The following is a 576,716-nucleotide window of genomic DNA, read 5'->3' as shown; positions in this document are numbered from 1 at the left end:
TTTAAATAAATTCTGAACTTGAATCTTGCAAGATAACCATTTGGTTAGAAGCAGGCGTCAAGGTTGTTGTGATAGCTGATGTGAATCACACTTTGATTATCTCTATTATTTTTATAATATGTATCTTATCCATTCTATATCTAGAGGATTCTCTGCTTTACAAACTGTGCTTCCTCTAATTATATTTAAGGTTTCTTTCAGTAAGTTCTGGACACTTTATGAACCGCACAGGGTAATTTTCTCTGATCAACAGTTTTCAATGGAACGTTTGAATTCACGTGTCCTGCTACCAATCATATAAAAACCGTCAATTTGCATTTGGATGATTTGCAAAAATAATCGCAAAATACTTAGGCACCATCAGCAAGTCTGTCAAAGAAAATCTCCTATTCCCACATAATTATATCACGTCTCGTATGTAGGTGAGGCACAGTTAGGCTCTGCGCACACGATCCTCGTGACGTCCATCAGTGGGCCGCTCTCACGCGGTGCCCCTGCCAAACTATACGTTACTGGAGGTAAATTATGAGAAGATGCTAAGGTTGCGACGTCGATACCATGGTGCTTTGAAAATTGAAATGCTAATTGGATGGGTCGGTAAAGGGGGGTTTATTTGGCTAATGGATGTAGTAAAACCGGCTATTAGAATGATCAAGTTGGTCTAAAAGCCCAAAATAAACAAAAAACAAGGTCAGAAAACTAATCTTTTATTTTTCAGTATTACTTTTAGTAGACTACAATTTCGCACAAAAAGTTGTTATAGGTAATCAAACAAATATGCCATGGTGTTGAATTTCGAACTAATTTTTTGGCCTCTATTTTTTAAGGTAAGTAGGTATGTTTATGGGCATTAAAAAAACACAGAGCTCTATTTCAAATTGTACCAAAACATTGTCCTACTTAACACTGGCTTGTCGTACGTCGTGCGGCTTGCGCAAGAGTCCATCCCATCGATCACGCTTAGCATTTCGCGCACCCTCCTACATTGACACACCGCTAGGAAGCTTGGCCGGTAGTATGCAATATGAAAAAAGTAAAAAAATATAAGGCTTATTCTGACTAAATGTACTAATAATGACTAATAAACATAGGTATACTTTGTCATAGTGTTCTCACCACAAGTAGTGTAATATTTATATTTTTAAATGATTTTTATATTTAATATTTAAAAATGTAATTTATATGTTTAATAATGTAATTTATATGTTTAAAAATAAATAAATGAATTAAAAAACATAAGACTTTATACGAAGTTTTTGTATCAGGCATAGTTCTCCCAAACCTCATCATCAGCATTTGGTACTACTTAGTTAAAGCCAAATCATTTGTTGCATTATAAAACACAAATTGTAAAAATACATACCTAAGGCCGCTGACTCTCGCATAAAAAATCCAACTCCAATGTAGATCACAAAATCGAAAGTGAATTGACAGACAGGCAGACACGGCACAAACAATTACAATATACCTACTCGAATATTGCCTTATTCTTTTTATTACGAATTATAATCTGAGCAAAGGTCTCTTCCATACTCCGATGCTATTGTTAGATAAAACTTTTGCGTCATTCAAATTGAAGGGTACGATCCCGCCATCTTTGATTTTGTTTATATTATAACAATGAATGAACAAATTGACCTGAACTTTGGTTTGTAAGGTCAGTCGGTTAATGGTGTTACAAAAGATGATTTGTGACAGAAGCTGACCAGAGTGACCTGAGTTTATTTATATTCTGTTTATAGCGACTAGCGAAAGTTGCAATGAGAATCAAAGTTCGCACTGTGTAGATAAGGAGTTTAATTTATGATCCGAATATATTGGACAACGTTATTTTTAGCTGCATCCGGTGAGACTGGAAGCCGACTCGACACCATAGTTGAGAAAAGGCTTGAGAGATGTTGCAGATGTGTTTTTTCTACTGTGGTCGGGTTTAGGTCATTTAGACGCAAATAAATCTTTGAAACATACAAGATACTTTACTTGTATAAACATGAGTGAAAATAGAATTATGCAGGTTGTTATAAAAATAATATAAAGTGACCCTGTATACCTATGTATAAGTTTCATATCATAATATGCATATCTGAATATAATAATGTTTTGAAGAAGAACTTAACACACAATTTATGCTATTCCAAACTGAAATAATTTCAACTCAAACAAAACTCCGAAACAAACTAAATTAATTACACCAACTCAAGAAACTTTTTATGCAACATTTCACAGGTGAGGCCGATGAAACACAGATAGCCCCCCATCCCCGTTCATTCACGGCCGTTTGCGACACAACCAAATGTCAAAATAAGGTCAGAGGTAATAATTGTTAGATGTTAAACGTTGCAGTACATATCTTATTGATTTATGCAGGAATCCGGTGATGGGCTTGCGAGGAACAATAGGTCTTCAACAATGGGTTTGCAAATTGTGTAAGAAAGTCGGGAAACTAGGTGTTAATAGTGCTGTTAAGGGTGTTATTAGGCTTTTGAATATCGATTTTGTTGTAGTGATTTGATAAGTAGTTGTTATGTTACTCTTTTTTATCTGAAAGTTCACTCGTTCTTTGCATGTTCTACTTAGTTAACGGTGTAAGACTTTGCAGTTTGTTGGCCGTCGTCAGATTTTTCTTTACTGGCTTATTTTGTGTCACGTATTTTATTTTTTTCTGCTATATATAGACCAGTATACCTTCCTAGTTACTTATTTGGTCTTAAGCTAGAATACTTTCTAAATTTGACTTTGGAAATATTCTGAAATAGGTGTACAGTACAATCCACTTGTAAAGTCGCTATATTAATTTCTATGAGCTATACCTTTAAGTATCTTTTATACAAATAACTATCAAGTCCTATTCAATAGCCGGCCAATGCCTAGTGCATCCAAAACACACACACACACACACACACACACAAGCACACAAAGCCGGCAAATGAACGCGGCGAGGCAATGGGTCAGTGAGTCACGACGCTTCCTACAGGAAAGGGCAGACGGCATCCCACGGGTATTTGTACTGAGTTGTTAATACCACTTCTAGTTTTGTGGTATTACCATTTTATCTGTTGTTCTGACTGTGTAAACATAACTGGTCGTAAGCATGGATGCATGTTTGTTACCTTTTCAATCAATACCGAAATGTTTTGAATTTAGTAAATCAAAAAATTTTAAAACTTTGAGCGGTATTAAGTAATTTAGAAAACAGCGCAGTCTACCTGCAGGCTAAAATTTCAGTAAAAATTGTTTGACATCTAGATATTTTAAACGTGAATACAAGTAGCGTCACGAGAGTGAGCTCTTGACATGTAAGGTAATAATTTAATCAATCAATTAATCAGCCTCATCATTAACATCTTAATCCAGCTGTTATAGCGTTTAAATCCTCATTTAAGTATACGATAGATACAATCGCATTGTGGACGCAATAGTAAGTTTTAATTATCTCATAATTTACCGCTAAACCTACGACCAATAAACTCTTTACACACATTTACCAACAACGTGTAATTAAACGGTATTTCAATATTAATTATGGCTCAATAAACGAATATAATACCAAACGTGAAACAAAACATACCGCAAGAAACATTAAACGTAGTAAACTCTATGACTTGCTAATGGAAACAAACTCGCCAAAACTAAACCAATGACACTTAACAGATTTACACTTATTAAGACAGAAGATCACGGCATATGCCCTGCAAGTTTACTTACTTTCCATCTGCTTATCACATCACCTCTATTACGTGGGGCTTAGAAACGAAATTCATTTGTTTAATGAGCCTAATAAGTTGGGAAGTTCCTCCGGTCGGCAGTCCACGCGCTGTCCGCACGTTCATTGAGCTCTTCCCATGACATTATCCGTACACCCTACTTTGATCCTACTTATATGTTAATACCAGGCACTGAAAAGAAAACTTTATTTAGGTGCAGTAAGATTGAATTTCGACTGTCCATTTTCGGTGGTTAAAATGTTTGGCTATGCAGTCTAAAATAGCGCATCTGAGGTACCGATGCCCCTAGAGATGGACCTCGCGTTTTATTTCCACCAAGGAAGACACGACTTTAGTACGATGCATGGGGGAAAATATGGCCCCAAGTCCGTTCAACCGTATTTCACTGGGGTCGCGGTGGGTCACTTTGCGGACATTATTAAACTGTTACTCGTAGAGAATCGTGAGACGTGACTTATGTAGATGTTTAACTAGTAGTTTGACTGATAGTTTCACGTGTATGCAGTGGTCGTTTCGCATGTGAATCTTCCTTGCACGATCCGCGCCGGAATTAGTGAGAAAGTTTTGTTTCGACCGTATTTGGATGGGTTGGGGATTTGATCGGTGGTGAAGCTGCAAATTTTGTTAAACTTCGAGCTTCGATCGGCTAAAATTGGGTACTTACTTTACATAGGCGTCAAACATAGTATTTCAGTTCATCATGTAATTTCCATTTCTTAAAAACATCGATGTCGACGCAAGTACTTGTCCACAACAAAAGCTTAAAATAAGGGCAGCTCACACCACGAGAATTATCTAACAACAAAGACAATCTTTTCCGGGCCGAGAAAAAAGTAAAACAATCCCGGCGCGCTTGAAGCACGAGGAATTCAATTTATAGACTTTTTGCAAGTAAATCAGGAAGCCAAAGTGTAACTGTAAAAGGCGAAATGTGGGAAAATCGGCGGGAACAATGAGAGAGATGGTTGTTTTTTCGGTTGAAAGAGCGCTCGTCGAACGCAATTACGCGCGAACTCATATACCGGGTGATATGAGAAGGTACGACTGCACAATGCTGCTAATCGTTCGTTAACACGCATGTTTTAGTACTTCGAACAATCACTGTGTGTTTAACCAGTAATTTTCAATTGAAATATGTTTATGATATAATAAAAGGACTGTTAAAAATGTCGGAGTATGATTTGTAATATGTTTTCTTAGTGGGTCATATGGAAAGTTTAAAATGATGAGGCTGTGAGAAAATAGCCATAAACCAACTAAATGGCAAAACAGTCACTTCAATTTATGTACCTACGAATACCTATAACATTAGAATCTGCCTTTATCACTTAGTAAAATTGTTTAAACGGAATGAATGATTTATCGATACTTAAGGCGAGGAAGTGGTCAACAATAATTCCATAACCGGGACGCGCATCTAAGGCGCCAAAAGGGGTCGGAGCGTCTGAGCGGGGCGAGGATAACAATACGCGCGCTAGCTTATAACTAAAAGTCGTAAGCGACAAAATGGTTTTGTAATTTTATTATTTAGAAATGATAATTTGATAAAAAATCCTACTACCATTTTAAAGAGTATGTATATACTCAACTACTAAAAAAGTTAAGAGGCTTTAATCGGTCCCGTTTGCCCATAATATGTGAATCTCTTTTTAAAAAGAGGTATGTTTGATATATTTTTCTCTGTTATAAAAGTTACCTAATCATGTTTCTACAACTAACAAAATAAGTTTTATATCATGAACTTTCAGGTAACCAAGTTGTATTTTGATCCGTTTTGTATTTACTGAGAAAAATTGACATCCTTGGCGCCAAAAATTCCAATTCGTCCTCTTAAACGAACAAAATACCGCATGTAAGTTTAATTCCGTGACTCCATCGTAATCACAAATGGTATATGGTAATCATGTAATGGTAATTGAAATTTGATTTACATAAGCCATAAACATTCGTTTACAATGCACATTTAATTTTAGCTAAAAGAAGAAATTTATTTTTTTATGAAATTGTGTTTTTTTTTAACACAGCAGAAATACTAATACCCCTCTAATAAGATGCACTGTATCGCACTGCAATATAAGTGAAGCTCTCAAAATTAAGCGCAGATCTAAACGATCATCGGCCAGGATCTATATATGACGCATGATGTTTTACATAAAATATTTACTAAACTATAGAACATAAACGACTGTTTACCAAACCTTCGTCAACGACACGGTACAACCGCCGCTCCGTATAGTTTTTCACGAGGAAAATCGTACAATGCCGTGCACAAGAAGCTGAGAAAGCGCTCATTACCGAGTGGACAGTTATTGTTGGCGATCATCACACGATGCTTTCCTCATTCCCCTGTTAATTGACTTGTTTAGATAATACACGCCTTTGTTTAGCCCTTCCTAGTTCCCTTGTCCTGTTATCCCACACGAACTGTCGGTTAATTGTTCTTTTTCCAGAATGATCTGTGTGGTAGTGTTAGTCGTGAGGTGTGAATGGAAACAAAGCGTAGACCAACTATAACTCAGCTTATAAAAAAATATTGAAATAAAAATGTTTATCACAAATGTTGAGATATATTTAGGGCTAAAAGCAGCCTATACATTTTCTCTATATCAGTCATTAAACGAAAATAATAATAAAAAATTAACGACAATAACTGTGAGTTACTTACCACAGGATTTGCCTGTATATAGGGTACAGGTAGGCCTGCCATTTCGAATTTCGCCAAACCCGGACAAACATTAAAAAAAACCCGGACATTTGGCGTAAATCGCGTTTTTTCCCCGGACGAGTCCATTTTTTTTTAAACAAAACAACGCCTAATTTTTAATATTACCATATACTTAAATTCAAGCTCATGTAGTACCTAGTATTGAAAGATTGTGACTTAATGTATTTCGAAGGTCATAAACAAGAAAGCTCATATGGAAACTAGGAGTTACCTTCTTGTTAGTAATAGGACTTTTAAACGGCGCTACCTTTTTGTTAGGTTAGACAATTTTTTTGGAAAAATACATACAACTGTAAAGTGAAGTTGCCGCGAGTGTAGCGAGCGCGAAAATTTTTGAGTTTTGGGTCACTAAAGCACCTAAACTTGTATACCTAATAAAAAAAATCCGCGAGCGAAGCGAGCGCGTAAATTTTTGAGTTTTGGGACACGAAAGCACCTAAACTTGTATACCTAATTAAAAAAAATCCGCGAGCGAAGCGAGCGCGTAAATTTTTGAGTTTTGGGACACTAAAGCACATAAACTTGTATACCTAATAAAAAAAATCCGCGAGCGAAGCGAGCGCGTAAATTTTTGAGTTTTGGGACACTTCGACTTCTGCAGAAAATGCTTGTCTATTTGTAATTTTACATGGTTAAACTTCCATGCAAGGCAAGCAATCTCATGTAAATTATGTTTTCAACTCGTAGTTGAGGAAGGCGTGGCAGGCTAGGAATTGGCTTGGTTAGTGGATTTATCGATTGTTATTAAAAAACCTGTTTGACTTCTTATCCTCTCAAATCGAGAGATCGTCCTCTGAAATCTGCTGGCCCTAGGCCTGTATGGCGTTGGTGTGGGCGCTCTGCGATGCCTCTGAGCCCGCGGCGCCCGGGTTATTCGCATACCCAGGCACCATAGGTTAAGATGGCCCTGTGAAAAATGTCCGGGTTTTCCCCGGACACTTCTTGAAACCCCGCCCGGACGTCCCCCGGACGGCCTCCAAACGAGGACAAATCCGGGGAAACCCGGACGGATGGCAGCCCTAGGTACAGGGTATGAAGAGTTAAAACTTTCCAAAATCCCAATCCTTCCACATTCTATTCATGCATCTATCCTGTATCCATCAGACACAGAAATAGCAACCCAAATACGTACCCACTCCATCACAAAGCCATCACAAATCAATGTCAAAAACCAGTACACGGCATATAAAAACGTCACCAACGTCATATGGGACCTTGCCATTACATCCGTCACTCCAATCCGTCCAGCCTTGACTTGTAAGAGCAAAGGTCAAAGAATTACTAACTACTACTATACCGCATAACTGTCTAGCAAAATGTTTAGAGATACTTTTGATACCTTGAACCGGTATGCAGTGCCTGCAATTGATGCAATCCTTGTATATTGGCATTCACTGTTGTAGCTTCTTTGCAAACTTTTGATTTTGGATTTTTTTCATCACCATCTCATAGCCCGGTTAACCGGGTTGAGGAGGTCAGATAGGCCGTCGCTACTTGTAAAACACTGGTACTCAGCTGCGTTCAGTTAGACTGGAAGCCGACCCCAACATAGTTGGGAAAATACTAGCCTGATGAGATGATCATCTGATGTGTTTCTAGATGTAGGTAGTCTAGTTTACATCGGTTCATTGAGCTTTAACGCCCCAGTCTGTTGTATGCGTCAGTCCTCGGTTTGACTCATCCAACATCTATCTGCAACCGTTTAGGATTCGCCTACCTATTGGGAGGCCTTTCCTGATTTTAAATGTATAAGTGAACAATACCTAAATTATGTTTGCAAAATTAATATAATTTAATTTCGGATTTTTTAATACATACATTACATTAATCCTTCTCTCTTTAAAAATAAATATTACTTACTGTTAATGTATAACACACATGGACACGTCGCACACTCTAAGGTTGAACACATCCGCGAATTGACCTGTAAGTTCAAATTGAGAAGTAAAAGGAGACATGACATGACACCAATACATAAGTAATACACCAATGTTATAATTATGTTACCTATGTATTTTTTTGTAACATGCGATCCTGCTTAAGTAGTTTTGAATTGGCCGATTTCTAACGATGTTTTATTTAATTACGGGTAGTAAGCAGTAAGATATAACCCAATTCTGGGTTAAGCTCACCGTTGTACATAAACTTTCTTGATTCTTTATATACTATATTTTTTGTAAGTGTGCAATAAAGAACAAATAAATAAATAAATACAATAACTTTGTGTGAATCTGAAATTACCTGTACCATGTTATTTAATATGCCTCGCAAAATAATATAAATAAAGAACTATATTATATATCTCTTTGTAGTTTTTCTTTAAATATACGTAGGTACTACTCTTAATCTTTAATGATTTACTTAGTTCCCAAGTCATATCACCCTACGTTCCGAGTTGAAAGGACCAAAACAATGCCTAATAATATTCGTGAATGCCAACAGCCGGACGTGGCCGAAACGACGACCCGGGACGACCGTGCGAATCTAACAAACGATTGACATTTTCTTATACGTGTACCTTCGTCTGTGGATCACGACTGTCAATTGGAAAATTCGTGATCTTTGCTTTATGTGAAATAGCAATTTAAATAGCGCTTAACTTAACACTCCCAGCGTGTGTTGTGGCTGCTTGACATACAAATGTATGTAAGCGTTAAAACGAAAATATTTGCTGTGTGGATTCGGTGTTGCTTGGATTCGGGTGCAAGTTTGATAGTGTGAAGATCTGTTTGGCCTGTCTGATCTGTTTTCTCATTTTACTATGATATGTCAATAGGATATCTGCCGATCTATTTTTGCCGATTACACATCAAGTCTAAACAAAAACAAAAACTCGTTCATGTATCGGATTTGTGTTGTGTAGTTGGGCCATCGCAGATTTTCGATTGTACAGCTACTGCATATTGCTAACATGAGTCTGCAATGATTATGTACCTTTCAACCACGCCTAGATAGATTCGGTCAACGGACAGTAACACTAGACAGTATTTCATGCTCAATCAAACTGAATTTAAAAATATTCGACACCTAACACGAAATAAAACTGAAAGGCCAAGGTTCTATAAAGTCCAAACATTTTACTATCGAATCATGTCAGAATGACACAAGTCCATGTCTGAAACGACCTTCAGGAGGCATGTCTAACCAGCTATTTCTCATCTGGATAATCCTACTTCCTACTAATATCCTACTAATATTAAATGTGAAAGTTGGTGAGAAAGTATGGATGTATGTTTGTTATTCTTTCACGCAAAAACGGCTGGACCGACTTGATTGATACATACAGGTATGTAGATAGGTGATGCCCTGGATTAATACATAGGCTACTTTTTATCAACACACCACGGGCGAAGCAGCGAGCGGAAGCTAGTAAGTTATATGTACCAGTCTCTAAGGTCTAACTCATGTCTTTACCAAAATTGAGCCTATTTGTGGTAGCGGGCAATTGTGACATTAGTATACGTGGTTATCATTTTTTTTTTACAAGAAAAATTTATCGTGGTTATCATATTAAATAGGTAGAGAACTAAATATACAAACATTAATTTCAAACAAACTATAAAATCATTAGCATTAACCCTTTCAGTGGCTTTACAAATTAGATCTCGATAAATTGGAGTAACAAATCAATATGTTCAAACGTGTTTATTAACGTCAATTCCCTGAGTCGTGCGCGCACGCAAGCAATTTACCTCGGATTTTTCGTTATAACTGGACAAACTAGTGTGAATGGTGACCTATATTTACAGAGCGTCCCTTTTACTTTCAAATTGTATGAATGTTTTGTTTGTTAGGATTATTATTGGGTTTTAGAATGTTCGTGAACCGATTGTAAGATAAATGTACTTAGGCTCGCTAATTATAAGTCACTTTATTGAGAGTTATATTAACCAATAATTATTGTAAACAAATAGAAGACAATCCGATATTACATTTTCTATTGTAATCTTCAAGTCATATCTGACAACGACAGACAGACGAACAACAACGCTCCTGTGTTAACCGTCTAATATTTGAACCCGTGCTACTTGCAGAAAAAAAAATGATATTAGGTATGTTTGTAATAATTTTAGAAAATCAGCCATTAACAAAATCTGTATTTTCTACCAAAACCTTTTCTTATTTCTTGACAATAAAATTCCCAGAAAATTACTAACAACTTCCCCCAAAATCTTGCTTCCAAAACTCAAAATTCTCGCTAGCACACGCTACAGTCTCTTCTAAGACCCGCTTCCCACACCGTATGCAAAATATATGTGAAAACTGAAAACATAATACTCGGCTTGGGGCTACGAACATTACGTACGTTCGTGGAAACTATTTGTAGGAATCATTAGGCTAGTGATGCGCTTGATATTTAGCCGTCCGCGCTTGCGACATACTGTGACACGTTGGCGCCTGGTAGCACTGTTTTGTGAACTGAGTTTAGGAAAGGTACAACCGAAAACATTGATTTCTGACACTTTGACACGCTAAAATTAGACCTTTAAATAAAACATCCATGGTCACGGGCAGACTTATTTAAAAGTAAAACCAAAAAGTTTGATATGGAACCTTGTAATCCTGAATTAGATATTCTTCTGAGGAAACATTTATTTATTTATTTATTTATTTGAATCAGGCATTAAGAAACATTAAGAAGAGTATGCCAACAAGATCAATGAATCTACTAATAACTCGCATAACTATTGCTATACGTGAGCAATTGGAGTCAATAACAAGAAAATAGATTGTCATGAAAAAACAGGTTTCATAATTTTAAGATTAAGTTTCATAGATTTTAATAAAAAAAATTTCATTGTTTGCGTCTACTAGTCGTCGAAAAGTGTGTTTTTTTGCAATCTGCTGTCATACCAAACCAAAAGTTTAACTTCACACAGTGCAACCCATCTGGCAAGGCCTCCGCGGGCGGCGAGTTCGTGTGGTCGTGCCCGCAGCCAGATTAAACTATTGCATTGCACCTCACCGACATTTCGGTCGCCATGGTAACCGAAAACACACGACTTTCCGTCACTTCACCACCAATCAAAAACGAACTCTAATTTTGAGCATTAAAGTTGGTTTTACGTTGGACGGTTGGTCTTCTAAGTAAGTTTTCTTCGTGAGTTTATGAAATAGGTCGGTGGTGCGGGTCCTGTCTGATGATCGTACGAATTTATGCTTGCTACAAGTCTAGGCGTGAAGAGTGTGAGCTTGTTAGTATGTGTCATTTGGGTTAATTTAAATGGTTCTTGAATTTCCAAGAATCCATGGATTTTGACAAATAATTACCTATATATTTTTAATTCAAGATTATAATGCAGATTCGATTTTAAATCATGAAACGAATATATAGATACATAAAGCTAAAAAAACAGACCTTTTTTTTTTTTTAGCGACGTAAAATCATCAAATGACCCCTCCCGCTGTGGATTAGCAGCGGTGAGGGAGTGTCAGACTCTTACTGACTAAAATCGTCGTGTTCCGTCATAGGCCTTTTATGTACCAGGGCCGCGGTATCTCTTTCGAACAACCCGCAGAAACAGACCTCAAAACCAAATAAGTATTCAACGATTCTCACTGAGAATACACTGGAAAATAAGTTCACTAGTAAAACAAAATCCTTAACTTTTACACAACTAACAACAAAAACAAAACAAAACCGAATTTCCAAATCCCGGTCGAAAATGAAATTGCAAAAACATCGAAACCTTTTAAATCGCATAACAATGAATGGAGTATCCAATTATAATCGCGTGAGAACAAAGATATACGTTCCACGGATACAATTGAAGATCATCTTAGTATTCAACACTTTAGCGCCTATAATTGAGCGAATTTATTTATAACGCGAAAATTGTACTCCTGAGCATTTCATCGGCAATCGTGGATTGTATGCAAGCAAGGATGGGTCTGTTGCAATTATTGGCATGTATAGAGTTGTTGGTACCTCTTCTCCTCTTCAGATAGAATAGATTCTTCAACACTCACCTAGGAACATTTGCTTAAATAATAACATTTTTGTTAATATATTAAGTTAGTAAAACAAATTCAAACAGTTGGTGCCGAAGTTGGCCTTATTGTTCTGGTCGTCCATCCCCACTAGAAGGCAAACGTAAAGTATTACGTAACATACACATATTATTTATGAACATCACAGTTTCCTTTTAATCCCACCAATTGTTTACTAACACACCATGAAACACACATACAACCTTCAAAAACACACCGTCCCTCTCCTCCATAGACTTCCAATCGTGACCAAGCCGGGCTAATGTGTGTATTCGACGTAGTATGACCGCAATGAAGATAGCAATGCCACTATTAATTCATTGCCCCGACTGAGAACATGCCGACTCTCATTATTATCTGCGCCTTGCTTCCTGCGTGCCCCTATACTAGGCTCGCACCCCGGACTCTCACGGACTTAGATAGCATCGATGCTGTAACTAGAGCCTTGCGCTTTGTTAATTGAATAAGGATTTTCAAGGAAATTAAGTGACAATTAATATTCCTACAGTAGATGGAAATTCAATGAAAACAAACATAGAAATTTAAATTGGCTTTAATAACATGGTAATCGACATTTTTGAAGCACTAAAATGTTTTGTGTAACTATATATGGGATAGGAATTAAAGCGTAAATTAACTACTAATATCAAAAGTGACGCACAAGCCTTTGGATAAAGGACACTACAGGAATCCTTTTTTTGCTATAATTATCGTTTTTACTAAAAAATGTACACATATTTACATAACAAAAGTAACTTAAAGTAAACTTATATAAATATAATTTCGAGGAATTCTAGTTACTATTTCTAGACCTAAAGTTCTCATGAAAATTAACCTGCAGTTTTTAGACTAATGGATCTTGAGAAACTATCCGAATCAAGCGTCGCCACACGTCCGTATCTAAAGCAGACTTTGAAGGACGACGGTAAGCGCAGATCAAGCGCCGGCGATTTGAACACGATCTCATGAAATGTATGACCACTTACTAGCTAAGGAGGTTTGTACACGGTACGGTATTGTTTGAGCTTAAAAGTGTTGCTGCTTGAAGAAAGAGACAATAGGTGCGCTTTAATAGTTGAAGAGTTTCCAAGGATGAATCGAGAGAAAAAAAAGCCAGGAAGGGTTTGCAGTGTGGTATAAGTGAGTCCGTTCCAATCATTTAAAATGGCGCTGTCAATTAATGCCTGGTACTGGCAAAAACCATTTCCACTTTCTCAACAGAGAAATATCCACGTCCAATATTGCGTCATCTAGTATAACCTAGATGAATGTAAACGGTGCACATGCACTGATTTAATTGTAATAGTGTGCCGACTTATTTCCAAGAACATTTCATTTCCAAAAAATTTCACGTAGACAATTTCCATACATCGCAATCATGTGCTAGTGAATCCATTTAATGAATCTAATAATACAAGTTTAAACCAAGAATACCTGTGCCTCATTCAAGAATACTCAGTTGTAATTTGTGCAACTAAAATCCGAACGTAGGTATTCCATTGGTGGTCCGTTCTTATGATTTCACCCTTCATATTTTTTGGGCTAATTTAACAGTATGTACATTTTCATTTTTCGGGCTTCTTAATTGATGGGGTAGCTTAAGCTTTAATTGTTTTATTTTTAATTTCACACATAGCTGGAAAATATACCTCTATACCAATTTCATCTGCACATGCTAGAGGTAAACAAATTCGCCCTCAACCCATCCAGTTGCTTCCCATCCCAGCTTTACAAGTACATTTAAATTAATATTTCGCATTAGGTCCGTAATCACTGGTACCGTACATATTTATAGCTAGTATGGGAATCGTGAGCGTCGACGGGGGCTAAGTGCGAACCATCATTGGAGCCCCGATAGTGAGCCGGACTTTGGCTAAGTAGATCCAGATATGTTTTAATGCGAAAATGGTATTATGTTTATTTATTATTTAGCTTGTGTATTTTAGTTCCTGCCAGTCGAATAAAATCTTATGTATCCTTAACTATCCTTTTAGTAATTTAGTAGGTATCCGATGGGCTTCTTATGAAATCATCAACGTACCAAGCTGGGTTCGGTATGTCAATATGTCACCGTAAATATTAAGAAGATGGAACAACATGACATAAACGAATATTCACTTCATTCGCAACCAAACAAAAGCACAAATTAACAGGTTCACTAAAACCAATACAAACCGAATGAATAGCTCAAACATTGAATAATCACCGTGATTGATTTATCTTTTACAAGATGGCGATGCATGCCCGGCGCCATTGCTTTACACACACACACACACGTACGATAATTTTCAATAAACACGCCTCCATTAAATTACTCATCTTCAGCTTAGAACAGAGATTATCGAAGGGTATCAGTGTCAGGGGAAAGTGGAAAGGATATGCGTTCTCGTGTGTTTGTGCGCTAATATCCCTGCGCCTACGCGGGTAATCTTTCAATCAAAGGTTCGATTTGTTTGCTTGGGGTTAAAGTTAAATACATTATCAGGTATGGGCTGGGTGAGGTACGAATTTATAAATAAAATAGATCAGCAATAACTGGACTAGCTAAGCAACAAATGGATACAATTCTCATTACAGTAAAAAAGAAGTCACTTATTCAACAAAGGTAAACAAACATAATAATGACAGACTGCTAAACTTGGAAGCAATAAAACACACAATTTCAAAACGTTCCAAATTATTCACAAATCCGTCCAGGTTTACAAGACAATTTTGCAAACAATTTTACAGTAATAATTAGTCAAATGGGTTTAAACAAGACGAATGGGCGCGCGGCGCGAGCGTGCGTCCACTCACGCGCAAGCCAGAGCGCATGCGCGACCTCCCACCCCTCGCGTCGCGATGCCAATTTGTTAGTTGCGCATCTAGAACTTTCTACGGGGATTTGGTAAGCTGAATATGGTTTAGTAAGCACGGCTTGTGACACGTTTTCAGGTTAAGACAGTTTTATTATGAGAAAACGACAAGTTTTATATTTATTTGTAAGATTTGCATACACGACGGGAGATAACGGTAATTTTGCAGTGCGATCTGATAAGAGCTTTTACAATTAATTTTTAAAATCTTCATTTATTCAGACCTTATTTTTAATGAAAACATGTATGAAAACATCAAGTAGTAGGTATATAAAACTGAAAGAGAAATACTTAGAAGTCAAAAATATATGGGCTAAATATAAGCCAACCGTATGTTAATTCCCAGTTCCCAGTTCCCCGAAAGAAAATACAGCTCATAGTAAAACAGTGAATTACAGACGATATCCCGTATACAGATGCACATCAGTCTTCCCGGACATCAGGCTAGCTTGGACACTGTGTACAATGCCCTATAAAGGTAACTTACGACTGAAGTACCGTGTTTTGAATGTGTACTGCCGTTTGGTAGCTGAGATCAAGAGTTGGTGAATAAATTCGTAGTCGGTATGGTTACTACTATACTTAAATATAGTCAATATTTTGTAGAGATGGTTATTTATGAATTAGATTGGTATAGCTTGCATTTTTTTTAACCACCTACCCCGAAACTACACTGGCTTTTCTTCTGAAGAAGAAATGTCCTTCGCTGTGTATGTGAGCCGAAAATTTCTAACATTTCATTCAATATTTTTCAAAAAAAATTACTAAACTACTACTGGATTAAGACTATTGCACCAATTTCTGTAAAATTATGCCATTTTAATTTATACCGATTTGAAAAACTAGCACCAAGCAGGATAGTTTATTTATACAAAAACATAACAGGACAACATCCAAACGCCTATGAATCACTTCCTCTCCATGAAAATTAAAGTAACGCTATTTGAAAACAAAAAGCGATTGTGTTACCCACACTTACAAGTTAATCACTGGTTAATGGATGCAGGTGCGTGGGCGCATGTTTGTGCGAAGCGTGGTGGTCGAGTTTGTAGGCTGCACGCCCATGACGTATGCGAGTCCCGGTATACTCGACTGACGAATGGTTGATAATGGAGACTTGTTCCTGTAAAGTCACTTGATTTGGTTCTATTTATACATTCTGAAAAGTAATTTGATGAACAAGCTTATTTTAACAAAAATATAAAAAAATTGTCGGTAATGTTGGCTTTTCGTTTCTATTCGAACTCAATGAAAATATTATTTTTTTTACTAACATTATCTACTGTTGTAAATACGTTGGTCAATCTTTTGCATTTTATCTCATTAAACAAAACCATGACATATTTCATAACTAAAGCACATCTCTTTCCAAAAAATAACTATTCTACTCATAAACCTAAGACCCAAGAAGAACATGATTAGGTAAACAAAACAAAATAACTCAATCAAATCGCAAACTAAGCATAGGTTAGTACTAGTACTACAATGTATAACAGTCGAGTATACCCCACATCTAGCAGACAGTATGTCTCAGTACTCATTTGTCCACAATAATTACCGCACAAATTGGTCTGGCTATAATTTATACCACCGGCTAGTGTTCACTGCATATAAATTGTGCAGGGAAAGTGTTTAGAATTACTAAGTCGGTTATTAGACGGAATTTTGTTTGCATTACATACATGACATTAGCAGCAGTATTCATTAACAAGTTAAATCAGACCATGTGTTGATTGTAAACGGTATCTTTTTCAGTAAATATTCATTAGTTCATTTGCTGCTCAAATGTAGCTACATTATGCATTCATTTCAATAGCTAACTGAATTACAACGGTAAAAACTAAATGTAGCAAACATTCAATTGAGTTAGCTCACATTAGTAAGTCTCTCTGAAGGAAAAAAATAAGTCCGCCGTTGTACGTACAATGGGTATAAAGAGTATGCAATAAATAAAATAGTAATCCGCTCATTAATAGATAGATTATTGGGATACCTTATGCATTCCTAAAAAAAAAGATTGGCATAGGTAGCATTTGCCACCCACAATTTTGTGGATCAAAGCAACTCCAGATTTGAAGAGCAGCCCATTATTTACCTATGATTACAGAAATAAGTATTAATTACATTGCGTAATATGGCGTACAAAAAGTAAAGGTCATTGCAGCCTAATATTTAACCGAGATACAGAACTGTAATTTTTTATATAAAAATCTTTCATTATCTTCTGACATTTTTACTAATATTACTAAACTACTCCTACGCAGTCATTGTTCCTTTCAATCATAAGTATGGCCCAATAATTACTATTTCTAACTAAGATCTACGATGGAAATTCAACCTTATACGTAATGTGATAAGGTTTAGTTTCGTATGGTTAGTAATTGTAGAATAGCAAAACCAATGTTGTCGAACTATTGCAAACATTTTGAGTTGATTTGCAAATTTTGAAAGTGTGACTCATGGGTAGTAGGCAGCGCTTATAAATAGGCCCTATAATAGATTTAATCGTTTAATTTATCACTCCATGGTGTAATTCAATAACCATTGACTACTTAAGTGGATGTTTAGTAGGAAGATATGAATGCATTAGTGGTCACACCACCTGATTTACTTCAGTCTATTAAGTTTTACTACCGACAGTTTTATTAGTATCATTGATTTTGATATTTAGTTCAGTTTCGAGCTGCAAGAATGTTTTTGAGTGGACGTCAAAATAAACTCATTTATTTGCCTTATCTAAATATTTCTAGCTCTTATTATAGATACATATCCGAATCTATCTTCTATCTATCTCTCTTCCATCAATACCGTACCTTCTGCAAATCGTATAAAGTACAGTTTTGAAACATAACGAGGGTTTAAATGGTATCATTTTCACACTTGGTGATCAAGTAACTACTTACTGACAGAGTGACGTAAAATTTTATGTATGATACACAATACAACAGATTTTCTTGTTTGGTATTGTTTTTACCATCATAAAAGTTTGAATAAGTATTTCATTCATCATAAAAAATAATAGAAGCTTGTCTACAAATCGCCAAGTTCGAACCATTCAACAAAAAATCCCGGAACATCTTCCCAGTGGGACTGTCCCGTTCGGCACAGCGATGACCATCACAGCATCAGTGACCCCGAGACGGTCATTTATAAACACGACCATGGGAACCCGAAGATAGCACATCTCACGTACAGACACGATTAGAATACCGACGTTTTACTTACAATTACCGTGGGTAATCTACCACTTTTCGGGGTAATTAGGTGCTTCGATAAGATGTGTTTGAAGTTAGGGGTGATAATGTGTAAGGTGCCTTGTTTAACGAAAGACCCGTTTATTTGCAATGGTTTGCGAGCTTTTGTAGGTATCACTTGACGGTATTTGATGTGATGAATACAAATTCAAAGAGGTAGTGCATCATTAAGACTTTCATGTTTAATAAAATAGGTACCTATGTATGTGTAGACAACTATATTTTTGTCAAGAGCGTAAATACTTGTTTTGGAAGAATAGAATTGGTATCGAAAGTCTGTTAAAAACCTTTATGATCATATATAACGTTAAAAAAGAGTACTTTCAGCCAAAACATTTTCATACAATTTATCCTCATTTACATTAAAGTAGTCCTAGTAAAAATTGACGAGAGCGTGCTCACGCGCATGACACGTGTTATCTAAATCGCGACGTGTGCGCGAGTGAGAGGCCGATAGCATCTGTTCTCAGGCTCTGTCGTCCGTGCGGGGACGCACGTCACTTCCGAATATACATCCTTACTCTGTGGAAAGTTTGTAAGGAGGTCCGACAGGTTCGAAAAGGTTTTAAGCGGGCCTGACTCCTTAAGGTAAAAATTTGTGGAAAACCAAACCTATGGACATTAATGAAGATAATGATTGTGTTTTGTTCGCATACATCATATACTGGACAGGCTTCTGCCATACAGCGAGAGATTTTAGTCTAAATACAACTAATTTATCAGGCTTTTTCCAATTATGTTGGTGTCGATTGTCAGGCTAAGTCTAACAACCGTTAAGGCAGCTAAAAATTATATCTTTGAAACAAAGTTAAAACATGAAGGTTCTCACTCCATTTCTTCGAACACTGACAACCACAAAGTGCAAGAAACCAAACCAATTCCACACAATACAATAATCTTCAAAGACCTAAACAGGATGACAATGTCCTACATGACATCATTAAGTTGTTAGAACCACTATGACGGACAGACAGCCAGCTTTCGATGTCAGCCCACATCTAGTGAGTAACAATAGACTTAGTTCAGCGGAGTAATTCGTAAGAACTGCACAAAATGGCTATTGTTTGTGTCAAAATAGAGGTTTTAATCTGGATGGTTGGGATGTGAAAATGATCAAGTTATCGGTAATCTGACATAATTATACATAGAAGATAGTTTATTTCACTAGGTATATGAAACGATATTTTTTGAATGAATTACCACAAATTGTCATAACTGATTGTCAGACTTTGGGGTGGTGGGCACTTGATTTATTTGAATCTTCTTGAAAAGCATTTGTATGTTTCTCATTGACGTAATGTCAAAAAAAACTTGTTTTCTTTGACATTATATTATATACTAGCTTCTGCCCGCGACTTCGTACGCGGATAAAGTCCCTTATGCCAGCGACTACGGGGTCAGCAAAATCAAAGATCTGAACCGTCTGATATTGAATTTTAAGGGCCCGTTGACTTGAAAACAACGGAATACGCATAGCCATTAGAAACGTTCCATATATTTAATTTTTGTACTTCAACGGCAAAAGCACAGCAGACTAAACAAAACGCTGAGAACTGAACCGCAAAAGACGTTACCATAGGGATAAAAGTAGTGATTCTAATTAGTCCGCATTTAAGTTGTGATTGGCAAAAATATTACACGTATTATTACGTTAAAAAACATTAAATGTTACTGAGATGACAAAGTCGTGATGACTTAGTGGAAGTCGTGGTGGTTTAGTGGGTTGAGAACCAATCTCTCAAGTATGAGCGTACGTCTTTGATTCCAGGTCTGGCAAGTACCTGCCAATACAACTTTTCTAAGTTCGTATGTACTTTCTACGTATATTTTGGATACCAATGACCTTTATTTGGAGGGGATGTTAAACTGTAGGTTCCGGCTGTCATTGAACATTCTTGGCAGTCGTTATGGGTAGTTAGATGCCAGTAAGTCTGACCAGTTTTACTAAGGGGTGTTGGGTTGAGCGGGTAACTGGGTTGTGGAGCTCAGATAGGCAGTCGCTCCTTGTAAAACACTGGTACTCAGTTGCATCGTGACTGGAAGTCGACTCTAACATAATTGGGACAAAGGCCCTTGAGATAATAACGACAATAATAATGAGATATAGGTAAGCACTGCAGGACATCTGAGGCTGATGACGGGGAGTAGCGATTGTCATCGGCAGGTGCCATAGTTCCCGTAGTTTCCCCATTCCTAGTCCATTAGCATCCCATCACAATAGCCGAAGTAGTTTTCATCAACAGTTAGCAATGGTATAGCACTGAACCGGGGATTGTCTTTTTTTAACGACGTCCACCGGGGATTGTCCTTGGGTTCATTTCTATAGTGTATAAAGGGATAATCGTCGGTTTTGTGTCACCATTTCATTAAAGTTGTCTCAAAAGGGCTTCAGAGTGTTGGCTTCGGCCCCACGTTTGCCTCCCAAAAATTCGGAACTCTGTAGTCCCGAGGTCTGGAAGATACATACAAAATAAAAATGAGATATAACGCAGCAAATTCGGAGAGTGGGGGCTCGTGTTGCCACGTCTAGGTATGTAAAATTTGTACTAAGCAGTGACTTAACACAAAATTCAAGCGTGTTATATCTTCGTTATTATTTGTTTGTGAGAAGGAGAAAAGAAAAAAAACGTGTCCATTATTTTAGGATTATCTAAAAGACGGACTAATTACTTTTTTTGATTCACCATACCAATTATTTCATAACATTCATTTCTATACATTTCAAGTGTAGTATTGCTCTTGAAGTTCCACATCCGGTGTTCCAGATCTTCGATGTATATACATCAATAGAGAGTGCTTATCAGATTGAACCACTTTTGCTAAAACGTCATATCTTTATAAGCTATAGTCTAGCTGGGCTCCTGGGGTTCCACATCAGGTGTTTTACATCTTCAATTTTTATAAGTCAACAGAGAGTGCTCATCAGATTGAACAACTTTTGCTAAAACGTCACACCTCTATATGCTATAGTCTAGCTGGGCCCCTGGAGTTCCACATCAGGTGTTTTAGATCTTCAATTTGTATAAGTCAATAGAAAGTGCTTATCAAATTGAACAATTTTTGCTAAAACGTCATACCTGTATATGGTACAGGGAAGCTGGGCTCTTGGGGTTCCACATCAGGTGTTCCAGATCTTAAAATTTATTATCTCAGCTGAAAAAGCTCATCATATGAAGCAATTTTTACCATGGCACCATTTTTGTATCTCTTATAGTTTTGTTGGTCTGTTGGTGCTCTGCATCAGGTCTTCAAGTTTCGAAGATAAATTATAGCCTATATGTTGACCAGGCTTAATACTGATACAACAAAGAAAAAATCATTGAAATCCGTTCAGTAGTTCGGAAGATTAGCGTGTACAAACAAACAGACATACAGACATACAGACAAACAGACAGAATTTTTTTTTTGGATTTGTGCCCCATTACTGTTTCTAAACCCCACCCAATTATTATTTTTTAAATATATTCAATGTACAGACACAGTTTTTTTACAGATTTATTATATGTATAGAATATATTGTGCAGAAATACTTACCCACATTTCATCAAACTAACTTATAGTGTTTATATAGTTCTTAAAGTAAAACCCATATGAAATCGTTACAAATATCCCAAAAATTCTAAAAGTACACTAAACAAGCGAGCTTCAAGAGAATAATTTTGAAATCTCCACCAAGTCCTCGATGACATTCATTTGTTTATATACTCGAAGATTCAGTGGGCAATACGTGACTATAAAATACCACAGCTGTATAAATTACTGATTAAATGTGTAATTAACATAATAAGATACACGCTATAAATTAATCAAGAGTATCATTATCCACTAGCATCCTTTTAGTATTATCTATATTATTTATAAGACATACCTGCATTCACATGAACTTATGCAAAGTTATGGACATATGCATTTGTTTTGTATTATTTATCTGAACCATATACAAGCTTTGTAGATGTAAACTAAGCTATAGGAAGTTGCCTTAGAAAAAAATTGGTGTAAAGAAGAAAATATTTCTGCACAGAAAGAAATCGAGAATTGTATGGGTACCGGTCTAATTTATGGAGTTATATTAAACGGACGTTTCGATCACAAATACACGTCTCTATTTTTTAAATGTCTCAATTTAAATCATAAGCAATCACGCACTTTCTGAATACTCGTACGACAATGGTGGTGCTACAAGCTTAATCAGCATCGTTTCGAACAAAACACATATCGTTTCCTTATACCAAAAATGTTAAAGGAAAATTCATAGTCACAGTTTGTTAATTTCAACACATATTTTCAACCAAACACAACAAAAGAACCTGTTTGTCAACCATCAACCGATAACCACGTCTCCCCATTTCTTCCTCACATTGTTGATAAAAATACGTTGTCAAACTATTGTCACAAATCTGCATAACAATGTACCTTAACATTGACCTGAGTCCCGGGTTGACCTTAGGCCCTCACACGGTTGACCTACCCAGTCTATTGGGACGTGTGTTCTCTTGTAACCTTAAACGAACCGAACGCACACAGAGCAATTTCTATCCCATACATTTGAATTGGCCAACTGGGTCTTTGAGTGCAAACTAGTATGGGATTTTTCTAAACTGTGGTCGATAATATTGTGTTTGGAACTGTGTGCCTGAGTTATGGATCTCGTTTGATCCCTGCCCCGAGATTTGCGTCAGTCCACGGAATAATTATGTCGTATGTTGTGTCTCTTGTTCATTACCATTATTGTTCCGATAGTCTATGATAAATATTGGTTACCGTTATGTTAGGTCGCTGTATTTTTCAGTTATACTCGAAGAACCTATTTTGTAAAGAGATAATATAAAGGATAAATATGTTAGGGAATAGAGTGTCTCAAAAATAGATAGTCACCTACACAGAAATGCCAATAGTGCAATTATTAACAGACTTCTCAAAAAAGGAGGAGATTCTCAATTCAGACGTTTATATGTAAACAAATAAGATAGTAAATGTAGTGTACTGTATTATCACCGATATCTGTCGTCTCGTTGTCGCATAGACGCGGAGAGTGCACACTATACTCTATGGCCAGTTGGCGGGAAACCGGGAGAGTGTGTGGCACGGGAGTAAGACGTTATGTGGGCAAGCGAGCCGATATCCTAATTATCGGATGGTAATTACAGAGACACAGGTAGGGCGAACACTACATTTGGCGACGAGTGAAAATATGATATTGGCGGCGTGTCTGTAAGTAGCGAACATTATTTCTTTTGAATTGAAAAGAAAGGAAGGGGCAGGTATGGTAAGTTCAGTTTGCGGATTAGAAGTCCCCCTAAACAGCCGAAATCTGAACAAATTGGCCGTCTGTCCAAAGAACGTGCAAGTTAAAGTTTCTAGTAAGGATGCTAGTATGGTATCCAGTCACCGACTCGACTATAAATTATTGTATGATACTTTAAAGAATCTCACACCAGTGCTCATGTCTAGGTTTTACTTGGAAAGTTTAATTGTGTGTTCTTTGAAGCATATAAGTAAGTTGTACGTTAGTAATTGTACTGTATATTCATCACATAAGGGTTTTCCAGAAAGCCTGTATCATAATATCACATTGCGTATGAAATTCATGTATTTTTCACCAATTGAACATAGAACATTCATTTGTTTTAAGATTGGTGCGAATCAGTAAATCGTTTTAATGCTGTGATGCTACATGATGGCTATGATTACAGCATACAGCCAAACATCTGTCGTGGGAGTAATTTCCTTTATGAAAGATAAATTACATTGTGTTCCTAGTTCCTATCATAAAGTAAATAATCTTTGGTTCCCATTGACTATAAAAGTGTGAAAAGTAATCAAATCATTTATTTCATGTAGGCCTTTACAAGCACTTATGAACGTCAAAATTATAAATAAGTTTGCTTCTAGTTGCCCATTCCAAAAGTAGCTTCCTATGGAGAAGAACGGGCTAGAAACTCCATGGTTACTCTTTTTAAAAACATAATAGGTGTTACAATTTGTATGTATTGATACATACGATAATAACATGAAAAAGAAATGTTTACAATATTTTTTGGGTTGACTTTGAGAAAGTTATACAATGCAAGTTGAACTAGGAAGTTATAAGAGAAAATTATTATAAAAACTATTTTAAGAAGTTAATAAATTAAACAAACCAAGTTATATAAAGCAAAAGAAATAATAACTGGGAATGCAATTATGACTGAAAGTTTCAAATTAATTTGTAACTTGTAATATAGTGAAATATTTGGTGAACTGAGTGCATAATATTATAAGTACCTGGAGTTTGTAAGCGACTCCCTACTACAATAATTAAGTAGTTATTTCTACTAAATAATCTGTTTTGAATTGAGTAATTTTAAGTATTTGAAAGTTAATCTGGACGAGTACCTTCTTTAAATCTTGATTAATTTCAGATTTTCTGTGTTGGTGGTTTGGATAATATAAGCTTCCAAACCTAGCTTCCCTCCCAGAGTCTAGTTAACTACTTACTTGCTACATTGTTCTGGTACCAACTTACTTCAAGAGACTTGCTTACAATATAGTGGATATTACAAGAACAAACTGGTGGTTTTGTACCTTTAGTCAACTGTTCTATAAATGACAAACATGTGCTAGGTATTTAGTTAAACAAATAGCACATTGAAGGACCATTGTAAGTTGGACTATGTATGTTGAAGTACTTACCCAGCTATACTGGTATGTATGCACATATGTACAACATTCCAACCCGTCAACGCTTCCAGTGGGTTGCCTATCTAGTTAATGTTAATTATAACGGTTGCTCAGTCACCCTGAATATAATTCTAATCCTTTTAATTTAGTTTGTTTTGCAGTATTAAAGAGGTTGTTATGTTACAACAGAGATATCTCAGAAGATGCAGAACAGGAAAACAGTACCAAACAGCAATATTAGATGGAAAATGTGGATCAAAACTTTTGGTATTCAATAGATAGAATCTTTGGTAAACATCCTAACTCATAATCCTAATTTGAGTATTTTAGGTGAATATGAAACTCTTAGACCAAAAATTTAAGGAACTAAGCAATGGAGCATTTTTGTACTTTAATTAATTCCCATTTAGATTTGTTGGGACAATGCTGCTTTATTTTCACATCTGTGACAAAATCTTATAAGAATGAAACATGGAAGGAGTTTCAATATAGATACTTACTCTGGGTACTGTCTAATGATTTAGATTTCATAATTTGGTGATTGCTTATGCTTCTAAAATATAACCTTCAAGATTCAGGCTTGAGTGGATTTTAATTGGTATCACAATCGACTGACATTGGTGCAGTTTAACAGAGTAGCCCTCATTGTAATATTGCTATTTATTTGTAAATTATACTTTACAGTATTGCAGTGCCCAACAAGAATTATAAGTGTAAACTAAATAAACTTACATAGAAAGTTGTTGGGAGAATAACATAACCAAGACATGAAATAGAATCCATTTATTGATTTGAGATTAATACATCTATCTTTTGAAGTAGGTACAATGTGTAGCCTTCTCAGTTGTTGGCTACAAATGTTCTTGGCATACTGATTGTTGTTGTTGCTTTGCCACCCACTTGTGAAACCTGGAGATGCCTGCTGACCGAACAGTTTCTTGAAATTTTCAAACCAGCGGCACCGAGCTGCCTGGGTCCTGTGGCACCTGCATTTTATCTGCGGCGCTTGGTTGTTCACTAAGTAGGTACCTACTTCATAGGTTCTAGGTTTCTATTCGGCGTTGGTGGGCGCATGAATTGGGAATCCTGCGGCCAATCTATAGGTGGACGGACGTTGTAGAGGGGTCGGCGATCGTTTCTACGGGGGGAATTGTGCATCGACGGGAGCGCTGTTTGTGAGTTGCTGTTCACTTTGATGAAAGGAGGAGGAACAGTAGTTGAGAGTCTCTATTGATGGATTCTATTCTATGTTAAGGTGTTTGTTTGTGTTTTGTAGTTTCACTGAATGTCACAGCTACAGATTACAAAGCTGATGACACCTGTCAAAGCGCGTTTCGTTGCACGACGTAGTTGTTAACTAAAATCCTAAAATCTGATAAGTTAAACGTAACTATAAAGCAACGGCTTTATAGGTGCCTACGTTATAATCGTAACGTACACATAGCACTAAAGTTAAATTTGTAGAATTGCGCCCCTGGACACTCATTGATGTAGAACGCTCGAAGCTTAGGTATATCAGAATTCTTTTAGAGAGTGTATCTGCAGAAGCATGCAAGTGCCAGCGCTGATCCATACGGTTGAAAACCAGATTACTTGTTGCAATGCTGAGATAAGGAATTAAGCTTTGAAATATTCCACTCTCAATTAATAAAAGGAAACTGTTACCAAAATTAGTCGAGTTTGATTCATATTATGCTTTAAGCATTTGCTATTAATTTCGTTTGTAATAATTTAAATAATTTTGCAATGGGGTGTCAAATTAGATGTGAACGGTGGCTGGTCCAAGCGATCTGTAACTATGTAAACATGATTGCTAGGTAGGTTGGTTCCGAGTCTAATAGGAATACCTACCTTTACTTAACACATTAGTAGTGCACTAAACTGTTAGTGCTCTGTTGTCATCGAGATTAAATGTAATTCCCCTAGTAGGTAGTACAATTTTTAGAATAGTTAACGATACAACATGAGTAAACGAGATATCTTTTCCGTCAGGAGAGCTGCGTTTCGACCGTTTAAGTTTTAAACATTGTAGGTACCTATAATAGGTATACTGGCACCTAGACACGTTGAAAAGCAGATTGGAAATACAAAGGTATTTCATTTGTAGACACAATTTACCACTTAGGTACAACCGTATAAATTATTGTGTTATGTTGTTATCAATAAAAAAAAAAACTTCTGAACTATAATTCTACTTTTAGTCATTATGTATGTGTAGGTACTGGCAGAAATCTGCTAGTTCACGGGCCCACTGCGGAAGTCAACCGGGTACGTACGTTTGTGTGATCATAATTACTATGTATTTATGTACATGTTTGAAAAACCAGAGATCGTACGGCAGTACTAAATAGTAGAACTATTATATTTGTATTCGTAAAGCTTTGCGAGGCACGTTCCACTGTTGCTAACAGTAAGGTCCGTGAGAAATCGTAAAGTTGCGCGAAAGTATTAAATAGTAGAACTATTATATTTATATTCGTAAAGCTTTGCGAGGCACGTTCCACTGTTGCTAACAGTAAGGTCCGTGAGAAATCGTAAAGTTGCGCGAAAGTATTAAATAGTAGAACTATTATATTTATATTCGTAAAGCTTTGCGAGGCACGTTCCACTGTTGCTAACAGTAAGGTCCGTGAGAAATCGTAAGGTTGCGCGAAAGTATTAGATAGTAGAACTATCATATGTACCTATAGACCTATATGCCTGAGAGGCGAGAACTTGTACAGCTTTACGAGGTGCGACCAGCAAGGTTCGCGAGGATTCGTATATGTTGTGTGCAAGTCTTGTATAGCTTTACGAGGTGCGACCAGCAAGGTTCGCGAGGATTCGTATATGTTGTGTGCAAGTCTTGTACAGCTTTACGAGGTGCGACCAGCAAGGTTCGCGAGGATTCGTATATGTTGTGTGCAAGTCTTGTATAGCTTTACGAGGTGCGACCAGCAAGGTTCGCGAGGATTCGTATATGTTGTGTGCAAGTCTTGTACAGCTTTACGAGGTGCGACCAGCAAGGTTCGCGAGGATTCGTATATGTTGTGTGCAAGTATAAAATGGCAGGGACTGGCATGGACTTGAAAGTCACGTTCCACTGTCGTGGAGTCCTTGAGTAACACTCAAAGGTTTGCTTTAAACGGCGCGGCGGTAACTTGTTGGTAAGGTTATTGAAAGTGGTAATGGTAAGGTAATGTGTGAGTAAAAGGTAAAGGTAATAATTTCCATAAATCGTCAGTGTAAAACGATTCGACTGTAGTGACATTTCAAAGTTGTCCGGTTGTTTATAAAACACTAGCAAACGCTACGCTAGTAACATGCGCGTAAAAGTAATTACGGGGCTTTAATCGCAAGTACAAAGCGTCAGAAAAAACTTCATTTCATCATTATTGTTTCAACTCTGAAGCTAGAAATAAAATTCTTACATTGGGAATGCATTCTGAAACTGTTTTTCAAGTAAGTGAAGTAAAATTATTCAGTCAAAGCCCGACAAGGGCAAAGGCAATACTTGGTCATTTGAAGGAAAAGGGAAAGGAGTAGGTAGCTAGAGTAAAATGTGAGGAAACCACTGGGAGTATGAAGATTTATTATATTCCATTAATAGGCAGGTACAGTTTGGTTTTATCTATTTTTATATTCATTTTGATTTTGCCGCTAGTGGATCTCAAGTGTTCGTAATTGTTTCGAGCATGAGATACCTACCTGAATATGTCATTGCCTAGATATAAAGTAGATGATTTCGATAATAAACTGTTTGAATCGGACCAAGCAAGATGAGTGCTCGTTGGCTGAACGTGCAGCAATATTTGAGACTGTTTGATTCCACATGGACTAACAGGCGGGATATCGGTGTCCATCGACTGATCACCAGACTGGTTATTGATGTCGGCAAAGTGACGGAGTTTAATTTGTTTTTACTAAACAAAGGAAGGGATGTAGTGTACTGTATTATCACCGATATCTGTCGTCTCGTTGTCGCATAGACGCGGAGAGTGCACACTATACTCTATGGCCAGTTGGCGGGAAACCGGGAGAGTGTGTGGCACGGGAGTAAGACGTTATGTGGGCAAGCGAGCCGATATCCTAATTATCGGATGGTAATTACAGAGACACAGGTAGGGCGAACACTACAGTAAACAATAAAACGCACCCACAAAGAGAAAGTGAGAAAGGCGTTTATATTTTACAACATCCAGTGTAAGTTGTAACCTTAGAGCTGTAAAGACAAGCATGCATAAGTGGATATAATAAATAAAACATTAAGTAAACACTCCTGTAAAGACGACTAAACTAGGAAATAGGTTTTTCGGAAAACTCTTTGCAAAAAGATAAGTCACGATTTAAAATAGTGTCTTTATTTCCATATACTCAATCAATACGCTGCAATGTGCTCTTTTCGAATTTTAATAAAATTTGCATACGTTTTTTTGAGAATGATGTCAGAAATCTTTATTTATTTGAACTTAGTTGACAATAACGTAAATTTTAATGTGTGTTTTTTTCTTTTCATATCCCACTCCAGCAAAAAGCTAGAAAACAGAAAAGTGGAAGCCGCATACAAACCGCTTATGTCAATAAATCACATTGCAATTCCTCAATCCGTTTCCTTATTCCGTTCCATCTTGGGCCTCGCAATAATATTATTATATTACGATAATAGGGGAATAATAATCGAGTGGTGACCGCAGTTCGCGGAATAATAAGCATTCACCTTGCACACAATAGCTGGTACAAAATATATTATGTCATTGTGGGGTTGGTGGTACCACGGGCCTGACAAAGGTTTAGCTGTTTTGAGGAATTGGGTAGGGAAATGAAATTACTGCGTTCCTGTGTGCAGTATTTTGAGGCGTTGTTGATGCTGTATTGCAGAATAAGTTCTTATAGAGTGCAGGTAATTCAAACGTAAGTTAGAAAACGTGATCTGATTATGTACATTTACGTAAAGAATTCCGTTATAAGAAAAACAGGAACTAATTTTAAAACACTCAAGAATTAAAAAAAATACTAGGCATTTTTGTTTATGCAACACATTAAGTATAAGTACAATTTGTGCTAATCTCAAGTTAAGTAAGTAACCAAATAGTACAATCAACCCGCCATTTTTAAGCAGTGAAATGTTTATGTATGAAGGTGTCAAAACACTTCGTCGGACACAAATTGCCGACGGCCCTCTATGGGCATCTATTTGAATAGCTTTTGGCTCAGGCCCGATACAATGGCCACAAACCCATGACCGCCTCTATTCTGGATCAGATAGTTCCTGCTCTGATAGCCTTCTATGAAGATTTATTACTAAACTGCTGCTTATTGAATTTTAATGGTACTAAATCTATTGTCCTCTATACAGCCATATTTGCAGAAAGATTCCCTTGTTACCACAATATTATTCATAACTATGAGAACGTTCAAAGGTCAATAGTTTCGTGAGACGAGTTTTAAAATGAATCGAATCGGATCCAGATCGACAATTTGTGCTATTAGCGTCTGTAACAATGATAAATCTGTGGCTAGCTTAAATGTCAGCGGACACTCACAGACCGATGTGTACCTCTTGAGTGTCCATTTCGACCGCGCGGCCACCTCATAATTTTTGATGAAACTTTGCCAGGAATTAGTAGTAATTTGTTACTTTTCACTCCTCTTTTCCTGAATTTGTTACAAAAAAAACCAAGCCGCTATGACAAAGAACAGTTGGCCGCTAGAACCGCCACTTGCCGTAGTCATCGCCCGTGATTACTCAGAAACTATACAATGCAGATAGACGAATGATACATCAAAAGAAAGGTCTTAATTTGTTAAATTTGTTACAAAAATAAAAAAGGTCAAAACGTAGATATACAAAAAGTTATGCAATGTTAAGTTTTCAGGTTATGAGTAGGTAAGTATATCACCGTAGGCACCAAATTAATAGAGGCTAATGTGTATAGAAAATTAGTCTTTAATTTGTTACAGCGAAAAAGACAAAAATACTAGAAAGCAGGTTCAATAATATGTTAGAGTCGATTTTAGTTGGCCGCGCGGACAATATGCCTAAAATACAATTTCGTTTTCTCGTTATTAAAAGTAGGTTTTAGCTTAATTAAAGTACTAGTCGATGGGTAACGTAACCTAGTTTGAATAAATATAGCGAATTTAACTGCAGCATTCGTATTTTAGGAGATATTTCCAAAAACACAGTGGTATGAAACTGTATGAGAGTAGGGTGTCCATGCATTTTCACATATTCGAAATTTTCGTTATTCACGTCTTATTTTTTAGGGAGAGTGCATACTTTATAAAAATCAAAGTCACAAATAGATTAAAATTTCTTTATTTACAATCAACACAAAGGCAAACAAATCAAGTAATAAAAGACAACCAGATAAATATAAAATGTTCATAAACTAACATAATATTTATAAATTAACTGACACGAATATATGACACAGAATGTAGACATATTTTCTTAGAGGTACTTATTTCAATTTTAAAAGAATTGTCGTCGTAACAAAAATATTTATTGTTATTTAAAAAATGACATTTATAGTGGCCTATTTTTGTGCCTGGTATAAATTCTATAGTACCAACTAAGAAATAATAATTATCCTTAATGCTAATAGTAATCGGCAATTCAGTGAGTAAAACTGAGTCTGCAGCTCCGTTTAAATCAAATGTTATGATCTCGCCTAGCTTAACTCTGTGTCACATTTTTGACACATTGTGTTAACACAAAGGCAAACAATTGATATGTTTGCCTTTGTGTTGATTGTAAATAAAGAAATTTTAATCTATTTGTGACTTTGATTTTTATAAAGTATGCACTCTCCCTAAAAAAATAAGACGTGAATAACGAAAATTTCGAATATGTGAAAATGCATGGACACCCTACTCTCATACAGTTTCATACCACTGTGTTTTTGGAAATATCTCCTAAAATACGAATGCTGCAGTTAAATTCGCTATATTTATTCAAACTAGATTACGTTACCCATCGACTAGTACTTTAATTAAGCTAAAACCTACTTTTAATAACGAGAAAAACGAAATTGTATTTTAGGCATATTGCCGTCCGCGCGGCCAACTAAAATCGACTCTAACATATTATTGAACCTGCTTTCTAGTATTTTTTTGTCTTTTTTCGCTGTAACAAATTAAAGACTAATTTTCTATACACATTAGCCTCTATTAATTTGATGCCTACGGTGATATACTTACATACTCATAACCTGAAAACTTAACATTGCATAACTTTTTGTATATCTACGTTTTGACCTTTTTTATTTTTGTAACAAATTTAACAAATTAAGACCTTTCTTTTGATGTATCATTCGTCTATCTGCATTGTATAGTTTCTGAGTAGGTAATCACGGGCGATGACTACGGCAAGTAGCGGTTCTAGCGGCCAACTGTTCTTTGTCATAGCGGCTTGGTTTTTTTTGTAACAAATTCAGGAAAAGAGGAGTGAAAAGTAACAAATTACTACTAATTCCTGGCAAAGTTTCATCAAAAATTATGAGGTGGCCGCGCGGTCGAAATGGACACCCTCTTGATCTGTTAATACATAAATTATAGCCATTTGTGGTCACGCCCCCCTTAATAAATGAAGACCGAACGATAGAACCAATTCATCATAATCTAGTCTCGATATTATAAATACATTGTGTTCTCACTTTTGACTCCCTAAGTCCTATTTTGGGAATAGAATTATCTATACAATGATCTGAGTGTATGGGTACTTGAAGCAATACATTACCGCCTCCTCTGACCAAGTCAAACGATAGTACAAACGGAACTTCGTAACACATAGACTCAAACTGAACTCTAAATCTGGCATCAAATCTCTCATAAATTACAGATGCTTACCTTCAGGTAACGTCTTAATATGGTAAGGGGCACAATTCCAATGATTGGGAATGTTACATCCTTAGCACGAATACTCTCGATATATGAGCAGTGCTCACTGGCATTACAGAGCTCTAACAAGCTTTCGTACAATTTAACCGTGGTAAATTAACTATGCTGGTCTAGAAATAAAAGGAGCAAAGGAAACCGTGGAGTTGCTTCTTTATTTTTGAGTTCAGCAACTGAAATTGTATGTATAGTTCTGGGACTTAACATTTTTGAGAGACCAGGGTCTCTGGAATCTCTTGGGAAATCTCTCTGGGAAAGTTTAATAATTCCAAGTTCAAAACCAAATCAGCATTGAATATAATATATTACCGATCTAAATAGAAACCTTTGAAATATTCATGGAAACAAAATAATAGTACACAATAGTCTTACAGATAAATACATTGACACAGAAACCGCATTCTGTAGTTCATACTTCTCAAGTTTTCAGTACTGTTTTGGGAATGGAATCTAGTACTAAACAAGTCGGGTAGTTCATACTGGGATATTGTTCGGATGCTGCTATAGGTCAAGCGGACGGCGCGGGCGCATAAAATGTCACCGGTACCTCCGGATGGGATGACGTCATCGGTGATATTAACGTCCGTTTTTGGGATATCTTTTGGGACAAATAGATAGAGTGGTCATTATAGCAAAAGCGTTAGGTATAAAAAAGTTGATAAAACCTCAATACTCGGTATTTTGACAGCAGCAGCTGGAGTCTGGTTGTTGTATAAATTATTAGATGTGTAATGATAGTTTTTGAGATCAGTCTAAAACTTTTGGAAACACAACATCCATTACACTGTATAGAAGGACAAAATCAGACAATTGCTTTAAAATATACAGTTTTATACGATAGTTTTGTCAATAGAGGTTATGGAGTATGGTGAGTCAATATATACTACGTTCATACAATGTTATTGTTCGGATGTATCTATAGGTCAAGCGGACGGCGCGGTGCTGAAATGTCACCGTCCCAGCCGGATGGGAGGCGTTCATATGAGATGGTCTAATGCTAAATATTTTTGGGATTAATGTATATCTATGTACCTATAGAGATTTTGCTTTTTTCATCACGGCTTGTACTAAATAAACAAAACATGAGTTTACGCTGGTATGTTCGCCGAATTACATGGATGACTTCGTATCAGGATTTTTCCAATTTTTAACTCACAAATGTGACTGGAAAAATTACATGGAATCGCTTTTGTTGTCTTGAACGATCCTGAAAATGGCCTCTGCATCACTATGAATTTTATATCCAAACTATTAATGAAATACACAATCTATCAAACTACAGCATCTCTTAAAAAAACAGCAATTTCCTAAAAGCCGCCGTCCTTACGAGCTCAAAGGTAGCGATTGTGCAAGCGAGGCATCTTCGCAAAGGTCAGCCGTTGACCGATAACGACTGCGGCCTTCTGCGGCCCGAATCAGTGGGCTTGCACCACGCTATGGGGTTACTATGGGAAACCGCTCTCTCGAACGTTTTCAATGTTTTGGTGTATGTGTTAGGTTTTGTGTTTCGTGGTCACGATTTTTTTATGGTAGGAGGCCGCTGAAATTAGGTTGCCATACTAGAACGATCTATTTTGATGCTTCAAAGTTATAAAACTGGTTTCATTAAAAACATATTGTACATTCACTCATGAATAATAAATTAGTAAATAACTTATAGTTTCAAGTGTTAAGACCTTTTAAAAAAATCTTCAGAAAATAATAGAGCTGATTCTGATCTTCAATGACAAGCTTTTTTGTGTCCAAATACAGACAATGCGTAAAATTTTCTAGTTCAGGCTAATTGAAATATGAATCATTTGAATCATTAACATCCAAATATGACCTATCAATCCAATAAACCACCTCATAATGTACTTCAATTTAATGGCAAGTCCAAAATTTGCCTTCAAAGCAAATCATAACTCGTTTAAAACGTATAAACAGTTGTTGAATATTCATTTAGCGTTTACAATGAGACGAGTGTTCAACTGTTAGTCCTGGACTACACACGGATTCCTTAGCACATCTGAGAACCTGAAACATTAACATTAACTTTGAAGATCTTCTTGCATTTAATATAGTAGAAAATTAACTAAAAATAGCAGCAAAAATAGTTGATGTAGCAAATGGAGATGATGCTACGGGCGTATTTTGGAGGGTATACCATGCAACTACCAATTTCATAGACTTTATTTCATAAAAATGCAGTACATGATTTGGTGTGATGCCCAATTCTGCAAATAATGTAAGAGACCAACATTCCATACTAGAACTTCCACGTCCTTCCTTCTTTTGCTTGATATTTTCATATTGTAACCTAAAACTAGACTTACTACTGCCAAACATAAATCAATATCAACAATCAGTCTATACCTGACCTCGATAAAGGTCCAAGCACATCTACAGTTGTGGCGAATAGTTGGCACGTTCAATATGTTCCCACCTTAAACGTTCGGTCCGCGTCCTGCAGGATTATCACGTGGGCGAGAGTCGTAAGGTCTGCGATTATGTACGCCCAAGATACAATGGGTTGATAGGTAGGTTGCTCTATGTGAAGAGTATACTGGCAGTTGGTTGAATGTGGTGCAAAAGTTGCCAAATAAAATGTGAGATAGAAAAGAAAATATTTTTAAACCAAAGTTGAACATTGATTCCTATATTAATATATTCAAGCCTATATCATCAATTAAGTTTACCGCATATAGTTAATTATGTGTTTTAAAACGAGTAAAAATAAACAGTTTCAAGCAGAGGACTCTTAGAACAGACCTATTACTTTTTGACTTTCAATTATTTTACAATAGCTTTCGTCCTCTGTTTTACCTGCATCCGACAAAATTATACACTTAAGAGCCCATCCATTCCAACTACGCTTTATTTTGGCTCAGGATTTCCAACAAAAACAGATGCAATTTTTGACACTATAATTCCCGAAGTAGAGCCACTTACTACTCCATTCTCACTCGCCATAGTCCGCGCCATAATTGATACAGGCCGCTAAAAACCAATAGCAAGCCCACAAATGATTTAGTGTCGACTAATGTGCATGTACGGTGACTTTATTAACATTTATTATGGTAATGATGGCTTGAATAATGTTTTAATATGCGTGCTTGGCTTGACTGAGGCCTGGGTTTGTCTGGGCTGCGTGGGGTGACGTCCATATGACCTGGTGAGAGGTTATGTTGGTCAACTTGGTGTTTACTATGGTTTGGTCAGCCTGGTGGAACTTCTTCTGGCACCTGGCAAGGATATGCTGTGTCGTTTTCTAAAGTTTTAATGTGTAAGCTAATAATCCCCTCTCGATATACTCCACGAAGTACGGGCTACATAGAAGTTAATGACATAGCTTTAAAAGGTATTTTGATTTGCATCTAAAAGCTACGCATGGTTATAATTTGTACCCATCGTGAAAGGGGTACCTTAACATGATTCTTTTGTATTTTTTACATCTCATGACCACTAAAGAGTATTGGTTCCCAAAATCACCGCAAATCTTTTTGTCACAGTCTACCAAAACGCAAAGCTTACCTAACACCTCATAAACAACAGCTAAATTGCCGTTGACATACATTTCCAGGTGGTCAAATTATCCCCAATAGCATACAAATGATCCTGCACTGACCACCTCGTTGTTCGACAGTTATAACTAACAATAAACATTGATCATACGAATTTATAATACGACTGGCCTCGCCAAGCATTGTCTAAATTCCAGCATTAAATACATTACGAATGATGATTATAGTGCTGACAGGAGAACTGGTAATGCGATTGAATATGCGAGAAAATATATCGATAGATAATTACTAAGTATAGCATCTTTTGGACGTCACATTCCGAAAAGAAGCTATCGAAGCGCTAACTTTTCACCACTGTATCTGTATGTATGTATGTTTTTTTATGGGAAAAAGAAATGAAGTGTTAGTTATTTAATGACTTTTTTCAGTTTGATGCTTATATTTTCTTGCAATACGGTCTAACTCTTGAAAGCACTTTTACAAATTCTGGAGTCAAGTGATGTACCTAAAAATCAATATCGATATACTTATCCTAAACTATATGTCGATAGCATCAATATGCTAAACTATGGATACTAGAGGGAAACAACTGATATCCTGTGATAATAACAGCGAATGTTCGGTAAAAAAAATTACCTACACTTTTGACCATATGTGTTTTGAAAATCTGCATAAATCCACAACAACAAAGCCAGCAAGTCTAACACATTCTAGACTCGACAATCCTCTTAATTCTGAATGATAATTCATTCATACAACATTGTGTTGGGTTGCACAACCAACAATTAGTATATAGTTGTGCCGCGACTCCGCTTAGAATTACACTGTTTAATGTATTGGCCGCGACCCTACATTAATAATATTGCATTGTGTATTTGTCTACCCACTGGCCACTGAAGTTTATTAAGTTAATATTATAATGCTGTAATATATTAACACGTTATTCAATGAAATTGAAATACTCGTAGTTTGGTTCGACTTTATCGGAATTCGATCGACTGACCGGGTTTTGGTTATAAGTAGTGTTACATTGGAGAATTATTTAGCCATTTTTTTCTCCCTAATTCAGTTTATAAATCGTTTACTGAAACATCGGGCATTTCACATATTTCACAAATAAATCGTACAAAACAAGTACCTATTGGTAAATCTTTTATATTAGCGTAACTTGTAGACTTCCATTACCATTTTATCTGTCCTCATCCAAATCTGAGCGATCTTTCCACTCAAAGTGCGCTGAACTCCCCCACACGGCGAGAATTTCAAACAAAGCCTGGAAGTATACGTGGACTTGTGAAGTCACTTCTAGTAGTTGTGAAGTTGGCGGTTTAAAGAACTTTTCAATCAGGCCCCTATACGGGATCCGGGGACGTTCGCGGCCTAGCGACTGCCCGCTCAAGTCGCATTGTGAGGAGTAGGATTTTGTTCAGTTTTCTAGATGAATAAATAATCATTTGGAAAAATCTAAATCCCTTTATCTTCCTTTTAAATTGCATCAACAAAAAAAGCATGTTAACAATTTTATTTTCAAAATTAGAAATACAAAACCGGGTATAATGTTTTAAAGATTTTATTTTACTTAATAGATACTTATAAGTTTATGCTCACTTAAATAAGCATTACGATGACGATGTCTTATGTATTTTTAGCAATCTGTACGGTGTTTGAAGAAACCTTCAAAACCTTAAAACCGTCTTCAAACCAAATCATCACATTATGCAGAGTCCGCAAAATACTGCAACAGTAAAATACGTAGCGCATTCCATACTAACTCACCCTGTTCAAACTAGCAGTAACTAAGATCTTGAGTCGAAAAACTTGGTCGTGTGAGCTCGAGAACTGCGAGATAAGTGAATTTATTATCTACCACTACCTACAGCGGGTCATGCTTTGTTAGTGCTGTTGGACACCCCTATGTGGAAGAACTATTAGTGGCTTATGCTATGGGAATCGTCTCTCTGTTATTAATTTTTACTACTCAAACGAACTCAGAGACTTAAAAGAGGCCTATACCCAAGTGTAAACTAAGAAGGATATCATTATTCGCATATATATTAACATGGATATATCTCTTTGTCTGCGAATTGATTTCAGAGGTTAATACATATGAAAACATTTATATACTCCCGTGTATCATAATAGTAGTCCCACAGGCGGAGCTTAATTTAGTCTCGATCCAAAAGATGACTTAATAGTTGCTCGATAGTAGCTACCTACACCAGGGCCACATTTATCTCAAAGATGGAATCATAAGCAATTCTTACAAATTCCAAACTTTTTGGCAATATAATTAGGACCACACAGAGTTTTGTGACCAAACGACTCAAAAATTCGCACAAAATCGTGTTTCTTTGCTCCCAAAAATAACTTATGATCATAAATGCATCAACGTAGAAGTTATCAGCAAATATTTAGCACCGGCGTGCAACCGAATTCCGGCTATTTATCGTCCGACAAAAATACATACATATTTCGGACGATGTTAATGCACTTACTGCAACAAACAGTGGGTGCACTTTGTTGAAATATCCTCAGAAATTCAAGGTTGATAATATTTATCATGAATTTTGTTTAAATAAGGACCGCATGGCTATAAGATGAAGTCTAGTTAAATTATTCTCAGCGTGGTTTTTATAAAATATATTTTTTCCTTCTTGTCTTAAAGAATTAGCGCACTATCGGTCTATGGCATTTAAATTATTTTGGAAGTAAAAAAGTGGGTTAATATGGTGATCTTATTTATAATCTCCACTTTAACGACTTGACCAATTTTTCAAAAATATTTATTTAAATGTAATATTGGCCATATTTACAAACAAACTGCCTATTACCCTCACCCTGTATACAGATGCAATGCATCGGTCATCTGGCTCGGCGCCAACAAAAAACGGCGCGTACGCAAATATCCAGTGTTTGTCCGTCCGACCGGCCGCCGGTCACTGCCGGCCAACAAACCCGACAGTATTCAGATTACTCATTGCTACTGCTGTATTTCAGGAGTGAGTAGCGGGTGAAATGCAATTGTAGTTACATTTTGTAAAATAAATCGTATTTGGTATTGACTATGTTTTTATTACATATTGGGTAAGTTACAGCCTTTTTACCGTCCCACTGCTGGGTACAGGCCTCTCACACGGAGAAGGATTGAGCGTTAATCACCATGCTTGCTCAATGCGGGTTGCTATATATTAGGTACAGATCAAAAAAATTATTACTGTCATCATCTAGTCGGGGGACATCCACTGCTGAAGAACTTTGACTTTAAAAAAACCCGGCTTGATAATCCACGCTAATTTGTATCAATAAAAGTACGCAAAATTATCAGCAGCATCAGCTTAAGTCTAGTGTACCTTCCCTTTACGATCCTACATAGTATTTTTAAATCTCTAGAGCAATATACCTACAGAAGAGAGTTGGACTTAAAAACCTGGTATATTTCATGTTCATCCATTTGCAAACCTCACAAAACTTCCCATATTGACAGCACTCTCTTTGCAATCGGTAAAAATGCAGTTACCGCGTGTTGATCGTGCGTCCGATTGGATTGCAGTCTTTGTCGCGCTTCCGTTTGTAAAACGAGACGTCTTGCTATTGCACCCGACGCCTTTTAATGTGTTTTATTAGTTTTTATTCTGTCTGAAACGTCTAAATTAAGGAGATTTAGATTTCATTATTGTTTAGCTACTACTACTTTCGAGAGTCTTAGCCTCTACTGACGATTAGTGAAAGAAAGCATAGTGATCACTAGGACTTGAAAAATGTAATGTTAGAGAATACGTAAAAAAAACATTTTTGAATGAATGTTAATTATAAATCACGTTTCGATACCACATTTGCTGCCGCCAATTATCACTGCAAACGATCATTTCCGCAACATGTATTAGATAAGTAATAAAATCTAACTTTAAACAAATCAACCAGGCTAGTAAATAGACAATACTTTATAAAATAAAAGCTTCAGCATCGACTTATCTCCCACAGTATCGATATATTTACCAAAAATAACGGTTACAACAATGACTAAGCAGTAAGCACAGCCGAACACAGCCACAAATGTCACGGACACACAGATTACGTATATAATACGCAATATTATCTACAATAAAGTAAAACGGTCAATACTGGCATCAATAACGCGATGATTTTGCATAATTTTATTGATCCAAATCGGCGTGGATCATTGATCATCCGGTCAATAATGCGTATTAAAGTTGTCACTATTTTGCTAGGGATGTACGTAGTTCGTATGAATGTTGCACCTTTTTGTCGATAGTTTGAATGGGAAACACGATTTACTGTTTCACTTAATTCTTAGATACTTGAAAAAATAAACATGATTAGAATAAATATACAGTCAGGTTAGAAATGAGTGTAGTACACACATATTTATTATTTTTAACATGCAGTAAGTTTAAGTATACCTTACTGATACCCTTTCTAGCTCACTGGTCTCCAACGAATCCATTATTAGTTAAAACACCAAAACAAAACTCCTCTACACTAGGCAGTACTAGAAATCCTTTAGTAAATATTACACCGGCATCAATATCGAGTATCTCGATACTTCGCCCACGCCCATCCCTAGCGTAGTGTTGTGCAAATCTCAGTGTTGACCGATGGTGCGTGCCAAATGACTCGATCGATCATCGGCTCCGACCTATTGTGGTAGGTGCATACCTACCAGGTGCTACTTCTTGGTGTGAACTGTCTATACATGTTTCAAGACTTATGTGTATTTGTATTTCTTTTTTTTAGACTGTGTTACTTTTAAGAATTAAGTAATTTTGTTTCATGGTGTCTACACGTGTATGTATAGAAATAAATACTAAGACAATTGTACCATCCAGTGTTATAAACCAAATTCTTGTAGTACAAAATAAAAGTAAATTATGTCATTGAACATTATTATCCGCACAATACCTGCTGCAAATATTGTGTAAATTGCAAATGACCCAAAGTTTCTAATAAATTGATAGTCAGTACGTGCAGTGGTATGTATCTACCTACGTAGGTAAAGTCAACATAAAATCAAAACACACATCACCACCCTATAAATTCTCATAAAAGTTAAACACCCCAAAACAAAAGGCAACATTGTCCAAACTAAAGGAACAAGCTTCTTAACTTTCAAAGCAAGCTCACGTCACCCTCGCATTGTTTGACCAAACTTCAACCGACCCAAATCACGGCTAACACGCATTCCCCTGTTTATAACCAATAAAAATCACCCACAAGTCCGGTGCGGATATCGAGTTTTCTCACCCTAAAAATTTAAATCTACCAACTTTTCTTTCTAACTCAAACAAGCAAAAATCACCCTTATGATTTAAGTACTAAGGTCCTCATCAGCTGCGTGGGTAGAATGGTTTATTCATCTCGATTTCAAGTGATTTGCTCCATATGGCGAGAACAAGTGAGCTGCCTTCTTAACTGGACACCCCAAATTGAGGGTATTTCGAGGGGAAATTGTCGGGTTTATTGGAATTTCCTATGGGTTTCACACGTGGTGAGTGCCTTAGGGGTTGAGATTATGATAGGCAAAATATTTTAGGGTTCATCACCCTGGAGAGTGAATTCAATTATACGGAATTCCAGGAAAAATATTTTCCATAAAGTGAGTTTTTTAAAATATGCTAAGGAGTTATTTGCTAAAGGTAGGGACTGTAGGTACTGCCTGTGCAAGTAATTATTAATGTGATGACCAGCTAGGTATGACGGTCCTTTTGGCTGTATCACCATTTATCCTCTCCTAACACTTCATGATTTCGCGTAAATGTTGATTAGGTACTTGTCTAAAAAAACTTTCAGCAAAGTAAGCATTTAGTTTCACAATACCTTTAGCATCTACTGAGATTTTAAACTAAAATAAAAAATTGATATAAAAGTAAAAGCTAATTTACCGCCCAAACATTATGCTTGAAACGCAAAATATTTGGCGTAACATATAGCCGTCAATAATTCATTCCATGCTCACACCAGCCCCCCGCGGGAAGTTCAATTGGGCGGAAAGGCGGCTTGACCGCGGAGGTCGAGTGACCCTTCCCTTGCGCCTTTCAATCATAAGACCTTTCACGAGGGCTTTGAGGAGCTCCTTTGACGAATTTGGAGAACTTTTGTACAATTATGTTCTCAGAATTGGCTCGTATAGGTTACAAACCCCGTGTATATCTTTGAAATTTAATTAATCCAGTTCTCTGAAGTTACAATTAGCTTTCTCAAAAGGTAATTTAAACCTGTTCCCCCAACTCACAATTTCGCAACAAATCGTACTTTGATATCGAATGACGAAAAATAAATTAAATGGGCCATAAAATTTAATACAAACTTTCAAAAAATATATTTCACTTTACAAAAACAGCATAATTTTTAATATTCACCACAAATTTTCACCGTCACCTCACACAATCCCATCCTTGTACTTCGTAAATTTCCCAACAATATGATTTCATTGCCGAGTTTGTGATGGAAAGTTATTCTTGCACAATAAACTGAGAGTAGTGCCCCTACCATGAGTTATACAGGAGACAGAAACGAAGCTCCCATCAGTAACATAGGCCAAGAATTGAGGAACAATTCGAGTGCGTGAGTAACTCGAAAAACGTTCGAGTTACGCAGGCAGTAAGTGTTTTAAATAAATGTGCAAGGGTAAATGGCAGGGCAGTTACAAAATCCTTGATCGTCGTTTTTATCCAAATTTTTTCATTCAAAATTTTGTTGGTTTCAAAATTTTTGTGTTGTTGTGTGTCGGGTGCCTCATGGTGGGGCGGTTCGGGCTACACGAAGGCCACTTTGACCACGGTCTGCAGTACCAGGAGGACGGTCACGAAGAACAGTATTGTGGGTGGTATCGACTTTGTAGACTTGTTGTTCGAGGTGAGCGAGCGGGGCGCGATCACCGGCATGGCGAATGCTTGGTTATTGCAGCGGTTCAACTGAAAACGTAAAAAATAGGATATTAAGTTAAGGAGAGTACTCAACTCGTATTGTTGGATACAGAAGTTTAAAGCAAAACGTTCTAGCTACGAATTCCGAAGCCAAGGGATAGTATGTGTTTCCATCCCTAAAATATTTTTTGCAATGTCAAATTGCAATAGATCTAAAATGTACTATTTGAAGAGATGAATATGCTGTACAACAGCTTATTTTAATAAGGACTTATCGCTGTTTTAGATTGGCGACGTTAGAGACTGACGAGATTTAGTATCCACCTCACCTTTTATATTCATTCACTAAACAAACATAAGTATCTGAAGCCTGTCTTACCTCACAACACGTGGTCTCCGGTGATCCAACACAGCCGGAGCGACAACCTCTGACCACCGCCTCATAAGAACTTCCCTTCGATATCACCGACGTGAAACATTTGTCCTCCGAACTGTGGCACGTTATCGTGTGAACTCTGGAATAAACAACCACCTTAACATACCTACTACAGTAGAACTATATGCGAGGGCTATGAAACAGCTCAACTACCTTTCTTCTCGTTCGATAGGGACGTTCGGACGCCTTTTAATACTCATCGCAACTGGCCGCTGAGCCAGTGTCCTGAGAAATTTCATCAATTTCATTTACAATACAATACATTATAGAATTCCGATAGTGAATAGCTGCATTTGGGAAAGTAAGTAATAAGATACCTCTTGTCAAATCGAAAGAGTAACCTTAGATCAAGACCATTATTGATGTACACACTGCTAGTGTGTAAGTATATTTACAAATATATCTTCTATAACTTGAAGTCTTCAACTAACTTTTACTTGTCACAGAACATGCTAGGCCTATTCTCACAAAGTGTCAACCGATTTCTTTGAATTTTTTTTATGAAAAGTTTATCCCAGTAGCTAAGTAAATCATTTATGTACGATACCACTTTTTGGAATTATAGGTACACTTAAACACTTTTAACTAATGGTGAAGGAAAATATCTGTAGGAAACCTAAATCTCAAAGCTACTTTCCACAGATCGATGTATGAATACTCCTTAAGCATTTTCAATATAAGAAGAGGCGTATGAAACAGGACGATGATTAAGGCGCTTTGCACATGTAGCAACTAGCAACTGTCAACTAGCTTTTTACATACTATAATATAGTAACTTTGCCATTTCGAAACCTCATAAAAACCATCCAAAAAGTTGACAGTTGCCGCAAATAAAATTGATCCGTGTGCAAAGCGTCTAAGATGATAGTCAAATACCTGTATTTGGTAGGATCCAAGCACGCTCTTAACGGCGTTTCGGCCTTATAAGCGCACACATAGCATTCAAGGGGCCGTTTTTTTATCGTCCTGGTAACGGTCATTGATTTGGGGGTGGGCACGATAGGCGGCGGTCGCCGAACCACTGTCACTCTCTCTCCTTTGTCTGCTTGCGCTGAAGTCTCGTCTTCCTCTTCTTCTTCATCCTCGTCATCGTCCTCTTCGCCTTCTTCTCCCCTTCTACTTGAAAGTTGAAGGTTGTATCTATTACTTCACAGTGGCATGGGAAAGAGAAGGCAACGTTAAGCGAGTTTTAAATGAGAATTTTGAATGACACGTGAATAAAACAGCCCAAGATTGCACGGTGTTTGTTTATTAATGCCAAAGTAGACTAACTTTTATTTGTGTACGCAGAATACAGTATCGATTGTAAACTATGAATCTATGTAATTATTTGCACCACTGAAGCTTTGCGATTATATAATGTGTTGATAAATAAAGCCACTGCCTTTAATACAACTCCTACTGTCAGCGTGACAATGACATGATCATCTGTTGTGTCCTATCACATTTCCACCACTTTTACTACAGATTACTCGTATTTTTTGCCTTGAGGCTCTAGTATAAGGTCTGAAACTTACTCCTCTTCTTCATCATCCTCTAATTTGGAGCCGGTTTTCGCCGGCAGAAGCAGCAGCATTGCCAGCACAATGCAATACCTCCACCGAACCATTTCACCACTTAATCACCACCTGGCCAATATTAAACATCCACTACGCACACCCACACACTGGATTTGTCATTTTCCTTTTTGTAATTACCGAAAAATAATAATTATGTCTGATATGTTAAGTAATCAAGAATTTTGTATTTGACAGATTATAACATCAGATTTTCGTGTTTGGAATTTTTTCTTTGTTTCTCTGGCTTTGTTTGAAGCTTTTTGATGTAGCCTCTTTATGGTTCCATAGACTTTTTGAAGAGGTATGCACTAAAGAGTAAAACTATATTTTTGAAGAGAGAGGTTGGTTTATTAGTTTTACTAAGGTATAAGAAGGCTTTCTTGAAATATTATTTTCGACTACCCACAATCCGAAGACGTTTTTGCCATCAATTGATAAATTTATTAACCCTTCATTTTTCAACTTGATTCGACACAGAACCATTGCCACTGTCAATTTAACTTTAAAAATTTAATCGTGCCTACACTCGTATCAAACTTAAATCAGTACAAAAACAAAAAAGTTGTGTACTTTTCGCAAAACGGGTCGACTTTCTTGCTATCCATCGAGTGCAGAGATGAGGCGACCACGCCATCTATTGGTGTATTGTGACACTAGCTACTCGCGGCTAGGTGGCGCTGTTACCAAATTTTGATTCTTGTAAGACGTGAAAATGGGAGGTATGATACATGTGAAAGTGGTGTTCTAGTGAAAAATGCAAAACAGAATACATCACTGAGATATAATATATAAGGTACTCAATTTTTTATTAACTTTTCTATCCAACAATCCATCCGTCTGCGGTCTTTAGATATTTTCACGATCATTTTAATCTTATTGGATTTTACTTAAAACAAGAATTCTTATATGATTATTGTGGTAATGAAAGTACCTACTGGTTTATTTTCGCGCTTCCTACACTAATAGGTAGTAGGTACCTACTTAAAAAACGAATAAATCAATTCAGTGTCAACTAAATAAGGTTTTAGTCCTTTCTATAAGAATGGAATACACAGAGCTCTGTACGTATCTATATGTAGATCTTAAAAAATAAAGATCTTTCCACGACTATTTCAAAATAAACATATTTTTAAAATGTCTATTATATAGAGATTTTAAGACATTAAAGAAGGAGGCTAGGTTTTCATGAAAATGTTTGATAAATAATAAAGCGAAGCATCTCAAAATCTTGAAATGGCTTTCATATTTCTGGTAGAAAAGAAACCAGTTTAAATGCATTAGGTACTTACTGAAGTTGCACATAAAATTCTGCCGATTATTGTGGGTTTTCTTTTCAACTACTGATAATTTTGTCTTTATTTCAAATGCAGGTACCTACCTAACAGCACGATTATTCGAATAGATCAGGCAATATACTGCTGAACAGATTACCCAAATAGGCCTCATTTAGTCATCCAACTTCGTTTTCTTACCTCTCTGATAGTCATTAATAGCCTTTTCTTAACTATGTTGCTTTCAACCCATGCAGCTGTTACTTGGCTATGAGCTCCTCCTACTTGGCCTATCTTATACTGATTTTAAAATAGTTGCCATCTTGGATTTACTTCGGTCCCATTTTCAATTGACTTCTCCCGCTGTAGGTACTGCGTGAGGGATTGTCAGACTCTTAGAGCTCTGCCACATTAAGCCACCATGGTGACATCGCCGGCGGCGCAGGTGTGGCTACTCCTGTGGCACCCGCAGATCGCCAAGTCGAGTCTTGTCCGTCCATAAGGATCTGGAACCCTTTATGTACCAGGGCATAACGGTAACACTTTCATACAACCCCGCAGCCCGGGCACGCTCTAGCAGGCTCCGTTACCATCAAAGCAACAATCTACGTTTCCAAATATAGGTACGTAACAAAAGTCAAATAGGTATTACTTTTAACAGCGCAACGTTTTTTTATGACGTTACCCATTATTGTGAAAAACAGTTCGAAATGAATCAGGAATTGATAATGAAGATAAAAGAAGTTAAGAAGTCACACATATTATTCAAGATTTTGTGAATAAATAGGCATAATCCCACAATTATTATCGGGTAGTTATTGGATACATAGTACGAGTTCTTTTACAAACCTAAGTGGATTTATTTTCAATGCCCTCTGAAATGAGTATGTAATTGATTTTTATTCAGAAATACTCAGTCGTGTTTTTAAGGTAAGCATTTATTATGAGAGCATTCTATCAGTAGAGTTATTTAAAAAGGGCCTAAATACATAAAGTCTATGAATTTTAAAACTAAAATGCGAGATGTATAAATAAAATCTAAAATATACTATAAATAAAACCAAAGATGATTATCTTTGATGCCTAATGCAAAAATAATCATGATGATAATTTTTTCCAATTTGGAGCAGCAACGTAGGTACTTATTTTCTACTACAGCAACATCTGAGCATCTTAAATGCCTTTTCCTAAAGAGCTAAACATCTTCCGCATTTAAGTGACACAGAAGCCTCGGCTCCATCAAAAAATCTAGTATCTAGTTAAAAGCGTCCCGTCCTAATAACCTTTCCATCTGCGGTGCGCCATGAATAAGTGAACAGCCAGCTTTAATGTAACTCTTTCAGCGACGCACACTCGTGCGGGCTCCCTTTGCGTGGCGCACGCGGCTGCGGCGCGCTTATCGGCCGCACAAAGCACCGCGCCCGGCACGAGCGATCCCCCACCGAGCCCCGAATACACGACCTCATTAAAAAATGAAACCTCACAAACATGCCATAAGCCCACAAAAACCCCCCAAGACTCGTCAAAGCGAAAAGCGCTACCTACCGGAGAGTAGCGGAACTACGCCACTCGCGGAACCAACCTCTGTACTTTTTTAATTAGCCTCATACACTGAGTGAATGCGTGAAATACGTTAGATTTTTTTTCTCATACGCGGTTAGTTTGGTAGCTTTGAGTAAAGTATGTTAATTCACAAGTAGCCTGCACTCGGCTGCTTTTTGAACTGTTTAAAAAGGGGGTTGGTGGATAAGGCTTATTTGATAACTTTGAGCTTTGAGAAGCTAATTAGCGCGTGAGAGCGAATTATGAGCTCAGAAGTATGGGATCACATTACAGTATCGGGTAGTTGTCTGGCGGCGAGGCGGGCAGGTGACGCGCCGTCGGAAGCGTGTCGGAACTCGCCAAGTCTCAAACTTCTTTTATCTCAGTCTAGGTTCGCTCAAAAAGTGCAAACTCTGTACAAAGTTCACTTTCGCCTTGTGAACTAATTTTTCGCTCGGTGTCAAGTTCATGGCTGGGAGGCGGGGCGGCGGCGCGGGGTGCGGGCTGCGGGGCGCGCTATGATAAAATAAAATATTCATTATGATTGCTCAACGCGGCAATGTTCGCGAGAGCACGGCTAGTCTCGCTATTGTGTTTTGGCCACTGATCTCACCGCCTTCGATCGCCTACGTTTCATGAGCCTCATGCATATTCTGTTTTTTACTTTGTATCCCACTTTAAAATAAATACCTAAATATGAACCAGGAATTCTTTTAAGAAAAAAAATCACGTAGAAAAGTGAGGTTCATTGTATTGCAATCCCAGAGAGCTACAATATCGTTTATTTCATGAATTTTATTTACATTACTAAAAAAATATATTTACTTACCACCTCCCTATTAATTCTACACTCATATTAAATTCACCACAAACAAACAAAAAAAAAACAACACCATACTCACTCAAAATAAATCACCAACGGCCAATCCACCGCAAGCCAATAATTCAAAAGACGACTTGAAAACTGACGTAAAAATCGTCCCGGACCTGCCTCAATGGCAGCAGAGCGTCTGGGTGACTGGCCGAGTTTTTCTCCCGTTTTTCCCCTTAATTAGTCCGTTAATCCGGGGGGGAACTCATTAGCGTTCGACACTCGATTCTTGGTTACGCTACACTTGTTGAACGCTGTTTTTTTATGATAAATACTTAGGAACGTTTGAATTTGGAGATGAATGAACTTTCGTTTGTTTTTTGTTTGTGTTTTGTTTTGATTGTAGGTTGTAATATTAGGTAAGGTTGTAATATTTTACAGCGATTATCCTTCAACTATCTTCTTTTCATTCAAATTATTGTTGCCATCTTTTTCCCATAGAAAACTAATCAAAACTGATACGAATTGGTAAACTGATACAATTATTTTCTTTAATTTCAAGTAATTGCTGTTTTTTTTTTTTGTAGCGTTTCCACTTGATAGAAAACTTGATCAAATAGGTACGGTAAAATTCCTGTTAATGCTTCGTGATTGGGCAAATTAGCATTTAATTTTAAAAATATAATGGGTAAGTTTTTTAGGTAGTATTCACTCACAGCATTTTGTAATATTATACAGAATAATTATTGTGGTTTAGAAAACTAAAAGTACCTATATTCATTATGCTCAAAGATGTCGAAATTAGAACACAACTCTTCTAAATTACTTAGTATCTACCAGCTACCAAAGAACTTTTATAAATAGATGATCATCACTGTAAAATATTCAGGTCTTGTGTACCCTTACAAAATATCCACGTGTAATATTAATTCCTTCGTAATCGGGGTCACTGTCTACACGAGTTTATATCGGCTATTAATATATATCCATTTACTGAGATAATAGTATGTAGTACCTACTTAATTTATTCGTTATTAACTCTTCTTCAACATCCTCAAAGATTACTGAATTAGGACCACCTACGTTACTACGTATAAACAAACAGCAGGATTATAACCTCTTTGGTGTTTCCAGAAAGTTCTGGGAATAAATTCCTTAAGATAAAACGTTATGCTATTCTTAATAAACATGTTTTCAGATTAAGTACATTCTTGGAAATCTTGTGATACACAGTTTTTCTAAGGCGTCTGAAACATTTCACCAAGGGATCTTCAAGATGTCATCTTGAATCTTAATTGCCTGTAGGTAGAAGAGTAGAAGCAAGCAATTATTTCCCAAAATGCAATGTGTACAAACCACCCTTTGCAACGTCTAACTAAACATTTCCTAATTTTGAATCTTCAACTACGGAGTAACTAGCGTTGGCAAATGAGACTCACACGATGAAACCGACCATTTTACGAAGACCTATCACTACCTACTAGACCCCCCTATAGGTTAAGTTAAATATATGGGAGGGAGGGGGGTGGGGGATCTTGCTTAGTTGGTGTTGTCATGTACATAGTACATGGTGCTGTCAGCTTAACATCCAACTTATTAGACGTTTCGGAAATTCGGTTTCGCCCCGCAAGCACCACGGGCTACGCTGACAGTAGGGTAGGGATGGGTATCTTAATAAATATCGATAAAATTTTGTAGTAAATTAAGTGAAAGCAGAAAATATTATATCACTAACTTCAATCAGATCACCGCAGTTATTTTATTTCAGGAAATTTTAACTGAAAACCACGAACGGATAGTCTATGCTGTTATATCTAGTTTATGCTTAGAAAAGAGCCACATGAAAAGGACGTACCAACCAAAAAAGTATTTAACTTCAAAAAATACATAGACGAAGTAAATAAGAAAGACTATTAGCAAGAATTACGAAGGATAAAAGTTCAAAACAACTGGACCAATTTTACACTACAGCTGTACAACATTTTTTATTTTGTTTTGAAACATCAACTTTCATTTTCTCTTCTCGTCCATAAAAAATAAAATCATCGATAACATTCCATCACTAGTTGATATCCAGTTGGTAATGCAAACGTTTGTAACCCGTCGGTCCGCGCCCCGCCCGGGGCAAATACGTTGGGTAAATAACGCTCCAACATCCACGTCAGTATATGTATGGTATAACATACGATTTGGTACTTTGTACCTATGTGTGCCTGCATCTGATTTTTGTTAGACAACTTAAGAACAAAACTTGATGATTTGAACTGCGGTTTTGGATAATGATTGTAAAAACTGGGTATATTTTTCTTCAGCTCCTAGCCTAGTTTAAAAGGAAAAGCATTTTTCTTACAAGGCAGTTCGAATTGTCATATAAAGACTCAAAACATGCAAAAATATATTTGTTGAATAGCCTGGACTACCTTCGATAGGTCCATCAAAGTGGTATGATATTTTCCAATATTTTTGTAACACTAATCCAATACGACCTCCACAAATAATCATACAAGAACAATACCAGTTCAGCATACCTATAAGAACACCCTACATTTTTCTGTGGGTAATAAATCACATACCAAAAGAAAACAGTAGGTATTCTAAATCTTACCTATCCGCCTACATATGTACCTATCCCTGGCTATAGATACTAATATATCCCTATTTCCATATGGGTGGTACGCCAAGATCGTACGGGTGAATTCGGCACATCACTCGAGGCTCCAGTGGACGGAATGCGAGACGGCTGGCTGTTTGTTTGTGGGTGGTTGGTTCTGCGAAATTCCGCCTTTGTTGCTTACCCACCCGCGCGGAAGTGCTGCGAGTTGGGAGCGGTAGCGGGGTGAGGCTGTTGCCGAAATAGTTAAGGTGTATAATACATTTAGCTGAATGGATATTAACAGAGTTATGTGATCCATACAGTTTCCACAATCCAATTAGAAAGTTCCATAGATTAGTGGCCTAATACTTCGAAGATTGTTAAGTCGCAATAAAACATGTCATGTATACTTAGCTATGTCACGGATGTTAGGCAACTGCGCGCTACTTACTAAAATTATGAGAATTGTACTTACGTTCAGTGGAAACACCTAAAACATTAGTTGTTTACATTTTTTCCAAATAGAATAGAATATAATAGATTTTCGTTAAAATAAAACATTTGTTTTTAAATTTTTCAATCTTTACCATCCAGGTGTTACTGTGCATGTTTTATGAGGAGTAGCTTAGTATTTTAAGTCAAACAAAACAGTAAGAAATAATTTATCTCACATGGAATTAGGTTCAAAGAAAACCTCAGACAATCTCTCACCGCTCATACCTTAAGCCGCATCAAGAGTTAGAATTTGGTGGGCAATAGGTACATACAAGGCTTTGTTACCCCTTACATAATGTATTCAGTAGCGGACTTGTCTGCAAACGTATACACAACTATATAATATATATGTATATGTTCTCTACGCCACGTTTCAGCTTATGTAATAATTTATCGCTTTGTTATATTATAATGTTGGATATTAACTTAGTTTGCGTGCTCTAAGGTCATAAGGTTTGTGATTCGCTTGAATTAATGGTAATAGTGGGTCGTTAATTTAGCATGTTAGTTTTATAGAGCTTATTGGTAGGTGCTTGTGAAATGCTGGATCATTAAGTCGGTAATGAATGGCATGTGAACCTATGCCTTAGCTTAGAAATTCAATCAATCTTGACGGTTTTATTTAAGAGGTACCTAGAGGACTACTCTAATGTGGTAGTTAGATTTCTATATTTAAACAGTATTCACGCTGTGGGAGCTTCAGGCAAAACAAACTCAATCACCAAATACCTATCACTCTTATATGGTCCCTATAAGAGAATCGAATGGCGGTAAATTTTTTCTTCAAAAAAACACATACTGGGTTAGTCCTGAACCCACAAATTAAGAATCGAAGACACCAATGTTACCTATTTACTAATATTTCTTTCAGTAGCACCGTGTTTCCTACACATTAAAAGCCTTTGTTTATTCGCAAACTATGATTGAAACGTTAATTTGCGACAAACAGCGTCCCCTTCCCCTAGTGAACATCAAAGGGCACCAAAATTATAGGACTCGTTATGTCGATAGTTCGGGAGTAATGTCTGTCATCTTACAGTATCGTGAAGTTTCGCTGCGGTATATTTGCTTGAGAAATTCTATTACATACGTATGTATACCCACATTTTGTATAATTTTGAGACTTGATAACGTGAGAATTCTATCATTCTATGAGTCTTGGACACCATTATCTGTCAGCAAAACAAAAAACTTGTAGGTACCATGAAGTGTCTTTTTTGAATTTGGTAAACAAATTCGATCTATTTTAATTGGTTCTAATAGGACCAAAATATATAAAACATATCTAAATAAGCTCGAAGCATGAAAAAGACATCAATAGCGACATTTTTGTGATATTTCATCCTCTGGGTTATGTGATCCTTGTAGTGACTTTGAACCTCTCTACACCGTATAGTTACATCTCCAAAGATAATTTCGCAGTATTGAACAACTATTAAGTAATAAGAATTCCCTACACATCAACTAACTCCGTATTCTATAAGCGCTGGAAAGCAGAACAGTTGAAATCTCCAGCGGTTACGATAATAGCATAACGCCTGCTCAACTATTGCCCACAAAGTGAATTGCAATTGCTCTCACAACTTGCAACTCGCGACGTATGAGAATGACGTATTAACTGATTATATAGAATTAGTATTGTATGAAGTTTTGAATTTACTTAGATATCGAGGTGTTGGTTCATTTGATAAAAATATATATACTTTATGTCTGAGGGATATTTCATACTGGTTTTGACAAATTTTCTCAAATGGTGTTACAATAAATTGCTGTTGATGTTATGGAGTTGGTGCGCTTTTAAAAATACGGAAAGCCCTACGCGTCCATTACATGGCTTGACGATTAGAGCTAGTACGTATACAATACGGTACCATCGGCATTTAATTATCTTTGTACCATACATTACCTAGCTTTACTGAACTCGCAATAAACATTACATCCACATTCACCTACAGTACATAAACCGAACCATAACACATAACATTATGTGAAGCACAACTAAATTGAGCACACGTAACGAAAGGGGAGGCTGGGGTGAAGTAGAAGCGTACCGAACTTGCTTAGATAATGTGCATACATTAAACTAAGACTAAACTAACGCGAGGCGTATCTTGATGAAGGAACTTGGGGCCTCTCCCGCGGTCTAATTATGGGGGAGATTGGGCAAAAACTGCCTCTTTGATGTGAAGATGCGGATGTGGGGAAATTTAATTAAGCCTGTAAGGGTAAGTTTGTTGTTGGAGATTTGAGGATAAGCTGGGTTGAAATGGAAACTATGATTCTAAAATAACATGTGAAGACAGATTTTGTACAACCATACACTCTACCTACCTATACAGAAATCAACAAAAGACTAAAACCAAACAGTGTAAGATTATTGTTTATTTGTTTGTGTTCTGCGTCGCATTTCAATAGCTTCTATAACTTTGCAAACATACAAGTATAGCACATAAAGAAAGCTAGTTTGAGCCATAGAGATAGGTACGTGTATATTAATTCTAATTACAATCCATTGTAAATTAAACAACAGAAAAAAAACATGTACTCCAAACTACGCTCGTTTTGGTTCAGCCTCAGACCTGTGAATGTATAACATGATGTAATACAAGTAAGCAGATTCTAGACAGCTACATTTAAATATGAAAAAGATAAAGATTCACCTAGAATTTTAGTTTTATATGTCAGAACAGAGTGAGATGTTGACAAACATGAATGCTAAGCGAACATTGTAAACAGATTTTATATGTCAGAACATAAAGTGTGTTTGTTATCTATCTGGTGCTTTTATAAAAATAAAAACTTTTATCAAGGCGTTATTATTTTGTAGCCAAATTTTAAGGCATATTATAAGAACGTACTTCAAAGACTTGCTGACCAAATAATTTTTAGCACGTAAATTGTAAAGGACAATGCTCATGAAGTATGAGAAAAAAACCCAGGCCCGGCGCAAAAGAAATGTAACTCAAAATATAGGTAAAAATAAGTAATTAAATATTACATAGGGGGCATTAACGAAATCAGTGGCTATATGTGTGAAATTGCTATTCGAATTTTAACATCTGCGGTACATTGCTACTCAAGATTTTAGAGGTAACATAATGTATTAGTAAAAGGAACAGCAAACAGATACAGTTGTGGTTTAAGAGTGTACATAATGACATGTTTATAGCAACTTCTCCACTATTCTACCTACTTTTACAAGATAATAGGATGATAGAACTAAAACAGGATATGAATGTACTTTTCATTTTAATAATAATGCTTAAAAGTCATCGATTCCTTATTTCTAACACGACGAGATCCAAAAATGTTGCGGGATGTTGGAACTGTTCCTCATGTCTAGCCCACCCTAAGTAATGTAAAACGCTCATGACGCGATGACGTGGGCGCTGCAGCCTGTACTTCGGTATTGATTTATATTTTTGGAGAAGCTTATTACTTGCCATATTAGTTGTATGTTGTTTCAGATAGCACTTTAATTAAACTATAAGCCCCAGCTGCTCATGTTACCCCTTTGAAAAATCAAATAGCAATTTCATACATTTAGCCATTGATTTCGATGATGCCTCCTATGCAGTATTTCATTACTTATTATTACCTATAATTTGAGTCACTTTTCGTTTGCGCCGGGCTTGGGTTTTTTTTGAGCATTGTCCTTTATTTTTACCTTTATTTAAATTAATTGGTGGTGTCCATTTTCCCACACTCACTTTTTTATTGCTTTATGTAAACAACTAGCCGTTTTCCCGCGGTTTCACCCGCGTCCCGTGGTAACTACTGCCCGTACCTGGATAAAATATAGCCTATGCTACTCGTGGATAATGTAGCTTTCGAATGGTGAAAGAATTTTTAAAAACTGTCCAGTAATTTTTGAGCCTATTCATTACAAACAAACAAAGTTTTCCTCTTTATAATATTAGTATAGATTTCTTTTTTTATTTACAATTTTTTTATTCCGACGATCATAGAATATTTTCTAGAATATACTAAAAGTTGGTTTACGTGATATCCGTCCCAGACCCGGGCCGGTGTATTTACCTGAGCTGATCCGGATTATGCTCTGTAAAACCGTTCGCCCATACATTGACAGCTATCAGGTGACGGATCTTTTTAGATTTTAAAACTTTTAAATATTAGCTTGGTAGAAATTATCTTGTAAGGCATAGGGTTGGGTCAGAAATGTAAATGAGTACTGTGTTTCGGGTAAGAAAATTGTAGCTAAAAGAACTCTATGACTATATTTTTGGATCAATATCTTATTTCTACTAACTGGGAGTTAACACAATTATTTCTCTGAATCTACAGAAGAAAGCAGCACTTTAGAAACTTGTGACCAATTTTACGTAATAGTATCACAGTTATTGATGCATTATCAAGCGTAAGTTCAATATCTTTCTAGTGCTTTAGTCAAACATAAAATGTTCTGAGCAGACTGTACCTAAAACAGTACATTTCATACCGTAGTGTTTATCAATCATATTTTGAAACAAATCGTCTTGTCTATGTTTCGTAAGTACAGATAATGGAATGTCGTTTCTAAGTGAACTGTTTCTCATACAAAATGCTTGAATACTAAGATTTTTGGCTCGGATTTATTATGTACACTTATTTTGAAAGCGTCATATGATGGATTGATACAAGGAATCTTGGATTATCAAACTGGTAACAACTAACGGCGGAATGTATTCAATGCCTCAGAGTAAAAAAGTCGTAAGTGTAAAAGACTTAACTTTTCATTTATTTGACTCAAAAACAATATTTACAACTGTCTCAGTAAAATACAAATCTTAACCCAAAACTGAGACGCCCAAACTACGAAACATAGCGTTTAATCATAACCCCCTAATTACCGAGTCCCGTGGTTTATGACGCAGTAAAAGTTGGGCAGTTATCGCTGGCACCAGGTGAATTATGCCACGGTACTGTGAACTACGTACCTAAGTTGGTACAACGAGCCACAGCTTGGATGCATGGCTGTAGTTTTTGGCACGTCGGCTTTGTAGGGTTAATTGGGTTGTGTGTTGTATTGTGCTTGCTTGTGTGCGTGAGTGTGTGTGGGGGTTTTAATTTGAATTAGATGTTATTTTATGTCATTTGTAAATAATTTATTAAAAATTAACTTTAAAAATGGTCAGTTGGCATCGAAACGGACTTAGGATGTTTTTTTTTTTCAGGTTCATTATGCGACGGTACTGTGAACTACGTACCTAGTAGGTACCCATGGCTGGAGTTTTTGGTGTCGCGTCGGCTTTGTAGGGTTAATTGGGTTGTGTGTAGTATTGTGCTTGCTTGTGTGTGTGTGGGTTTTCGGGTGGGATATTATGTACTTTACCCGATTGTATTTCCTCATCATCATCATATCAGCCAATTGTCGTCCATTGCTGAACGTAGGGCTTTCGCAACGAACATTTCATTTAGGTAATATACCTACCTACTTACATAAAATAAAGAAAAGATAAAATCAATCGTTGATCATAATTTTCTATGTATGTATATTGAGGGAAAATAAATAAACTCAGAAATATATGTAGATAATTGAACAGAAAACAATATAACTTCTACACAACCTTAACCCTTAAGTAACACTTCCAAAAATACCCCATCACTAATTCTAAACCCTAACCAACAACACACTACACTAAAGACAAATAAACAAACATCTACGATCACATGTCCCCCACAAGACAAATAGCTCCCCCCACCACTCCCCCCTTAACCCCGTCCATCTTGAAACGCTGACAGTTGGTATTCACCTGCGGGGAAGCCGGGGAAGACAGTAAATTCCCCGGGAATGTCGGCACTGTGTATTTAAGCTGGAATTGAGTACGTAGCGTTGTTAAAGTACACTGTGATTGGTTGTAATTGTAAAAGCCTTTTATGTCTGGGTGTCTGGTATAGGTCCTGTAGACCTACTTTTATAAAGGAGGTAGAAATCTAAGTTCATAATTTTCAAATCTAAAAACGCTTGTCTAGTCGAAGTTAAAAAATAGTTTTCTTTGACGTTTTAAAATATACTTATTTTTCAGTATATCTTTTACATCCAAACATCCGATAAGACTGGAAGCTGACCCCAACATACATAGTTGGGAAAAGGCTCGGAGGATGATGATTCTTAGTATCTCTTTTCTAGTAAGACTTTTACTAAGATTCCTCCATGATATTCTAACCAGAATCGAAATTCAGAATCGAAAGATTATAAGCTCCTAGGATGAATCGGTCTAAAATTCTAATAAGATCGATAGGAGTATAGTGACATCTGTTGTCGAATAGAATCGTTATTGGAAATCAAAATGAGTTCCACATTCGTGAAGATAGATGGCTCTGCAGTGTATTGAACTATATTTAAAGACTGCTACGCTGCTACGGCGTAGCACAACGAACTTATTCATTTTATATAAAAACTTAGGTATTTCAAAAGTAATAAATTATTGAGCGTCCAAATAGCATTCGATACAATATGCAGACTTATCATTTTTGTTATTGTACAATTACCAAAATGATATTTAAAAAAAGAACACCCATTCCATAAACCCGCACACACACTACCACTCTATCTACCTCAAGTTCTCAATACATTTACGTCTCTAAATCTAAGTCTTGAGCGCACACTCCCCACGGTCTAGTGGTTTTCCATCAGCGGTGATTGATAAGCCGCGCCCCGTGAGATTGTCGTTACGTGGTCGTCTGGTGACGCTTTAGAGAGGATAAGACGAGTTGCGTTTGAATTTCGAATGGTGGTTCTTTTTTAGAATGGCCTTTGAATAAAGCGATAGTAGGTTGGTACCTATAGAACTTTCGAATGTTGCTTAAAAATAATATTTGTTTACAAAAATGTTTCGTTATTATTTTTTATGGTGAATAAATTGCAAGATTTTAGTAAACCTTATTACAAGCGACGGCCTCCACATTCGTAGTACCTACCTCAAAAACAATGGTCGCCACCGTTCTGTTAATGATAACCTTAAAAAATACTGAATGCAGTTTCGTGCTATTCTTGCCAATAGATAATGTCTCATGAAGTAAGTTTAAGTAGTAAATAATTTATGTATGTTCCAAGCCGAAGTGGATCGCTAGACAAAAATAAAAGAAAACTTCCAAGAAGTTTAACATTGAATTAAACTGGAATTCCACATAAATTCCTTGCAAGGCAGTCCACATAACGAATAGCACACGTATCCACTAAAGCTTACCTCTAACATTATTGATGACTAAAACAACCCTCCCCACTGAGGGCCTTGCGGACCCAAATGCGAAGTGGGGTCAAACGCTAACGTTTACTCGCTGTTCCAAAGTCCAAGATCTTAACATTTCAACACAATTAAAAATGAACCTTACTTAGTAGCTATAGGGTTGGTTTTCGCATGTGAGATCTTTTCCTTAAAGTCCCAAGTTGCTGCTAAACTAAGAGGGTGTTAGAGGGTTAAACCCCCCAGGTGGCTGGGCAATTTTACCACGTTAGGCTGTGACGGTCGCCTGTAATTTTGGGCCTAATGCGACTATTCCTATTTCAAGTTACCCCTCGAGCTTAAGTATGGGCCTGACGCGGGAGATAAGGCGCCCTATATACCTTGTAAGATGTATACTGGATAGGTGTAGTGAACAGTAAAATGGAACGTAAGTGACGGTACTTGGGCTGATGGCTCAGATAAGCGTTGCAGAAAAGTTTGGGTATGTTGTGTAACGTTTGAGAAGTATTTTTTAGGAGATAGAGTTAGATTGAAAGGAGATTGTAGCTGATAGTAATTAGGTACCTAATATTCCCTGCCTAGAAGACTTTTTACTTTACTTTATAGCAGCTACATTTCTTAAAAAAAAAATGGAACTCTGTTTTCTAGTTTATGTTCTATACTTCAAAAAACAAACGTCAAATACCCGTCACACACGTACGCAAACGTCTAAAGAACCCCACTAGGTACAACTGTACCACTAAACAAAGCTAAAGGTGCACACAAATAGATGGCACCCGACGCGAATATAAATAGGCGTTGTAAAACTTTGTGCGACTGAATTAATTGCGTTCGGATTACGTGGCGTCTTGTTTTGTACCGCGGTGTACCAGTGGGACTGGTACTGTCAAACTAGTTGACGTACTGAACTAATATTTTGCTTTGGGAATTATAATATATTTTGTCATATATTGAATTAATTTTTGAACTGATTTTAGAGGAGTTTGATGCAGCTGAAATTATAATTTGATGAAATAGTGATTTTTAAGATGAATAGTATTTTATACTCGTCGTAATCTGTAGTTACTATTGTTATTTTCATTTGTTTTTTTTATTTTTTTATTTAAATACGTTAGAAAATATTCTGTTATGATGCTGGTTTCGCGCCAATCTTGAAAGTTTTATAACATACTTTTACTCAAGTCGCTTCCGAAGTCTCGAAACGTCGCTTGTTCCTGGCTATGGCGATAATAGTTGAGCGACCGTCTCTAAAAATTTTGGGCTTCTTTGTTTGTCCATATTTTGTTTTCCAGGTAGGTAATAATCTGAAAATAAGTTACTAACGGTGCTAACACAATCAGTTAATTACATACATAAACATAAAAAAATATCAATCAATTAAAACATTTACAAGTAAAGCAAAAAGTTCGAACAAAACTCAGCTAAAAGAAAAGAATCGAAATCCGTTTTGCTCACAAAGTTATATTTCCCCATTGTTATCAATCCACCTGGCCCACACAATAATCACCACACCTCAATGTCTGACAAAAACCAAAAATTAAACAACGTCCTTTGTTGGCGAAAACGCTAAATTGAGGAAATTTCCATCCATTCTCCAGCCAGGCGTCATCCGCGCCTAAACCCCGCTTCAATTTCAATAGCGCCCCCTACATACTCCCTACACCCTTTAGGACGCCCCCACGTCTATTGCCATCCTCTTCCATCCCTCGCTCATCTGGCCAGCGAAACAGGGATAGAGCTACCTACAGGGCCGGTCCGAAAGTTAGACATATATTATTGTATTATACGATCGTAGGTGGCGCGGGGGTGAAGATTGATGCCACGGGGCGGCGGGGGGGTAGTTTCGGCAACCCTATGGCTACGTAACGAAATTTGCGTCACGCACGCTTGTGTGCGTGCCAGTATAACATGGCCTCATATTTCACGTGGAGGAAATTAGATGAAGGAATTAATTTTCAAGTTTTCAATATAGAGAGGAAAAATTGCCTTTGCCCGTATGGTTATTCTTAGGGCTTCGTCGCCAAATTAAAGGTAAGTAAGGCTTCTGATGTTCTGCCCGTTTTGGAGATGTTTTGGAATTACTTTTGTGTTTCGTGGGACGTTTTTAGATATCATTAAGTACTTACTTTTGGTTAAGATCCCTCATGTCTTTTGTTAGCGAGGAAATCTATTTATCTTTTAAGAAAGTACCTTGACTATTACTATTAATGTGACTAATAGATGATAAACTATAATAGATGATAATAAGATGTTTTAAGAAATTAATTTCCTTAATTCTGTAGTATATTATAAAATGCTTACTTGTCAATGACCTTCCGCGTGTCGTCCGTTCCTTTGTAGACATGATTGATACAGATTCATTTGTAATACCTGTTACGTACTGTTACTTCAATCTACTTCTACATGAAAACAAAATATGTAATTTTTATATGTTAACTACATTTACATCACATCTTCTAATCTAATCTGGCTTTATAATTTACACCTTACCAAAAGGCATCAGCGTAAAAACTTTTGTAGTAAGTATTTTTTAAAACTAACCGAACCGTTTAACCATTTCAAAACTAACTGTAGTATTTTTTCCAAACATCAGCAGACTCAAATTCTTTGATACATCATAAAGATAAATATTAATTTATTGCATACCTGTGTACATATTGATATTAATTAAAATACAGTTGTTTAGCTCAACAGTATATCCAAGTCATCATATTACACGACATGAAAAAATTAAAAAAGAAAAAAAAATATTTACAGACGATTCAAACATCACGACACTTCTAAATTACTTTTTACAAAAATATTCAAGATAAGGTAAGGTCGACATATAAAGTAACTATGAATGATATAAAAAAAGACATTGCAAGAAACGTTACATACAAAGAACATAGTACATAGACAATAATATCCAGACTAGTCTAGACCATTCCATTTACTCCCTATCTGTGTATTGAATGGCTCCTTTATGTTTCTCGTGTGGCTAAGTAATATTGTGTATTGAATTGTAATGCTTAAAGGTAATGGAAAAACTGTATTTGGAAGAAAGTTTTTTGGTTAGATTATTTCGGCTGGGTTCATATTGGCACTAAATTGAAGTTTAGTGGACATGTTAAACTTGTCAAAAAACATGTAGTGGTTAATTTCATGATAATTTTAACTACTTACCTACTGGAATAAAATTATACCTAAACAGTTAAGTCGTCAACAATTTAATATTGCAATTGAGAAAAAGAAATGCTTTTTTTATATGCTTTTTTGATGAGATAAACCTATGTAGGGTCCTTTCTCCAGCAGATATAGATTTTACTATCCCATAACAAACATAAACAACCACATATCATATAGCACTATCACATCACAAAAACAAATGAACAACTTCAAACGCAAACCACAAATCTAAACAAAACCAAACAACTTAAAACAAAAAAATAGGGCAAACATTTAAGTCAAAGGGCGATAATTTAAAGATGAACAAAAATGATATCGTTGAGTTCAAAGTCAGGAAACTCCATTGTACTAATTACGTAGTAGACGGCGCGCTTTCGCTTTCGCCGCCGGCTCGTTTTAATTATTTTTTTTTTTCAGCGTCTCGACGTCTGGCGGGAACTCCGGGAAAAATTGACGATGGGTTTACGGTGGACTGTGCCTTTTTTTGTTTTGTTTTTTTTTTTTTTATCTGGTGTAAGATGTGTGAATGATATGTGGTTGAAGAGCGCTTTTTTAGATTTTAAAACTTCGTTCAGACTAAGGTAAATAAAACTACATGTTCAACTACGTGCTCTACATTATTTTTTTTCGCCATATACGCATATCTTGTGACTAGTTAATCATATAAACTGTCACAATTTCTACTGCAACTGGCAACTTTATTTTTAAACTCTTTAAAGTTCAGACTTTAAAGAGTCTATGCTTCTCTATAGTTTATAAATAAATGTGTATTTATTTCAATTAAGTTTTGTTCTTATTTTATTTTCGTTTCGTTTATCCTGCAGCGTATCCCCTTGTTTCTCCCGTTCGCTGTTAGCGAAGTTCGCTCGCTCAATCTTTGATACTTTCTTCTTGCATTTTTTAGCTTGCCTTATTAATGAAAAGTAGGTTACTAACTTGGTACGCTTTAAGAATGAAAGTTACGGCCACGTTGCCGTAGGTCGATGAACTTTTGCGAACAGCTGTCTTTTGTTTTTGTCATCCGCGTCGCGTCTTCATTTGTTCGGATTTTTCGAGAATGAGCACCAGTGCTAATTGTCAGTAGTTAGACAAATAATTGGTTAACCATTTAATGTTCACAAAAATACTATATACTTACTATACTATACAAAATTTTAGATTTGAAGGATTAAATACTGTCTTAAGTCTGATTCTTAGTTGCTAAATTGACATTGCTCCTATGGCTTTGATGTTTGTAGATATGTCTCATTATAAAAAGGAAAAAAGCCTCGTTATTTGTTCCAATAGAAGTACCCATAAACTTCATTGAGTTACAATGCAGTCGGCCTTAGTGTATTGATTCTACACATTTCAGTAAGCCTGCAGTAGAGTGCACAAGTGCTGACCTGTATACGTCACTACGATATTAAATCTTGAAATGCTGAGCTCCAATCGTTAGCCCGTATGGCTCTGAAATAGTGTAGGTACCTAGCTGTAGTAGATCGCTTTCTTTTTTACTTACTCACATAACAAAATATTTGAATAAAATTCAGTGTGACAAAACTGAACCCATTGAAATGAGTGGGAGCTGGGTTGTATATAAATGTAGACTTCTTTTAAAACGCGTTCAAAGTCGTGGACAAAATTAAGTGACGTATAATATTGCAACAAATTATTATGAACATGGTTTTGGATAATATGTAATTTCATAGAATGACACAAATGATCAATAAATATGCATCATATCTACCATAATTCATCAAACCAAATCACATTCAAACAATAATGATCTCGTCATAAAACTCAGTTTCATACAAATACTTACAAACAGCTCTAACCCGCAGCTCCCAACACTAACATCATTAATTATCTATTAGAAAATAATCCTTTTATACGTCACAACCCATTCGTTGAGAGGACATGGGATTACCTGGACTAAAACCCATAAAAAATATGACAAACAAACAGTGGCACAATGGGTTACCATGAATACAAGGTGCGTTAGAAAAAAGTTTAGGGTAAAAAAATATTGAATGAGTTGATTTCCGTGTTCGGTTGTCTCTTGGTTCGTGGGATATGGTTTGTGCATGTTTATGGTTTAGGACTGTTTCATTTGCATGCTTAAATAAGTCAAAAGTGAGAACTAATTTGTCGGTTGGCATTCCCGTGATTTTTACCAGGATCGAGAGTGCAGAAAAAAATATATGGCATTTTTCTCCAAGCCACTTGTCTTTTACAATGCTACTTAACTAATACACAATAGATTTTTTTTTTCGTATACTTAAGAGCTTATAAATTATGCGCCAATATTTTTTACAATAAATCCGGGTCCACTTTGTGTAATTTTTCCGTTAACCCTCAAACGCTAACCCCACAACGTTAGACCCTAAGGAAGTCCTTCACACATGCCTCAGGCGAAGTGTCGGCTAAATCTTCCTGAGAATGCATGCATAATAATCATCTTATAAAACTCTCCAATACATTTCTACTCGTATTACGTCCATAAAAAACACTTCGGGTCACCCTTTTACTACCTGAGGGTGACATTTTTTATTCACACTTCCGTCACAAACGCATATGCAAAAAGGACTGTTATTTTCTTTGATAAAGTATCGGAAATAATAATTATATGCATAATAGAACGGATTATGGGTCCCTGGATTTCTGTGTGTGACGTTTTTTTTTTCTGTTCCCGTCACCTTGCCAGTGTCAGATGTTTTTTGAACTTTTTACTCTTTCAAATCGTTTGGAGGTTTAATAATATGCATTTGTGCAAGCTGTATGTTACCGAAATTTTAATTGATAAGCCGATTCATTGATGTTCGACAGGGTTACATTTATATTGGAAACCTTTTGTTGGGAGCTTGCATTATGCAAATTATATTCTACAGTTACGGAAATAGATGAATTGGTGAATAATATAATAATTTGCGTTTATATTTTAAAGCTTGCAATTGTAGTAGTCGGGTAACCCTCGAACGCTGTAGGTGTGAATCTGACATGCCGTACATTTTATAAAACACTTGAGCTTCGTGCTCGAGCCGACGAAGGCGCGGTTACAACAATGCAGCCCGACCGGTCTCCCGGCATGCCACCTCTTGACTTCAATCAAGTAATTACTGCCCTACGGTCGAATACACCCTCGGCCCTTCAAATATTCAAAATGGCCGCCTGCTCTCCTTTCAATTTATGCAAGCGATAAAATCTGCTAGGCTCGTAAGGATATCGAGAGTGTGCGATATCTGCAGTTTTATTGCTGAACTAAGAACATTTTAAATTGATGCAATGTGCTATTATTATTTAAAAATCAATAACGTAACTGCAATCCATAAAAACATTACACCCTTGACACACCGCATATCCCGAATAACAATGGGATGCAGATTCTGATTCTCTAAAGATAAATAATACATTTTGATTTATAATAGAAGTAAAAAAATACTCTTCATTTATCGAGAATGCATAAATAGACCCTATTATTCGATATCGGGAAGTGCAAAATATGGGTGTAACTTTTTTATATCCGTTCAATACGTGTCAGTGAACGGGTTGACTTACGAGGGATGATTTTTTTAGTACTATCAAACGCACGGGACATTCAAAATAGTTCAAAAATATTTTACGGGTGCATTCAATGGTGATTTGATTTATTCCAATGACATGCAGATGTAAGAGTCCTCGTTAGATTTATTTGACTGCTGTTTTCCTATTGATGTCGCGTTCCGCATGATTGGTCATGTCGATTGGCAGTTAGTGTTTATTATTTGACGTTTGTTACAATGAGGGTGAAAGCATATTAAATTTTGAAAAGCGCCACCCGCATAACTGAAGCTTTAATATAGCTAACGAAAAATAAAACGTAACTGTTAAATGCGCGAATTTTGTATGCGAATCCGAAGCTTAGAAACGCAAATGCAGTATTATCTAAATCCGGGTCTGATAAAGCTCCTAATCTACATAATAAAAAGAAGCGTCCGGAACACAAATGCAGTGATAATGCGCACAATGGTCGGAGAGACCGCGCCGCACCGGAAGGGTTACTATTGTCTGTACATACAACTCCAAATTAATGAGCGCCTGCAAAAAATGTTGCACAATCGCGACATACGATCTCTTATAATGTTTCTCAAAGATTGGTAAGTGTATCAAACAGAACTTCATTATTTGTCAATGTCATCGTTGTTCATACAATTTTGTTAGTTTTTTCGATAACATATTTTTCTTTATAATAATACATCGTATCAACATAATTAAAAATTATCAGAAAATTATGAGTTTGAAATTTTTATAAAAAAAAACTTTATGTAATACACAGTGTTTAATTCAACCAAATATCAATAAGAATATGTACAGACATGTTTTGTAAGCAACTAAAAACGCGGTAATAAAAACTTTGACAATCCCTGTTCAAATCGCTCGCTACCTACTGATCTAATTTCCATGCGCGCGCGCAGAGGTATCGAAGGGGTTAGATTTATTCACAGTTTCAATAGAGGCTTGCATTTATTAACTTTTGCGTTCAACCAAGATTAGTATGTTTTTGACGATTGATGTGTTAAGTTGTTTTCGTGACAGTGTAGTGTAAAATACAAGAAAAATACCAGAAAAATAATAATGGGTAATACGCAGGTGTATTGTGATAATAATGACCTATTTTTACATCGAAGTATTTTTGAGTGTGACGAACTTATCACTTAACAGAATAATATGTATTAAATAGACAATACAACCCGTTCAATATGTAAGAAAAATCATATTTTAACTGAAATACTAAAATTTTTCTTTGACAGTTGCCATTTAAATCGGCGCCGGCGCTAACATCTGATCTAATTTCTATGCGTATGCGCAGGGGCAAAAGGGTTAGATTCTATAGAGACTTGCATTTATTAACTTTTGCGTTCAACCAAGATTAGTATGTATTTGATTTTGGCTGTGTTAAGGTGGTTTTCGTGCTTGTGTTTAGTGATAGTTATTTGAAAATCAATATTAATGAAGTTTAATGTATTATGGAATTTATTGACGCGGTATTGTTTGTGAGTTGTGTTTTGTTTAAAGCCTTTTGTTATTGTTCTGTCGCACATGGAGATTTGCAACAGCAAATCATTCACTTGTTAAAAACCCTATGTTAATACATATGTAATTCCACTTATAGCCAAAGAGAAACGCAACAACTCTATTTAATACCTAAAAAATCTAGTCTCAATTGTCATTTAGAATTTAGAACAAAAGTCTAAGATTTTCAAAGCTAGCGCTCACTTATGTTATTGCCAAAACATTGTCTTCAAACCACATATTCTAAACAAGGGCTTACACAAAAATGGCGCCCAACCCTTATACCAGCAAAATCAATTTCCCAAACCATATTCATCCATAATGGATATTTACGATAAATATCGGCCAAATACCCTTCAGTTCGAACATTACAGGTTACTTTCAGGCTTCAGCATATCAGTGTGTGTCAGGACCCTTAACGACCGCCTTATCCTGCAATGGCCGTGAGCTCTCGGATCCTGTGACGTCATAAACCTCAGACAACGCCATTATATTTTACTTGTATGTGTTTGACGTGTAGGATAGGTTCTTGAGTTTTATGGGCGCTGTTGTCAGTTGGTTGTTAAAGGTTAGGTGGTTTATATTAGTGAGATTCAGTCAGTACATAAGAATAAGATTTTAATTTTTAATATATTATAGTCTAGTTTCTGCGGGTTTCTTATGGGAACTTCTTCACGCACCTTGATAAAAAGTAACTTATAACCTCCCTCGATAAATGAACTAAGTATCTTACATTGCACGAATTGTTGAAATCGGAACAGTCGTTTCTGAGATTATAGCACTTTCACAAATAAACTGTTGAATCAAACTTTGTAGTATTCGAACATAGATATTTTTCTATTATCAGTCCGTTGCTCTTCTTTCTGCAATTTCTTTGGTCCCCGCTGTCAAAGCTGACTCAAGCGGCGAGCCTCCTGAAAATTAAATTCGATCAATCAAATTGCTTAAACATAATATTCGGATTTTGAAATACAGCCACCATAACTTTCGATAGTTAAATGATCTTCATGTTTATTTATTTATTGTTTTGCTGAATTCACAATACAGAAACCTAGACCTGTTCAATCTGAGTGACACATCCATCTAACAAATATTTGGCCAACTATTCCGTACAAAGTGTAACGCTTCCTGTTACCTGTTACAGCCTTTTTATCGTCCTACTGCTGGGCACAGGCCTCCTCTCACATGGAGAAGGATTGAGCATAATCACCACGCTTGCTCAATGCGGGTTGGTGATTTCAGACTTTATAGTCCAGGTTTCCTCAAGATGTTTTCCTTCACCTTTTTATCAGCCATTGGTGTCTAAGTATACTTAGAAAGTACATACAAACTTAGAAAAGTTGCATTGGTACTTGCCTGACCCTGGAATCGAACCCACACCCTCATACTCGAAAGGTTGGTTCTTTACCCACTAGGCCACCACGACTTAGTAACGCTTCACATACTGAAATTAATATCGTGTTGGAACACAACACGTATTGTGCCTCACGGTACATAAAGCGTATCTGAAGGCTTAGGACGCCATTTCGCCGGGGCACTTCCTGTTAACATAAATCCACCCCTATTTTGGAGCGAACGCAAATGCTTTGGGAAAGCTGTGAAGATGACTGCGGTTAATATTTTTTTCATTGGAAGGTAGAATATTTAAATCGAAATTTTTAAATGATCAATCATGCAATCTGTAGATGTATATAAATAGGATACGATACGTGTGAACATATAATATAGGTATGCGACTCGTAAGATCAATAAAGGTTACCATCATTTCCAGAGAAAGTTTTACGTACATAGGTACCTACTTACCTAATACCCAAGTATTTTAGGATTTTGTTCTTGATAAAAGAAAATATTTCCAGAGTAAGCTGGCCATTCGAATGTTACATATTTACTTAGATACCTATTCATATTTATTTCGTAAATAAGTTTCAAAGTGTAGTCTACTAAACGGCTCCACAGATTCCTCAGTTCCGCAAAGCCCAGCGCATAAACCAAACAAGTGCGTCCCAAGATGATGTTCGGCCGAAATATCCAATAACCATAGTTTTACGGGGGTCCCTTTCGTATAGAAAATCGATCATCGCCCTCCCTCCACCCTACATACCCCTGATGGATAATGCCGTCATCCCGCGTGATGGAATAAAAAGAAAACATTAGACTCACCAGTTTCCTCAAGGGAAAGCCTTCCTCTAAGATATTTTTATTTTCCTGAAGGGGCACGTCAGGCCTGATTTTTGTTTAGACATTAATCTTTAATGTGTGTGTTGTGTGTTTTTTTATGGATATTATATGAGTCGTGTGCGGTGACGTTGTTCTTTGTTTGTTCTGTGTCCGTATATATTAGGTACCATTATCGTAATAGAACATCGTAACCGCAGAAATGGGAAAGAACCCAGAATTTTTAAGTAGATCATTTACAAATATTATGTCAAAGGCCGCCATGTATTTGTGCCTGTTACATATAAACAAAACACGCACATTTTTCTAAACTGATAACAATTAAAGCTAAAATAAATAAGGTCTACAGTACCTGCCCTCCTAGAAAGGCATTGAAAAATCTCCCATCCCAAACAAAACCCAACAAAAACATTTCCATCTCTCACAAAAATACTCAAACATTTCAAAATCTAATGTCCGACGTACATAGCAGAGTACATAGCCCAAGGCGGGGTGTCACCCCAGATACAGGGTGATTTACCTCGGGTCTCCGAGACCCTTATCGGGCCTCGTTATGACCATGTGAGGGTGAAGTTATTGTACGGTTAAGAGGAGGGAGGGAGGGAGGTTCGCTCCAAGACGAGCACTTTGAAGGGACATAATATGTTATTATTTTTAGAGTGCACGGTCTGATGTTTGTTTTCGATATTCTTTTGTTTTGAAGGTGGTTAGATGTTAGGCTATTGTCTTTGTGTTTAGAAACGTTTTATAATCATGAGGTCTGGTATTTTTGTTAGAAAAACCTTCTACTACAGTTTTGTTTCCAGATTCGGTAATAGATTGTTTACTTGCTAGTTTCAAACCGGACAAAGTCACCAATTCTTTTATAACATTCCTTGTCAACTTCTAGTTTTAAAAGCCAATTTTTTTCTTGCCACAAAAAATAATTATACTTTACTCGAAGTCCATGCTTATCTAATATTCCTATATTCCATGCATATCTTGGTAATTTCCTTTCGTCCAGCACCAACTCCAAACGATATATCTCCGATGCTAAACACAAAATTCAAAATGATTCCTACCCAACATTCATACATAACAGAACCCAACTACCCAGACAGAATAAATTTATGGCAAAGGGACAGTCAAACGGGACATAAATTTCTAATATTACCTATATTGAAATGGCTCGGATTGTAAAATTAAATTTTGCATGCAGAATGTCGTTGCTAGGGGACGGTTTATTTCGTAGGCGTATATAATTTTATTGCAAGGACCAATGGTTTGAAAACATGACGGGCATGCCTTATTATTTATTATTCTTATTATGGATAAATTTTATATGAATATTTTTTGTATTAGATACTTATTGTGTTTTATATAGATACTTATAACGAAATTATTGTCATCTTCAATATTATTCAAGCAATCTAAAGTCTATAATAACAGTCTAAAGTTTATAATAACAACTAAAATAATTACATACCAATCCTACTTAATAAATAAATAAAAACTGATTCCGCTGTAGTAAATTAAAAACCCTTTTTAAAGTCTGATAAATAAATATATCAAAGAGTCGAGGCTGATGATGAACTAATTCCGAAAAGGACTAGGAGGGTTAAAATTATGCATAAAAAAGTAAAAACCGAGCGTTTAAGTGCCTGTTCACTAAATAGTAAGACAAATCTTACATAAATCTAGTACATAGTATGTATCGTAAACTGAAAATTCAACTTTTTATCAATATCAAAAACACTTTAAAAAAGAAATCGTGTTCATTAAACCATTTAAAACTTAACCGCCCCAATGAAATATTTAAATGTACATTACGTAATCATCTTCCACGTTTAATCTCGAAAACATGAAGATAATATCTTAAGACCAAGAGGAAATAAATTAAAAAGGCATCAGTCTCAACAATTAATACAATTATAATTTGGGGGAGCAAAAACACTGCTTTGCTCGTGTTAAAAGCCAAAGTAATACAATTTTACCGCCTTTTTCTCCCCCGCCTAATTACAAGTCATTTTATTAATAAAGTAGATCGTTACAATTAGGGTGATTTCATTTAATTTGCACACTTGCATTTTTAAACTTAATTTAGGTTAACACGTTTTATTTTCAGTGTTAAACATGGTAATACTATTAACATTACCTTTCAATACATAAATCACCTCCAAAAAGTTTACATAATTGTTCCAAATTCACAAGTCATAAATTATAACCAGCGGTCGGTGTTGCCCACTGAAAATATTTAACCATCAAATGGTCGCGTGGGCTCGGGTCAACCATTCACCAAAATATATTTGAATAACGAATGATATACGGTTTGTTTATTGGCGGGCCTGTTCCTTTTTTAGAATTTCATTATTCGAAGTTGACCGACGCGCGTTCGGGTCGCCGTCGGTCATTCAAAAGGGGACTGATTGGCCGAATGACCCTCGTGTCCGCTACATTATATACAAAAATTTTTATATTTTCGCAGCTTGGGCCTGACAGACCGGTTTGCCCGAACGAGGGTAACGTTTTATTGAAAATTTTACGTTTAATTTATAATTTCGAACGCACGTGTGTCATTTTAGAGGTGAAAAGGTTAGAAGTTCAAGCGACTGCGTTTCTTCAAGATCGTTGAGCACCTAAAAGTTTCACAAGTTAGTTTGAATGCGAGTTTAGCCTTTATTTCCATTGACATATGAATGAGTTTTGTAAATTAAAGAGAAAACTACTTTTATGCTACGTATGGATGTGAGTGGTTATTCTCCAACCCACACGATAGAAAGTGAGATTGAAATTAAATTCAAACGCTATTATTTTGTCGGAAATTTGAGCTACGTCCCTTTGCGAGGGTCCTGGGGGATGAAAAACGAGGAAAGTTTCCCTCTCTGCGTTACTTTGTTTACTTTTACACTAGTTATGTAAAAATGTGGGGTTCGAAACAATTTCTTAGGCGTGACGTGGAAAGAACCCTAATGTCACGATTATATTGATGTTTTGTAGTACGATGCGGGCATTTAAAAAATAAAGTTTTTATGCAAAATAGCTACTTGTGAGAGCAAATAAGAGAGAGATGATTTTTAATATTTTTTTTTATAAAAAGTGATCTAGCCATAGAAACATAAGAATTCAAAGGATCTACCAACGTTAGTACAATTATCTAAAACTTAGATTCAAATTCATACATTGCTTCTTACCTCCCTTTGAAGTGAAAATTGTCACAACATACATAGAATCATAAGCTTGCAATGGTGCTTATATGTAGACAGGTCAACTTTGCTTATTGTTGATTCAGATTTATTTTTAAAGACAAACATAGGTACATATTATTATTTATGAATATATTTTTTTCATACCATTTTTGTACTGAAAACTACCAATTCCATGGTACCTAATTCCAACATATTCCTTGTACATGTAGTAAGCAATTAAGTACAGGCTGCTTAGTATTCGCGCGACATACAGGACTAGTTAGTATGCGGCTCCTGTGCGCTCCTAATTAGCACATACGCCCCACGCTGCGGTGACGTTTAGCCTGCCTATAGTGACGGTGATTTAGGCGGTTGATAGAATTATAAGTACCTTAATATCTATTAGACTTACTTGATACGGAAAAATGAAAAATACCTATGGACGCTATGGTTGCTGTCTTATAAATAGGTATGTACAAATGCCTCGGTGTATCTTTTTCTTCTTCACGGGACAAAGTTTCGAAATTGTATAAAGAAATGGATTTTAGTCATAACCAACCCATTTCTCTCATCCATATTTTGAACTATACTGAAATTCACCATATTACATGTTTGTAGTAAGCAATTAAGTGCAGGCTGCTTAGTATTCGCGCGACATACAGGACTAGTTAGTATGCGGCTCCTGTGCGCTCCTAATTAGCACATACGCCTCACGCTGCGGTGACGTTTAGCCTACCTATAGTGACGGTTATTTAGGTGATTGATAGAATTTTGAGTACCTAAATACGTATCAAATATCTTTCTTTCATCCTCTATTTTTTTTCTTGCGTTGAACTAAATTATAGTGATATGTTTTTTTACAGTGCAAGATCTTTAAAGGCTGTGTTTAATTACAGTGTATTCTAGGTGTAAATCAATAAGTTGACATAACGTCACATAACATTTTTCAATAGTTTACTTTACTTTAGTTGAAATTCTATTGATGTATCAAGTGGAAAATTGCTTTAAGTTCTTCCAATACGTTCTTATAACTATGTATTCATGCTTCTTTGACATTATCTATTTTTATAACAAATTACACCTATTTATCCACGGAAAAACTTTTCGAGTACTTACGATAAGTTAAATACTAGACTACTAACTCAATGTCTAAATAAAAACTTGAAAACAAGAAACCAACACCTTTGCTCAAAAATAAAAAAGTACCATCGTGAAAAATTTAAAATAGTCTACAAACTTTTCGACGAAGTTAAACTCTTTTGTCGAATAAAAGAATGCTCGTACATCACAAGGTTTTACAAGAACTCGCTTTCACAGTTTTGCCCTTTTTCTGCTCTTACTTGTAATGAAGTACATAAGAGTGTGACCTGACCTCTGGGAGAGCACACAATGACATATGGACCTCTTTACACAACGTCAAACGTGTGCGTTTAAATTGAAGTGTGTGCGCGACTTTATTGGATTTGAATTTGGAACTTTTGGGCGCGTCGTTGTTGTTTTTCTTTTGAGCTAAAGTTTTTTTATTATTATACGTAAGTAGATACCTACTTAGTTAATTCTCTTCATTGATTACGTGTATAAAATTACAACTAGAATGTTGCAACTTAATAAAGTGGATATTTCTCAGGCTATTTCAGTAACTGATGTGTACCTACGAACATCGATAAATCAACAAAGGTTTTTACAAATGACCGCGTACATAGATATGATACATCAAAGAAAGACAACATAATATTAATTAAAAGTAAAAACAATTTCAATCCAACTTTTAATAAAGGCTCACGAATAAAAGATTTTCCCACCCAAAATGAAAAACACGAAGTGTCCGTAACACAGTATGAGGAAAACTCTGTCGAAAATGCGTAGGTACATAATATTCGGACCCCAACGCACACATGCACGCTAAACACATAGTAATCCGCACACATGCAAGCTTTCACATACGCGCCGTATGTGCCCACGTGTGCGCGGGAGGGACACGTGTAGGAGGGAGAGAGAGCCATTGTGCTGTAGGTGTGCAAGAAAGGGATGGGTGTTGCAGGACGAGCGATACAACAAATCAATACGAGCGGTGGTGACCGGTAGCCTGTGTCACTACCCCCCGCCTCGCCCCCTCCCCTCGCCCTCAGACCGCACGCCTCCTCCTACATTGTCAACTGCCACAGAGTAATTTAGACCTCCCGAAATTGTTATGGCACTGGTATTATGTGGTTTTTGCCACAATATGTTTGTCTTGTATCGTCTTCGCGCGTTACTTATGCATATTGCTTTGCGTGAGTCGTTTGTGTTAACATGGCGCCGTTCCAATGTTAACAACTAAACTTTGTTCTTATTGAAGTACTGTTTTTGATATTTTCCTCCTTTGTGTGTTCAGGTTTTGTCGTATGCAAAATAATAATTTAACTCGATGAACAACATATATGTTTGAAAGTACCTAATTTTACAAATACCTGACAACTTCTTTCATGTTACATCCTAAATAAGAGAGAATCGTAATCCTTTTTAAAAGTGCTTACTTAATATCCCAGAATTGTTTAAGTATATAAAATGTATTCGCTCATATGTATTCTCAGAATTTTCTTTCTTATTCTCATTAGCAGCATGCGCGTAACCTATGATCCTAGCATCCACCTCTAAAGAATTAATATTAAAATAAAATACTATCCAAAATCACATAAACTAAAACCTTTCTTAACTGTTAATGCTCACCATAATTCAACATTAATTCTATCACCATACAACACCTTTTCAATTTCCAACTCTCTATACATAATAGGAAGAATCGTGTCCCTTCTACGAATTCCTTATTCTTTGACTCGAAATCCGCTTGACCGCGCGTATGGAAGGCAGTAAAACTCCGACCAAACCTACTTGATACTTGATCAATATTGTAACAAAATGTTTTAGTCTTTTCTTCGAATACGTAGAACGTACGTTCCTAAGTATAGTATTCAAAATCTGTTATTGAATACGCTTATCATTGAATTTAATGTGAAACAGTTTTCGCAAGGTTTATTACATTTTGCGGTTTAAGTACACGCTATTCACAACATTTATGTAGTAATTAAAAAATGTGTATCGATGATTGTTCAACGGCTCTGTATGAAAACTTAATTTTCGTAACTTCTGTATAAAAGAACACACGTACAAAATGAATTCCTTATGTCTCTCGAAGCCTCCGGCTAAATATATCCAAAAAACAAAAATACCCTCCGCAATGGACAGTCTTAAGGGTCCCTTTTTTCTTAAACTTTCAGGGGGTACATTCCGCTGAGTAACAGTTCTGTAATTCACTACCCTTCGCCTTACGGAGGGCCCATACAGAGGGACGATAAACTGTAAAACCACGGGAGGGTCCCTCCTTCCCCCTCTTCCCGATAAACAGGGCTGTAATTTATGACACCTAGTGGAACCCTTCCCTGAATGGACCGGGCTTAGTGGAGTTTAGGTACTTTTTGTTGTATGTAGGTTCCTGGCAGTTATTAAATTATGTATTACGTTGCTGTAATGGACATTGAGAGCCTGAGTGGATGTCGCTCCAAACTCCTTTATGGATTACAAAAGTTTTAGTTTGAACCTTTTTGTTTTGAAGGTTTCGATGGAAATTGATGAGGTGAGTACTATTCGAAGTTTTTGGATTGTGTTATTTTGTGAGTAATTTTTGGATCACTTTATTTCAGTTCGGAAATAAGCTCAAATCAAGGACAATAACTGTGCATTAAATTCACTAAGAGGAGATCAGACATTTTCCAAAAAAAAACATTACTATCACGGTAAATAAAATTCATCACAAAAATTATCGTAACACTGAATGCGATTCAATTTCCATTTGATCTCACATCCCTTTGACTTCCAAAAAATGAACGCTATCACTCAATAAATACTTTCAATGTTATCTCAAAAGTTCACGGAATAAATATTCACAAAGTTTCCCTCTAACTTCGCGTGCGTTAAGAAAAAACTTTCAGCCACTTGATAATGAGATCTCCAAGTTTTTATAGGCATTTTATTTACTTCGAAATGGCTAACCGCAGATCCGATTCTTTAATTTTCGTTCATTTTGTTTCCCTATTCTATTGGTTCGGAAACTTATTTATTACTCAGTACTTTATTGAAACGTTTAAGATAGTAAGTAGTCTAGATATGGAAATTGTCTGTAGAGGTCTGTTGAATGTGTCTATTTCAGTCACTAATTGCAATGCTATGTTCTTGTTTGAAGGATATGCCGACGTTATCATAAGTGCATGAATATTCTGACATTGCCTCAACTCTATGAATTTAAATACCTAAACCATAAGCAGGTAGCAATAAAACAATAAAAACGGTGTGCAAAGCACGTCTTCATTATATAAAATACATATTTGCTTGAATCATATTTTAATTAGAACTATGCTCCTAATTTAATTTATTACAAGCTGTAACACAACACTAGAACATCTACAAAACAATAAGTTACTCTATCTACGGGCTTCAGCACAATGAACAATCAAGTCGAAGCTTTACTCAAATGCAATTCACTCCGAACGCCCCACGAAGCCGCAACAGAAATAAGCAGAAATCGATAGCAAATCCAGGAGGCCGCCTGACCAATACAAGTATAAACTACATATAAATATATAAAGGCTCCTATTTTACCCTTATGGCCGGCACGGTCCGCAGCCATCTTGGAATTTGCCCCCTCCCCCGCGTCCCACCCACGCTCAATCTTACCCCAAACATGCCCCCTCGATCTAAGGGGCCTTTGAAAGGCCGAAACCCACTAATACTAATGTCCTCTACGTATGAGCGTGTGTGTGTGTTTAATGTAGAACACACAGGTTGTGTGAGCTTTAAATTGTTTGCGCTCAATTTGTTTTTCGTTTGTTTTTTTGTGTTTACTTGTTTGTAATGAGTGATAGAATACTCGGTTATTGTTCTGATAAAGATGAGTTCGAGAGACGCGTGATAATGCATTGTTATGGATCGCATTTTTTAAGTCAAATAAGTTTAATTAGACAAAAGATGCTTCCTCATCAGACATTTAATATAGAAGATAATTAGTAACAACTACATGTAATTTTCAATATTTTGAAATATATTTTTATCTTTTTTTCTGCATTATGTATAAGTACCTAATTGTTATTCCTTTCAAATAAAATACAAATAAGTAGGTAGGTACATATAATTGACCCGTCATACAGAACATAAAAGACCACCTACCTGCAAAAGAGCAGGAAACAATAAATATAGCCTTTGATAAAAATAAACAGGTTTAAAAATAAACTGAACTTTGTAAGTAAAAGGCTATCTTTCACTTAACGTTTATTTATGAAAAAGGAAAATGATTTACTTTCTTTATTGAAGCTGAAAGACTTTGTTTGACCTTATTACCACTAAACTAGGTACCAATAAACTAAGTAATAATTGGTCAAAAAACTGAAAAATCAGGGATACTTGCAAGGTTTATTGAAATGCAATTTGTAGATAAGTAATTTTGTTTGTGTTATCCTCTCAATTGTGTTATTGTTTATGCAAGCTAAGATTAGTTTTATTGTTCCTTGATACTGTCGCAAGTAATAAACAAATGAAAGTAAATATTTATAATTTGGTTGTAACGTACTTTACGACTAAAGTTTATGGCGACGCTTTATGGCATGTTACGTACATAAAAGTCGAGATTTCCCCTTAAAGGATTCGCTTGTGAATAAGTTAGTACGTCATGCAGGGACCGCTCCAGTTTATACTGTAAATATGTGTACTGAACATCCATAAGGGGAGTAAATATTGCACTACTTTTATAAATGTTCTATATTATTTACTGTTTGATATGAGACTGAAATTGGCAAAGAAAGAGCTGATTTAGTTGAACTAGCGCATCTTCATCCATTAAAATAATGACAGCCCTTTCACGAGCATGAAGCCTATAATGGCATTCCACACAGAAATCTCAATATTCATAACAGTGAGCAACAGAAGCCTAAAAGCAACGGTTGCGATCCAATCAGTCACCTCAAAGAGCATTTCAGAGATAATTGGCGTCGAGCTCAAAGAAATACGCGGTTACCGAACGTCTACCCGCTCTACCCCGCAATGCATTACCGAAATAAAAAATTCACGTCAATTTCCGAAGGAGATTTCCATCAGAGCCGATACGGTGGCTAAACACAAAGCCCGAAGGTGGCACACACACACTTGAAATATTCACTCGCCACTCCAATACATCATTCATTCGTCCGCCGAGAACGGTTCGACACCAATCTTCCATTTGGCAAGAAAATCGATACACGTCGTGGCCATATAAGCATTCCGGGGGTGGTAGACGGGGTGTCTTAAGGGGGAGTTAAGGTTTAGTCCCGAATATTGAATTTCCCTTGGGACAAACCCGTTTCGCTTTGTCCCTTCGGTCGGGGTCGTGTGGGCCGTGAGATGCCCGGGCTCGCCTACCTACGCACATCTATAGCACACACAGATAGGTATAGATGCGTGAGTGTATGTTCGTGCGTAAGTGTTGGATAATAACATTGCGAGGCCACCAGGCATACGTGACTTTCAGGGCGTTTGACGGGCCCCCAGGCTATATGCTCTATGTACATACGTATAATAATATGTGTGTGTTTGAGTGGGCGTTTTACCCTATATGTGATATAGAGGCCTCCCTACGCTTCAAAGCCTTTAAATTGGGTCTCTTTAAATAAAATGTTGTACGCACGGGTTTTTGTCAAAAGAGAACACTTTATTATAACGCTATAGGTTTTAATAAGTTCTTAATACAAAATGCTTTAGATTTACTTGTACATAAATAAGGTATTCAAGTACTTAATTTGGGTTCACCTCGTTTGATATTCCACTTTCTTTACACGTGTTTTGAATAAACCGAGTTATAGTTACAAGTATGATAATGAGGGTTTCTTCCACGAACTAATTCTATTATAAGCCTTTTACCTCTTTTTTAGGAAACGATAGCTGTAAAGTCAAGGATCAGGCACATCTGGTTTTACCTAAATTTACACTGTTTATTGTAATTCCCAAAAAAAAACTAAAAGAAAGTACCTACCATAAATAATTTTGACTTATGCATATAGGTAGTACAAGATTTTTTTTATTGGAATCTACTTTTACAATCAATATTTACCAGTTCACTAACGAAATAATTTTCAGTGGCAAAAAAACATACCTGCAGACAGTGTCTAAGTATCAAAACTATTTTAGAATTTGCATGTAAAGAGTACTTACATACCCATATTACAGTCACAACATCAATTTCATTTACAAAATTAACTTCAACCAACCCGTATAATAGAAACAAAACATAAATCTAATCGTGGAATTTCCCCATACACTGAGTTCTACGGACCCCATAACGTTAGGTCGCTTCATTTACTAGCTACGAGTCGTATGTCTAACGTCTAACTGTTAGTTAAGCTTACCCTTTACTTTATGTTCCGTAAAATTATATTAAACCCTCAGTAGTTTGGTAAAGTATGAAGCTATTTGTTTAAATATATTGTTGTGTATTTGTATTTTGTATGTGTTGTACATTGTTCAATAAAGATCATTTATGTGCGTAATAAGAACTGTTTGTTTTATTTCATTCTTTTCACATTAAAATATATCTCTAATCTTGGGAGCAGTCAATTGCCATAATTATTCGGATAAATTCAGTCTAAAATATATTATAACTTTATTGATGTCTCACATTTGCTGGCATACCGTATTAAAGTACTCATAGCCTCCAGTAGATTGACAATATCTTCATATTACTACTGAAAGAAGACCAGCAGTAAAACCCTACTTCAACTGTAGAATGTACACTGTAGACATTGTAGTTGAAGTCCCAATCATAGAACGATAACTTACAAAGAACAAGTGCAAGACCTACTCTACTGGAACCTCGGTAACTATTTGAAGCACAAAATTAAGTTTATTGATCAATGCACTCTTCAATTTGTTGAAGTTATTATTTTATTGATGTCTCAAACTCACTAGCTCGAAGTTTAGAAACTGTATGCTGTATGATTGACAACATCTGTAGAATAACTACTACCAGAATACACAGTAGTTAATAGTTAGTAGACAGAACTACATCTGTAGACTGTATACTGTAGACATTGTAGTTGAAGTCCCAATCATAGAACGACAACTAACAAAGAACAAGTACAAGACCTACTTTGGGCTACACTACAGTGCACACAGTCTGAACAAGTTTAGATATTGCTACTATTGTGCTGAAACTAGGTTAAAAATCTAAGCAAGATATAATACTTTATTTTATATCATATTGTCTGGTATATAAAGTACTGGGATAATGTAGCATTCTATTAGTAAGAAAATCTCTGAAAAAGCTTCAGTACTCGTAGATCCAAACATTTAATTTTTCAACTTCTCACAGTCTTCTCTTTCTAAAAATAATACAGTATGTAGAAGAAAAAACAGAACCTATCACCAAACTATGTAAACACTAACACACACACCACACACCTTTTTTGTCACCCATCCATTTCCTCACCGTACCAAAGACAGCTTGACTTTGCTAACCAATCTACTCTCTCATCTATTTCTTAGCGGTGATCTTCAAAATAAATAAGTTAAATATACTTACTTCGCAGAATAATATATGATTGGTACCCAGACAGAGGGGATGGTCGACCGAAGAGATTCACTATAAATCTCTGTCAGAATGTGACAGACAAATTCTAGCGTTGTACTCTATATTCTCTTTGGTTATTTACCACAAAGGTTTTATACTGGAGAACGTAAATACATATAGTATTCCTAAATCTAAATATCATTGTTCAGTTGTCAAGGGTTAATTGATTAACGTCTGAGCCAAATTATTTTCATCATGAGAAATGAGTTTTGATAAAACGTTACGCATCTTCTAATATTTGTTTTTTTATCTGTTAGTATGAGATACCTAAAGGTACAGTGTAAAACTTATTCCACGAATATTATTTAGTTACTTTTCTGTCAATTTTCAATTCAAATTGGAGAATCATAACTTATATAGGTAATCTTCTTCTTGTTGAGTGAGCTGCAGTTTTTAAACGGTTTTAATCACTCAACACCTAATATGAATAAAATAAATAATATGAAGAATACCTCTCACTCTTTACAAAATTGCCAAAAATAACCAACAGAACTCCAAACAAAAATCCCTCCACACAGCTTGAATTTAGCATTAAGCCTAATACAGTAGGCAAGACATACCTCGGATTTTCAATCAGCCCCACCTTTGTACCGTGAAGTATCGTAGATGTGACGGCAAAGACATATGGGGCCGTGTTATCCGTTCCCGGGGTTTAATCCCGGCCGGGAACTATCGAAACTATTGGGATTGCTTTCGGGGAATGAGGGGGCTCTATGGATGTGTCTGCCATGTTTTGAATTCGGAATTGATGGTCGTGTTTTGTTTTAATGAGTTACGCTGCGAGGAACTGATTTTAAATTCGGGTGTTGTATTTTGTCTGGGTGTTCTTAATAAAAAAATATTTTGCCGTAAACACTAATTAGAAATAGAATTACGAAATGACATCCGCTTAGTCATTCACCAATTAAAAAAAACCTCTTTACTGTAACCTTAGCTAGTGAGAGAGGACAGAATGTTCACCAATGCTTGTCAACTTCTTTATTGTACAAAACCGACTCACACTGTAAAATTAGCATTCTAAATAAACCTCCCAGAAACAGCACAATAAGCATGCATTACATAAAACACATCGCCCGCACAATCCTTCAAATAAAATTGTAATTCTTAAAAATATATTGTCGAGTTTCCCCCGAGTCACCCGGGGGCGGACTTGTTAGAGCATCGGTCGAGAATCACGTTCTCTTTGAAAAACGTCCTTTGATGCGCTCGCCTTGTTACGACCGTAACAACTAGCGTTCTCACAGTCACGTGTATTAAACCTTTAACTCTTTGTCGACTCCACACAACCCAAACTCAACCTTATCCCCGACCAAATAAGAACTATAGATGCTCGCTCGCAAATAAAATAATTTCGAGTAGGCTTACGTGCTTGGGAACTGAAAGTTTTTTTCCCTTGATGAGAAAATGTGTTTTTCATGACATGTAATACACTTTCTTTTTCCATCAAGATACATATTTTTTTCAGCAGATAAAAATATTAAAGTAGGTATTATCTTCAATCAAAGTTATCTATGTTTTTATTTTGTCGTAAAAGTAAAATCTCGTAGAGGCTACGCTTGTGATATTTGAACCATAACGTATAATGCCTCCCTCTGATTACCATTTGACGAACTGAATATTCCGCTCTGATAGACTTTTTGAAGCTATGCCGTAGTCTGCAATTCAGCGGCAGAGAAAAAAGAAAGAAATTGCCGCCATTTTTTGAATCATGTCTACTTAGTATTTATTTTTATACTCATATACCATCGGTTTATTGGAATTCTGATTGATTGGTTTCTTTTATGATTGATGCTGTATTTTGATGCTTATAAAATGCTTATCTAGTTTTAAATTCCTAATAACTTTAACTACGACGACTATTATAATCAAATTAATTTAACACGGATTAAAAATAGCGCCTGCATTCCAAATACAAAATTCAAAAAAGGAACACAACAATAGACGAATAAAGTCTATATTGTTTTCGTTTGTCAAACGTTAAAACAATAGTTTAGAAGTCACATGCAGAGTTATAGACTAAACTCCATTCGTGGCCTTTGTCCTAACCCTTTGTTAGGGCGAAATCCTTCATTGTTTTCACAGGGCGCGAATTAATCTCAGTTTATTTCTTTGATCGTGATATTTGAAAGGGCCGTGGATGTCAGCTAGCGGTGATGGATATGTAAATGGAACGTTTTTTGTTCGTTATTTCAAAATGGAACGCATTCAGTGTAGGTCAACTGTCGACCGTTTTGTGACGTCAGTTTTATTTTTTGTTTTTAATTGTCGTTTGGTAATGAGGATTATGAATGTGATACAATGGGTTTGGAATATTAAATGAATTTATTATATTTTCTTAGTCGAAGTCAGCTGGCTTGACATTTTAAAAGAAACTCGTATTTTGTTTGTATTTTTATATCACCTGTTTTCGAACTTAACTTAACTTAACCCTTGATTGACTCTAACTTTATTACTTTCCTTTTCACAAAGAAACTTCACCATCGCAAGCAAATACCCAAAGATCATGTAAATAGTACATTCAATACAAATTGAAAATTCGAAAAATCACCCTATACACAAAAAATCAAATAAATAGTACCTAGATACCATTGCCAAAATTCCCTTCAGAAATTTCCCCCCATACCAACTACAACTATACGAGTATAAAATATAAATCAAAGACATACATATAGGTACACAGGAGACGTCCCCGGATATTAATAAGCTGGTTATCCGGCAATCGCCCGGAGTGACGGCGGCTCATGTACATACACGTGACGTGCGTGTGTGTGTGTCAGAGTGTGTCTGTGGGTGTGACACGCACGGATATTGTGCGGCCTTTGACGCGAAGATATTGACGTGTATTTCATTAGATACTGAAGATGTTACATATATGTATATGTTTGTAGGTATCTATAAGTAGGGTATGCTTTTGAGGGACATTAGACAGGTTTAACTTGAAGAGATGTTCGAAAGAGCGTTTGCATTATTAAAGTCATGATTGGGATAGGAACGCCATCTGGAATTCGCCACAAGGCAGCAGTGTCAAATAATGACTAGCAAAGAAGTATAATAGGTCGTTGCCAAATTTTTAACAGTATCTACTTAGGTACTACATTTCGTTACTTAGGTAATATCGTAAAATCTGGTACCTATCCATTTATTTGATCCTACAGAGCAGGGTACACTAAGTGGTTCCAATGTCACATGCCCTACTGATATTTTAAAACCGACCACCGACGAAACCTAAAGAAAACCAATTACACCTATTACCAGCCTATTACAACCCTAAACAATAGCTCCTTTGAACATACATAATTGGCGAGTTCACATAACAATATCAATTATAATCAAACTCTGAGCCATATACAACGGAACACAATTACTGCTAAGCGCAACCGGTCTCACCACAAAGGCTTACCTAAACGCCGAATTTTCCCGACACAGCCCCCTCCCACCCCCTCGAAAAGGGGGGCAACCCCCCCTGAGCTCACACGTCTATCCATTTGCCAGCTAGTTCCGAGCTAAATTAATTTCAAAGCTCCTTATGTTACGTGCCTTGCGGCTTTAGCGTGCATGTGTGAGTTTCTCGTACACAGCGGAGCTACTTTCGGAAGGCTTAAATGAATATATATGATGTAGGTGTGTGCGTGAGGTATATACGGTAAGTTTACGGATACCGGATCGAATTAGATGTAACAAATTAGTTGGGAGTATGGTTTATGTGCTGGCGTTATGTTGCGGATTTGTGTGGTATATAAGGCTTGATTAAATAGTAAATATGTAGGAATTGGAAGGCAAATAATGGTCTTGTTACACTAGGGTTTTCTTTGGCAGTCTTCATTGAAGCAGCTTCATAATATAACCCGTGGGTCGTTTATTACCCATCACAGTTAATTACATGGCCAAGTTATGACATTTGATTAAAAATGTACAGTTTGTCTATGCAAGCACACTCTTTGGACCCATTTATATTTAGTTTTTCCAAGCTTTCGCCTTCAACCAAGATCAATTTTCCCCAACAAACTGACAGGCCGATACCGTGCCGATACTGAGCGGATATTGCCTCGGCCTACTGCTTACATAACGTGTGAGGGATTTTCTTCAATATCAAGAAGGTATATAGGTACATATACATATAGGTACATACTTATTATGTTACGTAAGATCATAGGTAGCTATGAGGGTTGTGTATGCCTGATCAACCAAAGAGTTCTTTGTCTTGATAGATTGATTGATCAAGCCTGGAGATTGATTTTAAATAGAGAACGCTTGTTTGTGAAGGTTATTTAGAAAAGGTCTATCGCTATTCTTTTGTTCATTTTTGTTGCTGGTACAAAAGTATTCTTCTTTGAATCTGTTTGCTGTCATTTGTTTCGTCATAATGTTTTTAATACGTTCTTAGAAGTTCTCACAAACTGTGTTACGTTTACTTCACGAGTATCAAAGATGTATATTATAATCTTGATGTGACCATGCCTATTCACGATATTTGTTGCCACTGTTTGTTCTAAAAGAATTACAGACTTATTTGCACATAAGTGAAAAGTCATGAAGAAGCTTTTTCTATGTAAAGATAGAGCAAATACCATTTTTCAAATATTAATTTTCGTGCTGGTAACTTCACGGTAATCTAAACGTACTTACGTTCAAAACACAATTGGGCTTATGCGAAGCATCAGACGGCTAACTTTCAACAAAATCATTAAACCCTGCGTAATGTCAAAAAAAAAAAACAAAAGAAACATAAATAAGTAATCATTTGTCATATAGGCACCTAAAACGGAGTTTATGTTATATGACATGTATGCCATATAACATAAAAATCCTGTGCAGAATTCATGACTTTAGCTCTTAAGACACTTTTACGCGCCGGCTATTCATAATAAAAGATTGAAGACGAGGCACTAAAACAAAGACCAAGCAACACTAGATTTCAATTTTTTAAGGATTTATTTAGGTTTTTTATACTTTTGTGAGGTTCTTTGTAAGAGTATTTTGGTGTTTTCACACCTCTTGACAGGTATTGTTGCATTGTAAAAGCTAATTCTTTTATATCTGTGAAATTGCACTGGGTATTACACAGATAATAAATAAAGTGAAGGATATAAAATCTATTTGGAGAGAGCTTTAAAACGTTACTTTGTTGCTGCAAGCGGTGATATCTTGATTCATTTTCACATGCGAAATCATTTGTTTTCAATTTTCAACACAATTGAAAACAGGTCAGACTTTGATTACTTAGGTACTCGAAAACGCTAATGATATTCGCCCTCATAATGAAGAGTTCCAGCTTTAATACCTTTAAAACATATAAACGCAAACGTGATTCCCCGGACTTCGTACTTATAACTTCGACCGTTTCTCCACCTATGACCTCCACCCATATGGCAAGCTTCCAAAAACCTAGTGCTTTGCCTAGATTATATTTATATTTAACAACACAGTCAGGTGAGGTTTCAGATAGAAAAACAAATGATAACACATTTTCATTTGAAATCCCAAGCTAATTATTACGCATAAATTGCGTGAAGTTTTCTGAAGTAGCTTAGTGTCTGTCAAACTACAAAAAATATGTTATTTTTAAAAAATAAAACTCAACAGATCTCAAAAGACAACGATAAATTTTATTTTCAAAAACCCACACGTAAGTAATAGTCTGTCGTATACTACAAAGACTACGAATATGACACATTATTACGAAAATCCCGTCGCTCAGGTGACCTGCGCAGCTCCGTCCTCAAGAGGTGTTTAAGTTGATGAGCATTAGATAGAAGAGCGCTCGCTACACTTATCTAAGGAACTCTTATTAAATCCTCCTTAACTAATCCTTCAGGAGTACTGGCTGCAAAAAAGTTTGCGACGAAAAAAAGTAAAATAGGTTCGATATATTTTGTAAGCTGAAGATGGTTTGTTACCTTTTCTCTCGATAATCTTTCTCCAAATGCATATATGGAGGATTGTGAAGGTTTTGCAAGCAGCTAGGGGCCAGAATTTTAGAATTTTCAATAGAAACTATAGTTTATCCTACCAGGAAGGAAGGAAGTTAGGAATAATTTTTCATGCATTTACGTATGTTAACAAAATCCACGTGATGATCGATGACTTAACACTTCTAAATAAAAAAATTAATACCTGCTTAGTAGGTACATATACATATAATCTGCTGACACAGCACACGAGCCAACTATTCAAAACTCCACGACAAATTCCCTCTTAATCTATGTATGTTCGGAACTCCTTTGCGAACCGTACCAGTAATTAGTGGGACCGTGGTATATAGCCGGGCGTACATAATGTAATTATGCACGTTCGTACATACGTACGCCGCTCTAAAATACTCCTGGAACAATTTGGAACTAGAGGCGAAGTTTGAAACCGCAGCAGACGGCCGCCATCTTGCCGTAACCATGACAACCGGCCGCGAATTGTCTGCTCGCTACCTGAAATGTAAATAGCTTCACGGTTTGTTGTTCAGTATTGCTTATGAGAATATTCTGGACGTGAATGACAGTTTTAATGAAAATAAAAAAGGACGGACGCAGTCTTTTGGACATTTTTCGCGGCTCCCCCGAATTCCGACGGCCATATCGGCTCTTTGATTACAATTTGAATTTAACAGACGCGAGTTGGCATTTGTGTTGATCAAAGTCAACCATGAAGGCATTTATGCTATGGGAAAACGTAGCTTTTCTTGTTTGAAAGTTTTTCTGGGTTCTATTCAACTACAATTACGATATCACAAAATAAAAAGTCGTTCAACATCAAACCGCCAAAAATATTACATCCCAACTTCTAGCCACATTAATTTCTGTCCCCCACAAAAAATGCCTTTCCAAGAACATTCCCCTATACGCAGCTAAGGACTCCTTGTCACAAACCCACCATAAACCAAGGAGGTCCATATTAAAGTGGAACAGAGTGCATCGTCCTCATCCGAGATGCCTGCGCGGAGCTATAGCAATTCGATGGAGTATTTCAATATAAACGTTGGTCGCCATTAGCAAGCGGGAGTTGCGGCCCAAGATATGAGTGGTACCCTTGTGTAGGTTTGTTAATGTGGAGTGGGACTTTGTTTTTGGGAAAATTCAGTAAGTTAGTTTTTCAATGATCCATGTAAGTAAACCAATTAATTTATAAATAAAGTAAACTAACTGTGTTTCGTATGGCACGTTAAACTGTAGGTCCCGGCTGTCATTGAACATCCTTGGCAGTCGTTACGGGTAGTCAAAAGCCAGTAAGTCTGACACCAGTCTTACCAAGGGGTATTGGGTTGCCCAGGTAACTGGGTTGAGGAGGTCAGATAGGCAGTCGCTTCTTGTAAAGCACTGGTACTCAGCTGAATCCGGTTAGACTGGAAGCCGACCCCAACATAGTTGGGAAAAAGGCTCGGAGGAGGATGATGATGTAAGTAAACCAATTAAGTTTAGTGCTGACATTATATGGGCAGTCAAGAAAAGTTAAAAATAGCAGTCAGTAACCAAAAAATCATTAAGATAATCCTCGGTTGGTTACTGTGGTATATTTAATTAGCATGGAAAATTAAATTGGTCCCTATTTTAAAAGATCGCGCTTGCGATCTCAACGCGACCAAGGTAACCTGAGGTACTAAAATTATGTCCTATAAAAATATATTTCCTAAAAGTTCCATTAAAATAAAAATCAGTCTCCAACCAACACAACATCAGAGGGCAGACAGACGCAGTTGTGGAGCACTCTTCATTTCGAATGCCTGTCCACGCGCTCCCTCGTACACGCCCTACCGAAGCGCCGATATGTCGCTGCATCGTCTATTTGTTGGGAAATTCTCTCCTGATGCGGTCAATAAATCTGCTCGAAGTGTATTGCTTTTTGCTCTTCGTAGCGTGCTGCTACGACGCGTAGATCGTTGGGAAATCCGTAGCAGATTTCGTAGCACTTTTGGACTACGTTTTATATAGAAAGAAAGCATCAAAATTACATCAATAAAGTAGGTATGTGCTTGTGTGGCATATATCCAGGAGTATATAAATACAGAATAATATATTCCAAATTAAGCTTTTTTTACTGTGAAGTCTCACAAACATCAAACTTAAAATTCTGGCTTCTGTTGTGTCAATAACATGCAGTACCTAATGTGATGATGATTGCTCCGTCAAATATTACAATACCGCCCTCCACAATTGCACTCACTTGTATCATTAACCTTAATACAAAATATATAGGTATATTTTTAAATCAAGCCCCAAAATACCGCATCTACAAGCCATCAGTTCTTACTCCGATATCGCATGCCCTTCGCTCCTTGGCAAGTGATGAAAGGATGTGTGATGCGCACCCCGCATTGTGGTTTGTTTCACAGCAACCAACCTGAGATCCAGGGGGAACCACCCTTACCTTACGTACGTTTTAATTTAAAAGTACGAAGATTGCTGAAGAATTTTTCGAATGTCGGTTCTACATACATCCTTGTTTGCAGATATGTAAGAAATACTTCGTCATTAAGCTGAATTCCGAGTTGTTCTATCTATAGTTACGTCGAAGGTTTTAAATTACCACGTCGGATAACTTTTTCGCCATCAACCCATTCCATCAACCCATTTCATGTGGTAGAGACAAAACCTGCGGGTTTTGTAATCATTACAATATTTTGTTATACTTGACGCTAGGATCAAGGATTAGTAGAACTTAGCGCCTTTTACACGAAGAAAAGGCTGATTTCTCATCCTTCAGCCAAATAATGTCTACCATATTTCTACGTTGCACGTAGGTACTTTTCTTCATATTGACCACTTTCAGACCATCTCATCCCCAATCCACTTCATATCCAGCCCATAGCCACCACTTACAATCCCACACCGATATCTATATTCGATCCACGACGACACGTAATTACAACAAATGTCTTTCAAAAAGCAATCACATATACGAGAGATCGACTATCCGAGATTGAATTGCGAATCCACGTAATATATCAAAGGTAATCCGTTTAAGTTTAAGGGGCACTATATATCATGCGATGGCGTAGGTACATACCCACCCCGCTGTTTGGTCGCCTAAGCAGGGTGGCCCTGTAACGCATGTTTAGGTGTTTGGTACAAGTACGAGGATGGCAGCGATTTTGAAGAAAGTAAGTTTGTGAACTCTTGAAATTGTGTACCTGCCGAAGACTACAGTAATTAATGACTTCTTTTCGGATTAAGAAACTCAGTTATGTCTTTTATTGGATCTACTTACCTATTTCTGAAGAGCGTATATGGTTACAAAAAAGAAGACTAAAAGATAACAAAAATGATATAGAACAAATTACAATGTGTACAAAAATTATAATTAGGAAGATAGTTCATCACAAAAAGAAAACTGGGTTTTGGAAGCCAGAAGAGGCAGGCAGTCGCTTTATGTAAGCCGACTCCAATAAAGTTGGAATAAGGCTAGGCAAATGATGAACTTAAAACTGTACTTTCCTTTGTCCGTTCTATTTCTCGGTACTCGCTCCCATCTTACTCCTCACTTTATTCGTCAACTAAGCAGGGTGGGTGGGTGTTTCAACGGGTGTGTAGGGGGTAACGTTTTCCTGTATGAAGGCACACGGCGCAAAGGGAAATCCTGTACAGGACAGAACGCTAAAATTGCCCGTTGCGATACTACAGGTACCAGGGATTATGACGGGGAGATCATTTACGTAAAGAGGTTTGATGTCTATACAGGTTTTTTAATTTATAATTAATTTTTGGGTAGTAGGCTATGTATAAAAGTTTTTTTTTTGTGTTGATGACTTTTTTAATAGTGCTTGAAACGGCAGCATCGTTTGGTGACTGTTTTAGTACTTACATAACTTTAATTTTTGATATTTATTTCAATTTGCAATCAATTTGCCTAATAAACGTTTTGTTTTACAGAAGATAGATTCAATATCTATCGTAATAATATAATAGTATATAGTCAATGAACATAGGTAATGTGTAATACTTTTCTCGTTTCGAACCACATTTGCTAAGTAGGGACATACTTAGTGCTCATCTAAGCCAAACTATGCATTAGTCGAGTTTTTGATCGCCTATAGCCCAAAATATAGCTCACATTGCCTTATCTTAAGATACATTTTACAATCTACTCATCTCAAAACGAAAGCCTTATTGATTGATAGCAAGCAGTAATGGACGCGTTAATAATTTAAGACGCCGTCTGAATATTTGATCCTGCAAGCGAGCATGTATCGTGGTTCGCGGTACATAGATAATTACGTAAATAGAAACGTATAAGATGTTTGAGTACGTTTCTGTCAATGATTTTGTGTTAGGCTCGTTGAAGTTAACTAGAAAAGCTTGGTTGAATGCTAAGAAATTGGTAAAACACATATTAACTTGTATTTGAGTGTGACACACAAGATTAATCAACCGAAGTTTCAGCGTCATTGTGTACATACCTTTGTTTTTTTCATCAGGGCATGCAGCTAGTACAGCTCCAAATAATAATTAAGAAATACGTCGAAATGTTATACAAAAGATTGCTCCAAAATATCAGACAGAGCGATTTAAAAACCATTTCTAAACAGATCATGAGAAAGTGAGGTCAACAATATTAACGTTCGACACATCACGGACAAACACCATAACATCTTTTGTCATATCGCTTATGGGAAAAAATAACGAAGCACCATATTGTACCCCATCGACTTTTTCACTATAGAACTCATTTAAATCTCTCGATGCACCCTACGATGCACCTTGTTGCAAATTAAGGATTCAACCCTTATAAAAAATGTGACCCCAAAGAATCGTGGGTAAAAAAGTTTTATCTTTTTTTTTATTACACTTTATTGAAATGAGACACCGGGTACGCATATAAAATTGGTCTTTTTGTGCGCCGCGAAAGGGTTAGACACGTTGGTAGTGCATTGAATATATTTTTTTTAATGTGACGTACAAAGAGTGTGCGGTTCGTGACGGTTCGTTATATCGGTGTTAAAGTTGAATTTGCGTTTGCGAACTGACGTTTTTTTGTAGGTTGTCTGTGCGTGGTAAATATTGGACTTACATAATTAGTTGTTTGTAGAAGTATCAATAAGCTATTTCCAAATGTAAATAAAAATGAACTAATAAAAAGGAGAAAAAAATATTTCTTTTTTGGAATCGATTTTATGACTTTAAAGAGAAACTCTCACTATACCTACTGATGCTGTTCTTTAGTTAGACAATTATTTTGTTTAACTTATGTATTAAGTTTAACTTATTTATGCGCTACCTTTCAAAAATACTCAGTTGCTTAAAATATTTAAATAAAAAGAAATCACTGATACAATCAAACCTCCAATAAATCTCAAACCATCTTTATTAGAAAGTGCACTACTAACCCTTTAAAACCTCCGTGGTCTATTGTACCAGACAAAAAACTATCAGACAAAAGCTAAGAGATATGATCAACAATTTCACACTTGGCACGCATGCGCCACATATTTTCAATTTGACAGAAGAGTGCTTTATTTGGAACGATAACTATCGCTATCAATTCTATTTGATGTCATTATGTTCAAGTATTTTGGTCTCGTTGACTTTTTTTACTTACGTGGTTTTATAATTAAGATACGAGATTGTAGGATTTGATTTGGTTTGTGTCTAGTTTGTAGTTAAAACTTTCTATAGCTGCTTGAGGATACAAAATATGTAGGTAGTTTATTGAATTTCATGCCGAAAATCTTCTGGTGATGTGGAATAAAACTGATTTACGTAGATCATAAAATCAGTATCTTAATAAAAACTTACGCCATTAGGGTACCTACTTTTGTAGATGGCCACCACTTACGAAAACGGACAAATAATCCATAGTATAGGTACCCGTAGGTCATCACAAAAAGCCAAGAGATATGATCAACAATTTCACACCTGGCACGCATGCGCCACATATTTTCAATTTGACAGAAGAGTGCTTTATTTGGAACGATAACTATCGCTTCCAATTCTATTTGATGTCATTATGTTCAAGTATTTCGGTCTCGTTGACTTTTTTTACTTACGTGGTTTTATAATTAAGATACGAGTTTGTAGGTTTGGATGTTGGAATTGTGTATCTGCATAAGCTAGACTAAGTTTGTAATGAAATAAAGCTGTGTGTGCCTGAGGTACATAAAATGCTTAAATATAGAGATTTGTCAGTACTTTTAAGGTACATATGCCTACGGAATTTCATGCAGCAAATGTGAGGAACAAAAACTGGTTTAGGTCTGCACTGTGTATCATAATATGTCTTGTGCTTGAGTAAATACTTATGTGACATTGGCCCTTTTTAAGAAGGCTACCACTCACGAAAATGGTCAAATAAACCATAAGTCATCACAAAACCATACATCCAAATTCACTCATAAAACCCACTCAAGCACATAACATCAAAACCTAAAATCAGCAAAGCAAACACGAAAACACATAAATTTCCTAACCCGTCAACAGCGACATGTTTTCCTAAACTTGGTCGGCCGTCACTCCCCTAACATTGAGCATACGGTCCTATTTACCGGTAACCCTCACTGACCCTTAACCCTTCTACCTAAATATGACCTCTCGGCCTAGCCCCTGGTCATTGTGTAGCGAATTAATCGGCTAGTATGCCCATTGTATGGACACTGCCCACCCGTTATTCGTTCCTCGTCCATTGTGCTTATATTAAAATTTTTAAGTGACCCTCTGCAGTTTAGGGTTTGCGAACTGGTTCTTGCGAATTTTTTTTTCAGCGTGCAGCGGTCAGAACTGGTTTTGTTTTGTATTTTGCAGTTATCAGTTTATCTGTTTTTGATATTCGGCGAATAATGCATCCGTTGGGTAGTATTTATTTTTAATCTCGTACAAGGTGTTGTCAAAATGTAATATTTTTATTTATTTTAGGAAAATTAAAACACAATAAAATGGCAGACTTTTCGGTATTATTTACTTCGCAAAAAACGTAACAGGATAAATACAAAAATATATAAAATTGCAGATGAAAACTTTAATTTTCGTGTATTAAGTACCTATTGATAGGAATTTTTAGTCCATAATTTATTATTATTTTGATCAGAAGTTGCAATATTAACTAAGCAAATCATACCTACCTATTTGTCAATTCAATTCAAACTAAATCAAAACTCTCCTACTCTAAACCAAACCGGTGAACACACGTTGCAAAACCCAGCAACAAACGAACAAACTATTTTGCATACAAGCACACCCCTTCTAATAGTTAACAATTTATTGTTATTATTTATGCACCGGAAATGTTCCCCTCGTGTGTAACTAGCGGTGCCACGGATGTGCATCTTAGATGAGCTGGAACCAGCGAAACTTAGGCAAAGGCAACCCGCTAATATTTAAGGTGGCTTGGACGAACGCCATTTGGGAACGAAACTTTTTTATGTTGCATTAAAAACTTTTTTGTTAATATTTGAGGACTTTTTTTCTTAATTCAGAGTTCGATTTTTTAAATTTCGAAGGCTCAGAAATCTTTTACGATATCTATCCGAAAATCTCTGATTAAAAATACCTGCAAGTAGTAGGTATATGATATTATTTTGGGATCAGGATAATGTAAATGCCAAAATTAAAATAATTCAGAACTCAATTAAAATTATGTTGTAGGTATATGGTTTGGTTCTTTATAAAAAATAGGAAGTATATAAACACCGATATATATAGGTACAAAAATTTTAATAATATCCACTATTCAATAAAAACTGTCAGTCAAATTGCATAAAAAGGATCAACGCGAAAGGTGTGCGTCGTTTATGCAAATTTTATTTTCGATTTCAGTTTTGCAAGAGATTTAGAACCTTATCTAGATACATTTAGAGATCAAAGTTACTATACCAAGGCTTGCAATAAAAAGATTAAGTTATGCAATTCATTTTGAATGCTTATTTCACGATAATACAGTCCAAATTCGCGAAGAAATAAAATGCATTTACGATCTAACGTTTGAGGTTCGTTGCTAATTTGCATGAGGTATTGTGTTGCAAGCTTTATTTTGTAAATGGCCACAAAAGATTTTTTTTTCATAAACAACATTGCGAATGCATGCAAAGTTAAAAGTAGAACATCTGCTTAGGGTTGAAAGGCCGTTTGTGCAAAAATTTGAATATCGAACGCATAATAGTTGCATTCTACCTGGATTGAATAAATAATAGATATTATTAAATTGTATCAAGTATTTGTTATGTAAATTGTGAAATTGATTTGCAAAATAAAATTAATACTCTTTGAAAAAATGTTTTCTTTTTTTGATCCTTTCCTTTCCTCATTATGGCTATCTATACTAAGTACTTAGACGTTTTATGCGAACCAATGGGACCTACTTACTTGGTCGCTGCTGAGATAGATAAGTATGCGGGCATTAGTCCATAACAAAATAGTTAACCGCTGTTATTTAACTGATTTATGGAGGTATTAGTTGGACAACAAAATGATTGTACCTAATAAGAAAATTTTGTTCATAAGAAGGTAGAAAGATAACAAATGTGGATTGAAGCTAGATGCTGAAGTATTGAAGTTAATGTGGGGAGATACGGTTAGATAAAGGTTTAGGAAGGTATACCTAATGATTGTACCTAATCTATACTAATATTATAAAGAGGAAAACTTTGTTTGTTTGGTTGTAATGAATAGGCTCAAAAACTATTGGACAGTTTTTAAAAATTCTTTCACCATTCGAAAGCTACATTTTCCACGAGTAATATAGGCTATATTTTATCCCGGTACGGGCAGTAGTTACCACGGGACGCGAGTGAAACCGCGGGAAAACGGCTAGTATTTTTATACATACGTAAGTACTTAGGTATATGTATTTGATACATGCCTATAGCAAGGTAGGTAATGGTTTTTACCACATATAACTAAACCTAAGTAAGTAGTCAGACATGCTTTCTTCCAGACGGAGAACATTTCAGCACATGGGCGAATGAATAGAGAAAAAGTTACTCAAGTATGAAATCGTTTTGAGAACACTGTGTCTCACTAAATATCTACGTTTATTTTTGTGCTCAACTAAATATATAAGTATGATGTTTTTTTAAGTGAATGTAGATATGTAGGTACTGTAGCGCGTGGCGCGCTAGGAACCGGGGATCTTCAGGATGTTTAATTAAAACATTCAATAATAACTTTAACTTTTCGTTTATTCGCCGACTGGGGGTGAAGTGACATACTTCAATATATAAAAACTATTCTAAATATATTTATTTATATCATTGTCCGGCCAGGAATTAAATATAAAACACCAAAGAGTATCTAACTAAATACTACATCTCTACAGTACCTAGGCTACATTTGCTAGGTAAGTAAGATCACACTTCTTGTGTTCATAATGATGTATGTATGGTAAGTACCAAGTAAGATACTTTTTCTTCTTCCCAGTAATAAACACATAGGAAGTGGTGAACGATGGCCCTTTTTGGGGGCTGTCTCTTCTATCTTATTCTGACTTTAGAAAAGTGCTGATTTTCAGCCTACTTTGAAAAAAGGATTTTTGATTTTGATAAATAAGTACCTAGCTACAGGTAGGTACCTACCTATAGGTATGGTTCTTTGGCTTACAAGCAAAAATGTCCAAGCTGTGGTTCCACCAAAATCCTTTCTTCTAGGACAGCTACAATTCTGTCAAACTTACTTACCTACAACAAAATCCTACGATCCTGAAAGCCGAAAGCAAGCCTAGATAAGATTTAAACAAATGAAGATTAATGGGTCCCAGGAATCTCCAGGTATCTTGGACCTTCCTAAAATTATTCTGTGGGTCCATCAACTATTTAGGGTCGAAAACGACCATAGGTAATAATTAAAGAAAATGGGGCAGCTAGGTACTCCCAAACTGTACCTAAGTAGGTATGTAGGTAGATACCAGTAACTATCAAACGAGTTTTTAATTCGCGTGCTAAAACAGCTGACAAAATGTAATAATCCCTTGCCAACCATTGCAACACAATTTCGCCAAACTAACACCTTTTCAGAACTGCACTACAAAACTAGTTCAATCCATAGAAAATCATTATGTTTGGCAAATCCGCGCAAAATTCTAACACAATACGGAACGCGTACCATAAACCAGAATTTCAAGTTCATTTAAACTTTTTGGAACCAGTTGGCCAGACCACGCGCCTTTTTTAATTCGCAATATTTTTTCAACTGGCAACCTTGGTTCGTGTTTATTGTCCCGTGCCATATTGTCCGGAATGACCTGCACTGTTAACGAATTATTGAATTAGTTAATAATTACATGCGTTTGTCGTAAATTTTATTTTTAAATGGGAAGGAATGTTATTTATGGATCGGTGTTGGTGGTAGCCACAACAGCGGATAGTGGGCAGTATTTATTTGAGCTTGGTGGATAATACCTTAGTTAGGCGTTCCTAGGTCCCCAGGGATGAAGAAACTACATACTTACATAGGTCCACAATAAGGTAAGATTATGACAGGTATGTAACAATCATGAGACTTTTAAATACTAGAATAAGAAATCTTGAGTACCTATTTCTAAGGAAGTTTCAAGCATCTGGGGAAAATCTCATGGTCTTAACTAAGTTAGCTGTGGGCGCAGCCAAGGTACCTCTGTTTGGTACCTAGGTACCTTTTAAGTACCTAGATACCTACCAGATCTGCGGTATTTCTTTCGAACGATCCCGGAGCACCGACAGGCTTAGGCCCTAAGGGCCACCAGGGCCCTGCGTGTAGATAGGTTGCTAAGGAGGATAGGTTAAGTTTTTCTAAGAATGCACCAAGCAGTTGCTAAATAAAATGAGTAGATACCTAAATCTATATAATTAAAAATGAATTGTTGTTCGTTAGTCTGATTAAAACTGGAGAACGGCTGGGCCGATTGAGCTGATATTGATTTTAAAATGTTTGTAGAGGTCCAGGGAAGGTTTAAACGATACGAAGTTCGCGGGATCAGCTAGTAATTAATAAAAATAGAAAAATGGGTAGGACGGTAGGTGAGGCAAAGAACTATTTATTTAATAGATATTAGGCTTTAGGTAATGGTGATGGTGAGGTAGGTATCTACCAACTTACCTACCTACCACCTAGGTACTTAAATACCTACTCAACTAGGCAGGACTCTATTTAGGTAGGTAGGTACCTACCTACACACGTTATTGATATTTTTGTATCGTGTAAGACTGATAAGGAGAAAAAAAACGATATACCTAAGTGGCAGCATCTCATCAATAATAATGAGAAAAAGTTGAAGTTTTCCCTCACAATACAAACTTCTAGTGAGTCCCAAACCTCTACTTCAAAGTCGTACGGGTCGTACCATAGACGATAAAATTCAAAAAGTATTACCCTAGTCTACGGCCTTAGCTTATCTTAGTGGCTTACAGCCTAATACTCATTCGCGAAACTTGAAAATGGAATGCCTATTGCCCAATTTGGCGCCAAAACGGCGCGTCGCTTGCGAGAACGCGCGCCGCCTCACACGTTCGCCCCGCCCCCCATACGCTGGCCAATCGCATGGGGCGAACACCCTCACGGGCCGCGCAACACGCATATTGATCTGCGGACACCGCTCGAACCGTTTACATTTCGACATATCACATGCTAAACACCGACAAACAATAACATATGGTAATTTGCCATACAATATTCAACTCTATCTCGTCGATATAAAGTCTTAAATCACATGCCAAAGTTGACACTACGTACGACCTTTTCTATTATGGAGGGGTATAATTTATAATGTGCCAGAGTATCAAGCGAATTCGGACTTTATTTACCTGAAAATAAGGTTGTTTATCAAAAGAATGACTACTTACTGATTCAAAAATCCTATGACTGGCTTTTTTTTCTAAATATCTTTTTAACTAAAAGAGAAACTGAAAGTCAGCATCTAAAATACGATAAGTAACCACACTAAAATTAAGTACCTAGATACAATGTAAGTTTGGACACTAACAAAATTAATAAAAGTTTTCATTTCCATTATTATTTTTTTCTATCAGTCTCCTTATTTTATTTATGTTTATGGACTTTATTTAGAATGATTAAATATTGAAATTTTGCATTAACACTACCACCTAGCTTTAAGTTGTTAAACAAATGAATACGAACTTGACAATTTAGTTTCTGCTACTGCGCGCCAGATGGCGGTGTGCCCAAATTTATGTCCTGATAGCAGTGATATCTAGCGTCATCTTTGAATAACATTCTTATAAGAATTTGATAAATACGATTAAATAATTAATTATGATGTTTATAACGAGCCATTATTTTTACGGGCCTTTTAATTGTGTCCCTTTTTAATAACCGCTTTTCCGCCAGAGGTATAAGCGATTTCAAAGTAGCCTATAGGTGCGAGCTATATTTCTGCTAAGTTTTATTTTAATTAAACTTTAAACGGAGTAAAACACAAAGTCCTTCATGTGTTTCCGTTCCGTTTTACGCTTGAAGTAAATCATGGTGTGATAGTGATAAGGATAATATTATAATGATTGTGAATGTCGACAGAAATCAATAAAAACAAGATTTACTTTCTATGAATTGTATATTTAATTCTACATAATATAGCAAACATTAGTCGTACCACATTTTAGTCTCATTCGTAAAATTCATTAGGTAGGTATTAATTTTACCGACGACATATTTGGACGTATTAACTGAGATTTGTAAGCAGCAGAAACAGATAGTATAAGTTAAAGATTTCGGCAAAAAAACATCATTTGAAATGCTAACCACTTCAACAGGAAACCCACTCGAAATTGATGTGGATTCCAATGATAAAATACAGCTTTAAGCCAGTCAAATATTACTAAAAAGACAATTTATACAGATCACTTTCAACTAATGTTTAAAATAAAATAAATTATATTATTTAATAAAACATTCTTACCAATACATATAACATACAATAAAATAAAGCTCTTATCCTTTCAGTTCCTTCCTATACAATAATATTATGCGAATTACATTAGCACACTTATTTATTTTGACTTTAATTCTATGTTAGAAATGCTCATACAATTGTTAGACATTAAAATACCCATTTACCAATCAGTTGAATATTAAGAGTACAATTGGTAAATTAATACATATTCTCAAATAAAATCATTTATAAGTAGTATGTCAATATGTCTCTTGACTTAACTTTGAGGATTGACCTGTAAAACCAGTTACCAGCCTTGTTTTCAATTGCATAAAAAATTCTATAAAACCCTAATATACCTACAAACATTTAGAATTTTTCCAAAAAACTTATGTTCACAGATTAAATATGTGAGACATACAAAAGCTATACGAACCTTGCTCTGAGCTGCACCTGCGCAGAAGTAATTTATGGGGTCCCTTTTGTGGTATGAAGTGAGGTGTGGGGGTGGGCTAAAGCGGTGATTGGCCCGCAGTGCATCGCGTCATAGCGGTCACTCGCGATTGGTTATTTGCTAATAAATCACTTCTATAGATGTAGGTCAGAGCTCAAGAAAAGCTCGATAACTAACAAAGATTGATTAAGCCATTCTACGTAAAATACTGCAATAATTTTACAACATATTGAAGTTAAAAAAGTAGGTATCGGTTACATGATGATCTCTTTAATCAGGAATAGACGAGTTGTGTAGAGATTGGAGGGAAATAAATTCTATATATATTAAATTAATGCCATTAAACTTCTGCAGGCTTATCAAGAACCTTGATTGGTTCATTAAGTACTAAAGGTATGTCCCCGCCTCCATTCTTCGGCACCCAGCCAGCCGCGTCTTCATCCAATTTCCTCTTTTCTTCTTTCATTCGTTCATATTCATCTATTTCTATTTGGTACTTTGGAGTAGTTATGCCAAAGAAACCAGCCAGTGACTCCCCTGCGTAATCTACTGCGTTCAATACCTTGTTGCCGGACTTCCATGCGTAGTGTGAAAACCAAGGGCCCCATGATAAGGTTTTCTGAAAAGTATAGAATGCTGAATAAGTTTATGTTTATGCCTTTTTTATTTGTAAAGAGGCCACAGTACAGTAATGTTACTGTAATAGCTGTAACTAGATGCAAAATAATTGAACTAATGCAATTGTAATATTGTGTATCTTTGTTTATCTATATAATATAATGAGAAGATTCATAACCATGTACATGAACATGGCATTCCAATCAAGATTAATAAAACATAATAAAAATCGACTCATTTATATATTTAACTTAAAACTTTTCTTTTCAGTATATACTTGATGGTTTGTTTTGATTTCCTCAAATTAAAAGGAACTTATTAAAAACTTCAGTGAGAAGAAATCGATTGTAAATTATACGCAATAAAACCAGCCTTATCGTCATAGATATTATTAGAAACGAATTCACCAAGGCCTGACCTCAGTCGAAGGTAATAAAACAAACAAATGTATGTATCGCTTACTCACCGGATCCACATTTGTTTCTTGAGGTTCAGTCGCCAATTCTGTAGCCACTTCTTCCTCTATTTCTTCTTCAACTCCATCGCTGAAGTGCAGAATTCGGCCCGGCTTCTTAATAGTCACTTGAGTTTCCCCGCTTTTCTCCATTTTTAAATAAATTGATATTTATTTACAGTGGAATCGACACTGTTTATTTCTATCAAATGACGTCTTAAAACCATTCATTCTTTGTCAGATGACAATGGCATTAACAGCAGTGTTACCTTAAAACGCATTAAAAAATGTAGAAAATTGAAATAATACAACGTATATTTTTTTCTCTTGCTACCAATTCAAAAGTAATTACGGTTTTTATATTATTTTTTAATGCGTTTTTAACCAATTGTAACATCTATTAATACAGTAAAACCACAAAATTTCTTTTGCAATTTATCAGACTTATCTAGAATTGATTGGAAGTAAAAAGTGTAGTGCCATCTGTTGGTAATTTAAAGTATCTTTTAGATAGTAAATAGTTTCCGGGCCAAATAAAAGGTGGCGACTCTTCATTCACTTAGCTGTCAAAATGTACGGAGTGTCTCCCCCCTGCACTAGCGGCCAAAACCAAATAGCTGTCGTTGTGGGTTGTTAAGATTTATTTACATTTAATTAATAGTTTGTAGACAATGTCTCTTATTTATATGTTTTACAAACAAAGCACATTGTTTAGTTTTTAATGTTTTAGTTACTTTCAAAGAACCAATAACCATGTCAGCCAGTTCAGGAAAATCTAATGTGGAAGATGCGGGTGTTTACGATCTTCTTACCGAGTTGTGTACCAAGACAGCCGCTAAATATTGTAATCAAAATAGGATATCACAAAAGCGGCTTATGACAAAAATGAGATCTAATGCGTATGAAATGATATTGAAAAAGTCATGTAAAGACTTTTCCTCAGCAAGAGGAGAACCTCTTGTTGATTTGTTGTCATATTATTTGGTGTACCAACAAAATGCGAAGAACGTTGCGGAGTATAAACGAACTATTGAGTTGAAAAAAATAATCAGTAACATTCGCCAAACTGATTTTGGTGATAACAAAGAAGTTATTCATAATGTACTGAGGTTGCTAATAGGCCTTAGCAACACTGTTAACGAAGATTTGTCAAATGAAATGTTTCAGGTGAGCTTTTAACAAAACTCGACATTAGTCGTCATAATTAAGATTGTTCCTCGTTTCACTTAAAAATAGCAAGATCATGTTATTTCTTCAAAAAGTTTTTCATTTCTGATCATGTCCAAAAAGCTTATTTGATATCACTAAATTTTATTAGACACAATTATTTACTCACCTAAAATTGATGTTGTGACCTATATTTGTGTTCTAATAACTTGCTATTTTTTTCAGAACCCCTTTACATTTGGCCTTCTTGATGAGATGCTCCCCAAGCCCAAGAGGGAGGCGTTTGGTTCTCCACAACCGTATTCTTACTACCCCTCACATGTGTTTGAGCTGCCGTTCTCACTGCAGAGGCAGGGAGCCACGTTGAACAGCCAGAGATCACAAACATACACTGAATATACTGTGGAGAGCTTTGACTCAAGATCATGTAAGCAATAATGCATCATAAAGACAAGTTGCTTACATTATTTAAAAGAAATAAAAAAGTGTTTAAATGTAACAAAATTTTCTGTATAATATACTAGCCGTATTCCCGCGGTCTCGCTAGCATCATGTAGGAACTCCTACCCGTACTGGGATAAAATATACTTTATGTAACTTGCAGATAGCTTTTTAATGGTAACAGAATTTTTAAAATTAGCCCAATAATTTTTGCTATTATTCATTATAAACAAACAAACAAAAAATAATTTTTTTCCTCTTTATAATATCAGTATAGAAAAAGGTTTATGCTAGTCATGTAGTAATCTTATATATTTATTCAACAGTTATTGCCGACACAACAAACTCTCAAAGCCCTGGTCAGGTGGAGTTGAAAACATTTCTGAGCCCCATGTCATTAGCTTCCCTGACATCCACTCACCTTTCACCTTTCTGTGAGAGTACTATGTTGAGCTACCCAAGGTTGACAGCCCCTAGAGACTTGCAAATACCTGGGTCAGGGTCCAGTGATGCCAATGTTAAAGTAAGTAGTTATCTGTGCTATCAAGATTAGGTTTTAAATATTTTTTCTGGTATGGTATGGTCTAAAAGGCAAAAGAAGAGTTGGGCCGATGACATAGCTGGGATTGCGGAGCCCAGTTGGCAGACTGTTTCCCTCAATAGAGAAAAATGGAAGAAGATGGAGGAGGCCTATACCCATATGGGATCCATTTTTTAAATCAACAATTTTAACAAAATTAACATACTATTGTAAAGAAATGGAAATAAAAAGGCTAAAATAGGCTAATAAATAAATATGGTATGTTATGTGGAAGAATGGGGATCATGTATTGAGGAATGAATTGAGCGTGAATGTTGATGGTTACAGAAGAAGAATATGCTCAAAGATGGGATTGGTGTGTGAAAGATTGTATAGCTGGAAAGAGTGTTACTTGAGATTTTGAGACACGGAGAAGTAGAGTAGAAGAAGAAATGCTGAAAATTGTGATAAGGATAGGGGAATAATTTGGGGCTTTCTAAGCTAGTTGAGCTTTTGGATACTTGAATCAATCAGTGAAATGTCTTGAGTTTATAATTTTTAATTTAAAGGATAATCAGAAACTGTATGATCTTATAGATTAATGAACTAAACTTACAGATATCATTGGCCAGTACTAGTATAAAGACTGATGTCAAGGAAGTGTTCAGAGCTAAGCCTAGAAATAACTCTGTGGACATTTGGGAGTTGGCTACACAAGTTGATAAGGATGTTCCTAACGAAATATGGGAAATTGTTGGTGAGTCCATAATATAAACTTTCACGTTTTTATATTTATGTATAAGTAGGGCTTGTGTTGTGTTATATTTGTTGTATTCTTAGTTGTTGGTTACAATATATGTTAAATGAAAAGTATTGCATATCAATTATTTTAGATAGATGCAGATAGCATAATCACCTATGTACATTGTTTATGTATTTTCTTAGTAAAAGCGTAGTTTTGCTCATTTGATGTTTTTTATTTGAAGTCTCTTCTACAAGCTGAAAAGTATATAATAAAACACGGAACAAATTTGTATGTTTCAGCAAAACTCCCCCCAATAAATGAAAGGCAGTTAATAGCTTCTTCATCAAGAGAGCTTGGATTGTGGCGACAGAAGTATGGCAACATGACAGATCTTACCGTCATATCAGAAAAGCAGTTTATAAGACATATCATGTATTTAATAAGTGAGTATAATGGTTTAATAAAATAATAATTCGCCCGATTACAGGTAGAAGTTTCCCTAAGGACTAATTACAACCTGTGTTACTTGGGAAAAATATAGCTTTCAAAGAGCGAAAGAATTTTTCTAATCGGTTTCTCAGCCTTTGTTTCGGAAACTAGGGTATAAACAAAAAAATGATTCCTTTTTATTATATTAGTATAGATACAGATTGCAATAACCAGATTCAAGGTTACTTTATGAAACATTTGCCTACCCTGGAAATAGAATCTAACATCAGTTCACATTAGGCATGTTAACTAGCCAGTGCTTCACTAGACCTGTCTCATAAACTATTTTTTTTCAGTTGGCATAGAAACAAGTTCATTTCCTTTCAATAAAGAAACAAACAGTTTTTATATGAAAGAAGGGTTGCTACTTGAGTGTATATCAAAGGAACATATCAGAGGCTATGTAACTGATTTGTTGCTGGTCGGAACATATTATAGAAGATTGTACAAGTTTGCCTTTAATGAAACTTTGGAAGATCATTTTCATGCTAATGGATTGGTTTTTGAGGTAATCTAAACTATTACTTGATAATGAATTATTTTCCTTGCGCTTGAATTATTATCCACTACATGTTGGTTTCAACACCCAATATACGAAGACATAATTTATGGGGATCTAATATCAAAATTCAATCTTTAGTCGTAAAACAAACGTTAGATCGTGTATTGAAACGCGCAGTTAGTGTGAATTTCGAGTAAGTATATAGACCCTTCTTTAATTACGTGTCATCGATGTCGATTGTCTGTTTTGTATTGTTAATACCTATGTTTTTATCGTCCTTTCCCCTTACATTATACCAAACACTAATTTAGATATTAATTTTCAGGCAGCAAGAGACGTAATAAGACGATATCTATTAGAGTTTCGGCTAACCGCTACAGAGATTTACGAGGAATCTTGTAACAATCGTGAGGAGGATTTGAATAGCATTCCGACACTGTTGCAAATACTGAACCACATGGAACCACTCAAATATGAAATCGAGACTATTGCTTGCATTTACAAAGTTATTGATACAGGTAAGGTTTTTTTTATAAAACAAAATATACTGTACTTTATGTATGATGCAAAAAGGATACATTATTGTTTGTTAACTTCATTTTATATCTTCTGTTTTTAGATTCGAAAGTAACGATCCCGCACGGAGCCGAGTTGATGTCGTATTTATTTAATGAAATATCACTAATTACTCATAAGGAAACAACATTTACAATGTTTAACTCACTCTACTCCATCTGCAGAGTTTACTTCAAGTAAGTAAGGAAGAACGAAGTACTTAGGCCCAACTGCACCGACAACATAAACCTCAGTTTTCTTCTTCCAAACAACTGTTTGCTATGAATTTTTACGTTTAATTTTCAAAGTGAACCGTAGCCTTAAGAAATAATGGACGGCTATGTTGTACAGTGAACTGGGGCCTAAGAAATTACAATAGTATTTTTTTTTATAAGATACAGACTGTCTGACTGAATTATCGATAAATGCACATATAAAGTCGCTTACTGTAGAAGCAATAATAAGTGTGAAATAACGCTCGTACTAAGCATATTGGCATCAATATATATTTTTTTATCATTCTTTCAGATTCATCGAAAGATTTATATTTGAAGGGGAGTTAGACGACAGATTCAATGAGTTCTTTATACGTAAAGATAATCAGTATGTAAACAATCGTTCCAAAAGATATTGGGACAAAGGTTTTCATATAACGCAAAGTGTGGCCGTACCAGAGTTCTTGAAACCGCTGGCTAAGTTCATACTGCTCTGTGGCAAATCGTTGAGGTTGTTGAAATTATGCAATCCGAGCGTGAGTATGAATAGTTTTTATTTTGTACTTGAGTTGATTGACGCTCAATCCTTCTCCATGTGAGAGGAGGGTTGTGCCCAGCAGTGGGACGATAAAATGAATATAATAATCTTGAGTTGAGGAATAGGAATATTGTTGTCTAAAATAAAATATTACGAGATAGTATTTCCACTACCTATTTAAATATTGGCTGTTATGTACTTTTCTGAGGCTGGTAATTGTAACAATAATAGTTGAAATTTGAAAAAAAAAACACTATAACATTATATATTCAATCATTGTTTAAGTGCAGTATTTTTTATATTATACAATTAGTTTGTCAGCCGAGTGTATTCCATAAGAACATTTTTGCTATCCCTTTTATATATTTGGATAACTTTGAAGTCACAACAGTTCCTATCTTTCTACAATTTTAAGCTGTACACAATCACCGGATATTTACATCCACCTTAACACTCCCATAAACTTTCCCCAGGACCCCCTAGTTCTCCTAATCTCCTCGGACCACCCATCAGTGCACTGCTGCGCCAGTTTCCAAGAGTTAGAGAATCAGCAGCAAGTGCTAGACGTCTACAGGACTAGATGTCTGTTTGTTAGCGGCGAACTCGTCACCTTCGATCAGATACTGCTGAAGAGAGAAGCTGAGAGGAAAGCCTTCACTGAAATGGCGTCCTTGAAGCAAGCTGAGACTATGGAGAAGATTGTTGGTGAGTAAAATTTGATAATATAAACACTATGTACTACAATACTACATATGCTGATTTTGTTGTATAATATTTAATGGTAACAAACCTTCTATACTTAATCATAATAGCTTACCTATAGTTGTGACAGAAAATTACCTTCATGTAGAGTTGCAGTCAATTTCAATCATCATCCTCCTGCCCTTATCCCAATTTTATTTGTGGTCGGCGCAGCATGTTTTCTCCTTCCATACTCTTTTTCACATTCTTTCTTAACATAAATATGTGTTGCAGTTAATTTCAATGAGAACTAAAATGTATTCACCAGGTTAATATATAATAACAAAAGTTTAGTATGCATTTGTAGTGTCAGCACTTTGCCCAAAACCCCTTTATTTATCATCCAAAACTTGCATCTAATTTTAGCCGAACGCAAAAGGTTAGCCCAGCTAATAATAGCTGAGAAACAGCATTCACTAAGAGTGTTAGAAGCCGCCATGGCCGAGGCTAAGGCAGCTAAAACGAAAGCTAAACAACGCGAGAGGATGCGACATGAACTCGAACATGCCGCTGAAAAGGCTACTGAAGAAGTTGATTCAAGGCTCAGGGATGATGAGAAGTAAGTTAATTTATAACTTAACAAAACCGGCTCCAATAACATATCTAAAATTGTCTACCAAGTCTGACAAATACTATGCTGAAAACCGCATCTCAATCGGTTCAACCAAACGTGAGATAATCGGTACATTCATACATACGGGTCAAACTTAAACGCTCGTTGAAGTCGGTTAATTATAGTTTAGTTATGAGGTTTACTGTAGAAGTAGTATTCATGACCAAAATATCTCAATTACAGGAACAAAATAATGGCGTACTATACAAAATTAAACATGGAAGTAGAAAAGAGTAAAATACACACCGAATGGAAAATAAAACGTTTGCAATTAGATCAGAGTAGAATGCAGTTACTGTCAACTGAGGAGAGAAATTTAAAGAGAGAAAAGCTAGAATTGGAACACCAGAAAAACGAAGAAGTCATGGCGATGTCGATACAAAGCGATATGTTGAGATCCGATGATGAACTTGACACTAAAGATGAGAGTGAAGAAGGAAATGTAGAAGATGTGGAGACTCCTGAAAACAAAGCGGTAGAATCAGATACTACCATTTCTACCGATAAACTAGAGGAAGCAACAGACCATTCAGAGTACGATAATAATAAGATTAAAGCACAAAGTCACAGTGCAGTCTTCAGCGCAATATGTAACGCCGCCAAAAGCTTTTTCGGTGTCTCCAAAAGCATCGAAGTTGAAAATTGCGATAATAAGAACGCACTAGACGCTCAAGGCAATATCGTTCAACGAGACACTGAAAATAATTCGAATCACACTCAATCTTCTTCAGAAATAGGCAGAAAATTAGATGATGGTTACGATAATTTACAATATCAGAAGTCCAGACTTGAAGCTATGTTGAACAAACAAAAAATCATGGCCCACGAATTTGGCCAAACAGATAAAGAAAATAATCAAGTGAAAGATCCTCCTTTGATAGAAATAGCGTCGATTGACGAAGAAAATAATTTACAAGATTGGTCTCCATTCGCGGAAGCTAAACGTAATAAGCTGAAGGTTTTGGGCGCTGAGTTTGATATTATCAAACCGTTAGCAAAGCCTGTTGTTTGTGAGCCAATAACAGATGCGCAAAAAGAGGCAGTTTTGAACAAACAGAAAGTTCTAGGAGTAGAATATAACCTTCCTGCTGAAGCTGTAATTAGGAATGACCCTGCGAATGTGGCGCAAGAAGAGGCGTTGAGGAACAAAGCAAGGATTCTGAGTTCTGATACTGATTTAATGTCTGACGGCTCACGGGGTCAGAAAAGGGACAACGCGAAAAGGTGTGGGTTGACGTTGAATTTGAAGCCGTATGGAGAGCCTTCGTCGACTTCATTTAGGCTTGGAGTTACACCTAACGCTGGGTCGGTTACACCGGGTGATTATTTTCCGAGGGTAAGATACACTTTTTTATCTATTTTTTACGACTGATATTGTGGTACTAAAATATCTGTAAAATCTTTACTTTTAGCTTGATCTGGAAACTCCTACAACAGCTGATATACCTCTCGATAGCGCGATGACTTCCGAAATATTTTCTCCTAGAAGTGAAGCCACAAGTAAGGACCTGGAAAAACTCAAAGACAAAGAATTCCTGAGTGCAGATGGCTTTAATTTCCCCATAATAGTCGACGATGAAAATGTCGAATCAGAAATCACTAGCGAAGCTCCGACTGGTGACACCCCGGACAATTCACCATCGAAAGGGTTGCCACTAAGGACTTTGAAATCGAAATATTCATACTTCAACGTGCTAGATGGGTCTTATAGTTTACAGGAGTTTGATCCGTTTGGTATTAAAGAGTTGACAACTTTTTCTAAAGACCACTTTAATAGTAAAATGAATTTAGAAATGAAGACCTCTTGTTATACACATCCTTCCGTTATTATGGAGGAAGTGAAGAAGCGGCCGTACAATAATATTTTCGTGTCACATTTTCATTCTTCTGAGGAGGAACAGAAAAAGATTACTTGCGACAATATTGCTACATTGACGGCTTGTCTTCAAAGATCTGTGATGCTACCACTAACATATCAACTAGAGGTAGTCAACAACTCTATTTTAACGTATTTCTTGGTGAACCAAGATATGTACGAACATTTGAGGAGTTTGAAGGATTACTTCTTTCTGATGGACGGGGAATTTTCTCGCAGTATTTGTCACAATTTGTTCACTAAATTGGTGCAGACGATAAATCCTCAGGAGTTGTTGAATTTTGCTACGTTGCACAATATCTTGGATAAAGCGCTTGGTTCTTCGATATCACGTATGTATTTAAATCATGAGTTCCCAATAAGCATTTATTTTTGCTAAAATTACTTTATATTTTATTTATTTTCATTTCAGATGTACACAAGTTTTCAGAAAACCTATCGTTTACGATTACGGAATCGCCTCTAAGTTTTCAGCACAGTTCACCCGATGTGTTACAATGTTTGTCACTAACCTATACCGTTAGTTGGCCCCTGAATATAATATTGTCGCAAGAGGCGTTGCTAAGATATGCTAAAGTCTTCCAGTTTCTTGTCAAAATGAGGCGAATATTTTGGGTTCTTGGCGAAGATTTTGAAGTAAGTAAAATACTCAATTCCCATTTTTTTTTCACAAGTTTTATTCTTCCCAAAATACAAAATAATCTGTTTAATATGCTTTCGCGCTAAAACGGCTCAAACGATTGAGATGAAATTTTGTATGGATACATTTGCTTTTTCCTTTACAGTCTTTAAAACTATCAGCAAAACTATCAAGGCAGCATTCCCGCAAGCTGCTTCGTTCGCCGCAATACATATCAGTGCAAATATATCGACACATTATGGCTTCAATGATCCGAGCTCTCGATAACTACATAGTGACTACTTGCATACTTACTTCGTGGACCGAGTTCGAGAACGATCTGAAGAAAGCACGAACTCTAGATGATTTGTATGAGTGTCATGTGGTATATATTAAGAAAGTGCTGTTTAGATGCTTACTCAATAATAGGTCGACGCCGGTGATGAAGCTTTTGAACGATATCTTCACTGTGATTTTGAAGTTTAGCCGGGTTTTGAAAGCTGGGTAAGTTGATTTTTTCACACATTTTTTAAAATAGACGGGCACATTGACGATAAAGAAAACTATTCTAATTATTAACTTCTATTTTCTCCAGGGAATGGCAGCAAAAAGAACCCGATGGATCGTTCACACACTCAAGCTTCCCCCAGTTAGAAGAACTATTCCACTTGTTCGAGAAACTCGCCAAATACTTGCATAAAGTTGTGACAAAATTAATGGAATGTGGCTACCAAAGACATTTAGTTGAACTCCTTACTATGGTGAATTTGAACGGGTATTACGATCCTGACAAGTCTAAAGAAGGCCATAATAATACGACCATACAAAGTTTACAGGCAACACCGTGAGAAATAATTTGCACGCAAGTGTAATGAGTGTCTCAATCCCAGTGTACAGTCAACAAAGTGAGAAATAATTTGCACGCAAGTGTAACGACTGTCAATCACGTCAGTGTGACTATCAAAAGTATCAAGACGTCATATACAGTGCGCAGTTTGAATCTATTAATTGATGAATTGCGCGCGTTTTTGGTGACGTCATATGTCATGCCCATTAACACTTTAGTGAGATTTTCATAATGTTATGTAATATTGTGTAATGTTGATATTTATTGAGTTAATGGTTGTAATGCGGTACGAAAGTAGGGCTAAATAATTGTTTTTTTGGCAATTTTATGTACCATTATTATGTCCTTATTAGATTTTAGGCCGCGTTTTACTGGATCCTGTGCGAAGCGTATATATTTTGTGACTTACTTTTTCAGTAGATTATCGTGTTTAGCCTATATTGATATATTTAAACCTCTCTATTATTAAAACGCTAAAATAATACTCATAACGTAGACTAGTTTAATAATATAAAGTTCTCAACACTTCCAATCGTTGTCATTTTTAGAACGATTCAGCAAGGAGTTTTTATTCGAATGTTGTTATTTTATTGTTCGCGTTAGAATATCTTAATTTTTAATGCTTTTTGCACTAAGTAGGTAAGTTTTTTATACCTCGAAATATTGGTTGATCTGAAGTTTTAGGCACAATATGATGCTTTATTAAAAAAAGCATCTTTTGTTATAACGGTTTCTAAATAATCGGGCCAAGTCCATGACATTTTATTGTAATATTAATTTGAAACACGTAGGCCAACATAAAAGTTATTTTAACCGGTATGTTTTTTTGTTGACTAGTTTAAAAACACGTTGTAATGTCGTCAACAATCTTAGAATTTGTAAAGAAATTAAAATAATTAATTAAGGCTTTAGTGTCTAATAAAAAAATATACTTTATTATTTTAGTAATCAGTAAAATAATGTTTTGAAACTTCCAATAATTAGTTATGTCTCCCACCTTATAATCATGTGATATATTCCTAATTATTAATTATTTGGTAATACTAATGTGTGGTATGTTATCCTTCGTTTAAGTTTACACCGTCGATGTTTCTAGAATGAATGTTGAGTAGGTACCTAACTGTTGTTAATTATGGGTTATGTAAATAAATGTGTTAATTCTAATTAATCTTGATTATGAAGAGAATGATCGGCTTATGTTATATTTGAATAAAGTATAATTATTTTTTTATTTCGTTTTTTTTACTGTAATCTCGGGGGATAGATACAAAAACACTACACACAAAACTAGGAAAAGACTACCTTTGTTTGAAGAAGGATCATTGCTTATAACTAGGTGTCGCTTAAAGCATTATTTATTATACATAATGAAAACGGCCGCAATATCGAGATCGAGAAGATTGCTGCGAGATCTGGAAGATCAAAAGTCTAATAACTACTTCAAACCTACACACCCATTGCTCATCATTGCTGGGCTCTCATACGAACTAGGTGTTTACTATTCAAAGCACAATTCAGAGTTCCTAGATGGCGCCATTATAAAAATCAACATTGATAGCGCCATCTGTCGTGGAGTAGCGGTACAATTTTTTTACTGCCATCTCTGGTCGAGTAGGTGAATACAAGTTTTGTTTACCATTTTCGGCGTCTTTATTGTTGATTTCTTTCTACCTTTTTTGACATAAATGATGGCTCACATTATTGATTTTTAACCGATTTTTTTTATATGGTGTACACCTAAAATTGTTGTCCTTTCAATCAGATAACAAGTTAACATTAGAAGAGTGCTGTTTGATATTTTATCCGTCGCGACAGTGGCGCCAATATTTTCCTTATAATCAGGGTGTGTTTTCACGAATACTTCATTCTACCGCAAATCGTCCTAGGGTTAACATCCTAGCCTAATCAGTTCAGTGTTCGTGACATTGAAGTGAAAGCCGGCACTTCCTGTTATCTACTGTCGATTTCCTTGGAAAATTTTGAAATAAATTCATGTTTTAGTAAAAAAAGCTGAAAAATCGTGAAATTCAAGAATAAAGTGAATGCTAATAGTTGTTTATAGTTATTGATCGAAGAGCAATTTTCCACGATCATACTAAGTTTTCGTCGCATCGTAGGCGATATTTTACCAAAAACGTTAAAACCCAAGAATCACCGTCACCGCCGCCGAGATGGCGTTCATGATGCCTGTTGTGAAGAACGATTGGGACATATACCACTCGCAGCGGACTCGGCGAGCGTCCGAGTCAGCGGAGAAGGCGGGGCTGGGCGGCGGGCGCGTCCGCAAGGTGTCGGAGTCGCGCTCGGAGGGCCCGGCGCTGTCGCCGCGCGCGCACACGCTGAGCCCGCACCGCAGCGCGCCCGCCATGCGCTCGCTGTCGTACTGCCGCGCGCCGCCCTCGCGCGCCTCGCTGCGCGCGCCCGGCGACAGCCCCAGCAAGGGCTCGGCTAGCCCGGGCGCCGCGCCGCGCGAGGACAAGTTCCACAGCAGGTTGGTGGAGAAGTTGAAGCGGGCGCTGGGCCGCTCGGAGTCGCGGCGCGAGGAGCGCAGCTCGTGAGCTAACGCGTGCTTGTGTGCAGGGCGCGCGCCGAGTCCCCGGAGCGGCACTCGCGCTGCGGAGCGTGCGTGCCCTACCTGTGACGCCGCCGGCCCGCGCCCGCGCTCGCGCCGACACACTATCTGTGATCTGTTTCCGATAGTGAACTCGAAGAGATGAGTAGACATTTCATGAATGTGCTAACTAACCGCCTAAGGTCTTTCGGATGCTGAGAACCTAACGTTTGAAGTTACACCGACACAATGCAATAGTTTTAGTTGTCATACATTGAATCGCTTTCCTTAACTGTTGCATGTATGTTAGTCGTCACCGTACCGTATATCATGATGTTCAGGTTGTCAGTCTAAGGTTGTAATGTGGAAGTACGTTGTATGGATTTTTAAGACTGCGTTTAGTTTAAGCACACCCTGGGGTTTGATAAGTATTATTTGAAAAATCACCCCGGTGGTCACTAGTGGTTAGTTTGTGGCAGTTTGCGAAGGGTATCTGTGATTCGTTATTTGTAAGTAATGTGGTTTAATTTATTTAAGCTGAAAGGGAAATTGCATTCAGTTTTATTATTTGTGAGAGTCCTTATTACCTATGACATAATTGTAATATTTACCAACAAGTATTCGTTTAGTCAAAATTGTATCAGAATTAGTGGATATCTTTGGTAGATGATTTCAATGAAATTAACCAGCAGCTCTATATTTGGCAATTAGTAAAGAAAACAAGTGAATGTCAATGCGGTGGAGAATGTGACATTTGTTATAGTATTTGTACTGTAGTTGTATTAAGAGTACTTTATATGAATGTACACGTACACGTAGTGCAAACTGTCGATATTGATAATTGTAAGCAGTGTTGTATTGTAGTCATCGATGTAATAATACAATGATAATTTATTTATATACCGAACGGGGTTCGGCCCTGTTTTACAAACAACTTTGTTATGATTTTCGCTTGATTTTATTATGATGTTATCTTGTGACTGTAATTGGACCAGCTTTGTTAATAGTATTATCTATCAGTGAAACTGAGATCGATAATAGTGATATAAAGTAAGATGTATCATTAAATTCTAAAATTAAGGCATATCTCGATGAGATTATGAAGAGGGCATCAAGGAGTGATGTTTCGATGTGTTTATTTCGTTTGCTTAAAGTTCCTTACGCCTATTCGACTGCCACTGGTAGTTAAGTAGACCTAGGTAATTAAATTTAGACATATGCATTAGTTTTGTACGATGTCAAATTCAAAATCTTACATTGTCATTGAATATTGTTTGCGAACATTACCAAAAAAATGCATGTATTGTCAACGATGTCTGATCTGATGATTTTAAACTATTAAACACTAAAATATAAAGCTTATTATGAGACATTTCTTTTATTTATCAATCTAACCCTTTTTCACTAACTTACTGTCATAATAATTAACTGTTTAGAGTGATATGATGGTACAATAAAATGATTAACGTTCGTCGCATAGGTATTTGTCCGTTGAATTGGCACGTTGTTGGCTCTCGCTGAACAAAACAAGACATTATCTACGGTTAGCCACGTGTACTGTCAACAAAAATAGAACTTTTTAACGACTTAAGTCTATTATCGTAATAAGGAACGTCCGCAAAACTTGGCCGACGTGTTCAGGCAATTTGGAGTCCCGAAACGCAAAATAAATTGATGATGCCGTCTTATTAAACTGTCTGAATTCCTTTTTGTATATCAGTTTACTGTTTACAAACCGCATGAGAGCATTAAACTTTACTTAACAATGCAACGCTTTTTGGCCTTCTACAATGTTTGTATTCTATGTTTAAAAATTTGTAGTCTTTTCCAGCCGCATCTATGACCATTAGATCTCCGAACAAATCCCATAAGTGCATTTCAGTACGTAGTAAGAAAACTTCAGCAGCAGCTTCATTTAACAGCATTTAAAACAAAGCCCTTAAATTAGTTAGATGGGAAAGCTTTTCCGTTTTAAGAGCGTTGATAAAGGCTTTACAAGGCCATGTTAAAAAAAGTTTTCATCAAAAATTCAAAGCACGTATTCTAACCGATCTGAGCATTACTTATTTTATCGAAGCTTACATTCACGGAACGCTATATTTATAGAGAATAAAAAACAGGACCAATCCAATAAATACCAAAATATTACTAACAAAGGTTTTAGAAGAAATAGCCTTTACTTGAAAACTAAAGAGCATTGTGACTAATGAAACTATAAGCATCAATACGCAGTTAACAGATCTAAAGCATTGTTTTCGTCCATTGAACAACCTGACGCTTCATTATGGACACTAAGTACCTACGTACGTTGCATGCGAGCTGGGACGGGGGTCCAATCGATATCTGAATAGACTTCTCGAACGTTCCACGGGGAGATGTAAGTGTAACTACTAATGGTCGTTTAGTACTTATTAGTGTTGTTAGCACACTTTGCACTTGTTTAAAGGTTGATTCATGTCAATAGACTTGTATTGGTTGTTATTTATGATCGAATGTGTTCTGTATACTGTGTAGTTTGCGTTTTGTGTTTGGTTTGGAGGTGTGTCTCTGCATGGTATTGAAGCTCTAAACTGACACTGAAACTCCATATCATAAGATTCTAAAAACCTTTTTTAATGAATAAGAAACTAATGTTACTACTATATTGAGATATTCTTTCTAATTTTAAGATTTTAAGTAAGGGTTAATTAAAGTTGAAATAATACTAAGTTCAAGTTCGTGGAACATTTTAGTAAGTAAATAATTACGAATAAACTCATTAATAATGAGTTATGGGAAAATGAATGCATTTGTTGTAATGCAAGTGACTAACAATTAATGAGTCACTAATCTTTATTAATAAATGAATAAAATATCGACTAGTCCGTAATAAAAGATAGGGAGTTAAGACAAGGGAAGTTTTACGGCATTATTTCGTGCAATTGTTGATAAAACACGTAGAAAATTATGACACAATTATTCGTAATTTCTAATAAAAGATTATTCATACGTGTATTAATCTGATAGCTGCTGTAATCTTTCCAGTAACCTGAATATACTGATTACCGGTGGAAATTTCCTACAGACGCCTGAAGAGTCAAGTGACGAACTTAATTAACTTACTTAGTACTTACCTACCACAGTTCACATTACTGTGTGAAAACGGAATTTTGAAGTGAGAATTTGAGCTTCTATGAGTGTGACGTTCAAAGGTCGCTAATTTAATTTGATTAATAGGAGAGGTGATTATAAAATTAATTTAATAACTAAAGAGTAGTTCAAATTGCATAATATCTACTAGCAATTGGGTAATAAGTAGTCGCCGTTATAATAGAGATTTCCTAATATTTTTTATATTATCTTAATTACAATAATTTGTGGATCCTATAATTAATTTAATTTCAAAGAAAATATAGGTCAGTACCCAAGTTGTACCTATGAGCTGAAGGTATAATAGTCCTTCTTTCGCTGACTAACATAATGGCCTATCTAGAACCTTCCAATCGTTTATAAATTCACTATCATCTCCGATACGCGTTTAATGGCCACACAAGTAGTTGCAGTCGCGTATTGAAGTTCTTTGCATATTTTAACCATTTACTTTTCTCGAGATTTTTATTATTACTAGCCTATAATGTCCTCGTATCCGTTTCTACACTTCCCGATCCTTCGACAGAGCGTACCTGTCACGGTGGTAGGTGTCTAGACCGTCACGTCTAGACCATCTTTTCCGGGGCCTACCTCGTCTGCTGTATTTCTAAAGTACTTACCTTACTTATTTTGTGTTTGTGAAGGTATTTTATGTAAAGTGCTTATAAACGCCAGTGGTTACTACTTATTTACTAAAGGGCCTCAGTTTATGTAAAAAGTTTGGCTTAATTGTGTATTGTTTGTTTTTCTGCGGTTGGTGTTTCCTATTTGTTGTTGTTAACAACAATGTTTTCTTTTATTTATTCAACCGACTGGTTCCCATTCTGATAATTTGCAACTTTACCATTCATTAAAGCACTTAGCAGATAATCTTTTAAGACAAACCTTCTCCTTCCTTTTCTCGCGATCATTAACTCATAAAAATAAAATCAAATAAGAGCTTAAGCATGTATTATGAAGAGTTGTGATATAATAATAAAGTATGAGTGGAAATTAAAATTTTAATAACAAATTCAAGGCGAAATTTCATGAGCTCATTTTATGGTTTTATAACCAGAAATTTAATTGAATGAGCAATTTTAATGCCCTTAAAATAATAATTTCGACTATGATGTGAATATTTATAACTTAGTAATAAATTGCAATTTAAACCTTGACAAACTTTTTAATTGTCATTATTTTATGAAACTATTTCGTCCTACCATCATTAATTTCAATAGAATGAGCCCTAATACCTAACTGCGGGGATTGGATATTTAGAGAATTTCAGATACTAGTCTAATTTACCATATAAGGTACAGATAAATAGATTCTTTACACTTTTGAATTAAGAATGTTTGACGTTCTATGTAGGTACTTAGGTACTGATTCTAAGAATGTTCTTTTGTTTTCTCAGTGGTTGAAAACAAACTTAAGAGAAAACCATTCTTATCGTTATTCGTATATTTAAGAAAACAAAGGTTACCTTAATTTTGAGAACTCCAGAGAATAGAGACCCTTTGTCTGATGCAATTAATAATTCATAGAATTTTTCAGCATACCGCAGAGCAATTAGGCAAATTCCAGCTTCGTTTTATGAATATAATCATGGAATATTTAAGTAAATGTATTTTAATCGTATACCAAAAATTTCGTTAAGTGCCATACAGTGTTTTTAAAATGTAATGTATCTTTACGCATGATCAAAACCACCGCATCATAAGATAACAGAGCCTGTCATATTGCTTAGCGTATTATGAATTTAAATATTATTTCAATGTGGTTTATATTGGGTATTGCTTAGCCTACCATGTATAAAAATATTGTTTATTTAAATGTGTCTGAAAAAGCGTTTATGAATGAATAACGCAAATAAGAAACAAACAAATGAATTAAACCCATATCGTACAAATTTTAAATGGAATATTTTCCTTAATAAATTTTCCATTATTGTTCAAAACCACGATACATATATTGATGTTTCAATCAGGCCCGCCGCTAGCTGTTTGTTCGCCCGCGTGCAAAACCGATTATGCCGCCCTACGACTACTTATTATACTGGGTTTTGTCAAAAAATATATAAGGGGGGGGGGTCCAGGGGGGTCCGGACCCCCCACCCGCCCATTCATATCCATTTTACTTGTCCAACAGAAAAAAATATCTACATGCACCGCTCTGATTGCAGAAAACGCACTTCCTTTTGGATACATAAATATTGCAATAGGTACATAACATATATTACACATAACTTTTTATTTACTTGAAATGCTCAAGTCTTAGAGTAACCTAAGAAGTCCTGGGTTAGCCCATAAGCAGACTAAGCAATTGCTTAGGGCATCAATGCAGTGCAATCATTACCCAAGTGGCCCCTATGTATTGAAAGATTGTGATTAATGGGTAGGTACCAACATAATGTATATCCAAGTGCTTAGAACAGATTATGGGTAACTTAAACTTACGAACTTAAATTATCTACAGCAATGTTTAATTTCAGTAAAATATGTTATTAATGGTTTTTGGTGGGTTTTCCGTTGAAAAAATCAACGCATGAGACATATTCCATATGTAAGGAAGCGCGAGCGAAGCGAGCGCGAAATTTATTTAGTCTAAGGACACAAAACAAATAAAAACCACTGTAAATTAACAAAGCAAAGTCAAAAAGTAAGATATGCACAGAAATGAAGTGCAAATGTACATGAAGCCGCGAGCGAAGCGAGCGCGATTTTTTCCTTAGAGTTTTCATGAAGTAAACATACCATAAAAAGCCAAAGTGAACAAAAAGCTATAACGGACGTGCGCGAAAAATGATTTTTCGGAATTGAAGGCCTCAATAATTAAACAAAGATAAATTGCGATCAGTGCCGGTTTTAACTCAAACATCGGTTGCTGGTTGGTGAATGCAGAAACACTGGAATGTATCTTCTGATTGCGCGAGCGAAGCGAGCGCGAAATTTTTTGTAATATTTTAGAACTCAAAACAAAAATTACTTAAAATTCTGCCCAAACGTACATAACTCTTTGTTGATGATGGCGCCTATGTATTAAAATTTTGGGACTTAAAGTAGTACCGTAAATAAGAAAGTTCATATGGAAACTAGAAGTTACTTTCTTATTAATAAAAGAACTTCAAAACGACGCTCCCTTTTTGCTAGGGTAGACTAAAAAAATCTTGAAAAATAAAAACAACTGTAAAGTGAAGCAAGCCCGAAAATTTTTGAGTTTTGGATCACTAAAAGTCCTAAACATATTTAGTAAAAAGCGACTGTGAAGTGAAGAAGCCGCGAGCGAAGGGAGCGCGAATTTTTTTGAGTATTGGGACATTAAAAGTAGCTATATGTGATAAAAAATTGAAGCGTAAAGTAAGGAAACCGCGAGCGAAGCGAGCGCGAAAATTTTTGAGTTTTGGGACATAAAAGTAGTGTTTCTTCGAGAATTTCTCAAATTTAACGCCGAATTAAACACAAATTTGCCTTGGGCGCCCCTGAGCCCGCGGCGCTCAGGTTATTCGCACACGCTGCACCATAGGTTAAGATGGCCCTGATGCTATCCATTCATTTGGATACAGTTCTTGTAAGTTGCAATCTTTGATGAAATTTAAAACAAAATAGGAGTAACATTCTGATCAAGGATTGGTTGGGGGCGCCTGCGGCGCCCCTTATATCCGGCGCCCTGGGCCGTCGCCCGACCGCGCCCTACCCTAAAACCGCTACTGACTGCGATATCTGACATGGAGGCGCGAGCGCAGCTAGCGCGAATTTTTTTGGGGATGCAAAGGATGAACCCGTCAAAATTGATAGGGGACGACCAAAGCGAGGGCGGTTTTTCTGAAATTTTATTGCTAATCTACTCATCTATTTTTAGTAAAAATATTTTTATTACGTAATTATGGTTTAATTTTGCCGTATGGGTTAATTTTGCCGCCCCCTAAATAGTGCCGCCCAGGGCATTTGCCCCACCTGCTCTCTCCCCCCACGCTACGCCAATTGTTGATCTTAAATCGTTTGTAATAATTTTTAATTTTGAAAATGATCAACAGATGTAACTGAAATCGGCAGTGTAAGTAATATTCTTAGCGCTATTGCTGTGTTCGGAAATATTGAAATCAAATAATTGGTAAAAAGATATTGTTTTTTTTTAATATAACGTGATAAGTCGATCGATTTGCCGCCCCCTAGGACGTGCCGCCCGCGTGCGGTGCACGCGCTGCACGCCCGCTTACGGCGGGCCTGGTTTCAATTACTTAGTAATATGTACAAAGTCAACTTGATGATCGATGTTCCCTCAACTTGTCTTACGGGCGTTTCCAATATACTATTATAGATAGAAATCTATCTGTTGATTTGATTACATTACATGGATGGAGCCTATGTCAAAATTATATCTCTCGTACTCTATACTGCCTCATTGGTCTAGGTGTCGCAAGCGCTGCTGCTGAGTGAGCACGAGGTCTCGGGTTCGATTCAGCAGCCCGTAGTCTGGAAGTTGGTGATTGATACCCCCGTGCATTTACTTATCTTTCTCCGGTCGTGTTGGATTGCCGTCCCATCGGGCTATGAGAGTGAAAGAATAGTGAGCGCACCTGTGTCTGCGCAAATGCTTGTGCACTATAATATGTTCTGCGCAGTTGGCTAATCTCCTTACACGAGAACAGCCTCCGTAGCCGACAATGGGCTAGGAGGACATCATCATATCTCCAGTAAGCAACAGAACAAACAGATAGAATATTGGGAACGACCCTTAGAGACTGACAGATGGACATGCAAACAAGGCTATGACAGTTCTGTTACATTCGTAGTAACGCTTGAGTAAGGTTTCTCTTCTGTAATTGTATTAAACTAATCTCATTTACGCGAGGAAACTATGATATTGAAGGGACGAGGACTAACGTTGAAGGGGAAACAAAACGATTGTTTTGTATTTGTTTTAAACCACTACATACCTATTCAAATACCACTCCATAATTCACTGTAGATACAGGATTTATTTGTTTGTACCCTAAAAAGTAACTAAAAATTACTGAACCATTTTGAAAAATTATTTCAGTACTGGGGCGTCTCGGGACGTGGGTAAAGTCAGTCAAAAAGATTTCAGGAGATTTCTATGTATAGCCACTTTATCAGTTGTCCTATGTGTCTTGTTTGTCTAAAGTTAATTAAATAAGAAAAATATTACGGATATTACCTTAGAATACCTAACCTTTTTAAGGTCAGTGTGCTATAAATAAGGATAGCCAATACCTTACATGGACAACCTAAGCGTTATAAGGAGAATAGGAAGTAATAAGATTATCTATGATCTAACTTGTCTATGTAAAATATTTCCTGACTCAGTAGCATTTGCCTTGCTGTACTCTGATCTTATGATAGGGAAATATTAAAACTAAGTATCAAAATATTCATCCGCATCGCTGTCAGCTGGGATCGTGCCCAAAAGGCTGGCTGCATTGCCACGCTGGATGGCAATGCATATCCTTTAACCGAAGTATAGGCCAGCCCTTTGGTCACGAGTGGACTCCACTAATCGCTTACCGATTTCTCGAAAGAGTCTGTGGGCACTTGGGCCCCATGGTCCCAAGGTTTCAACCCCAAACGGCTCAAAAATGCAATTGCCGGTGAGGTTTACATATTTGTGCCGTTTGAGGTTTTCCGCGGCTGCAGCAGCTGCACCGACACAGCTCGCCTTACTGTACTTGAGTATTTATGTAAATAAATGTAGGTACTTACTCCAATATAATTACTACCACTGGCACTTCCTCGTCGTCCGACTAGCTTTTCAAGTATTCAGTAATTATAAAATTTACTAAAACGGTCTTGGATAGAAATGTAAAAATCAACTTCATGCTACCTTAACGACGACACTTTACTTTCAGACATATGTAGAGTTATTACATAAATCAATAAGACAGCAGAATAAGAGACTTCAATGTCAATTGGCAAGACCAATAAAACTGGCGTATTGAAGTATAACTTTTTGATCAGAATCAATATAAAAGTAACTTAGAGCGGTGAAAACTCACACACATTTTCCAGATATACATTACTTGGTTTCGCTCCCCGGTATTAACTGAAATAAAAATCTGAGCCGAACTGGAGCTTATAGTTTTGACCCAAGATAGATAGATAGATGTAAATTACTTAACTCCTCTCAGATTATTTACTTTGGACATAAACGAGCAAAATAATAAAATAATCTTCATTGACATTAGTTTCCATGGCAATATTGTCTGAAATAAATCGCGAACAGCTCGGCCTCAATGATAAGGCAGTACTTATAAAACAGTGGCAGTTATAACCACTGCTTAATGAAGACTATAAAACCAATCAACAGTTTGCACCGGATTGAACCGGATCGGAAACTGAAGCAGATTGTATTGCGTACACGCAGATGTAAACATTCGGAGGAAATCATAATAGTTTTATTGGCTAACTGGCGCATCGATTGTGATAGCTAAATGTTTTGATACCGGTGTGATCGAGAATTTATTATGATTTCCTTGATACATATTGTCTTTGAGGTGATTGGTGCCTTAATTCTCTCTTCCTTTTAATTATTTAGACCTGATAATGTTTCCTTTTTGAACTGTGTTAGCTCAGTTGGTCTTCTTATTTTTAGGGTGTGACAAAAGAGGAGTGGCGAAAGCTTGTCTGTATTAGAATTTAAGAAAGCTCTTATTGTTCTGAAAACTCTTTCTGCAAATATAATTTCGGGAAATTTTCGCAGCGCTCTTGCGCTACTTTGCATTGCATATCATATTAGCTTAGATTATGCTTTCTTTTTTTTTGGTTGTTGGTGCGGCGTGAGGAAGTGTTGGATTCTTACTGACTACAACCCACCATGTTCCTTCTCAAGCTACATGGCTTATGTACTACGCACGGCTACGTACCTACCAGGAATGCGGTGACTCTTTCTTTTTCTCGAACAATCCCGCAGAGATTAGGTATTATCAATTAATCTTATTTTATCTAATATAATCATAACACTTCCTTTTTAAACAAACTATCAGTTGTTTTGATAAAGCTTTCTCCAGTTTTATCTGCTCCTTTACTATTTGTTTTAAAAATATTAAATACAGAAGTTCTAGGTGAAATGAGTAACCATGGTCAACTCTTAACTGGATTATTCTGCTTCGAACCTGTCTGTCAATGTCTTTGTCTTGCATAGATTCTGCAAATGTTGTCATAGTTGAATTGTTTTGATTGCCATCTAGATTCTTTTGTAGATGTGTTGAGAAAGCTAGACGAGTGTTGCGATAAACATTAGGTATAGCTTGTTAATGTTTGTACTTTTGATTGCTACATTGTACAGTATTTTTTTTCTTAACAGCTATCATATTCGAAACATGGTAAAGTTTAGTTTAATTCGTTTCAGACAGTCTTCAGGAAATATTTCTTATTGAACAAAAGCATGTCTGTAACGTAAATTACAAAATGTGAGTCACCACTTAAACTTATTCGAGACGATGATCTTCAGAGTTGAAAAGTCGTCACACAAATTATTCCAAAATTACAAAACAATAGCTCCGCTAGACTGAGACTAACCACAAAATTATTTGATACTTTTCCTATTGAACCTATTATCTTATTCCTATTATATTATTTATGGCCAGCATTTGAAAATGAATAGGATGAATGAAAACAGGTTTAAGCAGACTATTTGCAGTGAAACTGGCCAGTATTATCGAATGGTGTCTTGTGTAGCATCCAATCCAATTGTGCTGTAAATTGTGCTCGTAAAGCAATTGTGGAACCAATTACTTTGTATTGTTTATATTCTTAAGCATGTCTAGCTAATACATTAAACTGATACGAGTATATTATCTACACATTTAAAAATTATATTCTCGAATTGGATAAGGAGTTAGTAGTCTAAAGATTTAGTTCGTAGAAGAAGACAATTTAGTGAACTACTGTTTTGAACAATGCCTATTTGCTCTTAGTGACCTCTTGTCAATACACAAAACAATAATGGATGCTGACTCACAAATTATTTTCATTGACGTAATAGGTAATCTAGTTCAAGATGTGACGCAAAACATCTTTCTACAAATTGTACCATTTGTGTTTTAGTAGTTTACAATGTATCAAGAGTCATTCTAATAATACCACTAACGAATCTAAATTTGAAATACTTAAAATAACGCGCAGTATTATTTTCGTCGTCGAAATGCAAGACTAAAGAGTTTTGGACCTAAATGAGGTTTTCTTAGTAATAGAATGTTCTAGTATAAACTTTGTAGTACTGATTTCACTTTTTAATTTAACTTCTAACGAATTTGGTCAAGGAGACGATTTCCTTGAGCGTAATTGTACAAATATCCGGCAATTCTTTTAGCCTTGGAGGAGTTTCTTGTGTCAAAGACAGACATTTAATTTAATTCCTTGGTTTAAACAAAAGGGCTATTTATAACAACGAATTTTCTGTTCACACTTTCTAACTGACTTTTGTAAATAGTATTCTCGTTCAAATTAATTGAAAGCATTCATCATTGACCATAAATACAATTTATTCATGAATCTGGTGACTGCAGCTATGCTTAGTAGGGTTTCTATAATTGTGACACGTAGGTATCGTTCTTTCTAGATCGTTCTATAGGTACTGTGAGATGGTGTGATGGGGTAAGAGCCGATATCTTACCGTTGGATGGTAATTACAGAGATACCGGTATGACGAACACTACCGCTGAAACTTGGCTTACAGACATTTGACTCACATTTCCCACGACATGATCGAATGACTGCGACTAAACTTAGGTACGTTATTTCAACTTTCAGGTGACGTATCCCATTAATTTCGAGATATTTCTACAGCATTATTATTAGGTATTAAGTACTTATATAACAGCATATTTTAATGCTAACGATATGAGTTTGCTGCCAAACTTGGCCCAGACTTGTAATTGCAAATCACCGTCTAATAAACGTCATAAATTGAGCGTCAAAAAGGGATGATCAATGCCAGAAATATTTGGCACAGTTTTTGGTACTTCTTTTAAGGGAATAATATATATTTTTTTCAAGTGCAAGACCTTTTTAGTTCTGCAGGTTAAATGGACTCAACTACTGAACCTTAACTAACACAAAAGATTTTTTTTAGATCCTATCGGCTGTTTCAACTATCAAGGAAAATCTCATTCAATTTAACATTAAAATAATAGAGCATATTATAGCATAAAGAGCAATAAAATAATAGAATGTACCAAAATCTTAACCCAAAATTGCACAGCTGTGCCTACGTCAAGAGAGACGACGAAACTGCAATTGAAGACAATTCTCAATTGATCGTGCGTGCCTACGTATGCAGTTACCACTAACATTATGTTTGATTGTCCGGTAGCGTGCGAAGCCAGTGAGCAATACTGGCTGGCTCGATAACACTAACCGGTTATAACCGGATCGACGGATGCCGCCGTCACTGATTCCGTTTGATTCGCTAACTCTATCACAGAGCTAAGTTACCACACTCGAACACTTTATAGGACATTTTTATCAATGTTTTGTTACGCTCCACGTGGTCGTTGCGTGACCAATTAAGAATGTTTCAATATTTACCTATTGGTATTTTTATTTGAGTTTAGAACGTTTTTCATGTCTCATTTGTTTTTGCAAGTAGGTTTGATATGCGTGACTGAACTCATTAGCATATGATTTCGAAATATGATTGAGGTGCTGTGCCTATTAAGTAGTTGTTTTTGAGCTACTTGTGGGTTTTTGTTAGGATTCAGATTTCGTACTCAACCTTAAAAATTATTTGTATTATATTTTGCTAACGTAGCAATATCGAAGTAACTATTATAGTAATCTGTGGCGATTTCGATCATATGGATACTTTTATAAGTCTTAAATTGAGGAAACAGGAGAGATATTAAACTCTCCTTATCTTAGGGTTAACTATTATCTGTGAACTAATTTTGTATTCAGAAAAAAACCTCATTTACCTATTTTCCTATACTCACCTAAGTTAACAATATAATACTTACACGAGTCCGTGGTCATCATACTCATTTGTTATTGTTTGTGGCATGTACTGTATTCGTCTGCAATTGCACTTGCATGCCGTCGGTTGTTCAAAGCAGCGTAATCAAATACTTGACGCTTCGCTTCAAAGGGGGGTATTACACTATCTTATCTGTGGGTAATCTGTAGGTGTGTGGGCTTTTTGGAAATTAGTAAGTACTTCAAAGTTGAATGGAAAGCAAAACAAATACAGTTTTATCACAAAAAAATGGAGAGAAAACGAATTGAGATACTCTTTCTTTTTCGGCAGTCATTAAAAAAAATCAATATTTGACATATTTTAAAGAAAATGTTGTATGGGAATTTTCTTTGAACACATATGCTAATCGTCTGTGTAACTTTTTTGTTATAAAATCGTAAGTCTCTGAAAATCATATTTTTACGCAGCTGGGAAGGTAAGGTTATTAATGGGGACGCTCTGTCTTTATTGGAACGGGAAATATTTATCTAATATTCCACCTGTTTAACCCAGCGGCGTTATACTTAGATTAATATTAGTCTACTTCAGTTTCGGCTATTTTTGATAGGTCAATAGAACAAACTATTGTGTTTAAATCAAACCCATTTTCTTAGGAAGACTTGCTATTTCGGTGAACCCAAACATAAACAATCTTTCTAAGTTTAAAATTAACTATAGCGTCCATGTTGATTGGCGTGAGAAATAACAGTTTATTCAGATCAGAGGAGGTTAACGTGAAATTCTAAAAAAAAATACAAGAGAATTTCATGAAATTCAACAAACCATTTAGACGAACTTTGAACAAACATTTCATAAATGTATATTTGTAGGATCACGAAATGGATTTTGTAACATTTTCTGAAAAGCTATCACAGATTATTTTCCTATATGCAGCTTGAAACTACATTTTTATATGATGTGGTGTCTCCAAACATATTCACAGTTATCATTGCAACGGATAATATTATGTTATCGAAAACCTGTTACAGGATCCCAAATTCAGCAAGAACTTAGTAGATATATGAGGTCAACTGTCATATTGAACTGTTATTCTTCTTATCACGTGGCAGAATCCGGCTGAAAGAGCTTACAGAAACACGGTTGTTAGATTGAAACCAATTCTTTACAAGCAACATCACAAAAATCTGGATGAATCCAGCTCGTTGAACAACACTTTGATAAAAATATGACGCACAAAGATATAAATCTCCATCTGCGCTGGAACGTGTTACGTGTCACTTCTATTTGTGAACAAGAGGAGATGACATCGTGACCACACCTCCGACCGCAGCCTTGAGGTGTATCAGATGGCACTTCTGGTATTTTTAGGTCTTTGTGTTATTTGTATCAAGTAGACACGTGTAGTGACCCTTTGTTTATTTATTGTCAGTTCTCAGATTTCCGTGAATCGTAGTTTTATATTAGCTATGGCGTTTGGATAGTCATGTGACAGCCATGGCACGTGAATGTAAGAAAATAATATTTGCGTGTTCTATAAATTTTAATAGTTTGTCACACATCGCCCACGTGGGGTTTTGTAGTTTCTTCACACCATTACTCGTAAACTGAGGCCATATTTTCTTAGATAGATTGATGATCCTTTCAACTGTATCTATGTATCACCTTAATAGCTTAATAGCTAAAACCACGTAAACACCACTTGACCGACAATTACCAGTAAATGGTTCGGTCAACAGTGCTGACGAGCTAACATAAGTGTCAAAGTGTTAATAGCGACCCACATGTGTTACACGCATGCAATTTGCACTAGTGACGTCATAAGCCATGCTTGATCGAAATCTTTGTCAATCGGTGTCACGTTTTGTTGGATAACTATACATTTACCTACGTCTTTCGATAGTAGGTACTTCAAGATTCTAAGGCTTTAAAAACGATTGTAATTTTCCCATTGAAGAGAATATCAACAGAAAATTAAATGATAAATCATCACTAAATAAACATTTCTGATTTCGAAATACTTCATGTTATAGTTTATGAATTGGAAAAAAATGTTGCCCTGTTTTAATAACATTACAATAAGTATAAACTTGTACCATAACAAGTTTGCTCTTTTCATAAAACAATAAAATAACTAAGCAGATTAATGTTTTTCTTAAATATTTACTTTCAATGCCGATAACAATCTACTACTCAGCCCCGGATCTTCAATTTTTTTTAGGCGGGGCAAAAACTGAAAAATGCCGCCCCGCCTACCTACTTATGTTTATTTTCACCAATGAAAGTCACTTTTTTGTAGGTAAAGGACTTAAAAAAATGTGTCCAAATCATTGTAGGCTCAAACTGTTGGCCAAGTTATGAAAGTCGAGACAGATGAATGTACACAAAAAGTTAATAAGTTATAAAAAGCGCTGTAAAGTAACAAGCAGGCGGAAGCGCATTTAACATTGCGCGAGCGAAGCGAGCGCGAAATTTTTTGAGCCTATGACACAAAATTACCTGATCAAGTACATTGTCAAGTAACGAATTTTTTAAAAATATTTGTTTGAAGACTTACAAATTAAACTGGGAATTATGTACAAATAAAAATAAACCGTGATTAGAGCGAATGCCATTTGTGTTCGTTGATTCGGGCGTCAATAAAAATAATAAACCATCAGAAAAATAGCACACACATTGTCATTTAGCCGCGAGCGTAGCGAGCGAGAAATTTTTCAATTAGTTGGAGGATGTTAAAAGTGAAAAATAATCTAAATGATCAATTAAAAAGTATCGTGATACGATGGAACTTCCTTATCAAACGGGTGTAATATCATTGAAATTTCCTGGAGATGGGGCGTCCCGCGGCGCCCCTGAGACCGAGGCGCCCGGGTTATTCGCACACAGTGCCGGTTTGAACTCTACCAGTGCCCTGGGCGAGACATATATGTAGTTGTCGATTGCGCGAGCGAAGCGAGCGCGAATTTTTTATATTGTTACCAAGTCAAAGCAAAAATTACGTAAAATGTAACCCAATCGTACATAATTTATTGCTTGTTGGTGAATGCAAAAACATGGGAACATGGCTTCTGATCGCGCGAGCGAAGCGAGCGCGAAATTTTTTGTTATATTTTAGAACTCAAAACAAAATTACTTAAAATGTAGCCCAAACGTACATAACTCTTTGTTGGTGTTGGCGCCTATGTATTAAAATTTTGGGACTTAAAGTAGTACCGTAAATAAGGAAACTAGAAGTTACTTTCTTATTAATAAAAGAACATTAAAAACGACGCTACCTTTTTACCTTTTTGAAAAATAAAAACAACTGTAAAGTGAAGCAAGCCCGAAAATGTTTGAGTTTTGGATCACTAAAATGCCTAAACATATATAATAAAAGGAGACTAGACTATGAAGTGAAGAAGCCGCGAGCGAAGGGAGCGCGAATTTTTTTGAGTATTGGGACATTAAAAGTAGCTGTATATGACAAAAAACTTAAGTGTAAAGAAGAAGCGAGCGAAGCGAGCGCGAAAATTTTTGAGTTTTGGGACATTAAAGTAGTGTTTGTTCGAGAATTTCTCAAATTTAACGCGGAATTTAACACAAATTCGCTTCAGCGCCCCTGAGCCCGTGGCGCCCGTGTTATTCGCACACCCTGCACCAAGGTTAAGACAGCCCTGATGCTATCCATATATTTGGATACAGTTCTTATAAGTTACGATCTTTGATGAAATTTAAAACAAAAATAGGAGTAATATTGTGATCAGGGATTGGTTGGGGGCCCCTGGGGCGCCCCCTATATCCGGCGCCTTGGGCCGTCGCCCAACCGCGCCCTACCCTAAAACCGCTACTGTTCGCACAACTGCACCAAACTGTACCATAGGTTAAGACGGCCCTGATGTAGGATTTAAAATCAGGCAGCCGCCTGATTTTGCCGCCCCCTGAATTTGCCGCCCGGGGCATGGGCCCCGGCTTGCCCCCCCCTAGATCCGGGGCTGCTACTACTTATAAGTACTGCAATGTATGTTATCAACTTAGGTACCTACTTCTTGATCGTATTTCCTATTCTTATCAGAATTCATTTATTATGAGCCAATACAATACAGCATGACTATTGTATCGTTTATCATACGACGTTATAGAGAATGCTATTGGTATCAAGTTATTTTAGATTGAGAAATTTTACAAATACCTACTAAGTTTTGGTTCTCACTCACTGGTTGTGTACCAGTCACATTATTCAGTAATGAAAAAAAAACAAACATTCAGAGAGTCAGAAAGTTTTATATTTATTTATGCTCTAACCAATAAACATGTATGTATAATCACGTCCTTATCAAAATTTTATTAAAATATATGTGAACGTCTATTCAACGTAATCCTGAAAACAAATTGTAAAACAGAAATTAAGTAAAAAGTCAACATTTGTATAATCATAAAGGCGATTACAAATTAGCGGGGATTAACTGTAATCCTGGTTAACACCCGTTCGTGTACCTACTACCTACTTTATGATTAGCAAACATTCAGCTATCTATGATTAACAACTTTATCATGTGAATCACCAAATTCTTAAGAAAAACTGCAATAAAACCTAAGCCGAATTACATACCTATAAAAATTGCGCTATAAAAATTTGAGAGTTTTCTTAGCGTCAAAGTTTGCTTTTCTAACTATCTGTACACAATATGGATATAAAATATAGCCAGCTAGCTATAATACGTCTAATATAAATATATTTTACGACCGAATACGTAAATCACTATCACCTTTTCACCATAGACTGCTTGCGAATAGTTTTCACTCACTGCAGTAAACGTGTAGGTCATGTCTAGCCAGGCAATGTAATTTCCTTGCAATTTATGACTTACACGTGATGTTTTAAGATTCATTTTCACTTAATAACATGTACCTTTTTCCAGAAATTTCCTTAAAAGATGATCTTGGTGATTAATATTTGCTGTGTTAATACTAAGAATTCCGAAACAAACATAATGATTATTTGTAAACAAAAATGCGTGTAAGATAGTGACAGTCATGTCTGTACTATTTTGATAAGATTACTATAAGGATATTGATAAAGGCGTCATTAATAACACATTGATATCGGTGATATCAGCCACCTCATTAAGACTACTATTTATTGTATAGGGAGTATGTAATAGTAGGTACCGTGTATTCGAAATTCGACCCTTCGAATAACATTTCAAACTCGATACTTTGAAGAACCCTTGACATACGCAATGAAACCTAATCTACGAAGTAGCCTTGCCTGAACATAAATTTTATAGAAAATGATCTGAATACTTTTTCTAGACAGTCGCATTGTTTTCACAACACTTTTCTTCAACTATGATAATTTTTTCAGCGTACTTTGAAACAATATGAAGCGTTTAAAAGCAGTGCTAATACAGCCGTATTAATGCCGCATTCCCGCTTTAAATTTTGTGGTTCGCCAAAACATTTTACATAATTTTACTATTGCATTCGTAGCACAATTGCGTCACAAATAACGATAAATTATATTGGCACTTACTTATTGCGACGTTCGAAAGTGCTAAAATATAAAATCTAGCTCTCTCAGGAACACGTGGATTGTTAAATATCTTAAATAACATCAGGGTCAAAGATTTTCCCAAATGTTTCATTTTCCTTTCGTTTCTAGTTATAGTCCTAGTACTAGTAATGTATTGAGAAGCAATCCTGGTCAGTTTTGTCGCATGGATGGGCAAAAATAAGATCTCATACGTCTTTGCATCAATTGACACTTTGTTTCAATATAACCTTAAGTATGTTTGAGTTCATTGACACTGTGCTTAATTTTGGAAGCATCGACCTCAACTCATCTGAACCGAAATAACGGCATAAAACCTTCATGTTTCACTAATTTACATAAAATATATAATTTACAAAATTATACTAAGTATTTATCCATGCAGTTATACTTTTTCTGCTGATCTGGAATTCTTTTTCTCTGCAAGTCATAAAAATAATTTATAGGTACGTGAATTTTTATTACGTACTTGCGTAAAAGACGTCATTATAAATAACGTGTAGGTATATTTATAACCTGTCAAATGCTGATGTGATAAAAATGGATAAAAATAACCCACATAACTGAGTAATGAGCGATTTTGTTGCTCGTAGACTTAATTAGGGCGGAAAATTCTTGGCTCAATAGGGAAAATTTGGTACTCAAGTTACGTAATGTTTGTTAATAAGGGCTTAATTGAATTTAGGCTTATTTTGGTGCTTATTATGTGGGTCACTGTTATAATTTTAGCTCATGAGTGGAAAATACTTCCCACATCTATGTATTATGTAAGTTTGCTCAATTGCGTTTGTTACGGATGAGTTTATTATTATACAGATTTTAAAAGTAATATATTATAAATACTAACATATTATTTATACCAAAAAAAGATTTAAAGTTTTTCCCACTTTTCTTTATCTTCAATTCTGTCTAGAAGTTTGTTCAACAAGAAGCGTCAACAGACATGTCTCACGCGCTGAAACGGCATTACTTAATGCAATTTAAGCGAACGCGACCGAAACGATAATACTATTTATGAACACAGCCATTGTTTCTTGCGTCATGTGGCTAACATTTTTACTGCAGGAAATTTCCATGAGAAACACCTAATCGAATTGTATGGCTAATGTAGGTATACCTAGCTGTATGTAGGTACTATACATATCGTTTTGTACCGTGTAAAAATATTAAGTGCGGCTTTTACGAGCCTGTAATCACAAAATACATAGGTACAGAAGTCAATCTGATGTATGTACTTCACTTTTCATGCCTAAACTCGGCCGTCGCGCTAGGGTTGTCAACTGTTTTATGCGCATAAAACTAACGTGGTAGTGGTACTCGTATCTAATTATTTGATGTATTGTTGAGAATAAAACAGGAAAAATGAAATATAAACCAATAATAATAAAATATTTAATGTGGCATACAAGAGGTTAATAAACACTTTCAACGGAAATTCGTTTGAACGAGATACCGTTTTTCAGAAACCGCAATTTATAATTTTGTTATTCATACATATAGGTATACTTACCCTACTCTTTACTTGTGAAAAAAATATTTTTGTATGTAATGGGTTGGTACAGTCCCTGATCTAAGCTTGCTTCTACCTACAGAAAACTTGATGTGCGAGTTTTATTTCGTCTACCTTACAACATAGTCTCGCCATGATCACAAAAATTATCAACTCCTACTAGCAATAATCTTTGAGGGTAGGTAGGCAGGTTCGCCTGGGTCGACACTAGCAAAACTTATTACGGCATTGGGCCAGAGGCCGCCGCCGGGGCGCTTACCTACCCACCTAACTGTACCTACCTACTGCGTTTATTAAACGAACCATCGAAATATGAGAAAATAAGTAGGTACATACTATAGGTAATACGGCAGGCTAAAAAAACGACAATTCACTGTTTATTGTTGTATAAAACAACCGTCAACTTGTTCAATTATAATACGAATTTTGTTGCTCCATTATTACTTTTTCTTTTGTTATTAAAATTAAAAATATTACAGTCAAATTACAGTTAGGTAGGTATCACAACGCGTGCACATTTATCTACCTTTGTGTGACGCGCTTATCTCAAGAAAGCGGCAGCCGCGTTCGCACTGTTTTGAGTTGTTTTGAGACAGCGCGTCTGTGAACACGCACACATAGACACCTTTGTCTGCGTGACTCGAACGCGCTTTGTATGTAGATTGACTTCTGTACCTATGTATTTTGTGCTGTAATGTTCCGTAGGTAAGTATATGAGTAATTCAGTATTTGAAGGTTGTTAACAAAATATGGTTTTTGATGGTTGGAAACTTATTAGGTTAGGTTTTTAGGTTTTTATATCATATGAATTTAACAGTAGGTTTTAATACAAATTGTTCTTTATAGTGTCTCATTTAGAGCGTGTGAATCCTAGAAATGAAAAAAAAATTGAGAAATATGTCCCTTTTTTTTGACGGCGATTAAAAGGGAAATTAAATACCTCAGTGTACCTACTTGGTTGATTATATTGCGAACTAAATTAGAAAAAAAGCGCTACCAGCTTTTAGTATCCCTGTGCCAGTATTTTTATTATATTTTATGGGAAATTCTCAGAGATTGAAATCCTGATTTACACCTATGCTACAAAGTGGGTAACAAAGTTTATACCCACGCACATAATTTAATTATCTCCTTTGCAAAAATGTAATGCATATTTCAAAGAAAATGTATCTTTTCAGATTTATGGAAAGTAGTACAAAAATACAATCCACGGATTACCATGTTTATGCTACGTTCACGTAAACATGGTTTAATAACGAAATGGTGTTTTAAATGTCATATTTTATTCGTTAAATTACACTCCGTACAACCAGCCTAATATATGTAGATTACCTACTCTTAGAGCAAGTACCGAAAAACAGACTTCGACTCAAGTACTCTAATTAAATTAGTACCTAAACTGTAAAAAGCTTCAAAGTACAAGTCAATAGCTTATTCTCTAATAGATTGGTAACGGAAAATATCGTTAATTTGTAGTTCCAAATGTCAGTATCTTGTGATCAATAAGAAACTGCGTACTTTGTCAAACAGTGCTAAAAGTTTACATTTAATATATTTAGAGCTATCTTCCTAATTAATGTCGCGAGAATGGGGAATTTTTCCGAAGTATTTGTATTGGGAAAATAATTTAGTTTTCCCTACTATCAGGTAAAAAATAAAACTTGGGGAAAATTTCTTGTATACAGACCTTAGATCTTAAAGATGTATTTGTTTCATTTTCTTTTCTTAAAAAGTAGCGATTAATAGTAATATTAATACCTATTCATTAAAAAGTCCCGAAGGCGGCTATAAGGGAGTATATAAGGCGAATACATAAGTAAGTACATAAAGGGAGTACATAAGAAAGTGCATAAGGGGAGTAGGTACACAAGGAGAGTACATAAGGGGAGTACGTGATTTATATTGTATTTTCAATCTTCTTATCGAATTTTACAAAGACAGAGATTAGTGGCAAAATGGGGCTTCCCAAAAGGCTGAAGGCGCGTGTAATTAATATCTATATACTATCTCTTATTAAAAAACATCAAACAGATAATGATATCAAACTGTGTTAAGCTCATATATTAATTGATAAAATTTGGCGTGTTCCGTGAAAATGACGTACAATATAAACACAATCGAGCGAGCCGTGGCGTGTTTCATGTTCCAGACTGAAAGATTAAAATCTCGACACTAGACTATTACGCCGTATTTTGAAATACGTCTAATTTAATGAATCACCCTTCAGAAAGTACGCATTAAAACGTGCGTAGGTATACCCAAGTACCTCTATACACCTATACATTTTTAAATTTAGGTACCTACTTCTTGAGATAATCCTGAAATCTACTTGAAACATTAACAGTTTTTTCTGAAAGAATTTCTCTTAAGTATCTGTACGAGCTAACATAAAAATAAAACCAATAGAAAGAACATAAAATCAATTGAATCAACCTCAAAGGCTACTCGTGTAAGATTACCCATATAATCTTATCATATGAACACGGAACTACGGTACGGTACATGGGTACATTTAATCCTATGTTTCAGCTTATTTTATTTACTTACTACGTGACATATAACACGTCTATGATGTTAATCAACGTCATAGTTTTGCCAACTTCTTTGCAAGACGTCAGAAAAAAACATTTAAGTGTTGAACCAATTCGTCATAATCATATTACTTTTTAACGTCGACGCATAGGGAATTACGTGAAAACTGTAACGTCACTACGTAATGAAAGGAAAAGGTCATTCTTGTTGTTCTACTTATTGTTTATTTACTAACAATTGAAATTTAATATCATCCCGTTTCTATTATGTAAACCCATTCATCAGGGCTATGTTGGTCAAAGGTCATGTCCTTATTTGCAAGCCTCGCCCACGATGGGAACTGTTGAATGGATGTTGGTGCTTGAAAATGTCAAGAGGGTAGACCATTGACATTATAGGCCATAATAGGATTAACAGCCGGTATCTATACGAACATACATCTCGGATAAAATGGGACGTTTTCCATGAACTGCTTATTATTTTGCGGGGCGTAGAAGCTTTGACTTGACAATTTTCCTCGTATACCTGTTCGGTGTTACCCATAACGAGAGTCATTATTTTCCACTCGTCATACGTGACATGGAAGATCTAAGTGGGAATATTTCGCAATGTGACGTCACTAAGATTTTATGTATTTCTTGCACGTAAGACAACGTTTGGAAATTACGTGTGCTTTATACTCAGTGTGAGAAGAAAACTCTTCGAACGTATTTCAGTTGTTAGAAAATGTAATATTTGATTAATCAATATTTTGAAATTCACATAAAATATGGAAATCTTCTAATTTGAAAAGCGTATCTATGGAGTTTCTTGAAGGTTCTTCTCCATAAGACCTACTCCTGGGGACCGTGCTAGTGTAGTTTCGTAAAAACCTATAATCAATCTTAAGTCCTTTACATGAAAAAAAAAACCTTTGAATTTGAAACGATCAGAAGCTATAGAATAGTCATAGTAGCGCAATCACATATCTCCTTTTCTCTTCCTATTGATATTTTTCAAGGCTCGATTTTATCTTGTCTTCGATAAGGATTCGTAAATTGCTTGGTCATACTACAGACCATAGATATGGTTGTCACTTCATACTAGTTCGTCACTCTTGTGTAACACTTCCTTAAAAGTTCGTCACAATTTTCCATACTCCATATAAGCGTGGAAAATTCAATTGTTTTTTTTTTCATTTGTTTTTGTAAACTTTTTAGATTCAATCGTCACATGATGAGTCGTTTTATGATCTGACGTTATAATTGACGTGTCCTTAGAACTTGGAAACTGTGGAAAGTTACCTTATTGTTTTTTTCTTTGTGACTATCCTGTGGTCATAGGTTCCGGGAAAAAGAAATTGAGATGCGTAGTTAATAAAGATTACTTACTACGCAATGCGCATTACTTTTTTCTAAGAATGCTGTTTCGTTCTACGACTTTAGTATTTGCAATAGGGGAATAACTGTATGATAGGTATTAATCGATACAATTTCTATATTATCCTAGGCAATATGCTTGTAACTTTTATTGAGTAATAGTACAGCAATTTCATAATGCCTAAGTACTTTCAGTAATCTCACTTATGCTGACGTTCCTAGCAACTAGGGCAATCGATCCATTCCAGTTACCTTTGTATACGATAACGGAAAATGTACTGCAAATAAGGTTTCATTGCAGCCATATAAATGATGGAAAATTTTCACTCCTGTACTTATGGTATGGGAACTCACGTTTTCATTAAATTGAAAAGTAAATGTCAATATTTGCCATTTCCATGGCTCTTTGTTTTATAAAAATAAAGGGTGAGTACGTAATAAGTGACCAATTATATTTGTAAAGGTCTATTTATTTATTTTTAATCTTATTTGCGATTGGTTCAACAATTAATCTCTGCGGAGAAAAAATAACAAATTCCTTTCTTTTAATTACTACAAACTACGCCTCTTATTACCATTAACCAATTTAAAATTGCGTTGCAAACCAATTCGTTGCGATGGTCCTTTGAAATGAATTGCATAATACAAACTGCGTCGCAAAGCGCAGCCACCTTGAAGTAATATCATGTAACTGCAATATAATGGATGCGCAGGACCGAATATTATGTAATGTATTACAGACAGACATAATTGTAGCACATTGATAGGTATCTCAAGGTTGATTTTCTGAGTCATCACCGTCCTTTAATAATCTATGTCGCCATAAGTTTGTTCCTACTTACTTACACTGTAACTCTATATTGTCGGCTTAGAGTGAAAACCTTCTTTTGCGTTTCTAGGAAGATAACGTCGCAAAATATCCTACCTATCTTTCTCCTAAAAGGTTGCGTATTGCGTACTTACAGGTTTTCACTTAAAGGCGTAGATATCTAGTAATTAAATTGCGAGTATTCAAGTTACTTAAACTTTTATCAAAGAACCTTTTTTATTTATTGTACCAGTACCTATATTTCGTTGGAAAAGGTTTGTCAATAGAACTCCATTTCACTATTCAAATAGAGTCTAAAAGCATTGGTAATGTTTTTCATTCGATTTTCAGAGGATCGCTTCGCAGTTTCCATCAATAGTTTCAGGACTGAGTAACTGTGTCAATATTCAACTTTTGAATTGCTTTTCATCTACTGTGATAGTTATTTATCATCTGTGTAGCCTTTTCTCGACTACGTTGGGGTCGGCTTCTAGTCTAGGTGGATGCAGCTGAGTATTTACTTGTAATTTACGGCAACATTCCCATAGTTACCTTTTCAGCATAATATTAATGTGAGAGTATTCTCGCAAAATAAGGAAGCTAAAAAACAAAAATACACCAGACAACAGACGAAAGAGATACCTAGAGATATGTCATGAAAATCTATGTCCAATCCAGATTCAAGCGACAAATACTCAAATATTCAGCAGGCTAGCATAGTATGCTATGAAACTTGTATCAGTCGGATATAACTAGGTGTGAATAAAACGTATCTATCTATGTCGCCCGGCGCCAGCAAAAAGTAGTCGGAGCGGGATCCAATTTAACAAGCGCAAAGTTTTTTGCCTTTAGGAAAGATTTGAAGTGCTGGCAAGTTGTTATGTTTGTATCTCTAAATGTCAATGACTTCTAGTTAAAAAGGAAAAGGAAAACATCGTTCTAAAACCTGAACTTAAAAAGTTTGAATTCGCCGAGTCGCATCTTGGTTAACGCTCATTCACGGGCCTGTGAAACAACTGAAAATGCAGATTATGACAGATAGAAACAATGTACTTATCGAAAATATATGTAGATATGATATGAGATCATTGAATGGGGTTTTGAACTTTATCTCAAGAGATATTTCTCACTTAAGATAAATGCAATGACCTACATATCTTAAGTAGGTACTGTAGCTCATAGCCATTTTTATCCTTGACAACAAGCGAAGCGTCTGAAATTCAGGACACATAAAAATAAGTTGCATTTTCATGAATAGAGATGGCTTATGAGCCAAAACGAAGAGAATACACACCCTTTTTTGTTTATTTGTGTGTACTCTTTGACACACTAAACCAAACTACAAAAACCAACAAAAAGATTCTTATCTCACAAACCGACAAAATTCAGCAAACAGCCAGCATTACCAATGTTTACACTTTCATATTTACAGACAACAAACTCGCTATTTATTTACTGAAAGCTGTAACATATTACGTTTATAACGATCGGCCATGCGTGTCCTAGGACAACCATGACGTCAGCTTGAGGTCAACGACCTTAGCTGTCTTGCGCAATTTGACAGATCGAACGGAAAATCACTGACTGGTTACAGCGCGGAAAATATATGAAACGAGTGTTTTATGGGCGAGTCATCCGTGCGTGGCTGAAATTGAAATGCAACTAAATACGTATAACATTCCTGCTGTATTATTGAATTTTTTGTATGGAGTTGGTACATACATACATACATTTTTGTTCATACCGTATATTATAATGGAGTCCTCTTTATATTTTGGAGGTAAATACATTTTTCTGAAGGTAAGCGATTAGGTTTCCAAGTATGTAAATCCTTCCACAAACTCATACACCAAATAAGTATGTAGGTACATACATAAAACAAAAGAATTTTGCCTAAACTCCTGTAAAACCGGCTTAGTAACTGAAAGCTCGAAGCGATCGAGTTTTGGGGCTTTTATCGTAATGGGTTCGTTCCTCCTGTAACCGCTGATATCTGCCCTTCACGAGTGATAAGGTAAAGTCGACCCAATTCACTTGCCTAATGATTCGGTCGACACTGTTCAGTCATTAGTGGGATTTCGGGAAGTTAATGGTGTAGAGTGGGTCCTTTGACCCTAAAACTCGTTGTTAGGTGAAGTTCGTGAGAAGAGTAGTGGATGGTGATTTTATATTAAGAAATAATACGGAATGGCACTTCTTAATAAATAATGTTGAGAAATGAAATGTTATAGAGCCGACATAAATAAATCAAATCTGAAAAAAAAATGAGAAGACGCATTCCAAAGGCTTAAGAATACAACATAATTTATTTTCAAAATTTAAGTGCAATTTAGTAGGTATGTATGTTTACGATATTTTTTGCGTTAAAATTTATAAGAGCTAAGAACCATAAATCGACGACAATGTCGCCTGAAAATGCTCGTTACACACACAAAATATTATGTAGACATGTTATGAATTTCGGGACAAGTCAGTCTTTTAATAACCGCACTTTTCAGAGCGCACAATGCAATGTACTGTTTGTATTATCACAACATTTTGCGAAGATGTAGGTATTACCCAAACCACAATGAAAGAGTTTAGTGCAATATTCCACTAAAATTTATTACCAATGTATACATTAATTTTGGAAAAACAAAAATAAAAACATAGCTTATAATGATCTTGAATCAAAATAAAATTCAACGTAAAAGATAGCGACGAATTGAGAACGTTCTCCTTTTTGGGAAGTCGGTTAAAAATGCGCGCCTCTTGATTATGAAAAAAATAATAACCTTTTGGAAAGCTGTCCCTACCGTTATTTAAAATATCGTGATTCGTTTTTTAATCCTCATCCAGCATCCAATTAAAACTTCTTGCCGTTTTCAAGAAAAACCTCTTTACACTTAACCTTTTAAAGAGCGAAGCACTTTCAGTCCAATAAAACGATTCTATGAAGAGAATGCAATCACAGAAACTCTTGGCTGACCTTTTCCAAAAATAGAACAGAATGCAATTTCCAGCTTTGCAGTTCAAATATCAAGTTTTAAAGCAAATACTGAAATAATTAATTCTGCGTCGAAATTGTTTGTTTCAGGAGAGAAAACAGCCTTACTGGTATTTTAATTACCTTTTCATGCCGTAGTAAATAAGGTATTTTTAAGATTTGTATCTTAACGATATCATAGTAGTACACTATGACGATACTCTCTTTATACTATGACGATATGCATTAGCGACCATGAACATTTGGTTTTTACAATACCTATATTTTTCATTTTTCTGGAAATCGTCATCTGCCAAGTCTTTTTCCATATGTTGGACTTGACTTCCAGGATAACCGCAAGAAGCTGGGTTACCAGTGTTTCACAACGAGCGACTGCCTATCTGACCTCCTCTACTCAGTTACCCGGGCAACCCAATACCCCTAGGTAAGACAGGGAGTCAGACAGGTAGTCAGATACACTGGCTTCTTTTATATTATTCTGGAAATATACAACAAAAATATTTTGTACGGTTTTTTCCTAAACGAAAAACAGATAAGGTTATGCACCACACTATCTTGATAAATCACCATAATAATGTTTTATACATGGGGTTTTTCACAGGAAAATATTTGCTCACATTATCTATAAATATACTCCAATTACTGGTCTAATCGTGCGTTTTCATACCATACATAATTCAAACGGCTTATCATTTGATACAAACATATAAGAGCTTAGAGTAACCGCACACTGTAAACTTTTAGTCGGCCGATAGTTTATTAGGGCTGAAAACAGTATAAAGATAAATGGTATACGCATATTACAAAGATCTGGTATTTAGCCGGACTGATTGTTTATTCACAAAATATTTACATTAATTGAAAATAAAATAAACTTATATATATATACAACTTAAAACTAATACAGGGCATCAAAAAATTGCTCCTCATCGCTGTCACTGGGTAATGTACCCAAAAGACTGGCAGCATTGCCACGTTGGATGGCAATGCTCAACCTCTGTGCGAAATAAAAGCCAGCCTTTGGGTCCCGGGAAGTGTCAACCAGGCGCTGGGAGATATCCCTGGCAAGAAGGTGGGCGCTCGGACCCCACGGCCCTAGAGTTTCAACCCCAAACGGCTCAAACATGTAATTGCCTATAAGGTTACTATATTTGCGCCGCTTGAGGTTCTCTGCTTGTGCAGCGGCGGAGCCAGCACGACATGCAGTTCCGGGAAGGTGAGATGGCGCAAGAGTGTCGACGCATGTCGCGTCCCACACTAAAGTCCTACCCACCTTCCACGGAAATAGCGACATGCCGTCTGGTCTCTTGCCATCGTCGCGTGCCAAGCCATTTGGTTCGAGTACGGCTGGCACGCCGACGGCAACAAGAGCGCGACGGATCACGTCGTTTATGTTGGCATGTCGTGGTATGCGGCCGGCACTCCGGCTGCACGACAGGCCGTGGTGACCGAGGCTGTTGACAGCTTCCCCGCAGTGGCAGCGATGAGGAGAGCAGCATGGAGCACCTAGTCGGAGGAGCCGGACTGAACACTTTGATTGGAATTAAAGTTTGTCTTTAAAAAACATTTTTGCCAATCATCTGGGCAACTGTTGACCGACTGTTTAGTCTACAGTATGCTACACTCTTCAACGACAACTTGGTAATCGATTGCCATCATCACAGTGTTATAATTACTAATATGAGGCAAGTCAGGTCACCTAATTGCAGACAGGACATGTCAAACTAGTTTCCGAAGATAACTGGCTGTTTAAGGAAAAACAATATATTTTGCTAAGCTAATGTACCAGTATTATTACCTGCATAAAGGTTATTAAGCATCGATTGTTGATATTTAGTTACCACGTATATAAACAAACGTTATATAGAGATCTTCTCTTGCAAATAATTTTCACTTTCCGGGATGATAAGGAAAATCAAAATTACTTCCTCTATCTTCCGAACTTTGCCAGAAAATGTTCGAATTATTATGATTAGAATGTGGTACCCATAATACCTGAAGAGTTAGGTAGGAAGGAGAAACTCATTTTCCCATATTTTATGTTATGGGGGAGCGGAATTCATTACTCAGAAGTTAAAGACAGTTGTGATTATCAAAGAAATATTTCAGTGTTGTATAGTAACAATTAACAAAGAAAGATTTCAGTTAACATACCTGCAATTTGAGGGGTGTACTACGCCCAATCGAATGACAAATAATCGAACGCCAATTGATCGACCACTATAAATCGAAATTCTAAATACTCGAACATTCATAATATCGAATGGTTATTAAATCTAACATTCAATACATCGCGCAGTCAATACATCGAGTGTTCAAAATATCGAATGTTCGTTTGATCGAGCGTTAAATGCATCGCATATTCATCCTATCGAAAAATCTATATTTTTTATGAATACAAGAAAAACTCAAAATTTATTAATAAATCACATTTTAATCAATAATTCTTATCTTTTAAAGGTACATTTTAAAATTTTGTGTGAATTGAAAAGGCAAACGCGGGATTGGGAAGACCTACTTTACAAAAAAGAGGCAAAAGGGATGATAATGCGATTGAAAAAATGTTAAATAATAAAAACTACATTAAAATTTATAAATTATTCATAAATTTTGAGTTTTTCTTGTATTAAAAAAAATATAGATTTTTCGATAGGATAGTGGTATTATATGATATTTTCGATAGTGGTAGTGATATAGTGGTCGATCAATTGGCATTCGATTATTTGTTATTCGATTGGGCGTAGTACACCCCAATTTGAGTCCTCAAAAAGCTTCCACGTCTCACGTACCAGTGAGCTTGGCAGACAATCTGTTTATCACCCTTATCATACATATCGCATTACGAGACACGACGTCACGGATACATTGTTCTATTCCCTCGTACGTCGACGTGGCAACGACACGTAGGAATTAAGAATAGAATTAGTAAACACCGTGTTTGTTGGCAAACACATTCCCACAGCCCTGAGTTATGACGCGGAAGAAGCTTGCGAAAATAAACGTTTAGAAAATGGCGCTAGACCAATTATTATTTGACAAAAAATAGAACATTGTTCTGTCAAAAAAGCTCAAGTAAAAAATGTATCTTACTCTACAGAAAAATAATAATCTTCATCAATCTTTAGTATTAAATTGCAAAGTATTTTTGCATCGCAGCTGATATAATTTTTAGATGAGCTAGCCAAAGTAAGTTTAGAAGGCGTGGATATTTTGTACAAGCTTTCATGCTAGTTACGAAAAAATGACATTACAAGAGAATTCCCAATATGATGACAAACAAAGCCGGTAAAAAGAATAAATGTCCGGTGGCCGTAGCTTACATATCAAGGAGAAAAGAGCAATTTGCGGACTAGACTATGAGGACGGTATGTAGACGAGTTCATTTCAAGACCTTGTTTTGATCATATTAGACCAAATCTAAGCTATGGCGCTAAGCATGCCTGCTTGTTGTTCTGATCTTTCATCATAACTTGAAGTCTTCGTCAACATAACTTGAAGAGTTGCCAACACCGTTTATGGTATCATCGATACGTAAGTGAGATTATTCATAGCCTAGAAATACGTCTGCTTTAAAATCTTCCGTTAGGGATGTGACGTTTGTTATCGTCATCGTCATTACGTATTATTGACAAAAATGAATTTAACTAAGCCCAATTAGCTGTCCTTGCTTTCAGTAATCTTAAAGTAATGCAATAGTCTCATTAGGGCTTTACTGAATTGGTAAGACCTGATGCTGTTTCGAGTAATTGTTTTTAGTCCTAAATTGATTTATTTTCTGTAAATGCATTCAGATTCTCAGTTGTCTTAATTATAAATGTACATTAAGTTAGGAGTAGGTTAAGCAATGATCAGTATGATTTAACTTCGTACCTACTTTAGCGACACATCACACAATTCAAACTTTTCTGTAGCTGGGATCCAGAATAACGTTTTCTTAAAGTGTTTATCTAAAGCGTGATGTTAATGAACGTTTCAGAATTTGATAAGGTTAACATCATCATCATTAAACAGGTAATGAGTATAACCATTAGATTCGTAAAACTTCTTTGTTTAGCCATTCGTGCTATTTCGGCTTCTATATTCTTGAGTATAAAGGTTAAAATCCTGTACAGTATTATTTGTCTTGTTGCCTTATGCCAGGTGAGTATGATGTGTGTGTTATTGTACTATCAGCAAAAATAAGAAATAGGATTTTTATTTAATTTCCATTTAACTACTAAAAAATTTTTCATATACTTATAGCACTTTTTTTACTTTCTCAAATCATTACTTTGCTAATTAATAATTATGGAGGACGCCGAGGGCCTGTAAGCAAAAATTATCATCAATTTCGAAAAATCAAAAGGCCTGAAAACTATATTAAAACCAAATAGCCAAACAATCTTTTTTGCAGTCACTACATTAACTAAAACACGTGTTTTATAAAAATTAACTTCATCTCAGGTTCTGTTATCGTAATGAATCACTAATACTGCGGTGAATCAGGGCGTTAAATCTTTGTACAAAGCATGCGTATGCGTCAGCACGCCTACAATCTAAGTGGCTCATTGGTTTGAAATAAGAGGTGCTTCAAGTACTAAATTGGTAATTGAGGCGGCAGGCTAATTTTAGGATACGATGAAGGAATTTTTAAGAGACAATATTTTTGCGAGATGACCAGAAATTGAGTGAATTCACGTTTTTCAAATTGCAAATAAAGTAAATATTATAACAACAATAAGACATAACTCAAATAATATTTGCAAGTAAAACAATGACCAAAAACGCTTTCGATATCGAAAAAAGGACTCTAAGGAGTTTTAGGAATACAAAATGAACTTAATAAGAATAATATTTTCCATAAAATTCATAACATAAAAACAACTTAGTAAACGATGAGAAATATAAGAAAAGTAAAACATTTTTCATTTCAAGTCGCTTTCCTTCGTCATTCATTAAAAAACATCAGGGTACCCACGCTTTTCCGCCGCTTGAAATCGCTTTCCGCACGCGTCCTTGATACAAATTCGCTATGAAATATTCTACTCAGTAACGCTCCTGAATTACTGAACAGGTATTAAATCGTTCGCTGAATCATAATTGCAAGATCCTCTAAGAGCCGGAACTGTTATTATTGTATACCGATTATCATCAGACGGAATAAACCGTTCACGGCTTGCGAGCGTCCGATAGCGAGCGTGAGCAATTAGCACCAAAATTTACGGTAGCGTTTGTCAAAAGTGCTACATCTTCAGCCTATCTTTTGTATTAGAGACATCGCTGCGTAGGACAAGCAGTACACGGCCTCCTCGGCTAAACTGCAAGATGCCATACCAAAACAAAAAACACTGCGCATACAGGGGCAGCTGGGCCCTGGTTCACTTTCAAATCATAGTGGGAATCTAATCTGAAATCGTTCCGCTCAGTTATCTCAAATAGTTATGAATGTTTGGCTTTACATGTACCATAGGTATCATTATTTTTAATCCAATTTATTGCTATAGATTACCTACACACTGCATTGGCTTTCTTTGGCAAGTGTCATAAACTACAAAAATTTAAATGAAATTATATTCGTAACAGATTTTTCAAATTCGCTCAAGTAGATCCAAACACTACCTTTGACGTCTTGCAAATTTAACTCCCCAACTACCTCTTTATAATTTTAGAATATATAAATTCATTCAATTATAAATACAACTATAGTTACGAAAAATGATTCAATGATTGCTTACTAAACAAAGCCAAATCCATTAAAGATTAAAACAACAATCCAGAACTTCTGAAACTGTTACAATAACAAACTATTACCCCAGTATTCGTAATTAATGTTATTTTCAACTGAAACATATTGTAAAGGGACCTTCTGGAAACTGTTGTTACTATTATTTTGCTTTACTTCAAGAGGGAATTATTGTTCGTTACATATTTGAACAGTAGGTAAATAAATATATAAAATATACAATTAATTATATTAAATGCGTTCTTCACTGGATTTTGAAATGGCTGTCAATGCTACATTTTGCAGGGTTATAGATGATGATGGTTATAGAGATGGGTGATACCCCGGTTGACTGATTTGAATGAATGAATAATGTTTAATTCAGTTTAATTTCTATGAATGCAGTATTTGTTAAATAAATATGTAACTTCGAAAACATTTGTTATGTCATACAGGTTCAGTACAAATCCTCTATGGGGTGGAATAGGTAAAACTACTCTATGCTTTGTTTGTATGACAGTAACATTAGCACGTCTGTCTTTGTCATGCGCATGACACGGTTATGCAACATATATTAAAACAAATGACTAGCTCGTCATTTCAAGAGTAATAATTGGTACTATTAAGTGTACCGAGAGGAGCTATTTATTTACTTTGCTTGATATTTACATTTTACTGTGAAAGTTGATATAGTGTTATAGACAGGGTAGAAATATTTTTGAGTGTACAAAAATATTTAGTTTTGATGCAAACTGAATTTTCAAATAAATGTTTTAAAATTTAAAATAATTTTTGGGACCCAATTGATATAAAAGAACGCGAAAGAGTTTCAAACATTTTTTTTTTGTTCAACTAATGCTGAACTTCAGCGGCCCTAACATATACAGCAAAGTCCTTTCAAAACAAACACAAATCGATATCAGCTACCCAAATAAACAAGACATTTACATTACAATTACAAAGATAACTTATATTATCACATTGTATCAGTCTCATTTCCATTTGTATTCAACTTGGCCTTCAGCCATATCCCCTTATCGGGTTAATAAAGTACAGTGGGGACTTTTGGTACAGTCGGGCTGGCTCAAGGACAACATATTATTTGGGTCAACCGGCCAAGGTCACATCTCCCGCACTGAAATGGAACAGAGAGCTTTTTCCAACAAAATTTTCAGTTTATAGAGCGAGTTTATTTTTATTTGCTTATTTATTGAGTATCTACTCTACTGAAGCGTTGTTTCAGCGTTTGATTTGGTACTGCCTTTTTATTTTTAGTCATCAATGCACTGCTGGTTTCTTTGTGTAAATAATCTTGAAAGTACATTATTGGCGCCGTTTCCAACGTCAATCTTCGGGTAACGTCAATGAAAAAGTTCGTTCACAGACAATTGCGTCAAGCAACGCATTAAAAAACCATTTGTCGGTTGTGCGGTAACTATAAAATCTATTTAAGTACAGATTCGCCGCTTTTGCAAAGATAGGCGTGACAAATTGCAGCTCAGTATTGAATAAAATGTCAAAAAAAATATATAGTCACATTTTTATTTTCTTATCCGACTTGCACTTAGATTCTTTGCAAAATAAACGATTTGATTTGTTTATTATGTAGTGTAGACAGAAGCATATCAAGCTCCATTAAATCTTTATAAAAATAAATACTTAATATCTATTTGTATTAGCCAAATGTCCACAGTCACACGAGTTCACACGTCTGACATTTGCAATGAAAAAGTAACAAAATGTTAGAAATATTCTTGGTTGATACAATTTAAATAGGACAGACAGAACAAGATGGAATCTGTATATTTACATAACAATAGCTACACAAAGAAAAGTCACGTTAAAGTCAATGTGCTATCACTATTTATTTTGCGGTCGCTAAAATAAAATTCAGTAGTGACGTATTTGTGACCAGTTCCATTTGAGCCTTGCCTCCTCTAAATTATTTTCAGTGGGGCTTTTGAATATGGTGTAAAGGAGTGTCAGGGGTCACATTATATTGGTTTCGTAAATTTTTGGCACAGTTTCAGAAACAATTACAACGTAAACACGGGTGGTATGCTCTATGACGTAGGTCCGTAGCGCCCGGATGAAACAAGATTAAAGAGGTGCATTACAAGACGTGTAAAGAACATTATTTCAGTAAATGATGTCCTATTTGTTATCTAGTGTAGAAATGACATGGCACAAATAGAAAATGCAGAAATGCGTTTCAGTATTTGAATCGTCTTACAAATAGCATCTAAGTTTTTAGCCAAAAAATTTTAAAAAGTAAATTGGTTCTTCAAAATCACAATACTTCAATACTCCAAGGTCGTGTCCATGATACCAAAAACTCATTCGTTCAAAATAAACCAATCAAAATAATTACCCATCAATAATATATTATGTCAGTCACAAAGTACATTTGTCTTTCTATTGGCTGTTACTAACGGAAAGACAGGCTTTCACATAAAATATGCAACATATGAATATCGATTTGAATGCACTGAAAATATCCTTGTCCTGATTACCTAGTTACATTTCTTCGGTACCTTTAATGGCTGAATCTGAAGGCTATGAACTGTATTGATTTTTTAAGTAAGTACATAATATATTGTTGGAAGGCTAAATTTATTATCTACAAGGCTTATCTTGTCTTTCTAAAATATGAAAAGGTTGTCATTCAGCAATTTAAAAATTGTTACAAACTGCTTAACGTTTTTTTTTTTCAGAAGGAATATTTTCAGGACATGAAAGTTAAAATTGGAACATGCAGAAAATACTCTGCATAACTTCTTAAGAACAAGTTTCAAATTGCTCGACTTAAAGAGGTCTCACAGACTGTGGAGTCAAGTAAAAGACTGGTACTCAGTTGCATTCGGCTAGACTGGAAGCCGAATACAACATTGTTGGCAAAAGGCTGGATAGGAACATTTTCGAATTTAGAACTTAAGTAGCTTTTGTCTCTATTAGCGTTGGTATATTTAAAAAAATATTCGAAACAAATGCTCATCGATGAATACACACTCTGTAGAATAAGTTTATAAAATACAACAATAAATCGTCCATTTGCTGAAACAATACAATCGAATGAGTTATTTATCAGTTTGTATTGATTGCTTTAGTGTTGTGTGTCGGGCATTTAGGTCAATTGAAAGTAAAGCTTAAGGTGTTCAACAAATTGCGATTTATCGGTATTGTATCGAGGGCTTTAATTCTGATAAAATACATAACTAGGTTAAACACTACATCTTATAGTTGGCATATATGTTATAATTATAACCGACCAATCAAGTAGGTAATTCCTGACATTGCCACAGAGGAGCATAAAAAAAATGACGATAACTTACTGACGACTTGCAAGTGCTAGAGTTCTACAAAATAGACAAAATGTTCTCTGATTCCGCATTTAAATTCCCTCACTGAAAGTTCCTATCTTGAAAATGAAACACAAAGTTTCCTAGAAAACAAAAGGCGATCTCAATACATATTTCCCGTGGTATTTACAAGAACTAAACTCCCTCGCGGAAGACGTTTGCTTTGCCAAACAAATGTCCAGTGACCTACACTAAATTCTTCGCCCATTACTTCGTCGTGGTTGAACGGTTAGGAAGCTCCATTATATAATGAATTGACATTGAAACTGGTTCAGTCCTGTATGAACTGACCAGCACACAATGTTTTTGTTTGTTGTAGGGTTAGCATCAGAAGATTAAAATGTATTGAAGGTCCTTCATGCATGACTAAAGGTCTCATGATGGAAGAAAAGGGATGAAAAAGGTACCTAGGAATCAGTAAAGGTACCAATAATTCCTATAAAGATTCACGATTGGCTTATGCATTAAAATGAAAAGGCTGACCTCAAACGAAAATACTAGTTTCGAATTTTCCGCCTCCAATTTTTTTCTCAATTTTTTTTTGATTTTATAACACTTTTGACTGAAGTATACACGGACCATGAAGTTTTGATACTATCTGTACAACAATTGCGCGGCAGGCTAACATATACTTAGTTTATTCAATGAATATGTTTTCTTGTCGTTGTGGCAATAAGAGAAACGTCACCCACCAATCATTTTGAATGATAGGTCATCATCATGTCAGCCTGAAAACCTCTAAACATATGTTTGTGTTCCTTCATAAATGAGCTGACAACATTGATTAAAGTTAACCTTGTCTGTGGTCAGCTGGAAGATTTTCATATGAATATAATTGGCCTGTTAACTGGTACATGGTTGTTATAAAAATAGAATAAACTAGAATAATTTAAAATTGAAACTTAAGAGCCTCTTAAACAAAACAAAAATATATCTAGCCGATAAGTTTTTTATCGACACCTTCGACTTATGTTACCGATTCTTGTTACCAAAAAAAATGCCGCAAAAAACATACAGTTGTCCAAAAAAGATTAGGTAACTTCATCTCTTATAAATAAAAATCAAGTAAGAAGTTGTTTAAATACTTTTCTTGTTTTTCTTGTACTTAGATGTATTATTTCCTAGATAGGCAATAGGCATCTACCTATGTAACTCATAACCATAATATGTATTTATTATTCCAATGTAGAATATGCCTGTACTGAAAGATAAACTGAGACCACGTTTCAGCCACGGACGTCTGTAAACAGGGGGTGTGGCTTTCAGTACGTGGGCGCTGAAAATCTAACAACAGCTACTAGACACACACCATACATTTATTGTGCGATGCAGTTTTTATATTGGAACGAAATCAAATTTATAACATGGTGGTGAACACTTGGAAAATGATCAATTTTTTTAATAATTCTTTTTCGCGAAAATGTATACATACATATACCTCTAGATTGTGTAATATTTGGTCATTATGAAAATTATTCGCAACGTGATCTCGCGTTTGAAGAAAGAAACACAAGAACGAAAAGAACTTAGAAAACTAAAGTTACGATTGTAACTTTTCTCGGAAACGAAAGAAAGATACCTTACAAAAGAAAATAAAGATAACGACTACGAACACCTAATAAGATAAAGATATATTACTAGAATACATGCAACTTGGTTCAATTCTATAGGTATTTTAAATTCAATTTCTTCTTTTAAGTGAGAAATAAATTCACAGAAAACATAGCTAGAGTAGTCGCAGAACCTAATAAAGTAAGGTATGCTCCTTGGAGCGAAGCTTTCGTAGCTTTCAAAGAAGTCCTTCATAGTTTATGAGGGAGCTTTCAAAGTTCAGGGGTGAGCTTACTGAAGCATTCTCTAAGTAAAGATGAACTTTGTATTTCCATTTTCACAGAACTCACAAACTTGTTTGTGGTTGCAATACATCTAGGAATACGAAATTAGTTTGAAATGTTTTACTGGAGTACATACATAGTGAAATTACTTACCTCGGTATGTACATATGTATGACATGTACGACCCACTTTGGCGAAAAATCCTTTTGACTCTTAAAATACCTTCTTGTCAGGGCATGCTGAATTTCGACCTAATTGCCTCTTCAAAAAGGTGGGTCTAGGGATATTTATACTATCCTTGGTGTGGTAAACAAAAGAGCAGAGAAAAATGCACATTTCATACACTATCCAGACTATTATTTTCAAACAACATTTTGCATCTTTTATGAGAATCCAACATTTTGCATCTAAATCCAGCCGGATTTGCGTCTTTAGCGTCCATTCATGTTTCAGCCACAAATAAATTATGAAAAAAATGCATACACGATGGAGCAATAAATTCGGGTCAATCATAAATTTACAATATTTTATTTAAAAATAGAAGCTAAGGAAATTATTTACCTTAAGGTGCCTATATCTGTAGGTAATCGCAGTCGGTAACAGAATTTATAGATAATAAGAAGATGTACATAAGTCCGTCTTACGAAGAGCTCCACCGACACAAATAAAAAAAAATTTGGTACATGAAACCACGAAGAAAGGATATGACGTAAATAGGATACGAAAGGTGACGTAAGGTGCGATCTAAAGCTACCCTGATTTAATATTTTTCCTACTAACCCGAATTCATGCTCGCAAAATGTATAAACACAATAATTCTGTATGCAGAGCATTTTCTCGCATCGTTGGCAATGAATCAAGAGTTCGATCGTTTGTTGTTTGTGCACCGATCATTTTATGCGTTTACATTTAGTTAGATGGAATTGGATTTCCTTCACAACTTGCATAGTGGTACTAACTTTTGACTGTTATGATCGAGTGAACATATTTATCGCTTCGTGTAAATGTACCGAGAATTACCTGCGTCATCATATCGTCTATCGTTGGAAGGATCCCTTTCAATTTGATGGCTTTTCTACTTCCACAGTGCATACTTTTTTAGTCATTTAAACTTTGCTCTTTAATTTCTAGAGTGATAAACATACAAACAGTTTCTAATTTATATCGATTTATAACGCTATGAAATGTTCATAAGTAAATATATGTACGAACATTAACTTTTATTCTTTGAAAACGAGCTCTTATCTCAAGAGGTATAATTGAAAAACATTTATGCACGTTTTTGAATTCCCTCCTTGCTGAATATTTAGCACGTGTAAAACGGTTCATTTTCATACTAAAGGATGAGATCAAGATTGGGGCCACATTATACACGTTTACGTATTTATTTACGTTCCACATAACTCAAACTGAATGCGCACTTATTTTTGTTACTCCGGATTTTACTTATTTTACGCTGGTCCGACCACAACACTCTTGACCCTGCAGTCCACGAAGCTCTTCTTCACCAGATAAGATGGGAAAAAATGGTAAGTGAGAAAGTGATGAAGAAGGGAGGTTACTACCCTCAGCATAGACGAATACGACGCAAGGAGACGAGAATTTTACTTGCACATTGAGGTAAAGTTGCAATTTGCAACTGCAAAACGTGCCAGCGCCAAAATTTTTACCTCTCTTCAGACAACAGACAGACGATTTACATAACTAGAAAAGAGTATTCACATTTCTAAAGACCCAACAACAATGGATTTTTATTCTCAAACCTATCTTAAACTGTGCCCTTAAGGTTGAATTTCGCGTGTAAGTGTTTAACTGTACCGGTAAAATGAAGTGGGGCAAGAGTCGGGAGTTGACGGTGAGCCGACCTTGGCAACCACGTGTTTGAGCCGTGTCAGCGCACTTGATCATAAATAATCATATGCTAGACTAATTATTATTCGTAAATGCTGAATCATATGACTGGTGGAAACTTAGGAAAATTCTGCAAATGTAGGTTTTATGGAAACGGAATGTATTGTAGCGCTTTGAAGGAATTAATTTTGAGTCTTTTGTAAACAGGACATTATCTAGCTAGCTTCAGCCAGCAGTTTCACTCAAACTACTTCACGCACCAGGATAAAAACCTAACACTGAAATACAAACACTTTAGCTTCATAATACTATTAAGTAGAGATAGGTATTCCTTTCCAAACAATCTGTTATTCTCAAAAATAACAAACATTGACTTAATATTCACAAAAACAATAAAAAATATCTACAATTGCAGGTACCTAGGTACTTGGATAAGGTCAACAAATATTTGTTTCACCTCATGATAACTTTAAGCAAGAATTTAAAAACATCTACCCTCTTATTATAAAAACTGCCGCAAGTAGTGGTTTAAACCCGACTGAAAACGTCTCGGTTTGTTACGGTACTTACGATAGTCTTGACATCCTTATTACAAAACGTAGACTAAGAGAAGACTGTTTAGTACTTCGATTTGTCTGTGTGTGTGTGTGTGGTTTAAATAATATCCACAGATTATAAGCAACAAATATATAAATCATTCGCTCAATCGTTCCGAATTCTATGCGCCGTTCCTTTTTACATTATTTTGTTAAGTCTATTTTGATGAAAAATAAATAACTATGATAATAAAAAAAATATCTCTGCAGTTGAAAATATTACTTTTTATTATTTAAAGGTAATTTTATATTTCTAGTATTTTTTTAACAATATAGATGATCCAATTATTCTCTTTTAAACAACTATCGAGTTTGCGCGTATAACGGAACGTCAGCGCGCGTATCCGAGTTGTTTTGTTTTTAGGTTAGAAATAATTTGGATCATTTTCATCCCGATTTAAATGATTAAATAAGACGTTGTGCATCTAATTAGAACCTCTTCAAAATTAAGTGCACAATAACTTACCTACACACAGAATATCGTGTGCATTAAATTACCAAAAGAAAATGAAACATTTGAAACAACATAAAAGTAGAAAATTATATTTTATTCCGATGTCTATTTATACAGTCAAATGCACTGATACATGTTGGACACTGTTCTTCATCACACAATCTTGTTCCCTTTCTCATCTAGGCATTTTTGTACATTTTAGCAAGCTTCCAGTCTTTTACAAACATTGCATATTACTGGCAGAGATACGGCGTGCAAAACGCCAAAATAGTCTTGAATCTGTAAATAAACAATAGACTGTATGATAATCTGATATATTTTCGGAGTTTCATCAAAATCTATGTGGTAGTTTATGCGTGGAACATAAACAAACATCCATAATAAAAACTTTGACTCGTATACAATTAATTAGGATGTTTTGGCAACCTACTTGCACTGTAAAGGCTACTTACTTTATGGCGAGCCCAGTTGAGCATCATATCATCATCCTGGATTATCATCATGCATTCAATTGACTATTATTTCGAAAAACGTAAATCGATATTTATATCGAAAATTGTCGTCAGGTAATTTGAAGAGATTTTGTCGATGACGCATTGTGTTGGGTCCCCGGACACTCTCAATAGTATTCTAACACATCCAAGTATTCCAAATCACACATATTTATATCCACTTTCGTTTTTTTCATCACAAAACAAATAACCTCAAAAGTAAATAATGTCGGAATTTGACGTTTGTCGACTAAGTACTGCAGTTAAACTAGGGGGCTCGATGGTTTATCTTTTGTACTACAGATAGTAATAGGACTTGCGATAAACTGCGTTTTGTAATAACGTTTTTTCAAGGTCGTACTTAAAGGTGGATTAAAGGTAGTACAAAAGCCGATACTTATTTGATACCGCGTTTTATAATAAGAGGGTTAGGGTTATCTCAAATTAATCCCTGTCTATAGTCAGGAAGTCCATTATCAAATAATAAACCAAAAAAATAATCATACAAACTAACTATTTATTATTTATAAAGATACAAAAAACATCCCCTGTTTCTAGCTCACCATTTTGCAAAACAAGTCCGTGCTTTAGAACGTTCTAGATAGCTCTCGCAAGTTATGAATAGAGGTTTAAGGGATCAACCCGCGACCCTCGTCGTGTTTTTGTTCCTTTTATGTTCAAGGATAAAGATACCATGAATGGGATAGAAATAAAAAGAGTAAAAGTACAAGCATTAGTGAAAATTTTAATGTAAAATAGTAACAAGCTATTAATAATGAAGACTAAAACCAATTCTTTCAATTCGTGAATGAGAACAACCTACTTTACAAGAAATAAATTCGACTTTAGTGCTGAGAATAAATTAAATAAAACAAAACACTGAAGCTTCTATTTCCGATAAAAATAAAATAGGTCTCGACATATTTAGCTGTTCTTTTATTTTAACCAGACCAAAGAATTACATAAACGTGTCAGATTCGCACATCGGTACAGCGATCACACGAAATAGAAAGCAACACTAGTGGGTCAATGAACTCTGTGACCGTTCGGTACTCGCCATCTCCATAGGATTCGTCGCTCTAACTAAGGAATGCGTACTGACTGCCTAGTGCCTGTGCAAGTCTAGGCTGTAATAATACTGGCTGAATATGATAGAGGTTAGATTCAAAGAAAAAAAAAAGAACGAATTAGGTTTTGAATTTAGAACTTCATTCTTTTGTTTATGTTCGGCGAACGGTTTCCTCGATTATAACCTTTTTTGTCTAAAAAACATTAAGTAAGAAATATTGTTTTTAGATTTTTCAGGAATTTAAACAGACAGGAAAACTAACGAAAGTCCTTGCAAAACAATAATACCTACTAACTTAAAATAATTTATATCTAATATCTTGTGACGTCACAATGATTAACGAGTTTCCTTGAGAATCCGCGAATATTTCCGAGTTGTGTGTGGATGAAACAAAATAGAAAGTCACAAGGCCGAACGGATTTAACTCAACTGCGATCTTGACTTGTGAAGAGCGCCAATCCTCGGAGCTACGAAGCTAACTATGCTCTCATAGGTACTTATTCTAAAGAAGACAGCATACTGACTGTTAAACTGGAACTAAATAAAGGTAAGGAGTATATAAAAAAATCTGGTAAATATGTACAAAAAAATATCATCAAATAGGTAGGTATACGTTTTTTTTTATTTACACAATGTGTAATTTAATGTCATTTATTGCAAGACAAATAATACCATAATTACAAAGGTACTTACCCTTGACTTAAAATTCTTATTCTTATTTTCGTCTAATCATTTTGTCCTTGAATGTAGCGAGGTAACACAATGTCATAGGAACTATCGATCCAAGATTAAAAAAAGACTGCTGACCATTGAATAGCCGTATGGAAAATTAATGGATAAATAGACGTGACACACCTATAAAAATATGAATGATAATTTAGTTTTCAATTTTAAATTAACACAATACAATTTCAAATCCGATTATATAGATATTAAAAAACTTAATCTGCGGTCTTAAAAAAAATAAGAAAAAATGCCACGTGCACAGTGGGCGAAACGCAAAATAATTTAGGACATCCAAAATACAAACTAAATAATTTGGCTCTAATCCAAGTTCCTTATTTTATTGGGGACATGTTTTACCATTAATCTTAGAAGTACTTTAAACATCGCAATTTTACCCGACTTAAAAAATTGCGCTGTAAATCATTTTGACTGAAAAGTACACGTTAGTAATTGGCAGTTATTACAAGTATTGCATTATATTACATCAGACGCACTTCACTTTCTACGCAGAAGGCTATATTTCGGATTAACAATGACTATTTAAATATGAAAAATTGCATCATCAATGCACATGACATAGATGCGTAGATTAAACTGTTATAGGTACACATTTCCACGCTTCATTGCAAATTATCGCCATAGGTTGTATAAATGTATGTGAGATATTACTGTGGATTTCAAAAACATATCTTTTATTATCCGTTATTTTTAAAATTAGCCATGTATAAATTATGTCAACCCGTGGGAACTGTGGCCCGTAATGGGAAAATAATATAGCCTATTTTACTTGGGAAGAGAGTGCTCTACAACAGTGAAATAATTTTTCAAATCTGTTCTGTAGTAACGGAGCTTTATGGTACAAACGAACAAAAACATATTCCTCTTTATTATATCAGTGTAGACATCTTTCAATATCTAATCGCAAAACGAGGGATAGATCGCTTACTGAAATCGCAAATAGACAGGTACACAGTGGTCTATTTTAAGCACACATTATTCACAGTGATGACGGAAATGCCCTGACCTATCTTTATCTGCCTCGCAATACTATTGTATCTATTATATAGGTTTGTTCCTTGTACGTGTGAGACACATAAATATGCATAACTTATGTAAATTGTACACGTAAGTATGTCATTAGTTTTGTAATTACTGTTAAATATTATACGCCACGTGCAAATCGAATTGATGGATATGATTTAGACGATCGATTCAACCTTTTTTAGAACTATTTTTTTGTTCATTATTAAGTAATAGGTTCATTTTACCCAAAAAAAATAATGACACTAAAATTGATTTTTTTCTTTCCAAAAAGAATCTTTCTTCCTTTGGCAAATTGCCAGCTGGAATAAAAAGTTATCGTAAAGGTGTATAACGCTAGGCGTTAGGCATTCGTGTTGTATGACCGTTAAAATAATTATGCAAGCAAGCCTGTGAGTTGCAAGTCGCCGGCGAATAGACGACCAAGCAGCCGCGAACGAGGGCTCCACCGATAGTGATGGGCGCTTCGAGGTCATTCGATATCGATAGTTTTGTTTTTTGGGATTTAATTGCTTAATTTTTGATAACGTTTTTAGTTATTATCGTGGTCTAAGATTGAAGTATAATTATAACATTTTTGGTTTCAAGATATTTGAGCGCTTTAGAAGAACACTGACAGTCAAAAGGAGGACGTAGGAAGACTCATAGAAGTGTTCAATGCTCCTTGCATTTTGCTACATTGATATGGATATGGATTCATTGATCAAATTGAACATTGAAGTCTCATTAGCACCTCATTGATAAAGTCATCTTGATCACGACATGATCTGTTTGTGAATGAAGCGAGTAAATAATAATGTGTTGCTATTTACTGCGTATGTACTCCTTAAGATTGCAGTATTTACAAGTACATATAAACGCACACATCCAGCTATTTGTTGTGTCTGCTTTCAAAGTGCCAGTATCTCCGATTTTGGTCTGATACTTTATTAAGGAAGGCTCTTTTCATGTAAAAGATCGTAACGTGCTCAATTTGTGTTATGTGGATTTACACACAAATTCCTTTTCTTTCACGGATGTATAGGTAAAAGGCTGAAGGTCTGATTACACTATTAGATTGATAAATTAGACCCATCAATGTCCACGAGTTACTATTTCTCATAACAAGCAAACCTTGGCTACCGTCCCGGAAGTTTCAGCCTCAAAATAACCTACTGAAGTTTTATTTACATTTAAATATGATAAGTTAGTATTTGTTGTGATTAATTCATGTCAACAATACAATGGTATCAGGACAGGAGCTTTCAAGATTAGATATCAACTTCGTTGTTGGTCGCGAGTCAAATATCGTAGGAGAATAGTTTTGTAACGTATTGCTGTCAACCCGTGCGATGCTCGCTCATGCCAATATGACTTATGCTGAGAATTTTAAATACTTTTGTGATTTGTCAAACGTTTATTTAGGAAGTTTTTTAATTTTGTTTGGCTGTTAAAAATATTTTTGATTCGTCATTACGCTAATTCAGGACAAGCTTTTGTGTAATGTACTAAAATTAAAAATGTTGTAATTTGTGGCACTTATTGACGAGCATTTCGTGATTTTTACATGTTTCAGCATTACTTATTTGTCACTTAATAAAAGTGTATGACAGACAAGTAAGTACAGAAGTTGTAAAAATTAAGTTTGGCTAAAAATATTAATAAATAATATCGACACTGTTGTAAAAAAACCATCACTAACCCTCCCATACGTTCAAGTTTCAATTGTCTGCAGTGGAAATTTCCACGATAAAACATGTAACCTTCGAATGTGCTGTTCTTACACGGCTCACTTGGTATAAGTGCATCTCTATCGCACGGAATCGACGCAGGCGCTCTGACCCAACCGGTTTGCACCGCTCTCGCATGCAGGTGCAGCTATAAGGCTATCTCTTTCACTTCGGACAACTTATCGTTCTATTTTACGAATAGCTCTCTGCTATGTATACTTCTCGGTCGTCGGCCAAATGATTTTTGTTAGCTGTCTTTCTCTAGAGCTTGAATGAAGCAAAATTTGTTTTCTTGATGCAGAGCTACAGCTTCAAATCCAACAAAATACTATAGTTACTACGTCCACGTGCTCGAAAGGTTAACGACTGATACAACAGATAACATTGAAAATAAATAAACAATTATTGAGTCATTTAAGGAGTAATGGGAGCAAGAAAAAGCGTTTCTCTGCGTTTATTTCAACTTTATTTCGAGTTTTTTTTCTGTGCTCGCCAATAAATTGAGTTGTGACGATTTATTGGCAGGGTTAGATGTTTTGTTGAAAGTAGATTAGAAAATAGTTTGTTGCTGATGTATTATTAATGAAGGGTGGACAGATATAATAATATTATGTCACGGGAAAAAAAGTGCAATAAATGGATAAATAAAAAAAGAGCTAAAAGTTTAGACGCTGTACTAGTAATTTTTGTCCATCTTTGCAGAATGTATGTATAGAAAAAGGTCAGTTATTAATTCTTAGCAATTATTGTCAGTGAAGACTGCGACTGTAAATCAAAGCTTCAACGCACATGATCGGACGTTCATGAAATATTTGTATAAATATTTTCAGATATGTTTATAAACGGAACGTCCTTATTGGCCACTCACTTGGCCTCATATTAATTCCCACTGTGCGGGCAAATAAATGATACAGATACAAATAGGAATAAACAATAACACCTAATATGAATCTTATTTCAAAAAATCTATGATTGAATCATAAAAAAGTAAAAGTAATCACACTTGCGCCACGCGTCTGCGAATCACCGCGCACGGTGGAATTTTCCATGCTTAGCACGATTGAAGAAATTATTTTTTACAAGTACTTAGTTGGTACATACGTAGTTCTTTATAACTTCGGCATTTTCTAATCAAACGTACCTAAGTACTTATCAATCAAATGTTGTTGTTGCGTATTGCCAAAATGCTCGTGACATTGGCAACGTCAGAGGCGTCGCCGAGACGAGTCGTTTTAAAATTACTTTGCTCAGGAATCTGCGGACATGCTCCCGTATCCGTAATAAATCGCACAATGTGAAAATGTAGGTAATATTTTTATAAACAAACTCTGGCCGAATATCGTGCACTCCCACGGAGGAAATTAATGAAAACAATATAAATTTTGGAAAACATTTATCTACATACGTACCTGCCATATTTTATGCTTAACAATTTATAATTATAACTGCCATTGTCCAAAAAAAAAAAGATTAGGTTGGCAGTTTTTAAAAAAGTTTTCATTCAATTACATTTTGAAATTGGAATTTATATTCGTGCAGAAAACCGCGTGACGAAAGTACCTCGTACCTACATGCTGTAACTTCATAATTTGGCACAGAATCTGTTTATCCCGAGTCCCGCCCGTGAATATATTCGTGTAGGATGCGAGAGTTCATTGCTAGACGTCCGGCTAACTTCGTAATACTATAATAGGCAATATTACATATGTGAAAAGAAAAATAATGAAATAACTGATGTTGGTAGTGATAACAGGCTTCTTCAAGTAACTAATCAATTACTTAATGGATCGCTTGATCATAGGAATTCAATTTATCATAAGAAGTAAAATAGACAAAGTTCTACTAGTGCTAACCACCTGTACGTTTTGTATTGTATTAGGTATAAGAATTCTCATATCGAATGTCTTTTTAAGGAAAAAAATATGACTCATTGGAATTTGCCATTAATAGGATTTTAATACCACTGCCCATAAATAATGAATAAATGTTGAAAATAGTCATAATTTTTTACGATTTTTAATAAAAAAGTTCAAGGAATAAATCATTACGCGTAAGTATTTATAAGTAACCCGCTGTATTTAGACCATTAACATTAAGTAACGCTTTTAGATCAAAATAATGATACAAATCTACCAGATGTCCTATTAACGCCATCTAGTAGCGAGTAGCAAAACTTCTAGAGCCGGTGTCAAGAAGTATTGCTATTGGTTAATAGATGGCAGCACGTTTGAGTTTCCATGCTTCATCTTAGTTGCCTATAGGTTGCCTAGAAGTTATCTTTAAAATTTCATAGATGGCAGTAATCCAAAAATGGTATTGGAACTTCACGATTACTAACTCTGAAGGGGTTATCAGAACTATACATTGAAAAAAGAGATTTTTTTTTGGGAAACTCGGTACACGATGAAGCCAATCCTAAAGGCGTGTTTAAGAACGTTGTCGACTACTGATATTAATAACACTGAGAAACAAAATAATGGTAACGAAAAATACATCTTTAGATGCTTCTAGGCAAGCGTGCTCCATCTTCGACCACATCGTCGCTTTCTACCAGATGAGATAGTGGTCAAACGCGAGCCTATTGACAACAAAAAAAAAAACAACGTAAACGAACATTTAGACACGTCAGTGGGAACTAACTGCAGTTGTAAGCTACTAAACCAGTCACCCTCGTGATTAGTATCAATTACATGAGCGTTACTGTTCCGCTCGTAGATTTCCCCAGGCTGCAATTAGCTCATCAATCTAATCGGCACGCGACTTGTCACCACCTACTTACGCCTTATTGTTTGAATGGAACATTTCGTTTTCTAATTTCTTTGCTATGGGAATTATTTCGATTTGGTCTTTTCCTCGTTTTTAAACGACTTCAAAAAAGGAGGTACTCAGTTTGACCTGTAATTTTAGGTATACTTTTATGTGTATGTACATATTTTTGTGCGCATCTCACGTTTGATGTGGTTTTTAGCATAGAATTTTTCAGGTTATACGCATTTTTTGTTTAGGTACAATAAATAACCGGCCAAGATATATGATTTCTTTACTTTTAAACAATTACTTTTAAATATCATTAGATTACCGAGCAAAGTTATTTTTCATTCATAATGCCTCTAAAGCCTTGCTTACAGGGCATTTTCTCTGTACCAAATTAATAGTCAAATAGGTACCTATTCGAAGCATCAGTTAAAAGTATTTACATGTTGATTGCATGATCGCAATGTGTTATATTTTATCACATCCTTTACTTACATTCAGGTGTTCCTGATAATATGACTGATTGCCAGATATAAAGCTTTTGTCAGCAGGTGGCTGAAACAATTTTGTTTGTCCAATCCTGGCTGGAATTTTGTTGGCTATTAAATATCTTAAGTAGGTACCTATTACTCATTCGACCATTACAAAGATAATGTGTCGTAATGTTGCTACTAACGGTTATAGGCAACTTTTTCTTAACAACATCTGTTTAGTAATTTCCCAAATATGTTGAGTTCGGCTTTCAGTCTAACCGAATGCAGTTGAGTACCATCGTGCCTCATGGAGCGACTGCCAATCTGACCTCCTCAACCCAGTTACTTAATCAACCCAAAACGCCATTGTACGTTAGGTTGTCAGATTTTCTGCCTTCTACTCTTAACAACTTCCAAAGATGTTCAAATGACATTACCGGACCCATCAATTTAAAGTGCCTCGCTGAACGCGGAGGAACTCGTGCGTCGGAGGAAAGCTTACGTGCGTCCTCTTCCCAAAATTTCCAGCCCTACTCTCCCCAGTCACTTTCGTCCAATTTCTATCCTACCTTTCTTATCCAAAGTGCTTGAGGCTTGTGCTCATAAGCAATTTGCTCGTTTTATCTACGGCAATGAGCTACTGAGCCCTTTCCAATCCGGATTTAGGCCGGGCCACAGCACTTCTACTGCCCTCCTCAAAGTGACTGGCGATATTAGATTTGCTATAGAAGACGCTAATCTCACAGTGTTGGTACTCACTTACTTAACCTCTCACTTTCAGTATGTGTGTTCTCAGCACAGCAAAAATCTCCGCTCCTCTAATAATCGTCTTCTTCACTGCCCTGCTCACCGTTCAGACATTATTCACTCTTCCTTCTTTGTGAAATCTATTCTTCTCTGGAATGAGCTACCTCTGGAGGTCAGGATGGTAAATAGTCAACACACTTTTAAAATGAAACTGCGAAATCACATCCATGGCAAGTTGGCGGAATCATTACAGTAGTTCATTTTTCTTACTATCTTCTCCTACATACTCCTGGATACAGTTGTATATATATATAGTTATATAGTTATATATATATATATATATATATATATATATATTATGTTTATATATGCATAAATATATATTTTTATTATCTTCCACTGATGCTCAAATTGTGTTGCACCTACCACTTCTATTTCACCACCACCCAAAGGTAGACTGGCAGAGAACGCCTAAGGCGTTAAGTCCGCCGTTGTACAATGTGCAAAAAGTATTTTAAATAAATAAATAAACTCGTCATGAGAAGATGGATCCCATCCACGGACCGACAGCACCTAGCTTTGCTAATCGTATGATCAATCGGACCGTGCGGCTGGTAGATACTAAGCCTCTTTCAGTGTTATTTTATTATGGCTTTAGAACATCATATTGAATTAACAGATTTCCAAAGTGCATTTTGAGGAACCTCTTCACTTATCTCTGACCAAATTGCAAATTTTATCTGCCCTTCACCCTACCAATAGTTCCCATCAGACTTGATTAAACTTGAATTGACGTGAAATTCACTTACGATGCCATTACATTGTCTTTCATCTTATCTTCTATCATCCGATTAGATTGTTTAAAACGAAGTGTTAACGATGAGCATGACGGAGACAATTTACTGAAGTACTATCTTCGTACCAAAAAACTATAGACATACAAGAGAACAGCTGATGTTTGATTTGTACTGAAGATTGTATCAAAGTGGTGTAAAAAGACATTTGATTCGATTTAGATAGCTTTAACTTTTTTCAGCAGTAGGTATATGAAGCCAGCTTTTGTCAAAGGTTGTGCTACCCGCTACCTGAGGGATCTTTCAGAACCTGGATAAAAATAGCCTTTGATATGCCATTTTTGGGAATTACTTATATGCCAAAACCAAGTGAAATGAGGGTCCGTTCGTATATCTATATAATATATCTATACCTACAAAAGATTTTAAATGTCATCTTGGTAACTTATTTGTGAATTATTAAAAATACATAGAGCAGAGTACGAAGTCGTCTGTTTCCGCCACGATTTCCGCATATTATTGGCTCATTACAAATGCATGGGAACATCGGAAAACGTGTCGAGAAGCAGATGTGGTGTGAACCGGGGGACAAGCGGCCCTCCCCTGAGACTTGGGGAGGAGGGACGGGGCCGAGGGCTGATCCCACTGCACCTGTGTACCTACTCGTTTCATTTTATTGCCGCCTTCATAATAAAGTTTCCAAAAACTTCTACATTGTTGTAATCATTCACACTATTATCTTACACCTGCGTTAATTTTCGATAAGGTATCGGAACACTAAGCAGATAGATTAATTTACGCAGTCAAATTTCGTTCATTTATATCGCCGACGTGACTGGCGATGCCAGTCTGCCTAAAATAACAATGTGTTTTTAAATTAAGTGTTCGTATAATATCTCAGTGAATCCGTCAAAATGAAGTATCTCACAACAATTTTATGTTTTCTGACTCTGTGGTGCAGTGCTAACGCAAGATGCGTCGTGCGTGGCGAGTGCTACGAGGTGAACGGCATGGCCAAACCATGTCATGTAGATATGGAAGCACAACCATTAATCGACGGATTAACTGAAGAAAAGGCAAGAGAAGTAGTAGAGATTTTCAGTTCCATCTGCCCGACATTTGTTGTCGATGATGAAGGCAATAGATTACCAGATGATCAGATTCTAACTTGCTGCACAGCCGATCAAGTAATCAAGACAGCAGAAAGTTTAACTCTCGCCGAGGGTGTTCTCGGCCGATGTCCAACATGCTACAGGAACTTTGCAAGGCAAATTTGCGAAATGAACTGCGCTGCAGACCAGTCACGGTTCCTGAACGCGACTAACACGACGGCTCCAGACGGCACGGTACATGTCGATGTAATAAACTTCAGAGTTTATGAAAAGTTTATGTTGGATGCCCACGCGTCCTGCTCCGGTGTCCTCGTGCCTCAGACGGGAATGCCAGCTATAAACATGATGTGTGGTAATGCAGTAGTTTGTGATGCAGAAGCTTGGTTCGGGTTCACTGGCGACACTACAGTCAATCCTCTAGCACCAGTGCATGTCAATTTTCATATGTGGCCTAATACAGAGGAATCCATGAATGTGGAAGCACTGCCTTGTAATGAAACTTTCGGCGATGACCTCCCGTGCAGTTGTGTAGACTGTGTAAGCACTTGTCCAGTTGGTACTGAACCAGTTGTTCCTGATATTTGTACTGTTTTGTCTGTTAATTGTTATGGATTTTCAATAGGTTTAGTTTTCTTTGTAATCAGTGTTATCATATTTATGGTATTAGCATATAAAGAACGTACAAAACAGAATAAATCAGCAGACTCCAAAGAAAGTGGAACGGGCCCAAATAAAACCACCAGATTATTCCAATCGATGTTTGCAAAAATCGGAGGATTTTCGGCGAGCAATCCAGTTCTTGTTATAATGTTAACATCCTGGGTTACTTTTGGTATGATTTTTGGTTTAGCATATTTAAATTTGACGTCTAATCCTATAGAACTTTGGTCAGCACCAGAATCTAGAAGTCGCCAACATTTGAATTATTTCAACGAGAGATTTGGTCCATTTTATCGCCCAGCGCAGGCTTTCTTGAGAATTGATCTAGACGGTTTTGAAGCAAATAATGTATCTTATGGATCCGCCTTCAGAATAGAAGCATTAGAAGAATTAGTTAAACTTGAAGATGTTATTATAAATATAGGTAGGGAGGATGGCGGTGTTAAGTTGGAGGACGTTTGTTATGCTCCGCTTCGTCAGCGAGGTGGAGAAAAGAGGCTTGATCAATGTGTTTCTATGTCTGCTAGTTCTTATTTGGCAGGAGATAGAAATGATATAAATCCTAATACATATCTTACTAATATCCAAAATTGTATTAACAATCATTACAGTTTTGATTGTTTGGCATCGTGGGGTGGTGGCGCTGAACCCGATCTTGTTTTTGGAGGTTTCGAACCTGGTAATATTTTGAGCGCTAATACCCTTTTGATTAATTTTCCAATTGCTAATTTCCTTTTGGAAGAAGACTTACAACCTGTATTAGAATGGGAATTAAAATTTATCGAAGTTTTACATGATTATCGCGATAATTGGAAACAAGATTTTGTCCATGTTGCTTTTTCTACAGAAAGATCTATTGAAGATGAGATCCAAAGAGTTTCTGTTGCAGAAGCAGTCCCTATTGTTATCAGTTACATTCTTATGTTTATTTACGTAACATTATCGCTGGGAAACATTCGATCTTTGAAAACTTGGTTTATTGACAGTAAAATTATGGTTGCTATAGGCAGTATTGTGGTTGTTATCTTGGCCATTGTCTGTGCAATGGGTGCTTTAGGATTTGCCAGTGTTACCTTAACACTGCTTGCTATTAATGTAATACCATTTTTTGTTCTTTCCATTGGTATAGACAATGTGTTCCTTATGGTAAACACACTTCACGATGTTCAAGGCAATTTGAAATCATATGATGATTACAAAGAGGATTTCACTTTTGAGAAAAAGAGAAAATTTGTCTTTGAAAAAATGTTGCGCCAAGTGGGTCCGTCTATGTTTGTATCCTCAGTTACACAAATAACATGTTTTGCGATCGGTAGTATTGCTAATTTCCCTGCTGTTGTTACCTTTGCGATATTTGCTTCCGTCTCTTTATCATTTCTTTTTGTATTCCAAATAACTACAGTTGTCGCTTTATTGTCCATTGATTACAAACGGGCGTCATCAAATAGGCTGGACTTGTTCTGTTGTATTCAGAAGAAAGTATTAGATGACGAAAATCCTTTACACTCAGAAACTCCTTACAAAGGAGTTACTCAAAGGTTGATGGAGCCCTATTCCAAATTTTTATTGGGCTTTCGCGTAAAAGTTGTAGTAGTCATTATATTCTTGGCGATGGTGTCAATAAGCGTAATGTTGATTCCTGAGCTTGAGATAGGATTAGATCAAGAATTAGCACTTCCGAAGGATTCGTATGTGTACGACTATTTGCTAGCTGTAGCTAATTTAATTCGTATGGGCCCGCCAGTGTATTTCGTAGTCAAAGGTGGTTTAGACTTCACTAACCCTATTCATCAGAATACTATCTGCGGTGGTCAATTGTGTAACAGCGATTCGCTGACGACCCAAATATTTTTGGCTGCCCAGCATAGTAATATTACTTACATAGCTAAAAGTTCCAACTCTTGGTTAGATGATTTCATAGATTGGTCAAGTTTATACGGAGGTTGTTGCAAATACAATACTACTGACGGTGCATTTTGTGAGAGTAATTCTAGTGAACAGGACTGTGCGTTTTGCGAGATTCCGAGGTCAGACTATGCAAATGGCTTTTTGAGACCTCATGTTGATGCCTTCGAGACGTATATACCGTTCTTCTTGCGGGATCCACCGACTGAAGTATGCAACAAAGCTGGGTTAGCGAGTTATTCGAGTGCTGTAAATTATGTACTCAATGCTGAAGGTCGTGCAACTGTCTATGACACTAATTTCATGGCATACCATTCCCCTTTAAGTACATCGAAGGACTATATAACAGCTGTTGATTACGGTTACAGGATCGCTTCAAACATATCTGCTGCAATTAAAACCAATACTGGTGTCGATGTAGAAGTTTTTCCATATTCTTTGTTTTATGTATTTTTCGAGCAATATTTGACAATGTGGTCGGATACCTTCTCGTCTATTGGATACTGCCTTATCGGAGCTTTATTCTTCAATCTAATAGCTTCTGGATTTAACGTATTGACTACGTTCGCTGTATTGCTTAATACTATCATGGTGGTTTTGAATATGATGAGTGTGATGTACATCTGGAACATACCCCTTAACGCTGTCTCTAACGTTAATCTGATTGTGTCTATTGGTATATCTGTGGAGTTCTGCAGTCATATTGCATATGCTTATTCGACGAGTCAGCGTCACGGTAGGGAAAAGGTAGAAGAAGCCATTCAAAAAGTAGGAGCGACCATCATTACTGGTATAACCTTTACTAATATTCCTATCGTAGTACTAGCATTTTCATATACGGAAATAATCGAAGTGTTCTTCTTTAGAATGTTCCTGAGTTTAGTCGTTCTAGGATTTCTACACGGAATGATATTCTTCCCAGTCTTATTGTGCTATCTGGACAGTTTAAAACGAAAATAATGCAGAGTTATAAAAATTACTAGATCTTGAAATGTCAATGTAACATAGTGTAGAAATTAAAGGACACTTAATTTATTAATACATTTATTGATATGACATAGGAATTATCAACTCTTTATGTAATAATATTAGAATTATAAGTTGTAAATAAATACTCTTAACATTAATGTTTTTATTATTTTCCTTTATTTACACAACCTAAAAATAGCTTCTACTTTAAACAAGATTAGGAAGACACTGACTAGATAGAGACGATAACGATAATGCAAGATAAATGTTGCAACATAAAATCTAGTATTAAAATAGAAACGCACATCACAAATGTCTTGGTACCTAAATAAAGACCCCTTGAGCAAAAAAGGTATCGTTTTTCGATATCAACATGACATATTGCCTTGGGATTGATTCATTACTTCTTCTTCTTTTAACAAATAAAGTCAAAATACATTCACACATTTCCAAGCAAAGAGCTCCTAAGCCTATATGGAACAGGCTAGAGACAATTACAATATGGCGATAAAAAACGATATCTAATAAATGAGGTATTTGCCTTTATCAATAGTACAATACTTACGCATCCAACACGTGATTCAGATAAGCTATATAACAAATGGCTAATCGGAGAATTTCGATTTTCGAAAGCTTTTTGTCTGGTGGCAAGGTTGGTAGGAGTCTTCTGAGGGCGGCGAAGGCAGCGTTAAATGCTTCGACTCTGATCCTTTCTCTGGTGGCATGGGCCGTTCTGTACTTGAGAGTGGCCCGGCGTCTTCTACGTCTCTCTTCGCGGGAAAGACCAGCGCAAGGCGAACCAGCTCCACTTGATAGGTAAGCCTCTTCAGAAATAGCGCAAGGCTCTAATGTTCTGTCCCTAGAAACACAAAGAGCTGTAAGACTTTTATGCCATTCATAAATGAGTCATGATTCAGAGATGAGCTGTTGTAGTTAAATGTAGTTAATATTGCTCCATAAGACCTATCTATAAGTAATTTTGATTGCGATTACTGTATATTTGATAGATACAATGGTAAAAAAATCTGAAGTTGAACTTTGTGCAAAGTTCTAAGGTAAGTAGGTGAATGATTATGCAAACTGTCTAAAATCTGAGGTAAACTGAAGAAAGTAGAATACCTGCATAATATCGTATGCAAAGCTTAATAACAGAATAAAATGCTTGTTAGATTTGATGGATGGCTGCATTATCAAATCCAGTTTGATTTCTTTACGTTGGTTGCGAGCGGCACGCATTCGTAATCCAATGGTAAATGGTAATATTGAACAAGAAATAGCAAATTATAAAAATTAAATGAACAACTGATTCTGACTGTTTCAGTGGATTTTTTTTTCATGCTTTCTTTTTTTTAAATAATGATTATTAGAGTTTCATACACAGGGATGGGTATCTAAAGATTATACATTAAATTTATAAAGGAAGTCCAATAAATAGTACCTACGACAAGCAGGAGGTGTTTATAGTGGAACTAAATGGCTTAATATCTACCATACCTTAGACACACCCATTTTGGGCAAGCTACCTTCACATTACACAGAAGAATCAACCACACAACAGGATCAGATTTACTCACCGTTTCCTCGGAGCTAAGTTTTCTCTGCTGGTGATAGGCAGTAAGGCTTCTCGTGGTTCCGCCAGCATGCAGGACAGGGAGCCATCTTCCATGCCGCTGGCCTCCAACCAACTCTTCATGGTCACTCTAAGATATTATGGAGAGTTGTGTTAAAAGCGTGATCTTAGCAATTTGACATAGGTAGGTATCTAGACTAAGCCCCAAAGGTAGGTATGTCTCTCTTAAAGATTAGGTCGTACCTACTTGTACTCTAAGCTAAAATGAAGCTCTCTCTCTAAAAAAAAGAAGCTTTTCTTTTCATAACAGATCCATTAATAGGACATAAGTGTTAGAAACTAAAAAAACTGTTCCCATAAAAGTAAGACCTAATCAAGTTTTATTGTTTCTGCCTCAGAACATGCAAAAGTTATCTACCCACAAAGCTAAACGTCAGTATTTTCATCTTATCCAAAGTTATTTAACACCAATTAACACAACTAAATCGAACACTAGAGCGGAATCTTCAGTAACAAGCGAGAAAGCCATCAAACGAATCGATTGGATACGGTTAGCGAACATGATTCGATTACCAGAAGGGTTGGGGCGATATAAAAAGAATAAATACGGATTTATTATCCCCTAAAGAGCTCGCTTAGTGCAAGGTGTGGACGAGTGTTGTATTATTTATCTCAAGCACTCTACCCTTGTGGCTAGTCAATTGGATTTTATCGGGAATCAAAACATACGTGCCTTCGGGGGTTGCGCACAAATATTTTTGCAGAGTATGAAAGGATCGTATCTATTAATACTGAAAGAAAAATATCTTGGGGAATTCGTGATAACTTTGAATAAAAGAAAGGTTCGAATTGTTCCTGGTTTGTATTAACGAGGGTTGACTGTAACTAAATGGGCCAAACAATTTAGCTCAAAGCTTTTTGATGGAATATCAGTTAATCCCTTGTCTTGTCCCATTTTTTAGGTATTTGTCAGCATGCTTTCATCGTCCAATTTCCATAGCTCTCTATTCAAAGTCTGATGACTTCTCATAAGTACCTAAGATTATTTCCAGCCATAACGTGTGTTCACGCATTCATCGTTTCTTTGGCCGGTCGCATTCTCTATCCAAAAAATTTGATTTGCCCGTATGTATTTAATGTAGTTACAGTATTAGGTATTTTTACAGTTTTTACTTCAAGGATTCATTCTGTCTGTATCAGTCAGTGGTGATTCAGAATGTATGAAATGACCCGAATAAAATAGGTAATTGCGTGAGAAAGTTGTTTAGCTTGTTGGTTGTTAAACAATAAACAACAATAACAATTAAAAACAATAAACCCCCATAAAAAAGAGAGTAAAAAGTTGCACACTCGCCGATTTATTTTACTATGGAACATTTCTTATGTAAAATTTCTCTAATTGCTCATGTGAAAAACTTAGCCCTTAAACTTAACCTTACGATAAAACATTAATTAATAAGCATTGTGTACTCACGTTTATTTGAATCGATAAAAAATAATCCTTCAGAACATGGTTATCGATACTTGCTAACAATCACGAGAAAATTAACACTTTAACGTTGTATTATTTTTAACCGACTTCCCAAAAAGGAGGAGGTTCTATATTCTTCGGAATCGTTTTTTCTTAATAATTAATATTAAGAAGTGTCAAATTCGTTATCACTGCACTGCATCTCACTATGATACAAACTAGTGAGGACCGCAGCATCCCTCAGCTTTTTATCCTCTTTGAAAGGGGATGGACCAACCCTCTCGGAGAGGGCGGCGCCTGTTTACACTCACATACAAGTTTTATCATAATTCGAATATTTTAGGATCATTGGGAGAATATTATCATACGTGGAAAATATGTATGTTTCTTATACTCAACACAAAAAAAATGCAACTGATGGGATGTAAAAAATCCTCTCCATACATATATGTAAGTATATGGGTCTTGCTGTACTCGATATAAAAATAAGTAAGTAGGTACCTATCTAATTTCCCATGACAGTTTTTATGGGAGAAACGAAATAAAGAGTTTTATTTTTTTAATTAATTTATCTACCTTAATTGGCGCCGATGACGACCAACAGTGATAACGAATCTTAATGACCGATTAGGCGATTAAAACTAATTTTCAAGGTTTGTTTAACCTCATTGATTGGGTCTTGCTACATAATTAAAGAATGTTAAGTCATTCTATAATTACGACATTCTTTATATCAGACGTCACAGGAAGATTTGTATACTTACATATTTTTTTATAGTAAATAGTCCCAAATACTTGCAATTAGATAAATATCTTCCACCGAATTTGAGAAAAAATACCATATTCATCTGTGCAGATTCATCCGCCCGCAGCATCCGTATGTCACCGTCCCCGCCCAGCGTAGAGACGCGCCAATCCCGGCCGACTCCGCCTATCGATCCCGGCCATCCCGGGACACAGGTGTTCCCGGGTAATTGACGACCAAATGGATTGTACCCAAACACCCAAAAATGTTTCGCCAAGCTCTTTCAATATTCAAGTTATATTATCTGTATGTTTTGCTAGACAGAGTTGCTGAAAGAAAATTCAAGGGCTATAAACCAAACAGACTAGTTTTGGAAAATTATATTTTTTCCGTCATTATGTAAGTGTGTGAGACGACACTGTGGATAGATTAGAAAAAAAGCTCATATTATTTCCTTTTGGTGTACAGTCTGTAAAATATATTCATGTAATTTATTTGATATCCACAAGTTTTTTTACAGGTGTTACAGTTGGCTCAATGCTCATGAAAATTTTGAACCCTGTTAGGGCACAGCAACATTATAAATAGGTACTTACCCACATAGCTTTTCCGATCATAACGATAAATCACATTAGGTACCCTGAATTTCAGACCTAGTGGTTTATTACTTACATATCAGAGCTACAATACCAGAACACTGTATGAGGTATTGTTTTGATAGGAAAATTACTTTTAGCAATACGGCAATAAATCACGGGTACCTATTTTTGTTAGCAATAATTTCAGTTTTCCGAATAAATTCTGCCCAGTTACATGGCGCCTGAAGTTGCCAATATTGCTACGCGAAACCTTATTCTACCTACCTACTTCCTAACGTATTTTTTGGAGAAAAGAAGTTATTACTTACGAACGAAACTGAAATTCGTTGGTTAGTTTAAAAGATAATGCCTAAGCCTAAATAGAGGGTCTGTTTTATTTTTTGGTTAGGTACAATTTGACATTAGAAGACAGGAGCGAAATTAAAAATTATTATGGATCAAGTACAAAGTAATTTTTTCTCTTGTATTTTGACGTAGTTTTAACGTATGTAGCTTATTCATCTATGATTACTTTGTGTGATTGGGTATAGAACCTTCTATAGATACTTAGTATAGATAATACATTCATCCGATAAGGGACAGCATAGATAATCTTTATTATTCTGAGGTACTTAATACAAGGATGATTCATTCCCCGTTTGACTAACACTGACACAAAAATAGTTCATTCGCTTTTAATGAAAATCACGCATAATTTAGCAATCTTATCTACAGGAGCACGTGTAAACTGCAATTTAACTGTACCTAATGCTGATCGATTGACTCAAATTGTATCGGAACTTATCAATCATGGTTATAAAGTCATCCTCCGATCATCCTCCGAGCCTTTTTCCCAAACTATGCTGGGGTCGGCTTCCAGTCTAACCGGATGTAGCTGAGTACCAGTGCTTTACAAGGAGCGACTGCCCTGCCTGACCTCCTCAACCCAGTTACCCGGGCAACCCAATACCCCTTGGTTTAGACTGGTGTCAGACTTACTGGCTTCTGACTACCCGTAACGACTGCCATATGTAATCATGGTTATAAAGCAGAGCAATATAATTGTTATGTGAATCTTGGAAAATAATATTCTTACATAGGTATGTGCACCTAGGCAAAAAACATCATCGTCGATACTCTGAGTGGTCAGACTGCTCTAAGCCATAAGCACTTATATACGATGACTGGTAATATTAGTGACCGATACTTAAACCAGTGATTCTAGTCATGATTACAAATTTTACCAAAGAAACTTTTCTTATTTTCATCAGTTTTATCACAATAGCAAAACAGCGTCTGAAAATTCGGACGAAGTTCAAAGTCTGTTAAATTATTGTGGAAAAACTAATGATAATAAAAAAAAAAATCTTTATAACCATGAGTAGAATCATGTGTTCAAGTATCAATCACCCTATACACTGGCTACGTTGCAATTTTCTGGGAGATAAGAAAAAAAAGATAATTATATTGAATACTAAACCCCAAGATATTCAGGTAGATATTTTTTATAGAGTTATTAATTTAATGTTGTCCCATTTCGTTTAAACATTAGTCATTATATGACTAGATAAAAAATATTATCAGCGCGTTTGATAGGCGTAGGGGAAAGGGGGGTAGCCCCGGCCGGTGGGTAGCCTCGGCCATAGTAAATATTAGAATATCGCGCGGCGTGACTTTGAAGTTCGTGTGATCTCCATGTGCGTTTAAGAGTAATTCGTCAAATGCAAAAAGTTGAAGTCGATTGATCGCTGCGTTCAGGCGTGATAGAGTCAATTTCTTTTTCGTCGTCGACGGCCGCGTGACTTCAATTGTTTCGAAAACCGTTATTCATTGGATAAAGGTAAGTAATTATTTATTTGATTTTGTTTACATAATGGAATACTATTCTATTTTGCACTTTGAAGTTTATTTCAACGCATAATTAGCTGCTTTTTTTTTAATATTTTTTTTTTCGAAGAAAGTCGTGTCGGGTAACCCCGGCCATTAGTTTTGGGGGTATCCCCGGCCATATGTTAGTCTATATAGAGGTTAATATTTAATTTAAAAAAATTTTTTTTCAGTGTCACAATGCCTAAATTTAAAACTAGAACTACGAATCGCGGAGACTGGAGTGAAGAAAACATGAAAAAAAGCAATTCAAGCGGTGCTTGAGAAAAAATGTTCTGAGAGAGCTGCCGCAGATCAGTATGACGTTCCACGAACTTCTCTGCAGGATCGGGTCAAGATCGGATTTAGATTGGGCTCACGAGGCAAGTGTAGATATGAATCCATCGGATTTGTACTATAACTACGATGTGTGTGTCCCAAAAATCGATTTGGCCACTAATTACGTAGGTGGCCGGAGCTACCCGCCACTTTTTAAAGATATCAAAATTTGACCACTATTTGAAGTGGGTTTAAAACGTATTGGATATTATTTTTGTTAAAATTTTCAATATTCTAATACGAATAAATATTGTGTTGATTATTTTTTCGTAGTTTTCGTTGTATTTCCCTTGATAATTTAATCACAATAACAAAAAAACAAAATTGGCCGGGGCTACCCCCCTTTCCCCTACATTTCAGTAACAGTAAGTAGGCTGATTAAGCAGTTAACTGTGTATGAATTAAAATACTTAGTACATAGGTAAACATGTAGTTAGTCTCACATATTGGCGGCAAGTGTATTATAAGCAGGGAATTAGATAACAAGGGTAAACAGTAAATCTGCATCAAAAACTTATACAGACAAGTTAAAAATGTTGGAAATCCAAGACTGGAAGTTTCTAGCTATCATTAGATTTGAGTGTAGTCGCAGCTAGTCTGCATCGCTATCATTAGATTTGAGTGCAGTCCAGTCTATGATGCATTTTGCGATGGCCATCTGGACTTTGTGCCGAAAAAAATGATGCTGATGCCACGCTCAAAGACATCGTCTTGTTTACTTATCTTTGATAAATCAAAGGCAAAGCAAGTCACAATAGAGATTACACAACGACATTTAAAGAACAGCGACTATCCTGTTTCAGGATCTTACAACCATTTTACGACTGTAGTAGTTGGCAATAAATTCGATTCAAAACGTCTGTTATCTGGATTTAAATGGCTACCTACTCATTTCCATTTTACCGCCCAGAAATTGATTTACTCGATTACAACGTGATATAATTTATGCAAAGAAACATGTACCGCTCTGCGACATCCTCGGTCTAATGTCAGTTCGCAATTCTGTATTAATACTATAATAAACAGTTATACATAACAAATACAATACGATGACAACATATTTCACGAAGGTCACGGCAAACGCTAATTTTCTTTATTGCGACTTCGTAATGGAACACGCGATGTAAATAAAGCAATTTTTTTTTTGTTTTCCTTGATTATGAAGTTGCAATTACAAATCTGGGTGTAAGTCGTGTCACTACAAAATGGGACACTGAAATATTCTTGCTTATCATCTTCTAGATACGTTATGGAGACCTTAATTGATAAAAAATTTCGAATAGGCTAGGTATCTAATCATAGAAAACCGATAGTATCTAATTATCTTAGCCGAGATTAAGGTAAAAGTCAACTTAGGCACTCCTAATTCAATGTACGTATATGTATTTTGTTCTCTTCCGAGTTTCAGCTAAAGTTATTAAATCCAGCGCTAGTGTTTTCTTATAAATGATTGACTTGAAAATATTTAATCGACTGGGACTTGGTGTAAGTACCAAATAACCCATTAGGCCAGCCGGGTACCATTTAGCATAATGCTATGTTGCATTGCATAAAAGGGACGGCTGATTTTCATAGTGTTGTTTGGTTTTTACTGCGCCCAATGAGGGCGCATGCAAGAATTTTCTATTCAGGGAAGGCAATGAACTTTTGAAAGCAACCTACGCGCCGTGAAACGTACACACGTGGAAAGCCCGTCGCCATAACGACCACGCAGTTAGGCCAATAGACTTTCCCATTTTCCGGCAAACAACAACCTTCTTTCACCATTTTACTCTATGCTTCAGCTATCATGACAAATAAATTCAATTCTGACATCTAAAAAGTGCTCAAGACATCTGTGATATTTTACAATCAGTTTTTGAATTCTTTGCAATCATAAAAAGTGTTAAGTTTCTACGACAATGGCCTTCAACTTCGATAGTGGTCAAGTAAGTGGCTAATTACTTTATTTTACTTGTAAAGTATGTTGCATAGAATATTTTAATTTTCTTTGATAACAAAATATTCTAGGGGATTAAAATATATAATCTTCTATCACCTGTGTTATATTAAGATAAGGTTACTGGTTTCTAATTGATAAGCTTAGTTGCTAAGTCTCATGTCGATAACATTGTATCGGTCAATTCGGTATATACCTTCGGAACCTTTAATCTCTGGTAGGTATCCTGGTATAATAAAATCTGATTGATTGGTTAATCGTAGGTAATCTTCTTTTTCCTGACATAGACCTTATTTCACGATCATACCTGTAATTACATTACATACATATTCACTTAAAATATTCTTGCTCCGGGTCTTTATTGTCCCCACTAGGGAACTTCGGCAGTAGTCTCTCATATTCGACACGTGTGCTTAGGACCGGAGTGGTTGGGATCAGCCGTATTCTTGGTTTGACGACCCTTGTTGTTTCTGACCAGGCTTTTATAAATGCCCATTTAGGAACTAACTATCGGTAATGATTCCAACTACGCATATATTGTATTTATCCCACAAATCATCATGTCCAGTAGATCCATTGCTGTTAATCCCATAGAATCTAACACCACTGCACCTGCAGTTCGCTTTACTTTCCCCTAGGCTGGTGCAGCACGGACATTTTTTACTTACTTACAAATTGTAATTCCTTTAATCCCAGTTAGATACATCCAATTACATCGTAAACATCCTTAGCCACATCACCATCATTCAATTTTAACTCCTATTTTGAAATGATATAAGGTTCAATTTTGCTTGTATTTTAGTGGTTATAATGGGTTATTCGATAGAGGGGTGATTTTTTATTTGCAACTGAATGACAATTTTTTACTCCATTGTGTGCAATGTTAATCCGTGTTTGACACATCGAGCTGGTAGTCTTTAGTTAATAGCTCTCGTGTTTTTGAGATGAATAGTTTTTTGTATTGTTGTTTTGATAGAAGTATGTATTTGTAATTCTAGAGATTATAAGGAAACAAATGGTGTTTTTATTCTATAGTTCCACTTGCTATTGTGTGTCAGTTGTAGGAGTCAACTGTGACTTGCAGTTTCAGCTTTCAATAGGTTGTTCAATAAACTGAAAGTTTTTTTTCCAAACATAAACATACATACAATAAAATCAATTCAATATTTTTAGGTAAGTACGAATATATTCGTTAATCGGAGTGAGTTCACCTGTCAAAGTTTGCAGTCTAGTAAGGTCTGTGGAAATGCGAACCACAAACTACACGGAAGTAGGTAGGTACCTACCTACCTCTTCTTTAAACACTTTTAATGGGACTCGGTTCTAACTAAACGCCATTCACAAATCATGCCTTCGTTAGCAGCTAATTGGAATTTCCCGATTTCCATACTATAGTGATGTGCCTATATCACGTTCGTTAACTTGACGAGAGTTATAGAGTGCGTGATTCTTACCGGAAGCCGATGGGGAAGCTCGTGCCGTGACTTCAACCGAAGATGTTTTACAATCGACCTTAAGTTTTACAACTTAAAATAGTCGGCTATTTCTGTAGGTACAAGACATCTATCAAAGTCACCGTGTTTTCGCGAACGGAAATATCGACGGACGGTCACGAAAAAATGGGCCTGTCGCGAAATGGGTTTTATACTTTTGCCATAACTTGACAATTTACATATTTGTCTATGTATGGAATTCTATGAAACAAAGTTAAATTGCTGACTTTCCTCAATATAGGTAAGTTAACTTATTTGTGTATTGCTTGGATGGGAAGGGTCAGCAAATTCACTAGAAGCGGCACCGGCAGTTCCTACTTACATTTTTTACTAGAAAAGAAAACCACAAGGCGCGATACTTGTAAGCTATGTAGGTACCAAGAAAGTTCAAAACCTAGGTATCACAAAACATAAACGTGCAGATTCAATATGTTTATTGCTGATATTTCGCGTTTAGTTTAGGTTCAATAAAACCTAAAATATTAACAACTTAAATTAGTAACTTTCTATTAATTTTTATCTATTTAGTCTGACAAAATAACCACCACCACAGTAAATAATAATCATTTTGTTGTGATATATTGAATCCTTACGAAATCTTTATTTAGTGTTCAGCGTTATATCGAAAAGGTATTTGGGAAATATTCAGTATATGAAGAAAAAAAGCTATAGGTTCATAGCCCATCAGTTAACAATCTCAATTTTCTAATAACGTTCACATGTAGAACACAATTTGACGAAGGTATTTACGTTCGCCTTGAAGTAGTTATACATGCACGCAACTAAATTCGTCTAACAAAAACCCCATACGCAAATTAGGTTCACTTTTAGCAATAGGGTTCTATATTTAGCTGTAGATGACGGTGCAAAAAGCCGATCGCAGAAGCAACCCTTTCTCTTACGTAAGCTGCGGTTTGGAGCTTCGAAGCCGAGCTATTTAAATGTGGGTGACTGAGAACCGTGACAAATGAACAAGTTCAGGGACGTGCAGACAAATTGATGTCATTTACGCAACACGCTATAAGTCAATCTGTTACAATTGCCTGCAAATGTTTCCAACCGGTACCGTTTATTTCTTGGGAGGTTCATAAATGTATGGTTCTGATAATTGCTATTGTTGGCTACAAGCTACAAGTCGTAAATGGACTAAAATGGAGTTTTCTTAGTCGGGTCAAAAATGAAGAAAAGGGAACTGATTTCTAATGGAATAGAGACTTACTTCAAGTGCTTTTTAGCTATTCCAGGAATTCTAGAATATTCAGGTACTTTCAGGGAAAGCAAATAACAACGACGAAAGGTCCGTTGATAGAAAAAACCTTGTTCCACATTTTATTTCTAAGTCGCACGTGGAGTTCAAGTGTCCATATTTTAGCCGTGCAGCTAAAATAGACATGCAAATCTTCAATAACACCTATGTTATTTTCCTATTTGTTGAAACTTCCACTTAAGTGCAAGGCTATTCTGCATGTATTCTCAGTTTATTTCGTTTACCACGCGATTCAATTTTGTATGAGTATGTAAGTCTTGATATTTTTCCCCACTACAAAAACGTACAGAAACAGGCCAACGAAAAGCAGGGCTGTGCAATGGGAACGTTGGTTTCCAGGAGTAGGTAAACGTGATAGCTACTTACGTACCTACCTGTTATTCGGTAAATAATACGTATGGCTGACACACACAAACGTCATATTGTTTATGTCACTTGTATTGTTTTCATAAAACTTGGTTATGTTTAGCCAGCGTGCGTGAGTTACAGGTACTTACGGGTATTTAAGCGAATGTTGGGGTTGTAAAACAAGACCTTACTCTGTTTATTTCAACTCGTAATATTGATTTTTATATCTTTTAACAACTGCGTTTTTATCGGAATACGTTTTGACCTTGTTGTGTCATAATAGCAAAAAGCTTTTTGCATGCTTATAACAAATTACGATTACAAACGCAGTTGTCTTTGTGATTTCTTTTATATCGTGTATTTTTTATCAATGGCAACGAAATAACAGAACTTATTTGTAGGTAATCATTAACTCACATTGATTGGATGACTCCCTTCTATAGTCACACAAGTTTGTCGCCTCAAAATCTTTGACAAGATAATTCTAAATTATTGCGGGCATTTTATAATTTAGTCAAATGGGCGCGTCATGTATGGGGTAAATAACAATTTGCAACCCTTTGTTGAGGGGATGATGATTATAACGCCCCGCGCTATGGGGGGTGAGTTGACACCTGATCAATGGGTGACGGGTGCACTGCTATTGTTATACTTTATGGGATTATTTTTGAAGATCTCTCGACTAGGAACTATTGAAACTTTTTTTATCTTGTTTGAATTTTTGAAGGTTATACTTTGCTAAAATCAGCAGTTGATCTGATTGATCTAATTCTCGATTCCTTAACTTAACTTAAATGGCTTAAGTCTAATGTGTAATTACTGGAAAATGCCCGTCGAAGGTGTTATTCCCAAGTTAATTCATAAATTATTTTCAAAGTAATCATCTACGACAAAGATAGTTAAAGGAAAAGGAACCTTTCTTTAATTCATAGAGACGTTATGTAGCCAAGTTGCAACGCAATCATGGTGTTAAATTTTGTGGGGGAATGATTACTTTTTAATTTTGATGTCTGTGGGACACGTGCGTATTACCACACGCACGTGCCGGCCGTCCTCGAATAATCATCATTGTTTTTAACAATTCAACACAGGCATGTATTTGTATGTAAGAGGACGATATTTAGATTAAGGTTTAAGGTACAGGAGTAATAAAAAAAATAATGATAACAAAAAATTTTTATCAACAGTTTAACAGCGAATCGACACCGAAGCGCTTGGGTAACTGGCAAGTCCCACGATGGGCGCCAACAAGAGCAAGACCGTTAGAAATGCGGCCAGATCCGAAACCCATATGCGATATCAACGGGCATTTCTTGCCAGGGGCTCCGAGAGGCACGTCGCGATGTTTCGGCCATTATACTGGCACCTGGGAACTTCCAAGGAAAATAACAAGAAAAGTTGGTACGTAAATGCGTCTTGTGGCACCAATAAAAGTTCGCTTACAGGATACTTTGATGAATGATATCATTATTGTTCGACCTTGGTGAAAGTCATAAAGCTTCGTCATTTATTTGTCAACATACACGCAAAACACTTCCTACTTCCCAAAAGTATCGTGTTGCGCAGTAGTTAAGAGACTGATTTTGAATATTTCGCTACTTATCGATTTGCTCAATGGCCACATAAATATGGATTTTTGTTAAAATCGATGATCTATTAATGTGTCTGCACGCAAATCCTGCTATATTTTGTGTAGGTCAAAATCATTATCAGAACGAAGCCGATTTATGGAAAGCCGTTCTTGAAATGTATGCAGTTTTATCGAGTGGTTCGTTGTCTCTTTTCAGCGGAAGAGTTAGCAAAGGAGCCGCCGAATGGGAGATTTCCAGATTGGTTGAATCTTCGCGTTCAGAGGCCGAAGGCTGCAGCAGCAGCGCGCTTGCGCGCCGAGAAACGCGGCAAACTTAAAAGGGAGCCAAACAAGCTCGACTTGCACGACGAAGACGAAGACGCACAGACGTTCGAAGTGAGTGAATAAGGTTACACGCGAGTTTCGATTGAGGGACGGTTGGCGCGAAATGTGCTCTTGTTTGTTTGTGGTAGCGTGGTAGTGAATCGACGTCACCCTTACATACGTTTCCTTGAAAGTTTTGCATTCCGAAGTAGGTCAGTGTTGGTGATAGCTGTACATAGTTGCTTGTAGTTTACATTTTTATTTCATTACTGATGATACGTTACTGTCTTGAAGATATTACGAATATGAACTAACTTTTATGCAGACCTATCTACTTTTTTAAATTGAGAACCTTTCTTTGGGGAAATCAACTATGGGCTTCTAAAAGTTGATTGATACTTAAGTGATGGCTTCATTATTATTTGCGGATTATTAAAACCTAGAATTAAACACTGAAAAGGATATAAAAAACTTAGTTAATTCTCACCGTTACAATTTCTTTTCATATTGTCGATTTTTAATTTTCTTTTGTTTTATTTTATTTCAGCCACGCAAATGTCCGTTTCACAAGCACAAAAAGAAAAGAATTCAAAGATTTCTTGAGTGAGGCACAGTTTAGTAGTATATTTGATTGTCTGTTTACAATTTTGTTTATTTATTTAATGTGTTTTTAAATAATTATGCGAAATTTGAAATTCTTCAAAATTTTTACATGTCTGTACAAATAAGGAATCTAAATCTAAAGCTGATAAAATACGAAATAAGGCTGAAGATAGTAAAGATCAAGAAAATAAAGTCACAGACAAAGACGACGATCCGTTAGAATTGAATATTAAAAAAGAACCTGTACAATCCGATGGTCGCGGACCTTACGTTCCTGGTTCACTAACTGATCCGGACAAGAGGCACGATAGCCATGAGGCTCTAGTTAAAGATGCTGTCGAACAAATACACGGACCTCAAGAGGAAGAGGTTGACAAATTTTGGCGGAAAGTAGCTGAAAACGCGAAGAAAAATGATCTTGTTGAAGAACAGAATAATATGAGAGACGTCAAAACAAGTGGGACCCCAAAACTGCCCCATGTTAACGTCGCACAGAACTTTCAGTTTGCGAGGAAAATGCACGTCGGAAATCTGGAGCATCAGCCGTTACCTGATACTTTAGGATACCGAAATTTAACGAAAGTTGCAGAACATCGTGATTCTGATATCATTGTTAAACCATACGCTATCGGGTGGAAAGGATACGGCGCATCCGGCCCTACGTGTTGCACTAAGATGCGTGTTCATAGACCCAAGACAAGCGACCCTAAGAAGCCTGACGGTGATAAAGGAGAAGGCCAAAGGCCATCAACATCTGCACCGGATCTAGGAGGACAATATGCAAAACAAATGTCTCTCATGGATCTAGCAATCTGTTGGGATTTTAGGCCAGACGACCCCAAAAGGGAACCAAGACCACCAAAGCATATAGACGGCTCCAACGGGTCGAAAGCACCAGCAGTCTTCACTATGGTGCATACACCAAAGGAAGAACATGAAGGTATAAATATTGGTCATACCAATCCTATTTTTAATCAGAACCGTGTGGTAGGTGACATCGGCCATCACCCGGTACCATATTTTGAAAAAGATATGGCAAAAGAAAGACGAAGAGAATCATGTGATGTTCAATATTGTCCTCAACATGCTACTGCTAATGAAAGAGGCTCCAGATCGGCGTCATCTAGCAGGAAGAGTTCAGGTCAGTCAGGAAAGAAGCCAGAATGTGATGGAATTCACGGATGCGGTACTCCGAGTGAAATGAGTCGTAAGTCTAGTCGGGGCGACACAAGGCCAGAAAAACTGCAACCTATAAAGGATGCATGGAACGCCAAAAATAAGAATAATAACAACGCTGGTTATGACGTTAATCGCAATCGTAATAGTTTAGAGTCGTACGAGAAGACTCCACTGGCGCAAGGTAAATTGCATCACAGCTCGCCAAATGAGTCGCAGCAGTTTTCGCGACGTTCAACGAAAGATAGCGATCAACTAAATATTAAACACAAAAATTGCGTGTCTTGTAACGGCGCTAAATTATCCAATGACACGAAACAGAAGGAAGATTATAAGTTTGCGTTTAAAGCTGGTAACCCCAACTCAGTGCAGAGTGTGACTGGTTCTACTGACTCTAAAGGAGTGAAAATGCCCAAGATGCGTCATCCGTACAGCAAGAAATCGTATACAATTCCGACCTTAGCACCTCCGTTCAGTATCTGGCGTGACGCGAACGCGACCGGCTACCCCGAGCACTGGCGGTTGGCGAGCGTCTATCAACACGCTTACAAACCACCTGAGCAGAGGCGTAAACCGCTTATAGACAGCGTTTATCAGTGAAAGTGAAAATGCACCTTATGATTAACGTTTATTGGGTCCAATAACCAATAACAGAATGTACATTAAATTATTTTATTCAGCTGTTTGGAATTAAATATTTAAAACGATAATTGTTTTTCGATTCGTTATCATAACAGCTGCGCGACACCTGCGTGGTATCAGCCCTGATATGGAAATAATCCTCTTACGTTAGGTCCGTAGTGTTCACGGTAAGAATCTTTCGTATTCCATGAAGAAAGTGCACTTTCTTATTGTTTCCCAAGCTTTGCTGCAGTAGTGGAACCACCCTTTTTCTGAGAGGTTTGGTACATTAGTGATTTGATGTCTGTTGACTCCTAGGATCATCCAACGTAGGCGTTTTGCAAGTTGCTCGAAACCTGGATGACCGCGGTATATATCCCGATTATCTGCGAAGTAACGATGATATGATAAAATATTACAATGAATACAGTCATTAGTCATTGCTTTATTTATTCAGGGGATTAGATAAAACGATAATCTATATACTTTGTAGCCTTTATAAGGCCTGAAACTAAATTTAAAGTGAAAATATTTCAAGAAGGTATTATTCTGTCTGATAGAGGATTATCACATATACGCTAATGTGGGAAAGTGAATTCTGAGGGAGGCCAGAAACTTTAAATTGTTTTATGTTATCTCAGGAAACGTATGAAATGAAATGCGGGGACTAGTTAACTTTGTAAACAAATCTAAAATTACCTGCCATGATAAATCACAACAAATTACCAAAACATTAAACAGACATTAAAAGAAAACTAATTCCTTGACAAAAAGTTAGTCGCAGCAGTGATTTATGCTAAAACTTTTAACGACGTAACCTTAGCAAAGACAAATGAGCACGGGAACTGAATGAAGTGACCTTGGCATAGCGTCCTCGAACTTACCAAAGTCGCTGTATATTTCCGGCAGTAGAAAGAGGTTGATAGGCGTTCCACACTTGTCTATGCTGTAACCGTTGCAAACACTGTCCACATTCAAGCCATTCTTGTTCGTGTCGCTGTACATGTACATTCCAGAGTTGAGTTGCAGATTCGATTTTTGAAATGCTTTTCTGAAATTGAATGAATTACTTACTGGTTTAATTAACTCATATATTTAGATCTTATTTTTCAGTAAATACAATGCAGATTTTAGTAGCAACGAAGATATTTGCGGTCCGGTAGAACAACATGTTTCATTTGGTAAAAATAAGTAGGTACTGCCGACTGTGCTAACTTACGAGATTTTTTTTAATCTTATTTCCCAAACTTTTAATTGCACGTCTTGTTATCGACGAAAAAAAAACAATTTCAATTGAATTTCTTTTATAATATACCGGGGTATTTTGCATTTTTTCAAGCTGACCGATCAGTTGTGCTAGCTACCTACGTAATTTAACTTTTACGTGCTGCCTAGAAAATATTATTTTATAAGCCAGACTTTTGTTGCCAGGTAGCTACTAACTTGAATTGATCCTTTGTAACCCTTATACAACATTGGCAAAGGCATTTGATAGTAAATGAACCTCCATGTTTGAAAGGTTATTGAATTTATAACATTGTAATTTCGTTAAATTATATTATATTTACTTTATATGTACAATAGCCACAAATGTGTTGGAATAAATACTACAGTTTGAAGCTAACAATGCTACATTTACGTTGAACCAAAACCTTCTTCAGTCTTATTCCTAGCAGGACACAATATATGGCAAAAGTACCTACTATAATAAGCTAGTAAGGGCTGTATGCAAATAAACTTTTTCGTTTCGTTTTTTTTTTATACCGTCTTATAGAACTTTGGACATCTTACCTGTAAAGCTCTTGCATGACATTCAAAGATTCAGGAAGGTAGTCTTCAAGCTGACAGCGGTTATGTAGCAGCAGTAAGTGTGGATGACTTTCTCCACCTCCAGTCGATTCCGAACCTTCTTGGTTGGCGGGAACCGTGTTCGAAGCTGATAGGGAGGGCTTTAGCATTTCAGCTGCCTGAATGTATCTGGGTGATTTAAAAAGTGGTAAATATAATGAGATATTGAAAACTATCTGAAAACTTGATATTTAAGATGTCAAGAAATTATGAATTAGCAATGCAGCAGTGGATAAATAACGTTCAATGAGGGTTTTCTAAAATGGCGTCCACGAGGTGGCAGCACCGAGTCGTCAGGTCCAGGTAACTGTCAAGTGCTTATCTTTACTATGAATAGTGAACGATTTTAGTGTTTTTTTTTATTTTATAATTAAAGCACTGCATTATTGTTTTACTATTGCGGTTGAGTAAATAAAAAAAACTAAATCATATTGTGTTAACACATTTTTCAACAAGCTTTTCCTTAGTACCAGTGACTTTTGCACCCTCTCTCTTAGCTCAATTTTTAGTTCGGAAACCTTATTCTGACCGTAGTCCATAATAAAATCAATAACACAGAATACCAAAAACCAATATAACAGAATTTCAATAAACAATAAGTTCGGACCCTACAATTCCATACTATTTGACAGCTGTTTGGACCAGACGCATACGTGGCGCCACCCTGTGGCAGAAAAAATTGAGAAGACCCTCATTAAATAAACTACTATAGTAAAATGTATTTTTTTTTCTACTGTTCCTTAGCTAGGTAAAGGTCTTCCATTCACTCTTATTAGATGCATTTTATGGACATTGTACATGACGAAAAGTTAACAAAAAGACGTACTTACCCTTTCAGTAGAAAAGCAAGTGTAAAAAGTTACCAATGAAGCCTTACCTCAAAAAATTATAGTCAGTAAACCAGTCCTGCACAGCAATGAGGACATGACATATAGCCATCAGATAGGACGCTATTTGCAGACAGTCTACGGTGACCACATTGGCACTTCTGGCTGTTATTGTCGTGTTGGACTCTTCAATCAATGAGGGTGACCACAGAGCTTGGCAGTCAAGGAGGATGACTCTGTCATTTGTTATGTACATGTCAACACCTGCAATTGTTACTGAGTATAAGTAATCATATGCAAAACTTTTAGGAACAAAGTGGTAGCTTGAGTAAAGATCAAGATCCAGGTTTTTATAATTTAGATTCTCTGTGAAAACCACAGGAAACTGGTGCACAGTGATGTATGTAAACATCAGTTAGTGTTCATTTTAGCCTTGAGACACGGTTATTTGTTACATTGATTTATTAAATTTCTCATTAGGAGCTCAAGATATTATGTATTCCTGATTTCTTGAAATAACAGTTAGTAGGCTTAAAGTGGAAGATAACTAGATAAATATGTATAGTATAGGGTGTTGTAGCACAACTTGGAAGAGACTAATATATAAATTATCTATCTACACAACTACTACAGATTCATATTACCTTTAGTGCAATGTACACCTCTCTCAATCTGTTCAATATCTTGCATTTTGAATTTGAATAGATTATCACTTTTGTCCTGTCTTGCCTCAGGTACTCCAGCGAAATCCAGAGCTTCTAACTGATTCTCTAGTGGAGCGACATCATTGCTATCAAATGGACTGTCTGCCGGTATTTCATGAGAATTCAATATTTGTGTGCAGAGATTCTGATCATGAACATTGGTGGCAATCAGGTTCATTATCATGGACTTGCCAACACCTTGAGTGCCTGCAAAGTAAAAGTTAAATTTAAGTTATTATAGTATAGTTATTCTCTAAAACTGGAAAGGAAAGAAATTAAATCCTAAAAACCATTGTGTTCATAGGCCTTTTATGTACCAGGGCCGCGGTATGTACCAGGGCCGAGATAAAGAAATTAAATCCTCAAGTTGTACCAAAACTACCAATCAATATTGTCTGTTTTCATAAAAATGCAGCATTCACAAAAATTATATTCTATAAATTGGAGTATTTAGATTTTTTTATAAAAACCGCAACTGTTAAATATAAGTGACCAATCAAGGTTTTGTGGGCCTTAGTATAATTTCGACTTAAAACAGTGAATGATGAGTTTACAGATCTTGGTTAGAGCTTTGGAAACTGCCTTATTGAATATTTTATATATAAAGCCAGTTGCATCATTACTTGATGACTACTTGATTATAAAAGTTATTGACCCTTTTGTGTGCCGTATTTACATACCTATAATGCCAACGACTAAATAATTAGTGCTGGAGTCATGTAGGAACTCCAATGCACTGGTGTTAAGTTCCAGGTTCTCATCCAGAAGCTTCACGGGTTCAGACATAAACTTCAGGGGAGGACTCGGCTTTTGTTCTGAAATTGTGAAAAATAATATTCTGTTAAAACAAGAGTTCGATTCTGAGGTTTTGTAATCATTTTTTCATCATAGTCCTATTTGTTGCCCATGGTTTCCACTCATGGCAAACCTGATAACTATTTCCCAGTATATGGATAAAAAAATCCCTGTGTTACCCGCAGATACTGTAGCTTTCCAACCTTTTTTTGGCTTTTGGTATAAGCAAACAAACAAAATAATAACATATACTGAAGATTTAGGATATAATGAGGTTAATTTTTACCTATATTTTTCTTCTCTTTGTTTTCATTTTGAGCAATTTTACATGGATGTGGGCAATCGTCAGATGTAGAATTTTTAATAGTCCTTGGACTCTGAGGTCGTTCCTCTTTGGGTGCACTCTGTTCTCTAGTCTTCAGTATAATAGTGGGCTGCTTCTCTTTTTCCGGCTTCTCTTTGGTCTGATCTTTAACCGTTTCACGATCTGATTTCAAAATGACTGGTCTCCTTGGAGTTGCAGACTCCTGAAAGATGTTTTCATAGAAAAGAGTTTGAGGTTTGTTTTGGTTGAGTGTTGAGTTTATCAACAATGGAAAACTTTATAAATATTTTGTACTAGTTTGTGCCTACCTTCGAAGTGAATATTTTCTTCTTTTTATCTGCCATGCTGTCCTATATCTATTGGGTTATCTGTTTTATTTTTTTATACAAAATAAATCAAAGGGAAACATTCAAGAAAACCAAATTCTATTTCAACAACAATGTCAATTTGCTGTCACTAGTGTCAATGAGGGTTTTTGAAATTTTTTCTGCCACCGGGTGGCGCCACGTATGCGTCTGGTCCAAACAGCTGTCAAATAGTATGGAATTGTAGGTGCCGAACTTATTGTTTATTGAAATTCTGTTATATTGGAAGTGTAATTGATTTTATTATGGACTACGGTCAGAATAAGGTTTCCGAACTAAAAATTGAGCTAAGAGAGAAGGTGCAAAAGTCACTGGTACTAAGGAAAAGCTTGTTGAAAAATTTGTTAACACAATATGATTTAGTTTTTTTTATTTACTCAACCGCAATAGTAAAACAATAATGCAGTGCTTTTATTATAAAATAAAAAAAAACACTAAAATCGTTCACTATTCATAGTAAAGAGCACTTTGACAGTTATTGGACCTGACGACTCGGTGCTGCCACCTCGTGGATTGCCATTTTAGAAAACCCTGATTGGACATTGACAGACTGGACTGGAGTTCATAAAAGTGTTGCCAGCTACTTTTGACTCTCTGAAGATCATGATCATTATAACAAACAGACCCGGTAAGGTGTATTTGAAAAGATGAAAAGACTATGTTACAAGTAATTTAAAAAGTTATTCATTCGACAGCCAGCAGCTGTATTATCTTCATATTTTGTTGATTGTGATTGGGTAATAAATATATCGTCGTAATTCGTACACAAAGAGTGAAATGAAATAGTCTACACGGAAAGTTTTACGTTTTAAGTGAATAATTTCCATTATAACCATGGGCTTGTTACATATTTTTAGTTTTGTGGTGATTTATTTGACTTGCTCATCATCTTTCACAAATGCAGACACTTGTGTACAGAAGACCCCGTGTTCATGTGTCTTTTCAAATGGCACCGGAATCGACCTCACGCCCGCAATTTCAGCGGAGTTTTATACAGCGGATGTATTTGCAGTCAGGATGAATGGTTCGCAGTATGAAATGAGTACCTATTTCTATCATCCTTGTTACGATGTTAGCATGAACGTTAGCCAAGTTGGGCCACAAAATACCTGCACATCACCTTTGTCGGTAAGTTTAAGTTTCGGTAATGATATTAGCCTACTATTGCCTTTGACTGTGTTCTTATTAAAAGGGTAAATCTAACTTTATTGTCTACTTTAAAGTTAGACACCCACCTCAATGAATTTCGGCATGGGCCTCATTCTGTACGTTACCTATTATCAAAACGTGTTTACAGAGAGACATTGACGAAACCAGTTTTACCATAAAAAATGCGTAATCAATACATAATCTTATTTTAATGAAGCCAAATGTTTCAACATGGTATGCTGCTTAGTTTTTAGATAGTTTGTTTTAAATTATAATCCCTCATTATTTATGTATTCAACATTTTACAATATCCTGGCTGCAACATTTTTATCTATTATATTATACAATCTATTTTGCAAAGACAATCTTTATTTCAACTTAATACAGGAAGTATAATTTCGACGAATACATAGGTATATTGAATTGGTATTAGTAAACAATTGACATTTGAAAGTAAAAACTTTCAGCTTGGTATCTTATCAATCAACAGAAATGTTTTGCCAAGTATTACTAATACACATACAAATATAGGCTCAAGTAGGATAAGCATAAAATTAGATACTTCTTACTCCTACATAAATAACACCTCAGTAAAAACTAACCAGCCTAAACTAGATATGTATATTTGTATGAAGTGTAAAGGGAAATCTCAAGAACCATTACTGATTAACAGATTTTAAATTAACATTATTACCAAAATATGTTATATTGCAGATCTGTCGCCATGTATACACAATGAGTTTGTTAACAAACAAGACGTATACACTTGATGATGGTGCATACAACTTCATGGGCAGGACTAATATATCAAATTTCTCTGATCAAGGAAACTCTATCATATATCCCAATGGCCCATCGTAAGTACACTTCCATTCATTACACATTCATTAAAAAAAACTATGCATATCGGCACCGAAGTGTAAGAGACAACTTTTCAGGATGAAGATCAGTATAGGATGTTTTTTGCAATTATCTTCCAAGAAATGCAATAAAAAAATATTGAGAATAAATGCATTTCCGAGGTTTTCATTCTAAGACGATGATATGCTATAGCATATGCTTAGTTTTTTTTAATGCATATATGCAACTATGACAGTGGTGAAGACTTTTCAACGCCCTTTATTAGATTAACTTTCTTTTTTATGTAAATATAGATTTGTTTGAGTTAAACTAATGCACAGATAGTGTAAATAACACAAACTGTACATTAAAAATAAAAACTTCAGTATATTATGCAACTAATATGACTAATATTTAAGCAAAACCCAGTGAGTATTTCAACATCTAAGTACCAATGTATTACAACATCCAAGTACATATTCAAGGAGCTCCATAAAGACATAAAGTTGTAGGTGAATTGGAGAGCATTCTTATCTAATTCTACTGGTTTTCAGATAAAAAGAACAGTGTTTCACTGTTTGCTATTACTTATATAGATACAAAATATTATGTACTGTCTGTATGCTCAATACAAAGGGTGTTTTAATAGAAAGATTAAAGATTTTTTTTATAATTACAGTGAAACGATAGTACTATTGCAGTGTGCTGAGACAGACAACAGGCTACAAGTGTATTCATTAACGGAACCAGATAAAATTGTAAGTCGTTTTTGTTTGCTCATTATAATTAAGTAATTATACTCATTAAAAACATGTGGTTTGACAAGGTCACTTTGAATGTCCAATTATAGTCTGTTTTTTAATCTCGTAGACTAAATTGACACTTGCAAAATGTCAAACTTTCTAATAATTTTGCTAGCTCTGTGGTGCAGTGTTGTACTTACGATACCGGTTCGTTGAATCGTAACTTTTTATCTATAATAGACGAATTTAATATTCATTCAAAGTTTTATATTTAAAATTCACGTACGTACACATGGCTGTACGACGTGCTACAAACTGCCACGGATATCTGACCACGCAAAGCCATGCGTAATCATCAAGGATAAGCCCATTATTTCAGGATGACTTATTGTAAAAAGTTACGATTCAACGAACCGGTATCGTAAGTACAACACTGCACCACAGAGCTTGCAAAATTATTAGAAAGTTTGACATTTTGCAAGTGTCAATTTAGTCTACGAGATTAAAAAACAGACTATAGTAGCAAGTATTTTGTCAATTTTAGCATATTTATGTATCCATCATTTCTTTTTACTGCTGTTTTGTATTAACAAGTAAAAGGTTAATTAACAGCAGGACACTTTAGGGATCATAAAAAATTTTAAAATTCCAGTCAACCAAATATTTTCAGTTAGCATTTGGCCAAAAACAAAAGTACCTGTTAAAGGCTCGAGCACTTTCCAAAGGTCTTAAGTGGTTTTTATTGCTTCAAAGTAAAATTTAATTAGAAAAACTGAAAACAATGGTCTATTACCTACCCAATGTTTTTATGTCCACTGCAATAAAATTGATCGATGAATGAATTAATTTATTTTGAATAGTTCAAAACATACATACAGCCACATATTTTTTACACCAATAGATATTTTCTGTTTCCCATCACCAACCCATCTGTCAAAAAGTTCAAGCTATTTTGTATAAGGTATAGCTATGCGCATGCGGCAATCTAAATCTAATAAGCGTAGGTATTGTACTAGGTCATTATCATCAGATTTTTCAAAATTAATGTTTTTCGGTAATACCTAAATATCGGTTATCATTTGGTAATCTGGCAGGAATTAGGGGGCCCCATTCGATCGCGGGGCCCTGGGCACGTGCCCATAGCACAGCCCATAGTGCCCAGTGGAGAAGAGGGGCCTGATGGTACATATCGTACTAAATAACCGTTTGCCTCCTATTATTTATTACCATTTTGCTGTAAAGATACATTTTAATTCTTGCTGATATGTAAGATATCCAACATATAGATACAGATCCAAAATGGTTTCCTGTAAATACATAGAAACCAGTAGTGCAGTTGCGGCCGACTGCATGCAGTTGCATGTGCAATCAGTAGTTGCAGCCGGCAGCTAGAACTCAACACGTACCTTAATATATCTTTAATCATGTTTTATGTCTTTTTAGGTGCTAGCGTTCTATTCAAGAGATGCCTGTCTGAAACAAATCGAAGTAGCGGGAAGGTCATTTGGATCCACACTCTTGATCATATTCTTTTCGTTTGTCGTCTTCTATCTGGTTCTTGGAATCTGCACTAAGAAGTTCCTGATGGGAGCGACAGGCGTTGAAGTTATACCCAATCTTGCTTTCTGGTCGGAGTTGCCCAACCTTGTCAAGGTAAGTAACGTCCTAAAAAGAAAAACTTATTTGCTTTTTTGTATTTAATTGTACCAAAAAAACATACTCTGAAAATGTTCATTTAAATACAAAACAACTTTTTTTTGTATTTGCTGTGGGTGCAGCGTAAGGGAGTGGCAGCCTCTTACAAGTCTTACAACCTAATTATTATAAAACTTGGTTTTAAAAAAGTACCATCTTTTGTACCAGGTTTAAACCACCGACCCGAACTAAGTTAGTGGACTAATCCAATATCCTAGTGGACAATAAAATAATAAAGAAGTACCCGCTTTAGTATTACTAAAGCGGGTACTTCTTTATTATTTTAATAAACCACGTTTTATAATAAGGTGGTTAGTAATTAAAACCCACCATGTTGCTTCTAAGTCCTTTGTGTACCAGGGCCGCGTAACTATCGAAGAATCCCGTACCCCGGCAAATTTACCCTAGTGGCCCAGTGGGGCCCCAGTGTGGTTTACCCAGTGGGGGAAATACAAACAACTTACTTCTTTATCAACAAATCTACGGTTCATGTATGTGTGTAGTGGACAATGACAGAATTAGTAATGCGGCTAGCAATAAAACTACAAGTAATGGTTGATTATTGCATTGTCTCAAAATAGATTGTTTACACGTGGCTAAATTGCGTCTGAGTGAATGCATGCAAAATAATGCGAGAGCTATGAAGATACATTATATTATGTATTCAATTTATTTAAATCCACACTTTTTGGTTTCTGTTTCTATTAAAATTAATTATTAAAAGAATTTTGTTTATTTGGTATAGTTAGCAGATTATGTTCTTTTTATCAAACCCGGAAATTACACATGTATTATTTATTTATTTAAACAAGAACCCCCAAAAAATAGTGCACTAAAGGTTAAAATAGAAGGCACCTTTAGAAATAAAAAATGTAGTTTTTCTTAAAAAAATTTTTGGTAAATCCTTTTGATTTTTGATTACTTAATTCCAGGATGGTTGGGTGTTCATGTGCAACGGCTGCAAGTTGCCCGCGAGAGGCGCCGGCCCCACCGTGTCACCCGACCCTAACAGCTACGACAGCATTTAACATCAGGGAGACGAAGACCTCTCTGAAGGTTACCTCGTCTTTGTGGAATAGACAATCTGACTGTGTTCTTCATTTAAATATTTCTTTTTCTTTACGCTCAGCTGTAGTCACATTTGCGTGTGCATAGACTAAGATGTTACCTCCTTTCAAATTAAAACTCGAATGATATTTATTTCACTTTTTTTTTATTCAGCGCAAATGTTATTATAGCTGACTGTAGTGTGACTGTTTAGCAATTCAGTCATTATTTTAAACAGACAATTCAAGCGAATTTTCAAGAACTTTCTCTGTGTAGTAGATAATTATATTAAAATATAATATTTCTGAAATTAGACGTGCAATACTGTCTGAATAATCTCCATATGAATCATAATAATCTTACATATATTTCCATAATAAATGCATAATAAGGCTTTTGTGAACACATATTTCTAGTAGTGTCGCATTGTTAAATGTAGAATATTTTAAGTAAATCGTGTTTTACTTGAAAATATGTGCACATCGATATATATTTTTAAGAGGCAGTTGTGGTTGGTTCAAGTACTGCAGGCCTATTTATTGTAATGGATGTTGATGACTTGTAATTTAAATATATTTTTATATCTGCATTGGCATGAAGCTAGTGACGAGTATGATACTTGCCATACAATATGTTCTATATGTGCTGCTATTGATCATTGTTTTCAGTATATTTATATAAAATAATTTAATTTTCTCATATGATTTAGTATAGAATCTCTTCCAACATTAAACAAAAATCTTCCACGTTATCTTTTCTGACATTTTAAGTATTTCGATTGTGCCAATTTAGTCCAAAATTAGTTTAATTTTATGTATACTTTCAAATCATATACAATATTATGATAAGAGCAGAGAAGCAGAGAAGAGCAGGTAATATTATCTACCGTTTCACCTACGTGTATTTTTGGCTGCGTGGCATCTTGCCGAATTCTTGCTTTTTATACAACTTTACACCTGATGAATATACATAATACAAAAAATATTAAAATAGCTAAATAAATGTAGCCTCTGCGCTGATCGGCAATGTATCTACGCAGCATATTTTCCTATGTATTTTATGCAAAAGCATATCTAATTACTGTAACATTTCGATACTGATTTTTCGAATCTCCAAAAATATTTCGACCAAATATATAATATTTTCATACTTCTCTTACTCTTTCTAAAATCTTATTTTGTTGAATATTATATTAATAATGTAGCTATATAATATATCATCATTTGTATTGTCACTAACTGAATAAAATCTTAGTTTATATTTCTATACGGAATTCGAATAAATAACATTACGAACTCATATGTGAATCTTCGAGACTATATTTATATTCATGATAATCACCAATTTCCTGTTGCACAAATGTATTATTTGCATAATATAATAGTACACAACAAATATGTAATCAAATATATTGCTGGAACTGTTTGTAATCGGTTAAATAAGATGGTTTAGGGCTAAAACAAACTTGCTACATTTAGCTTATCTACGATTGTTGCTTTATGCGACTTGGCTTGTCAACAGCGCTCAATATCGAATATCAAACTTGAATAAACTGGAATAAACTCGAATAAACGTGAATAAACTCGAATAAATTCGAATATAAAATCAGTAAATGTCACCGCTAAAAGTAGTTAGTCTGCTTCAGCCCTCGAGTGAATGAATGCATAATTATAAGCACTAGTCATTGTTAGTTTCACTACGCACTATTTTACACAACGCTTGTTAAGTTTTTCACGATCACTGGTAATAAATATCAACGCATGCTGTATACCATTTCATAAATATATAATTCAACTCAAAATCATAGGTTTGTATAGAATGCAGTTGTAAATTTCATAATAAAAATGTAACCTCTATTTGTAAATCAGCTAGCTATACAATATACAATTGGTGTTTTAATGTTTAATGTTATAATATAAATATTAGCTAATGTATTAATTAGTATACTCTGTCATAATCAACAGTTCCGTAACACATTACATATCTTACAGTTTAAACTCCTACAATTTTTAAATACATTGAATTTGTTTTTTAAATAAGTAAATTTCCAAAAGTATCAAGATTATCGTGAAATATACTGGGTACTAAAAAAATACGTTGTCATAATATTATGTTCAAGTGCAAATATTATATTACTTATGTTGAATTTGAACATCTTGAATAAGGACAGTTTTTGGCATTATCTATGCCAGTCTAATAATGAATCGGTGAATCTCTGGAATGCCTTACTGTTACTGTTACTGTTACAGCCTTTTTATCGTCCCACTGCTGGGCACAGGCCTCCTCTCACACGGAGAAGGATTGAGCATTAATGCGTTACTGGTTAGGATAAATTATAATAATGATGTACGGCTACACCTGAAGAAGTATGAACAAATTGTAGAATTGGGATTGGCCAATTAATCATGAAAATTTAGAATTACGCGTATCATAGCGTGCGGTTGTCTTATTTCAATGTTTTCAAAATGACAAAAAGACATACTAATCTTCTAGTGTCAAGATTTCATAAATAAGGTTAGGTACGTGATTATCGAATTTTTCAGAACGAAGAAAAGATTGGGATCATCTCGAATGTAGTATAGAAATTGTAAATTGATATAAATTGTAGATTTTACAAGCGATTAGGGTTTGGACAGGATTTTGAAGTGCTATTTACACCGATTTATTAAACAGAAGAAATGTTATTATAGTTTGTCAGACAGATGTGATTCAACCTTTAAATCTAATGTTGTCGAAATAATTCAACTTTGTATGAATCTACTTAAATAATCAACTAACTTATTCGACAACAGTTTTGTCTCAGTTCTGATGAACTTAATAATTTTGGGACGGTTCTGACGTCCTAGAAAAATTGTTATTTCTACTTTGTGTGTAGTTTTTCTTTATTTGGATCATGTGATATCTGTAACATTTAACACGTCATAATATCTTAAGAACCGGGCATAATAATAGATATTTTGTATTTATATTTTAGAGTCCCCTGTTGTTTAAAATGTTTTCTAAGGTTAATGAATAATTAAAATTATTATTGCTCACTCATGTAATTTTATTGTATATTTTTATTTTTAAGGTCTCTTATATTATTATGTGGAGCATAAACTGTAACACTTAGTTCAGTTATGGTAGTTCGATACCCATCTGTAACAAAAAAGATAATATTTAATTTAGACAGCAACACTACTTATGTACACAGATGTAAATATATCACTTGCTACCATTACATATTTATTATTAAAAAAAATACGTAGATATATGTAAGTAGTTAAACATAACATCGCACCTTAGCAGCAGTTTCTGTCAAACATTTAAATATAAACACGGATCGGTCACAGCCTTTATCGCCATCGGTAACAGCTTGATCGTTCACTGAAACAAAAACGAACAATATTACTATGGTTTTATGATATATTCTTGAATATTCTATTCAGGCTTTTTGACATAGGCCTCTTGTACACACACGGTTTTTCAAAATCCACCGTAAATTCGCCGTTTGTATGGAAGCACTATACAAGCTTCCATAGAGATCCATATACATAACCCTGACGATCGCTTTGAAAAACCGTAAGAGTACAAGAGGGCTGAGGGTGTATACAGAAAGAAAGCCGAGACTACCGGCGGTTTTTGACGGTGGTCCATTCTAACAACAGTTACATTAGCTTTAATCTGCTTGCTTAACTGTTTTCAGAATGGCCCGTGGCCGATAAATGGCGCTGGCAGATCATCGCCAGCTACAAGCTTTCTTTCGGCGAAGTAGAATGTTGATGCTTACCATTCTTGCAGGATTCCAAAAGTTTCTTGGAACTCTCCAGCTTTTCCTTATTGTCTGCGTAGTCCTTTTCCATCATTGATATCGTAGTTGCTGCGTCGTACATACCCTTGCTGTCCATCTACAAGTACAAAGGGCATGAAATAGGTATATTTACTAACAAGAAATAGGGAAAAATGAAGCTGAAATTAAGCAAATGGGCTGATGCTGTTTGTTTTATATCTAATTTTTTTTGTTCATCCGTTTCCCTAGGAATTACTTTCCGTTTCTAGACTGAAACAACCAGCATTGTAATGTAGCCTGGGTCTATTGCTGAAAATACCTTTTAGGGTCAATTCAATTAGGTACTGAAAGAGCAGCTGCCGGCCGCTGCCGGCCGCTGCTCTTTCAGTGGGAATTGACCCTTATAGACATTGGTCCAGTGGTTTTTGAATTTATTTTTACATCCTATAATATCGCTAAAAATTAAAAAGCGTAGATTAATTTAAATTTAAAATTGGTAAAACTTACCATACCAGTTTTCTTGAAAATGCAAGCAACCATACATTTAGCGTTAGGAGAGTCGGGTAATTTGTTTTCTTTCAACATCATCATTTCTTCAGCAGTTATGGGATGTTCGTTGTTGCATGCCGCGCCTTCTCGAAAGAACCATTCTTTGATTTCGGAATCAGTTCTGCCAGCCTTCGAGAACAATTGAATTTAGTTCGAAAATTTTCTAGAGTACCTATGTTTTTTTATAATAAAAGGTTTGTAAACTTACATGAGTTCCATAAAATTCGATGAAATAAAAACATAATAGAAAACGGTAAAACATTTTCAGTAAGCTGCTGTAGGTCACACACTGTTCCTAAAAACATAGGTTCTCTTTTTATAATAGACTAGAATCATTATGTATAGATTACTATTATCCAAAATCTATTAAATTCGTAATTGAGATACCTGTATGATAGTGGTTGCGTTTGTAGGTAATTACCTAAGTGCCATTTTGTTCTACTATGGTCTGAATAGGTAATGATATCCTAAATACATAAAATGGGCAGATAATTAAGCGCCCTACAAAAAAAAACTATGTACATACCTAATTACCTACTAATATTATAAAGCTGAAGAGTTTGTTTGCTTGTTTACGCTAATCTCAGATACCTATAAGTGCACCAACTTAAGACTTTATTTCTGAGTTAGATAGCTCACTTATGGAGGAAGGCTAATTTTTATCCTGGTGTTGTTAGTAGCTTCCACGGGACGCGAGTAAACCGCGGGAAAACAACTTGTATGTTATATTGATGTTTCAATATTAAATCTCAGACCGTGTAAAAATATGAATCATAGGTATGTACCTACATGTGGTATGTTGAATAGCTACCTCTGAAATTCGAGTAACGTCTTTTGAGTTTAGTTGCTGGGGAGTTTGTTCCACCACTTCTTCTTCCCAGCAAAAACACATAGGAAGTGGTGAAGGGCGGGCGTTTTGGGGGCTGTCTTTTGTAGATTTGACGTTCAAAAAGTGCTGATTTTCAGCCTACTTTGAATAAATGACTTTTGATTTTGATTTTGATTTTAACTAGGTGGAGGATGTCAGATAGGCCGTTTATCCACAATAGTACACTAGTACATTCTAAGCTACATCCAGTTAGACTGGAAGACAACCCGAACAAAGTTTGGAAGTCTAGGAAGGTGATAATGTGGATAGGCAAGATTTGGGAATGAATAAAAATAAAACCATTTATAGGTTCTTTAACAACTTATTTCATTTCTTATTTTCTACGATTTGTCTTACAATTTATTCATGTGGAGCATTTTCTTTCCCTTGAAGTTAAGGCAGCTTGATACCCAACTGAAATTATGGAAAAAATAAATAGGTAAATGTTTGCCCAATTATTTCTGCGCAGACCTACATAGTTACTCTTCTGATGAAAAGTACGTGTGTAATGTCTTTGGAAGCACACTACAAAAATAATTAAAATTTTAATTTAGTTAGTTACCTTAGATGAAGAATCAATGATGCATTTAAACAGAAGTTTCGCTCGATCGCAGCCTTTCTCCCCATCGGCAACTGCTTGTTCGTTTACTACAAAAAATAATTACATAGGTATGAAAACCTATAGGTAGAGCATACTAGTTTTGTCAGCTGAAGAATTTTACTGAAATAGTAGTTATGCAGTGTACGAAACGATAGCGAGGTGTGGAGACGATATGGTAAGGCCTTTGCCCAGCAGTGGGATAGAACAGGTTAGGAAAAAGTTAATGTAGATTTTTTTCTAGTCTATATTTCCGTATCTTACCGCCCCTGCAGGCTTCCATAAGCTTCTTGGAGGTTGCCAATTTTTCCGGGTTATCAGCGAAATCTTTTTCGGTCATTGCTATTGATTTATCTGGATCGAACATTCCTTTGCTGTCGATCTACAATATAAACCAAAATATAGACCTCTGGTCTTTTAAAATACTTAATTTTTTTTCTTCAACAAAAGGAAAATGATCGTTTCAATTTTAATCCACTCATACATGATGTTTGTATTAGCAACATTCAGACACAACGACTTAGGTTCGTTCTTCACGCCATTAATACTTATTTTCGTCTTGAAGAAACATTATTTTGCCGAAAAAATATCTACAAAACAGACACAATTTATAAGTTTGTAAGTACTTACCATACCAGTTTTCTTAAAAATACAAGCAATCAAACATTTAGCGTTCGTAGAATCAGGTAATTTGTTGTCTTTCAGCATCATCATCTCATCCGGAGTTATAGGAAAGTCTTTATTACAAGCGACGCCTTCGCGGAACAGCCATTCTTTAATTTCGTGTTCGGTTCTAGCCTGATAAATAAGTAAAACAATAAATAAGTAAAACAAAAGTAAGTAAAACACCTATTTGCGTTGTGCCTAAATATTAACTTACATGAGCCCCATAAAATCCAATTAAACACAAACACAACAAAAAACGGAAAATCATTGCCACGGAGTCGCTAAACGTTAGTTTATTCCCAAATTGTTGGACAAACCTTTTATAGTGATTTGTTGCTCTAAACTCATTAAAAATAAATTACTGCGTGAAACAAGTAATGTATTGAAATCCATTGGGGTAGATGGATTTGATAGTTATCATTATAATTATTGTTAGCAACCAACGGTATGTAAAGTTTAATGATCCTGCAATGCCTATCAATTTATTAAAGGGCTGGTCAGCTCTCGTTAAAGCCATCCAGGTTTGAAGTTGGCCTCAAATTTTTTGGGTGCTATTGTTGTTTAGGCAGGAAATAAAACATAGATTAGATAGCTTTATTAGATAGAGGTCCTAGATTAGAGACCGTTGTGAGGCCGGTGAGATGATGAGACCATTCCCGATGACTGTCGCCTCTGGTGTATAAAATAAAATTATAAAACCATTAAGTTTCCTCACAATTAATTATAACTACAGCTATATTTTTTGTATAATTATGGTTACTTAATTAGTGTTATGTATAATCTGCACTATACATAGATGCAGATACCTATTTCCGTAACATTAGTCACGATCCGTTTGCTCGTAATTATGCCTATAGTTATCTGAAACTTCCTCTAGCATCAGATAAATATCGCTGGATATCTATTGACGTCAATACAATGTTACATACATTGATGTTTACAGTATGCATCGGTGAATAATTTATACTTCTCTATGTATGTTTCTTTATTGTTGTGAATTCCAGATGCAAGGACCTTAGAGCGTCCTGCCGCTAAAAGTTATATTAATGTCAAACAAGACAAACTAACAAAATTTGCATGACAATATAACTAGACTGGCTCTTACAAAATTGAAAAAGGATAAAAAAAGAAAATATGGAACAGCCGGCTAAAGGAGAAGAGTAGAGATGGGTAACTCAGGAGTGATAGATAAAAAAGATATATATCTTTCCGTTCTGATCACTCACTCTTTGTATCAGTTCAAATCCGAATGTATCAGTGTATCTTTAACAACTCATTCAATCGTCGTCCGTTTGTATCTGTGTTGCACTCGCACACACAGCGTTGAGCGGCTCGCGTCACGGTTACTCATCGGAAAGTCCAGACATCTCTTTCGCACTTCCCTACTCAGAATGTTCTGTTTCACTTTCTCGATACCGAGTATAAGTGTTTGACCATTATTTTTATTTATTTATTCGATTTACACGGCTTTAACAGCCAATTACATAAATCGTAAACTTAAATTTAAAATGAAAAATAAAAACTTAAAAATAAAAATATAAATTTAAAAATATTATAAACTGATATACGAATCTATCTATCCTAAACGAATCTATCACTCTTAGTTCGTACTGATTTAGTGATACATTGGATTGAATTGAACGAAGCGAGTCACTCTGAGCAACAGTACAATGTCACTCGCGGATACGAAAGGATATAGAGATACAAAAGAGTGATACATATCCCAGTGATCAAAAGATACATATCAATCTTTTCTTTTCAATGATACGTTTTTCCCATGTCTAGAGAAGAGGCAAGGTGCAACAAACTATTTTATACGTTCAGGAACCGTAGTAACAGTACCTTATGCTTGAATCGTCGACAGCTCGCAGCATTCTTTCTACAGATTTATTTTAATATTCAAAATTACACTAACAGGTTCCTGCAGGTATTTCATTGATAAAACATTAAATGAACATACATAATTGAAACGAGACGTAATACAATCTTCTAAGAGCAGCTCTAAGAAACGCATGTACCTTCATAAATAAGTGTTGGAAAAATTGCAAGTTAACAGGCTATTATCTACAAATTGATGGTCGTCTCTCATGTTAGACGGAAGTAGGTAATACCGTCGACCAGGTACCTACAACGCTGTGTATTTTTTTCTTTGTTGTAAAGTTGTAATTAGACAGCAATGAAACGATCACAGGTGATACGTCCAAATTGATAGTTGTGACTTTGTTGGACGTACTCGCGTTAATAGGCAAGAGAAATAAATAAACAAACAAGGAATTCTTTATTTTTAATTTAATTACAAGTCTTAAAATAGCTGTTAATTCTTCAAGGGAAGTAAAATATTCCAGGATTCTGAGTGTAGATACATTTGGTGATATGAAACGAGGCGTCGCAAATATCCTTGTAGGCATCCGCTGAAAAAAAATATACCTAGTCATTAACATACACTATATTAGGGAAGTGGAAGGTTTCATAGATACTTGAAATAATGGGCCGGCCCAAATGACTTCTGGTTGGTAATTTGTAGACAAATAATAAACGTGGTTTTTCATTAAGATGAACATGAGGTATGGCTTCAGAATAGAACTTTTGCTAGCGGTTTTACCCGTCCCATTGGAACTACTACGCACACCCAGATAAAAAATGGAGCTTTCATCGATACATGGGCTATTTAACCCTGAAGTCTTTCCCCAAGTGATGCTAGTAAATAAATAGTTCCTAAGAGAAGCAGGTTCAAGAAAGCGAACAAGCAAACCCTTTACCTATAATATTAGTATGGATAAAAGTCTTACCAACTTTTCTGCAAGCTGTAATGGCCTCCTTGGCAGGCTCCTTGATATCATCGGGTAGTAACAAATCAGCTTGCTTTATAGCCGCTTCGTAATTTAATTTCCCATTTTTTATCTGCAAATGATATTGTTTTTATAAAAAGATGTAGTTACTGAGTAAGATAGGTTCGCCTTCGTAGCGTAGATTTTGGCTTAGCTGGTAGTCGATTGGGTTCATGATAATATGTAGATATGAGTATACCTACTGGGTACCTCCGACCCATTCTATGTATAGTTATCGGCACGAATCTTGAGCTCTGACCTACATCTGCGCAGAAGTGATTTATTAGCAAAGAACTAATCCCGAGTGATGGCTATGACGCGATGCGCTGCGGGCCAATCACCGCTTTAGACCGCCCCCGCGCCTCACTTCATACCACAAAAGGAACCCAATAAATTACTTCTGTGCAGGTGAAGGTCAGAGCTCAAGATTCGTGCCGATAACTATACTATATTAGTGGAAACAGTTAACATAAAAAAAATGCTTACCGTGTTAGCCATTTTCATGATGCAAGCCATGTAGCACTTAACTTCTTTGTCTTCGTTAAATACACCTTCGGCGATAGGGTCGATTTGTTCTTAAAAAGTAATATTTAGATCAATAAATTAGAATTTTAAATTGGTTGAAACTATATAGTTGACTTTTTTCTATTTAAACTAAACGAAAAAAAAATCTTACCATCTGCAACATTATTCTTTGGTTGACATGACTTCCTCATCATTTTTCCGGTGTTCCTGATTTGTTTCATTGTCATCTAAAATTTAGCGTTATGTTGATGAAAAATGTTTTCCTACTTGATAAAAATATTTGTCTTCAGTTATTGAAGTTTACTACTAGTTTCTCTAAAGACTTCACTATAAAAACATATTACATTTATTATTCCAACCTCCCCTACCTCCTTGCAATTCACCGACATTGGATTTATTCGCAGTATTCGCTAAGGCATATGTATGTCCCAATCACCAGGTGCCTTTTCTAAAGTGGCCAAGTGTTTTAAATCCATCTAAGATTTCCTTTCATTAAGTTCCTTCTACATTACGATATAATACAAATTACTCACCGCTTCACACATTGCAACCAGTGTCAAGAACTTCACAATTTCAATGAGGAGCATCGTTATTTTAATTTTTAAGTGTCGTGTAGTGGTGTCATGGCCTCCAATTTAATGGAAACCTTGATCTTCAATAACACCTTTATATGAAGTTTGACGGGTGATGTGTTAATGATACCTTAACACCTAATTAATGCAAGTGTCCATAGTTTCAGTAACATTCTTGGACAGTGTCATCAAAGCAGCTAAGGCTTACAAACGAAATGTGCTTGTGTATAAGTGGTGAGAAACAGTCAAGTATATGGTACTTGGCACAACTAAATGATTCCTAGTAAATATGGTGTGATCTCTTCGGTGGTGCTGGATTGCCGTCCCATCAGTCTATGGGAGTGAGGGAACAGAGAGGCACCTAGTGCGGACGCTTGTGCCCTATAATATGTCCTGCTTGCTGTGCCATCTTTCGAAGATGGTTTGGAAGATGGCGACCTAGACCAAAATTCTGTTGTTGTTGTTCGCTGTTATTATTAGATAAATGTTTCTTACATGGCAGATTATACCAATCTATTTTTTTGGATTAAAGTTGGATTAGTCTCAAAACCGAACTTATACCTGAGTGATCCATTTTTCCTGGTCACCCTATTCACACAATAGCTTTAGCACGTGTTGGTAATTGTTAATTGCTAGTTATAGGTTTCCTAGTTCTTGAACTACAATTTGAATTAAATGATCTGTAATGTGCCAAGATTACGGTTTTATCTGATCAAAGCTTACAATGTTAAAATTACGAATACAGATTTTGACGAAGACATTAGCATTTAGCAAAATATGCGTGATCTTAAATTTTATGAAGCTGGTACACTGTCCAAAATACATAGAGTGAAATGGTGAAAATGATCAACTGTAAGTGCTTCTTTTATTACCGCTTAGACTCAATACAATAAAAAAAAAGACGCAAAATAAGAAGAACTAGGAAATGGACATTAAAATTAGCTGCCGTAAGGACATCATTAGCGTTACATTCTGAAATGGATTGACGTTCAAATAACGAGTTATTTTATTGTCTAAATGTTCTCTGTAATCAATCATTCATGTTTGCTAAGTAGGAAAAGCCTTCTTATAAATAGTTCTAAACGTTTTTTGCAATACTTTGCTGGAGTTAGTCTAATTATGTATACGCATAACTTTAGAACGGTATTTTGCATTTTGTGCATCTCTTGTTTTTTGTTTGGCTGTAGCAATGGGGTAAGTCATTTCACCATTATGCGATTAAGCAATGCTCATAAGTATTTTTTGTCCTTGTCTGATAATTTAACATTCTCGTAATTTAAAGAATCCTTCCTTGTAGATGACAAGACAGCAATTGAAAAATTCTGGCAAACTAATGAAAAAATCATGCATGCCCAAAAACGATGTTACAGAAGGTGAGTAATTTAGATTGTTTCAGTATTTATTTTAGCTTGAATATCCGATAAAGTAATTGCAAAAACAATTAAAGGATTATAAAAATGAATAGGAACTTATACCAAATTATATTATTGAAAAATATTCCATTGCAGAGGAGGTTGGTGATATTGAAAAGGGGAAGTTCATAGAGAGTCGTAACGTCATGTGCTATGTTGCCTGCATTTACACTATGACCCAAGTGGTACGTAGTATTGCCGAATATCAGATCAGTCAATACGAATCTTATCATTACTACTCATTGCTTCCATTTGGGGTCAGCGTAGCAGGTTTTCTTCTTCCATATTCTTCTATCTGCCGTCATCTTACAATTAAAATTCTTTTTGGCCATAACGACTTTCACACAGACCACCATCTTTGGACAAGCAAAGCTGCTTGCTAGATTATGTAAACAATTTTTATGGAGTAAATGCCATTACCTACTCGAAAAACTTTTTTCATAACAGGTGAAGAATAACAAGCTGAGTTACGAAGCAGTCATCAAGCAAGTGGACATGATGTTTCCAGCTGAGATGAGGGACGCTGTCAAAGCTGCCGCCACCAGCTGTAAAGATATCAGTAAGTTTATTGATCATTCCTCGAAATATCTAACCAAAAAGTCTAACTACGAATTTTCTAAGTTCGCAAAAATGTGAGAAATAGTAGCAAATATGATAATGAGGTTACCAACTCTAATTTTCTTCTTCTGATCGAGTGAGCTGCAGGTTTAATCACCTAACAATCTCTAGTGTCAGAGTTTTCTCAAATCCGCCGGACAGCCTCTGACTTGGACTGAATGTGGAATTTGTTATGTAAGACCTGTTTAAAAGGGCTTATTATTATGACCGTCGGAGCACTAGTTCTGATCATAACTCTACTACACGTTATTAATATTCAATTGCAAACATTGTATATATTTCATTGTATATTTTATATTACCTCTTTATATACAATGTAGGTAATATCAGAAGGTCAAAGATAAGTGCAGCCATTTACATAAATGACAGTCGTTATGTACTTGTGGTGCCGAATTATAGTTTATTCGGCACAATTTGCTGTTTAGTGTCAGGGCTCTTTAAAATCATTAGTATTTGGCATTCGTTGACCATGAAGGAGAAGATGTTGAAAACTTGAACTCGCGACTTGCTAATTATCTTTTACTTAAGTACTTAAATTTCAAAATTATTAATTATTATTTTAGAGACTTTCTCACTACGATTGCTTTGTAGCCTCTGTAAGCTCTGTAAATGTTTTTTTTTTTTTTTTAAGTTCTGGCAGTAACTTAGGAATTAGATATATAAGACATGCCTCCCTTCTTCACCCTTAAAATATCAGTTTTTAAATCATCGATCGAGTGTTCCTCTATCCTGGGAAACAAGATTTATTATCATTTGTTTTATCATTCACTAGCTTTCGCCCGCGGTTTCACCCCCTTCCCGTAGCCGGATGGTGATAAAAACTTCTCCTAGGTCTAAGTTACCTCCCCTCTAATTTTCAGCCAAATCGGTCAAGCCGTTTCCATGTTATTATGTCGTGACAGCGGAAAGCGGGTTTCATTTTTATATACATATATAGATAGATTATTATCAAGATTATTTTGTTTTCAGCAAAAAAATACAAAGATTTGTGCGAATCAGCATATTGGACCGCTAAATGCATGTACGATTATGATGCAGAAAATTTCGTGTTTCCTTGAACGTGCAAAGGCAATAAAGAACGCAATAATATGCAGTAATGCAACAACTAGTTTTATTTCTAAGAATTTAAGCTCGTCCTCTTAAAACTTATATACTCGTAAAGTTTCTTAGAATTTAATAATCCGCCATTCGACATTTGTTTAATGTTTGTAATAAAGAGCTCTAGTGCAATGTTTTACAATAAAATGACGCAAACCACGGATTAGTTTTGTATACAGGTACCTTTAGTCAGAACTATTTTTGAATTGTATTCTCGCCGGAAACGAAAAAGCAGAACATATTATAAGTATGTTGACTTATTCCCATCTCGAAAGATTCTATGTTTATTTATGAGATAACCTTCGTCTGTTCCGAATATGAGATTCACAATAACAGTGACAAAACAGACAAATGTCCTCTCAAATGGGTACTCATAAAAATTATTGCTTACAATTGTTTAACTATATGGTAGTAACAAACCTCTTTAAAACGACTTTACTATCAACGAACGTTTAGCTAATGTATGGTTATTTTGAACAAAATTAATGGTCTCCGAAGCTAAACATATGTTACATTTAAAGTTGTTTAACATAAATTCCAAGATTTTGATAAAATACGTTTCAGTTTTGCTCAGTTTGTAGAAGATACGTAGTGGTGTGATAAATCTGCAAAAAATGCAAATAAATCAGTTGTTAGGGCTGCTTGTTATCGCAACGTGTGTTGGAATTAGTCATGGCGTAAGTATATCTAAATATTTATATGTTTAAGAACATACAAGAAATAGAAAATATGTTTTTAACCTATTTATGGAAGTATGGTCTTCAAACATAATTAATTTCCACAATTTCAGATGAGCCGAGCACAAGTAAAAAAGACGATGAGTCTAGTGAAAAATCAATGTATGCCGAAGAATTCTGTTACGGAAGGTAAGAAAGAATACTAATCAAATGACCAATAATAATCTTGTAATGTTAATCATGAATCAATATTGGATTATGATGTAGGTAATAATCGAATCTATGAACACAAGTAGAACCCTTGCTCTGCACACAGCTGGATGAGAAATATACTTCTCCAGGTTTAATCTATCTTTGTGTTGAAACCTATATAGATATTTACTACCCGATTATATTATGTCAGTTCGAATTTCTGTTAAAGGATAATATGCATATTTCCAGACCAAGTCGGCAAAATAGAAGAAGGAGTATTCCTCGAAGATCGTAACGTCATGTGCTACGTTGCTTGTATCTACAAAAATCTTCAAGTGGTGAGTGGCTTAATATCAGGTTTTAATAAAACTCCTCAATTGAAACATTAATTACATGAATAGGTTTGCATACAGTGTTGTATTCGTAGGCATACATAGGATGATGTTTCTGATTATTTTGTCACAGTTTACAAATCCTCTCATTAAATTATTTTTTCTCTCCTCCATGACTCAGAGTAAATACGGCCACCGAAATTCTATGAGGCTAATGAATGTTGACTATAAATGGGTTTTTCAAACCTCCAAAAATGTTTCAGGTTAAGAACGACAAATTAGACATGAGTTTGATAACAAAACAGATCGATGCACTATATCCCCCAGAGTTGAAGGAGCCCGTGAAGAAAGCCGTTTCTTTGTGCATACATAGCCGTAAGTAAATAAAACAAATTATGTATTTTTAGTACGTTCCATAGATTCGAAAAGGAGTGATTTTTCTCCTTAACATTCTATCTTTCTTATTATGAAGGTCCCTAAAAATCAAATAATTGACGAAAAATACCAGTCACTCTTGTCCATACAAGATTTTTATGTATTCTGATTAGTAATATTGCTTTTCAATTGTTTTCAGAGGACAATTACAATGACCTATGCGAAAAAGTATTCCACGCTGCCAAATGTTTGTATGAAAAAGATCCAGCCAGCTTTATTTTTCCTTGACGTGTATAGTTTACAGTACATTAAGCACAATAATGTTATCTCCATTTAATAAATTTTAATGTATAAATAATCTGTATTCATTACTTTTATTTCACTGTTAGATCAATCAAATGGTTGGTACATTCACGTTAATTCGTATATAAACTCCTGTTCTAGCCTAAGCAACCTATTGATTATTTTTTATGTAGTGTCTATGTATTTTCTAGTACCCCTTGTCACTTTAACCACCGTTGTTTTATTTGACGGGTAACACTTAAGTAAACACGTAGTAATTAAAATTTATTTGTGTACTTTATAAACAACCGCACCAGGATTTGCTATCATTTTTGCGTAGCCGATTCCTGTTCAATATGGTGTACTTCAGTAATATTTTTATTTGTTCCTTCATTTTATTTGTAACATTAAGCTCGTCGTTTGTTAGCGCGGTAAGTTTATATTTTAGCTAGAATTTGTGATATATTTATTTGCTAATTAAAATAAGTAAATATGTTGATTGTCTTCATTTATAGATGACGAGAGAACAAATTAAAAACTCTGGAAAATTGATCAAAAAGACGTGTATGGCGAAAAATGATGTCACTGAAGGTAAATTATACACAGTAAAAATAATTAAGTTTAAAATATAAATAATATCAGTAGTATATAAATATATTTCTTTCAATGTTACAGATCAAGTGAAAGACGTGGACAAAGGAAAATTCATAGAAGAGAAACCGTTCATGTGTTACATAGCTTGCGTCTACAAAATGGGACAAACCGTAAGTGTCAATGCAAAAGTAGCAATGGAATTGATATTTCTTTTTCAAAACTAGCTTTCCTCCCGCGGTTTCACCCACGGCTCGAGTTAACTGCTTCCCGTAGCCGGATGGTGACAAAAACCATCCTAAGTCCTTCTCCCGTGTCAAAGCTATTTCCCCTCTTATTTTCAGTTTAAACCATTCAGCCATTCTTGAGTTATAAAATGTATAACTAACACGACTTTCTTTTATAAATATAGATAAAAATAAATTAATACAAGTATTGCTTTTAGATCAAAGGTAACACTGTAAACCACGACATGATGATCAAACAAGTAGAAATGATGTTTCCAAACGAAATGAAGGCTCCGATGAAAGCGGCTATAGAACACTGCAGACCAGTTGGTAAGTTTTATGATTACCTAGGTACTTAGTACATATATTTTTCTTAAGCAATACTTCCTCGATCACCCCTGTATACATAATAGTGTGGTTTCCCTACAGTGAAAGAATTTTTGAAATCAGTTCACTAGTTGGGAGATTTTAGAGTTGAAATAGTCAATATTTTTTCTCATTTATAATATCAGTTTAGATTCTCGTTCTATTTTGGTAGATCATTCCCTAAAGTAGAACAGGATTAAAAAAAATACTGTCCGTTACGAAAACTTATTCTTATCTTTATATATTTCAGTGAAAAAATACAAAGATGTCTGTGAAGTATCTTATTGGACGGCAAAATGCATTTACGAGTTCGACCCTCCCAATTTCATGTTTCCTTGAAGCGTACATGATTATTTATTTATTATTTCACATTATTTTCTCCTTTAATTTGTGTGCTAACAAATAAATGAGTATGTATTAAAGTTGGCGTTTGATGACACCACCCGCAAACCAAAGTAGGAAAAGTTTAGTTTCTCTTTGACCAGGCGATAATATACCATCAAAACTAATACATATAATAATTAATTAGGTGTTTGCAGAACTCATATGTATATTTATAATTTATTTTTGATAGGTATAGCTTACACGATTTAAACTTTTAACTGGTCAGAAATAAAAAAAAAACTGTAGTTTTTTTCTTTCAGCATGATGTTATGTCTAAACTCGAAAGATGTTTATTTTTTGCCATTACTTTAATGTTGCAAAAAGGCTTATTATTTCTACATTTTGAACCCTCTATATAAGCAGCTAAGTTGTTGACAGATTGTATCAGTGTCCACGATTTATCACTATTATAGACCATTTGCTTACCCTTTGTCGCGAACAAATGCTAACTTCATAATTGGGCCTAATTAGATAATGCATGTATTTGCATAAGAAGTAATGATACACGAGCTTGCACTCAATAATACTGCGTGACCTGTAATCAGAACTTAAGGCCTTCATATATATGGTTCCAAGCTGATCTTGAGTAAACAGTTCAATTTTGTAAGGGACTAAAAAAACAGTGCCATGATGGATCGAAAAAGATTGTGTTTGTTGATTATTGCTTTGTTTCTGGCACAAGGAAGTGATGCCGTAAGTACTATCTTCAAAATATATAAGAAAGAGAAAATAATAGTGTTGACATTTGTGATAAGTGAATAACGTTTCTTACAGATGTCTAGGCAACAATTAAAAAATTCGGGAAAGATGTTAAAGAAAAACTGTATGAACAAAAATCAGGTGACTGAAGGTATATGACATCATTTATCTATTAGTAAACCTATGATAAAATAATTTTGCAATAGATCCGTTCTTTTAGCTACTGCTGAAAGAGTCCTTAGTCCTTGTAGTTAAGATTTGCCAGTTTGAATTATTAAGTTTCGTTAAAGTATCCATACTTTTCTTTTTCAGACCAAATAGGAAGTATAGATAAAGGAAAATTCGTAGAAGATAAGAAAGTAATGTGTTACATAGCTTGCATCTTTGAAATGACAAATGTGGTGAGTAAAATACATATATACAAAACGGGATGTATTATGTTACTGTAATCAAAAATACGGTAAAATTAATAGTGATTTGTTATACAACAGTGCAAAGTCGCCTTTTAATATCGTGCTCCATTTTGATGACCGGTATTCAAAATTGTTAATCCTAAGCGGAATCAATAGAGCACGAGGTGAACATTCTTTGCACTTCAGTACAACACGTAATTCATCATCCCATCTCATAAATAGAGCGTTTCTTTAACGTGTGAATTACTCATTGCAGGTAAAGAACAATAAGTTGAACTATGACGCGTCGATCAAACAGATCGATCTCATGTATCCGCCTGATCTGAAGGAATCCGCGAAGGCTGCCGTCGAGAAGTGCAAAGACGTTCGTAAGTAGAATCATAATGAATTCCTTCTATTTCATCGTAATAACAAAGACCAATCCAGAAAAAAATACGTAGGTGACATAGTTTTACGCTTATTGTAGAGGATTTATTAGGTAACAGACTGCTTTCCTTTTGTAGGTCTAATGGTTTGTTTAGTAAAAATAAAATATGTAGTAGTAACTCTCTCCTTTGTGATTTTTCAGAAAAGAAATACAAGGACATCTGCGAAGCATCGTATTGGACAGCGAAATGCATGTACGATTTCAAACCAGAAGATTTTATATTTGCGTGATTTTGGATTATATTACTCTAGCAATTGAATGTGTTTTATTTGAAAAATAGTTCCATTAGTTACAGAATAAATTGACCAATAAAGTAAGCTGTGAATCCCCTGCTAGGGAAAGTCCAAAAGACCATGTTAAACCACATCACTGCAATTTGGCACTTTTAGTCCTACACATAAGGTTTATAATGCCGTAACACATATCATAACATAAACCTTTTTCGAACTGAATCATAGTAACAACTTACTTATAAATAGTATAGTTACAACTATTAGATAATCGGTTATGCCAATCAAATCGGTTTCTAAGAATTATTTTTATATAGTTGTTTATTTGTGGTTAAAATCAAGGCCAAGTTTGTTTTGTATGTAGTCACGAGGGTCTGGGTTTGTTAGAATGGACTTTGGTCAGTTCTATTATGTAGTTGAATCTGATCTCTTACACGTGTCTTACTTCAGTAGTAATGTGACATTTCTTTTTCTAAGTCATGGTCAAAGTTAGCCACGGTAATGAAAAAAATTACGAATACCAATAGCGAATACCTATTTCTAGAGCGCCAGTCCAAACTTTACCAAGTTCTCTTAGTAATTCGTGTCGAATAAGAAGTTGAAAGAAAAGCACTACTTACTATCTATTCAATTACCCTGCTTGACTCAATGAAAGTTTAAGTTAGCTCAAAAGCACAAGTAAGACGTAGGTCTCATCATGAAAATAATTAATCTTTACCCGTACAAAAATACCAGCACTATAATACTTCTACCCAAACAAACAAATCAATTCAGATAGAACACTGATATTCATTTCAGCATTGACCTTTGAATAGTCGAAGTATAATCTAATGTTGATTAGTCAGGGTTAAACCGCAAAGGTTTGGACTTTGACCAACTAATGTTTATGTAAAAAACCTTCAATAGTTATATATACGACCGTTATTTTTGTTAGGGATTTTCCGTAAAACAATCCTGCTCTCAACACAACCTATGACCTTTGGAAAAGTGTTGCTCAAAATCATGAGCATGTATAAGTATTATAATTGTAGTCTGATTCTGGAAATGACACCTGCATACCAATTTACAAAAAAGTTACCCAGTTCCATGCCTATCAGTATGGATACCTACTCATTGATTCACAGTTAAAATCATTCCAACCAGACCACTTCTGACACAAACAAAGTATCCAGCATTGACATTATAGACAAGAACAATTAAACAATAGGGGATAATCCGTCGGTCTAACTTAGTATGCTGAATGCAAAGTCATGTTTCCTATGTACGGCTAAATACCGACTGCAGACCTATCATGTGTTATTATAAGCAAAGCCGGCAGTTAAGTGGGTGCATGCTTATTTACAGCGGGCGGTAAGGAAAGATTGGCGATGCAAAGATATGATCTAATTAGGGTGCTGATTATCGAGCTGTATTTGTCGGTTATGAAGTTATGTTTAGTAGATGGTACCTGTTCCCGCTATTTCTCGTCGCGAAGGAACTACTTCGAGCATCTGGATAAAACATAGCCAAAAGCCCAGACCACACCATAGCGGAGAAGTTTTGAAACAACCAATAAAATTTATCTGCTTAGGAATACTACTGAGTGGACGGAGAGGCGATGAAGTTTTAATGTATAAATTCGATTGGTTATAAATGAGATCTGACACTGAAATATACCGATGTACACGATCACATCACAGCGTCATCTACTTTATTTTTATACCCACTACAGGGCACAGGTCTAATCCAGAGAAGGAATGAGCGGGTTGTCGATTTCAGGTTTTAAATAAAGTATTACAATGCGAGTTATTTTACTCAATATTTATTCAGTCATCAGGACACTATCCAAACTCATACTTGAAAGGCTGGTGCTACAAGCAGGCCACTTCGAACTTGACAATACACACAAATATCAAGCGCCCTAGCTTTAATTACGGCATTTATTATGTTTTTTATTATCACTGTGCATAACACAAATAGTTTTATACGACTTAGTGCACTTAAAATGTCGGTACAATCAAGATTGATGACATCTCATTGTTATCGCGATCTTATGTGAGCATTCAGTGGAATTAACAGGAACTACGGAATAATTGCAATATCTCGTGTAGTTTGGTTTAAATGGTCGTAAAAGATGGACATAATAGACTATACATAGGTATCTATAACATTATTTGGATGTGGTTCTGCTGATATTCAAATATTTATTTTAATAATCAGGGAGGGAGATGAGACCTTCAATTGTTTCGGATCAATGGAACTGTCTACACTCTACACTTCTGCTACTTACACTCACCTTCTTGGTATCCAAACAATTCAGATAAAACTTTTGAGTTTTTTTTTATATCACTAAACAAGACTATGGAAGTAAAAATGTTATATTCCGACCATCCAATGTCGATGCTTGATTAATAAATAATAATGATAATCTACTGCTTCAATGCTAATATTACATATGTATTTTAAAATAAATTACATTACTGACTGTTTAGTCAATTCTCTGTCTAAAATCTAGCAGGATTTCAGGATCATATATTATCGTATACATATAGATCTAGTCATCACATATTGATATTGCCATTACGTACAATGGTGTATTGTTTTATCTGCTATATTTTTTAAGAATTAGTATCGTGTCGGGGTGATGCCGTCAAAATAATTCACCGTTTGCCGAACTCTATTTTTGCCTTTTAGAACAGCATTTTTATGATGTTAATGTATGTATTTTTAAAACATAAAATGAGAATATCATCATGGTATTTATAAAATATGTGCCCTGAGTAGGGTGTGAAATAGTTTTTAATTACAAAATTGTCGTAATTATCTTGCTAAGTCTTTAAGAACATTTTATATATAAATGACGCAGTTGACACATTATATTCATACAAATATTAAAAATCAGTGCAGGACTGTGCTGTCCTAAGAAAAACTTATATTTTCAAAAATGTCTCGATTTGGCGTCTTGTCTTTCGTCGTTTTGTTATTTTGTATGGAGAACATTTGTGTAAGTGATAAGTTTCTGTTAATATAACGAACACAAGAACTTCGTTTTCATCGTCACAAGTAAAGAGAGATGATAGAACATTAAATTAATATTAAGTATTGCCAAAGAGTAATCTTTTTTAAATGTTGTAACGCTTCAAGAACATAATTGCAATAGAAAGTCTTAAAATAAAAACTGCTTATTAAAACAGTCATAAACTTTTAATAAACCTTTTAGGCTCTCTCTCCAGAAGAAGAGTTGAGTATTAAGGAGGCTTTGCATCCCTTCGTAGTGGAATGCGCAGAGGAATACGGGATGACAGAAGAGATGTTCGAGGAAGCGAAGAAGAAGGGCAGCGCTGAGGACATCGATCCTTGTTTCATGAGCTGCTTCTTGAAGAAAACTGGATTCGTAAGTGTTCTTAGAAAACAGTTTTATAGAACTGTAGTATAGTTTTATTAGAAACAAATAATCGTTCTGATTCTATCTTTGCTATATCCCATATGCCCTGAACATAGTACATTTTTATCCTTAAAAATTTCTACGAGCTTATACTTCGATTGATTCAAGGTAGATAGATGCACTTAATTAGATCCAACTATTGAATTTATAGTTGCTTAATTGCTCTTCCAAAAAATGGGCTAGCGTAAGAGTAAAAGTACTTCCTGAAATATATCACAATTGCTGAATGGTTAATGCATTTCAGTTCGACGATGCTGGCAAGTTTGATGCGGAAAAGAGCATGTCGTTTGCCAAAGAACACATCACAAGCGAGTCAGCTATTAAGTTCCTTGAAGCTGGTGCAGGAGAATGTGTTAAAAGTAAGTAAGAATATTATTATTTGAATTTGTGCTTAAGAAAAGAGTGAGAAAGTAGCAAGATCATAATGACCCAGTTTTTTTTCTTAAATCCTCTTTTCGCTTAATCTCAGAGTCTCAAGGCAGATACAACTGACAACGTTTAAAATTGTATATGTAATCTCGACAATTTAGGTAACTGTTAGGTGAATATGTTCAATCAGGTGAATTGCTAATAAACATAGCACACAGCTTATAAACAGTGTTAATTAATAAGTATATGATAATTTCAGTAAATGATGAAGACGTGAGTGATGGCGATAAAGGTTGCGACAGAGCTAAGCTACTGTTCGATTGTTTGACGGAGCTCAAGAAGAAAGTAAGTTTTACTCATACGAGAAATAGTCAATTTTTGATTAATGTTTTCTTATTATTTGATTTATGTCTTATTTTCAGATGAGCGAATGAAAATGACATAATCGCCTTTGAAATACTTTGCACAGTGCACTCGCTTGAAGAATGATCTATTTAGAATTACATTTTTATTGAAATAAAGGATTGAAGATCAACTGCAAAACCGATATTTATTTTGTTTTTATTTCCATTCTCAATTTCATCATTAAAATGTAAAACAAAAAACAAGAAAAACCTGACCAACAACGGTTCCGTTTTCTCCCCCATACTCCAGAGAAGATCAACCAAAATGGTTTGAAGTATTTCAAATAGTGAGGGTATGTTATTTCATAGCATTCGAATAGTACCAAACAATATAGTACACGTGAAGGTACAAATAAATGCAGTCACGTTTCTCTCAGATGCACAAACACTGCGTGCACCTTGCAATTAATGTAACAACAGACCAACATCGACAACCTGTAATCTTTACTGCGTGCCTTCTTTCTGTGTCTTACAAAAATTGCAGAAAAAAACACATGTTTTATTAATTTTCATAAGATAGTATAATATGATTACACATATACGTGCTTACGTAATAAGAACAAAGAAAAGAGTCATTGTAAATAATAATAAATATAAAAACCTAACCATAAAAAAGACACATCAAAAATGGTGTCTATAATTTCGTACCTATTTATTTCAAAGGTTCTAACGGGGTAACCTAATGCTAGAGTCTTTCCATTAATCATGGGATGACAGTTCTAAGAGGAATAGATGAGGGATCTCATGTGTTACTTACATTATTAAAATTGGTTGCCTATAAGCCCTAAGAGCCCAATGCTGTTAGCCTTAACTTTCTAATTGGCAAACAAGCATCACTATTTAAGCGACAAATCTTTTTCCAAAAAGTGACCCATCATTTCTACATAAAGGCTACATGAAATACGACGAAGCTTCAATATCGAAACATTATTAATAAAAACAGTCTCTAACACGTGATTTATGTATTTATTTAGTCGTGTTGAATGTTTCAAATGTGTTATTACGAATTAATAATTAGCGTGGCAATGCTCCATTGTGACTGAACATAATGGAGAGAGGAAGTCGCAAATGATCGCTATGTATTGTATTGATGCACGTTATTAGCTTGTTTTTTTTATTTCAAAATCAGGGTTCCTTGTTGATATTTGTTATGTAAATAAATATTCTGGATAAGGAAAATATGAAATGAATTTTCCGTAATCACGCATAAATGACTTAGGTATAGAAAGCGTCACACACATTATAAAAAATAAAAGTAAAGAAAAAGTACTTATAGTAAGCGTAGGAACTTGTACTAGTAGCATGTATACTAAACCAAAAAATTAGGTTAATTAAATCAGCATTTTTAGGCTAATAAGAAAACGCACTTTGTAAGAACAGTAGAACAGCTATCTATCTATTTTATAGAAATAGTTTGTGCAGTGTACAAAATCGCTATTAAAATACACAGGTTCGAACTTGACACACTAACATTGTCCTCTATTGTTGTTAATATAAAAAATATTAAAAAGGTAATAATCTCACCATGAAATTACATACCCGCCCACATATTACCTATATGACGTTCCTCACGTAAACTAAACATATATAAAAACGGTGCCTGAAGCTTTATGCTGAATTGTTTTTCAGTATTTACATACTTACATTTAAAAATGTGCAAATTTAGTGTTGTGTTCCTTTATTCAGCCGTAATGGCTGTCAATATTTGGAGTGCCAGTGTAAGTATTTTTGATAAACCTATTGAGTGATGATTTATTTGGTAATGTGCATAAAAATAAACGCAAACTCTTGAAACGGGGATCGAAAAGAAAAATCAGAAAAACAAATACTTGATTCATTTCAGTCGGAACAAAGACATATAATATTTTGAAACGATATAGTCAGTTGTCTGTTTTAATAAGTCAAACTTTTTGACGAAATAATTGGTCTTACTACAAAAACTTAAACATGTGTCAAACACTTGTCTATAAAAAGTGTGGCTGCAAAATGGACCTTAGTTCAACGTCATAATCTGTTTTTTTTTTAGATAAGTGTTAAACTGACGTTTAAAAGTTTTTGTGGTAAGACGGAATATGTCTTAAGTAACAACGAAAAAAACTTATGTTATATGATAAAGTAACATCCATAATAATTATTTTCCAGTGTATCAGTGAGGAAGACAAAGCAGCCATCATTACAGCGATAGCACCCCTCGCACAGAACTGTGGCTCTGAATGTGGACTTGATAACGATGACTTCGAGAAATACAAGGAGGATGGCTCAGACATGGACCCCTGTTTTAAAGCTTGCTTGATGACGCAGATGGGAGTTGTAAGTACGAAATGTGATGGAGAATTGTGAGGGACGGTGCTGTATTTACTCATATAAGATGAATCCCTTAATATCAACAGGAATAAAGTAGGTTGATGCAATAACAGATATACCGAAACACCAAATAAATCTAGAGAAGTACGGAAATATGTTATTTTTTTTAAGTTTCGGGAAAAGAAACAATGACTATCAGACTATGTTCTGTAAATTGCTGTATACATGACATTCAAATGTACCTAAGGGTTTACGCAGATCTTTAAGTGATGATTTAACATTATTTCAATAATTTTAATTTCCATAAATAATAATAGGCAAATCAACAAAACATGCATGTTATATTTTCAGTTGGATAAAGAAGGAAAGTACGATGGCAAAGGATTACATAAAGCAATGGAGGAGTCAGATTACCCGGGAGATAAAGATGATGCTCAGAAATTCTTAGACGAATTGGATAGGTGTTTTGATGGTAAACCTATGTTATTTATAAATGTTGATACTATTGAAGAAAAAGAAGGAGATGTAGTAAAACATGTTTTATTTGCAGCTAAGGGAGACAATAGTGGTAGCGATGAAGAAGCTAAGATGAAGAGAGCAGATGTCCTATTCCGTTGTATGCAAGATATGAAAGAGAAGTAGTTGAAGAAACGGTGTAACCACTGTTATAATTGTTGTCGTAAGTATAGCTATGCAGGAAAATTAAATCAAAACGAATGTAAAGTGCACAATTTATAGACTGATTATAAGCAAGCACTACTTTTATTCTACTAACTAACGTGCGAAAAATAACTTCCAGTTTAATAATTTTTTTAGGGTTTTTTAAACTAATTTTGTAAATTATTTTCAGCCAGACTTACACAGTAGAGCCGTATCGACCGTCTAGCAGAATTAGTATCCTTACCTATTATGTAACTTCCTATTAATACATTATTATATGCCATTACAGATTTTTTCTTTTCATCGAATACGCCTGAAATATCCACTTATGGGTATGCAGATAAAACACAAGATTTTAATTTACTAAACGATTAACGTGTTGTGATAATTATCGATAGATTTTTACGATTTGATTAGGTGATGACCACATAGACTTTGATTGATGCAGCAACCTAGAACTTTTAAGTATCAATATTTAATTTCAATTTGGAAAAAAATATCTTTATACGACATAAATAAAACGGTTTATACCTACAAATACTTGCATGTGTAGCCGTTTAGGAAGATGCGATGTTATTACAAGATATATTTTATATTTGTAAATCCTTAATACTTGTAGGATTGTCAATGACCACAATACAGTAACAAATGAAGTAAGTACTAGTAACCAGTGATCAATTATCCAATTGGTCTCACAGTAAAATCAGATCTAGCTCGGCCATACTATCAATTGTTCAAACCTTAGGGCGGACTTCCGTACTAAATCGAAGGTTGGGGCTTGCCAAAATAGTCATTCATAAAATTCGGCTGTTTCATCATGGATTTGTATCTATTTGGTATAAATAAGGGAAATAGTTTGAAATAGTCATTGGAGTTTGGATTTGGGTTCTTTTATCACATTTTAGGTGATTAAAGTCGTTGTGTATTTATTGAAGAGCGTGCAATAATTGCTGAATCTAATAGTGCCTAACTATACAAAAGTAATCCTGTAAAAGTTTACATATAAAAGAGTTTAGTTTATTCAAACCTCAAAATGCATACATCAATAGATATAATTCGTATCGCATACGTTATGTTGTTTTGGTTTATAATTAAACAAGTATCTGTAAGTAATTTCACAATTAATTTATGTTCTATTTTTTTTTTTTAAATTTTGTTTTCTGTGCCCTAACATATAATTTCTTTCAGGCAATCTCGGACGCACAAAAGTCTGGCATACAGAAAGAGTTGGTAAGCGTTGGTATAAAATGCATAAAGGATCATCCTCTATCACTATCCGATATTAGGGCGTTTAAAAACAAAATGATGCCCAATGGGAACGATGCTAAATGTTTCGCCGCGTGTCTGTTCAAGAAGGTTGGAGTGGTAAGAATCCTCAAAGTGTAACTTAACTTTAATATACATCCACTTCTAACCTAAGCCTAACAGTATTTTAGAGCTGCAAACTTCTAGTTTTAGTTGTAATATTAATACACTACTTGACTGGTATCGACAATCCGCTCTGAAGAAGCGTTGGTGGTGATTTCTTCTCTGTATGAGAAGCCTGTGCCAGTAAATAGGTTGATGAAAAGGCTGACGTTGTTTACACCAGAGACACTGTTATCAAAGCATCAAGGATTGCAATAGTTCAGTACCTATATTAAAATAGTTCAGTGATATTATTCTGTGTTTTTGGATCCTAATAGACTTATACTTTTAGATGGACGATATGGGAATGATATCACCAGCTAAGGCACGGGAAAACGCCATGAAGGTGTTCCATGGAAATGAAGAACATCTGAAGAACGTTGATGAAATTATGAATAAATGTTCCTCAGGCAAGTACCTAACGCATAAATAAAACTTGTTTAAAAGTCGGTTTTGAATAGTAACACCAATGAGTGTACTCATTATAAGTTAATTTTGATGATGTAATATTTAAAAGTATCCTTCACAGGCTCATGAAAGACCTGGATGCTTAAAAATTAAATGAAGGAAATGTATAGCAGAGCAGATTTAATTATCACTAGGCAGTTTCAATAAAACAGTCACTAGTCAGCATGCGACATAGTTGTAAATCATTAATTTATGACAATGTTTTCAATTCAATGTCACATATTTCTGCTATTAATTATTATAAATAACAAATAAATTCTTAACAGCGTTATGTAGGTAGGTATATCATAAAATTGCATAATGTTGGCAATAACTTGTATAAATAATACTATAGGTACTTATCTTTCTGCCAATTACTCTTCAATTAGTACCTCTTCTAACACTTTTCTAATGCTTTGAATTTGTATGAACTTATCAAATAATTTTATTAAATTCTGTTCACAGTAAATCAACAAAAAACAGGTGACGGACAAAAAGGCTGTGACAGAGCCAAGCTTGCGTTTGGATGTTTTGTAGAAAATGCTCCTAAAGTAAGTATTTAATTTTAAACGACTTTAATGAATGCCCATACTCCCTTCATCCGCTGCAATATTAAGTAATTCTTTGATTTATATTTTAAAATCCTCCACAATTTAGTTACCAGCTTTACACTTTAACTAAGCTTGGGAATACACAGAATTGAGTTATGTCCTTGAAAATGGACATACAACACAGCTTTTCAAAAACATTGAACTTAAGTGCCTATCGTTTTTGCAACCAAAACAGGTTCTAGTTTCTTACTAGACTGACAATGTTTTTGCATTTTTTTCTGGAAGACCAATCCAGTGATTTGATTCTTGTTTTTGTGATTTTTTCAGTTCGGCTTCGATTTTGATTTCTGATGAAACATCATTTCGAGAACATTCGAAGGCAGTTAGAAGTTTGTTCATCTATGTTTTATTTATAACTTGTTGCTAAGAGCTAAAATTAAATCGTTTGAAACGAACCAGTTTTTTTTTTATTTGGCAGTCTTGCCTTGTTTGTATCAACTTGGATAATTAATAGTATGAAGGTTTGTGGTTTGAGAATATATTTATTTATTATAGTTCATGGTCGTTTATACCTATATTGATTGATATCTATTATGTATGTAAATGAAAAAAATAAAAATGTATAAGAATATTAAGGGTTGTAGGGAGCTCTTTATTCGCTTCGCCTTGTCTCAATTTTTCTATATTAAATGAAGAGCAGACATGCACATTTTAGATGATTGTCCAACCAATCTATACAAGATCTATCGGAAATTGATACTAGTTATTGTTACAATAAAATATAAATAATAAGAGTATTTGAAGGCCATTGCAGTTTCCCCCTAGTCACGATGAATGTGCAACATTTTAAAGAGCGCATCCTTACTAATATTATAAATCGGAAAGTGAGTTTGTTTGTTTGTTTGTTTGTTTGTTCCGCTTTCACGCCGTAACTACTGATCCGATTGCTTTGAAATTTTGCAGACGTAAAGTTAGAAGTCCGGATTAAATAATAGGGTACTTTTTATCCCGAAAAAAATAGATATTCCCGAGGGAAAACAAAAATATTGTTTGCTTGATGGATGGATTGTAGATGGCGCTGTGTGTCGTTTAAAACGTGGTAACGATGTGTTTTTAAAATACGTAAGAAGTGGAATGATAGCTTTTTGAAACGTGGTGACGTTGTTTTTTTTAAGATACGTAAGAAGTGCAATGATATCTCGCGCTTTAACCTGTAGCTCATTGTTCAATCGCGAGCTTCCCGATAGCTCGATAGATGGCGTTGTGCTTTTCTGTATCGCGGTGTTTTGAAATCAGTGGGGCCAGCCGGGGCTGCGGGTTGTTCGAAAGAAATACCGCGGCCCTGGTATATAAAAGGCCTAGGACGGAACACGACGATTTTAGTTAGTAAGAGTCTGACACTCCCTCACCGCTGCTAACCCACAGCGGGAGGGGTCATTTGATGATTTTACGTCGCTAAAAAAAAAGGTGTTTTGAAATAATATTTTTTTTGTACTCGCTCTGGAAGCAGTGTCTAACACTCATACACTTATTCGGTGCACTTTTCGTCTCATTTACTTGCTGTTTTATCTTTATTCACTGATTTTCGCTTTTTTTGGTTCCTATCATTTTACATTGAATTGTGTATTTTATAGATTTTAGGTTTTAAGCAGTAGCTGTATAATAGTTAGGTTTAGTTAGTTTAGTGCTTTTTTTCTAGGTAGATATCTAAAGTAGTTATTGTTTTTTCGATAGGTTAGGTTAGGTTAGTTTAGTTTTGTTCGTGGTTTAGATATAACCGAATTCCACGCGGGCGAAGCCGTGGGCGGAAAGCTAGTTATAAATAAATTTTTATTTAAACCTGTTATAGCCGGTTTGCACTAGCGCCATACTCGACTGCAGTTTTATATTTCTATACAAATATCATAAAGAGGATTTTTATTTGTTTGTACCCTAAAGGCAATAAAACTATTGAACCGATTAAAAATATTTTCAATGTTGAGAAGCTTCACTATCCCTTTCCTATATTTTATCCGGATAGGTATGGTAAGTTATTTCCTCGAGATGCGGGAAACAGCTAGTTATTCATGTTATTATTGCAGGTCAAAGTTTTATTGGTAAACGAAAATAGCAATTGCCAAGTAACATACAAATGGTAGACAATTTCTTTTACACATACCAAATATTACGCAACTGTATCTATGACTCGCTTTTAACTATTTCGCTTACTAGAAAAAATGAGATTTCATTTACTTTGAGATAAACTCAAAAACCATAATTACCCGTTCTGGTTGCTAAGAGATGTTAAGGCAATTTGCCTAAAAACCTGCGTAAAAAGTCCAAAAACCTGGAGAAACCAAAAAAGTTGTTTTTAGATAACTATAATTGCTACCTACTTCACACACATCTTGTATTTTTTGTGTGCATTTGCGAGAAAAAATGTTATGTAATCTAGAACATATAGGTACTGTTCGCAAATTTAATTTCTTTTTTACAAGTTGTTTGATGAGTCATCTTCGAGAACTTAAGTAGTTGACAGTAAACTTTTTATTTCAATTATTCTGAGAAGAACTACAATAAATTAGTTCAGGATTGCGTCTATTTATAGACAATTGTGTTCCATCCAACGTGTCTTATTAAGTTTAGATCGAATTGTGACTGTTGAAAAGAATTGGTCAAGGTTGGACCGATAAAAGGTAATATTAGGTACGTAAATATCCTAATCATCTTGCTATACCTAGGTACTGTTGCAAAGTGTATGGTGCGTCCCCTTTTGAAAAAGTGTCTTGTGTGGATAAATAAAATATCAGTCAAATAATTAATGATGATAATAACCCTATGAATATTTTGTAATTTATATTTTTAAGTTAGAATCTGTATAAAGATCCAGCGTTTAAAAGTCAATAATCAATACTCGCTAAGAAGGAAGCGTATAGTACTAAAGAATACAACAATATTATTTGAATAATAACTTTAATAATGAAATATACATTTAAATAAATCTAACAATAAGTCCGCAATTCGTTCTAAAATAATTATAAAATATGAAGTTTACAGCTTTCAGGAGTAATATGCCTTAATTTACAATCTGAACAGCACCCCTTGCATCTCACCTTTTCTTAAAAGTCAATGTCAAATCCGAGCTGCAAGAGAAAATTATAATATTATTAAGATTTTAGGGTAAATAATTTGTTTAGTTCAAAATGCACAATAAAATAACAATATGGAGCGTTAGAAGTGAAGGCCTAAGAGTAAGGCAGTTATGCACAAACAAAATGCCACAGTAGGTAACAACATATAATGTTCTATATACCTGTTCAATATTCTTGATAAAGCAGTTGTAAGCCAGCTTAGCGCGATCGCAACCCTTTTCCCCATCTGAGACTTCTTCGTCATTTACTGTAAATAAATAAGTAATTAATTATGTTACTGCGTTTTCATTTTCGTAAGTTAATGCCTCAAATGAAGCCGTATAGCGATTTGACTTACCGGCGGCACAGGTGGTCAGAAAAGCTTCAATGTTTTTAATTTCTTCCTCGTCTTCAAATACTTTCTTAGCATTTTCCAAGGCTGTTAGGTGAGACAATTTTCCTTCATCGTCGATCTGAAAGAAGTATAAATATAAATAAAAACATAGAGATTACACCCTGAAAGAGACTTTGGTTCTGTAATTTTCATAAGATAATTAGGTATATTAGAAACAATAGTACTTTCTTGATAATTTCTATGACTATTTGTCATACGGGGTTTATATATCTCTTTATATACCGGCTTCAAGTGTCCCGCACTTTGTTTCTGTTTGATCATTCAATTGAAACTAACACGAATGCATCTAAATCTAATTAGTTACAACTTTATTCAGTTTTTCAACTTACCAGACCAAGTTTGTTGAAAATGCAAGCAGTGAAACAACCAGCATTTTCACCTTCAGGAAATACTTTGCTCTTGAAAGATGCCACGTCGTCAATTGAGATAGGATGATCTTTCAAACATTCGGCACCCACAGTCAGAAACTTGGTTTGTATTTGACTTTTTAGGTCATCACTGATGGCCTGAAAACAAAGGATTAAGAAGATGTTTTACTTTTCTGCTTTTTAAATGTGAATTCTTTTGTCATAAATTCGCTTCTATCAACGGTGTCACCCGCGCTCCGTGAAACTACTCCGCGCACCCAAATAAAAAGCTCTCTTCGGTAAATGGCCTTTAAAAAACTGAAATGAATTTCCAAACCCGTTTAGTAATTCCTGAGCTTAGCACGTTCAAGCAAACTAACAAACTCTTCAGCTTTAAAATATTAGTAGGCAAACAATTTCTTACTAATGCGCTTTTGAACAGAGCCAAGACAGCGAAAGACACAAGAGTCTGAGCAAACATTTTGTAAAATATTAAGGGATAATTCACAATGAAATTCAACTTGAAAATGTGATGACTTCCAAGACGTTTGGTGGGTTTTATACTAAAACAAAGGAATGCAAGCAAACCCAATATCCTGTAAAGCAGACAGACCTTCGATACGGAGACAAATCAATTACATCTTCATTACAATACAAATGCTAACAATGAACAAGTTTCCGTTCAACAATGACATGAGGCATATTCGAGTAACTATTTGTTGAAGCTGACTTAGCCATTGCAGTTTGGAACACGTATTTAGGGACCGATCGAAACAATTATAGTTTTGTATTTATTTTCTTATTTCTATTACCCAGGTACATGTCATGTGTGTTGATTAGCTTACTAGAGATTAGGCAAAATTGATCTTTTTAATACGCAAATGTAATGCAAATGTTAGTTATTGAAATTCACCGCAAAAGTACAACATTATGAAAATCAGTTGCTATCAGAGAGTAGTCCAAGTATACCATCAGGAAATGTCTACCTATATTGAATTGATCAGGCATATGTATCTAAACCGTTGTTTTTTCAAATACCTAGACCAAGTTATGAATCATCATAGCAATCATAGTTAGCAACTAAAACCGGAAAATCTAGCATATCAGAGTGCATTGATAATATCTTTTCCCGCACTTTAGACTTTGTAACGCATAAACAATGCAATTATGTGGGTTCTATTGTTTTTTCTACAGCATTAGGTACCTTGGTACATGCTTTGAGTGATTTAATTGTAAAACACACAGTGAAATATTCATGAGTCCAAATCTCGTATTGTTATTTTAAGGAGGAAGAAGATTTTGGGCACAATGATCATGTATGAGTATCGGGCAAAAATGCATTTATGCATCGCGTAATTCTGCATGTCCCTGGACTGACGACTGTAACTAAAAACATATTTAGCTCCATAATTCCCTGAGGACCCTGACGTATTTTTTGATAGCCATTATCACCTTAAAAAATGACGATTAGAAATAATAAACGCTGAGAACATTTTAAAACTTAAAAAGATTTATTTAATTAAAAGTGTTAACGACAGTGATTCCTGAACAGTTTTTTAAATAAGCTTACTGAGGAGCTTTGAACACCAAAGTTTATGCCACCATAAAAAATGGGTTAGTTCACTGTATGCTAATCATATGATCGAGATTGAGTCACTTATTAAAGTTTTTGCTTGAAGCTCAAAACATGGACTTTGTATTCGAGTAATTATAACATGTTGGATTTCCCTCGAACGTTTTGCTATTATTAGTTTTCTTAGACGATAGCTGTTGGACTTTATACTATTATGATTTTCTGAACCTTGAGCCAATCCTTTTAACTATGCAGGGTTTCCCCTAGCACGTTGATGAGGGAACAAACATATTATTAAGCGAGTAATTTAAGGCAGTTCTAAAAGTGGACTTTGTGATGGTATAGGTTAGGAATAAATTATTTGTGTATTTTGTTTTTTAAGTTGACAGGTAAGACTTACTGGCTTCTGACTGCCAAGGATGTTAAATGACAGCCGGGACCTACAGTTTAACGTACCTACCTTCCGAAAATCTGGAAATCAAAAAGGGCTGGAATAATGATACTGGCATAATATGTGAGCAAAGGGTCACACTCCAAAGAAGTATTACACGTGTGAGTCAGATTCACGTGTCAAGCACTTCGTAGGTTGAATGGCCTATACGACAATTTTCCGTTTTATCGAATTTCCAAATGTTTGTTTGTATAACAATTTTTAATATTTTTTTATGGAACTAGCAGAGTAAAACATTGTTTACTTGTCATTGTGATGTTTAGATGAATCATAGGTATTATGGTACATAGTTTGGATGTAGCGAAAGTTCAAAGACAGGATATATTTGGATCAAAAGAATCCGCATCAACAGCTGATTTCGTAGTACCAAATTGAAGTGTTGGGGATGTTTTTATAGCTGCACTTATAATGTGATTTTAATGATCATCCCCATCATCGTATTGGAAGTTGGTATCATTGCAAATCATCTGATAACATCTATATGATATTTAGTTTTGGTCATTATATCTGTGGATGTACTCATCAATAACATTTTTTTTGTGATAAGATCTTCGCGATGCAAATTGCTAGATCGTGAAAAGTTAATGTCTGTATCTATAACAATATATCGAACTTTTTTCTTAAAAAGAGGTAAGTGATAGAACATTGAAGTTATCCATATATTTCGAATTATTCCCTGTTATACAAACGTCACACTGAACATTTAGATCACATCATTAGACTAGTGACGCAAATAGTACACTTAGGAAAAACCATTTAATAAATTTTGACTAATTTAATATAAATAACGTTATACGCAAAAACTACTAAATTGTTCGTAAACGCTCTACACGTTTGGAACAATTATTAACATACGAATTATGACCTTTGTCCTCACGAGTTGAGTTTTTCTGTTTCCTGCTTTTGTACTTTGATCAAATTACAAGATTTTCATATATATATAGGTGGCGGGTAATGATTATTTGCATACACAGTTCAGGCTTCGAAGGACCAAGAGATCAATATTATTATCATCCTCCTGTACAAGAGTACAAAGTTTAATAGTACCTACATAGTAACATGTCGAAGTTCACTTGTTTTGTTTTGTGCGTTTTGGCTGTGAGCTTCTGCGAAGTTCGCGTAAGTATTTTCAGGAATATATTTTTTTTTCATCATCATAACATTTTAATGATCCTTCTCCTCCTCCTTGCATTGTAATTCCTCAATGCTGAGGGTCGTGACCCTGTGTCCATCACCTTCGAACGTATGATATTCTTCCATCTGTTTCTGTCTCTGGATTGATGGATAATTTTAATGATGGATAAATAAAAATCAAACTAATTTTTCTTTTCTAGTCCAATGCACTAGAAAAGGCAGCTATCCGTGCGGCCGTGTACCCTCTAATAGTGGATTGTGCGAAAGAGAACGGCGTCACCCTGGAACAACTGAAAGCTGCTAAGGCTTCACACAGCGCTGAGGGTATCAACCCCTGCTTCCAGAGCTGCGTTTACAAGAAAACTGGAATTGTATGTTTTTTCTATTACTATTTCTTTACAACTTTTATATTGTCAATGGTTAGAAGTTCAATTAGAAGTGGTAATGATACAAATAACTCTATAATAGGAATCAATTATAGTATAGTGGTGGTGATAGGTCAGGTTATTTATAACTGTAACATTTATTTGTACAAAGAAAATTGTGCCGTAAATCCGGTGCTAAGGTTGTCTGGAAGAGAGCTCTTAGCGATAAGACCGCCCATTATGTCTCCGACTCTAATTATTTCTAAGATCAAGAATACATAAGTTGGTGTACTTTATAAAGAATATCTATCAATGTAGATGACCAGTATATTAATGTCCTATTACAGTTCAACGACAACGGTGAATACGACGTCGCCAACGCTAAGACCAAGCTGCAGAAGTTCGTGACCGATGAAGACGAGTACGCCAGAATCGCTGAAGTTGGCAAGACATGCGCTTCAGGTAAGTTAGTCATGCTTATTTTCAATAACCTAAATTATATTACTAGTATCTGTTTCCCTTAGCAGCATGGTGACACATACTATCCTGTCCTTCTTCTGGGTTTAAGCTATGCTCCCTCCCCTCTCATTTTCAGCTTACACCGTTCAGCCGTTCACGTGTGATGGCATGACCAAATAATCCCTTATTTTTATATGTACCTATAGATAAAAAACACTTGGAACTAACTTCAATATCTAATTGTTTCAGTGAATGACAAGTCTGTGAGTGATGGTGCCGCTGGATGTGAGAGGGCTGCGCTGTTGACAGCTTGCTTCTTGGAGCACAGGGCTCAGGTATTTTTTGTACCTCCTACTGATTAATAAATAAAGTAACATATATTTAAAGAACTACGTAGGGTAAAGAGGCAATAAATTCTAGTTCTATATTTGTTTTGGTCACGTAAGAATTTTTGATGTCCAATCTTTGTCCTTCTATTTCCTTGTAATTTACTAAGCAAGTATAATGTGTCAGCTTGTACTCAATGGTAATTTTATTTGTTTCAGATCATCATCTAAGCGCACCTTCGACTCAACCTACATCCAGTGTGATGCACATATTTTTTTTGTTCCTATGTAAATATAAATTCAATAAAGCCGTTTTTGTTTATAAACGTTTTTGTTTTATTTGAGTAAGGTATAAGGCTATAAAAGGAAGAAAATTAAAAAGGGTTCTTCGCTTTCCTATTATTGGAAATATGACAGTCCGTAGAGATGAATGACTAATAAGTCATTTATCTAATACCTTCCATTACAACACAATTTCAATAATAAAATATTTTGTAGGTACCATACGACCAAAATAGATAAAAAAAAAACAATGTAAACGGTTAGAAAATAGTAACTCCTTAGATATACCAATTCACCGGAGTTGTTGCTTCTATTTAGTTGGAGATTTAATCTTAATTCACACTCGTTTTAAGAATGTCTATCTCTATCTCTAGCACTTAAAAAAGAAATTATGTGTAAATTATAAATGATAAATTATAAGTTTACTAATAGATGGTTCGAAAAAAACCGGCCAACTGCGAGTCGGACTCGCGCTCGAAGGGTTCCGTACCAGAGCAAAAATGAGCAAAAAAAACACGTTTGTTGAATGGGAGCCCCCAAAATATTTATGTTATTCTAGTTTTCAGTATTTGTTATTATAGCGGCAACAGAAATACATCATCTGTAAAAATTTCAATTCTCTAATTATCACGGTTCAAGAGATTCAGCCTGGTGACAGACGGACGGACAGAGGAGCGAAAACAATAGGGTCCCGTTTTGCCCTTTGGGCACGGAACCCTAAAAATATCCCGGAACTAAAAGACTAGGATTAAAAGAAACGGTTTTTAAATCAGAAAAACTCTTTCACTCTCTCCCACTACAATTACAGTGGGATCATATTATGATACCCCATATCTGAAATAAACCTACGTAGGTGGTCCCGGTCATATTAGACTAAAATAAAAACGTGGGGCCCATTACCTAACTATTGCTGTAATACTTTCTTCTAGAGGTATAATAGGTGTGGATTGCATCGAATTACTATAATCGTAACTGGAGATTTTCACAATCAATAATAATCAGCAGTAGCGGCTTCACCAGCTAACGCCGAGCTCACGATCTACCAAAGTATAAAGATATGCTTTGCCATAGGTAAGATTTCAGAGGGCCCCACGTTTTTATTTTAGTCTAATATGACCGGGACCACCTACGTAGGTTTATAGGTAAGTAACAGTTTTATTTTATTTTCTAGTTTTCAGTACACATAAGGTATAAAACCGTTTAACTTAAAAGTTTTTTTACCGATTTTTTATTTTCTAGTTTTTAGTATTTAATGAAAATGCCTACCGAATATTCCTCATTCTAATTATGGGTCAGCAGCGGTGAGGGAATGCCAGACTCTTACTGACTAAAAACCGTTGTTTCGTCGTAGGCCTTTTATGTACCAGGACCACGGTAACTCTTTCGAACAATCCCGCAGCCCAGGCAGGCCTTGGCCCTGTTGGGCCCCGCTGGGGTTGCTGACAGTATTCTACTTGAGTAGCCCTTTCATTTGATACCCAAATTGAGAGGGTTGTGGAAAAAATATGTAATCCGTAATTTTGTACCGGCGGCCATCTTGGATTTACAATGTTATTGATATTACTATATTGTATTGTCATCGGAATTGAAGGTGTGTACCAAGTTTGAGATCAATCTGACAACAGGAAGGTACTTAAATTTGAATGACTAAATTTGACCCAAGAATAAATAATAAAACAAACAGGGTGAGCTAAATAAAACCGTTTAATAATAATAAAAAAATGGAAGCCGACTCCAACAAAATGCAAATGATGAAGAGATTCCTTTATTAAGAAAAATCTATAACGACTCAAATGAATATCAATATTAATTATCTACACTAAATTATAGACAGGTTATTTTTGTGTGTTTGTTTGACTAAAAGCTTCAAAACTACTGAATATATTTGAAAAACTATTTCACTGTTAGAAAGCTACACTATTTCCGAAGAAGTTAATATGGGACGCGGATGAATCTGCGTGAAAATGCGTAGTTATTTAAATAAAACATCTGCATTAAAAAACAGGGATATTTATTATTTGTTTTTTAAAGCAGTACTTTCTGTATGCAGATTAGTACGTAAGTACAGTTGCAGTTGATATGTTAAGTATGAATAAGACAGAGTTGAATGAAAGAGGTAAGTTTAATCGGTAAGAATAATGAGAAGAAAAAAGAATTTTTACGCAGTTATGTCGGGAATGGATAGATTCATTTCAACTGCTAGCAAAGTGACCAACCACACTACAAACTACTGTATTCATCTCCCGAGCCTTTTCCCAACTATGTTGGGGTTGGCATTTAGTCTTAATGCAGCTGCGTTTCAGTATTGTATAAAGAGCGACTGCCTATCTGACCTCCTCAACCCAGTTACCCGGACAACCCGATACATCTTGGTAAGACTGATCGTAAGAACTAGTCGTAGGTTCACTTAGATAATCCTGCTAATGTTTTATATGAGAAAGTTTGTGAGAATGTATGTTGAAATATGGTATGTAGATAGGTGATATATACCCTGGATTAACACAGGCTATCAAACTATCAACACACTACGAGGGCGAAGCCGCGAACGGAAGTTAGTAATACATATATCTATCAACAACAGCAAAATGAGAATGATAGTAATGATACCACTATGCTCACTGTTGCTGAGAGCGGTTTAAAAATCAAAAATGATCCGAAATATCTGTAATCACACATCTGTTTTTTGGCATTTCATTCTGGATATAAAATACTAGGAGATACCATAAACTTTTTCTAAATAGTTTCATTGATTTGACAAAAAAAAAGTTTCCAATTAACACTATTAAATGGTCTTTTTAACGATTTAGTTAAATGAATATTGTTCCAACTCCTGCCTGTCAGTCCAGCTCCAACTTCCTTGATAAGTTTTTTCTATTGTCTGAGGATTGGGTGAAGTTTTAAAGTTTTATTTTGACAGGAATCGTTCAAAATGCGAGTGAAGGAAGGAGATTTAATGTTCACATTGAACGGATCCAATATGCTCGACATACAAAAACACATGAAAAACACTCAGAGCTAAAAGCTTCTAAGCTCTGGTTGCAGTCATTAATTTGACAAATGAACTTTCACAAATGGTCTAATTTGTAGCTTGTTATAAAACAATCAGATCAACGTTTTCTGTAGTGAATAAAATAAATATTCGCCATTCTTATTCAGCGCTTCAACAATCCAATATGAACGAGAATCTTGGTATCGTTAAACAGACGATGGAAGCAAGGGACAATAATTGTTGATTTAAAATACAACAACATGGTAAGTATGCTGATGGTTGTCACGCTTTTTTAAGGAGAAGAAATAGCAACACGGACGACAACTAATACAAGATAACTACTACGTACCACTTACTTCTTACATTTTGTGTTCCCTATGTAGGTAGTTTTTGGTGTCGCCTAGTGTGAATGTAGTGTGTTGAATTGATAGCATTATGAAACATAATTACCTTTACCCAGAAAAAATGCCAAAATAAAAACTGCTGAAATTACAAACACCAAGCAAGACAACACAAAAGAGGTTCATCCACAAACTTCCGTTAAGGAATAATATGCTTGATAACCTTTGTACACATGTTTTTTTTTTGGTATTTTCCTGCGTAAGTACCAATAGTTGTGAGTTCCAAAGTCCAAGAGTCTCATATAAATAGGCGTCGGACCCCGAATAGTGGCATACACACTTGAAGCTTCGAAGGATCAACAGTACAAAGTCTAACAGTACAACATGTCTAAGTTCACTTGCTTGCTTCTGTGCGTCGTGGCTGTCAGCTTGAGCAAAGTTCACGTAAGTTTGTAACTGAAAACGTATTATATTTTATTTACATTTAAATATTTATTTTTAAATTAAAGCTGACCATTTTTTTTAATCCTTGCTATATTTTAATGAGAGTTGATAAAGAATAATTATTTTTGGATTTCAGGCTACTGAAGAAGAGAAGGAGGCTATCCGTGAGGCAGTGAGGCCCATTATGCAAGCATGCGGTAAGGAGCACGGAGTTACCCTGGATGACTTGAAGGCCGCTAAGGCTGCACACAGCGCTGACGGCATCAAGCCCTGCTTCCAGAGCTGTGTCTACAAGAAAGCTGGCATTGTAAGTTAGAACTTTAATGATAATCACTTGGTTTAAGTTGTCATCAATGTTAAACATTGTTAATGAATATATCCTAATTTACAGTTCAACGACAACGGTGAATACGACATCGTCAACGCTAAGACCAAGCTTCAGAAATTCGTGACTAATGATGAGGAGTACGCCAGGATTGCTGCCGTTGGCAAGACATGCGCTTCAGGTATGAAACTTAGCAATATTTACCCTCTTAAACTTATCATCTATATAGATATTGATAATTTTATAATATTTGTTTAACTAATAATACCGTTCTTTGATTGCAGTCAATGACAAGGCTGTGAGCGATGGCACCGCTGGGTGCGACAGGGCCGCACTTTTGACAGCTTGCTTCTTGGAGCACAGGGCTGAGGTAAATATTGCATTTCACTTGAAACACAAAATAAGCATCAACCTATGTTTTTATATAAGTCTCCTAAGGCTATCTTCCAGATAATATATTGCAGTTTTTACTTTAATGCTTTCCTTTTAGGACTTTTCGTGACAATAAGTCCTAGTGTCTTTTGGGAAACCTTCATTTGTCAAAGCAGCTGATCATTTTCAAGAAACTGAGCAGTAGTATTTAATGTTACTTTCAATTGTTTCAGATCATCATCTAAATGCCTCAGCGAGATAACTACCACGCAGCCATCAATCTCTGTTCCTATGTATTAAGTTCAATAAATCCGTTTTAATTTTGTAAACTTTTTTGTTTTCTTTTGAAATGGCGATACTTAAAGGGATGTTCAGGAGGATGATATTAAGAATGTGCAAAATAACACGACTAACCTAGATGATTTTGACGTAAATTAAATGAGCATTCAAAAGTTCATGTGGATGTATTTACTACGAATAACATGAAATATAAATATTCAGAACGCTACAAGCCTTCCTAGACGAGATTGACCACAGAACATCAGAATATGTAATATTTTAATTCACTTATCTAAGATTAGGAACTATTATAGTGATTCAGTCAGTAAAATAATGTATATACTAGCAGAGGTCAGCGTATAACGGTTAAAAAGTCTCTGAAGAACCATTCTTGAAAAAGTGTTAATGGAGGCTTTGAGGACCTACTTTATGGAAATGTTGGTACCTACAACTACTGAGTGCTGTTTTGTTCATAAGTGTTAAATAAAATCATATGAAAGTGATTTACAGACTCAGAGCTCAGTACCTCCACTAGAGATTTCAATTAAAGTACTAGTCTGCAGCTTCATGGATAAATTACTTTCTTTGTGTTGTTCTAACGATGGGCTTTGTTGCATCTAGATGGAAACGATTTCCCTACACAATATTTGTTAGTGTTACTTTTCCAAAGTAGCTGCTTATGTATAGTTTTGTTCTAGTAAAATATGTAAAAAAAAAATTACGTTATTTCTTTAACTATCCTTTGCTACCCCAAACTTTTCTTACTAAAGGTAGAGAGGTTCTAATTACACTTACTTCTATGTTTAAATGCCGTTCGAATACAGCATTGTAAATACAGCATTTAGCCTTTCATCTTCATCATCAACTGGTTTCTAAGCAAGGGCACCTGGTACAATCTTACTTGAAATCTAGAACCATTACCTTTGAACACCTATCAGTAAGATATTATAATAAGTGTTTGAGGTAAGTCAGTAAAACTTCACGTAGAAGAAGAATTCAATGAATGTTTAACACAATGACCTGTGACAATCCGAGATCTGGCAAGATGTTTGAGTGAGTATTTGAGACAAGCTTGAAACCTTTTCTAAACCCCCAATACGTTACTGGCCTGCAGACTTGGCTGGCAAATAGAAAAATAAATGAAATTATCGTATCGAATGATCTATTTCTGATAACCCACAGATAATTTTTCCAAAGTCTCATTTTTATTCAGATCTCTAGAGCCCAGCGTTTTGGAGCAACATTAGCACTTTGGATTTCTTATAAGATTTTTACAAACGGAATTGGCAGTGTGCCTACACACTTCCAAAACCTTAGAAAAAAAGTCTTATCGGAAATTCTCCTAAAGAAATGGAAGACAAACAATATACCTAGAGATGCATTATGAGATATCCTTTATTTGCACATAAACGTATTTAGTTTACACATAACTTACCAACAAAGGCAATTTTAAAGAAAATTCGATAGCTGCGCAACCTTACGTTTGAACACGTTTTATTTCAAAACTAGCTGTTGCCCGCAACTTCGTCTGCGTGGGCAATATAGAATCGTCAAAATACTACTTATCCCGTAGGTGCACTCTTTCACGTGACAGTATAATTAGGATTAGCACTTAGCAGTCGCATAGATTCAATGATCAAGGTTGTGTTGTGGATGTGACCATTTATCTAAACAAAAGAAGTAAAGTTTGTGACGTTGTGAATATCTCTGGATCTAGTCAGCCAATTTGGAAAATTATTACGTATAGTGCGTAAGTAATTTTCACAGGAAACAGCTATAATCTATGTCTATATGCTTTGAGTCTGACAAAGCTGTCATTTGTACATTTTCTGCAGCTGCTGTGACTAATCAGAAGCCAGAAAGTCTGTCAGTCTTACCATGGATAATGTCTTGTAATGTGACTGGATTGAAGAGATCATTTTATTCTAAATTATCGAACAAGATAGTCACGAAATATAGCCGTATTTAAAATTCTCCCCATACATAGTCGTCCCCAACTTAATAAAAGAAAAACCTAACTCTGAAATATCGAGAACTGGAAATAAAGCATATCTTTAACTCACGTCAGATCGCTAACAGACTATTACACTAACTGATGATTATGAATTATGAAAAAATACCATTTAAACAATGTCCAAGGTTCAAAAAGCTACGTCTAGGAAAAAAATGAACTTTGACCATAGGTTATTTTTTGTATTATATTTCCGCCTACCATAGTCTTAATACTACAGGATTTTTGATATAAATAGGCGACGGACCCCGAACTCTGGCATACACACTTGAAGCTTCGAAGGATCAACAGTACAAAGTCTAACAGTACAACATGTCTAAGTTCACTTGCTTGCTTCTGTGCGTCGTGGCTGTGAGCTTGAGCAAAGTTCACGCAAGTTTTAACAAGATATTTTTATTTGAATGTTATTCATTAAATATTTTTATTTAAATCTTATTTACTGAAATTAAAAAAATATATAAATTATCAGTATGTATTACAATAGCTAGAGGCAATATTTTTTTTCCCAATTTTATAATCGAAGTCAAAGTCAAATGTTTTTATTTCAAATAGGCCTTTGCAGGCTTCCATGAAACGTCACACTAGCTGCACGGTTCCAAAAAGTTGGTCTCATGGAGAAGAGCCGGCAAGAAACTCCATTAAAAACATTAATAAAGATTTCATTTGAAGATTGTCTAAAATATTGTTTTCGGATTCCAGGCCACTGAAGAGGAGAAGGAAGCTATCCGTGCGGCCGTGAGACCTATTATGGAAGCATGCGGTAAGGAGCACGGAGTTACCCTGGATGACCTGAAGGCCGCTAAGGCTGCTCACAGCGCTGACGGCATCAAGCCCTGCTTCCAGAGCTGCGTCTACAAGAAAGCTGGAATCGTAAGTATTTAAACTTTGAAATTACTTTATTATGGAGATGTTTAATTCTTTTATTCCTGGTATATTATCCCGCTGTGGGTGTGGCGTGGAGGAGTGTCAGACTCTTACTGATCAAAACCACCATGTTGGTCCTTGAGCCCTTTATGTACAAGGCCCTTGATAACTCATTCGAACAATCCCGCAGCCCACACAGGATTTGGCGTTTTTGTCATTTTTAGCCTTAGGGGTCCCTCAGGGAGATTTGACTCCTGTCTTCAAAATATTATAAGACTAGGATTCTGGATTTAGTTATTCTTTGGTTTCGTTCTAGCTTTATATTACCTATCGTTTCACAGTTCAACGACAACGGTGAATACGACATCGCCAATGCTAAGACCAAGCTCCAGAAGTTCGTGACCAATGATGAGGAGTACGCCAGAATCGCTGCCGTTGGCAAGACATGCGCTTCAGGTATGTTAAATATTTACTCTTATAAAGCAAACAAATAAATAGTTTTGAATTAATTATAATCTTAGCTTAGCTGCTTAGCTTTCCAATCTTAGGCTTCGAGTACAACCGAATTCGGCTGAGTACTAGTGTTGTACTCTGCCTATCTGACCTCCTCAACTCAGTTATCCGGGCAACCCGATGCCCCTTGATAAGACGGATTGTCTGACTTTTCTTAGTCGTCGATCTAATTTAAAACGACTGCCAAAGATGTTTGGATGACTGCCGGGCTCACCAATGAAACGTGCTTTCCGAAACACGAGGCCTCTCGTCATGACCGACAAAGACGGATCGAAAGCGACAAACGTTGCTTACCTACGAACTCTATAACTATAACGATAGTAAAATGTATTATTCAAATTCTTACAGTGAATGACAAGCCTGTGACCGATGGAGCTGCTGGTTGCGATAGGGCTGCGCTGCTGACCGCTTGTTTCTTGGAACACAGGGCTCAGGTAAAACATCAATTTTTTCATTAGTATCTCAAAGGCTCCTAAGAATTTAGGAATCAAATCGATATAGTCCTATGATACAAGTCAATATGGAATTTGAAATTAAAAGTACATTAGTCGAGTGTTTACAACTTTTGTATTTTGTTTTTCATGACGATTTGTTAGCATGACGTGTCTAATGTAACTTTCAATTGTTTTAGATTATCATCTAAGTGCCGCGTTGAGATTATTAACGTCGATGCTGTCCGCTTCACACAAAACTCCTATAATATTACAATGTTTGTTCCTTGTCATGAAATTCAATAAATCCGTTATAGTTTTGTATTTTTTTACGTTTCATTTTTTCCTGTACTTGCAATCATATTAAGTGGATTCATTAGATTATTAATTGCATTCATTAATTGAAAAAAGATACCTACGCACCTTTTAATGGTTACTACAACGGCTATTTTTAGCAGCTTGCTTTGAATAATAGAATTAGATATAATATTTATACATTTGACTCATCGTAAAATCCAGAAAAGACTATAAATTATTTATAATTTTATTCTAGTCTCCGCCATTTATCATTTGTCTGTCAAAAAGGTGTATCTAAAGCTAATTTTATATTTTGTGACCCTGATTATAAAGACATCTGAATTTTACTCCAAAAATCTATCCATTAAAAATAATAATATAATTATAAGAAATAGCCATATTTCCTCATATAAAAGTACTTACATAATTCCTATCAAATCCCATGTTGTTCAACAACTTATACTTATTAAAAGTGAATAACATCCTACAGAAACTCGAAACAGAACCTTTGATCTTCTATGGAATTTTAAAACTGAGTGTGAGAATAGCTCTCTCAATATTTCACATAAATCATGATGACCATATTTGATGTAGGTAGGTAATGCATAGCCAATTATTATCGACACTGATTAGCCTTAATTCATGATATGCTTGAAAACATTTCCCTAACAAGCAAAATTAGGCACCGTGACATAATAAAATAAACCAATTAGAATTGGTTTGAAATACTAGGGATAGGTATAGGATATTAGGATAATCTGCCAACAGAAAGTTAAAAAAAATACTAGAAGCCTTATGAAAATTAAAAAAAACGGAATCGATGCTTACAATTTTCCCATGTCTTAAAAAAGTTAGTTCATGAGGAGAAAATTCGTATTCAATATGAACTTAATAAATTAACCTTGTTAACCATCAGAACCCATTCAGATGTTCGGCACATAGATTGAAGATCCTCCAGGAGCGAAGATAGGCAATTTTTTATTCGGATGTTGGTCCTCTCGGGACCAGGGTAAAATGGTGGGGAGCTGCGAGCACTCTTTGATCATTATCTCCTTTGGCATAGACAAAGACGAAAAATGCGACCTTTGTTCGCAAGATTTTTTGCAATCGCGGGAAACGGTTAAACCGTAAAGTACCGCGGTAGTGAGACGATAATGATAATTACTTCGTCAAATTACCTTACTACAGGAGATTCATATAAATAGGTGTTGGGCTACGAATCATGGCATACAGACTTCAGGTTTCAGAGGATTAGGAGTGCATTGAAACAATACAACATGTCTAAGTTTACTTTTTTCGCTTTGTGTGTTGTGGCTGTAAGCTTGACCAAGGTTCATGTAAGTTCTTCAGATTTTTATATTATCATTTATTTATTTATTTATTTATTTATTTATTTATTTGGTTAACCAACAATTATTTACACAGTTCGTTTACAATATTTGATTTGAAATTACATTTATGAGTGTATTAATTACTTAAAGGTTAACACCACTTGAACAATTTTTGATCAGTTTTACAAAATGCTGTTTGTTGCTCATTACTAAAATTAGGCAAAATTAAAACGATCGACAATAACAATTATAACAAAATACAACTACATATTACAGCTCATAGAGAGTAGTATTAACATCTTTGGTTAGTATCTACCTTAAAATTTTTAAACAACATAAACATTACATACTTATAAAATTAGGTGATTAGAATATATGCAAAGAAAATTAAAATTAAATACATCACAGCGAATAGAAGAATCATGTTCGCCTATATAAATATGTGGTCATTTATATCATAGTCGAGTCCGATCTCACGTCCGAATTTTGTTAGAAAAGAAGGAGAAAGAACTTTATTGTTTATATTCCAGGCCAGTGATGAAGATAAAGCCAAGCTCCACGAAGCTCTCAAGCCTCTTGTAGAGGAGTGCATGAAGGACCATGAAGTTAGTCTTGATGACCTGAAAGCTGCCAAGGAGGCAAAAAGCGCAGACGGAGTCAAGCCCTGCTTCTTAGCTTGCGTGTACAAGAAAGCTGAAGTTGTAAGTAAAAACAAAATCCTCGGCAATTTGTTTCTAAACGTTTACTACGTTTGCCTTGAATCTTTGAGACATTTTGAAGTAGTTTCTATAGCTGGCAATGACGATACAGTTAATTTTATATCCACTACGTTTACCTACGAAGAAGACGTTAGCGCAAAAACGATGCAAAAACTAAAGCAAAGAATTCATAAGATATATATAATTACAGCTTAATGACAAAGGCGAATTCGATGCGGACCACGCTCTAGAAAAATTGAAGGAGTTCGTGAGTGATGAAGACGTTTTAGCAAAGGTCGCTGAAGTTGGAAATACTTGCAAAGCAGGTATGATAATTTTGTATAAAGAATCAGATACAAAGCCATTGTTCAGCAGCATTCCAAAAGAAACACTTTAATTTGTTGGTGCCTGTAGTCATTTTGTAATTACTCGACGACCTTTAGAGCTTAAGAATAACATTTTGTACAGTCGAAACAGTTAAAGTGGAAGCTATTCCCAAAACATTTGGCAGAAGTTTACAAGAATAGAATGGAAAAGTAGCTATTTTTATAACTCGTAAAATATTAATAATTATAAGAGGTAATATTAGTTTGCTAAAGTTGATAAAAATGTTTTCAGTGAATGAGAAGGCCGTGAGTGACGGAGACGCTGGTTGCGAGAGGGCCGCACTACTGACGGCATGCTTCTTGGAGCACAAAGCTGAGGTACACTGCTCATACAATTTTATTCCTTAGCAAATATTAATAAGATTCATTCTGATTAAGCCTAATTAAAATCTATCTAGCACTTTAGTTGTCCTACTCTAATGTTTTTAGGTGAAACCCATTAGGCCATTATTATTCCCTTGGGGACATCACCACCACCATCACTAAACCCTGCAAATGGCTGCAGTGTTGATGCAAGTATGCAATATTCATATTATGCTTGTCCACATAATATGGCACCGTGCATTGCCCACCGTGGCTGTTTGCGGCGTACTGTGATATTGAGACGTTTTCGGTTGGATTATCTAATAATCGACTAACTGAAAGAAATTGAATGTTAGAAGTCAATTTTTCCACTCACTCTTTATTTTCATATCAAAATGAGGCTTATAAGTCAATACTATACTCGGGTATTTTTGGGCCTGATCTGGTGCTGGTGCATAGATGTATTTGGGACTTTTTGGCGGCTAGAATAGTAAACACAATGACACTGCCATATTAATGTAACTTTCAATTGTTTCAGATACTCGTCTAAACGGATAACGGATGCAAGAGAAAGTTGGCTGCACTGATTGATTGTATACAGTTCTTTTTTATTTTTTAAATGTAATATATTTGTTTGAATTTTATCAATTTTATTATTTTATTCAAAAATGTTGGGATTTTTTTTGCACATCGCTAAAACATCTGCTCTAAAATATTTTATTTGAAAAACTGGTTTTATATGCAGAAATTATTTTCTCATTAAAAATAGGTTTAAACGATTTTTTCCCAAATTTGCCTAAGAATTACCTATAATGCACTGATGCACTTCTCAAGGTTTTGATCCCCAGACGTATAAAAAAATACTCCGAACCAGAATAAGGTACCGTTCATTATTCTGAATTTTCAACTTAAGACCAAGGCCACATGTTTACATACTAAACAAAAGCCAGCATAGTGAAATAAAAACCCGTCAAATTAATCAAAAGCTCATGACAGCAAAAACTTCGATGGACCATCTGAGTGCTAATTATCATTTTTTATGTATTAACATATTTATAAAAGATGCTACGAACGATTTTTGTTACATGACTGCATAGACCGAAAAAAAACCACATTAATCAAACTCAGGCATAAAGGTAATATTTAATTGTATTAAAAATGGAACACAATCTTTACAACTAATTTGTAGTAAATTGCAAAATATTCTGTAAGTAATCACATTTACAAATATTTTAATAGAAATTGAAACTGTTATAGCAAAATACCTAAAACTACAAAAGCGTCAAAAAATTCGGAGCGTGCCCTACAGGCTTAGAAAATACATACATAAATGGGCAACTATCCAATTGTTTTCAATGAATGTGAAAATACACCAAGAAATATGTAAGTAGCTATAACAATAACTATAGCTGTATCTTAGTCCTTGAACAATGCTTAACAGGAAGAATTTCAGTTTCTATAGCAAGAAGTTTTTATATTAATTTATTAATTGAATAAAAGCTGCTTCTAATTTTTTGCTAAGTTTTTGTTGCACTCATCGAAATATTAAGATTAAATATTAATAATGATCTGGCATTTTTAAAGGACATGCTTTTAATATAAATAGCTGGCTCATTTAAGATTTTAGTATTAATATTTGGAGCTTCTAAGGAACAGGAGATCTGAACTGAAGAGTGCATCATGTCTAAGTTTTCTGGTCTCGTTTTGTGCGCGGTGGCTGCAACCTTCATCAGTGTAAGTAGATTTTGAAAAAGCTTTTGATTTTTATATGTGAAAATAGATCACCATATTAGTGATGTTTTTGATTATATGGTACCGTTATTGATTGATGGGTAGATATTACATGTAGATACCGAATAGAGCCGATAGTCAATCGTTATAATGGACTGGATTTGTTAAATTGATGATTCTCAATGTTATATAAAAAAAAAACCTTTAACAGATAAACTAGATAGAAATCATTTTTCTGTTGAATTTTTATTGGCAATCGTAAACAAAAAAAAAAAATGAGCACTTAATTAAAAGCACAAATAATCTTATTCCAGGTTGCCAGCGGCGAGTCTCTGAGCGAATCTCTGAAGCCAGTCATAGAGAAGTGCTCCAAGGAGCATGGCGTGACTGACGCTGACATCCAAGCGGCCAAGGCCAAAGGCAGCTCCGATGGCATCAACCCTTGCTTCCTATTCTGCGTGTTCCAGAATGCTGGAATTGTAAGTCTGGAATTAGCTAGTTATTATTATTTCGGTCTTTTGCCGTCCTCTGGTGAACATGGGTATCGTAATTTCCATATGTAGGTATGTAGTCAGTTTGGCGTAATATGGAATTTTCAAGTCATTTGATACCTAGTCTAAAAGTAAGATTATTTAAAAACGTGTATGTATGAAGAGTTATTTGTTTCATCACTTCTTTATGGGAGTGTATAGAAGAATTCATAACCAACTTTTTATAATTATGATGAACGGCAATCTTCACTGCAGTTTCATTTAATAAGTTGAGATCTCATCAGTTTGTTTTGATGACATTATTGGGAAATGGTAATGTACATACTTTTTGTTTCAACAGTTTGATGCTAAAGGAGAATACGACGCGGCCACCGGTCTGAAAAACCTGAGGCAGATTGTGAAGGACAACGATCAATACAAGAACTTAGAACACGCCTTCAATGATTGTTCCAAAAGTAAGTTTTGACCATAACACACTCTTCTTAAATCAGACTGATATTTATTTCTTGTTTTGATTCTTACAAAGAATGGAACGCACTTCAAATTGTTAGCTTCACGTCTCAAGGGAAGTACTCCAGGCATCGGGATAAAAACAAGCCAGGCTACTTTTCAAGCTAAATTAAGATTGTTAAGCTACATACAATATAAGATTAGAAAAAACCCTTATATGTAGCTATTAAATAAAACATCAGATTATTATTTACGTGGTGCAATTTTAGCTCCATTATTGAATTTGTGAGTTATTAAATAAATTCATTTTTTGTACTACAGTTAAGGATAAGCCCGTGAGTGATGCGGCTGGCTGTGAGAAGGGAGTGCATCTGGCTGTTTGCTTGTTGGAACACAAGACTAGCGTAAGTTATTAAGAAAAAAGTCTATGAAGTCTCTTTGAAAATTGTGTAAAAAAAAACAGAGCCTCAATTGTACCTTTCTACCCTTCAGGAAAAAAAAGCAGTTTCGATGTTCCGTTACTAAATATGCCTAGCAAACTTCTATGCTAGGTTTGGGACCAGATGAAATTTTGACAAAGTGTGAGGAATATATTAGTATAAAAATATATAATTATTCGAATATGAGTCATCCTTACATCATAAATCAATTATGATAAGTCAGAATTTACAACAATTTTAATTACAAGAGTCTTCTTAGGTAAGATTTTTTTTGTAGTATGTTTGATTTATATTTCTGTTTATTTACAGATCCTCATCTAAGCTGTTCGGACTACAATTGCCACGCGTTTGTACTAGATTTGTTTCAAGATTCCTTTTGTTACGTTTTAATGCAATAAATCTGTTACCTAATATATATTTTTTTATTGAAGTCCCTTTTGCTGTACACATGTACCACTTGTATTTATACTACCTTTATTCTAGCTGGGGTCAATAGGTTCAATCTTCACGTGACCAATTTCGAAGGGTTACACATTTTGTCAATAAAAGGAAAAAAGGCTTAGAATGTTAGCTACATAAATTGGACTTCGTCCTGACCCCAACACGTCTACACAACTTTTACCAAATGGCGAAATAATATTTGGCACGTACTCGCACCAACGTTTGTAATTCTCAATTCACTGGATCCGTAACACATTTGTATGAGTATTTGGTCAAAGTGTGGAATTAGTTATCAGGTTAATATTAAAAACAGGAATCAATTAGTTTCTGTTACACGTGCCATTTAACTTGTAACATGTTTAACATTATAATAACCCTTTAGTCAGTCACTGAAGCCTGAGAAATCTTAATCTGTCACTATATGTAATTGTTATGCTAGAATGCGTCACCTTTGTAAATTATATTCTTATATAGACAGGTATAATAAGAGTAGGTATATATATGTTTATCTCGTGGACATCATCATTTAGTTAGTATTAACTAAAGTATTAAGTAAAAGTAAAAGTATTAAGTAGGAAAGTATTTTCACAAAGATAAATTAGAAATATTAGGATACAAGTATTATTTATCCCTACTCTGAAGTACTTAAATACCTATCTCTTAAAGTTATATACCACGATTTGCCTTACCTTTATCCAACCATACATGAAATCCAGCTTCGCAGACTTACTTAGGCATATGTATACAAGTGCGAAGTAGTTAGGTACAATTTATATAAAACTATTTTTTCCTCTAGATACTAATCTAAACCTCGTTGCCTCGTTGATCGTAACCTAAGCTGCCTCGTTGGTCTAGCTGTCGCAAGTGCGGCTGCTGAGCACGAGGTCTCGGGTTCGATTCCCGAGTCGGGCCGAAATCGCTTTGTGGGTTTTAGAAGACTTTCACAAAGCAGCCCGGAGTCTGGAAGCTGGTGATTGATACACCCGTGCATCGGAGAGCACGTAAATGTCGGTCCTGCGCCTGATCTCTTACCGGTCGTGTCGGATTGCCGTCCCATCGGGTTATGAGAGAGAAGGAATAGTGAGTGCACCTGTGTCTGCGCAAATACTCGTGCACTATAATATGTCCTGCGTAGTTGGCTAATCTCCTTACATGAGAACAGCCGCCATAGCCGATAATCGGCTAGGAGGACATCATATATCAATCTAAACGGTTTGTATAACAACTGAGATGCAATGTCACGATGAATTGCGTTTCCCGGTTTTGTTTTTGTTGGATCTAAATAAATCCAACTAACAACTATAGTTCTTTTATGGGAAATCCCCGGGATTTGTTATTAAAACAGTTTTTTCATGGATTACGTTAGAGAACATGGCAGGTTTTAGTCAGTAAGAGTCTGACACTTCCCCACGCTGCACCCACGAGGTTTCATCTGATGATTTTACACCAGAAAATGCCCCGTTTTGAAGTATTAGATGAAGTTAGGCAACTCACTAAATAGTTGAAACGCCGCGCCTGCTAAAATGCTACTGGAAGTCATTTCATGAAGCAGCAAATATGTAAATCACTAGGCGATATGAATAATGATACTTAGGCGGTAACTGTTGAGTAATCGAAATAAATCCAATTACCTTTTTTTTTGTGGTAAAGTCATTTTGGGACTTCTTTAGATTTTGGCCATCAGTATGCAATTGAAATTGGCAACTAAGTACCTATAGTTGGTAATTGATGTTTCAGAAAAATAAATTATTTTAAATAATAAATTATTTTATTTTTAACTAGCTTTTGCCCGCAACTTCGTTCGCGTGGAATAGTGACTACCAGCAGATTTTTGATTTGACCAATAGATGGCGCTATATGTCCGGAATAATTTTATTTTTATTTTTTTTTGTAATAAAAACTATCCTATGACCTTTCTCAAGTTTCAAACTATGTCTGTACCAAATTTCACACAAATCGGTTCAGTAGTTTAGGCGTGAAGAAAAGACAGACAGACAGACAGAAAGACAGACAGACAGACAGACAGAGTTACTTTCGCATTTATAATATTAGTTTGGATAAAGGCATCGAGGGATTGACCTGTCGTCGAGGAGCTTGTGGGTAATGAAGAGGAGTTTTGGAAGCAAAGTTTCATTTGTGGGTCCGGTCCACTGTAATTTGAACATCTTTAGCACTCGTTTTGGGTACTCAAATGCCAGAATTATGACAACCAGTATTACCAAGGAGTGTTGGATTGCTCAGGTAAGGATTGGGAAGGTCAGATAGGAAGCGCGAAATATGTAAGACACTAGTAATCAAATGCATCTGGTTTATCTGGAAGCTGACCTCAACAAAGTTAGGAAAAGGCTAGGCAGATGGTGAACGCCGTCGATTTACGTGGTTAATTCACGTGACGTCAATGGATGCGTGCACGTGAATCAGCATTGTGACAGTTGCCAATAGATAACTGATCGTGATTAAGATTCACATTAATACGACAAAGTAACCGGTTACAATTGCACTTAGTAACTGGACTTTGTTTTTATGTCTTGATTCTCATAAAGATAGTTGCATACTGAAAGAGAGGCTGAGTTAGAATAGCTAAGCCATGTCCTAGTTGACCGTGAGTGGTTGTGGTAGACGTCAAGATTAAAAAAAAACAAGTGAACTTTTGTGTAGATTTGAAACATTAAAACTTCAATATTTGTCCACTTCTTTTAGGACTGAACGAAGCATTAAGTACACAACTTATTGAAACCAATTGTGATTCTTATTATCAATGAAAGATTGATTCGAATCAGAGTATTAATATACTTTTAACGTCAGCGGTCCTTGTTTATATGCCCTTACAAACAAATTGTTTTAATATTAGATATTTTCATAACAATTTCATATAATGTGCAGATATTATGGAAACACGTATATTTGTAGTTTTTCTTAGAAGCTTGAGACTGAACTTTGTAGTGGTCTAATGGGTAATTTTATGATTCTACTTTGTTTCTATTTTAGATGTTAGATAAAAAACGGGAACAGAGAAAAACAAGGGAAATCACAAGTAGTTTAGTATGCAAATAGGTAATGCAAGTAAAAAATACACTGGTAGGTAACTACGCGGTGGTATGGTACACGGTTTTTTTAGAGTCCGATATTACTATCTAAGATATTGTAATTTCCGAGGGTTAGATAACAATAATAAATAGATTCTGTGATGTTTATTTCATAGTTGAGTCTTCCTTCATGCATATGAATGGGAAACGCACTGTAATATATTTTGAATAGCATCCTCAGGTTAAATGCTATGTAAATTATATTTCTAGAACTCATCAACCTAGCCTGTTGAAAACTCAAACTCAATTTTTTTTATTACAAATACGCCTATAAAAGCTTATTCGAAACGTCAAACTATTGCTAAAAACTGTGTCGAAGTCGTCTTCTAATCTAAACTGACGGAAATAAGTACCATACATAGTTAACATGGAGTGAATGAATATTTGACTCCTATAGTAAGACTTTCCGACTTCCTGTAACGACTGCCATAGATCTTCAAGTGACCGCCGGGACCCACCGTGTTTTGGAACACGTAGGAATTCGTCATGACAAGATGGTCACCCATCCTTATGACCAATTGACCCATGCGGCTTATAATTAGCCACGAGTTTTATAAATAAACTACTTTTCATAATTAAAATAATTATGTTTACACTGTAATGCATAATTAAGTTATTTATATGCGCTTAATTTAAATAATACCTATCCATTTAAATCCTTTTGCTATTTTTGATGCGCCATTACCCGTTCTAGAAGTAACTTCCAGTTAGTCCTTTTCATTGATTCTTCTATTTAAGAGAAAGCTTTTCCATCTTTATTGAAAGTTAATCCAAGCTAGCAAAGAAAATGTTTACCATGTCTATCATTTTCCCACCTCATATTATATGCAGTAGCTTCTGCCAGCGATGTCACACGCATCCCGTGAGAACTAAATTTATGCACCCGGATTAACAAATGGACTATCCAACACTGAAATATTCTTTTTAATCAGACCACTAATTCCTGAGATTCACCAATAAACAAACTGATCAGATTTATAACATTTCTCAGTAAAGATTCGCGACAGTATCTCCAAAAAAAGTCCGACAAATTTCCTAAACAAATCAAAGATTAATCAAATACTGGACACACGTATGAAGAGTCACTGATAAAGTAGACGAACAAAGAGGTATTTTTTGCTACATTTCCTGCGGTTTTAGCATTGAGCCGCTCGCAGATAATGTAATGATAATTACTTAGTATCTAATTACCAGTCAACAGGAGTTTCATATAAATAGGTGTCGGGTAACAAGGTACTGCATACACAGTTGAAGCTTCGAAGGATCAAGTGTGGTAACAAAATGTCCAAGTTCACTTGTTTAGTTTTGTGTGTTGTGGCGGCGAGTCAGGCTTATGTAAGTCGTGCATTGTAGTTAATATTTTGGGTCAGGCTTTTAAAAAGCTTATTTTTAACTTAACAATTTTAAAAAAATCTAGGAAGTATTCATTAGTATATGCAATAAAACCTATTTGACTGCAGGCTATTAAAGCCGTACATTGTGAATGACAATAGTGTTTATTTATTACTTAACCCTCTTTTCTATCTCCTTAAGGGTTTTTTTTTTAACGACGTCAAAAATCATCAAATGACCCCTAACGCGGTGGGTTAGCAGCGGTGAGGGAGTGTCAGACTCTTACTGACTAAAAACCGTCGTGTTCCGTCATAGGCCTTTTATGTACCAGGGCCGCGGTATCTCTTTCAAACAACCCGCAGCCCCGGCAGGCATTGAAGGGTTGATTGTATAAAGTTATACGCTTAAAGACCAATCATGGATTTGGATATTGTCCACTTTTGAACTTTAGGGTCTTTAGCTGTGATCTATATTATAAAAGCTTTCGTCTGATTTTCTTTCCCTCTGCAATTTGTTACATTTCTTTATTTTATTCACTTGAGTGAAGTAATACTTTTTTATGTAAACAGGTAGGAAATATAAAAAAGCAACAAGTCTATCTTTAATGAAATAATTAATCTAAAGTAAAAGATTCACTTCTATTATCTATATTATATTCTTCTTGGTCATATCCTTAATGTCTGATGAACGTGACTATGGCGACTAGCTTCCCATCGATCTCCAGGCCACGTTGTTGATCGAAGAGGCCACCCGATCCTGAGCCAGTTCTACGGCTGTCTGCAAGGAAGTCCTTCTATTTATCAGTCAATACTAATTTCATAATATCTTCTTTAGGCAAGCGAAGAAGAAAAGGCCGCTTTCCGCGAAGCTATCAAGCCGATCGTGGAAGAGTGCTCCAAGGAACACGGAGTCAGCCATGATGAGCTGAAGTCTGCTAAGGACAATCAGAACGCTGACAACATCAAACCTTGTTTCTTAGGCTGCGTTTACAAGAAAGCTGAAGTTGTGAGTATAAATATTTTTTAGCTAATAATTTAGCTTTCCTTTCGTCTCGCGAAACAGCTCCGCTTACCCAAATAAAAAGCCTATATAAGGGTAGCCTTCCTGGATTAATGGAATAGCTAACACTGAAATATTTTTACATATCAGTCAATTAGTCGATAAGAAACGTTTTCAAAAAAACTCTTCATTTTTATAATATTACATGTAATCCAATCAAGTTTAACAATATTTTTTAAAAATCCTGCATCGATAATGACGTCCGTGCACTCGTGTACTTGTAAAACGAATTGGCGAACTTTTGCAAGGTTTTTGAAGCACAAAAAGATTTTAGTTCTCGAAAATCTGAAGAAGGTGAAGGTGGCATATATTTCTTTCAAACGATTTGCATTGCTTTCAAAGGATTGACTGGATGTATTTGACGTCATAATAAATTAATTACCATGCGGATCTATGAGATGTGGATCACCATAATAGCTGTAGGTACTTAATACCCGTTATTATTGCTGTGGGAAATCAATTGTATTGTAAGATATTATATCAATTACTATGTCATGATCACGGTCATGATCGCGTCAATTGTAAACATTTCTACAATATAATGATATAGATATTTTTATATTATTATTACACATGTTTTTTATTCTTTTCAGTTCAACAGCAAAGGCGAATATGATGTGGACAAGGCTCTGGAGAAACTCAAGAAATTCGTGAGCAACGACGAAGCTTACGCCAAGTTCGCTGAAGTTGGAAAGAAATGCGCATCAGGTAATATAATTTTTGAATAAATAATGGCTTGATAAAGAAATAGCTACTCTTAGACATATATTAAATACATGACAATGAAAATAAAATGTTATATAGTCTGTTTCCTACAACAGGTTATTCAATTCTTGAATGACGCTATTGATGCCATTTTTACGAGACCTAGTAATCGAGTTATCTTTTACTTTTATCTTCCTGTAGATTTTATTGTGTATGGTCTTATGAACAACAATGGGCATCATTGAGCATAAATGGCTAACTGAGATCTACATACATTGTTTACTTTCATTTGCATTGATGATTTTCTTTTATTGTTTTCAGTGAATGACAAGGCCGTGAGTGATGGAGATGCTGGTTGCGAGAGGGGAGCGTTGCTGACAGCTTGCTTCTTGGAGCACAAGGCTGAGGTAATTTGTTGTGATTCATTTGTTTTTAATATGATGTAGTGAAGAGAGTTGGTTATTGTGGTACAACCTATGGAGAGACCCTTATTCAACAGTGAATAGAGATGGGATGGGGTCTAATTAAGTTTGCAAAAATAAAATGTTGGTACCCTACAACAATTTTCGGCGTTGCTGAGTATAAAATCAACAATCTGACAGCTTTCATTGAATTTGGCAGATTTTTTGGAAGGATGATGAACGAGATAGCTTCTTCGATAAAATAGCTTTTTTTTAAATGAGGTACTAGGGTATCTTTATCACTAAAATTAAAAATACTTATTAATGTTTTTCTTCTTTTTCAGGTCCCGTTGTAAACTTCTACTGCTGACTTCTATAAGGATGAGAACAATTGACACATAGTGAGACAAAATTATACAGAAAATGACCTACTTATTACGGATAGTGCAAAATAATATTTCCTTTTGTGAATAAAGTTATTTTGTTATAATTTGAAGTTTGATTATTTAATTGATAGTGCGATACCATAATCCTGAGTAAAGGATAAACATGATGAATAATATTTACTCTAACAATTGACCATGACTAACTCTGGAATCCGGGCGAACAACCAAGAATAAACTTACTTCGGACAATAGATCCATAGAGTAGCTTTAAAGTCATAATTTAATAGCCACTTAACAAAGATCTTGTTGGGGTTCTCTTCCAGTCTAACCGGCTTTAGCTGAGTAACAGCGCTTTACAAGGTGCGACTGACTCAACCCAGTTACCCAGGCATACCCCTTGGTTAGACAGGTGTCAGACAGGTGTTAGACTTTACTGGCTGCTGACTGCCAAGGTTGTTCAATGACAGCCGGGTACTACAGTTTAACGTGCTATCTGAAACACAGTCATTGGTGTCTAAGATATACTTAGAAAGTACATACAAACTTAGAAAAGTTGCATTGGTACTTGCCTGACCTGGAATCGAACCCACGCCCTCATACTTGACAGATACACTACAATGCAATGAGCATACGAAAATACCTACGATCACAGTTTCCTAATTTTCGAACACAATGTTACTCGTCCTTCAGTATCACCTAGATTGCTTTTCAAATAAATTGCTTTATTTATTTCGACAATGCTTAGTGCCAAATTAGTAGGTAATTCATATAAAATTACACATAATCATAGTACCTAAGTAGGTGTATCTCGTTAAATTAGGTGAATCTTCCTGGTTATCGTGCGAAGCCAATAAATATTAGGTAGGCATATGTATGTATTCGTCAACTTTAATGACATTAATAGTAATGTATACTCCTTTAAACATACACTTTTACATGTACTAATCCTATATACTCCCTGATGCACGCAGTATACCTCTATTGGGCGATATATAAGGAAGTACATAACAGAAAACTTAAAGGGGTACATAGGGGTAGTACATAAAAGAGTACCTATATAAGGGAGTAGATAGGAGGAGCACCAAAAGGAGTTACGTAAGGGAGTTTACTTGCAGTAATTTAAATATAAGAGAGAGTATGGGAAGAGTTTATATGCGGTTATAAATACGAAAAAAGGTACACTTAACTCTAGCCACGGGTGTGTGGCTACATCTACCTTGAACCTTTTGACTTTATATTTTTTTACAGATATTCAATGTTTAGGCAGGTATATTTTGGCTATGTAAAAAGTTCCTTTTGCGTACAGCTTAATATGACACGTCAGGCTGTCAAAGCGACTGATGGCTAAATTTCTGTTCTTCAAATAGATCACAACAAAAAGCAAATACTATTAATATTCCAAAATTACCTTTAAACCGAATAAATCGTTTTAAGCTGCGTTTATGTTGCATTAGCGGCAATGTTGTGACACATACGCGGTAGTTATCATAATATTATAACATAACTACCTAACATCCAATTATTTCTCTATGGGAATTTTATATAAATAGGGCTCAGGATCATATACAGGTCACACACAGCTGAAGTTTCAACTAGAGTACAAATCTATAAAGTACAAAATGTCCAAACTCACTTGTCTTGTTTTTGCTGCAGTGGCTGTGGTTTTCAGTAACGTCAATGTAAGTACATTTTAGATAGAACTGTGCCGAACGGTATTTTTTTTGGTCACTGTGTGATTGTCAGGCAACAATTTGTCAGGGTAACTGCACTTAGCAGGTCATATGGACAGTCACTCCGTTTAAAACACTGGAACTCAGCTTGATCAGGTTGGACTAGAAGTCCACCCCGATATAGCTAAAGGGTAGACGGATGAACCATTATTTTAATGTGCATGACCTTTACATTTAGACCAAGAAGTAATTTATGCAGCTAAAATCTATGTCTGTAACATTATTTTTGCATTTTTGTTTAAAGGCCGATGACGAGACGAGAGCATCTTTTCGTCAAGTGTTGGGTCCTTTAGTAATGGAGTGCAGGAATGAATTCGGTATTACCGAGGATGATTTGAAGAAGGCCCAACAAGAACGCAGTCCGGATGCTCTAAAGCCCTGCTTCATAGCTTGCGTGTTTAAGAAGTTCGGAATCGTAAGTTGGCTTTGCAAAAATGTGATTTAGGCTAACCGCTCAGACTTTGGGTAGCCTTAAGACGCGGAGTCTGCTAACACTGTATTAGAGAGGTAGCCATCCGCAAGGAATTGGTGAAAAATATTATTCCAATTTTCTATTCTTTTAATCTAGCTGCCTATGGCAGTTTCACTTTTCATTCGGTGATTCTAATTTATTTCTAAAGTCATAATCTCATCAAAATCCTAATCACAAATTACTAACTAGGTAATGGGCATATAAATTCACTTTCGAATATTAATATAATTTCAGATAACAAGTGCTGGTAAATACGACTCAGATGCCAGTATTTCCAGAATAAAAGATGTGGTGAAGAATGACGATCTCTTTGCAAAACTGAAGAGTGTTGGAGAAAAATGCAATTCAGGTTGGATATTTTCTTACATTTCGTTTATATCATGAACTAAACTATGTCTAGTTGATGATATAGACGAATGGAGGCTTTCTTTTGTGAGTTTTGACCTTCAAAAAGTGTTGATTTGCAGCCAAGTTTGTAGAAATGATTTTGATTTTTTAATTAGTTTGGTTCTTATAATTTATCCGGAACAGTCGAAACTGAAATCTTGTCTCTCATTTTCCCAAGCTTAATTACCCTGACATTATAGTTAGGTTTTGTTACATATACCTTACCATAGTCTTTGGTTTTCTTCATTCCAGTAAATGATGCTTCTGTGAGCGATGGTGATGCTGGGTGTGAGAGAGCTGCGCTGTTGGCAAAATGCTTCATGGAAAATAAATCTGAGGTGATATTTCATTTGTATCTTTACCATCCACAAAATTAGATATCATTATAGTCCTGCCATTGTGTACATAAATTATTAAAATTGTGTTCTTCTTTTTGTAGCTCTCCATTTAATCGATGTTCAAGAACGAGTTTCACCATTAGCAGAAAATCAACATAGGCAATAATTTGTTTTATTTATAAGGAATAAAAGTTGTTTGAATTAGCACTTTTGTATTTTATTCTAAATGCCTTTATCGTTACGTATTATTACTCATAAGAGTGATTTAATATTGATCGACATTATAATTATTATTATCTTGTATGTCTCTACCAGACCTCGGGACTATAGAGTCCCGGATTTTTGGGAGGCGAACGTGGGGCCGAAGCCAACACGCTGAAGCCCTTTTGAGACAACTTTAATGAAATGGTGGCACAAAACCGACGATTATCCCTGTATACACTATAGAAATGTACCCAAGGACAATCCCCGGTTCTGTGCTAAACTATTGCTAACTATGGATGAAAACTACTTGGGCTATTGTGATGGGATGTAAATGGACTAGGAATGGGGAAACTACGGGAACTATGGCACCTGCCGATAACAATGTAATAAATACACGTAAAAATGGCAGGTGGAGACTCTCCAACTCACTTACTGGGCCCCCGGGAATCAGTCACTGAAAAGCAATAAGAGGGCAACAGGTACATGAGCGGCTGAGAAGGGTGAGGATACCTCGGCGGACTTTAAACGCAGATCTCGCGCTCCCTGTGGGTCCAGCATCACCGGCCCACTCGCCACTTTCCACGAGGCACCTACCCTCCGAGCATTTATTATTACTATTATAATGTCGATCAATATTAAATCACTCTTATGAGTGAGAAATCTACAATTAAAGAACATAATGCTAGCCGTAAAGACACAACAACACACAGTGTAAAACACTGGTTCTCAGCTGAATCTGGTTAGACTGGAAGCCGACCCCAACATAGTTGGGAAAAAGGCTCAAAGGATGAATGCTAGCCGTAAAGAATCATAGTCCATGGTAAAAAAACAACTTTTTGTGATCATGGTGGAGCATGCCTGCCTAGAAGTCACCTATTTACTCATGAATTGATGACTCCTAGATTGTAACCATTCGGATCTGAAGGGAAAGAAACATCGCTTTTATCCAAGTGGTCAGAAAAGACTGGGTGAATAAATACGTTAACCTTGGGCTTTGAACCTGAATCAGTTAATGCCTACTGCCTTTAGTTAGACTCATTTTGGCGTCAATTAAATTGTTTGAAGCACACTTTGAGCTATGATTACAGTATAATATTAAATCGTTATCTATCCATTTGAATTGTACCTAATAACCGTATTTTGGCATAATATTTTACACGTGCAGAATTTTCATGATGTTTTTTGTACATAGTTATCACTATGCCACAATGTTTACAATACGCCATTGCAATCTTCAAAGCATTTTTGTGTATTTTTACTTCTATGTTTGACGTGGATGCAGAAGGATAGACAACACTATTTAATTTAATTGTGTCTGTATATACCTGCGATAAATATCAATTTTCGAAAGTTTAGAGAAAACCACCACAATATTTAAATTTTTATTCGATTTCAATTCTCATTTAGTACATATTACATGAAGAGAGAGGAAAAGTTTCATTACAATCTATCTATACATATAATAAATCTGTAAAAAAACTGTGTCTGTACATTGAATATATTAAAAAAATAATAATTGGGTGGGGTTTAGAATCAGTAATGGAGCACAAATCCAAAAAAAAAACTCTGTCTGTTTGTCTGTATGTCTGTATGTCTGTATGTCTGTATGTCTGTTTGTTTGTACACGCTAATCTTCGGAACTACTGGACGGATTTCAATGATTTTTTCTTTGTTGTATCAGTATTAAGCCTGGTCAACATATAGGCTATAATTTATCTTCGAAACTTGAAGACCTGGTGGAGAACTCCAACAGACCAATAAAACTATAAGAGATACAAATATGGTGCCTTGGCAAAAATTGTTTCATTTGATGAGCATTTTCAGCTGAGATAATAAATTTTAAGATCTGGAACACCTGATGTGGAACCCCAAGAGCCCAGCTTCTCTGTACCATATACAGGTATGACGTTTTAGCAAAAGTTGTTCAATTTGATAAGCACTTTCTATTGACTAATACAAATTGAAGATCTAAAACACCTGATGTGGAACTCCAGGGGCCCAGCTAGACTATAGCATATAGAGGTATGACGTTTTAGCAAAAGTTGTTCAATCTGATAAGCATTCTCTGTTGACTTATAAAAATTGAAGATGTAAAATACCTGATGTGGAACTCCAGGAGCCCTGCTAGACTATATGAAGCATATGAAGAAATGACGTTTTAGCAAATGTGGAGCCGAAGCCAACACGCTGAAGAACTTTTGAGACAACTTTAACGAAATGGTGACACAAAACCGACGATTATCCCTTTATACACTATAGAAATGAACCCAAGGACAATCCCCGGTGGACGTCGTTAAAAAAAAGACAATCCCCGGTTCTGTGCTAAACTATTGCTAACTATGGACGAAAACTACTTGGGCTATTGTGATGGGATGTTAGTGGATGACAATGTATTAGGTACATGTAAAAACGGCAGGTGGAGACTCGCCACCTCACTTACTGGGCCCCCGGGAACCAGTCACTGAATAGCAACAAGAGGGCAACAGGGACATGAGCGGCTGAAGGGTGAGGATACCTCGGCGGACTTTAAACGCAGATTACGTGCTCCCCTGTGCTTACCATGAGGCATCTACCCTCCGAGCAGGGCTACTAATCCTGCTCTAGCGACTCCACTCTGGACGGCCAAGCCAAGCCAGAGGCGTGAGACCTACCCCCGTCATGGTTCACTCCGACCGGCCGGAGATGGGGGACAGTATACACTCCCTGGAGAACTCAGTATATATAGCCCCGCGGGGTCGCTACTCCCCGTCATCAGCCTCAGATGTCCTGCGGTGCCTATATCTCATTATTATTGTCGTTATTTTCTCAAGAGCCTTTGTCCCAATTATGTTAGGGTCGACATCCAGTCACGATGCAACTGAGTACCAGTGTTTTACAAGGAGCGACTGCTCATCTGACCTCCACAACCCGGTTACCCGCTCAACCCAACACCCCTTGGTAAGACTTACTGGCTTCTGACTACCCATAACGACTGCCAAGAATGTTCAATGACAGTCGGAACGTACAGTTTAACATCCCCTCCAAATAACGGTCATTGGTATCCAAAATATACGTAGAAAGTACATACGAACTTAGAAAAGTTGCATTGGCAGGCACTTGCCAGACCTGGAATCAAAGACGCACGCTCATACATGAGAGATTGGTTCTCTACCCACTAAACCACCACGAATTCCACTAAGTCACCCCGACATTGTCATCTATTTAATGTTTTTTTACGTAATAATACGTGTAATATTTTTGCCTCACACAACTTAAATGCGGACTAATTAGAATCACTACTTTTATCCCTATGGTCACGTCTATTGCGACCAATCAGATCTTTGATTTTGCTGACCCCGTAGTCGCTGGCATAAGGGACAGGATCCGCGTACGAAGTCGCGGGCAGAAGCTAGTAACTAATATAAGGCAAGGCCCAAGCTTTAGGGCACTATATTGTCCTTTGAAAAAAATTAGGCTAGATACAGTTAGGCCTATGAAAGTGAAGAAGATTTAAGTACCTACTCTTGAGAACTGAGTTTGGCACAGTCACTGTAGCTCGTATTAACTCTTTTCTACGTAGATGATGGCTCAGTGGGAACGACAATACACAACCATGTGACAATGTGCTATGACATATTTCTATCGTATAAGCCACCTATGATTTGCGTTTCGTTATTTACTAGGCACCTCGCTGTGTGAAATTAATAAAAATACGATTATTAGATATCCTTTCAATGTTAGGTGATTTAGAAAACCTATTGATAACGATAATAAATTGACGCCTGGTAATTGCAATCAATTACATAATAAGTTAAAGGCACTAGGAACAAATCTTTGCAGAAGTTAATGAAAATGTAGGTTAAAAACTATTTCCGTCGGATAAAGATATCAGTGTTATTAGAATGTTCACTGTCAGTTTCGTTTACTTTAGAGTAAAACAATGCTTGAGGCATCTTCCATAAACATTAGCAATTTTCGTCACTTTCGAGGACAAAGCTAATTTGATGTAAAGTGAAAAAGTGCAATTTTGGCACTGAACCTACGATGTTGCAATAGACATTACGAAGAACGATCACAATGACATTAATGGTCATGATAGTCGTTTATTGTTTTTTGAAAGAAACGAGGAAGGCATATGAATGGCACTGGAGGATTTGTAGCTATGATAGAAATGCTGATATGTGCTCTACGTACATGCTGAAGACATATTTGATATCATTTTCAAATAATTAATCCAATTATAAAAATAAATCGATATGGTCCGATAATTTAAAATACTATCAAGTCTTCCAGACCAACCACTAACTAATGAATTGATAACAGGATATCTAGTATTGTCATTGTAACTTCACATGCGTTTTAAAAAACCTTATGATGCTTAGGTATTTCCTACCAGAAAAGTGCCACTATTCACTTTCTGTCGCAAAACAATAAGGTAGAAACTCATTAAGAGATAAGTATGAATTAAATTCCTAAATACATGCTCTTATATCTCTTACTTCGAATGCTTGTAGTAGTCAAATTCTTAGTATTAAGATTCTCGGTTGCACACTTTATGTGACTAACGAACTACCTGTGGAGGCAGGAAATGAAAAACTGGGTGATGATTGTAGGAAGGATCGTACTCCTATTGATTGATGTGATTCTAGTGAGAGTTTCAAAGATTCATTTGCCCAAATGATTCATAACTTTACTCTTAATTCGTAGGCATACATCACAACTATCATTAACAACGATTACGGAATGCCGAATACTTTCCCATTTTCTTTAATTTGAGTAAAAAATGCATATAGAAATACGTCAGTTTAAAGAAATAATCCTAGTCAAAATTATGCTAGTCATTGTTATTGTAATTAATTATTATGACCATAGTTTATTTTTGGATGTGTTAATGGGAATATGTTGTTTCTAGCAATCGTTGAAACAATAGAAAATTCTTTAGTCAAGGAACTAGGTACTTAGAAAACCTCCGAAAAGACAGCTTTTTTGTTATATCTTATAGCATTGAGTAAGCCTTGGTGAGATATTATAATAATTGCCTAAAATCATCGTGATTTTGACGACAGAATTTTGATATAAAAAGGCAACTGGCTTAGGTTAAAGCATATCATTTCGGGCATTCAAAGAAACAGTAGTGCAAAGCCAAAGATTATTGCAATCATGTCGAAGTTCACTTGCATCGTCCTCTGTGTTGTGGCTGCCAGCCTCACCAAGAATACCGTAAGTACTATTAATAGTTTTCTTCTGGTTACCTACAAAGCTTATGTGGAGGCACAGTTCTTCTATGAAGAAGATTAAAATTTCTGAAACTTCAATCCTCATTGTTTCAATCCTGTGCTCTTAAAAAGAGCATTTGATCTAGAACGTGATCCTTCTCATGATAAAGATTTAAATTCTCTTTTGCCATTCTCCATCCACTTTCCTTTTTTACCGCATTATTTCAAGCCGGGTTTACCTCAGTATCTTCTTCTGGTCTTACCAGATAAAGACCATACTATATTACAACGTTACCATCCACACTGACCAATTTGAGTATTTGTTTTATAAAACTCCTTTACTATTCTAGCATGCTGCTATATCCGAAGAAGAAAAAGAGGCATTCCGTGCAGCAATGGCGCCCATATTAGCAGAATGTTCTGAAGAACATGGTGTCAGCGAGAAGGATATTGAAGCAGCGAAGGAATCTGGCAACGCTGACGATATCAAGCCCTGCTTCTTGGGATGCCTTATGAAGAAAACTGAAACGGTATGTATTGTACTTATATTGAAATTTTGTTGTGATCGCTGTGCTCACTTCATTGATACGTGTATTTAATCTTACAAAATAATAAACCCTACCAGTGTCCAATACGGATAGCATTACATAAAGCATTATATATTTACATATAGTCCTTCTAAACTCGGCTGTTCGAAATGATTCTAGAGGTAACTTGTTGAATTTTGAAAATCCCCATTGAGAACTCATTCATAATAACAACGAAATCGGGATACTCTAACTATAATTGATTTCCTTCTTATCAGCTGGATGCCAAAGGTCTGTTTGACGCAGAGAAGGGACTTAGCCAGCTCAAGCAATTCATTAAGGACGAAGAAGACTTAGCAAAATTCGAGAAGATTGGAAACATCTGCAAATCAGGTTTGTGCAACTTCTTCATTTTATTGCCACTGTTAAGTTATCCTTTTGCGGACGAGGTGGTTATGGGATTACTGGTAGTACTAATTATCAGCCATGGTGGGTATTTTTTAATGAAAACTCGTAACATTTGGGATTGCTTAAGACGATGTATTTGAATATACTCCGCAACGGTTAGTAAAAACGTTAGATCTCTGATTATAAAAAAGGAACTAGGTATTTGTTATTAAGTCCCTAACCCTAATATCCTAGTCCCTAATATCAAATTTTTTATCTTTATATTTTTCAACACACAAACTCGTTCAATATAACCTAGGTTCCTTAACATAGGTTCCTTGAGTTTCCTAACACTTAATTCCCAAAGCCTTCATTTGAACGGAATCTTAACTTTTTCATAACCCAATATCTTCAATTTCAGTGAACGAGAAGGCTGTGAGTGACGGAGAGGAAGGTTGCGAGAGGGCAAAGCTCCTGTTAGCTTGCTTCTTGGAACACAAAGCTGAGGTAAGCGTACCAACAAAAATAATTATTTTCACTTCAGTATAGGAATTATTTTGATGAAGATAAGTACATAATTATTTATTACCACTATGACAGTTTTTATGGCATAATAAGAGATTTTCAACTGGATTGTGAAGGTTTTACTACCTTAGGGCAATTGTGTACATTTTTCTATTTATGTAGCAATATAATGTATCGAGATAAAAAACCTTGAAATTAAAAAGGAAAATACTTAAATCATAATATTTTAATCCTTTTTTACAGATGCCATTTTAAGAAAATCTACCAATGAGGAGTTGATTGTGTACAACGCAAAATGCAGTCCAATGATATTTGTTTCTAATTACTTATTATGTTTATGAAATTAGCACTAGTTAATATATAAATAAAGCAATTTTCGTTAATAATAACGTATTAATTAATAATATCTCCAATCCTATTAAGCATCCAGCAATCCGATTAAGGAATTACCTACATACAAGGAGAAACAAACATAGCATTATTTTTGAATAACCATTTAATACACTCACAATAATAAATAAAACAATTTAATTTATACATTCGTGTTAGACCTTAAAATAAAACATGCCGTGTCCTTGGATCTAGAATTTTCTTTGCAGCCAGTTTGCATTTAAACATCGATACCGAACTGAAAAACAAGGAAAAAATATGGTTAATAACTTTACCTACACTTCGAAAGATGATGATGATAAAGGGAGGAGATATTGTAACAAATGGCAATATAATAAATGTCAATATTTAAACTATCCATGATTTTAGAAAGTTGTTATGTCAAAACAACGATTATTCAGACATGGTTATTTGGCAAAAGATTTATCGTTAATATAATATTATTAATATTATACGGTCTTATCTTTCTTTATGTATTTCGGATTTTCTGCAAAACTTTTTATTATCAGCCTATATGCATACACATAGCTTACAGATCTATGTATAATCTAGAATGGACGCAAACGCGTCAGAGAGGGAAGGCGTTACCTGAGAAGCGTTCTCTGTCATGCATTTGTAAGCCAGCATAGCGCGTTCGCAGCCTGCTGCTCCATCACTTACAGACTCGGAGTTAACTGTAAAGGATAAAGATAAATTATTTCTACCAACTTCAGAAGAAGATTTGAATGTAATCTAGTCTAAATCTCAAATCATCTATGGCAAAAAATCATATTTGATATATATATTTTATAAAACATTCTTTTCAGCACTTGGTGCTTAAGATTATACCAAACAATTGAATGAAGCTGTGATTTGTACCAATGTAGGTTTTAAGTCTAATCATAACTAGGCCTAAGGATTTCAGTTCTTATCATATGACCCACCCGATATGAGTGATGGAATATATTGTAGTACTTACCACCAGAGCAAGAATGGAGATAATCTTCAATTTGTTTCAACTCTTCAGGATCTTGGAACACAGATTTGGCCATTTCAAGAGCTGTCTCCTTTTGCAATAAGCCACTGTCGTCCATCTATAAAAAGCGGAAAGAAACACATTTAAAAAAAAATGTTTGTCTACTTTGCAAATACGATAAGTTTTTATGCATTATAGAATTAAGGCAAAGATATATTCTTATACTTACAATACCAATATGCTTCAACAAGCACGCTAAAAAGCAAGGGGCATTTGGTCCTGCAGGTATCTTCCTAGCCCTAAGGCTGGCGATATCGTCAGCCGTGATCATGTTACTGCCTTTGTTGCACTCCATGCCCACAGTCTCGAAGTGTGCATGGATCTGTGCCCTCTGCTCTGCTGTCATAGCCTTGAGAACAAATAGAATGGTCATCAGATTATTGGGTGTTAGTTTTGCAAATATGATGCGTGTGAATGAAATGTATGGCATTGGAAGCAAACATGGATAAGTTTTACAGACACTTAAGATCAGGAATAATTTGTGGTATAGATGCAAATAACATAATAAAACCGTTTTAGGTTTTGATTGTTTCTTATATGTGTACAATGAGTAAAACATATTTAATTGTTGGTAATAAGTAAAGCTTGTACTTACAGAAGCTAAATACGGCGTGATGGCAAAATAGAATACACAACACAGAAACACTGATGATTTAAACATTTTGATGGACGTTTATAAGGGCTCCTTAAATACTGCTACCAAATTGAAATCCAAAGACTTAATGTAATTTTTTGGACATTCCTGTATTTATATAGTAACAAGGCAGTAATGGTATATCAGTAACTATGTAATTACTTTTCGTAACATCAAATTAAGGATGTCACATGACTTAGTATTCAGACGTAGGTTTCAATGTCACAATAACACACTGACACACCCAATGTCCAAATTATGGGAAGCCAAAGTACAATGTACGTTTTGATCTTTTGTTTTGTTGCAAAGGTTATTTTTTTGGTTTTAGGATATATTTTTATTTTGAAAAATGTCTCCCATCAGTAGTAACTATAACCTAATAACCGAAGACTAGAAGTATAACCAATAGTTCGATGTTTTAACGGCAATGTTCAAGATAAACTAAAGTTTATCAATTTTGATTATTAGCCGAATAATTTCAGGCGAAATGAGCGAAATGGTTGATCCTGGGATTGCAAGAAACTGTTTCATAGATTTATTTGTATTACTTGTATTCTTTGTATGTATTGTTGTGCTTACTAAGTCTTGATACATTGTCACCGGATGAAACACATTATTTGTCAATAATTCAAATGTAGCGTCAACAAAAGTATTGTGAAATAAATAATAGCAAACAAAGCGGGTTATTCACAAAATTTTACTGCATGCAAACCAGAACTTAAATTCTTTGCAGTAAGAGTGAAATTGGCTCCTCAAATGTTTTAGTTAATATTTATAAAATGGATTACTAACTGTGGCTACATGAATGCCTTTGTAGTTACCCAGTGGTTCACAATTGCAGTTAACTCATATATAGAGGATAATTTGTTTCATTTCACACATTTGCCTAACAAATGCGAGAGATTTAGTTCGCAGCCATGTTTAATTTATTTTTTTGTGTGTTCTTGTGTGGTGTGTTATCTTTGAAAGTTCAGGTTTGTATTATTTGTTTTTGATATAAGCTACATACCTAAGTATTTGTCTAAGCTAAGTGTGTGTAAAATTCATCCCTCTATAAGAAAGTGCATAGAATTTTTTTCGAACATAATTATTATTTTCGTTTTTTTTTTCTCATAATGTCAAACGTTTCATTGCGTAGGTAAATGTCGTCATAGTGACAAGCCATTAATGTACCTACCGAAAAACTAATTGTAATGGTGACCTATCATATTTTTCTTATCCATGCCTGTTACAAAAAAAGTGAAAGCGCCCTTCAACACGTGTAACTTTGTTTTTTTTTTAAACACGGGTCAAACTTTTGTTTATTTTGTAAACTAATTACGTTTAACAATTATCATTTCAGGCATCATCCTTAGAAGACCTGAAGATGAAATATGTGGAGATGATAATAGAGTGTTCAAGTAACTACCCCATCACAGCGGGTGACATGGTTCAGCTCAAACGCAAGATCATGCCTGACAATGAGTCCATACAATGCCTGTTTGCTTGCGTCTATAAGAAAGCTGGAATGGTGAGAATCTGATAGATTCCTGTAGTTTTTGTTAATATTATTAGATGTATTTATAGTTTTTAAACTGTTCGATGCACATGCTATAGCGAAACTTGAATTATGATAAAAGTAAAATTTTAAACCATTTTTGCACGGGAATTTAAATTACCTAATAACGCACTTAACAAGGCGGATGTTAAGTCATGAATAGTAGTAGTAGCATAGTGAAAAAGAAAAGAAAATAATAAAAATAAAAACAATTAAAATAATGAAACTACTTAGTTAAAAATAAACAAGGTCAACAACCTAAAAATATTTATATAATTCAGTGTGTTATTATTTTTAACTTTAATATACTTTGTTAGCACATAATTATAAATATGTAATGAGCATTTCAGCTATACTAAAAAATATATTGGTAGGGCTTTTGTTCCAAACAAAAGTGTTGCCTAAGCCGATTGAAAGCCGTTGAAAACTGACGATGATTACTAGTGAAATTACAAGTGAAATCAAAACGTGTTTTTAAAATAAAAGCTGATTAAGCATGACATGTATCGTCTATTTTTAATATTCCTAACTACTGATAGAAAACCTGTCATTATTATCAATGAAATCGCCAATTTTCAGACAGTTCAACTCAAAGGTTAATTTGTTCAAACACTTAAGCACCTACATATTTCATAGCACGTGCTATACGTGATAAACAAGGTTTTCATTACATAAGTATATAGGCTGCTGGCTTGTAGATAACGATAAGTCTTTTCAACTGGATTCGAGAGTGAAGAAAGGGGAAAGTGCATGCGAACTGCTCATTGAACCTCTACCTAATTAGTTTCTGCTGGGCAGTAGAAGTAACGTAACCAACCCAGCAAGAATATTACTGGCGTAGGGAGTTGGTTTAATTTAAAATTTGAATTCCGAATCTAAATGATGGCTGTGGGACAATAAGGGACCTACTAGTAGTTGAGCTGTCATTTGAACATCTTTGGCTGTCGTTACGAGTAGTTAGAAGCCAGTAAATCTGACAACCAGTCTTACGGTATGGGGTTGCCCGGGTACCTAACTGGGTTGAGAAGGTCAGGTAGGCAGTCGCTCTTTATAAAAGATTGGTAGATACTCAGCTGAAGCCGACCCCATCATAGTTGGGAAAAGGCTAGGCCAATAAGTAGCTGAGGTACTTATAAATCTGTGCTAGTACTCAATGATCTCAGAACTGCAGTTTCAGTGTGTTCCCCAGCAACGTACTGTTGTGTAAAATTACGCAAGGTTGTATGATAAGTATACCAATTACACGGTCCAGTCATTGTGTACATTTTAACCTGTACAAAGGCTTCTCGACGCAACGATTACAGCTAATGGTCTTTATTCACCGGAAACCTTGTTTTTCTATGAATCCGATGATGCTAACTTTTGTAATTTTGTATGTGGGAACTTTTTTTGTTAAATCTGGATGGAGCACGAAGTGTGTTAATTAAAATTGGATTATCTGCGTGAAGTTTATGTAAATGAGGTCGCATTTTTTGTAATAACTGAAATAGATTTTAATAATTTTAAGGAATCTAACAAAGCGAAATAATCTGATACCAACCATACAGTTTACCTGCATGGACGGCAGTTACACATTAATTATGTAAAAATAGTAATGGTCCAGTTATTAAGTATCTATAAAACCTGGATTAATCAAATTACAGATGGACGAGCAGGGTTTCTTATCCGTTGAAGGCGTGAATGAAATGACGCGAAAATATTTATCTGACGATCCTGAAAAATTGAGGAAGAGTGAAGAATTTACGGATGCCTGCAAAAGCGGTAAGTAAATGCGATAATTTGGTAAAATTTTGATGTACCAAATGCACCTAGGGCAGGGGATGGATGCAAGCTGCTCTTGACCAAGATGATTGGCGTTCCTTGGGGGAGGCCTACATTCAGCAGTGTACGGCAATTGGTTGATATGATAATGATGAAATCCTAGGTCGTGCAAAGCCTGGAATATAAGTCACATACAAACAAAATTTTATCTATCTTGTTATCTATATCACTCAAAACATTCACTTAGTTTCTTGGTTGAATACATGAATAAGCGGTGTTTGAATCGAGTACTTACTTAGGTATCGATGCAATTTTCATTCGATTGCATTATGAAAATGTTCTACAAGAACAATGCATGCGTTGACGATAATGCTCCATTATGATTATCCAGCCATGAGCTATTACAGAATTGATTACTTTATTGATTTCGAAATTACTATCTTCCTATACCTAGACTTTATATGAAATTCGTATGCATAGAGTCAGAGGATGAGTACCTAAGCTGCTACCTTAGCTTATAACCATAGTCTGTTAGCACATTATGCACTGAACAACTACTACTGTCATCAAATTCTACAGCTTCATCAAAATAATGAAGTTAGTAGAAGGCAGTAGCCAGGCCTATTACCTCCATGTTAGTCACTTTTAAAGCTGGCAATTTGACAAAATTAATCTGGAAAACCCAAATAGTGAAGATTATTCTGGGCATGTTATTTAATTGTGTGACTCATATAAATGTCACGTTTTCAGTAAATGACATTCCTGTCAATGATGGGGACAAAGGCTGCGAGAGGGCTGCTCTGATCTTCAAGTGTACCGTGGAAAAGTCTCCTGATGTATGTCGACCTTTATTTTTATCTTTTTATACTTTATACAATGTCTTAACTGGGCTGGGCTATGATGAGTGGCAACTGAGTTATGATGGTTTTGTCATAGTGATTCTCAGTTTTAAAATGACATAACTACTTTTACTTAATACTATTTCAGCAGAAGACTTGTGCTGTAAATTGTTAACACAGATTTTTAAAAGATACTCGTTCTTCATTTGTTTCAGTTTGACTTCGTGTGAGCCCAAACTTGTAATCAACAAAGAAGATCTATGAAGTTACGAGTTTCAATATTTTGCTGTCGGTCTTATGGAATATTGTGGTCTACTGTTACCTGTATATACATTTTGCTTAATTGGTCTATTGTATATTCGCTTACAAATTGTACCTTATATATCATAGATATTAAACTATGTTATTTTTAAGTGGCTCATTTACTTTTCCATAAATTGGGTTGTTACTATTCATCCAAAATTATCAAAAGGTCACGAGGACATTGAAATTCATGTCACCGATAGACAATTTGATAGAACATAATGAAAAGATTAAATACTAGATACGGGACAATAAAACCTCTAAATTATAATTAAAGCTGTAATTTTAAGCAAAATATCAAAACGTGTATGTTATCGGGAATACGTAATTTCATTTAATATGTGTGTGTTTTAGAATGGTAGTATTTAAACGTCGATATGTATCCGTTTTGATTAGTATTGAACGCGGTGAGAGATCGATATGTGGAACTTTTTTATTGTGGTTTTAGCATTATGCAGCAGTGTTGCAGTTTACGTAAGTCTCCTTTTTTGTTTTATAATTAAATATTAAACTTAAATATTACTGTTATTGTAACATTTAACTTTAATTATGTCCTCTAGGCACGAACAAGGATTGTTGGATACGGGTTAAGTGTACGTTGTAAAATATAGTCAACTATCGTATTACCATAGTATTAGTTTACTCAGCTACATTTTTTCTCTTACTTACCTTATCAGTAGCTACTTCTGATTAATGAAAATTCTGGTGAACTATCATCGCTTTAGGCCTTAAGCTATCCCTATATTTTCGTAGCTATTTGTGCTTATTCCCATGTACTAGATAAGTGGTCTTAGTTTATTCAATTGTATCTTAATTGTATGTCTATTTATTTGTTAGTAAGCTCATTTAATTTTATATTATCAATTATAGCTTAAAGGTAAAAACAATAATAATTAATACTCCATTTGTTTACTTCGTCTAATTTTTTATGCTCATTCTATCCCCACTAGCCTGATAAATTCTTTTTGTAAAAGCCCTATTTACATTAAAAGAATTTGATAGGGAAAGAATGTACACATTATTTCGAAATAATACTTCTGTTCTAGCTCTAGTTTCTAACGCTTGTTTCTAAACGTACTCTTGAATAACAACGCTAAACGTTGATGTTTCTCAAAGGCCCTCACAGAAGAGGAGCTCAAGTTGCAGTTTACGAAGCTGATCATGAAGTGCAATAAGGACTCGGAGGTGGATATGCAGGAGTTGATGCAGCTGCAATCCTACGTAGTGCCTACAAAAACTGCCACGAAGTGTGTGCTCGCGTGCGCTTATAAGGCCGCTTCAGTTGTGAGCATTTTTCAAGATCCTTTAAATATTTAACTCGATAGTGAATATAAATAATTATTTACATTTCACCCTATATACTTTTTAATATCCTGTAAAAGCTGTATTCGATTTTGTAAGTCCATGTCGGCTTTTGAACAAGAAGTGGTAATAATAATATAATTGTTGATAATAGTAGACCAGATAATTTTACTACGTTTAAAAGGAAGAATTCAATATAGGATTATTATTTTATTTTAACCTGAACATAATTTTATTGGCTAATTAGCAAACTTTATGCGATTCACGAGTAAGCTTTATGCATCATATTTATACTGTAGGAAACTGTAAAATTACGTACACTTTTTTCACCAATCGTTATTATTTTACTGTTGCTGTGTGTATTTACAAATTACGTTAAAAAAAGTTTGAAACAAAGTATTCCTCTTTAAGAATATTTTTTCCATTTATTATTAAAAAGTGAATCGAATGATATTTGGAATAAAAAAATATAAAGATTGATAAACACATCGAGTATGTTTCTGCGACCATAGAGAATAAAGAAAATTATTTTTGTATTAAATGACTAAATTATTCAACAATTTCAGATGAATGCCGAAGGACTGTATGACATCGATCACGCTTACAAAGTTGCTGAAATGATGAAAAATGGCGACGAGAAACGACTGACCAATGCTAAGAAAATGGCTGATATTTGTGTCAAAGGTATGTACTGTAAGAAATGGCATTAATAATAGAAAAAGTTAAATAAACATTATTTTAATTTTTTAAATATTTTTACTATGTTAGTATTTATTTATTTCACAAAAAAGTTTTTAATGGCTATTTTGCATTTTCAGTGAATGATATTAAGGTTTCTGATGGAGAAAAGGGCTGTGACAGAGCAGCTTTGATTTTCAAATGTACGGTTGAAAACGCTCCCAAGGTTAGTCAAACATATTTAAATACATAAGAAAATATAGAAAAATGACCGATTTTTGTTTCAACATTCACACAAGTGGCTTGACCTATTTATTTTTTATTTATTTGTTAGTTGCTTTATTTCTTAGTTTTATAGTGGTTTTTCTTTTGTTACAGTTCGGGTTCAAGCTGTAAGTAATTTCAAAAGATATGGGATGTGATGCTCCACAGTGGTTAAATGTGCATATGTGTAATAATTACATATTTTTATTAAGAATTATATATAACTTTTAAGAACAGTTTTGTTTTTTCTTAACCTAAAGCATTTTTGGAAATGTCCAATTTACTCACTAAAAATAAATATTTGATAAAAAGTACGGTAGACTGCACATCAGTGGTAACTGTCATGCACTTAACCTTAACTCAATAGTAATAAGTACGATTTTCCTATAAAACTGTTACCACTGACCTGAAGTTGACTGTACCTACAGGTTATTTTATAATAGTGACATCTATTGAACAGCGCAGGAATGTAACACAGAAACTGCGCAACTCTGATTCGCTACTTACATGTTTAGCAGAACCAGAACTGACTCAAGTTCGAAATTACACCGATAGGGGGCGCTTTTATAACACCTATGGATAAAATGGAAAGATTTAAAGATTGTTTTACAATTTTATCTTTGTAATTAAACTTACAAATTATTTCCAAAATGAGCACATAATTCATCTTGGACAGTAAAGTGTAATTTTTTATTTCAGTTTCATTCTATTGACATAAAATATTTCTTGCACGAGATAACTTAACAAAAATAAAACCCTTTACTCAGAACAAAGAGTCAGGTTAGGTTTGTAGTAATCTGTCTTCATCAATAATATCCATAACCAATGAGGACGGCTTGCAACGTGTCACGCCATGACTCACACATGGGCATTTTTAAAAGCAAGTTTTTCAACACCCCTTGCGCTCGAACACGTTCAGTCTACCATGCGTGCGCGCACACATAGAAAGGTCAATAGGCAGGCAACTTCATTCAAAACTGTCTCACCGCAGCTCGAACTTCACTCGTTTCGTAAGCCAAACACCGTATGATCGGTTCTTTGATGACGTTTAACCAAACAATTGTCGGTATATTGTTTGTTTTGTCAATATTTCTGTGTGCATTGTTTGTGAACGGACCTAAACGTTGTGCAAGTGATTTGTATCGGTCTTTATCAGTGCCAATAGCTAGTGTAATTAATTTCCGTCTTATTTAATACCAATAAGTTGTTTCAAGCCAGTTTTTCTACAATTTTTGCTGTTTGTGTTATGCATTTATGTTCAAAGTGTTGTGTTCTTAGAAAAGGACTAACTTCTTATTTTTGGTGAGTATTCATAATATTTTTACTCTTTCTAAACGAGGCTTTGATACAATTGAAGTCATGGTTAATAACTTGATAAGATAAAGTCTTCAATGTGTTATACAAATAGTTTATTTAAAAAACCGTTAGCTCAGTGACATGATCTTTATAACCACATTTAAATTAGTCAACATCTTTAGGAATTCTTAATTTAATTGGTATTGGTATAAACTTTTCATCATCATTATCACGTTTATGATTTTCTGGATATATCGCTACTTGATCAATATTTCTTTTAACGGAAGATTTAATTTTCCTGGTTCCTACAGTACTTTGAAAACTCTTAAGGATGTCAGTTTTTAATACTCTTCTGTTGAAATTTTCTTTATAAGCATCATTTGGTTCAACAAAATCTTGTTTCTTACTTTTTCTCCTTAATTTTTCCTTAACTTGAATTTTGTCTTCGTTGCTCTGTTTCTTGATTTTTTCTGCATACTTTATGAACGTATCTGAAGGAAAGTCAGGACCCGTGATTTCTTCTGTGTCACGTCTTCTGCGTTTACCTGATACTACTCCAAGTTGGAGGAGCACTGGGTTGCTGACAAGTGCTGCAGCGGCACCAAGTAAAGCTATTCCAGCAATTGGCCATAGGACAGTTTTTGCTGCAAGTGCCTGTGACAGAAAAGTTTATTAGGTATATTACTTTAGTAACTCTAGCAAATATTCTTATTCGTCTGAACGTTTGTCCATCTAATTCGTCGTTATTTTTTGTGTTACCCTCTAATTAATTATCTTCCTAACCAAACAAACAATCACGTGTGGGTGTTTCGTAGAATCCTGTTGGATGGTAATTCTATGAACTACTTGACTAATAACGCAGAGGCCGAGAGGTTTTTAATCTTGGAAGCAATCATGTTGAACAGAATAAATGACGATCGTTAAAAAGTAGGCTAGTTCTTATGAGTGAATGTGGGAGTGTAGATAATGTTAGCAACAAGGGTATAGGTAATTTACGAGAAGTAAAAGGCAACAGCAAACACGGTTACAAAGATTCGTGGAAGCGTTGTTTACCTCAACATAGTTTTTATTAGGCCACTCTTGGCATAAATAAAGGCAAAGTAGACGTTTCTTGGTATCATTTGACTAATAGAACACATACATAGTTTGTATGTTGTAAGTAATAAGTTAGGCATAGATTGACCTAAACACAAAGTTTTGCGTGGGCTGCAATATGTACAAGAGACCTAGCCTACATAATTACCTATACAGTTCGTGCTTAAATTATTAAGCTCACGATCAGAATCTAGACACACGGCAGTGTGTCCGCCAAGTTCGAGCAAAAAAAGCGACACACCGGCCGTGGGTTATATTACACGAACCATTTCGGGCCAAATTCGACCCCCCTATAACTCAAAATCTATTTTATTTACGCATACCAAATTTCTAGTATCTGTTGAGACCCCCTCACTTATCTAAAATACAAAATTTCATTAATATACCTATTGTAGGTCTTGAGATATTGACGTCAGAAAATCGCTATTTTTACTATACACTCACTGATTGACTGACTGACTGACTGACTCACTCATCAAAAACCTAGACCACTTCCAATGGTCGTATTGACTTGAAATTTGGCATGGAGGTAGGTCTTTATGTCAAGGTAAAGGGAAAAATCTGAAAATGGCCAAGTGTGAGTCGGTTTCAAAATAATGAAGGTGTTTTATACCCGGTGTAAATTTATACCCCTAAGGAACTAAAACGAAATAAATTTATCTATATTTATATAATATATCTTCGAATGGTCGTACCGATCTGAAATTCGTTACAAAGGTTTGTATTAAGTCAAAGTAAAGTAAAAATCTGATCTGAAAAAGACCAAGTGTGCGTCAGTTTTGAAAATAACGAATGTGTAACTTTGATCCACGATCATAATATATGATAACATGTCATATCAGTCAGTTGGTAAATCTAGTCCATTTAGTTAATCTAGTTCATTTCTTTGTAAGAAGCATAAATCTCAAAGATAGTATAAATGAGACATTTCCTTAACTAACTTAATCATAAGAAAAAAATAAAATAATCAACCTTACAAAAATAAATGAAATCCCACCCAAAACAATAATGTGAAAGACTGCCAAGTTCGATAATATGGGAATGCTTCGCCTATAAAAGAAGTGAGATCTGAATAAGTACCAAGTTCCATAGTTACATATACCTCAGTTCAAAATAGATACTTTTTAATGATGTTACTTGGCAAGTTTTAATAGAAAATTAAATACTTGATTCATTGCGTTTAGTAGGTTTATGGTGTGTGAAAACTTGCCAAGTAGCATCATTAAAAAGTAACTATTTTGAACTGAGGTATATGTAACTATGGAACTTGGTACTTATTCAGATCTCACTTCTTTTATAGGCGAAGCATTCCCATATTATCGAACTTGGCAGTCTTTCACATTATTGTTTTGGGTGGGATTCAGAATTACAACGTACAAGATAAAGTTGTCTACAGGAAATATTTGACGGAAATAATGTAAAAACAAGCATAAAATTTGGGGCCCGTGAAACTCCATTGTTCTTGTAAAAATACAAACAACAATTGTTCTATTGATCTTGTAAACAATGGGTATCGATCAGATACTTTACTATATAGTTGATATCGACACCCAGTGCATTCAAAAGACACAAAACAACATAACACGGAACAGTTGTACATAGACGTTGTAGCATCAATTAATTGTTATGTGATTCCATGAAAGACTGTAACGTTCACTAAGTAGAGCAAAGTAACCAGCTGTTAACAATGATGGACATTTTGTGCCTAATAATTTGAATTTGCATATACGTAAGTCCTTAAGTCGAACACAAACATTCACTCACGTGTTTAAAATGTTTGTCATAATGATGGTGTCCATGGTGATGTCCATGATGATGATCATCATGACCGTGGTGATGATCATCATGACCATGATGATGATCATCATAACCATGGTGACCGCCGTGTCCATGGTGATCGTCGTGGCCATGGTGACCGCCGTGTCCATGGTGATCGTCGTGTCCATGATGACCGTCGTGTCCATGGTGACCCCCATGTGGATCATAGTGATCAAAGCCATGAGCACCGTGACCGTCAGCATGGGGATCATATAGGTGATAATCATGCCCGTGAGGGTAATGGGAGCCATCTTCGTAATCATAGCCTGGAACAAAGTAACTAATGAATACTCTTATTTACTGAGAGAATTGTTGCAAGATTTGAAAGAAATAGTGTAGTTAATAGAGTAAATCAGACGAAGACACTCATGGATGTAGATATCAAATTAATTGAAATACTGGATGTTTGTTATGAGAGTAGGTACCGATAAATCAAAACATTAAACTTTCTCGGCATCAGATGGATGTGAAGAAAGCAAATAATGTTACGCAAGAAATAAAGCCTATTGTGATAGATGTTATGGTTATTATAACACAGAATGCAGTTTGACGCACAATAGTAAGCAGTATAATCACCAACATAACGTAGTTAAGACATAGTGACATAATACCGGAACGATGTGTAATGTGTAACTTGTGAGTGGTGAATGAAAGACGAGTAACGACAAAGTCATGAAGGTATAGAAATTTTACAATAAGAAGATGGTATAAAATATGCTACAACAGCTTCCACGTAATAACACCCGATTAACGAGGGACCAACTTTCTGCACCCAATTGAAAAGCTAGCGTTTATGTTATTCTGATGCAGCAACAATTACTGCCATCCAAATCCAATCCAAATGAGGAACTAACACCCAAATATTATACCCACTGACTTCTCCTTTAATAAGGATTCCTAAGAACTTAACATGCCTAAGGATTATGAAGATCATGAATTTTGCACTGATGATTAAGGATACCTGGTTCATGATACAGCAAGCCTCTACTGTGACTGGAGCTGGACAACGCACTGTCGGGTATTTCCTGCAAAATTACAAAAAATGAATCATACTTTTTAGTCAGAAATGTTTGATTTTTTCATTTAGTTTTGTTTGCTGATACCACTTTATGCCCGAAGCGCGAGTTTCGATGTAAAGTTAAAATATACCTAGATTCAAAGTCAATAACTGGATTTCATAAAGAAGTAATATTGGCGCATCAGCTTCATAACTGTATATTTATTACAGTTAAATTAAACTTGTCACATCTGCTGTAAAACGTGGATTGTGTTCAATATTTTATTACACAGAAATCATTAGTGGACATTTCTCTTTCAGGCAACTAATATTCGATTTCTATAAAGATGCTTCGTTCTGATAAATTAATTAAATACAATTAGCCCTTGGCTGCGGTCCGATGGTTCGATACGATCGTCTGAGCACTGCCCCTTTTCACATGACACTCAATGTTTCTATTTCAATTGATGGCATTACTTTCCTTTTAAAATGTCTACTAACTTGTTCTCTTTGAGGTGATACAACTTGCTGGTCGTATTTATTGCGATTGCTTTCAATGAGAATGCAATAGACGGTATTGTTAGAACTTCAGATAGGGCTAAAACATTTTTGTATGAGGATCTATAAGGACCATTTAATCTTAGGGAAACATTAGAAGCTAAAAGATCATTAAAATAGCTCTTTGATTACAGGTCACATAGTTCTCATTCCACAGATATTTGAATACAATCCTCCTCTAACAAGCTATGAATACGAAAGTACGTATGACTCATGTTAATTTTCTCATCTCATATTGAAGTTTTGTTCCGAAGCGTTATTCATTACTTCGGGGAACTGATCTGATAACTGACTAACTGTTGCGTTGAGGTCGAGGCCGTCACGGGAAAAGATTCTTAGGTATGCATCTTAAAATCTCTCATGTAAAAGCAAATTGTTCTTTCGATGTGGAAAAAATAATTAAGTCATACTTAGAAAATTATTTTACTTTTACGAATTCTTGCCTTTGAAAGCTCAAAGTTAAAGTTAGCTGCAAAACGCAGAATAATTGAATTGTAATTACATATCCATTTATGAAACCACACTTTAGAAAGCTAATTGTATCGACAAAAATATTCGGCTTTTGGATATACGTAGCTGACACATTGGGTACGGCACAAAAACTGGAACAGCCCGATAAGCAGCTGATACGCTCCTTGTATTTAATGATCACAAGGAAACTTATTTAAATAAAATAGTGTTAATTTATTTAAAACTGTCAGTGTAATTTTATATTGTATCAACTGCCGGTTGAGTCACATTTCCGTTCCAGCAAGTTTATCAAGAATGTGGGCCATGCCAGTGATATTCCCACAAGCAGCCTCGGCCTGTCGTATTTCTGCATTTGAAATGCGCTAAATGCTGTCAACTATGCGGCGAAGTAATTGCGCCCGGTTTAAGTACTCTCATTATAAATACAAGTTAGCCCTTCGAATACACAACAACCTACCAAGTGTTGCATACTTATTAGGTCTACAATTACAGATTTTGCATGAACTAGAGTTTGATAAAGTAATTATGTATTGTTCCTCACCTTGAATGTTATCGGGTTACCAGCCGGTGTAAAAGTTGCATACTTCCCTAAATCTTCTTTCTGTAACGTTTTCGCGTTTGTTAAATTCTGAAATGCAAAAACACTGCTTTAATATTTAATCTTCCACAAATTTACTTAGGGAGTGTTTACGTTGCTTACATTGGTGTCAACCGAATAATCCCTAATGTTTGAATTAAAATTCGTATTAGAAATGGCGTCACATTTTGCTAAATCGAAAGTCACTGTCCAAAAGGCGATGAATATGACTTGACAAATGTTGAACATGAACCACATATCGTTGCACTTGTCACAAACACATACACTGAGAATCTACGAGAAACTTATGGAATCCGCAGTAACTATGACGCTGGGCTGGCTAATACGGTATACTTTATAAAAAATGACGGTACAGAAGAGGGGGATCGTTTGGATGACAATTTGATAGGAGACTGAACAATGGTGCAGTCCAAGATATGGTCACACCCTGTTGACTCGATTGCGAAGTGGTTTCTCCGGCTTTGTTCATAATAAATCATAATGATGGTCATGTTTGTTGAATTGTTTCATGGTAGATGAACATTGCCACGGATGCTTTTCAAATTCCAAAGGTATGCGCGTTTTGTTGAAGATGTAATAAGAGATGTTGGCGATGAGAAATAAGATAAACTTTGTTAACACGCTGATGAATAATGGTGGGAAATAATAGTGCTAATATGAAAGGCTTTACAATGGCGTTGGAATGTGAGGCAAGTTTTTTATCAATCAGATAAAATTTCCCAATGCCTTTAAGTAAAACTAACACATCATCTTTCTTATTTAATTAAACTCATCAATTAAACATGTGCCTACTAAGAATGTGTTTTTATGAGGAGCAATATAACAACCTCATCCATAGAAACGCTTTTCGTGTTCCTGAATCTTTCACAACCATCTGTTATTTAAGCGACACGTGTACCTCATGTAAGTCGTAAGTACAGAAAGGATATTCTGAAACATTTCCCGTCACCATGAATTATTCGCTAGAAATTCCTCTCGGCGACAAGTAAGCGATGCGGCAGCAAAAACATATGTTCGATAGCACGAACGGTTAGAAAGCAATGCGTTTCCGCGATGCATAATGCATTTTCTGTATACGTTATCGTAAATTATCACCTATGTATGTCATAATTAATCTTGTGACACTGTAATAAGGTTCAGTTTTGTTTGAAGATCAGATGGAATTAATTCTGCAGTTGTTAGCGTTTGTAGTGTTGTCTCATTGCGAACAATGGTATAGCACTTGCGTAAGATGTAAGTGCCTTCTAATGTACGCCTAACTGTAACAAATAGTGTTTATGTAGACGCTGGAGTAATACATATTTTGCCATTTTAATGAAACGACTTTTATCGTCACAATGTGATATCATTTTCAGCTTCTGGTAGTTTGTTATGCTAGACATTATTTCATTCATAAAGAGTAATGAGTCTGCTTCATTTTTTAATGTTCTGGGAACTAACTTTAAATATGAAGAAAATCAGTAGTCAGTAGCTAGCTTAATGCTGAGATAAATGTTATCCTTCTTAGGTACATAGAAACAAAGCTCCATTCTGTCAATACAATTTATGTTTCATGTAATCAACGTGATTTCCTATACAGCTAGGTACCTGTGATTTCCGAACGCGTTCCGTGTTTGGAATATTACTAAGACACCCACAACATTAGGGGCGGAGGGCCCGTTTTTATTAGTTTTAAATTATTTATTTCGCGGCAACAGATTTACGATTGGCACCGCGATATATCAGGCGCCCGCCAATAAAATTCACTCTAACAATGGATTAGAGATACAGGATATGGCAAATGAGAACATAAAAATAATATTATTTATTTATTGTAAACAAATATTTCCATGTAGTTTTGAGTCTTGTGCATCTAGAACATTGTGTGAATCATAAATGTATTAACGAACTAAATAAAGTAAATAAGTAAATCATATCGGAGCTTAGTCACAAAAGGATTCGTAAATACCTACATAAAATTTCGTAAGTAGCTACATAAAGCTTCTCGAAATTATTTATTCAAAATATGGTACTTTCTTCATAAATGACAGTCACTAAAATGCACTGTTAGGTCCGAACGTCACCTCAACAGGAAAATATTTAAGTCAAAACTATATAGGTAAGAAAGAAGTCGTACGATTTTTTAAAGTCATTTCCAGTCAAACTGAATCTGTGAATTCTCTTACATTTTCCAGATATCACCGGGCAGGTAGCTCAAACCCCCTTTTATTTTACGATGTTAAATTCTTCACGAGATACATAGGTGAAAGAAGTACCCAATGCTATTTCAACGGTTCCGTTGTAAAAAAGGTAAAAATTGTGAGAGGGCAGCGGGTAAATGGTCCGGCCACGATTAATGGCTCATGTAATTATTTTATTTTCAGTGAAATCGAAATTTGGACAATAGTGGATTGTAAAAATATAAACAGAGAAAAAGAGATGAGATTTATTTTTTATTCAAATAATTATTCTATCTGAATGCTTAGAGGAATTACGCATTTCCTTGTAATATTTACAGTTAAGTTACAGTTCTTACTGATGTTACGTAATCTCGTTAAGTATTTTAAACATTTGCATCATACTCGCATTATGAAAACAATTTTCTTCTCACGCCTTTGACATCGCATTAGTATTTTCCATGACTCAATACACTTTTTTATTTTTTAAAACGTTCAATGAATGTTGCATCGAAGAGAAATTTTGCTCTATTATTGAATCAAATCGATTGTTAGAAAATGTAACACAATTTCGTCTTACAAAATAAATAGGAAAAGATTTTCGAGCTTTTTCGTGAGCGATATCGTATTGAAGAATCGTGTTCTCTCGAATCTAATTTCTGAGCTTAGGAAAGCATCGATCAATGTCTGGCACCTTCAAAGAGCATATCGGAGGCAAAGCAGAAGGTGTCACTGTGAATGGATCGACGCTAAAACGAGTATCAATGGAGCTAAGATTCACGTGATTTGTTGATACCATTTCTAAGACGCTTTTTCGGTTCTCAATCGTTTATTTTTTGTAACGAGTTAGATGTACGACAGGTTTACCTTTTAGGTTTGAAATATGGCCTCTCATAATTCAAATGAATTCATCTAAACATACATGATTCTGAGTAATCACAGTTTAGTATTCTACGTATGGTACCTACATATCTCAAGATCTGCTATCACATATTAAAATCAAAGGAACTCTAAAAGTGTCAAAGAGTATTTTTATCCAGACTTACACAAAAGCGCAGAGGCATTTGCGAGCGCACTCGCCGATGAGACAGTCCCATTTGGCAATATGAAAGTGACGTCTTATGAAAAATGCGGCAATACCAGTAGAGGCACCGACATTAAACCATCTGAATATGCGAGGGGTTGTAAATGTCACGTGTGATGGGGACTTATAATAGAAGAGGGTGACTTTGAGGTGATATTACAAAAATATTCCCAGCCGAACTAGTTAGTCGTTGGAAGTAAGAAAGTCATTAACGATATCGATTCATACACAACTACATTCAATGAAACAGCTGTTTACAAAAGATTTCCTAAGAAATTTTACGTCGTGTTTGTAGTGTATACAATAGTGGAAAACGCAAACAAGCTTGAAGACTTGTAAACTATTGTAAAGCGAGTTTGTAGAGTATTTCTCGTAGTCTGTACTGGTGTTTGTGTCTCACGGGATCTTATTTTTCAAGTTTGTCATAACTATGTAACAGGTGCTGAAGTGAACGCTCAAATATTTATAGACAGGCTTGCATCTGTTCGCGAAAGAGGTGTTGGTTTAAATTGAAAATATGTACAGTTTGAATATAAATGAACAGTTCGTGAATTGCAGATGATCGAGATACGACGAGTTTAAGGTTTGAGAAATAAACTTATTTTATTTACACTTAATTATGTCATTGTATACTTATCAAATAACACGCTTACGGATCTATGTTCTAATCTACTTCAATAATTTTATTTTATACACCTGAAAAGTAAATAAATAAACAAACTTACAGCCACGATACAAGTACCTGAATAATAGATCAATGGCCCAACCAGAAGTAACTCGTAAAAAAACACTTTTCCTCCAAAGAATGGGGGGCCGAGAAAAATTACTCTCGTTACAGTACAAGGAATTGGCGTTAATAAAAAAACGTACCGTAATTCGGAATAAGGGTGTTGACAAACGACGAGACTAGAGCTCGACTAATGAGCCACGGTTGGAGCACCTGACGACGTCGAAATGCCTATCCGAGGGACTTTACAGCCTATTTGTTTTTACCTTTTTTGAGGGGCCCGGTATTATTTTGGAGCGGTTATTTTTATTTAGCTATAAACCTTAAAGCTGGGCTACTTGGTGTGGCAATAAACAGTAGCCTTTAAATGATGTCAGTTATTCATAACCATCGAAACTGATCTAAGCGTATGAGAGTGAACATGCACCTACAATCACAAACTGTCACCTTTCAAAGAATAACAGCTTATTATTATAACATTCATTTGAAACAACCTAGCTTTCGGGTACAATTCAGGCTATCAATAGACTTGGAATTCACATGTTTCTTCCCATTGACATTATAATACATGTTAGTATATAAAGTTAATAACCTAGTGTAGCATCACCCGGTGCCTCGTAAATACGTTTTTATAAGTCTTTTATCGGAGTAGGTCGTGCGAGACACCTGTAGTTCTTCACCTGTGCTATCCACCTTACGTTCATGAATATGTATGTTCAGCTTATTAGGAGCCAATTTTGCTCTCTAGTATGTTTTCTACAGGATCTACTCTGTAAGCAACTACACTTAATTAGATAAATATAGGCATTTAGGTACTTGGAGGTAAGACTTTGTAGCTACACCTACAAAAGGTCTGCATATTAATAATCTAAATTGCGAATTAACTATAATGTAGTGTACACACTAGAACAGTAGTACCGAAATTACACAAATCACAAATTGGGGAGGTGGACCAAATAAATCGGAAACCAAAATGACGCCCTAACAATCCCATAATCCCATACCTCGGACTATACACGGTCGGATTTGAATGTGAAACGTTAAAATGTTGCTTTCTGGCTGAATGAAACACCGAAAGCATTAAGGTAAAAAAATGTCGTATTATATGCTTCAGTATTCTTAATATTAATTATTTAGATGCATAAGGAGAAAAAGTTCGTTCAGTTGAAATAATCGTGCCCTAATTAAAAACAAGCAAAACTCGCTCAAGTCTCGATTCCTATATATATTGGATAGAAGTAGTATTTGGTAGAACCAAAACCTCGGTCGACAACCCCCCTTTTTTGAGGTCGGCTAAAAGTAAACACAATAACAAATGAAAATTATCATTAGTGCCTGTATCAGCTACTTATCTGGCAACTATTTGCCACCGAAACCAAGTACGACAATTTAGTGGCTCCAAAATACAGGTTGTTTAAATTTTAAAGCTTCCGGATCAGGGATCAAAGCGTCTATTATATCCGTTTCGGCACGAACCGTGTTGCACTGAGCTATGGCCAAATACCGCACTCGTCATTTTGGGAAAGGTCCCACTCCCACCTTGTTAATCCGGCTCGTGATTTGTTTCACATTATTGGAGGATTTAAGGTGCAAGAGTGGATCGAAAGTTGACATAACTGATAACTTGCTATGTGTTCATCGACATAGTTAATATTTTGACGCTCTTAGTGTGTTACTTGTTCTTATCGAGAGAGCTGCAGTTAAATCATCTAGCAAGCCCTCGTTTCAGAGTTCTCTCAAATCCACCTGACGGCCTCTGGTGTGGAATTTAACTAATCTAAATGATTCTTTCGTCTCCGTGTATAGATTGTCAAATAAATCAATAATCTCTTAGATAAATGACAATTACACCCCAGCCTATTACTATAACAACCGATACAAATTTCGCCATATCCGACATCTCCCATGTTCCATCATAAACACTCATCTCGCGAAAGCTTTCATCCCCTTATGCAAATTGGCAACATTTATGGTGTGACTACGTAACTCACGCACGGATGGCAACGGCTGGATATAACAGGCCTACCCTTTTTGTGAGATGACACCCATTTTGGCAACCAGGAAATTGCGAACAACTCCTAACTAGAAAGTGTTGTGTAATTTGTTGGAGGTTTTAGATAAATCGAGGCGTCATAAATTCTGTGTGCCGGTTATGGGATATTCCTCCATGGAAGCGTAAGGAGTATCTATATTTAAAGTTATTTATGATGGTGGGTACATAGGTCATGTAATCTGCATAAGGCATGTTAAGTTCGTAATTTACTACTGTTTCTTCAATTTTAAGAGACTAAGGTTGGCCATCCAAGCAACAGGCAGTTCAAAAACCAAACAATAATATGTAGGTGTAACTAACAAAACAATACTACCATGCTTTACGAAATATATTTGTCTTCGCTCCAAGATAATAAGAACGTTACATGTTATGACGATGTGTATGAAATACAATCATCCTGTGCCCAAAATAACATTGGTAATAACGTCGTATCAATACAAATAAACCCGAAACGGCCCGTAGGCGTCATTTCGTAAACATGATTTGGTGTAAACGGCGGTTGCCTAGCAACCAGTCGGTTTGCCCACATTCGAGCACTTTGCACGCAAATTGCTGCGTCCGAGGTCCGAGTTTATGTGATGGGCTCACACCGAGAGCATTACCTAAGCGTGGTTACGTAGGTTACTGCAGATATAATAATGTTACCACCTTATCCATCGGAAGTACGTAATAAACGTCAGCTTAGTGATAATAGTTATTTATTGGCCACTTTAATTGTTCCCGTAGGCATGAATGTACATTAACATTCAAAGCAAACAAGGAAAATGAACGCTTAAATTATATTATTTATAATTTACTTCAAAATTAAAAAGACATTCTATTACTCAGGTTTTTATGAGGACTGTTTGTCAACAATCGATTGATGCATTTCAATATTAAAACTATAAAACGATTATATCTTATACTGTGTTAAAACTAGTTAGAAGAGAATTTTCAGTGACCGGTGATCTTAACTTCAGGGGACACTTCAGTCGAGGGTGCAAACAAATAAACGAAATGTTTGACGGGGTTCGAGAAATTTCCCTTGATCTTCGAATAACTTCATTCTTTTGAACACTCTTCAATTATCCACGCAGGCATTTGGATTATTTTTGCCAATTAAAAAAGTTTACCGGATTAAAAGTTTTGAGAAGAACGCATTGATGGGAGTTCTATTGTTTCGCCGTCTTTAATTTGATCAGAAGTTCGATTCCTAATTATAATCCTCAAGGATCCCCTAAGGATCTACCTTCTGCCTTGTAGGTTTACAGACTTATCTAAACCAAACATTCCATGTATAACGAAAGACTAATCTGCAAAAGAGAATATTAGATACTCCGTACTCTTATTATGATTAATTTGTTTATGAATATTAATAAAGCTGATTGCATGAAGATATCTAGAGCACAATATTAGATCATAAACGGGACCATCTGTTTACTAATAAAGAATAATCTCATCCCGGTTCGTGCTCTAACGCGCGCGCCAAGGATCTTCGTATTACTGTGCTTCGCGAGTGGCCACTTCATATTTATTCAGTTGTCATACTAGATACGTGATAGGTTTTCATATCTTGCTATGGGCACGACATCTAGTACTACAACATATTTGCATATTAAGTATTTCCTATTTTTTGTTTGATACGCTTTGTCAGTATTATTATTTCGAATGTACTTTTTTGGGCTGTGAAATAAACTTTTGTAAGGTTTGTTATTAATGTTTCATCATCATCATCATCATCTCAGCTATAGGACGTCCACTGCTGAACATAGACCTCCCCTTAGATCTCCACTTAGATATTACTGTTTATTAGTAAATATTTTCTACCAGCTAATCATCCTTTAATAGGTATAACCTTCATAGGCAGTTACTTACCATCTGAAATTCAAATCATCACTTGAGACACACGATACAGAAAATCCGATAACGAATTCTTGGAAGTAATTTGATCTCGTAATTCCAGTTGCAACAGAAGTAGATTTTATATTGGGTATTAGGTTTGTTTCTTCATCTCAAATATCGTATGTAATCAACTCCAAATCGTATGTTAGGGTTTCAGATAACAAGCTGGTAACACGGATGGAAGGAGTTATCAGAAAAATGTATATAACTTGCCTTCAAAGTATTCTGGAATGATTTGCCTAGAATGATGTTATCTCAAAAGTATCAAACAATCGACAGCGAGAGTTATTTTGTCAACTCCTGAAGCACCTACTAAATTATAAAATATAAGGAGATCATTCATAGAAATTATGCAGCCTAACCAAACACGTCACCACCTTTAAGTTCAAACATATCAACGCTGCTTGTCAGACCTGTATTTAGAGTAATGTACATACATATGTGTTTAGTAAAAGCGTAGTTCCCCATGTAAACTAAATAAGATCGGGTAGCCGTTACTAATATAGCATTATTTACTCACAGTACGTCCAAATCCGATTCTGTACATCCTTTACGCGTTTGATTACACATTCCGGATGCTCGAACGATTTGAATTCGTTGACTAACACCTGAGGAGGGAAAACAATTTACTCGTTGAATTTAGAGAATTTTAAACAGAAAACATTTAGCATGTTATGGAACTATTGCTGGAATTATAGACTGATTATAACACGTGCTCATGATTAAATATTATAAGTACCTAATTGCGTAGGTGTGAAAGTTATTGAAACAAATGATAAAGATCTTTAGAGTGTTATTATAATTTCTAATATCATTAAAATCACACTATGATTAATCTTTTCCTTAATGTGCTATCTTTGTTGCCTTTGTATATAATTCCACATTTAGGTAAGCCTTTAATGTTTGCTGCTCTTCTACTTGAGGATAATTTTACTTCATTGTTTGTTTAGGCTCATGATAAATATAGTAATATAAGGCTTCTCAAAATCTCATTTACAGTCTTTCTAACTTTAGCTTATGAACAATGCGTTGCAGATGTGTTTGAGACAAAATTATTACTATCATCTTTCAGTTTAAAATGAAACCGTATGTTAGGTTTTTTATACATGGAGAAAGGAAGGATAATCCTTCCTACTAATATTATAAACGCGAAAGTTTGTATGTATGGATGTATGGATATTTGTTACTCTTTCACGCAAAAACTACTGAATGGATTTTAATGAAACTTTACAATAATATAGCTTATACATCAGAATAACACATAGGCTACAATTTGTAAACATATTGTTCGAAATACTAAACCTGCGCAGACGAAGTCGCGGGCACCAGCTAGTATTTTATTATTTTAATGAAATTTATACTTGCAGCCGAAAACGAACACGAAAGTTTATAAAGAGAAGATTTAAATTCAGTAGAAAAACATCCTTGAAGCCACATAATCCAATGATAAAATGTAAACACATTAAAGATTGCAATACAAGTTACAACCAGTAGTCTATAGTTCCTTTTTACCTACATCAAAAACAATAGAAATCAGTATTGTAACAGTCCTTCAACGAGTGAGTCACTGGGTACCGGTTTACCTAACCCGCTGGTACTGTTGAGTAACTGACTATGTATCCATCCATAGCTGCTATTGTATCGACCTAGATGCAGTTGAAGCGATTGCGACTGTCAGTGACTTTGTATCAATTACTAATTGATTTAGATCTTCTTCGTAATCGTTCCTTCATTGCAAAGGATCGTGATTCCTTCATCTGCTTAGCGGTGTGCAATATTTTTGGGATTTCTAGTAGTTCAGAGTTCAGGTTGCTCTGATCTCCTTAGATTCCAGCCTATGGGGTTTTCTATTGCATTATTCCACTATCAAATGGCTGAAACGATATAGTTTTTCGTTTTTATTTTTTACTCGTCACTTATCATTTAAAATCGAAGACCGAAACTGGATAATTTTGGGAAACGTTACAAATGTTGGTTAGTACTAGAACTTTGTATCAGGTCGCCTAAAACATTCCGTATTGCCAGTTTTGTGATTTTGAGAAAATCTTAGCTATCTGGTTAGCAATTAGGGTACCTACGTTTGCCAATACAACAATAATCCGTGAGTCTTAAGGAGTTGTAACGATTAAGATTTAATATCGCCGTTGCTAATAAATTTTTAGATCTATATCTTATCTATCTTTGTCTTTAGCGTTGAACTTGATAAAATCAGCTGATGTTTTGCTTGAATAACTCCTGATTTTCCTTGCAATTGTTCATCTTTTTTTACTCATGAAACTTACTTTAACATTGTGGTTAACTTGGCCCGTAATTTGCTTTTGCTTAGGTGCATATTTACCTCTATTCTGAATCGGTCTTGAAACCAAAGAAAACGACAGAAAGGGAAAAGATAAAAAAACAGCAAGAAACTACTATTAGTTAGTGTTTCCTTTTATTATTTTATTATGGAAATTTGTCTTTCCTCAATTTCTGTTTTTTTGCAGTCCATTTTATGTGCAATAGAAAAAGTGCAATGTTATCTTTCTAAGCAGGCAGTGAATCTAATATACTTAATGCCGCATCGATTTCAAGCATGCCTACCCTAGTTCGGTTTTTATTACCTCCCTCGGGATTTCTCACTCGCACTTATTTCGAACATCTTACGACGGTCTACTTGTTTTTGGACACCTAGTTACTTAACATCCCGTAGAAGATCGTGTACAATACGATTGAAATGACATTGGTTAAACATCTATATGTATAACGAGCCCATTGTGTGGATAACAACACTAACAAGGTTGTTGTACTTTTCAGAGTGGAAAATGTCGAACATTTGCCAACGGTACATCAGGCGTCACCGAGATGAGAGGGTTGGAGGTTCCTATATGAAGGTACGTAGAACAGAAAAAAAGATCAAGACTTGTAAAATTGATATGAACTTAGGATTAACTCCGTCAAGACATATTGGCCACAGAGGGCCGCGCTGAAGTGCATCTATTGTTGTGCGTGTATTTGTATGGATTAACAAAGCAGCGAATTTGATGGTCCTAATTCAACAATAACATCTCAATTTCGGGTTAACACGAGCTATGAAACTTTTTATTTATAAAATTGATGATGTAGGTGATGGAATTTTGGAAACCTATATTATAAACGGGCCAGTTTAGGTAGGCGAGAAAGCACCAAATTTTTATTTTATTACATTAAGGATTTTCTAATTAACCACAATGTTACTCGGGTGTAAAAATAAACGACTAGTAACATTATACGGGTAAAAACACTATCAATTAAATTTCAATGAGGAAGCGGCTCATGTCAAAGCCAGAATTACGACCTGGATTAATTGAGACTCAATTACCGTGAAGATTTATTCTTTATTTAAAACCTATCACTATGGAGGTGCAAATGATAAAATTTAAATATTCATGTAAACGTTGGTTATAGACTTACTAGATATTATTGAAAGACTAGACTGGGTGTTTAACAGCCTAATCAAACTGTCAAGAATCTGTTGAACAGGAAACTTGAGGCGGGTTAGTTTTATTCAAAGTTAATTAGGCATTGTACGAGTATTTTAGGTGTTTCAATCAGTAACATTATGTTTAGGTTCTATGAGAATTTATTTTTTGAATAAATAAGTGTATTATACTACAACACCTATTTTTATCTCATGGGTTTGCCATTCCGATTTTGATCAATTTTAGTAAATTAAGAATTATCCTGGATTCTTTGAGTTTTACACTTTCCACATTGTAAACAAACTTGGTACAATATGCCTTACCTTAATATGTATAGTACACACTGCATTTATGGAAACATAAGGTGTTGCTACATAAATTCCTCGCCAGTTTACTTGTAACCGATCCGTTCGATATTTCGATAACCCTTGCGTGCTCCTAGGCCATAACGCGAGTCCACTCAAGTTCCACATGATAAAGCACCAGTTTTGCTTTTATTTTATCCTTGAACAGTGATGAATAGGACCACGTTGTATGCTCCAATGTTTATTTTTGCAATACTTAAAGGAAACATTTTGAGTAATTAAGTAAGCTTATCTGTTGTGCCAGGGGACATAAGTTCATTGGTAGGTAATGTCGTATTGTTAGGTCCCATGCCGAATATCCAGTTTGTTAAATAATTGTCTAATATGTATACACACCGTAGGCACGTATCCCTACCTATCATACATCTTCTGCAGTCGAGCCCTCAACCAGTAGGTACTTCAGAGGCCATGTCACTAATGTTATTATCACATACTCAGCGATATCACATAGGTACTTAGGTACTTACATATTTACCACATAAAATACCTAAAAGATGGATTCAAATGGGCATCCCCGCAAAATATTTAATTTGAATCCCATACTTTTCTGACATTCCATGCCATATTTAAATATCCCTGTATCGTAACATCCCTATCAATACAGTGACCACAAGCAGAATCAATTTGCTGGATGGCATTTAAAACCCCGGGTTCAGTCCATAGGTGCATTTGACATTTTCCATTTCCTGATTTAAACTTCATAGTGACCGCATGTCCTTTGATGGGAGAAATTCGCGTGTCTGTTATAAGCCTGGTTGTGGATTATTGGTCGGTGTCTGTGTTTGTCAATTGTTTTGAGAAAATGATTGTTGCTGTGGATTTAATATCGTGTTTAAGGAACTAGGTAACTCATTGATGCTGATACTTGAAATGTATTACATGTGTAGATTACTAAATTAGTATTATAAAGGCTGATTTTGTAGAATTCTATAAATAGCTTTTGTTTCTCGGTAAAAAGTTGAAACATTTTTTTTTTTTATTTTGTTTAGGTACACCAACAGCGATACATGCACAGAAGTTATAAAAGATACATTTATATAAAAAAAATATTAAAAGGTGGGTAATATCGATTGTCGCTTTTCATTTTCATGGAAAATTTGTCGATAAACTATAGTTTGTTCATGTAATTGATTGTTTACATAAATAACATAACGTAACTGTACTATGTCTAGTAATATCATAAATTCTCTTCAAATGCACCAATGAAGAACAAATATATGATCCTACAATTTTTTTCTTAGCAATATTTCTCTCTCATGCGCTTTATTTTCGTTGCTCCTGGTTTGATAACCGGCCAAGCTTGAAACGTTTCTGTTAATGACAGTCTCGTTCACGCTAATATTCATGTGTAAACTTTGTCTGTACATCAGTTTACGGGGAAAAGTTTGTCTTTATGCGATACTGGATACAGGTAAAGTTCCAGCCACTTTTCGGTCTGCCTTTATGACTAGTTCATAACATAGTTTATTCGTAGGTTGTTCTATAGTTGTTGATAGTTATTCAATTTGGTGTTTTAATAATTTTATACATATACATTACTGAAAATAACTATTACACTGTTTTGAAATACAGTTCCACCAAAAATATTTATACTTCATCAGCCCTTACTTTTTAAGAAAATAATGGGGGTCGTGTCGGGATAGTTTTCGCCGACTAGACATTAGGTTGAAAATCTCAAATGTTCGAATGACGCTTGATTCTAAGGTAAAGTAGCTAGCAACAGTAGCAACCTAAATCCAGATCAGAATAGCCCACAATAATACCTACAAAATGTATTTATAAATCCTCAACTATATACTACGGAGTATAAACAGCAAAACCTAGAAACAAAAGGTTCGCGTTCACAGTAGTGGGTAGGCGCTCTGGTGTTCAATTTCCGATATCGGCACAAAGCGGCGCCGCGCGTCCGATGTTTCCTTTGCGGGATGCGTTATCTAGAACTAGTAGGCATAAGCGGTTGTAGGGTTGCCATGGATTTTCTGGATTTATTTATAATGCTGGATTAAGGAATTAGTTGTTCTGACTAATATTATTTTTAAATGCAAAGGACTAAACTTTAATGTCTGGTGAGTATGCGTTTCAGTTGAAAAAATTAGACTCGGAATGGTTCAGGTTTTTAAAGATGTGATTGATTTATATATAGATATCCGAAGTAATTATATAATTATTCTGAAGGACTGCCAGGTATCTGACAGCGTCGTCGAAGATAGAGCAAAGTAGAAAGATTAGTTAAGCTGGCACCACCACCATGTAGGATACATAGCAGGAAAGAGAGATATTCCGAAGGGAGCAAATATCTTTTTATAATCTGTGATTTTAATCTTGATACGCTAGCAACCCTAGGCGTAGGCCCGTTTTGTACGACACTTGGTAGCTGTATGGTAATTTTAAAGCGATTCAATTACATGTTACTGTTGACAATGAACTTGTTCCTATGTTAATACACTCCTATCTCTACCTAAACTTCCTTTGAAGGGTTGGTAATAATATGTATTTGAAAAAGAAGAACGATTTATAACATATAAAGAAATTATTGTTTTTCCTAGTCAGTTTCTTCAGAGTTTATGAAATAGTTATAGTAATAAGTTCAGAAAATTATTGTACATTTTCTCATAAAACGCTCTTAGTAGACCCCTTGGACTTTGCTTGAACAGAGCAAAGCTGATAATAAACAAAGTTAAACCAAAAAACCTGGCTTCTCAGCAACAAATAATACTAAAAATCACAAAAAGCTTAATTACAAAAGCACCGTCAAGGCAAAGTCAAAGGCAAGGTAAACAAAAGGTCTCAAGAACAATCGAACGTAAAGGGAAAATAACAAATGACGGAACAAATCAGACGCGAGTATACCTTTGCTTAATCCCTACTAATATTATAAATGCGAAAGTAACTCTGTCTGTCTGTCTGTCTATTAAGCTTTCACGTCTAAACCATTGAACTGATTTTTAATTAAATTTGGTAAGTACAGAGATAGAATTGACCTTGAGAAAGAACATAGGATAGTTGGTATCCCGGACTTCTGAAGAATTATCTTGGAAATGCGATATAACCGAATTGGACGCGGGCGAAGTCGCGGGCGGAAGCTAGAAAGACATAAAAAAAAACAGGGAAACAAGGTATTTTCTGGATGAAAAATACCCCAGCGACAGGATCGATGCACAACTTTCTTCATTTACACGGTTGGGAAACAATACCGCGCAATGGATGCGACGAAAGCTTGCGATTCATTTTGTTTGAACAGCAGGAACTAGGAGACGAATCTTATATTTTGTAGATCTTGTTTTGTTTTTAATTGATACGTTTGAAAATGGAATTTTAGTAGTTTGCCAGTTGTATTTTGAATGGATAACAATGAATGCATGTTGACCATTGACATATAACTATAGGGACAGGAAATGTCACGAAAAAAACGTGCACACCTACTGTCAGTCTGCAGTCGTAACTAAAATGGCTGCCATTACTAGGGTTGTACCGCTACCGGATTCAACAAATATCGATATTGTATTCTAGTTAGAAGTATGTACGAGTCTTACTGGGTGCATAAAAATAACCGAGTATAAATAATCTCTTCGTCATAGAACTAACTATCACATTAACTTCACTGATACTAATAACCTCAACAACATCAACCAAATGGGAGGAGTCATTTCAGTAGGGTGATACCTTTGAAAAAAAAAAAAACAGGCAAAGTAATTATTTATTATTTCAAATAGCCCTATGAAAGTTCTTTCACGACAGACTAGTTGCAGGGTGCCAAAGATTCGGTCCTATGAAGAAGAATCCGCAAGAAACGCCATAAGGAGATACTCTCTTAAAAAAAATACAATAATTTAAAATCGTTTTCAAGCTATTCATGAGAAAGTTATATAATGCAAATGGAGCTAATTATGTATTAATCGATTGTACAAAACAATTTTAGTGCTAAGAAAAAAATATTTATACAATTCGAAACCTATATTCGGTAACTAAGTTCTGAAGCAAATATTGCAACTTGCATTCCGATTTGCTCGTCTGTGCGGAAGCACTGCCGTGCCCGTGGTCGCCGTAGAAGCATCATGTGAAAATAAAAAGGCAAAACATATTATTTTCAATAAAATATGTCTTTAAAATCCTGAATTTTATAATACGCCTTTTTAATCAAAATGTTTTTAACTGATGTTTTGTTGAAAATAATACACAACTCTGAGGGCTCAGTGTCTTAGGGACAGTAAGTTCTGATGTTAAAATTTGTAAAAGCAGACTTATTAAGTGGATATTATATCGATAATATTATGACAACTGCACAGCACTATGCCAATATAACATGTTATTGTAAACAACATTTATTTCTAAATATAGGTTTTTATACAGAAATAAACCAAAATATAAGTACTTTCACCATCAATTCATGTTCCCGTAACATACTTTTTATAAAATGTGAATTATTTTATGTAGTTTCTAGCAAAAATAGGTTCCTAACCTGTGTAAAGACAATCCAGCTTGATTTTGGTGCTTCCTAGCACCACACTTCACAATACAACACATAGGCATATTCGTTGATTATTTCACTATTGAAATAGTAAAGTCTTAAAAGTAAACACGAGTGATATTCTATAAAATAGCAAAAATAAGTCACGAAGAGCACCTATTTGACAGCACAACTACCATGACATATATGGCCAGATATGGCACGCACATACAAACAGGAGGATTTCAAAAGTAAATGTCACCATTTTACGCAATCACAAAAATATTGTTGTCCCTGTTTTCAAATACACTTATCTGCTTAGAAAGAGTGAGACAGAACTATGTTGCATAGTTTGTTTCATATTTATATAACTATAGATACGTCAATATCAAAACGGCGTCTCCTTATAATTCTAAGCTCGATGATGTTGACATTTGCAATTTTTTTAGTACCTTTTTTTGTAGAACCTACATGGCTTGAGACAGGGAAAGACTTAGGGATCTGGTTATGGGTGCGAGGTAGAGTATTTGTAAAAAATATATTCTGCCATATACCTATTAAATTAACCCTGGATCTTTAAAAATGTTATGGAAGGAGATAAAAATTATAACATTGTGTCTACTCGATTTTTTTCATATCCATCCTATGCCATCTTTTACTTATCTCTGTTTCTACGACGCAACGGTAAGTAATTGACTTTTGACAACTTTTTGATGAGTTTTCAGATGCTGATAGCTTGCCCGTAGGGTGTTTTTCTTTCAAATATTCTTCTTTAATATTTAGTTTAAAAGGAGCTTAATTAACACTAACTTTATAAATGAAAAAAGTTTAATGTAAAGGTCAAAATTAACGCACTTAGTAAATTCACAAATGAGCAAAACAAATAATGTACTTACTCATAGAAAAGCCACAATAAAGTGGCTTTTAAATTAGCTTTTATTTAAATATCTTAAAAAGATTTCTTAAGAAATACGAAAGTGACAGTTGTCTCCAAGACTACATTCTTTATTCCATTACCCCATTGTCAACTCTCTTCGCTGGCTTCTGCAAAATTGTGTATCCTTATCGTGAATTTTTACGATTGTAAACTTGAGCAGTTTAAGTCCCATTGTCTCAAGGTACATAAAGTAACTCGTTAAGAAATTACAAGTGTGTATAAAAAGTGTCATTTAACAGCGTCAGTAAGGATGTGCCATTATTCATAAAGCCGGGGTGTTGAACCGGCACCCCTGGGGATGCGCGTTTTAATGTCCGCATTTGCATTTTGTAGTATAAGCTTGGTTTGTAGATAAAATAGAGGTGCTGAAAAGGAAAATTTTTGAAAAACGTATATCAGTAAGTACTCATGTCTTAGTTATGCAATATGCACGTTTCTCGTTTCCAAATTCTTGCATTTTCGGTAGAAAACAAGAATATTATGAGCTGCCGATCCATCCAGGCATACACAGGTACCTATAAGTTCACAAATCACACAATATATTGATGAAAACTGCAAAAAAATATATTCTATCCATACAGTCCATGTTTTAACTGAAAATTGATCCAAAATATTTCCATATCCTACAAGGTAAAATATCATCACTGCCATAACATTAAACGATGGGAAGAAATAAAGAAGTTATAATAAGTCTAGCGGCTCCCTCGCATAACGGGACACTTCCAAACAATTAGAGAGGCTCGTTAGCTTTACGAGATATTTAGCACCTCCTTCCTATTTCACTGCATTTTATTAGTGCACTGCGTAACACAGTTCGTTTGTGCTGACGTGGATTTTTGGGGGAAATACAATGGAAAGGGACTGTGGTCGTGTAATGGATATGGCTTCTCACTCGCGGTAACTTATGAAATATATTACTAGCTTCCGCCCGCGGCTTCGCCCGTGTAGAGTTCGTTAATATCGCGTTTCTAAGAGAATTCTTCAAAACTCTCAACTCTATCTCTGTACCAAATTTTATTAGAGTGGTTTAGCCGTGAAAGCGTAACAGACAGACAGACAGAGTTACTTTCGCATTTATAATATTGGTAGGGATAAAACCTCCTTTTAATCTTCACAAAAATGTCTGGTTCTGGTGGAACAAATTATAGTTATAGTAATATTTCCTAAACTGACCTTTGTGATATTGGCAAATTGTCTCTATGCGTCATAAAATTGGGCTAACATTATTTTCTCAGATTAGGTAAAGTAAAGAAGGGATTCATGATACTTACCTAGAAGATCCAACGATTCGATGAACTGTAGATAATTGAATACGGAAATAATAGTCATGTAAATAAATTGGTTCGATGAAAAGTTGTTCGCAAAAACTATTTCTGTGTAATGGATTTTCCCATGAATCGTTTACTATTGTTGATCAAGCAGTATCTACATTTTATTATATTAAGTTTTTAGGTCAATCGAATGACCTGTTTTCTTTTGAAATTCAGATAGCTGTCTACATGGTACATTTCATGTAAATGAAAGGTTTTAATTTGGCGAGTCATTAAATTGATTAAGTATGAGTGAGTTTGCAAGTTCACCAAGACCGAGCAACGATAAAAGAAAATCAGTAGCTGTATTGAAAGTAAAATCAATGTCTAATGAATGGTTTTCATACTTACTTAGGTAAGTATATGTTGTTTCTTACCAATATTGTTTTGGTAATTTTTGTTATAAAGACATAAGGTTTATAAGCTTATGTTTTCCAAATAAGGACAATTTCAGAAGGGTATCTAGCTTTAATTATGATTTAGATATTCCGAGCCAAGTTCAATTGACTGTCTTACAAGGTGATTTGTTTCATTTTACGATATTATTTATTGCTTTATAAGTTGTGTTCAGCAATAAGTACCTAATCAATAATACATTACGTCCTAACGATCCATATAATGCACCTCTTGACCCGATTACCAAAATTCCCTTTGGGATCGCAAGATGACGTATCAGAAAGTCGTAATTTCGCCTTTATTGCATTGTAATAAGGTTGAAGGACCTTTTCAGTTGACGATGTCAATGTTTGTGTTTCTTTTTATTGCTTAGCAACGACCTGGTCGTATGGAATCAGTAGGGCGATGACCTCTTGTGATACTTGATAGACAGGGAAATTATTGAAAATAGAGTTTTCCTGCAATGTAGTGTTTCAGCGGTCTTTTTGCATGCACTTTGTGTATTAGGTTTTCCATGTTAGAACGTAGTTAGGTTTTAAATGTGCTTTTGATTGATTAAATTATCGTCATGAAGATTTACTCATTTTATCTGAGCTGAAAGAGGCAGTACGCGAAGGTACCTTTTTGAATAACTTTCACAAAGTTATCTACGGATGGAATTTAATAATTTTGCTCATAATTTTAATAACATTCATATGCAAATGTTCATTATACGTTTCACGGAGCTCGTCCCCCGGGACATCGGTGCGTTACGTCGGGATAATTGCGACAATTAACGCCTATTATGCCGATGATTTCCAACCCTCGGGGAATTTTATAGAACTATTTTAATTGGATTTTTCAAGTAAAAAAAAAAATCTTTTTAACTTTTTGATATTTCTTTTGAAATTTTTAAATGGTTTTACTTTTATATTAAAGTAGGAATAAATATACGCTTATTCTAAATGAGTGAATCTAAAAAATAAAGCTTATGTTAGCTAGTTCTCTTTCACGAAATCATTGGTATAGTACCTACTCCTATAACCCTAAAATCCTAAAGGCCTTTTCCGATTTCTGCAACAAGGCTTCACGGACCTCATCGAATTCACTTTACAACTGTATCTTGTTCTATCTTATCTACCTAACTCTTTGATGTAAAACTTTACTGACATAAGAAACGAAGAAGAAAACATGACATAAATAAACATAAACAAACATCCATTCCGTGGAAAATTCTCGACTATTTATGTTTGCTAATTTCATGCTCTAGTGAGGTCGGCGCGCTAAAAGCGGCTTACTTTTATGTTGGAGTACCCTCCACGTCAAAGTATTCGCAGTTGAGGGCGCACGCCATGACATGTCTTAGAGTATATAACTTATTGGATTCGCCATGAGATCTGAAATCTCTACGCACAAATTAATACTTTTAACGAAAATAAAACCGATTTCAATAATGTTCTTAAAACTTTCAGGTTTCAGGCTTCTTTTAAAAGTGGTTAAAAAGTTTGCTATATTAAATAATCTATTAGCTCATGCGTTTTCATAAACATATCTTACGCGGTTGAGTATATGAGCTTTCATACCTTTGATAAAATCGAAGACAAGGCGATGGCGGCTCCAGTCGGTTTAATTCTCCAAGTGACACACGGATGTGACGGTGTTTAAACTGAAGACACGGACAACATGGCATTTGTAAAGGGCGAATCTGGACTATAATTTGTACTGTGTTTGATTTGCGCTTGTTAGCGACCGGTTTTGGAAAACAGTTGGAGCGTGGAGGGTGTAGTGGTGATAGATATAATTTAATGTGGTTTGTAGATAATGTAGGCACTTAGACAATATGTGCAGAATTTTAGGTTTACCTAGTTCTTGTAACAATACTGATGATTTCATTCTGACTAGGCTAGATATGTTAAAAAAATATAAATATAAATAAGGACTTGATTGTTAGTTTTAGAACATGAAATAATAAAAATATTCACCGTTGTAGTTGATAACTTAGAATTCTACCTGACATTCAAGTAGTAGCACCAACCTAATATGAGACGCGAAAAGTCAATACATATACACTGTAGTGAACAGCCACGGTTGTTAATGGAAGTTGTCCTCGTACAATAAAACGGTACAGTCAGCATAACACGTGGGGTGTTACGCGTAGATAGTCGCGGTGCCGTCAAGAGATTTTTATTTGACAAACTTTTTACACCGCTGCGCCACCCCGTCTGCAAACTAAGCAAATAGGTACCTAAGTCTGTTACACACTGTTGTCTTGTTTGGAGAACATGTTGGGAATACAAAATAAACAATTTATTCGTAAAAAGATAGAAAATATTTACATTATAACTCAAGTTACCTCTAAAGTTACAGCCAATCCGAATGCTGAGAGTTGTGGTTGAATTTCAGATTTGCTTCAGGCTTTTCATCATAAACATTTTTGAAGGTATTAAGAGCGTACTAACACTATCGTACAATTTTTTATAATTTTATTTGGTGAGGAGTTTCACTATGTCAGCCACCAAAAATTTTACAAAAACCATTTATAAAATCTACATAGAAATATTTGCTATTAGGTACTAAAGTGAAAATATGCTCACTGTTGCTGTTAAAACTTTATACTTCGTGATCATTCCTACACCTAAGTTATACCTAAGTTTGAGATGATAACTCGAAATAGAACCTCATTTTCCCGTGGATCACTCTCACGGTCTAGTGCGTTTGAAATTGGAATGTGTGCGATTGAACCTTAGGGCATTCACAAGGTCGAGTCAGTCGTAGCCAGGCGGAACGAAGACACGATGCAACGTGTGAACTGTAAAGTTAATTTATACAAACTAAGTGTAACCTGAGAAAAGAAAGACAAAGCTTTTTTCACAGGTTTACACGCGTAAACTACGAACTTGCTTTACGTGTTCGGTAGTTATCACAAGTAATTTATGGCTTCTAATATTGATCAGTTATTGCACTATCATCGGCGGTAAAATATTAAATACAAATTTTAATTTAAGCCCATAGGCAAAAGCATTTATAACTATAAAGCCGTGACGTGGACTCAACTTTTACTTAGCAAAAGGACTTCTCCCTCGCTGCTGTCCTCTATGATTTAGTTGCCAGTAAATTCATTCAAATAACATTTTCCACGCATGTTGCATGTATTTACCGAGATTGTTTACGCTTCGTAAACTATATTTTTAATTAAAATTCACGAAGATAAATTTTGTATCCAGTTAAATGTTTGGTTGATTCTTTCTAACGTCTGTGTGTCACATATTAGAGCAAATATCTAAACCTAGAGGCCGTGGCGAACGAGGTTTAACTCATTTCCAGAACGTTTCCAATATGTGGGGCCGCATAGAAAATCCAACGAATCGGTATGTGAATAATGGGGATTATGTGGTATTACTGCGAAAATTTCAATTTACGACCAGAATTGCATAGTGCTGTGGTTTCCCAATGCAGTTTTCTTAGAAATATTTCAATTTCTTGGTTTCGTGAGAAGAATAGTGGATAAGTGGGCAATTTATTCACAGTTATCTACCGTATTTTAGAGGTTGAAGTAAATTTTTACCGGCATACTTAACCTTTGTGTATTGCAGTTATTGCAGTTTATTGCAGTTATTGCAGTTTACAGAATTTCTTGTTTAGAGGTTAAATTATAAATATGTACCTAGTTGGTTTTTAGCTTACTCGTTGTCATCATTTGAAATAAGGATTACCTCGTCTAATATTTTTTTTATTTGCAGTTGCTGAACACACTATCTACGGATTTGGAGGAGATGCTAACAGAACTTTATGAGGAAAAGAAAATATCCAGGTAAGTGAAAACTACTGTTTTACTTAAGTTTCTGAAAACATCCGATATCTATACATTCAAGGCAAAACGACAAGAAAAACTGAAATTACTCAATCTGAACGTCATCATAAATTCTAACGCGAGAAAGTTAAACGCATCTAACTAATAGGTATATCATTTTCAGTCTTAATAAGACGTAAGCAATGTTTCACCAATTAATCAGAAAGAACGTATAATCACACTTCACAATCCAATTAATAAATCTTCAATGAGAGGAATGAAACAAATGACGACTATAAAGCGAATATTTGCTAAACAAAATGATATCTTCACTCAAATTTGATCTATATGACAATGGTATAAAGACCATAAAAGGTTTTCTGGTTCGTAATAAGTGTTGTGAAATCGTATTATGGGCACAGTAGCGCGCTTCGGTGGCGGATAAATCGAATTACATGCGGTCCTGACTTCGACTCTTGACTTGAGCGGTGCCTTTGATACTGAAACCTTTTTCATATATGTTTATGAGTACGTTGATGTAGATACCTCTTTTTAGGGCAAAATGTTGACGTGTGATCGTGTGTGTCCTTTTGACGACAAAATTGAGATGAAAGTGAAGCTTTTTACTGAATTTAGTAAGAACGTAACTAGAAATCAGCAATATATTGACAAAGGTTTTATTAATTTCAATTTTCCAGGCAGTAGGTAAAGTTGCGTTAGTTACACATTTTATAACTCGTAGGTAGCTTAGACCCGGGAGAGGGACATAGGATAGTTTTTGTCACCATCCGGGACGTCAGTGTAACCGCGGGCAGAAGGATACATAATATTTGATGAAGAAAGAATGGCCTTTTAAAACGTAAATCCTCATTTCGGTCTTCCCCAAAATTGAAAAAGGGTAGCGTTTTATTTTAATAATCCTGGTCAGCTTTTACCAGACAGAGATCAAACAGAGACCGCGTTGTTCCAAAATTAAGTTAACAGTATGCATTCAATTCCACGCACAGTTCAATCTAAAACCCGGCTCAATTTTTTTTTAATTTGAAACTGGCCAATCCGTTGCGGTCTATTGTTTTATATTCGCGGTCAGCCGTTTACGAACCTACAACGTTATTTAAACCGTTTGTAAAATATGTATGTAACAATGAATTGTGGAAACGATCGTCATGATCTAATGGTACTGAAAACTGGGTTACATTTTGTTTGAACGTATTTGAATGGGATTGTTCTATTCAAGAGATTTTAAAATAAGGTTAGAGCATAAAGTATGTAGCTACAGTAATGGTATGTAATCTTTGTGTTCAGATTTTGTACAAGATTCCATATTTAAATTCATTTCGATATTTTCAACACTCCCATTCAAACCATCGACACATTTAACCCCAAGCCTTATCTAAAATATCATCGAGCGCAAACCAACGTTGTTTCAAAATCGAGAGCGAAAATATATGACTGGTATCAGTTTTAAAGCCAATAGCGTGTCCGTGGCAAATAAATCAACACGGTAACAAGATGAGGACGGTATCGAAAGCCCAACAAATCATGTGCTAGCGTTGACGTTAACTGAGAGCCTTCCGGAGCAATGTGAAAAATAATAACACTCGGTTTTATTAGTCGAAAATTTTGCAGTTGAATCATATAGAGGCAAAGGACGTAAGTACTTCAGAAGTCAGGTTCAATAAATATCGCAATTGAAATAACAGTCAGAATATAAACTTTTTCAACGCTACATACATTTATGTATTATATATTATATATACATTTAAGTACTTAACTTAAAAGGCATTTTCAACAAAACATTGACTGTACCTTATGAAAAGCTACAAAAAGTTTTATTGTCACTATAAGGCCTTCACTGCCCACCGAGTTAAGTACCTACCCCGCGGATTTTCTCCAAAAACCATATATTTTACACAAAACACAATGTTCACACCTCAAGGGATACGCATAAAATCCACCCACTACGCAGATTTACCATATAAAACTCCACGATAGTCTTCCCGGTATCATCACATTATGCAACCGGTGTAAGATTATCATAAACGTATAATACACCCGTGTTGTGTAGGTAAAACGAATCGCTTAGCTCCCCAACATTCAGCCCCGGATCTAGGGGGGGGCAAGCCGGGGTCCATGCCCCGGGCGGCAAATTCAGGGGGCGGCAAAATCAGGCGGCTGCCTGATTTTAAATCCTAAATCACACATCACAGATTACCATAATAGTTACCTACAGGGCCGCCTTAACCTATGGTGCAGGGTGTGCCAATAACCCGGGCGCCTCGGTCTCAGGGGCGCCGCGGGACGCCCCACCACCAAGAAATTTCGATGAAATTACACCCGTTTGATAAGGAAGTTCCATTGTATCATGATACTGACAAGCAAGGTTTCTAAAAAATTTAGATTACCTATTTTTGACTTTTAACATTCTCCAACTAAGTGAAAAAATTCTCGCTCGCTACGCTCGCGTCTAAATGACAATGTGCAATTTTTCTGATGGTTTATTATTTTCATTGATGCGCTGAATCAATGAACACAAATGGCACTCGCTCTAATCACGGTTTCTTTTTATTTGTACATAATTACCAGTTTAATTTGTGAGTCTTCAAACAAATATCTTTAAAAAGTTCGTTGTTGCTTGACAATGCACAATGCACTTAATCAGGTACTTTTGTGTCGTAATCTCAAAAAATTTCGCGCTCGCTTCGCTCGCACAATATTTCTTTATTTGGGCTTACCAATTAAGATATATTACACAGAAATCTTAAAAATAAAGGAAACAACAGTTAGAGTATGCTCTACATAGTGTAGTTAATGTATATTATACAGACATTACCTTGTTAACTTCATAAGTCAAATCCACGCTGTCTTACCTTTTATAAGACAAATGTAGCAAAAAAAAATATGTATGGAGTCCTCAAAAACATGCTGCCTTTCATCTAATTTATTTTTTTGCGCTTCCGACCGCTTGTTACTTTACTGCGCTTTTTAAAACTCATTAAATTTTTGTGTCCCAAAATTAAAAAATTTGCGCGCTCGCTTCGCTCGCGCTTTTTGTTGCAATTACTTTCGTCTGTCTCGACTTTCATAGCTTAAACCTGGCCAACAGTTTGAGCCTACAATGATTTGGACACATTTTTTAAGTCCTTTACCTACCAAAAAAATGACTTTCGTTGGTGAAAATAAACATAAGTAGGTAGGCGGGGCGGCACTTTTCAGTTTTTGCCCCGCCTAAAAAAAATTGAAGATCCGGGGCTGCCAACATTTACGCTCAAATCTTCCTGATTTCAACAACCAGTGTAAAAGATATATAAAATAAACCTGGCCGTAAAATCACCCCCTTATTTCGAGATTAAATATCCCTAAGTGAGAAAGATAATTAATTTGAGCGATGTAATGTTTGTTTAGGATGAAGCAAATATAGGGTATTTTAAATTAATTCGCGAAACCTACGATAATGAACTCGTTTGAACACTCACAACTGTCTAATATGTAGAGTGGAATAGATGAAAATATGAACCGTCAAAAGCAACAAAACGTGCCCAAACCAGAAGCTCGAAGTTCCGGACAAAGCATTATGAATAATGAAACACCCTTTGTACAAAGGTTCGGAGTAGGCACTGCCTATGGATATAACCACAAAACTGGAGATTTTGCGGTGGGGTGTCGCTGGGAGAAAAAAACGGGAGCGCAAAGTGTTTTTTACGGCTTTAATACGAGTTTATTAAAATATTTAAAGCGGAACTTTAGCGCGAATTTCCCCGAAGACATCTCAAAAAGGTCCCCCGTCGTACCGATATGAAACTTCCAGGCTAGGTGTTGGAATGATAAATTAAAACGAGGAAAAAGAGCGTCGACATGTGTTAGTGTAATGAGATATTTTCGCTCTGCCTCATGAATTATACTAAAGTGAGAAGTTTGACATTCCAAAAAAGACATTCATTTTGATAATGGTACTTGTGCGATTACTAATTACCAATAGCGTACCAAGCGTAGAGTACCAATTTAAATTGATACCAAAAACGTGCCACAAGTTCGGTAGTTTGATACCGGATAACGCTAATATTCCTAAAGGCTAGTAATAATATATGACTAAAAACACAATGTTACGTCTCACTAAAGCGTACTTGATTAATTAAACAAACTTCATCCCACGCAACATCAGAACGAACCAAATAATAACGTTTATTTTTGGCAATATTTTAACAAGGCAGTTCTGTTTTGGGTATTTACTCGTCCGGCCCTAATAAATGCAGTAAAAAAGTGATTAGACATAAAGGGTTGCATTGATTTTCGTTGAATAAGAATTAAATTTCTGAAATGCTTTTCCAAAAATTGGTTCCTATTCAAAGGCACCCTCTACAAAGAACAATGGTACTCGATTGGAGTTCGCGCGAAATTGTCTAGGACCCCTAAATGGACTATTAGGTACAGACCTCGCCTGATTTTGGTTCGCTTGCAGAGTGGAGCCGTGATTTAAGGCAGGGGACTGAACGAAGGGAGATAGAGGCTTACGCAAAATATGCGCTTTTGAATTTTTTGATTTAGTGTTTTTGGGAACGCTATGCACGCAGTACTCTTTATATTTTTTATTTCTATGCCTGTGCCTACTTTATTTTTATCTTTGATTTTGGTATTTTGATGTAGAAACATATGACACTGAAGCACGATATCATTAATATTTTGTACCTACTCATTTAAGACAATTGGTCCCACGTGGGCGCCAAATAATTATTTGAGCATTCGAATTTTGGCTTTGTGCCTTATAACAGGTGATTTTTTTGCTGGTATCTTTTTGGCAACACTGTTTTAAACAGATCACGCGTGAATCGTGTCTTGTGTCATTGTCAAACTTGTTCAGTTTGGTCTATAATTTAACCATGAATCGACTTACGAGCGAACAACGCTTGCAAATTATTGAATTTTACTATCAAAATGCATGCTCGGTTAAGAGAGTGCATCGGGCACTTCTTCCAATTTATGATTTTTTTGCCCAAAATGGAAGAATTGGACATGCCTGACACGTGGTTTCAACAAGATGGTGCCACATGCCACACGGCACGCGAAACAATGGCCCAGTTGAGAGCCGCCTTCGGTGAACAGTTTATCTCACGTTTTGGGCCCGTCAATTGGCCGCCTAGATCGTGTGATCTAACGCCTTTGGACTATTTCTTGTGGAGCCAATATGTTAAGGCTCATGTCTACAGGGATAAACCAGCAACGATTGACGCACTGGGAGCCAATATTGAAGCATTTATTCGTAATATACCGGCTGATGAGAGTGTGCCGAAATTGGACCTTGCGAATGGGCCATCTAAACCGGAGCCGCAGCCAGCATTTGCATGAAATCATCTTCAAACATTAAATTATATTGATCGTTCTATCGATTCCAATAAAGATTTCATCAAATTTTTCAAAGGACAATGGGCACTTTGTATGAGATTTGGTACCCGTTCCAACAGTAACGTATGATATATCATTAGAAAGGTATTTACGTGAAGAATAATAAAAACTATGGGGCTTGCCTCAATTAGCTGTCCAATCCGAGTAACGATAAAAATTGAATCGACATAGCAACAAGTATGTCATCCATATATGCAAATTCATTAAGAGGCATATGTTGTCAGTGTAATAATTTTAAACTCAGTTAATAGACATCTTACATTGTTTGAGATACACTCTAATATAATCGAAAGGTTGTAATAGTCTATGGAGTCATACTACGGATTCCGTATGGAAACACAATCGTCATCTGATTTGACAAAAGTTCAAAACATTTCTATTCATCTTTTTATAAGACGAAATTCATCATTATCTCAGCACCTCTTGAGGAGCAAGATTAAGTCGTAATATGTACTATGTTAACATCATCTCCTGACTTTTCAACCTTAATTGATTGTAAATACTGAAAGACTTTCATCAAATACATAAGCTAGTTCTGCGTCAACTGCAAAGGTTTGCACAGTCTTTTTTTTTTAAGCATTCGGCAGGCAAACATTTTAAGAAAGCCAAATTCCTGTTTTTTTGTTACTTTGCCAGTTTTTATTCAATACAGTTGGATTTAAGAACTACATCTACGTTGATGATTTATGAACATTACACATTCTATTAGTCGATGTCACGCAAAATGGACAAGGATTTGGGACTAGTCGTCATAGTAAACATTTTTTGCCTTGCCAAGACCTATGCAATGATACTAGAATCAACACTGTTGGACAGGGTACCAAAACGCCCATCGTCCTTTGTTGTGTTTTTTTTGAAAATCAAATCCTATACATCTTAAAAAATCACCCGTTACAAATAAAATTGCTACTTCTAAGCAAAGAAATATGACAATAGAAGTTATTCAAGTACTCTTGCGACTGATTAAAAACAAGTTTCTTCTACTCGAAGCAGGACATAATAAGCAGTATTATTGCTCTCAGTAATATCTTATTGTTCGTTGAAGAACCTGAGTTTCTCATATTTTCTCTTTGTGGTGGCTAGACATTGTGGCGGATGCCTATTGTGGTTGAACTCGCCTGCACAGCACAGGACTGCGCTTTTAGTTCTTAAAACCACCCTCATGCCTTTATAGGCTCCTGGTAATGCTGTAGCTTGTCGATGAAAAAAAAAAAATCTGTATACAAGTCAGAATTATCAAATTCAGGAAAGTGATTCGTGCCTAATTAATTTGGTTCAGCATATTTATTTGTGAACCATGGTAAAAAAAATCTGCTTAGTTTATTTACTTGCATTTTATGGGTTCGCAATAAAAATGAGATGTAACCATTCTCTGATTATTCTCTGATTATTGTTTTGACTATCGACTTCACACTTGTCAACAGATAACGTTAGTCTCTGTAAAAAATGACAGGGAAACTTTCTCGATATCGGTGCCGCATCACCGGTAGGCCCCGCTCTCATCAAAATGGCAGTACTTTTGAGTGATTGCGAACGAACTCCACAAACAATGGCCACACCGAGTCAATCTCGCTGTGAAAGCTCTATAGCAGGGATGACAGACTATTTGAATGCATTATTTGCCTGGTAACTCATAAAATTTAACAGGTCAGTAAGAAATATCATGAACTGAAATGGGGTATAATACCCATCCATCGACCCTTTGGTCATTGCTTAGTCATAATAATTCGTTATTTACCGTCTAAAGTGCAAATGCTATAAAAGTGCAATAAGCAAAAGTGTAAATATTGTTTTTGGCATATTTAATAAAAAATAATAAATCATTGTAGGTTCGGTATAAATAATGACGTGCTCAACAAAGGTTTGCCATCCCTGCTCTATAATAACAACACAAGGATGGCAGACTAGCAATATTCACAGATAGTAAAGTTGATGATGACAAAAATAAACTTTTACAGCAACAATGCTAAGGGGAATTGCAGAAACATTTTACTATTTAGCGGGCAGTCTCGTCTGTAAATGAAATGGGCTCTTTTAAACGATGGTTACTTTATTTGCTGTCTATTTTTTAGCTCGTGAGCATTTTTTAGTTCCATCATTTCAGAATATGCAATTCAAAATAAAACTTCTAGGTCTGTTTTTTTGGTTGGGAATTACTGAACTATTGTGACATGTATCTATGTACTAAAATACAAAACAAAGGAACATCGTCAATACGACTTTGATGATACCTAAATGTGAACACAAAGCAAAAACAAAACGCTATCGGCTGAATGGAACAACGACATCCATGTAGTACTAATTCGTCGTGTCATGTAAGTGACAACCCTAATCTTTGACTCATATGTATAGTCTACCGCTCTCATATATCGTCGTATCTATAGTCCAAACCGCTATCAGTTTGTACGGAAGTCTGTGAATCAATAGTTACCGTTCCTGTTTACGGTACACGTAACTACTGTCAATGGAAAACCGTTTTGTTCAATGTTAGTTTATTACTGCGTTTAAAGCACGCAATTTGTGAAAGAGGTATTACGAAATGAGAAATGTTTATGACTCAGTGAATCAAATTAATTGGTTTGGCTACAGTTGAATTTGTAGGATATAAATCCTTCTGAGTTATAAAAAACATGATTACCTACATAATGAGTCTTATTTTAGAAGTAATACTTAAAGTTTTAACTTAAAGTTACTTGAGTCAAAAAAAATATTCAAATTACACGTTTTTTGAAAAATCACAAAAGATCTTTTGGTTTATTTTATCATCGTACCGCGGTATCAAGTATCGTTTTTTTTCTAATAAATTCCAAATTTTCTTCTTTTTAAACCTCACAGCACATCAACTATTTAATACATACGTAACAAAAGTAAGTTTTTCCTAACCTAATATAACACGTTTTTCCTAATCCAGCACTTATCTAAGGGAGAGCAGAAATTATTTCCAAATTAACCGCGGCCAGCCGGGTGCGCTAAATTAAATCGAACGACAGCCCTCGGATGGACAGCCATCGGGCCGTTTACCCTACGTAATGGCGTCGTCAAAATCTACGGCAAAAATGTGTTGCAAATGGCGTCTGCAATGAGGTCATCAACTGTTATTTATGTATTTTATTACGTATTTAATAATATTTATTTTATAGAAGCAGCGTTTTAAAATATTTGAGACTATGAGTTTAATATTTTTGATTTATAACAAACTTAATAAATGTATAAACTTACTAAACTAACTAGGTAACACATTTTCAAAAATGTTTTCAACATCTAGATATGTTGAGAAACTTAAAACAAAAAGATTAAATTAAACATTATCTTTCACCTAAAAGGTATATAAAACTTATCTAATTTACTTAGTTCAAATTAAGCCTTAATACTCGTTTCTCTATGGCTAAGTGGTCAAGCATTGTCTAGCATTGAGCTAACCGGTTCAATGCAGTTTAGTGTACCTAATATCCGCAGGATGTTCATCTGGCAAATAGATAATACTAGGAAATTACTCATAAATAGCTCTTGCAAAATAATTATCGGTAGTACATCATAGTACCACCACTTTAAGATGTGGGAAATAGCAAAATTCTAATTCTTTCTAAGAAGTATCTAAAAATATACAACCTTGATATTTTCTTTGTAATATCTTAGTATCCACTAGGTACTGATAATATTTTACCTACTAGCTCCTGTCCTTGATTCCCCTAGGAAATGATAAATACCATCCCTGAACTAATATTACCCTAGTCTCGTACCCAACTAAGTGTTGCCAGCTATTACCAACATCAAAGAAACAATAACTATAACAATAATATTCGTCTAGCTTCACCCTGTTTGTTGACTGAAGCCAATTCATGAAAACCACAACTATTTTACTGCTGAACAACTCATGATCACGCGATTTTGAACTCTATGCTAAAGTCATAAAAGCGTTGAGCATCAAAGTTGGGTGAAAGTTGTTGGCAAAAGTTTATTAGTCGGTCTAAAGGCTGAGGTTTTGGAATGCTTCAGTAAATATAGACGCTTAAGTTTGTCGTGAATACTTTTTACCAATATATCAGTTAAGTAAGCGAACATAAGAATCCCTTTCGTATATAAAAAGGCCTTTCTTCATATTTTTTCGATATTTTATTCAGAGATTTTGTGATTTGCAAAATTTCAGGTAAGCAACAAAATCCATTTGATTGGATGTATACAGGTATAAGTTACTCTTTTGCCTATAATGAAGGTAAAATAAAACAAGATGATACAGTACCAATAAAACACTCGGCATATTTAAACAAAGCGGCAATGTGTACACGATACGATAACTTCACAATTTATTTCCCCTGCATATAATAAATAACAAGATGTTTCTCTCATAATAATCTCCACTTTATCTGTAAAAACAATGCACCAAAAATATACTTGAATATATTTTAACGTCTTACTGCAAATCCCTGTGGAATCCATTGCTTCATCGTGCGTGAAGTATGGTAGATAAGAAAGAAATGTAAAGGTGTGCACACACAACCTAGCTACCATTGAACAGCTCATAAAGTTTACGCATGGTTTACAATGAGCATTGAACGAAAGTGAAAATCTTCCAAAATTGATTCAAGTAAAATTCATGTGTTTTACTTACCTATATTATTTGCTTCAAAGTAGATTTATTAAAATCTGGAAAAAAGTTTAATTTGTATTTTTTTTCAATTTGAGTTCTTATATTCTATTATCTCTTAAATTGACAGAATTTTATTTGTAAATCCCACCTTTGCAGCCGCAGAATAGTGTGTCTGCATCTTAAGATCGTTCATACAAGACGGTTAAGACAAAAACACTTCCCTCCATTGCGAACTAACAGATGTGTTTGAATAATTACTTTTGTATTAAGCCTGAGATCCAGGGAAGGGAGGAATAGACAGAGAAAAAATCTGAGGAAAATCGAAATAAGACGTGTAACATATTATTTGATAATGTTAGTTCTTACTTATGTACACGACTAGCGTCGTGATATAACGATTTTGCTATATTTTTCTTTTAGGTACTATCGTGCTCCACTTACCAAACTTACGTTCTGTGCCTTGAATAGAATATGAATATAAGAAACTAGCCTCTTTCCCGAGGTTTCAACCGCGTTCCGTGGAAATCACTGCCGTTACCGGGATAAATATAGCCCATGTTACTTGCAGATAATGTAGCTTTCTAAAGGTGGAAGAATGTCTTAAATCAGTCAAGTAGTTTTTGAGTTTATCCATTACAAACAAAGAAAAAAATATGTATATTTTTTTTAAGTTTATATTATTCATGTACATTGTGAGAACTGGGTAACATGTTTTAGATGCCTCATCATCAAAATCATTTCAGACTCAGAACTATTCACCAACTACCTCACTACCTAAAAAGGTCGCCCACACAACCCAAACCAGGGTTTTACGATTAATTTAATATGATCTAACAGAGATTAATTTCAGTCGCTGAACGCCTAGGGGCTGCGGTCAGAGACACGACACATGCATCACGCTCTAAACACAATTAACGAGCCTGCTAGGGTTACCATTCATCTACGTTACACCGGTATTTGTCTTCATAATGATCACGAGGAAGTGGCGATGATAAGTTTAAGGGGCATCCTTGGAAGGTGGCTATTTGTTACAGTTTTGGTCAATAGGGTTATGGTGTCATACAAGTATTTGGGTTGTGTATGTTTGGACACTATAAAGTGATGCACGTGTCAGCAAAATCAAAGGTTAGAATGGACACTTTTTTCTAGGATTTTTGTAAAGAGTAGGTACATTATGGCAATGAAAAATTAGAGCAAACAAATGTTCCTTGTATTTCTTATTTAAACAGATTTTTAAACCTTAAAAAAAAAAACAGAAATACAACCCCTTTGATTCTCATTTTATCTGTTTTGTAAATTGAAATTTTCCGACCTGTTTGTGCTTTTTAAAAATCTTTTCCGGCCGAATCGTATCTCGTTTTTTTATCGGATGGTAATCCTACGCGAAGTGCCGTACCTTTGGTCCACGCTAGCTAATGTAAAAACCTCGTTATGCCTCGAAGGCACAAAAGGATTTTAGCCCCGAGAGATAGGTTTATAACTTTATTTGGTTACATTGTATTTAATGGACTAGCGTGCTATGGGACTGTCGCACGAATTTTAAGCTGCTAAACAGCAAAACTCCGAGTGAACATGTATGTTTATTAATTTTAAATTTCTTTTTACTACTCTACCACCACTATAGTGAGTTTAAAATGTACGAGAAAAATACACACGCCCGTAAAAATACCCAGCTTTGGAAAAGTCGGATAAAACAGGCAAAACACAAAGTCCACCTGAAACACTCTTTTTATAACTCAACAAAAATTTACGGCAGCCATTAAGCGTATATTTGCTAGAAGCTAAAACAGTTTCGCCAAAAAAGTACGTTAAACATACGTTTTACTGGACCAGTGCGAGACTCATCTTTGTACGTGATGGTAAGTACCTACGGAGGATCTCAGAAGTCCGAATTATTATTTCATAGCGCCTGTAGAAAGCATTAGCATAAAATATCTAAGTACCACTTTGTAAATTGAAGCGGGGAATTTGTTCGGCAAGGCCTGATGTTACGAGTTTATTAAGTATGGATGGATGGGGCTTGTATCTCACCTGGGCTGTATAAAGGGTTGCCTTTAGGCTTCTGTGAAATATCTGTGATCAGGGAAACTCGTGTTGTATTGATGTGAGTGGAGTGGATAACATAATATCGGATAAAATAGATGGCGGTGAACAAGGTTGGATGCTTCGATTACCATCATACGCATGGGTTTTCCATCTATATTAGGCTTCCAGAATAGTCAGGACACAGAGTACCCATGACTTATAATTTGATGTCGCCATCTCGTAAATTATTAATACGGATACCTTTTTTTTAAATCGGCAATCTACTACGAAACGCAGACAGCTCGGTACCGCACATCAAAACCACCCATAATAAAATATTAAAAACCCAAGTATTTTAAATGGTTTATCAATAAAGAAGCATCCTCACCAGACTCAGAAAACGAACGACTATCGCTTTAAATCCAACAGGTATATAATACATTCTATCTCGTACATATTACATAGCTACGTAGGAACATGTTCTAGGCTATGCATGAAACATGTCCTTGTAGACTGCCCGCTGGGCATGTGTGTAATCTCGCTTATGTTATGTGTATGTTTTAGCGAATATTGCTCGGAGCTCGCCTCTCTCGTATTGCGATTCGATACTGGTTGGCAATTGCTGTAACTTATTTCTTTGGGAATAGGAAGAGGTATGGAACTCGTTACTACTTTGATAGATGATGGAACATAGGTGAAGAGAGACTTTTGAAATATTATCATAATAGTAGATATGTAGGAGAGAGGTATGCCTATAAAGTAAAAAGGTACCTAATCTTTGTTATGTATAGTAAAAGTTCTCATTTTATCAATGTATAGCTTCCAATTTATTGTCTGGCGAATCGTCTACCTATGATCCTCTATTCATTATAAGTAAGCCTGTCTTAGAATATAGACACTCGAAATATCCCATTATTGTTTTATTCATTTTAAGTAGACAACCTGTCTTCAAATATACTCATAGAGAGGTACTTGATATCGGAATAAACTTTAACAATGCTTACAACCAGACAAAGCCTAAGCCGTCTGATCCGACCAATTTAAACTCGGCACTAGTTAAACTGCCTACTATATCTAAATATCACTTAACCGCGTACAATTCCAGTCTGTATTAGATTCCTTACAGAAGTTAGTTTCGACATTAGATTAGTTGTAGTTCAGAGGATCGTCCCTTCGGGCCTCGGAGAGTGCATATCCATGTTTGACATGAGACTCGGTAACTTATTTCGACTTGTACGGTGCAAAGTTTTGGATTCACCCCTTTGGAGAAGTTTGTATCAGAAGTGAAAGTAAGGCTTGCTGATTAATTCTGTGTATCGGTACGCTGTAGTGTGAAGTTGGGTTTAAGACTAAGTTGAGGTTTAAACCTAAGCCAGGAAAAAAAAAATAATTAAAGGTTTAAAAACTTCATTGGGCTTGATCCTTGGTTTTTATCGAAATAGTTGAAGTAAGTAGCCTTAGAATAACTGGATAAATAAATCCACCCAGTGGGTCCCTAGTTCTTTTTTTCCATATTAAAAAAAAAACAGAGAAAGTAGCGGTAACTAAAAACAACACTTATTTCCCTCACCATATATTTCCCCTAATTATATTGTATAGACGGGAAAATAAGCAAAGTTTTGCCAAGAAACTCGAAACTGTTGAGACGGCGTACATTCCACTTATTACAACTTACATAAATCTGGCCCTGTTGCTGCTACTGATTTATAGTTTTAATGAAAAACAAACTGAAATACTGTCCTAGTTAAAAAAGGTTTTTCATACGTATAAGGCAGCCTCTATAATACACCACTCACCAATAAACTTTAAGCATAGTTCATGAACTTTTATCGGCTTAAAAAAGGATGTTTTTTTCTGATATTTTGGTTTTATGCTTCTGATCTAATAAAGTTTTTCTTATTATTTCCAGGTAAGATTTTTCCTTCGAAATCTACTTAAAAGTGAAGGTAAGTTTTTATCTAGATACTTCTACTATAAGATTTACTCCTCCTTCTCTCAGAAAAAGAAGAAAAAGAAGAAAGATAAACTGACGTCTTTCACTAATAAAAGGTTTATCTTTCCACTCCTATCAGCTAAAACTTTTTTTTTAATGAAACATGATGAATTATGATTCCTTTTTTAAATAGGGCTCAGTTCGTCCTATCCTATGCCTCGGCCTTACTCGGCACGCGCCTCGGGCGTCCTCGTAATTATTCAGAAGGCATTCAGACGCATCTGCGCGCTCCCAACGCCGACGGATTTTTTATTGTCTTAAAAAATATTTTTCTTTAATAAAGATTTGATCATACTCCAGTTATTAGCGTGGTTACATTTATTATATTAATTAAGAGAATTTCTGGTAGTCATTATTTACGGTGTAGTTTTTTTTTTCTTAGTTAAAATTCCGCCGCCTTGCCTTTGCCCGTGGACTTTTAGGATGTGACGACGAAGACGGCGACAAGAGTTATCATACCTACTTAGTATCATAATTTGGTCGATTCAAAAAAAGCATTTAACAGGTTCCGTCCTAAGTTCTCAATACAGATACAGCGAGCTGCCTAAACACTCCGGTAACCGTGTATGCAAAATCAATTTCACAATAAACCGCCTAGAAAACCACTTTTCATATGAACGCGACTTTATGATATTCTTTTGTATAAAAACGGTCGACAACGCGTCTAACCGGAGGGGATTTAATTAGACAGCGCAACCGCGACTTAATGTACCGTGAACTGATATAAGGGAGATTTGTAATGACGCATGGGCGATGGGACTACAGCCCAGTTGGTACGTAATGAATATATTTTTTGCTTGTATGTACACAGATCTGAATGTTTGCAAAGGTTTTTTGGATATGTTCTTTTAAAAATTGTAAAGGATACGAGGACTTAATATTGATCAGTCCTGTTCTATGAAAGTCTCACTTTGGCAACATGTACATAGGTAATTTGACTTGTTTACAAGTCTATAGGTAACTTGTATTAGGTGTAACATACCTTCTTAACATTGATCTCACCGATCTCTATAAACAACAAGAAAGGTAAGTTTTGTTGAGCCTAGTTCGTTAATGAGAAGAATTGGATGCATAATTTATCATTTCAGTTTACCTAATAAGCTTGAAAAGCGAGTATTATGCATGTTTAGAAACAAGTTCCCAGCTTAAACTTTGCAACCGCTTTATTGTTTGTTCGCAACTAGCTTATGAATTTGCAACTTTACCGCTCGCATTAGTCTGACTCCAAGCTTCAAGAGCTACTTACACTTTCCTAGTTACACCTTACGTTTTTAAATTGCTAAAGAAAAACAGACAAATGGCACATACATGAATAAACTATCCGTTAACGGTATGAAGTTATACATCCGCGAAAAAACACGTGTTAGTTCAAAATACAGTTATGTTATTGCGACCGGCATGGTCGACGACACTTTTAATAAAACGGTTTACGACACAAACGACTGTTGTCGTCGACTTTTTGTCGCAGCGACGTATTGCTCGTGTTGTGTTGCCTTTTTGTTACGTTTGTATGAATAAAACAATGTATGGTAATGCTGTGCAGCATACCGCTAATATAGCAAAGGTGGTTTTATAAAATGCGTTTGCGTGTGTATGCGTAATCGGTTATACTTGGTGTTAGGTTTATATGAATTGATTTTTGGTTATGAAATGTCTACCTAGTAAAATGTTTTATGACAGCAAATAGTGTGATTTCCACATCGTCTTCAGAAAAAAGAATAACTAGATGTTACCATTAATATACCTAAGTATTTTGAAACTGCAATGTAAACAACTATCATAGATATGACATCACCAGTTACGCCGCAAAAGCCAAATGCCAGTCAATTCAGTCCGTTCTATCATCACAATTTCCTTTAATAAAGCTTTATAGGCCAGTCGATAAAGTTGCAGTGAATCGTTTAAAGCGAATCGTTAACATCGTGTTCAATCATCGAGTGATTGTGCACTGATTGCTTGATGCGATCAACGTTTGCACATTAGCGAGTAAACATGAGTTAACCGCTGATCAGTCGAACGAGCGATTAAGGGCAGTGTGACATCGACAACTTTATTACTTTGTTTTTTTTTTCGTGAAACTTTATTGTTTATACTGTCATTTGTTTTCTATGGATTGATTTCTTTTATTTAATACAGTTTTGTTTTATTCAATTCAGATAAGTTGAAGTACTTATCTATACCTACTAATATTATAAAGAGGAAAACATTGTTTGTTTGGTTGTAATGAATAAACTCAAAAACTACTGGACCGATTTTAAATATCCTTTCACCATTAGAAAGCTATATTATCTGCGAGTAACATAGGCTATATTTTATCTTGGTGCGGGCAGTAGCTCCCACGGGACGCGGGTGCAACTGCGGGAAAACGGCTAGTTCATAATATTGTTGTACTTTAGCTGAACTTTAACTCGTGGATTACCTATGTTACCTTAGCCAAAGTTATGAATTAGGTATATGTAACCACCTATCTTTGGGAGGGGTGCTATCAGTTCCCGGGATTAAAAGAAGCTAAAAAAAAATTACACACCTATATCTATGAGACTTTCCTACCTTACTGCGAAACCACAATATTTCCTCACTCCAACATGCAGATCACGTATTTATGCACCTGTACCTATTCCGATGTCTCATTTAAAGCCTCCTTTTCAATAATGAGTAACACAGATCCCCCCCTCATAGGTACCTACGCAGTTAACAATGGCCTGTGATTGCGTGCTCTCTGTTCGATGCGGTTTCAACCCTCGGCCGCAGACGGGGCGACTAATACACGAATATTTAATATAGCATGTGATTAAATCTTTATTAATTGAAGATTCTTGTGAAGCTGTTGCAGTTTAGGGTTAATGTGTTGGGAAAAGTTTTGTTGTGTTTTTGAATTGTTTGGAAGTTTTAATTTGCTCGTAAATGTATATTAGGTACATGTGTGCAATAATGTGCATAATTAATTTTTATGTAAAATAAAAGTATTCACTGGACATAAAAGTCTGATTTATGCTGGGTCAGTCAGTATAAAATGGATGATTTCTAACTTCGCTTTACTCTCAAATTGTAGAATAAAATCGTAAATATTAACTTTAACTACTTCCTACAAGCAATAAATCATAATGCGAATGTACGGCTATGTAGCTTAGAGAAAATAATGCGGGCTTTGGATTAGATCAATCGAATTCCTGCGAGGATACCTCAAAAGAAAGACGCTTTGATTACTCCTGGCCCACGAATGTGACGTCCAAGAAACGACTCAAAGGCTATTTTTATAGACGCAGAGATTGCGGGACTCGTAATTCAATTTATTGCGTCTACCCTCCACCAGGGGGCGTCGGCGATAATGCAATTTGATCGAACCACTTATTGGCCCTTTACCTTTTCATTACCGCGACTAAATTTCAATTGAAAAGAAAATTCTCTTTTTATTCTAAAAGGGGTGATCTCCACTTCAGTAAACGTATTCGTCGAAAACTTTTCGAGTGTGAAAATATTTCAACATAATAAGGGTTCCAACAATGAGAACTTTTCACTTTACCTCTTGACACCTGGAAGGCGGGAGATGAATTGTGGAACAACATAATGTTGCCAAGTTATACTTTTATGTTTTTGAAGCGACGCGACGCAACGACGCCCGGCTGTGAATATGCAGCCCTTTTATTTTCAAGGCGATTAAAAAACTTTTGTCCCTTCACAAAAAGGCTTTAATGTTTCCCCTTCATGGAAAAGCATTTTCTTGGCATTTATTTATGCTGTTAAGAAAAATATTCCCTTTATATTTATTCACGCGCTACTCGATGTAGTGTTTATTGTCAATCAAAATATTTTGAAATACAATGGGGGAGAACGTGTGAAGAAAATATTGAATTTAAATACAGTCTCACCCTTGTTGAGGGCTCAGAGGAAATCTATTTTTTATTATTTTCTTTTCCACACACCTGTAACTTTGTAATCCTGACGTTCGAATTTTTTTGTGACCGCAGTTCAATTTATTGACGGACGTTCTGGTTCACTTTTGGTCCTTTTAGAAAAAAGGACCAAGTTTGCTTGCTTGCAATCCGCTGTTGTGTACTGCTGTAGCCGCTGTAGGTACCAAAATGCTGTTTTGTAATTTTTTTACTATTAGATATGCTGAACAGTACGTCGATTCTATAAAATTCGAACAACAACTCGCATTTCACTTCGCTATTCACTCTCACTTCACATTCGGTTCAAAACGTTCTAAAAGTCATCTCATACTTTATCTGTCAAAATCTCGAATTTAATTTAGTTCAACTCGCAAACACGCTCGCAAGAGTAGCGCTAGTGTAGTAAGTAACTCACGGCGGATTCAGATTCGAAGTTTAGAGTGAAGTCTTATAGAATCACAGTGCAGTCTGTGTTAGTGTATCTATCTACAATATTTGCCTAAAGACATCAGCTATTAATTTTACATCAAATTGCTCTCCACCAAAACTCTTGAAAAGCAACACAACGCGCTAATAAAGTGGAACAGCCGTCCAGTTTATCTAAATAAAACAACAAAGTCGTAATTATGTAACGAAGTCGGACAGGGGTGGGTCTCTGTTAAAATATTTATGTACTTGAGCCATGAAGCAGCCCATTCAGAAGGGTTGTCGAAGTTTTCAAGTAAACAAATAGACGGGAACTGGCCTTATTTTCGTTCCTTCTTGAATTATGCGGTGTTGTGCCAATTTTGTTTGAGGACTTGTTTTTGACATGTTTTTAGTCAGTTTATTTATTATTATTTAAATACATTGCAGAACTACGACTTACGTGCATGGAATTAAGTGAGAATAAGAGTTAATTATGTAAATGTAGATTTGCTGTTATTTCATATTATTACCCGCAGAGAATCGTTTTTGAATTTCAGTAAAATAAGTTTTGCAATCTTTTGCACGAGCCCAATTCTATAAAAAGTATCAACTTTTCACCCACCCATCCATATTTTGCAATAACTGCAACTTCAACATTCAATGAGCTTCACAAAACAAATCTCCTTGGAGATAAAATAAAATTTTCCTCTAAGGCGATATTGAATAAACAGTCCTGGTACTTGGTACTTCAGCTGCCGAGGTTCTGCATATAAACTACTGTCTCCAAGCTTAAGGTAGCTGCTTGCAGGATTTATTGTTCTACCGAGAGCTTCCCTCTTGTAACTCAGATCAGTTTTATTAAAACGAAGAGATTATGTCTGGAAGTTGGAGACAAGGCTTGCGTTAGTGATGTAGTGGCTTGTCTATCGAAAGGATTGGGTTTTATTTTCGAGTTGATAGATTTTAGTTGTTGTGTTTACATTGACGAGGCATAGGAAAAACATTTGATTGAAAAAGTTAAGAAATAGTGAGTATGTTTTGGATTAATTAATTTAAAAAAAAGGAATATATAACATATTTTTTTCAGGTATTCTATAAAAGCCTTCTGAAACAGTTATAATTTAGGAGTCTGTTACACATATTCTAATAAAATCAATATTTTTCAGAACAGAAACATCAAACAGAATCAAATAAGTAAGTAGAAATACTTATTTTCTAGTGGTTTTCCATAAAATAAGCAAAAACCGAATATAGAATCCTCGCAAGACAGCAGGGTTCTGTATAATTGAGTGCATAAATCAAACGCCACCAAAATGAGATGTGATCCTTCATAAGTTTGCCGTGAAATCGTCGAGCCTATGAAAAAGCGATGGGGGAATTCGTTATGGCTGCAGATTAAACAGTTGGCCAACAGTTGACCCAATGGTAGATTTTTTTTTGTAGTAAATCGACAATTCAATCCTAGTTTATAGTAGTAGGTCTGATACCGACCAAATAACTGATCATTGTTATGTGCTTCCTTATATTCATCTTCATACTGATTTATGAGTCCAAACAAACTATCGGTCGACTAAAAGTTTGTAGTGTGTGTTAGTAGGGTACTCTTTACCATAGTTCTGATAAAAAAACTGTTAGTCGTGCAAGGAAGAGATAAAGCGTTGTTTTAGTTGCTGTGGTTTGTTGATGGTGCTGTTGCCATGGCAACGGGGATGTCAGATAGTTGTGTTGGGGTTTGAAATAAATGAGGTTGTGGTCCGATATACCTTTGTTACTTTGTTTTATGAGTGTGTAGCTAGCTTAATAGTTTTTGATATTGAGATTTTACCCTAATGGTTTATTTTATTTTTCCGTTTAATGACACATCGTAAATCCCTTTTAACGGTACAAACACCCGAATATTTAAAAGGATTATTTTAAAAAAGTCATATAGTCAAAGCCTTTCCGATTTTATCCTACATGAGTGCAGACTACACATTAAGGCAAGTGGCTCCTTAAAGTGCACTACACTGTCAGCTAGTGCAATTCACTGACAAGAACATCCTCTTAATTGTGAAAGATATTAATTTGTAACGGTACTCGACTTTTCTGTATTACCTACACGATGCACATGAAAATATCATGTACCTAGGTTCTAATTTTGATATTCGGTGCTACCTATATTCTAATAATTGAATTAAATTAAATAATGAATTATTATTATTTAATATTTAAAAATGTAAATTATATGTTCTAAATAAATAAATGACAAAAATTAAATAAATATATAATGAATAGCTTTGATGGAAGTATATAGTCAGTACTTAAGTAGTTGCTGATGAATCGCCTTAAAAGGTATGAAAATTGGTAGAGTATTTCGAGGTGTTTAAGAAATAAAGCTGCCAAATGAAAATATTAAATTGCCTGCTCCCTCGATTTTCTGCTCTGAACTCTTGCCTGTTACAAAATACTATGAAAGCTATATACTATACATTTTATCGGCAGTTTCGCATGTGGGATCGTAAATATTAAATAATAGCTTAACAAAACCAGTGGACCGGATTTATGTCTCAACTAGCTGTTGCCCGCGACTTCGTACGCGGATCCTGTCCCTTATGCCAGCGACTACGGGGTCAGCAAAATCAAAGATCTAAATAGTCTGATATTGAATTTTAAGGGACCGAAGAGAAACGTTCTATATACTTAATTTTTGTACTTTAACAGCAAAAGCACAGCAGACTAAACAAAACGCTGAGAACTGAACCGCAATAGACGTGACCATAGGGATAAAAGTAGTGATTCTAATTAGTCCGCATTTGTGTGTGGCAAAAATATTACACAAGTATTATTACGTAAAAAAACATTAAATAGATGACAAAGTCGTGGTGACTTAGTGGAAGTGGTGGTGGTTTAGTGGGTAGAGAACCAATCTCTCAAGTATGAGCGTGCGTCTTTGATTCCAGGTCTGGCAAGTGCCTGCCAATGCAACTTTTCTAAGTTCATATGTACTTTCTACGTATATTTTGGATACCAATGACCGTCATTTGGAGGGGATGTTAAACTGTAGGTTCCGGCTGTCATTGAACATTCTTGGCATTCTATAGTCCCGAGGTCTGGAAGAGACATACAATATAATAATGAGATATATCGCAACAAAGTCGGAGAGTGGGGGCTCGTGACGCCACGTCTAGGTATGTAAAATTTGTACTAAGCAGTGAATTCAAGCGTTGTTGTATCTTTGTTATTATTTGTTTGTGAGAGAGAGAAAAGAAAAATACGTGTCTAAAAGACGGACTAATTACTTTTTTGATTCACCATACCTATTTCATAACATTCATTTCTATACATTTCAAGTGCAGTATTGCTCCTGAAGTTCCACATCAGGTGTTCCAGATTTTCGATGTTTATACGTCAATAGAGAGTGCATCAGATTGAACCACTTTTGCTAAAACGTCATATCTTCATATGCTATAGTCTAGCTGGGCTCCTGGAGTTCCACATCAGGTGTAGGTGTGGTTCAATTTTTATAAGTCAACAGAGAGTGCTTATCAGATTGAACAACTTTTGCTAAAACGTCATACCTCTTTAAGCTATAGTCTAGCTGGGCCCTGGAGTTAAACATCAGGTGTTTTAGATCTTCAATTTGTGTAAGTCAATAGAAAGTGCTTATCAAATTGAACAACCTTTGCTAAAACGTCATACCTGTATATGGTATAGAGAAGCTGGGCTCTTGGGGTTCCACATCAGATGTTCCAGATCTTAAAATTTATTATCTCAGCTGAAAATGCTCATCACATGAAACAATTTTGCCATGGCACCATTTTGTATCTCTAATAGTTTTGTTGGTCTGTAGGAGTTCTGCATCAGGTCTTCAAGTTTCGAAGATAAATTATAGCCTATATGTTGACCAGGCTTAATACTGATACAACAAAGAAAAAATCATTGAAATCCGTTCAGTAGTTCGGAAGATTAGCGTGTACAAATCTAAGAAGATGTATACAAACTTTCATCCCCTATTTTATCCCCTTAGGAATGGAATTTATCAAAATCCTTTCTTAAGGGTTGCCTACGCCATAGTAGCTTTATGCATGCAAAGTCTCAGTCCGATCGGTTTAAAATTGACAAAGTTTCATACAAACTTTCATCCCCTATTTTATCCCCTTGGGGGTAGAATTGATCAAAATCCTTTCTTAGCGGATGCCTACGTCATAACATCTACCTCCATGCCAAATTTCAGCCCGATCCGTCCAGTGGTTTCAGCTGTGCGTTGATAGATCACTATGTCAGTCAGTCACCTTTGAGTTTTATATATTTAGATATCGGACGACCCTTGCCACCTGCTAAGCCCTATAATGTATCCTACACTATAGATAGATTACTAGGTACTTGTTAATAGCGTTATATCACGCAACAGTCATTATTTGGGGATTTCTTTTCGATTATCATCGGATAACGATAATTGTTTAATTTGGAAATTATCATGATTATGTGAAGTAGTTGTACGATTAAATGTTTTGACGGAATAATGGTACACGGCAAAAAAGGGACAGGATTAACCGCGAAGGTTAATAAACATAGATCTCTAGTGATTGATAAAACAACAAACAAATATTCCTCGCGCAGTGTTTATATTGCAGTTACTTTGTACTGTATAGCTTAAGATTACTTTACCTACATAATAAAACGTAGCTTTTAGATCATATTATAAATAAGGACTTAATCAAATATTCTTTTTTAACACATAATTTTTCAGCATTCACATTATACGATTCTATATGCCTTTGATGACATTGTACGTATTTCTGTTAAATATGTTTTTTGTCTGGCAAATAATTACATAATCCGATGATAGAAATTGGTTAGCTCTTGTAACAGTTACAATTCATATTAGGTATAGGTATTTCAATGCTCATCCCCACAAGGTCATTTACGATACCTAAGATAAACAAAAGCTAGTGCCTACAAAACAATAGAACGGTGTTAGCAATTGATATGCAGTGCGGTGTCCACGAAGTTGGCGGTCGCCGGGACATTTACTTAATTCTAGGCTGTATCGAGAGCCAAGTGCCTTGTTTGTTTATGAAGACGTGACGGGTTTTACTACTAGGCTTTTGTATTTTTTTTTCTAAGTTATACAGCGTGGGCTTTAGTTTATTAGGTTTACTAATATTTGTATGTCCTTGGACTGTTTTTATTTTAGGTTTATTTTTAGAAATAGAAGAATTGTATCCATAGGTTATTTTTTGACTTAGAATTAGCAGCAAGCCGATATTGTTACATTTAAACGTAACTGATAATATTTTAACAAAAAAACAAGTCATAATATTGTTTTGACAACCTTGTTTACATCTCTTTGTTACGTGGCACGTTTAGTTAACGCTAACAGACTTCATATGAGAACTTACTTGTAAATTCATTTAAACTTTTCCCGTTAGCATTGGGTGGAACAAAACGCTAAAGTCCCTCTAAAAGCCGCGAAACAACAGTTGAATATGTCGCTAAAATATATTGTGTTGCTTAATTAATTAAAACAACAAAGTTTCAAGTACATTTCCCTTTGACGCAGCCCTACGTAATTAGGTTGCACAAGAAACTTTGTAAATGACGTTAAGTGAGTATACGACTATTACTTGGGTCCATTTGTCTTATTAGATTCTGTCGCTGTAGTTACAAGTGGCGATAAAAAGGCGTTAGCTACAATGTTGAGATTAAAGCTAGAACTTTATCAGTTGAAGACGGTAAAATATTGTGTTAGTGCTGCACCATATGGTATCCTGTATTTTGTACAAATTGAGATTGAATTCATAATAATTATTCTAGTTAATGATAGGAATGCAGTATATGATTTTTACTGGTAGATAAATTGATTCGTGAGGTAGATAAGTTTAGGTGTATAATTTTCACGTGCGAATAGTAATTTTAAGTACTCATAATGTGACACATTTCGAAAGAGCGCTTTCATGTTCGAGAAAGGTTCCTATACCTCCAGGCTATCACGATAGTGACCCTAGAAACTGCTTACTTCATAAGTCTAGTTACATTGTAGTTGCAAGTTTGAATGTACGTATATTTTATTTAATTTAGGCATAGAGCAGGCATTTAGGTATACAACAAGAAATGAGGTCTAATGGTTACAGGTATTTTGAAAATTGAGAAGAATTGTAAAAATTTGTAATCCACATTTCGATGTCGCGGAAAACGTATTTAGCTGTTTTAAACTGTTATCCCTATAAATGACTAAAAATACAAATCCGATGAAAACAAAATAAACGTAAACTACTCAATCTGGAACAAAAGTTTGCAAAACAAGAAGCATTAAAAGGAAAAATAGATACACCTAAGTTGTTTAAAACTGTCCCGTGTCGTACTTACAGTAGCAAGCCGCAGATACCACGATTTATGTGCGGACAGTGTCTTCGCGAGTCATTGCTGCAAACTTTTCACGGACGGCGATTAAGATTTACAACGGGACTGGTCCTAAATAACTTAAATTGTTGGGGAACCTAGTGATCCTTCTGTGTTTCGATAGAAGAGACAATTTATGGACTTGGATGGTTGGAACTATTTGTTTAGTGACCAACTTTAGGAGTTGGTGTTGTTTGGTATTCGTTAGACTGTCTGAAATGCTGACAGTGTTGTTGATAACGTTAATACGAGTATTTGTCTTAACTTTGGTCGTCGACGCTGATATATCTGAGGCACAATTAATGATACAAAGTTTTGGTATTTATTTGCTGCAAAAAGACGATAATGCTTGACAAACATGACGTTAAATTCCGTTTTTGTCACGATAGTCGTCGTTTTCCGCCCAGGAAATGCACTGGCGTGAAAACTGCTGTTAGTGTCAGAGTTTTTTTTTTACATCTGACTAAGAATTGTAATAACTGCTAAACATAACCTATGTAGCAGTAAGAGACGAGTTTATCAAAAGCACCTACGCTCGATTTTTCACTTCCAGCACCTTTACTTCGATGTACTCATTTCCCTCACAATACGTGTGATAATTCGAGTACCCTAAAGCGAATACATTTGCATAATATGTGTAACGTTGTTACCCATTCGAAACGTTAACTATTTCAAATAATTGTTCCGTAGTCAATTGTTTTATATCACCTTTATTGCGGTAAAAATAATTTTATCGTCTCTTAAGCTTTGGTTTCCTAGGAAAGCGGTGCCGTCATATAGCGGCCGTAATATTACGGGCGCAAATAGACGGTCGTCTTTACGGTGATGACATGTGGAAAGTTCCACGGCCGTTTTAACACACCTTCACATCTTTAGGCTGTTCTTAAATAAGATAAATGTACCTAATTAAGTACTTATAATGTAAAATGAAAACAAAATTATTATAAACATTTAATATTTCTCCAATTTCACGCCACCAATTCTGTTTTAGTTGACTTTTTCTATAATCTTTACTTTTTATATTATATATTTCTTCGTGGTAACGAACGAAATCTATTAAAATTTCATCGTCCTCGCTGCTCCAAGAGTTGGAACTCATTTTTGACGGTTTCCGAAAAAAAACACAGATACGTATTAAAAAAGCTTCACCGCTTTCAATTAAAACGTTCGCCAAACTATCTGACACCGTCAAGACGGCCGTCATGCAAATGGCGGCACCGCTTTTTGAAGTTACGGTGTCAGTTACCGCTCTCTAGGAAACCGCTCCATTTGGTTTACATAGACAACGTTCTAGTGACGTCATTCACCGCTGTATTACGGCCACTACGTGACGGCACCGCTTTTCTAGGAAACCCAAGCTTTAGTGGATATGAGTACGTTTACTATGGAATTAATAGTTCTAATAATGTCACTAATTTATTGGCTAAATAACCAAACTCTAAGCAGTAAGTACTCAGTTTATTTGCTCTAGTATAACTTGTCGGTCATTTTTTAAATAATAGGAAACAAAATATGTTTAAGTTTACATAAACGAGTTTCTTAATTTAGATGTAAATCAACATTACTGAGTAAAGTTAAACAATTTTGTGTTCTCATGAACATTAATTTAGTATTCGGTTAGTTTAAGATAATATTGTAATGGCGATTTATCTTGGTCCGTCCCACGGTTGAAGTAACTTATGGCTAACATTTGAGAGTTATTACATTAAATTTTAGCTGAATGCCTTTTATGGTTCGATTGATTTACTGTTTTTGTTGCTGCGTAGTGTAGTTTACATTAAATCAAAAGTTAGGATTTTTAAGATTGAAAACAAATAGGATAATTGCGTAGGTAAACCTTCTTCAAATTTATTTGAAGAGAAGACCTGCTTATCTCAATTATTTCCTTGGCTAACCTTCAATAACTCTAACTTGAAAACTCGCTGAATTATTATTAAACCCTAAATTAGAAACTTAAGAATCCAATCATATACATACGCGTATAGATATGATTTCTAACCCCATATTACACCGTTCTGCTCATTTAGGTACATTTCTCAAGCGCGACCATATGCAAAAAGTGCACTCCGTTGCTCCAAGCGAAATACAGTAACAAAATGCTAATGATGGCGTTTTTCTTTCACCAGTCAGTCACATACGTACGACGTCACAAAAGTTGATAAATACAAAGAAACATTCGCAAATTAATAGGCATGTCGCAAGTATGCTGAGTCTTCTACAAACAACAATGAAATGGATTAACTTCCCTCGTTCCTTCAGGCTGTTGACACTAGATAGAAAACTACAGAAGGTGCACTCCGGACAGTCGAACGAGCTTGGAGTTAAAAGAATAATAATACTTATTTTTTCAGAATATTACAATAGTACAACTCTGACTAAATGACCCTATTTAAAAGTTGTATGACGTACAAAAAAAAAACATCGAGTTGTGAACCTTCTTCCTTTTCGGGAAGTCGGTTGAAAATAACGTAGCATTCTGTCAGCATTCTGTAAAGCTTTGAAATATTTTACTAGTGTTTTCTCCCTTATGGGGTTTATAATTTCAATAACTGTTAGTAAATTATCCACAATTATACCCATTTTCAATGACAGAAATCTTCTCAGCATCTTTAAAAGGTAATTTCTTGTGTAATCCTACTGCATATACCTGTTCAGTGACATAATAGTACAATGAGTAGGTTTTCAATTACACACGAGCCAGTACGAGAAAAGGGCGGGACGTATTCAATACGTCTGAGGAACATGGAGGAGTAAATGAGTGTGTGCATTGGGATCCGATTAGATTTTGTTTCCATTGTCAGCATGTTGTCATAATAATTGCTTTCTAACACATGAGATGGCAAAAGTTAACGATGTGATCATATTTCTGTGCCTTAATATTTTTCGTGTTTTGTAACTAGTGATTTAATTTTGTTAAAATATTTTTTTTGTTTAAAATAAGTACATTATTTAATGGTATGTATAATATATCTAGTTAAGAAAGTAGGTATGTATTTCCAATTATATAGAAGACTGTTAACTAGGCATAGTTAGCTTTCCCAAATGAAGGACACCATGAACTGGATACTGAAAAAGTGTGAAGTGAGATCGTGAGAAACTGAAAAAAAAAACAATTTTGTTTTTGTCCAATACATCCACGGAGCAGCATTAAACATGCTTAGGTTACTCAGATATCACTATCTAGGCTAAAAACGTGAAACAACAGAATATCTTTATCAGCAAAAAAGTAAACGTACCTAGGTACTTGTAGCAAAAACGTTTCTTCCTTTCTTCGTATATTTCTTTCGCGTTTTGTTATTTTAGTAATTTAAATACAAACAATGCATAAGTAGAGCTGTATTTGTACAAGTGTATTTTCTTTACGTATATGGATACAACGTGCTGCAATACGAATAGGTTTATTGTGAAAAACAGACAATGCAACGTAAACTGTTGTATGTAGGGCAACGAACTCTCTTCCTGAAAATGACATACAATTTTCATTTCAGTTTTATTTTCCGTGAATACAATTTGATTTTAACGATCAGTTTTAACCATTTCACTGCCCACGGAGCAGATATAATAGTTAAACAATCAGTGTAGGTATATCACATAATGACTCATGGGACAGGGAAGTTATTAACAGTAATACCTATATTAGAAATTGAAGGGAATATAGGTATAAAGCAATGATAGAATTCACACTTTTATACTATTTTATATTATTTTTAATTCTAGATCCTTGCTTGCCCATTAATTAAACGGGATTTAACGTTGTCATTCCAGAAATTATGAAATATTGATAATAGACTGCCAGGTTCTAGATATCTACTTATCGATATGAGGAGACCGTAGGTACATTGGCAAAGGAAATCAATTGCATTCATTAACGCGTCCATAACTAATTAATTTCCCCTTAATTACACATGATTGGCGCTAATACTCCACGTTGCGTTAGAAGCTCAACATGTCAGTCGATAGAACATTATTGCAGACACGATGTTGCACGATATTTACAATTTATTGCCCACCTTTACCAATAACTTTGTTTCTTATGCAAATATTGCATTTGGACTACTTTTAATCGGTAGGATTGAAACAGAATTTCGTATGCATTCATTAAAAAAACTTCTTTGATTATTGTCTACCTATCACGATTCTTGAAATAGGCCCGTTGACATACGGATGGAAAGTCTTCGTAATAAGCTCCGTTTTACCTTTTAGATAAGAAAACCCTAACAATAATGTGTCCTTAACTATTGTAGCCAATAAGCCTGATATTGTGGTGATAGATCGATTAGCGCGCCGCGCGATGATAGTCGATGTCGCCGTTCCGCATGACGAGAACCTTGTGAAAGCTGAGAAAGAGAAACAAATAAAGTATCTCGACTTAGCGCACGAGGTTGTCGCCATGTGGAGTGTCGACACGGCTGTTGTTGTGCCGATTGTCGTTACGGCCAATGGTTTAATAGCCAAGAGCCTCGACGAACACCTCAGGAGGCTCTCGTTGGGCGGCTGGATCAGGGGACTGATTCAGAAGGCAGTACTCCTTGATACGGCACGTATTGTGAGGAGGTTTCTGTCTCTGGGACCCTAACCACCGGTACCTTGGACCCTGTGCCCGATATCGGTGGCAACCTATTTTTTATATTTTTAAATGTTTTTTATTTTTATATTTAATATTTAAAAATGTAAATCATATGTTAGAAAATAAATAAATGAAAATAAAAATGTGTCCTTAAGGAAATTATGCTATTATGACCATAAGAATCGAAACTACAATATCTTTTGAAGTTATTTATTTTTGATAAATTTCTACAATGTACACACTATACATATATACAAACTTAAGCTACTTATCTTTATACAAAACTAAAAATAAAGTACTATATACAAAATATATTTAAACATAAAACATAAAATATAAAAGAGCATCGATCAGGCGTCGAAGTATTCCTCCGCATCACTGTCCTCCGGAAACGTGCCCAGAAGACTGGCTGCATTGCCACGTTGAATGGCAATGCTAATTCTTTGTCCGAAGAATAAGCATTGCTAAATTATGTTTATCATGAGCCTTTACTAAAACTTTATACTATATAATTTATGGTCAGTTTTTGATTAAACCAAGCGACTCTTGGTTTATAATCTCACGCATTTTCCTGCTAATACCTTTACTCGCGTAATTATAACACTGGTAGCCAGTATCCACTTACGTTGGACATGCCGTGTCCCAGGCTGCCGTCCATTTGCTAAACATTGTACCTCACACCGTACAGGCTTTATGCCTTATTCATACACTTTACTCTACTCAGGGGTGCCACTAAACTACATATGTGTTAAATTAAAATACTCATATAAAAGCTAGGTTCGTAAGTTTTAATGGCCTAATGTGTTTAAATGTTTTAATAGGGTTAGTGTTGTTTATCTTTTGTTATAGAAGTTTTGTTGTTGAAATTGTTATAGTTTTTATGCTTGTATTGTGTATGGACTATAATATAATTTTGTAGGTTTATACCAACAAGATTAAATGAGTTTGTTATTCTCTAAAGACACAGTTATATCTAGGCAATTTTACATACTATCTTATATAGGTACCTTTATCATTATCCCACTAGGTATTCCGTTAATTAAAGTTCAGAGCTTCACGTTTCGTTACCTTAAGTACCTTAAAAGCATGTCAAAATAAGTCAGGATATGAAGTACCTTTTCTTTCAGTATAAGCCCCGTATTTTCAATGAACAAAGACAGCCCTAACACCATTATTAAAGTATGTACACGCATGAAACATTTACTGGAACTAATTTGCCTTTGATAGCGTAGGTACCTGATGCAGTGCATTGTACTGAGCCAGCCCTAAGCTTGAATCAAAGCGGCGTCCATCACGCGTCCACGTTGATTGTCGAGGAAATTAATCACAACTGCAGAGCATCGGCCCTTTGTTTTATTTTTCTATCTCGTTGCTGTTAGATTGTTTGTGTTATTAGTTATTTTAAAAGTGCGTCCTTTGAGATGGTCTGGTAAAATATTTATCTTTTTTATGGAATGAGGTTTTCATGACTGATTTTTTCTACGTGCCTGTAGGTCGCAAAGACAAACATTACCTTACATTTTACAATTACTTCCTTACCATACTAGGAGCAAGTTTGCTTGCCAGATTATGATAATACAGAATAAAAAAAAAGTTTTATTATTAACCCACTTAATAAATATTTATTTTGAGGTGGCAAAATTGCATAGCTTTCTTAAAATAGCTACTTTTACTAAGAAAATATAGTTACTTTTTTCAGATTTCACGTAATTTTTGATACTAATACCAATACGCAATATCGTATTCTGACCACAAAACCATCTATTAGCTGTCTGAAACTTACTCGCCGTATCGTATAACTTAGGCATTGTTATCGAGAAAAGTTCGCTTATTTGTTGCGTTAACGATAATGTTGCTCGATATTAGTTGGAATAAGTCATAATTAATTGCATGTGTTGTTTATCTTCGTAAGTTTGTTGGTACACGTGCGGTCGTGGTTCGGGGTTTAATAACTAATTAGGGCTGGGAATAGAACAGATTGGGCTTTATTAGCTAGCGTGTATGTAGTTTATTCCGTGTTTTTTGGGAATAATGCTGGCTGAGTTATAATAAATTGTGTATAACTTAACCGAAGACTATTCTTTTATCATATATTATGTACCTACATACCTTTAAACACATAAACAATTACATGAATTGTTCTAAATAGTATAAAACCGTTCTGTGCATTGAAGCCGGCAGTCTATCTTACTGAAAGTCAGATGCAAAGTCACTCGTTTAATTAGTCAAACTGTCAAAATCAATTAAACAACTAGAGTAATTTCCATACAGCACAACATGGAGAATTTGTCCAGTAAGGTTCAAGCTATTTTAAGCTTTATTTAACGACTAAAATGCGAGAAATCTAAAGACAATTCTATGATGACAAGTTGCTAGATAAGTAGTTCACTTAAATAAACCAGTGTGTTGTCCTACTAGGCTCGACTACTCAGTGATGTGATTATAAAACAGATTACATGCATTTACATAACTAGTGCATATGCATCACATTCTTTTCCCTTACAAGGGAACCGGAGCGCACTGTCGCTACATGGTACACATTTATAATGCGTATTGACGTACAATGTCTAGTCAAGACTGTGATACCTAGACGATTGTTTTGCTCTACTTTATACTTAGGAGAAAAGTTAATTGCAAGCGTGAAAATGGAACATAAAAGTGAAGCTAGTGCGAAGTAGGCTCTACTTAAACAGAATAATTTTATCTTATGTAATGTTTATATCTCCCGTGTCATAGAATGAAAAAATCCTTCGCATAATTAAGACCTTTCATAAGTATACCTACCTAATTAAGAGATTGTAAAGACAAGTGAGTAAGTGCAGAAAATGATCACAAATTAATAATTCTATAGGAAGATTTCTCTTTGAAGCTCCACAATAAATTGTCTAATTACTAATCCTTTCTGAACAATGATTTACAAAATTACTTACTCGTATTTAGCAAATGGTTTAAAGTCATGCGATAACGATAGAGTGTGCTCTAAAATACGGTGACGTTATTTTGAATTATATTTTCAGTGTTTTGTATTTATTGAGATGGATATTATTTATCTATGTTTATGTGAATTGAAAAATTACCTTTTCAATTACTAGGTACCTATATGTATGAAAGTAATCAAATTCGTAACACAATGTTCGCTTATATTTTGTGGTAGTGTGGGAGAGAGTGACAGACTTTTAGTAATAATATTTTTTTTGCCCGTAATGTATAGCCTTTCTGGGGTCATTGCTATATAAAGACTCCTAATTGGCAATTAACCCTTTAAGTTTGAACTTACCTTTGTTTTAGAATAACCCTGAATTTAAATTCCACGGATACATAGTTAGCAAAATTAATTAATTAACTCGCTGACAAGTTTAGGATTACAGTGAAATAATCTGTCATGGCGTCAATGATCGGTCATGCGTCTTCCCTTTGTTCTGTAGTGAATGTGCCATTGTTATCATAATATTATTATCATGTTAGTACCATATATTGTAGATAACTCTCTCGTAGTGTGTGAGTATGTTGATTAGGTGTGAGCTTTCAACTCTTCATTGTCTAGTTCTAACCGGTGTTTCTATCTCCTTACGTTCTTTGATTCATGGTTGATTTGTGTGGATTCAACATTACATTTTATTGGTACTTTATGTTTAGTAGAATAAATAGAGTTTTTCTTTTGTTTCAGGTCAGTAAGTATAACGTATGTAATTATTACGGAAATGCTAGTGAAAAAACTTTAGGTAAGTAGCCCTAATGGATTCTTCGAAAGAAATGGGAATACTTAGTAGGTAAGTATATGTTACAAATTATAAAATATGCGGTAAGTATTTGTTATTCTATAACTCATCTTTATTTATCGCACCCACAACCAGGATTTACTGTAGTCCTTTTAACAACCTTTGTGGCGCCTGTTTAGGCATAGTGTAGGTAGGTGTCACTCTAACATATGTTTATAGTATTAGTATTCATGTTAAACTGATTTGTTTTGATAGCCTTCACACGACATGTAAAGCATTAAACACCTTCCGGGTAGTTCATGAAGGACATTCCTCTTTTGGTGACCGATCTACCATACAGTAGTTCACATACGCCCTTCGTATGCTTCGTATGTATATATAAAAACCCACTCACAGAGACCCGTGAGTGGGTTTTTAGAACAATCCCATAGTCCCAAAATTCTTATAAAATATAGAAGCCGGTGTTTATTATATAATTATCGATAACATTGGGATCATAGTTAAAATAATTTAAAGTGTGACACCTAATTTATTTAAAAACCTACACATCTATAAATGTATGTGTATACTACGATTGTTTGTTATAAATACGACTTTACTACAGCCATATAAGTCGAGAGTAGACTTCTTGTTGAATCATCGCATTTTTGTGAAGGTCACTTATTCTCATTCCACTCGTAAATCCTTTTCTTAAGTAAGTAAGGTATAAATTAATAGCTAGATCAAGTCTGAATATTGACTGCCTATCCTCTCACTCTCTACACTCTTTTCAATTATTGCAGTCCAACCATAGAGTTTCTTGCCCGTTCTTCTCCATAGGACAATTCTTTTGATTGGGCAACTATGTATGTAAGTATAATAATCTAACGTGTTTATAATTTTTGACATTCATAGGTTCTTGTAAAGGCTTAAATGAAATAAATTATTTGAATTTGACTTTAAACTGCTCGTGATATTAATCTGCGCTCAAATTCGGAGTAAAAAATCAGGCATTTTAAAGTTCCCATAAATAACATCACTTTCTTTAATTCTTTACCTTTGAGTTTAGTTGAGGTCTACGTGAAGTCTAGATGACCACCTACATAGCTCATTAAATAAACCTCTATGGTCGTTGGAAAGATATAGCGTAAATTTTACTAAAGCTACATTAGTTCTTTATTCGATGTAGTTTTAACTAGGTTTATTTCACTCTAGTAAAGTGTATAAAATAGGTATTCATTCACGCCCTGCTTCTATGAAAAGTTATTCAGAACTACGGAGACGAAATGCTTTAAATCTGTCACATAGGTTTTGAGAACACATCGTAACTACTCTAATATTACCCATTTTATTACTGACATAATTAGTCAATACACTGCCCTAATTCTTATTCATAATATTCAAATATGTACAAATAATAAGGTGCCTACATCCGCAAACATTCACAGAAAATATGTCAACACTGCCGTACCGATGACCGGGTGACTCACACATCCTTGAGATACCTCACCGGTCAATTTCTCAACGATTGACGCACTAAAATACCTCTTTATGATTAGTAACTAGTAGGCAGATTGTGAATATGAGTTAAACACAACGATCGGATCTCTAAAGATTGTGGAACTTACGGCTTCATTGAAACTGCTCAGGAAACTGTTGTTTAAAATTGTGATGAATTAGAAAATTGATTTCAGAAATTTGTAAAAAGCACATAATAATTATCTGCAATAATGAATGCACAGAATGCAAGTGCATCGCACTTGTAATATATTTACACTAGCTCTATCTAATATTTCATCTTTTTACATTGCAGCCTATCTCTTTTTGTTTTAAGGTAATACAAAAGAAAGCAATTAGCCGTGAATTTCACCTTTGTGCTTTTGATAGAATTATCAGTAGTCTGAGGACTGCTATCAGAATATTTTGGTATTATCTTGTTGTTGTTCTTTTGTTAGATTCGGTTTAGAAGACAACTTTTGAGTTCAAATGCAAAGCATACGGGTATTTTAAAAAATGTATATTTATTCTACGCGTAATTTTATAATTACGTAATTAAATCTTTCATCTATTAATCAATCACCTTAATCTGTAATACTAGCCCAGTCCAAGTTTATATTTTAATGTTTATTTATGTTATAGTTAATTGTACCAGTTCTGTTTACCTTCCCACGTGTTGATGTCATTCTGTAGGAGGTTCGTAGTAATGTAGGTACACATAGGTGTACAAATAGGTTATTTAATATTAGTTATATTTAGGTAGGTGATATTAATTTAAAACTGTCTTGTATTTTAACAATGTTTGTTGTAAATCCAGGACTCCTCGTAGGTTCAGTTGACTACTAGCATCAGGTACTTACTGTCTGCATTATGCTGAATTGGACTATTTATTGTTTGTATAATTTGTTAATTTCCTTTGAGCTTTTCTTGTGGTAGTAAATGATTTTTATTTTTCCGTCTTTCTGAATCTTGTTGGGTACTTTTTGACTTTTTGATTATTTTTTGTACTTAGACAGATATTTTCGGAAATTGACTGAGTAGGTTCATATCCATTGGGCACTCCAACATGAAATTATAATCCTCTAATGCATTATCATAAGTACCCAATAATACCATGAACATTTGGCAAGTACAGCCTTGTAAACATTACACTAAAAAGGTGTTATTGGAACGTGCTCGAATTATTTGCACTTGTACAAATATTATTTCATAATTACTGGGTTAGTGTCACTGAACTCTAAAATGGGGGTTTGCGAAGTAAGTCAAATGAAAAATATACCTAAGATAATAATATACTTATTTAAGCAGGACAGTGTATGCAATCCAAACTGATTTTAATATAAGTATAAGTTTTTTCCTTACTTTTCCTGTTCGTAACTTCTCTTACTTCTCCTTTCCTACGTAGCCTATTTTACTTTAATTGATGCTAATATTTCTTCTAGAAATGAAGTTTTACTAAGTTGTCAAACAGGATTGGAGGTCTTTGCCGAGCAGTTAAACTTTATACGTAACAGTAACAGGCTTATTATAAAACGCTCTAAGAGAGTAAAACACTAAGATAAGGAAGATGATAAGCTATAAATAAGTATTTTATTATTGAAGCGTGTAATAAGGAAATATTATGTAAACAAGGCGGAGGACAAGACAGTGTATCAACTAGGTATTATTTATTTGAATTTATATAACGACGCCTTAGAGTGAAAATATCTTAGGTGTCGTAGGTTATCTTCCTAGAAACGCAATAAAAATAAGTTAAAGCAAGAATGCATTTTCGAATTTTTCACTCAAAGCCGAAAATATGTAGCAAAAGCAGAATTAAAAATAAAATATCCTAACGTGTGGCTACTGAAATAAGTACATATTTCGAACTTCGAGCAAATATACAAGACGTCTATCAAGACCAAGATCTTAATAATTTGCCTCAACGCGCATCTAAAGGGGCAGAGTCTTAATTAATTATGCACTGGCTACCATTCGCACTGTTTAATGCACCAATATGTATTCATAGCTCAACTTCATTAGCCCGTGCGTCTCAAAGGCACGCTTTTCCACGTACATCTGATATAAATTTCATAAAATCACCGTCCAGAGATATGGACGAAACAATTTTTTGTTTTTTATTTTAATTTCTCGCTTGTGTTTTAATGGGTTTTGCTCGCGGTTTCACCAGTTCGGTTCGGAATTTAGAATTTATGATAAAAAGTAGTGTCACTTTTCAGACCATAAAATATTTCTGGACAAAAACCGCATCAATGCATTCTTTCGTGATTAAATTCCAAACCAACAAACTTTCGCATTTATAATAGTTTTAATAAGATTGTATGAAAATGTTGATACTGTGCTAGTTCCAAAAGTAATATAGAAAATTGTTTTATTGTACTTCTAAAACTTGGAAAAAGTTTTGAAACTGCTGACACTTTGGCATTATTTAGAGCTAACCATAGCCTATAAATGTTACGCTCATTCTTATGGGCAGTTTAGGCATATAAATAAATATTGTTGTCCGCTGTAAATAAATTTTACTTTCATACGGACGTTAGCGAACCATTCTATGTAATGACCAACTCGTTTCAACTGACCTTTTTTACTATACGACTCACGATTGCGTCCCATAAAAGGCTATGTCCAGATAACTTTATTCCACATAATGCGTCCCCATCCCTTTGAAAAGGAAAGTTGTATAACATTTTTTGAGATCGCTTCCCTTTTAAGGCCCTGAATGTACTTTTATTGCAGAAATGGATGCGAAAAGGAATGTTCTTCGGCAATATCAAAGGGTTTGCCGACTTTGTGGTGGTATATTTTTTATTTAAAACGTATAGACGATGCAATAAATTGGTCAGACTTCTGCTTAATAGAATGACTTATGTAAGCCGTATTGAATGGCCATTCAATTTAAGAGGAAAATCGTTATTTAATTATAAGAGAAAAACAGTAGCTAAACAGTAGCTGTTTTGGTTAAAGGCCATGCACCTTTCGTGTGGTATTTCAAGTAATTACCGGCCGTCGCCTCGGTGACCGAAGCCCAATAAAAACACGTCCAAAATTGCATCTCGCATGTAGAGTTCCAAGTTCAAATTAAACCCGTCGTCGGTGGGTCGGTAGTCCTGCGCGCGCGCTCGCCGCTCCTCGAGGCAGGCAGTGCGCCGGCGCCGATGTTTCCGATCGGACGATTGGATAGCGACGCAGACGCGTGCGCACTGCGAAAATACCGCAATTAAATTCATCATCGCAAGTGTGAAAAGTGTTCAGCTATCTTATAGCGCAAGTGCTGTTGGAACCGATTTGAGAATCCAAGTGTTTTCTTATTTTGAGTGAATTTTGTGATTGTGTGCTGTTACTGTGAATAGTTGGGAACCAACTCTTATTGCTTTAAATGTCTAGGTATAAAGGCTATATCTTGCTTAATTAGAGTTTACTGACCTTTGAAAGCTAGTAACGACTGCGCCAGCATCACATTTCGTCACACTGTGCAACTGTCACATTTATGATCATAGGTATACACTGAATCATGATAGTAGAAACATGGTTAAGGCATAAACGCGCGATGTTGTCAATTCGAATGACCTAATCGACACCTACTAACTGATTGTTATTAACATAACTCCTAATAATAATAATACGGTTGAGAGGCATAAATTCATCGTTGAATTAATGGCTGACTTATGCCTCTTGCCATTCTACTGGGGAGGTATAAAGCATCGAATATCTGCCTACATCCATATCTCGAAGAATTACGAGATGCAACGAACGTGCTTCCAGGAAGTCATTACCTTCTTGTGACAATGACTTTATTTCATTTGAGAGTTCTTGTGCTTGTTGAAACTGACCCTCTTAATAAACTGTAACTGTTTCTTTATTAACTGTCCAACTTTGTCCTTCGATTGTCCAACATTTTATACTATCGGATATTATTTGCAGTTTTGTAGACACTGCGTTGTTCTGAGTAGTGTTATTGTTTAGACTTGCTTACCTACTAGGAACTTGATTACAGTCATCGTCGTCAGCAGTTGAATCATGCGATAGTCAATGTTTTTGTTTGTGCCTATTGATATCTTCAACCTTTTATGATTGGTCAGGAAGTTGGTTTTCCTAACTTTATTTCATGGTGACCTAGGTGCCATAAAAATCATACTGCTACCAAGTAGTTTTTTGCATTAAATTCCTTTATTTAGAAGTAAATATGTACACACTGTATGTTTACTTGTAAATACAAACTTAAACTACTCATCTTTTTAAGTACTCAGGATGATCGTGTTTTATTAAATTGATAAAAAGTGTTTATTGTTGTCACAATAACAACATTATTTATGCATGATTGTACTGTCTTTCTAAACTCTCTAACAACATGGGTATTCATTAAACTAACAAAGTCTTTGTTTGATAGCAAATTCTTTCCATAAGTTACACCACCAAGTTCATAAAATTTTAAGTATCAATTAAGTTGATAGAGGTTTTTGATATTTCTCTATCATTCCACAATACATTCAAGAAGACATTGATAGCTATTGCAGCTGCCACAAATTACATCATAATTACTACAGTAATAGATTATTGTGAAGTAACAATTGCTCTACTTTTATTATGGGCGTTGTTGAGCTTCATCTTGATAGATGTTCATAATTATAGAACAATTAAGTCGGACTATCTATCTTCATCTCTATCGTGATTCGAGCAAAGATTTTGACATTAAAGATCAAAACATTGATTGAAGTTACATTAAAGAGAAAATGAAAGCAAATATTGCAAATATTTCTGGTATCACATACACCCGTATTCATGAATGTCAACACGAAAATGCCACATATGTAGTCGACCAATAAGCAGTTATGGCTATCCAGTTACTTGGTCCATATATGGTCTAGCCGGCATCAAGTACATAGTACCCTCGAACTTGAGGCCTACACACTCCAATTACAGTCTGGGAATTCGATGATTAAAGGAATTTCAAGCAACCAGTGAAACCGAAACTGTTTTAGCATCGAATATAACTGTGTGTGGGCGGCGAAGTATGTGAAGAGATAATATTGCAAGTGAATTTATCGTTTTTCATGCAAAATTTATATTGGACTCTTAACCTAAATTTGGTGCTTATTTATGTCTACTGTTTCATTGTTGTTATGATTTTCTTCGTTTATGATATTTGAGATTTAAATAAACTTTTTTTTCCGTACCGTTCCATAAATTGTATACGTGACCCAAAGTAGATCGGAACGTAATTACTTTAAGCCCTTGGCTGACCTTTTAACGTTTACTAATCGTCCTTAAGCGTTGAAAGTATCAAACGTCAACAGAAAGGTCCCTAGATAAGCAGTCTGATCCCAGATAAGTTTCTTTATAAGCCGTATTACTAGCTAGTGGACTATTGCAATTATCTCTGGTAGATCGTCGAGATAAGTTGCTAACAACAACAGCCCCGTCGGTAAGGCTAACGCACCATGAAAGATATTTATAGCAGTCATTACCTATGTGAAATGCAGTTTCTAAGATAGAAGTTGGGAGTATAATTAGATATATCTCTTCGAGGTCATAGTCAAGCGGTGTAGTGATAATGTAGCTAACTTATGTTATCGCTGTTTTTATTGTAATGGGTCTAAGTTAGATTGGTCGTGTGGAATGATTAGAGTAAGAATTTAACTAGATCTTGTCTGAAGGAGACTGTGAATAGTTATTATGTTTTTATAAATAACAACAAACGAAGCTATATCCATATGATAAGTATTTATTTTCTAAATAAAAATGTTTATATATTTAATGACAACAAATCGAAATGATTCAATGTCTAATAAATTCCGAGAAGCGTCTGTTCAATCTAAATGGTGCCTAATACTTCTATCAATGATCTGTGTTCCAATCAACGGAATAAATGTTTTGTATAAACACGTCCGTTGATAAATAATCCTTGAGCCAAATACGTACACATGTAGTAAACACTGTTCCTATACATGGATGGTTTATTTGTGGAGTTCCATCGAATGCTGGTTCAATGACATCGGCCATTTTGTCTTCAGTAATTGCCGCATCCCTTTCAACAATTGTCGGTAGTCTTAGTACTGTGCCGTTTTCTGTGTCGCTTCCTGTTGCAGATGTTTTGTGAGCAATCAGTATGATTAGGTGCTAATGATACTTTTTGCTGTGTGAACTTTGAGTCTTAGTTTTCTTTTTGACCTGAAGTTACTTCAACTTGGATTTGGTCTTCATCTATCACAGTATGTACTACATACACACAGTATGTACTGTCTAAACTTCTTAAATTGGAAAAGAGAACCCCATGAGGCCATTTAATTGCTGGAAACCGATATGATTATCACATCAATGTTGATTTAATTTAGCAACAATAATAATACCCTTTTTATTCTGACAGCTGATTGAGTCAACTTGCAAAAGGCGTTGAATATTCATACATTTTTATGGCTTCCTCATTTGCCCAATTATCGGTCGCAGCTGAGTACTCATTTCAATGTATTATGTGTGTTATGCAAAGTGGACCCGTTTAATTCTAAAGATATTGATCTTATGTAGGCTTGTTCAAACAATTTAGGTATTTCCCTTGTAGGGTCTGTCGAATTCTATGCATAATTTTGAGGTGTACCTTGAAGGTGATTGCTATTGATTATTTTACCTATGGTATTTTGCTGGGTCAACCCACAATATAACTCGTATTTTTCACCTTCTGATTTTTTGTATTATTTAAAAACACACATTTTTATAATATTTCAAACTATATTTTCCACAATACTATTCAAAATCTGTCCACTTCTATCTAGAGAAATCTAATTGCGAAAATATAATCCATGTATTCTCACTGCGCCTACAAAAGGAATGCTAAATGACGACACTGGTACGCAATTATGAAATGGTTTAAATACTCCTAGCGATTCCAGATTACGGCGGATGTGCAAATTGAGGATTCTACTGCAGGTAACAGATGACTAATGCCAAATGACTGTGTTTAGCACGATCCGAGACTCTTGACTACATTGTGGACAATATTGTTTCGCTTTATAGGTAGTACAGTATAGGTAGTCGATCGTTTTTTGTTTTACTTTTACATTATTTATTACCAACTAACTGTTATTCGCGGTGTAGCTCGCGTTCCGTGAAAATATTTTCTATACTACTCACAACATAATGTGGTTTTCTATTCGTCGTGGCTTACGAGTATTGCTATTGGAGGGCTTCCTATTGGCAAAAGATTTTTCAAAATCGCTTCATAACATACAGAGATACTAGATAAAATATCACTAAATAACTGTATAATTTATAATCACATAGAATAGTCTATTGATGAAGTTCCTCAGGCAATAAAAACCTACTAATGTCTGGTCTTTAGTGCAATTTCTTATGCGTCCACATCCTCGTAATGTATAATTATTTTTCCTTTGAAACTCGTTCTTATTGCCGACTTTTACGCGTGGGTGTCACGCATAATTCACAATATCCCGTTGTTTAGTCGGAGGGATAATAACGTGTGATGGTTGGTGGTCACCACAGCGTGACCGTGCGGATGTCGGCGCAGTCAGTTCACTTGTTGCTTTCCGATGTTACACCAATTGGAAAGAAATTTTAACTTTTAATATTGCAAAAAATAAACTCGCGATCCATTAAGCAGTAAAGTGAGATATAGCCAATTAATAAAAATATCAACGTCTAGCATCCGGAATCAGAATTCGCAGCTCGAAGTGTATAATCAAATGGGCACAGTGTAGCAGTGACTACAGTGGAAGGTTCAACAGTGACACACGATGTTAATAACGAAGTACACAGCGATCTTGTTGGAAAGCGCGAGGACCACGGAGGCAAGGAACACGGCACTATCGCGGTCTGACGGCTGGTCCTCATCACTGGACAGCTCGCCCGGTGGACGCAGGCCCGTTCGGCGACGACATTTTGTATACAGGTTTGTGCCTTACCTAATACCGAAACCATTCAACCTCGATTTAGGTAGATGTTTGCAATATTCAAGACATTCACCGAACTAATCAAGTGTGGCTTCCTTTGATATTGGTATGCCTTTTGGTTCACTTTGAATCACATGTGGAATGTATGAAAGCTGGTAAATTTCTACGTGCCTTACGTCATATTATTGCTTGCTGCCGTATGTATTGAAATTTTAGTAAGTTATATTAATGAAACTACAATAAAATACATTGATGTAATGCAGAATCCATATACTTACTCTCTCTTACACAAAATTATATGATGTTGAGGTACATATGAATGGAGTAACGTACCAATATCAACGTCATCTAGGCATCAGCTAGGAAAATAATTTAAAAAAAGAAAATTCCTCATCGACAAAGTTCAAGGTCATCCAACAAAAGCACCTTTGTTTAATGATGTCCTCAATAAATTCCAACGAACGTACTTACTTTTATTGTCCGCACAGAACACGCCAGACAGATTCAAGTTTGCACAAAACGACCACCAATCACAAAGGGCATTAGGTATTCATCGTATGCATCGGTGCAGCGGCATTAAAGGTAGTAAATAGAGACAGGACATATTACGAGAATTGAATTTTTATTAGGCTCAATTGCATTCGGCTGTTGGCGGCGAGACGATGCGACGCTTACGATAAACTATTTAACGCCCATGCAGTTGAGAGGTTTTCTGTTTGAAGTTTTAGCTTTGAATTGTCAGACTAGAGATTTGAAATTTCCTTATAGAGGTTGCACGCTAAAGTTATGTTTAGTCGATCGGTGTGGTCTAAAATGTTTTAAACTTTAGTGCGAAAACAGCTTGCCAGTAAAGATGGGTGGTATGAATGTAAATCTTTGCAGCGTTACATATTGCAGGGTAGGCTGGTGATATCACAACACCACATCAAATATTTTGGCGTCAAGCGATTTGGAACGAAACTTTTGAAAAAAATGTAAACAGTCGTCTCAAACTTCTTTGAAACAAAAACCCTTAAAGAAAATTGGACATAACCATAACATTGCAAACGTTGACATAGTATTATATATACCTACACTTCTTCAACTACTTTTTATTCCTCATAGACTTGTATATTGTGTTTATTTCTATAAAATATAATCAATTTATTTACATAATATTTACATTAATTTTAAAAATTAAAAATAAACTTATATATACAACTTAAAACTAATACATAGCATCAAAAAATTGCTCCTCATCGCTGTCACCGGGTAATGTACCCAGAAGGCTGGCAGCATTGCCACGTTGGATGGCAATGCTCAACCTCTGTGCGAAATAAAAGCCAGCCCTTGGGTCACGAGAAGTGTCAACAAGGCGCTTAGAAATTTCCTTCGCAAGCGCGTGAGCACTCGGACCCCACGGCCCGAGAGTTTCAACCCCAAACGGCTCAAACATGTAATTCCCGATAAGGCTACTATATTTGCGCCGTTTGAGGTCCTCTGCTTGTGAAGCGGCGGAGCCGACACAACACGCAGTTCTAGGAAGATGGGATGGCGCAAGAGTGTCGACGCAGGTCGCGTCCCACACTAAAGTCCTACCCATCTTCCACGGAAATAGCGACATGCCGTCTGGTCTCTTGCCATCGTCGCGTGCCAAACCATTTGGTTCAAGTACGGCTGGCACGCCGACGGCAACAAGAGCCCGACGGATCACGTCGTTGATATTCGCATGTCGTGGTATGCGGCCCGCACTCCGACTGCACGACAGGCCGTGGTGACCGAGGCTGTTGACAGCTTCCCCGCAGTGGCAGCGGTGAGGAGTGCAGCACGAAGCACCCAGACGCAGGCAGGCAGCGAGTCTGAAAGTGGTGTCGTCAAACATGGTGCCTATGTTTGCCGACGGAAATGCGTGAAGCCAAAGACCTGACTCCCATTCACCCACAGCCAGTAGGCGTGCTCGCTCCGCAGAAGTAATTGACGTATCAATGAGATTTTTCCGTATTACTCTGCAGAGCGGCTCATCCCACTGTCTCTGGGAGGATGGGTTGGCGGGTAGATCGGTATTCTTGAATTCTTGTATATTTGAATGTCAAGTAAAACTCTGTGTAATTAAGTCGTTGCAATTATTTTCTGCAGCTACTGCAACTTGTTTAAAAGTCGACTGTTTATTTCCAGACGAGTTTTCTTCAAGGAGCACGTTTTTTGTCTTTTGTTTTTTAACTTTCTTGTTTTGTAGTTTTGACTTCGTTAAGGCAATAATGAACGGAGGGTGAGTTATTTCATTTTAAAGAATCTTATTTATGACTTGTTCGTAAACATACTAATGGAGATAAAAATTGAGGAGAGGAATTTTCAATCTTGTGACAGATTACTCAAAAGGATACCATTCCCTAATTTACCAATACAGATTTTGTTAGATGATTTTCTGGACGGCTATTTACTATGCGTAATATTACTCACATTGCTCAATTGCTATGTTTTTCGTATCGGATCGAGATCATATTCTAGGAACACTAACAATATAATTTATGTCTTCGTAGAGAGAGTAAAGGAAAGAATAAAGGGCACGCTACTACAAATGATAAATTGGTTACATCCGTTATCGTTCACCATTGTCCATTAGTTTAAATTCTACTTGAGCATCATTGACAGCTTGTGTTATTGGCAATTATTTCTTGCCTTTTGGTGACTACAAACATTATTGTTTCGGTTTATCGAGATTATGTACAGTGTATTTGTTATTATCTTCTAGTTCTTTTCAATGTCATAAAGTAATTTGACATATTAAAAAAACCGTTAAACCATTTTTCTTGTTATGAAGCCGACCCCAACATAGTTGGGAAAAAGGCTCGGATAATGATGATGATGCTTCATCCTGAATTCTTGTTAGATTTTCGAGTGTTTCAAACGGGTTTTACGTGCAAATACAATTGAGATACTCATGTTGCAATCACGCATAGTTTCATTTACACTAAGATTGGCCTTAATTAGGCTATTGACAAAGCGATTGAAGTACACTCAAATGAGCACATCTTCAACAATAAAAAGATGATTGAAACTAGCATTTTTATGCTTCTCGATCAATATCTATCAGTTGTATTATTCAATGTTTCTAATCGTGTATCGTGATTGCGTGATTGATTCCTATCTCTTTTTACGGCCGGTTGGCAGAGTATGTTTTTATACCGTTCTAGTAATTGAGAGTAAATAATGTCTTTCAAACGACGTGTCTTCAGTTATGTAGTGCATAACTGCATAACTTAAGGAGATCCGGATGCCTGACTGCGAGTGATTTAAATGTTTTATGTTATTAAAATTTGTTTTAACATTTTCTGCTTGACTTATTTTACTATTTTACTTGACGGCACGCAAATATGCATTTCTATTTTGTTCCTAGTCTAGTATTTAATGTTTTATGTAAAACTGCTGTTTTTAGATTTCAGAATAGCCTTTAGGGCATAACGTTCGCCTTTTTTCGATGAATAAAAAAACTACTTTATTGTCTAACTCTTCAACATTCTACAAATAATGAACACACATTTACAAACAAAAACGTCCACGTTAATCGCTAAGAATATTCTTTAGCAAAAAGTAAATTACAAAATATAAATTACGTTCCACGGATCGAGTAGCCTGTCCTGCAATTAAAGGATGCAACATATTATCATGAAAGGAGGACGCTCTATTATTTACTGGGCTGCAATCACGACACTCCTTGGTGAAGTAACAAGAGCAGTACTTATTATGAATAACGTACTGGCCGCAAAAACTAAAGTAGATGTAGTGGTTTTTGTGCATAGGAACGAAGATTTAGCACGGTTATATTTAGAATGGAATGGAATATGTGTAATTGTAGGTGTGATTGAGATGACTTGTATGGGGTATGGCTTCATAGTAATAATGATGTAGGGAGGTAACTTTAGACGAGTATTGTTTTTTGCTGCTGTTGAAATGTTGTTGTAAATAACAATTCACAGGTATTAATTTTCAGCTCTTCTACAGATTGATATTTGTGAAATAAGCAGAGAGTTTATTTAAATTAATCTAAAGTAAATAGTATAAAAATAGATGGTACGTAACGGTATTCATAACACAAAAGATCCTTCGGGGAAGGTTTTGGCATTTAAAATTAAAATATCAGGACCTTCTACGAAATACAAACCGCTATAATTATTTCGGAGGGCGGAGATATAATAAAAGCCAATCAAGTATAATTTTACGATAAACCAGGCTGTGGATTACAATAATCGCAATAAACTCATTGAACTTACACAATTATACTTCAAGGGAACATTGTTTTGTAATCTTATCGAGAATCGCGAACAACGCTATAAAGATAAGACCATAAGATAATGGAGCGGACAATGCACCCGGTTGCATAACGCGGTTCGCCCACATTTGGCAAATTGCTTGAATATTTTCTTACGTACGGAACTTCTTGAAGCCGTGCAGCTACCGTATTGTGCGAGGTCAGTGAACTTTACGAGGCAATTAGTATGAGCTTGGAACGTTACGATGTGAGACTGAAGCAATTGAGAATTATGAGTTTCTGTACTATTTATTTTCAGCGGAAAAGCTGTTAAATAAAACTCTAAATCATATCCGACATGAATTATTTTCTCGAAAAATTGAGATAAAAGCTAAGTTCTAGGAATGCAATACTTTGTTAATGTACACTACTGAATCATGTCCTATTCCAGTTATAAACTGATAATGACTTTGAACCTAACATAAATTATTATTGTTGCAAGCGATACGATGATGATTCATTAGTAGATTGGGCAATCAAAATAGGGATTTATTATGACCGTGTGGTTTGCAATTCAATTACGACTATAATAACCATACAATGTATCAAAGGCCCCATGATCTATTAAAGTTATTGTTTATCTTTCAAACACGTGTTATTATTGAATAGAATGTCCTAGACTGAGTTTTTAGTAACGGAAATTCCATTTAGTGCTGTGTGTATTTAGGAAGCTTTTTGAAATGACTTTTCCTTTTCCAAATATCTCATCAAAACTTTATTGTAGGTACTAATTCATCTTCCTCATCTATATTATCTATCACCAACTTAGCAGAACATTAGATTGCGATAACTGACCAATAAGCAAGTCCATCACGAGATAAGCTATCGTATGTATTGCAATATTCAATCCTGATTTCAGTGCGTTGACATTGATTGTTATTTTTAGTTACGTTCCGTTCCACGTTGGAACGCTTGCAAAGTTCCTTGCATGATGTAACATGATTTTGCATACTGTAACTGGATTCGCTTTTGCATTGATATGTGTAGGTACTTTATGTAAATCTTCACCTACTTGCACAGATCTGTCGTCGGTATTATCCTCTTTGGGTTCAACGGTTGATCCTTAGGAATGAATGCGAAAGTTACTCTGTCTGACACGATTAAACAATAATTATATTAACAGAAGGATGAGGACCAATTGAATCGACACCTTAGTTAGAACAGTAAATAAAGATTTGATTTCATAATACATACGCATATTTACATTTCTTTATACATCTAAAACAAATCTTAAATATACAGCTCAAAACTAGTAAAACGCATCAAAAAATTGGTCCTCACCGCTGTATATACCGCTGCACATAAAGATTTTAATTTTAGTTAAAGTCGTATTGTAAATTGTAATGTAGATACCTATCTTTGTATAGGTTACAGTAATATTTGTATCCTTTCTTATTACTAAAACCTCTACTATGTTTGTACATATACTCATTGAAAATGTCAAAGCTCCTCTTATGTGACTTGCAGCATCATAGGATTTTAAAATATGCAAATATTATTCATTGATGGGGAAATATTTCAAGTTTCCATCATAAAATCCATCTAGTAGGCACTTTTCTTCGTGAAAAAAGGTTATTCACCGGTTTTTAATCTCCGTAGATAAAATGATGCGAAAATAAATTCCACACATTTTTTAAGTACTTCCTCACAAATAAAATTGTTTCCACATTTTTCCCTATAAAATAAATGAAATAGGTAAAGCAATAGTAAGTACTTTTACATAGTCACCCTCTTCGATAACTAAACTATCTAGCTAATGTATAAATGACACTAAGCAAAAGATAACTAGACATTTGAGATAAAGCGAAATGCAAACCTTGGCTAGTGGTGGATATCTACCTAAACATTATTTGATACGTAGAAAGTTTTCAAAGACCTGTTTATTCGATAGGATAATTACTTATTACTAACAAGAAGATAATAGAAATAATTAGAAATTAAAACTGTAAGTTATTCATTGGCCAGTATCCTAATTATAAATGGAAGTTTTACCCCTTGACCTATCCCAAAATTTCGGACCTTAGAGGTCAAAGACCTTAAAAGTTTATGAGTCCTCAATTCGTGGCCGAAACGTTTTGCCATCAAACTGGAGATGAGGTCCATAGCAGTAACAGAGCGTTGTAAGTAAATTGCCCAGCACTCCATTAAAAGTTTCCCCGGACCAACCGAGACGGTTTTTGCTAAAGTTCGTTTCGTCGCAACATTAAATATGTGTTGAGAGCCGACTGAAGTAAATTATATCTGGAATCCAGTTCCTGTTTTATTTTGCGGTTGAAGATGGCAAGTTGAAGTTTTATTTCTGAGGAGTTTTATGGTCCTATTTGTGTAATGTTTCGCGAAGATTGAGTGATGTATGTCTTTTTTTCATATTTATTACGTCCCGACGTTTTTGCCAAGATTGAAGGAGATTTTGCATTTACTAAAAGTTTACTTTTCTTTTTCTATAGCGATTGAAAATACATGGTGTGGTTTATTTTCTAAACCTTAATGAACAATATGTACATAGCTGTACAGTCTCAACATACAAGTTAAAGAGTTAATAAACATAGATTACCAAAAAGGAATGTTCGTAACTGTGCTAAATCTACCGACATTAGTTAACCGAACCAATATTTACTTTTACAAGAGTCAAGACGCAGTGATTTGTAAGGGGCGGATCATAGGACCAACACCACATGAGATAAAGCCAAACTTCGGTCCCACGTTCCGCGCTAATCCTGCAGAATCGCTAAACTTGTGGTAAGCGCATGAGTCACGCTATTGCAGTTATGAGCCAACTTTCTTTAATAACACGCATAAAAATTAAGTCTGGGATCTGAAGCTGGGCTTATGGTAAAAGATTGGCTTCTTAGATCCTTAAGTATGTAAGTTAATACAATATTTTGTGTGTTTCGTGCTGAAGATTTCACGAAGAATGTTCATACTACTTTTGAACTTTAAAGTTGTTAAAATGTACGATGTGAAATCGGATACAAACTTTTTTGGATTTTGTACTTATTATCCTCAATACATTTCATGAAAACCAGAAGCAAAAATAAAATTAAATCTCCCAACACAGCAATAAAAAAACTTCGACGAGCAAAACCGTAATAGGCACTCTTACCTTTATATGGATCTTTGATTCCTGAAATGCGAAAACCCAAAAGCTCTCGACAATGATATGTTGACATGCTAACAACATGAATTGAAAAAGTTTGCTTATATACCGAAGAAACACGCGAACCAAATTGACACGGATATCAAAAGCTTTATCGTACCCACGTCATCGACAATATTGACTCCACAACAGGTTTCATTTAACTTCCGAAACTTGGTCCTGGTTTGGAATTATTTTCTTCTTTATGTATGACTAGCTGTTGCCCGCGACTTCGTACGCGGATCCTGTCCCTTATGCCAGCGACTACGGGGTCAGCAAAATCAAAGATCTAAATAGTCTGATATTGAATTTTAAGGGACCGAAGAGAAACGTTCTATATACTTAATTTTTGTACTTTAACAGCAAAAGCACAGCAGACTAAACAAAACGCTGAGAACTGAACCGCAATAGACGTGACCATAGGGATAAAAGTAGTGATTCTAATTAGTCCGCATTTGTGTGTGGCAAAAATATTACACAAGTATTATTACGTAAAAAAACATTAAATAGATGACAAAGTCGTGGTGACTTAGTGGAAGTGGTGGTGGTTTAGTGGGTAGAGAACCAATCTCTCAAGTATGAGCGTGCGTCTTTGATTCCAGGTCTGGCAAGTGCCTGCCAATGCAACTTTTCTAAGTTCATATGTACTTTCTACGTATATTTTGGATACCAATGACCGTCATTTGGAGGGGATGTTAAACTGTAGGTTCCGGCTGTCATTGAACATTCTTGGCATTCTATAGTCCCGAGGTCTGGAAGAGACATACAATATAATAATGAGATATATCGCAACAAAGTCGGAGAGTGGGGGCTCGTGACGCCACGTCTAGGTATGTAAAATTTGTACTAAGCAGTGAATTCAAGCGTTGTTGTATCTTTGTTATTATTTGTTTGTGAGAGAGAGAAAAGAAAAATACGTGTCTAAAAGACGGACTAATTACTTTTTTGATTCACCATACCTATTTCATAACATTCATTTCTATACATTTCAAGTGCAGTATTGCTCCTGAAGTTCCACATCAGGTGTTCCAGATTTTCGATGTTTATACGTCAATAGAGAGTGCATCAGATTGAACCACTTTTGCTAAAACGTCATATCTTCATATGCTATAGTCTAGCTGGGCTCCTGGAGTTCCACATCAGGTGTAGGTGTGGTTCAATTTTTATAAGTCAACAGAGAGTGCTTATCAGATTGAACAACTTTTGCTAAAACGTCATACCTCTTTAAGCTATAGTCTAGCTGGGCCCCTGGAGTTAAACATCAGGTGTTTTAGATCTTCAATTTGTGTAAGTCAATAGAAAGTGCTTATCAAATTGAACAACCTTTGCTAAAACGTCATACCTGTATATGGTATAGAGAAGCTGGGCTCTTGGGGTTCCACATCAGATGTTCCAGATCTTAAAATTTATTATCTCAGCTGAAAATGCTCATCACATGAAACAATTTTTGCCATGGCACCATTTTTGTATCTCTAATAGTTTTGTTGGTCTGTAGGAGTTCTGCATCAGGTCTTCAAGTTTCGAAGATAAATTATAGCCTATATGTTGACCAGGCTTAATACTGATACAACAAAGAAAAAATCATTGAAATCCGTTCAGTAGTTCGGAAGATTAGCGTGTACAAATCTAAGAAGATGTATACAAACTTTCATCCCCTATTTTATCCCCTTAGGAATGGAATTTATCAAAATCCTTTCTTAAGGGTTGCCTACGCCATAGTAGCTTTATGCATGCAAAGTCTCAGTCCGATCGGTTTAAAATTGACAAAGTTTCATACAAACTTTCATCCCCTATTTTATCCCCTTGGGGGTAGAATTGATCAAAATCCTTTCTTAGCGGATGCCTACGTCATAACATCTACCTCCATGCCAAATTTCAGCCCGATCCGTCCAGTGGTTTCAGCTGTGCGTTGATAGATCACTATGTCAGTCAGTCACCTTTGAGTTTTATATATTTAGATATCAATATCTGTCGATATGGTTTCATCTGCTTTTGTTAGGATCAATATATTCTGCTCGATGTTCTCATGTGTTGTGAAAAGTTGAGCAATCATTGCTCATAAACTGTGACAGTTTTATTTTTGCAAATCATTTAAACAACTGTTAGTATATAGTTACAACTACATGACTGCAAAGGTTTAAGAAATATTTCTCAAGAACTTTTTACTCTCTTTCAAGACAAGGGATTCACCGACACTGTCATATGTAGAGCGGAATAACGGAATAATATGTACGGATTTTAATAATCATTGATTGCAGGATCCGCACAATTAAGTATGGGCTTAGATAGATATGCGCTGGTTCACTTATCTTCAAGATAATCGCATAATAATTTCCGTTCTCGTTGAGTTTATTTCCAGTCCCACTCGATAAAGGCGGTATAACCTTATGAAGAAGGGTTTACTGGCAATAGATATATCCCGGAAAAAATTTAGATTTTAATTTTATCCTGTGTTTTTTTTATTACTATTTTCTGCTCCTGTCTATACACCATTTTTACGTAAGTCCCATAGTTTTCTTCTTTTATTTCTTTCAAAGACATTCGCGGCAATTGATGCTATCGTCTAGCCGGAGCTATCCCGTGGTCTTCGATTTACGATCTTTAAATCTAATATGTCATTGCACAGCCCTTTCAAGTGCTTCGTTTAGTATCGACCGCGGATACCGGAAAATGAAAAGCGAAATAGCTTTTGTGCAGTAACTGCCTCCTGATATAACTTACTGTATTTTGCAACTTCTTTATGTATCTACCTAATTTATTTCTCCGTAGGTCATTTTAAGAATAAAATACGTCAGTTCTCTAATAGCAGTTTTTTTTTACTTTACGCAACGAACAGTTTATTTCACTCCTGATGTTAATGTCAATATGATTGTCTGTAATGGTATTAACACGTTCTCTCTTATCACAATAAGATGAAGAGAAGTGCTCGCTATGGCTTTCATGTAGTAAATTGACTAGTATTTCATCATTCAAACATTAATTCATCTATCTATTCAAAAAAACATTGCGTTTCAATATTTTTGCTTTATTGGATTCTAATACATGCTGCATTCTATCGTCACAGAATGCATCAGATTCATAACACTGTAAAAGGGAACGCGAACAATTTGCGAGCATAAACTATAGTGCATAGTTTTCGATAGCATTTCAGCGGCCATGTAATATGGTCGTATGCATCTTAGACTGGAATGCAACTGCCGAGCAGGAATTTATATTGAGAGGGAGGCAAATAGGTAGGCTTGCATCGTTATTTATGATATTGATTAATGCAGGGCCCCTGATATAATTATGAAGCCATTTGGGCTGTCTGGTTATTAAATTAAAGATAAGATTAACTGTGAATGAGAATATGCTTGATTGATTTGATTCAGGTGGTTATATAATTTGTAGTGCAACGAGGCATAACATTATGGCTGTAATAGAATTCTATATTTTTGATGAGTGCATTCATAGAATGCAGTATTCATTCAGTAGTTTTAAGAGCATAGGTATATAAAATTATATCCGTCTTACCAAAAAAACTTTTTAACGTCAGTTTATGCCTTGTCTAAAAAAATGTCAAATTATGACGTTGACATATGGTTCATTTTGCAGCCAAAATTTTATTAGACAAGTGTAAAACAGGGTTTAAAGTTTTTGTAGTAAGGCCCTATATGTTTTTGAGATTGATTCATTGATGCATGTTGTAAAGTCACGATTAAAATGCCATGCAAAAGAAAATTTCTAAGCAATAGGTTCATTAAAATATTGTCTGTCTTGTTTTGCTCTATTTAAATGAAGTCCTACAATTATATATCAATTAATCACAATACTAATGAACAGCAGTCAGACGTTTGGCCATATTGCAATGACAATCATAACACGGTATTTGCGTATTGAATATTTAAACGGCGCGGGCGCAGGACGTGGCGTAAGCTTCGCCCACTATGAATTATTAAGCGATATTGTTGAGAAGGTTAGTTTATATCGTAATGGAACCTTATGTCTTCGTAAAAAGCAAAACGTTTAAAAAAATGTTGTGCTTGTCTGTATGTAGTCCCTACGAAAAGACAAAAAGGCGTCGGTAAAAGAAGGCCCAGCAGATTATCAGAGGTCAAAAGATTTCTGTTGTTTCTTTCTTATTATATAAGTAGATAGATCGCTATTTACTTATTTATATTGTCAGTTTTCCATCCTCAGCAAAAATCATAGTTATGGCGTCACTCTGTTTGAAATTATTTTATGACCTTTTCAGTGCATAGGCGACTTTGATTCTCATTTTTGAACAAAATGTTCAAACCGATAACTTATTTAGTATTTCAGAGATAGTAAAAATCTACATACTAAGAACAATATGTCATAGTACAATAATAATCCCCAAAATGAAATCATAACATATTCCATGTACAACCACCGTTGTCAAACAAACGACGGTACTCAAAGGCCCGCAGTAAATAGTTTAATGGAGAGGGTAGAAAACGGTCTCTCAAGTCCAGACATGTTTTGGGACCTGTCTGGTACTTCACACACCTGATGTTAACGGTGTTAATTGTCTAAATAATGGCGTCGGAGGTGCATGTGTAAGTGCAGACTAGAACACTTGGACAGAATTTGGCTGAAGTGGGTCGGAGAGTCTTAGGTCTGTTTGTTTACACCTATTGTGATATAAACATGTTTATAAACATATCTGAAAGATATAGATATCTTGACAAAGGATTGGTTGATACAATGACATTAAAATGTTAAGTAATATTGGTCAATGTCTCGTGTTAAAATGTAGGACGGTATGAAAGTTCACAATTTTGTAACAATGTAAGCAAATATACAAACTTTTCGATGAACTCGGATTTACGAAGTCTTCTTTTGACGAGGGGACAAATAAAGTCAATAGCAATAAAAGTATTAAGGGACCCAAAATAAACCAAACAATAAACGTTAAGCTTTACAGTCCAGTGTTTAATTAAATTGAGAAACTTATAGCAATAAAGTCTGTGTTACGAAATAACAGGCCAGAGATAAAACCATTATTACTAGGGGCGTGTTTCGACTACTAGCTTACCGTTGGTAACTTTTATTGCAACGCCTGTAGTTGCATAAATGTATAAACTGATCATAAATAAATAAGTCTTATTGCTTCCGTTCGTATTCGTATAATTTCTTTTATAACTCCTGTTTTGCAATTGATGAAAATAAAAACTGGAAAAATGTATAAACCTCATAAGTAAATTATTTAAAAAATAATAGATTGCTTTGCTATCTCACAAAGTTTAGGTTTAAATTCACACTTTAAAATTTTATTTTACAAGAGAATTACGCAGTTAAGCAAACAATAGAACATGATGAAATCAATATAATATATCAATTTCTGTATTATTACACCGGACAAGGTACTCAAGACCTCTAAATAACAAATGCTGACCGAGGTTATGCAACGAGTGAGCTATCAAATAAAATAAATGATACTTGATACCTGTCAAAGTTATAGCCAGTGCTGTTATGAACATAATATGAATGTTATTACTGCAATACACATGATCGGTATTATTGTCAGCCTATTAAGGTTTTATTCAAACGCACAAACTGACGTACTTTTATTATTTACTTAGCAGCATCCTATATTGCATAACATACATGTGAAAGGCTCTATTAAAACGTATAATAAGTCTCAATTTCCTATCGGTATATCGTAATGATATTGTCAACGGATATGCAATTGAAATGCATGCATTGCTAGCTGTCTCACAGGACTCACTTTTTCTAAACCTATCAAGTAGGTAGGAACAATAATCTACTATACCTACTGCCGAACAGATAAGAGATAAAAGCTGACTGTACCAAAAACATTACAACCAATTCCTTGGCTGACTAATCCAGCGAGTTGACAACGAACAATAATAATTACAATCCCTGAAACCTTCAATAAAACGGGGCAATATTCGCCGAGCATTCAACCAAAGCCAACGGAATTATAGTAATATCTGAGGCAAATACTACCACTCACCAAGTTATAGATGGCAACAGTTTTGTCAAGGCCCCGCAATAACGGCGCAGAACAAGCCACAAATTATTTAGCTTTATATCTACCACTTTATCTTAATAGATATGTGTTGCAATACAGTTGAAATCTCTGCACGAATTGGGGTACATCAATTGGTTAAATAGGTGCTGTTATGTAATGTGTATCATCGTAATTATGATTCAATAGGTATTTGGGACTGTTTGGATGTTCAAGTATATACCGACGCTTTGCATTTTTTTTCTTTCGCTTTCACAGTAAAATGGCTAAGTAAAGTGGTTCCCTCATAATATGCAACTTACCAAATTCCAAAGCTAGGCTTCGTTTAATAGTTTTTTTTTTACTACGAGACTTTACAAATTGTCATCAATATATAAACTTCATACACCAATGTATCATCTTTTAGAGGAATCTTCAACTATTTCCACGTATCATTAGTACCACCATACATTACCTACATCTGTCGCTCCGAGTCTAAAATACACTTACTTGCAACCATTAGCGACCACTTGCTTCTTGAACTTTCTTAATGAACTCAGTGTCAAATAATTGAGCACACTTGAACATAGTTTGGAAGAACTTTCGGCCCTCTACATACTTTTACGAGATCCTTAAAGTTGCTCAAGTGGTTTCGTAGTAACATAAAATTTATGGGAATCTATAAAATAAACTATGGCAAAATTGGACTGATTCAATGCTGAATCAATCAGCTGAACCCAATTGAACTCGTTTAATGGGCGATTTTCGATACTACTGTCAAGGTAAATGGAGGAGATGTCCCCATAATTTCTCAAATTAGAAGACCATAAATGTCAATTGTGGTAGAGATCATATCTTATCACTGTTGTTTTTAGCCGAAAACATTCTTCTTTTTCGTAAAGAATCTTCATCTTATTCACTGGGTATGGTTTCTTTTCCTTTCTCTATGTATAAGAAATTAATAATTCAGAATAATGCATAGGTAGATGATAAAGTGAAGGCAGGTATCAAAGGAATGTTCCTCAAAACCCCACTGCTTCTCATTCTATTCGTTCACTAATTAATACAGGTCATGTTAACAATCTAGACAATCTAGTCAATTACAATTTATGTATCCTTGGCATTTCACATGGGATACGACTTAGAATTTACGCTTGACTAACTCACACCTTAATTTTGCGTTGCGTAAGTCTGAATTTATCGCGACTTCTCGGTGTTTACAACATACCAACAGATTAAACTGGGATGGAGTTAACAAGACTATTGACTCTAAGGTTTATAGTCCTAAACACAGCAAACAAGATCAAACACAATTCATTCGTCAATATCAAACATCAAGCTATTAGGGGTCGTAGCACCATTTCTTTGCCGTTTCTTTCACTTAAATCAATATCAAAAGGATCATTACAATATTTTTTCTACTATAAATATAAATATTGATGATTAAAACTCAAAAACAAACAGCAAACCTCATAACAGCCTTACTTTAAAAGCCTTCATCAAGGAAAAATGTCCCAAGACGTCAAGTCTTGACCAATTTGTGTTAAAAATTGGGTCACGTAATGTTCAATAAATATCAGAGAGCAAAATTGCTGAAATCGATTGGAAATGAAAGAGCTTTTAGATGTTATATTGAGGTTATGGCTTGATACCAGTGATGTAGTTATTTTAACAAGTTTATCGATACTTGGTGTGTACAGAAGGAAAAATATATAAAACTTTTAGGATTGAAAAGTCTCCGAAATAACTATCGTACTATCGTTTAAATAAGTTTGTTGATTGAGTTATTTTAATTTCAATTTAAAAGATAAAACACTAATTATGGCTTTTTAAAAGTGATTTTGTTTCAAAAGATTATTTAGTTACCAGGAACTTTCAATGTTCACAGTGTCATCATCACGTGCAATTCTGATCCTATCCATGTTATATTCTATCTATCGATATTTACTCTTGCCGTTCCACATCCCTATGGATCCCTCGGAACAATTCTCCTCAAATATTTGTTTCAATTAGGCGTCTCAGAGGTCCCTCTTACGGCTCCACGTCAAACAATTAATGATGATCGGTATATCAAGAGTGACGTACGCGAATTGATATTACGAGGCCTTTTACTTGGAGGACGAGTTTTATCTAATGGCTGCTTTGGCCATTGTTAGATAGAATTTCTTATTGGAAACGAACGCAAGATTAAGATTAAAGCGATGGAGAGCTTCAATTATATTTTCAGAACTTTTGATGACAAGAAAAGTTATGAATTTCAGTGATAAAAAGACGTTGAAAATATTCTAAATTAGAAATATTTTCTCTTACAGAAAAAAACATCTAATCTCGAAATGACTTTCGCGCAAATAGGAAAAGTTATTAAGAAGATCAAAATTACTTACAGAAAAACAAATAGGGAACGTGCAAACACTGTCTCAGACAACAAGGCTGTCCCAGGGAAACGCTAAAAGGGGCAAAAAATCTTCGTAAGTCGCAAGTTTTGCACTAAAGGTCATTATTATTTTTCTGATGTCTACGAGTGCCTCCCCTTAAGCCAGAAGTCGCGACGACTTTAATTAAACGCGGCTTACACTTTAATGACTTTGAAGATAATTTTTTGAGCTAACGCGCCTACCTTTTTACCCGACTAAGTGGATTAAAGATTGTCTGCGAAGTTTCGGATGTGATAAGAATAATTTATTGCACAATTGCACATACAGTGTTTTGTCCCCGTGTTATAAAATTTCTGTAGTTCTTTTCGACACGTATACGTAGGTATTGTAATGCGGTATTAAAAGTTTCTTGAAAGACCATTGGTATGCGACAAATCAACGGTAAAAGTAATGAAGCAATATTTTTTTATTCGATAAAAACTACGCGCCTAGCGTGCAATTCAAACTGTAGTGCGCGGTTGCAACATTATAGCGTGCTATAAGTAAAACGTCAGGCGTTTGTATGCGACTATATGCGCAGTTGTTTTTGTTTTATAGCAATGTTTATTTTAAGTATTACTATACTAAAGGTTTTTTTTCTTTGTTATATCTATTTACGATGTGTTCTTTACAAGTTGTTGAACGTTATATGATGAAAACTTAATTAAAACATTAATTAATTGTTTCAGGTAATAAAGTCATCCTTTATTTAGGTAAGTATTTTATGCGTTTGGTTTGTGGAATCAGAAAAATAGTGTTAAATGGTATTTTAGTAATCAATTTTAAATGTATACCTATGAAATTAATATTTAATGATATTAGTTTTTAGTTAATAAATTGTGTCAGATAATAAAATATGGGGTCGATTATATTTTATGGTAAATAAAAATGCGATTTACTAAACCCTCACTTTCTATGAGGGACATATTCTCCACTAAAACAACCCTAATACTTAGCAACTGTCTCTCACCAACTCTTAACTTTAATGACGCTAATCGCCATAATAATAGACGTTACACATCAAAGCGATACATGTATTTGAGACCCTTTAGTATACAATATACATTTATACATCATTATACATACATACATTAATGTATTCACTTCTCTAAAGGTAACAAAAGACCCCGTTGAGAAACGGTTGGCTAAGTGAATATTGCAAAGGGGCACCCACTATAATTTACAAGGAGATATAGATCGTATCTAGTGGGGAAGTGGCTTACAAATGCTTTGCGAATTGTCTTTTGAGATTTTTGCTGTTGTGGTTTTGTTTTTGCGATTTTTTGTTTTGATATTATCACAATAGTGTTTGAACTTAAATACGTTTTAAATTTAAACCTCCTAATAACCTAAATAAGTAGTTGTAGAACCTATTGAAAATATTGGCAGTAGCTAAGACTGGCTTGGTTGGGTTTAGGTCATTCAATTGATGAAGTATACACGGCGTTGCTGACCGTAAATCCAAAATAACTTATACTTACAGTAAACAAATGTAAAACAACAATCACCGCTTAAAACGTTTTGCGTGTTCTTTAGCTAAAAATATGCCGAGCACGTCTACGCTCTGCTGCATTCTCAGAAACTTAGAAAGACATTTCTAGGTAACAATTTGCATCCATTGTCGGCTGTTAACACAATTTATACTGGCGTCTAGTTGGCACAATCAGGACTCTTCGCATTGCTAATTGTACCTCTTCTTTGTACAACTTGCCAACCTAACAAGGATAATCCAACTAAAATTAGTACTAAGTCTACGCCTGTAGAGACCAGATGAAAGTAAAAAGAAAAACATGTTTAATTAAAGAATAGTCTGGCTACCTCTGGCTACCGTGAAAGGATATGAATTGAAAAAATTAAAACATTCAACGTCGGGAACTCGCTCAAGATTAAATCTAAAGAGTTATTTTGCTCAATTAAATTATTAATTTACCTTTTCATAAAATTGAAATTCAAACGTACTTTCAATTTTTTTTTTTAGCCAAACCATACCTCTACAAAATAACAGGCGATGCTTTTTTCATAAACCGTCATACATCCTTATTCTATTTCTCACCTAGTCTAATACTTGGTACGCCTTTCGCTTCAAAATTTATCCAGCTACAATTCTTAAGCACCGCTTTCCCGTTGCATCGTAAACAATCTCGGTAGCGATTAAAATCAATAAAGAAACCCAGAGGGCTGCCTCGCCACTTAAAAAATAATTCATAATCTTCCCTTCATTACCCTCTTTCATTTTAAGGAAATACTTCGCAAATTGTTTTAATTATGCCAAAGGTTCTTCGGCGATCGATTCTACGGAATCCAATGATTTGTTTTAAGTCTATTTTAATTAATTGTGAGTATGAAGTGATTTTGTTAAGGATTTGGTCAAATGATTTATTGGGGGACATTATGGAATTATAATTAGGTAAGTATCGATCTTTTTACTAAAAAAATACTCTGGATCTGGAAGACTTGAAATGTGTATGCAAACAAAACAGACTGCCGTTTGTATGCTCGTTGCAAAGAAAACAGAGAAAGTGAGGAAAGCAAGGGATGTTTGCCGTTGCGGTCGCATTTTCTCTCTATTTACACGTAGCTCATCAAATTACTTGATGCTAGAAAGTTTTATGGCAAATTTTTCTCGTAAAACCTACATACAATACGCCTATTTAACTTTACTATGGAGTCTATTCTGACATCTTTACCAAGTTTGAGACTTTCACAGACATGAAGTGCACACCTATAAAAACGGTTTAGTCAAGTACCTAAGCAAAGGTTTGTAATTTGGGCATGTCACCTCAACTAAAATTTAAGCAAGTAATATTTAATCAATTACCATCTGTCACGTCACAAGACAAATATTCTCATATATTTCTCGTACATAGATAATCATGCACGTCCCAGTTAATTACAATATGCGTTAGTCAACGATTAATTACGTCGTAATAATTAATCCAGTCTGTATCTCGTGGGTAAGTAAATGCGATTATGATAACGGTTAATAATTTAATTCACGGTATTCATTTTGTTAATTAATAGTTAATGATATGGCTGTTATTGGCTATTTGCGGAGCTGTGTTGTGGCTTATTTGCGTATATTGAAGAACATTTTGTCGGTTTGTTGTATACAGTTTACATTGAAACAGTTCACCACAATAAATAACAATTTAAGCAGCAGGCTTATGAGCGTTTATTAAACATAATTTTAACTCTCATTAAACAAATTAATTTTATTAATATGACACACAAAATTCGTCCTAGACACGTTTATAGTTCAAAGCAAGTGGGCCACATAAGCTGGTATTGTTACGTTTCATGACAAACGCACTTCTCAGATGAAATATGAATAGGAAAGGGAGACGGGGTGAATTTTATGAGGCTCCAGCAAAATATATCACCGCACTTCTAATATACGAAGTATATACTGGGGTATAAACAAATAAAATATGTGAGAGATGAGCGTTTGCAGATAATAATATAGTTTTGTAGACACCTATTTCGTGTTTTTAGGTTCTTTTTTATGTTCGATATAGAATAAATTTACTTATGTTGAAATATACTTTGGTTGGTTGGTGGTTTAAGTAGAATTCTTTGTTTCCAACATACTGCTGGTAGCTTGATTTCAGAATGGAAACTGTTTATTTATATTCCACATTTCTTTACAATAATTAAAACAAGGTTGGAAAGACGACCTACTTTATGCAAAAATAAAGTAATTTCAAATAGGAAATCAGAACTACGTCACATTTTCGCGTTGGGTTTTCCTGATTCCTCATAGCAAATGTCATAAAAAATAATCAAAAAAATCCAAATAATAGGTGTGCTGAACCTTAAATTACTTTTATAAGTATCATAAAGCAATATAGGGCCTACGCATAAAGCGCTATAATACAAAAAATGGCCATTCTTCAGGGTACCGTCGTCACCACTAGTGCAAAGTGCAAAGTGGGCCAATTCAACACAATTTATGGTATGGCTCGCTGCCTCCGTTTATGGTTTTACAGCATATTTATCGTTTTATGACATAATGGGGGCGGTTTATGATAATTCCAACGTCCTCCAAATATACGAGACGGAATGTCCTTTCGTATAAACTGTTCGTGTTAAAATTATGAGTACTTGTACATGCTTTATGAACGTTATGGTTTATGCTAACTTTATTATATTTGTGGCTCGCTTGAGCTTCCTGTTCTGTTCCGTTTATTCTCACAGGAACCCTGCATTTATGTTATTATAAGAAGACTATTTTGTCCGTTGTCCCTACCTAAAAACAAAACATAGTAGGTATGCACGCGGATTAATTATGAAAATCTCAAACAAACGTAAAAATAAACAAACAGCTATGGAAATAAACTGAACTCAAACGCAAACAAAGTTCCTCAATTTTCAGTAACACACGAGTATCTTGCACTCACATAGACACATAATTTTCAATAATCCAGCCACTAATTACACTTGTTTTGTTCAACTCATTGTACGCCGCCGTTGTTTAATATTTATTTGAAATAAACCCGAGTGTTTATGCACGGCTTAACTTAATACCCAAATCATTAGAATTTAACTAAAGTGGAGTTTGTTTCAAGTATGTCCCGTTATCAGGGCATTTCATTCATTCGTGTGCGATCGACATTCGCTCTACACATTTGCGTTACGTTACGTCCATGGCTGAGAATGTACGGACTGCGAAAATGGCATGCCATACAAAAACAGTAATGGATGTCCAAAAATATGAATGGCTACTAAAATATCGGTGATGCTGGTGGTTCATTGGTGCGGTTGCTGAGTTGTAATAACGTTTCCGCTCTTTACCCCGATGTTTGCCGAGCCAATGCAAACACGAGAGATTGTATAGGGACCTTTATGTTTATGTAATTTTCGGGTTTCGTGTATATTTTTGATGTCGGCTTTATGCCTGCGGATGATGGATTAAAGTTTCATTTCGTATGCCGAAGGTATGCTTTGAACGTTATTTGGATTACCTATTGGTTTGTTTGAGCGTTAAGTATTTATGCGTATCCTTTGCTTTATTCATCTTGTATTCTTGTTTTACGAAAATATATCACATGAATAATTTATACCCGAATACTAAAGTAGATTTCCACAATGTATCTAGTACAGTTACATGGATGATACCTTCTTTTAGCGACTTTGTAAGTACACAAGAGTACTAAATACTATTTTCCTCCGAGTCACCCCTTCTGAAATGAATTTTCGTACAAAGTTCCACAAAAGTTACCCCTTTAGATTCAGTTTCAAATCAGTCAGCATTTTTACCAAAAATCTTGTACCTAGTAGCTACTGGTACCTACGAGTATTATCTTAACATTTATGCCTTCGGGCGGAACACAACCTGTTTGCTGTATTTGCAGAACACGACAATGTTTATTTGTTGCTCCCGCGCAAACTGAAATAAATGAGTTTGCTTTGTAACACTATGCGTTTGTTTGAACCAAAACGTCTTTATTCATCCGATTGGCAATCGAACGTTCCAGATTCATGTTTTTCCGTGTCAGCTGTTGGATTTGAATCAGGAATAGATTCCAGAGTTACGTCGTTAAAGTGATGGGAGGAGTGAACTGAAGATAGGAGCGCAATTTTCTTGGAAACTAGGTTGTAATATAAAATTTCTTGCAGGTACAGGATGACAAGCTAATAGTGTTGTTTCAGATTGAATGTGGTTAATTATGTGTCAGGTGGTCCAGTATGTGTAAACTAGCGTAGTAGTTGCTTTTCGATATGTAAGTACACATATATTTGATATAAGATTCATAACGTGGTAATTAAAGGACATAAGATTTTCAGGAAACCGAAGAACTTATATTATATTTTAACATTACGGTTAGCTTGTTACGCATACGTATTGTTGATAACACGTGCGAGCATAAACATAAATCTCAACAAGAACAATAATTTACTCTCTTCATTGTGTCCCCTCTCGTAAACATTACGATATTGTCACAAATAACATTACAATACGATGTCTCCACAAGCTTAATAAACTTGTCGATAAATACAATATATTACAACGTACATAATTATTGTGTTCCTCTTTCCCCTTTATCAAGAACATAATGAGGTCACAATACATCTATGCTATTGTACCTGACATTTGACCCTATTGCCTGAGTCTAGACTAGACTGAATGTCTCGCGTGCGATGCTAAAATGAAAAGGCACGACATAGGCGAGAAATGTAATTTCACACCGTCACGATGGGTGAAATTCTATGGGAAATTGTTTCATTTTAGATATCATTGTTTCTGACATACATTTCACTTAGACTGTTATGTGGGTATACGTGTAGGTATGTGAATTGTTTGTTGCTGAATTGTGTTTGTAGATGAAGTATTTTTTTGTCAATACCTGGTTGAAATATGGGCTGTTTTAGTGCTTGGATAACAGACAAACTTATAGAATAAATACAATTTTGTCGACGAATCCCATTGATTAGCCTGTACTTTGCGATAAACAATAGGAAGACTAGATGATTTTCCAGTCCAAGAAACGGCCATCATCAAAGATAGGATCAAAAAGCAATCAAACCCCGTAACATGACGCTAATCGGAAACCGTGAAATTAAAATCCAGCATCTCTAACCGTAAACTTGAATAATAATGTTTAAGTTAAGTAAGTGTTAGGTAAGACATTAACATAAGAGAAGTGTACAGGTGGTTCAATGTCAGTGGAACGTGCGCATACTTTCCAAGCGGCGTTACTTGTTCGCGTGTCCATTCAACGGTCAAGTAGCATTCAATTGAATAAATATTTACTCGATTTCAAGTATCATAATTTGGCGGAAAATCGCGTGAGAATATTGACTTGTAAGAGCACAATTTCTGAAATGAAGATTATAAACAAAAGAACATCAGATTACTCGTTTATATCGTCGTATAGGTCATGATCGATATTATTATTGTCTATAGCTAGCTATAAAGATATTGTTCCAATTTCTTGATAAGGTCAACATGATTGATTGATCAAGGACTGATAGATTCAATGGATTGCTAATTAGATTAGTTTATACTTTATCAAGGCCAGAGTACCTGTCGTATATTTTACAAGGGAACCCGAATGTTTGCTTTTCATCATATCCTTTGCTGCGTTAGAATCATCTCTTGTGTGTGACTAATCAACCAAAGATTGCTAAATTTTCTTCAGTTAAGTGTACCCCTTAGGGTAAAATAAGTAAATAATGATAAGTAATAGAAATATAACTTATTTGCTTTGTGGTGTTGTCATACAATGTTGCAACTTATCTCCCTGTAATTACCTTTAGTGGAGGTAAATACAAACCGACTTACCTAGTCGAGGTTATCGAAAATGTTATCAAGCTTGGCCTCTTTAGGTTTATTTTTATATTGCTGTTTCACTGTATATTTACATTGCATGAACAAGTCCCTATCATCGCTGAACATACGTCAATTGATAGAATGAACAAATAAAGCACTCAAGGTCTCGATGAAAGCTTGCATTAAAAAATAATCGATTATAATGAGTAAGCGTGAGTTGCCTTTACTAAGCGAATCAGTGATTGGCTGTCAATAAATTAGTTGCTCATCAATCGATGTTGCTTCTAAAGTGCATATTCATTTTACAAGTCTTCAAGGCACTGAAGAATGTACTGATGATGGTTTCAGAAAGTTGAGAGTTGCAAAATAGCTAATAAACTTGACAAGATATCATCAACATATAAAAAGTGTGGGTACTTGTAGATGCAGTAAACTGGTGAAACCTGAAGATAACTAAGAATTGGAGGATTCAAAAGCTGAGAAATCACTGTAAAATTTAAATCTAAATAAAACAGTAGTAAGTTTTGAGAATACAGAATACTTGCACCACATGGCTCAAACTTGCATGTGCATTATATGAAGTACCGTCATAACAAGCTCTCGCGACGATTGCATACGTGACCTCCATTCGGGGACTTCTTTACATATAAACACAACACAACACTGGCCAATTATATTTCTGTGTTTCTTAATGCAGTCGATGAAATATGTGTAATTGTTGAAGGATGTATGCTTGAATGGGTTCCTTTAAATGAAAGTGAAAAGACTTATAATCTATGATAAGCTTAAGTGCCATCTACTGTTTATAATAATACCGATATTTTTGAAATATTACCAAAATAATAATATAAATATTTTGGGAATACTTCTGGTTTTTCCTCAACCGTATCAGAGTTGTTAAAGTTAAGTCTTTCTGATACTATTGTCCAGAAAACCCCAAAGCAGGAAAAGCATCAACTAAATCTTCGTAACTAATTACAGTTGCGTCTTCAAATACTTCTACCACTCTTTCTGAATTAAATTCAGGTGTCAGAAAAATATTTTTAGACTTACAACAGCTTAAGGTTATACTTAAGTCTTATTTTTATTGTTAAATGTTTCTAGTCATTAGTTCACTTACATATATTTTCAACTTTCTTGAATGCACAAAAGTACGAAATAGTTCTGAGAGCTGTTGGGCTATTGTGTATTGTGACAATGTTCACTTTCATTCAGCCCATATGTGTCACCGTAGTGAAAGTGAGGAATATCGAGATATGAAAGTATTATCCAGTCATGGTATTGTTATTATAATGCGTTCCTGTTACGTGGTGTTGCTATGTACCTTTAGCGAACAACCCTTTTGAGATGTTGAATGAGGAAGCATTAAAGGCAGTTTTGAAATTTTTTGATGATGACTATGAAATGGCTAGCTAGCTATAAATAGCAAAAATAAAACTTGAGTACTTTATAATGCATACATAAACACAATACATGTCTGATAATGTGAAAACGATAAAAGAGTATTTATAACAAGCCTTTGAATGTGGTGAATGTAGGCAATGTACAACTTCTGAATGATAGAGCTAAATTAGCATGTCTTATCTGATAACAGCGATAGATCCAACAAACGTTATAAGCATGAAGATAGCAATTAGAAAAATTACCCAAAGTTCTGCAATATTTCATTCAACAAATTCATTATAATATCAACGAAGAAGATCACAACGATGGACGGAAATAATTAACTCTATCACGAAAAAAAATCTAACAGTATTTATGGGCTCAGAGCAATTTTAAATCTCCTTATCTTTACCAGCCAGGTGTAAAACCCGAACTGTTAGCTTTTGCTTCAAGCGATGTTGCAATACAATCACGATCGACCTTGTCTTCACAATTATCGCCGTCCTTTTCTAACCGACCACTAGTTTACGTACAATCATCAACTTTTTCTTCATTATTATGACTGAAACTGTCGTTTTTATGTTGGATGTAGGCGGGAAATTGCAGTCTGGATTTTGAAAAGGGTATGTATGTAGGAATTATGAAGGGATGTAGTTCCGGACATGCGTACTGGAGTGGGACGGCGACAGCCGGGCATCGAGTCAACGTCAGTTGTTGGCCGGTCGCCGCGGCGCGTAGTGTTCCCGCGCCCACCCAACCGTTTCGATACTGTACACATATCAAATTTCACGCGAAAATTTGATATCGTCGTCGTTTTTGTGAAGTGTTTTGAAAAAGTTCGCGCGTTTGCCGGTAAATGTTTCAAGTTTATCCGACTTTAGAAGTTCCTTAGAGTTTGTGCTTGGAATTATTTTATTTGCGCTAGTGTGTTTTTTGTTGCCCAGTGATATGATTGCAACCGTTTAGTTTTTGTAGTACGTATTGTTTTTATTACACTAAAATATAGTTTTTCTTACCTTTTATTGTTATTTTTCCTCTTTCCAGTATTGTTTCTAAATGATATCACCAACAGAGTTGCTTTATCGCTGCTGATAAGTCTTATCTATAACTTACGTTGTTCTATGCATTAACAAGAATTGCACATTTAGGACACACACGTATCTACTCATGTACATTGTTTTACTCATTATGATGAATTAATTGCCTGAGTTATGTTATAGTAGATATTTAGCAAATTATGAACGTTTGAATGAAAGTTCATCGAACTCGTAAAGTTGTAGACCAACAGTGCAATAACTGAATAGTAATATTGTTGTCTACGCATCATTTAATTTGAACATAATAAGGCAATCAATGCATTATTTACTCTACATTCCAGAAACGATTAAGTTTTATGTTGTTTTGGATGTAAATAAATTCAAAGTTATCGACCGTTGGGACAAGTAGACACGCGTTTGAGATGACTGTCTTTATTGTGAATCACCGACTGTATGAAATGCGTAAGACAAAGAAGGGATTTGAATATAAGGCGAGGGGGCCCTTGAAATTGATCGTCTGGTACACCCCAGCCTCTGGTTAACCGAGCCCTTGGATGTAGCGTAGGCACACTTAATGCGGTACAAATTTGATTTTATACCTCCGTTTCTGTAACGGTTAGAATGGATCTAGCAAACTTGTTGAATTTAGTTTCAAATACATTAATTGAATTTAGTACGTAAATTCGCAGAGCTTTGTTTGAACATCCTAACGTAAGACAATCAAGAATTGTTTACGCAAATTTTAATTAAGCCTCTAGCTTAAAATGCAGGACCAAAGGATTAAACATGGACATTAATTAGAATTAAGAAACGTGTCCTCTCGGCTGTCGAATTTATTTAATCTGTTACACAATGTTGTTGAAATTGGCACATAAAAATATTTTGTTGGAGGATTAGCTCTATTGAATTCTCCTAATACACTTTGAAACGGGTTTGGTAGGATTGTTAGGTGTTGAGCGCGTGCCACATTATTATTACAGTATCAGCAGTATTCGGTTGCCCATTGAAGCGGTAATTTCGCCCCATAATGGTGCAAGACCCTTTTTTCGGATCTGTCTCATTGTTGCCCATAGGGTGTAGGTCGTTGACATTGGCCTTCCCCCTTATATTTTTGGATTTGCAACGATATTTTTCATCGCATGTCAGATTAACAATATTTCATTTCTAATCGCTTTTTCGATTAATGCTGCTGAGTCTATATGTGTTTGAATGGTCATCGTAATCTCTCGTATTGAACAGTTTCCACGTTTCATGTTGGCCATTAATTTATTCCTATTGTTCTTATTGATAAAAAGTCTATGGGGTTGGAATCCATTAATATTGTATTAACGTCAGATGCCATATTTGTCATATGGTTTTAGAAATTTTTATCTCCTGGACAACCTAAAAACAGCTTCATCAGAAATGTTTACAATTGGAGTTACAAGTAATATTTTCTTCCAAAGTTGTGTTTTTATAAGGTTCGGTAACGGTCTTGTGAATTCCGGTCCCGCTGTTTCATTAAAAAAAGCAGTTGCAGACTTCATTCCACGTTTGTTTCGTTAGCTTTGATAATTACCTTCATTTTGCTGGGAAAATGAAACAACTAAGCCTTTTGATCTATTGTCGCCCATTCTATTTTCTGTATAGGTAAAACATGTGTTTTACATTTACGCTCACCTTGAGATACAATCGTGAGAATGGCTTCATAATCATGAATACGGAATGCATTTGCGTATAATGCAGAATACGATACAAAGTTGATATAGGTAGTATCTTACGCACGATTGGCCACTCACCCGGTCAGCGAACTATAATAAGTTGTTATAGAACAAGCCAATGATGACGTGAGCGTCACGCCGCCGGCGTAAAACTAACGTCTAATGAGAGCCGCATTCTTTTCGCTACAATAATGGCAATTGACCAAAACAATGCGAACAGAGCGGACCCGAGCCCCGTTAGCGAGCGCTGCAAGAGTTCAGATATTCCTTGCATTAGTGAGGGCAACAATCTTTGATAACTGGCCGCCGATTGCGCAAGCGGCCTCCTTTTCGCACGTGTTCCTCGACAGTTCTGCAACGTTTTCCGGTTTTTGAGGTGCAATACGTCTTTATGTACGCAAAAGATCTCAAAGTACACAAGCTAGAATATTTACTGAAGTAATGTTTTTGGTTTCGCCAAATCCATCAGATTTTTTCATTAAAGTCTTTGCCTTGTATTTAGTCATCGCATATGTTATATCTTTAAATGGACGCAGCAAATACAAAAGCCAATCGTGAATACTGCCTTGATTTAAAACCTTCACCTATTTTAGCAGTTCCCACACTTTACTTTTCCATCTATTGGATGTCTCGCCCACTAGGTCGTGCTCCTTAAACACATTAGTGTAGGCAGCAGTAGGCACTATTCAGGTATGTTTATCTACAGTATACGTGCTAGCATCATCAGTAACCGTCGCAGGTCTATCCCGTAGGGGCGTTGCACCGGCGCCGCGATGGAATGTGCCCGATCGTGGTTACGAAATGCCGTGACTCCGCAATCGTGCCTCTCCACTGGAATACGCAATTATATAATATTTATCGAAATATCTGTCTTCACAAAACATCTTTCCTACTATCATCAGAAACACGCGTTGGCAACGCATCCGTTTGAAAGACTTGAATTCCAAACATTTTATAGTAACGCTAATTGGGGTTCTTGCACGGTCAATACTGTTCTTCATAGCTTTTTAATTACCCCTTTGTATGTGGTAGAACATTCGCTAATGTATACGCAAGTCGTTCCGGAAAACACAACGGAGCCCATTGTTCGGTGCAGCTCCTTATATTGCAAGTAGCGGTCCGACTTCATAGGCTCCGGTCTCCATATGCCATATGCCTAAAATTCTTAGAATGTCTGTTGAGTAATGTATTCAGCCTTCTATGGATCTCTTTAATATTAATTTGGCTCATTTCTTTTTCAACTTTATCGTCTGTCCTTTTACGTTTTATTCGAAGTTTTATTGCGTCTGATAAAACTCTTTGCACTTTTCCTCGTTTATAAACTTTTAAAATGCATTTATCAAAAATTCTCAAATGCGAGAGTGGCTAAGTGTAAAGTCTTATCTTGTCTCCCCCACTTGCAGCAACGTTAAAGAGCGATGGAAGCGATTCGTCATGTTCCCTGCTTAGTGACCCACTTACAAGAGGGCTTCGACTGAAAGATTTTTTACCAAATATCTGCCAGTACCTACTATTAGTTGCACGGGGGCCACCCCTACGGAGGAATCAATCGGTTTCACGCTGTGTCACACATTGATATTGTTTTATCCTCTCTGATCCATTCGATATTAATACCTTATTTGTCCCTTGCAAACTTTTAGCAGAATCCAAGGATGCATTGTTACTTAAAAGTACTTTGGCCTTTTTATAACTAAGCACAACAAAAAACCTTTTGAGTCTCACAAGGACAATGAATATTGATAGTAGGGCGTGCTCGTGCCTTTAACGGATAATAAAAGATTTTTTGCGCCATCCTTCTTTTTTAAAATCCTTCCGCGTCAACGTTTTTGTACATTGATTAATGACCGCTCTATTTAGAGATGATTTAAGTGAAGAGGAACAAGAACTTCGCACTTCATTGATTGAATTTTCAACGGTCCTTTGATTAATATTTTGTAAATCATCGTTGTTTATTTATCACGTAACAGCCTGTATTAGCTTGTCTTAACACCTTTCAATTTCGTTTGTAATATGCTCCGATTACATGATCTCTTATTAGCTATGGATGAAAGTTATTATTAGATATTTTCATCCGATCCGATCCAAAGATTTAGTTTCCAATTATGTAGATATACAGTATTATGAGGAGAAGTTGCCTTAATGATGAATCCAAATTACACTTTCAACGAAATGTGCATGATAAAATGATTGAAACGGTTGGATGTAGCAATTTGCAATAAAACTTGTATTCTATAATTTCTCTGAGAGTTTCAATGATTACCTGCTCAATAAGTAGAATTAACCTTTTCAAGTTTCCAATAATTATATCAAGATCTTTCAAATCATTTGCTGCAATTCTTACTTTCATTTTACAATGCTAGAATCATAAATACCAATTCGCAAGAATGCAATAAAGCTTGATTTTACAACGCCATTAATAGAAATGGGAGATGTTTCAATGGATAATTTTGTAAAAACCTAGCAAACTTAAGTTCATTAACCGACAGTGTACATATTCTTCGATTCTATATTTCCTGTTGCGGTTGGCAAATGAACGGAGAACGTTAATAGTCGTATATATCAGTTTCCTGCTCGTTCTTTGATTAACGATTTCCTCCAAATATCTTATGCAAATCTGCGAGATCCCCACGTGTGGCAAGATTCTCTTGTACATCAGTATTCATGTCATCTTCATCAAGGTACCCGTGACATGCCCGCATCGTTTGCTTGTGTCAACCCGTTGTGTTTGTTTGACCGACCTGAGGTGCATCGCAACGACCTTACACAGTTAAGCCGACCTGTTCGTATCCTGTTCTAGAAGCTCTAGCAATATTAATTACGATATTATGACACACCTGAACATAACTCTATGTTATTGGGACTTTGACATATAAGAATTTAATTACTGAGGCTTTTCAAATATAATTTTTCGATTACGGTAAGTACCGTCAACTGTGGCAACTTTACCGTATTTTTTACATTTATGACTATTTACCACAATATGGAGCTAGATATTTAAACTTTTATTGATTTGTTTTGTAAAGAATATGTGTCTCTTTTGGTTGAATCAATGAATTCTACTAAATCTCACATATAATCGCAAAAAAAAATAAGAATATGAGCGAGGTAAAATTGACACAAATTTGGCAACTTTACCTAGGATACAGTTTTTACTGAATGGGGGTTCAAAGTGCATGCAATGTAAAGTTGCCAAAGGTCCAGGCGATAAAAAAGCAATGTATTTTATTTTGAGGTTACCATCTTCGTTTGAGTAGCCACTACCAACACATAGGTAAAGTTGCTAACAGAAATTAAAAATTATCAAAGAAATGGCCGCTTGTCATCAGGGTTGTCGAAAAATAATACACATTTTTTTTTTTAATAATACAACTTTATTTATGAATTACTTTGCGATAAAAATTTAATTCTTATCGTAACTATAATCAAAACTAGTAAACTAGGTATTCGTTTAACAAAAGGGGTGCAAAAAAAACTTAAATTAAATCGTATAAACTTAAAAGAAATCTCTCTCAAAAATGAACAATCAAAATACCTAGGTAAGGTCATAATAATCACAGTATATAATACTATAAAATTAACTCAGTCTCTTTTTTACTATTAGTAACAGAAAAAAAAATACAAATCTTAAATTTCTCTCCAAAAAATCAATAATCAAAATACCTACTCAAGTAGGTACAGACGCCAATAACACAATGCAACAAATAGAATGGGTCAACCTATCCGAATCTGTAAAATTTTATAAATCGAACCTTCTTTTGATGTAATAAGGATGAAATTTTTTACAGATTTAGGTAAGTTCTTGTGCAGTGGCATCTGTACATAAAATAATCACAATCTAGAAAAGTGGGTAATTAAGTCTCTTTTTAACATAAAAATAAATGTAACAAAATAATCTAAAACAAATCTAAAAATCTCTTTAAAATTAATCAGCAAATTACTTAGGTAGATACATAAAATAATCATCATCTACAAAACTAATACAGTCTCTTAGTATCGTAATGGCACCTATTCGTTGAACGTATTTTATAATTATTCTTTCATAATCTGAAATTGCGTGTCGCTCATAACTTTTCAAAAAAGGCACCTAATCAAAATACACTAAGTCATCATCTTCCAAAAATACAAATTCTGTCTCTTTTTCACTTAAAGGTATCAGCTGAACTTCTTTCACAATCATTTCTTCGTCTACGGTATCAATGTCTTCTTTCTTTGGTAGAGTAAATTTTATATTATCATTTCTTCCAGATTTCTTAAAGAACGAAACCTCATATTTACCTGGTAGTTTTACAATTATTTTACCTACATAATACTGAATTTTCTTTTTAAATATATATCTCACTAATATGAAATCATTGACTTTATAGGAAGGGAAAGGAGTGTTTTGCTTGGGTTTTTGAGTACTACAACTAGCACCCAGATTCGTGTCTGAAGTCAAATTAGCAGCCGGTGGTTTATTCATCTTAGTTGTTCCAGTTTCGATCAACACCCCATGCTCAGATTTTATTGTTTTTTTAGGTATTTTGGAGCTTTGTGTATTTTTACTTTCTGTTCTAGACTTTACATTCACAATACGATCGAGTTTTATCTCTTGAAGTGCAAAAGGACCATATTTGCGTAAATCGAAATATGTCTGATTTTCTGTTGTATTTCTTATGTCCGATAAGACTGTCACTATATTTTGGTTTCCTACACTTAATTTTCTGCCATCTAAACCTCCCATAACTTCATCTTTCTTTTCTTTTTCGTTCTGGACTTTTCTATCTCCGTCTCCTTTTATGGTATCTGCAGTTTCTTCATTACTTCTATTAACGTGCTGATCTTCAATATCAATACCAACCATTGTGCTTTCATTGATGTCATGTTCTGTTTCTGTGTCTTCATCATTTCTGGGGTCATATTCTGATGAATCGTAAGAAGGTATTGTACAACTGGATTCTGAATCTGAAGAACTCTCAACGCGACGTTTGTTTCTTTTAATTGGTTTCTTTTTTTTTACATCCTTACTCAAGTTTTCGGAAAGACTCTGTACTTCTTCTCTTTCTTCCGATTCAGAGATATGTTCTTCTGTTTGGCCAGGCGTTTTCCTTTTTAAAGTGGTCTTTGGTTTAGTGCTAGATTTTTTATTAGTCGACAAGCATGACGAGATGTCGGCGCTGCAGACAGATTTGCCCGATGGAACATTTAACTTCGTGTTTTTGACTCGTTTAATTGGATTAGGATGTTTATTTTCTTTGAGATATTCTAGCAGTGTTTGATCAACGTCATATCTTATTTCTTCTTGATATTCGGGCAGTTTTTTATAAACCTCATATGGATTAAACGGGTGTATGCCAGTAGCTTTAAAACCGCTCAGCAAGTTTTGTTTTTTTATGTTAGCAGCATCCATCAATTGCTTCAGTAGAAGAGGAAAATGGGTTTTGTTTAACGATGCCTGTTTAGGATTTTCCGTCTTATATCGAAGAAGGATTTTCCTCCATTCCTTTTTCAGAGGCCCGAAGAAAGCAACGTCAAGGGGCTGCGTTAAATGAGTAGATCTAGGAGGCAAAAATATGAAACGTATTTGGTGAGCCTCGCATAATTCTATCACATCAGGATTTAAATGGCTGGATAAGTTGTCCCCTATTACTAGTTTCGGCCCTTCTAATTGTCTAGCCCATGGAATAACTATATTTGAGAACCAGTCTAAAAATACAACGGAGTCAAACCAACCGCTTTTCGAGCGGTTGTAGCGTGCCCCCTCTGGCCCATCTTTACACCACTCAGTCCATAAGTTTTCCGATTTATAAACAACGTAGAAGAACGTAGTAGTGGAGGCAGAAGTTCACCGTCAGCAGTTCCCGCAAACATTACAGATATGCAGCCCTTTGAATGATTCATGATCCTTTCGGGGTATTTTACTCCTCGTCGAAAAATGCATTTTGTGGAGCCTGGGTCATCAGAAACGTTGGTTTCGTCGTAATTCATTACATTTTTAGGTGGCACATTCTGAAGAGAAATCTCCAGATTTTCAAAATAAGCTTTGAATTCATCCAACGTCCTTTCTGCTCGCGCTTTGGTAATATTTTGAGTAGACCTGAGTGTAAGTTGGTCTCGGTGCCGCTCTAGAAAATGTTTTACCCACCAATCACCGGGAACTTGGTCATTAAATATGTAAGTCTTGTTGTTTTTTTTAAGGTAGTCATAAACGGCCAGTTTTAAGTCCAATTGTGACAATGGACATCCAAAATCACCTGCTGCTATAAGAATTTTGATAAATTTTTTTTCTTCTTCTGTAGATAGACGGAAACGCGGGCCAGGTTTGTCGGTATGCAGGTTTTTGACTCTATTTTCTATAGTTCTTCGGGGTATGCCGAATTGTTTTTCGGCTTCATAAGATGTTACATTTTTGTTCTGCACCATGTCAACAGCCAACAATAACATTTCTTGGGAGTAGTTCTTATAATTTCGCGCTCCCAGACGCCTTCTATTCCTTATTCGTTTTGGAGGCATCTCTTGAATCTAACGTCTGAAATAGGATATCAACCAAATTTGTTATCAAATATGTTACATCACAATACTTCATGAACGAACAGTAAAATTATTGATCTAAACGAAATTTTAAAAATTTTCTCGCATAATACCAGATTAATTGATAATTAAATATAAATAAATAAATAGTTATGCAAATTAAATTTGACAACCCTAGTCATAGGTAAAGTTGCCCTCATGCTGAGTTTGGTAACTTTACCTAACCAAAGGCAACATTGCCTTTTCGAATAACTCAGGAAATAGACGATTCTTAGAATTAAATCACTACGATATACCTAAATGACAATATACCAAATACTATTTAACATACGCCACTTACCTGCACTTTGATTTACTGTAGAAAACACCAATCTTTATACGGAGACTCTGCACACAAAATTGACCACATGTAACGGAAAATCTCTCTATTTTGACAGTTAACGAAGTTGCTAGCTTAAAAATCTTTTTGGGTTACCACAATTTATTACACAATCTACCAATATGTGCGAAATAACATGAACTGCCACAGACAAAATAAAAATTAGGTTGAGCTAGTATAGGGTATGCTTAGGTAAAGATACCCAAGGAAAGTAAAGTTGCCACAGTTGACGGTACACAATTTATGTAGAACAAATAATGTGAGATGTCTCTATCAGTTATTTAAATAAAAAAAATAAAAAACACTGTTTAGGATTGAGCAGTTGTTTGTTATTGTTGTTGTTGTTGCAGTTCTAGTTTTAAATATGATTTTATTCTCGATAAACACGCGTTTGTTCCACAAGCCACATCAAGTAAAATGATACTCATACAACCACGAAGTTCTAAAAGCCAAGCAAAAAATATGTAGATCTCTGATAACGATATCCGATGAAAAAAAAGGCCATGAAGTTTTTGCGCGGAGTTCGCTCTTGCGTTCAAGCTTCGAGTGCGTAATTTGGATTTCCAAGTACTTGTATTCCTTTTAAATCGATACCACTCAGCAAACACTGCGAAACGATCACTCGGAAGATTAATCACAGCTCGAGGAAAAAAGTGCGACAAATTGTTCATGTAACTTTACTCATTTGGTATCTACTGGTAACTGATAGGTCTGCCTTGGCGTTCAGAATATAAATGGAAGAAAATTCTTTAATTCTCACATGCAATCGATCTTAGGAGTTCCAATATACAACGTTTAGGGCTGATCCAGTATCAATAATAGAAATATTGAACAAGAGTCGGAAGTCTCAAGACACATTGTGGCTTTTGCCTTCCTGAGCGGAGCGTGGTCTGAATACAGATCGCGCTGTTATGATCCCCACACATTCTGAAACCCTTCACTTAGATAAAGTGTTGTTTTTTGTTCAACACTTGGAATAGTTGTCACGTGTAGACCCTTCTCTGCGGGGCACTTCGCTAAATGTTGATCTGTTTTTTCGAGCGGTTTATCCTCTATAAATTATGTAACAGGGTTTGTTTAGACTCTGTATATTACAATTTAATTGCTATTCTCTAGTATTGTATAGTCAATGTTTACAAATCTGAGGGCACGGCAGTGCCCCAGCCAAGACTCGAGCAAAACGGGCACGGCCGTACCATCTTTTCTCGAAGCGTTTCGCGGCTATTTCAGCCCCCTGTATCTTCCATGTGAACAAAGCTAAGAGTTTAAGTTTTCGATGACCAAGAGTAAGTATTAGAACAAGCTTAGTCTCAAAATTTCAAGACATTTGAATAAATAGTTTACGAGTTATGAGCGATCAAAGTTACACCATTTTGTCACTGACTCACTCACTGACCGATCATCAAAAGTCTAAGGTACTTCTAGCAAACTTAGAACCTTCAAATTTGGCACCAAGATAGGTTATTAGCTACATATAAAGGGAAAATTATAAAAACCTTAAAACTTAAAAAAAAATAGGAAACAAATTTATATTTGCGGTTTTTTAAGAACATTGTGTATGTATTTTGACTGCATTGATAACTTTGTTATTTATTTATATACAAAATGTTACTATTTGTTTTATTGTTACGTAATAAAATATACCACTATTGTTATTATGTATTAAATATACATACATATGAATAAAAAAGCTAGGTTAAAATGAAATGAATAATCATAAAATCCAGATAAAATCTTTCATATTAATGCAGTGCAATAAATACTGTATGCTCGCTCGATAGATGGCGTTGTTCTGGTCTAAATCGCGCTATGGTTTCGTTACATAGCTTAGTATAAGTAGTACTTAAAAAAAAACTAATAATTTCATGTGATAGCGCCATTTACCTCTGAAATAGATCTCTTTTATTCTAAAAGATATTCGATTCAAGAATTCGAAATGTTTTAGTTTAAAAAAATGTTGTTTACGTGCTACTTTAGGTGTAAATATTTAGTTTGTTATATATGTATTTAGTTACTTGCATGTAAGTTAATTTAATTTGTTATATACTTAGAGAAGAAAGAGACCTACAAAAAATAAATTAGATCCCACCAAAAACATTGAATGTAAAAAAAAAGCCAATCCTCTACGCAATTCCTCCACCGTAAAAAGTTTTGAGATCGCATAGAAGCCAAGTCCTGTTCAACATTATTTGTAATAATAAATAAATATTTTGTGACTATATCAATAGTTTTGTTCACATTACAATAATATTGTCTTGGCCATGAGCACAAGTTAAAAGTCGCTCCTTGAAATAATGTGTTGAATTGATAAATATATATTATGGACATGATTTTACGATTGGACTGATTGGAATTTGAGATCACCATGGACTAAACATGCGCCATAGTACATGTGCAGTTCATTGATGTTGGATGATACTCACTGTCGGTCATTTAGTAACAATCGAATAAACTAAAAGTATTTAATTATTTGATTTTAAACTTCATGTTTGACTTTCACCTCTCCAAGATATGCTGTATTATATTTGTAGTTTATTGTGCTCATGGCCAAGTCAATATTATTGTAAAGTGAACGAAACTATTGATATGGTCACAAAATATTTATTTATTATTACAAATAATGTTGAACAGGACTTGGCTTCTATGCGATCTCAAAACTTTTTACGGTGGAGGAATTGCGTAGAGGATTGGCTTTTTTTTTACATTCAATGTTTTTGGTGGGATTGCTATTTCTTTGAATTGAAAAATTAGAACTACCAGTTTTCTACACATTGAAATAGTTTTCTATATAAGCACGTGACACCCAGTTAAGTAATACGACTCATTGATACAGACTTGCGAGCTATGTCACGTACACTCGTAAAAGGTCTGGCTATCTCTAGAGCATGTCTAGGCCAAGGTTACATGTAGTTATATGACAGGTTGTTGGACTGTAACCTAATTCGTTTCAATCACTGCAAAGGCGAGATGCGCACATCCTATTGAATAATAGCTCGAGTTTGCAAAACGCCTACAAACGCTTCTAGCTTCCTACGATTAAATTGCAAGGTCCTTTTAGCAAGGTATACTGCAATTAGTATGTCTTTTCTAGCTATCTTCTTAAGCTAGTAATTCTTAAGTACCAAGTTTGCATATTCGATTAAATCTTATATGGTAAGATTAATAATCACTTTATCGCTATATTTGGTTTCGAAGGCTACTGCATTGTATTTAGTAGGGTCTCGTTTACCTTGCGAAGAAATGATTGTAAATACATTTAGAACAGGTGTAGTCAATTTGGCTTCTTCAGGTAAACAGTCAACTCCTTTTTGAGTCTCGTTTGTATGTTTACTTCGATTATTGCCACTACAGCATATTACGAAACATTATCAGAAGAATTACGGGCAGATATATTTCGCAGCCACGAGTGTGCGTAACGGCTTCAGCTAATATCCCAATCAATTACCAAATTATTAATGTGTATAATATATCCAATAAAAGCGTTGAAACGGAGCCAAGAAGTCGTTATCAATTTATTGAGCTGCAGCCTATAGATACCGACACACGTGCGTTTGTTTATGATCTACTTATATTCCTCGCTGCCGCATTCCGTGGCCCGGGTGAATCATTTCTGTTGACACGTTAACCGTATGATATGATTATTTCATGGTTTAACCTTACTCGCGTATTGCCCAATAACTTTTGTAAGCGTCTCGTTTCAGCAAAAAAATTCCAGCAAAGCATTGGGCTCTTGAAGTAAAATGTGTCTTTTTACTCCTTGGTTTTGAATTTCAAATAGCGAGCAAATTCTTGAAATAAGTGTTTGAAATGGTTACATGGTTAATATGCGACACATACATACCTGTATGTACATATCATTTTACCTATGCATTTTTTTACATGACAAACTATTAGCAGTAACAATTTCACTCTACCTATTCCTAGAAATGTTCGTTAATTTTTTACGAGGAATAACTTACTGTAATAGGCTTGACCTATCATAATAAGATAGAGGGTGAAAATAGGTTCATACACCTTTATCGACAATTTTCATCTCTAATTAATGCCATTGTATGTTCAATGTCGTTAACCGGTAAAAGTGTAGACGCACCTGCTTTGCACCTTTCCGATATCCGATCGGTTTTTACCCGCGTTTTCTAATTGGTCAAGTATTTTGTTACATGCAAGTTTTACAAAGCTCGTTACGTTATAAGCTAAGAAAAAAGTTCTAATTCTTAAAATGTACATACGTTAGTTGTACGTGAAATAATGCCTATAAGTATTTGAAATAGAAGAGTTTAATTAAATAAAAAAAAATGTTTCAGTAAGTAAGCAGATAAATTTGAATTATTTTTGTCACAGACTTTTTATATGCACTGTAAAAATACACATACCTACAATCGAATCGCGATATGAAATGTCATTTAATAATAACCCTGAAACGACACTCATGTCATAAGTTTATCTGATTTAGATCTAATAATAATAAAATAATGTGCATATAGAAAAGGTTATGTCCAATGCAACGGGTTGGATGCAAGCTTAATTTTTTATTTGTAAAAGTTGTCCTCGTAATCTTGTTTCGGCAAAGTTGAGCGTAAGTGAGAAATGAGTCTACGTTTATTTATTTATTACATAATTATATACTTTATTGATTTAAAACATGAGGAAAATAAATTGTGTATATCCTTCTACGGATACAGTAGCTTTTTACTTTCATTGATAAAAAATCTTTTTTGTTTTCAAAAGTTATCGAAAACGAAGAACAAACATTTTCTGTTTATTTTCTTAAGTTCAACTAAAACGTTACACAACAAGAAACATAAATATATATAATTCTATTTCAGTTAATTTATAATTAGTTAAGTAAATTGTAAAAAAACTTTCATAAAAAGAAATACGTTAGATTAATTAACATTTGATTAGCCTTTCAAATAAGTGAAAACGGATGTAATTAAAAATATACAATCACAAAATAATATTACATAAGAATTAAGGATTACCTACGTCACCAATTTAATTATTTGATGTTTTTTTATGAGATAGGTACTAAAACAGGTGTCCTGTATGTAAACTACCAGTAAGCTTATTATCAAAATCCCAAGTGGTTCAATTGTTATTTCATTGGAGGCGGAACGAAAACAAAAGCTTTTAATTTGTGTATAATTCTCATAGTTTACAATAGCCAAATTATACAATAGCATTGTCTGCATCTTTAAACATACAAATGTAATAATTACATCTATTGTTTTATTTACCAATGATCAGCCAAACAAAAAACTACCTTTGGCACAGGTAGACCACGCAAAAAGTTTTGTGTCAACCAACTTTGAGAAATGAAAAAAATTTGTTTAAAAGGTAATTATCCCAACTATAAATATACTAAAATCCAAATTATTTTAAGAGCTATCAAGCTCAACTATTCATCTACCAGTGATGTAACTATTCACAACAATCTTACTTCACGTCTTTCACATGAAAACACGAACGATGAGCGAGCTGTAATACCTGTTACAAAAGTTACGCATAATAATAGTAACAGTTGAATAACGTTTGCATGCTTTCAAAGGAATTATAAAAAAAGTAATAAGCATCAGAAACTTCCCGCTCCATTCAATCACTCATGACCATTACAATATCTACAAGAAATAGATACTGCTAATGTTTACATTGCGTAAGATGGAAGCGATGGGCGATAAAATCAGTGTTGCCTGCTATTTTTAATTGCCTTTTGTTTACACTTGTTGCTACTCATAAAAGCTTCTCCAGTTTCAAGTCTTACGTAAAATACCCAGGCCCTTTGAAGCTAAGATTGAAGAAATAAAATATTTCATAGAGAGCACTTTCGGCAAAGTAATTTAATTGTATTTTATGAGACAGCACATTCAAGAACAAGACCCTCGTAAATAGAGTTCTCGATTTCCATTACATAAATTAAACTGGCGGCTATATATTTAAAAGGAGTTGCAAGAAAGTAGATCTGAAGCAAGCTATCACTGTAATTTAGTGCTCAGGCTTTATAGATGGTCTTCAGATAACGCTGTTCACCGATCAATTAGGCCGAAGCGGAGGCGGCGCGAATCCGAGGTGGCTAGTCGACCGACTCACCGGCTGCCTTACGCAATGCTTATATAACCGAACGGAGATGGCGACGAACGACCGGCGCAAATTACCAGTGTCCGCACCTTACTGGGTCAAATATATCCGACGATTGACGTGACATTTATTTACGAAGCAAATTGATGTCCTTTTTTGAAAACAACTCCTTTTTATAGCAACTAGTTGATATGCACCGGGTGTCAGATAAATTACATGTGTCAGGTATATACTCGTGTTTATATTTTCCAGATTGAATAAGGATACGACTCGAATGACTTTAACTGCTTATGCTCGGTTGAGAATTACGACACGCTGAAACTTTTGAAACAGTGAAGACATAACAAATGAAATGAAACTTTAAGTAGCAAAGATATAACCAGATCTCATCGCTGGTTTCGTAAGAGGAGCATTTTAAATGCAACCGTACAAATATGGAAATCAATAACTGCAAACAAAACTTTGAAATATAAAAAACAAATAACCAACTTCACACCCTACATTTACAGCCAAATGATCCTCTAGTGTATTGCATTCATCGTAGAATGCTAGTGTTAAAAAGTACCATAATGTAGACGGTCAAGTGGGTCAAGGTAGTAAAACTAATGGAGAGTTTCCACTTTTAATGTGAATCAACGAGTACATTGAGTACAATGGACAACGGGACGCGCCTATTCGTTGCATACAACGATATACAAGGCCAATTGTTGCTATGCAGACGGGCGTATGCAGGACAATTGATGGAAAACACTGCATTTGTCATTTGTCAGAAACGAACGCTGGAAAAAAAGCAACGAATGCCAGTGTTTTTACATCGATGAATTTATTTTTAATCACAAAATACCAGACAGTGAAATCTTCATTATATTGGATCAATAGTTCAAGTTTGGAAATAGTTTCTTATGAATCACCCAATGTTTTTGTCGGTGTGGTTTAGCAAATGGTTTAGTTTAGGGAGCCGGAGGCGAAAAAACAATTCGACAGCGTTTTTGTCGCTAGTCTGCAACAATGCGTAATAGCTATGTCCGGCAGTTATTACCAAATAACGTCCTTCGCTTGAATTTCTACTTTGTCCGTAGTCTAATTTGATGGAGTTTAAATTGTCATAAAAACTACAATTAGCTTAGAGTTCTCTGAAACTATAATTGCTTTGTGTATTACAAAATGGTAAAAAAGTTCTCATTATTCCTACGTCATACGTCTATGCAGTTTAATGTGGAACATTGCGGAACTCAAATACCCATTAACCTAAATTGAACCCTATTGTTCGATGTCCTCTTCATTATGTCTTAGCTGGCATGTCACTTAGCAACCAGCTCGTTGCCAAAGCCTCAATGCTTCGATATTGATTGTCATGCAATGGCTGCCCTAAATTCAGCACGCTTTCAAGCAACTCTGTTGGTGGTGTAGTAACTAACGCTTTATTATACACCCCTAATGTAGATATTTCTTTCCTTTACAGACAAAAATGTAGATAGATCAAACGTAGGTAGCACCTACATTTATTAAAGTACGATGTCCATTGACCAGGCGTCACCACTGGTGCCGATCAAACCTCAAGTGACGCTGCAGAACAGTGCATTTATAAAGAACAGTCACAACCGGAGCAGTTTTTGTGGGGTGGCACCATCGCCGAACGGTAATGGAACGTTCAAAACTTTCGCCGTCAATCGCAAGAGTTGGAGTGGAAACGTGACTCTTCCGCTCCAGCAGTTCACGCCTGACGTGGAACCAACTCCGCTGTTGGGAACTTTTCGTTCAGGAACTGGAACGTTCCCGAGGAACCGGGAGCGGAACAATAATACTACGAACGGAATATTAACACCTAACGGGAACTCTGTTCAGACGTTCAAAGGAAATGAAGTGAGGAGGTGCGGAAGCTCCAACGGCCGACGTTACGCTGAGATCGGAAACTGGAATAAAAGGTGAGTTGTTTTGTTTAAGCGTGCGTCATATGAACACGTAGAGTTGGTATGGGACCTACTCGCACCCTCTATTGTTTGTTTGACACGTGTTCAATTGTATTCATCTAGTCCGTGCAACATTGCTATGTTGTGAAAAAAATGAAAACAGTGATTCTTGAATAACTAATGCAATCAACTCTTTTCCTAACTTTTCAAGGCAAATATGGATAAACGTACAAAAAGTCAGTTGTATAAATATAACGTACTTGCAGATCAAACACGATCCCCCAGGTAAATAAAAACATTCAAGCGTGCCGTGTTTCACTAACTTTTACTAGAGCTTTATTTTCTCCTTTTTCATCTCGAGTAATTCTGTAACAAGTTTTCCAATTTCATTCTCTCGTCGCTTTCATTTCCTCCCGTACGTAGCTTCGTTCCCTTAATATTACTTTTATTAGCTCAAAACGTTTAACAAACATTGGTTTGAGAATCTAATAAAGATTAGGTTACGTTTGCACAAAGGGTGATCGGAACTTGATTCATTTTGGTAACATCCTTCTTTATTTAATTAAGGGCTTTTATTTTCTTTGTTATAACTTCTTCTAAAATTGTATTATGCAAAAATGACAGGTCCAAAACTAATACATTGCTCAAAGTTATCTTCTTCAACTATTAAAACCAATTAATTTTTTCTACGTCTTTATAATACTTACACGTTAGCACTAATATCACTACCCGTTCCCACTCATCTTCACAATCATAAACGTTTACAGACATTAGTCCGATACTTATCCAAATGTTTACCGCATTTATCTAATCGGGATCTTCATTATCTTTTATTTCTTGCTAGTAGAAAGTTCGTCCATAATTCTCGCTCACTCAATTTGGGGCGGCCTAAGTCACTTGATAAGGCGCCCAATAATCTGGCCAGTACTTCGTCTTTTTATTAGGGGTTTATCGCGCCATGATTTCTCGTCACTAGCGATGCTATCAACTGCGCTATTTAGCGGTTCTCCCTTCAACGGCAATTTATGACCAGTGTTTACTTCGGCCTTACCAATTAACACACGCATTTGGTTGGAACCAATATTGGTCGTCGTTTTCTTAGCTGCGCGTTTGTGGTTTGCATCAGCACTTTTACTTCTGCTTGTGCTTTTGTTTTGTTTCCTTTGGTGGACTTATTTATTATTTGGTCAAGCTGGGTCAACGATGGTTCTTACATAATGACTTGAACTTTGGTATTTGTACCTACTTGGAATGAATAAATATGTGGGATTTTAAGCAGTAATACACTGACCATTGTACTTGTAGATCTTGTAATTAACTTTTACTTTCCTACAAAGTACTTGTTGTGGTTTGTTCATGTGATTCGAGATTGTTTATTCTTTGGACGTAATTTACATAAGCAGTCAAGGTTGCGTGGAATGTTTCTCAGTAATTGTCTTGATTTTCATGCTAAACTTGGAAGACACAATTAAATACGACATGGATACTTGAGCGCACATTAATTCTGATTCCATTTACGTATTTTAATTTTCATCACGAGCCTGTGTTACTTAATTTTGTAGCTGAATAAAAGACGGTCCTTTATCCTTTTGATTTATAAGACAAAGACTTTTAATCTTGCAATGCCCTCTTGGGTACTTTTTATAGCTCCGAGAAGAAGAAAACCAGCTTCTCTGGCTTCTAATTGTTTACTTGTGCAAGGTCCTGAGATAAAAACTATTGAAGCAACTTCTACAATAATAACGTCTTTTGTCCGAGTAAAAGCTCCCTGCAGACGTTGGATAATAATCTTCTTATTATATTATTATGTTAGAGGAAAATAATAATGATATTATTATTTGGAACTCGAGATTTGTTTTGCTCTCTTAGTTAATTATAAAGATAGATTACAAAGATTAGTTTGATTCGTTTAATGCTAATTCAATGACATGGTCTATCGGGGAGAGCCGACGAAAATTCGAAACAGTAGCACTCTGTTTCTTTGTGATTGCTTTTTTATCGTCATTATTTACTGCATCACTCTCAACGCACCATAAAACTATGATTTTATCATTACATTTGTTTTTATTTGGGTTTGTACAAGACTTATTAACGTTAATCCGGTTACTCATGCCTCAAGCGTAGGTAAAGGAAACCAAAATTACTCCGTAGAACGTTTAAAGAAGCTCGTTTCTAATAGAAAAAGTGTCTGTTGGGCCTGCAATCATTCCGAGGGTCCCTCGAAGACGGTAATTTAGTCCAATTACGTACACCACGACTTTCACTTGTGGATCAGTGTTTGTAACCCGTACTAAATCTCCCTTAACAAATTGAAAAAACTAAGTCGGATTCATTCGGATACCGTTTCTCTGCCTTCCTCGGCCACATGTACTAGCGCGGTTAATGACTACCTTTGTGAACTTTTCCAATTATGGTACGGTGTTCTAGATCTAGTTTTGTGTTATAATGACGGGTAATTGCGACATTGCAGGTTAATTTTTATCGTTGCTAACGTTTGTAGCTTCATGTTTGTGTCAGTAAATATTGTTGGTATTTTATATATATATGTTTTATAGCCTGTAGCGACTTTTAACACATCATCGTTTAAGAGAGAGTTTGCTTTATTATTATTTCAAAAGTAAGAACATAACAAAAGACCCTCACCAAGACAACAAAACCTTTGTCTCATAAATAACTGTTGCCGGCCACAAATAAATACCAGCTGAGACACATCAATTGAACAACACGTTACCACAGATTGGCGCATATTGATTACCACTTCAAATAGATGGTTGCATGCGTCATTTCGTAACTGCCGTGCAGCCGCCGCATGACTGATGGCCGTCTGAGCTCCGCTTGGAAATTGACAACTGAAGTGATGGTGCGACGATCAACAGTGAAAGCAAAACGACTATGGAGTCATGTGCTGGTCGTTATGGTATTTTAGTGTGCTAATTATGTCCTTTAACCTTTTTATGAGTATTGGAGAATTAGAGTCAGGATATGTTGGGGTTGTATCAAAACTCGCTTTCGTTTAGCTTGTATAAATCAACAGTTGGCAATTCTCCCAAATTGCCAATTCTTTATCATTAGCCAATATTTACCACAATTAACCTGTTCTGTAACTGTAAGTGTAACTGTTTATTATTTAACTATGTAAAATATTTTAATTTTGTTTATATGGTGGAAAAGATTTTCTCATCTACATAACAGACTGCAATATCAATACCACCATGTAATCAGTGACCACCCATCCGATAGTCATCCATGTAAAACTGAAACCATTTGGCCCTTAGTTGATTGAGCGTCAATCAACGGTGAAAGCGAAATAATTAAAGCGGTTGCATTGAGCAGAATAGTGACGTTACTGGCTTTTAGTCGAGTATTTAATATGCAAATAATGTGCATGTAATTGCTCGGAAGGGTTACCTGATAGTGTGCATTAGATTGCAGCTTGCGAGTCGATTAAGTAAGTAGAGAGAGGACTTTCACGTGAATTTACATTCTGAAGTGATAATTTCGTAGATATTGGTTCTACTTTAACGAACGGAGTCGATAATGAATTTTAGACATTTAAATGTTAAAAGCCGGTTTCTTAAATAACTATTCAATGCTGCACATTATTCAAAAGCCAAAATAAACACTTTAATGAAGTGTTTTTAAATTACTAGATCTAATAAAACTCTTTTAAGTTTATTAAACTCAGTATTGAAATTCCCGTAAACATTTTATTATTTAACTGGTTGATAAAAATACTATCGAAAAACTCTCCAACACTGCGTGTATCTATAAAGTTATTGCCTGTGTACGAGCCATAAAACGAAATCACTCGTGCAAGACGCTGCACTTACTTACGTCACAACCACACTGGGACATTTATTCTCTTTATTGATTCCATAAAATACACATTACGAACCGATTACGTAAATCTTCAACTGTTGCAACTCGGCTTTAATTATTAATTTCGTTGACAATGCAATTTAATTGGGTTTTTATGCCGACTGCTCACGATAAAAATCTTAAGGTTAATTTATTTTTAGTTAAAGTAATTCAGACAAATTGAAATTTATTTTTTATGTGCCACCCCGCGTAAATGGCGTAACCTACGTGAGCACGCATAGTAAAAGTAAAATTCCAATATTTTATGATCAGTAAAAGTAAAATATGGATCTACGACGTAATTGTAAAGCACGGTTACTTAATAATACTGGTTCAATAACTAATGACAACATAATCAATGTATATTTATTGAGCCAGCAGTTTTTACTGTAATAAGTGTAATAACCGACAGCTGTACGTAAAACTCGTAGAAATAAAAATAAAACTTTACACATGGATGCACCTCAAAGAAAGCGAAAATAGTCACGCTTCAGAACTAATATTATTTTACATCCAGTTCGGTGAAAGCTACAAAAATAAACTACAATATTGAAAATATTTTCTTCTATGACAAAAAACTTTAAATACTTCGAGAGAAAGCCTACAATGGGCTCGAATATTATTTTCCTGAACGCCATGCTCTTGCTCGAGGACAAAAGCCGAAGGGAAAATAATTCTCTCCCGTTGAGACAGGTCATCTCACACTATTGTGAAAGGATTTGAAAGACCCTTTTCACAGCTCCCAAAGCTATTAGGCATTTTTGTAGACACAATATTGGATCCTGAAGATTCATTTTCGCACATTTTGCCTTGACGGTTAGGCTAAAAATAAGTAAATTAAAAAGAAGCTTATAAGCTCAATTATACGCACAATAATATAAATAAAGCGCTTTAGGAAGACACAAATAGCATAAAGGAACGCAAATATTTGTTCAACCCTCAAATCCGAAATCACTGTATTTACAACAATTTACTTACATATTCTCAAACGCAAAACCTCTGTCAATAGAAAGATCCAAAGATCCAAAATCAACACCTGTCAGCATGTTTGCGTAGTAAATGATGTTGCAAATATCCCAATTCGAGGCTCGGTCCCTTATATTGAATATTCGAGTATCTTGGACTCATTACGTATTCGGGACGCGTGGCGGGGCATAAATATCCCTTGTCGTTCTCATTACAATAACTTGGTGCGTACGTCCCCTGGTTGCAACGGATGCCGCATCTCTTGGGATGTCACTCACATAATGGAATTCTAGACCGATTTCCCTGGTAATTATTTAATGCGGTCTCGGTTGAGGTCGCTCGATGGCAGGAAAGTTAATTATTTGTTTGGTGATCTATTTTCTCGTGGGTCTTCACACATCTTAGCTACATAGTTTAGATAGTAAAAATCTAAAACGTTAATAAATACTCGTAATAAAACAAGTTTATCCTACTCGTAAAATATAAGCTTTAATTTACTTTAATTCAGTCCTCTCCAATAACTTCTGAAGCGTAAGCCTTCCATTATGCCAATTCCATACATGTAAGTTTGGAGCTCAAACTCGATGTATGTGTTGGAAAGTCGATGCAGCCGAAAGGCACGGTCTGGCGAGCACGACTGTTCCGACCATCCCGTTTGGACGTGTTGCCGATACCAAGCAACCCCTCCTACACCGCACCGACTGCACCACACGGCGCGGACCAGTGAAACTGCCCGTGCGTACATCGCCCGTTTGTTATGCTAATTGAAGCTGCTGATTTGCACAATAAAACAACTCACATGGACCACTCCACGGCTTTAACGAGCCTCAACGCCTCTATGATACATTTTCGAGTCGCATTCCATTCATTGCTCTTTTTGTTTCAACATTATGTACCGATTGTGGCTAAAGTTACGCAATGAAACCCATTTAAAGTATCGAGTTATTCAGCAGTTTTTCCTCGTGACTTTTGTGTTAACATGCTGTAATTATTCGATTGTATTAAACGTTAATTGGGCCGAAGATAGTACCTCGTAGAAACGAACATAGGTTTGTTTACATGATTGTTCACGTGATTCAGCAATTGTTTGCATCAATTATGTGTTCGTGATACTTTCTACTTACGAGCATTGTTGGAACGCTTAGAGTACCGTTATTGGGAATCTATTGTGAATATTGGAGTATTAGGAATGCCAATAACTGAGCCGTGGATAATTTGACATTCTCACATCAGCAATCTTGAAAGAGATCACGAATGTAAATTATTAGAAACTTATTTGGTATTTGCATTAATATGTTATAATTTGTAATGGATCTGTCTCGCAATAGAGATACTTAAGTATGTCACGAATAAAAACGATGTAATTTGTTTACTGATGACCGAATTCCAGTCATGCCTTGGCCCATTAAAAGGCAATGTTCCAATTGAGTAAAGGACAGTTGCGTGACATTAGCGAAATCATTTGTGCCTCAGTGTGCATCGACTCGGCTATTGGCGCCGCCACTAATTGTTCCAAAGTGGCCATTTAACACTACTTATGAATGGCCACTCTGCGTATTTAATGTTTCATGCTGTTCTATTTCATAAGCCCTATTAGCATTCTTAGCCTCGCTAGCTTCGTGTTAACGGTCAACAAGATTTAGTTTGAACTTAACATTTCTACAATTATATTTAAGTACAACCATACATTTTAATTCTATTCTTTATGTATCCGTGTCGTGTTTTACGCGACTGTGGAATGATGTCAAGTGTCAGGCTGCTACTGGCCGGTTCGTTAACAACGAGTGCTGTGGATCGTTAGTGACGCTTGATGATTCCAACAGTATACTCTAGCGAACATTAATTGCAATGTTTTTTTTACTATGTTGTTCAGAATTATTTTTCCCGTTTCTGTCTAATGAATGGTCTTTAAGGTCTTGTGCATCTACCCGATTGATTATAAGTCCACCCACACTGAAGCTAAGAAAGTGGGGAAACCAATCGCCGCGTCTGAGTCACTCGTCACTTCCACGCATTTGTACGGATTCTTTAACCCTGTCTGTCTGAATGCTGACTGTGACTCATCACAACAAACAATTTCTGTGCCAACGCATTTTATAATGGATTTAACTACTGTGTGATAATTTTTCGAGCAATGCTAACGGCTTGAGTTATTGTTCATGTACACAATAACTTGACCTATTTACGATCTTTTTTGTCTATGTAATCATTTATGTGTATTGGATATAGCAAGAAATCTTGACATCAAACGCACGTGAGTGTATTACACCGATGACATAATCTTTTGAAGATTTCTTGCAAAAGTTCTGGCAATTTCTGTGCTACTTTCCTAAACTCATCTGCAAACATAATCAAGATAATCTCATGCATGTATGGAGATATAAACAGACGCAGATATGACTGTTTATCATTCAACCCAAGATCTAAAAGTCGAATGAGGAACAGGTTGTTCCGGTGTTCACAAGAGTCGTTCAACAGGAACCTCGTTACTATTTATGTTTTCGTCATTAATTCTAACGTTTATTACTGCTAATTTATGTAATCTTTAGCCGGGTCAGTGACCTCAGGTAAGTGAGGATTGCTTAACAACTGGCTGACTATAATTTGCTTATTGAGCATTACCAAACGGTATTAAACGATATTTTATTCATATAAGCTATTAAATTAGAGGAGAATGTAACATTAATTATTCTGAATTTGATATCAGAGCTTTCATCAACGTTTACATAAACACATCGGTCCACAATAAAACAGTATCGGATGTAGATTAAACAGACGTGCAGATAGGTCTATTATGTCATAACCAACAGTGCAGGTCAATCAAAAGATAAAGGCCTGGGGCGTGAACCGCTGCGGGCATTAATTAAGACCGATATAAGCGGATTGACGGTGAACAGATTATGCAACGTTGTCTGTTCTGTACCTGTACTTAGGTTTGTCGTGATGTATGCAGATTTTATTGGATCTGTGATTGCCGTCTGTCGCGGTTTCATCGCAAAAATGGAAATTAGTGTTACAACCTTGTCTGGCTATTATGTTTTTATGCTTCTGTTTTAACGAATAACCGTTCTGTTTTTATCTGTCTTACTTATAGCTGTAAATATTTCGATAGTTTTGACAAACGTCGTGTTTTTATATCATTATCAAGTTAAACGAGCGTGTAATTTAAAAATTAGCTCTAGGCTGAAAATGCTTTGAATTTCTTTCGAGTATCTGTTGGCATATTTTTCTCAGAATTGAGTCAAGCTTTTGAAACGGTACCTTGCATTATTACGCTGTTTGCGAAACGTAACATTTATATCTTGAGTTATTTATATCTTTACTGTTACCTAATGTTGGATGACCATTAACATTCGTCCGTCCATCAACTCGATATCAGTTTATTAAGCTTTCTATTGCATAACGCGGAAACCGCTCAGGATTAACTTGTATCGTTAACATTTATCAAAACGTTCATTTCCTGGATTAATGCTTTGAGTATTTCGCAAGCATTAGTCATTTTATTGAGATACTTGCATGGATTTAATGGGAATACTGAGATATAAACCTAACCTCTCATTATTGGGAAACTATTTCAAAATATTTAAGTTGTTGTCTAGATTTAAAAATAAAAGTTACCTTTTACTGCCCCTTTACACAAGATAGGCTCTCTTTTGACAGACAGGAGGATAGAGTATATAGTTATAATTTGGGTCGATTAAACCGGTAGTACCTTCGATGTTTGGATCAATTTATCTATTGAATACAATGTAAAGTACCTACCTATACAATGTGTGTAGTTTTTGTACTAAAATCCTAAACCGATTTAGTCGTCTACCATTGTAACCGCATCCACATACGGAACGTGTTCCAAATAATCAATCAAGTACATACGCGTATCTCACTCGGGCTGTTAGGCCGGCACATCAAATTCCGCAGTTATTGAATCAGTCCTTGTTTGCATACACTTCAATTTATCGTCAATTTTGTCAGAGGATTGGCAACAGCGAGTACTCTCGCTTATTGTCGAACTATCTCGTCTGTCTAGGAATTTTGCATGGCAAAGGATGTCTTTATTTACCGTACAACTTCATTAGCGCCTACAATGGCTGCCTTCATTAAAGCCGTTGATACAAAATCGATAATGTGCTTCGGAAATGAGCGTTAATATTCATCGATGGAGAAAATATTAATGCGCTTACGAAGATGATTAAAATGTTTTTAATTAAGTTGCGTAATTGATTTAAGTGTTAATAGTGAAAGTTATGTAAAAGTATCAGAGATACAGTATCCACTTATGAAGCTCCACATATAACGACTTATAAGTAAACCTGCATTTTTTAGGGACAGGTATGTAATAAATGAAATATAAACGAACCTCAAGCTCAATTCTTAAAATATTAAAAACAGGGAAGTAACAAAATCAAAGCAAATTGTAGTTTACAGATGCACATCTTAATCAAGTCCCTAATTAATTGAATCGAATGACTAACACTAGCAGCAATTTCATGAATGAACCTCAAACGATAGATAACCCTTAGAAAGCCAAAGCGTATAACCAATTAATTGTAAATACACATCCATTTATAGATAGTGCATTATTGAAAGCAGCAGTGTAGCAATTATTATCTGCGCTTTCCAGTCCACTGAGCTACAACTTTAGTGGGCACATGTCTACATGCACATTACACCTAGACATTAATAACGTTGGAATGAAGAGACTGCACTAATTTAATTTACCATGCAACGCCATAATTCTCCTTTGGTAAGTGACATGATAAATTCGTTTAGTCGCGGGCCGTCATTATAGATTGTCTTTTTTCTTTTGTTTTTGAGTACAAGGGGTAACATTATGTTTACAATTTGCATGGATTTGAACAAAATCTGACCTTTGACAAAAGTGTTTGTTAGCTTTAGCAAAAAGATCTGAGAAAGGAAACTTTATATAAATTAAGGCCGATCTTTTGGCTTGCTTCAAAACAAAATCAGAATATTAAACAGCCTTTGTTTAAGTAATTAATTAGTTCAACAATAAATTGATTCTCTCGTAAAACAATAACTGGTTTTTGCTACCAGTCGGGAACTTTCCTTTATCCAATCTCCTTAGATGCTCGAAGGGCTAATTTTTGTAAGACGATCGAATTACCGACGAGCCTTTCAACTTCAATTTGGTAGGTAATTTGTTTAAAAAATAATCAGTTTTTATGCTAGCCAACTCATTTTGTTCTTTGATAGATTTTTATCACGCTGTATTTACCTTTTTGCGAACCATGAAAATAAATTGAGTCAGAAGGTATCAGATTTTAAAATCTCTGCAAACCATTTTGATATTTTATTTATAAAATGTCCTATAACGTCATTACTATACGCCTACGAGCTGTTATCGTTGATATAAAATCTGTTCGCAACAAAAATACAGAAAAATCGATGAAACTAAAAGCAGAATGGCAAATAACAGATACCGGAGCATTCGCAATAAAAGCATTGCATTGGTAGTGCCTGGGGCAAAGCCGATCAGCCCCAACTCTATAGTCCATTCAGTCTAAACACCCACAACTTAAAGTCTAGTTTATTGCAGAATAGCTCTCCCTAGTTTCACAATCTGTATTAGGTTACCGAACGCCCTCGGCTTCGCTACTGTAAAGCTTTATATTTCGTATATGTTTTTTGTTGTCTGAAATTTAATCGGAAACCCATTTCGTAGCTCTATTTGAATACCAGCTGCCATTATTTAGTCTGGCATATTTTTTCTGGGTAATTCCCTGTTTTGGGAATTCGATGGTATTATTTTAGTTACATGTCTATTAATCAATGTCTACGTAGAATTAACGTTTGATTAATTAACAGCTCCAAAACAACATTGCGACATGGTCGGCATTCAGCTCATTTGACCGGAGTCGACCGTAGGGACTAGAATGTCACGCCAGGCGCGTAACTTTCCCGCGCTCGCCCGCATAGATTGACAGATAAAACCGTTCTATTTCAATCTCACATCTTTCGTTTCTGGAACCAAACGAGAATGAAATCAGTTAACCCAATTTCGAAAATTAATGAAAACCACCCGATATCTTGGTGATTATTTAATTAAAACAGATGTTCGCATTTGTTACAAAACTTCCGTCCGTTAACCCACATTGATTCTGTAAAATCAGTTGTGGTTGAAATTTTGCCGTCTGAATCAGTAAAGGGGCTTTGCTAAGGTGATTAACAGTAACTACCCATAAAGGTGCCTCCCCACGTCCGGTCACTAGTATCACATAACCGCACTCGAGTACTGTACTGATTGACAGCTATATTCCCTCGACAACCCTAATTGTCTGGCCACCCTCGTATTACGGGGAATTTAATAAACACAGCCCTGCAATGCACACACTTTAACCACGTTGTTTGGATTATGCACATTGAATATCGAATAGTGATTGAAATTGCGATACGGATTGAGCCGACATACCTGCGCTACGTAAAATACAAATAAGCACTTCAGAGTATCGCCGCTTATGTGTAACACCTACTTATAACTACATAAACGGAGATACAAATGATCAGGATATGGCTGCTTGGACCAAATACAAAGATTGCGATTTGCATGCGCAGGTAGACATCAAGACAGGTGGTAAAAAACGCCAGGTGTGCCGATTTTGGCCAAACTTGAATTTATACCTATAGATACAGTTGCCGACTGGTACAAGATTGGACGGAAAATGATTAAGAAGCACCTTTCATATTGTTTCAAAAGTGAACCAAAGCCGGAGGCTAAACGTTTTGCACCTAAAAAAGAACATGATCATGCATAGTCAATTTGCAGGGCGTTTGCAGGAGCACTTACATTTTTATTTTGTTTTGTATTTAGTTTATAACGAGGTTTATCTGGTTTAAAGTTAATAAATCATAATGAACCAATTATGCGTTTTTTTTTCAAGACAACCCAATGTTTGTTCATTATATTCATCCAGCATTAATAATGACTTAAACTTTTAAACTTAAGATTGAAATAGAGCCTGAATCTTTAAACGAAAGGTAGAAATCCATAATTTTCACTTCATTCCTCATTAATACAAAACAAAAGCCGAATCATAATAAGCTAGAGCATAAAACAATCACGGAACCACTCTAATTACACAGACAACAAAGAGAGTTTATTGCAAGCATGTCAGTGCCATCGAAATAATCCACCAAATATCACAATGGACAATACCGGAAAGTTGATTTGGTTTGTCGCGCTACCCCATGAGTATTCCAAAATACGCCTCGTTGAGATCCAATATTCTGTTTCCCAATAATGAAATTGCACTTCGAATGCTGCAGTGATTTTCATTATTAAATCAGAGTTCATATTAAAATTGATATTGAATTTTAAGCCCCTTTATTTGATGCCAATTTTATTTTGTTGCACGGCTTCTTTGAGTCTTTTGTTTTAATTCGTTAATGCTACGCGTCTATGTTTTGTTCATTGCATTTTGATTCTTACTTGTTCCTACTTCTCTTGTGTTTTAGTAATTGACTCTAATTGGATTGTATCATTACGGTTTATGATCTTACTTAAAATATCGATAATAGTTTTGTGTTTATTTCTACGATGGAATCTTATTCACTTATATCAAAACAAATCCATCTGATACATAACTCTGTCTTGTTGTCTTCCATCATCGAGTATTAAACCCGGAACACACATCTTGTGGGCGGGTCCCGTTGCTCATTTTACACGTACACCCACCTAAACCATAATTAGGGGCCTTTGAGTCGAGGTCATTTTTGTACTTTATATCATTTTTAAACCAGCTGCCTTCACTTAACAGCTGTTCGTAACTTTATGTATCGTTAAGATTCATTTTGATACGTTTATTATCAGTTTTTGTTTGTGCATTTTCATTAATTAAGTGTAACGACTTTTTATTGCAAGATATCGGGAGTTAATTGGACTCGTAAAATTCTAATAAAACCAGCTTTCGTTAGGTTATTTTTAAATAAAACATCACTTTATTTTCTTTGAAAACATGAGGAAGCAATTTTTATGTACCTTTTAGTAATTCTGTAAAAAACTTAAATATATTACTATATGCTTTTAAGCATCCCAAAATAGATTATCAACGCTTGGTAGGATTGAATGTCGGTGCGTATCATTCAAGGCTTGAGAACAACAAGATACCTTGAGGAAATCCAAGCCTTAACATGAATTTAACAATAACATTACGAGGCTCTTAACCTGCACGTTTAGCTATTACTACCATCATCATGTTCGCCCTCAATGGCTAAAGACACACTTTCTTTTACAACTCATACAAATATGGGTAGGTACGTACTACGTCTGCTCATAATAGATGTTGTAGTACGCATGTTAATAAGGCAAGCACGAGTTTTATGGCTGGCAGTGTCTGTACCAATCGTGAACCTAAGTAATTGATAGCGTGTGCTAGATGACATGAAGCAGATGAGGGCAGAAAGTCTAACTGATATTGAGAAGTGAACTAGTACAGGAGATGTGCTTTTGGATAAAAATGCTAGGAAGACATTAGAGGTATAAAGGTACAAGATATAATTATTAGAAACAATTTTGCCGTATAGCATTTTTACCTACGTACCTCTACATTGTCTTCCTAAACTAACCAGAGCAGTTAGCTATTCAGGAGCTGACAGGTCAAGTTAACTTGGTGTTTATTCTCAGAATAATTTACCCGGCAAGTTAGATGTTTGCTATTGTTTTGAATCTCCCGTGTCCACGGCAGTCACCCAAGTTCACTTTGTGCAGTTGATGTTTTAGTACAAACGATGGTTTAGCTTGTAGCTTATCTGACTTTCTTTTCATAAGTTTTTTAAATTCATATCTTCAGAATTGAGGTATTGCTAAGTTTTTCTGTGGTTAATGGTTATACATATAAAATATCAACCTTTTACCACAAAGATCGACTGAAAGAATAGATATATAGATAGTCTGCTTCTAAACTACTTTATATACTGACGACCTTATAAAGAGTATACTTACCTTATATACTGACCTTATTGTGTCAGATAGTGTGAACCTTCTGACAATAATATTTATCAGGAAGTGAGCTAGGACCTCTGTTACACGACATTACGTCTCGTCATTAATGTACGCTTACAAGCAAGCTAAATGTATGTTCTCCTATCGCACTACGAGTTTCATGAATCACGTGTAATTGTTACCAAATGCGATGTTTGAAGTGGTGCGATTTGGTACATTTCCTGTACTAGCGTATTATGTTCCATCAACAATATGTTCTAGCATTTATGTGTTACGCCTAACAAATCGCAAACGGTTCAATTACAACAAACGTTCCGTTCAAATATAGGTATACAAGAGAAAGAAAGAATTCTTTGAAATTCTCATTATTGTCTTTAGCATCTCTTGCTATCCGTAAATAATCATTTATCTTGAGCGCTAGTGCTATCACAAGCAACCCTACCTTAGCAATCACAACATAAATAAACCAATCCTTATTAATTTCCTATCTGCAATAGACGTTATTTATAGCCTCATTTTGAAACCTGCAACTCTCTCCATAATGAGATCGAACAGGCAATGATCACGGAATTTATCGATATTATATTCAGAGTGGCAATGAGAAGCCTTCCGGCGTAGTTAATATCCTTAATTCGTGCCCCCATGCAGCCGGAAGTCACCATTCTAAATCAAACATGGCTGAATCTCTGCGAATCCGAACGGGGGACGCGCATATTTTAATATCCATAATGGTGATGTGGAATTGAAGGGATTTATGTTCGGTAAAGGAATGGTTCGAGGGATTGTCAGTGAGCTGGCTTTATTAACCTTAGTGAGAATAATGCTATGTCTAAGTCTAGCTTAACGCTTTGTTTTGATGAACAAATGTATAGCGAAATACATGGGTGTATGATATTTAAATCAATCAATCATTTCATTTAGACTTGTGGAGAACGCCTAAAGCGTTAAGTCCGACATTGTACAATGTGCAAATAGTATAATAAATAAATAAACAATTTATTTTATTTTCAGGCATTTTTTCTGATAAGTTAAATGAAAGGTAACTGATATGATCCGCAATAAGGGTGCTGAATATAACATAGACAGAAACGATGCATATCATACCTATGACCCCTTGTTATCTGGTCGCTAGGAGCGCCATAGCAACCTCTCTAATGAACCCTTATAGCACCGGGAAAGCAAGGAACTTGATCGAGACACCGATACCCACCTTATTATACGTATGTTTCATTCTTAAGCCAAGTTTCAACAATACAAAAATATATGGCTAATGTTCAGACAAGAATGTCTGCGCTGTCAACGCCTCCTTGGTAATGTCACTACTCTATAATACCTGTCTCTTGGGTCTCCTAGCCTCAATATACATTGACTACGGCGTATGGGTTTATTATGATGCCAAAGCTTTATTATTTACCTCACATCTGATACGAAAACATTTTCCAAGCCAACGAAGTTTCTTAGAAAAAATCTTGATCCGATTTCTTCCAGTTTTATCCCGCTTTATGATCTTAATACCATAAAAGGGATCGAAGCGGAATAACTTATGATGATCAGATTTTGCGTAAAATCCCTTCTATGTCCTATGGTATTTTATAAGGAATTTCATCTGTCTGCATCGTGGAACTTTGTATATTGAACGAGATATTTACAATTCTTGTCAATCTTTGATTATATCGACAGCTAAGTCTTGTTCATTGTTTACGTAGTTTAGTGTCGCTTGGTTGAATTTAAAGCCTTTGACAGTAGCAGTAGATTCGTGCTGCCAGATAATTAATAAACTATGAGGATAAATTGTAGGCGAACGGTGCATTTGCCTCGTTTGATTGTAATCACCACAATAAAATTACGGAGTGAAACCAACGATATAAACAAGTGGAATAGATAATCTTGAGTTATTAAACTTCTGCACTGCTGAGCGTATCTATAAATAATCGGGAAGAAATCTCGGTTTTTCCCTGTGATGCAGAGTTCTTAATGCTGAAAGAATTCTTTCATTGAACACAGTCTAAAACACGTATGATTCAGTTTAACATTCTAAGAATTTAACAGGATAAACTCAACTGATGATAAAAGTCTTAAACGAATTATGTGTTCGGCAAACTGCACACTCAATGGCTATAAAATAATACAGAAGATAACAAAAGTAAGAAGGTATTTTAAACGCATAATGAAAATTAATTGGACATAGTTTTCTCATACCAAACTCGTTTTATTTTTAAAGGGTAAAAGAAATAACAAGCTAGCATTTTCCGGACTTAAAGACCAAAATAAAAGCATAACAGGTAATTTGAATGAAAAATCGTGTGCAGACGCCACGTAAGTTTCGACCGCTACAACTTAATGTATACTTAGGACCATATGTGGGAGTGCAGTTTGCATCCGCGTTATAAGTACCTATGTACATAATGTATGAATATTTCCGGTACTGTTTCCCGTCTTCTTACAGGTTGTTGATCTTAAACCAATGCTTGAACAAATTGGCCTTGGAATAAGAAATTAGTTCAATGTTAGAAATAGAGGTTTCCGCTGTCCTATTTCTTAGTGGTTGTTTTATGTTGCCTTTATTTGTAGCACCTGCTCAAGTAAAAATACATATTTAACCCAACCAACTCGTTCCAAAATTTATCATCACTGCATGTTTTTGCTGCACTGTGTTTCATTTGCCATTAACGTGATGCTCACTTTCATACAAATAAACAACACCTAATCGCTTTAGCATTGGTTCGTAGCTTCTATAAAAATGAAAGCTACGTGCCCTTCAATCTAATTACCAAATTAATTATTACAAAACGCCGTCTCGTTGGTGGCCATCACAATACGATCCACTGGGCAATTTGTTTTAGTCAAGCGTTTTACTAACTTTGTCGCACAATGGTTTGCATCAAATGAATAAATCATTTCGTACGGCAGACAGCGATGAATAGATGTGAATATTGAGTGCGATATGCGTGTGCATTCAATATTAAATAATGGTGTTTGTTTTTTATGATCGCCTAGTACCAAATGTGAGTTTGATTGAGTCATCTTACGATAGTGACTTGTTTCTTGCAAGGAAGCTTAGGAACATCTCTCTAAGTCTTTCATTGATTGGATATGTAACTCAGATTTTAGATGGCTTTTACAATATGCCTTAAAACTCATTATTCTGGATGCAAAAAAAAACAGACTCACAATGAAAACCCCATAAATAAACAACGACCATTAAGTAATATTGGAATACATTTGCATTTCCAAACCAGCACTAGATATGCAACACGGCCAAAATAAATTGAACATCAGGTGTATTCAAATTGCAGTAGGCAGGCGTAAATATTTAAATCGGACGCGTAATACTACGTTAGGGTGGGTGCCTACTCGTACTATCATCTGATGCACGCTCAGTACATTTCCATAAAAGCCTCTTCAATCTCGCAAAACGTTTCGGGAATTTCAATTCGCGCTTAGCGCTTTTTTCCTTCCCTTTTAACGTAGATTTTTGCGTAGTAAATATTTAGCTGTGTTTAATTGTACACGGTGCTGCTGAATTTATTTAAATATTTAACGCTTTTGTGACCATTAGCCATTTACAAAAAACATAGAATACTGGAGACATTCTAGTCTGAACAATTCGCTGTAACTGTTGAGCAAAAATCTTTTTGTTAAAAAGGGTATTCTGCTAGGAACAGTAGTCAGATAAAATTACATTCAAAAAGCCTTCCTTGTGTACCTTATACTGTAATAAATAATACTTCCTTTGAAGTCATAATATCCTACAAAATACTTGCAGACGCAATGAAAGACGTGGGTGCTCCGCTAAGCTTCTTAAGTGTGCTAACAAGAAAATATTATTTAAGACTCGACGAAACAGTTGGAATTAAAATATCGATAATGATTCTGTTCCAAACAGGTTTTTTTGCAAAGATAGGCAATTCTACTCAATTTATACGCAGATGTCGAATTTTGTCAAACTCCTATCTCCAGTAGTAAAACAAAAGATGGATACAATATTGGGGACCACTGTTAATCGTTATCTAAAAATGTCACTATTGTTAAGCACTGCGCACACATTGCACGTTGTTAAAAACTAAGCGATTTATCGCTTTATTCGTATCGAATCCATCAATTGTCAACGGTTACCGTTTCATTCGTAAAATTGTATAACATTACATTTTAGCAATTCGATTTTCAAATTCTTTTCATAATTGATTGAATAATATTTTTGCGTAAACTTATTATTTTTTATTTGGTAAAATACTGTCACATCCAAAATGCGATGGTCAATTTAATCGATTTCAAGTGATGCGCTATAATTTTTCGCTTCAGTAGCCAAATGCATAGAATAACGGAAACATGTAATGGATATCATTAAACCATTCTAAAAGTAACCATCAAACGACAATGGAGTGTCATGCGTTATAGAAATAGAAATGTTAATTTTATGCTACCATTCATTCATAAACAATAACATCAATAGAGCCTTTCCTTTATTAGACTTCAATAGACCAGACTTCTTTGACCGCGAATATAAATCAGTTTTCTGTTTTAATCAATCTATTATTAGAGGTAGAATAAAAAGCAGCTTTGTAACCGATCAATTTTCAAAACTAGTCGACATTTTGTACACGTTGCTGTTTGCAAAAAGAAACAAGCATTGTTTTCCAATATCCAAAGATAAGTAAAAGATATGATAATTCTTATCGTTTGACTACAAACACATGTCTTACCTAATACCTTTGCACCTTATGAGGCGTATCGAATCGACACCGATGTATAAGATCGAGTATCAGTGTGCACACGGCATGCGAGAGGTCACTGACCCCGACCGATGCGGGCTCCAAATTCGGTAGTGAATGCCGTCGGGGACATTAATCGGACACTGCTTGGATCTCTTGGGAATGAAGATGAGGCTAAAAAATGTGTGCAGCCTGTTAGTAAATCAAAAATAACGGAGAATGAACCTTCTCAGTTTAGTAACCTATCCTGTGGAGTTGAAGTACTTTTGAGACGAAATAAAGGTCTCCAAAAAAAAAATGATACCCTATTCAAGTTGCAAGCGTTGTTATTCATTGCGTAAATGAATCGAGCCACTGCAGTTTATTAAATACTAGGAATTGAAATAGAACAAGGCAATAAAACACTTATAATAATTGAATATAATAAAACACTTTATTACAGCACCCGGACAATAAATAACCAATTCAAGTGTCAAATTAGCAATGATCGAACTGCCTACATCAATTCGTCATGTCTTATCATTTAACTTTAATCGATTATTCGATCGAGTTCTGGTAATATTGAGCTGTATGCCCTTCAACCAGTCATGTTCTTAGAGTAATTCCTCGAATGGTTATTTAACGCATGGGTGCAGCTCTTTGTTACGCCTATTGCCTTTATTTCAACATCATTGTTTATCTACAGAAAATGGTCAAAGTAGGTGGTCCGGGAATTCTGCTTTCTTTCAAAGCTTCAAATGAATTCCCTCGATTTCAACATCGATCGTTCCAATCAAGTCTACAGACTATTGCAATGTTAAAAACGAAAATGCTTTTAATGAAACACCTTTTAAAAGTTTCGTAACACAAATAAATTAACTCCGAATTAATGTTTCCAGTCCATCATTAACTCATAAACAACATGAATTTTAAATTACGCCATTCCACACCAGAAAATATTTGAATTCCTAAAGAAAGGGAAACTGAGAAATTAGATTACTGCTTCCCTCGACGAATGAGATATTAATGTACAAGTCTGTATTACTGACAAAATTGCTTTGACCGCATTAATTCAACGGCTATAAAGTTACCTGTTGAGAGTCTCTAGAGACCCTTCAAAGGGATCTAGGGCGGGACTAAATTGTCTTACTTAAGTAGCGCTGAGTAGCTACATCAAAAGACGAAACGATTTCGTCTGTTTATGTACTTGGAGCCTCTAATTCTTTATTGCATGCTTTAGTATGTTTATGAACCTATTATAAATTTTACGAGTTTATAGAAGTTCGTTTAGCGTTCGAAGAGTTGCGACAATTATTGTTTGTGACGTCATTTGTCATGTGTTTACTTCGCTCTATTTACGAGCTCGTATTAGCTTGCCTATGCTAATGTTTTAAATGTCACATTGATGAATTGACTTCGTTTCTTTGCTGTGTAAGATAAATGGCATTTCTTGCATAAATACAGTTCGTTGTTTCTGGCGCATGATCATAAGAAATTCTTCACGACAAAACTTACAAAAATAAAACTCTGTTTAAGAGCCCAAACCAAGAAACACAATTTATAGAAATCAGTTTACGAGGGATTCGTCAAAAGATTATTGAGCAAGCGATAAGTCAAATGCATTCAGGACCGATGTTGTTGACAAAACATATTTATCAGTGAATGAAACATTTCACTATCGTCCAGCTATTATGATAAAGAAGTAGAGCGCTCGATACACCTGCTGACATACTTTGTTAACATAACTTTATTTTTCTTTTACAGGTAAATAATGGCATTTGTTATCATGTCCTGAGATTCGAAGACGTTAATGTGAGTAACAATTATGGAGAAATATATGAATTATTTTTTTGTCTCGCGAAGTTTTAAAAAAAAATTAATTAAAACCATGGCTTTGCTGAAACTTAAGGTCATTAAAAGCTCAAAATTCTATTTGCATCTGTTTCACCCCGCTTTTAAAGCAATAACAATAAAGTTATCAACTGCAGGCTTGTTTGCAAAAGCGTCGCCGCTAATATTTTCTCTACGGCCAGACCCAATGCATTTTTATCTGCAGAACAAATTCGACCTTAAACAAATGCAGCAAGTGCTTATTTTTATCTACATTTGAATACACTAAGCCAATTTAGACCTTAATTGAACAAATATAGGGTTGAAATTTAATTAGGCACAGCAGAAGTCACGCTGTCTGACTCGCAAGTGTCGCAACCCGCCCTATCGAATGTCACAGACATGGCTCTGTTCACATAAAGTAGCTAAAATAAGTCCTCTGATGTTGCGGCTCTATGTAGGAAGTGCATCTATTTTATAGGGTCGTAATATGCAGGACGGACAATCTACTTATCATTTTATTACGAAACTCATCAGCTCAACATTCACAGGAGAATTACGATTCTGGTAGTAATATTTAGAATGATCTAATTCCCGGTATGCATAGTTTAATTTTCCTCATGTGTTTCTCTTAACGTGTCAGTGACTATAGAAGGCTGAAGTATCTTGAGTCCAGAATGTGGTTTGCACAAAAACTAGTCCAATTATTCTTTGATTCTCGTAACAAGTCTGGAGCTTGTTCCACTTGGGAACATCTTTTTTCTAGGGCTGTTTGTTCTCGTTTTATTGAGCTACAAGCGCAATCTATTTGGCTGGACTAAAATTTATGGGTTTTGTTAGTTTAACTTGGGTCTCATTACGTTTAATAGGATTGAGTCTAGTCACTAAGATGTTTATGTCCTTTTAAGCTTTCACATCGATTCTCATATTTTCCGCAAAGATGGCTTTCCAATATCACAACGCTCTTAATAAAATTATGGCTGCAGATAAAGGCAAAAGCGATATACCAAGAAAACTATTTGTAATGTAATATGTAGGTTTAAGCCACACCTACTCAGTTTCCTGCCACCAGTAAATCAAGAATAAATCGGTCCAATTCCCTGACCGACAATAACACAATGTAGTAACAAAAATAGTAGGTTACTTTTTGCAGTGCCGAGCTAGTATTACAGACTGATAATGTCAATAAAATGTAGCTAATAGGTGATAAAACTCGTTCTATATATTAAGAGCGGTACGCTCGGCGCGCGATGTCAACTTTAGGTAATTCAACGCAAAAAACCGCGCAGACTAGCGTCGCGGCTGTGTGCGTGCCTATCATACTTCACGTATAGTCACACAAACCATTTTGATCCTTTCGAGTGAAATTGGTAGAACAAAAAATATATTATTTAGTAAATAGTTAATAGCGGGAAAATAGTGTAAGTCTATGGATGTCTAAAATATAAAAGCATGAAAATAAGTCGTTAATACTTACACTCTTTTGCAAAAAAATCGGGCACCTATGAAAACCTTGGTTTTGAGGACTTTCTGTATATTACATACAATTTTCAACAGTACTAAATAGTCGACTGATGATAAATGACAATGTTAAGAGTTTCTGTATTTTAACCGATTTCAAAAAAAGAAAGAAGGAGGTTTCAATTAGATTGTTTTGTGATTGTTCTCAATTTGATTGTTCTCGATTTCTCAAAGACGCCTGGACCGATTTGAAAAATTGATTGTTTATATGAATGGTGCAGTCCATCCAGACCGAAAAATTGTGGTCAAATAACAACAATTGCCGGAAAGCCAAATATTGGTGAAGAGCTTGGGTTTACCATTGCAAATAAAGTTTTAAGTTATCTATCCTATATGCTTCAAAAGTTATTCGAGATCAAAAGTCAAAATTTGGGTACATCCAAAATGAAAAAAAAAAATTATCGCTCGATTGGTAACAGACATCTGCAATAAGCGATTTCTAGCCTAAGGAGTCCGCCATATTGGATTTAGACTCGCGACACATTTTTTTTCGAGTTATTCATAGCAAGCCCTTTCATTTGATACCCATATCGTAGGAATGCATTAAAAACATTTTTTTCTCCATCTTGGGTATACCGCCATATTGGATATAGAATCATACATTGTCATTAAAACTGAACATTCAAACAAAATTTCAACTCAATCTATAAAAAAAATATGCTTCAAAATTGAGCTTTAAAAAAAATAGTAATGTATCAAGATTTGTTGGTCGCGCTTGAAATGTACTCTATTCTCGGTATCCACGGCAGAGGTTATTCACCCTACGCGATGTGACGGAGCGACACGTCCTCTCTGTGAAGCCTTGCGGCGGTCTGGTTTGAGTTGACTCGCGTGCAGCGTTTTATAGTAGTTTTAAATAATTTATAAAAAAATAAAAACGAGAGATTAAATTATAATATAAAGTTTATGTTTTAAAGAAAGAGTTATATTACTATAGTAAATAATTGTTATATTAAATTAAGTAAGATAGATAGGTAAAAAAAGCATTTGAAAATCACAATTTTTCACATTGTTAAAATATTTCTTTCTGAAAGATAGAGACCTAAATCAAAAAATGTTTTCAACTAACTATAGGCATGGGGATTTCGTCTATGAGTAAAAAAATAAATATGATTAGATTTGCCACTGTTTTCACATGAATTTAAGCTTCGAAATAGACGCTGAACGGGAATTTTATAAAACATCTGTTACGTTATAGGGGTTTTAAGTATATAAACTACACAAATTGAAATTTATGTTCAATTAACTATATGAACAGTGAAATTACCTTGCGTTATTAAAAAATAACATAGTTATAGGAAAAGTAGTTACTGAGAAACAGTGGTTTGAAAAGTACCATTTTAGGCCAAATGGCGCGCGGTTGACGTACACGCTCTTAAAAGCAATCCGTTAGACATGACTTACAGTTTAATTGATGCAATTAACATTCTTACTTTATGCTCGGCCCGATTAAAGTCCTTATCCAAGTCCTGATCTTTCAGCCTCAATTGAATCAGTATTCATGCTGAAGAACTAGACTGTCAATAAACTTCTGGGGTCCGTAAACCGTCTGTTATGAAATAGGTTTAATAAAAAGAGGTCAATAGGGGCTTCTCATTATTATGTAAAATCTCATTGTGTCCCAAATCCCAGAGGATGGCTCACTGGACCAGTTTGAAAGGAAGTTTTATTTTCTCATTCCATCCCCTTGGCCGGACAGTTGACATATTGAGAGACAACTCCAACCTTCGTTCAATATTTACTCAGTGGGATAACATTCTTTTCCATATAAAGTGTGTAGGTCCATTTTTCCAGTTCTGGCCAAAATATTTCATTTGTAATAAAACTGACGGACGAAACATTTTTTCGTCGCTATTGTGAAAGTTATTTGTATTTTTACATGTGAAAATTTATCTTTTGTTTCCGTTCATCAGCGTGACATAGCTGCTGTCAATTTATTGTTTCACTCTTTTTTATTAATTTTTATTTTATATTTTTTCTGACATGAGGCATATCTGAGTGTCGTGGTGGCCCAGTGGGTAAAGGACCAACGTCTCAAGTGTGAGGGCGCGGGTTCGATCCCAGGTCAGGCAAGTACCAATGCAACTTTTCTAAGTTTGTATGTACTTTCTAAGTATATCTTAGACATCATTGACTGTGTTTCGGATGGCACGTTAAACTGTAGGTCCCGGCTGTCATTGAACATCCTTGGCAGTCGTTACGGATAGTCAGAAGCCAGTAAGTCTGACACCAGTCTAACCAAGGGGTATCGGGTTGCCCGGGTAACTGGGTTGAGGAGGTCAGATAGGCAGTCGCTTCTTGTAAAGCACTGGTACTCAGCTGAATCATGTTAGACTGGAAGCCGACCCCAACATGATTGGGAAAAAGGCTCGGGGGATGACATGAGGCATATCTGAACCACATTGTAGAATTGAATGTTTTTCACAATCTATTGCATTACATTTAGCAAGACAACTTTAATCTGATCCTCTGATATCATCAAAAGATCCTGCATTAGTTTCGGGCTGTCGGTCCCGTCAAATTTCTTTGTACCTTCCCCTATTGCCCGAAGGTTACTCTAACCCTTGTATCCATTTGACGAGAACCTCTGTACACACCGTGCCTTTACAATCTATTTGTAGCAAGATGAGTACATAATTTTCCCCCAATAAGAAGCGACGGTGCGTTTTTCATACCCTCCAGGGTACCCCTACCCCTAGACGGATTTCAATATGTAGATTAATAATGACTGCGTTATCTTTAGTAAACAGACATTTCTGCTTTACAATTTATGTATTTTAATAGATGTTAGAAATAAAAATAATTAGAAAATAATTTCAAAACATTCTGGTTGATACTCAATTCAATTCTCAATTCTCAATTCTTTATTGCATACCATAATGTATTACAGGTTGTTGGTAGGTTATAGATATTAGTCACAATTAGGACCCTGTCGGGCACAAGCAATCAATAGTAGGAGAGAGGAGGAAGAGCACTGTGTGTTTAAATTCTATGTATTATCATTAGTATCATCAGTTAAGTATGTAGTTAGTAGTTAGAAGTTTTTTTTTTTTTTTTTTTTTTTTATATATATATATATATATATATATAATTATTAGGTTTTCTAATGGGACGGTTTACATTTTTTTTTTTTTTATTTGTTTATATAAGTATGTATGTAGATGTGTAATAGTGTATAGTTTATTGGTAAAAATGGTATTTTTATTTAAATTTCTTATTTTTTCCGGTAGTTTATTATATATTTTAATGGACATGACAAAAGTACTATCAGAGTGCATTTTTAGACGCGACGTTGGTAAATTTAGCCTATTTTTATGCCTTAAAGAAATTTTTGTTTGTATGTCCTCTCTTTTTGTGAAGAATTCCGGGTACATACGCACGAACTTACAAATTTCAAATATATAGAGGCAGGGTAGGGATAAGATTTTGAGTTCCTGAAAGTAAGGTTTGCAACTGTCGGTGTCTTCAATATTTACTAATATACATAGTATATCTGCATGGTGAGATAGATTAGTACTATTCAACATATTCTTATCGTTTTCCTGGGAGCTCATATCTTCATTTTGTGATTCAATATTATTAAAGTTTTTATTTACTGGTTTTCCGTTTATATATAACTGGTTGTTTCTTATTATAGCGTGATATCCGTTCTTCCTAGCCTTGACTAATTCATCTCTCATTTGTGCTCTTTCCTTCCGCGATTTCACGTCTAGAAATTCTGAGACACCAAGTCCAGTTCCCTGGAAGTACTGCTTGCAGCTGAGGATATATCTGGTCATTCTTTTACTGAGAAGTTCTATTACAAGTGGTCTATTTCTTAAGCCTTTTTTTCCCACTCGATACATATCTTCAATGTAGCCTGAGAGATTTACATTGGCTATATCGCGGAATAAATCTATCAGTTTGTTATATAATGCACATTCAGGTTCTTGTTTTTTCTCTTCTTTTTTTAAACGTTCATTTTCTAGTTGCAGTGTTTCTACTTTTGTGTTGATATTTTCTATTTCCTGCTTTCTTTCTTCGTTCTGTGATGTTAAGGTGTTCATTTTGGTATCTAATTCGAGTTTTAAATCTGTGTGAATACTTCGAGGATTGTCTGTTTCTAGTCTTATGTTATTATCATAATGCAATGTTTGGTCGAAAATATCTGAAATAAATATCATTTCGATAGACACGTATCTTTGTAAAAGCTTCACTTATCAACTTTCAATATTCTAATGTAGCTTTTAAGATATAGAGCACTACCAAAGAATGACGTAACTTTAGAATGTTACCTATTTCAAATGCAAATAGATAGTATTATGAAGTACTTGATTAGCGTATTAATAAATATTTTTCCATAATAATACGCCTACGAGGCTATTTGCATCCAACCGTGGAACATTATCACCTACGCATGGCTTTGTTTATTCTGGAGCACAAACAAACATACAGACGGACAAACGGTGAGAGTTGAAGCGATTTGTTTACCTTTCTCATCACCGGTAGCCTTTTGTATGTTTTCCTGTGTACTTACAATGAATCTTATAACAGGAAGCAAGGAAATGTAGAGATAATTAATTCGAAGATCAACATAGACTGTGATATAATTGGAATCGATATGGCTTAGACGTATAAGCAAGTCGAGATTGATTTCTGTAATGTTATACCGTAAAGAGATTCTGTTGAAGATGAATCGTTAATTAGGGCGCATTATATATATGCATTAGAAGTACATATAATATAGTTAAGATAACTGAAAACTCATTTTATGGGATCATAATGTACCGAAGTCTAACGTATGTACATAGATGACTTTATTTTATTCAGCGCAATTGAATAAGGAATGTCCCGTTCTTCAGATACTATACCCAAGACGGCTAGTTTCTTTTTGTAAAAAAAGTGGAACATATAAAATTACTGTAGCTATAAAACCATAGCTGCATTATACATTCTTCACTTTTGTTACTTTCAAGAACAAAATGCACATGACCCAATTCGTCAAGTTATTTTCGCGAACTCAAACAAAAAAAGTCAACGGGTATTCATTCAGCTGATCGTTAGCAAGACTGAGAGATACAATGTTTATACTTACGGTCGTTCACCATTGTATGGCGGCAATGTAGGACGGTGGCACATACGTCGTTTTTATGTTCGCGCTTGCACGTCATGCGTCGGTGGGTACAGTATGTTTTCTTCTATGTATGCACTTTTGTTACGTTTTGTGGTACTCATGTACTCACTTGTTAGATAAAAAATAATTTCTAGCACTATTATTACATCTTTAATTTAATGTATTTTTTAAAATGATCTTATAAGCATTTAATTAACCATTGTTGAATTTATAGTCAGCAAAATTCTCTTTGTCAATAATAGGAAGATAGAAGTAAGAAATAATTTTAAGGAAGTCGTTTATATGTAAAAGGATAACAAAACCAATAACGCCACTTAATCCAATCTTCCATACAATTTACTCTGTTTATTTATCCGGTACCTTCGTAAGTAATAAAACTGTCATACGCGTAGACTTACGACTGTTTTCTTTAGAGCTCTTCCTTATAATAGAAATGGTATAAACATACTTATTTTCTTTTAACCGTAAATCATTTTGACAGCTATGAAAAGTTTATATGCAACGAAATAATGATAATGTTGATGTTATTTAAAAATGGTGCTAAATACATAATGGACATAAAATAAACACCATGTACCTCTAAGATAAAATTTTATATCGATCAATTTGCCAATAACGTAGTTGTTCCACAATTAACGAGTTCGCGTGTATGTGTTAAATCTCGTTTTATGTATTTTACTGGGTGTGGCAGAATATCGTATTATGTTTAGATAATTTTTATCGTCTTGTTTTAAAATCATCGATAAAGTACTATTTTTCAAGCGGGTTATTAACCTCTTTTTCTGTACAGAATAGCTTGCAATTTGGTTGTGTAAACAAAATAATGTTTATAAGTCCTGGAAGGAACGAATACAATGTTTACATATTAAATTGATCGTTACAAAAGAAAGAAATATTGCATTATTAGTTTTATTATTCATAGATTTTGTAAATCTGGATTAAACTCAGTACCTATCTTTAGAAGGCAAAGCAAATGTTAGACACACATTTTCATGCTAACTTAGACTCATATTTGCGATCTAAGTTTACTCCATGTAAACTCAAACATTTACTAGAGTATGCAAACTTTGGCGTAAATACCTGACCTACTGTAATGTTTTATTTATTTCTTGTTATAATCTCGGTTAACAGTTAGCTTAAACTTTAATATAAACTAGTTGAACATACAAAACTCATGTTTACCTTGAATTAAATTTTGACATTTTTTGCAACATGTCGCAGGTTTAACTGCATAATACATCACTGAGCTTATTATGAAGCATTTTTTGTCTAAAATTCAGAATGTAGCTAAGTAAGTATCCGTTACTTCAAAAAAACTAAATTATATAATTTATTACAAAGTTATCGAAAGTTCACAATACCATTCATTGTCAAAAATAATAGTACATTTTCTCTGAAAATCATAACCATGATGGCACGAACGTTTAAAATGGTTCGACAAAAAAACAACACGTATATAATATATTGTTGTAACACATGCACATACATTTATTTTTCTCTATGCAATATATTTTTTCACGCGTGCGACGACCTAACACAGCGTTAACTGTGTCGCGTGCAGGAAAATTGATGCCCACGGCAATTAGTTGCAAAAATTTCACTAACAACCACGAAAAAACAAACTTCAAACTAGAAATAAAATAGAAGCAATTTCTCTATATCCCGGTCTATCCCGGTGCAATAATTTTTGACACGCTCAGTTCAGAATATTTGCATTTTGTATCAAAGTTGTACCGATATATTGCATAGGGGAGTTGAAGTTAGTTACTGCATGGATATTTCATTGGTTAGCGACTTTCCAGACACACTCGTGTTAACTGTGTGGAACTTTACAGGATTAATTTGATTTCGTTTTGTTAAGGTTTAACATTGAATGATACTTTCAGTATTGTTATAAAACTTAACATCTGACTTCTCCCAACAATACCTTCGCTGATAAACATTTACATATAAAATAAGCAAATCAACAGCAATCAGTTACAGCTTTAAACACTAAACGCAGACAACTGCCCGGATACGCCTGAGGGCTCAAATGGTGAACATTTCTCGTCCGTTTGCCATCTATCCGTACGTAACTAGGTGCACACTATCTCTGCGTAACTGTGTAGGTGCACAAAATATCTAGGTACGTATATAGGTGCATACAATACCTGGGTATGCAGGCATCCTTTGTAGCCGCAGCTGTCGTCCGTAGTCTGAATATCTGCTGACAGCCAGCCTTTATATTTAGGTGCCAGCTAGATAGCTCGCTTTGACGATACTATTTCCGACGTTACAGGTATTTATCGGTCTTTGTTGGCGTGACGATCCTTTGGTACAGTGATCAGTTTTGTTGTAATTAAACAGTTATCAATGCTTTGGTTCTTGATCTTTGTTTTTGCAAATCATTCAATATCATTCTGAAATAATATAGGCAAGTGTCGGTAACTACATATCTTTTTCGTACAAGTAGGTATCAAGTGTTTCGCTAAATGGCCAGGAATAAAAGACAGTAAATACTGTGACTTATGTAATTTTGGCTAAATGTCAATGTTGTTGCAATTTGCTGCAAAACCTTTTAATTGAAATGCAATACTTTCCTTGAATTCAGTTCAAGTTGATCAACAATACTTTTAAATAGGTTAAATATTGTGAAATATTTAAATTATTGTCGACTGAAATAGCCAATTCAGCATAGTCTAGACTTATTATTATAACACCAACAAAATTGATTAAAAAACCTTTCGTAATCGAGAAAGAAGGAATTCACCATAAAAATTCCGTCACCACTTTAAAATCACAATTTCACTGGAAATGGTTTTAATATATACCATTTAACTATAAAACCGTGTAATCTTTCCGTTGGAGCGTGGCTAAGAATATATTTTAAATAGGTAAGTACATTGTAATGTTATTCTCGATGTGATAAAACCTTCACCAAGTAAGTATGCTAAACAAGTTAAACCAAAATATTCGTGTTTTAAAGTGTTTATTTGTTTTATTCGAAAATGGTTTTAACCTCATGATTATAAAGAAAATAATGTATACGTAGTAACTTATTTCAGTTTTGTGTACCTATAGCCTTACCACACACTAAAGATAAACCCAAAATAGACAGTACCTATTGCCTAAAATGCTTTTATTTCTAATAGTTTCAGTTTTTAAGTTGGGTTGGGATTATTAAAACACTGGGTTATAAGCAGTAATACTTTCACTGCAATATTTATCTCTTCTGTACGTGTTCTGAAAACGCGTAAATTGATAAGCTATGTTCCCAGTAAGTCCAATTAAATCACCGGCAATATTATGATAAACCATTCAGTAGAATGTATTAACGAATGTTACAAATTAAATTAATTAGTGTATTAATTGATAGTTATGATTGAATCGATTTGGTTTATAACAGTAGCAAATTAGTTAAACTATCATCAGACATGATCAATTATTCGATATGCGATATACAGTCGACTTGAATCTCAATGTAATGCATGTACCAAGTTTAAATTAGTTTCACAATGCTTTTATTTTCAATTGCAATATAGCAAAAAAAAGTATAAAAATCTATCGTGTGCTGTCCGATAAATCTAATTATCGTATCTATTCGATGCCGATAACGATCAAAGAACCAACACATATCAATCATCTACTACTTTTTATGATGTTAAAACGAGTAGTCTACTTTTTGTATCGATATTTGTAATCGAATAGTTTGTACTCGTGTATCGTGTATCGGTATATGATAGGTGACCTCGGCCGCGGTTGCCAAACATGACGTTTGCGGTCGCATCGCTCTAGTAATCTTCAAGGCGATTGGCTTCGAAACTGGTGCACTTGTTGCATCGATAATTACTGACGCTCATTCATGAAGATAAGTTGCACGTAATCATACATTTGTAGTCGGTGCGTGCGGTTTTGAGGAATGTTATCGTCATTTGTTTGAGCGATTTGCCTCTAGATTGGTAGCAAAGGGTGGCAATGTAATAGGTGTTTTACGATTATCAGCTTTCTGGGCGTCCGTGATTTAGGCTGTATCCCCAGACAACTTATGTAGTTCTTTAAGTACTCGATAAATGGACGACGTAACACTAAAATACTGTGCCCTAACCAATTTTTATTTTGCAATTACTCTTTTATAGGTATCTTTATTTATAAAATTAATGTAATTATTGCCGCTATAGCAATCCACATAAACCTATTTTCTCCAACAATTTTTTTTTACCATCTAGCCGGCTAGAACTATAAAACAAAACACTACACAGCTTTAAATCTAGATTCACAGTAACATGACCTTCATACATATTTCATTTTTGACGCGAACATTTATTTTACGAGTTCCAAGAGAAAAACAAGCGTGCAAGTGCTACCAACTTGAAGAATAAGAAAATACAAAAATGTATCCATTTTATAAGTCTCAGAAGGAGCCTTATTTTCACCTTATCCACAGCTTGTTGTAAAATATTCGCTCGAGAGATTGCCTGAAGCAAGACATATAGATAGAACCTAGATTTATATTTTATCTGTTTAATTTATTATGAAACGCTCAGATAATATTTTTGCTTGGGGCTTTATGGTTATTGATTGAGTAATTTTTAATTAATGTTCAACTTAATTATGGACTGTTTTTCTCATGTAAAATGAACTAAGAGAGTCAATAATAAACGCTTGTAGGTACAATTTAAAACCCTTAACAAATAAAAAACTAAGTCTTTTAAACTTGGTTACTTACAAAGTAGTAATTTGATATGAATAACAAAGTGAAACTTAAAACCATTGTTTCATTCACAAAGTTTTTTTTCACATGTTCTGCTACAGTAAAATGTTCGAGTACAATGACCTCTGCATATTCCGTAACACCTTATTAGTTGCAAATGTTATTCTATTGTTGCTTATTGCTTCACTTTGAATTCATTATAATTTTCAAATCTAGCTATTTTGATCTCACCTCTCATTCATAAAGTAACACATGAGCATTTTTACTCAACGGCAAATAAGGGTTATAAACAGCTTTGTACCAAAAGATATATAGTGGGTATTTTTTTTTCAAAACTATTTTTTTTAAACGTGTTTAACTAAGTTATAAATAATTTATTTTATTATATTTCAAGTTTTCGCCATTAGGTATCAAACAAACTTAAAACACTTGACATATGATCTACATCTGATCTACAAGTAACGTCAGCTTTAATCCTCTTCGCATTTGTGCGCGTTTCACAAAATTAATTAAACGCACATGAGTTTCAATCACGAAATCAATATCCCATTAATAATTCAAATCCTGATTCATGCGATTTCGATAATCTCGTCATTCCGGCTTCCTCTCGAGTTTCTCGGCCAATGCTACAGGATCTAATCATGTACCTGCTATTGTTAATCTACCTTTTTTATGGGATATCTTCAAATAAATTCCCCTTTCGCAGATTAACAATCCCGCAGATTAACTACCTGTCTTAGAAAGAAACTGATTATTTCATAGATAAAGTTTGGAACAAAGAAAATATAACATAGGTTACAAATTTTGATCTCAAAAGTCACATACTTAAACGATAACTGGAAACAGTTTAATAACTTACAAAATCAATAAATATTCATTGAAGGAAACGAGGTTATGAATGGTAATAAACGGCAAGACATAAACGCAGTAAAATATAATATTTAGTTAGAACAACTTTATGAATGTCTTCATCATCACAGCTTCCTACTATTTATAATATTTGTCGTCGACTACTCCACTTAGAACGCTGATGTTCTTAATAATCTACTGGAAATGGAATTCCTTTGAATCTATTCGCAGCCGTTCAGTTATTTAGCTACCAGAGGAAATATCTGTCGAATAATTCCTCCGTTGAACGTGTGAGAATCTAATTTATTTTGTGGAGAATTTCCTAGCTTTTTATAACTCCTTTTATGTTAATGGACAGATTAAGACTGACTCGATTCATTCTTCACATATCGCTCTATTTAGATTATCTCTGTTTCTGACTTGAAATGTCTCCCTTCTTTTATCTCTTGAAGTACATTTGTAACGGTTCTTTCAAACAGTCAAACATTGAATATAATTTGTAACCCGTCACCACTAACCGCAAGTAATGCGATCTAACATACATTTCCTAATAATCGTAAGCCATAGCGGTGGCTTCACGGTTGGCTGGTCGGCCAGTACTCGAAGGGTGCCACCTGGCATCCACGGTGCGTGGCCACGACTTGTGGTGTATTACCATAGGCACGGGAAGTCCGTGATCGATGGCCGTTTTAATCGGAAACGTGCTGTTACCGTCTGTCTTTCCTACCATATTGTTCCGGGCTTTTGTTTCTGTATTGAATGCTATTTTATTGTCGCCTTAATGCTGTGATAAATATGGCTATTAAACTCCTTCCTAGAAAAATTATTATTTTTTAAAACCATCAAGTTTTTTCGTATTTTCTTATATCATCTTCCTACTATCAAATTGATCTAAATTACTAGTTTATTTAGTTAAATAACTGATGGCTCCCAGCCTAGACTAATCCAATAAACACGATAGATTCTATCATTATTAGCTGCCATAAAATGATCTAATCATCCATTAACTTAACAAGATACATTGTTTTCATGACACATAATAGTATTGTTGTGTACATTAGACGGTTTAATGAAATCATTTATTCTTATCCATATGAGTTGTAAGCTAGTAGCGACATGTGCAAAATGACACATATCAAGTAGTGTAATTACTTCAGCAGCGTTGTGTTTGACCTAGTTATTGTTATTATTAATAGCACATTATATCTATCGATCATTGCCACCCGGGCATTGGCACTAAGCCGTAACACTACATATATTTTCAAATTCATCAGTTAGTACATCAGTAGACATTGCGTGAGTGCGTCTCGGTAGTCGCACGCTCTTATTTCTATCTACAAAAATTTCCCTTTTATAGGAATTTAGTCTTTGTTGCTAAGTGATAAAGTCTGTTATGACGGCACAGTTAACTTTGTAGTCAGTCTCGCCTAATTACTCGACGGTGACGAATGGAAGCGACGTAGCGTGCGAAATTCCTATGAAATCTTCAATGCTCACTGTTTCAGTCCATAGTCTAGTGTAACGCTTTCAACCTGTGTTACCTGTCCTGCCGTGAAAAGTTCTGGTGTGTGCTAATTTCTCGGTTCATTCTCCTCAGTGCATTGTTTTGTAATCGGATTTTGGCTTCTCTCTTCGATTCCATCAGGTTTGTCTACGACATGTTTTGATTGTGTAACATCTAAATATTTAACTAACTTTATTATAGTGCTACTAAAATGTTATGACTTTCCTGATTTTGTAAGAATACTTTCGAGCTTTTGACTTTTATGCAAATATTGGTATTGAAGATAAATATCTTACTGACTTTGTTAACCCATTGCACGTGTTCTGCGGGTTTCTTCACGTGGCTGTAGTATTTTATGACAGTATGATATCTGAGATAGAGATACGATAGACTCCGCACGTGTGCGGAGTTTGTTTTTGCAGACTCGAAGAAAAAATAAGCAAACAATCGATTAAGTTCTTTGTTTTGTCTACGGGGGAACTTTATTTTATCTTTCACCGTAACGTGTTACCAATATATATTCAGAGATCCAACAAAATTACGAGTATACGTATGGTGTAGTACATCTACATATTTGCTACTTATGATGTGATTTAAATCTAGTTGGTACTTCGATGGGGAAGATAAATATGCAAAATCAGCATATTTCATTTTCATCTAAGGTTGAATTAACTACGGTTACGATACACTATATCAAACTGTATATTGAAACCTAACCCCGACAATTAAGTTAGCCTAACACCGCTAGACCTCATAACTCAGCTTGCTGGTTTATCTATCGAATAAACTATCAGGCACGTATTTACTGAAGCAATGCACCTCATGAAGGCCATTAGAGGCGGTCCTTTATCGCGTTAGTGCTGGTGTCATTACGAGGACTCGTTAGTCATGTGGTGGTGACATCGACCTGCTGACGGGCAGCTATGAAGGCCTATGCAGGGATGCCAAACTATTGGAGTGCGTGACGTTGGACGAACGTAGTAAATTAATGGTGCAATTTCTTCTTCGGTAAAGTTTTGTTACGACAAATGTATGTTTAACTGTGTTAGATGATTTAAATATCTTGTTCTTAGGCACATATGTATTTACGAACAAGATCACTGTCCAATGACAGAAAACGGTTGTTTATCGTAAATTAAAAATAGATTATTATTTATCACAGTATTGAATCACAAAACAATTTTTAGGGTCTTTTGTAATAATTACTGATTACAGATTAATATTGGATAGGGTCACGAAATTTCCATATTCGTAGTTAAAAAAGTTTTTGATTTATAATTAAGTCAACGACTCCAGGCCTTTGTTTTATGGATGACAATCTCACCAATATCAAATGTTTGCGACTCCTGGTCTAATAGATTGCCTTATGCAGCCCTGTCGCTTATTGTGATCGGCGCATCTCTAGTTGTTTGTTGTTTGTCACATGGCAGAATGTAAAGAGCTTGTGAGCTTAGAAATGTATTGAGGCAAAAACACTTTCTGCTAGTTATGATTTGTTCAACTGCTTTGTAAGGAGTTGTGTTCTCAGAACAATATTACCTCTAAATTGTAGTCCTTTTGCCTTTTTTATCAGTTATTACTTGTTACTTATTAATGTTTTGCAGTTTAAAAATATTTTTTTGTACCTATTAATTTTGATTGATAGCATTTTTATAAGTTCTTTTGGCTTCCTATTCTACCACTTATGTTTGATTCGCTTGCATTATGCCGTTATAGTGTAGGTATGTACATATGTAGACCATGGATTATCGACAGTTTAACAAGCTCATCCAAATACCAAAGTGGACTATTATCGCATTAGGCGAAAGCCGTATCAATGTCTACGATTACTAATTGAATCATTGTCCTTAAACAAAATAGGTAAATTCAAAGAGTAATATTCCATATGCTAATCTTAATAGGATATGATACGATAAATGATTAAATACAAATTGATCAAGGTCGAATATTAAACTGTCTGTTTATCAAACAGGTTGATTTATAAAAACCTCTTTGTTTTTCAATGTTCTTGAAATATGTGAAAAAAACATTTTTCTAAAAATATGTTGACCACAAAGCAATTACCGAAAAAATGAACGTTGAAATGAATCAAAGTGAACTAAAAAGAGTGTGTAAATGAGTTAATTATAAATTGGTTTTTATGTAAAAGATTATATTACACTAACTAACCTAAATATTATTTTCTTTTCAGGTAATCATTGGCTTTTGAATCAGCGAAAGTACATCCACAGTGAGTTACCTACTGAATACGGTTTCTGATTGAATTGCATAATTTTATATTGAAATCTGAATCAATTTAAGATCTTAATTACTACGCGTTATAAATTGCAATTTTTCTATTATCATAACGCTATTGATGGGATGCATTAAAGGTGATGCTATGAGAATTACTTAACTGAGGTTTTTTCGTAAAGTTATTGTTTTCTGTTCATTGTCTATAGATAAAATCATTGTAAATTCATGTTTGTCTTTACATAGCAAAAGGAAAATACTAAATCGATCACGTGTCAATAATAAATATCAGCACGTGGTGAAATGTTTTGAAGGTATGAGTCATAATTTAATGCTTATCTTTTCTTCCTGATTGATAAAAATATGAAATGATAAAGCAGTAAATGCCTATTATGTACGTTACATTCTTCGTTTTTACATAATTTATTTTAAAAAAAACTTATAAATCATAATGCCCCAAAAAGATTATGATAAGTTGCTTGAAATGACCTAATGTAAGAAAATACCAGCTGTGAGATATTTAGGTTTGTTTATTTTAATTATTGCCTAAAGCTCAAACAATTTATACCGACCCAGAAACATTAGAATACGGCCATCGTTAATGTAAAACAAACGCAGCGTAACATTAACATAATAAATTATTCGATTTGGAGTATTGCGCAAGACGTTTTCCTACAATATATCATACTTTGCAATATCCTAGAAAGGCATTCGCCGCCTCGAGACTCGTTTAACATAAATATTTGCAATTAAAATTAAGCTTCACCACCCTATCCGTGCTATTATTCAAATTGCACGCCACAGGAGACCTCAGAAAGTTTCAAATTAATTAAGAGGGCCATAAGACGGCCCGTTAAGGAAATAACAATGAAGGTAGCCCCTTAACTTAGGTATTATTTATCGCTGGTCTGAGGACTATTACAGTTGCCCCCTGTCATGATGTTGCGGCTTTTGTCAACCCTTCTATCCCCGCATACTTCCGTGAACTGCAATCCTCTGGTGCATATTCATTTGTCAGTTGTAAATGCTTGTCTCCGTGATGGCGATAATTTCCCCTGAGGGAGGAACGTAGCGAGCTGAGACGGTGCTCCAAGTGATTATAATTGCCCAATTTAAGTTTAAATATTCATGATGTTGACGTATTTTTAAAGGGTCAAAATATATTTTTCTTTCCTCATTTTTGTATCTTAAATATAGAGCGTAATTATCTCACGGATTTCCTTCTCTGAATCAATCTTTGCTATACATCATCAATCCTCTGTTCTGCTGTTGCACCATCATTGGCCTTTATAAAGTCGTAAATTTAAACTCATTCACTGAAAAACAGTCAGACATAGTTTATAATACGCTAGTTCCCGTTAATACAACGTCGCGACGAGGAACTCGCGTACAGAGAATTCCAATCAATAAATTTCAAGTGTGCGATATTTTCAATAGCGTGACAAGGTAACAAATCAGCGCTCACAATAGGAATTCTTTGCTGAATCTATTGTGCACAATGCATTTTCACACCACCTCGCAGGGACCTATTCCGATACGCAAGGTTATACGATAAGGTCGTAAAGAAAATGGCGCTTCGGCAGTTACCTTTAGTCAGTTTCGTAAGTTATGTCACGTTTTATTGCGTTTTTCAATGGAATGTTTCAGTCAATTGATTCGGTATGGTAAAATGTTGTTTGTTTTGTTAAAAATTATTCAAGCTTTTAAAATATTCTGCACTGTTTTGCTAACGTGCACGTTTAACTTCTGCTTGAAATGGTACAGCAATTTGTACGAGTGGCATCGTAGTGGAATATAAATATTTAAGCGTGATCACATTATTCGTATTACGTATTCACTTTGCAGCTCACGACGAGGAATATGCATAATTCCGCATAGGGATGCTGACGTATCGCTTGCACTTTTTCTTTGTCGACGCTATGCCTCGAGCCTCGAGCGGGGCGCATGCTACAAAATGCATTCTTCCTACGGTATCTGCCGTCTGGCAACTTTCATACATATAATTTGAGAGAAAATTGCCTTTGAAGCCTTTATTTTAAGCGCTCATTGTCTGCAACTCTCGACTTCCCCCCGAGTTCCTTTTATTGAAGTTAAAGCCTAGCATTATCGTATTTCGAAAACAATAACCACATTTTCTGTTTTGTTTTCCCTTTTTTCTTTTGTGTACAGATGTTATTAGGTACGAGTTGTCTTTGTAAATTAGATTTTGCATGATCATAATATCGTTTTCTAACCGGAGTGAGTGAACCAAATTGAGTAAAACGAACGGAGAGAACGAAATGTGTTTTATAGATATTTTATCCTTGTTCTCATAATTTTGTGAGTCAACTTTGTTAAGGGTTTGATAGCGACTACAGTTAACTGAATTGCCTTTTTTCACGTTTTTTTTGTTTTGCTTTTCTTTTGTCTTACAAAGAGTTGGTGAAAAAGCGTTTTATGATGCGGCATATCTGTTCTATTTCTTACTCGTTTCATGTTTTAACACAAATAAAACAAGTTTGTATATTCAACTGTTATCAAATATGAGACATTTTTCTTGGTTGTGACACAATTATTTACATTTGAGATACTTAAGTGTTTTTGATAAATATTAGCTCGGTCTTGATACATAAAAAGTGTGTTATTTTAAACAGTCAGTAATATTGTAACAAATATTGTCGTAACTTTTCAAAGCTCACTATCTTTTATTGAACTTGTAAGTCGACGACCCTTGGTATAGACAAGGTAAATGTTATATACAGGTCACACAGGGCTGTCTATCACGAGTTTATGTCAGTATTTTGTGTGTTAGGTATTTTATCCTTTATTTCAACTTTTTTGTCGTAACTTCATTTGTATCAATATCGCCACTAACAATGTCATTTAGTATAACTCTTTCTGCAAGAATTGATAATTATGATCATAAAAGACCTACTAAAAATCTTAGAAAAAAAATCTAAGTTAAGAATTGAAGTTATACCTACATTAAGTATTAGGTACTTGTGCCTATTATGGCTATTTGAAAATAAATCTACATGAATCTTGTTTTTTTTATCGATACCTATAGAAGTAAGGTCTTTCGATATGTTCAATCTATTGCAATAGACAGCCCTAATATCCTGTCCACTTATCTGTCCTTTAAAAGCGATTGTGTACACTTGTCCAGCAATTCGAAAACATTTGAAGTCAGATCAACGTCGGCTTGCGTTTCACACTTAGTTGGACATAACATGGAAGTTGCGTGTTACAAAGAAAATTATTAATTTCTTTTAATACTTGTAATTGTTTGAGTAACGCCCAAAGAAGTGGTTTTACTTGTCTGATTTAATGGCTAAAGCAACTGACTTGTCAGTACAAATCATTTTGTAATTAGATTTGTAACCATTATGAAAAATTATATGAAATAAGTAGTTTACTGCAAAAAAGTCGGCAATTCTTATACGTATAAGTAGAAATTAAGTATCAAACTAAATTGATTTTCAGTATTTCCAAAAGTTCTAATGGAACCTGAAAGTTTTACAGTCATAATTATTTAATTAAATCATAAGAATATACCTACTTAGGATAAGGATAAAAACTGAACACAGATGCATTACTCTATCGTTTATCGGTCGATCATGTGAGTTGTAAAGTGCATTGCACAAAAACCAGGTCATCAAAATAATGCATCAGAAATCCATCTAAAAATGTAGGCCACTTTTATCTTCCATTGTTTATCATCTTTTATCTTTCTTTGAAATGCGAATTCTTTTATGATGAGATCTTTGTTTTTCTTTAGCTCAGTTTATTCTGGTTTAGGTTTAATCTTAAGTCTGGGAATGATAACAATCGCATCTGTAGCATTATTACACGAGTAATCGGATTTTACGTAGAAAGATTTTTTCCTTTGACAACGAAAATAACAAAATTATCCAATATTTTTTCATATCATGATAACTAGGTAAGAGGTAGGTATTCCAGATGTAGTTTTCGAGTTAATTTCAGTGGCTAAGATGATCAAGACGTGATTGCTTCATTAACAATATTACTATGCTAATAATGTTCTTTCTTTCTTATTATTTTCTTATATTTTAGGTATCTTACTTTTAACAAAGTGTTGCTGGCTGTAGAATGGTAGGGTTGCTATCACCATCCTTATTTGCTTTGCTATGCTCAAAGAGACCTTTTTCTTATAGTCACTGTAGACAGAAGCCCTTAGTATGTACTCCTAAGCTACATCCATTCACAAATACGCAAAGGCATACTCCACTTAACTAGCAAACAGTAACATAATCCATTCCATTCACCGACTACTCATCACCCTCTTGAGTTCTCAGAATAAAAATATTTACATGTTTTTCTAACGTCTGTTAAAAATAATACGCGGCAAGGTCGCCTCGCGGTCCTTGTGACATTTTACACTCTGTGGTTACTGCTTGAGATTGATATGTCTAATGGTTTGAAGTTCTATTACTCAATCTACCTATATGATAGAATACGGAACTTGGTATGTTTGTCTTTTTGCGAGTTTTTTTTGGAATTGCATTAAAAATACTCAAGATTTACAATAGATTGGCAGATGATATAAATTTTATTCGGCTATCTGGACGTAAGTCGAACTAATCACACAGATTTTAACGCTTATAATATGTGTGGAATAATTCGATTCAATAACGAAATAGTATGTGTATAGTATAGTATATGGCGTAAAATTATCAGTGAATAATTTATAATTGTGCGTCTAGCTAAGCGTGGGATATGGTTTATTTGTTCATGACCTACGATTAAGCTTAAAAGATTTGCTGATTAGCTTCTCGATTAGTTGATCACTTATAAACGAATATATCAAATATATTTTTTGATTATTGAAAGGTTTTACGCAGAATTTAATTCAAAAATCAACCATAAAAAAAAACATTAAAGAAAATACAATTTTCCGTAGCAACACTAACGCGGGTTCATTCACTTGCAAAGTCGCGTGCGTTCCAAAGCATAATCCGCGGATCTAAGAGATTGTAGAATGGCTTCCCCACAGAATTACTGCAAATAGTTTTACCTACAAGTACGCTTGCATAGACTGGTTTAATGCGTTACCGCCTTTGAAATTCAAGACTGTTTAGCTCACTGGTACCTACGCTGCGTGTATGGCTCTTCTAGAACTTAATTTATTGTCCTTGTATTTAGAATGCAGTTGTTTATTTAGTTGTTAGTAGTTTTATGGTGCAGTTTTTCATTCAGTATGAGATTTATGTTTTAGTTAATTGAGCTAACAAACTTAGTATTTATATAAAGTTTAAGAATGTAAGTCCGCTGAACGTAGTATTTTCATTAAACGAAATCCCGTTAAAGGTTTTCGGTCTACTTACCAAATTACAAGGTCATCCATAAAAAAGTAGGTACTATTCCGTAAAAATATTTTCCTCATTGGGTGATTCAGGAAAAAGTTTCATCAAATTAATGTTTTTGTCATTGGATCAACGACACATAAGTATTACGGAACGCTACAGTAATCTGACTTGAAATTACTTAATGACGGAGTAATTTGCTACTGTTGTACTGGTTTATCAAAGTCATTGTTCTAGGAATCTATTACAGCTACATCACACGCAATGTTTATGAGGTAACCCGATAAACTGAATGTTTAGCTAGAGTTTTTGTGTTTCGTGATAATGTAATTTTTTTGTGACTTCGTGTTTTTAAGCATGTGCCGATGCATAAATAACGCACAAGTTTATAATTAAATTCATGTAAGAGATCTTCTATGTACTTGTAAATGTACTAATGTCTGAAATATCAAGCTCCTAAATAATTTAGGCGAAGGATCATACAAGACAAACAAAACATCAAATAAATCAACTTAACCAATGAACATGTACCTCTCATACTCATCAACACATTATCAAGGCAATAAACAACATAATTATGTCTGTCAGTCCGTCTAAACGAAGTTTCCCAAACCAACAAGTGAGTCACCGAGCCTACTCGCATACCTTCCCGATCCAGACTAAGCCATTATATTTTATCTTTATCTAGTTTGCCGAAAGTGATCCCACTGGCTCCCGGCCAACATCACGACAGACAAATATTTTGGGGCCAATTCATACGCGCACAGTGCGCCGCCTGCGAGCCACCGCGGGTATAAATTCCACCACTATTTATATTGGGGCTAAATATAAACATTTGACTTTATTGGAACGACCAAAATGTACGCGTTTATACGGAAGTGGACACTTTTGATAAGCTCGGCTTTTGTGGGCTGATGTTTGAATTTGTTTGGGTTAATATTGTGATGACAGTTTACCGCATGTTCATTTGATACTCAACTAGGTTTATGCAAAGTTTTATTGATGAGATGCCTGATCTCAAAGGAAAGGTTAAATATCTATTATTACTTGCTCGGTCTAAGAAATGTAACTAGGTACTTACTTAGCCAATCTTATATCGTAACATGCAAATAATGATGGTTTATGTAACATTACATAAACATCATGTTTTTGCCTGATCCACTTTCGTATGTTGTACAAAATAAAAACATAGCTTATGCATACACAAATTAGCCTTTCGTAATTCTATTATGGTAAGCTAGCATGAAACAAGGATATACAATGTAAATAAGACATTTACACTGCACTTAACTGATTTACAAACATTCCTAATGCTCTAAAGAAAATCCGTGCATATTTAAGCGCCATCAAATGAGCCAAGCAAAATTTACGACCAGCACGGACGAAGAAAAGTAAATAACACAAATCTTCCCGACTATCAAATTTATTTTAGTCAACATAAGCAAATACCATAGGTCAAAACACAGCTTGCGACATAAAACTGGGTACTTTTGCGAGACAATTCGAAAACTTTCACTGCATACAAAAGCGTGGAAATATACAGTGTGTATTCACGTATGCATTGCATATTCGGGCTCACGTCCTCTGAAAAGCGACGGGAAAAGAGTAATGTATGGAGCGGTGCATTTTTCACACAGTGCAGAAAAGGTTGTCAGTGGAAACATTGGCCACGCTGCGGCGCACAGTGGGCGACAAAGTCACGGACTGGAATAAACTGTAGTATAAAACTGACGAATTGGTGAGGCCATCAAGTTTGAAGTGGCTTTTTGGTTGAGTGGAGTTATTGAGCTCGTGAGTTTTTATGCGATGATTGAATTAACGCTTTTATGAAAGAACTGGTAGGCAGGTAACTTTGGAATTTCGCCGTAATTTTTCTTTACTTAAAATATTAGATAAACTCCAATTAGCTCAAGGATGACAGATTGTCTAAAATCATACTGTGTCCACATTTGCTTTGAATTGTAACAACTGCAGAAGATACATTTTCTTCCAAAACGTAAGACAGGGAGACCGTCTGAAATATTAAATTGATGAATATTTTACTTCGCGTGCTAAGACAGTAAGTGTCCAACGGGAATGAAGAATAGATGTCCTTTTGTCCGTGTACATTTATTACTAGTGTCTAGGAATACTTTGTTTCTATTTAAGCAGCAAGCAGCTGTTAAAGTTTTTGATACTAATATTAAGTACCTAATATAGGAAGATTAAAAAAAATGATGGAAGGGCAGTATGGTAAATAGGTAGGAATATCGATTTCTTATCCATACTAAACATCACATCACATCGGATTTAACAATACCTCAACGTTATCCTTTTGAGAACAAACAATGAAGGGGAACCAACAAATGCCTGTATTTAAAGCATTTGCCGTTTATTGGGATTACTTCTAAGGATTATGCAAGGTTTAACGACCCCTTATAGTTCGTGAGAAGCAACATTTTGCCGTACTAGGAAGAAATGTCTAAATATATCCGCAGTTCGCACTAGATTCCCTGGACATCAACAGTTGAGCTTTGTAACGATATGATTTATAGTTTGCTAGTATTTGTAAGTAATTTTCCTTGCATCTTGTCTTAGATTTAATACTGAAGTTATTGCTTATCGTTGTAGAATTAATAAAAGGGGTAAAAGAAATGATTTCATTTAAAGATAACAAAAGCAACTATCCTGTAGCTTCAAAAGGACGTAAAAACATCAAAATAATTAACTAAATAAAGTAGTGTAGTACTATTAACAACAGTATAATATAAAGTGGATTTCAAGAGATATTTTTAGCAATATCCACAAGGAACAGTTGAAAAGCATACCCCTGCATCAAAAGGGCGAGTGGAAAATAGCATAAATTCATAGAATCGTTCTGTGGTTAGCCCTAGAATCGTCAGCTAGAAATAGCAGCCACAAAATCCGGTGTTTGCAGGTACTTAGTATATGGAGATAGGTACAGTAATTGTCGATTGGTGGTGATAAACCACAGCCTAAAGCGGATAGTTAGAAATTATTTGGTAAAAATAATGTTTAAGATAGAATTTGAAAAAGATTTTCTTAAATCTACAACTTTGTGCTGGCTTCATTTACATATATGACCAGCCATTTTAATATTAAGAATTTTATTTAAATGCAATTACTTTTACCTTAAAATGCCTACAATATACCCATATCATGAATAATTAATTCCCTTGTGTACAATAATATCACGATTATCAATGTGTCAAGCGCAATAATTGGGATCAGTTCCCCATGGGCTGCTGATGGTTGTCCTTGTAACAATTGCCATATAACAACATCAAGCTATATTCCCAAGACTAGTTGTATAATAAGCTAATATTAACTAAGTATATCTTACTTATTAATAGCTATATACTTTTTAAAAGGAAATTGGAAATTATTACTTTAAAATATATAGGTAGTTGTACCTATAAATTGCATTTGAGCCCTCAAAAATATTTATTTTTACATTTGAACAGTTTAACGTCTTTCTAACGTCCCTAATACCTTCAAATCCAATTAAAACTTCAATAAACATCAACATTTCTACGCGCAAAAGCAACCACAAACCTACAAAAGCCGACAAAATTACGCGAACCTTCATCAAACAATTTCGGCCCGTTGCACATTAGCCGAGAAAAGGTAGAATGTACATTTCATTAAGTCAACGTACCTTAAAACCACTTGGAGCCGCAATCCTACCAGTCTATTCAACCCAAAGCCTATTAGAGTATACCTTAAAACATCCGCACATGTGCCCTTTCCCTAAGCCTTCCAAAAATACGAGCTACGAAGCTTTTAGATACGCCTTATTGGGAAAGAAAACACTCCGAACTAATTTGAACGAGGGAACTGATGCTTTAGTTAATTGTTTTGATGGCAAATAAATGCCAATGGCAATAATACAGAGTATTTATTTTTATAAACGAAATAACATGTTTGTTTGTGTAGGTAAATATTTTCCAACAAACGTTACAAACACTATGAAGCTTCTAAATTATTCAGTACCTATTATTTACTATGCATTTTAAAATGATGTACTTGAAAAATATGAATACCTCACAATCAAAAGTAAAAAGAAGCGCTGAAGCGCACATAATATTCTCCAATAAAATATTCCTATTATACCATTCAGTAGGCGCATTTTCCGCAAAAAATATATAATGAGAGCATTTCCTCCATACGATTGTTTCGTACTTCATGTCCCCCAAGAAAGCTGGGGATTTGTCGGGGGTTGATAATGAATCCCCTCACAGTACATCTTGCAAAGGAAATGACTGCAAAGTGTTTTTCTATTCTCCTAGTAACGGTGGGGCGGGCTGTTTCTAGCTGAGCGACGATTTGTAAGTACGTAGCTGGCAAATGGGAGGATGACGTGAAATTATAATTGTGTACTTATGTCTTGTTGAATGTAAATAAAGAAAAGACTGTGTTTATTTGATGCAAACATTTCGAGTGCTATGTGATATTTACAAACTGATGAAATATCTGATGTATTTAAATAACGTAAACATTCAATTTGAACTCCCAAAAGAGATACTCTTAAATAAGGTTCGTACCATTAACTTTTCCATAAATCAATACATCTCTCAACGTCCACAGCTAATCAGTAAACCGAGCACAACACAAGAGATACGACGGAATAAATTCAAATTCCATTCGAAATCCTTTGTCGCATCAAAATCTCTTCATCCAAGAAAGGTAAGGATTGAGGAAGCGAAGACATTACGGGTGTGCAATGACGCCTAACGCTTTATGTAGTGTGAAGCATTGACGCTGAGCCGACCCCTTCGGTCCTCAGACATCTGCCTTCGAAACATATTAATCTTCGTTGGGGAAAAGGAGGGTTTTTCGACCTTAAAGTTTTGCTGGTCAAAAGTTACAGGTCATGTTTTCTTGGGTTGTAAATTGCTTTGATTTGGAGTGGTCGTATGTAAGAGTACGGAAGGGTGGACTTTTAAAAGTTACTACGGAAAAGATTAATGGCTGCACATTTGTAAAGGTAGAAAAACAAACAAGGAAATACTTAGGTAATGTTTTAAAATAATTTTATCGACATCTACATAGTAAGGTAAAAAGATCTTTGGACGTTAAAAAACCTGGACAAATATCTATTCCATTGAACTCTAAATATTACTCTTCTAATCATAAAATAGATGCTGGCATTAGAAAAGTTATACCAAACTAAGAAATTAAGGCTAATAGACATGATGTATGACGCAAGCTAGTTTAATCAATCGAATTGGGCCACGTTAATCCGTGCCTTTTATCTGTTTGACCCAGTTGTCAATAGTTGATCGTCCCGATAACTTTTCTATGCAACTACATAAGCTGATTTTTATCATGATGCTACCGAAGGAAGAATCAATATCTCTTTTGGATAAATATCTTTATTGTTCAACTTTGTCTTGATATTTGAATTTCAAAAACCAACGAATTAATAATGAGCAATCAGATCGGAATTAATATAAAACTTCGGAGGAAACAATTCGTCATTTTGTAACATCGTCAAATATAAACTTAATTAATATCCTGTTAATATCTTCCCTGCTAATCAACGAATAATTTATGCTTAGACTCGGGAAGACGACTTTGATGTTCCCACCGTAACTGACAAATTAACGGAATCGTATGAACATTTTGTCAGATGATGTGATTAATTTTGATATTTCAGCGTGTTTCAATCTAATTGTATTATATGACTATGTTTAAATTGAACTACAGTTTAAAAAGTAATAAAATTACAGTCTAAGACTAATCTATTTCTAAGTTGTAGTAAGAGAACGCAGGAAAAGAGTCTCTAAATAATTGATACATCGGTCTTGCAGCGCGCTTCAATGGCAGCAAGACCGCCGCCGTATTGATTAAATTCTTAACAACTAACGCCCATTAGGAACAGCTAAATATATTCTCTCTAAGAGAGAAACTGTCGAATATAAATCAGAGGGTACACCATTAGCACGTAGTATTATATTAAAAGGTGCTTACTAACAATAGGTATGAAGGTATGCTTAAACCATAAATTGATGTTTAACACTTTCCACTAAAATTCCTGCAGTACCTTTTAGAAACACTTAACCAGCTATTAAAGGTATGTATAAGTTGCTATCTCTCGCCTTTGACCATGTCTGCGGTAAATTCAGGTATGCTATGATTTATATGACATCACTAAATTATACCAGGGTCTATTCCCTGTGGTGCGGGGAAATATTCTCTCTTTATAATAGAGCTTGGAGTCCGCAAGACATACCGTATGTTTGGTACCGTTCAATACGGTTTAATTTAGATAAAGTAGCTATCATTTTTCTTTGGGATTACTCTGATTTATTTGTTTGAGGAGTCTTGGAAGATTTTGATTTATTTTTGTGGACTGATGCAGGCAATGAATTTTATAACTCGATAAAAAAACTGCTCTTTCTGGTAGTCAGAAGCCAGTAAGTCTGACACCAGTCTAACTAAGGGGTATCGGGTTGCCCGGGTAACTGGGTTGAGGAGGTCAGATAGGCAGTCGCTTCTTGTAAAGCACTGGTACTCAGCTGAATCCGGTTAGACTGGAAGCCGACCCCAACATAGTTGGGAAAAAGGCTCGGATCATGATGATCTTCGGCGACTATAACGATACATTTGACTTTTAAAAAATCATATTAAAATTTAATGTTGTGTACCTACTTTCATATGCTCATAAATAAAAACTAACGAACTAAAAGCTTTTAATGAAGTACAATTTACGGCGTATAACCGAAGACCTATTCTTAGTAATAACGTACAGAACAATGTTTTAGGAAACAACATGTGGTGTCCGAATGTGACCGACTGTTTTAGCTTCCTAATAGCCCTATGACAGTGCAAACATATGTTAGCTATCTAATCTAGATATCTATATGTTCCCAGGATGTTCCCGAAATGGGATGTTTGTTTTGTACACGCATGTTTCACGTAGTTTTTTTTATATGGAAATTGTTCGCGAATGAAAAAGTTCTCACCCTATTTTTTTCAGTGCGTAGGATGGTCTGGGCTTATGGACTGTGGTATAGTCATACTAGAGGTAATAATAGCATGGTTTCTGGGATTTTTTGTGTTTATTACGATGATAAGTCATATTTTAATGTTTATCAAAGTCTCTAAGTTTTGCATGTTAACACCATTACACTGGAAGCTGACCCCAATATACATAGTTGGGAAAAGGTTAGGCAGATGATGATTTAAACCAAACTTAACTGACATGACATGTTACAAAACTCTAGGCAAAACATAACAATCCCTATGCATCAAACACATACAAAATCTATTCGATGCACTGAACAACGTTTAATACGAAACCCGCAGCCAAAACCGTTGCCGCCATCACGTGCTGCCTAATGCATAAACCTTATAAATAGCGAGCCATAAAGCGCAATGCGCGCCGAATTTCAATGACCGTTATAATAAATAATTTGAAATTAGAATTTAGAAAAGAATTACTGCCTTTAAGATGCTCCTTATTTTCTTTTTTTTTATTTATGGATTCTTTAAATCTTATTGGTTGAGTTATTGGCCTTTGCGACTTTATTTGTTTTTTTTTTTATACGTATAGTATTGTTGTGTTGTTCCTGGGCCAACCTCAATATTATGATATTATGAAATTAAGTCAACCTCAATTTTAAAAAAGATTAGGCATTGATTATAGGACAACATTATTGGAAAATAAATTACTACCAAAATATTTCCCATATGCATTTTCGCATTTTCCACAACGTATGCAAAATGTAGTGGACCCGGCTGCTCCGCATGGTAGCGACTTGAAAATTTTAATAAAGTGAATGGGCTGCGGTGCTTTTAGATTTAACTTTAAAAATTGAATATTTCTTCGCTCGCTTGCGTGGTAAAGTTTTGTTTGGAAATTTTAAACAAAAGAGATTTTAGGGGTTTTTGAAAATGCTGGGTTGATACGAGACTGGTTGAACTTAATTTTCTAACTATGGTAACATGCTTGACGTTAGATAAGTTTTAAATCCTGATAAGGAAAAATCTTTAAACATTGGCTGAAAAAGAAGTTACTATTTTTTTTAAGATTTTTAAAGTCAAAATTACCCAAAACCTGCACCCACGCTTTGACTACCGATAAAACTAAAGTACCCATGTAAAATGTTTAAATCACAGCTCCAATATCACTTAGTGAGGAACGTAGACTGAAAAGATGCAGTACCGACTCTTCAAGTACTTATTGCATCAATAAAATGCACCGTAAATGCTTCAAGCGTATCCCAGACCAATTCCCAAGCATTTGGACTTAGCAAACTTAACCATGCAACCTTTGTGTACCTTATGGTACTTAAAATAGAGGCTGAATTTGTTTGAAGGGGCTGTATTGAAAAGTTTGCAGGAAAAGCTCTTGGTCTAGCAATGGAAGCGAAGTTTTCAAGGAAGGATTTTGTCGTAACTAAACTATAATTTCGTCTTTTATGCTCTGTATTGCATATTATTTGAGGGAGTGATGTGGATTCGTTTCATATGAGAGGTTGAGAAGTTTTTGTTTTCGTTTATCTTTTATTTTATGGCTTTTGTGAGGTTTTAGGACTTAAGTGCTCAAGACCTGAATGTTTTTTTTTATATTTATTTATCAATACATGAATCAAGCTAAGCCTAGATTTATCGATTACATAGTCTATGTTATAAATGATGGTTTTGGATTCTGAATGGAATGCTTAATATGACGAAGAATATGCAATATATTTCTATATCTGCAGACAAGAATAAAATGGGTTATATCCAAAAAATATTGACATAAGCAATCGTAGCCAATAAGATTCAAATCCAATCACAGAACAAAATAACGTACAACATAATACTATGAGACAGAGACACTATAATGAAATAGAAAGCAAACAGGACTATTAAAGCCTGTCTGACTCACTCTGAGAACACGCCCAATTATTTCCGTTATTCCTCGGCCCAGTTAAGCTTTACGTAAGAGGGTATTATTTCATATTTGTAATATTGTATTGTCTGGTCTTTTATGTATATTGTTGTTGCAGATAAAATAAATTATCATGATACAGGGATAATATCCAATATGTAATTGTTTTGATCAATTTCCTTAATCAACCCAAAATAATGTGTTTAGGTACTTGTCTATAGTTTCTCAACATACAAATAAGATGTAGTAACTATTTACTGCATTGATGACGTTCCATCTTTTCACGAGCTTAATCTTGCTTTCATAAGTTCAATTTACTTATAAAGCTATTCAACAATGATTAAAACTGCTTGGCATTCAAGATGCTACTTACTTACACTTAAACAATGCCCTTTAAGTAGTAAAACCTCAACAGCTGACAAAAGTACCACTATATCACCAGCATTTTTCTCCACAAAAATTTAAATTTCGAATACCATCTAGCAGCCATGACATATGGAGCGGAAAACATGCAACCTCCTTGCAGACCTACCGTAGCCTAGCGGTCTAAGGCGGGGTAGACAAATAGCTGTAATCAAGTCTTCGCTACCGTGTGCACCCACCACATACGCCATCTTAACGGTGCCACAAAAGCTCTATGAAAACTGTTACACTTCCTTCATAGATTATTGTAACACCCGTTAGTGGTAGTCTTTTATTATAAACTGTTATAGTTGTTTGGGCTCAAGTTGGCTTTAAGCGTGTCTTAAGTTTCGTCGAGGATTTTGTTTGCAAGTTTTGGTATAATTCATTTTATATCTATGTTGTTTATCTTTTTCTTTTCTTTGGGATTTTCTTTTATATGACTAAACAAGCTTTATAACCTTTCCTTTCCAGTGAGGTATGCTTTGTGCAGTTAAGTTGGACTATTAACTTTTTAATCTCAGAATATGACTGCAGTGTAGAATAACGAGCTCTAATATTCAATGGCTTCTTTAAATATAGTAATTTATTAACACATTCTTTAATTGAAGGATTAATTAAAAATAACCAAAAACAATGAAAACAATAACTATTGAGGAAACTATCTTCCTTAGCACGTGCGAGACGCATCAATCGACCTTAAATTCACAACCTCCTCACTGGCGCTCTAACCAAGGTCTTCGTAACTAATATCACCATACATCCAAAGATTAGTTCAACGTTCACTAATGTACTAAACCGCCGTGAGGCATGTTGACACTGCTGGCATTGACAATGGCAAAGGTGCGTCGTGCCAACTGCCAACGTTACCGATGCCAAATACCCCTGATAACTGTACACTTGACATTAGTTCATGATGTGTTACTGCTATTGTGCAATTGTGTGTTTAACGTAAGATTTAATCTTTCGATAGACGTATCTACGTATTTTAGAAGGAAAAAAATCTGCATTAAACTAAAACCACCTTATTACAAAACGTGGTTTTAAGAAGTGGGAACGTGGTTTTAGTAATAGGTTTAGTCCACTAATTTTGTTCGGGACGGTGGTTTAAACCTGGTACAAAAGCTGGTACTTTTTTAAAACCACGTTTTATAATGAGGTGGTAAAAGATAACATAACCAAATATGCACATATATGTCTCTGTCTATGACGCTTTTATGAGAAAGGGTTTAGATAAAATAACATTTGGTTTTATGATCTTAGACAACTGTGTCAGCAAAATGTCAAGTCTAAAAACACGGTACGGTAATGTGATAATTAGGCTTTGGCATTTAAGTACTACTTGTCAATATTACACTGAAACTAGAACAACTGGTTTGAAAGTATTCTAATCAGACATAGGTACCTATATAAAAAAATACTTTTTAAATTGTGATGCATTCCAGACCTAACCATTCAATCATTGTAGTTGCTAAAACTTTCACGTTAAACACTATTTATCAACGAGACGAGACACATGTTGGAATTTAATTTAATGGCTTTTCTGGACGCCCCATCATGTATCATGATAATTTACGTTAGTCCTCTTTTAATTGAACTGGCTGGCTTTTGCAGAAACATTTAAAAAACAAATGCATTTAAATTAAGAACCTTAAAACACAGGCTTGTAAAATAAACAGAAGATCTTCTGAAACGGAATCCCGACGAGCATTTATATTCAGTAAATTAATGTAAACACGCAGATTTAAACGAGACTCTCATTATATATTAACCAAAGCAGGGATGTTCCATTTTGCTTCCCTTTGATCATCCCTCCTTGATTCTAAAGCCTTCGGATTATGAAGCAGTGACGGGGTCTCACTTAAGCATAATTATTCGCTTTATCAGCTAGAAAAATCAATTTGGCAGATAAAGGAGGTCGGTCGTGTTACAAATTAGAGAGATCAGCCCCAACAATGCTTAGAGACTTTTTTGTGAACACTTGCGTAATCCGAGAAGCTGGCGACTTATTCGCTCCTCATAAAAGACGTATTTGGCTTTAGTGCTACAGACAAAAGTGGACAGGTAATTTGGTTTGCCCAATTATTTACATTGTATCTCCTATTAAACTTAAGGCCACTATTACAAAACCCGGTATAACTAATGTCATACCCGTAATTAAAGTACACAAAGCTTGCATACATTAAAGTTATGCAAACAGCATGATTGATGACCATCTTGCTCCTAGGAGATTAACTGCAACATCTTGTGTTGCGTCATTTGTTCTATAATTACCTTTACTTTCCCTATAGAGCCACCGATGTATATCATTGACAATGTATACGTAGTTAACGCTTCCTGAAGAAAGTAGAAGCTTTTGCGCCGATGAGTAGAAACTTCCCGGACAACCTTTCATTTGTATTAATAGTTACTGGTAACCGGATAATATCTGAGTATTAGCTATGATAATATACTGTTATTGAACCGTTTCACCTGGTTTTTGCTACCGTTAGGAATATTTTACCCTTAGGAAGTGGTGACTGATAAAAGCTGGTTTATCTTGTGGAAATTACATAGGGTCTGCTGCAATTTTTGCTCATAAACTTTTCAAGCTTGCAAATATTTCATAGTACTTTAGTATCAGGTTTATTTTAAAGCTCCAAAGATAAATTCAACAGCACAGACCCTCATTAAGTACCAAACTCAAAACCATTGTGCTTCCAAAAATAAACCTCACCAGTCAGCATTATCTCTTTATTCTGCCCATCTTAACCCTCCCATATCATCATTCTGTGGTTCTAAAGGTGAACATTATATACCCGCGTTATCACACAGGTTCGGGTCATTCCGGCCCGATGCCTGCCGACGTTAACAGGGTTAACAACGCCTTTTGTTTCGGCTGGCGGCGGAGTTTGCTCGACGTGAACATCAATTTCGGAAAGGCCATGCTTGAGGTGAATTTTGGACTACGTAAATGTTTTAACATTGAGCTATGTTGTGTAATTTGTTACTTGTTGAGATTGTGTGAATAGGTTGTCGGTTGTTGATGTTGTTAACGACTCAATTGAGATTTCAATCTTTTGAAAGCACCCTTTTCTAAAGAATACTGATAGTACGTCTGTGATGTGAAATTATTGTGTCTAAATTGTAAACCATTTTTTTATGTCACATTTTAGTTTGCGCAAAATAAAAGCAAGACATAAAATGTTTGCTTAAAATCTGAAAGGCATTACAGTCTCCTGAAATTATGAAAATATCACCTTAACTTTACACTCCCTTTACTCTCACCCAACACTTTCCAACCAAGAAAATATCTAAAACCAAAACGCCAACAATTTTAGAGCACTTAAAATTTCCCGTGCTAAAATATCGTTCATATAAAGGGTGTAGTCTAAAAGCCGCTGTAACATCACGGCTGTGAGAGCTTTACTTTGGTACATACTGTATAATCGCATTAGTGAGGCGCCGCGCTCTGACGTCACGATGCAACCTGCACATTGGTGTGGAGCGTAGTGAAAATATGTGTGGAAAATTATCTTATTAGGTATCTTAATATTATGGTTGATATTGTAATGAGTAAAACGAGCTTTTGTGAAGAGGTTTACGTAAATTTATAACTGCGATGAAAAATTATTCCTGTTTATTTAGGTAATACGTAGACACCTACATAATAATTGGTTTTAAATATGTAAATATCAAGCATATTATCAAAACATTTTGTTGCAAATGTCAGTGGAATTAAAATTGGTAATTTAAATATCAACCTAATGTTAGATAATGTAAATAAAAATCCTCTTCAAAGATATATCCTTATTAACACCCAAAGATTCTTCTAACAATCATCAAGACTACCAAAATGAATGGCGCTATCGCACACAGATTAATAGTCGAGTGGCAAGTGTGAGCGTAGACTGAGCACTGAGTGGCCGTTATCGGCTCCTACACAAGTACCCTCTTCAACGTCACTCTGTTACCTCCAGTACTTACTGATACATTACTTGAGGTTCTCGCTTTTGGGAGACTGGTTAGTCTGTGTCATTGTTTGATTGTTTTTTGGACTGTGGTAAGAAAATTGACACATCAGTCATCAAGGTGCAAGCATGAGTGGTAAAAGCCTTAATACTTTTGGACCATATTAAATAGATTTCATGAAGGAACCTTTAATAGTCAAGAGCCAAGTGTGAGCGTAGACTGAGCACTGAGTGGCCGTTATCGGCTCCTACACAAGTACCCTCTTCAACGTCACTCTGTTACCTCCAGCACTTACTGATACATTACTTGAGGTTCTCGCTTTGGAAGACTGGGTAGAAGTTTGTGAAATTGTTAGACTGTGGTTTGAAAATTGACACATCAGTTAATAAGATGCAAGCATGAGTCGTAAAAGCCTTAAAAATTCTGGACCTTAAATAGATTTTCATGAAGGAACTTTAAATAGTCGAATGGTAAGTGTGAGCGTAGACTGAGCACTGAGTGGCCGTTATCGGCTCCTACACAAGTACCCTCTTCAACGTCACACCTCTAGTACTTACTGATACATTACTTGAGGTTCTCGCGTTTTTGAGACTGTGATATTGTTTGACTATTTTAGACTGTGGTTTTGATTTATTTGTTAGAAAATTGATATCAGTCATCGAGGTCCAGGTAGAGACGTAGACGATTTACAGTCATGAGTCGTGAAAGCCTTACTACTAATACTTTTGGACCTTAAATATCTTCACGAAATGGTATGTAATTTATATCACAAAAGTTTCTCATTCTATATTTCACACTGATTGTTTCTGTCTTCATTTTAGTCTATCTACTTAGATACATACATAGGCACAACGGCAGGCTACATAAGTTGCCTACCTATTAAATTAAAGAAATATATTTTAACACGGCCGTCTTTTGCAGACACAGCAATGAATGACATATCCAAAATTTACGTAACAATCCCAAATTCACACATTACACTACCCGGGACGAATGCCCCAAATTAACCGACAATTACAAGGACAGACGTAAACCGAGTTCATTCTCGAATAAATTTAAATACATTTGAATCGCGTTCCACTAGTAGTGGGTATTCAGAGGAATCCATTGAGCACACGACGGTAGACCCTTTGTGACAGATGCAGTGTAGCCGACCCTTTCAACAGAAGCTGTGCGGCACAATAAAACGTGTGGCTTACTTCGATAGACGATTTTACGTCAAGTTTTGTGATCAAAGCCTAGGAATGCTTGGTTTAATAGTGATTTACCCTATGTTTTTCTTCATGTAAGTAGAATGTTCAATGATGCAATAACAATGGTATATATGATTGAAATATATGGCTTCAATTACATGGTTTTCTAGGTATTTAGGTACTACTTGGAATTATGTATTTTATGTGCTTACTCTCTAGGACAACAAAGATGATTTTAGATTCAGTTTTCTTTCTTCCACATTATTATGATGACCATGTTTGCCGTATATACTACTCCAGACACCTAAAACATAAACCTTTTTACAGACAGAATTTCCAGTCTACCGCACGAAATAAAACGGTAAAACCTCTCGCTAAACTAGATAGATTACGTTGGAGAGTGTTCTGTTACTAATAAACTCTCGTTAGCCCTGTCTTAGGTTTAATGCAGCATTAGTCTTGACTTTTATCTACCCACTCCAGATTAAGTTACGAGTTTCAAAGCGTCGAGGAAAACTTGCTTGAACGGTTTTAAAGTGGCCCTAGAAAACTGAGGTTCATAAATTCAGTCTTTAATCAATTATTTTAAAGCTAGTTCATAGTGTTTTTCAATAAAATATATCTTTTCCTGAATTATTGAATAAGCTAGAAGAGATTTCGCACCAAGAAGCCTTAATGATTAATCTAACTTCAATAATAAGTAGGTACCATTCCGATTTTACAGGTACTGTAAATGTTTATTAAATAGGTACTGACATTAAGAAATAGTGTTAAACAAAAACAACAAAAATAAATTCATCCAAACCGCTTTATTACATTAAATCAAGTGGAGTGTTCCTGCAAACGTTGGGTTCTTTTGTATCTAAATAGCGGTACCCTAGAGGCGGTCACTAAATGAAGAAAAACAAAAGCCGGCCATTAGGGCTGTGCCCGGCTCCGGCTATGACAAACAATGTGCCGTGAACGAATAGGGATGACAGCAGTTTAAATTAAGAATCATTGTCAATATTGTTATGAAATATGATGTGCTGAAAACATGATTCCATTGTATACTTTTTGTCGCACTTCCAGTGTAAATATGTGTAAGCCTTTTATAATATCCAACAAAAGCTGACAAAATATAAACAGCCTCTAATTTTTAGATGATTCATACAAACTTGGATATATTTTCTTCGCCTACACAGTCTTGAACTGTTAGGAAGATTGCCATGTAATACAATCTATTTATAGGTAGCGGTAATGTAATTCGGTAATACCGCAGTACCCAGGTGTCAGCCCTGAAACAAAATAATATATTTTTCCCGCTAGTGCGTGTGCGGAATTCACATTAATATCATGGTTCCGCCACTTCCGACCTGTGTCCAAAAAATCTATACTTATTTGCCGTAGTAGGCACAATTGAGCCAAATTTTTGGCACGTCTGAAAAATTGTCGAGCTAAACGAATAAAATGGGGAAAAATCTCTTTAGGATTTTCTATATTTTGCGCTCCGAAATTCGACGAAAACGTGATAAAAGACCGTAGCCACTACCTACACATTTTTTAATTAACATAGTGTTCAGTTAAACAGGTAGAAAATTCTATTTTTAGGAATCATTCATCTCAAAAGTCTTTCCAAAAAGAGCACAAAGATGTATTCGTATTTATATATTTATTTGTAAAAGTTAATGTCTACCTGCTACTGTGTCTACTGATACCTATAGAGCCAGACGCACAAAAACCATCATTAAAACTCGCTCAAAATAACAGGACCAAATCCACCATCACGGTCCAAACCCTAAACCGCTACTGTAACCTCAGTTAATGACTTTTAATATTAATAACTCTGCGCATATATGATACGACATTAAAATTAATTAAGGTTTTCATCGGTACACCTGTGTTGGAAGCCAGTATGACGTTTTAATTAATTGTCGGTGTCACTCGTCCGTAATGACCATAGGGGTGACATGTGACGCGATGCTGATTTGTTACCGTAAAGGGTTCTCCGGCTGTGTCACCCAGTGATGTGAAATGCAAAAAATAAGAGGAAAGAGTAGGGTGTGAAACTGAGTCACTTTAGAAAAAAAAACAAATTATATTTTTATAACAATACAATTAAATAAGCATCATGTATCTGATATACGATTTTATATTCATTTTATAACAGGTAATCTCTAAGATACAAAGGTATATTAAATTAACTTCACTAAGCACATTATACTGCTTTGAACCTGGATTAACTATCGAGCGAATTGATTGACTAATTTAATAGGAAACTCTGAACTAAGCGTCGTAAAGTTCCCGTCTTCCAATTGATTCAACGCCCATGCATAATTGCTATCTCTAGAGTTGGATTTCTAAAATAGATAGTTTGAAGTACCTATAAGTACAAGGGGAATGAATTACATACAAGCAAAATCGTAGGGCAGTAAAAGCACATAATTATCCCCTTTTCAAAGGCAAATATGTATTAAAAATTCCGTTAAATTAACACTAGGGTCCATTCTAAAATGCGCCGGTCATAGTGACGCGTCATTTGTTTTAACAAATTGAGTGTCGCCTCGCATCAGCACGACAGGGTTATTACAAACATTTTTAACACCAACCCGCTGAGATGGGTTAAATTGTGGAACTGTGGTATGTTCGATGAATGCTGGCAAGCTAACCCTTTGAACGACTAATGACTTTTTCGATGTTGCTAAAAGTAAGATCATGAACTTTAAAAAAGTTACCACTAGAGACTACCATAGGTTTTGCAAAATTTAGGAAAGAAATATACAATTAAACACAATCCGATTGAATTAACATTACGTTTAACATTTACCTCAATTCAATTAATTTTCGATTCGTACAAGATTGCGAAACATTCTCCCCTAACCGGTCGAAATGAGCTGAGTAAGTAATTCTAAAGAATGTCCGACGCACTCGTTGCGTCGTACCACACCGTGCACAGCTTTTTAATTAATACCTACGCGGCTGGGCCCGTGTTCGAGAATAAATCTTAGTTAATGTCCCTTTAGTCTGGTCAGTTCGGCCCCATGTGTTGGTAAGCTGCAACTAGATGAGCCGAAATCGATTCCGCGTCGACTAGATGCCTAATAGCGCATTTATTTCGCACTGTTAATACTGTGAGTTGTGGAGTATCGGTTGAATTGTGGAGTGCTTTCCTTAATTTATTTGCTGAAAAGGTATTTTTTATCAAGACTGCAGCATGTGAATGCACTCCAATGCATCGATTACCGAGGTGCCTTCAGTCCATTTTTCACTGGTGTGTTGCATCCTTTATTCAACTTTTATTTATTTGTTTCAGAAATGCGACATTCCTCGAGCCACACCTCCAGGGCATAAGAAGACGTGACAGCAGAAGTTCAGACTCAGATCACGATGAGCGCTCCACCGAAGACGACGAGAGGTCCCTGCTTCGAAGCTCACCGCGCACGAGGCTCCCCCCTCCTCCGCCGCCACCGCCTGACGACGACCCACCCCCGCTGAAGCCTAGAGAGTTCTTTGAAAGACTTCAGACTCAAGCAATGCGGGAAGCCCAAGAAAGAAAACATAGACCAAGAGACTTACCAATCAAAGACTCCAACCAACTCTTCAGACCGGTCGACGCTGACGGCAGTCTAGGAGACAGCCTCAGTCAGGTAAGGGACCCTTTATTACATCCAAGTTTTAAAACTTTTAAATATCGAATTGGAGTCCATTCGGCTGCCTAATGAACCGTGCCGCAGTTCTATTTAGTTTTTAGTTTCGCAGACTTCTTTTTTTCCAACTGTACTTCCAGTTTTGTACGGTTTCTTTATTTGCATATCGGAAGGTACTGTGTAAAGAGATTGAACGAGGAGAATTTCTGTAGTAAAATATTGTGTCGGAATGAAATTATATTCAGCCATTTATTTGTGTAGTACTGGAGATGTATGTTGTTGGCTCTCAAAATGCGTTCGTCTTTTTATTTTGGTGCCATTACCATGTGAATGCGATGGGAGATGTTACATGAAAGCAATATTTTTCAATAGTCGATACGGAATTAAATTTGCGGTAGTATAGAAGGGACTTTGTAGGCAGGGGGAGGATTTTCGTTTGATGTTCCATTCTTCTTATTGGAATAATCTACGGTGTACAAATACCCGGCACCTTTAAACTGAGTTAACAAATTTTCCACCGCGTTTAGTACAATACTTTTTAAAGATGTGTAACAATACGCAAATCATGCAAAACGAGGAAACAAAAAATAGGTTTTTGTTACAAGCACATCAAAATTCACAACAAAAGTGAACCTGACTGAACAAACATTGCGCAATTCACAACGCTCCAAACGTCTTTAGTATGCGACATCTCACTCTGAAACATAATTAAAGAAACATTAAACGTGCGGTACATTATCCTTAGCACTGCTACATGTTTTCTAAAATGACAATTAACCGTTGTTGTGCCACAATGTTTACCAACCCTGCCGCTGCACTCAGCCACACTACAGCAGTGACGGGAGCCACTCGAGGTGTAAGTTCTCAGTCAATTGCGGGCGTTGCTTTGTGAATGCTTGAAGCCCCACCAAACCCTTGCATTGTGTTCGCGTTTAAAATATAGGGAGTAATGGTGCAGTTTTTATTGTAGCTGCCTCTGTAGGTGTTTATACCTATTGGTATTGAGATGCGAGCTTTTGCGTGTTTGAGTTACTTTTTTGTACGATCATGTTTAGTCTGCCTAAGTCTTCTTTATATCCAGTAGTTATATATAACTTATTACCCCTACTTATTGCTAGTCTGTGTGACCTGAAAAACTTTCGAGTTCCAATTAATTGAAAGTCCCGACTTTCAATTTCATAGAACTAATTTGTCTACCCAATTACTTTAAACGTTGTCTGGTCATTTTGCACCACAAGTGCCATGCCGAAAAGTAAAGGGATCGCCTGAAAGCATAATATTCATTACACTACACTTACTGGTCCATCGGACTGCCTATTAACCCTCAAATTAGAGTAGGGGACCAAAGTTAACTGCCTTTTGCGGCACATAAATGACATGTGCGACTTAGAATTTTCGGACGCGAACTCGTACCGTACCATTTACGGTCTGTAATGGCGTTTTTAATTATTTTGCGGGTAATTACAGGGCGCTTCGGTTTTTGAGGGTTAAATACACTTTTAATGTACTTGAGATGGTAGACATAAATATTTTTAATGGATAATTCCGGGAAAAGTACCGATGTGTCAAAAAGTAGGTATTTCAGAGCACCACCAATAATCCAAAATGTCGGCACCAAAACATGCCTATGTGTAATATGTGTGCATTTTTAATCAATCTAGTTAAAATGTGTTCATATTTTATATCTAAATATTGCCGACCGTGACTCACTGAAAGGCTCGTTTGCCGTGCAAATGAATAGATAACGTAATGAAACTCCGCTCGCCCCATTCATCAACATTTTAACGACAGACGATAAAGTGGAGACTCCGCTGTGATATTTAATGCTTTTTAAATGTACATCTATTAATTTAACGCCTTAAAAACTCATTTAAAACTGTCTGGAAATGTAATGAATCGTTGTCTAGGTTAGACTAATCGTTATTTAAAATAAAGGCAAAAGTAGACTCAAAACTTATTCTAAAATCGTTATTGACATTGATTGCCTGTAATAGCTGCAAAGGAATTATTTACTCGCTGTTTGCTTAATGGCGCGTAAACTACTTGGCCGCCAATTAATATAATGTTAGACGGCAATCACTTTAAAAGCTTTCAAACTACTTCTTAACAGCAAAATGTTCGTTACACTCGACTAGTTTTAATAAACTTAGAAGTCGAGCAGAAACCGGTAAAAGTCGGGACTTGATTCCGAGTTCGGAAGTTAGGCGTTTTATTCGCGATAATTACTGGCATTGTCAACACGGAACGATTATCGGGTGGCCCGGAACTTCGTCTGCGCCCTTCCGACGCAGGGCTGGCTTTAATCGTTGGACGAAAAAAAATGAAGCCGTCCCTAGTTTAATTTGCATGCGGTGCAGTGGATGCCATCGATTTAGTACAACAATAGGGAGGATAGATGCGTCGCTCGTTTCCGCTTTATTGCATTGTTCGGACTGATGCGAATTTTTTCGCCGATTATTTGGTCTTATTGTGTGACGTGTATTAATTGAATCGTTAGTTGCACATGTTTTTGTAACAAGCGTGTAGTTTATGGAAATTGCATTTCTCATGTGTTGATTGAATTTGTATTGGTTGATTTCTTATAAATATATTAGTATCTTTCAAAATGGTTTAGGCATTTATGTTATTATTGATTTATATTTAATATAATTCATCGCCTAATCGACCGTCGCGAACAATTTTCGAAATATGCAATTAGGTTGCCAATAAAGGAAACAGCGAAGCGAAGTCAGGCGTCAAGTCGATAGCATCAAACCCCATGAGTTCAGCCCCCTGTCCAGTTTCCGGGACGCTTATTATGGTAATGGCACCTTCGGGCTATGTGGACTTTTACTGCGTTATACATATTTAAAATACGCCGTCTGTGTTGACGCGGAATCGAAAAATTGGGAAATTTTTGGGACATCCCAAATTTTGTTTACATAAAAAAATACATATATTACCCATGTCTGCTCTTTTTTACATAATCATTTTTATATAAATTAAAGGCTCAATAAAAGGCTCGATTAAAGGCTTAATATTTTTTTTCAAAAGTAGGTATTCCTCTCTTCATAAAAGTTATAAAAACCAATTAATTAATCCAACTCTTTCAATTACTTAACAGCTCCATTTCCACGAACTCGTAATTAATACCAAGAAACAAAATTACCGGTAATGACGAAAAACGCGAATTAACGCAGTACGCAGAAAAATGGTTATTACGGCAATCTGATCGGTACACACGAGCGGGTGGATCCGACTTATTGATTTTAACCACCCCGGGTGAGTCATCTGCCGTCGCATGCACCCCTAGCCTTACTCCCCCATGCTGGACCACAAACACTGTTTGCTCTCTTTGATTGAACTTGAAGAAAACTAAAGGGCAGCTCCGTAAGTTTGTTTGTGAAGTAATAACTGTTTTACTGACCCGAGTTTTTTGCAACGTTCCTGTTTGACGATTTTTTCACAGTCTGCATTCGATTGGTGCTCGTTAAAAGTTTGTCACGCCGCCGACTGTTGCGGTGAAAAGAAAACATTTTTAAGTTTCGCTTTTTCCATATAAATGCAAAGTTGGAGCTAGAAGATTTTAATGACACACGAACTTTCTAGCGGGAACTGTAACACGTAATCTGCATATTAAAAAGTACTTTTGCTTTTGCCTATTTCAAGTGTGTAATAACGCTTACAAAACTATTAAACAAACATTATTATTTAATGTCTACATAGACGACATTATCACAGGTACAAACTGTTCCAAATTCGAAAATCATTTACCTCACAAAAGCTTAACCGGCCATAAAATCGCTAGACTCCGATACCCTATTACGTATTCTAGCAAACTTTTTACCTAATTAAAACTTCCCTTGGGTCGCAGGTGCACGACGTTTGCTCCTAAAACGTTGGACCCATTTACAGAGCCGCAGCACGTGCGATCGCTTCGCACTCGAAACTCGTGTAAAAGTGAACTGTTATGCGACACTAGAGGTGTACTTTGCGATATTTCCATGAGACGCAGATGCCTTTAAGAGATTGCTATTGCAAAGTGTTTATGTAATACGTGTTGGAGTAGTTGTGAAATGGAGCTTGGTGGTGTAGACTTTGGAGTTTGCACCTGACGCTGTGCTTTTGTAGACAGCACATATATTATTTAGAAACTTTTGGTATTTATGTCTGTTGATGATATGGGCCGTAATTTATACTACTAAATAAGCGCTTTATAACTATTTCCTCTGTTGTTAAAGCCTAATTAAAATAATGAAGTAGAAATTAGGAACAAACACATACCTAGATTAGACCTACATTTTAGACAAATTAAGTGCTGTATAATAGCACAAACAACATTTAACACAACAGACATGCACTCCAACTAATACAGTCCAACCATAACACTCATTTCAGAAACGCAATTATGGAAGTGCGGTTACCAATCCCACTTATATTCCAATTGCAATATAAGTGGTTAGAGCCCAACATGGCAACAGCCGCATCTCACACCGAAGAAATCTAATTGCGTACCAACTTGGCACATAAATCGTCGCTAGCATTCGCGGTGGTGTGATATTTGTTACCGTGGCCTATTGTACCGCAAATTTAACACCTTAACTGCCGCCTGGCCTATTGTCACCCATGATTCATCGCAGTTATTATTGTTACCGGTCGCCGAATTAATTTCCCGTGTAGTCGACATTTTCGCCCGTAATATGCCCGTTTAAATGCCCCGAATTGCTGCGAAATTAATTTTATCACGATATTTGTTTAACGCGGATATTAATGTTGTGGTGAATGAACGCGCTCTACGTTGTAATTATCGGAAATATTTTACGGTACGAAGAACTTTTGTTATTTATTTGGAAATCACTGGAATTAAGGGAAGTTTAATTAAAAGTTATGATTATCATCGTCATTAACGATAATGTATCCGTGTAAGGCATACAGTAAACATGCATTTATCCGTAAATATTGGGGTAATTAATAAATACGTGTAATTAGCTGATGTTTTATGTCTATTGTTTTATATTAGATGGAGAAATATTTTTTCAAAACCTTTCACACATCTGTATAAATTACGTCGTTTTGGGTCATGTCTACCATCGTTAAATACTGCACCGACTCTCCGCCGTACCTATTAATCTCTGTGATTATTTATTCTCTCTGAAGAAAAAGTTAAACTTCTTAAAGCTAACCATTAAAAGCTTAAGAAACTGAATATAATTATCTTTCTAACTACTAAATGCGGTTTTGTGCTTCATTTCAACTTTGTTGCGAACGAGCTTGTTTGTTTTGCTTTGGGTATTATCATAAAGTTTGATTAATTTAATATTGCTGCTTTGCTGGGTAGTTTGTCTTGGTAGTTCAATTTAAAAACCAAATTTCAACTTCTTAGCATACTTTATAGGATTAGACAAAATAAAATTGCATAAATATCAAGCTTTTCTTTAAGTACTTTTTCAACGTTGTACAAAAAGAAGAAATAGTGTAAACGCGGTATTTTAAATTACATTGAAGAGAAATCCAATGAAACAAATGTGAGTGACGCCGGACTTTCTAGCAATTACTCCTACAGACATAATGAGGTGTTTTTCCTTGCAAATTACCCGTTTAAACGGATACTAAGGTGCAAATTACGCGCTAGACTTTTTAAACTTTTATCTACATAAACATTGCTACTAAAGCAATGTTTATGTACATTATCAGACTCTATTGGCTGAGTATTCGTGCAGTAAGGAGTAATTGAAAAATGCAAGCTTCCATCGATAAGTATGTTTAATAGTAGTAGTTAGTTGCCTGATATAAACAAATAAATATTCAGGTTCTTTTTTATGTTTTGTAATTTGTGCAACAGTGATGATTTAGATTTTATTATAAAAACGCTGAAAAACGTTAAGTATGTCTTATTATGTAAAAGCTGGGAAACTCTTAAAAGTATTCTACGAATTAGGCATCAGTAAACTTAGTTCGCGCCAATACTTTGTGAGGGACATATGTTACCTAACTAAATCAATTCTCGCACCAAAACTGAAATAATATCACAAATACTTACAACAACATTAAAACATAATAAACACAACTACTAAATATTCCATTAGTCGAAACAAACCACAAATTCGCATTCATTAAGTGTAAAAGGTAAAATATTCACGTTCACAACTGCAATTCGAATTAAATGTGAATAATTTTAATTCAAAACTACACATGCAAATCACATGGATACACTGCAAAGGGATTTTGTCTCAATTAATGGACATACTCGCCTCAATTATGAATATTTATGCACTAACATAAGCCCCGATGTGTGTTTTATTTGATGTTTAATACCTTTTATTTGTTGTCGGTTAGTTTTGTTTTTAATAGGCGACAATGGTAGTATGAATGGCTTTGTCAATTTAAAACTGTTGTCGTTGCTTTCTGTTAACTTTTTTGTTAAAGGCGTTATCTATATAAATGTAACAAATTACCCTTATTTGGATTTGGAATACGTGATAGCCAATTGTAGTCATCGTAGGCAAGATGTGACCCAAGCTCCTCTATAAATAATCCGGGCACAATATTCATTTGTTCTACAAAAAAGGACCGTACCCCGCGGGCTACTTGAAATTCATAAAAGAGATCAGAAGCCAAAATTGCGATCTGCCAAGAATATCTTCAACAAAGATATCATGATAAAATCTTATCTGGGGGCAATAGCCGGACGCAAAGGGTAATACAACTTTAACATATAAACAACTAAACTAAAACGAGAATGTATGAGCGTGTATGAAATTGCTGGCCCTCCTTTGTGGAGCCGCGGATCCTTTTGCCGGGAAATCGAGTAATAATATTTCCAAGTTGGTGAACAAAGACTCTTCTTTCTGTTTGAAGCGAGATTGTCGTGGGTATTTTGCCTCAAATATTGTACTCACTTTTTACCAAAGTGACATTTATATGAAGCATCCCATATTGTTTTGGCTTTGCTTTCGCCCCAGACGTTTTCGCGTATCATATTTTGAGTAAACTCTCTTTATGTGTAAAAAGGTTTCATATTGAGATTTTTTGCTTAGATATTACAGAATATTTTGATGAAAATAAATATAAATTACTTACCTGTTACTTTATGAATTCACCTTATTACAAAAGAAAAGCTTTGATGTTTCCATAAAGGATATTAAGTACGTCTGAAGCTCAAACATCCTCATAACGACTTACCAACGCGAAATTCATATAGAGCCATTTAAATTAATGCCTTTATTACATTTCCTTGCTACACGTTCGAAATAGAATATCATCATTAAATTACCATAAAGGAGTATAATTTGAGACGGGCGTCTGACTAACAATATTATAGCGCATCGCGGACGTATAATATTCAGTGCGAATTTAATAGGCTGTGTACACACGGAGCGAAGCCATAAAGTGTGCAGCCGACGGGCTTTCGCTGTGAGCCCCCTAATCCCCCACTCGCTCGACACAAACTCATAAAGGGACTCACTAATATTTGCCTATTATGATTATTTTCACGTACCGCACAACCTCAATTAGCGAAACATTTTCTACGACTGCCGCGGTACTAATGTATGCGATGAATGGAAATGAACGGCCCTGTGAACGTAATACGCGATAATGCTGTTATTAAATTTTTGTTTATGAGTGTGTTGTTACTCGAGTCCATTAGTATAAGTTTAATTAATTGATTGTTTTGCTTTTTTTATTATTGTTATTTATTTTATTTTAGTAAACAATAACAAACCAACGCCATCTGATCTTAGGGTATACAGCATATTTTCATCTTTAATGTTAAGAACATATTTTTAAAATGAATGATTTTCTTTCCAGAGTCGAGAAAGTCTGTCATCAGACGGCGAGGGCGCTCGAGGGGACTGCTCGTCCGTGGACTCCTCAGGGTCAGGATCGGAGGAACAGCCACCATGCGACATAGGGCTTCTGGAACGGCTGATCAGGACGCACCCTGTATGGTTCCTGCCCGGCATTCAGAGGGCCGGAGCCTTCCATTTGCTCCAAGGAAAGGAGGAAGGGGTAAGTTCTTTGTTAACTTTTTTTGCCATCTTTCTAAATCCCCGGCTCACTAAAAGCCGACATGAAACCTTAGAAAATCTGGTTTTGTCTGACTTTTATGAAAAAAGTTATATCCACTGTTTCTTCAGGCCTTTTAGGTCTTGAATAAATTACCTTACTTTTTAGGTTTCAGGGCTTTCTTTCTTTTGTAAATGAAACGGTCCTTTGTCATTTGAATCTAAGTTATAATAGTTGCCTGAAATACGGCTTTTGTGTTCTTTATATGGAATCTCGAAGATGTCGCTGAAGTTTTTATATAAATCATTTAACTTCTCATTACGTTTAGCTTTTTGTACCCCGATGGAATGAAGTCCTAGAAATGTACCTAAGAGAACGGTGGTATTTTACAATGTTTAACTCTTATTTATAGAACTCACTATCATTTAACGAATACTGAATTATGAATACCTACTGCCATTGAATAAAATCCCATTATAAGCCTCCGCACCGCAGAAACTAATCATGAATCCAATCAAACTTTTCAGTCAGTCTAATTTATTTAAGTTTGCTCGAAGCCTATTAGAAACGAAGGTCAAAGTGGTACCAAATAACGATTTCATTTCCAGAATTTCGTGGTGCGTCAATCCAGTCAGCCCGACACCATGGCTATCAGTGTCCGTCTACCGGCAGACAAGGGACCCTACATCGAGCATTACCTGATCCAGGCTGCCAGTGGCCGTATCGGGCTGGAGACCTCTCACAACCGCTTCGATAACATACCTGAGCTCATTGCACACTATTCACAATGCTGGTAAGTTGCGCCTTGAAAATATTCTTGAATAGTGGCAACTATCCACGGGATAGTCCACGGGTAATTCTAATTTAATGAAATTTACTTTTGGATATCAGGTTTTCTACATATGTATATTACAAAACATGCTTAAATTATAACAACTTTATTTTCAGTGACGAGCTCCCAGTGCAGTTGCAATTACCTCGTCCACTTCGAGAAGCAAAAAGTCGTCATCAACTTAGTTCTTTAGCTCTTCTTGGACAAGAGTTCTGGGGTTATCCGATGGCAAACCCGAAGAACAATCCGAACAATCTACTTTCTCCTTGTCAGCTGGCTAATGGTGTGATTCCAATGGCCGTTACGCCCTCCGATACGGGATCTAGTCTTAGCAGTTTTAATGCCAGTAAGTATTGCTCATTTGCACCCAAAAACTACAAAAGATTAGGGATTGAAGATTCGATTATTTAAAAATCATTACTTGATTTTCCAGGTACCCGAACAAATTCCCGTGAACACATCCTCAGCCCTGACAAAGAACAAAATGTAGTACTAAAGATGTCTCCGATAGAAAATTCAGGTTCCCCACCGACTCAAAACCAGAACCTCAGCACTTTCAAAGGAAAGACTGCGCCATCACCACCAGCCAAACCGAACAGCGCATTCGTTAGAGCGCCTAGACCTACCCCACCAAATACTTTGAACCTTATGTCTAGTACCGTAAGTATTCATGCATTTTTAAGTACAGCTTTATCGGTGTTGTTCTTTAGAATTATATTAATAGAAGCTTCACCTGTTTTCAGGCGCATATAACACAGCCTCATACATTTCCGACAACCAACACGCAACATTCTCCCACCCAATTAAACAACGTAAAAATGACACCACCTCCTCCACCACCACGGTGGGCTAAACCGCCATTTTCCAAGCCATCCTTATCTCCGAAATCGGAAGCTTTCAGCCCCATTAACAAAGTATCACAGAATGGAAACATAACAGTCACTACCACAGTTACATTCTGTGTCAATAACACACAAATTCACAATCATCAAATCAATGAAAGCATACAAAGTGACAGGTTACAACTAACGCTTGCGTCTAATGCAGTCAATAACAACAGTAGCGCAGACTCTGTATTCAGCATCATGGATACAGGAAAAAATATTGCTGATGCTAATGGAGAATCCCAGGTGAGGATCATTAGATTAATGCATGTTTTGTGCACCCCTGAATGCTTTGCACGTTATTTTTTGCCATTGCCATGTATTTTATTTGTTTCTAACATATAAAGAGTGTGTTGTTTTCTGTTTTCGAAACTATAATTAAGGTAATATAACTTATGGACTGACTATAACTTCCTGTTCCCGTATAGAACATGATGCACCGTATGTCACCAGAGGGAGAGTGCATCAATGCAATGACAGCTAGTTTGCACGGGAGCTTCAAACGTCAAATGACTGAACAGAATAATGTTGAACCAGGATCACCAATAGAGCCACAGTCTCAGACAAATACATCCGATTCGGCGGATCCGATTGTAAACAGTTTGACTAAATCTAGTAGCACTTTTGCTCCTAATCAATTAGTGTCTCCTAACGGCACAAATTCTGTTACAAGTGGCATATTTTCTCCAACGAGTCAGATTAATTCCCCTGTTTCTAACGACACGATTTCTTCTAAAAGCGGGGTCTTTTCTCCTTTGAGTCAAACTAACAAGAGCGAGATCTTTTCTCCTATATCGAGAAGTTCCCCAATATCAGGGAAAAATGTTTTCTCGCCGACGTCCAACCACTCAATTATATCTCCGATGATGGGGAAAGACCGTGATAAAGTTCTGTCTCCAAATACGAATACAACGAGCACTACGCCGTCTGGTAGATCGAGGAGGAGTAAGCACTCCCACCGAAAGGAGTCCAAACATTATCAGGTAGTGTACATATTTATGAATGCATCATTTCATGTGCATTTAAGATGTTACTAATCGCACGATATCTTAACAACAAGTAGCACAGTCTTGCATCACAACTAATTCGCACATAATTTGATTTCTTTGACCCTACTTTTTGAAACTTTTTGATTTTTTGTTTTTAAGTCCTTAAAAGGTTTTTTTTAGAGAGACTATCACATTTTTGTATCTAATTTTTCAGGAATCTGATATCCTAGAATCTCCAGGGGTGTATTGCCGAAGTTCACTAATTGACAAAGTATCAGACTATGAAGATATTTGGGGACCAGAAAGCAACAGTTGCTCTACATTTAAGCCGCTGAAAGCAGAAAATGAAAATAATATTCACAATGGTCTGATGAAAAGCAAAAGACCTGATCTTTTGCCAGACACTTTACGTGAGTATTGTAAACTTTACGCCATTTATTGCATTTTAATTTCATACTACATATATTATTGTTTAAAACGTTCAAATTAATAATATTAAAAATCATTACATTATTATATATTGAGCTGTCCTTAATCTTGCCCTTTAATTTATTGCAGCCAAACTAAATGCAGCAAAAAGTACACAATCCATATTGGAAAAAGAAAATATACTTCTACTTAATTCAAATGAAAGTCTGAATGAAAAGAAAACCCTTTCGGATAGCTCGCTGAAGAAGAGTTTTAGAGGTTCAAATGAGATAATAGCAACTACCAACAGCAAGGGAGATGTAATACCAAAGAGGCCAGATAAACTTAATATTTCTATGAACATGAACAAAAAATTGACTGAAGAGATCGAAGCTGTTATTAAAATTAGGGAGAACTATAGTTCTGAAAGTATGGAGACAATGAAATTAGAAGACGATTGTGCTCTAAATTCTATTGGTGATGAATCTGAAAAAGATAATGCTGGCAGTCCCTTCTACGCTGATCCTGTAGATGCATTAAAGGAAGTACGTAATTTGTAATTAAATTAAAAACTTACTTGTGGTTATTTTAAGTAGAAATAAATATCTATGTAATATATTTTTTACTACAGGCTGCCTTGCCACAAGTGCAACGACGAAAGCTGCTGAGGGTCGGAGTAAATCTGTCCCAACGTTACTCGGAACCGCCGACCCAGAATCATCCGTACTACCCATTACGTGACATGCATAGTATTGAAGAGCTCTCTCGTGAGTACTACTTCTAATTCTACCAATGTGACATCATATTGTTTTGTAAACAGATTGATTCGGTGCCTATTGTATTTATGATTTGACTTGGAGTGTGTTACTATTTGCTGTCTAATTGTAATGTGTCCTTAATAATTTTCCTCTTTATTTCTAGCATCGTCGCCAAATACATCGTCATCGGTGGATAACCTGATGTCTCTACGGAGCAAACCGAAGATGAAGCCAGTACAGCCGCCACGAATCGCGAACAAGCCACCCTCAGGCAAGAACGACCAGACTTGGACCGTTGATTCCAGTTGGGAGTTTATAAGTCAGTGTTAGAATACGAGATACCGTAGAACAGTAGATGGTGCTTGTACAATTTGCTCTTGCACTCCCAACATCCCCCAAACACTGCTTAACATTAGCCCACTGAAATACATGGATGGGTTTAATTATATTGCAAAAATCTCTAATTTCAAACTCTTGGCACATGACCAATATTTACCCCCAATCAGCATAAAAATATTGTCTTCACTTTTATAAAAAACATTTTGACCAGAATTTGTCATTTTAGAAATTTATATTTTTTGGCAGCCCTTTTGTAATCTGATTTATTCACACTTTTGAAGAGTAGTAAACTAAAGAGCATGTATTTTTGTTTACAGACAAGAATGAGGAAGGTTCAAACGGTGAAAACGGTACGTTCCCCTCGCTGGCCGAGCAGGAATGTCGGCTGAGTGCTGTCGACGATGGCACGCAGCATCTGACTGTACATCAAGTGGTTGCTCAGAGGTAGGGACCAATCCAGTAGTAGAATTAATTTGATTCTTCGAAACAACAACTTACAATAAAGTCAACTTTGACAACTAGACTAATAATACTTTTTGAAAGATCTCGAAAACAGGTTCATCCCTACACTTATTTTAAGCTGTTTTAAATTCACTGATGTACCTCTATATATAGTAACTAAACATTTGCTATATTCAATGTTATGTTACGTTCCATTAGATTCCCTGATCTACGGCTGAATGCTGAGCCAACGATGTTACCAGAAGAAGTGAGGTCGCCACCAAGAGCTTCGTGTTACGACAACGTTCATGATCTAAGACCCTTATCTGAACAGGTAATGCATACTTTTTAACTAACTGTATTTAAATGAAACAGCGTTTAACTTATCCATGAACCGGCCCTGTACATAAGGGACTTGATAAAAAAATATAATGTCGTGCTCTAGTGTCGCCTTCAATTACAAAGGAAACCTCGTAGCTATCCACACACTTATACCTAACTGACACGCGATCATTGAACGCCTATGCTGAGCAAAATCTAGTGTGAAGGTATTCTTAAAGCTATCATATGCACGCGTAGTGTACAATCCACTACTTCACACTAAAATGACGCATATCATTCTTTCACTTCAAGTGTTAACAATGAAGACACGCACTATATTGAGCTAAAGGGTTTCTGTTTAATCAGTATTGTGATGTCATAATAGTTTTAATTGAAAACCTTATCTATTTGTCAGGCGAGCGACGATGGCACAGTATTTTCCGAACCTTGGGACAGCTCGCAGTGGGACGGGCTGATTCCTCCTTCGAATGGCCACCAAATTTATGATAATGTAAGTTTCAAATTACTTTCGAAAATTTACGAATTGACGAAATTAGTTTAATCAACTTCCTGCTGCTTGGGTTTGATGACCTAGGTTAATTTTAATTTGTTTATCTATTTAGGACGAGCCGTGTGAATGGGAGTCTCCCATCCCGAGGAGAGGACCAACTGTTGCCACGAGGGCGAAGAGCTTCAGGGACCGACTGGATCCATTACTGGGTAAATATTAAAGTTAACTACCTTCCGCCCGCGGTTTCACCCGAGTCTGACTTCCCACCATCGATGATCCATTATTTCAAGAATATACAGCATATTACATTTAAATTACATAATTACACCGACTACCGGAACATTATTGCTTGTCATTACAGTCACACATAGTAGCAATATTTCCACTATGCGATAAATCAATTGATACATTTCTCCCCATTGAAGATGAGCCGCGACGTCAGTCCACGTGCAGTCGGTTTAATTATTTACTCACGTTATACAACGAAGTCATCACACTATGTAAATACATTTTAATATGCAGCACGCTCTGATAATTGATAATACTCCACTCATTTATATTACACTAAAGCGAAAGAATTACTTTTAAACCATCTCTAAACAATACATGCAAGCGTGGGTTATTAAGTCATTTTTCGGTCATTGCTATCAACAGCCACGTTTTTCCCCGTATTTGCTTATTTCAGTACAATATCTCGGTGCAGTATTCCAACCGTATCACTTGACGCAAACTCACAGCTGTTCTCCGCACAATGCAGACCGATGTGTAATTAATCAATTATTACACATCATTATCAAATTAATTAATTTAGTAGAGCACACACAATAGGACCGCGGCGCACATCTGTTATCTATTACTACATTAGCTCTGTAAATAAATTAATTATGGCTAAAGGGCAAAGGTTTGCGCGTGCCGTGAATTTCTCAGACATTCTCAGTGTCCGGAGCAGTGCAGTGACAGTCGCTTTCCAACCCGCGTTGGAACAGCATTAATCTTCAGCCGCTCTCCGTGTGAATGAGAAACTACCGTTTCAAGTCTTTCGTTCATGCGGGCAAGAACCGCCGCGTAATCAGCCATGAAGTGGTTCAAAAAGTGGTTCCAAGGAAAGTGCGAGAAGTTGACTGAGGAGATGCCGGGCCCTAGCAAGGATGAACCTTGGTTGAGAAAAATGGATTCATTGAAGCAGTTCGTACCTCCTGATGAAGAAGTGGAGGTGGCGGAGGAAGCTTTGAAAGTTTTGGATGTGTATGTGCCTGTGACTCGTGATGTGTTTGCGTTGACGACGATTAAGAATTTCCGAGCCGACTCGCTAAACGAATTCGTCTACGAAAGTGATTGGGTGTTCGTATCCCGAAAACAGTTGTTAGAGCCCAGATTCCAACGACGTCTCAAGAAAACTGACACGTTGACTGATCTATGCAGATCATTGGCCGAGAGAAGCGTCAATAGAAGACGAGCAGAAGTGATCGCTAAACCGCCCAACTGTCACTGTCATGTATTGAATTCCTGCGAAAGTGAGAAACCGTTACGTTCGAATTTGTTTCGAAGAATGTTGAGTAGCTTTAAAAGATTTTGGCGATGCCTTTATCATAAAGCGAAAAATTGCAGGGTATTTAAAAGTGAAGAAGTAGTTGAAATTCCGATCCTACCAGAAGACCCTCTCGAATCATTCGCGTCCACTAGCATGTATCTATGTAGGTAATAATTGTTTATTTTCAAATACTAATTTAATGCAATCATACTTAGATTAAAGCTGTCTATAATTATCACGAAATGAGGTTGGAACAATAAATATATCACTTTAATGCAACAACGTGCACTAATTATGTTTTAATTCGTCGTTACTATGACAATATTAAGTTTTAATTACTTAGGGCTTTCAATTATCTCATCTGGTTTCATAACATTTATCTTTGTAAAACGCTAAGTACATAACGGTGATGATAATTATTCCAGTCACCAACTCATTAGCATTGTTAGAATTTAATCTTACTGTTTATTTTAGTGACAAAGTATAAAACTTTCGTTAAATGGACATGTAATCTTTCGATACTGAACTGACAGCCTTGCCTATAATGACAATTTCTGGTTCTTATTGACCACTTAAAAAATCTAAAGTTACTTGAATTATTAAAAACCAATACTGTTTCGTTCATTAAAAGTCCTCAAAACAGGCACACATTAAAGTAATTTTATCGCTAAATACCGCAATAGGGACATGCAAGTACATAAACATCAGATCTGTGAGTCACAGTCGAATGACATAAGCTCCAACCGGGTGTGCCGATATGGGTCAAAAAATCCCTCCGACTAACGTTCACACACAGAGTAATAATATTTTATTATCTGTGTATCTAGATTATGAGGTCATAATTTCCGACGTGCATCCATCGTGATTTTACTGTGTGCTAAGGACATAATAGTAATTAGGTACATATTACTAAATACTTAACTAATCATTGTTTTGTTGTTGTTTACTATTTAATCTTTATTTATGGCAGTGATAAGGATAATCTGAGTAATTAGAGAAAGGATGCGTGTTTTGAGTCGACATTGTTGATATTTGAATTTTCGTCACTGTTTATGAGCCTAATGGTATGAGATCAAATTCGAGGTTCAGGTTTTCTACCTAACGACGTGAATCTTTAGAGAGAATAACCTTTTTTAAATTGCAATTTTCTTACTGCAAATATTTTGAACACGATTCGCTTTACCAATTACTTAACATTATTAAACATAGATTAAACATTTTCTCTGCTTTTATTATTTACAGCGGCAGGAAGAGTGCGTGCTTTACGCGGTGGCCGTCAGACGCGCGGCGCGGGCGCTGCGCTTCGGGCATATGCGCTACACCTAGCGCAGGACAAGAGCACAACGTTTGCGCAGAACATCGACAACTTTATAGCATGTACCCTCGATTCTAAGGATACTAGTCCGCAGGTGAGATTATCAAAATTATCACATTGACGAGGTTTAAGTACTTAACTACTTTTTAATCCCTGACGCAAAAAAGGGGCGTTGTGAGTTTGACCACTATGTTTGTGTGCCTTAGTCCTTATAATATGGGCGTATAATGCATGGTGATTTATTGTAGCTTTTTTATATCTACCTATATTTCAAACATAATGTGATATTCAGTTCTGTGGTCAAACAAGCCCTAGAAATTAAGTAGGACTGAACAAGGTGATTACTATCATCATCATCATCATCATCATCATCAGCCTATCGCAGTCCACTGCTGGACATAGGCCTCTCCAAGTGCACTCCACTGAGATCGATTTTCGGCTTCTATACTGATTACTATATTTTATACTTAATGTTTTTTTTTTCAGGTAATGATGCGCAACATGAGGCAGTTTATGTCAGGAATGAAGAACTATTTGGTCAAACATGGCGAGAGGGAGTTTGAAAAAGAAGTTGAAAAAGAAAGGCTCAAGGTAATAATTATTTTTCCGTTTTTCGATTTCGTTATTCGATGGAAATTATCTAATACCGAATAGCTCATTTTACATGCTTTTTATTGACTGATAATGAAACTAGTATCTGACTCTTCATAAGTGCATGCAAAGGCCTATTAAAAAAAAATAATTTTCATCCCACCATCTCGGAAAGAGTAGTTTTACCCTTTGATATCTGAGCGCAAAAGCCGTTTTTATCCTCTAGAGCGGCAAAGTGATTTGAATTTAGAACATCGTGTGCAATACTCCATTTGTGACAATCTTAATAAGACTTTTCAAACAAATACATATTTATTAAACAAATAAAATACTGCTTAAAATAATTATTCAATTAATTTTGTAATTTTTATTATTGTTTTTAAATAGATTTTTAACCTCGTTTTATTTTTAAACTGAGTTTTCAAATAAATGAACTTTAATAGGTACTTCTTTTTAATTTGATACTCATATGTGCGCGCCATTTTGTTTTTTTTTTTGCATTTAGTAATTTCCTCGATGAGGTGGGATGAAAAGTTACGTGTTGTACTCGAGTGCAAAGATTTTTCACCTTGTGCTCTTTTGATTCCCTCGCTTTCGCTCAGGATTCTAATTATTGAAACACTCGCTACGCTCGTGTTTCAATTTTAGAATCCTTCGCTTGCTCGGTCATCAAAATTGAGCCCGCGGTTAAAAAGCAACTTTGCACTCTTGTATAACAAATAACTATTGGCATCAATGTTAAAATATTTTTTACAGAGTCTAAATATCCCAAAATACACAAGAGACAGAACCTAATATATTTTTTTTTCAATTCCAGTTAAAACCAACGGAGTTCCTGAACTTGGACGCGATCTTAGAAGGCGTGATGCACCGACTGGTGGTGCGGCCGCTGCGAGCTCGTCTCTACTCGCTGCTGGCCGCGTGGCACTCGGCCGATGTGAGACGACTACATTCTGCTATTGAACGAGCTCAACATGCTACGCCATTGCAGCTGGGGATAAAGGTACCTTTTTTTTTCACTGGATAAAAATACTACTACGCATGCCCTTCCCGTCGGGGGACGGGAGAGGGATATGTGGACTCCCCAGTACAGACGTTCCAAGTATACCCACTAAAAAGGCCAAGCGGCACTCCGACCTCGCCTGAGTGAAGGATTTGCCGTTCATGCTTTCACTAAAATTCCATTAGAATTTTCAAAAATCTAAAATTAGTCGTCCCGATTCGCTCATAACTTGACCTTGTGTGATTTTCACATTGAATCCTTGGTTCTACAATCCGCAATTTAATAGGAGTCCGTACATATGAATGAACTTGCCTTTTGATTTGATAAGACTATATCTATGGTTAATTGAAGTGAGATCCATTATTCATGTTATTTCAAATTGAGTATAGTTGAGAGCACTACTAGTGTTAATATAAAGATATTCTTCCAGGAATCTACAAAGGTACCTTCCACGGCTGTGCTGGCTGTGATCTCGAAGCATTTCCTCAAGATGCAGGAAGCTGACTCGCCCCTGGACAAGCTTGAGAACCTACTGGCAGCCATATCAGTTATGTTTAATGCTGTAAGTAAAGAATCATCTCTTAATATTCAAAATATCATGTCAGAAAACTACATCTTGACTTGATATTTTTAATCGAATGACTAATGTTCTTTTCGTACTCATTCATATAACTACTACTGTAAATCCTTCATACCCTTCACCTAGCTACTAGGCTTTTCAAATCTATCTAATCTGATGGTCAATTAATTTCTTCCCAGATCCGTGGCGAACGGTCCGTAGGCGCAGACGATCTACTCCCCGTCCTCGCGTGGACGATCGCTCGCAGCCGTCTAGTCTGTGCGGAACTCGAAGCGGAGCTGATGGCTGGTCTACTGCCAGCTGCGTTGTTAGCAGGGGAGGGGGGATACTATTTGACTGCCTTGTTCTCTGCGGTGGCAGTCTTGAAGAGACTGGCGCCTGAACCGCAGCCTGACAGTACTACACCTGTAAGTGTTCTATTATTTTTGCTCCATTTTGTATATCACAAATGAATGCCGGTTTTTACATCATATAATACAAACAACGACTTTAATCTTTTGTATGAAGTATGGCACACAGCTGTTTGGGCTTTTTGTTTGGCATGCATGATACAGCCATCAAGCTAAATCGGGAAGCAAAAATGCTCAGCAATAAAGATTTAAATTAAGATCAGCAACGTCATGTTCAGCAACATTCGGTCATTGGGTTACTTCGTAGTAATTTATTGCAAGCTGGAACGAATAACGAATCATGCATCTGAGCCAAACCCCGTCGATGGATTTAAGTCTTACGAACTCCTATTTCCCTACAGTGGCGTCGCGGCTCAGTAGACACAACCCGCGAGCAGTGCCCAGTGGCCGTCGTCCGGGTGGTGCTCCCGGACGAGTGCCGCGGCTCGATCCGCCGCGTGCCTGTGCCGTGCCGGCCCGGCGCGCGCGCGCGGGACCTGTGCCGTGCGCTGGCGCACGCCGCCGCTATAACTAACCCGCAGGACTATGCGCTGTTCGCGCTACATGATGGACATGGTATGTTGGTTTGTTATCTAGCTGACCCGGAAAACTTCCTATTGTTTAAACCCTCCCTCGACCTCTACAAATATTTGAAAGCGAAAATAAGACAAACGATCCAGCTATACTCGAAGTTTAGTGAGACTAACGAACAGGTTTTCATTTTTGTACCTACATTTATTTGTAGATTTTTAAGTAGGTATACAATGTGTCCCGGGCATAAGTGACCGCCCGAAATTTTTTGAATATTTGTACAAACTTAAGGATAATTTCTTTTATATTTTTGAAAAAAAATCATTAAAAAAATTTTATTGTCAGGCCTGTTAATAACAAGCTTTGCTCTTTTTTTACCGAGTAGGAGTCAATTTCAACTGACTGTATTTTTGCATTTGTTTGAAATAGCAGCAAACATTGTTCTGAGCTATTGTAGGAAATATCATGTAGTTTATTAATAAATTAAAAGAAAGTGATATTAAGGGGGCATTTATTGGACTTATTTTGGAAAAACTGAAAAAAAGGCGTTATTTTCTTTGAATTTTTCTTTTCTTTTATTTCTAATAAATGTTTTATTACATTTTTGTTATGTTTGATAAACTATGATGTCGGCTTGTCAATAAAGAAAAAAGAATTTAAAAATATGTAAAAACTTAGGAAATATCTTAAAATAACTGCAGCACGTCACAGTATTTACTAAAAATCATTTAAAAAAAACCAAAGGCGGTAAGTCCCAAATATAAAGGAAATTATCCTTAATTTTGTACAAATATTCAAAAAATTTCGGGCGGTCACTTATCCCCGGGACACATTGTATATGGTAGATAATAAATAGATAAATAGACAATATTATAAATGATGAAGTTTTTGTGATTCAGATCAAGTTGATCTCATAATAATTATCATGGTGAAAATTGATCTGGACAAGAGTTCTAACTGACTAAAATAATAAACAATTATACACTGCTTTATAATATTTTTTTCTGGCAACGCACCAAAATTATCTAAAGCCAAAAGTATTCGTTATTTCAATGTTATTATTTTTGTTTCAGAAACAATGCTAAATGAAAACGACTGCCCTCAAGAGGTGATGTCAGAGAAAAGTGGACAGAACTTTACTCTGGCCTACAGGAGAATAGATGCTAAGATCGCCTGGCCTCAGCAGGCCCTTCTATCTTACCCTTAGACTGCTTGCACACCTAGCAATACGAAGCAACAGCAATCTCTTAGCAATAGAAGATACACAAAAATATTTTCAAGAAAATCATCAATTACATTCTCTTACGAATCGATTCTTCGATTCGGTTGTCAATCATGCTCATTATCAATAAGACATCAACTATATTTCGAACGAATGAAATCTATATTTTTATCACCATAATAATAAAATCAAAGTGATATTTTATTCAACTGATTTTGTAAGTGCTAACGTTTTCTAAGCTTACCCTACTTATAAGTACATCGCTTATAGGCAATATTTTTAAAGCGTCGCTACTCAACGAGCATACTAATGTCATATAACTGTAGCTTTTTTACTCAGTAATGTATAAGTACCTAATTTTTATAATTATAATCTGACTGAACTTCGGGACGTGGCTCCCAATTTTGTACATTTTGTATCGCGTGGGGAGCTATCATTCGGTGGATGTGATGTATGGAGAAAATGTTCACCATTTTTTTATGATATTTGTGTAGTACCTACACCTAACTCGATGTTCGCAGTTAGGGGCTAATCGTGCTGTCTTATAAAGGCAGCTTTTATTTCTTCAAGTGTGCGTTTGTGTATGTTCCTAAATTTCGACGCGTAGGTACACTAAATAAACTCACCAAATTGTTGTTTTAGTTTAATAAATTTTAAGTATTTCTTTAAACATTTCTAGTACTAAAATTTACTTTTGAAGTATCTATACATATTTTTAACTCTTACTAACTTGTTTATGAACTGTGATGTTAATCGTATTAATTAGTAATACTGTAAGGTTTTGTATTAATTTTTGTATATTCGTAGAGCTGTTTCTTAATATAATTTATTTATATGTAACATTAAGGTACCAACAAAAAGTTTTAAAAAGTAAAAGGTAAATTATAACAAGTCTGCAGAACCTATCCATGATTGTACTAAAAATGGATAGTTTATCTACTATGCTAACTTTCTAAACAACAATAGGTAAGTTTGCAGATATGGTTACAATTTACCTCTTATTTTATAACGTATTCAGATGAAACATTGCCTTACATTTCTTCGCGGACAATATTTTTGTAGTTCGTATTATTCAATAAACAGTGCAATCGGAATAAATGCGTACGATTTGGAGAAATGATTGAATTAGTTGAAATAAGTAGCACGAGTAGAAAATCATAAGTACCAAGTAACTTCTTCTAACACTGCCAAGCGAAGCATTCGATAAGACCTATCCTGTTTTTGAAGAACAATTTAAAACGTTGAATTTTCCAATAGATAAGTTTTCATTAAATGCATGTTCTTTCACGCTTCATTTAGCTATCATGATCATTTAAATACATTACGAAACTTCTCTCATTATGATACCCCTTTTGACGCTCGAACTATATCCTGAGAAAATCTCTCAAATTGTGGAAGATATGACATCAAACCTGGATGTTATAGTTTATTCCTACCTAATTTAATTGTATTGTCGATCGCCTTCTCCATTATTTAAAGACTGAACCTTATTATAAGCCCTCTTCTTTTTCATTGCTTTGAAAAAATGTAGACGGATTCCTAAGAGTCAACCTATACTGCCATAGTTTTATGTTTTAAAAACTCACTGTGTGAGAATTTAAGAACAACAAAACCTTTTTAAATATTTCGTAAGCATTTCTCCAAGACTCGTACATTCACAACAGTACATTGTAGTAGGCAACCGATTCTGGATATGTGACCGGCGTTCGCGCACTGTAAAGCGCGCCATTTTGTATTTATTACGTCACTCTTATTAACGTTAGTTGTAAAACACGTATATTGTGTTTTGATAAAGTTTTCAGTCATATTGTGAAAGGAGTAAATGGATTTTTACCAAATTTAATATGAGGTGTTTTATTTTATACTTTTGCTATAAACCTACCCCACGACATGGCTAATCAAGTGTATCCTTGGTCCTGTTACACTTGTAGTTTTTAATATCTATATCTATACTGCAATCTTGCATACTACACTATCATATACAAATATCCTACAGTCAAATTGCAAAGTATTTTATTAGTCCGAACGAGCGAATAAAGTAAGAAATAACTTATCAACTCGCCATTGACAAGAGGACCCAAAAATTAAAACCTATTCAGCATAAACAAATTGAACAGTGAACAACCCTGCATAAGAATTACTAAGCAACCACTGTAGCTTAGCGGTCCACAAAATGTTATTAACGCGACCATGACAACAAATGGACAAACGACTATCGATCACACTTCCCCATTCTTCAGAAAACTTTGGCACGCACAGTGGAACCATGCTATACCCACTGGATGAAAAACACACTATGCAAGCGAATTTCCCTAAAAAGTTGCCCGTACCCCATTGGGATCGGGTCCACTTGGAATATCCAGTGAGGAAGCATCCGGGAACTGGGCTTTCCAGTGAAACTATCAGCCGAAAATGGAGAGACCAACCGGAGATATTGAAAGAGATGGTAATTCCTTATTCTAATTATGACGTTTGAAGTAACTAAATACTTATTGTGCAAATTAGTTAAATTTTGGAATGTAGATTTTATTATTGAAAGAAATAGTGAATACATTTTGGCCTTATATAAATAACAAGACATGGTGGGAGGACCAGGGGCTCAATTCTGCTAATTTTATTTAAGCGACGTAGGTACGATTACTATCCGACTAAGATTCAATCACGACTCAACTCCGTTATTTTTTCTTTTAAATAAACGTTTCTATTATTTTCCGTGCTTCAATATTGAATCATATTGTCTACAAATGATTTACGAGTACAATGATTTTTATAGACCAAATGCGAGACCAACGGCACACCAATCAAATTACCAAAATCTATTCCTTATGAGGATAAACGGGGGTTGAAGTTTAAAGTGTACATAAGGAAATACGTGGGGGAGTTCATAGAGTGTACAGAAGGAAATACATAGGGGAGTTCATAGAGCGTACATAAGGAAATACATAGGGGAGTTCATAGACTGTACATACGGAAATACATAGGCGAGTTCATAGAGTGTACATAAGGAAATACATGGCGACGCGAGTAAGGTTTTAGAAGTGAGGATCTTAAAATTTGTAGTTAGCCCGCTTATGATAAAAAAAAAACGTAGACGCAGTCGCGGGCGACCGCTAGCAAAGAATAACATGGAATTAGAATAATTTTAATCATTTTATTTAAAGGAATCATTTTTTAATGTTGAAGCATTAATAATGAACGCTGAAGCATTAATAATGAACGCTGAAGCATTAAAAAATGATTCCTGGCGCCACATTATTTACATAAAATCCACGCAGAAATGCAACATTATTCGCGTCTTATATCTATTAGGTACTATGACTCAAGGAAGTCTGACTTTCCCATGAAGACAATTTGTTTTTCACACAATATGACGCTGAACTGTGCAAATATCTACATATGTATTGTGTACAAATTGTGACAATTCTGTATTCAACAGAGGACACCAGTGGAAGAGATCAAGAACTATTTTCGTGATTACAACATTACACAACAGTTGACAAGGTCACAGACTACTGAACACTACGGCTTCAAACTGCCTGATACTAAGCGATTCAATAAACATACGTCATGTATGGAGAATGAGTATGTTTATCCGCAGCCTAGGAGGGTATGTAAATTACTAGGTATTCTACATTTTAGCTAAGAAAGTCTATGTAACTCCAACTCTTAAAAAATACACACAAAGTTCAGGGAGCCATTAAGGTTCAATGTGGATGTGACCTGTCTGATAAAAAGTTTCATATAATGTAAGGGTTTAATTAAAATTCCAGATAATCGATAGACCTCCACAATTATCTGCGCATGGCACAACCGAGATGCGAAGCCATTACACTCCACCAGTCATACCTCCTCGTTTGGTTACCGATAAAGACCAATTCAAGCTTCCTACTAGACTACCGAAGGAACCCGTAAGTTTTCTCAGTTCAGTTACACTTTTATAGTACTTAAGTCAAGAAATGGAAATCGAATGAAATACGAAATTAAAGAAACAATGATGAATCTTCTCCGCTTAAAAATCTCAAAAATAATTTTACATAGCAAGTAGACGAGCCTCACAATTTGCGCCCTAATAGCCCCAAAGATCAACCAACATTTTTGCTATACGTAACCCACGTTTTATCTTCCTAGCTTCCTCTCGAGCCAAGCTGGCGAACAGAATTAGAACCTCTGGACACTACACATGAAGGTTTCGAGAAGTACTTAGACCCATACCTGACGACCAGCAGACTGCACCATCGACCGTATACTGCCGATCAGCTGCAAAGACCTTCGTGTAACAAGGACGTGGTCACTTATTATACTTTCAAGGACATAACTTGGGTGAGTTATCATCGAAAATTGAGTGGGCAACTGTAGAGTGTCCTTGTAAAACAAATATTTTTTTTAATGTGCCAGATTTGAAATCGTCGATGTTGAGCTTTAGAACTCTAATGATAGACTTTTCTGATGAAGTCAGAGTAATTCGGAAATAACAAACCGACCAATCAGATTTACTGACGATTATAACGTGGCTGGGACTTCATAATGTTTTAATTAGATGTTTTCTAAACAACAATCGAATGTTTGAATTCCGACACCTGCAATATTTTCAGACAAGAACTAGAAAACCTGAAACGGAGTGGCGACTACCAGTTCCTAGACCAAAGTCTGTGTATGACAGAGAAAAGTTCAAGGAAGGCGTCAGAGAGATAAGAACACATAACAAATTGCAATGGGTGCCTGGGTAATATACCTGTTGTTTTATGGATCATCCACTTACTACTTTATTGATCACAACTCAAACAAATCTATTACCCTGTAATGATGTTACACCTAATAAAAACGACCATTATTTAAGTAACTTAACCACAGTTTTCCTATTCTTTTCTAGAACTTTCCGAACTGAAGCGAGAGATAACTACATACCACCAACATTGCAACCAGTGTCTCAAATTCACAACTACGAAGAAGAAGCTAGAAGTTTCTACGAAAAATCTATAGCAGATCTATCGACCAACATTCATGAGGAATATAATGCCTTCCAGAAACAATATTGTACGGAGAACTCCGTTGTAGGGTCGAGGAAACCTATCTGTACTGTACTCGATCAGTTCACTGAGAAAAATAAGAGATTAGAAAGGAAAAGTGTTCATATAGGATAAGGTTGAGAGTGCGTAATACATTTGATTAGAAAAATAAACAATAGGAAAAAGCAAATGAAGTTTGATTATCGTACCTAATGCGAAAGCCTAATGTATTTTAAACAAACACAATTTTCTTAATTAAATACTAAATAGCGAAATGAATGACTAATAACTTCTCATTACATAAAATAAATTGAACTAGGAATTATTGGTAAAGTACAAATACATTTTAATTTAATAACCGTCTGGGGCGTCACAATCATATTTCCTAATCTTAACCGTGACGCATACGTAACATTACTTTGATTTAGCCATTTAAATAATACAAAACATAGTTACCACTCAAATCATAGATAAGGACTTATTACAACAAAACTTATTTAATTTTAATTGAGAACATAAACGAAATCAAATATCTATGCTTAATAGATTTTCAGTTTGACAATCACAATCATGACTCATACATAACACTAAAAAAATTAAAGAGTAAAAATAATGGATTCCAACAAAAAAGCATAACGAAACAAGATGTTCAGTAAAATTAAATGGAAATAGTATACTTCCTAATAGTAGTAGTAGTGATATCGTACGCCATTTACTTGATACAACCTTATTGGGTGATGATACTGTCGGGAGCTATCATTTACTCTTTGTACGTACAACTGGAGAATTGGTAAGCAAAGAACGAGAAGTACGCACTGCATTCATCTACCTTAGCTACCGTGTCATCCCATGGTGAGTTTAGCAAACAGACTAGGTGCTTATTTACTGTATTTTTTTCTTGCAATTGAGAAAAACTCTTAAATTATTTGGAAGAATCCCTTTTACAGCCTCGGGTTTTGAGAATAAACTCTGATTCTTTCACCCTTTAATTTTTTTTATTGGTTACAAGGGTGCATCATAAATAAGTGACCCACTAGATTACAGGTACCAATTGCCTTATGAATAAAGTGTTCTATCTTTGTGTAAATTTCCAAGTATCTAGGTGAAGTTGTATTTCAGTATTGGTGGCTTCCTTTGACGCGACGAAGAAATTACCTACTACGAACGGCATCTTTAAAGAGAAATTGGACATTCCGACAATCGGCCATCACGCCCCATAGAAATACGTGAGTACCAATATCCATAGGAACAACATTCTCAAACTTCCAAGTGAACCAGTCTAACCAAGGTGTAAGTATTGGGGTTGCCCGGGTTACTGGGTTGAGGGGTCAGATAGGGCAGAAGCTCCTTGTAAAGCACTGGTACTCAGCTACATCCGGTTAGACTAGAACCCGACCCCAATATAGTTCGCTCGGATGATGATGACGAACTTCCAAGTGAAGTTCGATCACTATGCCAACGTAGGCAATCTCCCGGTATAATTACCCAACGTTACGTACACAAATACATATAAAAATGTTTGCAAATGACTTTAGCACCAAGTTAGAATAAAATATTAGTACGTACTTGTATTTTGTTCCGAATCCGATGAAGAATCCAATATGAATACGATGACGTTTTTCTTCGAATCTTCTTATATCTTCTTTTGATCTTGTCTTCTACTTTACGCTTAAACATGATAACGAAGTAACAGAGAAACACTTTTGACTTTTCCGCTGCTATGGCGCACGAAAAAGGAATGATGTTACAAATAACTGACACAACAAGGTAGCCTATGGTAGGGTAGTTGTAAGTATTCAAAAGGTGGGTAAAGGACAATGGGCAGATTGGTATACCCCACCAATAGCAATGTCATATATATCATTGGATAGGCCTTTTTATGTAGAACAATATTTACTATGACAGCTTTGCTGAAATGTTTGTCCGTTCTGAGATATAGATCAAAAACTGTGCAAAAGTTAGAACTAAGTAATCTATTGATAACTCAAGTTTTTAAAGGAAAATCTAAGAACTACTAAGTGTAAGTCTTGTATGAAAGAAAATCAGATTACAGTATTGATTAGCATCAGTTTTAAGATTGTTTGTTATCTATATCTCAGAACGGACAAACAATAGAACAAAGCTGTCATAGTAAATGTTGTTCCAGTTAAAAAGACCTATCCAATGATATGTATGACTTTCCTATTGGTGCGGTTTCTCACTACGCCCAACATCCAGTTGGTACAATAAAAGGTTGAAATGCTACATAATAGTAACAATTATGGATCCTAACGGGCACAGTAGTACTTACAAGACTTAAAGTTATTAGTACTTAGATTTTCCTTTAAAAACTTGAGGTATCAATAGATTACTTAGTTCTAACTTTTGCACAGTTTTTGATCTATATCTCAGAACGGACAAACATTTCAGCAAAGCTGTCATAGTAAATATTGTTCTACATAAAAAGGCCTATCCAATGATATATATGACATTCCTATTGGTGGGGTATACCAGGTCCCATATATTTGTGCCCATTGTCCTTTAAAATCTAAAATACGTGCAGACTAGCTTGCGCAAGGAAAGGGGGACTGCACGGTAAACTTATCTGAAGAAGCGACGATATATAAATCACTATGGAATCACATGATAATACTGAGCACTTCCCAAAACTATAAACATTAAAAGAAAATGGGAGAAACTTAGTTTTTGTGTCAAATGCGTTCGTTACAGGAATCTAGCAGATTTCCAGTTACAGGCTTTATATCTATCAGATAGTAGCCAGATAACGCTAACTTTGGAAACACCGTAGCGGACTCTACATTATTTTTGTTGCCACATTTTATTTCAATACGTTCTTTAGTACTCTATTCATGCTTACATAAATGACGATTATTCCCTGATACTAAATCAAGTCCCACAATAATAGGAGGGTAGCTACGGAAAAACGCCAGCTTATGGTGCTGGTAAAGGAGAAAATTTTTATAGGCCACAAAATATAACGTTTATTAATGCTGCTATTGTATAGGTAATCGTAATAACAATAATTTAAAAATCTGACCTGAGGAAGCGCCGTAAGCCTTAGTTTATATTAGTAAAGGTTTTTTGATTTCATTTATATTATTTGGACTAAAAATAAATATTAAAGAAGTCTTCTGCGGTTCCTATATACAAAAACAATTTTTTGAAAGCTAGCTACCAACTGCTGCTTGCACCGACTGCATGAAATCGATCGATAGCTGAGGGCGAATCCGCATGCTGCTGCTGCTTCGATCCAAAGCGGTTTCACGTAAATAAATACAAATCTCTATGGTATAAGCGTTGCCATGGTTACATACGAATTGTTTGACATTCAGTGGTTATTTTCTTTCAGTATAGATTTTTCAGTAAAGAATAGATTAAGATTATTTAACTATTGTAATCTACATATTGGAAGAAAAGGTAAAAGTTATAATTTAAGAAGGCCAGTTTCCCAATCAAAAATAATAGCGCGCGCACTTAAGGGTTAAAAGTTTAATAGAAAACTTATCGGTAGGTACCTGTCTATCATAGCAATATATACGCGTTGTCCGCGTTTAAAAGCACATCGTGTGAGTTGATCACACGTACGTTGGTCCGGGTACGAGTCGGCCGCGAATTACAACCAAAGTCACGTTTACTCGCAAATATTTACACAAATGGTACACAGTACCCAAACATAACGCGGCAACGGCACTCTTGATTTTTTTTAAACAAATTATCATTTATTCAAAGTACAATTATGTTACGTTTAATTCAAATAGTGTTCCTGTTTATTTTCGCGTGGAATCAGGCCGGCGTTGCTGCACGACAAAAGGTAAAAATGTATTTAAATTTATTTTGCACGAAATCATCACCGTATCCAAACGTGTCGTAGCGACGATTATTTAATTCTCGTCCGAACAATATAGTTTGGTCTTCAATATAGTTTACTTTCGCAAACAATAACGATATCGGATGTAACCGAACGTTTTCGGGAAGAGCATCTTCGATTGTTGCCTAAGCATGGTTCAGATCAAGACCGTGGTAAATATTTGTAAATTATCATCAACATGGAACATGTTTACCTAAGTATGTAGTTTTCTCCTCTGCTAGAGAGATTTTCTAGTTTATATTTAGAATAAACTTGTTGAGTATTTGAAACGAATGACCTACTGGTTAAACATGTATCTACTCAAGTAGAAAGTGAAATTTCACTTCTCCCTAATTCATTGAATTTATTTTTAATTCACATTCACAGCTGAATCAATAATACCTTTTAAAATAAAAACTGATACAAAAGTAACGGTAGACTTTTTAACATCTACCTGCGTTAAATGATGGGTAAAACCGCGGGAACAATGGGTCAGTTTGAAATTATATCATATTTGATACTCCCATTCATCACTGTGAGATTGGCACATCAGCCAAACTCATTTGAAATTCAGTTAACATTGTTACTGAAAAGTTATAAAGAGTACCCAATATAAGTAACATTTAATCCGAACAATACTATATTTACCACTAACTGCGTATGAGAAAATTATCACAATGAGTACTAATTATCAGTTTTTGCGCCAATTTTCTCTGGTTAGCTTTTTGCGATCCGTGTAACAATTGACTTATTAACTTTTTCTTGATTAATCAATTGTGTTTGTTAATTGTAACAATCATCTTCATCAGGCACTTCATCAGGTTCTTGTATCAGGCACTTATTTTATGTTTCGAATGCCTATCTATTAAAAGCTACATAAACCCTTAGAGAAGAGAAGGTATCCTTGTGTTAAATCCATTCCAGTCCAGTACAGTTGCATAGCGTAGCAACATTCTGTTTATATATGACACAATTTATCAGTCTGCTAGTTAAAATTGCTACATGTTTGCTATGACAATACTTTCATAAACGAATGATTTACCTACATTTTCCAACAAAATGTATAATTTAAAGGCATTATCCACGTGCCAGCACATAATTACCCATACATTCCGTGACAAATAAATACATAATTATTTAAGTAGGTAGTACATGGAAAATGGGTGTAACGAATTGGAAACTCATACAAGAGTCAAATTACTTATTCTGACGAAACTTGACTGAGACTTTCTATAAGGTTACCCAATCATATGCTATTTCATAAATCTTCCTTGGACGAGAAATATAGCATCGAAGTCTTGCTATCAATAATATGTATTTACACTGTTTACATTCATTTTACTTCACAATAGAAAAGAATTTGTTTTACGAAAAGTGGACCCAGGATGCAACCCTGGGATACACCTAAATATAGATAAGAAATATAACGTTGTTTGGATAAGCTCCCTTAATTTATGAATTTGTTAGGTGACCTACTTATTAGGAGTACCTAAATAGATATCATACAACCTTTTAAAGCCATTAAGGCGTGTGTATTTGGCAGCACATAGGTACATACATACCACATGCCAGTGAGCTGAGGTCAACTTCTCATTCAATCTGGAACAGTGAAAGTTGTCCTGCACCCGCTACTTTGATCCTAACAGTTATTTATACCACATGTGTTACTTTGAATGTTTGGTTTACTGAACATAACATCAAGGTTTTAGATTCAAGGCATTGGGCAGAGAGCTACAACAAAGTTCTTGTTATTTCTATGAATTGAGGACGAACTTCAATGCTGGATGCTATATACCTAGAAATATTTGTAACTTCTCTCAATTCTTTTCTGGAATTCTGATTTTCAATTTATCGTGATTTCAGAACAAAACTTTTACATTACGATAGGTGTTATAAATAATAATAGGTAATTATTATTTTATATTCCAGGTCCTTGTCACCGTATATTACGAGAGCAAGTGTCCGGACAGTAGATACTTCGTGAGGGATCAACTGCAGCCAGCAGTTAACTTGCTCCACAAATATATAAGACTAAAACTTGTACCCTTTGGAAAAGCTCATGTAAGTAGGCCCTGTGATTTTAGATACAACTAAGATAATAATCTGCCTAGCCTTTTCAGAACTATGTTCAGTTCGGCTTCAAGTCTAACTGGATGCAGCTGAGTACCAGTGTTTTACATGGAGCAACTGCCTATCTCTCCTTGACACAGTTACCCTTGCACTCCAATACCCATTGGTGTGACTGGTTGTCGGACTTTCTGGCTTCTTACTGCCCATAACTTCTACCAAATATGTTCAAATGAGAGCCTCGATGACCAATCCTTGGCAACTTTTAACATAATAATGTTTATGGGATTACTGCTCAGTTGCAGTACCTATTAGGAATATTGAAATTAAAATAGGTATTTAAAACATTTCAGAGTATAGACAGAGGTCGCAATGGATTCAAATGTCAGCACGGGCCTTCAGAATGTGCCGGTAATATGGTGCAGAGCTGCGCGTTGGATCTCATGCAGGAGCGAAACGACGTGGAAAAGGTTTCTTATGTCAACTGCGAAATGCAAACAGAAGCTGGAACTAGGAACGACATGCGGGTACGACTGTTCCTGTTTTAGTAGCTATTTTAACTCTTTTAAGTATCAATTCCATGATTTCTTCGAGATGGTGGGCTTCGCTTATGATCTTATCGATGTTAGAACGTACCCACTTCACTTTCAAAGTCAGTGCTTTAAAATTATCCACATAGGTACTTAATTTTTCGGTCACCGATCTTGCTATCTAATCATTCACTGGATGCTTTTACAGCATTTTTGCCTTTACGCATAGGGTATCAAAATACGTCACGTTTTTTAAATAGAAATTAATGTCTGTATTCTGTTGGTAGAAAATGCTGCCGTCAGCAGTATTTTGCTATTTATTTGACTACCTTAGTCGTGTACTAAAATATATTAAAATTTGGTGACCACCACGAGACTTTGCTATCAATTTTTTGTCTTTTGCCTCCTCATTGACACTAGCGGGTTCTTATATGTTAATTGTTGAATGCTTATTTATTACCACTTATGCGTATAATTTCAGTGCGTTGTCGAGGCAGGCCTGAGACCGTCTGATGTGCAAGACTGTATCAGGTCGAGAGGCAGATCACTGCAACTCGAAGCTGAATACCTGACCAATCAGATAAGGCCTAGATTTATACCAACTACTACTCTCAATGGGGTAAGACCACATTTTTGCAGGAACTGCGAAGTTTTGTATTTTACCTGTGTATTATTTTTGCAGGGGATTGCAGCCTAAAAAGAAGGAGAACCGTATGAAACAATATTGTAACAAAATTTTGATACATCTAATGAGCCAGTGCCCCCAACTATAGCTAAGCTGGCCATGTCCTTATTACAAAGATCCTCCTTTTTATGGTGTAACTCAAGGAAATATTCTTGATACAGTCAAATGATCAAACAGTTCAACTTACATAAAAAGCTCCTAAATTCTGCAGTCGCCTACGAAAAAGTGATTGTGACTGTAAAATAGGCATGTTTCTATAATATTATTTGTCTACAGGTTTTCAAACAAATAGATCAAGATTCTTCATTGAGAGACTTGACAGCAACGTTATGCACGGTCATCAGAGAGGGTCCATGCGCGCACTACCACTCAATGTTACGCTACATACTCCTTTGAACGAACAATAAATTTATACATTTTACCAATCATTTGCATTTTTTCTTACTGTCGTACCCCTCATTAGTAAAGCAGTCAAATATAAAGATTTAATTCATGTAAATTCTTTATTTCCTAAAATTCTACACGATTAAGTCAAGTAAATTATTCTTTTCCACTAATTTCACTCACAATCTAAGAATTAATGTGTTTAAAATTTGTATCTGTTATCACAACCAGAGAGAGAGAGCAGGAGCAATATTGACGGCAATAATATTTTAAGTTTTATGGATCCAAAATGTTTTCGGAATCATTCTACAAAACACCATATTTTCGTGACTAGGCGACAATTACTTGAATTTTTGGAGATATGTTTCAAGAAGGTTACGAAGGAGAATTGTCGACGATCCACCTATAATAGTGAGCGATATTCGTGTACACGCTTGGTACTCCTTCGCTGCCACAGTTCTCAGAGCCGAAAGATACGATGCCGACCTGAAAATTAATGAGAAACCTGTGAAAAGCAGATCCTCCATAATTTAAGGGACAACGCTTGAGCTTGAAGAAACCTAATATTACTATTTCACCGATCTCTCCTAGCTCTTTCCTATACACTATTGTATTTCAAGTTACAAAACAATGCATTTATCAGATGAAACTACTGCTACAATTTTGTTGAACGATCACAAATTTTAATGAGGGTTTTTGAAATTTTTTCTGCCACCGGGTGGCGCCACGTATGCGTCTGGTCCAAACAGCTGTCAAATAGTATGGAATTGTAGGTGCCGAACTTATTGTTTATTGAAATTCTGTTATATTGGAAGTGTTATTGATTTTATTATGGACTACGGTCAGAATAAGGTTTCCGAACTAAAAATTGAGCTAAGAGAGAAGGTGCAAAAGTCACTGGTACTAAGGAAAAGCTTGTTGAAAAATTTGTTAACACAATATGATTTAGTTTTTTTTATTTACTCAACCGCAATAGTAAAACAATAATGCAGTGCTTTAATTATAAAATAAAAAAAAAACACTAAAATCGTTCACTATTCATAGTAAAGATAAGCACTTTGACAGTTATTGGACCTGACGACTCGGTGCTGCCACCTCGTGGATTGCCATTTTAGAAAACCCTCATTGCTACAGATAGGTTCTATCATTCAATTTATGGTCAATGATAAAGTGGAAACAAACAATAAACATGGAGGTATCTCTCACCTGCACATGTTTTCCATCTCTAAACAACAGTAGAGGAGCTCCCCCGAACCCTGAACAAGCATCTTTCCCCTCCTCGCCTCCTGCGCAGAGTTGTCCTTCGTTCACAGGTACCGACTCCCCGAAGACACGCTCACAGTCTTCTAGGGGAACTAGTGGAACTTCCAGTTGTTGTTGTCGGCTTACCTGGAGTTTAAAATGTTATTGACTACATTCGAAATGAATGCTTATGCTATTCAGGTTAAAATACGGGTGCCTTGCTTAAAACTGTTAATAGATACAACACAAGAACGATACAGTAATGTGTTCATTTTATATTAGGCGCAGTGAAGTGTTATAAAGAGTGTGTTAAACTCTAGACCATAATTTAGAGTTATTATTCTGCATTGTCTATTAGCAACTTAGTTAATTTTCCTCAATCATTATTTCATCCACGGAAACAGCAAGATTGACAGAACAAATGATACCATCAAATTCACCGTCCCATCGAAATTACTCTCCCACAATCACGGTCGAATTCAAGAGCAAAACAATTAGCTTGATACATGATACGACATTATAATTACCAACGAACAGATGACTATCAACTCACCACGTTGTTTTGACCGGAGAGTTTGCCCCAGCCAACGAGTGATGCTCGTTCATTCAGGGGCCCGATTCTCCTAATTTTACTTAAGCGACCTTCGATTGACGTTCGACTCGATTCGACTGAGAGCCAATCCCGACTCGATTACTATTGAAGCGTATGTGGCATTCCGCTATTTTTTCTTTGAAATAAACGTTTTTATCCTTTTTTGTCATTCAATAATGAATCATTTTGTCTGCAAATGATTTACGATTGCAAAATGATTGTACAGCAAACTACCGTATAGACCAAAATCATCAAAATAGCAGACCAATCGCACACCAATCAAATGTCAATCGAATACGATTGGTCTTTTATTAGTAGCAGAATGCCCGATATGGTTAAAACTGCTATTGCGATCATATTGCGATTCGATTTCTATTAGATTTTGACATTATTAACTTAGGAGAATCGGGGCCCAGTATGATTTCCGGCTTATCATTCAAACAGATCGGAGCTGCTGTCACTGGGAAAGAGAAAAATGATGATGATGACATGGAAGGGTGAGTGGCAGCAGGATGTTGGCTATCAGGCTGTCAGTCAACAAACTTGCGTTCAAGGGCAATGTGAAGGTCAATGTTGGAATGTATTTCATATTTATGATAATTGTATCAACCATGACAGAATTCAATTTTAATCGTAATTTTCTGGGAGTAAATAAAGAGATGATACAAAATGCTTTAAAAACATATTATTTTTGTGCTTATCTTTTGGTTTCTTAGCTTGGCGTATTGCATAGTTAAAATTCAAGCTAGGAATAGGTTTTTTAAATCTAAAAACATAGATAGAGGGGTTAAATCGGATATTATTGGTACGAAGCTTTAAGTAATACAACGGTTGAGACTAGAGCCTTATTTTATCCTGAGACATCTAGGAATGAAATGAAATACCGAAGCAGAGAATATATATAAGCTGTGGAAATAGTATAAGCATTCTAACCTGAATATTTAATCTCATCCTTCAGAATTATTAGCGCTATATCATGCCTGAATATCTTCTGCTCGTAGCCTGGGTGTACGATAACGTTCTCCACTTTGATGGCTTGAGTCGGTGGTGCGCAGAAGAAGTCATTGCAGTCGGGGCTGCGGCCGATGTCCCATTCACCTAACACCACCGTTGATCTTAAAAGGAAAACGTTTTTACTTTAGATTCGGTTCTGTAAGGCAGTTGACGAAAGTCTTTAAAAATTGAATGGAAACTGTCGTTTATATTATCAGTGTACCTGGGCCTAAGTTAGTTCATAATAGAGCAGAGAACTACATATAACAAAGATCAATTATAGTTTACTCATGGCCTTAACAAAAAAACAACCCAGTGCCTGTTGTTTGATGAATTTGCTGATATATGATTATAGAAAATTCTACCCATTAAGATTAATTGAATATGAAAAAAAGTGGCGATCTAATATTATAGAATGGTATTATTCAAATGGGAACTACATGATCAGATCTACGACCACCTTTTTTTTTAACGAGGTCAAAAATCATCAAATGACCCCTCCCGCTGTGGGTTAGCAGCGGTCCGTTAGTGTCAGACTCTTACTGACTAAAAACCGTGGTGTTCCGTCGTAGGCCTTTTTATGTGATAGGGCCGCGGTAACTCTTTCGAACAATCCGCAGCCCCGGCAAAACAACCCGGCAGAGACATGACCACCTAACGTGGTTTTAAAAAGTATCAGTTTTAGTGCTAGGTTTAAAAAGCATCATCTTGAAGAAAGATAGGTACCTAATGGACTAACACTATAGCCAGTACTAAAAAATACTAAAAAAACAAGTTTTATTAACAGAGAACTTCCAAAAGATAGATAGGTACTCACAATTTGTATCCTTCAGGTTTAGCAAGGGCACAATGTGCGGCTGTCAATATCACACGTTTTCCTATGATGGAGCCGCTACACGCAAACCTCACGTTACCCGTCTCTTTATCTAAGGCAAATAACAAAAAAAACGTTCTATTAATTCTTAGAACCAAGTCCAAAATATAGGTTAGTGTGTTATGTACGAATTTGAATAGGTAGGACAAGATAATAATAAGTTTAGCAACAGTGTAAGGAAAATCCCAGTCGACAATGACACTAATTTGAAGCCTCGGGGTTTAACTAACCGCTTATTAGAATATACCTACCATTGATTTATACATCATCTGCATATTATACTTCTACATACTTACATAGTTATTTGTTTGTACTTATTTCCTTACAATAACGTTCTAGACCTAGACGATTTATTCAATGGGAAAACCCAAAATCACAATACGAAAACAACAAAATCCTTACGGGAATATTTATCGGCCTTCGAAATCACGAAGATTCTTGGGAAAAAATCTGCGTACACGTATTGCTTGAAAACATGAAATAATGATATTATGATAAACATGAATGAAAACTGACAAACTTACTCTCACTCATCTCACAAGATTACTGTTTCCCATAATGAGCCACAACAATGTATTTGTATTTATGTGAAAATTCGGTGAGATTTCTGGTTTTGATTGCCGAAAACATCTTTACTACCCTACCCATTAAGTTAAAACTTTTAGCTTAAATGGCCCTCTAGCTCCAATAGGACCCACTCAATGAATTACTAATAGCAATCTAAAACTCTTTTCCGTACTTACGTGTGAACCCAACTCTAGCAGTCCAAGGCTGACTCCCAAGACCACTGTATTCAACTCCTCTAACCATACTCTGGCCACACTGCTCCATCCCATCTTGGAAGACCTTCCCACAGTCACAAGAAGGACAGCAGACATAGTCCTCATCATTTACATTGCCGCATATGAGTTGGTTGAGACGGTGGAAATATCTGGAATGGTTACTGATTTCAAAGATTGTTTTGCGATTGGGGATTGTTTGACACAATTTATGTTAAGCTAATGTCAAAACTCAATTTCTGATCGCAAAACAACGGATGATTGGTTATTGAAATCCACCGTAGAAGAAAAAAATATTTAAATTTGGAGAAAGGATGTGTACGGAGAGTGATGCTTTGCAATTTTTTAAAGTACTGGCTTTCATTGAGAATTTTACTTTACTTACCTATCTGATGAAAAACAAGAGAAGTCCATGAGGTCTTCTATCAGTGGACAAGAACTGACTGGTACACACGTTGTATTTTGTGGACATGGACCCTGAAAGGAGACGGTGATATATAAACTCCAAAAGTAGGGCATACTTCTCCGTCAAGGTATGGGGGTTGAAATGAGGATCATATAAAGAAGATGGGGCAATCAAAGAAGCTATGGATTGATTGTGTGAAAAAAACATGACTAGCAAGATAATGGTACTTGCGAGACGAATGCAGATAGAGAAATATGAAAGAAGAATATTTAAGTAGATATTATGATGATGATAAACAAAACAAAATTAAATAAAACCATAAACTCACTCGGACACTTAGAAGATCATCCTCGCTTTTGATTCCTCCCATCCCAACACTTAAACCTATACCTGAAAGTACGTAAACGTTTATTTAATTAATATTATGCTACTTTTTTTAATGTTTGAAGGCTATGTAAAGGACACGTCGTACTTTGTTAGAAATACAACATATTAATATCAATAACAACATATTACGACATTGTTTATAGGTAATGTTAACCCTTTCCCTTCCCGCGATGCAGAAACAATAGTTAAACAATATCTGTTTGTCGTAAAAATGTAATTCACAGGACAGTCTGAAAACCTTTTCCCAATGCCTGCAATTATAACTGCTTAGCACTATTCAACAATCTATACATAGGAAAATCCCTTTCGAGAGCTTTACCCCAGGTTACTTTAATTGGGCTGCGGGATTGTTCTAAAGAGTTACCGCGGCTCTGGTACATAAAAGGCCTACGACGGAACACGACGGTTTTTATTCAGTAAGAGTCTGGCACTCCCTCACCGCTGTTAGGGAGGGGTAATTTGATGACTTTTGACGTGGTTAAAAAAAAAGTTACTTTCATTCAATATTTTTTGACTTAATTGGTATATAAACCATCAGCCTCACGTTGCTGTGGTAGTTTGCCATCAAACATGGCCTTGATACAAATAAATGATGTTATCATTTCATAGCGTGGCCTGATCGAGGCTGTCTATTGTGTCATCGGGCACCTGCAATTATTGGGTGCATCATTTGTTTAAATGACATGACATGGGAAATTACTATAGGCCAAACGAAGTTTAGAGGAAAAATATGTTGCGTCACAGAAGAAAACTAATATATCCAATCTTTGTCATTATTCGAGCATTTCTCGAAAACGTGAAGACCGTTTTACTTCGAAAAAAATTAACATAGTATCTTACTCGGTACCTGTTTTACATCTTAGCTTCGTTACACATAAAATATGCAAAAAGCCATATTACTTCAAGTTTGTGCAATTTATGCCCAATTGTATCAGCCCTCATACAAATTAAATAAGGCAAAACTAGTCAATTTAATGATAACTTCTAATATCTTGATTTTATTATTTACTTACAGCGTAATTAAATCAAAATAACTGATATTAAAATGCGTACATTGTAGATAAAAACGCGCGCGGTGTAATTAAAATTAACATAAACACAATTGTAGGGTTCAAATGAAGGTATAATTAGTCTGAACTCCACAAAGTTCATGCTATAAAAATAATGATATCCATGTATCGTAAGTAAAGACGAACAGGCAAAGAATATTCAAGTCTTTACATAATTTAACTTAAGTTTAAACAATACTCAATACTCATTTATGCAAAACTATGATTTGATATGTTTCAAGGCTAGATTTAAAAACATCATAAAAAAAATAATTAACCAAAATATACTTACTTCCAAATTGAGCATTAGTCCATTGGAAAACACTTAAAAATAGCACAAAACAACACACTTTGATAGCCATCATTATTTTTTTACACTTATAAATAAAATTAATAAAAAAAAACTCCTAAAAGTCCTAAAATTCACGAAACATTCCCCACAATTATTGTTCTATAATTTTTATTTATTTTCACAATAATGGTAAACGATGATGGGTAGCCGTCAGCATCGTTAGATGGAACACAACAAAAATGATGCGGTAGAGAGCTTCATTTCGACCGACGCGTCGCGGTTCAGAGGTTGTGAATCTTTGGTAATCAACTTCAGGTGTTTGCTAAAAATATTTTATTCTTTTCGATAATCATCAATCAAAAAAAACAATCGACTACATAATCAACTTGTACCAGTCATTAGCGAGGGGGCTGTTTGTAAAGGAATCATCAATTATCGATCATCACTTATTTATCATTCCTGGGCTAACATAGAAATAATGCCAAACAAGAACTCTTTCTCTGAAATGTTCTGCAAATATTTTACTTAGGTTGCAAGGAAAACAAATAGGTATCAGAAAATGATAAAAAAGAAAATACGCAAAAGTAAAAAAAAAAGGTTTCTAAAGCTCAATTAATAACCTTGTACCTATCAAAAATATTCATACATCAAAATTATAATCGCTAAGTTATGTACAAAATATTAAAAACAGTTGAGAACCTATGCGGTAACATGATTCACCGCTACAAACGTTTGCCTCAGATTGATGCAGGCATTCACACCTATTCACCGACATTAATTCACGCGTATGCACAATAGAAACCACTGGTCAAATCCATGAATTATAGTAGAATATTAGACAGGAACAAATTATTCAAGCATTTTTATATGATAAACGAAAGACGGCATTCCTAAGTAGATATAATTTTCCATCTCATGTATCATGAATTGCTAACACATTTATTCAATCACCTAGGTGTTAACTAAATGATATATTGCAAAGATAAATTATAGCCTATTATAAAAGAATCTAACATAACAGTTTCATACCAATCCATTAAAAGCTTTAACAATATAAACGTACAAAGAACGTTCGTCTACGATTCACAAGGAACATTGCGAGCGAAGCGTGTCCGTCTAATCTTTGCAAAATCAGTTTTTATTACATAGTTTATTGTGATACGTTTTTGTGTAACGCTGTGTCGTTCACATCATTGGGCTACGGACAGTGGACTCTTAACAATGTCTTCGCTTCGTTCCCAGAAATAGAAGACCCGATTATAACTGGATCTGTTACCGCACAACGCTTTTTTATTAGGTTGTGTGATTAAATTTTGTATTGGATTGCCGAAATATGTACTTCTATTTTTGCAGACTTTGCAGACTCCTGCCTAATACTCTTAGCTAACTTTAGTTAATATAAAAATCCTTGTTGTAATGACTACGTATTAGATACGCTAACATGCCATAGATATTTCCACACACTTTTTATAAACAAAACCTACTTTCTGTTCATACATTCTAAAATGATACGGTACGGTATACAATGCTTTCCTAGTCCCATTGGTTTTGTGTTGTATTGCGAGCATCCGCGCGGGTCGTAGCCCGCTAGTTCACACTATGACATCAACATTGCACGTACCTAAAAAATTACTTCCTAATCAGATAATGGAACAATTTCATACAATTAACCGGCACGGATTTTGGAAATGACGGCACCATTGTTACTCGGCCTTTAATTTATGACACGAGGCTGTTTACCGTATAATTACTATTTTTGTGATGAGTAGGAGTACTACTTAAATGTGTGAAAATATCTACCTATTGCTTTAGGTTGAATCGAATGAAATCGCATCACCGATCCACCCAGTTGATGTCCACTGCCATTAATTTACTTAAATACTACTTACTGATAAATAAAAATAAAGAAAGTCAAAACATCGGGCAATTAAAGAAAATTGTCTCCATAGACCACATAAACATACGAAGCTATACTTTTTGAGTTTGATAACTCCAAAGAGGAATAAATACAATAGAACGTATGTCAAGTTTGAATTAATGTCAAGGTAAATCCAGAAAAAATGGCAAAGCAAAGAGCAATTATTTGATAAATTTTACAAGGACTGGGACCAAACATAATGTTTGTATAGTTAAATTCTAATATTGTAAAGTCTTTAAAAGCATCAAATTAGTGAACCATTTTTCAGATGACTACTAAATAGCATAGATTTCTCTTTAAACCGCTCCTAAAATGACAGACACACGCGATTACCATCACCATCCATCCAGTGTATTTTCAACTGACACCATGAAATTAGCCAGTAGTGCCTCCGAGCAAAATGTTTATTTCACCTACGTGTGTCTTGTCAATGATATCAAACCCGGTGGCACTTTTAATCCCAAATGTGGGCTCAATGAGAAAACATCACAAGATTTGATCGATGTTTCATCTGCCCATAATGAGGAGGTAAGTTGGCATCAAATTATCTAGCCATGAAATAATCTAGAACGTGACAAAATAAACTATGTACCTACTAATTTATTAGGTGAATCAGGAGGACCAACCTATACAAGTAGAAAGATCGAAAGCGCTTCACGAACTAGTGGAATCGTACAAGAAAGCAGAACAAGCTGACCAGAATGAAACTGACTCATCTACGCCATATGTTAGCAAGTTTTTGTATTGCTTTTGTGTCTTCTTTTATGGTTGTTTACATTTCTATTTTAACGTGACTTTACAATAGCCAACCACTACGTCGGGCGACGATAGCGAGTTATCGGAGATCGATGAGTGTAATTTCATACCCTGTGACAACCCAAACGTTTTAAAACTAACCAAAATGAAGTGGCTAACTGAGGATACCGAAGATGGCCCCGATTCTAGGTTTGTATCCAAAGAAAAAAATATTCTAAATCGCGGCGACTGTTCCGAATATACACTGACATGGTGTCATTCCAGAAAAGTAAACGCATTAACAGGTGCCAATTTAACTATTAAGAAACGAAGACCTGTATAATGTGCGAAGATGGTGAAATGTAGGTAATTTTTATCGAAAAACATGATTTTCACTGAGCCTGTCAACGTATTGGTAATTTTTCAGAATTGTGCTTACACCTGTGCTGTTTTCAGTTCACCATCGATTTCACCTACAACTTCGAGCTCTAACTGTAGTAAAGTTTCCGAAGATGAAATCAAAGAAGATGTTAATGGTTTGGGAGACAAATATTTGTCGACTATACTGCGGTTGGACAAAGAGCACAACATGTTTGGCTTGTCAAACATTGCCATAGTTGGAGCCAAGCCATCTAAGATGAAACGCAAGGACGATGATAGGCCTGTGTTTCATCAAACAGCTATCGTCCAAATATGTTGTGGCAAGGGTTGTTGCAAGTATAAGGTATGTTAAATTGTTTATAACCATGTCGTGCAAAATTGCACATATGAAAAAAATATTTATTGTATTTACATTTTTATTTCAGAGCAACACGGATCTACCATTATCTTTGAAGGGGGTCGGTATTGTTCATACTTCCTAGTACTATCTTTACAAAACATCAATTAAGTTCTCTCGTTCTTTGTAATTCTTATTCGACGTATTTCTACATTTCAGTGTGGCGGTTGTAGAGGCTGTTGTGCCGATCCATGCTGCACTATTTGTGTACCACCATGCACCCCTCCATCCTGTGTGGTGATTATATAACTTTTCTACTATCGTCGTTTAAAGCGTATTTTCATATTGTAATGTAAATTTTTCTTCTTATTTTTAGGAAGAATTACCACCGTGTAGTCCTTTCGTGAGTATAGTTTGATCTCTTCATAACCACTTCGTTTTATAACAGGGATTTTATTCACAACTGACCGTGCATCGTAATTTGTTTTTGCAGTGCTCTTCATGTCCAAGAGGAAAGTGTTCTTGCAAGGTCAGCAATAAAATTTTGCGAAGTAAAATAATAGGATTTTAAATTATTCTAAAATTATCCATAAATATTTATTTTTATTCTATGTTTTATGATTTTTGCAGTACACATGCAAACCTTCTAAATGCACGGTGGATTGCAGTAACTGCTTTGGCTTAAAGGTTTGAAAATACATTCGTGACGTACATTTGTTTGTATGAAAACTTATATAACAAAGATATTAATATTACAGATCAAATTGAATCGCAAACCAAAATACGAAGCTCCGGCGGTCGAATTAACTCCACGAGCTAGTTGCGAGCTACAAAAAGTTTGTATTGGATGCCTTGTTTTCCTAACTTGCCTACAGTCCACGCCAAATAAATTTGCAATTTCGAAGTTAGCCTCTTTAGTTTTTTTTAATTTTATAACTGTGAAGCAGTAGCCTATAGATATCAAACAAGCAAAGTTTGTCGGCAATATGTGTACGATCAAATGCACAAGGAGCCAAATGGCTAACTTCAGAATTACAAAATTATTTGGCGGGAACTGTACTTTAGCTACCTGCTGAAACTGAGTTTATTCCTTCCATCTAGCCATTGGCAGCTCGATCCTGCCATCACCTGCCTCAGTGCATTCCACCTTCTTCGTGCTTCCCTTACCTGATGCCCTGCTTCTGGCCGGCTCGACCCTCAGCGCCTTGCACCTCGCCAGCACGATGCTTCCACAATCCCCCGTGCCCGGCAGCTAGGAAACGTGCAAGAGTGTCTCCACCTAGGGAATATATTTGCCCGAAGGTAAATTTTTAATGCACCTAAATAGTAATTTAAGTTGAACATGATTAATAGCTTAGTTATTTTTATTGTAGTTATTTTTCGTTCTTCGTCACGTAAAAAAATATCTTTTTTTTTCAGAAATGCGTGGATGAGCAAAAGCAAACGAAATGTGATAATGATATTTGCCCTGGGGTAAGATAAATTACTTTACGATAATCCTTGAACATACTTCATTACTGCAGTAATGACACGATTAAAATAGTTTCAAGTCCCGGATTACCTTTGTGTATTAATTACTGGTACCGTGTGCTCTTTTCTAGAATAATCTTGTGCTGAGACGAGCTATAGAGAATAGATTTGGCATGCCACCTCCTTCAAGTTAATAATGGTTTTGCCGCATGACAATCATCCCTGTTGCGATTGCAAAACGGTAAGTGGTAGCTATTGAGGATGTTTACAATAATATTGAAGCATTGCAGTTATTTGTATGTGTTCTAACTTTTAGGATGTTGATGGCTCTCATAAACAAATAGAAGAAAGTATTGAAGTTAAAATACATGGAAAAAAGAAGAAAAAACCCGTAAGTTGATCTTGTTTATGCGTAAGTAGTTTTTTTTTGGTTGGGCCAAAGAAGATAATTTATTTGCTTTTACATATGTAGCTTATTACATTTATAAATTCAAAAAAACAGTTTCAGGATATACATTCATATGAATTGGGTATTGTTTCAGAAACATAATATTAAATGCGAATGTTCGAAGCCCGGGTGTGCCAGTTGCTTTGTGAGTAGACCCCAGGTAAAGGAAAATACTTAGTTATATCTTAATAGTTTTACGATGGTTACAAAATAGTAATTTTGTCTGTATCTTCGATGAATGTGAATAATTGGGAAGAGTCGTGTTCACTTTGAAATAGGTTTTTTACATTATTTGCAGAAAAGAGAAGATAGCGGAAATTAAAAAAGTTTTATTAAAAACTGCTGCCGAGTCGATCGAAGCGAGACTTTAGCTGATCAAGACGAATTCAGGCAGGTATGTGTTCATCATCGGATACCTATATGTAGTAACTGTAATTCACGTATAAGATAGGATATCTTATTTTGATAGGTCCAACTGCCTACGACTTTGTTTTTAACACACCATAACTAAAATATTTTCGGACGGAAGACCTTCAAATGCAACTAATCACTACAGCTAAGGATCAAACGGCTTAAACAAGTCTGGCAATATTAGCTAATGCATAATTAACTGCGTATATAAAATTGATTAAGTTTTAAATTTTACAGCCTGGAAAATATTAGAACCAGACACCGAGAAGCAACGGTCACTGGGCCCAGGGTGACAAAATGCAATACCAACAATGATTAAAAGAATGCAATAAAAATTAAAGAGTAGCCATTAAATTATGTTTTATTTATTACGTTTGATTAATCTCTAGACACCACGTATTTTTGTACGCAACCCTTATGAGGTGGCAACTTGTGGGTTATTTGGTCTATCACAGTATATGGAGGAGTTCCTTGAGCGATGTGGCAATAGTCACTGCAGTACATGAATGGTGCGATGTTCGTTTGGAAAGGGTTGGGAGGGAACGGAGCCAGGTCGAACACCTCCCCGTGACCATATGACGCGAGGTCCGATAGAGCGTACGGAACTTTGTATTTACTGTGTGTTTCCGATTTAAAGACACTGTAAGAGAAAATAATATTAGTCGAGAAAACCTACTAGGTTAAAACTACGAGATTTGGTTTAAAAAAATATGAAACTAGTCTTGCGGTGGGTTGGACCTTGTGTTTTCAGTACACGTATTCACACAAAACCTACTATGCTTTAACTTGTCGATTACACCATATGCGAAAAACTAATTAATATGAACACTGAATACATTTCTACCGTAAATCGTGTACAAATGCCAAATAGGGAAAACTGTAGGTACATGTAAAGATAGTGTGATGAAGTTCCTCACCCTTTTAAATTATTGACTGGATTATGGCAGGCCGCCACCTCCCTATATTCTTTCCCTACATGGATTCTATCATATACACTTCTACGAACAGTACCGGTTAAAGGCATCCATATTTCTTTGTGTCGTGGTCCGAAGCCTTTCACCTGTAATTTTAGGTACATCCAAACTAATATTATAAATGCGAAAGTAACTCTGTCTGTCTGTCTGTCTGTCTGTCTGTCTTTCTGTCTTTCTGTCTTTCTGTCTGTCTGTCTGTCTTTTCTTCACGCCTAAACTACTGAACAGATTTGTGTGAAATTTGGTACAGAGATAGTTTGAAACTTGAGAAAGGACATAGGATAGTTTTTATTACAAAAAAAAATAAAAATAAAATTATTCCGGACATATAGCGCCATCTATTGGTCAAATCAAAAATCTGCTGGTAGTCACTATTCCACGCGAACGAAGTTGCGGGCAAAAGCTAGTAACATATATGCATTTTTTTCCTACATATTCAAGAAATTTTGAAGTTTAACCATACTTACCTTAGGAGTATTTGATTCGGTGTAGAAAGTGATGTGATCTTTAGCGCCAATGCCATATTGGTCGTCAGGGGTAAAGGGTCTATGGTTAGCTCTGTAAGTTGACACGTAGGGATCCATGAGTCTTCTATACCCTCCTGGGACGTTGTCAAATATCACAGGGGCTTCATTTCTTCCAGCTACTACAGCCTACAAAGGTTTAGTGGCTTCGTAACTCTGCTCTCAATTTTACAAATAAGTGTAGAGGAAGCTATTTATTTTAACTAAACAGTTTTGTGATCCTTTAGGAGATCTTTGTTGCTATGTACAAAGATACTTACTACAGCTGCTACAAAAAATTACAGGATTACAGGTACAATTTCTGCGGAACTGGGAGGAAACTGTTGAGACTCTTTTTGAGCAATTAGAATTAGACTTACAGGAAAAATATATTCCGGGTCAGGTGCTTTTATTTCTACCGGAGGTGGTGCTAAGGGTGACTTCGCTAGACCTCTGTAGTTATCTTTCATTTCCGACAGCATTTGTGGTTTCGTTATACTTTTCCCTTGTAACTGGAACGTAGTAACAAATATTTGTTTTACAGTTGTGGAAATTTTAAAACCTACGTGATTGTTTCTTGGAACGAAATTTCGGAAATCTACATGTTTCTTAAGTACATTAGATTCTTTAAAACTACAGATATGTGTTGCTAGGGAGTTTGTTGTGCCACTTCTTCCCAGCAAAAACACATGGGAAATGGTATAGGGTGGGCATTTTGGGGACAGTCTTTTTAGGTTCAAAAAGTGCCGTTTTTCAGCCAAATTAGAATAAACTGTTAAATAAATTTACCTGTTTTATACTACGAAATTTATTTTCTTACCCGTTTCTCAAGTCCTGTCATGAATATAACTCGTCGGCAGTTGATGGCACAATCTGATCTCTCCATCGCCTTATTGGGGTTTGGCTTGACGCAGTATTCTCCAGTGGTGGTTTTGTATGACTCTTTTTCAACCACCATGTCTCTGCCTGTCACGCGCGTTGGAAGTGGCTCGTCAATTTTCTACAAGAAGATAATATGTATTGTGTGTTTAAGAATATTATAGTATGAAAAAAAATATAGACGCTCTATCAAATTGATGTTACTGTTCGTCATCCAGCAATGGTGATATAAAAAAACTGATCAAGTATAGGCAGTAAGTTCTTGTTAAACAATTATTCAATGATCATTAAAATATTGCATTCAAGGGTACCTCTTGTAAGGTAAGTAAGTTGTTCTTACTACCTAAGTATAAGCTGGAATAAAGATACTTACACAATCCAAGCTATGCGGTATGCCAGGTATATGCCGAAGCCCAATACTGGTGCCAGTCCTAGTCTCATTATTAGAGAGTCTGAGTGGAATATTATACTGCACATTACCCCAAGTATTAACATTTTGAATCAAGAGGTCGTTCAAAACTAACGGCTTACAAGCCTTTGGTTCCGTCATAATGATTAAATGAGCACAATAAAATTATTAACAAAAATATTAGAATATAAAATTAACCGTCGCACAGTGATATGACATAATGGCAGTTGACAGGTTTTTTTTTAGATTGTTTATGTACGAGTTTAAAATTATGTGGTTCAGTAAAAAGTTTGTAGTTTTTCAGTATTTATTTGAATGAGTATGACCCAACTGGGATCCTAAATCTATGGTATGACCTGTATATTATGGGTGTATTTATGTAGTGTTTTGTGACTACATGAATAACATCGAAAGATTGGCGAATATTTTCGCGCGAAAAATCATAGCAACTCACAGATCAACGGCAATCATATTTGTGTCTTCTCAAAAAACACACAAAAACTAATTTATAGTTTCCCAATAACATATTTATTCATTAAAACATCACTGATATAAAAAATACAATTTAAAACAGCATTTGAGGCAACGTCCTCCTCCTCTTTACTACCGGGTGGGCAGTGTCTAATACTCTATCATACAACACAGTCTGGCCTGGTTGTAGGTACATCGGCAACAGCACATCGTGTTGTGACAGCCAATCTATCACAAAGTCTGTCACCGCCTCTATGTGTGGCGACTTCGCGAAGTTCGCTTGAATTACCATCTTCTGATCCATCTTTTTTACTGTCTGGAAGGGTAAAATATAATGTATAGTACGCGCACCTGCAGAAACAGCTAAAGCAAAAGCGAGGTTCACTTCAGTTGCAGTGATATATAAATCATGTAAGGAACTAAGTGACCGGAGACGAGATGTTTGAAAACGAAATTGGTAAAGTTTGGGCCTTATGTATAGATTTTAAATGCAATCAAAATCATAAAGGAAACAGTAATTACCGAGGTAGAGTCGGTAAGCCGCATGCCAACTTCACATAATGCTTCTTTGACAGTCAATCCTTTATTTTGTCCCTGAAATATAAAAATTACTTAGGTCATTATCTCTCTAGTCTTTTTATATTTTTATAAATATATTGGGATCGGAGACTGCAGTTAAATAGATAGTTTTCAACAAATTTTTGGAAGCTCGGAACAACGGGACATGGCACAAAAAAAATATTGAGAAAAATAATGATTTAAGTATAGAACATGACATGGACCTAAGATATTACCTTGGGGAACAGTTGTTTTATCATCGCAAACAGGTCATCGGCGTGGTCGTGATACAAGAAGAAAGCCCACGAAGCACGGAAGAATTCGAAGAAGTTATCCAATTGGTTTGTCTGGATAAGATAAATAAAAGAAACCAGTCAAAAAGATATTTGAAACACGCGAATAAAGGAAGACAATAGAAAAAATGATTAATAAGAAAGACTTGACAAAGTCTTATATCCCGTCGTATGTATTTGTGACTAGCTCTTTCCCGTAGTTTCCGCTTCCCGGGGAAACTTCTTCCCAGATAAAATAAAGCCTATGTCACTTGGGGATAGTGTAGCTTTTCAACAATACATGCTGTTTTTAAATCGGTTCAGTAGTTCACGGTGACACTCATTTTGCGCCCTTGTTACATACCTAAGTGTGAAGTTACTTAAAAATTAAAACGTACCATATATCTCAAGTGCAAATTATTCAGCTCTGACGCTGGTCTCCCGTAGATATGCTTGAAGTTTTCTAGAGAGAACTTGCCCTGGCTTAGACAAGTGATTCCATCCACAATCATGTCCTTATTCAAGTGGAGCTTGAAGTAACCTGATTTGAACGTCTCGAATACGTATCCCTGAATAATGATTGGAAAAGTAGGATTAATTTTATCTCTTCTTCCTCCTGCCCTGTTCCCAATTTTATTTGGGGTCGGCGCAATATGTCATCCTATGAATCAAGTTGAGTTTTTTACATGAAGGGCGGAAATAGTTTCCTAAAAAAAGTATTAATTTAGAATAAACGAATACTGTGAAAAAGTGTGAAATGGTATGGCCTGATGTTGATGCTATCGTCTAGTTTATCCATCTTGGGCAGATATCCCTTTGGTATCTTGCAAAAATATGTTTTTAAAAGAAACTCATACAAGGATGTCTTTGACCATTCCTCTTCTTTTGACCTGGTAGAAACGTGGAAAAGAGAGCAAAAACTAACGTTATATTCTAAAGATTGCACATAATGATGTGGAATCTTCTTCCCCGGCGAGCGTACTTCCAAGTACTTGAGTCCTCCGGGCAGCACACAATACATGACTGTAGGCTTTGTTAGCGACATCAGCGCCATCTCGGGCCTAGCAAAGTCACTGCCGTGGAGAACGCCAGTTTTGTTTAAGCTGGAAATATTATAGTATGGTTTAGTTAGAATCTTTTGATAAATCTATCATATACTGTGTAGGTAGTCAAAGGATGAATGAATATAAATGTGGGCCTATTTTCCTTAAATAAGTTTAACTTTATTTTCTGTAAAATGGAACGCGAAAATGATTGAGAGAACGGAACGATTCGTTGTGTGCGAATGATGGCGGACAATTGTGCATATTTGTACGATGTAAGATGTAAAAAAATATAATTTTGTGCGTTACGAGCTAAAATGAACGAACTAAAAACAAAGTCGTTTTCGTGAGCTTCCCCCAACTCCTACATAAATATATAGGTACTTGTTCTGTAGTACCTAACGTAACGAAGTCTATGTTAGAGGCTCGCTCACACGTACATAAATAACGCGTATGCGTACTTAAAGCTTAGGTACCTACAAACCACATTACCAAAATAACAATTAACTCACGAGGTGACCGACTTTTCAGCAGCAGCATCAGGTTTCACCATATAATCTTGTGACCATCTATAAGTAAACGGCGAATTCGCTTCAACGAAGAGCGGGTCCAATTGCTTTCTAATTCGAATACCCAACTGTGAACGATATTTCTTATTACTTTTTAAGATTCCCTTAGGGTCAGTTCACACCGAGACGCGACGCGACGCGACGATACTCAAAGAGGCCAATGATTTCGCGCTGCGCCGCGCTGCGCCGCGCGGCGTTGCGAGACGCATCGCAACGCCGCGAGGCGCATCTTTTAAAATCGTTGCAGGACGACGCCTCGCTGCGCAGCGAGGCGCCGCGAGGCGCAGCGGGACGCATCTACAAGCCGCGGGCGCCGCGCGGCCCCGCCCCCGCGCCCTCCCGCAGTCGACCACTTCATCACACTTCATCCTCTTCCTCTTCTGCAAGAAGTCCGATTATAACAAGATCCCAGTCTATCATTATATTTTCAATTGAGCACTCGACCGAACTGCATCAATTCTAAATGAATTCTGGACGGAAATAGTAGAGAAGTCGCCACAGCGGCCTCAGGCTGCACCTCGCGACGCCGCGCTGCGCCGCGCGAGGCGCAGCACCGCTCTTGCACGTCGCTCGTCCGGCGATGCACAGCTACGTCACGATACGTCGCGCTACGCCGCGAGGCGCCGCGCGGCGCCGCGAGGCGCAGCGCTGCGTGGTGCAACGTAATCTGAATTCTCACAATGTAATGTGTATCTTTTCGTGTAGTGAATAAAGTATATTCTGAGTCGCTCTGTGAAAAATGTGCGCGCAGCGTCGCGCCGCGTCGCGTCTCGGTGTGAACTGACCCTTAGGGCAAACGGATCCCTATTACTAAGACTTCGCTGTCTGTCCGCCCGTCTCCTCCCACTTATCTGATGAATTATGACACTTGAAATATTGAAAACTAGAATAAAGTTTATTTTAACGTGAATTTTACCCATTTCATAGATGGCACGCTATCCTCAGTGCGCGAGTCCGGCTCACACTTGCCCGGCTTTTTTTTTCTTTTCAATAAAGAACATATGTAAGTAAACAAACCTTTTCCCCAAGCTCGGAGCTCTCATAATACTTATGACTCTTGGAGTCAGCGTAGTACCGCTTGTGGTAGCGCGTGCAGGGACCCGCGGCATACACGTGCGGGTCCAATGTGCGGAACTCGTGGTCTATTACAATACCCGCGTCATATGCTAGACCGCTTTTGTGAATCGCTATAAGAATATGAAGGTTATAAAGTAAAAGCTTTTGGGTTAGATATTATAATAAAATACTTAGTAGTAGGTAAATATAAACATGCCTGAATACAAAACTGCATATTGCTTCGCAGTTTCACATACGTTCTGTTTAAAAATATAAACTCAAAAGATGAGTAAAAGAATTTGGTAGTCTAGCTACTACATTGATTTCCAATACTTCATTGACGATGATATTTTCGGCTATATATTAACTAGGTATTGGTTGAGGTGGCGTGATGATAGTGAATTAGTATAACAAACGTAGTTACATACAAGAAGCTCACCTATAAAAGTACTCATATTGACTCCTACTTTTCCGAAATAGAACAGCGCATCGCACTCCAAATTCAGATAGTCGGAATACGACAAGAAGTCCGCATGAGTTATCAGATTGTCAACTGTCACAGACCATGACTTGAAGTAGAAGGATCGATACACTTTTATTTTTAAAGATTCCAAGATCTGTATCACCGTTTTATCCACCTGTAAAAGTAGTTAAGATTATAATGTTTAACAATACCTACTTCAATTAAAAATTTAAATGTTAAGTAGCTCTAATACGTAGCATCGCTTAATATTATCAAAAAGTTGGCATTAAACTAATCAATAATAGCATTATTCATCTTGCATTTAACAACGCCCTTCAGTAAGGTCCACCATTTCTAGTAAGGTCAATTTTTATTCTCACTAGACTACTAAAAATACATGACTTCTAAGATAGTATAAAGTACTAACATAGACGTTATCGAACACCGGTACTCTAGTCTTATTTGGATTTTCATAAGGGAAGGGTTCCACAAATATTATGTTCTCGGGACGTATTCTGAACTCCAAAAGTGCATTGATGCACAAGTAAGCGTGTATGGTAGCTCCGTAAACTATTACTTTATCTACAAAAAATGTATTATTAAAACTATAACAAGTCTTTAAATCGAAAGAAATCGCAAAAGTTGATTAAGTATCGATATGACTTTGCAAAACTGTTAAAAGTAGGATAGCAATGACTGGCAAAAGAGCATGCCTTAAGCAAATTAAAATTATTTTAGCCTTAAAACTTTATAAATATTCCAATTTCCTAGAAATCGCTCGTATATACTTACTATTTCTATCAACAATGGCATTTTGTAGATAATTCAAAGGCCTATTGGCCTCGACGACGTTGTTTATAATGAACACATTGTCCGGTGTATCATCGTTGGTTATCTGAATCTCCGTATCACTGAATCTGGGCTTGTCTAATGGCGTATAATGTGGCGTTGCACTGAAGTCAGAAATATTGAGAATTTTAGAGCATAAATTCGGGTATTCCTAGAACGTGAGTTTGTAAAACCATCCATACAACGGAAAAGCGGTTCGAGCGATGACAGCATAAGTGACGACAGATTTTTAGTGCCACGCGATAGATAGAAAAGAAAGAAAAGTTTACGGGCTATTTATCCGGTAGTTTGCAACCGCTCCTTTGGTTTTTCATCGATTTTAATTTACATGTGTAATAGATAGATATGTACATAGATTTTTTTTGGAAGGCCTACTATAATAATGAATGATAGTCTTACTTGTAATTATCTTCTCGCTCAAACAGTTGTGTCATATGGTCGGGATGCTGATATTGTTTACCAAAGAATAGGAAAAGAAGATCGTAGTAGTATCTGCTCCCACTCGTCAGAGTTACAAGCTTATTTTGTCTGAAAATGCAATATGAATTTAATCATGCTTAATGTGGAAAGAATAAGATAAAATAATGAAAACTAATATGGTTGGAGACCATGAATCACAGAATATAAATCCTTCTAAACTAAACCCAACTTAAAGATGAGTTCCCAGAATTCCAGAATTAAATCCAACTTAGTCGTCATCCGGGAGTTTTCAGGTTAATAGTGAATAGGTTTCCTTCTAGACAAGCATCTTCGACTACATCAGCCTGTACCGCACATCAGGTAAAATCAATAAATGAAAAATCCTACAGAAATACAACAAGCTAAAAACACTCACAGATCCATTTCCATGACAGTTCCCTGAATGACATTCACGTAGTACGTGTAGGGAACACATTTCAGATACTTATCGGTAGTGACGTAATATCTTAGGAACATGGACTCCGCTGCCGGTTTCGAATGCCTCTTGTAAGGCAAGCCACGCGGCGAAATTAGTGTCACGTTGTTGAAAGTGAGGTAGGTGGATGTTTGGCTGAAATGGGTTATAGAGTAAGAGTGGTTTATCACATCTTGAGATATAAATTTATATTATACCCGCTGTTAGATAGCTAGCAGATATTTTTCGAATTATTCATAGATATGTTGCACCCTTTCCTATCCTAATTACTTTCTGTCATAGTTAAGTCAGGATACTTTTTACCGGGGATCAAGTCAACCCTTTGAGAAATTGGTTTATACAGCTGGCATTACATTGAGAACCTCTCCATTTTTGGGAAGTCGGTAAAAAATAAATATGTATACGTACTCGAATAAAAGGCCATTCAGGAAACCGAGACATGTTCTAGAAGCACCTACAACCACTATGTGAGTGTTTACATCCACTTTGGGGATGGTTGTATACTTTTTACTTATAAACCATGTACTGAAAGGTATGCTGGAAATAAATGAAGCTTTTTAAGCACCTTGACATAATTCTTCAGCAGAAAATTCATGCAAGCTATAAGATAACACACAATCTATACGTACATTTATAAGTATCAACTATGTTCTAGAATCTAGACTGCATCCAATCAATCAGAGCGTTTTTAAACGCCTGACTGTTATATGGAAGCAAAACATACAAAGCAAAATCATATCTAACGTCATTGCTCGATAAATCCTAGCAAAGAAAACTAAGCTCCAGTATTTACTTTTAGGATCCCTTCAGCAATTTTATACTTTAAGGAAAACTGACACAAGACTTACATTTTCTCCGTCAAAAAGCATGTTCTCCTAAGCTCTGGCACAGCGGTACTGTCAATCTCAACAGTTCTTGGTGTAAGAGGTATCATGGAGGCTACCATGGAGTTAGCCTTCTGGACTGTCTAAAATATAAAAATTGTGGGAATAACCAGCAACCATCAAGTAAAACTGACTATGTTAGACATGTAATTGATCAGGATATAAGTTTTATCTATCTATCTGGAAAGGAGATTGCCACGGGGCAGGTCCCTTTTGTGGTATCGTGTGCCTGAATGGAATAATAACCTAAAAATATTGTTTATTTTTTTGTTTCCAAATTATTTTTTATACAATTTCTTTCACCCTGGGAATAAAGTTAAAATTAATTAATAGTTAAACATTACGTCGACATCCGTTTGATTGGTAAACAAAAAAAAGTTGCCAGATATCAAATAACTATTGAAAATTACGTATTTTAATCAATAGAGTAATCGATATCAAAACAAAACAGTTATTAAAAATAAAAAAATACAATTATTTTTAATTATTATTCTAACTATATTCATGATAAGTCTATATTGTTGAACAGATAAGATAAGATAGATAAGATAAGAGCGATTTTAAATTAAAATAAAAGCCTTACGTAATTTAAAAACTTAAATCGATTTATTAATGATTAAATATAATTGCTCTGGCAACATTTACTTGCGCATGTCACATCACTTTGACGTTCGTTCGTTGTGTGTTCGTGATTGCTTTGTATAATACGTTGAGTTTTGAATTCCGTATTTACTTAGTTATTATTTACGATACGTGCCTTTCTGCTACCACCGAGTTGAGCTAATAAGTTCCTCGCGTACTTACTTTATGTTTTGTGAGATAATTGACTCCTCTTTGTGAGATATTGACTCTAAGTGCTTGACTCTTGTTTGTGCTGTTCTTTGTGAGATAAAGTGCTATTCTTGGAGAACAATTTGACTCTTAGTGAAATCCTTGTGTGATATTGAACTCCCGAACTGTTTTGTCAGAACTATGTCTACCCCAGCCAGAAGTCGGGCACACCGCCTGTCTTACCGACGCTGTATTAACTGTTCCCTTTACTAGCGTCTAATTTACGCCGGTATACAGTTGAGGAGTTGAACGAGCAAATGACAGTTCTTCTACGAACTTGGACAACGCCTACACCTGTAAGTTATCGTGTGCATAAACAATAATAATTATTGTGGACAATATAAATATAGTGGTTAAATGCATTATGCAAACTCAAAATAACATTTGATTAGAGTAAACTTAGCACTGTAAACTTAGTTCTTTATGAGAGTTTATGTATTTACAAGTTTAAGCAGTTATAAATATAGAATAGTATAGAATATAATCTTTTCCAGGTAACGTCAGATGATATCCTATGTATTGAATGTTATTTGCTGTTGCAAGAAAGGATATTGTCAAATATAACTGGATCCCACGAGGATATATCACCTGCATATGGTCACTTAAATGTTTGTTATGGATGTGGTATCTCTGTTGCAAGTCGGAGAACCCACAGAGTTGAGTTAGACTGTCCACAACGTAGCATGATTTTAAGATGGACTTTAGCACATCTGGTGAGTATTATTTAATAACATTCTGTATCATCACGCCTATAATCCCCAATCACAAGCGTGACGACGATTAGGCAGAGGTGTACCTAACAGTACACAATACATTTTGTCAGTTATGTTCTAAGTAATAACGGTGAGACCATGCAATCAACCAGGCACAAACCCAGTATTCCAGGCTCTTCTGGTTACTACTCATGAAATCTTAATGGAAATACCCAGAAACCCAATCCTGGAACTGAACCTGAGATCTCATACCCTGCAATTGTGTTTAACATTTTCTAAATAATGTTTCAGAAAAATGCTGCATAGTTTATTTCTAATTGATGCTATTTTTATTCATATGCTTGCACAATAACAATATAGGGTTTGGTACCTATTCTGATATTCACTAATACCAACTATTTCATTTTAGGTTCCACATTTACAAAAAGTGTGCATTCCTTGCTGGTTAGCAGCAACTCGGGAGACGAGACGTTTGGAGGTTCAAGATTCAAACAGACCTGCAAGGGTCATGGATGCAGCTCTATCTTCATTAGAAGACCCCGAGATACCTGAACCACCTCCAATGCCAGCTCCAACATCTCAACCACAACAAGCATTACGAGTTCAATCTAAGATTAACTCACAAAAGTATAAACGAGTTGCTGCAGCTTCTCGTCACTGTATGTTTGTAGGCTGTGATAATGATGAACGTCTTTTAGTACCTATGACTATAAAGGAACTGTTGTTATTGCAGTACAATATATATATACCTTTAAATGCTAGAATCTGTCATCACCATTTATATAGCAATCAGTGGGATGAACTGACTACCAACCTAAATGACTTTACTAGCTTTCAAGTTGATGATATATTTTCCATACTGGAAAGAGCTTCTCAAAGAAGTTTAGATTAGATTAGATTAGATTACTCGGGCTGGTTTCCGCAACTCCACGACAAAGCGCGTATTTTGCGTGTGAGGGTGATAATGGGTGTTTATTCACTCGATCCACCCCAACTCCTCGAGAAAAGCCAGCAGAGGTTTAATTTTGCTGACTATCTCTTGGATAGTACCTGGGTTACCGAAGTACTTAGCCCTGTATATGGCGGTTTCAGGGCAGTCTAGTAGCACGTGTGCCGCTGTTTCTTCTTCCCCCATGCAGGCTCTGCATAAGGGACTGTCTGTAACTCCTATAACATAGAGGTGTTTATTGAAGGAGCCGTGTCCAGTTAGAACTGCCGTAAACTTACGTAAATTCTGCTTTGATAGGCCCATCAGCTGTTTAGTGAGGCGATCGTTGATGGTCGGGAGGGCCATCTTCGCCTGCCTGCACGCGCTGTGGTTAGTCCAGAGGTGGTTGTGTTTGTGCCTAGTACGCTGTCTTACCAGTGTTCGTAGGTGGCCGAAGGGAGTGGCAGTATGGGTTCTGGTCCTACTGCTGTTTGGTCTGATCCCCTTCTCGCCAGCTCATCCGCTGCATCGTTGCCTCGGGAGCCACTGTGTCCTTTTATCCATTGAATGGTTATGTTATTTAAACTGCCTACCTTGTTTAACCGTTGGTGGCACTCGTGTATAAGGCCGGAGTTTGCGCAGTGTTTGCTTAGGGCCTGTATTACTGCCATGCTATCTGAGAGTATTCGGATAGAGTGACCGGTTACTTCCCGCTTTATGACTGCTTCGGCCGCTAGGGAGATGCCTATACATTCAGCTTGGAATACTGTATTATGTACTCCTAGGGGTGTGAATATGTGTATGTTTAGGTCTTCTGAGAAGAGGCCTGAACCTGTGCCGGTGCTTGTTTTGGATCCGTCGGTGAAAATTCTTAGTTCTTTGGGATTATGTCCCTCGTAACGATGATCCTCAAAAGTTGGATCCTGTATTTCTTATCGAATATAAAGACTTTGGGTATGCGGTCGTTTATAGCCTGCATAATGGGAAAGTCTGCATAAAGATTGTTTAGTATAGTTGTGTGTTTTGTAGGCAACTTGCTCCAGAGATTAAGGGTTTTGAGTCTTAGAGCCGTCATTGCTGCTTCTTGCTGTGCAAAGAGGTTCAGCGGCGGCAGACCTAGCATGGCTTCCAACGCTGCCGTTGGTGTTGTCCTCATGCCACCTGTGGCTGCCATGCAGGCTTGTCTTTGGACTCGCGCCAGTTTATTTGCGACTGTAGTTTGGTCGGTTTTGGGCCACCAGACTAAGGCGCCGTAAGTGATCATGGGGCGGATCACTGTTTTGTATAGCCATAGTATTATCTTAGGGATAAGCCCCATTTCTTCCCTATCATTTTCTTACATTGCCAAAGGTAATGCTGGCTCTGTTTACTTTATTGTCTATATGATTACTCCATTTCAGCTTACTGTCCAGAGTGACGCCAAGGTATTTGACTTCGTTGGATAGTTTGAGTTCTGTATTGAAGAGTTTAGGTAGTTTGTACGGTCCCAACGTTCGTTTGTTTGTGAACATGACTAACTCAGTCTTGGTGGGGTTTACTGAAAGGTCAAATTCCCTGCACCACTGTTCTACGATTCGTAGGGCCTGTTGAGTAAGGTTGCAGATAGTGTCAGTTACCTTGCCTGAGATGAGGATGGCAAGGTCATCCGCATAACCTATTGTGTAGTCGTGGTTTGCGTTTAGTTTTGTGATGAGATCATTAATCACTAGATTCCACAGGAGCGGGGACAGTACCCCTCCCTGTGGACATCCTCTGGCTATTAGTGCTGATTTGTCATCATCTTCAAAGCGTACCACGCGTTTGCTGAGCATGTTTGTGATCCAATCAGTTAGCATCGGGTTAACTCTGTGTCTGAGTAAACTCGTTGTTATGCTAACGAAGTTTGTTTTATCAAAGGCTCCCTCAATGTCTATAAAGGTGCCAAGGCAGATGCCTTTTTGTTCTATTGCCTCCTCTATCCGGCTTACTACCAGATGAAGCGCTGATTCTGTTGATTTCCCCGAGCTATATGCGTGCTGATTCGGATGCAGGGGGTTGTTTCTTAGCGCACCGTCCCTCAGCTCTCGCTCACATAACCTTTCCAGGGTTTTTAGAGCAAAGGATGTCAGGCTGATTGGTCTGTAAGATTTTGCGCTTGTGTAGTCTCCTTTACCTGGCTTTGGGATAAAGACTACTTTGACCTCCCTCCATTTTTGGGGACATATCGAAAGCCAGGCATGCTCTCATTAGTCTTAATAGTCTATATGAGATGTATGGTCCTCCCCATTGCAGGAGCGCTGGGAAGATTCCGTCCGGACCTGCTGCTTTGTATGGGTGGAAGCTTTGAATTGCCCAATGGAGTTTTTCCATTGTGACGATTTTTTGTGCGTATGACCAATCTTCTTCAGTTGGTGTTTGTGTTACCTCATGCCATTCTACATTTTGCGTGAAAACGCATCCTGGGAAGTGGGTCTCAATTAGGACGCGCTTCGTTTCTTCCGGCGATGTGGTATGTGTGTTGTCTGGTTTTCGGAGAGTGCCCAGACCAGGTGTGTTTTGTTGTGCTAGGATTTTCCTTACCCTGTTTGCTTGTTGACAGGACTCGATGTTACCACAGAACTTGCGCCATCCCTGGTACTTCGGAATCTGATGCATTTCTTGTACCTTGATTTGGCCGCCTTATAGTCGTCCCAATCCTCGTCGGCACATGTATTCATTGCTCTGTTTAGAGTTTTTCTCACTTGTTTACGCCTGCGTTCTAGTTCCGCACCCCACCATGGTTGTTTCCCTGGTGTTTTCTGGTATGCAGTTTCGGGGCAGGCTGTTTGATAGCTGTCTATCATTGACTGTGTGAGGTAGCTTACCTGTTCGTCAATTTGTTCTGTGTCCACGTAATTTGTAGGGTCCCCGAGTTGCGCAAGTTTGGTGCTGAGCGTACGGGTGTACGTCGCGCGGTCCGTATTGCGTGGGTTCCGTTTCGGTGGTGTTTCTTGTATACAGACCTGTAGGTCAAAGCGGATCCATCTGTGGTCTGAGCAAGATGCCTCCTTAGAGACATGCCATCCTGTGATTAGCTCCGCTACGCTCTCTGATGCGAGAGTCAGGTCTATAATTGTTTGACTTCGTCTAGTGACGAAAGTTGGTTCTGATCCAGTGTTTATTAGTGATAGGTTGGTTGTGAATAAGTAATCAAATAAGGTCTTACCCCTATCGTTGTGTGTATCCATTCCCCACAAAGGGTGGTGTGCGTTGGAGTCAGTACCGATAATCACTTCCTTCCCTTCTCTCTCGCAGTGATTCACCAGGCGGGCGAGGTCGTAGGGAGGAGGCTCCTCTGCTTCGGGCATGTATACCGAGGCGAGGGTGATCTCCATGTTTAAAGCAGGTTGCTGTATTGAGATGGCAGATTGGTCTCTGCAACAGAAATCTGATAAAAACTGTGTTTTTATGTTTTTTGTTGTATAGATGCACGCCCTGGGATGGTCGTGATGTATGTCTACGTGAATCTTACCTCCAAGATTGGAGAGTCCTCTGATTTGGCCGGCCCTGACCCACGGCTCCTGGATTAGGGCAATGGCCGTGTGTTGAACCTCCAACCATTTGCGCAGCTGAGCCGTCGCGGTTTGGCTGTGGTGGAGGTTTGCTTGGAGGATTTTAATTGTCGACGAAGAAGGGGACGCCATCGCAGATTGCGCCCTCCTCGTCTCCTCCAAGCTGTAGCCCGGCCAGCAGGTCCCCGGACTCGACTTCGTCCCTCCAGGTCTGAACCCGTCAGAAGGGCTTCTTCCGGGTCGTCGTCCTGTGAGGGGACGGTTGCGGGTACGGGCACCGCAGGGCCTCGGTGGGGCCAGCGCCCTCGCTGGTCGTGGTACTTGTGCCAGGCTGTTTCTGGATGGTGAAAGTGGCGGGGTCCCATCCCGGCGGAGTATCGGCAAACTTGCCGTTGTGACCCTGGAATTTCACGTACACCGCACCCAGCCCGAAGGCGAGGCGGCGCCCGGACTTCATCAGGGTCGCGATTTGTTCCTCCGGGATTCCCACCACCACAAAGCTGGCGCCTTGCTGCTTCTCCTGTCTTTGGAGCACCCACCTGTCGACCGCGATCTGCGGGTTCTGGTATGCCAGAATCCGCCCGATGTCTCGCGAGTCGGTGATGGCCCTGTTCATTAGGGATCAGGATGCCACACCTGATCCTTCGTGTAATTTCCGACTGGCTCTTGATGATCAGCTGGTGGCCGGTTGAAAGGGCCAAGTCGGCGATGGTTTTTTGAAACCATGTCAAAGTGTGGTCGTTGGAGCACCACAGCTTCAGGACGCCTTCTGTGTAAACCGGCTTACCATTAAAAGCTGGCCCCGGTTGTTTGTTGTTCGGGGACCATGCCTCCTTTAGGATGGTCTTCTGTATCCCCGTCAGTATCGTGTCCGCTACGTCCTTTGTTAGGATCCCGGTGTGGCCGCATGTAACTGCGATGCACAGGGACTTCTTGGTTGCTTGAGCGTAGCTTACCCGAGGAGTGGCCCGCTTGGACGGGTCCAGGCACTGTCGTTTGCGCTTCCCACGGGGCGAAAGTGTCTCGTTCAGAGCGCGTTTGGCAGCTGTCTGTACCTCACCTGCAGGGCTTATTGTTTCGTCCCCTTCCTTCACCGGCCTGCCGGCCCCCGCGCCCGGCGGACGACCACTCGGTCCAGGTCGGCTTTCGCCTGCCTGGGCCTGTGTACGCCCACCGGCACAGAAGCATGGCTGGCCGGAGGTTGGGGCAGCGGGTAGAGCTGGTGTGTCGGGCGCGGCGTTCGCGTTCATGCGCGCTCGCCTGCGCTGGCGTGGGTTGATCTTCCTCTTCTTGGAGCTCACGCCATGTTGGTTTTGGTTAGGGCGTTGGGGTTGTGGAGTTTGTTTCCCCTTGCCCTTGCGTTTTTGCACCTGCCATGCGGAGGAGAAGTAGTCCTCAGTCCGGGTTACCGTGTCCGCGTTGACGGAGGCAGATGGCCCGGAGGTGCCGGCATGTGGAGCAATTTGCTCGGTGTGCTGTGTTATGTGAGGACCGCCGAGGGGGTGAGCCGCCGACGGAACCGTCACGGGGGTGCTTGGGTCGGTACTGGTTTTACCCGTACCTATAACCCTCGCCCTGTTTGTGGAGTCGGTACCAGCTTTACCTGGTCCCTTCCTCCTGCTTTGACGTTTGGTCTTCGGCACGGTTCTCGCCATGCCTGGACCTTTGTCGCATTTGCCCACGGGGGCAGAATGCGCGGTGTTCGCGCAGGTCGTAGGAGTGTCGTCGGCTTTCGCTGACTCCACCCTTACGCCGGTAAAATTTATTTTAGTGTTATCCATATTTTTGATTATTTTTAGTTTCATCTACCGAGCTCCCACCCTCCATGGAGCCCGCAACTGGGAGCGCCCTACTGAAGGTAGGCACGCTAGGACTACCCGGTAGATATAGGAACGCGAGGCTGGCTTACAGTGCGACATCGGGCACTCGATCAGGCTGGAGTCTGGAGCAGAAAGTCCCGACTTCCAACCTTCACTTGCACCGTCAGCATGACCTTCACCACCGCTACGGCCGCCCAAGGACGGCTTTCGCGGACCCCACGTCCCTCGCCTGTGGCCCTCTGACGGGACACGATTGGCCATTTCCCTAACCCATGGCTCTAAGGTAGGGCAACCGTTTCGCGTGAAATCCAGACCAAAGGGGGCGTGTTGCCGCACGGACGCATTACCGCCAGCGCCGCTTGGCTCAACCCCCCAGGATTCCTTCATCCCCACTTACGGCGCTCGACTGCGCAGGTCCTAGCGCAGGTGACTGTTTACTCCTACCCGCCATCATCAGAGAATAAGTGATGGACGGGCCCGCAACCACTTAGTCACAAGGATCACGGTAAGGAGTGGAGTTGGATTGTGGAGGGGTTGGGGGAAAAACTGGGAAAGGGTTAGGAGTTTGACTGGGGTTGGAAGTGACTGTATGTGCGAGGGATGGGTATGTGCGCTGTGCACACGACAGGACTTTGAAGGGGTGGGATGGGGGAGAAGCAGCTCTTAGCATAGGCAGGAGGGCGAGACCGAAGTCTTCCCTGCGACCTAAGGTCCCGGGTGACGCCGGTGTTACAGGCTCGAACTGTACCACGCACTTGGAGGCGGCTGGGGAGAACGTCAACCCAAAAGAAAGAAGTTTAGATTTTAATAATATTGCAGCAATGGATGCACATTTACGCCATTATTGGCTGGGACTTACAGAGATGCAGTTTAATGAAATATTAAATAGCCTTCCTACTTTACATAATAAGGTTAGAAATCCTAGCCTTGCATTAAGCACATTTCTTGTTAAACTTAGGACAGGGGACAGCAACCAAAGACTGGCAACTCTTTTTCAATTGCCACGATCTACATTAGAAAAAAAAATGAACATTGTTAGGGAATGTTTAAAAGAACATTTTGTACCAATGCATTTGGGAGTTAATCACACTAATATACAAAATGTGGCCTCACGTAACAGGACTATTCCTGAAGGTCTATTCGGAGACAGTAGCATGGCTCCAGATTCTAAACCTGCTATTGTCATATGTGATGGTACATATGTTTATGTACAGAGTAGTAGTAACTACAAATATCAGAAACAGACATATAGTCTACACAAATATAATAATTTGGTTAAACCCTTTTAATCACATGTTGTGATGGATATATTTTAGAGTGCATTGGACCATATGAAGCAACAAAAATGACTCGACAATCATGAGTGATCTATTTCGTAATGAAAGTGGTCCAATGCGCTCATTTTTAGACAGGGGATGTCTTTATATTGGATAGGGATTTAGAGACGTGATCCCTGAACTCCAAAGCTATAATTATAAAACATACATGCCTGAGTCATTATTGGAAGGTGAATTTCAATTGACCACTGACCAAGCAAACAAGTCTAGGTGTGTGACTATGTGTAGATGGGTAGTTGAAATTGTAAATGGTCGCATCAAAAGAGACTACAAACTGTTTCGACAAGAATATTTTAACAGAGCATCAACACACCTTATGGATGATTTTAAAATTGTTTGTGCCCTTTTGAATAAATTCCACCCAACAATTGAAGATAGACCTGACGCTGCAGAGTATGTGCAAATTGCTCAGGCGAGATTAAACAGTAGTAATTATTTGGGGGAATTTATTCGAAGGGATAACATCAATAGGAGACGTACGGTTTTCCAAAACATAGACAGCAATGCTCCCCATTTAGATCATTTTCCAAGATTAACTTTAGATGATTTAAGAAGATTTGCATTGGGATCTTACCAATTAAAACAGGCTAGATCCTATTATGGGGAGCACATAAGAAGTAATGGTACTTATAATGTTGAAGTAAGCAATGATGTCTTGGAAGAGGATTTGCCCTTAATATTGGGTCAAAATAATTATTTAATTAGGACTAGAATTAAGTCCCGCCATGTGAGCCATAAAACATATTACTCTTATTTGTTGATAAGTAGAGATGAAGATCGGGCAAATTCTTTAGAAAGTATCATTGCTTACTATTGTAACTGTCTAGTGGGTAACCGTACGGTAGGGTGTTGTGCTCATACTATGACAGTATTGTGGTATTTAAGCTGGGGCCGCTTCAACAATGTGAGTGCTCCAGCTCAATCTTTGGACGAAATATTTTATGAAGAATAAATAGTTTATTCATGTTTTGTTTTTTTTTTATTTCCCTTGCTATTACTAAAATAATAATAACTATCAATAACGGTAATTATGAGTCTATACTAATATTATAAAGAGGAAAGATTTGATTAGGTAGGCTATAATTTATCCGGGTATGGAAAGGTGTTCCCGGGGACGCGGGTGTAACCGCGGGAAACACATAATAACAATTCCATTACTTTATGCATAAATAGAGACATAATTCCATGGTACTGCTATTTACAGTACATATTTCTATGCTCATAGTGATCTATAGTCCATGTCAATTTCTAATTATAACCTATATTCTTAAAACAGAAAAATAATGATATCTCTTGAACCAGGGTGAATAAATGAAAAAAGGTTTCTGATTATGAAAATGCAATGTTTTTCCTATTAGTTAAAATAAAAATCTTCAGGGCACAAACATTTTTCACTGGGACCCAACTTCCCTTACAAAACGGGCAATCTCCTTTGTCGTTAAACATCTTTTGGTATCATCTAGGTACTTGAAATCGACTTACATAGCAAGACGGCAAATGGGATCACTTTTTTTCTGTTCTAAATACTACTGTCTGATCTTCTCTATTATACGTAATGTCTACATAAAAAATTGTTACGATTTATAGCCATTAGAAAAACTAAAAAAAACTTACCCATTTATTCCGATAAGCCGTCATCCACAAAAGCGTACTATGTCCAGAAAGTCTCATCATTTCTCTTAAAAAGAACCTAAAGTGCGGTTCGAATGCTGGATAGACCAGTGCAAACTTGATCGTTGCAAAACCAGCGTTAATGCCTTGACCATAGATGTGATATTTGTGTATCTGATACGAGTCTAGATTGTAACGGCCGCGTAGAAAATCGATTTCATCTGGAGGCCTGGAAAAATGAAGGATGGGTCCATTTTTCAAGCAAATCACTCCTGTAGTAATGTCATCATCATCATATTCTCTTGACTGTATTATTTCCCTACATATTCCCCAAAATTCACAACGTTTAACAGAATATCATAAACACACTTTACTACTACTCACTACTTAAGATAAATCATTCGTAGAGTAAATTGACTACTGAAATGGAAGTCATTATAGAAATAAGATATGTAGGTAACCATAAAAGACATCATGTTTTGGACTTGGCATGTGTTGGACTTGCAGAAATAGGTGGTGCAAAAATGAAAACATGGTAAGTATGGTAATAAATGCAGGTACATACTCAAGTATTCCTAAGCCCACAATATGCATTCCACTGGTAAACACATACGCTTGATTATCTTTCTTATTACTAAAAGTAGTTTCTATTGTAGTGATCGTTTGTTTTGCATCCAAGTTCACCAGGAGCTGCGCTATTTGAGGAATGTCCATAATTTCTATATCGCGTACCCGTAACTTTCTGAAGATATCAGAACAAAAAGATATTCATAATTTGCGTAAACAAAATTCAAATTTAATTGCAATGAATAAAATTATTAATAGATAATATTAGATAGATAGTAGTACTACCCCAAAACTGAACTTCTGTGTGCCACATACAATGAGTATTTGCAAGAAACTCTAGGTTTCGTCGGCACGAACTGCAACGAATAACTTTAAATCAGAAAAGAAACACAATAAAACTAAATACTTTACCATTAAATTGTTGTGAAAATACATAATTATGAAATCGCCGTCGTTTTTGTAAAATCTTTAGAACCTTTAAACCCGTCAGATTCGAAAATTACAAGATGACTTACACAAAAATGTTGCAACAAAGGAAAAGTCTTATCCGCTGACGGTACACGAATGATGCAGTAATCATAATCCTTTGCTAGTTCGAATGCCGCTTCCAATAAGTCATAAGCGTATCTGTAAATGCATAGAAAAACTACAGTTAAGATGTAAAAAAGCTGCAAGTTCATTAAATAAATAGAATATCAAATGGTTCACATGGAACTTGCTAGAACATTTTTAAATACAATAAATAAAGGTAATGTTACACTAAACTTCTCAAAAAAAAATGACAATTTTTAAAATGATAAAATTAACTAGTCAGATTAGACCTTATAATCGACTCCAAACTGACCTCTCGTCTATGTCATCGCGGAAAGCAAACAGTTCGATCATGAAAGCATTTTCAACGCCCTCGTAAACTGTAGACTCCTCTTCGACTGGTCGAATTTTTTTAGAAGGTTTAATGGCTGGAAACAAAATTCTTGGTTGGAATCTAAGTCTTGTCAGAAAAATTCCGAAATTTTTTCGCTTATGAGACAACTAGCTTATTCCCACGTTCGCAACCGCCTAACAACCTCATAGTGGATACAAATATAGCCGCAAAACGCTTCGAGAAAAGGATAGTAAGGCCGTGCCCGCTTTGCTCGAAACTTGGCTGGGGCACTGCCGTGCCCCCAGATGCTATAAAATAAACTCTAGAGCCTAAGGGTCAATCCCCACTGAAAGAGCAGCGGCCGGCAGCGGCCGTAAAATGTAAGTGATTGAGCGCGAGCGCGGCGGGCCGCGCGGCGCCGCGCTCTTACATTGTCCGTGCTCTTACGGCCGCTGCCGGCCGCTGCTCTTTCAGTGGGAATTGACCCTAAGAAAGGATCATAGGCACTAGTTTATGTTTATATACTTTTTTTTGTAGTGGAAGCTGGACGTAGTTAATTTCACATTCAGGTATTACATAAAAGTATAAAATTTAGTAGACTAGTAGAAAACGCTTAAAGCGTTAAGTCCGCCATTGTTCTTTGTGTGCATAAAGTATTAGATAAATAAATAAATATCCAGGATACACCTATATGAGTAGTTAATTAAATAATATTCAAATTAGGGTACCTCCTCTAATCAATGTAGAACTGGAAGTAGACGTAAAGTCCTTACGCTGATGATGAACGAGTGAAGCGTTGGAGACTTTTGCGGTCAAACGCGGACCCGACCTGGTTACACCAAAATCTTATTTTTTATTTATTCAAGCGTTATTTTCTATATATCGCAACAAAAGTCATAATATGTAATAAGAAGTGATGTACTCCTATGTAGTCCGACAACATAAACGCCTGCTTATTTCTTAAAATAGCCGTGTATTTTTAAAATTGAACGTGAAAATTTAAATAAAAAGTTAAGTCATACAATGATGTTGTCGGTGCAGTAACGTTAATATTTCGGATCGTAACACTTGCCGGTCCTTTTGTATATTTTTTGCAAGATTTAAAATTAAGTTAGTTGCGTATGTACTTACAAAGTTTTATGAAACACCGTTGCGGTCAAATTATCATTCAATAATGTGGTATCAATGTTCACAATATCGTAATCAAAAGGATCTTCGTCTAACAAATTAACCACCGAGTATAGCGACGTAGTATCGCTTTCACGAGGTGAAAATACTGTACGGTCACTGAAGTCGTCCGAGGTAGATTTTATCATATGGTCGAAGTTTGGCGCGTGGCCTGTGAAGCTCACTTTACTTACTCTCCTAGTACTCTTCGAAGTACTCTTGTTTTTACCCTAGAATAGAGGCAATTTTAAATATATAGACAGAATTACAAAGTCAATTTTAAATTTATAGATAAATGATATAGTCAATTTTAAATATATAGACAGAATTATATAGACAACATTAAATAGGTTTTTAAAGTCAGATGTCTGATGCGCTGCTTCTATATAAAGTTACGCTAAAAAAGTAAGTAGGTGTCCGCGAATCAGCAAATGCCTACAAAAGCCTATTTAGGCATAATCAAGATTTATTTGAAAATGTTATGAATTTAATAGGAACTCACGTTTTTATTAGTGTCCTGTTTTATATCCGACAAGCGATGGAAGGGACCCCATTGCCCAGTCATTATCGGCTCCCTAGAATTAATAAATTATTTCTAAAACCAAGTAACAATTTAAATGAAAAGTAGTAGTTAACAGATTTTTTTACACAGGAGTGTTTTTATGTTCTCTCTTCCTCGAAAATGAGCTATCCAATAACATGAGAGACTCTTTTCAAACGGAGTCCAGTGGTTCCCTCGTTCGTTAAACAAACTCTCGTGTTGTACATGTAGGCATATTGGATACGAACCCGAATTCTTGTAAGAGAGCATTTCCTCGTTTCTTCTGTTCTCTCTCGAGGGGTGTAGCAGCCCTTAGTCCGTGGAACGGTCGCAATTCATACAGCTTCTGCAGTTTCTTGTAATTTATCTCTGTGTTTATGCACATCACAGCCACAGCGCGGCCTTGCACCTGGTATAAAAGTGTTTTTTTTTCCATGTAATAAAAAGGTTTAACGCGTTCCGGGTCCTCCAATACAAATAACGGTTTTAAAAATGGAATTGAAATAAAGATTGAAAACGGGTACCTACCTACGCCATATTTATTTTTATATATTGTTAATTGTTATTTTCATAAAAACATACAACCCGGTTTCAACCTAACCAGAAAAAAAAGGCAAAAGAGTCTGCAAGGCAGGCATATTTTGCAAATAGATAATGTAACAAAATGTACTCACATCAGCAACAATAATTTTTCTATCACTTTCAGGATGGCGGCCAATTATTTCGCTAATATAATATTCACCATACAATTTCTTCAAACGAGGACACTTCTTGTCCAGTATTTCTACTATATCGTCGTTATCTTCTTCCCTATGAATAACGATCCTTACTAATATCATAATTTTGAATTAACTACATATTTGTACTTCTCTTTTGAACCTTACTACTGGACCGATTTCAATGAAAGTTATACATACACTCTGAGAAAGGACACAGGCTACTTTTCACCCACGTGTGAGATGATCCCTTGAAGCGAGTGGAAACTCGGGGAACAGTTAGTATAAGTACCTACTATAAAGTCTTATAAAAGCTACATCTTAAATATGATAAGGAGATACATACACCGCTCGACGCATCCTCAGTCTCGGACAAAAATCTGTCCTTAGAGCCGTGTACAAATAACTGCCAGTAACATCTTGAGATTTAGCATTATACCTCATTATATTGCGTTTCTTGAACGTTAAGAACCTCGTTATTAATTCTGGAACGAAATATTAGTGAAGTGATTAAATTTATATAGGTATACTAAGTAATATTTAAAATGTGAAAGTAACTCTGCCTGTCTGTCGCGCTCGGACGCCTAAACTACTGAACCAACTTAAATGAAACTTGGTACACAGATACGCTAGTCTTAGAAAAGACATATGCTACTATTTACCCAGTATCCAGAAGCGGTTCTCCTAGGAATTGTGTGAAGCCGAAAGACTGGTATAAGTATAAATATTAGTAAAGAGAAGATAGGAAATTCTTACCTTCAGGACAAAACATGGGTACTACCAAGACGATATAATTTAAATAGTAGTCATTCATGAATACAGATATCAATGCTTCTTCTATAAAGAAGTCGGTCACAGCGTCGATGCAACACATGAAGTGTATGAACAGCGTATTGCGAGATAGAAAGTAGCGCCTGAAATAATAAGTAGGTAATAATTAAAAGTAAAATTACTTCTAAAACAAATGAAATATTAAAAGTAAATAATTTGTCTGCGTCTTCGAAGTTGGCAACTTTTGTCTTTACAAGTTAAAATCAAGAAAAAAAACACTTATGCTCACGCGCATGTGCTGTCAAATGGTTGCCTTCAGAGAGGCGATGTTGCTTGAGGAGCTTTGAGAACCTTTCATACTAACTAATCAACGAATGTTTCGCAATCCACATAGCCTGAATTAACTAATCCTTAGAAATCTTGTTAACAAAGGTTTTTTGACGAATAATCTACGGTAAAATCACACTAAAAAAACGTGCCGTGAACAAGTAAGTCTAAGTATGATTTTTCTAGATCCATTATTTACTTACTGAAACATGTTTCGTGTCCAATACTCCCAATCCGAGGGATCGAGGCCACTGACAGGGGGATGATCGGAAAGTGCCATGAATCCTATCACTTCTTTTTTATCGTTTATCATGCATATTGATAGGGCTGAGAGCTCGCTGAAACAAAGTCTCTATTATAATAATTATTTTTTTCATAAAGCTAGTATATTGATCTACTTTTATATTTAATAGTTTAATTTTGCAAACCTTATGGTAAGACATGGTCAATGCTCCTTTTGTTAAATAATATAAGATCCACATAAACCCATATTCGCAAAAATAAATAAGTTTTGAGTTTTTTAGTTTTGTTTGAACTCGCTTATCTGAGAAACTAGTGGTTCGATTTGAAAAATCTTTTAGTTTGATAGTCCCAGTGTTTGGTGGCTGTCTTTTTACCCAGGTGCGCGAAGTAGGATATTGATTATTTAAAATTTTCAAAAATATAAGTAAGTATGACTTACATCAAGGACCCGATGTTAATATCAAAAAACAGTTCTTTCGTGTGCTTGCGATTCCAAATCAATTCAATATCATCTTTATCAGCCTCGACAGCTCTTCTAAACTGCCGTCCCTTGGGACCAACGTCGAAATCAAAATATATCGACATTTTACTTTAATTAAATACCAGTATTTGTATCTAAATATGTATTAAACAAATGTTTTGTCATAAAGTGATGTTACAGGAACAATCACGTTGGTCATGGAAATAAAAAACCTCATACGTTTTAAACTATGCAAATATATTACAACCATAATTTACATTTTAAAATTACTAAAATTATACATTAGTTAAATAAAGCGACGCATATCAATTAGTTTTATATTAATGTTAGCATGAGATATGGCCTTTTGTGATCTTTCTAGTTCTTGAAATACTGATCGAAATTAAGTACAATGTCTTTTGGAATGTTCAAACTTTTCAAAATAACCTTCTTTAGTAATGGTAAGCTGCCTGTCGTGGAAGTTTGCCATGCGCTGAGCATAAACAACGCTCTGAAAAATACTTAATTGTATCAATACTGAATGATCTTTTTCCACAAAACAATTCAAGAACAATTTGAAGTAAATGAAAGAAACAATTTGTCATAAGATAAAAGATGAGAATCAATAATGTTAGTAAACAATGTGACTAAAAACTACTCTAAAAGAACAAGTATTCCAATTGAAGACAAAACTAAAATAATTCTTGTTAGAACTGAAAGTAACTTATAAAACTATCTATCAATTAAAATACTATCAATCACATCTATAAACAAAACCAACCAATTCTTATTAAAATTGAATGCAATTACTCAGCACATAATTATAATAGAGATTCAAATATACAAGGATAAAAATCAAAACATTATATTTATCAACGACAAAACGACCATTTAATACGTCACAAAACTTGAGTCAAACCATCGACAAACACAAAAATAAATTGTTAAAAAAAAATCTGAATATTATTTTATAATTACAAATTGATTCTCGTATGAAAATCATGGCTAATAATATTGTAAGGCGCAGGACTTGCATCTTGATATAAACGTGAAGAAAAAAAACTCAATAAAACGAAACCAACGTTTATATCAAGTCGCAAGGGCTGCGCTCAGTCTATGTGCTTAGATTAGAGGCGGGAGATTCTTCGCTCGCACTAGATTGGAGTGTGACTTAGACCTGCTAACGTTGTTGGGGGTAGTTTTGACTGTCAAGGTGGCGACTGTGTTCTGTCTCTGCAGGTTGACTTTGTTTGCGCTGAGCGGAGCGCGGGGAGTTGCGAAGCCGTCGTGGTTAAGCTTTAGGGCGGATCGAGTTAACCTGGTCGGAGTGTACATCAGGTTACTCTTAGGTGTCATGGCCAAATTATTGACGTGTTGAATGTTCTCCTTGCCGACTTTAGGCGTCAATGGTGTTTTGACCCTCGGAGTTTTTTTTGGGGTGGCACTTCGCTCGTCTATGGGATGGTAAACGATGGTAGGGAGGACCGCTTCGCTCGGTCTCGGGTTGGCCATGGAGCTGCGACTAATCTGTTTTTCGTTGATGCCGTCCTGCAAACAAGCAGTAGAAAATATAAGAAAAAAAAACAAATATTCCAGTTTTCCATATAGAGTCACATGATCGCGACAGAAACAGAAGCCAGTCTGGCGCTTCGTTCGCATAAGATGAAATGTATTGTTTACAAGCCTTGATTGCCAATTCACGTCGTAATGATATTCTACGGGTGTGTAAGTCAAAACAAATAAAGAAACCTTCATTACATTGGATTTGCTGCATATAACATCAACAGCCAAGTCAATGGCGAAGGATTACAAAGGTGACCGTACCTTGAAGTCGGTATAGGTAGTGAGGAGCGTGGTCTCCATGAGCGGGTCCTTGTTGGCGCGGTCCTCCTGCGAGCCCGTGGAGCGCGTCGCGTTGATCGAGCGACGGCTGCTGCTGCGACGCTTGCCGTGAGACTGAAATAATTAAAAAAATATAAGTACTTCCGTCAGAGGATTTTACCTGTGTTCTGTAGGAACTACTCCGCAGCTAAAAAGACTTCCCCAATAATTAGGTTATCTAGGTCTTAGGTATCACTGACAGAATTTTTCAGTTCACTTAAGTCTTAAGTGGTTCTTGACACTCAGCTTTGGAATAGTAGTATACTTAGAGCAATTTAATGTAAAGAGTTTATCAAACTATGCCTGATATACAAACCTACAAACATGATGTGTTTATAATGAAGAATGTTTTTGCCATTCCAATAAATTTAATGAGTAATACTCATCAAAAAAATATACTCTTGACTGATTTTGTAGACTTTACCTATTACCAGACAAGATACAGAAAATATGGCCTAAATCTTATATGCCCAGATTCTATAGCAGTAACTTACCGTACGCTTATGCTTGAGAATGCTGCCATTGACCGTCTTTGGCGTTTTCCTCAGTTCACCTCCATAGTCGAGCTTCCTCTTCGCATCCTTACCCTCCGCAACTGCCCGCGCTGCCAGACGTCCGCTTATGCGCCTAGTACAACATAAACAACCATACATTTTAGGCAAATGTTAGTATGGATAACCAGGAAAATTATCAAGGAAATTAGGAAAAAGTATTTAATACATATGATTAATTTATAGTTGCGTAACGTCTGCGATAAAATTTCTTTTCATTCATAACAGCTACAAAATCTTACGCGATACTCAATCTACGCCTACAATCTACATACAATGATTTACATCGAATATTCTAATTACTTTATGCTATTGTGAACAATCAAGCGTAACGACTACATATAAATTGTTCTACATGTTTAATTATAAACTTATATAACGCTAGCAATATTTCTCATTCCCTCTACTTACGCAATAAAACGTCAAAGTCGCATTTTGTTTCGATCGCTACTTATCATCAATCAAACAAAACTTGCCTCAATAATTATGACGTAATGGTGTTTTCACATCAATAAATTCACAAGCGCGCACTGAAATATTAAAGGAATGAAAAATATTATCTAAATAACAGTGTGAACGTAAGTATGTGAGGTAACATAACGTTTTACGCAGTGTAAAAAAACGTGCAATGCAAAATATTTTTTTACCGCTTCGCTAATACATGTAATGAATATTGAATGTACCCAGTTTACGAAATCCGATTAAGATCAAAATATTTAGAATGGAAATACTTTATGCTCGACGGTGAAAACTGATTTCTATCTCGCGTTATTCAATACATTATAAGATAATTAATTAACATTGTTAATTCTAATACATACTAACATTCTTGTACATTTCACGTCAAAAATAATACTGAAAAATTCCGAATTTACACGACTTACTCAACACTACACGCCATATTAACAAATACACAAAAAAAAACAATCACTTTATTTGTACTGTTAGCAGCGCAAGTAGATCACAATACTGGTATAGGTAAAGTAATACTTTAACTGTCCTGACCATTTTTTATAAAACCCGAAAAATCTAGGTGCATAAAACCTGTTTCTTTATACCCTGCTTGCTTGTAGTAGGTATTGTAAATCATAATGCATGACTTTTTCAACTCAGTTATATTGTCTAACTTGTGATGCCAACTTTACCAAAATAATAACATCAATAAACTACATGAAACTTACCTCTTAACAGTAGTAATAGCAGATCTCTTGAGCGCAGACAAGTTGTTAGTGAATGTCGTCACCGCCTTGGTCGCACTACCCGTGATCAGCTGGCGTTTGGACGGCGGCCTACAAGAAATACGATCTGCTTACAGTCAATGCGAATATGCTTATATCTAACACAGAATATAGGGACGACACAATTTCCGAGTAAGTGCTTACCTGCCTTCATATCCAATTTTAACTGACTCTCCAAAAAGGAGGAGGTTTTCAATTCAGATTTTGGATTGTGTTTGTTGGAAAACTATGCCAGTTTTAATTCAAAATCAAAAATCAAAATCAAAAGTCATTTATTCAAAGTAGGCTGAAAATCAGCACCTTTTGAACGTCAAGTCTACAAAAGACAGCCCCCAAAACGCCCGCCTTTCACCACTTCCTATGTGTTTTTGCTAGGAAGAAGAAGTGGTGGAACAAACTCCCCAGCAATTTACAGTTTTTTGTGCTAGATTTTAACATACCTATGTTAAAATCTAGCACAAAAACCCTTCATTTTCTTACATGACAAAATCTTTTACGTGAAAATACACATTTGTTCCATGTCACTCTACTGCTGGGAAAAAATTCAAATAGACCGACTTAGCTTGCTGAGGAAGACTTGGCGTGGCTGGGCTAAATTAAGAAAAATTAATATAAATGAAGGTGGGTATTAAGAGTATAACCTCCTTCAATAAATAGTCAATTTCCTTATACCATCACCATAGAGCACTTGAGTCAGCGTTACCTGTTCCTCTCAGCAGTGGCAGCCAGTCCGGCCGCAGTCCTATTCCGCTTGCCGAGCGGGGAGGTGGCCAGCGAGCGGAACAGCGGCGTGGTCGGTGTCAACGCCTGCTTGCGAGCTGATAGCTTGTTGTGACGCTCCTGTGGGAGACGGCTTGTTAGGATGGTTGGTATTGTGGGCTGAATGTAGTCGAGGCAAGACGAGGTGATGCGTCCTTAGTAAAATAAGTTTTGTGTCGCAAAATAGGCACGTAGAACTAAAAGTTACATCTTTTATTGGTTAAGCAAAAATAACAACAATATAATTTTGACACGCTTTCTACAATTTCCCCTTTTCTATCAACATCAATATTTTGCGAATATCCAAAAAAGGAGGATCGACGTCACAAAATCATTCTAGACTACGAAAAATCTACCAACTAATCTACCTAGTATTCAACGCTCGCCTCACCTCGACCTACGCGAGTCAAAGGACACGAGGTGAGACATACCAATGAACAAATCGCTACATCCTCGCCTCGCCTCTATTTTCTTTTTAATTCTTTTTTAATAACAGTGAGTTAAGCTCAATCCACTGAAATAGAATTTGAACATCAATTTCGTTTTTAATTAAAGACTATTTATTCCAAATACAAATTGAACAAAAACATTCTAGAAGTTTATAAAAAAATTCTATCATTATAGCTTTCCGAATTCAAACATCAAGGACTATTCCAAATTCAAACAGAATGAGAACATTCTAGAACATAATTCAAAAACGTTATGCTTACAGCTTTCCTGGTCTCCCATTCGTCTTCCATCAGTTGAAGCAGAGGCTTTCCGTCAATAGTGAACGTGTTACCAGTCTTGGCTTCATGTTCGGTCACTAGTTCACGGATCTGCGCCTCGATTTTCGGTAACTGTAAAAAAATATAATAGGGTCAACATCTGCATTGAGTTTTTCCATTCACTGCATTTAAACACTGAAAAGGCAGTAAGATGTCATTGAATGGAAGCGTAAAAAAATATGTTATTTACTTATTTAATTATTAATAAAAAGTTTTTATTAAAAACGATCAAAACTAAAATCTAGATGAGCCTTACCAATGTACTGAGCTGTCGCTGTACTGAAGTTACTTTTAGACATGCTTGATAGGAACTTATCGTAAAATTACATTTTCTTTACAACACAATAAATTGTTTTCTTTAAAAAAAAACGCTTCATGCATCCTATTCTTCGAAATGTACGTGTTGGGCCACAGAGCCGAGAGCTAGTAGATATAGCCTTAAAGGTCAGTCAGTCAAGCGGAACTTTGGACGATTGTACATCACACTGGACAATACATAAATATATAAAAATACATACATTGCTAGCGATAGCCTTCCTCTCTTTCTCCTCTCGCAGCAGCTGCCCGCCGCGGTTGTGATAACGACCCGGCTCCGTAGCTCGAGCCTCGAGCTCCGTCATCTTCAGCCAAAGGTTTTTGCGAGTCACCACCAGCTCGAATATGTGCCTGTCATAAAAAGAAAATAAGTAACTACTACATAACCCGTATCTAGACTAATATAATAAAGAAGATTTATTATACATATGTATATTTTTGTTTGTTTGGGTTATAAAGGTTAACGATTGTGAAAGTACTGAACCAATTTAAAAAAATATTTCACTGTTAGAGAGCGACAATATTCACGAGTGACAAAAGCTATATTTTATCTGGGTTCATGAATAATGAATTTCGCCAGAAACATGGATAAAATCGCGAGAAAACAGCTATTAATAGCTATAGTGAAACAAAAAGATTTAATGCTTGCTTAATTTGAAAATGTCATAATTAAAATACTGCACTGAAAAAAACCTGTAAAGCCACAAAATACTAACTTGTGTTCATTATAATATTTCGTAATCTTCTCAAGATACAGTTCATGCAGCGTCAACGTGTCTTCAGTGAAGATGTCCTGGTAGTAATGCACGAACTCTTCACGTTCGCGGCTCGAGTACATCACGTTGTCCCACATCAACTTGATCTTAGTGCGGACGTTGGCTACGAACACCTGGACCAAGGAGAATGGTAATGTAATGAGGCTTTATGTAAGCTGCAGTTGTCTATGCCTGTAGGTAGGGAAAGAAACGGTAACGTCCGTTCCCAATATTCTATCCATCTCTTGTTTTGCTTACTAGAGATAATTTCAATATTCTATATCCAGTAGCAAACAAACAGTTAGATAGAATATTAAGGACGACTGTAAATCATCGAAGTAGTGACGACTAGGTACATAAAATGAGCATCTCGAAAAAAAAAACATATATAAGATTTGTGTGCAAAGTTGAGTAAAAAACTAAGAAATTACAATAAAATGCTGCTGCCTAATTACACGACTCATACTCAAAATTATGATTATGGGTCACCTGAAGGCATACAGCAATAGGCGTTATACAGATGACTTTATTATGAATCTGAAAATTTTAAATTGCTGTTATTATGAGTACTGTAAACTATTTGTTTTTTGCAAAGAAATTAATTAAGTATACAGAAAATAAAATGCTGATACGACGAACTACTAAATATCCTTACAATGGTGTCATGGTGAGTTTTACGGGAGAATCTTAGAAACATGGTCGAGATTCGAGATTGATTGGCGCTATAAGTAAGTATCCAGTTCGCCGATCCATAGGAAAAGCTAACACGCCAAGTCAAGGTAATGCATATAAATGAAACACCTACCGCTATAAATAATTATAAGAAAGTTAATACAAACACCAAGTTCACTACAAGTCTAGGGCTAGACTTGAAAATGGCGATACGCTACACAATAATAACTATAAATCAGTATAAATGTAACAATTAAAATACAAGACATCTAGATAACGCGAACGATGTCTATCTATACCAGTTTCGAGAAAGTAAACCGATTTAGTATTCAGTCATGCAAAACTACTGGTTAGATTACGATTTTACATAATACGTAATGGGTTTTAATTGCCATTTAATCTAAAAGTGGACATAATGTACGAATACATGTCGGTACCGTACAATACTAAATGGAAATTCGACTGTACATTATGAACGAAAAAGGGGGGAAAAGATTATAATGGCCGACAAGATTATACATAAATTAATTTTAAATACATGTTATAAAAGTCTATTGCAAGTTGTCTATACATAATGATGATTACAAAGATCGTAGATAGTACAAAGTTCCGCATTTTCGCGGGAACGATTCAAGAATCAACATTTTGACGCGGATAAGTTATTACAGAATCGCGAACCCTATACTTAATAGATGCATAACTTAACAACGTAACAGCGAAGTGAACTATTTATCACAATCCTCGTTTAGTGTCAAATGAAACTAGCCGTGATCGTGTTGAAATTCCCTATGTAACTGGACCACTTTCTGATTGTAATTGCTGAATCAATATTTAATATTCAATCACAAAATCTTGGATATCTTAGATCAGTGAGAAATGGCATCTAGAATACTAATCCTGCTCTTGGGAAATCTATTCCAGTTCTCTGGACGCGTGGCTTGGAAGGGCCCCAAGTAATTACTGTAGTTAGCATTTGATAAAGAATTACTGCTGCAGCCAGTTTAGTTTAATCAATTATTTCCCACGTTGTTTTATAACCACAACGTCCAAACAGTTTTTAGAAAAAAAAAACACAAGATACGGAGAAAACAATAATTTGTGGAAGTCAAGTCGTTTTCGGTCCTCAAAAGTAGGACAGCAGTCGAATTTAGAAAATAATCCGGCTAAACTAATATCATAAATCTGTATAAGTTGAATCTACATTCATGTGGGAAACTAACAATAAAAGAACAAAAATATGCCAGGAACCATCTTACTAGCAAAATGTTCTAGGTATAAACAATAAACATACCTGAATCTTCTGCCTCTTGATCTGGTCACAGCGCTTGATCTCCTCTTTGATGGCGGCCTCAGTCTGCGGGTGACACCCGGGATGTGCGTGCAAGAAGTTTTCACGGTAGATCTGATCTTCATCCAAACATTCCCACAGCTTTGACAGGCGTTCACGGAGTTCTAAGACCTGGAAGGAAAATTTACCGTATCGAAAGCCGTTGATGGTTTTGTATGTCATGTCCTAGATAGAATGGAGATCATTAGACTTGTACCTATGTCAAATGGTTTACAGGCCCAAAAATAATATAGATTTTTGTTAAGTTCCTTTCCTAGAATATACAATAACTAAGAAAAACAAAGATTTTTATTACAACAGATATATAGAAATTCAGACTACTTACCCTGTTGTTAGTTTGTTCATATTTCTCTTGCAAATCTTGCTGAAGCTTGGAGAGGCGATCCATGTTCAGATCAGTGACTTTGAAGTCAACTGACAGAGATGATGTCACAATATGTTCGAACTTGTTCTGTGGCTTGATTCGCAGTTTGTCTGAAATTACATCCTAACTTAGTAATAATCATGTATGTTATGATAATAGAAATATTTTAGATGGTAATGACCCACTTACACCAAGATAACAATGAATTCAATTACTAAAGAGGTCAAAGTTAACTTTGTTAGGCATGAATCTTTACATTGAAATAATCCAATGTCTCATTTCAATTCCTGGTACAGTTCGCGCTAAACCAGCTCACAGCTAATTTATAGGTTTTTTTGTTGTGTATGTCTTCAGCGCAATATAGGTAAGAATGAACAATGTGCTGCCATTTACACAAACTAAAATCATACTTACCCATAATATCCTTAATTTCCACTTGAATATTCAAAAAGATTTCTGCTCTCTTATCTCTCTCCGCTTGCAGCGTTTCCAGGTGTTCCTTCAGCCTGTCCAGTTCCTCCTCGGCTGGGAGAGGTACCTCCTGCAACTCCTGGATGGTGACTCCAAGCTTGTCAGCGAGGTCTCGCTGCCATTCCAGGAGCCTCTCCATCTTCATGCGGCGCTGTTCCACTTGTTCTCTGTATCTGTTGGAAAAAAAAATAATACTCAATTTAAGTTGGCACATCATCATCATCCTCCGAGCCTTTTCCCAACTATGTTGAGGTCGGCTTCCAGTCTGACCGGATTCAGCTAAACAGCACAACAAAATATAAAATCTTGGTACAACTTTTTACACAAATAAAAATAAACTACTGCTTATGTTATTTTTAATTTTTGCATTGATTTATAGCCACAATTTATTTTAAAACTGACTATAAAAGTCACATCAAGATTATTTACCTTTAGTGAAATGCCTACTAAAATAGAGTATAGTAATAGTTGGCTACTTGGCACAAAATCAAAATTCTTGACTGAAACTTGTTTTATGTAACATGCTCGTTCAAGTTGGAAGACTACATTTTAGACAGTACAATTTGGGGATATCAAACTTATCAATAAAATTATTACAAGTAAAAACCGTGTCACATATTCTTAATATTTATGACTGCAACTGCCTTACATAGCTTCCATATACATCTTATACAGATATTTTTTATAATATTCTGCATTACCATCAACAACATTGCTGATATATTATAGAATGTAATAATATATAATACACCATGAGCATATACAGTTCCCATGAGAAGAGATTGAACTGCAAACTGCAGATTTACTAAGATGCACCATGCACTATTACACCATGATCTGAGATTCTTTCTCATCACAGTTACACATTTGACCTAGCACCTGAGCACAACTGCAATTGTATAATTGCCTACTGATTATGAAACTGTGAGAATAACATAAAATGCAAGTAGCATAATTGGCAATGTAATGAAGACAGAGCTGCAATACAATCTTGTTTTATACTTACGAAAATAAAGCAGGAGATTAGCATCTTTGTGGAAATTTGTTTATATTTTGGTTATGTTGTGATTGCAATAAACATTACTTCATTATTTTAATAAGTAAACACATTTGTTCTTATAACAAAAAACGGTAACCAGACATTTAACACATGTTTAAGAAATTCTCCATACATTTTGTCAAATGTCTGCTTTTCTTTTTGTAAGTAAGACCAATTATGTTTTATATGAATTGTATATAAGGTTACTTACCCAGCAATCTGTTCTTCCAATTCTCTCTTGTATTCAACCAGCATCATGTCTTCCTTGAAGTCCAAAATTGTAATGTCCACTGACAGACACCGGCTGAGCTCTTCTGTTTCTTCCTTCAATTCTATTCAATAAATACAATGATGTTATTATAACTCATACAGATGAAAATGTCTAGTGTCTGACATGTAAAGAATAATACATTACAAATGAAAGAAATCTTGTAACATTTATTGCAGTTCAAATCTCCAAAAATAGCTGCATGTTAAACAAAGTAGTGTCAGCTTTAAAGTTTCTTGTAAACTACCTATTAACTTGCATAGTAGTGTCAATACTTGTAAAATAATTAATGTCATCATCCTCCTGCCCTTATCCCAATCCTATGTGGGGTCGGCAATGTGTTTTACAGTATAATTTTTGTAACTTATGTACTTAATATTTTGATAATATAATACTTAAATAACAAGTTATCTTACTGTCAACTTGTCCCTGCATAGTCTTGAGCTTCTGTCTGGTCTCGGAGATGACATCTCTATGCAGTTCCTTCTCAATCTGCACCAACTTGGTAATGTTGTTCACTTTGGTGCTGTCATCCACGCCGAGGTGTGACCAGTTCAGCCACAGTTCCTCCATCATGGAACGGACATTCTGGGATATCTCCATGAGAACCTCATTGCTGTAAAGGTTATTGAAAGAGGTTTGTACCCGTTTCTCTTTATCTATGATTAGGAAGTGAATGTGTGATCCATACTGATATAATGAAGCAAATAACCAATTTTGTTTTTGTGGGGACCTTAACTGATGCTATTTGCATAAACTGTTATAATGGAACAAAACAAACAGTAGGTTAGTTTTCATTTTAGAACCTACATAATGTTTACAACTACAACTTTAGAATTAGAAGGCCATATTTTCTTAACAGGAACAAGTCCTGAGCTATTGTTAAGCAAATTAAAGTATAAAGTGTAAGGGAGTTAACAACAAAATAACATAGTAAAATTGACAATAAACTGTGTACTTGTGGTCATGTACCACAAGTATATTTCTAACTACAAGATAAACTCCTTCATATATCACAGTCATTTAGTAAATGCTCAGAACTGGGCGTTGTAAAGCTTGTTTTAAAACCTTCATGGTTCAGTTAACATTTACTATTTGAAAAGATGCAGTTACAGACATGCATCATGATCCAACTACAAGATGAAATCAAGTTAAATGGGTAAATAGTGTTGTAATGTTATATTGATAGATTGTACGGAAGTTTGTTTGTAAGTAAGATGTTGGGTTTGAAACAAATCTGTAACGGTGGGAATTTGTAGACGCCTTTGAAACTTACCGGTACTACGGCTAAAGTTTTTATCTCTAATTACTCTAAGATACGTTGTTCGACGTGGTGTTTTGGTAATAAATGTACCAAAACGCCTTTTAAAGAATATAATATGTTAGTGATGTAAAATTATAAAACTTACAATAGCTTGTTGACATCTTCGGTTAAAGTAATCATTTTGCTTGATTATTCACTAGTTTTCTTCTAAATAAACTCACATATGTTCACTAAAAATGTCCTAATAGTGGCAGTATCATAAAACACTAATAAAACTCAATATTTCTAAAATAACCACCAACATGAATCCGAAATCTAACGAGCCTTGAACGTTTGTTTTCAAATTTCAATACGTTACAAATGAAAGTGTCTTCCACAGCGCTGTGATTGGTTGGTCATCTGTGCGTTCAGAAACAACTCTAAGATTATTTTTATCGTAATGAATTGTAAAATGATAATTTAACTATTTAGTTTTGATTAAGATTTATTAAGTAAACATTTATTAGTCAAAGTATGTCAATACCTAGTATTTTTTTATTTTTATTATATGCATTACACGTTTCTCTATTGCGTTGCACCATAAGTCCGTAAGTTATTTGGGGTGGCGCCACTGTAGCAAGCTTACATGAGTCATGGCTGATTTACATTGAGTCAGTAACTGACGTCAGTCCACTGACAAGTCAGTGCTGACCCGGCACTGCCATCGTGTAAATTGATTTGAAGTCAGTACAGTACTACTGACGAAACACTGACACTACACTGACTTCGTGTAAATAGCACGCGTCAGTTTTCGGCGCCTACACTGACGTCAGTTACTGACTCAATGTAAATCAGCCTTCATGTCATGTAGCTTTACATGAGTTTTTATAAATTTTGCAACTTCAATGAACTCTGGGAACTCCACTACTATCATCTTAATTTTTTGTTGCCGATAGTGAATAGTCAAGGCCATACCAATCAATCATGTCATCACTTTCGCAGAATTTGTTGTTATTTAGATATGGACTTCCACGCGAGTGTCTTTTCTGGGCACCTATACCTTATATACCTATGTTATTTTGCTTACATTGAGTACTCTTAACAAGTTGCTAATACATAGTAATCAATAACCGTTACCTACCACTTAACCAGTAACCACGCAACTATGTCATTTGGTGGACAGAAAATGCTGTAACAAAATGGAATGCTGTTCTATTTAGTCACTAATCTGTCGCAGTAGATGTCACCATAGATATCCTGTCTGCTTTTCATAGGTCTGGTTGTGGTTCGCAAATTCACCTGCGTCTAGAAGCTAGGTACATAGTAGGTAAAGTAGGCACCAAATTGTAAGTAAGAAGATCCTCAAATGTTATTTCAAGGTAGGATCCTCCATACCAACTAGTTTTCTTTTTTTTCTGTTCACCGCATCATAGCGTTTTAGCGTCCCAGTACCTATCTGGTAGACCTAAGTACCTTTGTATGATTACTTACCTATAAGACCGCTACAAAATTAGCGCAATAGTGTAGTTAGTGCACACATTGTGGATGTTGCTCAAGCTTCCTTTGATGACATCTAGGGGAGACTCGGCGGCGCCCGCGCCGGTGCTGTGGCAAGAGGAAATATCTCCACGCATTCAAGGCGCGCATCGTTCTACAGTGCCGAAGTTATAAAACTACGATTAAAAATACATTATTATAATATGAATCCAGGTTTCGTAAATAGGTTGGTGACCTATGTGATATCTAAATTAATTAGGCAGTCAGGGAAATCAGCATAATGCTATGTAAGTACAATCAATTTCTACTGACTACTGACGCAGAATGTATCTACCCATTCACCACACAAAATCGATTCACGCCGTTGCATGACTACATATAGGCTGGTACACTTGTGTAGGTAGATACATATTACGGAGGATGCAGATAAATAAAAGAAGATCAACACTTTTGATCTCCACCGAAACTGCAGCTATTTGTATTTAAGAAAATGACTTCATCTGAGAAGACCTAAAGCTAACCACCAGACTAAAAACGCTGATCCTACCTATTAAAAAAACGGTTTACATACTTAACTGCTAAAACAGTAGCCGTATCTAGCGTCATACCTGAAGAACTCATCAAATACTTTTCTGGTCTGTAGGTATACGTGTACTTCTGACACAAACCTTACCTCATTTGAGCATAACCGATCGTTTTTGCCCAACACGAAGCGCGAACACTTTGTTTGCATACTCGATCTCAGCATTAGTTATTCTCCACGCTTCATAATAAACGTAACACAAGAAACATGAGTCGGATACGGATGAACAATGAAAGTGGCCTTTTTATGGGACGCACTAAGAAATCTATTGGGTTTACGTAATTGTACCTATCGGCTTTATATAGGCACGTTGTTGAGAACGTTGTTTTTAGTGTCATGTCTAACAATTGTGATGACAAAGCGTTGTTAATTTATGTCTGTGAAAAATTATGAGGAGCTTGGTATGCGCTGTTTTAATTGGTGCCTTGTGTTTGGTTAGACTAATTTGACCATTACGAATGGGGGAGGAAAATCTTTGAAAATTTTCATATGATAAAGGACATTGGACAATGTTTGATCTGTATAAAAAATATCTAGGTGGGGCCGGAGGGCGCGGGTTCGATCCCAGGTCAGGCAAGTACCAACGCAACTTTTCTAAGTTTGTACGTATTTTCTAAGTATGTATTAGACATCAATGACTGTGTTTCGGATGGCACGTTAAACTGTAGGTCCCGGCTGTCATTGAACATCCTTGGCAGTCGTTACGGGTAGTCAGAAGCCAGTAAGTCTGACACCAGTATAACCAAGGGGTATCGGGTTGCCCGGGTAACTGGGTTGAGGAGGTCAGATAGGCAGTCGCTTCTTGTAAAGCACTGGTACTCAGCTGAATCCGGTTAGACTGGAAGCCGACCCTAACATAGTTTGGGAAAAGGCTCGGAGGATGATGGCCGGAGGGTAATTTATTATTCGAAGATTTTTTTTATATATTAAATCTTGTAGAAGAATCATCAGTTTACATTAACGGGTTTCAAAAGATCTATAAGCAAATATTTTAATCTAAATATAACTGTGAGACATCAATCCACTAACCCTATATGGGCTGAAAGAAAAGTGCAACTTAGCAGGAGATCAAAGGTGACGAGAAGGTATCTTATGAATAATACATAAAGTAAAAGGTCTACTGAAATGTAGCGGTCATAATTTTGCCTAAATGCCATGACCCAACTAATGGGCACCATAGTAGCGAAACATTTTAATAACATAGCTATTGCTATTTTCCGAACTATTCCACACACGTTCTTATGGGACTTTTGCTTTTGCACAGGTAGAACAACTGATGTAGGTAGGTACTAACAATAACTCCAGAATTCCACCTGTTTCAATGCATTTTTTTGTCAAGTGTGTCTCATTTAAAAGAAAAGTCTACGTCAAAAATTTATTGAAATGAAGCTAACTAAACTTACATTGCAGATCTTTTTCAAAACATTACGAACACGGCAGCACGCCCAAAATGTCCACCAATCTCCTTCCCTAAAGAGGATTGAAAAAAAATATAATTTAATACAAAACCCTACTAATGACGCACAACTTATAAGTACTTACAAGTCACAGCTACTTATCAATTAGCGGTTGCTAACGCATTACAGCAACCAGGCTTAGATTATAGCCGACAACCCGAGTTACGTAGTACAATGTGAATTGGGTTGCTCAATCATTCAGTACAGAGAGATTTTTGTCCTACGACGTAACGGTTATGATAAAGCTTATGTGATGGTGATCTACATACAATTAGAGTTAACTAACTATTCCCCGCGGTTCCATCCGCGTCACGAAGGATGTACTCTCTTATACATATTATGGAAGTATATAAAGAAGTTCATACTAGTAGGTATATTGGAAGAATAAACAAAGGAGTACTTAGGGTCAGTACATAAGGAGGGGGAGTATACAAAATAAGTAGGGACAGTATGCAGTAGGTGTACATAAGTGAATTTATAGGAGTTCGTTGAAGCGAGTTTATAGGAGAAGTAAATAAGTATATAAAATATGAAGTGCATGGGGAGCACGAAAGGATTGTTCATCAGGGAGTACAGAGGAGCCCGCACTCGAGAATATTCACAGAGGCCGAATATCTTTAACTAATGTTGTCGAAATGATACAATGTTACTATTACTAGGTATCCTACGTACTCAGCATAATGTAATGATACGCCACGAACCATGGTGTACTCAGTCTTCAGTAGAACTGCAGTATAATGAGAATTGAATCACCGGAATAAATCTATTTATTCATTGTAAATTGTTTCAAGGAATAAGTGAAAATGAATATCCTTTATCTATGTAGGTACTATGTACATATGTGGCTATGTACTTCGGTTAATATCGGTCCTGCTTGTGATCTGTCTCCGATCATGTTGGATTGCCGATCCATCGGGCTATGAAATTGAAGAAAATCGTCGGATCAAATGCTTGTGCGCTATACTTAATAGGTATGTCCTGCGCAGTTGGCTGATCTCCTTAATATGAGAGCAGCCGCTGTAGCTTAAATCGACCTTGGACGTGAGTTATTTATGCACTCAATAAAGCCAGGTGTATATAAAAGGCACAATGCAATAAAACTACATAAATCAGTCGATAAAAATAAATGAAGTCTTAGTTTTCATCATAAATTCTACGATCTGCATATAACAGCATAATTATACATACCTATATCGCTAAGCCTTTTTACAATAATAAAGTAAGTTATAACTCTAATAAAGTACCTAATAACTCAATCATTCTCGATTATCGAAGCATTCAAATATACTTCCGAGCTTTCCAATCAATGAGCAGCTCGTATTTTGTATTTTACGATATTTTCATTTGCGTAAACCAATGAGCTGAAAGTTATTGTACTTACACTTATTTTTGATTGATTGCCCTTAAGTAACAAATATACTTTGTTTAAGTAAGTTTCGTTTATAATCTATATAAATAAAAATGAATTGTTGTTCGTTAGTCTGATTAAAACTCGAGAACGGCTGGGCCGATTGAGCTAATTTTGGTACGTATTGGAAGAGAGCAGCCAGCTGTGACTGCCGACAATACTTGCAGCGACTGAATTCTACACTTCCAAAACGTATACCTATTAAGATACTTTTTCTTGTGTTAAACTAAGTTATTCAACAAAATTACGTATTAATTTTTTATTTATCTGGTGATATTCAGCTAATCTAGATAAAATAATTTAATTGATCTACATACATAATATAAAAACATAAGTCTGTTAAGTAATGAGTGACATAATCAATATCCGTCCATTAATTTCTATTTGTTTAAGCGGTTTGACCTTGATACGTCAATCTTTACTAATGAGTACTTTAATAGGAAAGTAGCTCATTCTATTTGAACCTTTATGATGCTTTCCAAATAATATGAAGAATTTTTGTACAAAGATAGATTTAAACTGAATATAACAAGCAAAGAGGCAAAATTACACTACTTTAATAAACCAGAAAAAAACAAGACCTTAATTGACATTGTAATAGACCTTTAATAGACCAATACTAGTGCCTCTTACTGAAATACCTCATATTGTTAGTATTAAAGTATGTTTAGGCACACATTTTAGAAAATTTTCCTTGTAAAAACTACGTAAATCACATTTAACCACTACAGAACAAAATACATCAACGCACACATTTCATGCGTAACCAAACCATCTCGGACCACACATTGCCGTAACCAAGAAACAAATGAAATGCAAATTATTTAAATTGATCTTAACTGTTGCAAGATTCAAGGCGCATTGCATAGCTCAGTTCAAGAGCAATGGCCATTCATCATCTCGGTTGCAGTTTATCTTTTAATCTATTAGGTAGTTGATGCTCGGTTGAAAAGGCATTATGAATAGTTATGTATCTAGATAGTTGTTTATGACTGGTTTTATTTTCATTTGGTATTTAGCTCGAGCCGTGTGTAGATAAAAAGTATTAATGAAATTATTTCTATTGTGTAAATAATAGCTAAACCATTTCTTTTTCTTTGATAAAGAAAACTTCAATTCTTATACACATATATTGAACATACCTACTAATATTATAAAGCTGAAGAGTTTGTTTGTTTGTTTGAACGCGCTAATCTCAAGAACTACTGGACCGATTTGAAAAATTCTTCCAGTGTTAGATAGCCCATTTATCGTGGAAGACTTTTATCCGGGTTCGTGCCGTGGTTCCTACGGGATGCAGGTGAAACCGCTGACAGAAGCTAGTTGAACGTATTATACGTTTAAGGCGGTCTCGATATGATTTTATTACTCTTCCCAGTAACTGCTTTAAGCAATTAAGAGCAAGAACTTTACTGAAACATAAAAACTTTAATTGTAACATTAATGTGTGTTTATATAACTATTAAAATAAAAAGGAAAGTTATACCTACTTATTGTAAACGTTTGCAAAGTTTTGGGGCATACGGAAACCACACGTTTTATAGTCACGAGTAACCGTAGGTCACAATTACTTTAAGTAATTTGTAATTTAGGGTAAAAGCGGCCTAATCTAAAATGTAATAGATGCCATTATTGAATTGCGAAACAATGCGAGTGTATTGACAGAGTTACGTTATGGAAGTTACCTGTAACGAAGTGTAATAAGGTTTATGTGAAGGTACAGTTGTACGCAGAAATATTTATAAGAATGATTTTGTTTGAGTGGCTAGGTTTAAGTGAAGGTCAGATAGGCAGTCATTCCTCGTAAAGCACTGGTACTCAGCTGCAACTCCGACATAGTTGGGAAAAGGCATGTTGATGATGATTTGGTTTAGATTTCTTATTGCTATAAACGAGGAGGTTTACAGTTAATATAATCAGATAACAATAAGTCCACAAAGTGTAGAAAAACGACTAATCACAACTTAAAAATTTTTTAGATACCTTAATACTCGATTTTTTTATTTTTTTAAGAACGAAATTCTTATACTTACGAAATTCATTACTTAATATAAAATTGAGGTATCATTGTAGTGTCAAACCCAACAGTCTTAAAATTACTATGACGATACACATCTCAACAAATTGACAGTGTAAAGTCATTAAGTTTTTGCAGGCCTAGTTTTGTTGGCGACTGTACAATGTACATTAGCTACTGGTAAATGTTAATCGCAAAGAGAGTGTCCCTTCACTTCGTCCTTCTATCGGTGTTTGAAACAGTAACAATTTTAACAGTTATTTTTTTTAGTAACTAGGTATACTTACTTAAATAATATATGAGACCAAGAATTTAATTAACTACCTGTATATATTCCACTTATTATTTTGTATTCTAACGACCAGTTAAAACCTACACTTCGAAATTATTTGACACTGACTGTTTTCCCGCAGTATCACTCTAATTTTTCAAATTGGTTCTGTAGTTTCGGCCTTCAGCCTTCAGCGTAGAAACAAAAAATGTTCAAAAAATCATATTAGCAAGTATAGATTATCACATTCCACACTATAAATCCTATCCAAATTACATATATCTACGCACAATTTTCGATTATTAAAAAAACCTCACACACACACCATGACAATCCCAATTTAAAACCACACAAATTACAAAAAAAAAACACAAAGGATGCATTGTTTTCAATGCGTAACATTGCAAAACGCGTTTTGAAACGAAATCTGTATCAAACGCAGTGCTTGCGAAACCGCGAGACGATTAAGCGGTGGTTTGATCAGAGGCTTACGTACGCCAATCAGTTAATTGTTACTTGCATTTTAAACAGAAAACGAGTCTTGTTTTACTTCACAAAATGTAGTAAATGGATGGTTTCACAGTTGTATCACAACTTGGGTAGTAGGTATTGTGTGTTCAAACTGTATTTATTGACTCAACGTCAGACCACAGTTTCCATACTTTGCTGGAAGCCACTTTTGTATGGGTTTTTGCACAGTGACTTGCATTTTTATTCTTCTTGACTGGCAATGTGGGTGTAGGTACTTATATCAGAACTTAATACACTTATAAAAAAAAACGTTTTCTTGCTGTTGTTGACTTCTATGAAAATGAATTCTAATGTAATAAAATTCATAATTGCCAATAATAAATTAAAATAAATACAGCCTCTTTATTCAGTTACGTGATTCTCACTTTCAAAATTCATATGCAATATTTAGGCTTAACAAAAATAAACATACGTAAATATGATAACCTGGACAAATGTTATGGTGATGATGTATTCAATATAAGACACAATACCGTCTCGTGATCGTTTTCCTCCGATATAGGTACCTGACGCTGTAAATAGGGAAGGTCATTGACCTACAGAGACGCAATAACGGCCTATCTAACATAATTAGTAATTACTATCAAAATTATGACTATCATCTGTGATGACTTGCGCAAGGCGGCTGGCAGGAGCTGGATGCGAGCAGCCGAAAATCGATCTCAGTGGCGTGCACTTGGAGAGGCCTATGTCCAGCAGTGGACTGCGATAGGCTGATGATGATGATGATGACTATCAAAATTACAGTTATTTTATTGGCACTATTTCTTATCTATTAATTTTATATTACATCCGTTCAAGCTATTGTCAATCCAGCGGTCTAGTTAAGTTAGAAAATAAAACTATTACAATATCGATATTCTAATTAAAATATTCTACTTGAATAGATGTGAAAGTTAGTCTGTTTTCAAACAATTAATTAGCTATGGTGAATTCAGTCTACACACGTTTTCAGACGAATGATTTGTGGAGTCATCATTTCTTATTTATCATCCTCCGAGCCTTTTAACTATGTTGGGGTCGGCCTTCAGTCTAACCGGATTCAGCTGAGTACCAGTGCTTTACAAGAAGCGACTGCCTATCTGACCTCCTCAAACCAGTCATCATTTCTTATTAAAAAACCTAATAAGATATTTTACTTCTGTACATAAGAAACACAAAATCTATGTCAATGCGGACTTCAATTATACAATGAAAAGTTAATCGCTTTATTTTATGATGCGATTGCAAAAACCGCTTTCATATTTTTGCATTATTTTTTAAGTTCTTAAGAATATCATGCAAAAGATGCAGATTATACATAAAATTGATCGTCCTTGCTCCGGATATGTTTCTGCGTTTTTGTAATGTTCCAACGTAATTATGAACCGTACTTATCTGCTTTTTAGGTTTTTATTTTAAAAGATAATTTCAGAAAGTGAAGGTTGAATAGGATTCTGTATGAAAATGCGAGTTCTGGTAAAGTTTTAAAATTAAATGACACTAAAATATCTTCAACAAGTTTCGATTTTAATTCATTTTTTTAAATATTAGTTTCTATTTACAAAACCCACTGTCGAAGATCTATGAAAAGGTGAAAATAAACATACCTACTGACTGAATAAATAATAGTAACTCTCCTTATAGGTACATAATATGTGACTGTAATGTCCATAAGAGATTCATAGTAACACTACACGTGCATCCAATTCATGAAGCATTAACTTACAGCCCCATATTTATCAAGTTATAAAATAAGGAAGAATAGAGGTATGTATATCTATCTACATCATATATTATTCATAAAAACCATTACCCGTTACATATTAATCATCACTTAGATAATTGATTGATACATAATATGATGTGAAAAGAGACTTACATAAAAAATGCAAATTCGATCAACATATCGCCGCTTGTCTTATAACCGAAGAATTACGAGTGCATGGAGATGTTACGTTGTTATTACCTATGGCAAAATGTTAATGTGGTCGCCATCGAATGTCTTTTTCTATAAATCTCCCAACGAATTTCTATCTATTGTTCTAATTGAGACGCCGATAGACTGACAATGCGGCGCAGCACACGTAACTGCAGCCCGAACACTCGCACACGCCGGCCGCTAAGTGAAAACGAGTATAAATACGATGCAAATTACAAATGCTGGCATTACCCACCACCCTCTCGTGGAGTAAGGTGTTCCACAGTAATCCACCGCCGAAATGTACTACCACGTGCGTAACTGTGTATCTGTGTTATCCAGTGCTATTGCTGAAATCGTCCACCCAGTGCGCCAATCGTTGTCTAATACGTGATCGTGCTAATTGGACTGTGCTGAAATTGTTAATTAGCCCATTACACCAAACTAATACTAAAACAAGGAACATTTAACTCATTGATTGAACGCACTGATTAATGAACGAATTCAGTGAAGCATCTATAAGAGTAATTCTTCCTGCTACACGTCGTTGTGCTCCATAGGAAGTCTTTAACGTTACGTAAATCAGATTGGCTCCGTTCCTCGAGTTAGTGCCCGCAGCGAAACTTGTTAACAGATCGCTAGCTGGTGGTTTATCGACGATTCTTCCTTTATTAATTGGCAACCCGGCATCCGCTATTGATGCAAGATAATACCCGTTGTTATGTGAACCTAGACACTTTAAAATCTCCTATAACTATAAAATCCCACATAATCTCTCTCTAATCATTACTTCTAACATAAAAAAAGCTCATTGCTAACTTTTTGTTTGTTGAACAGATTTTCCTGGGATTCTTGGCCGTGGTGGCCGCCTACCCTGGTATCATCCACGAGGAGGCCCCCCAACTGGAAGCCAAATACGACCACGCGCTCATCGGCGAAACGGGACACCATCATCAAGTAGAGCATGAACATGCCAAGTCACACCAGTCTATCAAATTCGAACACTTCCACCCGGTCCCCGTGTACGTGAAGAAAGAGCACAGCCATCTGCTCCATCACCCACTGGAGAAAGGCAAGTCTGAGCAGAACCTGAAGCTGATCCACCCCGAGACTGAGCACTCACACGGCGGTGGTCTGGTCCTCGAAGACGACAGGCATAACACCGACCACGCCGCTGCTCTCGAGCACGGAGGCTTCGAGCATGGTGGCTTCGAACAGGGAGGCTACGAGCACCTCTCCGGTGGCTACGAGGGTGGTCACGGAGCTCTGGAAGGCGGACACGGTGGATTCGAAGCTTACAGCGGCGGTGAAGGTCTCAAAGCTGAGCTCGAAGCTGAAGCCGAGGGACACTACTACGCGGAAGCTGGACACGCACTCGCCGATTCCGGCGAGGGCTACAAATACGACAGCTATTAACTGCATTTACCATAGACTTACCACGGGCATACTACTAGCGTGGAGACCACCTCCACCGTCTAAAGTAACTTTAGGTCTATCTCTTGCCTGTTGATATTAGTACACATAAGGTTAGATCGTAGCTTGAGACTAATATGTATTCAGCTTACGTTATGCAGTTGAAGCGTTTCTTGTAGATTTGAAATGTACCTGATTTAGGATTAATTCAAAAGTTGTATTAAGGAAATTTGTATGTAGGTCTTGAATTTTGAACGATATAGATTCACGGCACTACGCGGCAAATTAAATTATGAAATGTTCCAAACAGTTCCGTTAGGTGTTAGAAAGTTCCGCGTGGTGCGTTTAGAGTTGATCGACTGCTTGTTCGTGTGATTGTTTTCTTTGTAATTGTTCTCTCGCTTGATTCTCGTATTAGTAATTATTGTGACTAAGGCGATCGTCGATTGAGTCCCAGATAAATTGTGATATTAATAAAATGTTTGTTTTTACATAAGAATTGGTGTTTGTATTTCGAGCTGGACCTGTCTATACATAACCTGGTATTCATCTGCTCCAGTAGACCATGCGTGGCTATCGGCAGCAACAGCTGTTAATTGCTAACTACATTGACGGCTCATGTAATTGTTGCCGGCTGATTATGTTGAGCATGGCGCGACGTAATTCGCAAAAAGGATCGATCATACCGATCACATAACTATGATTTAATAACAGAATTACAGCACGTGTATCACTATTAGGAACTCGGTTAACACGTTTTTTTGTTATGCCCAATTAGTTATGCTGTTGCACAAAGGATGTAGAACAATATTGACGGCAGTAATTTTAAAGTCAGAAAAGAAAAATAATTTTAGTACTCATTAGTTCTGGCTTAATTGTCATTACAAGTTGATTACTTTACGTAATGTAGGCACTGAAAATAAATATCATTAGTGCCATAGAATCTAATCAGAGTGTGGCAATCAAAGTGGCCATAGTTTACTAACATAAGCCAAAGAAATTGTGAAAGGCGCTGTCGGCTGTGCGCTCTTATTTCATTGAAATTGCTGTCCCGTAGTTACTTGTGAGTCACGATATCGACTCCATGTTATATTCCTTATATAAGGAAATAATACTAAACGATAAACTATTACTTATCTCTAGGTAGTCGACGTAATACGCGTGAGAAATTTATTTCAGTCACGATTTTGTAGGTCTTAAATCTTGAGATATATTGTACGGACGAAGTCATTTGATTTATGTTTTCGTTTTGTAGTGTTATGATTACCTATATACTTATGCTTCTTTCTTTAAAGCTAAAAGTAAATTCAGTCTATCACAGATACATATGTTTTTTCAATGTTGTTAAATTCCGACTAAAACAGTATCAACAATTTTCCGCTTAAAGGCTATCAGTACGAAACTCCATGTAATTGTGTTCTTCTTATCTAGGTACAAAAACGCTAAGAGCACAAGAAGAAGAAATAATCAATTTCACTTTGCGATCTCTTTTGTCTTTAAGAAAACAAACAATGTTTCGTTTACCATAACCATTATTAAAACAATTGAAAAACTTAAAAGGCCGAATCTCACAGCCAATAAACATTACCAACATGTTTTACAAACTACTAAGTAGCTGTTACCGTTCCAGTTCACCCTAATACTTATGCATAATTTTACTCTAAGCACATACCAATTAAGTTCGCTCCAGTTGCGAGTGACAACGTCATAATGACAGTGACGTAATGAAAGCTAACGTGCGTTGTTCACACCACTGCACACTTATGCTTCTGTGACCCAGTTTAAGTCATTTCGTATTAGTGAAGTGAATATTTTATAACTTCCCGTTGATAATGTGTTTGTTATTTCAATGGGTTGTGCTCGTTTTTAGGGTTCCGTAGCCAAAATGGCAAAAACGGAACCCTTATAGTTTCGTCATGTCCGTCTGTCCGTCTGTCCGTCTGTCCGTCTGTCACAGCCGATTTACTCGGAAACTATAAGTACTACAGTGATGAAATTTGATGGGAATATGTGTTGTATGAACCGCTACAAAAATATGACACTAAATAGTAAAAAAAAGAATTGGGGGTGGGGCCCCCCATACATGTAACTGAGGGATGAAATTTTTTTTTTCGATGTACATACCCGTGTGGGGTATCAATGGAAAGGTCTTTTAAAATGATATAAAGTTTTCTAAAAAACATTTTTCTTAAAGTGAACGGTTTTTGAGATATCAGCTCTCAAAGTCGTAAAAAGTATGTCCCCCCCCCTCTATTTTTATAACTACGGGGTATAAAATTCTAAAAAAAATAGAGGTGATGCATGCTAATTAACTCTTTCAACGATTTTTGGTTTGATCAAAGTATCTCTTATAGTTTTTGAGATAGGTTGATTTAACTGTAATTTACGGAACCCTTCGTGCACGAGTCCGACTCGCACTTGGCCGGTTTTTTGTGGTGATCAAATTTTGCAATTTGTGCGTATGCTTGCGAGTACGCAGTTGTACTCAGTTAAGTGTGCTTGTTGCAAATATTGAGAGTTGTCGAAATACATAGTTAATATGCATAATTAATTACACCCAGATTGTTTTTTTTTTGCTTAATTTTGAGGAAGCTTGTTAGACGCCGTAACATGTCACAGAATTAAAAATAATATATAGGTACAAAGCTCACATTAAACAGAAGAGTCTAGGAGTAAAATTAATTAAGTATAAAATACATTACCTAATTAAACAATAATTTTACACAACAATGAATTATTTTACGAACAATTTACTCATAAACCGAGTCATAAAACACAAGTGGGGCGATGTTACAACTCAGCGAACTTACATAATACCAGCAAATACAAATCTTGTGATTTTAAATCGCGACATCTCTGCTTCCTGGTTCACTAGAACATTTCGTATTCACACTGTAGGTAGAATCGCTTTCTACGTCAATGATACTCTGATATATTGTCGAATACTGGCCACTATTTCGCAATTTCACTGCGGAAGATCGAATCATGATTCAAATGCGAAAAAAATTGTGTCATTTAATTTCTTAGATTTCGATGAGTATTGCTGTTTTTTTATGTAATATCCGGTCGATTAATATTTAGGTGTGATTTTTTACAGCAGATTATATCGAAGCAATAAGATATTTAAAGAATTTAGACAATATAATAAGCCAATATCAATAATTTTAATGATGGCCGGTTAGCAATTGGTTCTTCCGGATTTTTTATTTTAATGTGTGTAGTAATTGCCATATTAATAACTAAATCACTTGGTAAATTATTACACAACTTTTATATGTTTAAAGATGCCTATGTGTTGATTAGCTATAGGTGCGTACCTATTACCGAATTGAGCATGTCAATAATGTATTTCATGAACTTTAAACTAACCTATAAAGCGTCATTATAAAATAATCTTGTTATTAAGTTTTTCTATTGAAATGTGATGAAATGTAACTATGACCTACTCGTAAGTTTAGAAACGAAATTAGCTTAGTAAATAACTAATGATAGGTGAATGAAAAAGCCATTTAGGCAATCTTGATTTACTGTAATCTATCTCATTCAAAATATTATTTATTGAACATGACATCTTTTTGAAATTGCAGCTATTTCGCATTATAATGGGTCATTCATCAATTCAGCAGCATTTCTTTAACGCCTGCTAACTTTGAGCAGCTTAAAGTAATTCAAATTGAGAATCAAATACATTTTTTCTTCAGGCGTTATTAGAAAATAAAAGACCAAACATATAAAATAAAACTACAAATCAATCAATATTCTTTAATTAACTAAAATTATAACAATGTTTACATAAATTAGAACTATTATCACTTAGAAATCAGTCGATGGCACCACCTATTGCATTTGAAGTCAACAATACTTTTATACAAACTGTATGATTAAAGCTAAATATTTTTAATGATCCCAAATTGGACGAAGTATTGGTGCATCCAATGGTAAACTTTCTGGAGTTGTATGCTTCAACCTTAATGGAGCTATTGTCTGTATCGTGAAGGGTTTCTCTGTTCTAGCGAACACATTTCTCCCCCCTCCAATATTAACAACTTGTTCTTCGGTTGGAAATTGACGTATCAATTCTATTGGTACGGGCTTTGGAGATGATGCTATCCAATCTTGTGGTTCAGGCGTATGTTCTTGTATTGGAAACTCACTGGTTTTCGCTAAATATTGAGGACTGTTTTCAACAGTTTCTGAATTTTCATCTACATAAACTGAAGGCGATCTGGTAACTGCTTCGTGTTTCGCTAAGCCGTCTTGCTCATTTAAGTCAACAGGCAAATTTTCTAAGCCACCCTTATGCTCATTAGTATTCAAGTGTGAATTTGTCAAGTACTGTAATTTAGAATTAACATTTGACTCACTTCTAGTAAGGTCATCTTTGTGTTGAGATACAATTTCTGAGATCGTTTGATGCTTGTATAATGGTGCTAGAAGTAATGATAAATAATCTTCCTCTTCAAATGGTTTACGAACGAGTGGTGGTAAAGTTGGAGTCGTGGGCGTGTCTTGTTCCTCTTGTACTGGTGAACTGCTTAAATTATCATTATGATCATTATCAGAATTAAGAGGTTCCTTTTGTTCTGTAGTGTCTTCACGACCAGTGTTTAGCTCTGGTGCTAATGTTTGAGCATTATAAGAAAGAGGAACTTCTGCAAGTGTTTGTGGTATCACAGACTCTTGTGCTTCTTGAACTTGAACTTGAACAGTTACCGGTGGCTTGTAAACATTTCTTGCGCTGTATTTATTTACTTTCCTGTTTCCAATTTCCACTGTCCGTTGAGTTGCATTTTGCTCAGGCTCCGTGGTTTCTTCATTGCACACATTTTCATTCTCATGAGGTTTCGTACTTGATACAGTGAACTCATTTTGTTGAGCATTTCCAGTTGTTCCAGAAAATTCATTTTGGTGGGTCGCCGTTGCTGGTTGTTCGTATTGTTTCCTTTCAATCTCTTTATTTGGTTGAAAATTGTGGGATTGCTTTTCCTCTGGTTGATACAGAGATTGCGGTTCATGGGTAGGAGTTTTGTAAGGTCTAGGGGTACTATAAGGCTTGGGAGTATTGGAGGGGTTTTGGTGATTTTGGTCCTCTTGAATATCTTCACTTGGTTGAAAATCAATTTGTTGCTTCTCTTCTGATTTATACAGAGATTCCGGTAAATGAGTAGGAGTTTTATAAGGGCTAGGGGTACTGAAAGAGCTAGGAGTATTGGTAGGGTTCTGATGATATCGGTTCTCTTGAATCTCCTTACTTGAATGAAAATAATTGTTGGATTGTTTCTCCTCTGATTGATACAGAGATTGCGGTAGACGGGTAGGAGTTTTATAAGGATTAGGGTTGCTGTATGAGCTAGGAGTATTGTTAGGCCTAGGGGTAATGTTAGAACGAGGAGAATTATAGGGGCTAGGGGTAGGAGTACTGGAAGGGCTTTCGTGATATTGGTTCCCTTTAATCTCTTTACTAGATTGAAAGTAGTTGTTGGGTTGTATTTTCTCTGGTTGATATGGAGATTGTTGCAATCGGGTTGCAGAATTGAAATTGTTGGGGATACTGTAAGGGTCAGGAGTACTATAAGTATTAGGGGTATTAGAACGGCTAGGGGTATTATAAAGGATAGGGCTTCTATTAAAGTTAAAGACGCTGTTGGGCTTAGGAGTACTATAAGGTTTAGGCGTGTTTTTAGGGCTAGGAGAATTGAAAGTACTAGGAATAATTTTAGGGCTAGGGGCAATGTTAGGGTTAGGAGTACTTTTAGGACTGGGGGTATAGTAAGGATTAGGAGTAATTTCAGAGCTAGGTGTACTGTAAAATTCAGGTGTATTTTTGTGAGGGTTGGGAGTATTTTTAGTTGAAGGACTATTGAAAGGGACTTGGATATTGGAAGGAGTATTTTTAAACTTCTTATTTTCGAAATAGAATTCAAAATGAGTAGTATGTTCTACGTTACTGTTTTGGTTGGAATAGTCCGTTTTACTAGGGCTAGGAGTAATTGTAGAGCTAGGTGTACTATAAAAGTTGGAGTTGGTTTTACGGCCAGAGTTAATTTCAGAAAACGGGCTATTGTCAGGGGTACCGATGTTATAGGGAGTATTTCTAAAATTTTGATTAATATAATAGTATTGGAAAGGTGTACGTTCCGTGTTACTGTTTTGATTAGAATAATTTGTTCTACTTGCTTTTCTGTTTGGTGCAGGTGATGTTGGATATTCTCGTTCTTTAAATCGTGGTCGAGTAGTAGTGGTTGTAAATCTATATCTTGGAGTCGTTGTTGTCCTCTCTGTGGTTCTTATTGTAGCTGCAGCAGTTTGTGACAAGTTGTCATTGATTTCTTGTATGTTCAAAAGTTTATAGTAATTTTGTAATTCAGTGTTATATTGTGGACTCTGGTCTGGATTCCATTGCATCTGATAATGCTGTCTTGTCTCAGGTTTAATTCTTTGCGGTAGCTGCTGATCCACAGAAGTAAAGTCCACCTCATCTTCTGGATACGGTTTGACCACTGCCCCGGCTGCTTGCAAAGCATTCACTTGATCTGGCGTTAGGTACAAAACTATTTCTTTCATTCCGTCTAATACATCTGGTTGGGAAGATTGCGTGTAGTCAGAGATTGGTGATGGCGATGATGACTGTGATGTCTCATAGAATGACTGTCCAACATTGTCATGTAAACTTGCTTTCACAGATATCAGGAACACTGGCGCTAGAATGCACCAAATCTAAACAATGATTAGGAATAATTAACGAGGTGTTAGTAGTTTATGAAAATAAATATGGTTTTGTAGTGTCACTTACGTGTATCCTCATGGTTATGTAAAATGTGTGCAGCCTGTGACCTGCTGTAGCGCAGTTGTTCGTGTGGCCTGCAACGAAGAAGAACAAATACATTTATATAAGTATCTTACACTTATATCGAATAGATTCGCATTGAACACTTCCGCATTGATTACGTACAAAATTATATGTCTTCAAATATCAATATTGAACATTGTCGCAATCGTTTTAATATTTTAGTGAAAGTTGTGGTCATTAAAGAAAATCATTACGTTTAAGCAATAGTCATGACTTCTTTGTATGAGGTACCGACGGTAATGACGAGGCTAGTCGTGTTGATGTTGAGTTTTCTTCATATTGAACGTAATGAAGATTCTTCGTAATTATTCGGCCTTCATTGGTTGTCTTCACAAGGCAGAATATTAAAAGCCAATTTGAAAAACTAATTAAACTATTTACATTAATTCAAGAGATAAACATTGCTCCGTTTCCGTATTAGGTATAGATAAAAAAATGCACAATAACAAAATATAGGCAAAGATTAACCTCTGATGTGTAGTGTACTAAAAACAAAACATTTTAGCTTTATTTTTAATATTCAAAGCTCTATGCAACTAAAGCTAAGAATAGAAGTGCACACAACAACGACTTACCTAATCAAATGTATCATCATTATTTCTAAGTCTTCACTTTTATATAAACTTCAGCTGCGACCCCACGAAAGGCGTCCGTTCATAAGTTTTAAAAGTAGGAGACTATCCAACCATTTGATACCTACTAGTAATCTATTAGGTAACGTCGGTGACCTAGGTTAGATCATCTTGCTAATTACCATCTAAAGCAAGATAACAAAGGTCACATAGCTAGTGTAAGAGGATTGATCTAGTTCGCAAGAGTGCGATATTCTTTTGTTTTATATTAAAATCACTCGTTACTTTGATTACTGCATGTGAGCGGTAACAGGTAACTGCTGGCGTCGATCATATGCCACACAAGCGGTTTCTGTGAGGTTGAATGGTGACTGCCGTTGGAGGGGGTACCATACATTATGAATCATTAACTGTCCAATAGTAAGTAGCTCTATGAGTAGATAGGAAACTGAGTCTAATGAGTCTTGAAACTAAAGAGTTTTTAGATGAAGAGAAAAAAATCCTGCGATTGAAGTAACTACCGTAGGAATACAGTTGCTGTGATAATATAATTTGGTTTTTATGTATATATACAAAGCTCAAAATAAACGCATTATAGCATTTCCGTGCAATGGTATTCTGTCACAAGTCACAAGTAAATATATCTTAAAAACAAAAAGCGATAACTCAGCGTAGTTTGAAAGATCCGAAATTATTTTTGCTAAATTGCTACGAATGAAAAAACTCCTCGTTTTTGGAAATAGTTTTTCTATGCATACGAGTATATGAAAGCATTAAAATCGCCTTGAGAAGTGACTATAGGCATCCGCATCTATGTAAGTCATAAGAACCTGTCTATATCTTTACTTTTCACCATGATCCCAAATTCAAACACAGTTGGCAATAAAGAATTTGATAATGATAGTGTCATAAAATACTGTATCAATATAATAACAAGCTTAGAAGCAAGGTTATCTTGTAAAGCATAGATTTAAGTTAAGAATTGCAAGCGCCTACTCGTTTGTAAATGGAAGACAGTTGCTACAGAGCACCTCTACCTACAAACGGCAAGTCTGTAGCTGTAAATTACACAGGCGTATGTGTTGCGTGTCTTGTTTATTTTTGAGTATTGAAATCACAAGATGACCATTTCCGCTGTGGATGCAACTTATTAATTCTTGTTACTTCAAGTGCCCTTTGTATACCCGCGATACCTTGTTGGTCTGGTAAGATATTCAGCATTAGATCGGTTAGAAATGGATTGATTTCTGACACCTACGCGAATATTAGACATTTAAATAAAACAACTTTTACGCATTTTATCACGGTTGTATTAATATTAAAGGAAATGGAAATTGTGAGAAGTTAGACTTTAATTCTTAGTAAGTCAACACGCCTACTGCTCATATCAGCTCAGTTAATAGGGTTGTCGAATTGTGCATGGGACTTTTTACGTCTACCAGGTAGTAGGTACTTGTATTCTGAACATTCTTGTTAAATGAAGTGACACATACATATATATAGCTATGCCTACATAGGTAGGTATGTATGCTCAAGAAACTTTTTCCATCGAAATAAAATTCGGAACTTACTACCGGACATAGCTTCTATCAAAATCATCCGTGCCGTTAAGTTGCATAAAGACAAGTTCTAAATGCGTCATAGCTTAGACAGTCGGATGTGTGAAGCTGTTTTTGTCGCCATACTTCTGTAACAAATGCTGATTTTCTGCTTCGATTAAACTGTTAGTATTATCTTTGATTCCCAAATTGTTGAACACTTCGTACCACTTTAAGATGAAAAATTACCTAAATATAAAATATTTACAAAAATTTGGCACTAGCAACAGATTAATAACGCCTTGCGCTTTGCATTTTGGGTACTTAAGTACTTTATAGTTAACTTTACATTTTATACCATCTGCATGCTTGTAACAAAAACATTTCTTTACAATTAATTAAATAGTCTACTTTAATATTTTACACGTGCTTATATATGAACATACTGGAAAATGTTTTACAAATAAAAGAAGAGTTATTATAAACATAAGTAATTCAGTTTTACCAATACCTACAGAAGATCCTAGCTAATAATGAATGCAAACAGTTGTATGAAGAAACTATTTATTAATGAATACTAACAAAAGATAAAATATTATTCAAGCCGTCTCTTTGATTTATAGATAGAAAGTACATCTCAGAGTCTAAAGTTCAAAACTCCAAGCCGTGTGACAAAGGGCATTATTTTATAGTCAAGCTCATGGTCTTAAGTATGATTGAAGCTTTTTAGATTATGTATGAAATACTAATACTAATTATGTATGTAGCACCTTTTTGTATACCTAAGTTTATTGACTTTGTTTGGAAATAAAATTAGAAGTATCCGCTTCCCTTAAAACTGTTTACTTTGAAAATTAAATTAACCGATGTATTAAGAAAACTGACATTTATGTTATAGATGAATTCGATCCTAAGCCCACTGTAAGGTACCTATTTTCACTTTTAAATAAGTCAATGAAATGTGGAGTCTCAAAGTATAAGCACGTATAAGTTTCATCACTCATTCATAAACGTCAAACACTTTAATTTACTACCGTTTTACGTAACTTTAATAAGCCTTAAACAGCTGCCCAAAATCGTAACAAAATACTTCATCGGTATGTAGGTTTCGATTACATCAAAAACTGGTTCCACGTGACCCCATGCAGCATCCGATTGCCATAATAAAATTGATTGTTTTACCTACTATCTCGTTTAATTTCACTCTCGCTAAGTTTATTCGATTTGTCACCAAATTACAATGAACTTTGATCATGCCTTTTCTTGTTCGTAAACAATAAAGATACTGAACTTTGACATTTCGTTGTTTTATTACGAATTTATATAATTTATTTTTCAAAACTCAGAGCCAGTTGTGGTTATAGTAGCATCATTATTTTCTTTCAAAAATAGTTGACAATGACCGTAACTGAAATAGCTGCAATTTTTTTTCTTTACATCTATACTAATATTATAAAGCTGAAGAGTTTGTTTGTTTGAACGCGCTAATCTCAGGAACTACTGGTCCGATTTGAAAATTTCTTTCAGTGGTAGATAGCCCATTTATCGAAGAAGGCTATAGGCTTTTTATCCCGGTACGGGAAGTAGTTCCCACGGGATGCGTGTGAAACCGCTGGCAGAAGCTAGTAAATCATAAGGCACTGTTTTATTTAATCTTATAAAACTCACTGGATTAGACTGGATACAGTTTATGAGTTCATATTTTTAAAGATTTTCTTCTCCTACATATTTAACGCATGTTGACGCATGTTTCCGATATTGACATTAATTTATTCTTATTCTTATGTGACCTATTCTATAAAGTTCCGAATTTCATTTTTGAGTTCAGAATGATGATTATTATTGACATTGTCATTGTGAGCAAACAGCTGTCGGAAATCTGTTGACATTCACAAAGAATGGACAAACAACTCTCTATTGTGATTCAAAATCAAAACAATTTGCCTTCAGTGTTTTGTTTTCGGCAATTTGGCTCAATTTGATGAATGAGTATTATGACCCACTGTCTTAGAAACAGGTGGCATTCACGTGTAGTGAAATAAGCGAGTGTGATGTTAAATAGAAAACGTCATATTATTTTTAATTTAGTGATTTTAGCGAAGTTCATTTATTTCGAGTGAGACGGAGTTGATAACTTCTTCCAACAACACGGGAAATAAAACAAATCAATAGTAAAACGATACGTTTTATATTTATCTATTTACATGTACAAACTAATGACTATCAAAGTATTTACAATTCTATTGACTATTTGGTATGATCACGACTGTTGCTGGCTCGCCAGCTGAGCAGGCTCCGCTTACCAGCAGCAGTTCTTCTTCTTGTAGTGAGTGACATGCTTGATGATGTGCAGAGGGTAGGGCTTCCACACGGCGTAGGGCACCTCGACGTGTTTCTCAATAGGGACATGGATCTTCTTAATCACTTCGTAAGGCCTGTCTACCGGAACGTGCACCTTTTTGATCACTTCAACGGGGACTTCCCTGACAACCTCAACGGGGACTGGCCTCTCAACATGCACGTGCTCAGTCTTGTACACGGGGTAGGGCACCTCCTTCACGACCTCGACTTGGACAGGGTAGGGCTGCGGCACGGGCACTCTGACCTCCTGACGGACGGGCACCGGTACAGGCTGCGGCACGGCTACCTGCACGTGACGGGTCACCTCAACAGGAACACGACGAATAACGTTCTGTACCACAGATTGCAGTTCGTACCTTGTAGCAGAAACATCAGGGCGACCAACGGTTACAGTGGTACCAATTACTCTTGGGGCTCCAAGGGTTGTGTCGGCAATCAGACTACCGGAGTTATCGTTTCCTGGTCCAGGAAGGTTTGAGTCGAGGAGAAGGCCTCCATCAGGGTATCCATTGCCTGAGGGTGCAGGGGCAGATAGGTCGGATGATAGTGAACCGGATGATTCAGGTGCAGGAGGTCCGTAAGTTGGACGGATGGGCGAGCTGGGACCACTTGGGTATCCGCCGTGTCCAAGTGATGCACTGCCGGGAAGAATTGCCTCGGCGCGTGGTGGACCATGGTCGTCAACCACAGCCTCCTGGATGTTCAGGGGACGAGATGCACTGCCTACTTGTGGTGTCCCATATGACGGGGAGGGCGCGAACGAAGCTGACGGTGAATTTAAGGCTGATGCCAAAAATGAGTCTGGACTTTGATGCTGGCCATTTAGATAACCGCCATTAGTGCTGTACACTAGCGCTGACAGAAAAAGGAGTTTGACCTGAAACAAGCAATTGTGAGTTTATTATTTGAACTGAAACTTGGCTGAAAAAGGAAAAAAATAAAATTTTCTTTTTTTCATAAAATTACATGAACTTACAACAAATGCCATGGCTTTTAGCTAATCGCTCTGAAGCCAGCAAAAAGAGCTAGTTGTTGTCCCTTCCGAGTGTCGGTTGGTTGTGCTGTGACATCGCGCGGCCCCGCATATTTATACATGTCGCTCTTTGCTACAGCGCCTATGAATACATCTGAATCGATCTCGGCATCACTGCGTCCTATACGTCACCGATGCCAAAATATATTATGTTAATTTCTGTACTGATCTTGTTAACATAGTTTTCTATGATTATGCAAGGGAAACTGTGTGTCGAAGGTATATTGAACATCTGCTGCGGTTTTGTTGCTTCACATAAAAATGAATATGAAAATCTATTCAAGGCTAATTTGACTTGCAATCGTTTAAAGTTATAGTTTATTTTCCTAATGTGGTATATATTTTTAGACTCTTCATATTATTGAGCCATTAATTGATTGATTCAATCAGTAGTAAATCAATCTGTAACATATTATTTCTTAACCATAAACCTATGGAAGGCCCTCGATTAAATAAATAAAACATTTGTGTATGTTTATTTCAAACATTATTACCACTTCATGGATTTTACCCAGACATTATTTTTGTTTTCTTAGGTACTGTGAGAAAATCTATCATTCCTTTTTGTATGAGCTTGTATTTACATAAAACAATATTACTCAAAGTACGTACTATACGCAGATTTTATACCTATATCTGTTGATGAATCTTTACATCACGTGTATGAGGCTAATTTCCACACAAATTTCAAATTTCTGCCCAGGTTTTCCACATTCTACCGGGGCTGCGGGATTGTTCGAAAGAGTTACCGCGGCCTAAGAACATAAAGGGTTTAAGAAGGAACATGGTGGGTTTTATTCAGAAAAAGTCTGAAAACTCCCTCACGCTGCACCAAGCAGAGGTCATTTGGTGATTTCCAATAAAAAAAAAAGATTTTTCCAAATTGACAGATATAGTTACAGAAATTCGCACAAGATGGGTTTCAATTCATAGCTGTTCTGAAAATAGTTCCCTTTTTGCAAAAAAATCCTACTCATATTATAAATGTGAAACTTTGTGAGAATGTATGGACGTATATTTGTTATTCTTTCACGCAAAAACGGCTAGACTGACTTGGTTAAAATTTGGTATGTAGATAGGTGATACCCTAGATTAACAAATACGCTACTTATTATGAAAACTCCACGCGGGTGAAGCCGAGAACGGAAGCTAGTCTTCTATATTTATTAAAGAGAGTCGTGTTAGTTACACTACTAATAACTCAAGAATGGCTGAACAGTTTAATCTGAAAATCAGATGGGAAGCAGCTTACACCCGGGAGAAGGTCATAGAAATTTTTGTCACCATCCGGTTACGCAAAGAAATTATCTCGGGACGAGGATGAAACCGCGTTCGAAGCTAGTTGTAAATAAAAACGTGATAAAACGGGAAAGTAGTTCACTATGTTATTCATAGACGTTACTTAATAGATCAGGTATGTGTCAAAAATCTTTTTTATAACTAGAAAGCTAACATTATGTCAAAACCTGTCTAAATAATGGTGTAGCATAACTAGATGATGATATGCTTATTACACTTCTAGAGCTATTCAAGTAAAATAAACACATTACCTACCTTTGCGGCGCGCAGTAGGGTTAAAAACCAGATCATTGTCTATTGAGACAATAACATGACCGAATTTAAGATATTAAGGCAAACTATTGTCATCGTATTCACAAATGTTTTTACATTCAAGAGTCGTAAGTCACAGGTATTCATATTTGACTCTCAGTTTATAGGTCATTGTGGAACGAGGCAGCTGGGCGTTTTATACTTATGTACATATCTGCCTATTATATTATTCACATCAAAATTATAACAAAATCGGCCTACATTTTATTCAGAAGTTGTTCTTCTCGTACAAAGAAGACAGGAGCATTTTTTTGCTGTTTTGCTTAAGGTGGAAAAAAGCGTGAACCGTGGTAAGATAATTTGAAATAATGCCGAATCGAAACACCATAGTTTTTTCAGTTGTAAATCGAGGTAAATTGTAATTTGTATTTTTTTGGCTGGTGTTCAGTTACAATGATATATTTTCATAAATCTCAGTATTTTATTTATTTGGGACGTTGCGCAAATTGTCCTCCGATGATGTCACATTTGTTTTTATAATAAGTACAATATAAAGTTTCCAATTTCACCTGTTGGTGAGATTTATATGTTAATAAGTTAACGTGCTTCTCAATCGTGCTTTTGACCTACCGCTTCCGCTATGTCGTATATTTTGCATAATTTAGATTATTGGCCTACTTTTGTTTTATAGTTTCAAATTATGTCATAGCTCTTTTATGATTGAGCAGATTATGAACGCGGCATCATTCGCTTCCTGAGGGAACTACCGCCCTTAACTTGGATAAAAAACCGGCTAAGTGCGAGTCAGACTCGCGCACGAAGAGTTCCGTACCATTATTTATAAAACGTGCAAAAAATCACGTTTGTTGTATTTGAGCCCCCCAAAATATTTATTTAATTCTAGTTTTCAGTATTTGTTGTTATAGCGGCAACAAAAATACATCATCTGTGAAAATTTCAGCTCAACAGCTTGTATAAGATTTATAAAGAAATTAGGTACTTTTTTCAGGATTTTGAATTCTTAACTTTCAAATATGTAACCCTTCTTGTAAGTATACTTGCGTCATGTTTTGGATATCGAGACACATTCATTCTGCTTTGCCTTTTTCCTCCAATTAGCCTGCGCGCACACTGCAGACTATTGGTCGACACTTGAGAGAACCTAATTGTTGTTACTTGTGTGTACTTCCATTCATCTTCATATTGATTTATGAGCAAAATTGAACTATCGACCGACCGTGGAAAATAATTATTTTTTACTTTATTAGATTCGAGAGGGCGAGAGGCGTGGTCGCAGGCTACCCACGCCATTATCACCTGTGATAATGGCGTGGGCGTGGCGTACATAAATATTAAAGGAAAATCTGTAAATAATATAGATGGTGAAGGAGTAGGTGTCCTACTAATATCCTACTATCCTTCCTACTTATATACATTTATAAATGTGAAAGTTTGTGACATTTTATGGATGTCAGCTTTTTACGCAAAAACGGCTGGACTGATTTGGTTGAAATTTGGTACGTAGATGCTACCCTGGATTAACACATAGGTTACATTTCATCAACACACAACGCGGGCAAGTAATATTTATACACCTGGTTATTTTTTGACATGCCTATTGTTTTAAGTTTTGGTAAACACACAGTTCGAATTTAGGTCAATCCACATTTCTATCAATGAATAACTGATTATGAATTTATTACGTAAATAAAATGAGAATAGTTTATCATTCCTTAGATTTCTTGGCCACCTTTTATCAAGTGACAAGTCAACCCACGTGGTCGTTGGCATTTTTCTTGTAGAATCAATCTTGTGTTCTGTTACACAATCAATAAATCTTTTAAATGGCTATCTGTTTATTGTCATTATGCAGATATGCGGGAACTAGATATAAATGGCTTATTATCATATTATAAAGAATGCCTAGATATCATTCCTGTCTGATTACAGGTATGCCTTGTAATGCAAATGAGCTTCGCTATTTCAGTTAAGTGTGATTGAACTGTAAACGTCCTCCTGCCCTTTCCCAATTTTTATTTAGTAGGTAATTTTACTGCCTCATATCAACTCAAATAACTTCCATTAACGGCTTCTGTTTATTTTCATTCATGGTTCTGAAAAGGATGACTTTTCTGGCTTGTAGTGTATACTGGAGTCTAATACAGAAACTTAGTAGGAACATGCAGCTTAAATATATTTAAACGTTAGACTTGTGTATGGTCTTGACTTTGTAATATAGTATTTGACATGTTGTTTCTATTATATTTACCTATTAATTCAAATTAAAATATTTTCACTAATCATTACTTGACTTTGTGTGCATTGAAGGTAGAGGTATTAAAAAGATAAAAATAAAACTAAAGCGTCTTTGGATATTTTTTTTTTATTAAACTTACAGAGCATAACGTTACTATTTACAGCAAACATTACAAGAACATACACCAAGTATGTTCACCTAAATTAATGACTTAGTTATCACCCTAGATTGCAGCCTCACGATGAGCTATGAAGCGACTATATTTACAATAGACCGGACTAGGTTTGTGACGAATATACTATGTACAGGTGTCTTTGGTCATCCAGTTAGGGATTACCAGCTGGACCAACCGCTGCTGTGGCCACCGTGGCTACCGTGGTTGCTGTGGCCGTGGCTCTGGTGGGCTTGGTGGTGCACAGTCTTCACGTGAGGCACGGCGTATGTCTTCACAACGGGGACGGGCACTTTGACTACCTTCACGACTGGCACTTTAACGATCTTCTCTACTGGCACAGGGTTGTCAACTTGCACCTCTACAACTCTCTCGTAAGGGACCTTCACGATCTTTTCAACAGGGTAGGGCACCGGCTTGTCTACTTTGACTTGCTGAACCTTCACGACTGGCACGGGAACATTCCTGACAACTGGCACTTGAACGGGGTAGGGTTGCGGTACGGGGATTTCAACTCTCTGGGGCACGGGGTAAGGCACGGGCTGTGGAACTCTGTGGGTCACCTCCCTAAAGACTTGGTAGGGTTCTTCACGAACGCGGTACTGAGTAGGAGCACCATTGCCGTTGGCAAGACCATGGATTTCTTCGATAACTGGAGCTTTAGCGCCGGGTGGTGGGGATTGACCTCCAGGCACAGTTAAACCAGGACCGCCAATGACGCCGGCGCCAATTGCGTCACCACCGATACTAGGACCGCCAATAACACCGCCACCAATGGGGCCACCAGCGAAACCGGGACCGCCAAAAACACCATTTGCGCCACCAGATAATCCGGGTCCACCTCCAGTGGCACCACCAGCGAAACCAGGACCGCCAATAACACCTCCGCCATTTACGACACCCGATAATCCAGAACCTTTAATAACTCCACTTCCAATGGAGCTGGCGAAAGCGGGACCGCCGCCAATGGCACCACCAGCTAGACTTGCTCCCCCGAGCCCAACACCACTTCCAAGGCTGGATCCACCGTGACCGAATCCATATCCACCCAGTCCGGAACTTCCGAGGCTCGATCCGCCGAGGACAGCGCCACCGCCAATAATTCCTGATCCTCCACCAAGACCGTGGTGGCCATGAGATCCAGACAGTGAAGAGTCCAGGACGGCACTGCCATGTGAGTGGCCACCGCCTATTAATCCCGCTCCGGAGTATGTAGCCGACGGTAATGATCCAGCAGGGAAGCTGCTAGGTGAGAAGCTGGGTGCGTAAGAATGGTATCCACCAGATCCTAAGCTGCTTGGCGGTGCATGATGGGGATTCCCATGAAGGTATCCGGCGTGAGTGCTGCTCAATAGGATGGCTAAGCAAGTCACTTTCATCTGGAAAGAAAGGAATCATTTAGTATTTCATTCGTACTTAACTGTCATTTGTTTTCTTAGTTAGAAATACTTACAAAAGTAGCCATTGTGATTAGCTAATCGCTGGCCACCAGTGAACTTGTGTTGACGGCTACAAGCGACGCTTGTATGTGTTCATGTGGTATACTTCCATCTTATTTATATTGATGTCGCTGTGGGTCAACACGCGTTGAGAACGAGAGTAAACAAACAGGTTTTTCTATAGTCTTTCCTTTTCTAACGGAAACATTCATCGCGTACTCGAGTTATTGAATACATTATCTGCTCATCCGTTACTCAATGTTTTACTCACTGCCCAAGCGGGAAATAAGAATATTATGGCATTTTCTAACCATAGCGACATTGGTTTTGATATCGAAATTGTACATTTTATTAATATTCTATTTCCAAGATTTCTAAATTATGGCCAGTATGTTATGATTGTAAATAAACACTAATTTAATGTTATGACATCGCGGTAGAGCGACAAAAAGACAGGCGAGAATCCTGAAGTATTAGTCACACATTGCAAATAAATAGAATACCTATGGTAAAAAGAAGATCAATCGTCTTACAGTAGAATTGCTGTGACGCAGTCACTGTAATAACACAATTGAAACATAATGCAGGCTACCATTCCTTTTCAATTTTATATAGAAAGTCATGGCATCCCTATTTATTTTGCATTTCTGGCCTAACACCGTTTCTTAAAAAAACTAGCATGCAGGCTCTGTCTCACGAGTGTGTTCCAGCTGTATAAAATTTTAAAGTTAGTCACTTGGGAAAAAAGCTTCAGTTAGTTTGTCATTATATACACCAACACTTTCGGGCTTTCTTTCGTTCACGGTAAGTACCTATACATGTACATTGACCGTTAAGTCTATTTACTTGTATGTAATGTCTTCATTGAAAGATTCTTTATGAATGAACGCGTACAAGTGCATGACGTAACAAAAATTTCTGATTCATCTTTATTTTACTACCATTCTATAGACATGTACGTTCATATTATTCTCACCTGGGTCTCTCTCGATATTTCATGCAGTCATGACGTAAAGTTCTATTTGAGATTGAAACTACTTGAACCTACTATGTGTAAGCTTATGAACGTGGCATAACGTGCCATGATATAAATTCATAATGCACTTTCATTGTGTGTATTTCCATCACAGCTAAGATAGACTCTTACGTTAAATTAAGATTGTAGTTCAGAAGATTCAATTTTAGACTATCCCTAAGAAAGAGATCGGTAGGCATCATTATGAATTGTAACTGAAACGAGAAATCTACAAGTTTAAATAAACAGTCAGTTTTGTCGTTCATGAATACATTTGAATTACATTGGAAAAGATGTTCAAACAATCCCAATGCCGCATGCAAACAGCCTCAAACGACAGATGTTCTAAACGATTAGCCAATTAAAATGACCGATGCGTTTCATAATTTGAATCGATCGCAAACGTGAGACTCAAGTATGGTGGCTGGTCGACGTGAGCAGAAAGCGAGACGCACACGCGAGATACACAATATTTCATTACATTTAACGCATAACAGTGAATACAATGCGTTTTTTTCTGAAATACATTGGTAATTACTTATAAAATATAGCATGATTTGTTTGTCTGAAAATATTTTTGAGGCTCAATCTATGGATACTTTCTTATTGAATTTAAATTCTCAGATCTAGATTATGTGATTCATTTGTTAGTCTGGTTGTATTTTCAAATTGTTTTCGCTAAAGGTCAGTATCTTATAGCTTTTATGTTAGCTGACTTGTTATTTCATTATTACGTGAAACAATGAATAAATTGTTGTCTCTGTTACGTTAAAATATGGTAATACGTCAAACGCTCGTGAAAACTGAATCGATTTCGTTTTTAGTTCTCATCTTGCAATAATTAGCACTTAATTACATAATTTGTGTGTCGGTGACATTAGCCTCCGTAATATATCGTTAACATTGCTCGAGAGAAATCAGAAGAAAATTATACTGAGATAGATTTATTACGTGATACACAGTGGCATATTTTTTTAATGTTTGCAAATATGCATCAACCGAACTATTGATACTTTCGTGAATAACTTCAGAAAAGTTGCGTGAGGAAATGCGAATGAAATAATACAGTGGGTTATTTCTATAATTTATTTTTGTAAAACATCGAAAATACTTACAAAAATTTAACAACAACTTCAACAGCAATACATTTAACTTATCACAATAACATAATTAGAACAAAGTTATAATTTTAAGGAAATATTTACAATACATTTGTCCGTCTTAAAGACATGTTAGCGTACACAGATGTATGTACAAAACATAAAACGCCTTAATATAACTTACACAACACAAATAAATGCCAAATTTTATAATACAGCGATTTAAGCAGTCCAATGAAAATGTTTAACAGTCAACGAATAAAATTACAAAAGTCTATTAAATATAATCCTATAAATAGTTAAATACAATAAAGAACATTGTACATCAGGGTATTAAAGTAACTCTACGTAGTAGCCTCGGTACCAATAGTGTCGGATTTTGACTCCGCGACCGGTGGCGGCGGTCGCAATAGAATTGGTACAGAAGTCTCTAAACTCTCGGTTTCAGCACCAGCCTCAAACAACGGCTCAGTCTTCATAATACGAAGAAGTTTCGGTTTGTTAACACGTCTCCTACGACTATGTTTTTCCATTTTCCCGTGACTACCCCTACTCATGTGAGAATGTGGAGGAGGAGGTTTCAGTAAAGGATAAGGTTCATCAACATCAGCCTTCGGATATTTCCTTTGATATGAATGACGTCCTGACATCAACAAATTTGGATGCCTGTGCCTCTCGTTTATCGGTCTAGAGCCAGGCATAAAACGGCTTTTTGTTCTGGTTTCGTCAAAATTGCTTGATATTACATCATCACCCTGTCCCGTTAGATCAGATACAGAACTAACATCTCTTTCACTTGCTGAATCATCTTGTTCCATTACAGCGCCTATTGGGTGAGTACTTGATGCATCAGCAATGGGAACACTTATACTTTCTTCTTCTTCTTGACTACGAGAGTATTTTGGTCCTTGATAAGGAAATCTTCCGTTGTTGTAAATATCTAAGTAAGATCCACCAAGTGCGCTAAGTCCGTCATTTATAGGTGCTAGATTGCCAGCATTTTCATTTTTCAATAGAAACTGTAACTGTGATAAATCAAATTTCATAGGGGCGGGTTTTGAATATTGGTCTCTTAGTGTCATCATTTGTGAATCATCTACGGTAGGCTTTCCTTTTAACATATCAGCAACCAATTTCAGATCCATATTAAATGGATTTGCCACTTTAAAGCCATTGATGGTAGATATTAAATTGCCTGTTTGATCCATTTCAGGTCTATTGATATTCATAGCTGGTTGCTTATTTAATAGAAGCTTGCTTAGCAAGTTGCTAGTGACGTCAAGTTGATGACTCGCAACGTTTTGATTTATTCTCATTGGCAAAGGTGTTGGTATAGTCCCTTGATCAAAGTTCAGGTTGTGTAACTTAAGCGCATCGTTAGCCATACCTTGAGTAAGTTTGTATGGAATATCGTTGAATTTTAATATGCTGGCAATATCTGACGGCAACTGGTTTTGGTTGCGATTGTATCCCGCCTGCTGAGAGCTTTGTGATTGCATATTATCTGGGTAGTTATTAACTTGTTGAGATAAATAGCCCAGGCCTTGTGATCCAGAGTAAGTTCCTGGACTGTAACCAGACTCTGGTGATTGTTGTTTACCATAAATACTAGATTCTATTTGTTTCATGTTATCAGACGTTAAGTAGTCATCAGACTTGGTTTTAATGTTGAATCCGTAGATAGCGTTTTTGTCTTTATAAAATGAGTCCGTCACTGGCCTTAGATACTGCCTAACATTTTGATCTAGTTGATCTTTACCGTAATTAGAAGCAGAATATCTACTGTTACTGTCTAAATTGCTTCCGGACTTCAATTGAGAATCTGAATTGCCTACTACATTTGAAACGTCTATTGGGACAATGTTCTTTAATGCTTTGTCATGGTCAAACGGTTGTTTTGGTTTACTGTCTGGCGTTGAAAGGAAATATGGCGATGCTGTTATTAGATCATTTTGTGTATTGTACAAGTATGGATTATTTGAATTGTCAGTGTATTTATTTTTCTGTTTATCATTGTTGCCGTAATACCCATTTCCTGCATTGTTGATGTCAGAGTTTCCAATGTTACTGGATCCGTAGCTATTGCTTCCGTATACTTGCTGTTGTTGTTGTTGCTGCTGCTGCTGTTGTTGCTGTTGTTTCAATCTTTCGTGTGCTTTAGCAGCGGCCTTTGCAAACTCTTGAGCTTCAATTGCTTCAGTTCCAGATTTTGAAACTTGGTCATAGTTATAAGGTTTACCAGTGTCCATATGGAAACTCATCTGGCTAACAGCCGTGCCATCGGATTGCATCCCTAACTGGGAATATCTAGGAGGATACCCAGAACTGTAATCAATCAAAGGCTTTTTACCTGTCAGTTTCCATCCAAAGTCACCATTAGAATATAAGTCTGGTTGGGCTGTGTCATGGTCCAGGTCTCTGGTGCGAATTTTCAAGTTATTTAACATTTGGTTGTCAGGCTGTACATAATTAACAAATAAATTATTAGCAGATGCCATACTACCGATACGATGTGTTTCACTGTTTACGTTATCCGAGTTTGAATCTAATCTTGTATCTTGTTGGCTATTTTGGTACTGATAATTCGGGTATTGATTGTACTGATTCTCTTGCATGGACTTTGCTGCGGCATTGATATTGGCGTTCATAGCGTTCTGCCAGGATTCCCGCAATTGGTCCTGATAAGGTGAAGTTGTGGTAGTCGACGAAGATGTGTACTCGTTCTGGTACTGTTGTTGCATGCTCGCCGGGTATCTGACGCCATTGCCGGCGTAGTCATAATGGTCTATTTGCATTTTCTTATTTTGATCACTGTTGTCGTAACCTACGTTGTTACCTATCGTTGTTGTGACTCTGTTGGTATAGTCAGGCGATCCAGTTTGTATGGCAGATAATGGAGACGAAACATATGACTGTATGTTTGATGGACTAGAAAGATATAATGGCGAAGAGCTAGACACATACGCACTAGGCTGACTACTATACTGACCATTATTCAGAGGAGTAGATAAATAAGATGGAAGTGGCGATGGTGTACTCTGAACGCTATCTAAATACGGATTAGGTGTACTAAACTGGTAAGGGCTGGGACTGGATAGGAAAGTTTGTCCATGTGACGCTTTAGGCTCTAATGGTATCTGATTATTCTGTTGGTTGTTGCTATCGTAATTAGATGGAGACACTGTCGAGTACTGGTACTGTGGCTGTGGTGTGGCTGTGTACCCTATGTTCGGGGCTGGGGTAGACATCTGTGTTTGTTGGTAGTACTGATTCTCTGCTCTCAACTGTTGGAGGAACTCCTCGGGTGGTAAGGAGTACTGCATCGATGCATACTGGTTACTAGCTCCTGCGCCGCTGTCCTGAGATTCTGTATTCTCTGGTTGCTTCTCAGTTTCTTCTATCTGTTGTTGAAACGGGTTCTTGATTCTATAAATCTTCCTGCTTCTTGAATAAAATGTTCGACCGTAGTTATTCTTACTATTATCATCATTGATGCTGTATTGTATGCTGGGTGAACTAAGTGGCTGGTTGTTCTGGTCTCTCTGGAGTAAGTTGTTGAAGCCTGTGATGGTATCAACTTGGCCATCGGTGGAAGCCATTTGTTGATAACGGAGGATGTCTTGTTCGGCGAATCCATTTTGACAGCGGGTGGTTTTGATCAGTTGTATTATGACTAGTAGCCGTATCTGTAAACAAGAGAAATCGAAAATCAGTAGATGTCATACTGAGATTGGGTGACTTATGGAATAACTGCATGGTCATAATCGATGTCATAATCAATGAATTCTTAGATCAATGTTCCTTAAAATCACGCACAGATATGCGTACCTATACGCTAAGTATATTAACAGAATTAGCTTATAGCTTCTAACAAAATTAACATTTATGTACAACTAGAAAATTCCTTAAGTAAAAAGTTCAGAAACTCATGTAAATGAATTAATTAGCCTTTTAATTAAATTAATGATATTTATGAAAAAGTGGCAGTAACGAGTTTCCAGGCATGCGACCCACCCGTTTAGAAATTACCATGTTGATGAGTTAACTATAGATTTAGAAAACTGTCAGCTATCTAATGGTCCAGCATTTTTAGAAAGGCAGTAACTTTCGTTAAAGGACTTGCATACTGATGACTTTGTATCTGACCTATCCACTCTCGACGTTTGCAGCTCTGTAACTTGTCCATCGGGTGTTATTTTTACTTCACAGTCAATACAAGGTTTTCCCTTTCAACTACTACTTACTACTTCTTAGGGGTCAGCCCGCCTACGGTCAGTTCAGGCCAGACCCACCTACTCCATAAGCGATTTTAATTTGAGAAAACATTGAGTACTTTCACAACTAGTATTCAGAATTTGAAATTAATGTCTTATCACAAACCTGTTGATAGCGTGTAATAGAATTTCTCAAAGTTGCTAATACCGATCAATCGTTAAAGAGCATAAAATATGTATCTCGTGCAGTTGTCTAAAAGCGTAATTATAGCACGCCTTGAGAAGTGAAACTTACAACAATAATTTCATCACATAAATTATCACAGAAAACGAAATCAAAGGAAAATTACTTATGTAGCTGTTAACATCATAACCCGCTGCTTTTTAAGTATCCTATTAGTTTTCCCGTGCCCAAAACAACTTGTATTTATAAACCTACAAACTGTTAAACACTCACACTTCTCTCGCTTCTTAATTTACTTGGGTCTCAGACCATAAGGTAATCTAGACTTACAATTTAAAGCAACATGTGCTAAATTAGATCTATTCTCAAACTACAGCTTCATGAAAGATTCAGATTTTTTTATTGCATGCATCAAAAACTGCCTATCAAATACTTCTGCAATCCTACCAACTACATAGGATATAATATGGTTACACCTTTACCCTTCAGGCACGTACATACTACAGTCAAGCATGCCCAGTATATAATACAATACACATTTTGTTTTCAGACAAGCGTGATGCGTGCGCAAGTAAATGTGTGCGCTGCTCTTGCGCACGTTCGACGACCGTGCGGTATGCGCGAGCGACAGTGAGACGTTTGTCTTCTCAGCCGTGAATCGCTTTCCTACTCTCCGTGCTAAGGCGTCGGATTCCTAATTACACCTTTTAATATGAGTGTGTGTGTTATTTTCATTAGACACTACTAGACGTTGTCGTTTACTAACGGTTTTATCCGTGCCCCGTGGGAACTACTGCCCGTACTGGCATTAAATATCACGTAGAAGAAGAGAGGAAGAGGGTAGCTTTCCCACAGGCAAAGATTGTTGAGTAGTTTCAGTGTACAATTTAAATAAATCTATACTGATGCCATTTGTAACATTAAGATAGCTAATATTGTGTAAGAAAATCCTTAAAAAAAGAAACTTCTGTTTTGGTACATAAATATTAATATTTTACTTAGAAAAGTGTAAACAAATAACTAGTTTCAAATGAGAACCCATAACGTCATAAAAATGTGGTAACAAAAGAGAAGATGATTTATCGTCATATTTCTGAATAATAAATAACAAGGTAGCGGCTTTGATGAACATTGATAGAAACAAAACACCTATTACCTAATGAACTAGTTTTCCATAAATATGCAGGTCATATCAACTAAGAAATGTTTATTGGACGTGTCAAAAATGAAATTTTGATCACTAAAACGGCCAGCTGATTATAAAATGTTAATTAGTTATGATTTCACATCAATCTCTATAAATGAAAATGAATCCCTTTTTCCCTTGGTCATCATGCGCTAATGGCTATACCGATTAAGCTGAAAATTAGAGGGGAAGTAACTTAGACCCGAGGGAAGGATATAGGACAGCACATTTTTGTTACCATTTTTATAACCATCCAGCTACTAGAAGCTCATATCTCCAAACGCGGGTGAAACTAGGTGGGCGGAAGCTAGTTTAGCAATACAAGTGAACCTATTCACGGCACTGACGCACAAACTTAAAATTTTAGAAACAACCTAGACATCTAAACTATGCTGTCGACGTAACTTTGTCGTTTAACGTTCTAACAAGTTAATGACATAAGAATAGCAGACAAACAGGGGCATTTTATAATCTCACTGTTACAGAAATGTAAAATATTTTTATTAAAAGGAAACTGAGCACTGCGAAGAAAAAATTGTTATAAGACACTTTTGGCTTTTTGTCCATTCAGTAATTTCTGAATTGATCATATTCAATTCTTGTTATTATGTAACTAAATCGCCATAATGTGGTCTTTAGTATCATTTATTATTTAGAAATAGAAACTAGGTATAAGCTCTAATCAAAAAAGTTTCAATTTGCATACATCACTTAGTCAGCCAGATATTGAGGTTGTCAAAGATTAGTTGAAGTTCTGCATAGAAATACTTGAAGTAGTTTGCGTATAACCAATTTAGATTTACATGTTTTCAAGAAAATAATACGAACTTTTAAAGTAAACGTACTTTTTCAAACCGATATAAAAAGTTGACTATATTTTTCAGAAATTACAGTACATACCCTACTACAGAACGTACGGTAGTTTCTAAAAATACCACCCTTTACCTATTGATTCAAAAATATGCATCATAGAATGACACCCACCAAGAAAACAATCAATTATAAAATGTATAAACAACACAGTTCCAAGTAACATCGCAAAACGATTTACGATTAAAGGAACTCGTGAACAGATTCACACAATAGAAAGTTTCTTGCTAGGAAGCTTTCGATTCGTGACCATTATGCATGCAAGACAGGATAATACCGTCCGGGGTGAAAGGGCAATCGTATAAGTTAACAGCTACCCACGGTTATGTATCTGAAGTACCTACTTTAATTGCTTGTAATAAAGTCTTAACGTTAATAAACTTCATAAGCATAAAGGAAGTGTCTTTAGAGTTTTAAGAACATCGTAAATTACCTGTCAAATTACTGAAAAGGTGTGCCTGTTTTCCTCGGAAAATCAAGTAAGTAGAGGTTTTAATAGAGTCATATTTTACCATTTATAATGATAGGTAGATACTTTTACTAAGGAAGAACTCTTTTTATAGTTTGCACTTACTTAAGCTCATAACAATATAATCAACTTTGATGAACCGAAACAATCTGCTTCATATTTTCCGTTCCAGATTGAGGTTGAAATGTAAAAAAATATATATGGTTTGTTACTATTATTCCAAAGCAATGCAAACGATTATCAAGCACAATATTTTAAATTTTTACTAAGGTAGTATCTTTTATTGACATAACATTTAACAACCTGCATGTTCACTATCTTCACATAATCCTATTCATCTACATATAATATGTAAAGCGACCCCTATTAGATGACATTACACGATTAATTCCATGTAATTCCTTATGTAAAGCCAGCAAGTGATGCCTCTCACGATAGACCCTAAGGTCAGTGCTAAGTGATGCCAATTGCCTTTCAATCGTGATGCTCAAGTACCAACGTAAGCAGTTAAGACCAACATGATCTTGACAAAACACATTTAATTTTATAGCTGTAGATATTCAAATACCTCTGGTTCTCAGCGTTTTATGGGATACTAAAGGGTGTTCCGCAGTAATGTAAAACTATTCGATGTAGTAAAAATAACAAGTTTACTTTTGGCTTAAATTAACTGCCGCTTTTTATAGGTTTTGTGACCTTTGTGCTTAGAAAGCAGTAGGTAGAAGTCCGTAGTAGTGTTTATGTCAATATTGGTTTTCCGTAGGCAATATTGTTTTTTTTTGTCATTCTTCCTGCTTCTTCAATCCATATAGGTAACAATCAGTGCCTAGGATTAATAACGATCTATCATAATTACAGGTGATTCAATTTAATTGCTCAAGTTCTTCTAAGCTAAGCCTAACTGGGCCCTACTGGTGACGTACTATCAAGATCATATTTAAATTCAGGTAAACTCAACCAAAAAAAATATATCGAAAAGCAAGCCACCTATTAAGCTACAATATTTAAGACCTAAGTAAGGGCTTCATCAGATAAACGGGCGTCAAAGGTCGCCAAGACATCGGTTGGGATGTTCGGCGTTTCTCTGCCCTCGGTCACGCGTTTCACCCGGTGTGGCCATAGAAAGTGCGCTTCTGAGCATGTCGCTTTTAGCACTAACTACCTGTTCTAACAGGCTCCTAGGTCTTTGGACTTTGACGCAGTGTGGGAATAGCGACAGGGAAATTGATTGGAAATGTTCGCGCGATGAAAGTGCAAGTCTGGAAGGTCTGTTATTTAATACAGTTTGCTTTTAGTCAGTAATTGTTTTGAGTGCCGTGTAAATTGACGGGGATGTGGTTTTCAGTGAATTAGATTGATGGAGGTAGTGATTTTAGATTTTAGATAACAGACATGTATCAGACGAAGATTGTAGATAAAGAAATTTATTTTTGTAAATGTCACGTCTTAGAAATATTTTTACTGATTTACATTTGGTTTTTAGATAGAAAAGTCTCAGTTACATGATTTGTATATTTAGTACATCAACTCCTTATAACAATCATCCTTATTTTACTTCTGAATCTCACATGGATAATACAACAAAATGCACAGCAAAGCCAAGATATAAGAGAAACCAATGTTTTATTTATGCGCCTGTCATGTTCTGAAGCTACGTACATCACGTTGAAAGTTTATACGAGTACGTTTCTTGCACATTACAATAAACTACAGTCGACGCTACGACATTCGCTACGACAAACACCGCTACGAACCATATTGGGAAAGGTTAGTTAGGTTACTACGTGTTTTTATTAATACTACTTACTTTAGATATTTCAATGTATGTATTTTCTTGTTAACTTGCTGTTTTCGAACGAGAAAGGTTTAAATTCAAAATAACTTTCCTTTTAGTTCGTTAAATTTTTGTTCGATAAATAATGATGAGGCTGTTTTGGATGATTTAGAAACCGCAAAATGGTAATAAATATGGTTATTTTTGGTGGGCATATATTAAATGGCAAGGTGTGATGGGTTAAACCAAAAGTTATGTCGTTAAAAAGATTTTTGGCATTCTTATTTTATAACTGTGCGATACGAGTTTCCTAGCACGAATAAGGGTTATAATTTGGTAGTCTTTGAAATCATACAATCTGCGATGACTTTACTATTAAATTAGCTTTTCACAAAACGGTTTATAGCGTATAGAATCCAATGGACCCTTTCGCATTACCATGCAACTAACACACTTTAGATAAAAACGAGTCAAAAACCACATTTAGTTATGCAATTTTAGTAACACTTCCTATGGTTTACGGTCCCTAAGTGGGACGACATCACTACACTCTAAACGGGACCAAGAGTTATGCAACTTTGATAAAATCAGAGAAAGTGGGCTCCAAGCTGAGAATTTATTGTTTAAGACGTAAAATTGATGGAAACTTTCATAATTACGCCTCGGGGTCGGTTGAATCATTGTTATTGTTGCAACAACCGAGTGTAAGTTACGTTTGTTTGTGATTTGCTTGATAAGACGAAGGTTTGTTGAACTTTACTGTTTAATGGTATTTTCAGGGACTTTACTAATATTTTGTGTTTTGAATAAATTAATGAACAAAAACTACAGTGTTTCTAACACTGTACTTGTTGAAGTAAGCTTCTGAAGTAACTTCTTCTTCTTGTTTCTTAAAGAAAATTAAACAGAATCAGTTATAAATATTTTCCATAAGCCCTTTTAAATTATTTTTGCAATCGGCGTAGGTAATTTCAATGAATATTAATGAATGTCATCCAATCATAAATAGAATATGAGATTAAAAAATAAGGTTCTCTTGCAACATTCTGAGAAACTGATTCCGAAAAAACATATTTAATTAAGTTTGTAATAGTTTACCTTGGTATGTTGTGATGGAAAAGAGTAATTAAAATAAGATTTTTCTTACCAATCAAAAATCTAAATGTTTTATTTCAAATAGGCCTTTGCAGGCTCCTATGAAACGTCACACTAGTTGCACGGTTCCAAAAAGTTAGTCTCATGGAGAAGATCCGGCAAGAAACTCCATGGACACCCTTTTAAATCAAATATAAATCAGGTTCATATGAAACCATCCCAATCCTCAATGTATTCAAGTCCATACAAAATTCATTGTACCAACATTACACCTTTATTAACCCAAACCCATTACACTCAATCATATTCACACTTCACATCACTATCATTGCAAATAACTGCCAATTTATTGATCAATTATCGACTGATGATGACTTGTCTCATCATCAATCATTAATTAACAAAGGACGGTGATGATAGGAAGATGATCAGTGAGCGTAACAGTGTGATGGATCAATGACTGTGGACATCTATCATTGTGGCTATGTTTCAGTCTATAAAGCTATGATAATCTGGTTGTTGAACTGTAATTGATAGCTGGCTTGAGCGTTGACTTTTGTTTTTTATGTAGCTTTGTACACTTTATGCAGTTTGTAAGATCATTCTATCGGAATCTTATATTTGACGGAGGTCTTTTTAATAATATTTATTATTATTTCTAGATTTTGGTGTAGTATCTAAAGCAATGAATTGTTACTTGTAATAATAAATGTTCTTTATATTATATATATATTTTATATATTTTTAAATGTTTTTTATTTTTATATTTAATATTTAAAAATGTAAATTATATGTTTGAAAATAAATAAATGACAAAAAAAATGTTCTTATGTGTACCTTAACATTTTGAATATTTAAATAGGAGTAGAGTTTTAAAAATTATTCTTCTTATTAAAGCACTGGCAGGGGATGATGAGCATGCTATACTTTTTCGTACTTATATTCTAAGAACCAACCAACCAAAAACTGATACAAAACTAGTAAAAAACTCATAATTAAATATTATCTTCAACTCACAAGTGATACACTTATATGATGTAGATATTTAAGCGATAGAGCGTTTAAGATTCTCTAACAATTTATCGTACATGCAGAACTGACAAACAGATGGATCATAAGCGTCTTGTAATTGAATTTATCGGCCGGTCATTAAGAAATGAAGCTGCCAAATGCCGAGATCATCCATTCATTTTATTGCGTGCATTAATTATGATCAGATAAATATAAATTATGAGAAGTACCTATGTTTTTTATTAGGAAAGGAAATTAGGTACATGTTTTTAAAACCACAAATTAATACGAGTAAGTAGATAAGTACTCAGTATTTTTTTATTTAAAACTGTCCTATAAAATCTCTTTCGAAAATGTAATGTACGGTTCCAAAAATGTCTTATAAAGAATAACTGCTGATAATTCAATATATCTTTAAAATTCCATCAATCGTTTTTGCCTCATTTTATTACCTACCTATTTGCTTATTTTATGTCATCTAACTTTATAATCTCTTTATAATATTATACGATAAAACACCTTTATTTTATCTTCTTGGTCTAAATTCCACCATCCATTTAAGACCGATTTCCAAAAAAATATGTGAATATTTGAGCCAGTAGACTAAACGGCGTCTATGTTTCTCACTTTAGGAATATTACGTAATTTTATGAAGATTGATTTTCTAAGAACAGATTTGGAAACTTGAGTTATGAATTGAGGCGTTGCGTTAACCTGCCTAATATATGTCATAGTAATGTGTCTTTCCGTGGGTTTTACTTAATTAGGAAATTATGTAATCATGATGAACAGCTTGGATAGTTTGGACTCTCATTTTCGTTGGCACTGCTTTGTGGCTACTTGTGTTTAATGAAGGAAAATAACCGTGTTAACTTACAAATTAGCATTTAATAACGTGAAAACTAACAGAAATTTATATAAACATGAACGTCTAAAATGTTGAATTAGTTATTTGTTGTACAAGAGTGCAAAGTTGCTTTTTAACCGCGGGCTCAATTTTGATGACCGAGCAAGCGAAGGATTCTAAAATTGAAACACGAGCGTAGCGAGTGTTTCAATAATTAGAATCCTGAGCGATAGCGAGGGAATCAAAAGGGCACAAGGTGAAAAATCTTTGCACTCGAGTGCAACACGTAACTTTTCATCCCACCTCATCGAGGAAATTACTAAATGCAAAAAAACAAAATGGCGCGCACATACGAGTATCAAATTAAAAAGATGTACCTATTAAAGTTCATATATTTGAAAACACGCTTTAAAAATGAAGTGACGTTAAAAATCTGTGTAAAACCAATAATAAAAAATACTTAATTAATTGAATAATTATTTTAAGAATTATTTTATTTGTTTAATATGTATTTGTTTGAAAAGTCTTATCAAGATTGTCACAAATGGAGTATTGCACACGATGTTCTAAATTCAAATCACTTTGCCGCTCTAGAGGATAAAAACGACTTTTGCGCTCAGATATCAAAGGGTAAAAGTACTCTTTCCGAGATGGTGGGATGAAAAAGTTTATTAATATACACATACCTAATTTAAAATTATTTTTAACATACCTTAAGAAGGTATCTTATGGTTACATCTTTTTGTTCCACAGAAAATAAAAGTGTCCTACTTTGAATTAAAACATTTAACTATAAAGATAACCAAAACAATTTTAGATGTTAAATCGCCGATTTAACCAATGTGCAGGCTGGTGAAATGGCTCAAAACACTCTTAGATTATCGTCTTAACTTTCTTCGCATAATTCAATAATTCTAACACTACATTGTATGCAAACGTGTAGATTGAGCCATTGTAACAACGGCACTAAATTACTTTATAATGAGAATATCAGCGCTGTAGTTAACCAATGTGTCAATTAAACATTAGCTGTCGCCATTTTATACTTTAGCTGTCACCATTTCTTTGCCTGTATCTACTTTCATCAGCCATTGTTCTGTTTGTACGTTTATTTAGGAAGGAAACTACATTGTTGAGTGTGGGAATTATATTGGTTAGATGAATATTCATGTTATTGGTGTTACTTAAAACGTAAATAGTTGAGGGTTAGAGAGTATTGTAGTAATTTCATTATGTTGCTGCACTGTAACTTTATTTCTTTCAATGTTTGTGCCAAGTTTTTTTTAATGACTTTCTCTTAATTTTCTTTTATGGTATTAATTTGGGTGAATTGCGAGCTGCATGCTAAAATTTGTGACCCCTAACTTTGTTATGTAGTCGATTGTCTTTTATCTTTTATTTGTGTGTTATCTTTACCCCAAAACATAAATTAATAAATTATGTTAAATTAGTCTAATCTTAAGCTCTAAAGATTAACAACAACGTATTAACATTTTGTTCTTACTTTCTGAATATTTATTTAGCCTAGTTTATCTTTTCAGGGCTCCTAAATATGCTGGCAATATTGTGTAACATTTTAAAAAGTTTTACGCCACTTTAGTTGTATTCTTTTGATAGAAAACTGCACGAGGACAGTACAGTTGGTTTATGACAGAAATTGAATTATCTTTTCCCCAAAATCTTCTGTCTGAAAGATAACATCTAAGGCAACATATACTTACGGTTTGCAGTACGGTCATCATTTTCGCGCGTATCAGAAGACACCAATGAACACAGTTCTCAACACAACATAGTTTATTCACTGACACCGTAGTCCAAATCCTGCATACGTTACTCAAATTACGTTTAAGGGTTGGTAATTAATTGTAACCAGGGGTAATACGGCCGTGAGGCGTTGCAGCCGTGGTGGAGTGAAGTTCAAGGCTAGACAGAGTTAGACTTATATACAGGGGTAGCGGAGCGTGGAGTTGCGCCTGTGTGGGTGCATAGGTGCAATGCGCATTGGCAAGATGCACGCACACAGGGATACAACACTGGTGCTCAAACTACGCCCTTTGATTTATGTTGTGATTGTATGGTAATAAAACATGTCAATCAAGTGCTTAGACTTAAGAAAGTTAAATAAAAGCTCCTTTTTTCGTATTTTATAAATATTCAGATCTTTTGTGCAGTTTTTTTTTTGTCATTAAATCACGTGCATTTTTATGCGTAAGTAAATAAAGCTTGATACTGAATAAAGCTGTTTCAGATTAAATTTATCGTGTAGATACTTGTTGTTTTATTTTTGAAATGAAGTAATTTCTATGCATCACTCCTTAGTTTTATTCATGACTAATTTCTATGCATCATACTTTTTACGTCATCCGGTGCCCGAATATTCTTAATTTAGGGTCAAAATAAAACGAGCTTAATTTTGGTTAATTTTGATACATTAAAAACTAGGCTAGATCTTTCCCAGTTATAAATAATTTTATTTACTTAACAAAGTCATAAAAACTTTTTAAAGTAAGTAAAAGCTTATCGTATTTTTCTTTCTTAAACGGCACTATTATTTATAGTGTTCATCGGAATTCAAATCATTTAAATTTAGGTAATCGAAGTACCAAATATCGAAATATCCAAATGGGTTTCAAACCATATTTCCATATGATACAGATATTTATAACACGCGTCCACCTTATGAAATGATGAGTTGTAGTATCATCTTTATTTATTTATGTATGGTGGTGAAACTTTGTTATTGATGCCCCTTTAGGGAGTTCTCATGGCTGTGATGGACTAATCAGATGGTTTCGATATCAGATTATTAGATTAATTGACACAAATCAATCGAATTAAATAATCAAAATTAGAGTCAATGGCGTGTCATTAATCATTCCAAATGTCTATGCTTAAAAACAAGTTTTATATCAAGACCTTCTTCATTATTTTAAACATAAGAAGCTCAATAAAAACCTACTTTACAACTACCTTATTATAAAGTTAAATACTAAAGTTATATAATAAAGCTCGTAATTGAATAAATACTAACAAAACTTTGAGTAGCAATGTGCATCTTCTCGGAGCGTTAACATTTCCACGCCTAGGGCGAACCTAATCGTCTCTAAGGGTACCTTTAACATTTACTTAGGTTTATATCATTATGTAATAGGGACTTTTAAAGCATCCGACTACAGGAAATCATTATGTTCTCTGATATACTTTACTTAATTAAAATAACACAGAGCTTTATAGCTTCAGAAGTCGTCATAAATCCGTGCTTTGTTTTTTAACGGATTGAGTTTCGTATTTTCATCAATTCAACAACGGTCAATACTTTTCTAATGAAGTGTTTTTGGCAAAGATGTGTGATTTTTTTGTCAATTAAGTAACATTTAAAATGTTAAGCCATATCAATAAGTGGACAAACCTCAGTAGGTACTACTTACATCATTCTTTATTAGTATTCCATATGTTATACAGGAGGTACATTTTACAGTCTAGAATCAATATGGACTC

General features: G+C 35.8%; 43 protein-coding genes and 5 long non-coding RNA genes across 61 annotated transcripts; 25 read left to right on the top strand and 23 right to left on the bottom strand.

Annotated features, from left to right (window-relative positions):
• Positions 1-42,887: 42,887 nt before the first annotated feature.
• Positions 42,888-45,818, bottom strand: LOC110376464 (nucleolar complex protein 2 homolog). Of its 6 annotated transcripts, none has more exons than XM_064038573.1 (5): positions 45,429-45,818; positions 44,788-45,030; positions 44,065-44,136; positions 43,855-43,990; positions 42,888-43,523 (listed from the first exon to the last, which is right to left on the bottom strand). In XM_064038573.1, the coding sequence occupies exons 1-5, from the start codon at positions 45,518-45,520 to the stop codon at positions 43,365-43,367; spliced, it is 702 nt and encodes a 233-aa protein (XP_063894643.1). In that variant the 5' UTR covers positions 45,521-45,818; the 3' UTR covers positions 42,888-43,364. The 6 variants fall into 6 exon arrangements, with proteins under 6 accessions (XP_063894643.1, XP_063894642.1, XP_063894644.1 ...); XM_064038572.1 differs by having other exon boundaries at positions 44,788-45,057; positions 45,429-45,815; XM_064038574.1 differs by having other exon boundaries at positions 44,788-45,027; positions 45,429-45,812.
• Positions 45,819-99,970: 54,152 nt separating this feature from the next.
• LOC110376468 (protein FAM177A1) lies at positions 99,971-102,066 on the bottom strand. Its single transcript, XM_021334954.3, has 2 exons — positions 101,846-102,066; positions 99,971-101,380 (listed from the first exon to the last, which is right to left on the bottom strand). The coding sequence occupies exons 1-2, from the start codon at positions 101,984-101,986 to the stop codon at positions 101,102-101,104; spliced, it is 420 nt and encodes a 139-aa protein (XP_021190629.1). The 5' UTR covers positions 101,987-102,066; the 3' UTR covers positions 99,971-101,101.
• Positions 102,067-102,435: 369 nt separating this feature from the next.
• On the top strand, positions 102,436-112,932 carry LOC110378734 (gamma-tubulin complex component 6). The gene is made up of 16 exons (XM_021338119.3): positions 102,436-103,000; positions 103,226-103,427; positions 103,768-103,964; positions 104,580-104,718; positions 105,006-105,149; positions 105,492-105,703; positions 106,023-106,215; positions 106,317-106,449; positions 106,781-107,003; positions 107,479-107,710; positions 108,113-108,305; positions 108,543-109,695; positions 109,772-110,567; positions 110,648-110,871; positions 111,021-111,358; positions 111,450-112,932. Exons 1-16 carry the CDS (start codon positions 102,587-102,589, stop codon positions 111,700-111,702), a joined length of 5,046 nt encoding a protein of 1,681 aa, XP_021193794.3. The 5' UTR covers positions 102,436-102,586; the 3' UTR covers positions 111,703-112,932.
• Positions 112,933-113,538: 606 nt separating this feature from the next.
• On the top strand, positions 113,539-115,620 carry LOC110378735 (uncharacterized). Its single transcript, XM_049844760.2, has 2 exons — positions 113,539-114,192; positions 114,282-115,620. Exons 1-2 carry the CDS (start codon positions 113,873-113,875, stop codon positions 114,340-114,342), a joined length of 381 nt encoding a protein of 126 aa, XP_049700717.1. The 5' UTR covers positions 113,539-113,872; the 3' UTR covers positions 114,343-115,620.
• A 40,263-nt stretch (positions 115,621-155,883) lies between these two features.
• LOC135117982 (uncharacterized) lies at positions 155,884-156,745 on the bottom strand. Its single transcript, XR_010277286.1, has 2 exons — positions 156,263-156,745; positions 155,884-156,089 (listed from the first exon to the last, which is right to left on the bottom strand). It is a non-coding gene; the product is annotated as an uncharacterized LOC135117982 (long non-coding RNA).
• A 9,670-nt stretch (positions 156,746-166,415) lies between these two features.
• On the top strand, positions 166,416-170,418 carry LOC126055426 (NPC intracellular cholesterol transporter 1 homolog 1b-like). Its single transcript, XM_049844538.2, has one exon. It carries the CDS (start codon positions 166,529-166,531, stop codon positions 170,249-170,251), a length of 3,723 nt encoding a protein of 1,240 aa, XP_049700495.2. The 5' UTR covers positions 166,416-166,528; the 3' UTR covers positions 170,252-170,418.
• Positions 170,419-170,551: 133 nt separating this feature from the next.
• Positions 170,552-171,989, bottom strand: LOC110378745 (helix-loop-helix protein 1). Its single transcript, XM_049844541.2, has 2 exons — positions 171,835-171,989; positions 170,552-171,119 (listed from the first exon to the last, which is right to left on the bottom strand). Exons 1-2 carry the CDS (start codon positions 171,951-171,953, stop codon positions 170,822-170,824), a joined length of 417 nt encoding a protein of 138 aa, XP_049700498.1. The 5' UTR covers positions 171,954-171,989; the 3' UTR covers positions 170,552-170,821.
• Positions 171,990-178,730: 6,741 nt separating this feature from the next.
• Positions 178,731-183,854, top strand: LOC110378730 (protein Flattop homolog). Its single transcript, XM_049844540.2, has 3 exons — positions 178,731-178,757; positions 183,064-183,277; positions 183,664-183,854. The coding sequence occupies exons 1-3, from the start codon at positions 178,731-178,733 to the stop codon at positions 183,852-183,854; spliced, it is 432 nt and encodes a 143-aa protein (XP_049700497.2).
• LOC135116540 (uncharacterized) lies at positions 183,844-186,259 on the top strand. Its single transcript, XM_049844539.2, has 2 exons — positions 183,844-183,982; positions 184,318-186,259. Exon 2 carries the CDS (start codon positions 184,812-184,814, stop codon positions 186,147-186,149), a length of 1,338 nt encoding a protein of 445 aa, XP_049700496.2. The 5' UTR covers positions 183,844-183,982; positions 184,318-184,811; the 3' UTR covers positions 186,150-186,259.
• On the bottom strand, positions 186,161-191,130 carry LOC110378731 (nonsense-mediated mRNA decay factor SMG9). The gene is made up of 8 exons (XM_021338116.3): positions 190,978-191,130; positions 190,631-190,871; positions 190,230-190,364; positions 189,490-189,756; positions 188,896-189,109; positions 187,962-188,147; positions 187,055-187,221; positions 186,161-186,556 (listed from the first exon to the last, which is right to left on the bottom strand). Exons 1-8 carry the CDS (start codon positions 191,011-191,013, stop codon positions 186,354-186,356), a joined length of 1,449 nt encoding a protein of 482 aa, XP_021193791.3. The 5' UTR covers positions 191,014-191,130; the 3' UTR covers positions 186,161-186,353.
• Positions 191,131-191,720: 590 nt separating this feature from the next.
• On the top strand, positions 191,721-199,265 carry LOC110378732 (uncharacterized). The gene is made up of 5 exons (XM_021338117.3): positions 191,721-192,162; positions 192,898-193,040; positions 193,703-193,781; positions 195,210-195,419; positions 196,394-199,265. The coding sequence occupies exons 1-5, from the start codon at positions 191,869-191,871 to the stop codon at positions 196,487-196,489; spliced, it is 822 nt and encodes a 273-aa protein (XP_021193792.3). The 5' UTR covers positions 191,721-191,868; the 3' UTR covers positions 196,490-199,265.
• A 360-nt stretch (positions 199,266-199,625) lies between these two features.
• On the bottom strand, positions 199,626-203,908 carry LOC110378733 (uncharacterized). The gene is made up of 9 exons (XM_064038658.1): positions 203,888-203,908; positions 202,923-203,141; positions 202,557-202,674; positions 201,879-201,940; positions 201,035-201,121; positions 200,785-200,955; positions 200,278-200,395; positions 199,789-199,874; positions 199,626-199,646 (listed from the first exon to the last, which is right to left on the bottom strand). Exons 1-9 carry the CDS (start codon positions 203,906-203,908, stop codon positions 199,626-199,628), a joined length of 903 nt encoding a protein of 300 aa, XP_063894728.1.
• Positions 203,909-205,231: 1,323 nt separating this feature from the next.
• Positions 205,232-206,978, bottom strand: LOC110378741 (general odorant-binding protein 72). The gene is made up of 5 exons (XM_049844450.2): positions 206,845-206,978; positions 206,463-206,538; positions 206,273-206,361; positions 205,748-205,859; positions 205,232-205,369 (listed from the first exon to the last, which is right to left on the bottom strand). The coding sequence occupies exons 1-5, from the start codon at positions 206,896-206,898 to the stop codon at positions 205,281-205,283; spliced, it is 420 nt and encodes a 139-aa protein (XP_049700407.1). The 5' UTR covers positions 206,899-206,978; the 3' UTR covers positions 205,232-205,280.
• Positions 206,979-207,937: 959 nt separating this feature from the next.
• Positions 207,938-211,941, top strand: LOC126055406 (uncharacterized). Its single transcript, XM_064038657.1, has 10 exons — positions 207,938-208,077; positions 208,181-208,256; positions 208,392-208,480; positions 208,743-208,854; positions 209,883-209,959; positions 210,593-210,688; positions 210,802-210,877; positions 211,130-211,218; positions 211,476-211,587; positions 211,787-211,941. Exons 1-10 carry the CDS (start codon positions 208,003-208,005, stop codon positions 211,873-211,875), a joined length of 891 nt encoding a protein of 296 aa, XP_063894727.1. The 5' UTR covers positions 207,938-208,002; the 3' UTR covers positions 211,876-211,941.
• A 278-nt stretch (positions 211,942-212,219) lies between these two features.
• LOC110378750 (uncharacterized) lies at positions 212,220-215,231 on the top strand. Its single transcript, XM_064038656.1, has 10 exons — positions 212,220-212,300; positions 212,385-212,460; positions 212,545-212,633; positions 212,906-213,017; positions 213,304-213,389; positions 214,059-214,130; positions 214,212-214,287; positions 214,449-214,537; positions 214,806-214,917; positions 215,118-215,231. Exons 1-10 carry the CDS (start codon positions 212,226-212,228, stop codon positions 215,204-215,206), a joined length of 876 nt encoding a protein of 291 aa, XP_063894726.1. The 5' UTR covers positions 212,220-212,225; the 3' UTR covers positions 215,207-215,231.
• A 2,838-nt stretch (positions 215,232-218,069) lies between these two features.
• LOC110378743 (uncharacterized) lies at positions 218,070-219,448 on the top strand. Its single transcript, XM_049844444.2, has 5 exons — positions 218,070-218,189; positions 218,406-218,579; positions 218,875-218,989; positions 219,259-219,344; positions 219,422-219,448. The coding sequence occupies exons 1-5, from the start codon at positions 218,130-218,132 to the stop codon at positions 219,431-219,433; spliced, it is 447 nt and encodes a 148-aa protein (XP_049700401.2). The 5' UTR covers positions 218,070-218,129; the 3' UTR covers positions 219,434-219,448.
• A 1,518-nt stretch (positions 219,449-220,966) lies between these two features.
• On the top strand, positions 220,967-222,657 carry LOC110379348 (uncharacterized). Its single transcript, XM_049844442.2, has 5 exons — positions 220,967-221,121; positions 221,546-221,713; positions 222,059-222,179; positions 222,258-222,386; positions 222,558-222,657. The coding sequence occupies exons 1-4, from the start codon at positions 221,014-221,016 to the stop codon at positions 222,347-222,349; spliced, it is 489 nt and encodes a 162-aa protein (XP_049700399.1). The 5' UTR covers positions 220,967-221,013; the 3' UTR covers positions 222,350-222,386; positions 222,558-222,657.
• A 743-nt stretch (positions 222,658-223,400) lies between these two features.
• On the top strand, positions 223,401-225,219 carry LOC110379337 (general odorant-binding protein 69a). Its single transcript, XM_049844738.2, has 5 exons — positions 223,401-223,472; positions 223,556-223,732; positions 224,067-224,184; positions 224,687-224,772; positions 225,100-225,219. Exons 1-5 carry the CDS (start codon positions 223,401-223,403, stop codon positions 225,121-225,123), a joined length of 477 nt encoding a protein of 158 aa, XP_049700695.2. The 3' UTR covers positions 225,124-225,219.
• Positions 225,220-227,870: 2,651 nt separating this feature from the next.
• Positions 227,871-229,198, bottom strand: LOC110379338 (general odorant-binding protein 69a). Its single transcript, XM_064038655.1, has 5 exons — positions 229,069-229,198; positions 228,627-228,803; positions 228,241-228,355; positions 228,065-228,150; positions 227,871-227,894 (listed from the first exon to the last, which is right to left on the bottom strand). The coding sequence occupies exons 1-5, from the start codon at positions 229,123-229,125 to the stop codon at positions 227,871-227,873; spliced, it is 459 nt and encodes a 152-aa protein (XP_063894725.1). The 5' UTR covers positions 229,126-229,198.
• Positions 229,199-231,660: 2,462 nt separating this feature from the next.
• LOC110379361 (uncharacterized) lies at positions 231,661-233,278 on the top strand. Its single transcript, XM_049844446.2, has 5 exons — positions 231,661-231,787; positions 232,003-232,173; positions 232,515-232,629; positions 232,876-232,961; positions 233,172-233,278. The coding sequence occupies exons 1-5, from the start codon at positions 231,728-231,730 to the stop codon at positions 233,181-233,183; spliced, it is 444 nt and encodes a 147-aa protein (XP_049700403.2). The 5' UTR covers positions 231,661-231,727; the 3' UTR covers positions 233,184-233,278.
• Positions 233,279-236,870: 3,592 nt separating this feature from the next.
• On the top strand, positions 236,871-238,028 carry LOC126055405 (uncharacterized). Its single transcript, XM_049844445.2, has 5 exons — positions 236,871-237,008; positions 237,145-237,315; positions 237,400-237,514; positions 237,618-237,703; positions 237,939-238,028. The coding sequence occupies exons 1-5, from the start codon at positions 236,949-236,951 to the stop codon at positions 237,948-237,950; spliced, it is 444 nt and encodes a 147-aa protein (XP_049700402.2). The 5' UTR covers positions 236,871-236,948; the 3' UTR covers positions 237,951-238,028.
• A 2,186-nt stretch (positions 238,029-240,214) lies between these two features.
• On the top strand, positions 240,215-245,031 carry LOC110379350 (uncharacterized). The gene is made up of 9 exons (XM_049844437.2): positions 240,215-240,367; positions 240,695-240,865; positions 241,201-241,315; positions 241,721-241,806; positions 243,306-243,437; positions 243,962-244,132; positions 244,341-244,455; positions 244,748-244,833; positions 244,945-245,031. The coding sequence occupies exons 1-9, from the start codon at positions 240,308-240,310 to the stop codon at positions 244,999-245,001; spliced, it is 993 nt and encodes a 330-aa protein (XP_049700394.2). The 5' UTR covers positions 240,215-240,307; the 3' UTR covers positions 245,002-245,031.
• A 1,384-nt stretch (positions 245,032-246,415) lies between these two features.
• Positions 246,416-248,343, top strand: LOC110379351 (uncharacterized). The gene is made up of 5 exons (XM_049844449.2): positions 246,416-246,552; positions 246,864-247,028; positions 247,381-247,495; positions 247,812-247,894; positions 248,240-248,343. The coding sequence occupies exons 1-5, from the start codon at positions 246,499-246,501 to the stop codon at positions 248,249-248,251; spliced, it is 429 nt and encodes a 142-aa protein (XP_049700406.2). The 5' UTR covers positions 246,416-246,498; the 3' UTR covers positions 248,252-248,343.
• A 4,377-nt stretch (positions 248,344-252,720) lies between these two features.
• On the top strand, positions 252,721-255,444 carry LOC110379339 (uncharacterized). Its single transcript, XM_021338981.3, has 5 exons — positions 252,721-252,792; positions 253,624-253,794; positions 254,442-254,556; positions 254,875-254,960; positions 255,299-255,444. Exons 1-5 carry the CDS (start codon positions 252,739-252,741, stop codon positions 255,308-255,310), a joined length of 438 nt encoding a protein of 145 aa, XP_021194656.3. The 5' UTR covers positions 252,721-252,738; the 3' UTR covers positions 255,311-255,444.
• A 1,230-nt stretch (positions 255,445-256,674) lies between these two features.
• Positions 256,675-258,474, top strand: LOC110379340 (uncharacterized). The gene is made up of 5 exons (XM_021338982.3): positions 256,675-257,019; positions 257,315-257,485; positions 257,777-257,891; positions 258,182-258,267; positions 258,369-258,474. The coding sequence occupies exons 1-5, from the start codon at positions 256,960-256,962 to the stop codon at positions 258,378-258,380; spliced, it is 444 nt and encodes a 147-aa protein (XP_021194657.3). The 5' UTR covers positions 256,675-256,959; the 3' UTR covers positions 258,381-258,474.
• A 5,062-nt stretch (positions 258,475-263,536) lies between these two features.
• LOC110379352 (uncharacterized) lies at positions 263,537-265,376 on the top strand. Its single transcript, XM_064038569.1, has 5 exons — positions 263,537-263,670; positions 264,017-264,196; positions 264,472-264,586; positions 265,002-265,087; positions 265,349-265,376. The coding sequence occupies exons 1-5, from the start codon at positions 263,611-263,613 to the stop codon at positions 265,358-265,360; spliced, it is 453 nt and encodes a 150-aa protein (XP_063894639.1). The 5' UTR covers positions 263,537-263,610; the 3' UTR covers positions 265,361-265,376.
• Positions 265,377-265,589: 213 nt separating this feature from the next.
• LOC110379347 (general odorant-binding protein 19d) lies at positions 265,590-267,258 on the bottom strand. Its single transcript, XM_064038571.1, has 5 exons — positions 267,106-267,258; positions 266,680-266,859; positions 266,454-266,568; positions 266,084-266,169; positions 265,590-265,733 (listed from the first exon to the last, which is right to left on the bottom strand). Exons 1-5 carry the CDS (start codon positions 267,169-267,171, stop codon positions 265,716-265,718), a joined length of 465 nt encoding a protein of 154 aa, XP_063894641.1. The 5' UTR covers positions 267,172-267,258; the 3' UTR covers positions 265,590-265,715.
• A 712-nt stretch (positions 267,259-267,970) lies between these two features.
• On the top strand, positions 267,971-274,064 carry LOC110379343 (uncharacterized). The gene is made up of 8 exons (XM_064038570.1): positions 267,971-268,118; positions 268,487-268,654; positions 270,325-270,442; positions 271,193-271,278; positions 272,701-272,868; positions 273,453-273,570; positions 273,705-273,790; positions 273,943-274,064. Exons 1-8 carry the CDS (start codon positions 268,062-268,064, stop codon positions 273,958-273,960), a joined length of 819 nt encoding a protein of 272 aa, XP_063894640.1. The 5' UTR covers positions 267,971-268,061; the 3' UTR covers positions 273,961-274,064.
• A 656-nt stretch (positions 274,065-274,720) lies between these two features.
• Spri (sprint) lies at positions 274,721-469,690 on the top strand. 8 transcript variants are annotated; one of them, XM_064038564.1, is made up of 25 exons: positions 274,721-275,130; positions 291,356-291,432; positions 303,174-303,244; positions 446,883-447,216; positions 455,005-455,205; positions 455,811-455,995; positions 456,151-456,380; positions 456,468-456,694; positions 456,778-457,164; positions 457,347-457,901; positions 458,122-458,317; positions 458,466-458,860; positions 458,947-459,082; positions 459,237-459,392; positions 459,730-459,856; positions 460,073-460,187; positions 460,590-460,685; positions 460,798-460,894; positions 463,459-463,625; positions 464,018-464,122; positions 464,940-465,125; positions 465,556-465,687; positions 465,885-466,112; positions 466,457-466,670; positions 467,699-469,690. In XM_064038564.1, exons 2-25 carry the CDS (start codon positions 291,364-291,366, stop codon positions 467,830-467,832), a joined length of 4,743 nt encoding a protein of 1,580 aa, XP_063894634.1. In that variant the 5' UTR covers positions 274,721-275,130; positions 291,356-291,363; the 3' UTR covers positions 467,833-469,690. The 8 variants fall into 8 exon arrangements, with proteins under 8 accessions (XP_063894634.1, XP_063894633.1, XP_063894632.1 ...); XM_064038563.1 differs by lacking the exons at positions 274,721-275,130; positions 291,356-291,432; positions 303,174-303,244 and adding exons at positions 340,813-341,057; positions 345,328-345,573; XM_064038562.1 differs by lacking the exons at positions 274,721-275,130; positions 291,356-291,432; positions 303,174-303,244 and adding exons at positions 370,737-370,891; positions 387,200-387,662.
• Positions 275,236-289,253, bottom strand: LOC110379354 (uncharacterized). The gene is made up of 5 exons (XM_049844735.2): positions 289,083-289,253; positions 280,605-280,691; positions 278,999-279,062; positions 277,984-278,303; positions 275,236-275,778 (listed from the first exon to the last, which is right to left on the bottom strand). Exons 1-5 carry the CDS (start codon positions 289,107-289,109, stop codon positions 275,290-275,292), a joined length of 987 nt encoding a protein of 328 aa, XP_049700692.2. The 5' UTR covers positions 289,110-289,253; the 3' UTR covers positions 275,236-275,289.
• On the bottom strand, positions 296,044-297,034 carry LOC126056234 (uncharacterized). Its single transcript, XR_007511935.2, has 2 exons — positions 296,824-297,034; positions 296,044-296,388 (listed from the first exon to the last, which is right to left on the bottom strand). It is a non-coding gene; the product is annotated as an uncharacterized LOC126056234 (long non-coding RNA).
• A 423-nt stretch (positions 469,691-470,113) lies between the features above and the next one.
• On the top strand, positions 470,114-473,017 carry LOC126055392 (uncharacterized). Its single transcript, XM_049844368.2, has 6 exons — positions 470,114-470,293; positions 471,284-471,454; positions 471,618-471,755; positions 471,976-472,167; positions 472,440-472,570; positions 472,718-473,017. Exons 1-6 carry the CDS (start codon positions 470,114-470,116, stop codon positions 472,986-472,988), a joined length of 1,083 nt encoding a protein of 360 aa, XP_049700325.2. The 3' UTR covers positions 472,989-473,017.
• A 3,396-nt stretch (positions 473,018-476,413) lies between these two features.
• Positions 476,414-480,410, top strand: LOC110379355 (gamma-interferon-inducible lysosomal thiol reductase). Its single transcript, XM_049844367.2, has 5 exons — positions 476,414-476,664; positions 478,630-478,761; positions 479,121-479,294; positions 479,779-479,916; positions 480,259-480,410. Exons 1-5 carry the CDS (start codon positions 476,590-476,592, stop codon positions 480,376-480,378), a joined length of 639 nt encoding a protein of 212 aa, XP_049700324.2. The 5' UTR covers positions 476,414-476,589; the 3' UTR covers positions 480,379-480,410.
• Positions 480,411-480,620: 210 nt separating this feature from the next.
• LOC110379357 (CLIP domain-containing serine protease B4) lies at positions 480,621-487,205 on the bottom strand. The gene is made up of 10 exons (XM_064038671.1): positions 486,981-487,205; positions 485,581-485,642; positions 485,232-485,323; positions 484,811-484,998; positions 484,011-484,119; positions 483,134-483,315; positions 482,618-482,660; positions 482,162-482,219; positions 481,573-481,755; positions 480,621-480,852 (listed from the first exon to the last, which is right to left on the bottom strand). The coding sequence occupies exons 1-10, from the start codon at positions 487,051-487,053 to the stop codon at positions 480,742-480,744; spliced, it is 1,101 nt and encodes a 366-aa protein (XP_063894741.1). The 5' UTR covers positions 487,054-487,205; the 3' UTR covers positions 480,621-480,741.
• A 1,763-nt stretch (positions 487,206-488,968) lies between these two features.
• On the top strand, positions 488,969-492,429 carry LOC110379359 (uncharacterized). The gene is made up of 16 exons (XM_064038683.1): positions 488,969-489,099; positions 489,167-489,426; positions 489,506-489,625; positions 489,704-489,843; positions 490,090-490,357; positions 490,440-490,472; positions 490,571-490,648; positions 490,728-490,754; positions 490,845-490,880; positions 490,982-491,038; positions 491,110-491,187; positions 491,453-491,653; positions 491,771-491,824; positions 491,953-492,062; positions 492,138-492,212; positions 492,364-492,429. The coding sequence occupies exons 2-14, from the start codon at positions 489,211-489,213 to the stop codon at positions 492,013-492,015; spliced, it is 1,371 nt and encodes a 456-aa protein (XP_063894753.1). The 5' UTR covers positions 488,969-489,099; positions 489,167-489,210; the 3' UTR covers positions 492,016-492,062; positions 492,138-492,212; positions 492,364-492,429.
• Positions 492,430-493,021: 592 nt separating this feature from the next.
• Positions 493,022-495,652, bottom strand: LOC110379360 (uncharacterized). The gene is made up of 6 exons (XM_021339000.3): positions 495,410-495,652; positions 494,978-495,157; positions 494,538-494,669; positions 494,122-494,307; positions 493,598-493,740; positions 493,022-493,320 (listed from the first exon to the last, which is right to left on the bottom strand). Exons 1-6 carry the CDS (start codon positions 495,584-495,586, stop codon positions 493,059-493,061), a joined length of 1,080 nt encoding a protein of 359 aa, XP_021194675.1. The 5' UTR covers positions 495,587-495,652; the 3' UTR covers positions 493,022-493,058.
• A 312-nt stretch (positions 495,653-495,964) lies between these two features.
• LOC110379358 (cilia- and flagella-associated protein 61) lies at positions 495,965-501,250 on the bottom strand. The gene is made up of 11 exons (XM_049844733.2): positions 501,126-501,250; positions 500,670-500,830; positions 500,305-500,459; positions 499,854-500,052; positions 499,376-499,545; positions 498,302-498,426; positions 497,672-497,849; positions 497,145-497,315; positions 496,711-496,821; positions 496,439-496,510; positions 495,965-496,232 (listed from the first exon to the last, which is right to left on the bottom strand). The coding sequence occupies exons 1-11, from the start codon at positions 501,158-501,160 to the stop codon at positions 496,011-496,013; spliced, it is 1,599 nt and encodes a 532-aa protein (XP_049700690.2). The 5' UTR covers positions 501,161-501,250; the 3' UTR covers positions 495,965-496,010.
• A 317-nt stretch (positions 501,251-501,567) lies between these two features.
• Positions 501,568-502,582, bottom strand: LOC135117954 (uncharacterized). Its single transcript, XR_010277274.1, has 3 exons — positions 502,470-502,582; positions 502,030-502,158; positions 501,568-501,756 (listed from the first exon to the last, which is right to left on the bottom strand). It is a non-coding gene; the product is annotated as an uncharacterized LOC135117954 (long non-coding RNA).
• A 109-nt stretch (positions 502,583-502,691) lies between these two features.
• LOC126054345 (uncharacterized) lies at positions 502,692-505,832 on the top strand. The gene is made up of 2 exons (XR_010277245.1): positions 502,692-504,049; positions 504,459-505,832. It is a non-coding gene; the product is annotated as an uncharacterized LOC126054345 (long non-coding RNA).
• A 1,357-nt stretch (positions 505,833-507,189) lies between these two features.
• On the bottom strand, positions 507,190-508,723 carry LOC126053864 (putative 115 kDa protein in type-1 retrotransposable element R1DM). 2 transcript variants are annotated; one of them, XM_049837177.2, is made up of 2 exons: positions 508,468-508,723; positions 507,190-508,383 (listed from the first exon to the last, which is right to left on the bottom strand). In XM_049837177.2, exons 1-2 carry the CDS (start codon positions 508,637-508,639, stop codon positions 507,533-507,535), a joined length of 1,023 nt encoding a protein of 340 aa, XP_049693134.2. In that variant the 5' UTR covers positions 508,640-508,723; the 3' UTR covers positions 507,190-507,532. The 2 variants fall into 2 exon arrangements, with proteins under 2 accessions (XP_049693134.2, XP_049693133.2); XM_049837176.2 differs by having other exon boundaries at positions 507,190-508,370.
• A 4,561-nt stretch (positions 508,724-513,284) lies between these two features.
• LOC135117953 (uncharacterized) lies at positions 513,285-514,200 on the bottom strand. The gene is made up of 3 exons (XR_010277273.1): positions 514,128-514,200; positions 513,841-514,017; positions 513,285-513,504 (listed from the first exon to the last, which is right to left on the bottom strand). It is a non-coding gene; the product is annotated as an uncharacterized LOC135117953 (long non-coding RNA).
• A 79-nt stretch (positions 514,201-514,279) lies between these two features.
• Positions 514,280-519,065, bottom strand: LOC135117971 (cilia- and flagella-associated protein 61-like). The gene is made up of 11 exons (XM_064038654.1): positions 518,912-519,065; positions 518,433-518,567; positions 517,888-518,045; positions 517,478-517,616; positions 517,090-517,225; positions 516,664-516,824; positions 516,377-516,449; positions 515,839-516,104; positions 515,436-515,536; positions 514,687-514,801; positions 514,280-514,469 (listed from the first exon to the last, which is right to left on the bottom strand). The coding sequence occupies exons 1-11, from the start codon at positions 519,055-519,057 to the stop codon at positions 514,280-514,282; spliced, it is 1,620 nt and encodes a 539-aa protein (XP_063894724.1). The 5' UTR covers positions 519,058-519,065.
• A 106-nt stretch (positions 519,066-519,171) lies between these two features.
• On the bottom strand, positions 519,172-530,983 carry LOC110379346 (protein regulator of cytokinesis 1). Its single transcript, XM_021338989.3, has 14 exons — positions 530,770-530,983; positions 529,777-529,976; positions 529,304-529,424; positions 527,997-528,226; positions 527,544-527,692; positions 527,162-527,329; positions 525,160-525,332; positions 524,647-524,794; positions 524,072-524,200; positions 523,306-523,442; positions 522,546-522,653; positions 521,308-521,440; positions 520,757-520,888; positions 519,172-520,480 (listed from the first exon to the last, which is right to left on the bottom strand). Exons 1-14 carry the CDS (start codon positions 530,802-530,804, stop codon positions 520,055-520,057), a joined length of 2,289 nt encoding a protein of 762 aa, XP_021194664.1. The 5' UTR covers positions 530,805-530,983; the 3' UTR covers positions 519,172-520,054.
• Positions 530,984-540,430: 9,447 nt separating this feature from the next.
• Positions 540,431-542,179, top strand: LOC110379362 (cation channel sperm-associated protein 1). The gene is made up of 2 exons (XM_021339002.3): positions 540,431-540,580; positions 541,105-542,179. Exons 1-2 carry the CDS (start codon positions 540,569-540,571, stop codon positions 541,681-541,683), a joined length of 591 nt encoding a protein of 196 aa, XP_021194677.2. The 5' UTR covers positions 540,431-540,568; the 3' UTR covers positions 541,684-542,179.
• A 3,236-nt stretch (positions 542,180-545,415) lies between these two features.
• LOC110379344 (cell surface glycoprotein 1) lies at positions 545,416-549,264 on the bottom strand. The gene is made up of 3 exons (XM_021338986.3): positions 549,106-549,264; positions 548,474-548,541; positions 545,416-548,397 (listed from the first exon to the last, which is right to left on the bottom strand). The coding sequence occupies exons 2-3, from the start codon at positions 548,483-548,485 to the stop codon at positions 545,578-545,580; spliced, it is 2,832 nt and encodes a 943-aa protein (XP_021194661.3). The 5' UTR covers positions 548,486-548,541; positions 549,106-549,264; the 3' UTR covers positions 545,416-545,577.
• Positions 549,265-552,809: 3,545 nt separating this feature from the next.
• Positions 552,810-554,136, bottom strand: LOC110379365 (uncharacterized). Its single transcript, XM_021339004.3, has 2 exons — positions 553,978-554,136; positions 552,810-553,878 (listed from the first exon to the last, which is right to left on the bottom strand). Exons 1-2 carry the CDS (start codon positions 553,987-553,989, stop codon positions 552,940-552,942), a joined length of 951 nt encoding a protein of 316 aa, XP_021194679.3. The 5' UTR covers positions 553,990-554,136; the 3' UTR covers positions 552,810-552,939.
• A 3,795-nt stretch (positions 554,137-557,931) lies between these two features.
• LOC110379363 (uncharacterized) lies at positions 557,932-559,619 on the bottom strand. Its single transcript, XM_021339003.3, has 2 exons — positions 559,468-559,619; positions 557,932-559,393 (listed from the first exon to the last, which is right to left on the bottom strand). The coding sequence occupies exons 1-2, from the start codon at positions 559,477-559,479 to the stop codon at positions 558,176-558,178; spliced, it is 1,230 nt and encodes a 409-aa protein (XP_021194678.3). The 5' UTR covers positions 559,480-559,619; the 3' UTR covers positions 557,932-558,175.
• A 2,097-nt stretch (positions 559,620-561,716) lies between these two features.
• Positions 561,717-575,139, bottom strand: LOC110379345 (myb-like protein AA). The gene is made up of 2 exons (XM_021338988.3): positions 574,940-575,139; positions 561,717-565,254 (listed from the first exon to the last, which is right to left on the bottom strand). The coding sequence occupies exons 1-2, from the start codon at positions 574,958-574,960 to the stop codon at positions 561,913-561,915; spliced, it is 3,363 nt and encodes a 1,120-aa protein (XP_021194663.3). The 5' UTR covers positions 574,961-575,139; the 3' UTR covers positions 561,717-561,912.
• Between the last annotated feature and the right edge of the window lie 1,577 nt (positions 575,140-576,716).

The sequence above is a fragment of the Helicoverpa armigera genome, chromosome 16 (assembly GCF_030705265.1).
Source record: "Helicoverpa armigera isolate CAAS_96S chromosome 16, ASM3070526v1, whole genome shotgun sequence".
Classification (NCBI taxonomy): Eukaryota; Metazoa; Arthropoda; class Insecta; order Lepidoptera; family Noctuidae; genus Helicoverpa; species Helicoverpa armigera.
This window is presented reverse-complemented; position numbering and strand designations above follow the sequence as displayed.

Excerpts from the sequence above, each read along its gene's own strand:
- LOC135117971 (XM_064038654.1), bottom strand. The coding sequence starts at position 519,057 with ATGTCGATATATTTTGATTTCGACGTTGGTCCCAAGGGACGGCAGTTT. Across the intron at positions 518,046-518,432 it reads TGGACACGAAACATGTTTCA|GCGCTACTTTCTATCTCGCA; the intron begins GTAAGTAAATAA and ends TTATTATTTCAG. Across the intron at positions 515,537-515,838 it reads ACGGTGTTTCATAAAACTTT|GTCGGGTCCGCGTTTGACCG; the intron begins GTAAGTACATAC and ends TGGTGTAACCAG.
- LOC110378733 (XM_064038658.1), bottom strand. The coding sequence starts at position 203,908 with ATGCATACTGTAAACATCAAT. Across the intron at positions 203,142-203,887 it reads TGCATACTGTAAACATCAAT|GTGTTTTACTTACTTTTGTT; the intron begins GTATGTAACATT and ends CAACGCAAATAG. Across the intron at positions 200,956-201,034 it reads TCGAATTTTATGGAACTCAT|GCTGGCAGAACTGATTCCGA; the intron begins GTAAGTTTACAA and ends TTGTTCTCGAAG.
- LOC110379355 (XM_049844367.2), top strand. The coding sequence starts at position 476,590 with ATGTTACGTTTAATTCAAATAGTGTTCCTGTTTATTTTCGCGTGGAAT. Across the intron at positions 476,665-478,629 it reads GCGTTGCTGCACGACAAAAG|GTCCTTGTCACCGTATATTA; the intron begins GTAAAAATGTAT and ends TTTATATTCCAG. Across the intron at positions 479,917-480,258 it reads CAACTACTACTCTCAATGGG|GTTTTCAAACAAATAGATCA; the intron begins GTAAGACCACAT and ends ATTTGTCTACAG.
- LOC110376464 (XM_064038572.1), bottom strand. The coding sequence starts at position 45,520 with ATGGTTCGGTGGAGGTATTGCATTGTGCTGGCAATGCTGCTGCTTCTG. Across the intron at positions 44,137-44,787 it reads TTGGATCCTACCAAATACAG|GACACTGGCTCAGCGGCCAG; the intron begins GTATTTGACTAT and ends GAAATTTCTCAG. Across the intron at positions 43,991-44,064 it reads CCTATCGAACGAGAAGAAAG|AGTTCACACGATAACGTGCC; the intron begins GTAGTTGAGCTG and ends TGTTTATTCCAG.
- LOC110379359 (XM_064038683.1), top strand. The coding sequence starts at position 489,211 with ATGACAGACACACGCGATTACCATCACCATCCATCCAGTGTATTTTCA. Across the intron at positions 491,039-491,109 it reads GTAACTGCTTTGGCTTAAAG|ATCAAATTGAATCGCAAACC; the intron begins GTTTGAAAATAC and ends TTAATATTACAG. Across the intron at positions 491,654-491,770 it reads GGGAATATATTTGCCCGAAG|AAATGCGTGGATGAGCAAAA; the intron begins GTAAATTTTTAA and ends TTTTTTTTTCAG.
- LOC135116540 (XM_049844539.2), top strand. The coding sequence starts at position 184,812 with ATGAGAGACGTCAAAACAAGTGGGACCCCAAAACTGCCCCATGTTAAC.
- LOC126055406 (XM_064038657.1), top strand. The coding sequence starts at position 208,003 with ATGTATACGCATAACTTTAGAACGGTATTTTGCATTTTGTGCATCTCT. Across the intron at positions 208,078-208,180 it reads TGTTTGGCTGTAGCAATGGG|ATGACAAGACAGCAATTGAA; the intron begins GTAAGTCATTTC and ends CCTTCCTTGTAG. Across the intron at positions 208,481-208,742 it reads TTTACACTATGACCCAAGTG|GTGAAGAATAACAAGCTGAG; the intron begins GTACGTAGTATT and ends TTTTCATAACAG.
- LOC110379358 (XM_049844733.2), bottom strand. The coding sequence starts at position 501,160 with ATGACACAACTGTTTGAGCGAGAAGATAATTACAA. Across the intron at positions 500,831-501,125 it reads GAGCGAGAAGATAATTACAA|TGCAACGCCACATTATACGC; the intron begins GTAAGACTATCA and ends TTCTGACTTCAG. Across the intron at positions 496,233-496,438 it reads GGCTTACCGACTCTACCTCG|ACAGTAAAAAAGATGGATCA; the intron begins GTAATTACTGTT and ends TTACCCTTCCAG.
- LOC110378730 (XM_049844540.2), top strand. The coding sequence starts at position 178,731 with ATGGCCTTCAACTTCGATAGTGGTCAA. Across the intron at positions 178,758-183,063 it reads TCAACTTCGATAGTGGTCAA|TTTAACAGCGAATCGACACC; the intron begins GTAAGTGGCTAA and ends TTTTATCAACAG. Across the intron at positions 183,278-183,663 it reads GAAAATAACAAGAAAAGTTG|CGGAAGAGTTAGCAAAGGAG; the intron begins GTACGTAAATGC and ends GTCTCTTTTCAG.
- LOC110378745 (XM_049844541.2), bottom strand. The coding sequence starts at position 171,953 with ATGAAGAGTTGGTTGGAGGCCAGCGGCATGGAAGATGGCTCCCTGTCC. Across the intron at positions 171,120-171,834 it reads AACTTAGCTCCGAGGAAACG|GGACAGAACATTAGAGCCTT; the intron begins GTGAGTAAATCT and ends TTGTGTTTCTAG.
- LOC110379361 (XM_049844446.2), top strand. The coding sequence starts at position 231,728 with ATGTCGAAGTTCACTTGTTTTGTTTTGTGCGTTTTGGCTGTGAGCTTC. Across the intron at positions 231,788-232,002 it reads TGAGCTTCTGCGAAGTTCGC|TCCAATGCACTAGAAAAGGC; the intron begins GTAAGTATTTTC and ends TTTCTTTTCTAG. Across the intron at positions 232,630-232,875 it reads TGGCAAGACATGCGCTTCAG|TGAATGACAAGTCTGTGAGT; the intron begins GTAAGTTAGTCA and ends TAATTGTTTCAG.
- LOC110376468 (XM_021334954.3), bottom strand. The coding sequence starts at position 101,986 with ATGGAGAAAAGCGGGGAAACTCAAGTGACTATTAAGAAGCCGGGCCGA. Across the intron at positions 101,381-101,845 it reads AAGAAACAAATGTGGATCCG|AAAACCTTATCATGGGGCCC; the intron begins GTGAGTAAGCGA and ends TATACTTTTCAG.
- LOC110379352 (XM_064038569.1), top strand. The coding sequence starts at position 263,611 with ATGTCGAAGTTCACTTGCATCGTCCTCTGTGTTGTGGCTGCCAGCCTC. Across the intron at positions 263,671-264,016 it reads CCAGCCTCACCAAGAATACC|CATGCTGCTATATCCGAAGA; the intron begins GTAAGTACTATT and ends TTACTATTCTAG. Across the intron at positions 264,197-264,471 it reads TTATGAAGAAAACTGAAACG|CTGGATGCCAAAGGTCTGTT; the intron begins GTATGTATTGTA and ends CCTTCTTATCAG.
- LOC110379343 (XM_064038570.1), top strand. The coding sequence starts at position 268,062 with ATGTTTAATTTATTTTTTTGTGTGTTCTTGTGTGGTGTGTTATCTTTG. Across the intron at positions 268,119-268,486 it reads TGTTATCTTTGAAAGTTCAG|GCATCATCCTTAGAAGACCT; the intron begins GTTTGTATTATT and ends TTATCATTTCAG. Across the intron at positions 273,571-273,704 it reads GGCTGATATTTGTGTCAAAG|TGAATGATATTAAGGTTTCT; the intron begins GTATGTACTGTA and ends TTGCATTTTCAG.
- LOC126055405 (XM_049844445.2), top strand. The coding sequence starts at position 236,949 with ATGTCTAAGTTCACTTGCTTGCTTCTGTGCGTCGTGGCTGTCAGCTTG. Across the intron at positions 237,009-237,144 it reads TCAGCTTGAGCAAAGTTCAC|GCTACTGAAGAAGAGAAGGA; the intron begins GTAAGTTTGTAA and ends TTTGGATTTCAG. Across the intron at positions 237,515-237,617 it reads TGGCAAGACATGCGCTTCAG|TCAATGACAAGGCTGTGAGC; the intron begins GTATGAAACTTA and ends CTTTGATTGCAG.
- LOC110379338 (XM_064038655.1), bottom strand. The coding sequence starts at position 229,125 with ATGTTTGCTCAGACTCTTGTGTCTTTCGCTGTCTTGGCTCTGTTCAAA. Across the intron at positions 228,804-229,068 it reads CTCTGTTCAAAAGCGCATTA|GCCATCAGTGATGACCTAAA; the intron begins GTAAGAAATTGT and ends CTTTGTTTTCAG. Across the intron at positions 228,356-228,626 it reads TTTTCAACAAACTTGGTCTG|ATCGACGATGAAGGAAAATT; the intron begins GTAAGTTGAAAA and ends TACTTCTTTCAG.
- LOC110379345 (XM_021338988.3), bottom strand. The coding sequence starts at position 574,960 with ATGATGACCGTACTGCAAACC. Across the intron at positions 565,255-574,939 it reads TGATGACCGTACTGCAAACC|ATACGGCTACTAGTCATAAT; the intron begins GTAAGTATATGT and ends TCTTGTTTACAG.
- LOC110379354 (XM_049844735.2), bottom strand. The coding sequence starts at position 289,109 with ATGTACAGAATCGGATTTGGACGTACT. Across the intron at positions 279,063-280,604 it reads GTAACCCGATAACATTCAAG|GAAATACCCGACAGTGCGTT; the intron begins GTGAGGAACAAT and ends GTAATTTTGCAG. Across the intron at positions 275,779-277,983 it reads ATGACAAACATTTTAAACAC|GCACTTGCAGCAAAAACTGT; the intron begins GTGAGTGAATGT and ends TTTCTGTCACAG.
- LOC110379348 (XM_049844442.2), top strand. The coding sequence starts at position 221,014 with ATGCTGAATTGTTTTTCAGTATTTACATACTTACATTTAAAAATGTGC. Across the intron at positions 221,714-222,058 it reads TGATGACGCAGATGGGAGTT|TTGGATAAAGAAGGAAAGTA; the intron begins GTAAGTACGAAA and ends TTATATTTTCAG. Across the intron at positions 222,180-222,257 it reads ATTGGATAGGTGTTTTGATG|CTAAGGGAGACAATAGTGGT; the intron begins GTAAACCTATGT and ends TTTTATTTGCAG.
- LOC126055392 (XM_049844368.2), top strand. The coding sequence starts at position 470,114 with ATGCTATACCCACTGGATGAAAAACACACTATGCAAGCGAATTTCCCT. Across the intron at positions 471,756-471,975 it reads CTAGACTACCGAAGGAACCC|CTTCCTCTCGAGCCAAGCTG; the intron begins GTAAGTTTTCTC and ends TTATCTTCCTAG. Across the intron at positions 472,168-472,439 it reads CTTTCAAGGACATAACTTGG|ACAAGAACTAGAAAACCTGA; the intron begins GTGAGTTATCAT and ends CAATATTTTCAG.
- LOC110379360 (XM_021339000.3), bottom strand. The coding sequence starts at position 495,586 with ATGACGGAACCAAAGGCTTGTAAGCCGTTAGTTTTGAACGACCTCTTG. Across the intron at positions 494,670-494,977 it reads TGACAGGACTTGAGAAACGG|TTACAAGGGAAAAGTATAAC; the intron begins GTAAGAAAATAA and ends ACTACGTTCCAG. Across the intron at positions 494,308-494,537 it reads ACCCGGAATATATTTTTCCT|GCTGTAGTAGCTGGAAGAAA; the intron begins GTAAGTCTAATT and ends AAACCTTTGTAG.
- LOC110378741 (XM_049844450.2), bottom strand. The coding sequence starts at position 206,898 with ATGCTCCTCATTGAAATTGTGAAGTTCTTGACACTGGTTGCAATGTGT. Across the intron at positions 205,860-206,272 it reads TCATGAAAATGGCTAACACG|ATAAAAAATGGGAAATTAAA; the intron begins GTAAGCATTTTT and ends TATCATTTGCAG. Across the intron at positions 205,370-205,747 it reads TACAGCTTGCAGAAAAGTTG|CGGATGCCTACAAGGATATT; the intron begins GTAAGACTTTTA and ends ATTTTTTTTCAG.
- LOC110379350 (XM_049844437.2), top strand. The coding sequence starts at position 240,308 with ATGTCTAAGTTCACTTGCTTGCTTCTGTGCGTCGTGGCTGTGAGCTTG. Across the intron at positions 241,316-241,720 it reads TGGCAAGACATGCGCTTCAG|TGAATGACAAGCCTGTGACC; the intron begins GTATGTTAAATA and ends AAATTCTTACAG. Across the intron at positions 244,133-244,340 it reads TGTACAAGAAAGCTGAAGTT|CTTAATGACAAAGGCGAATT; the intron begins GTAAGTAAAAAC and ends ATATAATTACAG.
- LOC110379357 (XM_064038671.1), bottom strand. The coding sequence starts at position 487,053 with ATGATGGCTATCAAAGTGTGTTGTTTTGTGCTATTTTTAAGTGTTTTC. Across the intron at positions 482,220-482,617 it reads AATGATAAGCCGGAAATCAT|CCTGAATGAACGAGCATCAC; the intron begins ACTGGGCCCCGA and ends GAGAATCGGGCC. Across the intron at positions 480,853-481,572 it reads GAGATGGAAAACATGTGCAG|GTCGGCATCGTATCTTTCGG; the intron begins GTGAGAGATACC and ends ATTAATTTTCAG.
- LOC110378750 (XM_064038656.1), top strand. The coding sequence starts at position 212,226 with ATGGTGTACTTCAGTAATATTTTTATTTGTTCCTTCATTTTATTTGTA. Across the intron at positions 214,288-214,448 it reads CAAAAATCAGGTGACTGAAG|ACCAAATAGGAAGTATAGAT; the intron begins GTATATGACATC and ends TTTCTTTTTCAG. Across the intron at positions 214,538-214,805 it reads TCTTTGAAATGACAAATGTG|GTAAAGAACAATAAGTTGAA; the intron begins GTGAGTAAAATA and ends TACTCATTGCAG.
- LOC110379339 (XM_021338981.3), top strand. The coding sequence starts at position 252,739 with ATGTCCAAGTTCACTTGTTTAGTTTTGTGTGTTGTGGCGGCGAGTCAG. Across the intron at positions 253,795-254,441 it reads TTTACAAGAAAGCTGAAGTT|TTCAACAGCAAAGGCGAATA; the intron begins GTGAGTATAAAT and ends TATTCTTTTCAG. Across the intron at positions 254,557-254,874 it reads TGGAAAGAAATGCGCATCAG|TGAATGACAAGGCCGTGAGT; the intron begins GTAATATAATTT and ends TATTGTTTTCAG.
- LOC110379346 (XM_021338989.3), bottom strand. The coding sequence starts at position 530,804 with ATGATTACTTTAACCGAAGATGTCAACAAGCTATT. Across the intron at positions 528,227-529,303 it reads TTGGAAGAACAGATTGCTGG|ATACAGAGAACAAGTGGAAC; the intron begins GTAAGTAACCTT and ends TTTTTCCAACAG. Across the intron at positions 520,889-521,307 it reads TTCTCAAGCATAAGCGTACG|TCTCACGGCAAGCGTCGCAG; the intron begins GTAAGTTACTGC and ends TAATTATTTCAG.
- LOC110378734 (XM_021338119.3), top strand. The coding sequence starts at position 102,587 with ATGTCAGCCAGTTCAGGAAAATCTAATGTGGAAGATGCGGGTGTTTAC. Across the intron at positions 103,428-103,767 it reads GAGCTTTGACTCAAGATCAT|TTATTGCCGACACAACAAAC; the intron begins GTAAGCAATAAT and ends TTTATTCAACAG. Across the intron at positions 106,216-106,316 it reads TTACAAAGTTATTGATACAG|ATTCGAAAGTAACGATCCCG; the intron begins GTAAGGTTTTTT and ends TTCTGTTTTTAG.
- LOC110379340 (XM_021338982.3), top strand. The coding sequence starts at position 256,960 with ATGTCCAAACTCACTTGTCTTGTTTTTGCTGCAGTGGCTGTGGTTTTC. Across the intron at positions 257,020-257,314 it reads TGGTTTTCAGTAACGTCAAT|GCCGATGACGAGACGAGAGC; the intron begins GTAAGTACATTT and ends TTTTGTTTAAAG. Across the intron at positions 257,486-257,776 it reads TGTTTAAGAAGTTCGGAATC|ATAACAAGTGCTGGTAAATA; the intron begins GTAAGTTGGCTT and ends ATATAATTTCAG.
- LOC126055426 (XM_049844538.2), top strand. The coding sequence starts at position 166,529 with ATGAAGTATCTCACAACAATTTTATGTTTTCTGACTCTGTGGTGCAGT.
- LOC110379337 (XM_049844738.2), top strand. The coding sequence starts at position 223,401 with ATGCATACATCAATAGATATAATTCGTATCGCATACGTTATGTTGTTT. Across the intron at positions 224,185-224,686 it reads TATGAATAAATGTTCCTCAG|TAAATCAACAAAAAACAGGT; the intron begins GCAAGTACCTAA and ends TTCTGTTCACAG. Across the intron at positions 224,773-225,099 it reads TTGTAGAAAATGCTCCTAAA|TTCGGCTTCGATTTTGATTT; the intron begins GTAAGTATTTAA and ends TGATTTTTTCAG.
- LOC110379347 (XM_064038571.1), bottom strand. The coding sequence starts at position 267,171 with ATGTTTAAATCATCAGTGTTTCTGTGTTGTGTATTCTATTTTGCCATC. Across the intron at positions 266,860-267,105 it reads TCACGCCGTATTTAGCTTCT|GCTATGACAGCAGAGCAGAG; the intron begins GTAAGTACAAGC and ends TTTGTTCTCAAG. Across the intron at positions 266,170-266,453 it reads TCTCCATTCTTGCTCTGGTG|TTAACTCCGAGTCTGTAAGT; the intron begins GTAAGTACTACA and ends TATCCTTTACAG.
- LOC110378732 (XM_021338117.3), top strand. The coding sequence starts at position 191,869 with ATGGGCTTGTTACATATTTTTAGTTTTGTGGTGATTTATTTGACTTGC. Across the intron at positions 193,041-193,702 it reads ATATATCCCAATGGCCCATC|TGAAACGATAGTACTATTGC; the intron begins GTAAGTACACTT and ends TTATAATTACAG. Across the intron at positions 195,420-196,393 it reads AGTTGCCCAACCTTGTCAAG|GATGGTTGGGTGTTCATGTG; the intron begins GTAAGTAACGTC and ends ACTTAATTCCAG.
- Spri (XM_064038562.1), top strand. The coding sequence starts at position 387,253 with ATGTCCATTGACCAGGCGTCACCACTGGTGCCGATCAAACCTCAAGTG. Across the intron at positions 457,902-458,121 it reads AGGAGTCCAAACATTATCAG|GAATCTGATATCCTAGAATC; the intron begins GTAGTGTACATA and ends CTAATTTTTCAG. Across the intron at positions 459,083-459,236 it reads TAGTATTGAAGAGCTCTCTC|CATCGTCGCCAAATACATCG; the intron begins GTGAGTACTACT and ends CTTTATTTCTAG.
- LOC126053864 (XM_049837177.2), bottom strand. The coding sequence starts at position 508,639 with ATGGCGTCCCCTTCTTCGTCGACAATTAAAATCCTCCAAGCAAACCTC. Across the intron at positions 508,384-508,467 it reads AGGACTCTCCAATCTTGGAG|ATTTCTGTTGCAGAGACCAA; the intron begins GTAAGATTCACG and ends AGTTTTTATCAG.
- LOC110378735 (XM_049844760.2), top strand. The coding sequence starts at position 113,873 with ATGGCGTTCATGATGCCTGTTGTGAAGAACGATTGGGACATATACCAC. Across the intron at positions 114,193-114,281 it reads GAGGACAAGTTCCACAGCAG|GGCGCGCGCCGAGTCCCCGG; the intron begins GTTGGTGGAGAA and ends GCTTGTGTGCAG.
- LOC110378743 (XM_049844444.2), top strand. The coding sequence starts at position 218,130 with ATGTCTCGATTTGGCGTCTTGTCTTTCGTCGTTTTGTTATTTTGTATG. Across the intron at positions 218,190-218,405 it reads TTTGTATGGAGAACATTTGT|GCTCTCTCTCCAGAAGAAGA; the intron begins GTAAGTGATAAG and ends TAAACCTTTTAG. Across the intron at positions 218,990-219,258 it reads TGCAGGAGAATGTGTTAAAA|TAAATGATGAAGACGTGAGT; the intron begins GTAAGTAAGAAT and ends TGATAATTTCAG.
- LOC110378731 (XM_021338116.3), bottom strand. The coding sequence starts at position 191,013 with ATGGCAGATAAAAAGAAGAAAATATTCACTTCGAAG. Across the intron at positions 188,148-188,895 it reads ACTGACTATAATTTTTTGAG|ATACATTCAGGCAGCTGAAA; the intron begins GTAAGGCTTCAT and ends TAAATCACCCAG. Across the intron at positions 186,557-187,054 it reads GGAAATATACAGCGACTTTG|ATAATCGGGATATATACCGC; the intron begins GTAAGTTCGAGG and ends GTTACTTCGCAG.
- LOC110379351 (XM_049844449.2), top strand. The coding sequence starts at position 246,499 with ATGTCTAAGTTTTCTGGTCTCGTTTTGTGCGCGGTGGCTGCAACCTTC. Across the intron at positions 246,553-246,863 it reads TGGCTGCAACCTTCATCAGT|GTTGCCAGCGGCGAGTCTCT; the intron begins GTAAGTAGATTT and ends ATCTTATTCCAG. Across the intron at positions 247,029-247,380 it reads TGTTCCAGAATGCTGGAATT|TTTGATGCTAAAGGAGAATA; the intron begins GTAAGTCTGGAA and ends TTGTTTCAACAG.